Raw genomic sequence first — 576716 nt, 5'->3', positions numbered from 1 at the left:
AGCAGAGCTGAGTAGGTGGGAAGAGGAGATGTTTTGGCAAGCTAATCAGAGCTGACTTAATTCCCAGGAATCAAGGCACCAGTGGTGCATAGAAGGTTATGATGCTGGGCTAAGCCTGTAAACCAACTTAGGAATCAGCTTGTGATTACATTGAACCAGGCTATCACTAGCCCAGTTCTGAAGGGGATCACAGCTAGGAAGGGCTTGTAAGACCATGGTTACTGAGCTGTACAATATACAGTGCTGGGATGCAAGTGGGGGAGAGCAAAGCAGGGCAGTTCTTCCACCTAGCATACCATGGGGCTGGGTGCAGAAAGCAGTTTTCCAGGTGGTGTCCACAGGTGAGTTGTACTATGCAAGAGAGACTGTAATAGGAGAAACTGAAGTCAGTGAAGTTGAGGGAGCAGAGCATTTGGCATAGTGTTAATAATATCAACTCTGTGAAGAGGTTGTACGTAGTTTTAAAAGATCTGTGAAAACTCTTCAGCTTTCATACATGCCAGATAATAAAATGGATGTAAAAGCAAAATTTATGAAATTCTGGCTTTCATGTCCCACGAATGTCATACTCTGATCATGCCTGTCCTGTTTGAATCCTTTTCATCTGGCTACTTGAACATAAAGCAGGACAAAGAAAAACTTTGGTGCAATTCACAGCAGCCTTTTGAACAACAAAGAAATACACTAAGTTCTCATCCATTGTGTATTCTGGGCCTAATTAAGTTAGATCTATAAAGCGCATACTCCTGTATAGGATATATATACAGAGGAAATATCTTTGTTTCCTGTGGTGCAATAGCAGTAAGTTCAAGGTATATTTTACTTAAAAAGAGAGAGTATTTTGAGAAAGCAACATCTCTCAGTAGAATCTACCTTTCATGTACAGCTGTAAACTGTCCTGATGTGCTGACCCAAACACCCTCATAAATTTAGACTGTACGGAAGGTGCTGCACGTAATTATCTGAAGCAGCTAGAACATTTATTATGATAATTAAAGTCAATTACTTTTATGACAGGATCAAAAAATAAACACCACCTCTAACACTTTCTTTGTTTTCCTATCTCTTGCACAATATAATATTGCCATAGTAATTACTGTATCTCACCACCTTCCTAGCAAATTCCAGAGTCAGGGACATCTCAATTCACTTGGTTAGTTTCCTTCCAGAAGACTTCTTCACTCTGTGACAGTAAATGGATATGTTCTTTAAAATGTTGAAAGCACTCCTGCCTTGGTTTGCTTTAAAACCTGAGCAGTTTATTGTTGCCAGAACACCTCTGAATAATGAAGGACATGGTTTGAATTATTGCTAAGAAATTATTAGTTCATAAGCAATGCTAGACACATCCTAATGCACTCTGAAATGGGACGTTATTGTGACTATGGGAACAATACGAGACTGAGAATACCTTATGCCATTCATTTCTGTGTAAATCTGTTCTGTTTGGAGCTGGAGTAGAATAGCAGTCTATCAAAATAATCACAGACTAATTTTCCTCTTGGGATTATATTCAGGGCCCAATTAATAGATTAGCAAAGTTATTGACAGTACCTAGGAAGTCTGATTTTCAAACTGCTACTGAACTATGCTTCACTTGTAATGCAAAGGATGCTTCATTTAAGTCAGACAGGGTACCTCAGGGAAATAGAATGATGTAATTTGTTACTAGCGATCCTGATCAACATTAGCCGTCTCTTTCTCTGTTCTTTTCTTGACTTCTCTTTGTAGTAGGAACACTACAAAAACTCTTCCAGGCCTCATGTTTGCAGAGGAAACCAGGACACCAAGGTCACGGATCTTTTGTGCTCTGGGCTGAGCCTGCCCTGTCTGATACTGTTTCTGTGTTAAAAAAGACATATTAAAAAGAGAAACTCTCAGTACAGTGAAGCTTCGTTTTGATTCACTTTTCAAATAAGGGAAACTGAATAAAAAAAGAGCTTTTATGAAGAAATGTTTGTGGAAAAGTTCACCCATTTACAATAGGACAAAACAGAAGTAAACCTAATGGTTGTTTAGAATTGTCAATTGTTCCCAGGTTTTCAGGACTAAATATTTTAACTGTTCTTTGGCCTCCTACCACTAACACCGCATCTTACACTCCTCCTCTCCCACTGTTCATTGTAAGCAGGGCCTCTTCTCACTCTGATAGGGAGTCAGTGATGGCTAGTTGCTGTTTTACACAGGTGGTGTGGTCTTTTACTGTGATAGGCACCTCAGATCCTGGTAGGCTTCATGAAAAAGACTTGACAGTCTCAGAGGTGCAGCAGTACCTGAAGAAAAGGAGAGAGAATGACTAACTGTACTGATATCCAAGGGCTGTATTTTAAGAAAGAAATGGACACAAAAGGCTGTGTTGCCCAAGCCATGCTGATGTTTTCTGTAGCTCCCTCCTTGCTTTCATGGAGTCTAAATCACGTTGTGGCAATGATGGCATGAACAGGGTCTGATTAGGAGCTAGAGGTATCTCTGGGAAGCCAGATGATCTGCCATGTTCTTACAGGAGACTCACACTGGGGCAGTCAACAAGCCTGCCTGAGATATGAGTCTGGGGTCTATTGCAGCTCAGTGTGGGTAGCTCAGGTTTGGTTGCCAGCAATTTAATGCCATTCCTGGGAGCACTGGATTACTTGGGGACAGAAAAGTGTTCTTTTCCATAAACTCATAGGAAGCATAGGAGGGAAAAGATGCATACCTGCCTACCTTGCCATGGTTGCACTTTATTAAGGCACAGAAATGAGGACCTTGAATAAGGACTGTGTGATGTGGAGGCTGGAGCAGGAAGCCTCAGCTCTCTGCTCCAGCAATGCCGTTTGTCATGGACAAGAGCTTGAACTGAGATAAATGCATTGAGTGTGTGGAAAACATCGTCCAGAGGTTAGGCTGCATTTAAAAATATTCGTGTGTAAAAAATATTGACAAGGCCTTGGATCCTGGTGTGGACAACACCAGGAATATTTGTAATTGCTGTGAGGCCACATGATTTGCCTACATGTTAAGCAGCAAAAATTGGAGCAGTGTCTTCATGCTCTAGTGCTAATGTGCAAAGGTAATTAGTGGGTCCTCCTACAGGTTAGTCTATAAAATTAGGGGTGCCTAAATGTACTTCACCTTGGGGGCCATTTCAAAGACAGAAATGAACGTATTGTGATGGATAGTGACCCTTAAAATTTTCTCTGATCCAGGCCATGTGCCATTCCACAAGTGTCCATGCAAGCTAAACTGAAGATAAAAATAATTGGGTAAAAGTCAGTGTGAAGTGCAGTAATTGACATTAGATGATGTAATATGCTTTTCTTCCTTTGACCATGTTTTACTGTAGCTCATACCTTGTTAATCTTTTGGTCCCATTATATTCTATACTGCAGTGTCTTAATTTGAGTCTTTTTGTCTGAAACTCCCCAGCCTTTCCTAGGAAGAACTTCTTGGTGAATTAAACTGTTCTCTGCTTATAGATCAATCGTTTTAAAAAATAATAAGACATTAACTAAATATATCTATGTCTCTATTAGTAATGCAACTGTGTTGAAAAAAGTATTCAAACACTGATTAATGAATTTAATTTCCATAGAAAAATGACATAGAGAATGAAAATAGCTCATTAGAAAAAGAATCTGTGAAAGTAAATATTTAACCTAATCATTTTTCCTGGGGAAACTCAAGATCTTAAAGACCAAAAAAGTCAAAACATATACTTAACTCCAATTACAGTGCTTGGTTTTTACTATTACAAAGCTGTGTTATTCCAGTGAACAGATATGGGAAAAGCTACAAATATAAAGTGTTATTTATTTAATTATTGCAAACTTGTAAAGCACTAAGAACAAACCTCAAATATTTTCAGTCAGCCACAGCAAAATTGTGAAAACCACTCCTTTTTTATACTGACCTATCTCCTATATTTGTCATTGCTCGTGGGACCTCTACCTCAGGTTCAGTACTACCAGCAGGCAGCTACGACTACAAGGCAACCACTCTAATGCACATACAGATCTATCTGGGGAATTTTCCTTCATATTTGTATATTTTATTCCAAGGTAAGTGAAAAATAAAGTAGACTAATTAGAGTAAAAACCCCAAAACAAAGCAACTAAGATTTCTATATCAAGTTGTCTCTGAACTGCAACAAGATAACAAATTGTATGCCAAGGAGAAGAAAAACCTTTCATCCTCAGCCATATGGTGACCTGGACTTATTTACTGATTTCAATGAGCTGAGCCAAAGAGAATGTACTGAACAGGGAGTATTTGCATTTGCAAAACACTTTCCAGGTGACAACATGATGGAGAGATAAATAACAAAAGTTTGTTAGGCTACTACCATCCCTGTGCAGAGATATTTTGCCTACTGCCTAATTCCATAGGAATCTGGTGGTTTTTTGTTGCTTTTCAGGCATGTTCTTTATATTTCTATCTTTTCACATTCAGGTTTTACATTTCCATGGCTTTACAGGGCATTAGCAGATCTATCGTTAAGCAGAGTACCTTTCAGCAATGAATGGTACATTAATATCTGGTCAAAATGCAGTTATTAGAGAAATTAGAACCTTCCTGAAGAAGTTGCTAGAGCATAAGAAATTCACAATTTATAGTAGCAGCTTGAGGGAAAAGGTATCATGAATTCAGGCATTTAGCCAATAGCACTGCCAACACTGTCCAAAAACAGGGCATCTGACCCATTGCAGTTCTTACTGCTTTTGGACTCCCAGTTCCAAAGTACTTATAATCCATATCTGTGGTTTTAAAATGAAGCCTATCACTGATCTTATTTTGAACACAATTAGGTCATAAGACTATTGTAGAGTCCTAATGGATTTTTAAAGATACTTTAACCACTCTCCATTTACAGGGTCAATACTTGAACTGAGCTAGGATACCTTTGGAAAAAAGAATAAATAATAATTGTAGAGGACTGGCAACAAGAGGCTTTAGAATTACATGGAAGGTTTACCCACACCCATACAGAGCTGCATACTTGGACTTCTGAACTGTCTTGTCCTGCAAGACAGCAGCTGTTGTAATGGTTCATAAAAAAAAGTCACTAAAGGTTGATCACTCAGACATCAAAAATGGGAAGAAGAGATTGCACTTGGTAACTTGCTGGGGTTCCAGTGCTGTAAGAAAGGGTTGTAATAAGGAATCAGGAACTTACTTTCCTACTCAACTGGTCATTGTCTTCATAGGCATTTTCAGATAGAGTGGATCACTTTATCATTCAGTCCAAAGGCAGACATTCACTATGGGGTAATTTAACAGATAGTGGGGAAACAAAGGCATTTAGGAGACGTATAACTGGGGGATCTGACATGTTTTGAAGGCTTTTCCCCCTCTTCAGCACAGAGTGGGTTGAACATCCTCAGTGCAAAGTGAAACATTTCCCCTCAAACATTCATCTTGCCTGGGCTGAGGATCAAGGTACTCTTTGCAGAAGAACTCTCTTTGGGCTGCTGTCTTCTGCAGCAGCTCGAATCTTAATAGTGAATAATCTGTATGAATTGGGTAAAAGGCTTCTCTGAGAAGAAATTGAATGAATCAAAATCAGACTGACAAAAAGCCCCAGCTGAAAGAGGGGTAAAGCTCTCTATCCCACTACCCTTACTTGAGGGAAAAAAACCCCAAAACTGCAGGGAAGTCAGCAGGGAACATGCAATTAACTGGTTGGCATTTATGTAGGATCCTGGGATGAATGCTCTCTGCCAGTCCTATAGAGGCTATTTCTGTTAGAATGGCTTCATGTTCACAGGGGCTGAGAGTTCGTTTTCTTTTTCTTTCTTTTTTTTTCATTTTCATGCTGTCAAATAATGATGACAGAAATGCCAAGAAACAAGATCAAATGTATTGTGGGTCACTACTGCTTTTTTGCCAAAGTGCTTCTGGTATTTGGCACCTAGACCTGCTCATCAACATGTATCGGAGGTTAAAGAAAATAATAGCCTGGGCACTGTAGAAAATGATAAGAAACAAGTAGCAGGAAGGCAGATAGTACTGTCTGAACCCAATGTTATTTCCAAAGGTTAGGAGAAAATGAATATTTCTCCTTTTTTTAAATGTCAGTTTAATCTGAAAGACACCGAACCTCAAATAACATTTCAAACTAATGTGGAACTTCTGAAAACAAGGTAATTGCTGATCTAGCAGCCAGGGATTTCTTCTTAAACTGGCTGTTACTTTCAATACCCTTGTTGCATTACAATGTAAATACACATATCGGGAGGAGAAAAAGAAGCGTAGGAAAGGAAAGGGGAAAAAAGATTCAAGGACAGCTGCTGAGTCTTTTGGAAATAGCGAGCTACTGAAACCAATGTGCTGAGATTTAAAGAGGATGTACTACTATCTGTCTGGATATTTTGTGCTCTTTCCTCACAAAACAGAGGCAGCTACAATAAAGACTTTGTGATTTTTCGGTGGGAAATCAGTCACTTTCAAGGTGAAGGACCTTGCCCAAGGCTACACAGGAAATCCACCTGAGGAATATAATAATACTATATATATAATATTGTATATATATAATATTATATATAATATTATATATACTATAATAAATTTAATATTATATATAATATAATATAATGTAATGTTATATAATAGTAATATAATAGTATTATAATAATAAATACGCCTGAGTGATCCCAATTCAGAGTTTTAGTGTCGGAGGTTTATCCTAAATGCTTTTACACCATAATCAAGTATCATGTAACTTCTTAAATCTCTTTAAAAGTACTCTGCACCTGGCTTAAGACATGATAATACACTTGGACAGGGTATAGTAACGGACCAATTGATGCCTTTTTCAAGTAAGAGTAATAAAAACACTCTGAGAGCAGAGTTGAGAGTGTTCATGTGTCACTGCATGCTCTGGATACCTATTTAGAATTTAAAGACTAGTTTAAAAGCTTTCTTTACAGATTCACCATCTGATTAAGGCAAATTTGGGTGGTTTTTTTTTTAAGATCCAAATTAGCATTATAGCCAGGCTAATATTTAATAATTATGGCTGGCTGTAACATAATTGTTGGAAAGGCTTTGAGGTCTCAGCACAAATTTAATATCAAATCAGTAGTGTAAAAAAATGAATTGGGAGCTGGGAAAGGTGAATATCATGCCACTGATATTGCAGATTCATGCTGATTTTGAATATGATCTACAAATTAATGACTTGCAGTACAGAATCCAGGTTTCAGAGCTGTCTACTTGTGGTGACCTTTTCCTTTTCCATGAAGTAAAATGGCTTTTATACGTAAATTAACAGTTTCACCAAATTGGTCCTGCTGCTATTTATGTCAATAACATGATGAAAGGAGCTATTTCTGCTCAGGAGTATGGGGGAAGACATGGAAGGAAGATCCAAAAGAGAAAGGAGATGCATAATGCGTTGGTAGAACTTTGATGTATAAGTGTTGCAAACTCATGTGAATATTTTTTCTCTTTCTGTATTAATTTAAGTGTTCTGAAAGTGTTGATTGCCAGCTTTTATAGGTGGGGGGGAGGAGTGCTCCTGTCTTTATCATCAAATCAATGTTGTAAGAAGAGTAGCAGTGCAGAGTTCTGTGCAAACCATTATCATTCAACACGGTCCAAGTCCTGAACATCTCAGGAGGCAGGAATCATCTATTGTCATATTTCAAAAGAATGATTTGCATAATAAATGTGGCAAGTGATGATGCTATTTTGTGATATATGCAGTCCCTCAACTGAAATATGCTAGGACTCCAGATCCAAAACTTCGTATGAATTTTTAAATAGCCCTCACTTCTTCAGGTACCCTCTGCTGGATTTAGAATAAAAATTTAAAATGTAAATGTGCCTTCTCTAGCACCTTCTTTAGGGCTTTGAAGGTGAATATTCTTCTATGTTCACATGCTTATAAGTATTGTTTTAGAACTGCATATCCACTGAAAAGAAATCCTGATAATCCCTCTTGATCAAAGATGGAGGTGATACACTAAAACTCTTTGAGAAGTAGAATGAGTAGAAGATTATCTAAACACTCACTCTTCTCTCTGTTCACCCTCTTGTATGCTAAATACTATGAGAAAGTGAAATACTTGTCTTTCGGGTAGTGGGTAAAAATAAAATCACTGCTGTGTTATGTGAAAATGTTTTTTTTGCTGGCCAAAGACATCTGCTTCTAAAGACTACCTGTATCTTTTCAAAGTAACTGGTGGTCTTCCAAGATTTATCCTGAGGACTTTGCAAAAGCAAATTCATATTTGTCAGATCTGAAGACCAGGAGCCTGAGCAAAGTTCCATAGTATCGGTATGAATCTTCCTATTGCCTTCCACTGAAGTTTGAAAGTTGTCCTAAGCATATGTCTCCTACGCATTGCAGCCTACCTATAAAGTTTATGGGAGCTTGCCTAGATTCGTTCTGAGTTAACCTGGGCATTTCTTTGGATTAAATCAGGAGGCATCAATTCTTTTATACTTGGAACAATCTTTACTCCTAGTTCTGTGTTATGGAAATTTGATGCATTGGTTTTGGCCATGGGAATTCAATTGTGAAGAAGACAGGTCTTCAGTGAACCACAAAATATAGATTGTACAAACAAAATAGGAAAACTCTTTAAAGTGGAAAAAAAAAATATCAGATTTCTTATGTCTTCTAACTGTGACCTGAGTTTTCTGATCAAGAATTTACCATTATAAAATAAAGCTTGTGAGAAAAGTAAATTAAATCTATAAATAAGTCACAAATCATGTCTTCATACAAGCTATGCAGAAATATACACTTAGACAGAATCAACTCTCAGCAACTGGATGTCTTCATAGGAGTTTTAAAAAGAAGGTTTCTACACTGTAGGTGGATAGTATAACAAATTGTGTATGTGCTCACTATAGAAGCCAGGGAAACCTTCCTGAAGGGGTACATAACACTTACTCTGGACTGCGAAGACTGAGCTGATGTTTGATAGTATGCATCTAACATGACTAGCTTGTATTTTGATCAGATTTTTAACCATGTTTGTGTTTTATCTCTTATGAGAAGTATGCTTGCTAAGAAGTATTTACACTGTACAACAGGATACAATGCATAGTAAGAATTGGATATACTTGGCCTGCATTGATTTGTGAATGTGCTGTCTATGCAGAATATAGCTACAAAGTCTGCACCATTGTATTCATATCAAAAAAAAAAAAGCCATCTTCTATTTCTTACTTAGGCTGAACACTGAGAGCTTCCCAGGTTAGATCCACTCAGCTGTAAATTATGAAAGGTACAATGGGAATGAGTTAAAGTATTATGCCAGCGCTGCAAAAACTTTATTGGAAGTGAGTTATCAAGATGTCTTCCATACATAGTTTATTAGATATGTATCAATGACAAATGTGCACTGCTGATACTTACAAATGAATCCAGCCTGCAAATGCTTTCCTATCTCTATTGAGATTAGCATATCTCATCAATACTTTATCCATGTATATGTACGTGCTCATTTATAACTGCCAGAAAAAGAATTAGATTATGCTGTCTCCTTCTACAGAGAAAATATTTCTAGAATTAGTCAGGTTTGTATCAAGCATTGGTCAAGTGTTTCCTGCTCCTCTCCATGTACAGCAAACTCAGTGGCTGAAAAGACAATTAGAAATGCTGGCAATAGCTTTCTTCCTGTGTGAGAATGGTGAAAGAAGCAGCTGTTTGCCCCTCTTCTTGTTTTGAACACATCACCTTCATGTCACAAGTGCTATTTTAGAAGTCAAGCTTCCTCTCAAAATACCTGTTTTCTGGTTAAATAATCCATAGCTCTCTTCAAAGATCAGGCCAAGAAGCTGGGATTTCAAAGTGTTTATGTTTCAGATATTTTAGTGAACCAGGTTTTCAAGGACTACTTCAATCACAGTGGGGAAGTTCTGATAAGCCAAAAAAAAGCATTACCTACATATGTGTTTTATGAACATATATCCAGTAGAGGCTCAGAAGTTGCTCTTGTTCGTTGTCCTATTCAAAACCTGAACTGAGAGGTAGCAAAAGTGAGCAAGTTCTTATCTCCAAATCCTACAGGTAATAGACAAACAAACCTGAAATGAATGCTTAACCCAGAGGCAAAGGTGTAGTCCTCCAGGAAATTTAAGGAGAAAAATTTATAAAATCAGCAAATAACTATTTTTCCCCTTTGGAGATTTGCTTGCCAGTAAGAAGCCTTTGGAGTACTCTTCTGTTTTTCACTCATGCCCAGAAACTTAAACCTTCAGCTGAGATGACTGGATATAAAGCTTTGAAAATATTCCTTGTTTACAGGTGACTTATAATTCTTATCTTACTTTACCTTCAAGCCAGGGTTAAGTATGATTCCCCCTACTAGGACATTTATAACTACCTTATCACTTTGCCTGACATCTCAAATTTTATTATGTTTTCTAAAAATTGTTAATAAGTGCAGTAAAGTTACTTCAGATGGAAAATTGTTCCTGGAATGCTACATATTTCAGTGCAGCTCTTGGATGTGTTACTAGTTCCTTCTTCCGTTGTCTACCCAAAATATTCCAAATCCTCATCACATCTGAAGAAATAATGCCTTGCGTTCTGCAACTATTTTGAAGAATAGATGACAAAAAAAAAAAAAAAAAAAAAAAAAAAAAAGGGTATAAAGTTTGTAGGAATTGTTAGCTTTCAACTTCCAAATTATTTTACTCAGACCAGAAACAGGGCACTTTACAGCCATCCATGAGCAGGTTTCATTTCTGTTTAGACCTATGAAGAGGAAATGCTTAAGTAAGAAAACACCTGGAGGTGGCTAATGTTATTTTGACAAACTCCCAAAATGCATAAATAGCTCATATAAACCAGAGTTCTTGCAGCAGGTATCTCCCATAGACTGCTTTCACCTACACCTAAAGCCACAAATCTTGATTCTCATGACCTTTTTTCAGAAGGATGTGTAACCATGAAGTAGTGGCCAGTTTCAGTGGTGTCTCACAAAACTTCTACCAGCATTGCAAAAGTTCACCATCTGTCTTGTCATAGATTATAGAAACTTAGTCGAGCTGTTTGGGGAGAGAAAATAAGTGAAACATGAATGTAGGCAGTTTAGAGAAACATTTAGATCTATTGTAAATAATGGCATAAGAATAAGCATGTCTTATATGGCTATGTAGGAATAATATATAAAAAGAAATATAGTAAGAGACTCATTGACAAGTCCCTAGGTGGCAATGCCTTCCTACATATAGGAGGAAAGTTTGGTCAGAGGACTTCCTAAGGAACAGTACTGAGGTCATTAATAGAAGAAAATTGGTGTTTGGTTTTTTTTTTATTTAGTATTATTATTGTTGGGACAGCTTTATGGACATTCTAGACTAACATGCCTGATTTGTCTCCTAAACACAATATAGTCCCAGACCTCTGCAATATTTGGGTGATAGATTTTGTAGGTAGGTTTTCTTCCTGCACTCTGCATAAAACTGAAAAGTCATGGCTGAATGCAAGAAAATACTGCATCTGAATGTTAAATAAATGGGGAAAAAAAAACCCAACAAAAAACATAATCCAAATTTCAACCTACTGTCACATGCTGGGAAGGTAGGCACACTTTTTTGCTTATTCTACATGTTGTTTCATTCATGTTTCAAGAGAAACTGTACTTCAAGCAGCTTACAAAGGTCAGAGACTGACAGATGAAACAGTAGAACAGAGACAACAAATTCTTTAACTCTATGACAAAGAGGGCACTTGAAAAGACAAACTCATGTTTACATACCTAGGTGAAATGTAGACATTGATATTTGAAGCTCTAGAGACCAACTTCAGGAAATTAAATTCAACATGGTAGCACACTTTCTCTAGAAAACCCAAATATCAGTTCTCGCATCACAGCTAGAAACCCATATAGAAATCCTAGAAACCTGCCTATGTATGAAATAAGCTGTAACTTTGTATCTTAACACTTGCATGTCTTCATCTATTTATAACACCATCAGAAGTTTTTTCCTGATATCTCACTAGCATTCTTCATTATCACAGAAGCATACACTCTATGTTTAGATCAGAAGACGAAATAAACTACTTAGAACTATAAAAAGAAAAGTATTTCTAATAAAACTACTGCTTAAAGTTGCCCTCCACTACAATTTAAAGAGGAACACAATCATATTTTTGTTACTGTAGTAAACATTACGGTAGCAGCTAATTTAAGGTTAGTGATACCCCCTGCATCCAAGTAGCAAGAAGAATAAGATGTGAATAACAATATAAATAAATAAATCAAGGAGGCCATTGGACTCTGCCACTCTAAGAAATTATATGATTTCCAAAAGGAAATACCTGATTTCAGGATAAGAAAGTTATTATCATCAAGCTTAAGGATGCTCAAAGATATCCGCAGCTTTCCTGTCTCTTATGGAAAACCATAGCCAGCTCATAAGTTAGATCACACAATGCTAATTAGGAAAATGGAAAATTTCCAGGTCTGCCATAATTGTGTTAGTTATGACCATCAACCTACGTATTTCATAGAACTATGTAATACCCTGAGGACAATCCCTTTTGTCAAGTTGTATGGTGCTTTTTCATCATGGTAGCTAGCCACTACTCTTTCCCTTAAGAAAAGAAAGCTATATCATTTGATCCATTTGCAGCTGTAAGTCTGATTTCTTGAGAGGATTGTGATTTTATCCTGTTCATCAAACACTGTCAGCACCTTAATTTCCCTAGAGTTTGACACAAGTAGCAGCAGGCAGGCAATGAAAGTTTTGATTCATTAAACTCATTAGCATTTTTTGGATGTGCTGTTGAGCCTGAGCAATTACTAATAAAAGCAGAATAACTCTCCTTGACCAAAATTCTCTTGAAATACTGATGAAGCGAAAAAATGAATAGCATGGATTCTGTAATGGCATTACATACAAACCGTCTATTCTGCTCACTTATTAAAATACTTCCCATAGTTGTTGTTGTGGAAACAGTCTTGTGGAGATATTTTTGGAGATTGTTTTAAAACACATATACCTAGGTTAAAATATCTCTATATTTGAATTAAAAAAAAAAAAAAAAAAATCACAAGAGTACTAAATTCAAACAACCAGTAAGTAGATATTCCATTTGAATACAAATTCCAGAAAGTTTGACTTCTGTGAGGTTTAAACCAATTCATAAAATGAAAATGGAAGATACTTTATTGAAATAGCTATTTCATGAGCAAGAGACAAACGTTTCTGGAATTTGATAGGGAAAACCCCACAAGATCTACCATGTCTTGAAATTTGTGTAAATAACTACTACGTATGAATTTGCTTCTTTGGGAAGGGGATAGCATATCTCACAATCCTTTAAAGATCTATTAAAGTATATGGCATTGTATTGGCAGCTCCTAATCAAAGACTTCTATCTTTAGGAGGATTACTATCTTACACAAGGTGTGCAGGACCAAGGCTTTTTAGTTCTGGTAGACTTTGGGACACTATAAGGTATACTACATCAGACTGATGTCTAGGCTTACACTTGAACAAGTTCAGAGTTCAGTGATGGAAATCCTGCCCAACTCCCCTTGAGAGCACCATACATTGTCCTGATTATTCTTCTGCCCAAAGTATTTCCTAATGTTAAACTGACATTTTCCCTGCAACATCCTGAATCCATTAGTCTTGTTCTGCCCTTGATGACTTGAGAGAATAATTGGTCCCTGTTCTCTCTGCAATATCCCTTTATGTATGTGTAGACAGTTATGTCTCCTCTAAGTGCTAAATGGTCAATCTTCTTTATCACCATTGCAATTTCCATTTTCCAAGTATTTTATCATTTTTTCTGTCATTCCCCTCTGGACTGCCCTCCATTTGTCTGCAAGGTCCCTAGTAATCCAGCATGTAGAAAAGAGCAGCCCTGACACATGGTTCTTATATTAAGTGATGGCTACAGGAACATGCAGTCTTTCCGTTACAAGATGGATACCTCTCTCAGGTGGGTATATTATCCACATTCTTTTTACAAGCCATAAAGATAGTCCTGTGCAAAATAGAAGCAACAACTCTCCCCCAAACAAAAGAAACCTGTTGAGCAGGTTTACTGACTTTTTGTCTTGTCAAATGGAGATACTGTGACCAGTATCTCCATTGCGATACTGAAATGATACATGGTGAAATGGAGATGCTGTGAACAGGCTATGGCAAGCCAGCTCAGGTACACAAGCCCTCCTGTTGCAAACTGTCCAAGATAAAGCTTTACAGTAAGCAAGAAAAGAACAGGAGCAACTCTCTCCCATTGAAAACAGAAACACTGAAAACAAATATGCACTAAAAATGAAGTAGGAATTCTCTTCTGTTTGTGGGTGATTATCACTGAATTTTAGTGCCATTCTTTTCCAGATCTAAAGTTCAAAGTCTTTGGCTGAAATTGTCACAGGGGAGAAGGGCAAGTAAATGCGTTAACCCATATAAATGAGTTAAATTGTTCAAATCATATTTCATAATCATACCGTAATGCAAGGCAACAGGATTTTAATTTTAAAATATTACTATTCTAGCAGAATTTCCACAAGTTTCTCTAAAATAACTCTAATCCTAGGAAGACATTAACATCTAATTCCTCCCCAGTGTGAAATGCTAGTATTTATTTGCCATAAAATTAACAAAAATAAACCTTTTTATGAATTGACAGCGGTTTAACTACTGAACAAAATATGCAGAATGGTGCATATTTGCAAGGTATTCTTTAATTTCAGTGAACCATGCACTAACAGCAATTAGAAGGATTAGTAACAACCACCTATTTGTGGCAAAGTTATGTCAGCATGAAATATATTGGTTTATTCCTTGCATTCTTATACCAGATCTCGGAACACAGCCTCCATATTTTCCAAGCCATGTTTCAGTTCAAATGTCATGGGATCTAAACTACTCCAGTATTATCTTTGGTTATGTTAGAAAGACAACCATTTGGGGCAAATCTTTTTGAAGAATCACTGTATCAGTGAAAGCATCTGTAGCATCCAAAGCACTTAGTGAACAACCAGCTAAGACACAGAAATGTATTTAAAAACATTCTGCTATTTTCCTCTGTGCTGTGCTTCCCCCCAACTCCCCAACACCCTGATTTGCATTTTGATTTCTTTGTGCTTTCTGTTGTAAGCAGTGATTGCCCACCCCAAGGGTTGCTTTTAGCAGTTTTTCAGATGTAAAGTTGCAGCAAAAAGAATTTTTAGAGGTATAAATCAAGGTCTGTAGGGTCTTTCAGCATTCCCTGAATACGTCACCAAACTTCTCAAACCTTATTTCAGTGTGCATTCAAGGAGAACATCATTCCTTAAAATTCATGTATTTGTTCACTGATGACATATCTTTACATTTCCCTTTCTAATACCACCCCCAGAGGGGCCAACTGCTTCTTGGTATTTTCCAAGTGCAAAACGTGAAAGGCTAAGTAAGTGAAACTTACTATACTTCAAGCTGCTGAAAATAGCTCTGACAAGCCCTTTGAATGTCCACCACTGCTGCTGTCAGATTTTCTATCCCTAGCTTAGTCCAAAGAGACATGAACTGCTTGCAAGGAGGAAAAGCTGCTATCTGGTTATGGAATTCAGGGAAGATAAACTAAAAGTCCACCTCCATCCCCAAAGTCTTGTAGCAATGACATTATCTCATACCTCAGGCAGGAGGGCTGAGCATTTTGTTCATGGGGTTTACAGATTCCCAGAGGCTCTGAAAACCAGTGTTTTGCCATGTGTGAGGAAGGACTGCTAACCTCAGCCTCCTGTTCAGCTACAATGATCATTGCTACTGTGGTACATAGACAACAGAATAACATAATGGTGGGACTGAAGCAGAGAAGATGAATAGCACTTGCCAAAACACACAGCTTCTCTAGTCCCTGTTGGACAGTGAATTCAACAATCACACAAGGAATGATCTGCAAAGCTATAAATCAATGGAAGCTATATTTTGTTAAAAGAAAGAGATTTGCCTTCCAGCCACAAGGAAATAATGGAGGTTGTCTATACAATTTCCTTTATATTTTATAAAAGACATTTGACGATATAAATAATACATTTGCAGTATTCTGAAACTAGCCAGTATTCACAGTTATTGCAATAGGCTGTGGCAGGACGTCAAACATGGTTTAGCAAACTACAAGCTTGCAGTGGGATATAGTGTTAAGAAACTTGGTCCCTAGGTGGTTTTGCTCATTATATCTCTATTAAAAACAGTGGAACTGCTGCCATTTTTACCAGCTGAGATTCAGACCAATGCAAATATTTCCAATGTGTTTTTCAGAGTAAATGGTCAACGAAATTGACACTAATATTGAAGTATTGGGAAAAATGCCAGCTGTGATAACTGACATTTTTTCTCATAGCACTAGTAAAAAAAGAAATTCAGCCATTTAATGTTGTAAATTGGTGAGCTTCTCATTCTTGTTAGATGAGACTAACAAAGAAGATTCTCAGAAGAAGCTGTGGAGTAGCTACGCTTTACAATTGCCTTATCTTCAACTTTTTCTTCCTCATAAGCTCTACAGAGATTCCACACCTCTGTATCAACCTTGCACCTATATGGCAACCTGAGCTGTGAAAGTATTCAACCCGCATGCCGTAAATGAGGGTGATTGGAGTTTGAGTGTTACAAGTTCCCTTCCTTGTTAACACAATTATAACCCTCAATTATGCAGGATCTTTATTTTTTTTACTAAAGTCCCATAAAATAAATGCAGTATCCAATGATTTTTTTTTAGACAATTTCAGAGCCAAAATTTATTCCAAAGGGCTTAATGTAATATAATTAAAAAAAGCTAGGTTTTACACTCTGTACTTTACTTACCAACTTGATCTTTTCAGTTTTATGGGTCCCTGCTTTCAGAACTTTCCATATCTGTAAGCAAAAAGAAGTGGAAAATACAAAGTCTCTAAGTTATACATACGAGTAAAACCAATTTGGTTTTCTGAATAGATTTAGTAACTGATAAACACTTGTGCAAGGCCTTCTGAAGACTACATTTATGATGCATTTGCCATATGTTTCCAGAGATGGCAATGTGGCCTCTGAGGCTCAGGTTGTACATGCTTCTTTCCAGCTAAATGAGTTTTGTTCCAGATTTAAGTATACAAATTAAAAAAAAAAAAAAAAAGAAACAAAAAAACCCGAAGACCAAGATATCCTGTATTTTATATAGTCAACTCAGCACATCAGACTTTCAACATAAGTTCCTGTATGTTTGACCTTCATATTGGTGTTATTTGCATTAAACCAGCAGGACAATTGAAGTTATTTCTGTGTGTATTGACTGTTTGAGGTAAAAGGTAAAGTACTTCAAAAAAATACAGGCCATATTTTATTTTGACAAGTTGCTTTGACAGAAGGAAAAAAGAATTGTTAAAGTAATAGCAGAACTTATGAACCTTGCCAAAGATTGCTCCCTGAGTGAGAGTTTGTTTCTTTGGGAACATGTGCATATTTTCTTTGTTGCAAGCATGGCAATAAATCATTTTACACTGAATTCATTTTGACACTTGTGAAATAGCTCATTAACAAGACACTTTGTCAGAGGCAAAGAAATGAATACTTTTAGCACATTAGATTGGTAATAATGTGTCATATTTGTAATAACCCCTTTCCTGCCAGAATCTTCAACTGTGTTGCGAATATTTATTAAGCTTAACACCACATGTGGGAGGCAGGTACAGTATTTTGCATTCCTTCAGGATAATCCACTGTAGACTACAGAGAATTCCTGTCCCCAGTGAGTGCTTGCTGGGGATGCTTAGACTGTTATTGCTAAGCAAGATATAAGTGCGGTTTATCCTGCTGTCTATACAAAGTCACTTACCTCAGTTACATTAGGATACAGATTTGCATTTGTGAATCTTCCCTCCTATTCCTCCAAATAATTTGGTCATAAGCAATGCAGCACTGCCAAGTGGAATATGTGTGATAGAGATTGTAGTCACTTTCTCTTTATGTTTCCCTCCCATGTGAAATTTTAGCTGTGAAATACTAATGAAAATGGAGAAAATGATTACGTGGACATCTGCCAAACCTAAACACACAAGATAAACCCCAGAAACTCTTGAGTTTAAACACAGGAAATTAGTATGACTATATACTTACAAAATAGGTATTACCCAGTCTCTCTATTTCTGCATATCCTCTCAGTAATAAAGGAAATAGAATGAAGATTCCCAAGGTTCTGCCAGATACCGATACTAGCAAGAATAGAAGGGCTCTTCAAAGAATTTTGCCTCACATACCAGAAAGATACTTGCTAGGGCTTGAGAACCAGTCCTTAACCTCTTCTTAGAGAGCAATATTCCTGGCAAAGATCCCTGGTGGTCCTCTTGTGAAAAAGAGGCTGCAAGAAAAGAAAAAAATAAGTACCAGTAGAAAGAATCAATGATGAATATTTCAGCTCCCTAAACATAGAGATATTTTCCTAAGCCATAAACAATTAACATTCTTAAACAATCACAGCTGTAGCCTCACTACAAGTATCAACCATCTCTTTATAGGAAGTTGGGAGAAACCTGAATCATCACCTTTCCTGCAGTAGGCTACCTCTAAGGAGAATAGGCAGCACCAGTAGCCTCTGAAGATATGGTTATGGATTACCCTGCTGCTAAGTGAAACACTTTTCAAGTACTAACAATTATATAGGTAAACTCTAGTCTAAATCATAAAATTTTCAAAATAAGTTACCATTGATCAAAACACTTGATACCCTAAAAACAAAAAATTAAGCTTTTCTGAGTTCCTCATTTCTTAACATATTACAGCTGGACTAAATAGCTACTAGTTCTTTTTTTTTTCCACCATCCTTTAGCTTCTCCCTTCAGCATTTTTTGTAATGTCTCACTTGTCTGAAGTACTGAAAATTAGAGGATGCTACAAAACTTGCTGCAGGCTTAACGCCAAAACAGCACATACCCTTCATTTAAACATGTCTTTCTGAATAAAAAAAAAAAAAAAAAAAGAAGTGCTTCAGAAATGATGCTGATATAGGTTTCTTACCTTGTGTACCAGTGTATTCTGGGAGCTGGGAGGCTATAAGTTTCAGGTGTTGCTAGCTAAGGTCTTTTGTGTTTGACTACGGACAAAGGAGGAAAGGAAAGAGCAAGAAGGCAAGCATGGTAGGTACAAGATAGCTGTTCATAAATCTACCTTGAGAGAGAGATATATCCCTCTTAGAAAACTGAGGTTTTGAACTAAGTGATATGGGTAAGGAAGTACATTTGATAAATAACAACTATTCATGTAAAAGGACAACTGGGGTTTTGTGCAATGTCAGGGGACTATTTAATCAGCTATTTTTCTTTGCAAGCTCATGTTTCAATTTACTGCAGAGATTTAGGAACAGTCTTACCAATACTTTTCAGTACTGCTAATCTTTGAAAATAGATGGATTACCTTAAGTGTCAGAGCCATAAAAGAAATGTGTAGAGATGTCGCTTATACAACTTCAGTCGTAGCTCACTGAAGCTAGAATGCTTTCCTTCTCAAAAGAGGCTTTCTTATAATGAATGTTGAGGAAGCTGTCTTAAGGAGTATATTTCTATGTGTCTTGCTCTGAGTTCCAGCTAAAGGTGGAGCTTAGTTCTTCACTTTCTCAACTATGCACTTTTTACCTTAACTTTCCTGTTTATACAAGGTAGGGAAACAATATGTTTATCTCTGAGGACCAGCTCACAGGTACCTGATGACTGCTGCACCAAAATCATATGTTCTGTGCTACTGCATTTTAAGTAAGAAGAAAGCTCATTTACAGCAGTGTATTGACTGGGCTGTTTTCTTTCTTTAGAATAGCTAGTTGTGCGTAGACATTGTACATGCAGATAAACTTCATAAAATGTGCATATGCTTGCCACAACTCAGCTTGAACTGGGATCCTTTCTTTCCTGTGATTGCTTAATGTTGTTGTAATAAGAAACTGTTTGTCAGCTAAGATGTATGCTTTGAATGGTTGATCAGGCTCCTTGTAAATACACCTTTAATAACCTCTTCAGTAGGCAAACATGCAAAAATTTGTGAAGAATTGAAAGGAAAAAGGCAAATTCCTTAATTCAGGGCTCAGAGAAACAACATTCACTGTGTTCCTAGCATAGAAAGTAGTGCTGGAGAAGAGTGAAAAGGCTCCAAGAAAACAGTTTTAATACACAGTCCCCCATATTTTCTCCAGGGTAATTTCACTTGTTACACCCATTGCACTTGAAGCATGTTATCATGTTCCACGACCCATAATCAATGCCTTTTACAATGCAAGAATCAACAAACTGTAAATGCTCCTTTATTCTGTCATGCAAGCTACTATAACTTCTGCCTTTACTTAAGAAGCTACCCTGCATCACCCTTGCTAACTACCTGCTTAGCTTTGTGACAGAAAAGAGCATGAAGGAAGCAGTAGGATGATGGGGTGTGAGGTGAGAAGGGAAGTCTCCTGTGATGGCAAGAACCTGCCAATTTATAAGTGGTGGTGGTCATTTTTAGCCTTGAAGCAATATATTTCTGCAATGGTTTATTACTACCTGTATCTATATGTCCTGGGTTCAGCAGTAGCAGTCAGTTTTTCTCCTTCTTAGTAGCTGTTGCAGCGCTGTGTTTTTGACTTTTGGCCTGGAAACAAAGCTGATAACACCGATGTTTAGACTGACCAAGGACTTTGTGAGTCTCATGCTCTGCCAGGGAGGAGGAGGGGCTGGAAGGAAGCAGGGACAGGACACCTGACCCAAACTAGCCAAAGAGGTATTCCATACCACAGCACGTCATGCCTGGGGATGTAACTGGGAGCTACCCAGAAGGGCACGTCCTCTTTTTGGTCGGGCTCTTTTCCGGCGAGCGGTATCATATTTTCTTCCCTTGTTATTTCTCTTATCATTATTATTATTGGTGGCAGCAGTAGTGATTTGTGTTATACCTTAGTTACTGGACTGTTTTTATCTCAACCAGTGGGAGTTACATTCTTTTGATTCTCCTCCCCGTCCCTCCAGAAGCGGAGGGAAGAAAGGTGTGGGGGGTGGAAGTAGACTGCGTGCTGATTTACGGCCTGGGCTTAAACCAGGACACTATGCAACCTTTCTATTGTCACAGTTCTGGGTGGTTACCCTCTGTGTAGGTGAACAGTGGTCTTTTGCAGGAAAGAACCACCTGCTAGTGCCTTGGGAAGGAGCAATCTAATCTTGTTACCAGAAACTGCGTGCTGCTTAAGGAATGTGTATGCACACAGGTTTTCTATGGCTTAAGGAAGGTCTTTCTGTGGTGCTCATATATTTTCTGCTGTATTTCCTACCTGCTGTCTCTTTGACCTTTGGATTGTAAACCCTTGGGGTCAAGAATGTATGTTTGGTATGGTTTGTTGAGTTTGCACCAGTTAGTGCAAGGGAGTCTAGTCTTTCATTGAGAGTCAGATGTGCTGCAGAAACATAGGTATATAAATACCTGGCCTGTTTCCTTTTTAGTTACGTGACTGAATTCAGAGTTAGAACCTGATGACTTTGACAGAACAATAATTATGTGTGAATAGATTAATTTTCAGACAGGAGCAAAGGTGAATGAGCTTTAGTGTAAATGGAGGGGTTGTTACTCTTCCTGGAAGCACAATGAAAGGGAAAGACTGATGCGTTCCAAACTCCCTCTTTCAAAAAGCAACAAAGCAGGACCCCCAGCACTTTCTCAAATCAGCTTTTTCTTTGCTGTCTTTGTGAAGGATCTTGCTCCTCATTTCTCATCCACTTTCTTCTGCTAAAATAAGGACATACAATTTGAATGTTGTTTTCAATGTCTGTTTTTAGAATAAATCTATCATTATATAAGCTCTGAACTTAAGAGTTGTTTCTTTAACATGCTATATATTCCACTTTCTTTGAAAATCTATCTGCAGTTATTGAGATATGATGTGCAGTCTATTGTGGGTGGTAAATGAAAATTTAGTATTTCTACACTATAGAAAAGAATGAGTTCAACTTTGGAAGGTTTTTTTATGGTGTTGGGGGCAAAAACAAAACCCCACAATAATTTCTGACTTTATTCTGATAATAAAAAACAAGGTTATCAAAGAGACTGATTGAAGCAATGTGTTTTAGCACTCCATCTGCCCTAATCTGAAACAAAATTGTAATTTCCCTGAAAAGCTGTTGGATTTAAGCATATGTCCTCAAGATCCATTTTTCTGAACAGCAGTGCCAGAATGCAGAGATTGTTGGGGTCACTCAGTGGAAGAGCAAGGCTCTGGTATATGTTGTAGATCTCCATATCTACCAATAAACTGGATTTTTAACATTCTGGAATGTGAATCTTTACTGTCTAACTTGACAAAGTTAGAAGTTCTTTTCCAGAAACATAAGTGAAACATCAACAGAAATGTTAATGCAGGGGATCGGAATAGCAGGGCCATTGCTGGAGAGATGCACAGGAGGTACAGCTCTAAGACTAGCTGTCGGGAGCAATTTTTGAAGCATCAAATGATTGCTGTGAAATATTTTCCTGTAGGATCCCCAGGGCGTATCTGCAATAGCAAATGGTTTAACAGAACAAGAGGTGCTGTAGAGCAAAGCAGTAGAGTTCAAGGGCCTGTCATCTCTAGTGATCATTTGTGTCACCTAGGCCTAGGCTGGTAATCTTATTTCACTGTCTGATTTTTACAAGCTGTGGTTTGGAATATTGCATACACAATCTTTGCCTGACTGGCATGTTTGCTGGTGTGTAGCTTCCACATAGGATTCTCTGTGGCAGGTCCAGCTAGGGGAACTGCAAAGCATAATCTAAAGTACTTCAACAGTGGATACCAAGGAGCTTTGCATCAGAAAAGCACTGACACTACACAATAAATTGCTAAGGAAGATGTACCCTCATTCTGATGTATTGGTTATTTCATAGCATGCTGTAAGAAAATATTTTATTTCATGTGTTTTAGGGCCATGTGGGGGGCCATTCAGTTGATGTGGTAGCTGAAACTGCAGCAATTTTCTCAAAAGCCTTTTAAATGTTGCTTGCTGCATGCAGTATGCTTGCAGTATGCTTGCTGCTTTGACAGATCCTCTGGAGCTGTGTCAGCTTCTTTTATGCTACTGGTTCTCCCACTCAGGTATTTTCAGTCCCAGGAAAGCCTGTTCCTCCCTTCCATGAGTGTGAAATGGAAAAACCCTACCCAGTGGTGATGTGGTTGGCTATAGCACCTTGATGAACCTGGACCTTATTTAGCATTATTAGTGCCTACTTTAATTCACTTGTCATTGTTGCTTAGATTAGAAAAAGGTATAGACTAAACAGAAGACTGATTTTTTGTTTGTTTGTTTTTGTTTTGTTTCCAACCAATTATCTGTGCAGTGATGAGCTGTGTCTCTTTAGATATCTGGATGTTTTCTGGGTAACTGACATGTCAACCTCATGTTCTGCTTATGGGTGCAGATCTGTACTGCCACGTTGCACTCAGATCAGCAAATGCTACTATCATATCACAGGTTTAGTCAAAAGAAATATACACAACTGCTTATTTATTTGTAAATTTACAAGCTGCTGCTTATGCAGGGATGGGTTGCCTGTTACTGCCAGAGCAGGGACATGGCGATGTGGGATGTACAGAGCTGCATGTCAAAAAATGTTGGGCTGTGGTGATGTCTGGATGGTCACTGGGTGCCAGATGGCTGGTGCTGTGCTGATGAGCCCATGTATCATCCAGTTTGAGCTGCTGGATGAAACCCACATCTTTCTTTTAGCTGCCCTGACAAACTTTTCTTAATTGCATACTTGGTCTGATTCCTTCCTGAGTGGACTTCTTAACACACCCTCAAACAAGACATTAGGTGGTCTGTTATTTTTTCATGGCCTTTTTAAGATCTACAGCTCTGAACCTGTACGTTATTGTGCTGACTGCAGTACAAGGAGACTAAAGGAAATTATCCATACCTCAGATAATTTATGGATTGCACATAAAACAGGATGCTCCTTGAGTATGTATATAGCATGAAAATGCAATTGCAAGTTTAGAGTTTGGGGATTAAAAAGAATGGTTTGTCTTGTTACGCCTATTCCATGTAACTTGTCCTCCACAAAAAGAACTGATGTATCTTTAAAATGCAGTTTATTTTACCACTACAAGTTTTTGACTCTGTCTCTTTATAAGCGTCAATTGCTTTCATATCCTGTGCTTGGCATTTGAAAACATTAATCTATAAAGTTAATGAGAAGAGCCACTCCACAATGCTTACCTGAATTCTGGTTGTAGAAGCTGAAGGTAGCAGGAAGGATGGAAAAATCCAAATATAAATCATGTCATGAAGAATTATGTTCTGGCTTTAGCAACTTCTTCCCTTTCTGGTCCTTCCCTCCCTCCCTCTCCCTGGTATCTCCTATGCTTCATTGAGCCAACCTGGAAAACTGGGTCAGTTTTATGTGATCAAAAAGCAGATTTTGCTCAAGTAGGGGTAGATCAGAGGATTTCTTGTTTAATAGGCTTGACAACATGCACAAGTGCTGTGAAGCTTGGAGAGAAAATGCTTGGTTTGGTTTGCCTGTGCCCCACCCCTTATATGCATAATCCCCTGATGCGTCTGATGAGTGGTGGTGTAAAGCCAGACCTTGCTGCTCTGACTCGAAAGCCATAGCACAAATGAAGTCTGCAAGACTGTGATGGGTTATCCAGCCATTTCCTCATACCTGTAGTTAGGGAAAGATGCAGCAGTTCGGTTTTGCTATTGTTCAGGAAGAAGGGTCAATCTGTGTTTAATATTACCTGCTTGGTGCTGTTCATTTGAGTTACACAACTGGTTTGAAACTTGTTTAAATGAAGCTATCCCACAAAATTTTCCTTTCTTAGCTGTAAGCTCTGCTAGGAAACAATGCTTTTTTTTTTTTTATCTCTGGTGCTTGACAATGCTGGCTCTTGCTTTTCTGATTGTGGAGGAGGAGATTGCAGTCACTTTTTAAAATAAATATGGTTTGAAATTACAATGCAGGGTGGTTTTAATGACATTACTTGCCAGGACTAAGCAGACTCCCAGATCAAAGTTATCTAGCTAGCCATGTCTTTTTAATAGCTAACTATAACCACTTTAATTCTTCCCTGAGCATCGATTAGATGCAGTATAAACTGCTGTGACAGCCTCCTGCCTCGTAACCACTGGCAGAAAACACAGTTTTTAGGATTCACATAGGATTTGTCTCTAGGACTCTGCAAGATGAACTAAAAAGAGTAGTCTTTCACCCTTTCCATATTTGGAAATGTATTTGCATATACTCAATATGCAAATGCTGACTTTGCAGGCCAACATAGCTGTTTTCAAGCAGAAATATATATTATATCCAGACCTCAGTACCCCAAGTAACCCCCAATTAGGCCTGGAAATAGGTGACCAGATGCTGCATTTACAAATGCTGGGAGCTGGTGGCTGCTGGACATTTCAAGATCTGTTCTGATATAATTTGAGAACTGTTTCTTCACTTCTACCTCCCAAGGGCTGTGGGATTTCTTTTTTACTCTTCATGGTTTCTGTTTATTACTTACCTCAGTAATACTGAGGCTTAAACTAGTGCAGAAAACTCAGAAATAAAGTCATAGCATGAAAGTTGCTCTTTTAGTGTAACAAAAAAATTTCCTGAGCACCTTGTTTTGAAAGATGAAACGTTTTTAAATCCTCACATAAAAAGAAGGCTAAGCAGTACTGAGAAAATAATTGAAATCAGTTGCTTGCTGTATAATTCATCTCTGGGACTGGGATACAATTAAAAAAAAAATTATATTTTAGTATTTGAAATAGTTCAGACTAAATTTTTCAGCTTTTAAAATCTGTTTTGATTGTCAGTTCTTAAAATTCTGGGTTTCTGGATCTGAGATCTGGAAAACTGATTTTTGAAGTGAGGTGCAGAGATGTAACAGGAGTTAATATTCCCTCCCCAGCAATAATGAAATCCATGAGTGATGGGGATGCTTTAGTGAATGCTTTCAAGGAGTGAAGGAAGAAAGATGTTCTTTTCTGTCCTGTTAACAAGACTACTCCCTAGCTTGCATTTGCAGAGTACATGTAAGGTCAGGCAGATTGCTATTCACTAAGCAGAATAAAATGTGCAGTTAAATAAATAAAATATGTAAGTGAATTTTTATACTGACTGCATAAACAACATGAAGTTGATTTATGTAGTAAAGGATTCATTGTAGCCAAATCGGCATTTGTCATATGTGGTTTCCTTCTCAGTTGATTGCATCAGGAGAAAAGCCATCCATCCTGACTCCCCTTTTAACAAAGGTTCTGCAATGCACTTTGAAAGCTCTTACATTGAAGACCTAAGGAGAGAGAGGAGAGGTAATTGCGATACATTGCCAATAAAATAATCAGCTAAGCATTTCTGACATTTGAGTTCATGAGCTTTTCATTGCCTTTGAGACTGGGAGGGGTGGTAAAAAATAGAAGCAGAGTACTATTCCCACAGTGGCTATTCATAGTTATGGCAATCTTTGATTATGTGCTTGGTGTGCCTGTGCTACAGGGTTGGAAATGCTTTGCTGATCTTAGCTTAGTCTTTCAACCATGTTAAGCCTGGGGGCTGGAGGATCTGTGTTGTGCAATCAGAGTGCAGTGGCTGCACCGTGCGAAAGTATGGTGTCTTGTAAAACAGGCACAAGAAAGAGGACTTCAGAGCCGACTAAACTCTGGCCTCAGGTTTAATGCTTTTTCTTCAGATAAAAATTATAAAAATTCCTGTTGTGTTCAATAGTCAGCTTGTAATGTTTTAAATACTGTGCTCTAAATTAGTCAATTTTATTGAAGAGGAAAGAAATACAGACTTTTTAAAAGTATTCTGCTGTTGATCCCAAATCTTCTAGAGATCAATTTCTGAAAGCATAACTTTGCCTGCAATTATTGTGCTACATGGAAATTTCACATAATGGCATTTATATGGACTTTTCCTTCAAAGACAAAGAAATAAATTATGTAAATAAATTACTTGGATCACTAAAACCTGCCAGCTAGGATGATTTACAAAGATTAATCTATTGCTTTAAACCACCAAGAAGCCCATTAAAATTTTCATTCACTTATAAGCTGCTGCAAAATTAAAATTCAACAATCCTAATTCTGTGGATAGCTTGATCAGAAAATAATCAAAAAATTGAGAGTGCGTCATGACCAACATTGTGTTAAAACAAACAAAGAAGTTCCGTTTAGCTGCCTTTTTCTCCTGTATCCCTCACAAAGTAGAGGAAGAAAAAATTATGCAGGACTGTAAGCTTAAGCAGTAATTAGCTTAACAGATGCCTGAAGGAAATATACTAGGCCAATTATCAGAACCTTTCTTCCAGTGAAAAGAACATTCATTCCTTTTAATATTGAAGCAAAATGGACTGTGTCTATTTACTGGAAGCATAAATGTGCTCCATATTTTAGCTGTAGAGAAGTATGTTTTCTACTGATGTAGATAAGTTCCATTGCTCTGGTTAAGTAAGAGTAAAGAAAAGAAATCATTGTTATGTTGGAAGTGAATGGACATTGGGACTGGATTAGAAGTGGACTAAAAATGCTGACTGAACCTTATGGAAAATAAAGATCTTCCAGATATTCCTGTTAGATGCAGAATGAAAATTAATGACAGTGTCCTTAAAAATAAAGTAAAAAATAAGCTCTGACTCAATATGAAAGTTTGATGGCTCGGTTACTCTTCAGAGGTGACAGATTTTAGCCAAATCATAAATAAGTCTTTGAAAAGTGACCAAAGTTGCATTTACTTGAGGTAAAATTTTAGACTTGAAAGAATGACTCCTTCAGCCTGGTTTGGACGAGTTTGTATAGATGGACAACTTGCTACACTGTTAATTTCATACCGTTTATTAAGCATAAACTGCCACCAAATTCTGGGAACAAAAGCTCTGTCATGGGATCTGTGCTTTTTGCTTTGATTATAAAGGCTCCAGAACTTTAAGTAACAGCAGGAGCCCATGATTTTTCAGCAGCATTTTTATCCTACTGAAAAGTACATGTCTCTGATCATGCCTGAAATACCAGTTTAGCTGCCTTTGGTGTCTTCCTGTGCATGATATCTAGTGACATGATTGTGGCCACTTTTCAACTTCCCATGTCAGACAGCATGACAGGATGAGGCTGAGCACCAGACCTTTCATGAGTTTTGGTGACTGAGGATGTGCAGGAAAGAAAGCAAGTGCTCGTGTTAGCTGGTGGTAGAGCTGTCTGATACGGGCATGGGGCTGACCCAGAGAGGTCAACAGTTCCCAGGAGTTAGCCATGGCTTCGCCCTTCCTACTGTAGAAGTCTCTAAAAGAGTTTGCTGTATATAACAAGCTGCAACACTTAACCTGTCTTCTGGATAAACTATTTTTGCTAATGTTTTGAATTATTTAAATATTGAAGAGCAATTGTTCCTTCCTGCCCTTGTGCATTGGTCCTTAGCGGGGATTTCTCTGGTCACCTCAAACTCACAGGTGTGAACAGGTAGTAGTTTATGTCAAAAAGTGTAGGAATCTTAGTCTTTTGCAATGTAATGATGTGCTTTACAGTTTTGTTTTTTTGTGTTGTCATCCCCATTCCACTGCCATGTACAGCAACTAAATGTTCTCGTTTCATTAGGCTTGGCTTTATAATGAGTAGATTTCTTTTTTGTGCAATAACATTCTTTTAAATCTGTTGTGCTCCCTACTGCCCACAAACATGCAAAATTTTCTGTTTAAATCTTTAGCAGACAAAAAAAAGTAGGACTTGCCACTACGTGCAAGTTTATGCATCTGCAATGATACAACATCAGTTGCTACAGACAGATTGCATATTTTCTTCATGGTACAGAGAAGATATCTGAATCTATTCTAGTATTGTCTGCTTGAAATGTCTGGAACCTTGCAATGGATTTAATATATACATTTTTTTCTAACAACTAGTTGTGAAATTTATCTATTTTGGATTTTCCTATGGCAGTTATTTCCAGCCATATTTAACTGGTAAAATGACTTCTTGTTGGGTGATTGGCTCAGTTTGAGTTTTGTCCGTTACTTATGCTGGGAGCCTTTACCAAAGGTCATTTTTATGCTTATGAAAATCCACTGTGTATTTTTTCCACTGAGTTGTCAGTGACTTATCTCCTTCATTGCAAAAACATATTTAATTCTGACTTCAAAAGCTGACCGCAGAGATTAAAATCAATTTTGACATTTGTGGTAGTTGGCCTATGTAAGTATAAAATGGCATATTATGGTGGGAGAATATTGGATAGAGAAAATGACTGTAAAACACTCTGATGTGTTTTTCAGACTAAGGTGGGATAGGTTGGGGTGGAAATAATTTTTCAAAATGTTTCTAATTTTTCCCTTTGTCCCGCTTAAAAAGAAAAATTGTAAGGAAGCTAAAGAGAAAGGGAAGATTTTTCGAGGGAAACACTGCTTTTTTTATTTCAAAATAATATTTACTTTCCAAAGGCTGAGAATTAAACATGGTTTAGAAATGTTTCATACCTCGCAGAATGTTTGACCAACACTGAGAATGTTGTTTCTGGGTTGTTTTGGTTTTTTGTTTCTCACTGCATTGATTAGAAGAGCAAAGAAAAATGTTTTCCTTAAAATGCTCTGACACAGAGCAGTGTGGGGAACCACACCAGGACTTAGTTGCTTTGCTTTTCTAAAGAAAAGTCTTTCCTTTTTATTTATTTTTTCTGAATAGGGGGTTGATGCAAGCAAAGACCACTTCTGTTGGTGGGAAAGTTTTCTTGATTGTTTTATTGTTTTTCTGCCTTTTCGTCCTACAGAATGTGACCTTCCTGCTCTTACCATAGAACTAAAAGCCTGGACCCTCTCCTGTCACTGTTTCCCTTGCTTTTAAGATATTCACTAGAGATTGTAAAATTCAGTTTGTAGCTCCCAAAAATCTTTGTGGTGATCTCCATTTTGCCTTTGAGCCATCCTTCATGCCTTTGGCATATGTTATCTTTGCAGGCTTGCATATGTTATTTACCACTCTGGGAATACCTTTATGTATGACAGAGACAGACTCTAGGTGGACATAATTGTTTGACTTCCAGCTGCAGTAGAGCCATGCAGAGCTGCTGTCTTTAGGAAACAGCATCTTACTGTCTTTGGGTGGAGGGGGGATGCGTTCTGGGTTGTGGCTCCTTTGGTGCCCCTATCAGACAATGAACAAAATTTGCCATGGATTTGTGAAACCTGTTGCTCTTTTGTGTTGTTTTTTGCACACCAGGACTTTTTGCCTAAGGTCCAAGAATTAAATGTTTCTACTCAGTAGTTAATACCTGATAAGAGCTCTTTCAAATGATTGCTGGAAACCAGATAGGCCAAAGGCTGCAGTCTATCCAGAAATGACTCAGTATATTACTTAGAAATGACTTTGCAGGTGCAAAATCCTCACAGGATCAATGTTGTGTGGTGGCTGAGGAGAAAATAGAACTGAGTTACGAACACAAGGATTCAGCTATAAAATGAATTAGTCTAAACCACTGCATAGTATTCAATCTTGGTTATTGAAAAGTGCTGTATGAACAGGGCAAATCCATTTTTATTTTGGCAAAATATCATTTTTTCTCTTCTGTATGGAGGGCTTTGAAACACAGTACTTCTCCCCATGCAGATGCATTTTTAGCTGACAACTCCACTCTAATCTGTTCCTAGTAGACTTCACCGTCTGGTTCTTATTTGGGTTGTATGCATGGCATAGGCAATCTAAAGAAGATGGAGACATCATCATAACTGATGTAATGTTGAGTGGTGGAATAAAGGGGGTTTAGTCTTTCCACTTCAACTGTGATTTTGGGAATCAAGAAGGTAATTAACTTCTACTTGTTTCCCTCTTGAGACAAGGTGGAGAAAGAGCAAAATCTGTAACTCCTTCCTGCAGTCTTAGGAGCTGGTGAGGTGTGCAAGAGGTGGAAGGTCTGCTTCAGGACCTGGTAATAATGTCAATATTACAAGACTAGATGCATCTGCGGAATCAGTTTGACAATTCTTTCCTTGCTCTTTTTCTGGGGTAATGCAAAGACTTGCATTCTCCTTATTCATGGTAGCTTTCAGCTCAGTTCATCACCAAGTCAAATGATAAAAAGAGTGATGGTTTGCAGAACTCTTTAGCATCCAAATCACGTTTTTGAGAGTAAACACTGTTGATGTCTCCTCAAAGAAAAAAAGATATTTTGAGGCGAATAATGTGCCAGGAAATTTTTTCAGAATGCTGTTTGATCCTTCACTCAATTCTCCATAGACATTTATGAGTGTGCACTTGCAGGCCAGAAAGCCAACCATATACTGGGCTGCATCAAAAGAAGTGTGACCAGCAGGTCGAAGGAGGTGATCCTGACTCTCTGCTCTCGTGAGATCTCACTTACAGCACTGTGTGCAGTTCTAGTGTCTTCAGCAGAAGAAGGACATGGAGCTGTTGGAGCAAACCCAGAGAAGACCATGAGGACAATCAGGGGCTCGAGTATGATAACAAGCTGAGAAAGTTGAGGCTGTTGAGCCTGGAGAAGGGAAGGCCCAGTTAGAATTAAACTTGGCTAGGGATGTTAAGGATAGCAGGAAGGGATTCTATAGGTATGTAGCGAATAAGAGACAGACTCGGGACAACGTAGGCCCCCTCCAGAAGATATCGTGAGAACTGGCTACCCGGGATTTGGAGAAGGCTGAGGTTCTTAATGACTTCTTTGCCTCAGTCTTCACTGGCAAAGTCTCTGACCACATCACCCAAGTCTTGGAATGCGAACGCAGGGACTGTGAGAATGAAGACCCTAGGCCCACTGTAGGAGAGGATCTGGTTCAAGACCATCTTAAAAACCTAAACGTACACAAGTCCATGGGACCTGACGAAATCCATCCGCGGGTCCTGCAGGAGCTGGCGAATGAAGTTGCTGAGCCACTGGCCATTGTATTTGAAAAATCATGGCAGTCAGGTGAAGTTCCCGATGACTGGAAGAAGGGAAATATAACCCCCATTTTCAAGAAGGGGAAAATGGATGACCCGGGGAATTACAGACCAGTCAGTCTCAACTCTGTGCCTGGCAAACTCCTGGAGCAGATTCTCCTGGAAGGCATGCTAAGGCACATGAAAAACAAGAAGGTGCTTGGTGACAGCCAGCATGGCTTCACTAAGGGAAAATCCTGCCTGACCAATTTGGTGGCCTTCTATGATGGGGCTACGGAACTGATGGACAGGGGCAGAGCAGTTGATGTCATCTACCTGGACTTGTGCAAAGCGTTCGACACTGTCCCACACGACATCCTTGTCTCTAAATTGGAGAGACATCAATTTGATGGGTGGATCACTCAGTGCCTGGATAAAGAACTGGCTGGATGGCCGCATGCAAAGAGTTGCGGTCAATGGCTCCATGTCCGGCTGGAGACTGTTAATGAGTGGTGTCCCTCAGGGATCGGTGTTGGGTCCGGTCACGTTCAACATCTTTGTTGGTGACATGGACAGTGGGATTGAGTGCACCCTCAGCAAGTTTGCCGATGACACCAAGCTGTGTGGTTCGGTTGATACGCCGGAGGGAAGGGATGCCATCCAGAGGGACCTTGACACGCTTGTGAGGTGGGCTGATGCCAACCTGATGAAGTTTAACCATGCCAAGTGCAAGGTCCTACACCTGGGTCGGAGCAATCCCAGGCACAGCTACAGGTTGGGCAGAGAAGAGATTCAGAGCAGCCCTGCAGAGAAGGACTTGGGGGTGTTGGTCAATGAGAAAATGAACATGAGCCGGCTGCAGTGTGCGCTCGCAGCCCAGAAAGCCAACCGTATCCTGGGCTGCATCAAGAGGAGTGTGACCAGCAGGTCGAAGGAGGGGATCCTGCCCCTCTACTCTGCTCTCGTGAGACCTCACTTGGAGTATTGTGTGCAGTTCTGGTGTCCTCAACATAAAAAGGACATGGAACTGTTGGAACAAGTCCAGAGGAGGGCCACGAGGATGATCAGGGGACTGGAGCACCTCCCATATGAAGAGAGGCTGAGAAAGTTGAGGCTGTTCAGCCTGGAGAAGAGAAGGCTACTTGGAGACCTCATAGCAGCCTTCCAGTATCTGAAGGGGGCCTACAAGGATGCTGGGAAGGGACTCTTCATCAAGGACTGTAGTGACAGGACAAGGGGTAACGGGTTCAAACTTAAACAGGGGAAGTTTAGATTGGATATAAGGAAGAAATTCTTTACTGTGAAGGTGGTGAGGCACTGGAATGGGTTGCCCAGGGATGTTGTGAGTGCTCCATCCTTGGCAGTGTTTAAGGCCAGGTTGGATGAGGCCTTGGGTGGCATGGTTTAGTGTGACGTGTTCCTGCCCATGGCAGGAGTTTTGGAACTAGATGATCTTAAGGTCCTTTCCAACCCTAACTATTCTATGATTTTGAGTTGGATTGTGCATGCAAGAAATCTCTTGTGCTCTGGCAAGGACTGTTTTTCCTTCCTCAGAACTGTTGCGGTCATTTCACAGCAAATAGGAAACTTTTAAAAACTGTATGACTTTGATAAACTGATTGACAGGTGGAAGGATTCCATTTTGTCACTTTGGTGTTTCCTGGGTTTATGATGTTACAGAAGCCAGCATGTTCTTACCAACGCTACTGTAGTGAACAGGGCTCTGTTTTAACCATGAAATGTATTAGGAAAAAACAGCCCTTTACTGATATTCTAGATGGCAAACCAATTATTCTTTTAAAACTCAAGACTGCAATTTTAGTCAAGGAGAAAACAATAGGTGGCTTTTCTTGTCACACAGAAATAATTGCACAGTGTATATATATTTATATTATGGTATGTTCTGTAAAAAATACAATTAATTGGCAAAATGCTTATTGTTTATTTTCTTCCACTTTGTGTGTGCATAATTCCCATTATCCAGTAATTGATATATGCTTATATTTAATAGAGCTGATTCCCAATGAAAGAATATTATTTATTTTTTATTGGACTTTAAGGTGTTTTTTTTAATAAGATACGTTTATTTAGCATGTGTCACCAACAGGTCTGACTAATCAAGTCATTCCTCACCAATGAACTTCCAGATCTTTTTTAAAATTGCTGAAAACGGAACTTCTTATCTTGAATAACTGAGAAGGAAGAAGCTATAGGAGTACCAAAGTCATTATCAGCTCAGAGGATGTCCACAGCTCTGCTGAGTAAAAGGCAGCAGGTATTAATAACAGTCTTACTCACCAAATAGTTCCAGCTTTCTTTGAGCTTTATTAAGGGGAATTACTGTTTCTACTATGTCTTCTCACCACTCCTTGAGGTACCTGTAATGCCCTATAGTACTCACTACACCTATTCCACTTTTTTTCCGGAAGCATAGGTACAAAAGCAATTGTGGCAGCCATACTGGTTCTCTTCAACAGCCTTTTATTTTCCTTATTAACAGCAAAATTTTCCATGCTGGAATGAAGATTTGAATGCATTGACAGTTCATAAAGCAGTACTAATTCTGACTTTCCTGGCCAAATCCAAGATAGCATTTGAGAAACTGGATTAACCTTTCTGTATCACTCACAGATCCACAGTGTTTACAGCTGGGCACAATTAATAATCTGATATCAGTGAGCATGCTTAAATTAACAGATAGGATTTTGGCAAGGCTTTAGGTCTGAAATATCACTACCTGGTCTAAATTAGCCAGTAAGCTGTATCCCTTTTTTGGAAATGCTATTCATGGGAGACACAGACATGTGGTGATGACTTTAGTAACTATTCACATTTTCTGTACAGTACATACTTCGGGGCTAGAACTCATAAAATGAGAATATCTATGTTACACGTTTGATATGTCCTTGGGAATGTTGCAGTTGTTTTGGTCCTCTAGCACAGGAAAGATTCTTTCTTCCTATCCTGTTGGATAGGAATGTTGGCAATCTTTCTTTGTAGTGGAGGCAACAAGCATGATGTTACAAAGTGCTTCAGTACAGTTTGTAGGTTTGCCTGGAGTTATCTTTAAGTTGATCTGTAAAAGAGATGTTTCTACCCAGAAAAAGTAGGTAGAAAAAGACCCGGTATTTGAAAAATAAATGTATGTTGGTGAGTTGTCAGTGACAAGTGTGCTATGTACACATGTATAAGCTAGTGTTCCTGTTATAAATGCTGTTTCTTACCTTTAAGTCTTGCATTCATGTTAAACTTACTTTCTGCAGCTAAATAGGTTTGAGAGAACATTTTCCTGATGATTTAATGCTGACACAGGGGAGACTGCTCTGTGTAGCACTGCAAGCCTCTGCAGCCTTCAGGATCCTAGCTGCTGCCTTCTCCATTGGAAACTGGGGGGACAAATGGTCTTTCTAAGAGTTAAAACAGTTTCACTGTTAAAAATAGAAGTGAGGCGTTAATCTTATTCTGCATATGTTGTGGTTTAAATCCAGTCAGTAAATCAGAACCATGCAGTCTCTGTCTCCCTCCCTCCCTTCCCCCCACCCCCGGAGGGATGGGGAGGAGAATCGAAAGAATGCAACTCCCATGGGCTGAGATAAGAACAGTTCGGTAACTAAGGTATAATGCAAAACCACTGGTGCTACCACCAATAATAATAATGATAAGGGAAATAACAAGGGAAGAGAATACAACTGCTCACCACCTGCCAACCGATACCCAGCCTGACCGAGCAGTGATCTAGCCCTTCCGGGTAACTGCTCCCAGTTCTACATCCTGGGAATGATGTGCTGTGTTATGGAATACCTCTTTGGCTAGCTTGGGTCAGGTGTCCTGTCTCTGCTTCCTCCCAGCTTCCCCCCCCTGGCAGAGCATGAGACTCACAAAGTCCTTGGTCAGAATGTTTATTCTGACCAGAAACTAAAAACATCAGTGTTATCAGTGCTGTTCCCAGGCTGAAAGTCAAAACAACAGCACTGCACCAGCTGCCAAGAAGGAGAAAGAAGACTGCTACTGCTGAACCTAGGACAGCATAAAACAAAAATTCAACAGAGATTAGAATTAAAAAGTGAGTGTTTTTCCTAAACTTCGCTCATAGATTTATTTTTTTTTTGTCTCTTTGGATTTTTTTTTAACACTTAAAATGCTAGAAATTTATCATTTCCACATATAATGTTGTTTATGCAAGTGAATGAGATCAAAGCAATTGGAACATGTGTTTTCTGTTTTAAAATTTGATGTCCTCTTTTTTTGAGGTGTTTACCAAAAGCAGCCAGAAATATGAAAGCTAATGTGATTTGATCCTTTTTTTTTTTTTTTTTTTTTTTCCAAAAAATGAAGTGTCAAGGACATGCTGATTAAGCTGAATCTTAGAACCCTGTGGGTGTGGATTCACGACTGAGGTTTCTGTCAATGAGATTTAGGAGTCCAAGAGATTGGTGCTGACTTTTGTCTATCAAGAGATTTTTCCAATTGCAAAAGTCTTTTGTGCTTTTCAGCAAGAAAATGGGTGTTTGCTACATAATCAACTCTCATGGAAACATTTCAAAGAATTTGAAAGACGACTGTCCCAGCATGGGACAAGACCAAACTGATGTTTCTAAACTGTCATCATTTGGGCTACCCAGAGTTTTACATGAACTTCTCAACATTTTGGCCTTGCTGATGACCATTCTTTCAGAACACTTTTTGTACCATTTTGCTCAGACCTACTCTTGGTGAAGTGTCAGTGCAGCAAATGAAATATAAGACTGAGTGAAAAACAGGATGTATTAAATGCAGTAGATTTTGTTTATTAATTAATGAGCACCACGAAAAGAACTACAAAACAGCCTGTGAAAGGTAAATGTATTTATGTTCGAGTCAGAAATATTTGAAAGACAGTTTACCCCAGTAGAGAAAGTCTCTTTTTTAATATATAACTAATCTTTTGAAAAGTGCTGGAAGGACTTTTCGTAAGAAGAGAAGAATATTGCTGAGATTAGAATTGCAAATATTTGCTGCAGCCATTGTTTACCCTAAATATATGTTAAGGTGGTTTCAGATTTTGACTGCTATTTATTTCCAGGTATGACTTGTAAGCCTACTCTTTCCCTTACAAAGTCTAAACAATGCAAAACATGTTTGGTTTTTTTGTTGGGTTGATTTTTTGTTTATTTCCCCCCCCCACACAAAACTTTTATGCTCTGATGTCCTAAGCTATCGAGATCAGAAAACCCAAAGGGTGTGGTTGCAGAAACTCAGTTATAAATTAGCTCACAGTAGCCAGGAGAAGACAACTGTAAAACACTTTTTTTCAGAACTAATGATACTTTATTCTCACATATACATTTTTATCACAATTTACATTTCTTGCACTAGTTCCATGAATAAAACCTAAAGTTCTGCTGCTGGATTTTTGGTTTTGCCAGTGGACTAGATATGGTTGATATTTTTTTTCTATCCGAACCCAGCAATTTCAGTTATGTTATATCATCTTTATTTTTGTGATAAACAAGATTGCTGATTTAATCAAGGCAACCAGACTTTGTGATAGGGGAGCTGAAGTGAGCTTGCTACATCCAGTTTTATGTTGTCAATGGGCAATCATGAAACAAGTGGGAGATTAATTTAATTAATCCTTTACAGGTGATTAAGTTATTTTAGCTAGTACTATTCACAGCCCCGTTGTGTTCACTTAAATAACCAGTGATTGAGGCTTAATGGGCCGTTGCACTGGAGGACAAGGCTCACTGATGTAGGACCTGGCATTTCAGAGGAGGAACAGGAATGTGGGTATTCAGCTCAGAGTCTTCATTCTGTGTCTTCATGAGTATTTTAAGTTGGAGCAGGAAGGTGTTCTGGGGAAGCGGCTGCTCTACCTTGATGCGATATTGAACCATAGTGTTAGCAGGGACCAACAGCAAATTCTAGTCCACCTAGATGCTGGTAACCACCAAATTTTACCAGACTTGGATTACTAGGAGAGAGAAAGAGGAAGTACCCATAGTTTTGTGAAGAAAAAGGTATGAGCAGTGATCTGTGAACTGGAGAACAGGTGTGAGTTCATTGTACAAGCTGGATTTATGTGATGAGCCTGGTGCCAATGCTTTTCCATTACTTGGCTACTTACAGTTTAGTGACATGAAATCTTCATTTCCATACTAAAGATAAAGTCCACAAACCATTGAGAAAATGACCAAAGGAACAGTAAATATTTGTCAGCAATTTAAATGTTTGCTCAGTATTAATATTGGGAGCAGTAAAGGCTCTTTCATTTATGCGGCAATGTTAATCCAACTTCCCAGCCCATACAGTAATTATATGTTTCTTATAACTGAATCTATTATATAATTGCACTTAAATCATGAAGTTAAATACAAAACAGCTATTTAACCTATAACAAGATGCAACTTAAAATAAATATTCCTGCTATTAAACAAGCAACAGTTATTCTCTGTATGAACACTTTTATATGTGACTTTTTATGAAGTCTTTTATAAATTTCAGGGCTGGGTTGGACACAGCCTTGGGTGACATGGTCTAGTATGAGGAATCCTTGCCCATAGCAGGGGGTTGGAAGTAGATGATCTTAAGGTCTTTTCCAACCCTAACTATTCTATGATTCTATATACTGATAAAATGTAATTTTAATGCATGACTATTTCATTGTTATGCCCTTAATTTTTATGGACTTTGACAATGGATGTGAATGTTAAATAAAGTCCTATTTCCAGTGGCAGTACAGAAGCTTTTGGACTCCTGCTACAGATTGTCTCTGCTCCTTTCAGAATACCTGTGCTAAACTTGAAGAAACTGTGCCCTAATCCAGTAAAAACAGAATGTCCTCAGCTGCTTCATGGATCTTTCAGCCCATAGCTAATTTTTCATTAAAGGTAGCCATACAACTACCTTTCAGCATGCAGTGATTTTTCAGACCTATTTGATTTAAATTGGTATTTATTTAAGGGAGACGAAATCTACTGGTAATTCGTCTTTGAGTGTAATTGGTAATCTGCTGCTGTATACCAGCTATTGAGTTGGAATAGCTTTAGTTGCTATTTTTTATCTATTACCCTCAGTATCTCAATTAGATTGCTAATAGACTGGTGAAAATAACAGAAAAATTGTTCATAGTTGCTTAATCAGAGTAAAAATCAGCATATTTAAACACAAATAAAACAACTGGGGAATTATTAAATATTTTATTATCTAATTTTATCTAAAAGCATAATCTCATTTTCAGAGAGGAGGTATATAACAGATTCATTGTACCAGTATTACTTTATGAAACTGTCTGAATGCACAACTGTAATTTCTCAGATACAAGACCACTGATATTTAGAGACACAATCACTGTCATTAACAACATATTAGAAGAATTAAAACCCCTGAGCTTAGTCTCCTCTTTTACATAGTTACTTTGTAAGTGCCATCATGTTAATATCTGAAGTGGTGTGGACTTAATTCTGTTACACTTGTGTTCTTAAAAATTTTAGTTTCTTTACCTTAGTTTCAACTCAGTCTCTGATAGCCAGGGTTAATACTTTTCTTTGTTAAGTCAGCTATCAAGAATATTTTCTCTTAAGTTTTTTAAATCCTTTAGTACTTCAAATATATATGTGCAGTCACTGATAATAGAAAATGCAGATTTCCACCCTGCATAACAGCCAGATTAAAGCTTTTGCTTGGCAAAGGGACATTGAGTAAGGGAATTGTTGTTAACAGTCAAATATTAACAGTTAAGAGCATTCGCATTAGGATCTAAAAATGATTGACTGAGAGATGGAGCTATGAAGTGTTTACTAAAATGTGTGAAGGTTTATTAACATTGGCACAGGGATGGTCCTATTTGTCTAGACATTTACAAAATCTAGTGTGTCTGGACTGTGATTTGTGGAAACCTTTCCCCTTTGTAAACAGTATTTTGTTCTAAGTGACAGACATGGCCCTAAGTACAGGCGAAATTGGCCTGGAGCATCAATTGGTTTTGAAAGAAACCTGCTAATTGCTAACAACAGGGTAAAACTATTGCCTTTTTAATTCCCTTCGAGCTAGAGTTCTTGAATGAGGTTTTGGAAATCTGCTACCTCCTTTATTCCTTATAAAACATTGCTTTTCTAATACTACCATTTCAGAATTATTTTTTTTTTTTTTAGGACATCTGAAAGAAAAGGATGTGAATACACGAGTGAAGAGCATTTCCTAAATTATTGCACAGCACTTGTGTCCTGGGAACAGATGTTTCTAAATCTCTTTCACAAAGTCATAAAGTGATTAATAAATACAGAATGCAGAAAATGTCCAGAACCACTTATCTTTGCTGTTCATCTTCTTCCTTGCTTTAAGTTCTGTATGCATTCTCTCGCTAGTCTGTACCAGAAAATGACTGCTTTCAAAACTTCTGTAAACAAAAGACTACATATACTCTCACTTGCTATTAGGTATTTAATGCTGTTACTCTGTTCTAAGCCAGATAATAGGACAAGTGCTTTCCAGCTTAAATATAGTATCCATGATTGATGAATGCATTGCCAGTGCCTCTTAAAGTCATAATGTCATAGCAATTTTGACACAAACCAGTGTGGCTCATTTGAGGAAAACCTTTGACTGTGGAAAGCTGCCGTGTAGGTTTAAACCAGGCTTGCACACAACTTAAAGGGGATAGTCCAGTAATAAAGCAATGTGGACATCATTCTAGGAGATGTGTCCCAAAATAAGACAATATCTCAAATAATGGGCTATGCCTGTTGCTTGCTTGCATTCCACTTTGGAGTCAACATGTAGATCTGTAGCAATACTAGTTTAGCTGTATTTAAATATACATAGGGCAGAAAAACAAGAAGCAATTTTCCTGACATAAATGGAGTCCTTTCAGAGCTGTGGAATACCTATTACTCATCTTACATTTTGCTGCACTCAGGTGGAACAAAACAGGAGATTTTACTAGGTACCCTATTGCATTAATTTGATAAACAGACAAACCTGAACAACACAGAAAACACCAACCCTTAGATGATTTAACAGATAAATCTTATTAAATGATAAGAATAGGCTATCTTATTTTTTTTGTAAGCTCCCAGAAACAGAAGTGAAAGCTGCTGCTGATTTGTGTTGGTTCTGTTTTGTTTCTGAAAAGATATTTTTTTTTTTAATGCAAATAAATAGAATTTTCTCTGAAACAAAAACCAGGTTTCAGGGAATTGGGTATTTTTTGGCAGATTCTATCTCCCCATAGAACTGGCCCATTTGTTCATTAGAAGCATTTTCAGTTGTCGTATTTCAACCAGCCCTACTCACCATTTTTTCCATCATGCATAGGCAGGAGAGTGCTCCTGTTCCAGTGAGAGACTTCAGCAAGCTTTGGCTAGGCCTTATGTCATGATGAGTTTCTTTTGCTGTAACGAAAGCTGATAGTGTTAGGAAAGATCATCAGAGACATTTTTTTTTAAGTGGCTACTTCATTACAGCATCCATTCTTTGAATGACACCTGGTAACACAATGTGCTTTTGCAATTTTGCTGTCAAAATGGATGGAGGCTTATGGATAGTATATCTCATGGAAATAGATTGCATAGCTCTCTGTAAAAGCAGTTAGTCAACAAAATGCACTCTGGCACTTGGTGTAGAGGCTATAATTATTTGACTGGTGGCCAGCCTAGGTAGCACTTGGGAGTCATAAATAGTATTTAGAGGTTGCTGTAAAAGCTTTTTAATTTGTTACACTGGAGTTCATTTACATTGTACACCATATGTCATGGCAAAAGCATCCTCTCTTTGTAGAACATTATGCACAACACAATATGTTATAAACACTACTTTTTAATGGCCTCCAGAGTAGCTGTAGATAGCTCATCCAAAAGTCTGTTTAGAGATGAATCTTACATGGCTGGAAATCTGAGGTCACTTCATTTTGGTTAATGAAATGAGTCAAGATTTGCTCTGCATTTGAGATGAGAACGTGGCCCACCAGCAGTTTAATCTCAATAATGTGAAGTCATTCATTATAGATTAATGCAGGAGTTGTTACTTTAATCAGAGAACACATCCTCCGGAAGCAGAGGAGAAAGTCTAGATGAACCTGAAGCCGCTGCTGGGCAGATGACATGAAACAAGAGAAATGTAACTCCAGCAATGTACTGGGAAGAGGTTACCAGCACATATAAGGTAATCAGCTGTTGTCCAAGGCTACGTGAATGTACTCTATAATTCTGTCACTGAAGTTCAAGAAGCTGAAATGTGGAGAAGGGCAAAGAAAGACTATCAAAGAATGGAATGTGTGTTTTCAGAAGATGAAAAGAGCTTAGCTGGCTTAGCCTGCAAATTGAAGTCTAAGAGGAGATAGGATTATTCTAAATAAGTGCATAAGAGAGGATTAAGCATGAGGGAGGAAGAAGAACTATATAAATTGAAAGACAATGACGGTAGGGGAAAAAAAGTTAGACACTGTACATTAGCAAACCTAGTCTATCAATTGAATGACTCCTAAACTTTAGAGGAATAATTTTCACCCACCCATCTGCATCATCTCAAGCTAACTGAGGAAAGAAAGAGTTAGAGACTTCACTCTGGAAATTTAATTCTTTTTTTGTTTTTTAGGATCTTGTATTAGTTTTGTGACTTTTTTGTTTTCCCTTTCACTTTCTGCTCAGTGATTTCTAAGCTTCTATTGGAAAAAAAAAAACTTTTCGTTTTTTTTCTTTATATAGTGGTGCAGGACCCAGGCTTGGTTGGGGGTTACCCCAGTGCTAATAAAGCATCTTCCTTTGCTGTCAGTATATTTCTATGTACTTGTATTTGTCTTCATCTTTGTTAAATTATTCTTAAGTCAACTTGAATTTCAGAATATTGATAACTTTCTAAAGCACTGAGGGTAGAAAGAAACATTGGGGGTTTTTTTTTAAGTAAGTATTTCTTTATCAGCATAATTCTGCTGTGGCCTTTGTTACAGAGAGAATTATCCTGTTTGGCTCCATCAAATCAGACACCAGGGATCTAAAAAATAAAATTATGGCCAGTTTACATAGAATCTCATCCCTCCATGAGCTTTAGTGGTTTTGTGGTTCTTGCAAATTAATTGCAATTAGACTTATGCAGTTTGTAAACATGCTTTATAAAACATGCAAACCTAAAACCTCTTTCTGAAGTCAACCCACTTGGGTCTCAGTGCCTTTTACTTGGTGTTTAAGCCTTTCTGTCACTACTCAGCTTCAAATTTGAGTGTTTGCTGCATTCTTCTAAGAAATAGTGAGAATTGCCATTGGTGGCACTGGGTAGTATCTCCGTGTGAATGGAACTGGATAGCCACTGGAGAAGCTGTCTCCTTGCCGCCAGCCTTACATGGCTTCATGCATATATGTCTTGCTGCCAAAACTCTTGCTAGCTCCTGAGGTGAGGTGATACCCCAAGGACTTGTTCCTACCAGGGCAGCGAGAATCACAGAAGTGTGGTATCTACACCTGCAGAGCACTGCAGGCACAGGATGAGGCACTGCTCAATAAAAAAGAGGAGGAATGTGCAGATATGGGACAGTGACAGTAAACCCACGAAAGGACCCATGCTTGCTATTCTGCTGTCTCCTACATTCCATGAATCTTCCTCTTAGAGGCACTGTCTGCCTTTCCAGAGCTGAATAGAAGGCAATAAAACAAAGGTGGTTTCTGTCGGCCTTTGTGTATTCCCATGGCTAGAGGTGGCTTTGCATATGACCTATCTTCTATTGAAGAGTGTATGTTACAGCCATTATAGCTTTGAGTTTGGATATTTCTCAAAAAACATTTCCTAGGTGGAAGATTGAGGAGTTATACCATAATGCCTTGCAAAGACTGACGGTGCCTTCAGAGGTAGAAGTGGCTCTGATCATCCAGGTACATTAACCAACGTACGCTTGCAAAACTTCCCTCCCTGTAGAAAAGGCCTTTTTTTTTGAAATGTAAGGACTCCCTCCAGGGATGTGTGGTGCTTTTCTGCCAAGGCAGGGAAGTAATTAACTGCCATGATCTCTCACCCATGCTGTGCTTCTCACAACACTTTGAAGGAGCTTGTTAGATGCACATAACTTACCATGCTCATCCCATATTAAACCCATCAAGTGCTAAATCCACTTTTCCAAGCTTGGGCCAGAGCCAGAGAAGTGAGTCAGTGATGTGGAGCAGGTGTGGCTTCCTGATTTCATTAATTTAGATAATTGCAGGTCCTCTTCAACAGCATCAGTCTCTTCTGTGTCTTATGCGGTAAGTCCCTGGTTTATAAATCCAATTGCTGGGGCTTCTTGATGATCAGTTTCAAAAAATTCTTCGCTTTCCCTCATGTATGTTGACTCTGTCTGGCTGCCCACTCGACCAATCAAGTCCAATTTCTGTTTTAATGAGCTTTTGGAGATGTGATGAAGTTTGAATGCCAAGAGCTGGCAAGGAATTACAGTATTGCCCATCTTTACTCTCTGATTCTTTCCTTCCCTGAAGCCTTTGTTGCTGCAGCACTGCAAGTGGGGTCAACTCTGAAGAGATTTTGATTGTGTAAGGAGGGAACATGCAATTTGTAAAAGTAAATAAATAATTACATGGGGAATATGAATGTTAGGTTGAATAACAGTGGTAAAAAGAGAATGTTGTGGTTCTGATTTGGAAAAAGGAGACTGATGTATTCAGGGGCTTACTGCTTTTAGGCCAGGTTTACAGATTCTCAGACGGCTACCTCTGTTTTCGTACTGTTCCTTTGTACCTTGTTTTTTCTAACAACTTCAGCAGTCTTCAAAATGCAAAGACATGAAGACTTTTGATGGATTTTTTTTTTTCTTTTTCCCCAAATACTGATAAAGTACTGAGAGACTATGCTTACCCCAAGTTTTCACATCTGTAAATAAAAATTCTGAGCTGGAAATCCCATAAAGTCATGAGTTGAAATCTAGCTGTTGAAGTCAAAGGATTTGTGTATGCATAACCCAAATGTGTGTTTGCTTGTGGATGTAACATCAAACAGTGCAAAATGAAAATATTACTTTATGTGAAACTTTCTGAAGTGTTTTTTTTTTTGTTATTTTTTTCTTTTTCACCTTGGAACTCCAAATCAGCATACAAACACGTTCATTTTAACAAGTTTATCATTTTTCATTGCCAGTGTTTAATTTTGTACTTCTTTCTTAGTCTTCGTATGGCTTTCAAATATCCTTTGTGGCTTTTAGAGCATTTTCAGAAGTAAGCCTACATTATCTGTGTGTTTGGAATCAGGAAAATCTGTTACATAAATTTATTCCTAAGTTTGTTTGGACAAATTTAAGAATAATAATAAATCCAATAGATATATGGAACATTGTTTGTAGCTTATTGAATTATTTCTTTCAGTCACTTTATTATTTATCTCTTGTAAGAGTATTGTATCATGCTATAGCAATAACAGCCATTCTGGAATTCAGCCTTTATTCTGTTTAAAGATGAATCTTGCAACCTCTCTGAAACACACAGATATAATCAGAGGAACTTTAATCTGGTGAACCAAGTAGCAGACCTAGGGATATTTTAATCAATATGATTAGCTATTCCCAGAATAAATAAATGATAAGGAGTTAACTGTCAGCTGTCTTTGCTAAGTGTCTAATTTCTAAGCAGGTGATTTTAGAGGTAAGCACAGTACTCAAAAGTCTGCAGACTTGCTTTCTACAAGAAGCATTCCTTCTCCTTTTTTATGGATCAAATTCTATATGCACTGAAAGCGCCTGCAGTGGTCCCATTTTAGCAAAGTGGATTGTGCTTATGAGGCCATAGGAATACTTCAACCGGCTTTGTGGCATCTAATCCAGGCAATGGTGAGTAGTGTGGCTTGATGAACTGCACTGTTATTGTGAGAAATAAGAAATCTGCTCAGATGCTTGATCAGCCAGTGTTCAACTCAGGGGTGATTTCACAAATGGAGGCCAAGGCCTTTTGCAGGCTGTATGACAGGAAGCAAGATAATGTAATGTGGCAGATTCTGCATGGAGGAGAATTGAGGTCATTTGGTATGCCCATGTATAATGCAACCTTATGCCATAATTAAGGCACTGGATAGAAGCTGTTGAGAAGGATTAGCTACTGATCCATACATTTTATGTTTCTGTTTATTTAAGATAAAGCCTTATGCTAGAGAACTTTTTTTATATATATATTAAGCCCCTTTAAGGCTTTAAATTCCTTTATTTTCTTTGTAGATGTTTAGGTTTTGGGGTTTTTTTGTCTTTATCTCTTTTTAGGTTAAAAGAAGGATTTTTTAAAAGTTAGTCTGTCTTTAGAAGGTGACCTATAAAGCAGGAGATCTATAGAATTGAACCAAAACTCCCATGATTCATTACAGCACAATACCCGAGGGGAAGTATGTCACTTATTTTCAGGGAAAAGTGGAGAAATCTCATTTTTCAAGTATATAGAAGTGTTTGTGTGTGCTTTCTTTTTAAATAGTGAAATTTCTTATAAAAACTGGGCACTCCCACTGAAATATTCTTTTCTCAAAAACCATTATTTCTATCAGTACACAGCTGTGACTGAGAAATGCCACCTGATCAAATTCTGGAGACAGAGAGGTGTGAAATAATTATGTAGAAGGAAGTTGTGGACTGAAGGCCACAGCAGACATGAGCTTTAAGACCCCTGTTGGAAGTCAGCTTTGATAGAGAAGAGAGGGCATAGACAGAATCAAGTTGCCTTCAATTATTCAATTCACTTCTACTATTGGTTATTTCAAATCTTCATGCTGGTGCTTAGGAACAAAAGGCTGGGGCAGCCATCTGTTTTGAAAGTGTGCCAGTGAAAATAAAATGATCAATTAGTATCAAAGGTAGACTTTTCATCTTACATGCAAAGTGTGAGCAGATCCCTTAAAGTTTAAGTTGTATTTGAAACTGATCTTTGTTTTCCTACCTAAAGAAAAATCATCCTGCTTCTCTTTCTTTGCTTTTCCATTCTGTTTTCTTGCTCTCAGCAAATATCAGAGTTGATTTCCAAGTTAGATTGTTCAGCTCTATCAATTTTATACTTGTTTGGCCCTTTGCAATTCTCATGGCACTTCAGTGGAGCTGAAGGTTATTTCAGGACAGTTAGTCTGGAGATGATTTTCCTCCCATTTTAAAGAAATTGGGAGATGTAAAAAAAATCACAGAAAATGTGTGAATCAATTCCTGAGGGCTATATCAGATCACTGCCAAGTTCCCAGAAGATCAGACATTTTCTGCTTTCCTATGCTGGGTAGGACCAGAGACCCATCTGCACCATACAGGAAAACAAAACATAGTATCCCCTTGTTCATGGATGTTTTGCCTGTAAGGGAATTAAAGATTTCCCTGTATTATGGTATATTTCCATTCAGAGGTTGCATAGCTGTGGTTAGGTAAATTCACCATGTGGGGAAGAGTCCTCCTTGTCACTCAGCTGAAACAAGGCTTAGGAATAGCCTTTCTTCTGCAGCCCAGAAAGCCAACCGTATCCTGGGCTGCATCAAAAGGAGCGTGACCAGCAGGTCGAGGGAGGTGATCCTGCCCCTCTACTCTGCTCTTGGGAGACCTCACTTGCAGCACTGTGTGCAGTTCTGGTGTCCTCAACATAAAAAGGACATGGAACTGTTGGAACAAGTACAGAGGAGGGCCACAAGGATGATCAGGGGACTGGAGCACCTCCCCTATGGAGACAGGCTGAGAAAGTTGGGGCTGTTCAGCCTGGAGAAGAGAAGGCTGCGTGGAGACCTCATAGCAGCCTTCCAGTATCTGAAGGGGGCCTGCAAGGATGCTGGGGATGGACTCTTCATCAGGGACTGTAGTGACAGGACAAGGGGTAATGGGTTCAAACTTAAACAGGGGAAGTTTAGATTGGATCTAAGGAAGAAATTCTTTACTGTGAAGGTGGTGAGGCACTGGAATGGGTTGCCCAGGGAGGTTGTGAATGCTCCATCCTTGGTAATGTTCAAGGTCAGGCTGGACAGAGCCTTGGGTGACATGGTTTAGTGTGAGGTGTCCCTGCCCATGGCAGGGGTTTTGGAACTAGATGATCTTAAGGTCCTTTCCAACCCCAATTATTCTATGATTCTATGAATACAAATGTACAAGGTTCTTCCACTGGAAAAATCAGTCTCGGAAGCAAAGCTGTGACAAATAATCTCATGTACCACATAGATTTCACCAAGAACAAGCAATAGGCACAAAATGCAAGACTTTGGAATTAAAAAAATAATAATCTATTGAATACATTTGTATCTCTGAGTTCTCCTGTTCAGAAAATAGAACATAATTCATATTTATGAGGAGTAATTTGTATCAATTCATAATTATCTTGTGTAAAATTACTTCAGTGCATAAGTAAAATATTCAAAGGCAAATTGAATCGGCCATAATAAACCCATATGTAATAGTGACATGCATGCTGCACTCAGTAAACAAGTTTTGGGTCCTTTTGCAAGATGGTGGCACCCAAATGAAAGACCTGATGCTGTTCAGAGCAGGAAGCCTGGTCTTTTCTCTCATTTCCCCCTCATCCCACACTGCAGGAGCTCATTTAATCTGCAGTCTTGAACTATAAAATTAATAACTGATTTTCCTGTAGATAAAAGTTACGAGTTCAATCCTTTTCACATTCCTGGATCCTTCTTAAATTCATGTAGATTACAAATTTTCTGTGCACTCTTGAGTCTGCTTTTCTAGGATATACAGACTGAGAACTTCTTGGATCTCAGGAAAGGACAATTTTAAGAATACACCAGCAGGTACTCCTCAGCTTTTGCATCTATTCTTCCTCCTGCCTCTAGGGTAATACCTATGTTCTGCCATGATCACTGTTTCCGAGCACTACTACTATTAATAGAGTTTTCCAAAAGACTAACTCATTTGCCTACCCTGGTCATTGTGGTCAGTCAGTGACTTTTAACAGATGAAAGCCTGAGGAAGTGGTGAATGAGCTTTCTTCCTGCAATTAAAGCAAATTCAAAAGAATAATTGTTTCATTAGGCTTTAACTGAAGTTTTTTATGCCAAATTTACTCTTGTTGTTGTTATCACACCAAATGGCATCAATGAGAGAAATGCATCATTCTGAGCTACTAGTTTGGGGTTTTTTAACTCTTCACCTGAATCCCAAGGGACAAAGGGATGAAGGAGAAGTTCTATTAAATTTTAGGGGGGTTTAGAATTAGTTTTGCCTCACCTCTATCCATATCATGGAGTTGGCCATGAAGAGATAGGTAATTATATCAAGATCTGTATTAGTTTAGTAATCTGGGGATATACAGTGTGTGTTGTGCATGCTATAAAAATGGTTTCTCCAGGTGTGGGTTACTGTAGAATAAAATGTGAAAGGAGGTAAATTTATTAGCATGATCCACCTGGGATGAATGGCCATCGACAGGCAGAGTGCACCCCAGCCATCTTCCTCTGGAGATGTGGTTAATTCACAGCATTCTTTTGAGGTTGAAATACAATTCTGTAGTGCCACCATTTTTGGCAAAAGCAAAAATTGTGAGGGTGAGAGAAAGTGGAGAGAATACTTCAGCAATGGCTTTGGTTGCATGTCTAATTACCTCAATTTTTAGGTGATATTTTATGTAACATTAAAAAGTATGTATTTTGTAATTTTATATATTTTAATATATAATATTTTATAATAATTTTGTATATTATGTAACATTAAAAGTTCTCAGCATGTAAAAGCACACATTCAGGTAAATGAAGGCAGAGGCCCCAAAACAAAGGTTCTTAAAAATCAATATGGACCACTGGAAAACTCAGACCACTTGATTGCTTCTAGCAGAGTCAGTGGTTAATTAGGAACAGAAAAGGAGATTCCCAATTTTCAGTGACAGCAAAATGATATTAAGTGGAAATTTATCTGGCAAGGTGGTTTTGCAGTCAGAACAAAAGAAATGTCTGCAGAAAACACTGATTTTGAGAATCAGTGTGAAGCACTGAGGTGACCATAGTCTGACCCCTTCAAGATTTTTCCTAACACTACTACTTTGTTTTTGAATTGTTGCAATTATAAAGTTAAGCTTGTGTTTCAAGCACTCTCCTCCTAGCCTGCTTCTTGCCTAGGTAATCTGCTTAATCTTCTTCTGAAAGATGCCTTTCTTCTCAGGTGGGCAAACAAGATGTCTGTTCCCAGCCAGGACAGCGAGTGTCCTGAGAGTCAGACTGTCTACTGTTGGGTGTATTTGATCCTGGTTTATGGAGTTTCATGTTTCCTGATTCTTCCTTTGAGAGAAGTAAGCTGCATGCAATGTGTCATTGCCAAATTATTTTTAGCACCAGGCAATTTAAGGTAAAAATAGAGAAGGCATTCTTTTGATCTTAATGCAATAACTATTTAAACAGTTACTATATTTAGTAGAACAAAATAAGAGAGAACTGTTTTCAAAGTACCTTCACAGCAGTTTTGCTCCAAGAGGTTCACTGTCTGGTTCATTCATTTAAAAAAGTCAACAAGATATTTATATCGCTGTCTATTTTCCTCTACAAAGACTCTAAAGAACAGGCTTGATATGGAGACAAACATATTTTCTGTATGTATCTGTTTTTCTCTGAGATTCCATTCAAATAAAACTTCTCCTTCTCTGCTTAGGGATATGCATAATAGAGTTCATGAATTACTGGAATAAAAAAATCAGTTGTCACATTTCCCTAACATATTAACAGTTACCAGTTTGTAAATCCTGCTGTTGTTCCTTGTGTATTGACAGACTGTAAACAAAAACCTTTACTCAATGTACATGCGAAGCCCAAGGACTGTTTTTGTAGTTAAATAAACTATAAGTGGGTAACTGATCCACAGAAAACGCAGTGCTGCATGCTACTCTAGTGGGGCTCAGAGTTGGGTAAGAGATTTTCAGAAGAAAATATGGTAAGAAAATGTTGATTAATTAAAGCCATTAAGGAATCTAGATATGTTTTGAGAACTTTTATCTGGAAAAGTTTATCCCAACTCCAGGATGGGAAGAATATTTTGAAAAGGAATACAGCTCAGTAAAAACACTAGGGTTTTCCTCAGCTTTGTAGCAGCATCAGGTTTTATTTCCTACTAAGCCACTGTGCCACATATTTTACACTTTTGGTTATTCCAGGCCAATTCTACCATGAATGTTCTCACTCTCTGAAGAAACAGATACTCAATGGAGGAGAGAAAACTGAAGGACCCCTGCAACCTTATGGCAGTGACTGGACATGCCCTCCCTATCTTCATACGAAAGAAAACAACAGCAACAACAATGAAATCTCTTTAAAAGAGGAGGAAGGAATTCAGGCACTTTGGTCATCTGATGAAAATGCATTTTCCCTTTCAGATTGAGGCACCTCCAGAAGCATAGAGTGCAAGCTTGAGTTGTTTGTTGAACTCCCTGGCTGCTGGAGGTGTCTCTATCCCCAGGGACTAAAGGCAGCTTTGATTAACCAGCTCAGTTAAGTTCCTTCAATCTTCTTTTTACACAGCACCTACTGTGGGAGAACATGAGGCTCAGATCTACAGAGAGAATTCAACATCTAACTTTCTTGTTTAAAGAGACAAGCCCATTGATATCAGTAGGAGCGGAGCACATAGATATCTCTGGATCTTCAAATTTGCTGGGTAGTGCTAACATCAAAGGAAATGACAATCTTCTGCTTCCTTAGATTTTTTGTTAATCTATGAATTGTCTTTATGATGTGAATGTAAATTTATTATGAAGAGATGTGTTCCTCATTATTATTTTTTCTCACTGAAATGTTAAAATATTAGGCTATTTTATCTGACTTCCACAAATACCCTTTAGATGTTGATGTAGCTCGCTAACCCTCTTCCTTTTTAGCATTATATTTCCTCTAGATCTCCTCACAGCTTTCCTCTTTGGCTAATAACAGTTTTGGAATGCACAAGCCAGCAGGACTCTTCCTGCTTCGCAGAGTCTTGTGACTGGCTGTCTGCTGCCAATGCATCTGCAATTACCTATTCCTGTTGCACTAGCAGAGAAAAGCTGTCTGGGGTTATTAGCTCAGGTATTGCTTCTCCTCTTGTATTAATTTAAATGTAGGTGTTGCATTGAAGGCCCTGAAGCTGTGCTGTCAGTCCTTGTTTTGTGAAATAATTCATCAAAATGCTTGTTGTTGCTTTGGTTTTTAGGGATTGTGGTAATGTCAGTTATAAGGTTAAGTAAGTAAATTGCCGCTACCTCTCTAGAAATACTGGATTCTTAAGAAGTGAATTGGACTACTCTTATTATTTACAATAAGAAAGTGCAGAGACTGCGACTCAGTTGCTCTTGTCAGCAATGAGCACATCAATGAGGCAAGAGAAGTTCATGTTTCCAAGATAATGGGATTCCCTACCAAATATAGCTGCTGCTAGTGGAAAGTGAGGAATGGGTTTCCTAACACAAGGCAAGACATGAGCTTTTAAAATATTATTTTGATTTAGAGTGAATAGAGATTTTAAGAGAAAGTGTCCTTTAAATTCAAACTTTCACCCATGAAAACCTGAAGAGTTTTTATTTTGATAAAATGGGGATATTGGAATTTTGTGTCAACTTTAGGTGTATGGGCACAAAAATATAAATGTGTATAATCATCTAATCATTCTATACAGAGTGGTTGTTTTCTATAACATGAAAAAAACCTTTTGGAAATTGTAAAAATAAAGTGTTATTAAATTTTTTTAAATGCTGCTTTAAAAATAAGCAGAATTGTTTCTAAAACATTTTGTCAGGAGGAAAGCTGAATGTTTTTTTTTTTGTATAAGCAGTAATGGAAGTTTCTGTCTTATACTCTTAACTTATAGCAACTTACCTAAACAGGATGAATAATATGTCCAAGGGAAGAGTACAAACTTTTGGGTGATGCAGAAACTATGTTAAGATACTGTGAATTTCAGTCTGTAACCAATATAATCAGAAAACCTTTTCTTTCCTTTCAGCACCTGCTAAGTCATTTATCTGCCTGGCAGCTTTTCTAATACTTTCCTCTTCTGTTTTAGACTGGTCAAAACCAAAATTGTATAGATACACATGAAGGAGATGTGGGGCAGGCCAGATCGCAGGCTCACACTTTTCAGGTGGGTTTGCAGTACTGAGAAACCACCCAGAATGCTGAGAATATTGTGATTTCAATGAAAGCTCCTCTCTAGTTCTTCTTTGATGTCAGCTTCACTTGGAATTCTGTCTCTTCTCTTGATCCTTTCAGTGCTTGGAGTTGAGAAACTCAGTGCAGAATCGGCAATTTGATTGAACTTCCTGCTAAGGTGGTTGTTAATTTTAACTAGTAGATGCAACCATAAATCACCAGGAAAAACAATACTTTAAAAAATCAGTCTGCATCAGCATCTATCATTAATTCTACTACATCACTGAATTAGCAGCCATACCTAGCTCTCTGAGGCAGATCAATCATACTGTTAGCAGGTTCCCATGGTAGTGTCCCACAGCAACCAGTCTCTATCCATCTTATCCTGCACAAAACATCACCAACACCACCTTATCTTCATATCAATGCCTAAACGTTTATTACACCAAAATCTCTGAAACACTCTGCCCAGAACAAAAAAAGACACCACCAGGATCAGGGTTACTTTTCAATTGTCCAGACAATCAGCACTAGCATGTTTCACTGCATGCAAATTGACTTGGAAAAAGAGAGACAGTCTTTCCTCCTGGGCAATCAAAACTGCTAAAGCTATCATGGGCTGATTGGTAGTGGATCTGAGACTGTCCTATACATTCCCATTCTTAAAACATTTATATGGGATTGTGACCATATTACATCTGATCTCTTAGGGAATGTGCAATAAGTTAAGCCATTTCCCTTGCAGATGACAGATACGATGGCGGGAGATGGGCTGATGACTAACACAAAAATCTCTCCATCAGTATCCTTACATCTTATTGATACTAGAACTAAAGCTGTTACAGGTTGAAGCAGAGGGAAGGCTGTTTCTGAAAGCATTAGGGAAGGGAAGCAATATGGAGGGAGCAAGATATTTTCACGTTAAAAAAACCCCACAGTGTTGAACAGTCTCTTGAAAGAATTTCAGGGTGACAAAAAATGCTCAGATATCCTTGGGTTGTCATTGGGATAGATACAGAAGGGAGACATTAATGGGTGGCATATCCATTTTCTGGATCAGAAGGAAGAGAGGCTCTCCAGAGTCATGGATCCTAAGTCTGTATGAACTGATGCTGATGGTAAGCAAGTGAATATTTAAAAGCAGTTGCCCTGTGAAGCATCAAGGTATCAATGCATGTGTACATGGTATGAAATTATATTTAATATCAGCTCAGGCTTGGACTCTGTATGTGTTAGTGAAGAGCAGAGAATGTCACTCCAGTGCCCAGAAAGATTATGCCATGGACACAGTGGCTTAGGACTCTCTATTTGGCATGCAAATACTGTTTACTTTCTACACCGTTGAACTGATGCATTGTTAAGGTGTCAAAGCATTGTAGTTGTCCTTCTCCCTTGTTGATTTTTGCTCCTCTCAATCTCCTGTTTGGCCATCTGGCATGCAATCTCTTTCCTAGAACTGAGTCATGCTGGGGTGTAGCTGCCACCTTTTTAACCCCAAAGACCTCTGCAGCCTGCTTGAAGCCTTGTGGTTGAGTTGGCAAAGGATGCTGTCAAGTGGATTGCTTCTCTGTTCTCACTGAAAGCCAAAGCACAACACTTGGTCCCACTGGAAGGTGGTAAGTCAGCGTGGAGTCAATGAAATAAACATTCATGTCCATGAGCTGAATCTTGCCTGAATTTCCCAGGTCTTATGGTTTGTTTGGATTTTGCAAGGAAGGACAAAAAACATGAACTCTGCTCCTCCAGAGATAGAAAACAATGATTTTTTCATAGATCTGAGAGCAATTTTTGTTTTATTTTCACACTGAATTCAGCTGGGTTCTGCAAAACAATTCTTTCTTTCCTCTTACCCAAACGCTGGAGCTTGGAGCTGATGGCTTTTTTAGCTGTGGCTTGTAGCCTTGCCCTCAACAAATATAGTTCAATTTCAAAATGTGTTTGCTCCTCGGTAGTCTTCTGGAATGGCAAGACTCCAACTCAGAAAGCTGCCTACAGCTTTAGAGAAAGTTCAATGCTGAATGAAATGGTTCTTAAATGGGAGAAACGTGGTGCTGCTGGAATATCTTCTATGGTGCATCCACTATGGGGTTGGAATCTCTGTGAGCAGGTGATTAAGAGTGCCTGGACTTACTATACTGAAGTTATACGATACCAGATCTCAAATTGAAGAAATTCTGTTCACATGTATGTTTTCTCGTAGTAGAGGAATGTTGTCTCCAGGTCAAAAAAACATATAAAGTTTGGAGGAAAGGTTGACATGTAAGGAAGATGGTACATCTCCCGTTTGTATTCTGCAGATATCTGGTCAATTAATATTGCTTCAGTTAAATTCACAGCAAATGGACCTTGGGTCTCAGCTAATGCAACAGCTCTTGAACTTGTAGCAGCTCAGTTTTATCTGAGCAAATGTAGGCTCAAGCCATGTGAAGCATCTCAAAGATGTTGAAAAGCAGCTTTACATAAAAAAATGAAAGGTAAATGACTTCAGATGGCAAATTGCATCAGGAGAGTTAAATAAGGAAAAAATATTGTTTCAGTGACATTAATTTTAGCTGCCACAAACAAAATCAGTCAATGAAAGCACTTCGGAAAGTTGAAAAGCCAAATGAATGAATAAACCTCTCCCTAAATCCAATATTCTCTTGTATAAAATATTAGCACTTGGACTAAAATCACCTCCTGAGTATAGTATTTTTTTCCTGTTTTATCAGCAGTCTCTCTCTTCCACCTAGTAAATTCATTTATTTGTTCAAAACTGCAGTGTGTTGCCAGCACTTTCCAATACACATATATAAGATAATGCACCCTTCATCCACCTTAAGTCTCTTATTCCACAGGTTATTGATTTAGCCATACTGCTGTAAAGACAAACAGACAAATTCTCTGCCTTTCTCTGACTCAAGTGATCAAAGCTTCTCTTGCCTCACAAAATCTGCCTCTGATAATGAGGGCACTAGGGACTATGTTTGCACATGGCCAAGTGTGGAGAGTCTCTGTGCTCAGAGTCCCTTCCCCACCATCCTGGTGGCTCACAATTAAGGTTACGCTCTGATGCAGCTTAGTCCAAGCTGCAGTGGATTTTTGAAGAGGGAAAAGCTAATCTATGTAGACCCAAGAAGTTCATCACTAAGAACAATTAAAGGCAGGGAAGAGTTCTTCAAATCTATCCCTACTTGCGTTTTTCTAAGCAGCTAAGGTAATGAACAGTGTGTTGGCTAACAGTCAGCAGTATGGGTAATGAAAAACACGTCAGGGACTGGAATGGTTATATTCACTTTTGCATCCTGTGTTTCTGTTAGGAACGTAGATATCCCACCTAAACTATCAGTGCTGTACAGAGTTAATACTGTCTACACGAAGAGAAAGATTTTCTATCATAACAAAGTGGAGTGATGTGTGTGACCCCCTCATGTTTCCAGTGACTCCATCCAGGACTATGAGCCAGCCAGCTCATCTCCTTTCTTGAGTAAAGCTTCATAAGTTTCATTACCCTTAACTCCTGCTCTGCAAGAGATTGAGGTCTGTATTTTCATGCACTTTTGAATGCACTTAGATCAACAAGGCTTACCTTGCACTTTCTGTCTGCAAGATGCACTTGAATTTTGAGCTAAGTTTGACCTAATTGATTGGGAAATTTTGACTCTGCCTTCCAGATAAGAAGCCAGGTCAGTGATCAAGGCTTCCTCCACCTCCAGGAAGGGTTTTTGTGGCTCAGTATGTCAGAAAGTAAATTCAAAGAGGATGCCCAAATCCCAGTAACAGAGACTGTCGCTGCTTCTACAGGGTATCTTCCTTTTGTGAGCACACAAACGCTGCCTGTGTCATACAGCCAAACTCTGCTGCTACTTACAGACTTCTGTGCTAAGCCTTTGATTTGCAAGCTCTCTGATAGTCACCTAAAATTGTCAGGCAGATAAAATTGTCAGTCACCTCAAATGAGCAGGCAGAAGTAAAAGCAGAACAGTTCTTAGTTGGCAGCTGTGGCTGTAGTTTGAGTCTTCGTAGATTCATAGAATGGTTTGGGTTTGAAAGGACCTTGAGACCATCTTGTTCCAACTCCTCTGCCATGGACAGGGGCACCTCACACTAGATCATGTCACCCAAGGCTCTGTCTAGCCTGGCCTTGGACACTGCCAGGGGTGGAGCATTTACCACTTCTTTTGGCAACCTGTTCCAGTGCCTCACCACCCTCACAGTAAAGAATTTCTTCCTTACATCTAACCTTAACTTCCTCTGTTTAAGTTTTAACCCGTTACCCCTTGTCCTGTCACTACAGTCTCTAATGAATAGTCCCTCCCCAGCATCCTTGTAGGCCCCCTTCAGATACTGGAAGGCTGCTATGAGGTCTCCACGCAGCCTTCTCTTCTCCAGGCTGAACAGCCCCAACTTTCTCAGCCCATCTTCATATGGGAGGTGCTCCAGTCTCCTGATCGTCCTCGTGGCCCTCCTCCGGACTTGTTCCAACAGTTCCATGTCCTTTTTATGTTGAGGACACCAGAACTGCACACAATACTCCAAGTGAGGTCTCACAGGAGCAGAGTAGAGGGGCAGGATCACCTCCTTCAACCTGCTGGTCACGCTCCTCTTGATGCAGCCCAGGATACGGTTGGCTTTCTGGGCTGCGAGCGCACACTGAAGCCGGCTCATGTTCATTTTCTCATCGACCAACACCCCCAAGTCCTTCTCTGCAGGGCTGCTCTGAATCTCTTCTCTGCCCAACCTGTAGCTGTGCCTGGGATTGCTCCAACCCAGGTGCAGGACCTTGCACTTGGCCTTGTTGAACTTCATGTGATTGGCATTGGCCCACCTCTCCTGGAGGCAAACATATAACCTGAATATTTAAGAAATACCTGCAAAATGTTCTGGGGTCAGGAGGAAAAGCCAAGAAGATAAAAGACTCTGGCACTTTGCTTTTTCCTTCTCTGCATGACCTGTTTTGTACCTCTTACAAGACAAAATTCAAACAAAGCCACATAGGACAGGTTGACTTTCAACTGAGTAGAAGGAGAAGCTTCTGGTCCTCTGACACATCCCAAATGCCCTGATGTCTGGGTCCCTCACAGACAGGGAAATGTGTTACTTTCCCTTTATCAGTATCTGTCTGCTCCTGGATCCAGTGTTACTTCAGCCCATTGCTGCAGCAACCAAGCAAACAAAGAAGAACTGTTTGCAGTTCACTTCCAACTACCAGATAGTACCAAATTTGATGGAGTTTTGTTTGTTTATTTTCTCTAGCAAGGACATCTGTTAACTAGAATTCATCTGCAGCTTTAGTGAACATCAAAAGGGATGTCTGTGAGACTGCAGCTGGATTTAGATGGTATAAAGCCCTTCAAATGATGGTTTAAATCTCTTTTTCTCTTTTGCATCTCCAGTCCCCAAATAAAGATGTGCTAATTTTTAATGGATTTTCAGCTTTTCCAGATCACTTTAACATGACCCTCCTAACTTGTTCTTAGGATCACCTTAGGGGTTAAGTATGCCATTTATTTATTTTAAGAAAACAAGCAGAAAATACATCTTAAAATACATGCATGTATTTTTTCCTTTAGTAAAACCATGTATCTGGAGAGGTGGAGAGAAAGGGAGTAAATTGGAGAGCATTCTTCTTTGTAATTCCTCTCCTCCTCATACCAACCAGCATACCCTTAATCTCAGGAAGATCTGATTTAGGAGTACTGTGCTTTCATGTTGTATGCCTATATGAGTGTTTATTTAGTTGTGAGTTGATTGATTAGGAAATAAATGCTTTTCAAGTTGAAAGTATAAATAATGAAACTTTATTAGTGATATATGTGACATATTTAACAATGCTAATTTTCTGTACTGCTCTGTGTAATTCATTTGCCTTTTTCAGTAGGCTGTAAACAATAGAAGGTTTGAGGGAAATCGTTAATTTGTTGGCTTTTTAAAACGCAATGGAAAGGAATCCAGAATTTAGAAATATTTCCAGAGTGCCACCCAGTGGCAAAAGAGGTGAAATCACAAAAAAATTGAACTCGGATTCAGCTTCGGAGAGTATGTCACAATACAGAGAACTGTCTTTCCATTTTCTTCTACAGCTAAACACAGGCAGTTATTAATGGATTTTATGCAGTTTAATGGTACTTGCAACACTATTTATTTATTTACTTAATATTGAAAATACATGTATGGTAGAAATAATGAAAATTGATGCCCCCTCTGCTTTCAGCTTTTAGAAAAAATAACAACTGTCTGGCCTGAGCCCAGACTTAAGATTTGATTTAATCATCCGTTGTTTTCATACCTCAAAAGCTTTGTCATTAAATCTTGACTACATTTTCACTCTTTTAATTAAAATATAGACCTTTACATTTAAGATGGTGATATACATAAATTGAAGAACACTTATGAAAAAAGCTTTAAAACAGAAGATCTTCAAAAAATCAGGTTGATGCCTTGCTGCTTACAGATGTGATTTTATCACAGGTGGTACCTTGTGCTTCCCAGCAAAGACACAGCTCCCAGAGCCCTGTGGTTACAGTATCTATTTGTTATACAGTATATATATTGCTATCCTTGAAGCAGGTTTCTGCTACCACTCAACATCTCATTATGCGGGCAATATTGAAGGTGTTTAAAAAACCCAAATTCTGCAGTCTTTTTAGATGTTAATTTTGCAAGTGTGGCCCCAGATTTGATGTGGGAGATACCAGGAATTCAACAAATTATTCTGGCTTCAGGGAGGCTGGAAGGTGATCAGGGCTAAGCTGGGGCAGGCTGGCATAGCTAAAGGTCAGCGGAAACAGGCAGACCAGCCTGTGTATGCAAATAATTCTTGCATCTCTCTACCTGTCCACTGTGGGTAGATTTGGTATAGCATTTCATAACCCAGAGAGCTCCTTGATGTTGTTTCCATAGAATCAAAGAATAGTTAGGGTTTTTGAGATCCAAGGCTTTTTGTAGCTTGAATAAGCCTGGGGCTGCAACCTCTACTGCCTTTAGTTGAGGTATGGAGCAGGACCATCACTGTGCGATGCTGAAGGTGCTTTTCTGAGGATGGATTCTGAGAATCTGGACAGGTGTGTGCATCTCTTCTGTTCTTGCTGCCTCCTGGGAGGAGAGTTTGGGGATCTGAAAATAACAATTTTTGCTCCTGCAGTTTACTTTATGAGCAATTCCTGTTGGTGCTGTGTTTGGGGTCTCCCCCTAGCTTCATTAACTTGGTAAACATTTGCAGTAATATAAATTCTGAGCATTGCATTTTGCACCAGATATTTCTGTGTTAGACGCTTTTCCAGTCAAAAGCAGAAAAATCAAATCTGTTTCACTTTCATTTCTACCTGTTTCATAATTAGTGTTCCTCAAATTCCTCTTCTACCTGCGGCATGTTGCAAGGAATAATTTACATCAGAGAAGAGACATAGTTATGTTCACAATGACTGGCTTTGGGATTCTGAAATGTTTTCAGTAAGCATGTCATCTGGAAAGGGTTGTGCATCTTTGAGAGGGATACTTTATCTATGGTAAAAATAACATAAATTATGGAAGCTAAGTGTACTGTATTGTTATGTCCATTTGATATACAACTCTGGTAAATTTATTGATCTCAAGATGATATGACACAAGGGAATGACGAGAAAACTCTGAGAAAAGCAATGTGAAACTGAGACAGAAAGATCTTTTTCTCCTCTTGAATTTTGCATGAACTGTGAAGGAGAAGACTCTTAGTAACAGTGAGCAATTAGTAGGGACAATGTGGTTTGCAAAGTATTGCTTCCTGCCCATTTTAATCCAAGCTCTGCTTTGCCTTTTTTGGGTAAAAAAACCCAGCAAAATTATGTAGGGATCACACTTTCAGCCTTTGTGTTTTCAAAGCCAGGAGTAGAAAAATATGCCAAAGAAAATGTTTAATGGCAGCATGGAAAGTCCTCTTTCCAAATGTGTTTCTAGGCTCTTGTTGGCAATAGGGGGAGAGAAACGGGTGGAAAAGGAAGGAGCAGAGGGAACATACTTTGGTAGTAAGGGGAGGCTGTGGGTTTTTTAATGAGGTTAAAAAAATAAATTTAGTGTTGTCTGCACTACAATATATTATCAGCTTTACAGGTAGATATTTCCCACTAGCTAAAGGCTCTTAAATTCTTCTGAAATGAACATATTAATCATCTGCTTGGAGGTGTAGTGTAGGAAATATTTTCCTCTAGTTTTTACTCTAGGAAATATTTTCCTTTCTAGTTTTCTGAAAGAGAAGCTCTAGCCTAAATACTCAGTATTTTTATGGTTCTCAATACCGTGTATAGTAGGTTTCAGTTGTATATGTGACTGAAATCTGGAAAGAAAGGATCAGAATGGCAGCTGTAAAGGGTTCAGACCTGAGATACAACTTCAGGGGTTCAAATAAACAATAAGGATCACGATCTTCTGAGAGTAAGGGTTGCATCCTACTTCTATGACTAATGTGCCTGAAAGCAAATGACTGTAGGTGGGTGCCATAAATAACTTCCATGTCACAAGCACAGCTCTTGAAGGCAGTGATATCAGTAAAGTTGCGCTTTTCCTGCAACTTTTTTCTATTCCACTTCTGCTTTCCCCACTGAAGTTGATGCATTCTGCTGCAGTTTCAAACAGCTACATGAGATCCTTGTAGAATGAGTCTGGAAACAGCTTGTTACAGAAATGTTTTCAGTTTCCACTTTTATTGCCAATTCACTCCTACTTGGATCTTACTGTGCTCCTGAAGTAATTGTGGAGGCTGACAGTGGTCTTGCAGAAGCAGGAACTTAAACCTTATGCCCCTGGAAAAGAAAAAATATTACAGTTTTAGCTGAGTTACAAACAGTTCCTTAAACTCTGGGAGATCCTCTGATGGTTGACTCAAACTATTTGATTTTTTGTTTGTTTTTTATAGAAAGAAAACATCCTAAATCATGCCTAGAGATGTCTCCAGTTGATTAGTTGTGCGTATTTTTACTTCCTCTGAGCCTAGTTTTATTTCACTCACGGGAACCATTTATACAAGCAGAAGGACACGCATGCTTTTGAATTATTTTTGTTTAGCTAATATCTCTAAAGTATTTTTTTTAACTGGTTGAAATATGTGACCTCCACAAAATACAGGTGCTAATACAGTGTGATCAAAAGATCTGCATGCCATTTTGCATCTTAAGCTAATCCAGCAGGATAGAAAACACTTTCTGTTTCATCAGATATTCTTACCTTCCCCTTTCATTTTGTTGGTCACTGTCAGTGGGGATGAGTGCTACCATGCTAACTGTCAGGCCTGGAAGTTCACTAGAATGCCTTAACATATTGCTACTAGTCTGGTGTTTTCTAACATTCTATTTTCACCAGCCTTTACTATTTTTTTCTTCTTCATACTAAAATGGTCAACATTGATTTTCATACTTTCCAGTGTAGGTGCTATGTATTCATTTCAGTGGACATTGGATCAATCTCTTCAGAATCTTAAGATTAGCCAAAAGTGAAAAGAAGTTACCATGGAAAAAAAAAAAGGCTCGAATATAAGATGTGGATAAGAATCTTCTCATTGCGAATGAATTTATTTAGTTGACTTTCCTATAAACACAAATATAAGAAAAGGCACATTAACCTATGTGTTAATATAATGGTTGTATCTTTTTAATAATTCTAGAATGTGTAAAAATAAAAAAATTAGTCTGGTAAATATTTCAGTAGCAACTGTAATAAAATATTGATTCTGATTTCTCCATTAATCCATATTACTTTGATTCTGTACTTTTTCACTTTTAATTATTTAGCAAAATCTTTTAGTGGACACTTCCCCCTCTAACTACCCCAGGATGGTGGCAGGAGGGAAAAATCACTGTGGAAATTTCCTCTACACACACCCTTCCTATACCATCTCTTTTAACTCAGTTAATTGCATTTCATATCATAACCTTTGTATTTATTTTATTCTTTAAGTATCAATTTAAACTAAACTGTTAATCTTTTCTTGAAGAAAATCTTCCCCCACACTTTTGAGCCTCCAAAATGACTGTTCATAACATGAGCTAATTAGCACTTAGTAATATTACTGTATGGATAGTATCCAAATGAATCCCAATCCCTTTTCATGGAGAAGAGCTTCAGAAAGAGGCTGGCCGATTTTGTTTCACCTAGCAGCTTGAAAGAAAAGTGAAAGCAACAGCTAGATACAAAGGAGGATACAGAAGAAGATATCAAAAATCTTTGCCTGTTAGCTTGTAAATATGGTTATGCATCAGAAGTAAAAATCAGGACACCTAATTATCCTCATACAAATCTTTCCAATAATAGGTATTTTATCCTTTAAAGCAGCTGAAGTCAGAGCAGTGGTTTGGCTAAATATGCTGACCATTTACCACAATTTGTAATTGCAAGATATGTGTTTAATCTCATTTTATTTTCAGTAGTGCATTAGTACAGAATTTGCTCATGGCTTCCAATTTCTTCTAGAAAGTCAGAGCATGGGGTTGCTTTATCAGTTCCTCAGTGGCAACTGTGTAATTGCATGTTAATAAACATATGATGGTTAAATACAAGTTGAATACTGAGTAAATGCCTGAAAAATGCGTATACAGCTTGATATTCTAAAATCTGGTGTAAATGGCTAGTGGTAATTCCCTTATGTTTAATTTCCTTGGAAATATTAAGCCTGTTTTTTAATTCCTGTTGGTGATGAAGAAACCTGCTGGCATCTGAAGTATTTACAGTAGAAGCATCATAAATATGGAAACAAAGACCTTAACTATACAAGTGTCTCTGGCAGACTTTTTGCATAGTGTTTATGGCATGCTCCTGGTCATCAAACCGGTGAAAGTAGTAATTAATGCCCGATGTAGCAGCTAATTTCTGTCATATGGATATTTGTTTGAGAAATTAGCCTGGGACTGAGCCAGCAGTATGTACAGTTCCACTAACTTTGCAGCTTTATTAGTTTGAAGTCAAGAGTGCAGGCATGGCCTTGACAAGCATATGATTCTGTGCCACACTGCCTGTCCTGGGAAGCTTTTCTATATTTAACAGATGAAAACAGATGAAAATGTCTCCAGAGCTCATCAAACACATAGTCAAGATATCACAAGCTGCAGCTGGCAGCTGTGAGCTCCAAGGTTCAAGGTGAATAGGACCTTAATTAGTAAGCATAAAGGGATATCAGCGTGTGCAGCACCCACTTTTTGAGCAGCGAAGACAAATGAACTTATAGTCAAGAGAAAGAGAGACCTTTTCCAGCTGCCTCTGGCTTCCCTGTGGCTCTCCTCCATCAACTGGCTTCAAGGATGAATGCCAGAGAGATCTCTCACTGACACAGCTGGGAGCATCAGGGGAGCCTTTAATGGTTGACTGGCAAGGCAGAAAGTGGGGTTACCTGTGGAGAAGGTCAGAGGCAGACTCTGGATTGTCCCCTTCCAACCACATCACACTGTGAAAGCCCCTTAATGTGGCAGGTTTCAAAAATACTTGGCTGCCTCCAGTTATGGAAACTATCCTAATGCCAGAGGAAGCTAGCAGAGAGCAACACGCAGCAGACAAGCAACCTCTCTTCTGGTGTCAGCAGATATTGAGGGTAGAAGAGAAGATAGGATTGAAAATTGCTGGAACACTGACTTGAATAATAACCAGGGAATGATCCTTCTTAAAAGTGGGAAAGAGCAAGATTAATGTGCATTTACCAAGAGATAACTCTTTTGCACTTGCTATTAAGTATCTAGAAGTCCCTAATTCAAAATACAGATAAGTTACTGTAAATCTTTCCACTGACTGCCATATTTTCAGTAACTCTCGGCTGTAAATTTAATAGCTGCAGGAAAAATTCAGTTCAATGTATGTAAAATCACACCCTTCTCAAATCTTCTCTTCTTTCCAACAGCCATTCTTTCAGAACTCAGAAACACATTTCTTTGTGTAGGAATCCCTTCTGTATAATTCTGAATTATCCAAGCTAATCCTGGGGGATAATATTAAAAGCCAAGTTTGATGAGGTTGGTTCTTAACTTCCTTGTCATTTGGCTATCTGGGACATCGATTCTTGAGATGGCTTTACATCTGACAGCCCATATTCCTTGTAAATTCAGAATTAGTAACTCTCTGCTCACAGAGATCTCAAACTAATTTTTGTCAGAGGCTTCTGAAAACGTAGGTTACGCAAATGCATCTGTGGTTCAATAGCTTTACTGTCTCCTCTTATATCTGAGCTTTTCATTCTTGCCCATCTGATTCTTCATTGCATTCCTCCTATTACAATATATTCTCCCTAGTTTGTAGTCAGTATTAGCAATGAATGGGAGGGAAGGTGAAAGCTTCATGCATCACAGAAGTAGCATAAGAAGGAATAAGCTACTCAGATGTCAAAGCAATAGTAAGTCTAACCAAAAGGATGGTATGATTATCTGGGAATATTCAGGGAAATATGTAGATAATCCTAAACTGAGGTTCTGTGCATATGGAGAAAAGTGAAGCTGTCTTACATTTGGGGGAAAAAAAGACAGCAATGAGTAAAGAGTACAGCTATAATATTGCTTCAGGAATTATTTCATGTAGTACTGTTAATAAAAGAGATGGCTCTGCTCTCTTGGACTTCTTTCATAACCTAGGAGTGGAAGTTCTGCTTCTCATAGGATTATTCTCAGAGAAGAGACAAAAGTTTTAATGGTATCAGCTAAGACTCACACTTAAACTTGAATCTTTAGGCCTTGGAGGACTGCTCTGATGTGAATTACGGAGTCCTACTCATGTAAATTTTGACCTCTGGAAAGGACCACACTTAGTTCTTCTGGTGCTACAGTGTGTATACACACCTGAATCGTGGAGAGGCTGACACCAGGTGGTCTGTCATGAAGACACAAAAGGAAAAGAAAGGTCAAAAAGAGTTTCACATATCACAATAAGACCATATAAAGACATATAATTCTGGATCATGAGGGTCCTATTAAACTGTGTCCATGAGCAGTGCAAGGTAATGTGCAGACAGGAGGTACTAAGGCCTCCACCACTGTCTAAGATCTCAGAGTTTCCAAGTTTGCTGATGTAGGTAGGAATCTTGACAAACTGACCAACATGCCATAAAAGATTTACCCATGAATCTTTTATCTCACTTTTGGTCCCAGTCAAATGTACCAGAAGACCTGTCTGTTTTGTGGCTCAATTTTAGCCATTCTCACCTTTCCACACCATGGAAGATTTCCACTTTTGTTGACTGTCTGTCAAATCAATTTATACAGTCATGGGCAGGAGCAGAACTAAACACATCCAGGGGCTGTTATCATGCTGGAATCCCAGAAGTATGGGGGGGTTCCAAGCAGAGCCATGCCATTCTCTATGGGATGGGTGTGGCTTTGAGTTTGAGGTGACTTTTAGTCCAGTTGATGCAGTTCCAGATTTGTCCTACTGAGCTTTAATTAGCTTCACAGAAATGCAGGCAGTGAAACTGCAAGCCTGAGATGGTTCCTTGATAAACCTTTGGGATGCTGGGATTCGATAACTGGAATGACCCAGAGACATTACATCAATTTTCTTTGTCAGAAAAACACAGCAGTACTATTCTCAACTTATAACATTGAGTTGCTTTTTAGAATGTCTCTCTAGTTAATACCAAAGTGCAAAGTGATGTTAACCATGATAATAAGATAGCAAATACTGATGGAAATTTGATTGCAAATGAGTGATTTGTGTAGCAAATAAGAATTTGATACCCTAATGTATTAACCAAATAAGAATCAGGAAGCACTTGGGAAATTAATGTGTAAAGTAGACAAAATAAAGCATTCAAGGCATGCCGGCTCCTGGAAGTTTCTTTTTCTTTCCCAATTGTCAAGCCATAGCATGAAGGTTATAAGTAAGGGAAGGGAGAGCCCACTTTGTTCATATTAGTGTAGTTCACAGGTGTTCTGGTTTTGGCTGGGATAGGGTTAATTCTCTTGCTAGTAGCTGGTACAGTGTTGTGTTTTGGATTTAGTCTGAGAATGCTGATAACACACTGATAGTTTGAGTTGTTGCTAAGTAGCTCTTATCCTGATCAAGGACTTTTCAGTCTCTCGTGATCTGTCACTAAGGAAGCGCACAAGAAGCTGAGAACGAGCAGAGACAGCTCACCTGACCCAAAATAGCCAAAGGGGTATTCCATACCACAGCAATATACTGTATGGTCAATATATAAATGGGGGGGGAGTTGGCCAGAAACGGCTGATCCCTGCTCAGGGATAGGCTGGGTATGGTTGAGGTTGAGGTTTATTCCTTTCTCACTCTTTATTTCCTCTTATTACTATAGCTATTATATTTTATTATATTTACTTATATTTCAATTCTTAAATTGTTCTCTCAAGCTACAGGTATTTACCTTTTACCTGATTCTCCTCCCTATCCCAGAGAGAAGTGTGGTGGGGAGTGAGAGGGCAGCTGCATGGCATTTGGTTGCTGGCTGGGCTTAAAGCACAACAATGGGAAGGTCTTTTTAACTTTAGAAATAAACTGTGCCTGAATGTCCAGAATAAGCCTGTGGTTCACGTAACCACCTCAGGCAGATGTATTCATTCCAGTATTAGCAAACATCAACCCCACAGCTGTAGTTCCTCAGTGTTTCCAGCTATGTTACCCAATCTGGTTTAAACTAAGCTATCACATCTGAACACCTGAAAAACTCTTTGCAAACACATGCTGTTGGTTAGAGATTTCATTACCCAAATATTTTCTTTGATAACCATCTTTTTTACTCACATTGTCCTGTTTATACTGTGGCTGTTTTGAACCCTCTAAAGTACATTTTCTCATACTGTTGTGTCTCATACTTGTATCTTCAAATAGCAGAATCCTGACACCCTGATAGCTATGCAAAGCTTGCTGCTTGGAATGAGACCCTGATCTCCTCAAACAGGCTGCAATTTGAAGGGACCAGACAGAAAAAGATTCCTACCTTTGTCACGCTGAATACAGGATTAATTGCATGAATACATAGAAGCACTGCCTTTGCACCTAAGAAATCTCTGGCAAGATGGACACTGCATGTAAACCTCCTCAGTCCCTGTCCAACATTTTATCTATATTTCCATCATGTATCTCATATTGCCTTTTATCAGGGGTCTTTGCTCCTTAGTCAAAAGCTGGGAGGAGCTTACTCGACAAAGGCTGCAGGTCATAAGGTTTAATTTGCAGTTTCCTATTTTTTTCTTTTCCTTTTACTTAATAGTATATAAAAATTGGTTTAGAGCCTCTTAATGAATCCAACACTTTATATAGCGCTGTAATTACTTTGATGTAAGTGTCTAAAACTACAGCAAATCTGTCTTTTACATGGTTTAAATGCAAGGGAAGCACTTATTTCTCCTGTAAATCTTCAGCTCCTCTAACAGAAACTGATTTTAAAATAGGGAAGAGAGAGAGATAAAAAAAGAAAAGTCATTGATATTCTTACAAGCTGTCTGCAAAGTATTATTATAAAAATAATTGCATCTTCAGCTAATCAAAGATATGTTTAGGAGTACTTGGGTGCAGGGATTATATGTTCAGAACTTAGATGGAGCTTTCGACACTTGTGTGCCTGAATCTTTCAAATAAATCAGGATATGCTATTCAGTACCACAGATTCTTATTTTCTGAGCATGATTAGACTGAGAGTTGCTTTATGAGATAACCCAGTCCTTTCCCCTCCACACCTCCCTCTTTTCATTGTTAGTATTCAGGGTGCTGGGGGAAGTTTGCAGTGGATAAACAATAGAATTAACTTAATCCCATGTGATGTCTGGCAGATGTTGATCAGTGGGTACATAACTCAAATTTCATACTGTGTGGCTCTTATTGTTTTTGGGTTTTTTAATGTTCTAGATGGTAGAATTGTGTCCTCTCAAAGCCATCAAAAATGATCTAGAGACTCTTCACCCAGAATTGTTTCCTTTCTCTTTTCCTGGGACCAAAGAAATTATTTCAAAGCAAGAGCAACCAGTTGATTGACAAGCTCAGCAGAAGTGTGACAGGAAAGTACCATGGTGATGGGCAAGGGAAAATTATGAGGCCTGTCTACCTCATTGCATACCAATCCCAGGGCAGCCCAACAAAGAGGAACTCTCTGGTGTTTCCTGGGCCCATCAAGTCTTCAGGATCATGCTGCCATAGCATTTTGCACAACAGTAGCTCTGCAGTTACTTGTTCATTAATATTACTCAGAGATAAAAGTGTAATATATGCTGATCAGAAGTTCACTTCCCTGTTGTTCGTTCTCTGACAGTTTAATAGCAATGATAATCCAAGCTTAGGCAGGCATTACAATGGAAATCCTCCAAATGAAACAGAAAGATTAGTAACTCCTCAACAGACAACAATGTAGCTATTTCCTGTGATTGTTAAAGCTACACTTTTTATTTAAGAAGGAATATACATTGAAGTGCAGAGTTGCCACTTGCTTCCCTCAAGTCTTCGCTGAAAGTTCACTCAGTCTGAAACATAAATTGTAAGACTATTTGAACAATAACAGTTCTTTGTCATTATCATCGTCTTCACACTGGCTTCTTTAAGATGTCTTCAAGATTTTGTTTTGCATGGCTGAAGGGCTTTGGAGGTGGTGGTGTTCACCGTGTACTTGAGCCTTCTTGCTAAGCTGAGCAATACTCAGTGTTTCGAAGAGGCTGGAACATATAATAGTTGAATGGGAAAACACCCTTCACGTGCTGTTATTGTATGAAGCAAATTCTTCTTCAGAGACAATGTAATTTAGCAGAATTACTGCTTTCTGGGCTGTTACCGCCTTCTAGTACAAAAGGCTAAGTTTCATATTCTGTCCTCTCTTTCAGAAGAGGCAAAATATGAGAACAGTGAAAAACTGGGTGAGCATTGCCTAGTGCTTTGCTTGCAGTATTGTGAAAACTGTAGAAATGTTCCTCCTGGTATTGCATGAACTATTTAGTTGTTGGAGTAACTCCATTTGAGACTGGTGCCTTATGGAGCTCCACTTTTCCATGAGCTGCAAAGGAGTGATCAAACAAGCCTGAAAGGACTAGCCTTCTTTCTCCTCTTCACAGATAAAGCAAAAGTCACCTCTGGAACCAAAGAATTGAAGACTAAAGACATAAGGAAGTGTTGAGAGACTCCCTCTGCAGCCTTTCAAGTGTCTCCAGTGTGCTACCTTGGCATGCTGTATGTCGCTGGCACATCTGGAGGCATGTGAGCAGGAAGGGGGACACAGAGCTTTGCTCTGGTGAATGTGCAGCCGCATGAGCACATGCCCTGGGTGCACCGCTGCCCTGCCCTGCTCCAGTCCTCTATATGGCCATTCAGTGGATCTGTTGATTCACTGGAACATGAAGCTACAGAGCCTAGCAAAGGATGTAAACAAGCAAAAATTCAGGTGCTCCTGGAGGAAATCAGTTGTGAGCCTCTTGAACATAAAGGATCCTCCAGTTCTGGTTCTTGGGGATTTTATTTATTTTTTTGCTGGTGATTTTTTTTTTTTTTTAATTATGCAGTTCCTTCCATTGCAGAGGGACAACATCAGACCTTAAAGGCCTGCTTCATGCAGCTAAGCTTAAGAAGGTATTTGAATCGAGGTTGATACCTCCTTACTGGTTTTCAATACATATTTAATAAAAGTGGGTGGCACGAAATAAGAAGATTGTCCTGGCTTTAGTCTTCCAGCTCATCTCCCATAATATGATGGATTTTATAATGAACATTCATGAGTCACCTTATTGACATTTCCCTTGCACTTACTTACAAAAATACAGGGTACATCCATTTGTAATTAACTAACAATGACTTTATTATATAGAGCTGGCTGAAATTTACTAGCAGTGCAAAAATATATCTTATAGATAATTATGAAATAACTATTTTCTTTCCTGAAACTTATCTAGAAATTAATTTCAAGTGCCTTTACTTGGGGGGGCAGAAATGGAAAGACATGATGTTCTCGTTGAATGTTCTGCTCTCTAGATAGCTTTCTCAATAGTGGGGAATAGTAAAGAGTAAAAAAATTTAAAAGTATTAGAAAGCTATGTTCCTTTTTACTCTATGAACTGACTCACAGAGGCTTTATAAGGTTATAGCAGGAATGATGAATGATCTTGCTTTTTAGTTTTATAGAACCATATTTTTTAAAAAAAGAGATGGTTTCCTTTGTTATGAGTTGACCAATATTTAGGGCTTACAAGGTTATTTCTATTAAGTGGAAGCATTGATGGTAGATGCTTCTTTTTTTTTTTTTTTTTTTTTATTAACCTGAGTACATTGTGTGTGGAAAAAACATGGTAGGCAATTTATTTGTGCAGAAATCCCCACCTGTATGACTCCATTGAGCTCTGTGTAAGATGAAACATCCTCACTTCCTGTAGCATTCTTCCTAGCAGCTCTTTCCCTGTCATCCAATGTGTCGCTATCTTTGAGATGTTACCTGAATTATGTATTTCAGTGCATTCACATGACCGACCATTCAAACCTTAAGTCATGATCCCTTTTTTTTATCTGTAGGTTTTCCTACTGGATACAGGCTTTTTGAGTTTGAAAGCAAGATCTTACTCAAATCTTTGATGTATTAGTAGTTTCTTTGATTCTCCAGCTGCTATTTTCATAGAGGTATATGGTAGTTCTTTCAGTAACAGTTATCTAAATTTTGAACCTATTTGATCAAAGACTAATGTTAAACATGATGGGGGAATGACCATGTTGGATATAGACCATATGGCAAGAGAATGTGCTGGTTCCTCCTGAAAAGTCTTTTTGTTGGTGATGATGCTTTTTTTGGTACTTGTGTATTTCAATTACTGCATCTCTAAACTTGCTGATCTGATATATAGTTTTGGAGGGAAGATGGAATTTTACAGTTCTCATCACAGAAAGCAATGCTTTTGCTGGCAGGGAAAAAGAAAAAATGAAACAGCACAGCAGCTCTTATGACAAACAAAAATTTTGAATTCAAGTAGAGCTTGCTTTGAACTTCATGTTCTTAGTATAGTGTAAGGGCCTTGGAAGCAAAAGAAGAGGCCTTTTCTGAAAACTAAGCACCTGAGAGAACTGAAATGCCTTGGGTTTTGACGTTCTCAAGTAGAAGTTCAGTGCAATCCTTTTCTCAAGTCTCAGACAAAGGAACATCACAGCATACCACTTACTATTGTCTATTATCCAGTAAAAAAAAATCTGTATAATTTTATGAGTGGAAGAGATACTTTTAGATTTAAATTATCTGCCCCTTGTATCCCCTTCCTTGTATATGAATCAATAAATAATTTGAAAACTAAAACACTTGATCTGGTTAAATGGTTTGTATACAACAACTGTGACAAAAGGCAAAGAGCAAATGGTCTGGAAACAATCTGCTCGAAATCCTGAACAGCACTTCCACCTAATTCATTCGGTTGGGTCTGTACTTGATATAGGTTAGCACTAGAACTGATCCCAGGGAGTTTTTCACCTTTCATAGCATGTATTTAACCTTATACACACTATCAGGTTGCAAAAAGACAGGCTGACGTATAGAGGCTGAGCAGCAGGACAAAACAGGAATTGCCTTCCACAGGCAAAGTTTCATCCTTTACCTGCTCTCCAATGCATATTGCATTCATGGCTGGTAACCTTTAGGTCACAAGCCACCTAAAAGGTACAAGGATATGGATCAATTCTGGGGCCGCAGCTCTAACACTTTGGTATTGCAAATCACAAACCTTCCAGATGATGGAGCAGCTTCTATCATGCAGAGGCTTAAAGATCATGAGTTTTAAAATCTGAAAAATAGTTTCAAAGTCTCTTTTAATTTGTCTCTGCCTAGTATAAAGTGGATGAACCTTCTGCTCATATTGCTCCTTTTCAAGGATTTTTTTATTCTGCAGGTCAAGCAAGCTCAAAACACTTCAGTGGACTTTATTTGTTTTTAAAGAAGACAAAGTTAACTTATTTAATCACATAATTCTAGAAAACATTGCTTTGGAAAAAAAAAATATAACAGAAAACAAAAGACCTCTTTCTCAAAGGAAATAAAAGAGTTGACTAGATTGAGACAACTTTAGCACTGCCTATTTAGCTCAGTCATATAATTCAAATATTTATACAAAGAACACAGTAGGAAAGTACATTGCAAGATTTCAGTAACATAGAGAATATCAAGCAGAAGGGATTACAGTGATATTTCTGTGTTTAACCTGACAACTTTTCAGGATATAACTGAAGTCTACTGTACTAAAATTGATTTGAATTAACATAATCGCATTTTATCCATGAGCTTACTATTGTTATTGTTTGTCACTCTGTTATTCATTAGATCTGCTTAGGAAGACGTGATTTTGGGACACCTGACACCTTCTGGGTAGTGTTGGACTATGCTTTTTTTTCCTTATTTTTGTCTGTCTGGGCCTAATGAGCATTGGGATGTGTGATGACAGCAAGTACCTACTATCCCTGCATGGCCCCAAAGCTCTGCTGTTATGGGGTAGCGATTAGCCTTGCTGCAAAGAAAAGGCATGGATCTTCGTGTCTGTAGCAGTGTGCATCGCCTTGAGAGGTTTTAGGTAAAAAGCTGCATAGAGGAGACAACATGGCATTTTGTATTGGTCCTATAAAATCCTATAACTGGATTTTGCAATCTGTAGTGGAGCCTAATGGAAATTAATCTGTAAATGAAGTATTTACAGAGAGATACCTCACATGCATGGGAATTTTTACACAGCTTGTGCCCTGTGACAGCAGTGAATACATTCTTTTTCTAAGCTTCTGTAGAGTTCTCTTGGAGGCTTGTAGCTATTTTCTTTTTAATAAAAATACAGCCTAAGTTGTATTAAAATGTTGTTCAGAAGAGACCAGATGTATGTGTATGGTGGAGGGTGTAGGCTGCTTTCTAGTCTCTCTGTTGTTTGCTAGGAATCCATATGATAACATGCAGCATTTAATGCTGGATCTTTCTGTATGCCTTAACCAAGATGATGAAAGTACCCACGAGCATATGGCCAAAGAGCTGAGAAGTGAATGCACAGCCTTGATTTTTGTTGACCTTGAAAGAGGTTATAAACAATAAAGTTGTGATTCTTGTGTACAAGACCCAGACTGAATTATGCAATATGAAAGCACTATCAGAGTCTGGAGATGAACGTGTTGGTCTGCAAGAACACCTTTCTCAGTTTTTCTTCCTTCCTGCGAGTTTTCCTAGTCTCCTCCTTTCACACTGGAACATATTCAGCTCTGAGTTTGACAGATGGGAAAAAAAAGTAGAAGTTACAAAACTGCTGACATCACAGCAGCAGTAAGCACACATATAAATTTGATATGCCCATCCCAATTCAAATCCCATCTTTGGATTTGGATTCTGGCCACTGCATCAGAGAGAAGAACTATTTTTCCCTAGAATGAATGGAGTTGACAAATGGAAGAAATTTGTTCATAATATTTACCATTAGTGGCTTATAGAACTGTGTGTGGGACCACGGCATTGTTATATTCTCTGAAGAAAGCAGTAGATGCATCTTGTCAATGTGAAGGATTCAAGGGACAAGAGTAATTCAGAGGCACCTCGGTGTTTTTCTGCTGTAAGAGGTTTCAAGGAGCCTAGCTTAAATCTGGCATAAGTTTTCATCTGCATTATTCGGGGAAGGCAGTGAAAAGGGATGCTTGATCTGATATTCTTTATTGTGGGAAATATAGCGACTTTAACTTCTAAATAAGCAAATTGTGGATTTGGGGGTGGTAAAAATAAATAATGTGGCTAGGCTGTTGTTACTGCTTATGTCAGTTTCATTCCCATTTAATTTTCAAAAGACTTACATTCTCTTTCTGTTTTCTTTTCCTTCTTAAGTGTTAACACACCATTTCTCCTGGGGTCCAATCCTGTAAAGATCTGGGGAATGATCATGCATAGATTTTCCCTTCTCATGGTTCAAATATAGCAATTCAGAAGATCCATTCCCAAAAGAGAAACCCAGATGGGACATATCACGGTGCATTTAAAATAAATATGGGGCAAGACTCCTTTGCATTGAGAAGGAAAATAAATCATGTTATGACAGATTTCAGGTGTTACTAGAATTTCCACAGACTGCATATGGTTTTGTTTTGTTGTTTTTTTTTTCCCAATCAGTACTGTTCTGTGAATCCAGGAAGCACTTAGACAGACTTGCTGCAGCTAGAGATCACCTTCTGTTAAGTGTACAGGTGGCTACTCTTTGCTAACAGGAATGGTAATAAACAATTTTATCTTTCCCAAGGGAGTTTCATTTCTCTATTTATTTATTTTGCAAGGAATCTGTATTTTACTGATATCATTATAAATCTGTGCCTGTTTGAAGAATCCACGCTGATCAAATGAAACACTGGGAAACCTATTAGCATAACAGGCATATTAGTTGTGAGACTGCTGTGGGACTGGTTTTAGGAACCTGGATAAATCTTGGTTTAGGTGATCTGTTGTTCTAGTATGTGAAAGCTTTCCCTCTGTAAGGATGATTTCAGAACAGATTAAATCTGTGCACTGGCTAATGAGGTTGAAGAATTATGGCCAATCTTTAAACTACATCAGAAATGAATCTCTGCCTTCCTTTAAAAGCTCTGTTCATGATTACCTTAACACATTTATCCTTCATTAAGAAAAGTTTAGTGACTGGTATATATTCTTTAATCCATCACACTTTGCATGTCCACACGTAAGCGCCATTTTGTTGAACTCAGCACAACCATGCCTGGAAAACAGTTGTCTTAGGAAAAGAATACAAATGCTTCCCTCAACCTATTACTTGCATAGCTCTTCTTCACCCATGTCTTCAAAGCCACAGAAGTATGTCATTGTTAGGACTTCTAAAAGCCAAACTCTTCTCCTGAGTAGGCTCTTAGAGAATGACTTGGCTACCATGTTTCCAGAGAGAACTGAAACCAACATTTCAAGGGTTTCTGTGATTGCTCCTGGAGCTATAGAGCAAAGACTTGGTCTCTGCAGACTCTTGTTTGAAGATGCCAAGCTTGATGATGAATGTTAACATTTAGCTTGCTGATGTAAAGTCCCATTTTCCTTCAGCCTCTGAGACTTGTTTACAAGCTTAGAGCCTAACAAAAAAAAAATTGGCCTCTCCTTACTGTTCCTAAAACTTAGGGCATGTGGTCAGCTCATCTTTAGTTAGATCAAAAGCATTGTAACTGAGGCCATTTTTTCTTTTCCTTCTTTTCCTTTTTTCCTTCTTTGCCTTCTTTTTTCCCCTTTTTCCCTTCTTTTCCTTCTTCCCCCCCCTTCTTTTCCTTCTTTTCTCTTCTTTCCTTTTTTCCCTTTACTTTTTTCTTTTTCTTTTTTTTTCTTCTTCCTTCCTTCCCCAGAGTTACTAGTTGGCAGCCTGCCTCTGCTCCCTTGTACTCTGGGTTGAAGTTCAAGACTGCCCTAGAGCTACTTAGCTGAATTAATGATATCCAATATGACCTGTTAGTTTGAGGGTGAGAGAGGGAATTTTCCAATATGATGTATATCAAGCAAGCTCTGCTCTTTTGTGCCCCATTATTATCTTAATTAAATGGTTATATCCTCGTGGCTTAAAAAAAATAAAATACATATACCCCATTACTGTAAATTAAAGATTATTCCTTCTTTATACCTCTCTTACTGGGAAATGCTCAAGAACTTCCCTATTCTTGACCTTGTAGGCTCATAATGTGGAACTTTGCATGAATCAAGGGAAAATGTACAAGCAGCGAGCCAAGCAAGAAAATGGTCCTGTCCCATTTTTGCACATTCTCCTCTGTGTGAGGTGATGACATTGTACATTTTCAGTATGACACGTTATGCACTGGAGAGGGATGCCAGGTGCCAATCTTAATGACATTCAGAAGCAACCTTTCAAAATGCAGGGAAAAAAGTGGGTAGAGAGCGGTGGATAACAGACTTTTAAAATACATGACAGTAAATGCAGTGGCAGTGGATGATCAGGAAGGCAAGACTTGAATAGGAATTAAGGTCCCAGCTTTAAAGAAATATATACCTACCATGGGAATGCTGATCTGGTTTTGCATAGACTTTAGTGACAGTATGATGGTCTTGCTCAGGTAATATCAATGTCAAGCTTTTCCACCTCTACTGATAACAGAGAGCTGTATTGCCTACAACATCAGCCTCCTTTCTTAGACGAATTCATGTCGGAATCATTGTGCCAATATCAGAGGAAATGCTTGTAATGTTGCTGGTTTGGGGAGATTAGGGGCAGGGAGGTGTTTTTCTTCAGTCACTTTTCCTTCCTAAAAAGAAAAGTTTTAAGAGTTTCTAAAGCTTAGGACTCTATTTTCGCTATCTTGGTGTACAGGTCAGTGGACCACCTGGTCTAATAACTTACCTGTAGCAATGTATGATTTCACTGGCTTACACAGATATGCACTGAAAAAATATTAACCTAGCATGTGCACGGAAGACTTGGCCCTGAGATGCAGTTAGGATGTGAGAGGTCTTCAATTCCCGACACTGTGAAAGCACAAATCATCCTTTCCCACTGTCCTGGTTTAGCAGTAGCAGTCATTTTTTCTACTGGTGCAGTGCTGTGTTTTGACTTTTGGCCTGGGAACAGAGCTGATAACAGCGATGTTTAGACTGACCAAGGACTTTGAGAGTCTCATGCTCTGCCAGGGAGGAGGAGAAGCCGGGAGGAAGCAGAGACAAGACACCTGACCCAAACTAGCCAAAGAGGTATTCCATACCACAGCACGTCATGCCCAGGATGTAGAATTGAGAGTTCCCGGAAGGGCTGGATCATGGCAGGGTGGGGGTGAGGTACCGGTTGGTGAGCGGTTGTATTCTCTTCCTTGTTATTTCCTTTATCATTATTATTATTGGTGGTAGCAGTAGTGGTTTGTGTTATACCTTAGTTATTAAACTGTTCTTATCTCAACCCGTGGGAGTTGCATTCTTTTGATTCTCCTCCCCGTCCCTCCAGAAGCAGAGGGAAGAAAGGTGGGGGGGGAAGTGGACTTCGTGGTTCTGATTTACAGCCTGGGCTTAAACCACGACAGTTCTTTTGTTGCTCTTGATGTCACAGTTTCAGTATGCTGTAGCTTACTTAGAGCCGGTATTTGCTGTGTTGGTGTTTTTCAAGTGTGGAGGAGGGGCCGGGAGGGTAAAAGAATGTCTCCTTCATAGGTTGACCACCCAGGAAGGAGAAAAAAGATGTATAGTTGCTAAGCATTTGTATTATATACCTCCCAAAGTATAAAGGTGGTGACCACACTGGGAACACAAGCCAGATCAGTTTCATGATCAATCCTTCTATTGTATTACAAGTCATTGCCACAAAATACAACGAGACAACAACCTTAGCCCAAGCCCCACACTTGAAAAACACCAACACAGCAAATACCGGCTCTAAGTAACCTACGGCATATTGAGACTGTGAGATCAAAAACAACAACTTTGAGAGCCAATAAATCAGCATTGTGACGAGTGACTATTAATCTAAAACACTGAATGCTTATCACAAATACGATTAGACACACTCCGGTCAGATCTGTCGTTATCTCAACCCTTCGTGCCCCACGTTGGGCGCCAAAAAGAACTGTCGTGGTTTAAGCCCAGGCTGTAAATCAGAACCACGAAGTCCACTTCCCCCCCCACCTTTCTTCCCTCTGCTTCTGGAGGGACGGGGAGGAGAATCAAAAGAATGCAACTCCCACGGGTTGAGATAAGAACAGTTTAATAACTAAGGTATAACACAAACCACTACTGCTACCACCAATAATAATAATGATAAAGGAAATAACAAGGAAGAGAATACAACCGCTCACCAACCGGTACCTCACCCCCACCCTGCCATGATCCAGCCCTTCCGGGAACTCTCAATTCTACATCCTGGGCATGACGTGCTGTGGTATGGAATACCTCTTTGGCTAGTTTGGGTCAGGTGTCTTGTCTCTGCTTCCTCCCAGCTTCTCCTCCTCCCTGGCAGAGCATGAGACTCTCAAAGTCCTTGGTCAGTCTAAACATCGCTGTTATCAGCTCTGTTCCCAGGCCAAAAGTCAAAACACAGCACTGCACCAGTAGAAAAAATGACTGCTACTGCTAAACCAGGACACCCACCTTTCATGTCTTACTGTGCACTTTGTACTTGAAATAAGCTATACCTTAGCTACCAGTGCTGGAGTTATTTTTCTTCCTGGTGCAGTAGTTCTGCTGCATGACTGTTGCTAAAGAGTCCTGATCCCAGCTGTCTAGCACACCTATAGAAATACCTTCTATAGAAAGGCCTATTCAGTGTATGTATTCATTTGTATGAGAATTCGTAGAGCTAATAATGAGTCAGTTATTTCCATGGGAAAAATATTTCCTCATAAAAATTCCAGTCAAATCTAAGGTGGTGGTTTTTTTTTCTTTTTAGGACATAATTGTTCCTTGATTGAATCCTATTAATAATAACATCAGAAATGTATTGATCACAGGTAGTATAGAATTTCAAATAGAGAACTGAGACTACTCAACTTAAGCTGATAGAACCAAGTAGCTGTTAAATGGCCAGGTCATCTCAAGCTAGTCTGTAGGCTGTTCAAATGAGAAAAATCTAGGAGAAACTGCTGTCCAGCTTTGGATTTGTTTTTAAAACAGAGAATTAAGAAATGTGGGAAGCATGGATGCAAGACAGCCCAGGAAAAAAAACTATAAAAGGAAATTAGATAACAAAAAGTATCACAATGAAATAAAAAACATCTGATTAACCTATTAAATTAAGTAAGTCTAAATTAAGTAATTAAATTAATTAAGTAAGTTAACAGATGGACTGTTTCTCTAAAACTTTATAAGATGGTGGGGCAGGCATTAAGCCTCACACAGCAGGCTCCGTTTTCTCCTCCACCACTACATGTGAGAACCTTTTAGAAAGCCACATGCAACTCACTGGTGGTTTGGACCTAATTCTTTAGAAGTACAAAGATTGATAAGTTACATTTTTCTATTTGGGAGAATGTTAATCAACTCTGCTGTGTCTAAATCAAAAGAAAAATAAAAAACATACTGTGGGCTTAGACAGGCAGATGGCATTTTTACTCAGTTCAGCCGAGAAGGACTAGAATTTGCAATTGTGGAAGAGACCTTTTGTGAGTTGTCGACTTTTTCTACACAGTCAAGGGACACAAACTCCATTGATCAAAGGCAGTTTCCCTGTCTTCTGAAAGATGAGCTGATGGTCAAACACAGGAGTGGATGTGGTAGTACAGTGCTGCATAGTAGCATAAAACAAATCCAAAGTAATTCTGACTTTTGTTTCTTGCGTGTGTATGTGTGAGTTAATGCTAACGAATGATGGTAAAGTAAATTAATCATAGAATCATAGAATAGTTAGTGCTGGAAAGAACCCTAAGATCATCTAGTTCCAACCCCCCTGCCATGGGCAGGGACACCACACACTAAACCATGTCACCCAAGGCTCTGTCCAACCTGACCTTGAACACCATCAAGGATGGAGCATTCACAACTTTCCTGGGTAACCCATTCCAGTGACTCACCACCCTCTCAGTAAAAAACTTCCTCCTTATATCCAGTCTAAACTTCCCCTGTTTAAGTTTGAACCCATTGCCCCTTGTCCTGTCACTACAGTCCCTGATGAAGAGTCCCTCCCCAGCATCCTTGTAGGCCCCCTTCAGATACTGGAAGGCTGCTATGAGGTCTCCACGCAGCCTTCTCTTCTCCAGGCTGAACAGCCCCAACTTTCTCAGCCCGTCTTCATACGGGAGGTGCTCCAGTCCCCTGATCATCCTCGTGGCCCTCCTCTGGACTTGTTCCAACAATTCCATGTCCTTTTTATGCTGAGGACACCAGAACTGCACACAATACTCCAAGTGAGGTCTCACGAGAGCAGAGCAGAGGGGCAGGATCACCTCCTTCGACCTGCTGGTCACATTCCTTTTGATGTAGCCCAGGATACGGTTGGCTTTCTGGGCTGCGAGCGCACACTGCAGCCGGCTCATGTTCATTTTCTTGTCGACCAGCATCCCCATTAATGAGTTAATTAAATTAATGAGGGTTTAGTAGGTCACAGTTTTCCACCAGGCCTTGCAGATAATTAGTCTTCTACCCAGGCTGTTATATTAGCAAATCTTTGTTGTTTTAAGTGACAGAGCTTTGATTTAGTACACCAAGAGGTTTACATTATCTGCTCAATGTACATGTGGAAATAACATAGTTAAAAAGGAGGCACATGATTGAACGCAGGATCTCATATAAAAGATGCAAATTCAATTATTTCCTTTTGTAATATCTAAGTTTTCTGTATCCCTTTTTTTTAGTTATTTCAAGAAGGTATTGAAGTAGTTTTGATGATCTGTCTTTTCACTTGCATCTACATTTTCTCACTCTCATCATAACAATATTCGATTACAGGATCTGACTCAAAAGCTCCCTGATATTAAGAGATCTTTCCCTTGGTTCAGAGGCTTCCTGGTTGGCTCCTGCAGGCAGCTGCAATGACTGCAAAGTCCCAGTTCCTATAAACATATTAGAGCCAGGGAGCTAGTTTCACCCAGAATCACAGCAAATCTTAGCGTGTGTTAGGTTGTCATACTGAAACACCAGAAATGTTGGTAAAACCCACAAAGCTCTGCAGGTCTTGGGTGAACTCACTGTTTGTGTGATGGTGCTGAGGTTTCTATCTTTGCTATTTTTCTATCTTTAGTGGATAAAAAAGGAATTAAAAAAAAAAAAATTAGAAAAAACAACCATAAGAAACTCCACACTATATTCAAACAAGCTTCACGGACCTGCCTCTACCTTTCCTGCTCTTTTTTTAATCATATGAGGTAAAATTTAATGATGAAAATTGAATAATTTGATTTCTCTATCAAAAGAACATTTTGCTGAATTTAATGTCAAAACTACTGATGCAGGATGGATTGAGATTGTTAGATTTTCCTCCCCAACACACACACACACACCCCACAGACACACATCATGTACGCACATATTTATCCAAAACGCAGTTCTGAGAAAATCTAGCTGATTTTGCAAACTATTGTTTTGTTTTGCGAAAGGAGATGATTCCTTTAAAGAAAGTGATTTTGTTTGTTTATTTTTCTCTTCTTCTAACTAGCTCTACTCAGACTGTGCAGAAAAAAGTATGTCTTCACTTTCCCTTGAGTAATTGAGGTTGTCCATGACATCAAGCCCAATGTTTATGAAAAGCTAATATTTATCATCAGTTTTAGGTCTCAGCATGTATCTGTTCATCATTTCCTTAGAGAAGCAAAGCAAAGGAGATCTGAGGGAGCTCAGGAGAAGTATAGGCAAAAGGCGTTAACATTTCATTCATCAGCATGCCTGACCTTGGAGGTGCCTCTTCTTGCCCAGTGACCAAGAGACATTCATGCTTATTCTCTGGGGCATGAAGGCTCCAGAATGAGCAGTAACATGTGAATGCCTCCACCTTTTATCTACCAGTATAGCAAACGTTTACTCCCTACTAATTTTCCTTGGAAAGCCTTCAATGTCTATACTTTCTCAGCTCCAATGGGAGAGATTTATTCCTTCATGGCAGGGAGTAATGAGATGCATTTCTTGCCATCATACATCTATAGCTAGCTGTGGTTTGTAATATCTTTTGTGATGCATCCCAGAATGATTATGTGATGTGGCTTTCATGTTGGGAGTAACAACCATAAACTCATAACTAATAGGCATTTCATTTTACAGTTTTTAGTCTCAATTGCATAATTGGAATGACCTTCTTTACTTTCTTTTAAAAATAAATCTTTAACTTGTCCTGGATTTAAACAGTTTTATGTCTAAGACACTATGTATTTAATATACATAATGCTGTTAAGTGTTCAATGCAGGGGAGTGGTAGTGTGTGTCACTGGAAGGTTGCAGTGTCATCTGTGCGGCTGCTCCATTTGCTCTCTGAGACTTCTGATAATTTATAATGCATATGGAAAAGCTTGGGGAGCAATTAAGCTACTCCATTATAGTAAATAACATAGATTGTGTTTGTGTATCTTATTTAAATCCTTGAAACATCAGCTTGTCTCTAAAATAAAGAGACAGCTTAATTGTTACAGTATAGCTTAAACACAAAGCTCAACTAATAAGACACCCCTTAATCCCTGATCTTAAAGAGAACTGTGCCTGGCTATTAATAAAGTCAAACAGACTTTAATCTGGCTTGATGTGGTAGAAATCACATTTTGATGGTAACCCAAAACAACCAGGTAGTTTTTGCTGTTTTCTTTTTTGGATTTATGCTGAAGGCAGCTGAATGAATTTTCTTCTTCTGATCAGAATATTCATATCAAACAAAGCAACTTCCTGAACTCCAGAATTTTGAATCTGCTTCCAAAAGAATTGATTTTTTCTAAACCAATGCATTCAGTCTGACCGTGAAATCGAAGATCATTTTATTCCTGCAGATCTAATTTGGGCTGCTGGTTGTTATTACCAAGATATCACTAATCTTTCTAAACTGGGGCTGATATGTTTGGCAGCTGTTACAAATGTCAAGAGCCTCCATATGTACGTATAGAAAGAGGCGTTCTGAAAGAAGTCTCAGAAAGAAGCTCTGAGTTTGCCTCATTCACTTTCATTTCACCTTGGAAAAGTTTTTAAGTTGTATTTCCCTGAAAATCAAGGGAGTCATATGCAGTTTTTTGCTTAGGGGTGGGTTTATAAGCATACAGTTGCTTGGCATTCTGGGGGTTCAAAAAGTCCATTAGCATTTCTGTTCTTTCAGAGACATTTTCATCTACAGACAAGATTACATCCCTATCTCTTAGTGATGAAATAAATATGACTTAATTCACATATGCGTGAGCTTTGGAGCATGTTAAAACACAGTGTGAGCTGCCAAATATTACAGGTTAACAATTTCAAAACCTACAAAGCGTTAGAATAAAAAAATAATAAATCTACCAACTATACTAAATTCTTTGTCACCTTTGGTTTCTCCTACCTGCATCAGTTCATCCTGGGGACAAGCAGAGAGTTTGCCTTTTCAAAAGACCTGAAGTGGCTGGTCAAGGATAATAAAGGTTAGAAACGGAAAGATTAGCTAAACTCCATGACAGCTGAGGAGTCATGAAGATCTATTTTATTAACAACCAGAACCACTTTGCCATTCATGTGTAGCTGCTGGAAAAGATCCTTTCTTCCATAGTCAGCCTGATGTTACTGCTTTAAAGGAAATCTGTCTTAGAGACAGGCTGGGTAAATACTTTCTTTGCCTTCTGTGGATCTCAGTTTATGTCAGAGTGGAAGGAGACTAAGTTCAGCCATTTCTAATACATTACACTTTGCTTTCAAGTGCCCTCGTTATCACTCACATTGCAAATAAAATCTAAGCTTTATTCCAGGCTGTTATAAATCCTGAAGTGTCTCCTGTTCAGCTAAGGCCTCTGTCTCCTGATTCCCTCCCTCTCCCATGCCTTCAGAGGGAAAACTGATTGTCCAATAAGCCTTGTGGAGGTCTGGTGAGAGCAGGATAACATGTAGGGTTGGGGGAGGTCACTTCAGGGAAACAAGTCCTGCACCGCTATGGTGGCCACCAGTCTGAGTGTCCTTTCTGCAGAGAAGGAAGCAACATCTAATGAGAACACAAGGGAACTTTAACTTCTCATCTGAGATGTGCTGTATCACGAGATAGCTGGAGTCAGTAGTCCCTGAGAACTGAAAAGCAGCAATGGACAAAGTGTTTTCTGTGCCTTAGCCATGAAGGTTTCAACAGGCTGGTCCTGCTAAGGAGGGCAGGTGAAGCAGAAAGGGCATACAGAGAGACATAACTAATTCCACCATGCTTAAAACATACTATAAGAAGGGATTAGAAAAGTTTGAGGCTATGTTTTCCTCTTTCTCCTCATGTAAAACATCTCCACATTACTTCACAGAACATTTTCTCCATTTGACTGCATTACTTCTGTTCGGGTGTTGGTGTATTTGAAAGTTAATGGATGTGGGGTCTGAAAGAGAGGAAAGAGAGGAAAAAGAAAGGAAATAGGGCAAAAAAATCCAGGGACAGATTTTGAAATCCAAATCCTGTTCTCAGACTATTTTTCTCTTTGTTTGCTCAGCTGCTTTTCACAGCCGCCTTACTGGCACAGACAAATCTGAACAGCTTGCAGAACAAAATGACAGGAAGATGGAAGGATAATGTGTGTTTAAATATCAATGACCAGCCTCTTTCTTGGCACTCTCAGCATGGGGAAAGCTTGTTATATACTGCCTCCTTTAATCATTTTAGACAGGGCTTTTCCTCCTGCCTATCTATCAAGAGGAGAGACGATCTTTCTGCAATTGTGAGTTGGAGTGATGGACAGGTGAATTATTAATATTGTTTGCCACTGACTTTCCCTGTTATTCTTATTTGTTAAGTCCCCAACCGATGTGACCTCCATTCTTTTTAGTCTGCTGAAAGCCTCACCCACTCAATCACATGCAAACCGCACATGATCACTAAATGGTATTTGAATTTGAGAAATCTTGAGAAAGCACAGAAAAAATAAAAAGAATGATTTTGGTACCTGAATCCCAGTGAAGCAGAGTGGAGAGGAGTTGGAGGAAGGCTGACAATACACAGCCTCTGGTTAATGAACTCGCTGCCAAGAAATCCAGTGTCTACTGTCTCCAGGGGACCCTGATATGTGTCAAAATAAAAATCATACACCTTCGGTAAAACCAGACCTTTGTTACAGCAGAGATGATTAAAATTTAGGCACATCAAGGATTGACTTAAAGATAAAAATGGCTCTACCCTTAATTGGACATCGTGTTTGTCTCTTGCTTCCTGGTGAGGAAGATGGTCTACTTCCTTGGGCAAATTTTGCTCTGTGTGTGTGTATATACAAGCTTATTTGTGCAAACATATATAGACAAAAATCTTACAAGAAAAGTTGGAGTGCTTGACTGTGAATCAGTAACCACCGGCTGAAGGTTGCACAAACCAGTATAATTTTGCTCCTTTGATACAAAATGGAGGTAGGGTTTTTTCTTCATATTTAGCTTTGGAACAGGTTAAAATGATAAAGTGCTTATTTGTATGTTACCTTTCTGGAGTAAGAGAGACTGTAACCTCCAGTTTGCTGACAATAAATTGACACATGGGTAAATTGTTCATAATTTCTTTTTAAATAAATGAAAGTAGCAATTTTGAGTGCTCACACATTCAGAGCTGGATTCAACAATCCTACCTACAACTTGCATATGAGACCCTGGCTGAGTGCTGAGTCTCTCTATTCATTAGGAAAGCACTCCAAGAGGATGAGTGGTTTTGCCAGGAGTGATATCATCCTCCATCTATCCCAGGGGAATATCTGACTCCTCTAGGCAGGACTTAGGGTAATTGCAAAAATGCAAGTGTCTGTTCCAGAAGTTTAGGGACGTGTTTTGTTGTGTTTTGTTTTGTTTTGTTTTTAATAAAATTAATCTGTTTTCCAGACTCTTTCCCTAAAAAGATTAATTTGAAGTAGATGCTCAGCTTTAACTTTCAACCTAAAGCATTAAAGCAGCTGGAGAGAGAGGGTCTTACCTCTGTCTATACTAAAGCAAATATTCTAGGTAAAAATATTAGCCAGCTTTAACAGCTATTTCTATTTAGTAAAATCACTTAAGAAGCCTAACATTAAGCATATGCCTATGTAACTTGCTGAATGGGGGACCATACGCTGTAAAAAGCATGTGGAATAGGGATGCGAAGTGGGTAATAACAATAATGAACATTTACATAGCCTTCTGCAATTTCAAAGGGATGTAGGAGCTGTAAGTATACAACATCAGGCACAGGAGGAGATATGAAAATGTAACATATATTTAAGCTTCCCTTTTTGCCTGGCTAAATCCTACCTTCAGTTACAAAACCTCCAAGCTCAGTAAGTGCAATCAAGCTGGATTTACTAGCTAGGCAGGAAGACTAATTCAGATGAGAGTCTGTATGTAGGCAAAGAGCTGCTTCAGAAATGAAAACGTCCTCTCTCTTATTATTAGTTATTTCCACTTTCCTATTAACTTACTGCAGAAATTATTGCCTTACTATGATGGTGTTCTGAGCTTTAAAATAGATCGATCAAATCAAGTCAACCAAACATGGTATTCCTGGCCCTGGAGAGTAATTTACAAAAATCCACAGAGGAAAAATGTCTGGAAGCAGAGGAGGTGAAATAAAAAACAACAGAGATTTTTAAGGATATAGACACATAAATTATCTCTTTTCTGGACAAGTGACTGTATGCACCAAACCTTAGAATCAGTATCTAATTAACCTCTTTAAAACAGCCCAAACATTAAGCTCACGGGTGTGTGACGAACAGGGAAAGGAATGAATGAACAGGGAAAGAAATGAATGTTTGGCAGGATGCCAGGCAACATCAGAGAAGCTTTGGGAAGACAAAGCTGAAATTAAAGGGAGAAGTTTGCTTTAGGAAAGTATCTCATTTATAGATCCTATTTCACAAGCATCATAAACAGGAGAGGTTTCACTGGGCCAAGCCCTGGGCAGTTCATAAATGGCTTCTCAGTCTATCCGGACAATCCTCCTCATGGAAATTAAATGAGGTAGCTCACAATATTAGCTCCTTGCCATGGCTGGAGGTAGGTTACAGGGAGGACCTGTCAATTTTATGTGAAAGCAAGAGCAATGAGAGCTTGAAAGAGAGGGACCGGTTCACATGGCTCCTGCTAGAAGGAGAGGCAGAGCTCCTCTGAGCCACTATCACACTTGACACACTCTCTGACAGTTAAATTTCATCTGTAAAAATAAAAAGGATCTTTTAGTTTGAATCACAGTTTAAATTTCTTGTATGGCTTTCTGGAGCTGTTTCTGCTTCTCTCTACCTTTCTGCTTAAATCTGGTTTCCTAATCCACCTCCCCAAACTACATGCTCAGCAATATCAAAATGATGTAGTAATTGAATTTGAGGCGTTAAAGTCTCGGTTGTGCAGTGTAGCAAAAAAGACAGAGCCAAACCAATGCTGATGGCTCACTTGACAGCCCAGCATCCTTGAGAGCAGTGAGGCTTTCTGAAGTGTTCCTCCATTCTTGATTGAATGATGTTACAGAAGACAAAGGACTGCATAGGTTTGTGCTGTGCTGGGAAACTTAATGAAAAACAGATCTCCTGATCGTTATTAAATGCACAGAAGCTATGCCTGGCTCAAGTAGACTTCAGCACTCCAATGGTTGCAGACTGGAGATTATTTTGAGAAAGCACCTTGCTGTTCTCTATGTTTCTGGTTAGTGACAGAGACAGGAGAGCAGTCTTCCATGGACCCTTGCTGTGATTCACTAGAGCTGCTCTCTTGTTTTGTTTTGTAAAGAACGGGCTATGCCTGTTCTGAATATTAGTGAGAGATGTTACTTTGGAAAGTGACATCTTTTAGACTTTCAGTACAGACATCACATTCAGCAAAAGTGCAAGCTAAACTCTGCTAAAGTCACATCTCGGGAAATTCCCCTGTCTGGATATGTCCTGGGAGAGAAAGGGAGTGAACTATTGCACAGGAGAGGAGAAATACGCTGCTGCAGACCTGTAGCTCTCCAACACTGCTACGAGTGAAGCCATGTAATTCACAACTCAGCAGAATGGAAAGCAATGCCACAGACTGTCTGTCCCCGGAAAACAGCCACGGCTATGTTTTAGATGAAACCACCACCAACTGCATTTGACACATCAACAGTGTGCTTGTCCCTGTTGAGCAGAGACCCTTTCTGCTATGATTTGATCTTTTGTCAGCATGGAGAGAGAACTTTTCTAAAGGAGGTAAATTAATTAATCAAGTTAACCCTGAGACATCTAATGAGCATTACTGTATTTAACCACCAGTGAATCTGGCAAATATTAAATAGCACTTGAGTTTTGTTTCTCTAATGACTTTTTAAAAACAAATATATGGGGAGTTGATTATGTCAGGTTAACAACATTTAATTAAAATGGAGGGTAGGGGTAGCTGTAATTTGCAACCACCACAGAGAGGAACCAGATAATAGAATATTGTGCAAACCTGTGAAGTGCTCCAGTTTTTAATTAAAATTGCAGTTCTTTATGATAGCCTTGTGTCAGATGGATCCTGGTTAATTGCTGTCATTTCTGCAATATTGCCAGCAGGACTCTTCAGTGGCTTCATATCCTTAATAAAAATCTATGTGTCAAGGGACATCTTAATACCAGGTTCATGCTGGATCTGTCATGTGGGTTCCCCAATCCTCACTGAGGGTGATATTGCAGATGAGAATAACAATACTTTAGCTGTTTATTTCTCAGGAATGTACAATCTATAGATGTGATAAAAGCAATGCTGCTAGTTAAGCAAGTTCCTTGTCCCTTCATTTAAGGATGGATACTTCAGTTATGAAGGCAAAAGACAGTTTGCACTTTTTTGTAATCCTGATGCTCATAATGCTGTTGGAAAGCTTTTGGCAGTGATCTGGGAGTCAAGAAATCTCAGTTTTTTCATGTTTGATCTATTAGTTAGCTGTCAGCTCTTGGTCATCTCTATTTTCTTATCCACATCCTTGTACTATCTGCTTTGGAATAATGATCCATACAATCTTATAGTGGTGTTTGAGATCTACACACGAAACTATCCTTCTGGTAAAACTGGTATATCTGCAATGTCCTACTGACACATATATACACACTAAACGTGAGGGAACCAGGTAAACTAACTACAGAAACAAATAGTTCATGAACAACTTAGAGGGTCTAGAAAAGTCAGAGATGTCTAAGGTTTTAACTTTTCAGAAAGATATTCAGAAAGCAGTAACAAAGCACAACCAAGCAAGAAAGTGGTAAAATCTGCTTAGTGCCAAGAAACAGATAAATGACAGTTGCTAAATTCTCTGTCATGCACATATATATCCACCTACTTGTACTAATCCAGTTGGTTTTGTTTCCTAAACTGCAAACATACATAAACACATGCAAACATATTTAGAAAAAGTTAATTTTGGGTTCAGAATAAAAAAGAATTCAATTTCTTAATACGATTGTGATGATGCAAACCACATCAGGCAAAATCTGAATTGTGGCTCATGGTGTCTTCCTTTAGAGGTGACTACAGTTTCTCTTGAGTTTTCCTTACTAGTATGGTGGGGTTTTTTTGATATAAAATAGCCTAGAAGTATTAACCTTAGTTGCTCTAAAACCTATTTCTCTGTCTCTATGTTCGTACACTTTAACCTCCTTAGTGTCCAGTTATCCACAAAGAAAAGAAGCTGTATTATTAAAGAGTTTCGTACTCTTAAAAAAATGTTGTGCTTGAAACAAAGGAATTTTCTTACTGCTAAAGACAGAGGATATGTGAGAAGCATAATCAGTCATTGCACTACCAGACTGACTTAATTACTCTATTTATCCAGGAATCAGTTCACATCTGTGAAACTATGATGTTAGGGTTACCCCCGTATTTTTTTTTTTCTGTCATTCTAGGCAATAAACTCTTCTTAATTCCCCAACAGTGGACACTTTTAAGATTCAGATGGACTACATGCTGGGGTATCTACTCTAGATCATGTTTTGCTTAGAAAGGTTGGAGCAGATGATCCTTGAGTTTCCTTCCAACCTTTATTCTATGATTCCATGGTTCTAGGCTATTATGCAGATTAGATACTTAGCTATTATGGCCTTTATCTCAGTTCACTTCTGCAAAGAAAAGTAATATTTCCTACTGACTAACAAACACTTTTTGTTTTAATAAACAGCTAAACAAGAACAACAACAAATCTAATTAATGTCACCTGTCAATTGAATTATGAGAGCATAAACTGTAAAGAAGTCTTTCGCTACAGAAAATTCTCTTCAGGTATACTATTTCACATGTTTCAAAAGCTACTTTTTCTGGTTTTAGAGGAAATTTCTTTGAGGTAAACCTAGGCCTTTGATGTTTATCATGAAGAAGCCAAAAAGCAAAAATAGAGCTTCATCTATCTAAATTTAATTTTCCTGTTGCTTTCTAACCAAAGACTTCATATATATTTATTTAAATAACACATTTTCTAAGGAGTTAAAAATTCACATACTGCTCTGGGATAACTTCATTATACTTCACTTTGAAATCCCTTGGTCAGATTCTGGTCCCACAGACACGGCTGTAAATATGCTGTAAATCTACTGAAATGCCTCTTACTTTAACTCAATCTCAGTAAGCTGGAACTGGCCACCAAATGATTTATTTACGGATATCGCAACCCCATCGTCACTTAAAAGTAGATGTTTGTATTTCATGTTTTTGATTTTCTTGATTTTTAATTATTCATAGGACATCATCAAATATTGATGTTCCATCTATTAAAAATGCCATGAATAAATAAGCTACATACACAGGCCTGACCAGAGACAGCACCGTCCAAGATACTCCAGTCCCGTACACCAGAAACTGTCTTCTGTTTGATGAAGTATTCAGCTGAGCCTGGAAAGTTGTGGGCAGATAACACACGTCTAACTTCTTGACTGCTGTACCATAAACATAAGAAGATATTTTTCTTGCTTCCTGGTTAAAATAACCCAATAAATTTCTGAAAAGCAATACGAATAAATATAACTGGTTTTGATCTAAAAAGAAAAAGAAAAAGGAAAATTATAACAATGACATTTTCTTACTGCCTGCAGTCTAAATGCTGTGTCTTTAGTCACATTTTTGGGGAAAGAGAAATCTAAAAGCAATTGGATCATTGAGGCTACTTGAGTGCCCAATTCTGATCTGTTATTACTTTTTGAAATTTCAAACAGAAAGGAAAAGAAATCTTAGTTAAAACTCAACCTTTTTACATAGTCTTTTTACATTAATTGGTTCTCTTTTAAGAAAATAGGTTTACTCCTATTTCCAGTTCAGAAGTCATACTTAAAAAAAAAGACTAATTATACAACCAGCACAAACATTTAGGCTCATAAATGTTTTATTCCTTTAAGGTGTGTTAAGAAAATTAATCTATTCATAGCCCTGGTGTTTTATTGTCTGGCTGAATTTTTACTTCCTACAAGGTGCCATAAGCCAAAGGAACTGCCAGTCTCTACACCAGCTCATGATAATGTGTAGCAGAGTATGCTGACTCTTTTTCTTCTCCCTAAAATATGTTTTTAGGCAGAGTTGGCTTCCCCTGTCTTAAAAGAGATGTAGGAGAAAGGGGGGAAAAAACTGTCACATAACTGGCTGTGATATAGCTGTTCACTGTGCCTGCTTCCAAGAGGCAGTAAAAATTGAAGTGCAGAAAGTGCCATCATTAATTCAGACATGGAGTCAGTCACACCCCACCATTCATATGAGATCACCTGAAAGTCTGTGTTGTTGGCTCTTCTGCTATTTTATCTTTTAGGTAAAGCACAGGCTATTGGCAAAAACATTGCAGCTACTGGGTTTCAGCTGACCTAAAAAGAGTCTGTATCAAAGCAGTCTCTGCTACTGTAGTGATCCTCTTCACTTTTAGGATTTTGGCCATGAAGTAGAGGTTGTTTAACCTCAGTCATGTGCCCAGGACCATTCTGACAGTGCCTGTGGAAAGTGGGCATATGGGGACAGGAGATGGGCTCAGCTGAAGGGATTCACAAGAGAGCAGGCTCATAGCCCTGTTTCCTAAAGAAGGCAGATCATGCAGTCATTCAGTGCTTGTGGGTATGGTTGTTTTGATATCTCTCTTCACTCTTCTTCCCTCCTGTCCTTCATTTTTTATTAATGAAGCTGCTGGGCAGTTCCAACCATGCTTGACAAGTCTCAGAGAATCAACTTCTTATAAGCTTAATGCAGATAGGCAGCTGGGCAAAGAAGAAAGTCTACAATGTGTCCATCCCCTGCCTCCAAACTAATCACAAACTGGATCACCCCTGGAATGGCACATCTGCCGATACAAGGCTTCATGAAAGAGGAGTGCTGCAAGCTTTGATGTGCCCTCAATTTCCTTCTCCATGGGCTGCCTCAGCTCAGTGATGAGAAACTGTGGACACTGGGCTTCTCTTCAGCAGGTTCTTTGCCTTCATGAGAAAATAAATTAATAAATCCATGAAAATCTAGGCAGCTGGTTATGTGGACTCTCTTCATGCCCTTTGATCTATGCACCCATGGCTCTATGACGATGCTTACAGCTGATGACAGGCGATTTGCTGGAGTCTCTGTTCTTTGTTGTGCTTGGTCTTGGCATGAAAATTTCACAGTGGTTAATGAGATCCATTGGCCATGACAATCCATCCCCTGTGCATCAAGTGTTAATTAGTGTCGGCCTGTCACAATAGCAAGATGAGCTGCAAAACAAAACCATCAAGTGCACTCTGATTCTGATTTATTACTTATTTTCCTGTCACTGTGGCTGAACAATAATACCAGAAAAAAAAGTCAGTCTGGACTCTTATTTGGCTTCATGTGCTGTGGTGATGATTTCCTTGTAATTAATGAGGCACATTATCTAACTCCCTCACCTTGCGGCAGGAAGAAAAGTCCTTTTTTCATTCTTTCGTTGTTTCAAAGAGAAAGTCTCTGAAAACCTTGGGAAAACACAATCATGCAGAGTGAATGGCCTAAAAGACAGGCTTCATTCATGGTTCTGCACACTCCAGGGTCCTTTTGTTCATCAATTTAATTAGATTTAGTGTGGACTCCCTAGCCACACCAGTAAACACAGCATCAGCATTTAAAGTTGATGCAAAGGAGGTTGTAAGATAGGTGCTTGGGGCCTGATCCTTTTACGTTCATCCATCTCCAGCAGTAAATTTCTTAAAAAGCCTTGATTCATATATATTGTATTTTGTGGAATCTGTGTACAGAGTAGTGATTGTGATTAGAGTAAGCAGCCTACTATTAATAACGAAGCAGCAAAATGAGAGTTGGCGTAAAAATTATGTATGTCCATTCATCTGTGTGTGAATTGAATCATCCAGTAGTAGTGGTAGGAATACTTCCTTTAGAGCCATCTGAGGTTTTCTGGGGGATTCTGTGTTGGTTTTTCTTTTGTTTTGTTTTTCATTGTTGAGTTGGGTTTTTTTTGAGCAGTATTATGAGGTGATAAGGTCCTGGAGTGTTGTAAGAGGTAAAATAAGAACGATCTAGGCCAGGAGAAAATGGTGAATTATCTTTTAATACTGCTGTCTAGTCTCTCCCTCAGATTTCTTTCCAGTGGGATTATGCTTAGCATCACTGAATAATCAATGTTGCTGCTAATGATGCTTATAACTGAAGACTGTTTCTTATACTGATCAGTCCCTTTTATACTTTTATATACTTTTATATACTTTTATATACTTTTATATACTTTTATATACTTTTAGTCCCAGTTTTTGTACTCAACTTAGTAGGATTAGTCATCAAGGTACTTTCTCACACAGTAGCTTAAAGTGATCCTGCTATAGAGTTTCAGCTGTAGCATTCCTAAAAAAAGCAATAATAAATTAATGTATAGGATACCCTATTTTGGAGCAGAACTCTTAGCCTAGAAAGCTTTTGACTTCCTCATCACCTTCCAGAGTCAAAACTAATGATACTAATTTTTTTAATTCAAGTGTTTTAATTTGTTTTGCCTTTCTGTGTTGGGTAATTTGGTATGATTTAGATCAGTAGCAGAGAGACCAACTATTACTTGTTTGCAACTAGTACTTGGTCTGTTATTGCTTTGCAAATAGGTCACTTCTCAGTCATGCACCAGCAGGACGCCAGCAGTAGCAAAGGGCTGTGTTGAGCTTCTCACATGTGGAGACTATGGAGACTGTCGAGAAAATCATCTCTCTGAAATGAGGAAATTAAATGAGCACAGCATAGTGAAAGAATCCTCACACTCAGCACACTGTTTGCACCTTGATCCCACTCCCTTCGTTTGGTCACCTCCAGATTCTTTGTGGTTTGGGTTTTTTTTATGATTGTTATTGTTTTGTTTTGCTTTTTTGTCTCTTCAGTTCTGATCAAACAACACTGGATGCACTACTTTGGTTGTTAATGATCAGTTTGGGGGGTTTTGCTTGTTTGCTCATTGTTTGTTTTTTCCCCACAGAGAGCAGACTCTGTAACAACTGGTCATCTCATATAACAAGTCCATAACTGGAAGTGCTAGTGTGTCCATGAGCTTTTCTTTAATAACTTCCTTTTCTTTATGCTGCATACTGCTGCTACAGTAGCAACTAAAGCAGAGAATGGTTTGAAAATCTGGAAGCTCTGTTGCTCACTGCTGTCCATCTTTGCTTTGATACAGAGTTTTATTTCTATTTAAGGACCCAAATGCTTCATCAAGTTCCTTGAGTTTTTCTTAGTGGAGACAAAATTCCTCAGAAAAGTTTCCTGAAATTTCATGGCCCCTGCAGGAATTGGCTTATGATGTGCTGTGTTTTCTTTTATTAATAGTTTTATAAATAAATAAATGGGAGAAATAGCTAGAAAGTTGGAATATAAAATAATAGTTGAAGTAATAACTGTAGAAGAATAATCTTAGAAGTAGAATGTAACAGGGCTATAGTTTTAAAATATTTTTAGTCTATTACCTCTCAGCCTTAGATAAATTACATAACCAAAGTCACACAGGATCATGTAGCCTAGCAAGGTCACGAACTAGAACCTCTTGTGTCCCTCTCCAGTACTTAGTCTAGAATTCATCTACATTCAACTGTGTTATGCTATTATGCAGCTCCTTATGATCCTAATTTTTAAGATCCCACTGGATAGTTTTTAGTTTAGGATGCTTTTGTTTGTATCATCTTGAGTCTTAAAATGCTTCCTCAAGTGTCCATCTGAATTATGATGACCCATGTGCTGAAAAGCTTACAAAATAGGAAATGAATGACAAAAAGCCTTTATTTTTGTCTGAATTGGAATATATTTTAAGTGAATGTCTGGTCACCCTGCAGGCTGCATGTAGTAGTTATTTTATAAAACCTTTCATATTCAGAGCTTCAGGGTGTGTGACAGATAGGTAATTTTATAGAAGACATCTGTGCAAAAGCATGGCTTTGCTGAAATGATACTCATTTTTCCCGTAAGTAGGTCAGAGGAAAGAGCAATCCAATGTGACAGTCTTTGTTTAAATGTCTAAAAACAACATGTATGGTCTAGAGACCATATAACAAAAAAATTCCATATGATGAAACAAACAGCTTTAGAAAGAATGTAGTTTGTTTTCTAATGTGAGCTTTTGCTTTTATCAGTTACGGCCCCCAAAATTGTATCTCTTTGAGTTTATTTAGTTTTGAAAAAACATAGCTTGTTTTGTTAATTGAGCATGGAGTTAGCCAGTTTACATAAAATACTCTAGCAAAAGAGATTGGCAGAGTTTGTGTTGTAAATACAGGGATCTTTTCAGTTAATTATATGCAAATAAGCTTTGTTAACAAACACCTAAATAACTCTGCCTTGTCTTCATTAGCCTGGGAGATACAGTACATTTCTCTAGGAACGAGACAAGGAATATTAATCAAAGCAGCGTGTAAGTTTTAATGAGCTTACTAATTGTTGACCTCTGTATTTCGAAGAAATGGTATTGAAAGTGAAAGATTTTTGTCTGGAAATATTATGCAGACATACCATGAGAGAAAATGTCACAGTTAAATTTGGGTCATGTAAAAGAAATCCATATTCTGGCTGCTACCATATTGATAACTCACGTTTCTTTCTGAAAAACTGTATACTGGCTGATGAGAGTTTAATGGCATAAACTTGTTTTGTTGTGCTAAAGGAACACTCAATGTTGTAGAGGAAGACAAGAGAAAATGCAATAAAGTTCAGTTTTGCAGTTTTTTTAACTTTTTTTTTTTTGCCTTTAACTTTCTGAATTTGTTTTCTAAATGAACTTCCAGAATGTCAGGTCATTCTAGTTAGTAGTTCTGGGTCTGGGCAATCTCTTAAGGCAAAAATAATCTTGTAAAATGCAAACAGAAAATTAACATGGAAGCAAGGCTGGGAAAGATCTCTGTCCTCCATGGCCAACTGACGTTGTTACACTCTGCACAACAAACCTATTAATGACAAGTGGAAAGGTGACACTCACCCTGGGGAATCAGACGGTCAAGTCCATTGGTGACTTCCTTGAGGGCAATCTTCAAGTTTGACCTGCAGCAGTGATCAATCCCCACTATCATCCTTCCTAAACAAAGGAATATGCTGCTTCACATGGTTAGTCCTAATGTTGTGAGAAAAGATGAAACCCTCTTGAATTTCCTTCTGCTGTTTTTCTGACCTCAGCTGCGGCAACAGTCTTTAATGCTGTGTGCAGGAGCAGACTTTGGTATAATTAATCCTCTAACTCATTTCTAATAGCTGTCTAGCCATGTGTCAATAAACAAGGAGGGTACATGACAATAAAAGCATCTGTCAGAGTAAAATGTAGTGTTATTTCAGAAAGAGACAGACAAGAAGGTAGGGAAATGACTAAAACAAGAAAGAGAACAAGACAAAACACGGACCAAGATTAAATGGATTCTAAGCAGGAGAGACAAATTTTGTGTTGCCGCCATCTGATCTTCCCTAATTTGATTTGGTCATTTCCAATTCTCAAGGATAAATGAGTTTCCAGGGTGGGAGAATGGATAGCTGATGATTAGTTTCTGCTACCTGAGTTGCTCTGGTCTCCAGCTCTGACCCTTTTATAGCAGCAACAGATGATAGTGCCTGTTTACTTTCTACCAGTGCTGTCCACGTGAAGTCATCATAAATCCTTGTAGATTCACTTGTCCAAGAGACTGTACCTGTGTAGCAGTAAGTGACAAAGCTGGACAACACAAATACCTCATTTGGTCCTGCAGATACAAGGACGAAACTTAAGAAAATGTTCTGCTATCAGCCAGTAATTTGTGACAGAACTTTTCCATCTAAACTTTTATGAGGCAGAGAAGAAATTAAAATCAACCAGTTCTTACTACCACATTTTGGTTTTAATGAGAGATAACTGAGATGGAAATAATTTTACCCATTCTACTGGGCTCATCAAAGATGAAAAGGAAAAAAGAATTTAAGAGAATTGTTTGTGGATGATTTTCTGGCAAAGAACAGCCACATACCCAGATCAGCAAGTGCCTACATGGAGTTCGACATGAACCAAGGAACAACAAAAGGTGAAGGAGGATGGGAGCGAGGCACTGGGAGTGAGAATCCCAGCAAGATAAGAAGGAGCTGGAATTTACTGAGTTGATAAATTGAGGACTGTTGGAAAACTTTGAAGGTCAGGTTCTCACGCCTGTGCTTAACCAATTATATGTGAGTTGTTAAGGGCCTCACAGATATGTATCCAATCACAATGTGCCAAGTTAGTGAAAACAACTTTAAGAAATAGTATATAAAGAGTTAGTTTTCTAGAATAAATGGCTTTGTCTGATCACATTGATCTCCGACTGAGTCCTTTCTGTGACAATTGTTTACTGAGACATTTCTACATCCTGGAACTTTAGAGACCCAGGAAAGCTCAGATGACCATAGGCCCAGAGATAACACCACTCAGGAAGAACAAATCTGCAATGCAGCCCATCATAATCTTAGTTAGTCTTTGTAGTCTTTGCCTTCTGTATTCCAGTTCTCCCAGGTTTTAGGTATCTTCTTGAATTCTTGAGCCAGACAGTCATAACAGCTGCAAGTCTCAGTTTCATGTCTGCAAAGTGGCAATAACTCTGAGCAACATAAAAAAGAGCAGTTGCATGTGGTGGTGGTTGATTTTTTGTTTGGTTGGGTTTTGTTTGTTTTGTTTGGGTTTTTTGTTAGGTTGATTGGGTGGTTTGTTTTTCCCCTGTGAAAAACTATTCTGCTCTCTGCCAGTCATGGTTCTCTGGAATTTTTAAAGAGGTTATTCATTTTCCTCTTTCCCATTTTAAATCTCTTCAATCAGCTTTTTCTTCCTACAGTCCTGACTACCATTGATTTATTTCAATTAAAATTCTTCTGCTCAAGTACCATAATTAGCCTCTGTCACTACTAATTCTCATCCTCTTGGATTATATAGATAGAACTAAAATCCATGTGGACTAGTCCAGCAGCACTTGCTCTGAACTAGTCCACATTTGCTCTGAACCAGCAAACTGAAAGAGCCCAAAGTTGCCAAGTGAGGCACACTTGCTACCAGGAAAATGTTTCAATGCCTGTCACACCGAGTTGATGGGTCTGGGTGTTTTGATTGGGTTCAAGTACTTACTTTCTGATGTTATTCTATACAAATCTCCCTAGGGTAGAAATTAAGTAGAAAACAGCTCTTTCTGTGAGGTCCTAAAGGGGTCTAATATAGATCCGTTACTCAGAAGTGGCTGTAAGTTTCCAAAAATTTGGTTTTAAACAGTTGTTAAACATGTTTTTATTCCCAGAAGTAAAGAATATAAACAACACAAGTTACCTTGGATAGTTGTTTGTTATGCTAGATCAAATTGACCATACTTCACCACATGACAGTCCTTCAGTGACGCTATGAGATACCCATCACATGCCAGATTTCTCTTGGTGCCAGTTTCCCCGCTTTCACTCTCACTTTAGGGAATTGCAGCTTGATGTAAACATGCAGCTACCTTAAGTAACCTGAGAAAGGTGGCTCCTACTCATTCATGCAGTGTTGGTATGCAACCACATAAACCAAAGCAAAGCCAAATATAGAATGCATGCTATTATGATGTGCACAAGAAACAAAAAATTTGATAAAAAAAAGACAATGGGGACATGGCTGAGTTTTGGGTTTTGATTGGTTTTTTTTCCAAAGATATTATCAGACCTTGCTGTCTGTGGCCTGGTTCCTCTAGCTGGTTTTTATCTTTTATCTTCTATAATACAGAGTGCCAAATTCAAACAAAGAGGCAGGAGCTGGATGCCTTGCCTGGTGTGAAAGCCCACACTGTTTGAGATGAGACCTTTTCACAGTCAATATGAAACATTGCCTCTCCCGCCCTCTAAGAAAAAAGCCATTAGAAGGTAACATGGGAAAATATGTACCTTGAACTCACACACGCATAATGTTTATTGTAAAATCTGGATTAAATTGTTGTCAAGCTTTGTAAACATGGAATTCAGCACTGTTACCTCTGAGTCTTGCATAAAATGCTTGCAAAAGGCTCCAGTAGTCTTCAGGGAAAAGGCTGTATACATTATAATTGGTTAATGCTTCACAGGATAGAAAATCAGTGAAGCAGGAAAGTGCTTTTTTGATTACTTTTGGTAGGCTTTTTGGTTTTGGATTTCTTTTTTTTTGCTTTTTTTTCTGTGAGGCTCTGGAGGCTCACTCTTGCTGGGAACTAAGGAAACTGGAACTTGCTGAACCAGAACCTGTTTCAGACCTTGAGCGTTCAGATTCAGCACTGCCAGGGTTTGCGATGATTTTTGCTTTAGCTGAGCAAGTGGGATGAGTCTTGCACCTTAAGATACTTTTCCACACCAGGAGACATGTAATATTGATTGAATTAATAACGTGTTAGATAACCTTTCACCTCTATCTGATCAGCTTTCTGTATCAAAATGTGAACATGAAAATAAGAGTGTTTAAATCTGAGCCTTTCCATCCCATCCATACTTAGGAAAGCCTGAATGCACTAAAGAGGTATTCAATATCACAGAAAGCATCTGTACTTGAGGCCTGGGATCAGGCATCATTTGGGAATATTTGAATCCAGTACAGATTTTTGTGCTTCTCTTTGTGTACAGAGATCTGATTTTCTGTTTCACATGAAGAGAAAGACTTTATTTTTTTTTCTAAGCACAGCAATGTTTAAACCAAAATAATGGGAAAAACTGCTCTAGTTTACATGTTTCAGAGTAGTTTTTCAAGGTATGAAATAAGCTGAAATTTATTGGACAATTTAGTCAGGCAAGAGAGGTCTAAGTGCCTGGCACGTACTCCTTGTGTACCAATTTTATGCTGAAGCTACAGGTGAACACTCAAAAGATATGTATTATATACATACATAAAATAGTTCATATTTTAAACGGAGATGTTTTCTATTGCAGTGAGTCAACAGGCACAGTGTTGACTGGACTTTGATTCAAAGTCTCTTTGGTGTGAAAGCAGTTCAGTGATTAGCAGGGAAAAGTAAAGCGTGTCCTTAGCCACATGAACAAAGAAGTGACTGAGCTTTTTTTGGTGCCCAACTGGCAACTAAGTATGCTTACTTCCTCCTCCCCCCTCAGTGGAATGGGGAGGAGAATCAGAAAAAGGTAAAAAGCCATGAACTGCAGTAAGAAGAGTTTAATAATTAAAATCAAAGTAAAATATAATACATCATCAACAACACTACCACCACCACCACCGCCACCACAATAATCGTAATAATAATAATGAATAAAGAGAGAGAAAGGAAGGAATAAACCCCACCCCCAAGAATACTCAACAAGTAATGCACAGCATAATTGCTAGTCATCCGCTCAGGATGCCCAGCCAGTCCCTGAGCAATGATCATCCCTTCCCAGCTAACTCCCGCAGTTTATATACCGAGCATGGCATACTGTGATATGGAATACCCCTTTGGCTAGTTTGGGTCAGCTGTCCTGTCTTTGCGGCCTCCCAGCTTCTTGTGCCCCTCCTCACTGCTAGAGCGTGAGAGACGGAAGAGTCCTTGATCAGGAGAAACACTACTTAGCAACAACTAAAACATCAATGTGACTAAAGCCAAAATACAGCACTGTACCAGCTGCTAGGAAGAACAATAATTCTATCCAGCTAAAACTAGGACACCATGGTCAAGTGTACAAGGACATATGGGTTTAAGAGATATCAGAGTAGCTGCAGGTAAGAAACCAGGAAACCTTCTAATGGTAAAGATGGGTATCAGTTCCTTGGGAAGGCTGGAAATCTCCATCACTGTAAGTATTAAAGAACTGTTTGTACTGCTAATTATAAGAAACGTATTACATAGTGTTGATTCTTATTTTCTGAAGCTGGGTGTGTGAGGTAGTCATACTGAGGTCTCTTTTGACTCTATTTTCTGTACTTTTCATAATTATGTTACAGAAAATGGCTCATTTTCTGACAGTTAAATGTGGGTGCTTCTATGTGTGCTATACGCACAGGCAGACAAACATGGACAGTGCGAACATAATGCCTATAGAATTAATTGTTTGAAATTTAGTAAAGCATTCTTCAAGAGGATGATTAAATTAGTCTGTCTCATCAAAAAAACATCTTGGTGTCCTACATTGGCAAATTGCATGTAGGAGGAAGTATTAATAAAGGAAAAACAGGAATAACAGGGCTACTCAAAACAGCCTTGGAAAACTCCTGCTTTCACTCTGCATATCTTGAAAATGAATGCAGTGAGGAAAAGGCAGAAAAAACCCTGTATCTGCTGCAGCTGTGTTGCAGTTATTTCTGAGTGAATGCCAAGAGCTGCAGCTCTTGCTGGCCTCTGGGGGAAGAGGGTGTGTGTTTATGCCCTGGCTTTATCACCTGCCTGGGCTGGCTAAGGAAGCAATTTTCTGAGCAGCACAAACTGCTACTACGTAACTAGCCTCACCTGCAGGCAAGGTTTATAGCTTAGCTCTGTAAAACACCAGCACTGGGAATACGTGCTATGCATGAGATGATGCAGTGCATCTGTGTGTTTCTGGTTTCTTCCTTAGTATGCCTTCACCGAACCTGGTGTACCTGTGAAGCCACCCTTGCTGGGGGCTCACACAGCACAACACCTCACTGCGGTAGCCATGGCTCCAGAGACCCTTTGTAGATATGTCAGAAGGAACTGTGATTTTGATTATTTTCTTAATTTATTATATTTAGTACTATTAATTTCTCCATGATCTTAGTGAAATGGAAAAAGCCCTTTTCCTGCTTTTCTCCTCTTTCCAATTCTGCAATGTGATCCTGTGGGTGGGGGTTTGCTTTTTTTCTTTTTTTAGATTCATTATAAAAACCACACCTGCAGAAATGTGTTGTGAAGGGGATTTTATTTTTTTTTTTCTCTCTCTCTCCCAGACCTGGATGAGATCATCAGAATTCCTCTTGTTTTAGTTTCTATTGACAGTGAAATTTCAAAGGGAGCACCTCAAGGCAAGCGAGTTTGCATTTTATAATACAGGCAGAAATTCCAGCATTTCCCATCACTGCACCTGACTCAATATCATCTCTTTAATCCTGCCAGTTTGGAAGTAGGACACAAAGAGCAGAGTTTTCCAGTTCATGGGAGGTTTGATGCCTTCTTCAGTATTTTACCTGATTGGAAACAGAAGCAGCTGCAGAAAGCTCGACACTGGCTCCAGACGGTAATAAAGTATCTATACCAGGACTTTAGAATCGTTCTCCAGACTCTTGCTCAAAGTATCTGAAGCTCCCTGTCTTCTCCCTTAACCATAACCTTTCTTGTAGCATCACAGCATTGATTTCCAGGCTAAATTTTCTCTGCAGTGTAAGGTATGAACACATTTTGATCCTGGTTGCTTCTATTTAATCACTTAATCACTCTTGAAAAGAGTGTTTATCTGAGCCTAAGGCAGGCAAGGCTAACTGGTTTGATGAAAATTCATACCCTGTCTTTCCCACCTGAAATCTGTTTTTGTTTGAGCCTGATATAAAACTAAATGTTGTCAGCTCAGTGATGCCCTTTGTTCTACAGTGTTCTACATGTGCTTTTTCCTCACTATGTGTTATGTTCTATGCCCTCTCTGCATGGGCCCACAAACCCAAAACAAAACCCCAAACAAACAAACAAAAAAAGCCACCACCACCAAATCAGTTCAGTGTAGCAGTTCCAAGCCTCATGTATGTGCATGTCTCTGGCTAAGCTTCACATGTGAAAACACTGGAACACATCAGAACCCTAGATGCAGCCTTTGGTACAGCATCAGCTCCTTTCCACCTAAGGAAAGTAGACGCGTTAGCACAGCATGCATGTGTTTCTGCTTACCTTTGAACTCATGGGCCAGTTTTGATCAGATGATATACATGGTATATACATGGTATAAGAGGGCTATCTTAAATACATAATTTTTTTTTTTTACCTCATTAGTTAATACAAGCAACCACAATGAATACAAGGAATTCCTTTCAAGATGTGAATCCACAGGCAACCCAAATACAATAGTTCTGCCAAACCATAGGAACTCCTCTGTAAAACCTGTAGTGTTATATTTGCTTTATGTTCCTTTGCATGGGAAAAATATACTTTATCCTAACTACAGAGCTTTAGTGATAAAAGTCACAGTAAATTCTCATTGTAAACTCTGTAAATGTCGTGCTTTTAGCTCCCTTCTCTTTGGTCTTGAAATATAGGTATACAAAGTTTCCAGAGGTGCTTCCAGAGGAATTTTCCCAGTGCAGATGGACACCTGTGTAGATTTTCAGGTCTTATTGGAATATGAGTAACTGTCACCATCACACAATGCCATCATAAAATTTGTCAGACAGCGTTGTGAGAGGAAGAAATGTCCTGTCTGACTGCCATGCTGTTAAAGACAATGGCAGCTGTGAAAGGTGAACGTTTGAATTTCTGCCTTTGCGCTTAGAATCATAGAATAGTTAGGGTTGGAAAGGACCTTAAGATCACCTAGTTCCAACCCCCCTGCCATGAGCAGGGACACCTCACACTAAACCATGTCACCCAAGGCCTCACCCAACCTGGCCTTAAACACCGCCAAGGATGGAGCATTCACAACCTCCCTGGGCAACCCATTCCAGTGCCTCACCACCCTCTCAGTAAAGAATTTCTTCCTTAGATCCAATCTAAACTTCCTCTGTTTAAGTTTGAACCCATTACCCCTTGTCCTGTCACTACAGTCCTTGATGAATAGTCCCTCCCCAGCATCCTCGTAGGCCCCCTTCAGATACTGGAAGGCTGCTATGAGGTCTCCACGCAGCCTTCTCTTCTCCAGGCTGAACAGCCCCAACTTTCTCAGCCTGTCTTCATACGGGAGGTGCTCCAGTCCCCTGATCATCCTCGTGGCCCTCCTCTGGACTTGTTCCAACAGTTCCATGTCCTTTTTATGTTGAGGACACCAGAACTGCACACAATACTCCAAGTGAGGTCTCACGAGAGCACAGTAGAGGGGCAGGATCACCTCCTTCGACCTGCTGGTCACACTCCTCTTGATGCAGCCCAGGATACGGTTGGCTTTCTGGGCTGCGAGCGCACACTGCAGCCGGCTTATGTTCATTTTCTCATCAACCAACACCCCCAAGTCCTTCTCTGCAGGGCTGCTCTCAATCTCTTCTCTGCCCAACCTGTAGCCATGCCTGGGATTGCTCTGACCCAGGTGCAGGACCTTGCACTTGGCATGGTTAAACTTCATCAGGTTGGCATCAGCCCACCTCACAAGTGTGTCAAGGTCCCTCTGACAATCATAATAAAATAAAATATTAGTGTGACTATGACACCCGAAATTCCAGAACAGAAAGAGAAATGGCTCTTCTGAAAGACTGCTGGGTAGAAATTATTGCAAGATTCACACAGTGAGTCCCTAGTAAAAGTTAACATAAAAATCTGTACTTCTGCCTCTCATCCACAGTTCCAATAGTGGCACATTTTCATTTCCTTCTTTTCTTTCTTGGCTTAGCGCTCAATAACACAGTCCTGTCTGGGATTTACTGGCAATTGTAAGAGGTAAAAATGTTTTAATTAGCTATTAAAATGCATACTAATGTCAGGACTTTAGAGGATGTGCTCCTGTGATGTGTTAATTCATTTTTAATGTAGAAAATTAAGGTGCATTTTTTTTTAAAAGGGTCTGTGGAGCATTGCCTAAAGAGTTGTCTGGATGTGCCTGGTCATCACATAATTTCACTGTTCATGTTGCTGGACTCTTTTCACAAGGCTGAATCTGAATGACAGAAGTTAATATGCATTGTGATCATAATGCAAAGTTCCTGGGTTTCACTCCCTCACTCCAGCCCTGTATATTGCAGGCCAGGTTACATGAGTTTCTGACATAGTGTTTGTTCCCACCCAGGTGCCACTAGTTGTTTGTGATGAAGAAGAGTGAAAAAATCAATGCAGGCTTGCCAGAGGTGCCAGTAGCAGCCAGAGAAAGATGAAGATTGATTCAAACATTATCCCTTTCTTTAAGTGCTTTTTATAACTGCTCAGCCCACAGTGTGGATCTCTTCTCTCTTAGGTTTATCTCTGATCATGATAATAATTTAAGTAACAAGCTCAGGAGTGTTGCATCCCTATTAGAAGGAAGTGCAGCAGGAGGGCCAGGAGACCTCCATGGATGGATAAGGAGCTGCTCAGGAAAATTCAAAGGAAAAAAGAGGCTTATAGAAGGTGAAAGCAGGGACTGGCAGCCTGGGAAGAATACAGGGTACAGGGATGTTGTCCAGGAAGCTAGGGACCAGGTTAGGGAAGCTAGGGACCAGGTTAAGAAAGCTAAGGCCAAGTTTGAATTAAACTTGGCTAGGGATGTTAAGGATAACAGAAAGGGATTCTATAGGTACGTAGCAAATTAAAGACAGACTAGGGACAACGTAGGCCCCCTCCAGAAGCTATCGGGAGAACTGGGTACCCTGGATCTGGAGAAGGCTGAGGTTCTTAATGACTTGTTTGCCTCGGTCTTCACTGGCAAAGTCTATGACCACATCACCCAAGTCTTGGAATGCGAACGCAGGGACTGTGAGAATGAAGACCCTAGGCCCACTGTAGGAGACGACCTGGTGTGAGACCATCTTAAAAACCTAAACGTACACAAGTCCATGGGACCTGACAACATCCATCCGCAGGTCCTGAAGGAGCTGGCGAATGAAGTTGCTAAGCCACTGGCCATCATATTTGAAAAATCATGGCAGTCAGGTGAAGTTCCCAATGACTGGAAGAAGGGAAATATAACCCCCATTTTCAAGAAGGGGAAAATGGATGACCCGGGGAATTACAGACCAGTCAGTCTCACCTCTGTGCCTGGCAAACTCTTGGAGCAGATTCTCCTGGAAGACATGCTAAGGCACATGAAAAACAAGGAGGTGGTTGGTGACAGGGGCAGAGCAGTTGACGTCATCTACCTGGACTTGTGCAAAGTGTTCGACACTGTCCCACACAACATCCTTGTCTCTAAATTGGAGAGACATCAGTTTGATGGGTGGACCACTCGGTGGATAAAGAACTGGCTGGATGGCCGCACGCAAAGAGTTGTGGTCAATGGCTCGATGTCCGGCTGGAGACTGTTAATGAGTGGTGTCCCTCAGGGATCGGTGTTGGGACCGGTCTTATTCAACATCTTTGTCGGTGACATGAACAGTGGGATTGAGTGCGCCCTCAGCAAGTCTGCCGATGGCACCAAGCTGTGTGGTTTGGTTGATACGCCGGAGGGAAGGGATGCCATCCAGAGGGACCTCGACACACTTGTGAGGTGGGCTGATGCCAACCTTATGAAGTTTAACCATGCCAAGTGCAAGGTCCTGCACCTGGGTCGGAGCAATCCCAGGCACAGCTACAGGTTGGGCAGAGAAGAGATTCAGAGCAGCCCTGCAGAGAAGGACTTGGGGGTGTTGGTCGATGAGAAAATGAACATGAGCTGGCTGCAGTGTGTGCTCACAGCCCAGAAAGCCAACTGTATCCTGGGCTGCATCAAGAGGAGTGTGACCAGCAGGTCGAAGGAGGGGATCCTGCCCCTCTACTGTGCTCTCGTGAGACCTCACTTGGAGTATTGTGTGCAGTTCTGGTGTCCTCAACATAAAAAGGACATGGAACTGTTGGAACAAGTCCAGAGGAGGGCCACGAGGATGATCAGGGGACTGGAGCACCTCCCCTATGGAGACAGGCTGAGAAAGTTGGGGCTGTTCAGCCTGGAGAAGAGAAGGCTGCGTGGAGACCTCATAGCAGCCTTCCAGTATCTGAAGGGGGCCTACGAGGATGCTGGGGAGGGACTATTCATCAAGGACTGTAGTGACAGGACAAGGGGTAATGGGTTCAAACTTAAACAGAGGAAGTTTAGATTGGATCTAAGGAAGAAATTCTTTACTGAGAGGGTGGTGAGGCACTGGAATGGGTTGCCCAGGGAGGTTGTGAGTGCTCCATCCTTGGCGGTGTTTAAGGCCAGGTTGCATGAGGCCTTAGGTGACATGATTTAGTGTGAGGTGTTCTTGCCCATGGCAGAGGGGTTGGAAGATCTGAAGGTCTTTTGCAACCCTGAATATTCTATGATTCTGTGATTCTATGAACAGCAGAAGATACTTTGCACTTTCCCAGCATCATCTAGCTCTGTTATCAAGATGAACTGCTTCAGCTTGATTTTTTTCTTTTTCTTCTGTTATTAAGCTTTAGAAATGGTCCCTATAGAACAGCTAAGCAACTTTTGTTGTCTTCATACTCTAGAGATGTCAAAACTCCCATATAGACCACTGAGAGCCATAGGCAAAGTCTGTCCTTAGATGAACCTACCTTAGTTGATACTACAAGCAATTCTTTCCATATGAAAGTAGCTCTTTAGAACAGAGAAACAACATGCTTTCAAGAATTGGATATAGCAAGTCATAAACGAATAATATAAATTTAATTGTTGCTCAGTGTTACCCTAAGAGAATGACTGGGTGAATTTACAGCATAAACTATGATTGATTAGGTTTGTATCTTTTCATGCTATTTAAAATTTCTTTACACCTCAGTGTTGTAAGAAAAATGCTCTAAAATATTTCAGTAGCCTGAAAAACAAAATGTAATGTACAGAGTTTATACCAGAATGAAACCCAGTGCTACAGCATTATTGGTTTGATTATTAGATTTACTCCATTTTAACTCATGTCCTACCCCTCCTCCCAGTGATGCATCCATTGTCAAATGTCAATATTAATAATATTTCAGCTGAACCGATACAGTTATACAGGATTATAGCCTTGTCAGTAGTACTGGAATTTCCACTCTCATTCACACGCATGAAAACCTTAGAGAGTTAATTTTTGGATCACATATAATTCTCTTGATTGAAGTCTACAGGGGTCAAAGAGTAATCTACAATTTGTGTCTCTTGTGCCTGTGTTAAAGGCCTGTGCATTGCAGAGAAGATAGTGGGGGGTAAATAAATGCAGCAGCTGGCGGAAAATTCATGCAATTCTTCTTAGAGTTTTTTGTTTGATTGTTCGGGGGTTTTGTAGGGTTTTTTTCCCTTTAAGTTTTATCAGTTCCAACTCTGAAACTCAAGATATTGATCATTTCCAGGTAAGTAAGCTTTCTGATTCTTTCAGAGTCATAAATGGTATGGTAATAAAACTGTATATTTAGATTGGCCTTGTGTGAAGAATTATGTCAGGCAAGAAAATTATTTTCTTCCTCAACAAAAAGACTAAGTTACCCTCTGAGCCTTTAAATCTTATCTTTGCTATAGCAAAGATGCAGACCATAAAAGTTTAGGTCCTTTAATTGCTCATGCTGTGTTCTCACCCCATCTCACATGTTCAAGTTGAGTCAGAAAGAGTCTGTTCCTTGTAATGGAGGAACTGAAGGGAAAATCTAGGTGATTCAGAGGTCGTTTCTCTTCTCTCAAGCTGATTGCTGAACACGATATTAGCCTGCAGAACTGGAGGCCTCTGCAGGAAATGGTGTTCATCTGACAGATGGATGTAATACTGCATCCCTGCCTATCTCCAACTATGATAATCTGCCTCCACTATCTTCTTTCCAGACTAGACTTTTCCATTTAGGGTAATGGCAGAATGTAATTTTTCTTTCCCCTTCATTTTCAGTGATATGTCTTCATTCCTGCTACTCTTTATACATACTTTGCTGCTTAGTTCCACCCCAGCAATAACTGCATTTCTGTTTCTATTAGGGCTTTGTATATTTTTTCCAGTAATAGCTGTGTATCTATCGGTATCCCAGTGAGTAATGTGCCTCATTGGTTTTGTGTTGTTTTTTCAGACTTCTACTTGGCTTATGTCTTATTGTCTTATGCTGATATTAATTTGAAGGAAAAGGAAAACTTTGTTATTTTAGTTAAAAACATCCATGTAGCTCTCAGTTTGTGTTAGAGAATGACAATATGAGACAGAGAGTGTCAAATTAGAGAAGAGGGACTTGTTTCTGGCAGTTTCCAGTATAGCTCATTTTGCAGTCTTGGGACAGGACTTACAATAATTAAGTTCTGTGCAACAACAACCTTTGCCTTTTTGAAAGAGTCATTGCACTAGAGGAAATGCCACTGTAACTGTGTGTGACATCTATTAACTGCATCTCTCTCAGAGATACAGTGATGGACTGAATTGTGACTTCAAAAGATCAAAATATAGGAGCAACCACCTCATTTGCAAGGTGCCAAGAGAAAGTCAAGCTGGAGAGACATTTATTAGGAGTTGTAATTTGACTGTATCCCTACTAGAAATTAATCTTGGGGTATCAAAGAATAAACTAGAATGTGGAAGCAAAGCTCCAGTAACTTTAATAACACAGTATTGAGTGGGAAATCTGAAAAAGGGTTAGTCTTTGCAGATTTCTTCCTTGGAAACAGGAGGTCTTAATGATTAAGATATATTCCATTGATTTTGCTCTGGGAAATGAGGAGGAAGACAAACTGAAAGGTGATGGTGCTGTACCTGGGAAGGACATCTGAATTCGTGTCGTGGTTTAAGCCCAGGCCATAAATTAGAACCACGCAGTCTACTTCCCCCTACCCTTTCTTCCCCCTGTTCCTGGAGGGATGGGAAGGAGAATCGAAAGAATGCAATTCCCACAGGTTAACATAAGAACAGTTTAGTAATTAAGGTATAACACAAATCACTACTGCTACCACCAATAATAATGACAAAGGAAATAACAAGGGATTTATATCAAATACAACCACTCACCAACCGGTACCTCGCCCCCACCCCACCATGATCCAGCCCTTCCGGGAACTCTCAGTTCTACATCCTGGGCATGACGTGCTGTGGTATGGAATACCTCTTTGGCTAGTTTGGGTCAGGTGTCTTGTCTCTGCTTCATCCCGGCTTTCCCTCCTCTCTGGCAGAGCATGAGACTCACAAAGTCCTTCATCAGGCTAACCATTTGAGCAGTAACTAAAAACATCAGTGTTATCAGCTCTGTTCCCAGGCTGAAAGTCAAAAACACAGTGCTGCACCAGCTACTAAGAAGGAGAAAAATTGACTGCTGCTGCTAAACCAGGACAATTCGATATCGGCCTTTTATAGGCTGGTGAAGACTGGAGCTGGATGTCCCTGTTATACAACAGATAGAATATTCTGTGGCAGCTTCCTTTTTGCTAAAGCAGAGCCACAGCATCATTTCATCTTAGATAAAATGTGTCTTGTCCAGTTTCTAGGTTTTAAAGTTGTAGAGCTCTAGGAGTCAATGCACGCCTTGGCCCTTCTGTTCAACTTTGTTATTTCTTCAATGGAGTAAGGAAGAATAAAAAGGAAAAACAGGGACCTTTGTTCCTTGCTGATGCTGTTCTAGTCTTGGGACAGAGTGGATTGAAGTAGGATTCCTGAAGCATAGGACTACTAGTCTGTATTCTTATCTCCCCAGAATCAGAGCCTTGGGCTAAGAACATGTATGAGCTCTGCCACTTCTTTAGAAATAGATTCCCCTAGCTCAGTGAGGAGATGCAGTATGAATGAATGTATAGCCACTGATGAATATCTAACAAAATACATTCCAAGACTGGAAGACTAAAAAAAACCTTTCCATATCTTTCCCTCCATCCTTAGCCTTAACTCAGAAGTAAATAACTCCAGAATGTATTTTCAGAATGAGTTTTAATATGTGTTTTGCTTCTGTATATTGATTCACATCTTCACAAAAATCTACTGTCATGGCATTCTAGGAGACTCTAGTGGCTTATCTTAATGCTGCTATATCAAGCTTGCCACATGAACATAATCCTGAAAATAAAGGACCCAATACAAAGATGATCAGTTTCAGACTTTGACTTCCATTTATATGCTTTTCTGATCATCTTTACCCCATGGAAATCAAAGGCTGGAATATACTGCCAGATTAACAAAGACTATTAGCATTTTATTAATCTATTTATTTATTCACAGAGATCAGGGAAAACAGAAGTTTTCTAAAAAAGTTGCTATAAAAGTAATTTGAATATACTTTCTTGGTTGGTCTTTGGAGTTTGGGTACCCCAAAATGAAATGCTAAGGCAGGAATCCCAAGACATGGTAAACGTCCAACACAAAGATATTTTATCTTTCTGTTAAAACTTCCTTATGTATAAGAGAGTGCTGTAATGAGAAACTGCAAGAATCACACAACAGGATAAAATCTATAGTCCTCAACACTTCAGTATTTACTGTCTGAATTTTTTTTTTTTATGGAAAATGAGTGCTATTTTTGGAACATGTTGATCAGTCACATCTTATTCACTTCACACTGGGACTTGGATAATGTACTCTCATTTCATACTTCCGTGTGTGTTTGTAGTCCAGTTTGTTTCTCTGGGAAACACAACTGGTCAGTCTGTCCTGCTATCTGGTGACTAACTATGATGAGGGAAATCGTGGATAACAGTCATGGTGAGACCCCTTTGGGTTTCCGTCTGATCTAAAGTTCACCTGCAGAGGTCAGTCCAGCCATCATCCTGTAAATGGACATAACACTGGTAAATATAATCTATTTCTTGCAGTTACGTATGCAAGAAAACGGCTTATATAGCACCTGTAATGGCAAGAACTTTTACCAGTACAGCTCAGAGAGATTGTTAGCCATTTCTTTAACAGACTAGAACTACTGAGTTAGGTTGGCTTTGTCTTCTTATTTTCTTTCCTTGGTTAACTTTCATGCATGATAAGAGAGGTTTTTTTAGGATCATTTTCTTTGGAAACCTGTTAAATTTGATAAGGCCTTAGAGATGCATCAAAACTGAAAACTGTGAAAAGTACAGCTTGTCATGAAATCAGATAAATTCATAATTGCACAATTTATACAATGTCTGAGATAGTCAAAACTCTGTACAGATATTAACTCATTAAATGGGACAGTGGTTACAAGCTGCCACAGCTTTGATTTGTAGAACTCAAAGCCACACTCAGTTTAATTTTAAATAGACTAGAATTTCAACTTCCTTGCTTTGTGGAAAAGTTTTGTGTGTGTGTATGTGTGTGTGAAGGATACAAGCAACAGATGATTGTGTGTGAAAAATATGACCAAATGGTAGTAGATATGAAAGCAAAAACTTTAAAAATAAAATCCATAGCTGTTTATCTTCACATCCACATATAATTATTGGAGGGTTACAGCATAAAAAGGACAGATGTCTCTGTTCACTTTCTGTGAATAGACCAGAAGAAGAAGTCAAAATATCATGTTCCTGAACCATACAGAGATGGTTCTGGGGGGAGAAGTTGATTCTGTATTTTGCTTTTAAGTTCAAGTCATTGAGAATTCTAAAAATCAGAAGTCCAAAAGTTGATCCCAGCACATTTTTTAAACATAAAAAAGCATGAGTGGGAGGAAGTCTCAGACAAGTTATCTATCTCAGTTGTGTGTGTTCACAGTACAGATATCTCTATCTGACCTAGTTTCCCCAGACTCAGTGGTAGTCAATAAAATAAAATAATGGCTTCTCTGGACTCTTGCACAGTTTCATCTGGCCGTTTAGAAACATGCATGTTTTACAAAACAAATAAAAGCTTAGCAAAAGGCAGGTTATAAGTGTCTTTTGTGCTGTCCCGTGTCAAGTGTATGATATCTTTCACTCAGTGGCTGCTAATCTTGCTGAAATGCTTCTGCAGCTCAGATTCTGTTAACCAGTGATTCACAGGACTTGTGCACAGGCAGCCCAAAGAAGCGATAAATGCTCCATCCCTGGCAGTATTCAAGGCCAGGTTGGACAGAGGATGAGAGTGACATGGTTTAGGGTGAGGTGTCCCTGCCCATGGCATGGGGGGTTGGAACTAGGAGATCTTAAAGTCCTTTCCAACCCAAACCATTCTATGATTCTATGAAAAGAAGTCCCAGATACTGTGCACAGCAGCAGCACAGTGTAGAAAAGTGCATTCAGAAATCACGTAGATGAGGCTTTCAGTGACTTACTTCAGTGGTGGTCTTGGCAGTGCTGGAGTAATGGTTGGACTTGATGATCTTAAAGGTCTTTTCCAATCTAGTTGGTTCTATGGTTCTACGGTTCTATGTTTTGTCCTCTGGTGTTGGGTGTTGTTAATAACTCTTCTGCTTGCCAGAATTTTGAAGGTTATTCCCTACTTCCAGTGAGACCCTAACATGAGGTACACTGAAAAAGAAACAACCTATCTTTCACTGATTTTTTGTGACTGTTGTGTAGAAATCCCAATGTCTTCTTTTCCATATTGTTTATAAACCTGACTTGATTGCCAACACAGAACAGCAGCTTCTCCACTGCTGAAAAATAATCTGGGGTTTGAGAGGACTAAGAAAAGCATTACACAGTTCCTTCTAGTGCCGGTGCTACTGTTGAACTGAGTAAGTGGGATATTGCTGGATGGCCCCTATTAGCCACAGACTGCTTTTATCTACCCTGGCAGCTGTCATGTAGATATATGGAGTCCATTGCGAAGGACACTTCATGGTGCTGAGGTCTGTTGAGTGATCTGGGGCAAGTCATGTCCTCTTATTTTGTACAAGAGAGCAGAGAATATCCTGATGGTGACTGCTGCATTGCAGGTTATGGGGAAGATGGCCAAGAGGAAGTGAGAGACATAGCTGAAAAATGGGGTGCTTCTGTCAGGGGCTGAAAGGCATGGAAAAGGGAGCAAAACTTAGCATTAGTCAAGCTGAAAGGCTGATGTGATTCAGACAAGAAATTAACAGTGAATAAAAACAGGACTTGCTATCATAAATCTGCTGACTCTCTTCACAGCTACTGGCCTGTCTTTTACACTATAAAAAAATCAATGGAAAGATGTTTTCTTGAACCCCACTCTTTCTATTACTGTTATTATTTTTAACCTAGTGACCACCTAAAACTTTTCTTGAAATAGTAGTCCTCATGTATGGAATGTCTTGTGAAGCACAAAAAAAATTTCATTTAGAGTTAAATACATGTTAACTTAACTTTTCAACATTTGATTCTTCCTTCTGTTTCTTCTCTTTAAGTCTGTAGGCCCACTATGCGTGGACACATGGTTCCTGTGACAGCCTGATGTATTAATCATGCAATCATCTTGTGAATAATTTTTAATGTCTGACAGGCTGCCAGTTGTTCAAAAACTGATCTGAGAGAATTTCTCAATAAGCCTCTAATAAAATAAATGGCAAACATTGACCCTTAAGGACATAGACAACAAAATTTGACCTCTAAATGGCAGAAAGACATGGCAATCTGTCTTTGTCCTATCAGGATTTTTTTTTCTCTTGACCTTTAACTTTCCAGTCTTAAGATTAAAGAAATCTTGGGAATATTTGATTTTTAAATGAATGCTCATGTGGAGAGTAGCCTCTAACGGCACATTTCTTCAGCATGTTAGGCCACCTTAAAAGCATTAAAAAATTGAACAATCCTAAAACAACTATTAGCACACTGTCTCACTCTATTTTGTTTAAGAAGCAAAGCATCTATTGGCAAAGACAAGCACTGTTCCTCACTAGCATCACATGGTTTTGGAAGCAAAGCTTTCTTATCAAACTGCATATGATCATTTCACAACTGGAGAGCAGCTTCTTTTGTATGTCAGTTTTGGTTAGTGTGGATGCAGCTATAAAACATGGGAATTCTATTGTACATGATGAACAGCTGATGTGATGGCGTTGTTTGAAAGAGCCAGGAAAAAACAAAGCCTTTGAATCTGTTCAAGGTATACTGCTAAAAGGTTGTTTTTCTGTGGGCCTGCATCCTGAAAAACATTGTGATCCCTGGGGATTATGCCATGAGAAACAAGAAAATTACAAAAGCCAGTTACTGATATTGTTCCTATTGAAGAGAGCACATTCAAGAAAATAAATATGCCTGATACAAATGGAATAACTTTTTTTCTTCTCCTGCTCAGCTTTGTCAGGAAGGACAGGATCCATCTACATGCTGTCTTGTCTGAAAACCGCTTTCATTTGGTTTTGCCTGCTTGGAGGATAAATTCCTTTAACTGCCTTAGTTTCCTGATTTGCTTTCAGCAGCTGATAAGAAGTCCCCTAATCTCCTGTTTTAAAAGCACTCAACACTGCCCATAAGCAATCTGATTTCTCTGAAGTTCTGCCTTCTCATGTGCACCTCTTATCTCAGCATCAGTGAGGGGAAAAGAGTTATCTGCATTATTTTCACACAGATGACTTTAACTGAAACTTCTGGCTATAGAGCAAAACAGCTCAGATACTGCGAGATACATCCATTTAACTGGGCTTGTTTTGCTTTGAAGAAATAGCAGCTTTGTGATCATTTTAGTCCTCAGAATTATTTGTTCCTCCTATCTACAAGAGAATGTGACAGTGTGGAATGCAAAGGCAAGTTCCTCTTGCCATAATAAAATGTTCATGATCACTGCTATGGAGTGTTGTGGTTTAAACCCAGGCTGAAACCCAGAAGAGAGGAAGGATTGTTCCCTCATATTTACAGCAGACATGGGAAAGATGGTAGAGGAATGTCATTTATACTTTTTGATTGTCTTCCCACTCCTGATGATGATCCAGGGTGTTACTTTGGGCATATCTCATGCAGACTGTTTTGAAGCTCACTCCTGGCACCACAAAGCTGCTGCCTTCAGCTGCCTTCACCTTGCCTAGAAATGCCTCAAATGGTGTTGAAGGGAATGGGTGGTGTTACTTTTGGATTGTCATTGTTAGGGTGGTGAAAGTGAGAAAAAGAAGTCTCAGATATGGGATTAGGGTTTCCTTTTTTTACTCAACCCATAAACACTCCAGTTCAGTCAAGAGGAGTAAAACTAGTGTGTTTTGGTGCTTATCTAGTCCATGTTTTTCTTGCCCATAGGGTGAAATGCACAGTAAAGTGAATTTGCTGTTCTTTTATGTTCTTTTTGGGTGACAATCACACTTGAAAATTTGCCATGTAGATGGCTGTTTCAATAACATCATGTGTTTTGAGTATCTGGCCTCAACAGTGAGATTTCATAAACTGGAAAGCTGATACTCAAGTTTTCAGAGACAACCTTCTGTGCATATGTCCATTTTGAAGGAAGAGCACAAAAATAATGCAGTTAACTCTTTTCCCTTCTAACATATCCATTCCAACATGTTTATTTGTTTTCACTGTGTTCCTTCATTAGGTGATTAATTGCTGGCTATTTATCTGTGGTCCATTCACAGTTGAAATTTAAATAAAAAGTGAAAACATGAAGAAAAAGAAAAAAGAAAAAGAGAAAAGAGTGAATCGGGGAGAAGAAATGGTGTGCTTATATTGCTCTTACTTAACATACTGAAAGTTTGTGCTGCTACAGGTTTTCCACACCATTTGACCTAGCAGTGGGGAGCCGAGATGGCTCGATGGCCTAAAAATATTTACATGTCTGCCCTCACATTTCAGGCTTCCTTACAATATTATTAAATATTAAAACATCAAAGCTAGAATGCAGCAAAAAGAGACCTCTCCCTCTCCCCACTGTATGTCAGACCTTTCTGTAGTCTCTCCTAAACTACACTGACCTCTTCAGTTGGCTTTCTGTAGCCACTTTGAGTTTGCAGAATGAAACAAAACATATTCCTGCTTCGACAGAGGTTAGACTTTAAATATGTATATACGACTGTGTACGTGCCTTTCTGGGGTACAGCAGTAAAATACAACCTCAAGCTCTTGTTTGCCAGTGATGTCTGTGTGCTGAGAACTGAAAGTTCCCACCGCATTCATTAAAATACACGCTTTGGGCTGAGCGCATCATTAACAGCTTGGTATTGCTTGTGGCTTGGAGTGGAGCTGTTCACTGCCATACGGTGTGTCCGTGGGGATCACGCTAATGATCTGGAACAGCAGGGAGAGCTGGGCACCTGGAGGGTCCTCACAACTTTCAGGCAAGGCTTTGGGGAAGACTTGCTTAAAATGAAAACACTGCTGCAGCAAGACTTCTTGAATTTTGATAGGAACATCTATGTTTCATAAGTCTTACTGATATTTACTTTCTTTTCAGCACACAATGTTGTGATTTGTGTATGTAATGTGTACTTTTCTTGGTGTAACAATTACCAAAGAGGTCCTCACCTTAAGGTGATATGTTTCGTCAATACTTTAACTTTGATGGAAAATGTTTTATAGTCTTCATTTACATAAGTTTACACATATTTTTACATATATTAGAAATGGAGATGGGGAGATAGAAACAGTGACAGGGAAAAGTGTCAATTTTTTCTTTATTTTTTTTCCCCAGTAAAGACTGATACTTTCCAAACAGCAAATTAAAATCCATAAGGATTTCAACTTTTAACTTATGTCTTCTAACTTTTCATGGATTTGTCTTGTTTTATTTTCCCCTACATATGAACACGAACAAAACAGAATCAGAAAGAAACTTTCCCATTCATCATTTCATGTTTTATTTGTTTCTGAAAGAAAATTTCAAATGCATGCACACACTCAAACTAATGAGCACATGTGCACAAAAATAGGACATTTCTAGAGTTTATTTTTTTCTTTTTTATATATCAATCAGTTTTCTAAAAATACTCTTGATTCTCATCAGCAAATAGTTAGCAATATCTGACCAGTTCTTTGTAACTAAAAAATTCACAAACTTCATCCATTAGAAACTGGAGTGAATCATATGTGAGGCAAAGCTTTCCTACTCCAGCCTTTCAGTCAAGCCAGAAACAATCAACTCCAGATTTTTCTGTCCTGCTCTCTCCATAATATGAAAAAGTGAGTGGGGAAATAATGAAGCAAATGCCAATTTCCCCAAGCTGTGTCAGCCTGGTTTGAGTATGAAGCCAAAGTTTGTACCAGAACTAACTTCTGAGGTAATGCAAATCCAAATAGCTCAGTTTACAATCTGGCCTTCAGTTATTATTTAATCTAGAGAAGCCAGCTTGTCTTTACTAATTATACATTACAAATACCTTGCCATGCTTTGTTCATTAAAGTAAAATAAGAAGTTCAATACATATAGGTTAATGATGTTTAGATCTGCTCAAAAGCTTGTCCTGTAAATGCTTCATGGTTTCTCCATGCAATCATGTTTCTTGAGCTTGGTCTCTGTGAAGAGTAATTGACAGATTATCTAAGATAGCAAAACAGGGGCAGGTTCTGAATCTATCCTTCTCTATCATAGAATTATAGAATGGTTAGGGTTGGAAAGGACCTTAAGATCACTTGTCAGACCAGGAGTGACTTGACAGGGGCTGGAGGCATCAGAAAATGGTTTCCCTTTGTCATTCTCTGCTGATGCTTTGCCACATCAGACCTGCAGAGCAGCAGGCTTGTAGACAAACATGTTTACATTGCCACCTTGCAAAACAAAATGCTATTGGCTTCAAGTTAGATGCCATTAAATCTTCAGCTGGAGACTGCTGTGTGACATTTTTGATTTTGCATGCATAACATACTGTAACTCAATGGCAATGTCTGCTCTCCATATCATTCCTGAAAGAAATAGCTCTTTTAGCCATGCCGGTGTTGATGACAAATATTTCAGATCAATCACTGGAAAGAGATAACAGGAGTGTCTTGGATCATTACAGGACATGAATGCTTAAAAGTAATGATAGGTGGTTACAACCGGTATGACAACTGAGTCCCTCCAGCTTGTGTTTCGCTGTAGAAAACAACTGTGTTATATTTCCCTGTAGGAATATGCTGCTGACTGCCAGATCCTACTGCTTTTTGATGTGAAGTCACATTGTGCATGTTAAAGAGGAGAAATGTTCTTAGTACAAGTTTCTTATTAGCATAGCAGATCTAATTGGAATCTAACGAAGCTGGCAAAGAAATTCGATGTAATTTTCTCCTTTTTTGCGCAATTAAAAAAAGAAATATTATTCTTTTTGTGTGCTATGCTATTGAACTGTCATATTTAGCACATCAGACACCCGTAGTGTATTTCATATAATCTTTCTTAACAGGGGTATAATCTATACTTATTATTTGAAGAGCTAAATTCTTATTGGCTTCAGCTGGAGCTGAATATAAACAGATTAAACAATATGGAAAGACTTTACTATTTGGCCTTTTCATTGGAAAATATAGAAAGATAATACTGAACAAAATGGTTCATTAGATTTTAAACTCAGAAATTATTCTTTTTCAGTTTGATCACTCCAATTTGACTGAAATACTGTGGTGTCTACTTTGTTCACCCCACTAGAAACCATTTATAAATTTTGGTTTGAAAATGACATCCTGGTATGCCTCACTGTAGGTAAAGCTGTTGCTGGAGTTATCTGCTCTGCATCCTTCTTCTCTCATAAGCACCAATTTCAAGTAGAGCACTTCAGTGTAATGAGTTTGCTAGAAGAGGTCCATTGCTCCAGCATCTCTATAATGGTATTAAATTACAGTGAAGATGCTCAAATGTAGAAGTAAGAAACCAAGAACTGATGTTAATTTTCAAAATCACAGAGGCTAGCATGGGACAGGGAAGTTACAGAGATATGTAGGAAGTTTGGATACTAAAGAGAAACACGGTAGTGCAGTGGGAATATGTGTCAGCTGTGAAACATATCGTCAAGGGGTAGTGCCTACCACAGTCTTCAGTCAGAAGTTTTAGCAGAGTCCAGGATCAGGCTATTGAGTGTTAGGTTCACTTGAACTGTGGGTGCACACGTGTGCACACGACTTGGAACCAAAACTGCAGCAGCTGATATAACATCTAGTAGCTCAGATACCAACCCTTTTTTCAACAAGAAGGACTTTGCTACATTTCTTTATATAATTTCAGAAAATCTGTCATAATCACTTTCTGATAAGTGTTTTTTAACTCTTTGTGCCTCTACCGCTTTTTAATTTTAACCTAACTATTCTTCCTTAGGTCCCAGATGAGAATGTCACATGAGTCTGGGTAAAAGAAACTTCAGTAAGGTCTGTATGTATTAAACTGTCTGCTGCTTTTTTTCCCCTAACAAGAATATCCCGACAAATGAGGAAATTAGACTGCTTTGATATGGTCCTGTTTTGATAGAACCATTAAAGTAACTTGGTTTATCTTTCAGGTACTTACAAACTGGTTGTATAATGCTTCCAAAATCATTCCAGATTTTCTGGAGTCTATCAAAGATAACATGACCAGGTTTTAACTGTTACCCTTGACAAAGTTATTCATTTACCCTTAATCGATCTTGTGAGATCTCAAGAGAATTGCTGAAGATTCATTAAGTCCCCCAGATAGTTTAAGGTTATTTTTTTAAGACCTTGATGACATGCATACCTGCAAGTTAACTAAATGATCTTGATATTTTTGCTGTCTTCTGGAGTCTCTTTTTATCTGCTTCTTGTAAATATATCATGGGTAAACTACCTTCTAAGTTGGTCTCAGTCACTGTTAGTTAACTAATATCCTCCTTCTCTTTTCCTCTCACTGAAGAGTATTTTAGCTTAAGAATCACTTTCTGCCATTTCAAGCAGTCTGCACGTTATTGCAATCCTTTTCTCTTGTAGCATGTCCAGCATCTAGAGCAGCCTTGCTTCCATCTATGCTTCATCAACTCCTCTTTTCCTTTTTTCTTTATTTGTTTTTGTTTGTTTTTTCTTTTTTTTTTTTTCTTGGTTTGTTTTATTTTGTTTTTTCCCCTAGCTTCCCTGGAAAGCTGTTTATGGCTTCTCTCAGTACTTTTTGCTTTATTTCCCTCTTTCTTTTACTACAGTGCTTTTAAACAGTCTTATTTACCATTACAAAATGCAATGTTTTAGAGGTTTTTTTCACCATGGTGGATAACAGGATAAAGCTGTATTGCTTGCCTGCTGTACTTTCACTTCGGGTCTGGAGATGTCTCTCCCCTCTACTTGCATAAAGCTTAATGTTAAATATAGAATATACCAGACAGATTTCATTGAAGGAGCATCTTAGCTGAATCAGTAAAGCTACCAGTCTTCTCACATGAGACAACCAGAATGGGAGAGAGAGAACGATCTGGGAAGCCTTGATTCTGAGACATGCAGAGATGGGGCAAACTGTTGCTCTGCCTGAAGAAGAAACATTCCTGAGAGAAGAGACAGGCGAAATAAGCATACTGGAGTTGGAGGGAAAGGCATGCAGAGCATACTGTGAATCAGGCAAAATCATGTATAGTAATCAAGTATTCCAAGTCAGGAGCATGGCTGAGCTTGCATCTTAAAGAAAGCTAAGGTAATTTGAATTTCTGTCGAATGGGGGTAAGCTGCAACTAGTGATTTGTTTACAATGGAATATATGGTGGCACATGCTGCTTCAGGAAGGAAAATCCTGAACATAATAGAGAGGGAAGATGCTCACATGTTGCGAATTGGCCTTGCTAATAGAAAGAATGGGATCTATGAAGAGAGACAGCTTAGTCTTGAAATAAAATCACCCATTGCAACAGGTGCCAAAAGCACAATGCACACATTGCTTCTTATATTGTCCCGTTCTTATGTGCTTTATGAACACAGAAATCAGAGTGCTCTCTTAGCTTTGTCTAAATAAACATGGTTTATTTCTTACGTTTTAAGAGCCAGCTTAAAGCTAGTAAATAAACTAGACTAGTTTCCTGGAAATTTCCCACATGTACTTATACATGTATGTTTTTTCCATTTTCAGTGTTCCCTTACTTCCCTTCGGACTTGGATCCATGTCCCCTACAGTGAATCTAGTTTAAATCATCTATGTATTTTGCATTAATTACACTGCAGTTAGCAATGACAAGCTTTTAATTTAAATTAAAAAAAAAGAAAAATGAAGCATCTAGAGGAGTAACTCTGCAGCAGGCTGCGTCAGACAAAATTGCTAAAAGGCAGCTAGAAGGCTCTAGGAAATATTTCTGGGTCTAAGTTAATTCTGCTCATTCGCAGTGAATTCACACCATCAGAAGCCCAATAAGAGTCAGGTTTGCTTAAGCAACTTCTTAATGAAATTCTTAAGCAGGTGACTAATAGCGAAGTTGGAGCTTGCATGGGCTGACATTTGGTGACACAGTGTCTAGATTTACTCTTAAATTACCTTGTCACAGAGGACATTGTGTGTCAAGGTAACACTAAATGCTAGGCTACTACAGACAGGAATAAAAAACTTGTAATGAGCAATATGTAAAGCCCCTTTCTTTCTGGCTTACAAAATCTCACAGCATGACAAATGCCTCAAACAGATATTATCAGTTTAGTCATTCTATTCAGTCAATAACATTGTCCAACAACTTTGATTCTGAATCTAACACTAGCCCTGGTAAAATAATCCTATTTTTCTCCCTGAGTAGGCTAAGGGGATTTGCAGACAAAGTCCATATGAATGCTTGTGTTTGCCAAACCAATGTTTATTTTCAATGAGACCTTTCTGTAACTTTAGCTTAAATGCTGTAAGAGGGGCTTTGCTGTAAACCCTTTACCAAACAACAACAAATCCAGCCAGTCAGCTAACCAACAGAGAAAGCCCACAATATTTTAATAATAATAAACCATGGTTGAATAAAATTAATTTTAAATACGTAAATATAGACTGTAGAATACTGGATTCCCTCATTCATATACGTGCATATTTTAATGAAGTGTGAATCAAATACCTATTTAGCAAGTCAGGTTGCATATTCTACAAGAAGGATTGTCCGTATTTCTGCCTATTATAGAGATGGTAAAGCCTAAACTGAAATCATTCCATTTCATATCTCCTGTGGTGTTAAGAAGCTCTTTTGATGTGATTTTCCAGGTGCTATTTACAGCGCAGGTATCACTACGAGGGAGAGCAAAAGCAAGAACAACAATAGAAACAAAGACAGGAGGCAGAAGACAAAAAATGAGAGGAGAGAGAAAGAAAACACAGGGATGGAAAACACTATGTGCAAAACAAAGAACTAAATCAGGATTAATTTGCTTCTGAATACTGGAACCCAAGCAGAAGGTAAATCTCACTTTTGTTACTTTGTGTATTGAAATATTTGAAAATATTTCTTATATATATGGGAATGTCCACTCAGAGTACTCTGGAAGATTTTTGCCATGTCTCTACTTCAGGCTACCTTTGAAATTTAATGTCAGGCTTCTGCTTGGAAGTGGTGTGGGGTTGTTTGGTTGTTTGGTTGGTTTTTGTTTGTTTGTTTGTTTTTCAGGTGTCATTTGTTGATTTATTTGATTTTTTCCTAACTCTAGATTACATCTACATCTGTGATAGGTGTCTGGTGTACTCTGTGAGAACACCATTATGTGCGAGTTTTCTTACTGTGCTGTGGTTGCTAACACTGAGTGAGAAATAAGGTTTTTTTAGTTCCCAGCAGCCACAGTAGTTTAGCATTCTGTATTTGAGTTCAGTACATCCTTTATAAAAGGACACACTTCTGCATATCATGGAGACAGCTGATCGGAGCTAGCACAGCTAGAGCCGGAGCCGGCACGCTTCAGAGACCACGAGGGTCAGAAGAGATTAGGAAAAGCAGAGCGGACAGCGCAAAGACATCGCGATTCCCGACATCTCCCGATCCCCGAAGCCCCAGCAGCCCTTGCGAGAGAGCGGCTGACGTGGCAGGGGGCGTTCCCGCGGTAACGGCGACTGCACCCCTGCCCCTTGCCTTGAAAGAGCCTTTGGGAGGGTCGCTGCCCAGCAGGCGCAGGGAGGAACAAGCAGGTTGTGTTGTGGACTCTGTTGCTGGTGTCCCAGACTGCTGACCAATATGGTCGCCTCCAGAAGGAGAGCTTGCAGTAAGGAGACTGTAGCAACTCAGACAGAGACCCTGCCCCAAACCGTGGCTGTTCAGGTCTCTGGCTGCAGGGAGTGCCAGAGCCTGCTGCTGCCGAGGGAGGGAGGCCAGCATTCCACCTGTGTGAGGTGTGAGCAGGTAGAAGATCTGCTTAGATTGGTGGCAGAACTTAAGGAGGAGGTCGAGACGCTGAGGACCATCAGGGACTGTGAAAGGGAGATCGACTGGTGGAGTAACTCCCTAGCATGTCAGCAGGAATGGTTCCAGGGAGATACCCCCCACAAGGGGATGGACCCCCTGTCCTCTCAGACAGAGGGGGATGACCCAAGACAGCCCCTGCTCTGTAGCTGTCGCGCAGAGCTAAGGGACCAAAAAGACGATGAGGGCTGGAAGCGAGTTCCAGTTCGGAACCGTGGGCAACCTTCCTCCCTTCCTGCCCTGCTTCCCCAGGTGCCCCTCAGTAATAGGTTTGAGGCCCTGGATCTTGATGGAGAGGTAAGTGAGGATGTGGTGCAAGGCCAGACTACAAGGTCACATAGGAAAAGGCGGTCGACTTCGCGCCTCAAGACTGCCTCTGACAAGAAAGAAAGAAAAATCATTGTTGTAGGCGATTCCCTTCTGAGAGGAACAGAGGGCCCGATATGCAGAGTTGACCCTCATCATAGGGAAGTGTGTAGTCTGCCTGGAGCCCGGATCAGGGATATCACCAGGGCGCTCCCCAACCTGGTGCACCCGACAGACTACTACCCGCTGCTGGTCTTCCAGACAGGTGGGGGGGAAGCTGCTTCCCGCAGTCTGAGGGGGATGAAGAAAGACTACAGGGCCTTGGGGCGGATGGTGAAAGAGTCTGGGGCTCAAGTGATCTTCTCCTCACTTCTTCCATCTTCCGGTGATGATGTGGGATTGAATGGGAAAATTCAGTCCATAAAGAATTGGCTACGAGACTGGTGCTTTAAGCAGGGCTTTGGGTTCTTTGATAACAGCTGGTTTTATAAGGCTCCAGTCCGGATGATGGCACGTGGGAAAGGTTTAACTCACAGAGGCAAAAGGATGCTGGGGCATGAATTAGCAGGGCTCATTTGGAGAGCTTTAAACTAGATTCGAAGGGGGATGGGGTTGTAACTGGGCTTGCCCCAGTGGGGCAGCACTCTAGGATTGATGAAGACTGGGAGGCCTCCTATAATCCTAGGGTGAAATTGGTGAGCTCAGCTCCCTCCTTGAAATGCCTATACACCAATGCATGCAGCATGGGAAATAAGCAGGAGGAGTTGGAGACCTGTGTTAAGTCAGGAGATTATGATCTGGTGGCAATTACAGAGACGTGGTGGGACAGCTGACATGACTGGAATATAGTCATGGAGGGCTATGTCCTTTTCAGGAAAGACAGGCCAGCCGAGCGGGGTGGTGGGGTTGCTCTTTATGTGCGAGAGCAGCTGCAATGTACTGAGCTCTGTCCAGGAACAGGGGATGAGCGAGTTGAGAGTCTGTGGGTGAGAATTAAGGGGCAGGCTGGCAGGGGCGATACTGTTGTGGGTGTCTGTTACAGGCCACCAGATCAGGGTGAGGAAGTTGACGAGGCCTTCTACAAGCAGCTGAGAGCGGCCTCACAGTCACAGGACGTGGTCGTCGTGGGGGATTTTAACTTCCCTGATGTTTGCTGGAAGGACTACTCAGCAACCCAGCCACAGTCCAGGAGGTTCCTCCAGTGTATGGATGATAACTTCCTCATGCAAATGGTGGATCAGCCAACCAGGAGAGGAGCGCTGCTGGATCTCATCCTCACTAACAAGGAGGGTCTGGTCGAAGCAGTAAAGGTTGAGGGCTGCCTTGGTTGCAGCGACCACGAGATGGTGGAATTCAGGATTTTGTGTGGTAGGACCAGTGGAATAGCAAGTAGAATTGCAACCCTGGACTTTAGCAGGGCAAACTTTGGCCTTTTCAAGCAATTCCTAGGGAAATCCCATGGGCAAGGCTGCTTGAAGGTAAAGGGGCCCAAGATAGTTGATTGACATTCAAGAATTGCTTATTCCAAGCTCAAGAGCAGAGCATCCCGACACGTAGGAAGTCAAGGAAGAGGGCCAGGAGACCTGCGTGGCTAAATAAGGAACTGCTGGGTATGCTCAAGTGGAAGAGGAGAGTTTATAGGTCATGGAAGGAGGGGCTGGCCACTTGGGAGGAATATAAGGCTGCTGCTAGAGGATGTAGGAAGGCAGCTAGGCCTCCTTAGAATTAAATCTGGCCAGAGGGGTCAAGGACAACAGAAAGAGCTTTTTCAAATACATAGCTGATAAAACTAACACCAGAGGCAAGGTTGGCCCACTGGTGAATGGGATGGGTGCCCTGGTGACAGAAGATACTGAGATGGCAGAGTTATTGAATGCCTTCTTTGTCTCAGTCTACTCTGCCGGAGGCAGTCCTGAAGAGCCCTGTACTCCTGAGACCTCAGATGAAGTCAGGTCAACGGAGCAGTTTGCCTTAGTCGATGAGGAATGGGTTAGGGACCAGTTGAGCAATCTGGACATCCATAAATCCATGGGTCCAGATGGGATGCACCCGCGGGTGCTGAGGGAACTGGCGGAAGTCATTGCTAGACCACTCTCCGTCATCTTTACCAAGTCTTGGGAAACGGGAGAGGTGCCTGAGGACTGGAGGAAAGCAAATGTCACTCCAGTCTTCAAAAAGGGCAAGAAGGAGGACCGGGGTAACTATAGACCGGTCAGCCTCACCTCCATCCCTGGGAAAGTGATGGAACACCTTATCCTTGATGCCATCTTAAGGCATGTCAAGGATAAGAGGGTTATGAGGGGCAGTCAACATGGCTTTACCAAGGGGAAGTCATGCTTGACCAACCTCCTAGCCTTTTATGAGGAAATAACATTGTGGATGGATGATGGCAGAGCGGTGGATGTGGTCTACCTTGACTTCAGCAAAGCATTTGACACAGTCCCCCACAGCATCCTCATAGCTAAATTGAGGAAGTGTGGCCTGGATGATCAGGTAGTGAGATGGACTGCGAACTGGCTGAAGGACAGAAGCCAGAGAGTTGTAGTCTATGGGGCGGAGTCCAGTTGGAGGCCTGTATCTAGTGGAGTGCCTCAAGGGTCAGTACTGAGACCAGTATTATTTAATATATTCATCAATGATTTAGATGAGGGAATTGAGTGTACTGTCAGCAAGTTTGCTGATGACACTAAGCTGGGAGGAGTGGCTGACACGCCAGAAGGCTGTGCTGCCATCCAGCGAGACCTGGACAGGCTGGAGAGTTGGGCAGGGAGAAACTTGATGAAATATAACAAGGGAAAGTGTAGAGTCCTGCATCTGGGCAGGAACAACCCCAGGTTCCAATATAGGTTGGGGAACGACCTGTTAGAGAGTAGTGTAGGGGAGAGGGACCTGGGGGTCCTAGTGGACAGCAGGATGACCATGAGCCAACACTGTGCCCTTGTGGCCAAGAAGGCCAATGGCATCCTGGGGTGTATTAGAATGGGGGTGGTCAGTAGGTCGAGAGAGGTCCTCCTTCCCCTCTACTCTGCCCTGGTGAGACCACATCTGGAATATTGTGTCCAGTTCTGGGCCCCTCAGTTCAAGAAGGACAGGGACCTGCTGGAGAGAGTCCAGTGCAGGGCAACTAAGATGATTAAGGGAGTGGAGCATCTCCCTTATGAGGAAAGGCTGAGGGAGCTGGGTCTCTATAGTTTGGAGAAGAGGAGACTGTGGGGGGACCTTATTAGTGTATATAAATATATAAAGGGGGAGTGTCATGAGGATGGAGCCAGGCTCTTCTCAATGGCTAACAATGATAAGACAAGGGGTAATGGGTATAAACTGGAACACAAGAGGTTCCACTTAAACTTGAGAAGAAACTTCTTCTCAGTGAGGGTGACGGAACACTGGAACAGGCTGCCCAGGGAGGTTGTGGAGTCCCCTTCTCTGGAGACATTCAAAACCCGCCTGGACACATTCCTGTGTAACCTTATCTAGGTGTTCCTGCTCTGGCAGGGGGATTGGACTAGATGATCTTTTGAGGTCCCTTCCAATCTCTAACATACTGTGATACTGTGAAAACAACAAAAATTGGTTTGAGATCCCAGTCTCCAAAATGTCAAGGTGTTGGTATTCCTGTTCAAGTTCCTTTTCTTTTTACCATGTGGACTGTCCTTGGAAGATAAGGAAAGTTTAAGGTGTGTTGGTGGCTATTCAGTAGCCGAGTTCTAACAGCCAAATTGAAATAGATCCCTCAAAGCTGGCCATGATCCTCTGATCAAATAGGAGGAAGGATGGTTTAAAGTCAATCTGATTCTGCCCTTGAAATATGAGCAATTTATCCCAAAACTCAGAAAGATACTTTACCAAAACTCTGTACCAAACCTCACCAGTCACAATGCCCTTTCCTAGTTGCTCTCTCAGTAGATATGTGTCACCCCAGGGTAAATGGTAAAATAATGAGTTAGCTTGAAAGGAACAGTTTCTAAGAAAACAGAGCAAGCTGATGATGATGGACAGCAAATCAAGCACCTATCGGCAGCAGCCCCTGAGGTGCTCTGAGATCTAATTGTCTTTAGGGCTGAGCTCTAAAGAAAACTTTCTAATCTCTATGAGAAGTTTCCTCTCCTCAGATGACACCTTACGAAATACTTCTTTGGAGTGTTAGCCAAAGTTTGTAGGGCCACAATGGCCATAGGTCTGCAACCTCAAATCTGTTTATGGCTATCCTTGTGAGAAATGTTTCCTTAGCTTCACTAAGTTATGGTTTTCTGTTTCACTAAGTTAGGAATTTTCTTTCTTTCTTTGCTGGTTCCCCATGGAACATAAGGTGCAGTATCTGTTAAAATACTTGTTTCCAAGCATTTTGAACGTAATGCTCAGTGGATATTTTACTCTATCATTCAACAAACAACTGAGGATTGTTAATGACCTAATACAAAATGCAGGAAGCAGTAGGCAATGGAAGAGCAGTTCTCAGCCTCTGGCTCAGTCTCCAGTGCTTACCCTTTCATTTGCTTCCTTGCTATCAGAGTCAATGTTCTCATTGACATGTTCCTGAGTGAGCTATTGTAGAATCATACTTATCAAAAATATCCTCCTCAATCTCCTTTCCCCCTACCAAAAAAAAAAGCCCATATGAGCAAGGACAGCTGGTAGCATAGCTGACTGGATCAATGTCAGAGAAGAGCTCACTGTCCATTTCACTTTCCAAAAATTTGAAAACACTGTGACCGGGAACAGAAACACTAGAGAAAGGTTGCCTCTGGAGACAAAATGAGTCAGAAGCTCTGTAACAAGATGAAAAGAAAGTGTTATTCAAGGTTGAGAGCATGTTTCTCATTAGGTTGATGGGGGAACCTGAGTTATTGAGTAAGTTCCAAAGGCTCCTGTTATGATATCTTTGGGAGAGTGAGAAGGATACTGGCAAAAAATAGTGATTTTGGAAAAGTAAATTAATCCTAGTGCAATAACTTACAAACATCACTGACATATCAGTGTTGCTTCCCCACTGGACACCATGAGCTTGTCGGTCACTGAGGTCAGTGCTTGATATCTGTTATTTGTATTCTCACTTCCAACTTGTGTCTTGCAGAATGAAGTCTTGTTTGGCTAAAGATGCGACAAATGTACTGTAACATCTGTGCTCAAATTCAGAAGAAAAACATTCTCCTTTGACATCTGATTAGAAATAAGCAACAGAGACAGAGGCACAAAATATATTAATGATAAAATATAGGCTTTCTGCAGCCTAAGAACATCTTGTTTCACCCCCTCTGTGTGCAAGCCATATTCCAGGTCAGTGTGTGGTGCCCCTTCCAGAGCTGGGATTGAATTGGTCAGTCTAGGGTGTATTAATTTGGGTGGCTGAGTGTGCTATTTTGTAATTAGCATTGAGTAAAAGTAGCTTTGTACATTGGGGCTTGAAAAACAGGCAGTTCAAGCACAGGATTAGAAATAACTGGTCACTGTAAGAAGCGGGACCTCCACAGAACAATTTTAGGGATGAAATCAGTGTAGCCTTGAATTATTCTATAAAATAAATCTGAAAACACCAGGATTGGTAATGAAAGGAAGTCTCAGTTCAAGTTTTTGAACTATTTGAACATGTTTAGTTTCTTTGGTCATCTTTATCTGAATGTCTGTTTTCTGAGAATAGTTAGACACAAGAAGTCATTATGAGACAAAGAACGGTATAATCCCTTTTGTTCAGAATTTTTTCCTATATGAAATGTCAACTACATAGTCACATCTAAGGAAAATTCTGCTGTTGATGATCAGTTCTTTCCAACAAAACATGACTGAATTTAAATAAAAGCAATTTTGTCTACTTTAGAACTTCAGTTCCTGTTGTAAATGCTATGACCAGCACCCGTTTGGATGGAGTATGTGACAACATGCTGAACAGAAATGCAAGTGGCACTTGGAATTCATGTCTACTGGTGGGCTTAATTCCTTTTGGTTTTGCTGAGCAGTTGTAATTTCCTAATTCTTTTAAGATATAGCATACTCTTTAAGTGTGAAGATCCGTGCCAATAGGGATGGCATTTGGCTTCATTTTAAGAAATCTTATTGGATTTTAAAAAAATGCTATGAGTCTGTTTGGTATTTTTAATTAATTGTGCTTCTTTTCATGCACTACTTTATGGAATTGTTTTAGAATATCCTTGTGCTGTGTTTGGTTCTGGACAGAGCACTGTAGTTCATTGTGGCATCTCGTGTTTCTGACAGCTCCCTGAATATGCCCTGTTTTGTTATACTTAATTGAGAGGTTGGTAATTTACAGCCTCTGGGTCACCTGTGACTTGCAATTTTGTTTCACAGAGCCTGTGGCAGATGATAGTTTTATTCTCGATAGCACCAAGGTGCATGTTAATAGAAGGTCTACCAAAGGCATTTGAGAGGCCTGTCTGGATGAGCAAAAATGTCCTCTTTCTAATCCAGTGTAGCATCCAAAGGGGCAATAATCACAGGAAAATAAAAGTTTTGATTTGTGTATCCCTGTGTTTAGATGCGGACCAGGAATTTCCAAATATAATCTCCATGTCAATTTAGACCAGATTTCTTTCTGCTGTAGGACTAGAAATCTGCCATTAAAGGGACTTTTGAGATGGCCTTGAAGCTATTAGCTGATACGATAATAATAAATGATAATGGTTCTGGTGGCTGTCAGGTTGTGTTGCCATACCTGGGTCTCTGGGAATGTTCCTCCTGAGGACTAGATCTGCTGTCACTGCTACCTGGTAAGGGGGAAATATGTTTAGCATAAATCATAGAATTGTAGGATAATTAGGGCTGGAAAGGCCCTTAAGATCATCCAGTTCCAACCTCCCTGCCATGGGCAGGGACACCTCGTGCTAAACCATATCACCCAAGCCTCTGTCAAGCCTGGCCTTGAGCACCACCAGGGATGGAGCATTCACAGCTTCCCTGGGCAACCCATTCCAGTGCCTCAACACCCTCACAGTAAAGAACTTCTGCCTTATATCTAATCTAAACTTCCCCTGTTTAAGTCTCTCTTCAAATAGTCATGGCACAAGAACTGCCTGCAGATATAAAGATCTATGGTAAGATATGTCCCCAATGGGAGAAAAGGATAAAGAAATGCCCATTACTTTCTGAAGTACTAGGAAAGCAGAGCCACAAATGCTGGTGTTTGTCACCATGAAAAGCACATGTAGAAACAGTCAAATCCCAGTAGCACCACAAGGAACAGCCAAACATTGTGACACTTCATCTACATCATCTTCCTCTGACGCTACATCATCTTCCTCTGCAATGACCACATGAGAAGACATTTGCAGAGCGAGTATTGTGATAAGGACTGGAAGCTTTCCATTTAGTCCATGCTGCTCAGAGAAAGAATGCCTATTATTTTTTCCACAAAATTTCTAATTGTGGTAATAGTTACAACTTCAACAGATGGTTTAATTGATAGAAAACTCTCTGTAAAAAATTAAAACATCACAGGTCTTTGGAAGAGGTAGCTGTCACCAGCAGATGGGAATTAGGAGAAAACAAAGTTTATTTCCTCAGCAACCATCCAAACACTTCTTTTATCTATTGCAAGAGTTCTAGAAGTTTCTTAATTTCTTGACTTTATCCATTGTCCTGATCTGAAACCCTTGGAAAGACTGGCACCTCCCTTTCCCATATTGGTCTTGTTTTCTCCACAGTGGTGCTCTTTTCTCAATTTGTGGGTTTCAAAGCAGAGCACTGTAGCTATCTGTGCTCAGGGCTTGAAAACAGACAATTTGGTGCATTGCAAATCAGTTTCAAACTCCATTTTGTTAGAAGCACCCCTGGACTGCAAGTTATAAATAATTCCAACAATTCTAAACATCAAGAATGCTATGAATTATGAGCTTTTCATCAGAATAACATGCAGGATCAATAGAAACAGAAGGTGTCTAGATAAGCACATTTCATAATTACTGCTTAGATCTGAAAAAATCAATTTACTAGCACATTTCAGGAAAAAAAGAGGGTTTTTTTACGTGTATTAAAATAATGGTATCTTGATGGAAGGTTACATCCCATCTACCTTTTAATAATACCTCTTAAGAAAATTTAATTTCAACTTCAAAAGAAGCTACATTAAATATCAACCCTGTATAAATGGATCTGACATATTTATGTTTCATTATTTTATTTTATTCCATTCCCTCCCCCAAAGGAAATGAATCAATCATTTGGTACTCTTCATCTTGCTTTTTTTTATGCAAAGCTATCTACTTGAAATAATCAGGCCTCTCTGACAATCAGTTAATAAACAGACACTTATATACTTTTTTCTTGCAGCCTAATAGGCAGGCAATGAGGTTGAAAGATACTGCATAGTGCACATTGTACTTGTTCTTTTTCTCAGATTAATCTAATAAACTCTCAAGCTCTCCAGAGCTTTAAAGATTTATTTCAACAGTCTACTCCACCAGTTAAAAACAAGATATAAAAGTTCAGCAATTTAGATGAAAAGATTCTTATGTTGATAGGTTTGATCAGTCTTTCTTGGAATAAGTCCCATTTGCTTGGATTCAGGCAACAGGAAACATCACTGTATCATTCCACATAGAAGTGACTATGAATGAGACTATTTATAGGAAGTTATTTTCATTAGTGTGTTGTGTTAGGAGGTGGTTGTGTAAGACCGGAGAAGAATAAAGAGTAAATATTTCTTTAAGTGTAAAATTATGATGTAGACCCATTTGTCAGTTCTTTGTAACCTTCAAATGTTTAAAACACTTTGATAGAAAGAGTAGTCCAAGATGTCAAAGAAGCTGAAAAATGAGATCAAATAAAATAGGGGTTTCCCAAAGGTAGATCACATAAGATTAAATCAATAACTGTATTTGATAAGGGAATTTTCCTCCCAGAAAAGACGGGTGTCCTTGCATAAAAAAAAAAAAAAAAAAAGGGGGCATTTATTGCTTCCAAACAAGCAAAAATATAGACAAGGAAAAGAAAAGCAGAAGATTAAAAAAAAAAAAGAGGTATTATGATGTAGGAATAAGAAATTAGAAGACAACAAGCACTGTTGGAAGGAGGTATATGAAGCTTGAAAAAGGTAACTAATGCAGTTTGTAAAAGACACATTTTGTAATTGATTATACCTAATATTTTCAACTATAACCTTCTAACACACTCCCACTTACTTCTTAGGCTAATATGCTGATGAAATGAAGATGGAAAGTATTATTAATACAGATGTTCAGGTTATCCTACAGAAAGAATTCGGGAACTAGAGTCTTAATGTTGGGAGGGAATCAAGAATATGAAATGTATTATAAAAAAAACCCATATCAAATGTATGTGCTTAGAAACTAAGAATGGGAGAAAATCAAGTTTGTCTGCTGGAAACAGCACAAGGAGGATATGAATACTCTCAAGAGTCAAGTACATATCTCTCTTGACTATTAGCCAAAGTGATACTGCACACTAAAAAGTCAAACACAATCCTAGGTAGTATGGAGCTAGGTATCAATGATGTTATATAGAGATTTCTATCTAGTCCAGGATATGAGTAGTTCACAGAGTTTTCCTTTTATGCATGTGCAATATAAGAAAAATAAGGCTGTGTTATTTTCTTCTGTCTTTCATTCTGGACTCAAGCAGTGAAATAAGCTGTTTCACTGAGGCTCCCTTACAGCTGAATTCACAGCTGCTTACCCTGTGTGAGGTTTTTGGTGTTAAACTAAACTTTCCCTCCTCATACAATATACTTCACTACTACAAGTGAGAAATCCTCAGAAGAGGAGGAGAAAGAAGGTCTCAGGTGCTATATTTTGTCCTCTGGCTATAGGACTATAGTGCCCTATCAGTTTTAGGTTTTGGTTTGGCAGAGTTCATGTGGTGCTTTTAAGTGTGCCAAATATTTCTCAGGAACAAGAAAAAATCAAGACCATAAGATAAATGTCAGAAACCATAAGATAAATTCAGAAAATAAGAAAAGAGGTTGAAAAGACCCAAAACATTGAACAGCACTCTTTTTTTTTTATGATCTTTCTTTTTGTCTTTGCCTGCCTGCCTGCCTGTCTTTCTCCTACTTTTTGCATTAACTGCTAAAAGCAAGGAAATAAGAATCTTATAAAATCTCCCTGCATATATCTGGCTATGGTTTACAACTAATATTTCCAGGTACTAGGATTAAGAGTAATGGTTCGGACTATTCTTCTTCTACTCATGTCTCTTGGCAACATATTGTCCTGAGTCTCCCCGATGTTGCCTATGGCATTAAGAAATAATCAAGTTAAAATTGAGATTGGCAGGAAAAGCAATGTGTTACTGCCTTTGGGTTTATTCATTCATATTATTATTCCAGTGGAGGCTGGCACGCAATTAGATTAGACCTATTTCCAGTCAACCAAAGTTGTTTATGAGTTGCAAGGCCCCAGTTGAGCTATGAGCTGTATGTTTTTTTTCTAAAGGCTTCTTCAGGAAACTGCAAGATGGAGATAGGAATAATTGAAATTTGTAGTTAAGTCACTTAGAAAGGTGCATACTTAGGTTGCTCCAAATCTTAAAAAGATTATCTTTAAATTATCATTCAGAAACTTCTTTATTATGCAATAACAGCCTCTTCTCTCTTGCTACTTTGGAAAAGCTCTTGAAGAAATGCTCCTCTCAAGATTTACATGCTCCTTTCAAATAAGGAAACAACATGTGTATATATATATGTGTGTCCTCTATGAGTGGATCCTGACACCTTTAAAATGCCCGTATTTTCGTATGACCCCTTTGAGGCAGACAGAAGGAACATGTCCAGGACATTGCTTATGAGGTCTTGGTTGTGTGCTTGCAGTCATGGAGCTACCATATGGTACCGATAGGTAGCCTACCCCTACCTATCCCCTTTTATCAAGCTATGGCATCTTTCTGCCTTTCTTTGCCACTCTGCACAGCCATGCTGACATTTTGTGACACAAACTACCTCAGTGGAATGGAGACCACCATACCTTTCCTAAGGTCATTAGGAGCTGTTCCTTCCTTTATACCCTTGAAGCACTTAATTTTTCATGCGTGACTAAAACCACATCTGCTGCCTTTCGTTTTCCAGCCCACAGTGCCTATAAAATACTGCAGGATGGGTAACATGATCTTCCAAGATGTGGATTTCAAGCATGTTTGATAGGAATGTTTCCTTCACAAAGGTATAGGCTGTCTGCTAGTAGTGTCCCCTTGATGTATGTTCACCTTAAGCTTCACATTTGTACATGGGTGCTTTAGCAAGACAAATTCTTTTGAAGGCCCTCTTGCAGGATAGCTACTTGAAGGATGGCTCTGGTTGGGACAGAGCATATCAGCAAGCCTTTGGGAGGCTTCAATATGCATTTGCTGTAGGAGAGTCTTTCTGGTGTTATTGCCTCCCTGATGTAACTCTTCTGAGCAGGAAGGAGGCTGAAAACCACGTGGTGTTTTGGGTACTGTCTTTGAAAGAGAGGATCCAACCCCTGCGCTGTGCATAGTGAGCATTTGGGGGAAGAAGACTTGAGTCTAAATCAAAAGTACTCTAATTTGACAATGTAAAAGTACCTGAAGGATCATGTGCAGAGGTACCAGATTTTTCAGTGACCTTAAAACAGTGATATAAAGTATCTATATACATCTGACAGTCCTAGTCACCTAAGATCATAGGATCAGTTGGGGAGCTAGTGCTTGTCTCACAAACCCAGGCTACTTCTCAAACCACAGGACTGTTCTTCCTTTCCTGAGTCTCCTTTTCTACAGAAATAATGCTTTTTTTTCTGAATTGGGTTTCATTTTTTATGGGGCTTTTTTGCTTGCAGTGGGCAGAAATGGACCCCTGTTTTCTTCAGATTCAAGAGTATAGAAAGGCCATTAATTTCCCCATGGACTGGATGTAGCTCAGTGGTACAAGCATTGAACCTGATTTTCAAAGACTTCATCACTAGTATTGACTGCCTGTAAGCACTACTCAAAATCAGTGTTCTTTCTTGTCATCTATATCATAAAAAAGGCACTACAGAGAGAACTGTAACTGTGCTCTGCAGGTGTGGAAATAAAAAACCTGGGCAATACCCAGCCTAAAAGGGACATGTTCCCCACTGATTCAGCTCCCACCATGTTTGTCAACAGGCAGTGTGTGGTAATGACATGTCCTGTGGAAACTACAAAGTTAGAGCAATTACAGAACAAAGGGTTTAAGTTCACTTGATGTCAGGTTTTGCTTGTGTGTTTTTTTTAGGGGAGGAGGTTGTGCAGTTTTTTCATTTGAGCTCTGCAGAATACATGATGTTTTGCTTGACTGGCATTCAGAGCAAATCAAGAAACATCACAATGCCTTCATAATGGGAGGGAAATGGTGGAGATTCTGGTATGTATATTTGGGGTGGGTCATTTTTAGACAGTAGGGGAAGTCTGCATTCATGAAACATTACTTTACTTCTCTCCTATCGCCTAATATTTTCTTCATTCCATGTGGAAAATGACCTTCTCAAATAGCTTTTGCTGATGACTTTCATGAACACCACACAAAATAGGAGGATGGGGGATGTTCCTTGCAGCACAGCCAGGGAGGAATACATTAGGTTGAGATTTGCTGGCACCCATGTATTTTGAATATATTCTTGCTGAGCAGATCTCAGCCTCCTGAAAACTCGAGAGATGGAATTAAAAAAACCTGAATTTTGACTCTCAGACATTCTGATACCCAAAACTGGGGACAGAAAGGAAGAGGAAGGGGAAGGAGAGCTAGGGGAAAATGCATAAAGTTAAGTAAGAAAACTAGTGAGGTAATGACTCAAGCACTCAGCATTAATGCACTGAATCCCAGAAGCCTCAACCAGGAGAGAAATTTTGCAAGCCAGTCATAAGTTCCTTCTCCAAAACTCTGTTTATGTTAGGCAAGCCCATCCATTTTTCAACAGCTACTGCAGGCATCTGTTTGTCAGGAATGATTTAGTCTTGCTGAAAGACATGCTGATGCAGGGGTCTCAGGTTGTAGCTACTGGCACACCAGGGTGTGCCAGAATACAAAACTCTGCAACTGACACTGATTTCATCTAATACCTGCTGTGGTGGCAAGAAAAAGAAAATAAATGCCTCTATCTTTGTGATCCAGGGCACAGAACTTAGAGCCAGGAAAGGCTGTTCAGCTCCTGTGTGATGTGCCTAGCCCCAAAGCGGTAGGGAGGGGTAGGGAGGCAAGGTGGATATGTGTATGTCAAGGTCTTACTTGGGATTGCAACACATCTAGTATTGCTGTCCTAAAAGCGGGGTTCTTTTACCTGGTGTGCAAAAGCCAGTCGACACACTGAGTCAAGATATCTGTTTTCATTATGATTCTGCAGAAAAGGGTGCCAGGACACCCAACCAGCACACCTTCTAGGAAACAGGCAAAGCCTTGTGCACAAAATACTAGCCATGAGAGAATAAGTGATTCGTTACCTGCACTTTACATAACAGAATCTCAAACACACGTCTTGATTTTCATTCAGCTCATTTTATCAAGGTGGTCCTATATTTACACATAAAATCTCCTCCTAGAGGTGTGTTTGTTAGTATTATTATAATCTAAGGTAACTAGAGGTTATACCTTTATCCTATTAGCTACCTCTGAGTTACTTTTCAACCCTTTATCATGATGAACGTCCTGCTTAAATGCTAGAAATACTAGATGTATTTCTAAGGACTTTCCTCTCCTGTGCTCCTGTTGTTACGGACTCAGGACAGATCACCATGATTGCCCATTTTGTACACTTTTAACCTCTTCTGACATCAGTATCAGCTCCCTGCAGACAGCCTCTACCTGGAGAATGACCTCTCCTGTCACCTAACATACTCCGAATCATTTTATGGTTCATGAACTCAGGGTCCAGGAGAAAAACATGGTTCCTTAGCTGTTTCAGCTGATTTGGATTAGGTTAAACCTTGTGGTTCCTCAGCTCACTGGTTTCTCAAGTATCAAGCAGAAGTAATGTTTGTACACCTGTGCATTCACTTATGTATACATTTATGTGTAGGTATATCTCCATGAATATGTGTCTGTATATGCGTAGATGTGTATTCCCGTCCTTTTTAGAATTCTAGGATAGAGACTATTGCCTACTATGTATCTACCAACAATATTTTTAATACAGTGTTTTCTACAAGGACCTTTTTAAGTCTGTGTGGCTTTTAATGCTCTTCTGAAACACAAATGACTGCTTTCAGATGGTTTCAGAAAAATTGGTTCTTGAATATGCTGTGTCAAGTAGAGGCTGGTAGCAATGGTGTCTGCACATGGTATGCTCAATGGATAGAAGAGTACTTGAGTCTCCAACACTGTTCAACAGTAACATTGATTGCAATTGTGAAAGCACCTGAAGAATTTGTATCTCCTGATTATGTGAATATTAGCTGTGTCTGAGACTCTGTTCACCCACAGTTTAATGAGGATGAACCAGGCGGTCATTCAGACCTGGGATTGAGGCCGGAGGCTACCTGAATAGCTTTATGGAAAAAGTACATCTATCCTTCATGTCCAGCTCAGGTCTGGGCCAGAATTTGTGCTGACTGATCCTTCTTTTATATAGTTGCCCTTTCCTTTAGTAAGATCATGGCACTGTCATGATCTCTATAGTCAGAGAAGCACTAACCTACTGAGTTCAGTCACAGGTCTTCCTGCGCGTGAATAGGTCATGGAGACCAGAGCCCTGACGAAGCAAGTAAAATTCCTTTTAAGGTTAACATTGCTTTTAGCAGGTAATTCACTTCTTTGAGAGGAGACTTTAGACCTTGCCAATTACCAGAATAAAAGTGCATTCCTGTGTCCTTACTGGGTGGCACCATGCAGGTTTTCTGGCTCCTGAGGATCAAGGCTGGAGATTAGATGCTTGCCATAGCTGTGGAGTGCACATCGCCATGGCCCTTTCTGTTTGAACATCATTCACCAGCATACACAGGCATTTGCAAATAATTAGGCTTTCAGATAGTCATCAAGTCTGACAAGGGTAAATTTACCCTTTTAGGCTGACTTCTGAAGAAGAGAAATTATTCCTGGTGGAGGAATTCTTCCTGGTGTTGCAAAAAGCTGCTGTCTGCAGATGGCTAAATCACAGTCAGATCTTCGGGCTTGATTCTGACATGGAGGCTATTATTGCACAGATCGTACGAACTCCTTTTAGCTGTAAGAGCATCACTGTATCTGGTTCTGGGCAATATTTTACCGTGAGCATGAGGCCATAATCAGAACATATATGTAGTATTAGCTGTGGCAACGAGCCACTTTGAAATCACAGGAATGTTCCTGCAAATAAAGGCAAAAAGGCTTATATTTTTTGTGCAACCTGTTGAAATTCCAAAGGAACCTTGACACGCTTGTGAGGTGGGCTGATGCCAACCTGATGAAGTTTAACCATGCCAAGTGCAAGGTCCTACACCTGGGTCGGAGCAATCCCAGGCACAGCTACAGGTTGGGCAGAGAAGAGATTGAGAGCAGCCCTGCAGAGAAGGACTTGGGGGTGTTGGTTGATGAGAAAATGAACATGAGCCGGCTGCAGTGTGCGCTCGCAGCCCAGAAAGCCAACCATATCCTGGGCTGCATCAAAAGGAGTGTGACCAGCAAGTCGAAGGAGGTGATCCTGCCCCTCTACTGTGCTCTCGTGAGACCTCACTTGGAGTATTGTGTGCAGTTCTGGTGTTCTCAACATAAAAAGGCCATGGAACTGTTGGAACAAGTCCAGAGGAGGGCCACGAGGATGATCAGGGGACTGGAGCACCTCCCGTATGAAGACAGGCTGTGAAAGTTGAGGCTGTTCAGCCTGGAGAAGAGAAGGCTGCGTGGAGACCTCATAGCAGCCTTCCAGTATCTGAAGGGGGCCTACAAGGATGCTGGGGATGGACTCTTCATCAAGGACTGTAGTGGCAGGACAAGGGGTAACGGGTTCAAACTTAAACAGGGGAAGTTTAGATTGGATATAAGGAAGAAATTCTTTACTGTGAGGGTGGTGAGGCACTGGAATGGGTTGCCCAGGGAGGTTGTGAATGTTCCATCCTTGGCGGTGTTCAAGGCCAGTTTGGATGAGGCCTTGGGTGACATGGTTTAGTGTGAGGTGTCCCTGCCCATGGCAGGTGGGTTGGAACTGGATGATCTTAAGGTCCTTTCCAACCCTAACTATTCTATGATTCTATGAAATAGCAATGATTTTACATGACCAAACAAATTTAAATTTTTCCTAGCAATTCAGATAGATAACTTCTTGACTATTACAATTCTAGGGTTTTATCAAATAGACACTTTTATTTTACCAAAGCACATGTGCAAAATGCTAAAATTTAGAGTATATATCCAGTCTAATTTCACCTTAAAATTATAACCTGCTATCTTTACAATAAGACAGGACTGTCACTGAAGTACAAGTCTGTAAGGAAAATGTGCTTAAATGAAGCTCCAATCCTTCTCATCAGCAGTCGTCAATCCAGACATGAATTCTGCTTGTTTCTCAGTTTTTCTTTAATTTATTTATTTTGCCTTTCAGATGTTGAGGAAGGGTTGCCAGAAGCTTTGTTAATCAATGGAATGTGAGGAACTAACATTATTAATTTGTTTCCTGTGTTCAGAAGTGTTATTATGTTTCTGCAATAATGAAGTGTTATAAAATCTATTTCACTGGATTGAAATATGGTATTGTCCTGGGTTCAGCAATAGCATTCACTTTTTCTCCTTCTTAGTAGCTGGTGAAGCGCTGTGTTTTTGACTTTCAACCTGGGAATAGTACTGATAAAACCGATGTTTTCAGTTGCTGGTCAGAATGTGTAGTCTGACCAAGGACTTTGTGAGTCTCACGCTCTGCCAGGGAGGAGGGGAAGCCAGGAGGAAGCAGGGTCAGGACACCTGACCCAAACTATCCAAAGAGGTATTCCATACCACAGCACATCATGCCTGGGGATGTAACTGGGAGCTACCCGGAAAGGCACTCTGCTCAGTCGGTCTTGTTTTCGGTGGGTGATATTGTATTCTTTTCCCTTGTTATTTCTCTTATCATTACTATTATTGGTGGTAGCAGTAGTGATTTGTGTTATACCTTAGTTACTGGACTGTTTTTATCTTAAGCCGTGGCAGTTACATTCTTTCGATTCTCCTCCCCATCCCTCCGGGGGGGGGGGTGGGGCGGTGGGAGTAGAAACTGCGTGGCTGACTTGTCGACTGGCTTAAACCACGACAGGTATATAACCACTGAAACAGATCAATAAAAGCATAGTGATTTTGAAGAAAAATGTCTTTTTAACAAAACAGGTTATTGCTTTTCCAGTAAATCAATCTTTTACCTAAAAATCTTACAGTTTCAATCAAACCCTCACAACAATATCTCTTCTTCCTCTCATCCCAAAACCAATTTTTATGTGAAAGAAAATGTCTTAAGAAATTGTTAATAATGAAAACAATCTTTGGATATAATTTTAATGATGAAAAATCCCAACAACTGTTCAAGTAGTTCTAAGGAATTTCCTTTCTGCATCAATATTCATGCTAGTGATATAGCTAGTAAGGAGAAAGCAGTCAACAGAAAGTACAACCTTAATTTAAACAGTTATTGAGCTGAATTTGCAATCTAAGCACCATATTTTTCAACTACAAATTTATTATTTACACACAAATATAAGGCATTCTTTGGAATTTAAATACCAAAGTGAAAATTCTGTATCTAGAGGTTACAAGACAATACTCTAGTGTAAATTAGGGTAATTTTTTCCCATTTAAAAAGAATATGGAAAAAGAAGAGTGTTGATAAAGTCTAACCAAACTGTTTTATCTGAGTTTCAAGACCAGCCTAGGACATTACTTTTGAACTGCATGTCCAAAAGAGTTTGTAAATAAAGGTAAATGTGCAATGTCCCTGATAGGACATGTTGCACCTGAAATATATCCAGGTAGCCTTCTGAATTACTGCATCAGTTATTGCACCTTTTTAATATAGGCTAGTGCATTTCAGCTGTGTTACCCTGTGTCCTGTAGAGATTACAAAGACATAAATTGTCTATGTTATCTTTTGCAACAAACTGTGGCTCATCAAAATTCGGATTTTATATTATGATTACCAGAGGCAGAGGTGGGAGCTTGAAAGTCAGCTCTCCCTTGATGGTGAGCTATCAGTAGCAAGAATGAGCCAAAGGCCCCTTTTTATATCCTCTGTAGTCTAGCAGGAAACTCAGGGCCTGAGCTGTGGCAGCCTGGTCTTCTGTGAAGATGAGCACATTTCTATTTACTCTGTTTTCTGCTGTCCCTCACTATAATGGAAATAATCAGGTTTAAAACAATCAAACTAATATGGTTTTCATTTATTCTTGGACTTGGTGGAGAAGAGAATTGCACCCAGTAGTTTTTGCATATGCAAGGCTGAGATTCCTCAGAGGACTAACAGAGAAAAAAGTCTGCTATAGCTACTTTTTTTTCAATTGAGTTTATATACCAATTATAGAAGTTATCAGGTACCATAAGGCTGTATCTTACTTAACCTCAACTTTAATCAAGCAATACCTTGACCATCTCAAAATACTGTGTCAACACAATTTACTCGTGATGGTGGGAAATGTTCTTTTATTCAGATTTTTCTTATCTCTGACACCTATTAATAATACAGTATTCCCTCTGTTCTTAGACTGTGGAAAGCAGCAACTCATCATCTCTTTTCACTGTCATTACATAATATGCAATTTTTGATAACTGACTGTATACCCATGATTGCTGTCATCTGTCTATGAAGCTGAAAAAATCCAGGCTTTTTACTGTCTCCTTGCATGGTTGTAATTCTGACTTTCCTGATTAAGTTGTCATTCTGTTTTGTGCCCTTTTGAGTGTGCCTCTTTTTTGGCATAGAATGAGAAGTGCTCTTATCAGGAGTCAGAACAATGGTGCACCGTAGATGTATGCAGTGGCTTATATAAGATTTTCTGTTAATTCTCCACAACTTTCTTAATAATTACTCCATTGTTTTCATCAGTGATTGAATGATGAAATGACTCTTCCAACTTGAGATATTCTATAATTCTAGGTGTAACTATGTTAAAGGATTGATGTGCAATCTCGAATGTCTTTGAAATGAAGATTCTGTCACCTAAATAGGCATGCAAGGTAAAGGAAAGTAAAGAGACATCACCAGTTCTTTTCTGTAGAAAGGGAAGTAATGGAAGTGATTTAATTCAATTAAACTTATCTCCCTGTTTACACATCTGTCTCTTTACAGCATGTCCTAAAAGTACATCCTCAGCTAGCTCAGGTGTAGATGCATCCATTATCAATACATGGACGTAGTACATTTTCTAGTGTGTGGTAGGTATATCTGCTTTTGAGACTCATGCTTAGCAATAGTAAAAACCAAACGATTTCAGGGTGGTGTTTGTTTTGCTTGTTGGGGTTTTTTTTAAAGACTCTTCCTACAAATTTTCCAGGGGAGATTCAGAGGTAGATTTCTGGAGAAATGATAAGAACTTGTTTTTAATGTCATCTTTCATGAATTGCCTAGAAATAATAGATCACAGGCTGAAAGTTCTTATAGACAAGACTTATGGGAAATGTCATGGAGAAATCGAGTATTACTGCCTCTTGGGTGATGACATCTTGAGACATTACACTTTACTGTATTGCAGCACAGATCTTTATAATGTATGTGTAGAATCTGAATAAGGGTCAATGGCAAAATGCAAGAGGTTGAGAACAGAAAGGGGTGTTTAACTTCCATCAAAGTTCCGAGGCTTCAATACTGACAAATGTCAGCATTCCTAATTTTATTTAATTTTTATCTTTTAATAAAAATTAAGAAAACAGAAGGAAGTCTAGACTTTCTAGACTCTTTTCCCCCCAATATGATTTCAAAGAAACCACAGAAACATAACTTCCAAAGAGAAGAAAAATAATTAATGTATATGGATCTTCTAGGCCAAGTATGATTTCATTATGTCCTTCCAAATGCGAATTTAAAATACTTATATAAAGATGGATGGCCTGATTAGACATATGTGACAGACAGACAGAATTAGTGGTAATGACTACAGTGCAGCAATGAACAATTTAGCCAGCCACTGTGTGACAATTCTGCAAAGTCCTGGACTTGCTTTAGAAAAGTAGTTTTCTTGTTCCCACTCCCCTGTTTCCACCACTGCCCTCCAGCTCAGAACCAATGGGCATGAAATGATGTTTCTTGTCTGAAATGAAGCCAGAGCAGCTTCATCCTTAAAGCTACTCAGAAGTAAACATTTAAGATTTAAACTACATTTACCTTGAGAACTAGAAGTAGTTAACACAATTTAAAGACTTGAAATAGAAACCAAAATTAAATGTGCTGCTTAAAGGATTAGACAATCATCTTCCTGTATAAACAGCATAAACAAGGAAATCGTATTAGCTTTTAATGTAATTAGCTGAGCCCAACAGTCTATGGATAAGACCTTTCTATGCACTTCTCAAAAAAAAACCAAACAAGGCAATCTTGGGAGGACTTAGAACTTGACTATTTGCTTAAATTTCTAATGAGGCAAAATTCATTGAACTGGTTAAATGAAATTCTTCCTATTACCTAATCCACATAACTGCTAGCCCAGAAGCTCTACCTGCTTCTACACTTAGAAAAAGCAGTAAAAATAACAAAAAAATCATAACCACATCATGACCTCATTTTTTTTTCACCTTCTGCTAAGTTATGTAATATCTGGAATTGAATTACTTTACTTTTCATTCAGGGCAACACAACCTTGGGAACATTTTCAACAAACACAGCAGGGACCTGATCCAAAGGCCACTGAAGTCAAAGAGAATTTCCAAAGATTTCAATGCATTTGCATAAGAAACACATGTTGTGATATTTCCTCACTTGTAAGATGGCATCGTTCACTAGTTGCTATCAAGAGATTAATTTGAAGAGGATTAAGTGGGTTAGGAAATTATAAATAAGCACATACAAAGATGTGATTTTTAAGTAACTGTATTATTGCAGATAGACTAATTCAGAAATTGGATTTCTCCTCCCATATAAAATTCTTATATTTTTATTCCTGTTTTTATCCTAATTGGGAAAAAATTGCAAAGCATGGAATGGTTTTCCTGGAATAATTTTTTTTAAAACATAATTCCATTCAGAAGTGTTTAATTTTTTTTGGAGTAAGTCCAAAATTAAGTTGTCTTAGCTATGATAGTGCAATATGGGGGGAAATCTCAGCAGCAGTGACTGTTTATGAGGCAGGTAGCATGGCCATCAAATCAGTTCCACAGAGGAAAATGAAACACACTTGCTATTATCTAAGGCAAATTTGACCCAAATTAAAAAAATGTTTTGTTTCCATTTGGCTTTCCTGCCCAAGGGGAAAGCTGAAAATAGTTGTAACTAATAACATTGTCCAAAATGAAACAGCAATTTTGCAGAAGCCAGCATATCTGATGAACTAGTTGTTCCAATAAGCAATAGACCCAACAAAGTCTGGTTTTATGTGAGTTTTATATTTGGTTGTATTACATTGGATTTTCTACTGCATCTTCTACAACCCCGCATCTTTCCAAAGCCAGTAGCTTTATATCACATTAGACTACACAAATGTCCTTGGCTTTCCTACTTCATATGAATGAAACTTACCTAAAGATTTATATGACGTTCCGGGCCTGCATAATTGTCCCTTGAGAGTATTCTGGATGCACACACCATAGGAGTGCTGAGTGTAGGAGTCCTACATCTCATCAAATTAAGTTGTATTTGCCCAGCTGGTCAAAACTTAGGTGGGAACAACAGAAGCAGATGCTCTGTCATATAGGTTTTCTTATCCCATAATACTTACCAGGTTTAGGGAACTGAAGTAAAGAGATTTTGGTGAATAATTCCCAATCCTACAAGACAGGATTATCCACTATTATTCACTGGCTTGCAAAATGTACACATTACTCTTCAGGAAATACTGAAGTGAAAAGCAGCACTTTAACTCAAAATAATATTAAAACAAATAGCATTGTCTTAGATAGGATTCCTTCATCAGCAGAATGGGACGGAAACTTCATGAGCTCCACTTGCAGGGTGACTGTTGGTCGTTTTGTTTAACTAGATAGTTGTTGAACTACCATTGCTTAATGCAGTGCTTTGGTAAGGTGTTTGGAGTAGGAGTGAGACAAGGACCACTCTTACTTTATAGGGTTAGGGATGTTTATTATCCACCCCCACTTACAAACATTGTATTTCAGGGAGCCAACAAGTAACCCACTTTTGTGTGCACATTTATGAGAGAGAAGAAATAAAATCTAGTAAGCACATGTTGCCTTTACAGTCCAGTCTTGTATGTTTGACTGTGGACAGTCAATGTGACATGAACAAACTCGTCAAATTTACTCCCACTTCCAGCGTCTTTTTCCCCTTTATAAAATGGGGCTGGACTTAAATCAGCCCAAGGAGGTTACTTCTGCGTCTCTGCAGAGTCAGAAAAATAATAAAACCAGCAAATTCCTCTCACAGTAGTGAACTGGTGACAGAGGCTGTTGTTACTTCTTTGGGTGAGAGGGGACATGGCTGGGGGTGGCTTAATGAAAACAGTCTGCCTAAACCTCCTGGGCTGACACAGGTTGGGAAAATGCCCAAAGTAGAGTAGTGAAGGTGGGTTTGCCTCAGCAGAATGATCTGGGAGCAAGCGAACCAGGGAGCAGAAATGAAGCCTGGAACAAACAGCCAAACATGATGTCTGACACTAAACAGGGAGTCTGTGGACATTGGAATGTCTCTTGCAAGGTGAGAGAGAGGCTAGGCAGAGCTGTGACCAGAAGGGATTGTTTAGTATGGCAACTGCAACAGAGTGATCCCTTAAATCCAGAAACTGATGTAGTTGCCTTACTGCCATCACTCCCACTTGGGGTCTGTAAAGCTGATTGACATGAGCCCAAATACAATGTGAGCATGTACCATTCCCAGGTTTGCTGCCTGGCATGCAGTTGGTCTGAGACAGTCAAGTGACAACTAAGAACTTCCTCAATTGCTATACAGAGCTCAGATCCTCATTCAAGAGTGACGATGTGTTACACTTCATACCTTCATAACAATTCAATTCAGCCCATAAGATGAAGCTCTAAGTGGACTTGACACTATTATTACATGGAGGTGAATGTCTCGTTCTTATTTATGAATGCTGTTGAATTTCCTAAATTTGATCTTAAAACTATCATGATAAGGATCCTCTTGTTAGGACTCACTGCAGATTATTGGGTACTCTGTAAACATGTTACAGGGCAATCCATACAACACTGGCCACAACACTGAGCTGTTGTTAAGCAGAGTGAGCATACTGTACATCCTGGATACAACGGCATGGCTTGTCATCATCTCAAACTTAGCATAGCTGGGGAGACCTGCTTTTTTCTCCCAGTGAAAATCAGTTTCATCAAATAAAGGAACTATTTGAAAAGTTTCCATTCCAATGAGCAATGACTAATTAAAAGCACTGCACCAAGAGTGTAATTCCAATTGATAACATAGCATTGAAGTAATTTTATGCTCTGTGGCAACTATTGTGGGAGTACAGTTATTCTGCATCTAAAGGAAATAAAAGCATATATTTTAGAAGGGATGGAATATTCCCCATTTGAAATGGCACTGGCTTTTAAGTAGTATTGCAAATTGGATTCAATAGGAAGAACACAAAATAAAAATAAAATAATCAAATTGAGTCCTTTGGTATTGAAGTATGTAAAATCGAAAGATGCAGCAGCTGTCAGTTGTGATGGAAGCATCTCAGTCTTTGCCAAGGTTTAGCTCTGAGCAAAAGCAGAAAGAAGCATTCACAAGCACTCTTCTGTGTGTGGGTAGCAAAATGTTAACCTGAATGTTTATATCAGAATTTTATTTCTTTGGGATCATTTACTGCCTTTCTTCAGAAACACATAAAGGGTCAAAGTGGACTTTACCAACAGTGAAATCCTGTCACTAGCATACCAGTAAAGAAAGATGTTTGGTCCAACGTGATTTTCCTTGATGATACAAGTTTTCCTTCAAGTTTGATCAGGTAATTTCTCCCCTCTCCCAAACCACCGAAGCATGATGCTGCCAGCTTAGTAAATACATCTCATAAAAAACCCCAAAACACTCAGACTTGATTGAAAATTTTAAAGTGATGGAGTATCTTCTTTGTTCCATGGTAAATTGTGCAAATGACTACTTATCATGACTTGAAAAAAAAAAAAAATCAAGGCCTGTTGTGAGGCTAAATTTGACTGGCTTCCACTGCTAATCTACAGCTCTTGCTTTGTCTTTTCTAGGTACCTTCGAACTCTTTTAGGTATGAGAAATATCATCTCTGTTTGTGGCCAAAATTCTTGAGTACTTATTACGTGACCTAGAAATCCGATATACCAAAATCACACAAATTTTAAAGGGAGACTACCTTGCCTAGCATATCAGATTGGTCTAAAGAGTCAACCCCTTTGGGACTAAACTTGTGGTTTTATTTAATAAAAAAGGGCGGAAAAGTATATCAGGCTCATTTAACTATGTTTTGTTTTTCTCCTGTGAAATTATTATTGAACTAACAACTGCTTCTTTCCCAATTGAACTTGCTCGCATTTCTACTCGAGGGTTTCCCTACTGCTCCAGCTAAGAATATCAATTGTTCCAGCTAGAAATATCAATTCTTTTGTCAATTCTTTGACAAGTCTTGAAAGCAAATTTGCAAAGTGTGGAGAGTGAAGCAAGGATAAAACATTAGGGTTTGACTCTTCTGCTACTGGATCTCCCACAAATATCATCCATAACCTTGGATCGATCACATAATCCCTTTGTCTTCTCTGATATATGAAGACAATGATTTTTCACTACCTCCTAAAGTTGTTATGAAAACATTTCTATAATTAATACAAAGCTATATATTAATGAGGCTCATAAAAGAATCTAATCAGAGATGCATGAATATTTCAGATTCAAATAAACAAGCAGTTATTATTATATACACTGTATTATGTACAAACTCTAAACTGTTTTTTGTTCGTAGCCTAGATAATTCTGATGAAAATGGAACAACTATTAGCTATGCATTCACTGGCAAATCTTGGAGAGGATTTTTTTATCCTTGCCGTGCAAAGCAGCTGGAGAGCTACAAATAAATGTGACTCAGATGAATCAGAACAACATGTCTAAGGGAACCGTTAAGCCCAGTGTTTTATCTGAACTAGGCTGAACATGGCCATGAGTTTGGGTTTCCCTTACTCTGACCTAAAATTCTCTCAAAAATCCTAGAAACCTTACTGTCCAAACTGAAATTAATATACCTGCACAAAGTTTAAAGTTGAGTGTCAGCTGTACCCATAGACATTCAACTCAGAGGGAAGCTCTAACCAAAAAACTATCTAAAGAGACTTAAAAATTATGCAAAACCAAGTTTCTATGCCTTCAATAATAACTAACAGATAAAGGTGAAAATAGAGTTCTGAATGTTTTTTTAGCGATATTCACATTTTGTCAAGCTCATACTGTATTGTAAGAGGATTCTCATGTTATCAGAATCAAATAATTCACATCCTTGTTCAGCACAAGTAGTGAAGAGTACTGTCTATAAATCCCTTTGGATTACCACATGGCTTTGAGCATGCAATAAATCTTTTCCCTTATCCCATCACCTCCTAATCTGCTAAAAGTCTTCTAAAAGATCAGAACCATTAAGACGTCATTTTATAATGGAGGAATTATAGCCTAATTTAACAAACCTTGTCCTGAGGTCTATAAACTAGGACTTAAAAGTGAGAAAGAAATCCTGTGCTGAATTCAATCACTGCTTGGGATTTGTTGCTATGAGAGCCCATTCATTGGCTGACTAGGTGTCAGCCTTGCGAAGTGGCTGATTTTCCTGGCTGGGTTTAAGCTGTTCTATTCTAATAACTGTTGCTCCTTATCTGATTGCTTTGTGTTTGGGCTTTTTTTTTTTTTTTTTTTGGACCTCCTTGTAAATTCATTTCTATTAAAAATAATAATAATTCCCCATGTAGGCTAGATTTGTCCTTTCACTATGTGTTTCAATGTCTAAAATGCATACACAAAGGTATATATCCGTTTATGAAATGGCTGTTAAACAATCAGCAAGCAGCCTTTCAGCTTAGAAATTTATAATTCTGACCTTTCTTCTAATGCTCTGTCACTTGGGCAAAAAGAGGTACCTCATTTCTCATAAATGTTTGTACGGCATGCAGTGCTGGCTGAGCCCCAGATACATTTAATGTACCATAGCACTCCTTGCAAAGAACTAGCTGGGCTCATACAAACTTCTACACCCTATGATTTTTGTGCATTCTTCCCTCTGTCAATCTTTCATTTCCATTAAAGTTAGTTGATTTATGGGAGTGTAATTAGATGGAAGGCATTAGTTGCTAGCAAGGCAGCTGGCAAGAGAGAAACAGATTGCTCCAATATCCCTTTCCTACACACACCACACTCATGTACACTCCCAAGTACAGTCTGGCAATCGGTCAAGTTTCCATGGAAATTATGGAAATCGGACTAGCAATGGCAGCTTATCAAGTCTGATTTCTTGCCATTTACAGATGCCTTTGCCTAAGGTGGCAAAACAATAAAGATTGCCCTTTTTTTCTCTGTCTTCTTGTATGGCACCACCCTTACCCCTTCAACAACCTCAAAGAAATATGTATATGTTGAGAGGGCTTTCTGCTTGAGGAAAATCAAAAGAAAACTTCTGGTGGCTTCATGAAGGACTGGGTAACGGCTGTGATACTGCTCTCCAAATTGGAGGGTGACTTCATCCAGCCCTCAGCATCAGTAGGGTGGAGGAGGCAGTTTCAAATGCCTTCTCTTTACAATTGTAGCTTTTTTCTCCAAAGTACGAAAATTGCTCGTGTTTAAAGCCTGCATAACTGTAAGCTATGGTGAGGGCCATATATTAATAGTCCTTTCCCAGAGTTGAACTACTGTGTTTAACTAGCTGACCTCCTGTGAGACAACAGCAAATTATTACATGAACCAATGACACATGGCACAGCAAGTCTCCTGTTAATCTCTTCTAAATTTCCCAGCCATTAATTCCACTAAATAACCTCTTTATTACAGTATAATCTTTCCCTAAATTTATAATAAAATGTTCAAGGAGCAAAGGCAGAAAATGAAATCACAGCTTCAGCCTAAAAGTGGAAGTGCTTACATTACTGCAGTCTCATTTTGTTCAGGTTTCTCTGCCCTGTTCAGGTCCTGAATGAAGCTTTACATTAGTTTATATGAAGTTTAAGGATGGAAACTAATACTACTTAAAGCTATCGCTCAGGTGCTGCGGATCCTGGAATAACTCCTCTGTGTTGTAGTATTTTTCCCATGGTCTTGTGATGCACTAAAATCTTTCATAATACCAAGACTCATTCACTGAATGATGCCTTTATATCTTTTATTATTTTCTGACTGGGACTTTAACTGAAGTTTATAGATTCTAATTACCATATTCTCCTGCCATGTGGCTCCTGTTTCTCTGAGCTCATGCTTCTATTGTTGGTTTCTGGGCAATTAATAAGAAATATCATGTATATTATTTATTCAGTATTCAGTATTATCATTACAGCTGTCTAGCATTGTCTGACGAAGGACCAGTTACATGAGGCAACAGTACATTTTTTTATCCACTAAAAAGCTTATACCCAGATATATAATTGTAAAATAAACATCACCAACAACAGCTAGTTTCATGCAATTCAATTAAAGAAGTTCCAGTTAAAGAAGTTCCAGTACAGTGCAGGGTTGTCTTACCAGTGTCTTACCACATTCAAACGAAATCTCAAATGAGCTAAACCAAGTGAAATGAAAAATTAGCATTTACATTTAATTTCCGGATTTGGTAGCAAACACTGATCATGCCTCCTTTTCAGGAATGACATACTGCCTTTCAGTGGTGAACAGCCTACTTGGGTTCTTGAGTAGCCTGTGTCAATCTTCCTCAGCTTTTAGAAGGCAAGTGAAACAATTTAGATTAGACATGTCTGAAGCTTATTTATGCAATCCTGCATGACTTTAAACACCATAATATTAAAAGTGTTCATACAGTCAGTCCTTTTCAGGTTTTATAAACCGATTATCAGTAGAAGTTGATAAGAGCAAGCACCTCATGAAGGCAGAGTTAAAATTATCTGAATACACAGAGTAACCAGGTGAAATGTAGTATTTTTTACTATACAAAGGGCAAACCTAGAGCTGAATTTAGATATAATTTCTGAATCTGTCTTATAAACCATGAAATTTTTAGTACCTATGGAAAGATTCTACCAGAGTAGTGGAAAAGCAGGTTTATTGCTGTGTGTAACAGAAAGCCAAAAATAGTCCACCATTGCAGTATATCTTGATGGCTATCTGAATTTAAACTAGAGGGTTTGGGTTAGTTATTACTGAGAGTGGTTTGACATCCTGTGTGCAAACGATCTCCTCACTGCTTCACTAGAAAATCTTTAAATTGCTGTGGAAGCACTTTTGTTTTTCTTTTGCTCAACAAAAGACAGCATCAGTGCAGCATAAAATGTCAGATAAATTCCAGATTCCTGTAGTAAAAATAGCATCCTAAGAGATTATGATAGCACTGAACTCTCCTTTCAGATGTGTCAGAAAGGGATGGCAAAGACAATATTCCTCATGTTCCTCTCGTTACACCTCATCAGGGCACACAGTACTTAGCTTGCAGGCTCTTTCTGATAGCAGCAAACCAGCTCCATCTAAAGCCTGAATTTTGATGGTGAGAAAGTCTGACATATTGTGACAGAAATAGGTCATACAAGAGCACTGGAGTCTTCCAGATCAACTGCACTCCTGGGACATTTTCTCCATGATGCTCCCTGTTCTTTTTCTTACTTCAGTAGTTTAATGATTTGTGCTTTGCTTTTGGTGAATTTTTGGTTTGTTGTTTTCCTGCTTGTTCCCCCCCCCCCCCCCCCCCCCCGAGTCAAAGACATTTGAGATACATTTAAAAACAAAAAAACATTGTGACAGCATTTTCTTCTCCTTTTGGTGGCAAAAAAAAAGAAAAAATGAAAACAAAGTTATTCATCCTTGTGAAGACTTTTCAAATGAGATTATATCATGGCAGGAGTGCCAGCAAGCTGTGTACGAGATAACAACAACTGGATCTGGAACCAAACAGGCTTTCCAAGAGATGGAGTTCATCTTGTGATTTCTCACAAAACTGAGGGTGGGAGAATCTGAGTTTGCAGACAGTGGAGCTGAGATGTGGGTGTTCATGGCTCAGGAATTCTCCTAATCTTCAGCTCTTTATAGCATAACCCTTCCCTGGTCTGGACCACTGGAGCAGGATCCCTGGAAACTAAAGACCAAGTGCTTTTCCAGACCACAGAACCCACAGACTAAGCCCCCATGACCTGGCTGCCTGCTTTCCTCTGTCTCACTCAAGGTCAAAAGAAAGAAGAAATTCCAAAAGGAATTTTTGCCAGCAAAAAGAAAGGTGAGGGATTGGGTCACTCCTCAAACTATTACTTCTCCATCTGCAAAGTGATATTCTATCATTAGGACAGACACCATTTTTCTCAGTGAGTAGTGAAAATTCACAGGAGACAACATTCACATTACAGCTTACTAGCAAGATTCAAACATGTGCATCTGAAAAATAAAGAAAAGAGCTTGTAAAACTCTTCCTAGCAGTGTGAAGAGTAGAGTCTGACCCTGTTTTCACAGCAGGAATTTGTGTAGGGATTCGTTTAATTATTGTCAGGAGCTGCAGGGTTTTTATTCCAGAGAATTAGCAAAAGAAATGTCACAGCTGGGGAGTCGCACTGAGAATTGGACAAGGCTCCTTTCACCACTGTAGTCTTGAAAAAGTACATTTACCACAATGAACTTAGGATGGCTGAGAACAGATTAGATGGCAAGAGGAAATAATACCAGATTTACTTTTGCTATGGAGATACATGTAGATCTATAAGCTTACTTTTTAGTAGTATTTGAGCAGCTTCCTAAAATAAAGAGTATTAGCCCTTCCCTGCCTCTCTAGCTGTATTGAGGAATTAAGTGTTGTATTGGGTTTGTGTGGCAAGGTCTTTGTAACAGCTGGAGCTACAGGAGTTCTTTCTGTGAGAAGCTGCTGAAAGCTTCCCCTGTGTCCGGCAGAGTCAATGCCAGCCGGATTCAAGACAGGCCAAGCCAAGCCCACCAGTGACAGTGGTAGCACCTCCGGATATTTAAGTAAGGGAGAAAAAATATCCAAAACAACTGTGTAATGGCAGACAGAGAAAAGAATGAGAATATGCAAGAGAAATAGCTCTGCAGACACATAGGGCAGTGCAGATGGAGGCAGGAGGTGCTCCGGGTGCTGGAGCAGAGGTTCTCCTGCAGCCCGTGGTGCAGCCCATGGTGAGGCAGGCTGTGAACCTGCAGCCCATGGAGGTCCATCATCGAGAAGGTATCCACCTACAGCCCATGGAAGATCAGCGCCAGATTAGATGGAAGCCCAAAGGAGTCTGTGACCTTGTGGGAAGCCTGTGCTGGTGCAGGCTGCTGCAGGAGCTGTGGCCCCATGGAGAGAGGAGAATTACATTCATATATATATGTAACATGGAGAAGTTGCATTATATCATAGTAGATATAGTCTAGGTGGTGAAACTTCCCTTTTGGAAAGAATAAAATTTGAAACAGGTCTAGTATGACTCTCATGGGGCTTTGAGACATCCTAGACTGCTTTTCCCTGGAAAAACTACACTAAATGTGTTATTACATTTCAGCTAATCAAAATACTACTAAGAGAAATATGACTAAGAAGACTGAAAACATATTTTTTTTTTTTTTCAGTAGATTAAGTTTAAAGCAGAAGAATAAAAAAGTTTTCTGTAGGAAAATGCTGACTTAGAGAACTCTTTACATCAAAATTTAGTCTCAAATTTTCCAGCAAGTTTCGTTGCTTGGGCTCATGATTTAGGCTTTTACCTATACCTTGCTCAGCAGTTGTAAAGCTGTAAATTAACTGTGAGCTCCTCTTGGAGGACATCCCATTAGTAGTTTTACTCTGACACTACTTTGTTAGTAAGGCATTTTGAACCAGAATCCTAAGTGGCATAAATCAGTGTATCTCTAGTTGGGATCCTGCAAATGGATTCGGCTTAACCATGTGAACTTGTTCCACCTGTCATGAGCTATACTTTTTGCTTTAAATTCTTTGCAGAAAGCTTTTTCCTCTTGCTTCTCTTTTCCAGAAACAATAGCATCAAATAAGTACCTTGATCAGAACATTTTAGTGCATTTATCCTAAATTGTTAGTCTCCTGATAGTACTACAGATCAAAGAAGTGTGTCCACAGAGCATGAGGTCATGTGCTGGGATCCTCCTTCTTCTCCCTTTTTGCTTGTGTTTGAAATCTGGAGTACTCTTCTCCCAGAAGTAAAAGGAAAATATGTGGCAAGAATCTAAGCAGCTGGGTTAATAGCATTGCAGTGTTTGTACCCAGTCAAAGCAAACTCCTTGTTGCTATGTGGCTGCTTCTTGTTTATCAAGGCTTGATCATGACAATAGACTAAACGACCTCTTGAAGTCCCTTTAGTGGTCTTTTGTGATTCTAGACTACTTTCTGCTTCTTTTTGACTTTGCATTCCTCCTTTTCTACCCCTTGCTACCATATTTCTTTCATTTCTTGACATTATTCTATATAAATTGTATAGAGAAATTAAAGTATTTGTGTGCTTCCCCTGTGTGGTAAACATCCAGAAAGAAGTGTTATGAACCCTATCCTTAGTCTGCCTCAAGAGTTAACAGGTGAAAACAAGGACTTCCACAGGGTGCCACATTCCACCCTCAAGTCCTAGTTGAAGACAGAAGGAACAAATTACCCATGTATGGATTCCTATGACTCTCACTGACTATTTAGGTAATTAACTTCTAGACACCTATGGTTAGATGAAACAAATCCTCACATAAACTTATCCTCTGCACTTTCTCTGCAGTTAATAGAAGGGGAAAAGGAAGGGAATGTATGTCAAACAACTTAGTCTTAAGTTAATTCCGAGACCAGAATTACTTTCTGCATCTGCTTACCCATCCTCATTGACTGTAGAAGCCCACATCTCTAGTTCAGAGTAGATACTCCCTGCTTTGGTGACTAAGCTCAAATGAGGTGAATTGTGTCTGAATTGAAAAACAGAATCACACAACAAGCCAAATGCAGTGCTTGTAATTGAACCAGCAAATGTTACTCTTAAATGGTTTTAGGTACTGGACCAGAACTTTTATCACCTCATGCCTATTTTTTCTGCAATGCTGGCTCCAAGGACAAGAGAAACTTTGTGATTGAGAGGGAGGTTGAAAAGTACCTACTGAGGGCTGTGAGAGAAGAAATTCAGATAAATCCACTGGCTAAAATAAATGAAACTGGCTACTGCCTTTAAAGGCATCTCAGTTCTTCATGAAACTCAATGTTTGGCTCTCCAGCCAGGCAGCAAAGTAGAGTGAGAAGTGCTGATAATGTCACTCCTCAGTGATGGTAAAAGGGAACACATTGAGTGGCTTCTCCCTACAGCCTTGCAGATTTCACTGGTGTAAAGCTGAAAATACTTTATCTTGAGGGATTTATGGTCCCCTCACTTTTTAATGCTAGTGAACCCAGTTATTTCAGCTCTGTTCCTGCTACTTAACTTACTGTTCTCCAAAGTATTATTCATTCATGGCTTTCTATAGACCAATAATACAGTCTGAGAAAGCATTTCAGGAGGATAGCGATTTGATTAGGGTGATGCATTTGAAATGTCAGAGGTCTCTCCACCTCATCTAGAAGAAATGGATATAGTTGACAGATGTGCACTGTGATAATGGGAACAGCATTATTCTTACAACATTTTTATAAACTACCTCTGTTTATTCTTTCCTTCCTCTTTCCCTTTATTTTTCTCTCTCCTGGAATAAACAGTAGAACAATACAGGGAAATAAATAAGGAAATAGACATGACCTTAGTCACCTAACTTAGGGGTTTTTTTATTATAATTATTTGTTATTTACATAATCTTTTACCTAACCATTCCTCTGGCAAGACCACACAAACGTCCACATGTGTTTTCTGGAACATTTGTTGATCTGCATAGGTGAAATTCTAAACTCTTCATGAGGTAGTGTCCTGGGTTCAGCAGTAGCAGTCATTTTTCTCCTTCTTAGTAGCTGGTGCAGTGCTGTGGTTTTGACTTTCGGCCTGGGAACAGCACTGATAACACTGATGTTTGGTCTGACCAAGGACTTTGTGTCTCATGCTCTGCCAAGGAGGAGGGGAAGCCGGGAGGAAGCAGGGACAGGACACCTGACCCAAACTAGCCAAAGAGGTATTCCATACCATAGCACGTCATGCCCAGGATGTAACTGGGAGTAACTCGGAAGGGCTGGATCACTGTAGGGTGGAGGGAGGTATCGGTCGACGGGTGGTGAGCAGTTGTATTCTCCTCCCTTGTTATATCCTTTATCATTATTATTATTGGTGGTAGCAGTAGTGATTTTTGTTATACCTTAGTTACTAAACTGTTCTTATCTTAACCTGTGGGAGTTACATTCTTTTCGATTCTCCTTCCCATCCCTCTGGGAGTAGGGTGGGGGAAAGAAGGGGGGAGTGAGAGAGAGACTGTGTGGCCAACTTGATGACAGGGTTTAAACCATGACAGGTAGCAATATCTTTTCTTACTGTTTCTCTGTATAACCAAAATATGGCAATAAAGTAAAGTATCAGGTTGGGAAAACTGGCACAGTTTTTCAAGAGGTTGCAGTCTCAAATATCTGGGAACAGTATATGGGATGACTGGAATCTCAGAGAGGAAAGACAATTGTTGTAAAAGCTATATTGCCAAAGCAAAGGGAGGTTTCTGCAGCAAGAAAAGCTCTAAGGAGCTTCAATTTTATTTTCTTATTTGATTTTGCAAGGGGAATCCAGAGCCCATTGGATTGCTGTGAAACTTCCAGTACAATGATCTAATCTGTAGGACCAAAGCTGCACATATATTTAGATTCCTAATTCCCTCTGATTTTCAAACACCTACATACCACCAGGGACCTGGGCTTAATAGTCTAGCACTAATTCTCTTAGTAGTTCATTATGCTCATTTGTCTTTCATGCACCTGCCAGTGGATCTAGGCTTCCTGCAATTCCTTGTCAAGGTTACCTGTGGGCTTTGGCAGCATGTAGTTCTTTGCAGCCCTGCAGAAGGAGCAATCAGAGGATACCAGTGTTCCAGTGAGGGTTGCTACCCTTATCTTTTCTGTGTTGACCAATATCATAAAGTAACATCTCTAACTTCTTAAAAGAGCAAACGTGTAACCAGCTGGTTTGTCATTATACCCTTTCCTCTTCCAACCCTGAAAGCCTTGCCCAGTAAGAGAAGGCTCTTATGTCATCTTGGAGCCTTTAGATAGCTCAGAGGAGGCAGGCTTCACATAGGTTGAAATAACAGTGGAGGGAGTTGAGTAAATGTTGATTCGTTTCCAACTTTTTGTTGCTGATATAACTGCTAGCCAATAGCCCTTTTTAAATGCTCAGAATTCCCTGTAACCCTGTAGGCTGCTTTTCCAAGTCATTTCTCTGGTGCAATGAGAAATAAACCTTAATTTGATCTGTTTTAGCAAATTTTTCACATCTACTCCTCACAACAACATTGTAAGAGGTGGACTACAAACTGAGTCACAGACACTGTTTTACAGCTACATTAACTAGTTCCATAGGTGTGTGTTATATGAGAACAGAAAGTCTTAGGAAAAAACACCTTTTATTAAGGCAATGTATTTCATTCCAGACTGATATAAGAGACAGAGCCTCAGCCGCTAGCCAGGAGCTTAGCAAGGGTAGACACAGGTAAAGTAAAACATAGCAAAAATGTAGAAAAAGGACATTTTAGATCACTAGGTAAGCAATAAGCCATTGTATAGTACTCATTTCGGAAGGAGGTTTCTGATCTGCTGCTATGGACCAGACTGGCTAAAAATAACGTGCTGCAGCTGGAGGCTGTAATTTGTTTTATAATCAAACAGATACAGTCACCCTTTCGTCTTGCTCAGGAGGAATTCCTTATAAACATTTGCAAAACTATCTTGTTAACCTTCCTCAGGCTCTTCCCTAATCCTCTTGTCTTGCTGTTTAAATAACAAGAACATAAAAGATTTAGTTCCTACATTTTCATAAGCAGCCTGTTTTAGTGTATCACAATGAATCTTGATTTACAGCTAGCATTTATTGCCAGAGTTGTAATAAAACATTTGCACAATGATGGCAACATTTATCCCTCCCCACCTGCTCCTTCTGCCTGCCTCTCTCCTCTTCTTCTCTCTCCTTTTATTAGCTTGGCTACAAGCAGCTGTTGTGAAAGGGTTCTATAAAGCCTGGGAAAAGGAACATTTTCTTTCCTGACTTGCTTTGGTATGCTGTGACTGAATCTTTGTCATAACACCTGGTCCATTTGAGACTGAGTCTTTTCTCTCTATTTTATTCCGCTTTTGGCTATTCTGCTACGTTCTGGTAGTTGGGGAGTAGCATTTGCATTTTGTTTTGTCAGTGGTGGTTTTTGTTTTTTTCAGATGAGAACTTCAGTTCTTTCACCCAAACATGACATTTAGGTGTGACAAGAAAGGTATATTCTCATCTTCCTTTCCTTGTATCTCTTTAAGGTTGCCCTGTTGAACAGATGCCTCTTGCCTTGTGCAGTTGCTACAAATCTATAAACTGGATTCTTCTAAGGTTTAATGCTCAAAAAGCTGTACTTCTGTTAACCCAGTAGGCGATGTGATTTCAAAAGCAATACTTAAACAAAGCAAGCACGTTACCTCTCTGGGCAGCAGGGTGATGATAGTTGCATGGCATTGAACTACTAAAATATAAAGGCTCTGAAATACCTATGTAAATTTTCCATATTACTTTTTAAATTAATTTTGACCTGTTCTTTGTCCTTGTTTTTACCAGCTTTCCAAGCTAGTAAGAAAATTGTACTAACACCTGGCACAAAGACTATCTGTGTTGTGATGACAGTCTTCTCCCTCTCAAGATTTGTTTAACTTAACATAAAACTTAGGTAAATATAAATATTTGGGGAGCTTAAATAGTAGTGTTGCTGTAGCCAAGATCATGTGATGATACAGGCAAACAACGTCTGTCAGCAGAAGTGATTCTGTTAGACTAGCTGGTATATTTGAAAAAAAGACAAACATTTGAGTACATAAGCATTTCTTCCTGCCTTCTAGAAATTCAAGTATTGATTATGATAAAATGTGTCTTAATATTTGTTCTGTATTCCTTTCATTGTTTATTTATGTTGGTTTGGCTTTGAGGCAGCTGCTGTCTGTTGGCACTGCATCTTACAAACTGCTTAGCACAGTGGTGTCAGTAAGGAAATGAATATAATAAAAAAAGCTTGTACTTTATGTTCCACTATACTTTCAAAGCTTCTGTTTTTCCTGGACTTTCATCCACTTATCCACTTGTCTTGGTAATGGACATAATAACAAGAGCTTGTACATTATGTTTCATTATATTTTCAAAGCTTATACTTTTTCTGGATTTTCATCAACTTATATTGGTAGTTATGGAGGCTGCTTGAGTTTAGATTTCTTTGTTTGGGGGGGAGTGTGTGTGGTTACTTTAAATTTGGAGGAGATTTTTAAACCAGGGGTCAAACTACCAGAATGGTCCAGCAAAACTTGCAAGTCTGGACACAGAGAACTTTCGCATTTCTCCATTCCCCTAGAACATGCAACATTTGGTTAGACAACTGCAGCCCTGCCTGAGGCTTTCCTTCTGCCCCTTTGGACAATAGGGGCATCTCAAATCTGTACTTCCCCTCTACTGGAATGCACAAAATTGAGCTACAGTGTGGAACATGCAATAAATCTGTAGTAGCCACTTCTGAAGTAGATGCTAGCCAATTTAATACATAGATAATGGGCAGGGAACGGGAGAATAGTACTACTTCCATACTTTAAAAGCAAATTTGGCTTTTTTTTATTGGTCTCTCATGTGACAACATTGTAATTATTTTTGTATCATGTGATCCTTAGGGAGGTTTACCTACTCAGTGTTTGCTAATGGAAAACAAACAAAATGTAGTGAAGGGAGGTGACATGGTGACAAGTGAAGGATATTTCCCTGGGAAAGCTTCTACTCCCTCTTTTGTCAAGTGACTCCTTGATCAGCTTCCCTGTCTTGCCATCTGAAGCTGACTTTGGAAAAGTTGGCAGTATTCAGACATTCATCCAACAGGGCTTTGAAACAGATTCCCTCAGAGTTTAATGACCATATTTTTTAGTTAATTATCAATGGTGTTTAAATCTGGTTTTACCTGCACAGTGGAGGTAAAAGGACAGCTAAAACCTGGGCTTAATATTCAGTCTTAGACAATTTATGAAGAACTGTTGAGAGCAAAAGGAGACTTTAAACTGGGTATGTACTCCATTCTTGTGTTACCACTGGGATGATAAATTTCTCTGGTCACAGGGTTACTTCTGGAGGGTGTTAGAAGGTTATCATTCACTAACTGATAATGGTGCAATCTGTGTGGGGCTGATGAGTGGTGTTTTCAATCTCCGTTGACTGTAAGGAGCAAAATAAAGCTAAAAACTTCAACTGAATGAGTATTTTTGGATGTTAGCGGTTTGACAAAAATATTGGAGTAAGCCCTATAGAGTACAAAGATGGGTATGAAGTGGTTTAGGACACCAAAAACGTTTAGGACACCAAAAACCAGTTTAGATTAGAAAAGAGACAGCTAGTAGGCAGGAATTCTCAGCCTCTGAAACTCCAATTGTATATAGATCAACGCATTTGCAATTGGATTTTGGGGGGCGAAGGCTCCACTATTTATTAGACAGGCCCAAGTCTTCTCTGCTAAAGACAAGACAGAAAAATGAGCAAAACACCATTCTGTCTACAGATGGCATGTAATGTTCTTCCACCAATCCAGCCTCAAAAAAGTGGGAAAGATTTTTTTGTTTTCTCATCCCTAAGATACCCATCAGTTTAAAACTCTTGAGAAAATGGATTTAGGACTTTAAATGTGCCTGAAGGGTGCAGCATTTCTCAGAAAATGAAAGTGTAAATAGAGCAACAGGTCAGCCACTGACAAAAACAGGTGCTTTCAAAGAGAAGTCTTAAATCCTTTCCACCTTTCCAGGAGGTGTTAAGTAGATATTATCGTATAAGAACAAAATATGTTCTCCTTACCCTATATTGTTCTTCATGCATTGACAGCTTTAGAAACTAAGTACAGTAATACCCAGTTTAGTTTACAAATATTCCGGCAACCTGTTTGATAACCTTGTTTTGGCTGAAGCTCCTATCTGAGGGCACTTTAGGGTCAGAGCTCAGTCAAATGAGATCAGCAGCATGAGCTCCTGCTGAAGTCTAGGCTAATCTTCTTGCACTTGGACATTAAATGATGTAGAATCTTCGGCCATACTCCTGAGATCTCTGAGGGCTAGAGGTGTATGAGATGGAGGATGCTCAGTATCTTGTCTTCGTATCTGGAAAACTGATAACACCAAGCCTAGAGAGAACTGAGTGCACAGCAGCTTCACCTGCTCAGCAGTGGTCAGATCTTCCACTGCATGCACATGTCTTTTAAATACCTCCAAGGATGGTGATCCCATCACTTCCGTGGGCAGCCTGTTCCAATGCTTGTACCCTTGGTGGATCCCATCTGGCCTCATAGATTGTGTATGTGCTGTAACAGGTTGCTAACCGTTTCCTGTTGGTTTATGTGGGCTTGATTCTGTTGCCTGTCCCTGCCTTCCAGCACAGGAGGCTGGTAAGATCTAGGCAAAGAAGACATTAAGTATCTCAGCCTTTTCCTCATCTTTTGTCACTATGTTTCTCCCCATATTTTAACTAGATGGATAAAGACTAAGAAGGCATTTTTCACTTCCCATCAGTGAATGTCATCCTGACTATATGGAAAGCCAGAGATATGTAGCAGTGCACCTAAATCATCCTGCGAGTGATCTCTGCAAAGGCTTGTGTGGTCGGTCTTCCATGACTTTGTAAACTGCACAGTCCAGTTGTGCTTCATACCCTGGTTTGGGAATGCAGTGGTGTTTAGCAAAATGAAAACCATGTAGGAAGCTAATCATGACACCTAGCTTAGACTTAAGATGACTTTCTGAAAGAAGGATTCTGTGGTTTGGGTTCTGTCACAATGGTTTTCTCAGCCTACATTCATGCAAATCAGCAGACTCTAAATATAAGCATGAGAAAAAACTCAACAAATTCTAAACAAATCATAAAAAAAAGAAACTAATTAATGTTTCTGTTACTGATCCCCATAAAAACAGTGGTGTTTCATCCAAGTCCCACTGAGTCAGCTTATGTTTGTGCCTCCTTCCCCTCACTCACAAATACTAAAGCAGGCAACCCATAAAGTTCACTGACAGTGAAAAGTGGGTCATATATTTGGGGTTTTTGCTTAACTACAACAAACCGACTACAAAAAAGAAACAAAACTTACTCCTTTTGAAATCCCCCTTACCTCCTTCTCCCTTACACAGTGAGTCAGATGGCTTTGGAACATATATTATTCATGCAGCTACAGTAGGAACACAAATGAAACCAAGCAACTGTCAGTTTTCCAGAAGAGCAAAAAGAGAATGTCACAGAACCAGCATCAAAACTGATAAATGCATTAGTTTGATTGCATCCTTTCCACTGGGATAATAGAAAACGACACTAGCATAAGAGGAATGAAAATAATTTAGGTCTAATTCAAAGATAGATACAGCTGAAAAAAGATGGAAAGTAATTCCAATAGGTGTGTTTTAAGAAAAAAGAAAGGAATTTCAATGATGCATATTTTTATTAAAAGTGTCTGTTTTCTATGATTTTTCATTTAAAAATATAAGTTCCTAAAAGCTCCAGTATATTTCTTTTTATGTGCTTCCATGGATACCATCACCAGCTTCTTAATACTGAGCAGTTCCGTGGCTCAGATGGTGCTGCAGACTCAGAAGTAGCTGTGCTTTCACAGCTGGGGGACACTAAATGCTAGGAGTATCACCCTGGGGTCCAGGTGATGGGGGTCCAATTTCTCAAGCTGTGAGATCTTAGACCTGACTATAGCTGCTTGCAGTTTACAGCAAGCTCCAGTACTGCAGGAAACTGTGATTGAATAAGGGTCCAGAATAATACCAGGTTTCTGTGCCTTGAAAAGAACAACAATATGGATGTGAGGAAGCAATAGATTTGAGTTCACTATAAATTCAGCACTTGCATCTTTTGGTGTGCTTTGTAATAAATGTCTCCTTAAAGCTTGTAGACCTCTGTGCATGGTTGCTAACTGAGGATTTGTTGTTCAGAATGTCTGCCAATCAAAATCTGGAAGTTAGAAAATAAAATCTCCTGAACTTGAAGAATACCAGTGTTTGGATTTCTTTAGGCACTCTGGGACCAGCAAATTTAATGTACCATCTCTTACAGCTATAAAGCTGGATAGATTTATTCAGCTTCCTAAATGGTCCTATAGGTAGGAGGAAGACCCTAATGATGTATGACAAGGCTTTCATTACAAAATTTCATTTGCTTCATGTGTGTTAAAGCAACTTTTAACTGCTCTGGAAACTTGAAAAATGGGTTTTAAGCAGGATTTAAATTAACGAAGAAGTAGAGATGGGTTATGTCAAGAGCGGAGGTTCTTTATAGCCTAAATCCCAAATGCTTTGAATTTTTCTTTAATTGATGGAATCCTTTATGCCAAGAGAGAAGAAAACATTTGCATTTAACTATGAATTGTAATTGTATTTACATGTAGTATAGAGAAGGAAATTTTAAGCAAAGATAGTGTGGAAAAATGTCATACTTGTCTGTAGTACAGTTTTTTCATCATTTTTCAGAATAGTCTGTAAGGGAGGCAAGTTTTAGCTGCTACAACTGTTTAACTGAAGGGGGAGATGCAGGGATCTGCAAAGCTCAGTGGAGATTGTTTGAAACATCAGGAACGGTACTCAGCTTTTACTGTTGTGAAATGCCAGCCCCACTGCCTGTTGACTCTGCTTTGTGACATTATTACAAGCCAGGGATGTGGGGGGGGTGTCATCACACAGAAACTACAGTTAGGGTCCCATAGCTGGCCCAAGAAGCTAAAATAAAACAATGATGCAAGCAAAAAAGAACACTTTGATCCAGTTTTACAAAGAGACTGGATAAAAAACATTTTTTAATCAAAGAAAATTGCTACTTCAAGGGATGATGATGTCTTACACTAAGTAGGTTTTATAGGGAAGAGAAACATTTTGGAAACAGGATATTGGCCCAAGAACAAGCAAGTCTAAACTAACCATAATAATAGATTATTTTTTTTTTCCCCCAAACATTGGACCAGGGCTGTTCTGGAGTGCACCTCTGATAATGGAGAAAATACATCTTTTTAGTTTAAAGATGAAGTTGGTCAATAGATGTGTCTGTAGCTGTAGGAACTAGCTGAGGTGTTCCATAAGATGACCTCTTCTCTGAAGTTAATTGAAAAATTGCAGCCAACATATATATGGTACTGAAGAAGCCATGTCAAGACGATCCATGAAGGTGACATGCCTCACCTCTATCCCTGTGGCTGCCCAGCTGATATAGCCCCCCTGGATAGGGGTTGCTAAGATGTTAACTTACCTTGTGGGGTTTGAGTATGTGGAACCCAGCTGCTGCTCTTAAGTATGTGCTCTGGAGGCTGAGTTTTTAAGCTAGATAATGATTTCATATGAGGCTGATCCAAAGTGCATTTATGCAGCTGTCCTTGGGAGCAGTGTGGATAAACCTGAAATAAGTTGTCCGCATCCAGCAGTTTGAAACTGGCCTTTACCAGTCAAATGCTTCAGAGGCAGGGAAATGACTTGGCAATGGCATCTTGACTAAGGAATCTCATAGTCAAAAATCAGTTAGCTTTCTATGCCCAAGCTCTGTGTGTTGTACTAGATCAGCACAGCAAAAACAGGCAGGCCTTGATTAGTCACTTTGGGGAACTGTATTATGCCTTCTAAGGTGTCACAAAAGACCATGGTGCAAACCAGAAAACTTCAGAGTCCTGCCCATTTAGCAAATGGTCCTGACTCTGCTACAACTTCTTGCCTAAGAGCTTCTGTGGTTCCGAACAAAACTGAGTCTAAGATTCCTTGTAAATGTGATGGAACGATGCTGTTACACAGGTGCTTGAAGAGCAATCTAGGACAGACTTACGAATAGATTTTCAGTTATAATGAAGCTGGCAAGTTGCTGCATCATCAGTCCCATGATTGCTGGAGTGCTATCTTCGCTTAATTAAAAATAGCCCTCAACAAGCAGTACTTATCTTCCAGTTAGCTGACACCAAGCAACTTCAGCAATCCTAAATAGGTTTATTTAAAGGGCAGCTCTGATGGCATCGCTCCCTCTGGTGGCTTTCTTGCAGGAAGAGCCATCTCACAGGTCAAGGGAGGTGATTCTGCCCTTCTGCTCTGCTCTGCTCTGGTGAGCCCCCACCTGGAGTGCTGCATCCAGCCCCGGAGTCCTCACTACAGGAAAGACATGGACCTGTTGGGGAGGGTCCAGAGAGCCACAAAAATGATCAGAGGGCTGGAGGACCTCTCTTATGAGGAAAGATTGAGTGTTGGGGTTGTTCAGCCTGGAGAAGACTCCAGGAAGACTTTATTGGAGCCTTTCAGTACTTAAAATGGGTCCTATAAGAAAGAGGGGGAGATTCAGGCTGGATGTGAGGAAAAAATTCTTTACAATGAGGGTGGTAAAACATTGGCACAGGTTTCCCAGAGAGATGATGGATGCGCCATCCCTGAAGACATTCAAGACCAGGCTAGATGTGGTTCTGGGCAACCTGATCTAGTTGAAGATGTCCCTACTTATTGCAGGGGGGGTGTGGACTTAAACGACCTTTAAAGATCCCTTCCAAATCAAACTATTCTATGATCACATGGTGAAGGTCGATCCCATTTCCAGAAGCCTTTCTACAAACGTGGGGGAACAAATTGCTTTTGAGCCTGCAAGGTACCACTTTGAACCCCACCAGAGATGCATCAAAAGATGATTTAGCCATGAAGTATGGGGAAGGATTCTCTCATGGAATTTGGCTTTGGTGTGTTGTCCAGCTTTGGTCTTCATTATCATGAGAAGGAGCTGTTTAAAAGTATCAGCTTGGGATGATGTCCTGGTTTAGCAATAGCAGCCAGTTTTTCTCCTTCTTAGTAGCTGGTGCAGCGCTGTGGTTTTGACTTTCTGCCTGGGGATAATACTGATAAAACCGATGTTTTCAGTTGCTGGTCAGAATGTTTACTCTGACCAAGGACTTTGTGAGTCTCATGCTCTGCCAGGGAGGAGGAGAAGCCGGGAGGAAGCAGGGACAGGACACCTGATCCAAACTAGCCAAAGAGGTATTCCATACCATAGCACGTCATGCCCAGGATGTAGAACTGAGAGTTCCAGGAAGGGCTGGATCATGGGGGGTGGGGGTGAGGTACTGGTCGGTGAGCGGTTGTATTCTCTTCCCTTGTTATTTCCTTTATCATTATTATTGGTGGTAGCAGTAGTGATTTGTGTTATACCTTAGTTATTAAACTGTTCTTATCTCAACCCGTGGGAGTTGCATTCTTTCGATTCTCCTCCCCGTCCCTCCAGGACCAGGGGAAGAAAGGGTGTGGGGGGGAAGTAGACTGCGTGGTTCTAATTTATGGCCTGGGCTTAAACCACGACAGATGAGAAAAGGGAAAGAGAGGGATTTACAATGTGCTATGAACATGCAAGGAAAAGTGGGCTCACTACAGCCCTTTGTGTCTCTGAAATAGGCTCTTCTTTTTCTTCCCACAAACCCATGTTGCTTTTTCTGAAGAAGAATACTGCAAGGATTTGCATATAGTGTCCCAAAGGATGCTCTTTAAATACTCAATTGTATTCATCTACTTTTTGCATCAGTCTTAAACCTTTATTCTTATGTGCACTTCTGTAAATGACACTCCTTTTGATCTATTGTGTGTTCACTTTCCATTGTTTCAACAATCTTATCAAAATGCTCACTGTTAAGACAATCTGGGAATGAGTCTATTTACACAGCAGTCTAACATAAAATCACATCTTTATAATCCTATTCCCCAAATAGTGTCAGGATATGCTCTATTTCTTAATTAACAAAAAACTGCATTACACTGTATGTGTAAAACCAAACTGAAATCAACTTACCCATAATTCATCTATCTATGTCACAGGGCTCAATAGCAGGCCTAGTAAATGATGAGATTTACTGTTGCTCTTCTGTTTGCTTTACATTATTTGGTTTAATTTAAAGATCCTCAAATGCTGCCTTGATGGTGCATGTGCTTTCAAGATTTTTCCTGTGGGGCCTGCATATTCCAGGGCAAAAATGGCAACAACATTATGTAGGCTTTGTCAATAGACTCGAGTGTGCTCAAAATTCATTTAAAAGCTGTTCTGATTTTCTCTGTGACACACCAAAACATCTGGTCATCAGCAAAAACAGATGATTTAGAAAGTCAAAGTAGCATTCAGGATAACTCTGAAGACACTGTTTACAAATCACAGATAATTTCTGCTGAATTAAAAAAGAGACTAAGATTGGCACTGGTTTGCACCGGTAGTCTGTTTCAGAGCTGAGGCTTCAGTTCAGAGCTCTTGAGAGAAAAAGAATGAGATACTGATCTTACAGGAAAATTGCAAAATGGTACAGCTGGGTTTTGATTTGAAGCTAGGACAAACATTAAGATATGAACTGTTATTTTGCCTGAGACCATTTCTCTCTTGGGTAGTGTGACTGGCAGGATGGCCCTCTTCACTCAGTAGAAGAAAATAATATTTTTCTTGTCAAACAAAATGAGTACATTTTGAATCAAAAGATTTTCTTCTTTTCTGAGACATGTTCAATCCTAAAAAAAAAAAAAAAAAAAAAAAAAAACCCACAAAAAGAAAAACACCCCATATTTGAAAGCTCAAAACCAAAAGGAAATATTTCACTTGAGATAAAATAAAAAACCCTACTTTTTAATTTTCAGATTTTTAAAAATTATTAAATATTGTCCCAACATGAAAGCACCTCTCTCCCTCAACTGAGCCAGTGAACCAGTCACACCTGTTACTCAACCACTTATAAAGTTGGAACAATTTTATTTCCAAATTTTAAGTTATTTTTATTTTGGTTTTTATTTTTCAGTAGAGTGAATTTCCCAGTCATGACAGGAATTCATAGCATATTTTCATGAACATGAAACTAGTTTTCTTATTTAAAAAAAGAGAACGGTTTCAGGTATTTAAAAAAGAAAACAGAATTCAGCAAGAAGAACTTCAAAGTTTCATGCATCTGATTCACCTGTAGCTGAAAAGAGCAGAATTTCTGCCAGACCTCAGATGCAGAAGCTAAAGTCCCCCAATGTCATTGAAGTAAATCAAAGAAAGCCTTGAAAAGCTGGCAGGGAAAGTTGGGCATCTTTTCAGGCCAAATAAAAGCCTGGCTCAAAAGAGACTCATGGAAATGAATAGTTCATATTCTGAAGGCAACATATATTTACAGAACATGAAATCTTGGTTAAAACACTTTTTGAATCATGTTGAAGTGTTCATTGTAAACTAGAATGGTCTTTCTTGATTTACTTGGCTCTATTTCTGAACTCTTTTTCCCCTTCTGCTAATGGCAACTCATCGATCATTGGAGCTGTAATCAGATTTTGCAGAAGGCCATGGGCATCATTTTCAATCATTTAAACTTTGCCAGCCTGCATCTACTTCTTATGAATCATGGGGATTAATGCCAGAGGATTTTTCCCCTTTAAAAAAAATTAGCAAGTGTTGATTGCATTTTTCTTGTTACACCTGACCCACTTACCATCAATTAACTGTTTCACTGCTCAACAGACAAAACAGGCTGCCTGATAGTATGTGAGAAACAGTCACATCCAATCCAAGCCTCACCACCTACAAAACTGAGGCAAAACCTCAAAAATTAATTGGATTTTTAAATGCCTTTGAAATTAATGAGAGATATTTGCCTAAACTATGAATGTGGTGGCATACTTTGGTGTGATTCATAGCCAGAGGCATTATGTGCTGTGTAAAATCAGCTTTCAACAATATCGTTAACAGTAGTTGTAGCAGTGGTAATTTGCTATTAGGTAACTTAGATGTAATTTAAATGCTTTGCTTATGCTTTTTTATCAGTATAAACATATCCCTGAAAAATTACAATCAGAGTCTTTGTTCACAGGTCAGTATACCTTCATGCTACTACTCCTTCTATATTTGTTGCTAAACCACAGTTAGACCATCACTGGCTGTTTGCATGTAATGCTCATGGCAACGGTGTTGTCATCTGTCCCTACAAATCAGAAACAACACAGTTAAAATAACACTGTCAGATGAGACTAGGTTTATCTCACAATGACAGATACCAGAGTAGCCCCTACAACTGGTTATGAATCAGGAGAAGTAGCTTTTGAATGTGCTGGATATTTCATTCAGATAATAATGATGCAACAAACAGGGCCAAACCAGACGCACCAGGAAGCGCTTCTTGAGACAAAACGGAGGCTGACTTTGGCTGCTCTGTGAGCATGAGTATCTGAACCCAAAGTAGATCCAACATTGCTAAGATTTGATAACTGGTCTCTTCTGGCCAGGGTTAGTGGTTATATTTTTCCCAGTTTTATCTCTGATTTGGGTGAATGATATTCCTCAAAAAAACATGATAACATCTCTGTTTAATGTGCAGCAAATAGGAGGGAAAGATCTAATGCTGTATGCTCTATCCATTGCTATTTTAATCTGTTTAAAGATCTCTTTCCTCTTCCAGCTATGGTTCAGTCTCTGAGTTATCCAATGGTCCTTTCTCCCAGGTATATAAAAGCACAAGATATTTCCAGTGAGTTTTCCTCTATTCTGCAGAGGACGTACCGTTATGAAGTATCTTTGTCCCTTGCAGAATGGGAACTCACTTGCATACATCCTTTATGGGCCAGACCCATGAAAGGTAAAACTTTATCTGTGCCTTGAACCTTTCTTCTAGGTCTTGTCCCTGGCCACAGAAGCCACTGTACAAAATGGCTGTTTTGGTTATATATTAGTCATCTAGAGAAGCAAGCTAGCAGAGGTAGGAACAAGACAAGGTTTGTTTTCACTGTATCACGCCAAATAATTTGCTTCCAGATCCTTAGTTATAAGACTTTATTTAAGCACTCTGTGTAGAAATGGCTTCTTACACTAGGACTTAATCATGCAGTCCTACAGGGAGAGTAAGTTTCTGCCTTGAAATGTAAAAATTGATCTTGTTTTTTTAAACTTCATTGATTAACAAGAATAACCAAAAATCAATTATGTAATCCCAAATCTTTTTACCAAATGTTATTATTCAGTAAGTGCTGTCTCCTGACAAAATCCATGTTATTTTTTTAAACCACGCTGAAAATGCAATCTTAAAATGATTACCTAAAATGCTTCTTTTCAACAGATGTGTCTTTAAAGAATTTGAATCAGATGGCATTTGCACTAGTGAAATGAGAAGGTAAAGCAGTCAGTTAGGACATGACTTTTTTTTCTTTTGCTTTTCTTTTGTCAGTACTTGTAGAATTATGATTACACAGGTAGAATATCAACTGTATGCGTTAGGGTGATTGGTCACACAATCAAATGCAGGATCATTCTTTCCCATAAATACATTAAAAGAAAATCAGTCACATAGATTTGGCTTTCCACAGAGCAGCAGGCTGAGTTCTATTCATAACAAATCAGCTCACGCTTTGGGGAAAGCTACAAATCACTCCCACAGCATTATTCATTGGATTGTCCTCTGCATTCCTTCAAGGAAGATCCAGTTTGAATTCTTATGCATTCTTTTTGCTTTTAGGCTAACAGCAATGGGTGGGGGAGGTAGAAAGGAAGAATAATGTCCTTGGAAGGGCATCTTGGTTTCTCTTTTTGGGGGGTGGAGGGGGTGGTTTTAGTAAGCAGGTTTTTGTATTTGCTTTTCATGGCAGGGAAACATTGTAATTGAATGCACAGTAGATTATCCAGGTTTACACTTATTGAATTTATTATTATTTAGCTAGAAATCTGCACTTCCCATCACTGTAAATTAATCATTAGTATTGCTAAGGCATAGTTTGCATTAGTGGTGGTGGATAAAATTCCTCACTGAACTTGGCACCAGTTGTACCAAGAACTATACTATTACATAGAAAATAGTAATAAATATTCAGTAGGAAACTGAATTGGTCAGGTCTTAGTCTATGCCTTAGGAGAGAGAATCAAGAGTTTCAAAATTCCCCCTGAAGCCATGGTTGCCTAGGAACATATATGCCTCCACTTTGAACAAGCAAAAGGATTATATTGATTTACATCTTGTAACCAAAGTGGCTAAATTCCTTCTCTGCCTCCTCTGCAGACTCAGTAGGGGAGTGATTCTATAACCCAGGCCAGCTGCAGCCCCATGCAGCTTAAAGGAACTGAGAAGAAAGATGAAGATTTTGCTAGCTGGTCTCTGCTGTGCTCATGCTGCCTTAGTTATCACTGTTGTGGTATTTGTTAGCTACTTTAAAGGTAGGTCCCTTCTGACATGCCCTACAAACAGAGCATGAGGAACCAGGAGGCAGAAGCTCCTCAGACATCAGGATGGGCTGTTGAGTAGGCTGTGGCTCCGCTGCTGTGGCACAGGTCTAGAAACTTCTACTTGCCGCTGAGCAGGACTTGGGCGTGCAGACTCATGGCTGTGCTGAAAGTGGCTTTTCACAATCTCACTCATCCCACTCTCTGGAGAGATGCAAAAACAGGTAACACAGCTCTCCATGTCTCTAACTCCAGCAGTCCTCTTTCCTTTTCCTTCCTCTTTGCTTTCCAGGACAACAGGTTTTAGCCCAGAGGGGTACTATTTGATTTTGCTTCAACTGCTGAGAAAGCTTGAGTGGCTCTGCGAACCCTGCACTGTCCATTGCAGGGATGGATGTAACCACCACAGATTTAGGCATCTCTCCAGGCAGACTCTGCAGTGAACACATCAAGCTCTGAATTGGAGTTGCTCAGAAGTGGACACACCATTTGTTCTGCTGCCTCAGCTAAAAGAATGATGAAGTCTGGTAGAAAAGCAGAGTGGGCAGGAATCAGTGCTTCTCTTGTGCATTGTTTCAGTGCCAATCACTAGAAGTTGCAAGTCTAAATCCAACTGTGCATCATCTACTTTACAAAAGTCTTTGGGTGAAGTTATTGTATGGAAATTTCCTCACTGCTTTCTTAAACCATGCATCTCCAGATCCTGAAATCAGGTTTATGAAGTAGTCCTTAGGAGGCAGCCTGACCACTCTTTTCATCAAATCTGCTGGCTGAGAAGCCTCTTCTCAGTCTACAATTTACAACACAGCTCTCGGAGACACCCTCCAACAGAAGAGTTTTAATTCATTGCTTTTCCATCAAGAGTCTGTGAAATGAGAGATGGGAAATAAATATTTCCCTTGTTCAGTGCCTTTATCATGAGACCATCCTTTTCTAAGCAGTCTAAATAACTTCCAAAGTTAAGATCTTGCACTTTAGATTAATGACATGACTCAGACAGTAGATGAAATGAATAAAATAAGACGCACTTCATGCAAGAGGATCTGACCCACCAAGTATGTGCCATCTGCACAGAGGATGCAGCTTCACCTTTAATTTCTCATTAACTGTCTTTACAGCCACAATGAATATGAAGCTAAAGCAAAACCGTTGTTAACTGACACAAGGAGGCTACGGGTTCAATTATGCATCAATGCCCTTTATGAACTTCTGGAACCTGAACTTTATGAAAGTAACGGATGGATCTGGTAAGGTTAACATAAATGTGTGACATAAATCCATGCAGAAGAAATTATCTCATTGAGCATCAAGACATGGATTTCTTCCAGATGGTTCCTGACTCATCAGAAAAAATGGTAGCATCAGAAAATCAGGCTTCCACTCCAAGCTGATAGAGTTTTGCAAAAAAGACAGGCAGTTAAATACCAAACTGCCTCAAAGGTTAATTTACTGGAACAGCAAATCTAATTACATGTCTAGATTTGGGAATATCAGGTTGCATTTTTTTTGGCAAAATTGTTGTCATTTCCAGACGTATCATCTTTACATAAGCATTTATCAGCTTTGTACAGATACTTTTTATACCCACACACGTGTGCATATACACGAATAAGAAAAGAAAGAAAAGTTAATTTCTACTTGTTCTAGTTCTTAGAAGAAATAAAATAGTGATAATTCAGAATGTTTCAAGGAACAAAAATGTCACTTTCTGCTTTAAGACAACAACATTATATCAGGATCTGGCCCACATCTATGGAAGCAGCAGATAATTTCCAGCAGAAGACCTCATATGCCCTCCTGTCATTCACTGGCATAAAAAAGCAGGTGTTCAATTAATTTTTTGCTAAGGTCTTTCCCTCAGACAATTAGAACTAGAAGCCAAATGGAGTATCCCAGACATTAATTTGGTACAGCTCTGCCTTTAAAGATACAAACAGGTGAAACCTTGTCTGCTTATGTCTACCCACATTTCCTACTGAGCAAGCAGGAAATGCTTCAAGATACAAAAATTGCCCATATAGCAGTGTAATAGAAAATACTTGGGTAACTAATTTAGTTAGTGTCAGAATTGCTTCTCAATTGAATCCTTTTGGGTGATTTCCATGAAACATCTGGGAATCTTTAAATTTCTTTCCCCAGGCATTGAAAGGAAATTGATCGCCTACTGTTTTAAAAGAACTAATCTAATGCTGTGATTAGTTAAAAATCTTTTAGAGGAAAGAGATGAAACAGAAATAGATTGAAAGCATTCTGCATCTATAGGTTAATATAAACTTGATTCCCTTTTCTTTGATCCCTAATTGAATTATGTATGAAGCAGGTTGTAACCTTTCTTCCAGCGTCTGATGGAAATATATTGTAGCATTGTCCTGCTTTCAAGATCAAGACACCCACCTTCTGCTCTATGACTTAATAGCGAGTAACAAGAGGAATGAGTTATGAAGCCACAGTAGCTGGCTTGACTAATTAATTCTGTTGTTTTCAAAGTGCTTCGTCTGAAGTACAGTGAGGAGTGGGAGGGGGCCATTAGAAAAAGAGGGGGGTAAAGTAGTGAGGGCAAAATAATGTTTTGACTGATGAACAATAAATTGGTTTATTTTCCATATAATGGCACGTTTCAGCTAGGTTGCATAGAGTAATATGTTATTGCTTTAGAAATTATGTAAAAGAAACCTTAAGAAGTCCTGAACAGTTTAGTGGACAGAAAAGGTAAAGAGGTGATCATGTTAACTTCTGATATGAATGAAAGAATGAAATCTTCATAGGCAGTTCCAGTTTCTTAATCTATATAACCTTTTTAAGCCTGTGCATGGCTAATAATACTTGTCAATAGGATATCTTCTCTTCTTCAGTACATTAAGTGATTATGAGTAGTGAAGGGTAATCTTTGTCATAGTAAAAGTGAAGAGGACCACAGCCTGTTGAGTCCAGTGGACATTTATGCATTTAAATCCTGTTTCAATTGCATAAAATGAGCTCCTAGGGCACTGTCTCTAAAGGCTCAAATCCTTCTCAAAATAGTTTCAGCTGCTACAGGATAATGCTTTAGTAAGGCTACAGAAGTGGACTTGCCTGAAATACCTTTCTAGCCTTGCCCAGGTTATGAGTAACCCCACACACCCACATCAACAGACTTGCAGCTTCAGCTGCAGACAGAGTAGCCACTGCCAACCGCTAATTAGGAAGATGGTAGGCTCCCACAGCCTGTCACTGGGTTGTCCTGTCTGAGGGCCTAGGGATTCATACTGGACTCTTGTGAAGTCTGGCACAGCAGGAAGGCTGCCAAACCACGCACAGAGAAAACCTGGATGTCCTGCAAGACCCTATCTTTAGTGGTCATAACCGGTTTTGTTGGAGATTGACAGTGTTTGGGGGGCCGGGACCCACTGGTACTGATGTGAATTTAAATGCTATCCGTTTGTGGTAAAATAATATGAAAACTAATAGAGACAAAGAGGACTATAAATTTAATGCTCCTGGAAACACATGAGGTAGATAGGCTTCTTCGGCTTCCACGATAACATAAACTATCCCTGAAAGACTTTAATCAGTGCATACAAGTTCCAAAGTTGAATTGGATTTGCCTGTTCTTTTCTTCTTTTTGCCCAGTAACTGGGAGGACAGAGCAGTAGAGATAAATGGTGAGCTCTTTCCTGTTCTTGTCTCAGAACTTTAGGTGTAAGGCAGCTCAAACGCAGTACGTTTTATTGTTAGTGCACAACCTTCTAAGTTTTGCATGAGTGCAGCCGAAACAGTGTTGTTTTTTTTTTTGTTGTTATTTTTGGTTTTTTTTGAGGATAAGGGCCTAAACCAGAAACAGAACAATAGAAATCAAAGCAATTCAGAGGGGAGTTTTCCATCTGCTTCACAGAAACATGTCAGGAAGGTTTCTGATAGCAGTGTAGCACTAGGCTGAAATGCTCACATTTCTGCTAAGTCTCATATATCACACATGGTTTAAAAAAAACCATCCAAAAACCTAACCCCCAACCAAAAACACCCACAAAGATCTTGTTGATGAAGTTCGTATTCTTCTAAGTACATTAATTATCCTACAAAAAGTGCTAAGGACACTTATTTGTGTGCTGAAATGAATAATTGATTTTTTTGTCCAATACCCACACCAACAATCAAAGGAAAAATCAACTCTGATAAAATTTAATTGGGGAAGGTTATTACTGAAACAAAAGCATTTCTTCTGTATCATACAAAGTGTTTTGTTCAATCTGAAATATCTTTTTCTTATGATATGCTTGTAAGGAAAGCCAAGGAAATTATTTAGTATATTAATAAAGCATTGGAGTTCTGTGACCTGGTAGATAGTGCACATTGTAACCTCTATTCCTGTGTTTAATCCCTCCCCATCCCCATCTGGAATACTTTAGGCAGAAGGCTATCAAATCCTATAACTTCATATTTATGGTGGACAATCTGCTTCTGAGTCCTATTTGAAAACCCAGTGCCAGTCAAAGGCCTCTCAAAATAAAAAGGGAAGAACTTATCACTAAGAAGAAACTCATACAGGTGAGTTAAAAACTTGTAGTTGAATTGTTATGGTGATTGGGAGAAAACTCCAGGAACAAACTTGCCAACAAAGTTTTCAAGTTGACAAGCAGGTATTCCATATTGCGGCACAGGGAGACACAGGGGATAGCTCCTCCTAACGTGTGTCTCTGTACTGCTGCACAAGCCGCTCTTATATAGCCACTGGGCATACATACATATTCATGAGGTTACATATGGATTACGCAATTTTCCAGAAAGTTCCCTGCATGTGTACAAAATTGTGTCTCTGAGGGTCGTTTACTTCTTCCAACAATCTTCGTCACTTTTGGCAGCCTTTGACGCATGCGCAGTAGATGCTCATACCAGCTTAACTGGTTCGTTAGCACCAGAGATATAATAATCCTCCTATCCTCCTACTTATCAGCTTAACTGTAGCCCATCCTGGACACCTGCCATTCCCAGATACTCCTTATCTCTATGTCCTGTTATTCTAGCCTGTTTTTCTTAAAACTATGTCAACTATAACAATTTATCTTGTACAAGAATTCTCAGTATGATCTCTAGCTGTACCCTCTTTTTTTTTCTCTATGTATCATGCCCCTCAGTAATTTTCCACTGCTACTGTTACAAAGCCATCAAATTTAACATTACTTAAAACTAATTCTAAAGGTTTATATATGCCATCTTGTGATTTTGTGCCCCCCCTTGTCTCAATGGCAACTTAACATTTTAAATTCTTATCAATAATCATCTTAAGCAGCTATAGAGGGCTAGATCTATGGATCTATGCTGTGTAAGACCTTCTGTGGGACCAGATAAGGTCCCAGACATCCTTTTTTCCCAGATCGGCATTCTGCACATCTTTCTACACACTTTGTGGTCACATGCGATAAGTGCTAAGCAATCCTCCTTTTCTACTGAAAGCTTTTTGTTTTCAGATGTATTCCCACTTTAAAAACAGGGAGTTTTTCCAAGCTGAACCCCAGAGCCAGATATTCAGCATATTATAACTAAGTCAACATATTGTCTGTAATGTTTTTCAATTGACCAGAATTAATACTGTAACTGTGATTTGAAGCAGATTGAGAAAGATCATGTGCGCTGACTTTGTGAAAAGGAGTTTGGCCTTGATGTTTCATAACTTTATTTTTCTGCTGTTAAATCTTTTCTCAGTATCAGATTCTTCTCTCTTCTGTCCTGTTGAATACATTCAGGTTTTCAAATTACTGACACAAGTTCCTGTCTACAGAGCTATTCCCATTAAATCCCCACTAATCCTCAAAATCCCTTAAGAGGTTGTCTTTTTACCTGCTCTCTCAAAAAATGCTGCTAAAGCCAGTAGTTCTTCAAAAAAGAGTTTCATTTTTGCCATAACAACAAATGAACTTCTCTGATAAGTGCTGGAAGCAAACTTCAGACAGATACTGACCAAGAAGTTCATTCAGTTGTGCTCCACTGTAAGCTAGATCTTTGGTTAGTACAAATTGATGTGCTTCCTGCAAAGCTTTCAGAGCTGTAAGAGCTGCAAATCTGGAGCAGAGCTAGATCCCACCCTTAGTGAATGAAGAATTGTTCTTCACAGTGTGTTCTGCAATATTTTATCTACAGCTATTCTTCAATGTCTATTTTGTGCTAAGACAGGTTTGATTATTTTTTTCCTTAAACTCTCCCATTGATCAGACAAAGCATTGTTTTTAATTAAGTTGAGATACTTTGCAAGTAATGCATTATTTGTTATTTCTCCTGATGAAGTTCAAATATGGGATTTGGAGACAGTCATATGTAAAGGACAGTGCAGAGATATGCTGGAATGCTGACAGGGCAGAAAGAAAAAGGTCAAGAAAGAATTTCCTTTCCAGATTTCACTGGCAAAAACATTTTCTCTTTGCATTTGCCTTTTTCTGTAGCTGATGCTTATGTTGTTTCCATGTATTGGCATTTTCAGGTTTTTCTTAAGCCTCTAGGATTTTAGCAATAGCTTATTCCCCCTTGCTCTGTTTTTAAGATGCTCCGGGTTGATTTAGTTAGGGACTTATTTTTCTTCCTTTGAGATTTTGACAAAACACTCAATTCACTGTAATGTCTATTTGACTGTTTGAAGGGTATCTGCTTCATTGCTGGACATAACTGGAGTGTCTGGGTTTTGTAGGCTTATTTTAAAATGATGGTTTCCTCTGTGCGTATGTTCCCATATAATGTCTCACTATATACAGGAGTTGGCTATTATTGTTTCCCTTTGTATACTTTCTCCACAGAAGACAGGAGGTAAATTAAAGTTCCTCCCCAATGGAATTGCTCTTTCAATCATGTGTTGCTTGCCCACATTAAACCCAGGGGATTCAAATGAAGAGCAAAGGAATGATGACATTATCTCTCTTCTGCCTTGACCAAACTACAATCCTAACACAGACACACAGCATGCAAGTGGCTTTCGTTTTTTCCTAGCCACAGGCAAAGGATGATGATGACTTGCCTTCTCTAACATGTCATTACATAGAGATTTCTGCAGGGTAAGAGGGAAGATTTATTTTTTTTGCAACTCCTTAAGTCTTGGGGAGCTTTTAAGATTTTTCATTTCCGCTGAAAAACAGAAACTGTTCGCAACAGGAGGCTTTTCATATCATTAGCTCCGTTTGCAGTGAACATAATAAAGGTGCTCTGTTTTGTGTAACACCGCCAAAATTCCTTCGTTCCCTGGCTATATTTATCTAGCAGGGTGCATGTGTGACAGCCTCAGAAGTTTCTTATCTAAATTTTTATTTAGGGTCTTGAAATTCTTCTTCATTAAAAGCTGCATTGATCTTCTGGATGTAATTACATCTGTCTTCCTGTAATTATTAATTTCTTAATAGCTTTATGAAGGGCTCCTTATTCCATCTTAAGTGCCATTTGGGTGCTCTTTTTCCTTTTACGCAGATTAAATCAGTAATAATAAAGCTTACAGAAGTTCAGCAAGTGCTCTACAGATACTGCATGCAGTGATCGCTTCACTCACCTGTGAAATGCAGGCATCTCTGGAGTGGAAGGCACTGAATATTTTAACACAATCTATGAGTACAGCATGACTTTATGAAAGAACAGAATTAAGAAGTGTAAACAAACAACTCATATTTGTACCAAACCTCTGGGTCAAAGAGCTTTCCAGATTTTTCTATTCGTAAGTCTGAAAAGGTTAAGTTGGAGGCTTCTTTTAAGGAGAAGAATTTTCCTCATGATCTGATATCCTGGTGATCTGTCTCATCTGGGACATTCAAACCTTGAGACATTCAGTAGTGTTTGTGTCTTTGTAATTACGGTAGCCAGGTCAACCTGTTGATTTTAGCTAGCTGTTAAAAGACTGAGCCTTTCCTGGCAGAAAAGACCACAACATTGAAACTTGTGGCAAGTGAAAGGTGTTATTCTTTGAGTGAGGAAAGGGGAATTGTGTGTGACCCAGCCAGAGAGGAATGGCCCGTTAACTTTCCCTCTGTAATACATAGATGCTGTTTCTCTTACCAAATTGCCTTTGTCAACACCCTGATATAATTTATATTTGCTAACCCATAATTAATGGTTTATTGCCTTATCACATAAAAGTTCTTTAGGGTACCCAGAGGATTATCAGAAATGTTCAGCATCATTTGTTCAAAAAACACCTGTGTATTAATTGAGAGGGTCCCTCACTTTCTTTGCCTTTCTCAAATTCCTTTCTGGTTTATATCTTCTCATAATAATTCCTTCTGATTTCCACTTCTGCATGTTGCTGCCCAAGGGATGAAAGCTGTTACAGAATCTGTGAAATTTTCTTCCTCTATGTAGGCACAACACATCTGCAGTCACTGAGAAAGTGTGAAGCGTTCTCTTCCCAGGAGGTGACTTCCCCCTTGCCTTACTATCAGCAGAGGCATAATTCCTGTTGCTGGCAGGAATAGCCCAGCTGGCAAATACATTGTACTGTGCCCCCTCATATCCTTATATCAGGCAGCAATGAGGAGCCCAACAGTCCGAGATCTACAGTGTGGCAGACAGTTGCTGTGTTGCATGTGGAACTCACAGCCTCAGCATTTGGCTGGATAGCTTTCCACTGTAAAACCATCACTACTGCTCAAGCTAGGCATAGAAATAGAAAACAACTGTCTCTGCTGCTCAGCCCACTGAGCTTTGGGGAATGTAGCTAATGTGCATCTGTATAATAAATATCACCTTTAGTGCTTTGAACAATATAAAAAAAATGTTGCCTACACAGAATTCTTTGAACGTTTCTTTCTTCTACACACTGCAGTAATTACACAAAGTCATGCCAAACTCTATTCACAATGGATAAGTGCAAATATTCTTTGAAAGTTCTTGACCTGCCTTGGGACAAATGGATTTCCTTTTGCATCCCTACAGCCTTTAAACAAACAGAACCATGTCCTTGCCTTTGTTTAGCTTTCCTGCTGATATCAGTTAGGGTTTAGACTGATTCTGATTTAATTTCCAATGAGATTCTTTCTCTTTGTTCAAACTGCAGTGAATGCAAAACCCTGGTCACCTACTGATCCATGGAACAGCACAAGGACAGGTTTCTTTTGCCATTCCAGTGGCTCTCACTCCAGCAACTGAGGTTACAGTTGCTTCTTAGGATCAATTACCTGTTTGGTGTTTTGTTTTGTTTTGTTTTGTTTTTTTCAGAGAGATGCTAAGTTATTTTGTCTATGCTCAAAATACCTGAAAAAGCAGTACGGATCAGCTTTAGGGAAGTAGCAAATGTGGGCTTGAAGTAAGACAAATTGCCTTTTGGGAAGGCTTATTAGCTTGAACATACAGCAGCTATTCAGCATCCACGTTCAGAGTGCATGCAGGGAGAGCTTATGTCTGCCTGCAAAGAGCCTTTCACTGTATTACTTATTCCCAGCTGCATTCTGTCTTACTGAAACTGATGGTCTTCTTGGCATGGATTCAGATAAGAGCATAGTTCTACCAGTGTTTCTTGATGCTAAGGTGTCCAGGAGGACTGGCAGCAATTTTAATATGTTAAGAGACACATTAAGAGCTTGTCCTTGAAGTGATGTTTTATTCCACCCCACCAACCATCTCTTAGCTGGTAGGAAGTTACGTTTTTGAGCTATTCTAATGAATTCAAGGTGGGGTTTTTTGTTTGATGGGGGTTTGTTGTCGTTTGGTTGGATTTTTCTTTTTAGTGGAAGACCATTAAGCAACTGTAGTAAATAATGCGAGGCTGTTGTTGAATACTGAATTTTTAGATGCCCTAAATGGGTATTATTCCACTTTGTGTCATGTATATTAATATATTTCCATAAAAGATAGATGATTTCTTTTGTTTAGATGCAGTGTAAGGTATTGTTTTCACCATGTATTTAGATTAAGAGTGTATGCTAGTGTATTTGAAAACAAAATGAGTCTCAACTAAATACAACTGTCTTGTTTGGAAACATTTGATGGAGTTCAGCGTGAGAACTACTCCAAGAAAAAGTTTGAAAGAGAGCATCCCTTTTCCAAACAGGTTGCAGGTGATGCACAGGAGAAGCAGCAGAAAGATGTGGACCTTAGGCACCAAGTATCACAGTAGCACTGTTCCCAAATATGACAGGCATTTTAAGTCTTTCAGCTATGCCATGATGAGAGTAAGTTATTTCCCTGATCATGTCAACTCTGGTGCAGCATTGTAACACTGGACCTGCATTCAGGTCTTTGAATTCTGATCCTCTTTCTGTCGTTGACCACAGTGTGTACATGTATCCTGGCCTCACTCACATCTCTCCTCTGTCTAATCTTCTTAACCTTCCAAGGGAAAAGGCTGAGATATGTCAGGGGGAAAGGTTCTGAGGTAATGACATTTACTTTTCTTCTAATCAAGACTAAAAGCAGAAAACCGTGGGGGGAATAGAGGGAAACCTATGTTACATTTGAACAGATTTAAAAATGCTAATTAAAAAAAGCAACCTCTTTCAGCATTGAATGTTACATTTAAAATCTGCAGAATATATGCCTAAAATTCAGTATGAAATAAAAAAATCAAAGCTTTGTTACATATTTCCATTAAATATTACTAAACCTTCCCCAGACCCCCTTCCTCAGAGAAACCTCAGCTGAAGAGGAAATGGGGTATTTCTGTGCAGATAGAAATTCTATTCCCACAAAATCACATTTTGCAATTCCTACTTTATTTCATCTATGTTTTTCTTGCACAGAACTAATCTAATCACAGCAGTTAAATTGACAGGATCTATAAGTATTTTCATAATAATAATAGTAACCAGAGGGACTGCATCCAGCTTGTTTAGCCATACTGTTCTTGCAATGTGTTTTCATCCTTTTGTGGCTTTCTCAATTCTTAACAGTGCTAGAAGGCAGCATCTGCAACAAAAAGTTTCCCAGCCCAAAAATAAACATCATGGAATGAAGCAGTAACCCTGGAAATAGCCATTCGGGTAATTCCTTGGGGCTCTATAATTGGTGTTTCATCACAAAGCTTTTCATATTTACTCCCAATATTATTTTGCTTTATTGTGTTCTTGTCATCACAGTTCTCATTCCAGTATGCTTCACGTAGTTTCCTTGGAATATAATCCTCTTCTATGTGGATTAGTGCAAACAGGGTTTTGTAAATGCAATTTATTTTTCAATTGGTTTATCAAAGAGCAGAGTCATCTACCTTTATCAAATGAGCTCATTAGGAAATTAAAATTTTTAGGCTTTAGGACACAGATTTTTTTAAGTCAACTCTCTTCTTTTGCTTCCGTTCCAAACTCATTGGTCTGTAATACAATAAATTATGCACACAGACAAATGAACTGGAAGAAAATTACCTTTCTTTTGTGTAACAGATTAGTTTTACTTTATGCATACAGCGGTCTGTTTTTCTGTTGATGTATCCTGAGGATAGGGAAGAAATTTATGATAGTCCTACTGAAAAGGCTAATGGAAGTCAGATGTATTTTCCTGCCCTCTAGCAGGTTTGTTGGAACGAAGAACAAAATTGGAAAGTGCACCGTGTTGTGATGCTGCACATTTAAAGTGAATTCCTGAGAATTTTCAGCCAAAGGACTGCACTCTCATCACTGTGGTTTTGATTGATTTCAACTACTGTGGAAGAGTGGTTCATAGAAGGGGTTCTTACTAAGATTTAAGCAAGTGAAATCTTGGAATTAATTCATTAATGGAACTCATTTAATTTAGAAGTTTATCATATTAATCAACTGAACATTTTCCTTGCATTTTTTGTTCAATGTATCCACTGTGGTATCAAAGTACTTTTGAAACTCTCCCTGACTTATTTTCATCTGTTACATTTCTTCAGTGCTGGAGAAAAAATGTTGGATCATCAGTTGTAATGTTGCAATTTTAAACAAATGGTACACATTTTTCTCCCCTGTGCTTCTGGATATTTTTTTTTAAATCTCTCTTTCTTTTAATGAAACAAACAAATTGTATCCTATGATAACAGCTTAAGAAGAGCCTGAAATACTTTGTCAATGTGATAATTTAATGTGTTTAATTTTACATAATGTATTTTTCTAGACCGAGTTCAGGCTGACATCTAAGCACCCAAGATGTCTGTGAAGAACACCTTGGTTGTAGTCAATCAAGTATGTCTTGCTGTGCATGAGGAAATATGAATTTGCTTCATTTTAGATTTTTTTGAAAAGGAAAGCTGCTTTGCCATGCACCTACTATTGGGATCACTGGGCTTAAACCATGGCAATCACAAAGCAACTTTTAGGATTAGGACTTTAGGTCCATATTTGCTAAATTATGTCCAAGTACTTTGTTCCTAATGACACCCACAAAATTGTCCCAGCATACTAGGTACCTTCACATTATCAGCATCAGTTGGTTTCTGAAGAGTTAATAATTTAATGAGCATAGTCTTTTTTCTTCCTGTTCCTTGACTCCCAGTTTGGATTAAAAAAAATGAAGAACTAGATGATCTTAAGGTCCTTTCCAACACTAACTATTCTATGATTCTATGATTCTAAGATAATAACAAGTTTGTCTGTTACAGAAGGATTGTGAAGATAGATACATTAAAGTTTATGACATGGTCTCAGTGAGATTTGCCCTGAAAATTTCATATCTGAATGTAATTAACATATTCTGTGAGGTGAGTATGCATATCATAGAATCATAGAATAGTTAGGGTTGGAAAGGACCTTAAGATCATCTACTTCAAGCCCCCCTGCCATGGGCAGGGACACCCCACACTAAACCATGTCACCCAAGCCCTCATCCAACCTGGCCTTGAACACCGCCAAGGATGGAGCATTCACAACCTCCCTGGGCAACACATTCCAGCACCTCACCACCCTCTCAGTAAAGAATTTCTTCCTTATATCCAATCTAAACTTTCTCTAAGTTTGAACCCATTACCCCTTGTCCTGTCCCTACAGTCCCTGATGAATAGTCCATCCCCAGCATCCTTATAGGCGCCCTTCAGATACTGGAAGGCTGCTATGAGGTCTCCACGCAGCCTTCTCTTCTCCCGGCTGAACAGCCCCAACTTTCTCAGCCTATCTTCATACGGGAGGTGCTCCAGTCCCCTGATCATCCTCGTGGCCTCCTCTGGACTTGTTCCAACAGTTCCATGTCCTTTTTATGTTGAGGACACCAGAACTGCACACAATACTCCAAGTGAGGTCTCACGAGAGCAGAGTGTATGCTTACTTTAACATATTTTGCAGTAGAAAAAAGTAGAAGGAAGAATTAAATGTGTGCTTAATCTGAAGCTCATGCTCAAGTGCTTTGTTGAATCAGGCTCTGTAATAGCAATCCAGCCTCTCTATTCCTATGTTCCTGACTAGGTTGAGCAATGTACTGTTTAATTACATCAGAGCCACTGAATATTAACATTCAGCTCAACCACAGGTAATGCTTCAGATTTCATTGTCCCTTATCTAGCAGATGTGACATCTTTACATTAAAGTATCTTATTCTCTAAATGAAAAGCCTCCCTTATAATTAATTATATATTCAAAAGCAAGAAAACACAGGCCAATAAAGCTACAGAAAGAGCAGAGCATTTTTAAATCAGTTTGAAATGAGGTTCCGAATTACGCAACTTCTCACTTAAGGAGACGCTTCATGGAAAGTGGCACAGCTTTTATAAAATTTCATTAAAATCAGTAGAAAACACAGGTGCTGAAAACTAGGCTGACTTCGAGACCTATCTTAGAGTTTGCACATCTTGTTTTGCAGGGAAACAAGATGACTGATGACTTGTCTCTGTTCACTGAGTGCAAGCCAGATCAGAGAATAAGCCTCACAAGCTGCATGAGGCTTTTGTCTGAGACATGGCTATAGAAATATCACCCATATCTAATAGTCAGGGAGATGAGTAAGTCATTTTCCCTAGCAAGGATTTGGTTGTGGTTTAACCCCAGCAGGCAACTAAGTACCACACAGCCACTTGCTCACTTCCCCACCTCTGTGCTGTGGGATGGAGGGGAGAATCAGAAAAAAAAGGTAAAACTCGGAGACTGAGATAAGAGCAATTTAATAATAGAAATAGAATAAAATAAAAATAACAAAAATGGAGACAACAAAAGTAAGAGAGAAATAAATCCAAGTGATGCACAATACAACTTCTTGCAACTACACTGACCAATACTCAGCCCATCCCCAAGCAGTGATTGACCCTTTCCTGCTAGCTCTCCCCACTTTATATACTGGACATGATGTGCTGTGGTATGGAATACCCCTTTGGCTAGTTTGGGTCAGGTCTCTGCTCTCTCCCAGCTTCTTGTGCCCCTCCTCACTGACAGAGCATGAGAGACTGAAAAGTCCTTGATCAGGGTTAACATTACTTAACAACTAAAACATTGATGTGTTATTGGCATTGCTCTCAGACTAAAGACAAAACACAGCACTGCACCAGCTATTAAGAAAATTAACTCTATCCCAGCTGAAAGCAGGGCAGAGCTGACAGAAATTCAGACTAAATTCAGGCTAGTAGGGGCAAATTTTATGGCTGCCAGTGGAAAGAGCTACTACCTTAAGGACCAGACAGATTTGGAGGTAAAATAAAGGAGAGAAATATCAGCCAAAAGAGGGGACAGGAATAAAAATGACACAAACTTTTAAAGCTTACCATAGAGTTTAGATGCACAAACTCCCATTTGTGTTGTGGGAGTATATTTGCATATCTCAGGCTATATACACAACTGGGAGATATCAGAGGCATGAGATCTCACATCTGCTGCAGAAATCCTCAAATTCTGCTTTAATTCATCTTGCAGAAAGATTAGGTGGACTTCTCCAGGGCTGTGAGAAGATCACTACTATAGTAGCAAGGTCAAAAAATCATAGTATCGTAGAATAGTTAGGGTTGGAAAGGACCTTAAGATCATCTAGTTCCAACCTCCCTGCCATGGGCAAGAACACCTCACACTAAACCATGTCACCCAAGGCTCTGTCCAACCTGGCCTTGAACACCGCCAAGGACGGAGCATTCACAACCTCCCTGGGCAACCCATTCCAGTGCCTCACCACCCTCACAGTAAAGAATTTCTTCCTTGTATCCAATCTAAACTTCCCCTGTTTAAGTTTGAGCCCGTTACCCCTTGTCCTGTCCCTACAGTCCCTGATGAATAGTCCATCCCCAGCATCCTTGTAGGCCCCCTTCAGATACTGGAAGGCTGCTATGAGGTCTCCATGCAGCCTTCTCTTCTCCAGGCTGAACAGCCCCAACTTTCTCAGCCTATCTTCATACGGGAGGTGCTCCAGTCCCCTGATCATCCTCGTGGCCCTCCTCTGGACTTGTTCCAACAGTTCCATGTCCTTTTTATGTTGAGGACACCAGAACTGCACACAATACTCCAAGTGAGGTCTCACGAGAGCACAGTAGAGGGGCAGGATCCCCTCCTTCGACCTGCTAGTCATGCTCCTTTTGATGCAGCCCAGGATACAGTTGGCTTTCTGGGCTGCGAGCACACACTGCAGCCGGCTCATGTTCATTTTCTCATTGACCAACACCCCCAAGTCCTTCTCTGCAGGGCTGCTCTGAATCTCTTCTCTGCCCAACCTGTAGCTGTGCCTGGGATTGCTCTGACCCAGGTGTAGGACCTTGCGCTTGGCATGGTTAAACTTCATCAGGTTGGCATCAGCCCACCTCACAAGCGTGTCAAGGTCCCTCTGGATGGCATTCCTTCCCTCCAGCGTATCAACCGAACCACACAGCTTGGTGTCATCGGCAAACCAATTTAAAATAAAAAATTCACCAACCTGAAACTTTACCAATTGCGGAAGTCCTGCACAGTCACAGAGTAAGTGACATTACTGTCTTGTTCACCTAAACATTTCAGAAAACATTTAAAAAGGAGAGATTCATACTTGTGCCTTCAAAACTAACCTAACAAAGTAAGGAGTGCAATAAAGGCAATATGAAAACAGGGTTTGAACCAGCAGCTCAACTGTAACCTGACTTTATCTGTTGATAAATGCAAATTGGCATTCTCCCCTTGATAAATTAAATCAAGCTTCGATGAAATATATAAATCAATCAATTTGTGTATTTAAGGTTTCTTGTATAAGCAATGTCAAACAAGACAGTGTATACAGGCCTACTGTGCTTTTTATAAATCCTTTAGCATGTTCTTACTTGGAGGTATACATTTCATGGGAATTGATGATTTGGAATAGGTTCATCATTCATCTCACTGGAGGTAGATATAATAAATTGGTAACTACAGGCATCAACATATTTTTTAATCCTCTTGATCAATTGCATCCCTCAGACTTGTTCTGCAGTCTAGGGTGGTTATGGTAGTTCACAGGCTTTAGTAATACAAAAGTGTTTAAAGAGACAATTGCAGGTCTTTTCTTCTCCATTGTACTGGGTACATACAGTGCATTTTAAAATGCTGTGATATTCTTAAAAAATCCATGAAGATTGCATTGAAGATGAGACAACACTGCACTGTCAAACTTGCACAATAAGTGTATTTCGCGCTGTTCCATCTTGCTGTCCCAAATCTTGTAGTAGTAATATCTACTTTGAAAAATCTCTCCAGTAAGTTAAGTAAGTTGCTCTGTACTCAGCCTATGGCTGAGTGGCAAGAAGTTATAGATATGTCACCAGACTTGTTGTTGAACTATTCTCAGGTTTTTCATTATTTTCCCACGATGAAATCCCATCTAAAGAATTTCTTCCTCTGCCAATCTCCTGGAGATGTTTTCAGATATATTCTCCCTTCACATATATTTCACAAATTTTTCTCCTAAAGGCTTAGAGTAATATTCACATATATATTCCAAATGACTCTTATAAAATGGCATTCTTTTCTGTTTGAATCATTCCATCTCTTTTTCAGATCTCAGCTGGATTTCTGTTACTGTTATTAGGACACAGAGTTCATTGAAGTGAATAGACATTAAAAGGTTTCACATTAGCCCTTTTTCCCTTGAGACAACTTTATCTTACCTGAATTAGGCCATGCATGCTTCAGGCAATGAGAGATGATCTAGGAGTAAGAGTGGCACAGGAGATCATACAGTCAGGTTAAGAAAGTGGGACTAATTAGCCGTCTGCAGAAAGAAAGCGAAGTATTTCAGAGACAGCATCATGCAAGTGTCCCTGTACTACTTCGGGATAAAGTCTGTATCTCTGAGCAATATCAGGCAGTTGTATGCTGTGGGTTGCTTCTAGCTCTAGCACTTGCACATCGCATACCATTGTATATGTTCATGAGGTCTTCAGGGGCCCCTTGTGCCGTAATGATCCATTTAACCCTCTGGAGTAATCCCAACAAAGTAGAGAAAATATTGAGTGTGCCAGGTCCTGTTTCAGATGTGTGATTGTTTGAAAGACATTAGGAAATGACAAAAATTCTTTTGGGCAAATAGCCATAAATTTTGATTGTCTCAGTTAACATTATCATTTAAACAGAGAGGTAAGAAAGTGTAGTATGCCCACAGAGGAGAGTTAATTTTCCTGTGATCCCCAAAGCTAAAACCTCTTTTGGAGCAGCTACATCAGCCATGTTCTGTTATATTCCATTGCTAGAGATGCATCTTTTTTTTTTTTGAGGCATTCATTAGTGCGACAGAGAAATGTATGTTACTAAGAGATCTTGTAAAGGAGGAAGATACAGAGAAAAATATTAGCATCCTCTGTTGAGATACTCTCGTTGCATTGCTGTGAGGGTAGGCAAATGCTGCTCACATCAATGACTACTTAAAGATTGATCTGCAGTCTGTTCCTCATGGAAGAGTTGAATGCATGACTTAAAAATAAATGTTTTTTATAGCTCCTCTGTCATTTACCTGTTACAGAGCATTGTATCATGCATCTTGTGTCTGCCTAAATTACCCAAGTTTGAAAGGTCATCAGATATGCTTCCAGGAAATCAAGAATTAAGGACTCTTCTTTCCTTCCTCACAAGATCAGCCTTTAATTCATCTTATATCCTCTACTAATCAGGCACATACCAAAGCAAATTCCCACAAATACATCATATTTCATAAGTTCACATGGTTGGAAAGAATTTCAAGTGGATATTTAACTCATCAGTCTGTGCTAGCGTTAATCCTAATAACAAGTTGTCATCTGCCCTAAAAGACTTTCACCCTTGCTACCTTCCCAGGATGCCCACCTCAATCCTTTATCTTCCTTTCTCTCAGAAAGTTTCTGTCTAAAGGTAAGCTGAATCTCACTCCCCTGGTTCATACATGTTAGCTTTCAACAATTCACTTTCTTTTTCTCCTAACAGCCTTTCAGAGACTACTACTCTATTTCCTCCTCAAAATTCCCAAACCTGCTTTTTCTCTTTAAAGGCGTATTAAAGGGTTGCCTTGGTTTTTACATGTGTTCTTGTCAGATGATAAACGGTTTTTTTTAACTCATTGCTGTAAACTGCCCAAAGTATCCCTGCTGACCAGTGTTCCTGCTGCGTTGAATGAAGGAGAATGCCTTTATAAATGGTGGACTTTCATGGTTATATGTGCTGTGTTTGTGGAAAGGGCTGATCATAAATAGTCTTGGAAGTATATCTTCCCCTGAACTGTATCTTCTGTTCAGGGAGATTTTAAATACAATCTCATTTCACCTGTTTGGAAGATACTAATAATTTTCAGCTCTCTCCAAGGTGTCTTGTGTCTCTGCTCCATCTCTCTCCTTTTGGGACCTGTATTTGCTTAGAGCTTTTTTAATTGATTATGTTAGTGTCCTCTGGGATGGGACGCTCCAGCACTTGTGTGAGAATAATATCTCAGCGTGAAAAGCAAAGTTTTGATGGCTAAAATAGAACCAATCAACATGTATAGGAGATGTACCTATTTCTGCAAAAGTACTTTAAAACCATTATTGCTTAAGGGTTTGCTTTTCATTGTAGACTGCTTAGGTTTTACATAATCAGCTGAAGAAATATGTATTTCTGGTGGCTCTGGGATTCAGTGAGAATGGAAATAGTATTTGAAATTTTGAATGCAAACCCCAAATGAAATGAGATCCCAGTGTGAAGCAAACACATTTGTCATTAGTTACTGACTAGCTGGATATCTACTTCCTCACAGCTTTGACTATTAAAAGTGAGCTGCTCCTGCTCCACTGAAACACTGCATGCATGCAAGAGAATGTCAGTTTTCTTTTCCAGTCTGGAAATGCCAACATTTCCCTCAGCTAATTTCTCTGGTTGGCTGAGTTTACAGCTTTATTTAGTCTAGAGAACAGTCAAATTTAGATTCAAGGTGCTGTCTAACTTTTTTCTCCTGACATGCTCTGTAATTCTCCATCCTGACAAAGAAGGAGATACTACATGGAAGAAAAGAGTTGTCACTTCTGGCTTTCCAAGTGAAAGTGTTCTTCAGGTGCCTCACTTCTTCTCTGCTTTGTCCTTTTGGCTACATTAGCACCAAAATGGAGATATCAGAATTAGTTATTCAGCTGGAAGGTGTACTATGTCCAACGCTACTGACTTCACAGTCACTTAGAGTGGAGTGACTGGATGTCACCCAGTCACTGCAAGTCATTAGTCTGAGCATAGATCAGCCGTGATAAGTGCAGGCAGTTCAGTTTTGCTCCAGTTACCTCTTCCCAGCTGCATCTACCAATGTTCTCCACTCCTAAAAGTCTCCAACAGCAATTCCCTATGTGGGCAGGTGTGGGAAAAATAAGAGTGGCAAGCGTAGAATATGCCTGGGAAGGAGAAAAAAGGCAGAGGGAAGAAAATATTGGGTATTTCTTATCTTTGGGGAGCTTGTGTCATATACCACAGTCTGCAGGGGCATCTTGCTCATTTTCATGCTTTCATCTACATAAACTAATCCAGCACACATCTGGATCCCAGAATTTTTGGAACACATCTAGTCTGTGCCCATGTGGTGCTAAATCATTATTTTGTTTTGCTTTGCTTTGCAATTAAATTAAAACTCAGCAACGTGTAGAAGTAATTCCTTGCACTCTGCAGTTGTGACATTTGCCTTTTTGGCTGAGATGAGATTTAAATAGAGATGCTGAGGCTTGTGTTGAAGAGAGTGGCGTTCATAGCAAGGAACAGCTACAGTCCTCTGGGTTTCAGTGTTGAGGAGGCAAAAGTTCTAATGTCACTACTGGGTTTCATATTCATTAGTGTTTGTTTGCACTGACATTATAACTGCCCATTTTTTTAACCTTGTCAAGTGTTTCTCAAGTTTCAAGCAATTTTCTTTCATCAAAACACATTGAATTGTTCATTCTCCATAACTGTTACTAGCTCAGTACGTGATCTGTAGAAGCACAGATTTTAAGTCTGTTCTTTGTTGATTTCCTAAGTTACACAACCCAAAGAGTATCATATCACCTGATAATTCTTGCATCAAAACTTACACTTGGCATAGAACAATACATGTCAAGAATGTGTCATTGTGAAATAATGATCTCAATTGTTGAAGAAACATGTTTTTCCTCAATATTCAGGTTTTGATGAAAAATGGTAATACTGATGTATCTTATTAAGGCATCTTATTAAATGCCGTATTTCATGTTCAAAATGTTGATTCATGCAACCTACTTAAAAATACAACATGTACTGTTAAGCATCATGTATTATGACACATTTTATACACACTAGATTGAAACTAGATATTTGTGCACATCCAATAAGGTTTTACTGGGATACAGTAGATATTGGAATTGGTAGAGGAACAATTAGATTAATTTTTACTAAGGAAATTCTTTTTACTGTTATTTTTTCAAGAGATTTTTAGATGATACTTGTACTTAGGCTGAAAATACACGAACTTGGGAATGCTTCTTAATTTTGAGACCTTTTTTCTTCCAAAGATGACTTCAAAGTACAAAGGATCTGCATTATAGGAAGAATTATACTCAAGAATCTTGTTTCGTGGGCAAGGAGAAAGCACACCTCATATATATATATATATATATATATATATATATATATATAAAAAATGCAAAGAGTTTATTGTTAATATAGTAGAATCTTAATAGTTTTATCATTAGTAGTCCAGATCAAACTATTACCAAAAGAAGAAATAATAATGTAGTTAGAATTGTTATACACACACTTCCTGGTTTCTACTCTTTTTCTGGTGGTGTGTTTCCCCTTTACCTGCTCTTCAGGGTGCTGAGATCAGTGATTTCCTTCTGGCACTGGTGCTGGTGGGGTGTTGTGTAGACTCATCAGCATCTGGAGACCCTTGCAGGGTGGCATACATTGTTCTTGTTGACGGTTTCTCATTCTTCAGTCTAGGATCCACTTGGGGTCATTTATATGTTTTCTGTTACACATTTTATACTCCTTACACACTTTTACAGATAATACAGGACTGTGCACCTGCTCATACCAGAATGCTTGCTCAGTATTCCATTTCTGCATTGGCTGGACTGCCCTGTCTCAGAGATGAACGCAGGAGGAAAGATGTTCTCACAGCCTCTCATGGAAAGAAGTTTCTTCCTGGCCAGACTGATGTGACTTGCTTACAGTGGTGTGATGAAAACAAGCTCCAGAGCTAAAGTTAGGGAGAAATTAATTTCTTAGGCAGATTAGTAGTGGCCTTTGGAGGTCTTACTTACTGCATTTTGCATCAACATCTGGATATTTGCTCCCAACAAATGTGTTGATCCTGCAGGCCTAAAGCATTAGTTATGTCTTTGAGATCTGTGACGCACAGTAGTGGCAGAGCCTTTTTTTCTTCTTCTTTTTTTTTTTTAATATATTAGTAATCGCTAATTTTAGAACGTTTGAAAAAGGAGGAGTGAGGGGTTGCTCTAGGCTCCTGGGTTGAGAAATTGATGTGTTGTTGGCCCTCTGGGACTAGGTAGTAGATGACCAGAAGCAGTAAGTGGCTGATGTTTTTCTATCTGTGTCCTGGCTAGTAATTACAGTCATTCATTGGTCAAAGGAATGAAAATAACTCCAGTAAGAATGTGAATATACAACCCTGAGGCTCTATAATAGATGTTTTTTAAAAAAGGAAGAATAAGATTAGAATGTTTCTTTGGCAAATAACAGGCTATTTCCTTAATATGCAAAGCATTTATTTTTATGCAAGCTGTGCTTGTGTGGTTTCTCTGGACAGGAATCCAAAGCAGCTGTGCTTTTCTATTTGAATTCCTCTGCAGGTTATAATGAAGCATGCTCCCAAACTACTGAACAGCATTTAAGGCTCTATTTTTAATCTTGTCATCCTTATCTTGCTCCAAACTGCCCAAGTTCTGTACTTCATTGATTTTAAATTGCCAATGGAATTAATAAAAAGAAGGAAGTGACGAAGGACAGAATCCTGTTGTTCCATAGTACAGCCAAGCTCTCATTATTTTCATTTTTCTCTTGTTAATCACACAGTGGAAGCAACATCCCTCTCACTTTGCTCAAGTTTGAAGGATATAGAAATAGAAAAGTTCTCACTAGACCGAAGAAGCAATCAAAGAGATCGAAAAGGCCTAAAAACCGTATCTATGTGGGTAGAAAGAACATGTCCTAGATCCTATTCTGTGTGATTACAAAGTGTTTGCAAAAGGCTGGAGCTGGATGAATAATGAAAGGAGTTGGTTCATTGCCAGACTGAAAAAGTACTGCTATGAAGGAAAAGTCTCTTTTCTCAAAAGAGACATTTTCTGAAATTAAACATGCCACTTTGAAGGAAAGAGTGTGAATGCTTCATTTAGAAAGCACTGGTACGAGGTGGTCTAGCTTTACCAAACCTGAATGTTTGGGTGTGAAAACACACAAAGAATATGGGCTCCTCAGGACAAAATCACAGTGAAGGGCAGAGTGAATAAACAGTCTGCCCTTCACCCAAATCCAGAAAGATTGGATGCAACCACAGTGCTAATAAAGAAAAGAGCTGGAGGAAGGGACTCCGCAGTCCCCTTCACCTTGCAGGGAACTTACGTCTGTTCTGTACAGCTCGTCTGACTTGCCTCAGGGTGTCTTAGGACTTCTCAAAGCTCCATGTGTCCATTTCCCAACAGCTCCAAACTAGGAATTTTCTGCTCTTTGCTTTCCCACTTTTTCTATCTCACTGCTGGCCTGATCTTGCAGGGAACGAGGAAGAAATTTCACCTCTGTGGAAATTGTTGAACTGTGTCAAGGTAAGTCCTCTGGGAGAGACTTCCTGATGCAGAGGCACGAGGCTGATCAGGCCACTTCCAAAAGAGGTATATATTCATCACTGATGTGGTATCTGGTGTCTCTAACATTTGTTCTTCTGCACAGAGATTAGTTCCTGCTGTAGCAGTGAGGACTGTATTGTGAAAGATAAATTAACATCATCATGCTTACCTGCCATACCTTACCTCATAAAAGCATCATTTCTTTACAAAGTGTCCTTCTATTTTAGTGGCACTCTTCCCTTCAGCAGATACAGGTTTTACCATCACAATATTGCATCTTATTCTGTGAAGTGTTTATAGAATATATGTCACAAGTTTAATGGATTAAGAACATAACTATTCTTGTCATATTAAAATTTTGACTGATGGCATTTGGCCATTTTTATTTTTCATTTTAAAAGAAAGCAACCAAATAAACAAAAACCAATGTATTTCAGTACAGAAAATATTTTAAAACCCACCACACCCTGCTAGGGTAGAAATCTCCTGTCAGCTACATCTCAAAATATCAAACGTTACTGACATTTTGCTTGAATTTCTTGCTGGGTGAGAAATGCCTGGGAGCAAACCGGAATGATCTTCTAGCAGAAAGAGCTAGTTCCCTGTTGGGATTTGTACTTTTTTAGGGTGCTAATATAATATATTGTATAATCTAACAATTTGTTTCCATATGAATGCAGAATTTACTTGGACAGGGGGAGAGGAAGATTGCTAATATGTTTTGTACAAATATAGGATCAAACTAACTGACACTGTGTAATTTCTTTGACTGAGAGAGAATATGTTGCATTGAGGTGGAAATTTTAGTTAATTTTTTTTTCCAGATAATATTTCTTTTTAAAGTGCAGTTTTACTCTGGTTGAACTGGTGGCAATGAGTGATAATGACCAGAATCTTTCAGATAATAAAATAAAAAATAATAAAACCTGAAAATCAAAACAATTTAGTCAGATGTTTTCAAATAAATAAATACATTTTCAAAAATTTTTAGATTATAACCTCTGTTGAAAATTACCAGGAATATAATTCAAAGTAGGGACAAAAAATGAGTTAAAGATACACCCCTACAAAATAGAGGACAAACCCCTTTTTCTCTAGAGTTGATTACAGCTTTCATTTGACCGTCATTTCACATGTTCTTTCTCTCTCACTGCATAACATTAAAATAAGAATAATTGGGAATCAAATCCAAATATATAAGGTGTGGGTGCATTTTTTGGCATCTGATAGTTAAAATCAATTATTTGCTGAGTTTGTTTGAGAGATCAATGAGTACTGTAAGCCTACAGTGTGGCTGCGATCATGACATATTCCTTAACAAATGAAGTTAATAACTATGCACTGATATATTGAGAGTTTTCCTAAGGAGGCAGCCCCATGTTGTTTTCTGTATTCTGTATGTGTTGCCTGCATGATTGAGTATTGTATTAGTCCTGAGATTTGCAGGGATGAATTCAAGTATATGTGGTAAATACTGCAGATAATGTATAGCCATGGATATCACTTTACTACCTGGAGGGTGTCTACCGGGTAGTGAAGGGCCTAGTAAGTTGAAGTAGAAAGCCAAAACCAGAGGAAATTGTCAAAATAATTTAAGAGCATTATATGTATTCATCCATGTACTAAGAAGACCTTTATTTTTCCCCCATGCCTGCTGATATAGTTCAGGAACACGGTTCATTCTGAATAACTAGGTGAACCTGTCTTAAAGGAGGTGGATACTGTTTATGAATAGAATCCCTATAAACCAGCTTTCACCTCCGAAAAAGCCATTGGCCACCTCCAGAAGGAGGATATACCCTGAGATGTGGCAGTAGTAAGGAGGAATGTGAATAGTGAAAGATATGTATCTTCTGATAGCAGATACAGTGTGAAGTTGGAAGAGGAAGAACTGTTGGATCCAACCCATCACTGATATCAAATGCAAATGGAGCTTGTAGATTTCTCAGCTTTGACTTTTATGAGGTATACAGAAAACTCTGACTTTCCCAGTTTTCCTGGGGGCAGTGATTAGGGATGCAGTGGATCACAAAGTAAGCATATTTAATTATGGTGGGATGGCTCAATGCATCAAGGTATATCAATATTAATGATCTTGAAGGGAAAGTAGAAGAGAGAAAAAGAGGTCCCCTTGCCTTACCTCTTCCCATCTCAACATGATTTCCTTTCATGGCTTTTTCACCCCAGTGTCCTTATTTGTCTTCCTATAGATGAATCTGTGTCTCTAACAAAACATATTCCAGGAGGGAGCTAGTGGCTTAATATTTTTTGTATTCCTCATGGTACCGGTTGCCTAAACATCCCACAGCTAATAGACAGAAAAGACTATTTCAGCTTTCACATCTCAGAAACTCCTGAAATGTAAGCACCTGGGCATTTTCATTGTTGTGTTTTGGGAGTCTTTTAATAATCAAACAGAACAATCCTTTCTACTTTCCCTTTGATTTAGTTTAAAGTTTCAGACTGAGTTTAATTTATTCTCTTATCTGATTGAGAAACACGTATTCTAGTCCTCCTCTAAATTGTCTTCAGAGGGTGTATAAACTCAATATATAAAAGATGGTCAAAATGAAGCCAGGTATTCCACAGAAAATTACGAAAAAGGAATATCCTCACATAGAGTTAGGTACATGAAGTGTGGTCATTTACAATAGCTAGCAAAAGATTCTGGCTAACCTGTTTAACTAATATGTCTATCACCTACTGCATAAATTATGTGAAACTAATTTTTCCCTTTTATCTGAGAAGATGGTCAAAATGTTTTCATCACATCTATTACCTACGATTTCCCACTTTCAGATTTCTGAATTTCATGCCTAAATAACCTTTTTTCACTGCTGAACAGTTCTGCACTCAGGTGGCAGTAGCTAAAACAACAATATAACACATCTGATGAACTCATAATTTCTAGCAGGATTCAAAAGCCTCTCCTGCTCACCTAATACACTCATTGAAGAACCACTTATCTAATGAAAGCAAAAAATAAGTGTCTTAAAGTTTTCCTGGACCTTTTCCCAGAAAGTGGCCTCATCTTGAGAACACTTGAGCTCACTTCTAAGTGAGCTTTTTTCACTTTGAACAGGCCGTTGAGGGGAGGACTAGATTTCCCCTTCAGAAAAGAAGATGACACCATTGTGATGGTTCTGTTTTAGGTGGCAGGCTGTAGAGAGGTGTATCAGAGCTAAAAGCATAAACTACTGCTGTTTGTGTTCAAGAGAAACTTCTGCAACCAGCTTCAGACTTGAGAAACCTGTTGTTCTGCTCCTCTTCCTTTCCATGACTGTGGTACAATGGTGGCATAGTAGTCTTCCAGAATTTACTGTCCCCTTGTAAAACTGTCCAAACACCCAAAATTACCCACTCAATCTTTTTAAAGAAAGGTCCATCTTAATATAACTGCTGAAGATATCTAAAGAAACACAAGTGCTTAAATTATTGATAGTGGATTGCAGACCTTTATGTAAAATAGACACACATACGTTTCTAAATCTTATGCCAGCTGTTAAATATCCATTTCTTTTAATTAAAAAAGCTTTTTATCAATTTAGTTCTGGTTATAGAATCCTGAAAGCAGGAAAAAAAGAAAACCAAAACCAAAAACCAAAACTCTTAGGACTTTCTGTGTGATTAGTGGTGACAATAATCCTAGTCTTAAATCTCAATCCTCAGAATAAAGGAAGATCCCAAACTCCTACTTCCCAGCCATGGCACACTGCCAGAATACCAAATAAAAATGGCATGGAGTCCTTTACAGAGTATCTTCAGTGGCCTGCATACACAGATTAAAAATAGGGCCAGTTAAAACCAGCAGACATTTCCAGAGAGAATGGAGGGTTTATTTCTTGCTGTTTGCCCTAGTGCTGTGGCACTAAACTATAGATTTGGGCTGCCTCCATTCAGAGAAGGACTCATCAGGTTCTTCGCCAGTCTAGCAATTGCCAGGAACCTGTAGCTCCATATGACTTCAAGCTGATATTAATCTTTCTGAACGGTCTGCTAAAGTTTGCAGCAATGGTTCCAGAGTATTCTAGCCAAAAGTTTTTGTTTTGTTGGTTTTTCTCTAATGCCATTAACACCACTATCCATTTGTCCCTGGAATGTTTTCCTGCATTGTACTGTCTTGACATCCTGGTGTTTTTGATACAGTGTCTAGTTAATTAGCACTCGGTCTGTCTTCCTGACACTTTGATTCCAGTCTCATTACATTATGCAAATCTGCATCTTGCTGAATGTGCCTTGTTTTAGGCCACATGCTGAAATAATCAAAACCCCTCTGTATCCCATTGTTGTTGTCCTTTCTATTTCTGGGGTTTATTAATTTCTGTGCGTGTGCGCGTGGATGTGCATGTGAGCTTCCTAATTTAGAAGCAATTGAAAACTTAATTTCTGTTCTAATATAAACAGTAACATTGCCATTCTAAGTAGATGGCATGAAATGACCAGGTTTAATTTCCTAAGCATTTCTGCCTGAATGTGCTAGTTTGCAATATATATTTATCAGCCTAGTACTGTGTATCAGCTCCCCTCATTCACTGGTGCCGATTTTCTTCCCCCAGACAGAAATATCTGAAATGGACCATGGGCCTAATGTTGTGAACTGAAGTAAAAAGCCATTATTTCAACATCTAACAATTAAATATGAAAATGAATTATGAACCTGAAGCTTGGAGCTTGAAATTTATGCTTAACTCAGAGAAAGAAAGCATATGTTGTCACTCTGTCACCTGCACATAGTAAGAATAAGATCAAATAATAAAATTATTTACAGTATAATCTCTAGTGTGCTTGGCATGTTCAAAATACCTGAGAAAATTAATTATTCATTCAAGGACTTTTTCAGTCAGAATCACTTACAGGCAGGCTGTTGCGTACATACCTCCTTGAAAGACTGAAGCCCCTCAGAGGAGAACTTCATAACTGGATTTTTTTTTTCCATGCAAAAGTTTAAGCGAGGTTCTTGGAAGTAGAGTAAGCTGTAGGAAATCCAGTATTGACTTGATTTCTGATTGCCAATCAAATGCCATAACATGATTAGTGGGGTTAGGATCAGCAGGATAACTGTGATTGCAGGTAAACTTGCATTTTTATAGTGCCACATTATTTTCCCTTATTAGTAATGATGACTGCACCTATAAGCTTTGAATAATGAAAACAGCCAACTTTAAAATATGGCTAACACAGGGAATTGTCTGTCCATCAGAAATCCCTACTGTGAGTTATGCTTTTTTTCTTGGCCTCCAAAAACTGATTTCTTAACTAGCTGTTAACTTCTGTATTCTCTTCTTTTACCCTTCAACCCTTTGGCAGGCCCTTACAGAAGAGCAGATGCTGGGTGAGAAGGTCCTAACTCTTCGCCAGGCTAAAAAAAGGTGTTGGAAGATAGAAAAATAGGCAGCGCACTTGCATATATTCATGAAAGATGTTTGCCATTAGTGATGCCAGTTTGTTTTTTGTAGGTGAACAAGGACTACAGAGACTCTGTCTTCTTTACTATGCTTTCATCCAGCAAACACCAGCTATCATATATATTCTGGACATTGGCAATATGAAAGCAGTATTTATTTCCTTTTCCTTCTCTGTTTGAGCTGCTACAGGAGAAGCAGCATTTTGAAGGCAAAGATGAAACAAATTTCATTTTCTTATTTGTCCTACTAGAACCTCTCTGAACAGAATGGATCAAACTGCTAATTACAAGTCAGCTTACACTCAGAGATTAAAGAGAAATTGTTACTGTGAAAGAAGACTTTTCATGCATCTCCTCTTTCCAGGAAAGCTGGAGGGCACACCTAAATGAGTAAAATAGAGTGAAATGACAAAGAACATGCTACATGTTGGAGATTTGCAGTGATCTACAATGAAGAAAGCAACAAGATCAGTGGCAGCCAGACAAAAATTATGATTTGTGAATTACCTGAACTGATCTGACAGTATTTCCAACTCCACAGCAGACCGTTCAGACATTCGAATGCTAAATGTATCTCTGCTATCTCATTATTGGTGATCAGAAATTCAGCTCCAAACAAGGTCACTCTGAGTTGGTCATAAGTAAACTAGGATTAGATTAAATTTGATGGAAATCACCTGTAAGAATTTCTGTGAGAAACACAAGCTCAGCTTCTACCTCGTGTAGATGTCTAGGAAAGTATAAAGCTTTAAGAATAATTAAGGAAGATAAGAAAATTATTTGTTGTCTCCACTATAGCTCTACTACAGCTGGAGTATGATGGAAATTTCAGAAGATGAATAGTTTCCTAATAGGCTGTAAGCAGGTGCCTGGTTGAAAGTGTTGCTTTTCTTTTGTGTTCAGCCTTTCAAAGAGAGAAAAGCATTTGGAAAACTTGTATATCCTTCTGACTGATATAAGGAGGTCAGACATCTCAGCACCTAAGTCAGCAAGAGAGGAATGTATTACTCCTTACTGGTCAACCTTTAACCACTGCTTTTATGGGCATACTACAGACCTTTGCTAATTACCTGCAAAATCCCTTTTTTCTTTTCTTTTTTTTTTTTTTTTTTTGACTATCAGCTTTCTTATTTCAAAAAGAACTGAATTCCAGAACACACGGATTCTGTTCCTCATGCTTGGTTTTTTTTTTGTTGTGTAACTTTTCACACAGGATTTGATCTCTCCTCACTATAATCCCATAAAGCACTATTGGCTTTTCCAATATTCTTAGGAATATGAGTTAAAACTTGTAAGGCATTTGAGATCTCAGGTATCATTTGCAACTGTCCTGAAGAGTCAGTGAAAGTCATTAGGCTGAACTGAAAACCACAGAAGCATCTCTCAGGGATAAGAATCAGCACCTACTTTCAAGAATTGTCAACCTGTTGTTTTCAGTGATCTTCTGTGGTTAGGAACTTGAAAGAGATGTAATTACTGACAGTACAACTGGCAGTATGCATTTGCTGCCACAGTCTGGACAAGACTCCTGTTGAGATGAACAGTTTCACATTGTTGGAGATCATACAGCTGAGGGGTAAAGGGAAAAGATAAATGAACTCTTGGCCAGCTCGCTTGTTGAGTGAAACTGCGAGTTTGAGCCTCTGACAGAAGCAGTTAATTAGGAAATCATTTATGCACTGATTATCAGCACTGCTTGCCTAAAAACACAATGCAGCACTTGTATGGAAGCAAGCAGAGTGTAACTTCATAGTGTACTTGTGTTGTCAATTACCTGCCTAATAGGCTTATAATTGAAACTACTATTATCATGTAGTTTCCATAATAAGAAATAAACACTGTAAAATAATGTATGAAGCCCCTCCAAGTCTATAGAGAGCATATATAAATCATGTAATCAACATCAGCTTCATTGTGAATCCCAAAAATTGATTAAAAATAATGACACTTCCCCAAGGAACTCTTCACAGAAGCATCTCCAAAATTCAGGAACTTTTGGATGAGAGTTTGGATCTTGAAATAATGGCTTTAAGCCAGAAGTTTTAAAGACTAATTCCAAGTTTATGAACAAATTGACAGTTTGCCTCAACTTCATAGAAGTTTGGACTAGGCCTTTAAAAAAACAAAGCATGCACATGTCCTGTGCAGTACTTCACACAATGGACTTCATTGGCAAAAAAAAAAAAAGTCTGAAACCAGCTTCACTGGCTTTCTTACCAATGACAAAGCAATGTTGTTTGTGGTTTCATCTGTTCTATAACTTTTCCTTTCACACTGCTTGGAATAGGAAGGAAAGAGGGCTCAGGTGGCTGGTATTTCTCTCACTCCATCTATTTCTAGAAAAGCAATGGGGATCAGGATGAGCTGAGCAGTTCAAGGAATCACATTATTCTTGCATTCTTTCCACAGCATAACTGAGTTAAGAAAGCAATCACAGGCCATATAAAACAAAAAAGGGGTTAGGATGTATAGAGACTTAGGCATCTTACTGACCAAAAACTACAGTTTTAACATAATCTTCACAAATTTGGCCACTGATCATAATTAACACTTGAAATGAACTGCAGCTTTTCCTCCTACCAGACACTTTTTCTGCCTGTGAAGATAAGTATAATCTCCACTTGTGAAATAATTGGTGAATCAAGCACTTATTCAACTTATTGCTAATGTCACTGAGAGCTTATATAGATAATACATCCTAGGAATAGAGGAAAAAGAAACATACTTATCCCCCAGATAAAAACTTTGACAAAAAATCCTGACCTTTCTTGGTTTATATAAGTCATTTAACTAGACACTTCTCGCACCATGTAGCAGCTGAGTTAGCTATAGGAGAGATATTTTTCTCATGAAAAACCCAATGATTAACTACTTGAAAGTAATCTTGATGAAACAGAGTGACCTCTTTCACTTTCTTTCCTCTATTTTAATACCTTCATTTAAGTGAGGAAATTTGACTTTATGGAATATTCAGTCTTGCTCAAAAATACAAGACTTCCACCCCCCCAAATCCTCATGATTAAACAGAATGACTTATTCTGCTTGGGTCTAATTTGTATAATAAATTAGCCATTTCACTGTAGATTCTGAAATGATAGTTGAGCCAGTTAACAAGTTCTTCTTACTGCACAACTAATTCTTAGCTTCAAATAAATCCTGGGTGTATAAATTAGACTGATTTTTCCTGTTTCTTCTAATAAAATGTCCTACATATATCTCCTCCTTATAAAATGACAACAGTTCCATTTGCTTTCTATCGCACTTAAGTCAGCATCCCTTGCTGTCACCACACACCTCTTTTGGGGACATTGAGTTGAGTGTGAGCAATTTTCACGTCAGATAGGTCTGATTGGATCCTTGATGCCAGTTTCTTCTGTGGTCTTGCAGATCACAGGATCATGCTCAGACCTTTCAGATGCTCTCTCCCTGGAGATGTGGTGATAAGGTTGCAGCCTTAAGCCTCCAGAGCCTGCCAGCCACTGCACCACATCTCTCTAGCTTCACCAGGTGTCTACTGGCTTCTCAAGTATATGTCTTCAGAGACACAATGCACAACAAAATAAATTAAGAAAGGGAAAAGAACCTTAACAGGGAAAAAAAATCAATATTGAAAACACTGAAGAGCTGAATCATCCTTAAAGAAGCCAAGCGTCAATAAGCGGTTGTCATGTCCTTTTTCCAGTTGCTGTCTGCATGGCAGTTGTGCTCATACGAAGTGTGCTCCCCAAACCAGAAGCAGTCAGTTCTTAAAAACCAAGCTATTTCCATATCATAGTATGGTTTGGGTTGGAAAAGGACTTTAAGATCATCTTGTTCCAACCCCCCTTCCATGGGCAGGGATGCCTCACACTAGACTATGCTGACCAAGACTGTCCAACCTGGCCTTGAACACTGCCAGGGATGGGGCAGCTACAGCTTCTCTGGGCAATCTGTGCCAGTGCTTCACCACCTTCACAGTAAAGAACTTCTTCCTTATATCTAACCTGAATTTTGAAATTTGAGTTCCTATACTTACTCTCAACTCATGTCTTCTTACAACCACTTGCAAAAAAGTTGCTCTTCCTCAGATGTGACACAGAAACCAGGAGAAAAACTGTCTGGGGCTAGGGCAATAACCGGTTGTTTTTCTGGTGAAGTCTAATGTGTCTTTTCGGAGGACGGGTTGTTTGCAGAAATACAGTTTATAGCTTGGGCAGGAGAAGTGAAGATGTTCTCAAAGCATCATGAAAAGCAAATATTCTGCATAATCCGACACAAACATATCACATGCTGCCACAGGATGTTTGCTTAAATTCTTGATATTTCAAGGCTTTCCACAGTACATATTTGCACAGCCAAAGAGTATCAGGACCCTGATCTTGGCTGGGTCCTGCACAGCTGACTTAACTGATTATTAATCTTGTTTATTGTACCCCATTCTTTGAGTATGTGAAAGTGGGAGGTGAAAATAAGATAGCCCTTTTAGTCAACTGATTTGTGGCATTTGCCTCTCCCAGCTGTGATGGACAAAGGAGTGGACTGAACAGTCCCCAGATGTCCAGCCCATGCATCTGGGCAGAGATTACAAACCTCTGGCAGATGGTCTGGAGCATTCTTGTTCTGAGGATAAATATCCTGCCTGCAGACAAAGAAGGAATTTGCTTTTGCAGCTTAGCTGTCAGAAAATGCCATTTCAGAAGGGCATATCCTGAGGGAATAGGTGAAGAAAAACGTGGGATGTAGATGCAGATTGGCAGTGCTCTGACCTTCCTTAGAATATAGCTTCGCATCCATACCCCATAGCAGCACATGCTTTGTTCCCAGCTATGCTGCTCTCTGTCCTGTGCCACCCAGAGGAGCACAGCTGTCTTACTTAACTCATTTAAACTTTCTCCATTAAATCAGCTCTACAGCACTGCTTTCTGAATGCCCATTTGTCGATATGTCTCTGCTGCCCTGGACTGAATATAATATTCCAGGTACGGTTACAGCCAAGCTGTACAGAGGAAAATTATTGGCTTTATTTTCTTTCTCTATAATGTAGTGTCTCTGACCATGGGCTAAGATTGCACTGCCCTTCCTTTTGCTGCTGTATCACATTGCAAATTCATCTATGATTTCTCTATTGCTAGCCCTCAATCTCTTTCAACACTACTGCATCATTCCATTGAATATAGCATTAATATGTTAGTGTTTATAGACCAGTGAGTGCTATTGTGGGAGAGCTTGAACTAGACCATGTAGAGACAATGTAATATTGATGCTAGCCAGACAAAGAGAAAACTGATGATTCAAAAATAGAACAGAAATGAGGAACAGGATACAGGGTTTAGTGAATAATAGATCCTTAATTTCTGTGGTAGATCAAAAGAGATTTAAAAAATTTCTCACAACTTAAAGGTAACAAACTTTAAAAAAACAAAACAAAACACAAAAATCTAACATTAAAATAATGATTTTGAATTTCACGGAGGTATTCTATTTACCTGGAAATTAAAAGTCTTGACAATTTTCTATTTTGATTTGTGTTCCTTTACTGTCATGTAATGATTTAAAAATCTCTTTTCAAGGGAAAATATTTTTTAGCTTTAAATCTCTTTTGTTTTCTTCTTCAACAGAAATGTCAGCTAAAAGACAAAATTTTTAATAATTTTTATATAATTTTATATATTTATATAATTTTAATAATTTTTATATATTTTTTTTTTGTCTTCTTTCAAAGTTGATAGTATTGGCTAAATCAGTTGCCAGCTTCCAGTACAGGTTTTAGTTTCTTCAAGACCAGCTTTGAGAAAACTGACTGTTAAGTCTATGTTCACTTAAATACATAAAACACAATCAGAGACAGAAAGGAGGTGAACAACTGAGGGTGCAATGCGAAAGGGAGAATAAAAAGGAAGGAATACCATACACAGAGAAAATGGGGAATGGATAAAGGATCAACATAGAGGAAGAATTTAAAGGTTCACAGGGAGAGAAATAAGGATAATATGATGGAGAGTGGGAATAATTAAAAAAAACCCCACAGATTATCTGTTCCCACCTAGTTTTAGGAAATTATTGAGTTGTCTAAGTCAGGTGTCACGCACTTCCACTGCAAGTAAAGGGGAAAAAGAATCTTGACAGGAGGAGCTGCACCTGGGATCAAAATATGTATTCAGATTGATGCGTGTTTCTTCACTGAAGACATAAGGTGCCAAAGGTGACCAGATTCCTTAACCAGGCTTTCTGCTTAGGCGCTTAGAGTTAGGTGGCATTAAACTAGCCAAGGCCCTTTAAAAAGTACATTTATATTCTTTTGGTTCATGGTCTTCCTGACATGTATCTGGTATCTAATTGTGGGGAAAAGGCTGGTGAGCTGGGATGCTTTATTTACAGTGTTATACACATAGTTGTTTCATAGCTTATGGAATAAAAGGAAAATTACATGAAACCTTTGTCGTTCCTTGATGAATTACATGGCTTGCTAGCAATAGCAGTCAGGTTACTGGCATGGATATCTGGGCCTTCCACCAATGACACCAAAAGGTAGTGGCTTATATAACCATACAAAGAAAAACTACAAAATAGGTCTGAGTGCCCTAAAGAATCAATTGCCTTTAGTTCTGATGACTTCTTGATCCTGTCAAGAATAATATTATCCTTTCTTTAAGGTTTTGCAGTGGGACAGACAAGCCAGCATGTTGGCATCTGTATATTTTGGTTGTAGATCTTGGTGCCCAGATGAAGACAACAGACAAATATACCAGCTCTTTGTTGCAGTGTGGATCTGTTTTAGATTAACTGTCTAGGCAATCCTTACACTTGGCCTCCCTGACACAAAATGTTCTTGACTGAGCACTGGGTCAAAAACAAAGATGTTCCAAGGTGCAGGTTATTTTCCATATCCTCGCTTCATTAGCTTTATGCCCATGATATTGTAACTGCCATTTTCTAAGATCAATGCTTTCAAAATATTTATTCTGCTGTTTACATCTTCTGAAAAAGTCATGTGTCACCTACCACTGACCTCTCTGAAATGCATGTATGCAGTGCTTTATGCAGTGCTTTAACACCACTAAACTGGCAACAGGAGTAAATAAAAGCGCCTGTAAGACTTCTTTCTTTGATTCTTTTTCTGTTCATGTTAATACTCAATTGCAGTCATTGCCAGATGTTTTTTATTTCCAAAAGAAAGCTGACTTACAAAATAATCTATGTCTGCATTATTCCAAGTGAAATCAGAGACAGCAGGCTGCCATAAATGTTCAACATTCTCTGCTTTGAAATCGAACAAATGTTTGCATGATATGAGGCATTAAGCTCTTCTTTTTTACTACCAAAAGATTAAATTCTTGGGTGTCAATCAACATCAGTCCACCAGTTCTCTTATTAGGACCCACTATGCAAAAGCTGCAGACCAATGCTCATAATTCCAGCATGAGAAGCTGCAACTGCAGATTTCTGCAGGATCAGCCTGTACTCATCCCCAGGGAATGCTTGCCTGAACATGCTCTTATATGCAGGAATCTCTCATCTCTGCCACTGAATCTCACCATTCTCTGCAGTGACATAATGACAGTCCGTGAAGAATACTTTTCTTTAACTGATGTTGGAGCTGAAACAAGTCTCCCTTGTGTTTGTTGTGTGTATCCATTGGTCCATTGCCAACAAGAGTATTTTTGCCAACAGATATCAAACCAGCTGATAATGAAGCTTTTGATTAAAATTAATTTAGAATCATCTAACCATAATAACTAAATGGTTATTTTAGTGGTTATGATGTCTTTACTGTGAGACATCTCATCACAGAGGCAGATTGCATGAACCAAAGTAATTGTACGTTATGAGAACTGACAACGACAACTTGCTGTTTCCACTAGACAAACTTCTTCTGTTTGGAGCTGTTGTGCAAAATATGGACTGAGAAAACATCTCTGCTGTGGCTGAGGCATTCTGAGTGAAGATTTTCAGTCTAGCATCTTCACTTCTCCCTGCAGTTCTCCCCTCTTCAGTGACTATATCTACTGCTTCATTAAATCTAAAACCAAAAAGGGATACAGAACATCAAAGTATTTCTTTGTATGATGTTGAAAAATTAGAATAAGGACAAATCTAGGTCTCTAAGCCCTTAGATTCCAAAAAAGCAGTTAAACTTCTCCACTTATCATCATCTTTAAGCCCATTCTCAGTTGCAGTGGAGTTGAAACCTCCTTCTCAGATTGCATAGTACAGTCAGGACATGAACTTAGCCTTGGGCTGGGTTTTTCAGTTCATTCAGACTCTTCTCTGTGGTGCAGAGCCTGGAAGCCCAGCAGGGTTCATTTGCAAGGTGATCTGAGGTTTGGGAGCTTTACTGGAGCACAGGAAATAAGTGAGCATCCCCACATTTCAGAAGCAGTTTGGCAAGAAATAGGACAAGAGTCTACAGGAAATGTATAAAATTGATCCCATTAGGTAAATCATTTTGGTTTCGACAAATCATTTTTTTTTTCTAATAACAACGTGCCTACTTGGTCATCCTTACAATCCCTGGCCTACGATTTTCTGAAGCCTTTTTCGAAGTGGTGTACCTGCAGAACTGACATCCAGGATCAGATCCCCATCCAGTGGTGATAATCTATTAACCCATTACAAGCCTGATTGTCTTTCCCCTGTCCATATATTTTTCAGACTGTTTCATCAGTGTATAGATTATTAATAATATCTATCAGTGTCTATAACTTCTAGTTGGGGTTGCTAAAAAATTAAAGATATAAAGACATTCTTGTTGTGGGTTAGATATTTTGTGTCACAGAGAGTCTTAATACAATGGGAGGCTGCAGAATTCAGCCATGAATCTAGATTGCAGTCATCAAGTAAAATAAGACTAGAAAAAAGTAATAAAAGTCCTCCTGAGTGATTCTTTCCTTCAATATAAGCTAATATTTTTGGAAGATGTTAATGCTCTTGTTGAACTCTGGATCAAACATAATGTGAGTTGTACCTTTCTGAGCATTTCAGTTCCCTTTGTTAAATAATGGATCTGAGCATACCAAACGTATCTCATGTGAAATTAAATATGGTCCCTTATGGTTCATGTTCAGGCAAACTTTAAATGCAATGTAAAGATAATATTGCAATTAACTTAGATAAGAGTATTTTAATCTATATATTTATGATTAAGCTGATTTCCTTTGCAGCTAGAGGAAAGAAAATAAGTTTTCCAGTGATGCTTTTCTTTCATTCTGAGTCTTTATATTCGAATGTCAATATGCAATGTTGCAAGATGGATATTTATAATTATTCTGATTTCATTAGCTAAAAAGCCAGAATTAGATGGTAAAAATTAGATTTTAATGAACAATTTCAACATGAGGAATTTATGAATTGGTGTCTTGAGGATATCATCATGACTTAGAAATGAGGCAAATTAGACAAGTCCAATAGGAAAAAGAAAAATGCAAGGTTGAAAGGATATTAAAATAACTTCAAACAGAGCAGAGGGGTAGGAATAGAGAAGCACATGGAATTAGCTTTAATTCAGAGCAGAGGGGTAGGAATAGAGAAGCACATGGAATTAGCTTTAATTCGGAGCAGAGGGGTAAGAATAGAGAAGCACATGGAATCAGCTTTGATTCTTGTTTTAATATTGCAAAATAACTCTGAACAGTGCTGGTAGAACCTGGGGAACAGACTTCAAGAGAAGGCAAACACGAGGCTGGGGAGAATAAAAGTATCCAGCAGAGATACACTGCTACTGCACCTATCACTGTTTTGAAACCAGTGAGGCCACCTGAACTGAAACAAAACATCTGTGCAGACTGCATACATAATACCCGCTTGTTCTGCAAAATAAGCCCATAGTGGTTTTGCACTTTTGGCCTGTGAATGCGTTGACCCTCATGTATAAGTGAGTCTGGGCTTTGGACAGTGAGAAAAAATATATCTGAAATTAACCATGATTGGGATGACTAGGAATAAAAGGCAGCTGTTTGCACCATGCTAAATAAAACAATAAATATAGAAATCTCTTTACCATATACTCTGTAGGTGTAACATAGATTATAACTGTATACCTCCTACTTGAAGTGTTTATGAACTGAATGAATGAGGTTGAGAAAGAGAGCAAGGAATCAGTGGAATCAAGAAGAGATCTGACTCTTTAAAAGGTCAAACACTTGGAAACAAATCTGAGGTGTCCTGAATCCTAATGCAATATCATCCTCATTAAACTGTATCATGGCCTGAAGCAAATGCTCAGTATAACTGCATTTTTACTGCAGCAATTTTAAAATGATGGCTCTTATGGCATATGCATGTCTCATTTGTTATATACAGTCATGCAAGCCATGCAGATGACTGTTAATGTTACCCTCTCTCCCCCTCAACTATTAAATAAACTCAGAAATTACAATGACATTAAAAACACTTCGAGCAATTTTATGTGATCATTAAGTCAGAATATTCCACTCTGGAGGCTTCTGTTATTCAGCAGCCTTGAAATTACTTAGATCAATTAAGTGCATTATATTTTATATGGAATATAAGAATGTGTTTTTTTCTACAAAAGGGAAATATAAATAATGAAACAAGGAGAATCTCTGGCAACCTCTTTGTAGTCCTGTGCTGGTTTCCTTATATATGAAAGTTTTCACTTCATTGGGCTTGCTTTTTCCTTTCCTGGTGAAATAGAGTGGTATATCTCTATAATCTGAATATTTTAGCGTAAGAAAGCCTAAAAGTCTCTCTTACTATGCCATTCCTTTCTTCTTAGGTGATAAAGAAGAGAAATAATCATGCATAAGCCACCCAATCATCAAAACTAAGAACCTACTTACTGTGTATCCTGAAGAAGATCTTTTAAAGAATGCTTCATTCTTCTGTAGATCTGAGGTACCCCCTCAAAATACTCTCTGTATCCACTGACAGCACAGAGACAATCTGAGAATCACCTTCAGGGGCAGGTCTCTGCAGGGGGTGCTGGTGTCAGGATACTGAACAAACCTAAGGAAGAGCAGTAGGGGGATCAAGCAGAGCAAGTCAGTGATTCATTGAGGTAGGTCACAGCCAGATCAGGCAAAATTACTGAGATCTTCTAATGAACAACATTGAAAGGGTCATGTCCCTTTAGAGAGAATAACGTATGACAACATCAGGCTTCATCATCAAGTGAAGATATTTATTTATTTATCCATGCTATTCGTTAGTGTAATGTTTTTATTGTGATACACATTCATTTATATTTTATGCAGAAAGTGGGCTTTTTGTTGTTAATCATAATTTTTACTACCGGTCATTACTAATGTAGGAGAATGTTTATGGACTTTGGTGTCATCTTAGTACATGACGTTGCAGGAAAGGTCATTAGTCGTTAGCTACTGCTAATAATTAGTGTCTAGGTAGAACAATTAGCCAATCGAGTACAATGCAAAAGTAGCTTCAGAGAAAGCATTCCTTATTGTGAAGTGAAAGGCCTAGAAGGTAGTCTTCTGGCTTACAAGAAAGCTGATTGGAAGGCAGTGTAATTAAATCCTTCATGTGCTGTGCCCATCCTGCAGAGCATAAGGGGACTTACCCAGAAAATGGATCCGATAACCTGGCCCCAGTGCCATGCTAATTCTCGTGCTGTTTCGCAGCTCAGCCACAAAATTACAGTTATGCGGGATTAATTAGTACCATTCTCCATAAAGCTAATATTCAGTGTAAATGAAGGGGATTAGCAGGGAGTTATGCGGTGGCTTATGAGAAAAGAAACACATTTTTAAACAGGGATCTTAGGATGTATAAATTAGAAACTGAGGGATTTACTTTCAAATACCAATGGTCCACTGCATCAAATATGATTTTGCTTTGCTTTGGCACTGGAATATGTTTGCAGAAATAGCGTTGTGTTCCACTAGGTGCAGCTGAACATCCGTAAGTATTTCAGGTGTCATCAGCTTCTACATTATAAAATCCAGAAAGGACTGAAGAGAACTTCAAAGGAATTACTTGTATAAAGTGGATATTCCAATACGCTTGAACTACATTTTGTTTAAGCTTGTTTTAGAGAAAACATTTTTTGAAAGAAAACAAAATCAAGCAAAATCTATAAGCATTTGATGGCAATCTAAAATTGTCCAGTAATACTGTGAAAACTGTTCTTGTATTGTTCTAATGGTTAATATCTTCCCTATTAAATATGTATGTATAAATTACCACACAGATTGTTTGTTCAATTTTGGATTCTAATCCTTGAGTTTACTGTAGTTTATCAGTTTGATTTTCAATAGTAAACTCATCCTCCCCACTGAAATCTGTATGAAATGGGATGAAGCTACTCCATGCCTTTTCTAAATTAATAGATTGAATTCATTAAATATTTGTATTTTGGCATACTTTTCAATACTTCACTCATTCCCATTTTCAGAACAATTGGCAATATGCTTCTTGAATTGCAGACACCAGACCTGAACATAATATTCCTGCAGTGATTGCAGCATTATCAAATGCCGAGGAAATCTAGCATCTTGATCTCTACTCAGAATTGTCTTGTTTATGCTGTAACACATATTTTTCACTGGAGTCTTTTGTTAACAGCATCATGTTCACTTGATTCAAGAATATTTATCCTTGTATTGAATTCACTAAGCAGAATTCTATTCCTTCCCACTTATGTAGGCTGTAGCTGTGTCTAACACCCTTCATTCCTCTTCTATCTCTGCTGGTATACATTAGTTACATACAGACTGATTTAAGGTGCAAGAACCTTTACAGCAGGAACTAGACTATGTGGTACATACATCAGGCACATTGGGTGACTGCAACTTGGTGAACTCCAGATAGCCCAAGCAGTGAATCTAAATGCATTTATGTGAACAGAAAATGGGTATAATATTTGCTCCCCAGAAAGGTGGAGGAATGTGCCACAGATGGCTATTTCTACTGTTTCTTACATTCTTCACTAAGAACCTGTAAATGGATACCACGTGAGATGATAGGCTTAATCTGATGCAGTACAATAATTCTTATCTTCTTCAGGGAAGAGGAAAAGAAAGAAGAGGAAAGCTAATAGGGAGATACAGAAAATTACAATTCTTTCTGAGAAGAAACCAGAACAAAAAGAAATACAACTGAGTCACAGAAATACACAGAGATCTTCTCAAGTGACACTGCTCAAACTCCTGTATTTTACGTAATTCTGGGCTTTGATTTCAGCCCTGCTCTTTCCAGCTGGCCAAAGCCTGTCTGTGGATGCATATGTATCTATAAGTAACACTTACCACCCTGGATGCTGCACCAGGGCTTGAAACAAACACCTACGAGGCTGGAAACTTGAGTCAGCCCTAAGACTAAATGTGGCAGCTATCAGAGGCAGACACTTTCTGTGGCAGTGGCAGAGAGAAGAGCATGGCAACTTCTGCAAACCAAGGACAGCACAGTGCAGTCTTATTTATGATCCTTAGTCCCAGTAGGCTACACAGTTGGAAGACATAATTCTTCATTTTGTGAAGAAAGATGGTAGAGGCATCAGAAACAAGACAGAGCCAATAACTTAGTTGACACTGCAACCAGCTTACATTTATCTCCCTCTGTACCCTGCTCTAGCTTTTTCCTGAACTGGTTCAGAGCACTTGCAAACAGAATCTCCAAATATCTCTCTTTGTCCATGCCAAGGTGTATTTAGCAATTACGTTGCACAGGGTTAGTATATTTTTCTAATGAGAAGAGGTGTTATGAAAGCTTTTATGTTGTTTCTTTTTTATTTGGTTAATACACTTAGAGTAAGTGAATGTGGATCTGTGTAATGTTTTGTTAATGTGACATTTATTCTCCTTTCCTTACAGCCCCTCCTCAAGCATGTCTGCAAATCAATCTGGTTTTGTGTTTAATGCAAGTTATCAATCATCTTTTCATGAGAAAATGGTTTCATATTAAGGGGAAGGAAACATTCTAACATATTCTTTCTATTATTGTTCCTTGGAAAAGATCCAGATTTGCAATAAACCAGTGATTGGAAATGCACAAAGTATTTTAATATCCTAATTATTTTGATTTAACTTCCTCTAGTAATTTAAATTGATACTGAATTTATTTAGAAGCCATTACAAAGGGAATCCCCCCACCCCCCACCAAGTAGTTCAGAAACACATGCTGAACTTAAGCTGAAGACAAAATAGATTGTTCATATTCCAAGCTGTCACTGGTATGAGAAGGGGAAACTTTTGTATGAGAAAGCCAGGTGAAGGGAAATGGGGGGGAAAAAAAAAGGCAAACAAAATTGCTATATATATATGTATATGTCCAATTATTATTTAAAAATTCATTTGACTTAAGAAAAAAAATGTTACAATGGCAATTTTTCTGTCTTCAGGAGATGATAATCAGACACCCACTGTCTTCCTACGGTGCTGGCACTCTCATAGGTTTGACTATATGAAAAGACCTACTCAAAATTTGCATCTCCCTGCCTACTTTTTTTTCCCACGTTATCTGCATTTTTACCCTATTGTTACAATCATGCTTTGCACTTTCACATAAATTTAATCCAAGGTCTTCACAGGAAAGCTTTGCTCATGTCATAGAATCATAGAATAATTAGGGTTGGAAAGGACCTTAAGATCATCTAATTCCAACTCCCCTGCCACAGGTGGGGACACCTCACACTAAACCATGTCACCCAAGGCCTCATCCAACCTGGACTTGAACACCGCCAGGGATGGAACATTCACAACTTCCCTGGGCAACCCATCCCAGTGCCTCACCACCCTCACAGTAAAGAATTTCTTTCTGATATCTAACGTGAACTTCACCTAAGTTTTAACCTGTTAGCCCTTGTCCTATCACTACAGTCCCTACTGAATAGTCCATCCCCAGCATTCTTGTAGGCCCCCTTCAGATACTGGAAGGCTGCTATGAGGTCTCCATGCAGCCTTCTCTTCTCCAGGCTGAACAGCCCCAACTTTCTCAGCCTGTCTTCATACGGGAGGTGCTCCAGCCCCGTGATCATCCTCGTGGCCCTCCTCTGGACTTGTTCCAACAGTTCCATGTCCTTTTTAAGTTGAGGACACCAGAACTGTACACAATACTCCAAATGAGGTTCCCAGGATTTCTCAGCATCTTTGGCCTGAATGGACTGAGAAGACTTAAAGGTGATAATGCTCAGTTTTCCAACAGATATCTCAGAAACCTTAGAAGCCATCCTTAGAATGCTCATTGGTTCATGGAACACTTAGAATGCTCATAAAGGTTCATGGAACACTTCCTGTATATGCACTAAGAACTTCGTACAAGCACAAAAATGTTATTGCCAGGTTTTTCCTGAGATGAAGCCAGAAATGCAGGCAGAAGGTGTGTCAGCACTAGGTTCCTTAGCTTTTCCTAGATCTTTCATGGCTCTAGAGATATTGGTAAAAGCTACAGATAGGTTCAGTGCCCTGATGTGCTACTGACACAGTAAGAAACTATCCTTGGCTTGATAATCTAATGGCTCCAGGCCTGGATCCCCCCTACACTACTAAGCTGCAACTTCTACTTTTAGGAGTCTCATTCTAGTAGTAGACTGACCTGTTCAATCAAAATCTTTTCAATCTCCCTCCAATAAGAAGTTAGTACAGTTTAACACCATTTTGATCCTAACAGAATCAATGACATTACATTAGCATAAAATCAAAGCGGTAGAATACTGAAAAAAAAAAGAAGAATAGGATCTCTATAATAAGTTGAGATTTATGCCCCATGGTAATTTTGAAAATAACTGTAGCTTGACAATAGTTATTGCCTGTAAATGAGCATCCATGGATACCACATTACTTACTAAGCAAATTCATGATGACACAAAAGTTTCTCAAAAGCTTTGGCAGAGCCTTGCTTATTAAATTAATTCTGAAGTGCTAATTTGGCACCATTTTTTTAAATGCATACTAATTCTTTATATAAATGTTGACATGCTCAGATTTTTAAAAAAGTTTACCTGGAATTGGAGCTTGTTTGAGATATGTACTCCATGTAAATATATTATAATTAAAATCACCATGCTTTACTGCTTTCTTTAGTTGCGAGTGAAGGAATGAGTGTTATATCATTTTATAAGAACGTGTGAATGATGTCCTTAACCATTTAACTGCAGAAATCCATACTGTTTGCATTAGCTTGCCTTGATAGTGAATGGTGTGAATGGAAGAAAGTGATTTCTGAAAAATAGCCAGGAATGTTCTCTGTGCTGAAAGAGCAGCCACTTAGAGTTGGACAATAATAATCCTGAGGCACTACTCTCAAGACTTTTAGAAAGAAATATACTGTTGTTGTATCCTTTCTTTTGTATTACCTCTGATTTTAAGTGATTACCCTGAAGACGCAGAATTTGGGTTCTGGCTTAGTAAGATTCAAAATCTTTATCCTGAATTAACACCTGGACTACTTGGGAAATAGGGTATGCACTACCCTCTTCTTTTCAAAACAGGACCACTTTGTGCCTTGAAATGCAAAATTTATGGTGGGTGCAAGTGAGAGCTATGATCTAAGTTTTCTATTGCAATCCTTTTTTCTCAAGTCACCAAACATTTACTGAATCCCTCAAGATGCTTTAACTCAGTTTCTTAATGTATATTGTTCTTTCTCAAAATAATCAGGGCGTTGGAGTGTGTCTTTGTCCCTCTGTTCAGCTCTTTACGTGACTAACAATTGCAGTATTTTTTCCTCTGACTGTTGTAGCAATGTCTCATCCATTCCATGTTCACTTTGAAGTAATCCACCCTCACGAATGAGGTCGTTTCAGTGTTTCTTTTTTAATTCCATTGCCTATCAGAAAAATTTGCTGGATATAACAGGTGTCACATTTTCATCAATAATAATGATGGAAGCCATTGGAAAGTGTCTAACCCCTACAGAATGTGAAATAAGAGATGTTTTAGGTATGCATGATTGAGTAAAAGTAATTATTTAGTGTATAGCAGGGTTTCTTTTTAGATGCATATTTGTAACTAAACATGAGCCTTGTGGTTCTCTTTTCAGCACATCACTTTCTTGTACTTGAAGCAGTTTCCCTCCTCAGAGAAGTGAGGTTGAAGCTACTCAAGAGAGCACCACTTAGAGCACTCTACTACCTTCAAAGCAAATGTAAGGTTCTCCAGATGGCAACAGTTATCCTTTCCTGTGAAAATGAGATGTGGATTTATGGGTCTAGAACCATAGCAGATCGCAGGAAATGTGTTTCAGCAGTTAGCAGTGTAGCTGTGCAGTATGTACATCCATAAGAGACTTACAATTGGATTTGGGTTTTAGCTCTTTTATACAGAAAACATTTATAATTTATTTCCAAAAAGAGCCCTTAGATACATGCCTAAAACAAGTTTCCAAATCCCTTCAACAAACTACTCCTCCTTCTCTCCTTTCTCTGCCCCTCCTTTCCCTTTAATAATAGTGGAAACAATCTACATCAAAAGACAAACACAACCTAATTTTCTTGTACGTTATAAAAAGAAGATAATGTTGCAAACTAAATAAAGTAAATGAATAGTGCATGAACTGCTGCCATCTCTTGGTTACATTCATCACTCCAAGCACTCTGGGTGTATTAATCTATATCAAGAATATTAGGGCATTTCATGGTGTTTTTTTTCCTTTCACCTCACAACCTTGCAAACACAAAGCAAGACACCATTTAATTTCTTTTATTTTTCCGATGTTGCTGCTGAAATTGTCAGTTGCAACTATTAAGGCAATGTTTAAAAGTTTTCTGTCTAAATTTTTGTGTACTTAAGCTAAGTCTTTTGTCTTATTTTTCTGGATTTTATTTTTTGTTTTATTTTAATCTCTACTTTTGTTAAACTTCCAAGCATTCAGTTGTAATTTTTGTACTACATTTGAATTCTGGTAATGAAAGGCATGAGGACAAATGAAGGGCAGGTCAGTGGTAGTAAGGAATCACAACTGCCTAAGTAAGTGAAACAAAATGAATTTTCAATATCATTATTTCCATGTTCAAAGAATAACACACTAATGTTGTGCCTTATCCAGACATGTGCTCTAATTAGAAGCTCCTTGAAATTAGTGGAATAACTTCAGTGCACTTCAAGAGCATTTGGATGAGTTCTGATGAAAAACATCAGACTTCTATTGAAGCTGTCAGTGGAATGACATTGGTTTCTCCACCCAATACTGTCCACCACAATTGCTGCATGTTTAATCAGTTTATGCTGATTTCAGTAGGACATCAATTGACCTTTTATAGGTCAATTGCAGTGTGCGGATAGCTAAAATACCATGTCTAAGCAGTCATTAGATGTCCTCTAAATGCTCATATGGATGATGAATGGGAACAAAATCCTGGCAATCTCCCAGTGATGGCCACAGAGAAAGGATTTTTGCCTATTCCTCCCTTTTCCCATTCTTATCGGTGTCACACTTGCTTATTAACACATTTTCTTGTAGCCATACCTCATCAGGCCCTATGGCTGCACCACAGCCTATCACACCAGGCAGCAACAGAGAAGAATCAACAATTTGTACCGAAAACACAACCACAGAAGGTCTGAGAGCAACCTAATTAAAGCACCCCTAAGGTAGGCCAAAGGTAACGTTAACATCCAGGCTATAATGAGCAGATCCTCTCACTCTGCTAAGAGGCTTCTCCACTGTCTGTCTGTTGGAGTAGAAGTGATCAGGAACCATTATCTATGTGACAAGCAGTTGCTTGTCATGTCCTACTGAAAAGACCTTGTTGAACCGAGGTCTTACAAAAATCTTTCTTTATCTGGAAGACCAGAAATAGCTTTGTCTTCCCCCAGCTGGCAAGATATATCCAGTTATGGCTGAAGATCTCTCCCATATGGGATGTCCGTGACTTTGCAGTTCTGGGCCCAATGACTCTTTCTTCTTTCTTTCTGTTGTCATGACTAAATAGTATAATTACATACAAACTCAACTAAAACCTCAGCATTAAGTTTTAAAGGACTTCTGGAAAATAACAGCATCTCCTCATGTAGTGGGTTTTGCTTCAGTGGTTTTTATTCATGAGCTCATTACATGACAACTCACCAAAGCCTGATTCTCTTACTCACTGAAGTGATTAAAGCAGTATCACCCCAGAGACTTGTTTGCTCTCTTAAGCTTCCTCCAAAACAAGGGCAGAGGCCTGGTAAGCTGGAAATTTGGCAGGATGAGGTCTGTTCTCATTTCATAATGGAGCCATTCTGGTTTTGCTCTCTTCAGCTTGCTGAAATGTCTTCCTGATGACTTGATTAAAGGATTAAGAAAAGAAATAAGCAGCATTGTAATTCTGAGCTAAAGCAGCTCAATATATCCCATGAAAAGAGCTATAAGGCAGTGCTTTGCCCTCAGAGTGCTTCAGACATAGGTAAATAAAGTGGTTTGGGCTGGGAGATAAACTACACTATTCTGATGAGTGGATACTTGCTAGAGTATGATGTGTAGGCATGAAAATGAGTTGAAAAGCCACTGTAGTAGCACAAGTAGAACCCTCAGTGTTCAGATCCTGTTGCTTAAGCAGTGCTTTTCTCATACTGCTTAGTGCACTGTTACCTCCCAGAAGGAAGGATTTCTATGGCTAATTTGTGGAATGACTTATCAGTAGGCAGTCTGCCTGAGGATGCAGAATTTACAGTGATTATTGTAGCCTTTTCCTTCCCAATGCCCTGCTCACAAGAGATTACATGGCACTGCTCAAAAAGCAGACAAATGGCCTTCATAAGCAATAAAAAACCATTTTTTCCAGCCTATATCTTAATTTTTTATTTTTATTTTTTACAAATCCAGGACATTTAAATAAAGCCCAGCCACAGAAGTGGGTGAATTCACAGTGATGGTTTCCGTCTTGATGTGAATACCTCAAGTTTAGATTCCAAATTGCACTTCCACAGATTAGTTTTTCTTTCTGTCATTAGACTAAATGGAAAAAAATGTTATGTCATTACCATTTGTGTTCAAACTCAGACAAGTCTGGTGGCTTCCAGACCTCCAGGGACTCATCTTTCCTGCATAGCTGTAGGGGTAGAGAAAAGGGGAGCGCTCTGCTCTTGCTCATTATTAGGTTTCTGTCATGAGGAAGCTCTGCAGAACCCTGTAGAATACTTTGGATTTTCTCACATAATTTATTTTCTTCTTAAAATGGATCTTTACACCAGAAAGACACAAGTGATTTAATTAAGAATAGATGGCTTTCTAAAGGAAATTTCCCAGCTCAATTAGACATCACTAAGCTCAAAGCAGGAACTGGACTGGAATTTTCTAGTTTATGGTTTTTTTTAGTGCTCAAGACAGTTACTCTGTCTTCACTGTCTCTCTGCTGGTTGGAATCAGGAGCAGGCTGAGAAGGGGGATACCTTCAAGAGTTTCTACCTCATGCTTTGACTGCCCTGCTGGATAAGTCTGAATCAGGATGAGCCTGGGTTAACTACAAAGTCCTCTTGTGATTCGGAGAAAACTCCAGGAACTCGCCAACAAAGTTTTAAGTTGACAAGCAGGTATTCTTTATTGTGGCGCCGGGAGACACGGGGGATAGCTCCTCCAAGCGTGTCTCACCCAGGCATCAACCAGGCTGTGCTTATATTGTCCTTGAACGTACATATTCTTTAGATTACATACATTAAATCATACTTTTTAGGGAATGCCTCCTGTATGCATACAAAAATGTGGTAGTGGGCTTTCGGACCCCCGGTGGTTATTTCTTCATCACTTTGGTTTAGGATCGTTGTCATATCAGTAACCATCAGGTGGTTCTGGCAAAGCTTATCTTAGTAATTTTCTTTTCTCTATAGTGGCTAACAAAGCCTAACGTTCTTGAGGTTACTTATTTACAACCCCATTCTTCAATCAACCCCATTCTTCACTTGCCATAAAAGCATCTTTACAAAAGGGCCGCTCTTGAAACAACCCTGGACAATCTTTTCTGGATGATATCTTGTGGAACTGCAACAGGAAATGGAAGAGTTATGGAAAACAGCATCCATACAAGACAAAAACAAACCTGCGTTTCCCTTTTGCTCATTGCCCTGCCTGTGTCATCACATTGACGCAAACCTAACCCAGTGCATCCCACAGAAGCGTACTGCATCTGCAGGGCTGCACAGGCTCACCTGGAGGGGCTTCCCAGCCCTAGCACCTGCAGCACTGAGTTCCAGAAAATTCCTCCTATGGTTCATTATTTTGGAAAAGATCTCAGACTGAGAGCTAAACTGTCTTTGCTGCACTTCAAAATGGCACGGAACAGTACAGACAGACTCACATGAGCTCTCCTGAGCTCTTTTTAGCAAACACTGCTGGCTGCTATGAACACCTCAGCAGCAGAGACAGACAGATTTGTCACTGCTCTGGTGAATAAAAAAGGTGAGGATAAACAGAGCTGTCCCATTCCAGTAAAACCAACATATTAAAAGTAGAATTGACAAGAAAAGAAAAAACAAGAAGCAAAGAAGAAAACACACAGCAGAACTTCCCTCAGATGAGTGTGCAGTTTGGTTTCTCCTCTCCCCAAACCCTAATTCATTGAAAAATTTACCATTCATTGAAGGAGATAGCAGCAATTTGGACTTCCAGCAATGATGGAGCATTTCTGAAAAGCAAAGATACAGATGTTGCTAATTATGACCTAGGTACATTGATGAAGTCTGTAAACAGGGTTTAGCGCTTGCAGTCTGAGGGTAAATGAAGGATGTTGGTTTCCAAGGTGGCCAAGTGCTGAATTCACTTTTAGAAAAATAAATAAAAATCCCATTGAAAAGAATGTTTTATTTACTTTTTTTCTTTTCATAGCTGAGAAAAAAACATTTCTCTAGATAATATTATAATAATATCCAAATGCAATTCCTTGAGAAATATCCTAAGATATTTAATTTGAAATTAGTTAAGTGGTTATTTATTTGGCTGAAAGGGATTTTAAAAAACAAGAGTCTTCAGGCTAAGGAAATATTCTGGTGAATTTAATTAAGAATGGGATTCTTTACTAACTTCAATCCAGTAGTAACCTGCAGGTTTGTTTTTTGGTAATTACTGTGTCTGCTCATTAATATGATAATCATGACCACGTTTGCAACAACTGAGAACCCTAATCAAACAAACAAAAATATTTCTAGTAATCATCCTCAGTGTTCACAGAGTTTTTTTCTTGGAAGAACCTTCTGGCTGCATTTATACATATTTATAATGCTGGCATTACTTATCTCAGAATCTACAAACTGTTAATATGCTGGTGTTTTAGGATTGAACATGTTTCAGAAGGGGAGGGAGTCTGGCAATCTTTAATAGGAAATATTCTGATAAAGGGAACTGGGCTTCTATTTTTCCTCTTTATTGTGTGTTCTAAAAGGCTTTAAGATGCTGTTTTAGAAAAAAAAAAAAGAAGAAAATGGGAGCTATTTGACTAAAAATACACAGCTTCTGTTTTTTTATAATGTGACAAATTGTTTAACTTTCTCCAATGTCACTTCATTTTTGGAAAAATAAGATATCTGGTGTTAGAATGGTGTTATTTGCAATGTATGCTGAGAGGGTTTTGCACAACACTTCCTCATTGCTGTCTTAGCAATTAATCAGCAAAGGTGTCAGCTTGGAAAGACAGGGGTGGAGTTTTCTGGGCAGGAGCACCCGGAAACAGCTTTGTGGAGGAGACTTTGCAGCAGTGTGAGAAATCAGTGACACCATTTATTAGCTGATAGGATTTCTGGTAGGTGAACATGGGGTGCTGAACTCCAGGCAGCACTTCTACCAGGGAGCACATCTCAGTCTTCCTGGCTAAAGAAGATTTCCTGATAACCACTTCAAGCCAAACTTGCTCAGCTGGACCTGGTGATGCTCTCTGTATGATTCACTGCCTTCAACACCTTACCTTTAGCTGAAGATTTGCTTCACTGCAATGGTAACTTAAATGGCATCAGTCCTTCTCAAAGCTACTGATTGATGCAGCTGCTGATGCTGAGGAAAAGGCAAAAAGCTTCACACAGATATGTAACTCTTCAACAAAACTCTCTACCCTCACCATGTGTCTCCATTCCCCCTCCCTTTTGTCCTCCCAGCTAATTGTTCAGCTACAATGCCTGTGACAAAGGAGGCTGGAGAAGATAGCATAGGTATATAGGATGGGAAGGGACCACATGAACCATCACATCAGGTTCCTTGCCGCCTCAAGCCATTGCATCAGAGCAACACCTGGCAAGAGGATGAGGAAGGGAGTTCCTGTGTATTACAGGAGAGAAAGATAGCTCACAGGACAGTCTCTTTCCCTGGAGGCCCCTTCCTTTCTGCAGATGCCTTTTGCCAGTATCATGCAGTACCTCAGTAGTGGTGTTTATTCCTACAGGTTTTCCATCATGGGTTATGCACACAGGATAAGGGTGTGAAGAAGGTCCAAGCAAGTGGAAATGCTCACAGGATAAATACTTCAATCTTTCAGATCTGCTGCCAAATTCTATATGCCAATGGGGCATGGTAACTCTGATGGTCTCTCAAAGTTGGGTTTATAACAAATTCATCTGTTCTTCAAGAAAAAGAAAGCCTTTTTAATTCTTTGAAATATATGACTAGAACTCACACAGGGGGTCCTGAGTATGCTTCTAAAAGTCTCTTTTTAACTGTACACTTAACTGTCCATTGGAAAAGCACTGAAATGTTCAAAGATGCCAAAATCAAAGGCTAGCTAGTGGCCGGTTAGTCCAACCAGCAGGTGTCTGTCTGTAGATAGCTGGTGGAGATTCTCTATAGTCATGATGTTAATGACATGTCTTTCAGACATCATCTAATAAAAAAGGAAAAAGGAGAAAAAAGAGCTTTTTTTTTTTAATTATGGTGATCATTATTTCCCCAGGTGCTCAAGTCCTAGCTTCTCTATCATTTAATTTGTGCATGATCGCTCATGAAAACTAGGAAAAAAATAGTAGGATCTGAAAATGGGAACCAACTCCAGAGCTAGAAATACTCATCACTTCTTGTGATCTATTTGTTTCTCAAGAGTTGAAGCTTTCTTCCTCTGCAAGTTTAAGAAAAATGCATGTTAGTATCTTGCCATGCACAGTGTGGATATCTAAAATTCAAAAGGGAGCCAATACAATGATATATTTTTAGAATCTCGTTCAAAGAAGTTGACAAAATAACGTTAGCTGCTTTCTGCATTAGTATCTCAATTGAAAAGGATAATTATGGGAAGTATTATATGGCTGAAGGAAAAGTTCAAGAAAAACTAAAGATGAAAGGTGAATTTCCTCTCCCTGAAACCAGAACATTCTGTGATATTAGAAAAAAAAAAAGGTGCAATAATTATAGGGAAAAGAAGCACTGCTTTTAATTAATAAAAATGTTTCTATTCAGAGGAAAGCAAAATAGATAGCTACGGATGGATCATAATTTCATTTTTGTTAAGAGCTGCTAAATAATCTTCCTATATTATAATATACACAGAGTGCTTTGAGGAGTTTCAGCAACAAAGTGTTGCTGAAAATAAACTAGTGTTTATTTTCCCCTGAAGTTAACTCCAATAACCCTGATTGTGCCTTAGAAGAAATGAGCTGTTCTTATAACTGTATCAAAGGGATGAGGAACCTTTAAACCCACTGTAAAATAAATGATTCTGGTTTACAGATAAAAGACGAGATCAGCTGAAGGCTGTGGGCTTTTTGGGTACCCTCATGGAATGAGAGGAAGGCCCACAGCAGGAGACAATGCAGTAAGTTTTCAGATCAATGTGACATGAAGACAGGGAGCGAGGAAAAATCCAGTAATGAACAATGAGCCAGTGTGGATGGGCAGGTCAGCCTTTCTGATGGGGTACTGTCAGCAGCCTAACTACAAAGCTTTCCTCTGCAGCTACATCTGAGCTTAGATGGGCATGCTGGCTCTAATTCTGGTTCAGGCAATGCAATGGCAAGTGAGACTCATAACCCAACTGCTGTGTTTTAGTACTTCAAGTGAGAAAGAAAAGCCTCCGGACTCAGGAAGGGCCTCTCTCTAATCCATTAAGGAAATGTTTTTCAAAGTGTAAACATCAGCTGGGAAACTAACTGCTTTCTGTGGCTTTGAAAATCTCCTCCCTGAGCTCCAAATTATTTTGGGCACAAGCTGTTTTTCATCCTGTGACAGTTAGTAGTGCCAGGGCCTCTAGTCACTAATGGAACATAAATAATTAATCAAGTGATACTCCTGCAAGTTTATCTGTACTGAAAAACACTTTTATCTACACAAGCAAATGCGGCAGCAGGGGAAAACCAGCTCCATAAACAGCCCACTCCAAGATTTTGCCCAAGAAATCAGTGTCTCAGAGGTCAGTTTCTCCAGTCCTGTGGCTCTGCAGCAGGGTCTGAAGAAGGATTTTGGTGGTACATTTATTAGTGTTTCTTCTGGATCTCTTGAGGAGGTACTTCTCAGAGAAACACATAAGTTAGTTAGGGGATTGCAGTGCAGACCAAACAGCTTCACCTCATGAATAAGGCCACGGAAGAAATGGAAGAAACCTCATGGCTCTGCCACAGGCATGTTGTAGCTTCAAGGGAGCATGAAGGCAGATTAATGTGGCTTGGATATCACACTCCCTGGGTGGGACTAGACAGGTGTGGGGAGTGGGAGAAAAATAAAGAGTTTTTGTTGTGAAACATCTGGTGTAAATATTGCACATGAGGGTACAGCATCCACTTTTCTACAGTGCTCAGTCTCATTCACTCACCTGAGGTGACACCAGGCAGGAATCACTTAAAATGGGCAATCATATGTGCTATAGAAGCTTACAGGTTTCCAGTTTCAGCCCAAATGCCAAGAGCAGGACTCTGCACTGATTGTGTCTCAGCCCCAGGAGGGTTTCTCAGTCCGGAGTGCACAGTACCTGCAGCAAAGGTGGAGACATGCTGCATCCCAGACCATTCTGGTGTGGGGGTAAGGGTTCAGCCTCTCAGTTCAGGCTTTCTTTGCAGCAACAGAATGAGGTTCTTTCTCCGATACAGACAGGGTTAACAGTCAGAGGGTTTCTCTGTGAAACCACATTGTAGCACTACAGTCTACATTTAAATATGTTGCATGCATTATTCATCTACTTGCAGCAAGCAGCAAGAGTGGAGACAGCTGTCAGTCCAATTAGCATGTCAGAGCTCTACCCTCCAGCTGCCTCTGAGGGGCACGATAAGGAACGATGTGGTCCATGGTACCAGTGGCCCATGCTTTCGTGCTGGGGAGCAATAGTTTGTGAGGGTAGCTGCAGTCTCAGAAACACCACCAGTGTCTAGAAACACATTTAGTTCTGCCTAGGGAAGGCCAGAGGAGGAATTTGTGACAGAAAGGGAGGGGGGTTTCTTGCATCTCTTTGTACTGAAAACAGGCAGTCATGAGTCTTAACAGTTTTTCTGCACTCTTTCTCCTGTACCTTTGTCTCCCAGGGCTTTTCCATAAAAGATTATAAAAACTACAAACCTTTGGGATTGTAGCTTTTTTTCCCTGCAGTTTACTGGATACAGCGCCTTGCATGTCACATTAATGGTTCTAGTTGGGATCCTTTTAATACAACTAATTTGAATATTAAGCAAAACATAAGCCATATTCTGCCAACTCACAGTATCACAGTATCACAGTATGTTAGAGATTGGAAGGGACCTCAAAAGATCATCTAGTCCAATCCCCCTGCCGGAGCAGGAACACCTAGATAAGGTTACATAGGAATGTGTCCAGGCGGGTTTTGAATGTCTCCAGAGAAGGAGACTCCACAACCCCCCGGGAAGCCTGTTCCAGTGTTCCGTCACCCTCACTGAGAAGAAGTTTCTTCTCAAGTTTAAGTGGAACCTCTTGTGTTCCAGTTTGAGCCCATTACCCCTTGTCCTATCATTGTTTGCCATTGAGAAGAGCCTGGCTCCATCCTCATGACACTCCCCCTTTATATATTTATATACACTAATAAGGTCCCCCCGCAGTCTCCTCTTTTCCAAACTATAGAGACCCAGCTCCCTCAGCCTTTCCTCATAAGGGAGATGCTCCACTCCCTTAATCATCTTAGTTGCCCTGCAATCACTCTTAGTGATAATTGTGTCCACAATGGCTGGATGTGATACAGCAGCAGCAAAATTGAGGAAATCCACAGTTGTCTGGCTCCCCTTCTGCTTACACATGGCTGCGTTATTATAGCTTGGTGGGAAATCATTATATAAACCCAAGCATGGTCCTACTCTCTAAGCCCTCAGGGTCGAGGTTTGATATTTGACTAGATGTATTTCAGTTATGGTACTCTCTCTGCTAACAAAAGCTTATAAAATTCCTAGAGAAAACCACATAAATTAGCACAAACTTCAAACCTCTAATGTATCCCAGCAGAAAACAAGCCTTTGCATAGACAAAACAGCATGGAGCTACTGCCCTGGAAAGCTGGCTGATCTCCCATGCATGTCTGTACATTTAAGAACCCAAGTCATTAATCCTATACTGAGTCGGTCTGTTTAGATGTTGGGCTGTCCATCCCACTCAGAGCTCTCATACAGAGTGCTGAGGTTTTTTTTCTTCATGTAGAAAAGGTCTGGTTAAGGTCCGCTTGTTAAAATGGCCCAAGATTACAATGCAAGACTCAATATGCAATACAGAGATGGTGAGAAAATTTGTTCCCTTATATTGATCACTTTATCAAGTTACAATGTCACCTATACTGCATAGAGCACCTAGCACTCGGGTGGCTGTATAACAATGCAAACATCTTGAAATTCTCACACTGAGAAATACATAACACGGGTTTCCTCTATGTCCTGCTTTCAGTACAGAGAACAATAATAGACAGCTATATTCCCCCAGTAAGGGAAAGGAAGAAGCTAAAGGTAAAACTGCAGATGAAACATATCTCTTAGGCTAATGAGTTGGTACATAATAGCACTTTGATCTTATCAATTAGAAAATGATTTGACTTCCATCTTTTCTTCCGGATATTCTGACCATATGATCATACCAACATTCTAAACTAAAGGATTTGTTCTAGCTCAAGCATTGTTTATACACATGCTTTGTTATTCTGCTTCATGGAGAAATGCAAGGGCAGCATCTCCAAAGGAAAAATAAATTTTCTTTTTTAATGTCATGAACATGGTAGCTCTGCAATCAGGGGTAATGTTTAAAACATTGAATGTATCTAGAGACACAATGGGCAAGGAATCTTTCTATGCATTCAATGAGAGGTAACAGCACACAGAAAAAATACTAATCCCTTGTTATCAGCTCTAGGTACTGGACTAAATGCAATTGCCAGAAATTTTCAGCAGAAGTTGACAGGACAAAGAAAGGGTTCATTTGGGGTCACTGGAAATTCCTGGTTCATTTGCATAACCATTTCAGCAAGTGCTCTGAGAGTCTTGCTTTCCAGCAAAAGTTTAAGCAATTAAACATAGCCACATCTTAACAATATCTGAGGCTCAGATCCCCAAAAGTATTTAAACACTAACTCCTACTGATTTCAGGAACGGCAATCCAGCATCTTAGCACAAATGTCCTGCTAGGTGAAGAAGCAGAAATCTCTCTGAAGCCAACACATCTGTCCCATCCATATGTCTGTTTTATGACAGTTCAGATGATGGTAGAGAATCACAACAAATTAGAAAAATACTTTGAGTTATTAACCATATTTTAACTCCCCATTCCTTCTGATGAAGGATATGAAGGTTCTGTGGTTTGGTTTTTTTTTTATTCTCTTAAGGTATGATAAAATTGTCAAAGAAAATTTATACTGGATTTTGTAAGTATTTGGTATATTCTTTGCTTATTGTCTCAGTGATCAGCCATTAGCAGTGAATCGCTGTGTTGTTATACAAACCAGAAAACAACAACTACAAATAACAATCAGTCTCAGCCTCAGGACACACAAGCTGAAGAGAATGATCCGAAAATGCTTTAGAGATGCTTGCCAAATCCAGACTTACTCTTTACGGCCATAACAGATGCTTGTTAATTCAGGTGGGCACTTAAACTATAAAAACAGATTATGTCTATGCACACATCTCCGAGTCACCTGCGCTATAGCCATGGCTGTGCCAGCAGCACATCCAGCCTGAAAGGTGGAGAAAGGCTGCAGTGTCTCCCTTTGGCTGATAATTGTGATTATGCTGGGATTTGCCCAGGATGTGAAAACTATGTACTCCTCCAATAAGCAAACTCATCGTTCCTGGACTTGATATGCAATACCATGGCCTTGGTTGCTGATGACGCCTGAATCCCAGATCTTTGACTGTCTATGTGGACATATAAATTCTTAAGCCAAGGGTACAAAAAAAGCTAGAGAACTGAACCAGGAGCCAGTTATAAGAGGTAGAATGATCTGATGGTTGCATCCTGAATTGTAAAGCAGAGAAGCTATGTTCTTTTCCTTTTCCTCAGCAATATGCATCCACTGTCAGCTGGCAAGCTGACAGAAACTTCCATGCTTCATTTTTTTTTACATGTAAACCTGATTAATCAGTAATATGAATAATTTAAACTTTCCTCTGTCAGTGTTGGCAAATGGTAGTCAAAAAAGGAATTTTAAAGGAACCTTTAAAAGACAGCGTGTATGGGGAAGGATAACCACGGGCAGAAAACAGAGCTGGAGTTCCAAGGAGCTGCTTAGAGCTCTACCATTGCTTCTTCGGAAACCACTATTGCACCTCTGCATCCCTTAGCTTCCTTATACATAAAATGGAGATAACAGCACCAAGCTTCATGTTATAAAGCACTTTGAATGAGGAGAAATTTACTTTCATATTGGCATCTTGCTTCTAGGAACTGTTTCCAGAACACTATCACCACCCCCTCCCGCTTCTACTGAAAACTGCTTTTGCATTCATCAACTTAGAATCACAGAATCATAGAATAGTTAGGGTTGGAAAGGACCTTAAGATCATCTAGTTCCAACCCCCCTGCCATGGGCAGGGACACCTCACACTAAACCATGTCACCCAAGGCCTCATCCAACCTGGCCTTGAACATCACCAGGGATGGAGCATTTAGAACTTCCCTGGGCAACCCATTCCAGTGCCTCACCACCCTCACAGTAAAGAATTTCTTCCTTAGATCCAATCTAAACTTCACCTGGTTAAGTTTGAACCCGTTACCCCTTGTCCTGTCACTACAGTCCCTAATGCAGAGTCCCTCCCCATCATCCTTGTAGGCCCCCTTCAGATACTGGAAGGCTGCTATGAGGTCTCCACGCAGCCTTCTCTTCTCCAGGCTGAACAGCCCCAACTTTCTCAGCCTGTCTTCACACGGGAGGTGCTCCAGTCCCCTGATCATCCTCGTGGCCTCCTCTGGACTTGCTCCAACAGTTCCATGTCCTTTTGATGTTGAGGACACCAGAACTGCACACAGTACTCCAAGTGAGGTCTTCTAACTTCCTAGTGTTTTAATGTTAGTGACCCAAGACAAGGACAGAGAGCTAAAATGAGCAACAAAACCATGGACCTTCATTTACAGACATTATCTGTTTAATAAATATGACTGTAAAAGCAATAAACAATAGCAATTGTACATTACGCTACATTGTATTTAACGAAAGGGGGAAAGAAGATGAAAAAGTACATCAAAAAAAGTAATTTTAAAATTAGAAATCGTTCCAACACTATAAGAAAACTTTTTGATTGGCTTACTATAAAAATAAGTTGGCTAATGTTGGACTTCAGTGGGGACTATTGTACAGTTGCTGCCAATACTTGCCCATCTTTCGTAAAGCTGTAGTTGCAAAGACAATAGCAAACCCAAACTGCTGTGTTTCTGTACCTGTCTTCAGAGAAACATCAGAAAGAGGCAGAGGACTCTTTTCCATGACTATCCTTTAACTACAATGTGTCTAATGTTCACTTGGTGTCCCTTTTTTTCTTTGCCAGCGGGTAAGTTGATTTGAACTTATACCCAATTTGTGAAATTCAAACCCACCACCACTATGAACCCCCTGCCCAGGGATTCCAGGCAACACCAGCAACACTGCTTTCTCCTGGTTTTGACTCACTTTGATGTGCACAATGCCTATTGACCAAAATCCACTCCTGTCAGGAATCAGTGTGCCTCTTACATGTGCAACACTGATTAGGAACTAGCCTGTATTTGCCATCACCTAACACAGTTAAGTGTACACTGGTTACTGTCTTTTTCTCTTTGCACTTCAAACCAAAGTCCTGGTGCTAGGTTTACCTGAGTTGGGTTGGAAATCAACAGCTGTAATGATCACGGATTAGTCTGTGGACACCCAGTGTCTTGGGAGGACTTGTTCAAGGTATTTTAAACTTGTTTACCTGCTGTTCCCTTTCATATTCTACATTAACATATCCTGCAACTTCATTTCTGGTTTTAGTGTAAGACACAAGCTTATTGGTAGGAAAACAGACCTTGTACAAGAGTAGTCCTGTGTTGCTGGGGCTCAATGTGCATGGCAACAATCTCAGGCCAAATTCTCCCTCCTGTGCCCAGAGTGGAAGGAGTTTGTCCAGATCTCCAACCAAGGTGGGCTGCTGAGAAGGCCACAGGAAACTGTGCACAGACCTTTTGCTGCTCCTTGTTCTATAGGCAAGGTGTCTTTCAAAAACTGCCAAGCCTTGGGGTGACTCCCAAAGGCAAGATCTCCTGGGGCTTCCCCAGACAAATCCAAACATCAGCACTAAATGCAGTTGAGGGTGTTACTAGGGCTTTCTCTTAGACAAAATTGAAGGCGTAAGGCTGGTACAAAGTACAGTGTAAGTCCATGCTGGCAATAACCTTCTGCAACAGTAGTATGAACAGACCTCCCTCCTTGTAAAGCATGCTAGTTCTGTCCCATTCAAGGTTAGGAAGCAAAAAGTTATCTTTCAACAGTGATATCAGTGGGATTCCTTGGTGTGAGTAGGCTAAAAAAGCTGTTTAATAAAGAGCCTGGCCTTGTGGTTGGGATCACCCAAAACTGCACCCAGCCTCCTTGCAGCCGTGGGGCACAGGCAGCAGCTGCAGCTAGAGGAATGAAGGGCAGAGTCCAAACAAAGACAAACCAGATTGACCAAGAATACTTTCAGTGCCTTGAAACTCCAGTGTGATTTTTTGTGTGTGTTCTATGAAAGTCTGCTGAGGCGGCTAGCCCTCCTGCAGCCCAAAGTGCTAAAAGAGCAGTTAAATCTAAAGCCAAGAACCCTAAACATCCCCTCCCACCTCCCCCAGCACTTCTCCCCCCACATCCCAGCCCACCCCTCTCCCTAAAGAAGAGACCCCCATGCATATTCTTGGCTATACCATTATGAATTTTCTACAAATTAGAGACAGATCCGAAAAAAGAGAGTGGAGGGGTGAAGGGAAGGGCAGCAGGAGTGAATAGTGGTACCAGATCCTCTCCCCCCACCCACCCCACTAAAATTGAACACCTGTACAATGCAGTTCCACTATGGTCTCAGTATAATGTCCACATGCACAGGCTTAAAGCTAAAAACCCTTTGTCATCCGAAGAATTAAAAAGTCCAAATGCAGTGAGCTCTCCCTATTTTTTTCAGATATAGATATGCATTGGTGTCCACAATTCAACCGTTTACATAGGTAGGGATTTCTTTTGTGCTCTGGGGCTCAGCAGCTGTGGAAATACTTCCTGTGGCAAAAAAAAAAAAAAAAAAAGAGAACAAAATAAAAGAGTCAGTAAATAACAAGTGTGATTAGCCAAGGAAGATGTTAGAAGGTATCACCTTGCTTGCCTTTGGGATTCAACTGTTCCAGACTGACAAGTTCTTCCCAGAAATGTTTTCTTGTCATTTAAAACACTGAAGGTGATGTCCTGTTCTTTTTCTAATGAAGATGATTCACCCATTTTGAATAGAAGAGGGAGACGCCAGAGCAGAGGGGTGGAGGGAAGGAGGGGTTGTGGTCCTTAGAGGAAACTCATTTGCAATGATAAGATGTTGGAGATTTCACAAATAACCTTAAGCTTTTCATTTGCAAAAGAAGAGCCTAAATCCCTCACATCAAGAAAATAGGAACCACGGGTTTTTGCTGCCAGAGTGTGGAGATAAAATTAAATGATCCAGCGACATTCATTCAGATTCCTCCAAGGAAGGATCCCTGAATGTTAGTCAAAGGAATTCAAAAAACCTGGCTTCTGAACAAGCATACAAAAGAGAAACACCCAATTACAGTCTTGTTTTGTTTTCCCAAAAGAAAGAAAACTCATTTTAAAAGAAATTGCTGTTTTCCAGAAACAGATGAGGTGGTTGTATAGGAGAGTGAAGAGCCTTTGCACTTCCTATTCTGTTCATACCTACGTCCAGACCTTTTCATTTTCTCAACGATCTTTGATTGTTGGACTGATTCCTTTTGATAGAGAATTGACTCCATTTATCCCACACATTTACCTTTTGCAGTTACAGGTACAAACCAAGGAGTTATAAAAGGCTAATTTCTGATTCAATAGTGTTGAATCACGGCTGAGAAACACACAAATTGCTGGCGACTAGAAAGCCAGAAATGCTACAGTTACACCAAATGAAAACCTACCCCCAAAAGGCTTCAAGGATTTAGTTTCCAACATCAGCAAGAGCAGTTTTGAAGGTACCTTGAGTAGAGCTAGCAGGTGACTGACTCCTGCCACTTCTGTCTCAGTGACCTGGGAAAACATGTTTCCCTACCCCTGAACAACATGAGCCATGGTCATTGCATTCTTTTAGGAAGTGGAAGCTCAAAGCCCACCTTAATTCTAGAAAGAGGGTTCCTGACCTGAAATTGGGTGTTTCTCCCTTAGCACCAATTTTGCTTTGGAGGCTTCTGGGGGAAAAAAAGAAAAAAATCCAAACAAACAAACAAAAAAGAATTGTTAAAGTTTAGGACCCACCGCTCCGGGTCTTGGCATGAAACCTCTTGGTGATCCACAAGCCTTTTGGAAGTCCTCTGTCCAGACTACCTTGGTTGCATTTCCTTTCCTTGGGTTCTGGACTGTGGCCTGAGGTTGCTCTGTATGGGGAACACCACATGGGAAGGTTGGTTCCCTCACTCCATCCTGTATTGTGCTAAGCAGGGATGTCCAGGTCTGCTGATAAATAGCTGCTTAAAAGCTTTTAATAGCTATCAGATCTCTCCTTAGTGAACAGGTGAGATCAGTATTGACTGCAGTGGGGCTTTCAACTTAGACATTAGTTTCATCAAGAGACTTCTCTTTCCTCCCAGGTTATTTCACAGGCCACAATCTTAGCACATCACATTCCCTCCTTTAATTGCCCTTCCCCTTGCTCACTCTTAGCAGTAGCTATGACTCCAAGGCTGCTTTAGTGAATACTTCCATATATTTTAGGGACATCTTCACATGGAATCTAAGGTTTGGTTAAGCTGATGAAATTGTGCAAATAAGGGATCTCAGTTACACCTATGCCTCACTCCTGTGTAAGTCAAAACAGCTGTAAACTTTAATGCCTCTAAAGTGGGTCCATGTCCTTATTTGCAGGGGTCCTGTACTATACCTCTGGTCTGGTCCTGCAGAATTGTCACCCCACAGGTGAAACTGAGCCATGTCCGAGCAATGCCTAACCAATGCCAGCTTTACCTGAACACGTACCCAGGCTGAAACACCGCTGCTCCATCCCAACACTTTTACTGTAGCCAGGGTAACAGAAAACGTATAAGCATGAGCGAATGTGTTACTGATCTCAGTATGCCCCTTTGAAGTCTATTCACTTTAGGTCCTGTGAAAGCCCGCTTTGCAAATTTTCAACCACAGAGGCCTGTAGAAGATATCAGCCTGAGGGCAAACCCAGCTGTCCATTGCTGAGATCCCAGGTTTTGCTCAGTTTCCCTGGGAATCAGCCAGGCTAGCATTGCTGGCAACAAGGTCTGGCACAGCATAAAGGCCAGAGCAGTGAAAACATCAATGAATGCTTAGCTTTTAGATATGACTTACCAAATCACCTGCTCACCCCCATGTTCCAGGTGAGGGTGGCTGAAGTCCTCCTGGATGTGGGGTTTAGACTCACAACTACACCAGCCCCAGCAAAATAAATTAAATTGCCTTATAGCGCAAGTTAAGTGCTGGCAGGATTTTTAAGAAGGGGAAGGGATCTACACAGAGCAACTAGGAGAGAGAAAAAGCCTAAAATTGTTCCCCTCCTTTTCATCACATGGCAGTGAGGGAAAGGGAAGAGTTAGCAAAGTTTCCTGTAGCAAAACTAATGTTGCAGCAGAAGAGGACAGGGGAAGGAGTGTGCAGGAATATGGGAAGGGGTGAGGCTGAGAAAAGGGTTAGCCAATTGTAAGTCACAGTCTGACCAGCTGTGGGATGCTGCAAGTTATTTACCTATGGGCTGGACTTCCAACTTCTCATCTACTAGTTGCTCAGGGCTCATCAGCTCACTTTGAGGGATATTAGGTATGCTTTCCCTCTGACTGACTGGACTGACCATCTCTTGATCTTTTTCATTCTGCATCTGGGCATATATATTAAGGCCAGGAATCTTCCTAAAACATTAACAGAAACCATCATTGTGGGGTACTCTGGCATATGATGTAGTATCAGCTTTTACAAACCAAGAAACAAATCACTGAAAAAAAGAAAACCCAACAAACCCCAAATACCTCAGTGAAAGGCAGCAATGGGGAGAAGAAAATGGCTGAGGGAGGATCATACCTTTTGAACTTGTAGATTACAAAGACAGCTAGTCCCACAAAAACGACGGAGAGGAGCATCAGCATAGCTGAACCACTGTGACTGGGAGTGAGGTCCACAAGGGGAGCTGCAAGAGAGGGAGAAAAGGTTACAGCCACCCCCAGACTGGAGCAAAAGTTTCTCCCTTCAGAAACATAGTTCATCCTCCCCTTATTGCACTTGTAGCATCTGCGCAGATGTCTCCAGGGCTTCTCTCCCTTTCTAATCCACCTGGGAAGAAACTTGGGTTCAGACCATTTGCAGTGCTTAATCTATCCTTTCACGTGAAGTCTAAGCTTTCTCCTTAGAGGCCTCTCTCCTCTGGCCTGAAAGGACTGACTGAAACATACTCTCCCATATTGCAGACAGTCCCCCAAGGTAGTTGCAAATAAGGTCATTTGGGTACCAAAACCAGCATTTTCTGGACAATCCTGGAGCTACCTGTGGGCTAACGTCATGTTGACTTTCTGTTTTGCTTACAGCTAGTTTGGGTAGCTCCCAACGGATAGTGAATAATGGGCAACTGGTACCTCAGTTGTACTGAAGCAACAATGCTCACCAAATGTATTGTTCTATGCTCAGTCCTGCTCCTTCCCAAGCAGAAGTGCAGCGCCCTTCACAGACACTGCCTCAGCATCCATGCGTTACCATGGGAAACTCTTCTCACATCTCTGACATTTTAAGTTTCTTCCTTTATCTCTTTCCTATTCTTCTGAACGTGTTCTACTCTTTCCCTCCGTGCCCTGCTCTCTCTTCCAGAAGTCTTCCATGCAAGAGAGTGCAGAGTTTCAAGTTAAAAAACCACCACCAAACCCAACCCTAATCAAACAAAAGTGTCTCTGTGCTTCTACTCAGTTTTGCTCACCACCTTTTCACATCTGCTTGCAAAATAAGGCCACACAAGACAGCCAGGAGCATGGCTTTCCCAGAAATACAAAGTAAATCATATTAAAAGAGAGATTCCATCATTCATACACACACACACAAACTGAAAGGCATCTAGTATCCAAAAAAGGACACATATAGGTCCAGCGGTCTCAGTTGTTCATGCAGACAGTAATAACACATACTGCAGTCAGACATGCAGCTGTAGCTGTGCCATTATACAGGGCTAATGTTCACAGTAGATACAGCCTCACCGACTGTCTCTATCTGGCATCACACACACAGAACAAAGTGTAGGTAGTGCCTTCCTCTGCAAGGCACTGAAAGTTAACTTGAACCATACCCATCATACACATCCTCTTCCTCTCTCCCCCTTCACATACACTGAACAGACTCATCCTAAAACAGAGCCAGAAGACACAAAAAAACGCACACACAAGCAATACTCAGCCACACACACCACATGCACATTTTCAGCTGTCACACTCAGCCTGATAAAGCCGAAAGAGAAGTAAAAAGATTCCTCCTTCCCACATCAAACAGGTTATCCTCAGGAAGGTGAGGAACTGGGATTAAATGATCTATTAATAGGAATTCCTCACAAACCTCTACTCTATCCTCCTTTGCGTCTGTATTTTGTGGGTCTCTGCAGTTCCATGGGATGACAAATTGGCTATCTGACCGACTCAGACTCAGCATCAATGTTCTTGTTATGATGCTGTACTGACAGCCTGGTAATAAACACCTATCTAACTGCTTTGTGAGGCATATTAGCATATTTTACTCTGCCTTAGAATTGAGGTTGTTGTCTGTTGGGTTGGGAACATTGTTGTTGCTTAGGTGTTTTTCATGAGAAGGAATAAACATGATGAGTGGATTGCAATCTGTTGCCCACAATTGCTGTAAATAATCCACCCTTCAGTGTGGCCTGAACAAAGTAGAAGGAGGTGTGAAATGTGCTGAGGCCAATGCCTGTCATTCTTTTGCGCTCTAGGGAAGGCACATGCTCACATACAACTCACATCACACAGACTTTCATTTCTACAGGTCCTGCTTGAATATCCACACCAAGCTAGTTTAGATAACTGCACTTTTGTGCAGAGAGGCATGGGAACATAAATGTAGGCATATGTATACATACACGTGCGCTTACAAAAACAAATGCTGAGCTTTGTGGTTTCGTCAACATCAGCCCATAGCTGCCCAGAGTTCAACACAGAGTCATAGTGAAAAGGCTAAGAAAGAAGGGATACCATGGACCAGAGCAGAACTTCTGCATCATGTGTTTCCCCTTGGATCACATTTTCTAGAGATTGATTCTAGTGTTGGCTTGTGTTCCAGGTTTCCTTGCTTTATTTTATTTATTTATAGAATCGGATTTCAAAACGACAATTCTTCCTTGTCAACCAAAACAATACTTTTCAGTAGTGATGTAAATCTCTCTTTTGGTGTTTTGTCAAATTCTAAACTATTCCCAAGTTTTGATGTTGTGAAATCGGGCCTTTTATTTAGACGGGGAACTAAGTCATGACCTCTGAAGCTTGATAAGGACCCATATTTCCTCAAAGACATTACAGTTGCGGCTCTCTGGGCTTTTTAATATCTAGTTTGGCAGTTCAGACTCATTTTGAATTCTTACTGAATCATAATTCTGCAAGAGACAAAATCCTGTAGTGTTCCTAGAAGACATTGTGAAGCCTGTTACTGCAATCACTCATATCTCACCAGTGGCTTCGAAGAGATATATCACAAAGCCCACCTACACAAATGTGTGTTTGCATCTATTATGGTCAAAAAGTACTCATTCCTGGGATGTGTGTAAATACAAACAAAAATGTGCATTTCTGGTTAGCACAAAGAGCATGTCTGAGCCAAGCACCCTCTGCAGGTAACGCTGTATTTGAAGCTCACATTAAGATGCTTTTAGATATGTTTCCTTTATGAGATGGGCACTGAGCATTTTCTAAAAGTACAGATAGAATCATTGGTTATTGTTGAAAATTCACGTGGACTGACACCAGCTTGGGCAGACCTGTTCACACCATAAAAAGCCATTTTGCCAGTACAAGCAAACTGAGGCTTTTAATTTGCATGTTAAGGAAAGAAGATGATACCAACTGATCAGAATTATCAGCAGCTCCTGGAGAAAAGGAACTCCTGGGGATAGATTTGTTAGAATCACAGACTGGTTTGGCTTGGAAAGGACCTTAAGGATCATCTAGTTCCAACCCCACTGCCCCATCCAACCTGGCTTTGAATACTGCCAGGGATGGACATCCACACCTTCTCTGGGCAACCTGTTCCAGTGCCTCACCACCCTCCTATCTCTTGTAATAAATCCTATCTCCTGTTAAACAGGGCTTGTGCTGTTAAATGAGGGTTTAGCATACAGAATAGACAGAGACTCGTGTAATTAAATATCAGGACTGTGGAGATGGTTCATTTTGATATAGGATTAGTTGAAGTCCAAAATGCCTAATTTTATGTTTGTGCAATATGTAAATTGATTCTAGTCTTTCAGATTGCTGAACAACTCCTGAAATGTGCTTAGTGGCTTAGAATGTTTGTTGACTCTAAAATAAATCCAGGGATAGCTGGTGACCTTTGCACTGTGTGATCCAGGCTGAATATGCCATGGTACTACTCAGCTGTTGAATATTTCAGAGGCAGCCCAGAAGTATGCATTTCTACTCATACTGCATTTCCATCAACAGCAGCAAATTCTTGCACATCAGTAAACAAAAGGATTAGTTGCAAAGGCAAAGCCACTATATCTTTTTGGCATGATAAAGAAAGGGGAGGTGGAGCAGGCATTTTAATGTCTGCCCATACACTGAGCTGTTATTGCAACATAAAAGTAAAAAATGTTTAAAATACAGGTGGTAGCACACTGCTGCCATCAAGGAATATATTGCTGGCTGTGCTAGATGCAACAGAGGGTGTACACAGAAGAGGATACTGACCTGTTGTTAAATGGGCAGCATGGACAAGGATTCGAACTCCTGGCTTCAACTCAAAATGGACCAGGTTTTGGTTCAGTTTCTGGATCAGTCTTTCTGAAATCTGGAAAAAAGGAGAAAATAAGAAATGCATTTGTTTCTTGATCATTGGTTTAAATTGCCAGTAGGTGGTAAGGAATGAAGCTGAAAGCAAAGCAAAGACTTTGCAGGGGCACCAGACTTTGCGAGCACAATCTCCTATCACTTTACAGAGAGGGAGTTTGTGAAAGCTGAACATCTGCTAGCACTATGTCTCGAGCAGTTTGCATACAGTTAGCAATAACTGATAGCAACAAGCTGCCCTGTCACGCCTCTGGAAGAGCAACCCATCAGCAAAAGGGAATTGAGTCCCAAAGGAACATTATGCGCCCAAGTACAAGTATCTGCAGGACCAGCCAGCAACAGCACATAGGCGAATTACGTTTACTATTCAAGCAAAGAAAAGCATTTCAATTGGTAACACTCATTCACTCATTACAAATAACATTTTGATTGTTGAATGGCCAGCTCCATGATCTTACAGCATGTTCATAACACGTGATACACCTGAATCAAAAAGTCTTTACCCCAGCTTGCACTTTAATTTCAAGTCCTAAAACCAAATTTAATTTCATGAAGCTGTGAGTTCAAGCCAGCTGATCCCTAATCTGTAAGTATGTACCAAACCCAGCTCAAATCTGAAAGCATTTACTGACTACATAGCGTGGCTTGAACAAAACCCATGTTCCATCTATTCCTATGCGTCACACACAGAGAGAACATACTCTTATATTCTCTCTTTCATAGGAGAGACATTCCACAGAGCTTTTAGATCACAAGATTATTTTACCATAACTCTGATGACAAGAGCTTTAGCAGAAATGAATCAGGCTACTCCTCCTTAAAGAACACAAAAGAAAAGATGAGCATTTGCTGAGGCAAGATCCTATGAAATCTGTATTTGCAGAGTGAGGAAGCCAACTTTGGTCCAATCTGTTGGTAAACATTCATTTTTTTAAGTCAGTTTGCCACAATATTCACAGAGCCACTATCTCCATATCACTTTTAATTACATCCAAGAAGTTCTAGGCATGTTGCCATTAAAAGCAAAAAGTCCAGACAGATGAATCAAGGAATGGAAGCCTATAGACATGGTGTCAGTAGTTTGTTGTGTTTCTTTAGTTTCATTTGTTAGATGTTTCATGTATTTCATATTTTCTTTCAGCAGTGACCAATTTTCCAGTTGAACATAGCCACCGTTCTGCATGTTGCTTTATTAGGGAAAAGTGGTGGGAAAACTGCAAAGAGAAACCACTGGCACCCCATAACGCTTATGATGCAGTTGCTGACAATATGCTCTTATATCCATACCAAGATCAAGAGGAACTGTATTCTAGTGCTCGCCGCTTAATTTAATTTGTTTTAAATAAATTCTTACTCCATCTTGAAGATTAATGAAAAATTGTCAGAGAAAAAGAACATTCCAATAATTTTTAACACCATCTTTTTCATGTTCTTCATTTTTGTCTGGTTGAGTTATTTCAGTAAACTCTACCCAGATATGATTAGATGTTCTCTGGCTATCATTCATCAGAGTATGAGATTTATCTGTCCTTTTTATTTTTTTTTCTAACATTCTTAATGGCTCTTTCAATACTCTTGGCTTATACACTTCATTTCTGGCTGCTGATCACTTGAATAGGTGCCTTTGGTACAATATCAATTTGGCAATAACTCTTACAGGCATTTTATTTATATTTTTTAATATATCTCTTTAAAGTTTACGATTTTTTATGGGTGCCAGAATAAGCAGTAAATATATTTCTTCCAATAGCAAGAAAAAAATACCACCTGCTTACAAAGAGCCATCTGCTGAGCTCAGAGCAGCAGGGACGGTGACACAAAGATGAGCAGTACATGAAGAAAGCCTGAGAAGCAAATTATATCCCTCTTTAAGAATTTTAGCATATTAATAACCAAGATTGACGAATATAATGAGTGCTTCATCTCTAAAACTGGAGCAACAGATGCAGATCGACATGCCATAACCCAGGTACATTAATGGCTTGTGGAAATGGAAAAATATTCTGGCCATTTCCAGTCCTAAATACGACCTCCATACCCCTGCAAGAATTATGTTCCTTTCTGCTCTGAGGTCCTGAGGCTGCTGGGGGAACTGAGCCTCAAAAAAAAGCCACCACAGGACAGTAAACTGAAGAAAAAAGCCAACCACATTGTGCCATACCCTCTTCAAAACCTTGTGATAGCTACACAAAATGGTCAAGGAAATAGTAATGGTAATAACCATACATGATACCTTCTAGACAGAAAGAGTCTTAACGTGATGTATAACTGAGAATGCAGCTAGCAAATATTGCTATCTAGTATTGGAGAATGGTTTCATCAAAGATTTGGACAAGAAATGGAAGCATAGCAGAAGCTTGAGAAAGTCAGCATGAGAAGGGACCAGAGACTTTGTTGGGCACCAGTGACATGAAGGAACACTGAGATCTCACCTTGCCTGCTAGAGGACTCCCGCAGTGCCGAGTGAAAAGGGCAAAATGCTAGCACTGTTTACAGTAATGCTTTACAGTCATGTAATTGCTAAGCTGCAATGTTTACATTACAGCTGAGAGGTGCTGTGGAAACCTCCCAGCAGGTGAACTGAGTATGTGAGAGAAAGCTCAACCAATGTTCTTGTCTCAAGAGCTGATGAAAAAGAATAGGAAAGGGAGAGGCAATAGGAGTGGTAGCAAGAAAAAGGAAGAAAGGGAGAGAGAAACAATCACAACTGAAGTTTATTATTATGGTATTGCACTGTTACCTCATCATGAATGAGGACTTCATTGTATTATACCCTATATAAATGCAACTCAGAATAAAATTATTTCTGCCTGAAACCATCATTATCTCATCAGAAGCCTGAAATAGCCGTCACTGTTCCAGGACTATCTGCAATGTGTCAAAACAGGAAGCAATTGCTCATGCTTCTGAGAGTATACAGCAGATTTCCTTGGCTCAATTAATTATACACTCTCCCAGTGGCTTTTCTGGGTGCAAGCTTTTTTGCCTGAGTCTTTATGGAATCTGAACAAGTCAAAAAATGAGTAACAGACTGAGACTTTCAAAAGCACCAGAAGTTCTTGTGAGATTCAGACATCTGTCTTCCTCAGGCAGCTCTGGAGATTCCTGACACACACTTCTGAGGGAGGAACAGATGCATTCAGACATGTTTTTAAAATGTTTACTTGCTTGGTACAATATTTTCATTTTCCTTTATGTGGAAAGTCTGATTCTCTTCGAAATAGACATATAGACAGTATAGAGAGAGGGAGAAAAATTCATTTCTGTACTTCTAAAACTAAAAGTATCTGAAATAGAAACCATACACAAAGGTTTATAAACATCATTATTTGAAGTCAACAAGCAGGTTACACACAGCCAAAGGGGCCACAGCAATCGTATACTGCTCTCCAAAGCTGACCCTGACAATGTTTCCGGTCCTCACATGGTCCTGAGGGGATCTATGAACTGCAGATCACTCATGACACTCACTTTGAGATTGGAGAAGTGCCTCTCTTTGGCTTTTCTTGTTGTATCAAGTCTATTTCTAACTTAGTTATCAGACTTTAACCAGGAGTGGTTCTGACTCGTTTAATTTGTTTATAACATAAAGCATCTCTGAAGTAAATCTCCACACAAAGCCTGATCTTAGTCACCAAGGTAATGAAAAGGTTTCAATGGGAAATGTTTTGGGTCTTGTGTCTCCCTTTATTTCTGCATTCAAAGCAGTACCATGGATGCATTTTTGTTTAAAAAGCAAGTAAGGAAATATCAAAATACTTCGGCCTGTTTAAAAAAATAGCTATGCACCAATCGAACAGCTAGACCTTCAATTAGGAAGCAGGTTGGCCTCAGGCTATCCCTGTTCCTCTCTCACTCCTGGAGATGCAACTAAGCTGAAGACTAAACTTCTTAGAATAGCAACCTCCTAATTTATAGTCTTCAAGAGTCTCCCTTGTGAAAATAATTAGCTTTCAGAATTAGTTTTGGTCCTTAACTGAGCCTCATTGACTTTATCTGCTTCATTTGCAGAATTAAGCATGATGTGCAAAAATAATTCAGTAACAGAAACCATTCTTCATGTACCATTTTTCATCAAAGGACACATAATGAATAATAATAACAGACAATTTGTGAAGGGAAAAAAAAAAGAGATTCCAATTTAAAAATGAACAAAACAAAAATTAATTTGGCTTCTCTTAGCATTTTGTCAGAATCAGGACTGTGAAAGAACCATGTGCATCAAGAAGCAGAATTATCACTCAGAAGGTCATTTCCCATACCCTTATTGAATTTTGAAACCTCTGGTGTAAATTGGTTTAGACTAATTGAATGTGATTCAACTGTGCCAGTACGTACCAGCTAGGAATCTAGATAATTTTACACATACTGTGCAAGGATCTCAACTAATGACTGTTACACTTCAATTCATTGAGTAAATCAATAAACAACTAAGGAAAGAATTATGCACATTGATTGGTAGGAAACAACTTGAACTGGCATTAAAAAAGTGAATCAGGAGTCAGGGCAAATGTGAATTATTTTAAATTGTGCCACTCACCCTGCATAATCTTGTTTACTTTACATGAGACCTCCAAAGTTTGCTTGCTTAGCACTGAAAAGAGTATAATCACTGACTTAGAGGGTCCAGCAGGAATTTCTTGAGATCTTTTAAGACAGATACTAAATTCAAGTTGCCATTAATATCTAGAGATACCGCGAGAGAGCAAAGCAAAGGATGTCCCTATGTTACTTTGGGACAAGACCTGACCAGCAGATATGAACCTGGACATAAAAGCCAGGATCCATTTTAAATGAACAAAGGTGATCAGAAGGAGACTTGAGAATCAAGGGCTGCTCCATACACTGAGCAAAAGATGAGAAGGCAAGAGGGCTGATAGCCATATGGCAGGAGTCAACTCAAAGATATTAAGACAAGCTATATAGACAGCCTCTTCTACAGCACATAAGCAGCTGATCAAGAACAGCTGGCTAAGGAAAAGATCCCTTGGTACAAGGTCTTCTGGTTCATATTATTTCATTCTTTCCACACCTGCCTTTAGTTCTTAAAGACTGTCCCAACCTTCCCTAAGCACCCAGTGGAAGATGGTCTGCATACAAAGGTACAGATGTTAAAAAAATCTCTCACTAGTAAACACTAGATGATTTACCCCTTTGCCTGGAATTTAATTTCCATGACCAATTGGCACCATTTTCCGTTAAGATTTGAAGGTGTTTACTGTCATGATCTTGTTGCTAAAATATTTAGATAGCAGGCATATCTGAAATACATCAGAGGAAAGAAAAGTAGTGAAAGTAAATATGCTAAAATACTCAAGCTTAGGAGAGTGAGTGAAAGAAATACATACCAAAAAAAAAAAAAAAAAAAAAAAGGTAGAAGCTCCATCAGCTACAAAGAAGCAGAAGTAAAACTAAATCTGCTTTAAGGGAAGAATCCTAAGATGCATACACATACAGGCTTCCTGAATGCCACTCTCCACAGTGTTAAATTCACCAGAGGTATCACATTGCAGTTCATCACTGCCCATTTGATATTCAGTTATCCATGTCATGCTCCATCTCTTTGGTTGGATACAGATACTTGCCACAGCTGCAACATGTTGAGCACAGTTGGCTACCAATCAGCTGGTGTTGCTGTTTGCTAAAGACTCCATCATGCTTGCCACTTTGCCGGTAGCTCTTCCCGGAGAAAAAATTAAGGGCCTCAAACGCCATTAACAGGTTGCTCCTACTTCTATTTTGCATTCTGCTTTTACAGTTATTTTGAAAAGTAAAAGCGTGCAAATGGAGAATTAAAGGGAAACACAAGAAAACACGGAAACCTTGATTTGGTGCGAAAACATCACTTTAGAATTCTCACGTATCTTCTGCTTACATCTCATTTGACTAACAGCAGATATGTTCGCTATGTTTGACAAAAAGTCTCCACTAAAAAACAAGAAGAATATAACTTGTGAAAAGTATAAGACAGGCCTTCAGAATCTTCCTATTGAGTAAAACTGTACACTGAAATAAACTGAGTATGAATCTGTGCATTTGTATCACTGCCCTCTACTGAATTTTAAGTAGAATATATTCTTACACATTAATTTTGAATTGGAATAGTACTATAAACTACTCAAAAATTACTTGAAATGCAACTAATTAGAGGCTTGTCCTTCACTGAAGAGAAAGAATTCAGTGCTTCTGAAGCAGTGGATCTGAGTTCTGTAATCATCACATTCAACAAGCCTGTCCATAAAGATGGTGTAATAACTGCATGCCAGCCTAGGTGGCCAATGGCAATCTGGGTAGCTGTTTCTCTAAAATTTGGGATATTTTAGTGGTGTTGTAGTGACAACATGAAAATCGAAGAGCAGCTTCGATTTGCAACTGCCAATTATTTCTACATTTTTAAGCACGTAGGTACTGTGTCTTCAGTTACTGTGAAATGAAGCAGGGGAACCAAGTGTACACCACAGTGTCCCTTGCCTCTGTTCTGGTACCTAGCATGTGAATATGGTGGATTCAAGGCTGTATCCTGTATCCCTGTACCCATATCATACGATGACAAGTATATGTGCTGAGTTTAGGAGGCTCTAGTAAGAGGGGAAAAGGAGGTGTCTATAGCATAATCCGTTCTCCTGGTAAATCTGTGCCTACAGTGCGCATGGCAGGTTTTCTGTCCTTCTGTGGTATTTCATTCAGTTTAACTAACTTTTGATTTTGACAATGAGTTAGGTTTTCCCTTCCTTGGATACTGATACAAGGGATTTTGCAGAATAGAAACACTGATTTCTGCAACTCCTTTCCAACTGATTTATTCTGACAGCACATTTTCCAGGGACAGAAACTATTTGTCACTTTGTCTCTGGATAGGCTCACCAGGTTTGTGTCAGGTTTGGAGAGTAACTTCTACATGTGATACACCACCATGAAAAAAAAGACCTATATAATTAAGTGCTTCCTTAAGAAACCTTATTCTATTGCAGTGTTTGTGCAAACTAGTTCCATTTTGTTCCCGTATAAAGTTTCTCTTCCAAATTAGAAAAAATCATACAGAAATATAACCCCTTTGGGTGTGCACCTGCAAATCCACAAACTCATATATGCGCTTTTGAATAGCTTGTTGCTTGCTTATGAACACAAAACAGATTTCTGTTCCTACCGGAAGAGAACACTACACATTATAAAGTACCTAAGAAGCAAAATAAATTGCCATCAGCAAAAGCATCTGCTCTCAGTACTCATCCCAGTGACTTCAGGCACAGGGAGAAGTTTCTCTGAAACACTTTGGGAAAGGGATAGTGAAGGATCACAGGCCAAATGGATGACAAAACAGTGACAGTAACAGAATATGCTTCAGAGCTGAGGCCAAAGACACCTTTTGAGGCCCTCCTTAAGTCCTTCCCACTGAAAATAATGCCATTTTCTATTGAAGTAATTAGGAAGGGGAAGGCAGGAGCTGCAGACTAGTAAGAAAAACATTCTGATCATCCTGATGGGAGCAGGGAGGATACTTCTCCATAAGAAACAGCGAGCTGCAAAACAGAAATAGTTTCTCTTCAAAGGTTACCATTTGGACCCTGCAGGATGCCAGAGAAGTTGCTGGAGTCCCACTGAAAATTACATTTTTTTCTTGTCCATAAAAAGGGTCATGAGGCCACTGTCAGGGCTTCCTTTCTCCACAGCCACAGAGACTCCATTTGTACAGGTGGAAGAAAGAAAGGGGCAAAGAGAGGGAGTAACTGGCAAAATACAATAAGCTGCTGAGTGCCAGAGGGGCCAAGGTCAGCTGTAAATTTGAAAGTTTATGGACTGGCTTCCTTGCCAGTTTGTGATGGAGGAAAGGAGAAGGAGGATGAAGAAGAAAAGGGAGGAAAGATTTTGCAGAGCAGTAAATCTCCATTTTTTTGTTTAGTACATGGGTGGTGAAAATCACAGAGGGAAGTCATTTGTCAATAAAAGACGATGGCTAAGGATGCTGAGCAGGGGAAAGCTTAAGGATATGGGTTACCTAAAGGTTTGAGGCCCACAACTAAGTTAACAGGGCTTTAGACCACACAAGAGGCAGCAGCAACAGGCAGTAACAGGTCAGGCATATGAAAAGGCTATGAGAAGACAAGAATACAAAAAGAAGAAAATACTGTTGATACGTGCACTGATGGGAAGACTTCATTGATTCACAAATTGAGGGACAAATCCAAAGAGAAATGCTACAACCCTTGCGCCATCCAGTGGAGCAGCTGGCATCCAGTAATGCTAAGGATTTCACTGTAGCACTGAAGCTGTTATTTGTGAGCTGCTGACACCCTCTATACCCCAATACTTATATAGTCCACACCAACATGGATATTCAGGCATAGTTATCTTTGCACTTGGAATATGAGGTAATAGACTGAGATATTCCAGGATTTTTGCCCAGCACAGTGTTTTATCTTTAAGCCCTGCTTGGCCCACCTGGTGGGCACGATCTTTTGTGTCTGCAGGTGATATGCTCCTCCAGTTGACACAAGCCACTTCAGCCTTGCACAGAGAAAACAATCTATAGTGGCTGAACCCCACTACCAGTATTCATTAAGAGGGGAGGCAGATAATCCACCCCCATCTCTGTGCGTTAAAGTAACAATTCAATCTGCCCAGGTCTACCACCCAGCTTTGTCCTTAGTGCTTTCTAGACTCTTAACAGCCTCATAAACTTTGCCTTAGGAGGCTACTTCAGTTCATGTTGGCAGAAGTCATGCCTTATATCCTTCCTGCCTTCTTCCTACTTCCATGAAGTAGAATGAAACTTCTAAGGACACGACATCATACAAATGTATGCCAATTTATTTATTACTAAGGGAATGCAAATAGGAATCTCACCTCCTAAATACAGCTCCCAAACCTTTTCCAGTGTTTTGAAGAAAAAAAAAAAAGACAACATTGAAATAATACAAAACAAAACCCTAACAAAAAATCCCAAAGAGGATGGAGTATGTATCACAGTCATTCTTTAGACCCCAGTCAATCAGATGCATTTGTACCACAATTATTTTTTCTCACTTCTCTTGGAAATTCAAAAAAGGCTATTTCACAGATGCATAAACACACAATTCCCCATGTAATAGACACAATACCTGCTGTAGGTCTGCTGATGTTCTTTTATTTTCTCCTGCGCCATCTCGATATGGTAAAATGAAGAGTTCAGCAGATGTGGGTAGACCAGGGAGCACTGCGACCAGAATATGCTTGCTTGAAATACCTGTTGCCTGATACATAGACAAATAATGGTCGGATAAACATTGGGGATGGCACTGAATGCTGAGAGCTTCTTTGCTAAGGCATCACAGTACTCATACAGATGATGTAGGGTATATCTGGTACAACAGGGAAAATCTTGTTAAAATCTACTGCAGGTAAAATGTCAGGGATTCATGATTTCCTGATCTAAGCTATTTTGCCATTCTCCAGTAAAATATGCAGGGTCCTAAGGCAACAGTGATAATTAGGCATGCTATAAGGAGCTCGTAATTAACAGTTGAATACGGTATGATTTGCTTTGTCTAAATTTAGCTATTTTAAAGTTACCTGAGTATACCAAGTTAGTCCCCAAGGTTGTTCATTTAGTCAGCTGTAAGAAGCCATATATTATTGGGCAAGAATATGTGGGCAGAGCTGCATTTTAGAGGTATGATTAGCCAAAACATCTTAAAAGCTTTGCGGAGACTCAGGGAGAGAGAAGATGATGAATCAAGTTTGAATCTCACAAGCCAAATGCATTCTTAATAGTTCACATCCTGGGTCAATTCTACAAGTTAATGAGGACCTTTTTGTATTTTTTAAGTGTTAAAGATTGTATTAATCTGCAAATTTTTATTTTTTTCTCTTGTTGGCTGAAAATCTCATGTAAGCAGTTAAAACTCAAAGGTCTCTTCAACACAAATTAGCCAAAATTCAGAAAAAAGTACCCCACAGGCATCACAACCAGGGTCATGTCTGGTTGTGCGTTTAGGCTGCTGGTAACATGACATTACACAACCAGGTTGCAGAGTTATTCTACAGAAAGGAGCTAGTTTGGCCTTCAGGAAGTTTTGTGAGTTGAAAGGAGGAGAAACAGTTTGCCATATCTTCCTCCATTGACTCTTTGTATTGTGGATCATCTGGCAAATGCATTTAAATCTTGAGATCTTGATTTAAATCTTGATTCCAAGTGCTGAACTTAGTAGATCACTTTTAAAACAAAAGTGCTCTCAGATATAAGACAGACCACAGCAGCTGGATGCAACACAGACATTTCCCTGCAGTTAGGATTTGCAACTCTCTCAGACATTAATTAGACCTAAACCTCATGAATTCTTCTCCTTAGTGGTTCAAAAGCAAAGTCTTGGAACAGCTGCTCATTGAAGGAAACGATGGATGGAGGACAAGGAGGCAGCAAACCTGATTATAAATCACCATTGCCTGAGCTGAGTCTGTGGCCATCCCATGTGTGACTGCTGACAGTTCAGGGAATACCCTGTGGAGCTATGAAAAGGGAACCCTTCCCCTCCACAGCACACCAAGGAAAAGCATGTAGTGTTGCTGTTGTTGATTTGGGTTTTTTTTAATGTGGATGCAGAAGAACTATAACAACATGAAGGTCTCATACATTCTTTCCAAGTATTCTGTGAAACCAGGGCTTGCATTATTTGTGCTTGCCTAACAGGTTGTTCTAAGATGTCAACAAATAGACACAGTATTACCAGTTAAAAAAGTCTTCCTTTTCAGAGGCTGGGAATGATTTTTACTTTTTTTTGGTCTGGAAGATTTTTTGGCTTATCTACTCAGTTCATTTGTGCATTCATCAAAAGTGGGAGACAAGACTCAGAAAGTCAATGATGTGAGCAAATAATAATGATCATAATACAAAATAGGATATTTTGCGATCATCCCTACACTCAGAGATTTTAGTAGAGAACTGTAATTTCTTATGCAGAATTTTTATCCAAGTCTATGGTACTTTGTAATAAGAATATAATACTTTAATAAAAGTTCATAAAAATTCTATAACACAGCTATAATTTCCTATTGAATTATTTAGTTATTCAACTCATTTTTATACAGTTTACTTAATTGCTGTAGAAATCTATTGGTTTTATCTTTAATTTTTACAGGAACTTTTCACAAAGGCTTATTTAAGCTGAATCATTTAGCTATATAGAGAGGGATAATTAGCTATCAATTTTATTATTTCTTTTTTACTCCAACAACAAAAAGGCTGTGTTTTCACTGCTCTGCTTTTCAAATGTAGCCTTGGTACTGTAGTTTTATAATATCTTTTTTTTACGGCTTGATTTTGTTTTATTGAGTTATGTTCTGGAAATTCATCCTGAAGATAAATAGATCCTTGAATACTTGATACAGACATAAATAAGTCAGAAGAAGAAGCAGCTCCAAACTTTTCTTCTCCTTTCCTCCTCACCTTCTGTCTTTTGGGTAAAATGAAGAAAAAATCTCAGAAACTATCCAGATGGGTTTGTATGCACCTGACTAGTGCACAGCGTCTTTCCAGTCTCTTTGCATAGATGATGCCATGAATGACCATATAAGTTTACTAATAATACCTGTAAGTCTTGTATCCCTTCCAATCTGAGTATCTTTATTTTTACAAAGCACAAACCCTGTTTCAAAGAGTTCCTTTCACCGTCTTTTTTCCACTGAGCTGAGAAACCCCAGCTGTCTCTTCTGACTTTTTTACCCTCTCAGTTTGAAATCCAAATCTTCAGCCACATAATCTGCTGTCATTAAAAAGAATATTGAAGGCTGATTGTGAGCAGCAGATTGTCATAGGATGGGATAATTTAACCTGTCTAAAATTTAGCATTCTGTCCTCAAACGCTAGCTGAGTCTCCTTTTATAGTTGGTAGAAACAGAGACGCCTTGAGAGAACAGCTGATCTAGCCGTAACGTAGGCAAAAAGCAGAAATTAGAATGATTGTAACACAGGTTATGCATATTACTTACCTCCACCAGAGCTCTCTTGACTACTCTACTGATGTCTCTTCTCCACTCTGGGATATCTGGGTTGTAGTCATCCAGGTTCGGAGAGAATGATAACCGCAGGGACTGAAATTGCTCTGCAGATACAATGACATGGTGATGAGTAAAGACTGTAAAATGCCTTAGTGCCAAATGAATGGGCAAAACCTAGTGAAACCTGCTGTAGCTCATGTTTTACTTAAATAGTCTGCAGTGATGCACAGACTGTCAGAGAATCCAGCAGTGTGTCCCAGAGGTTCATTGAGAGATCTGGAGAATCTGAGAGATTCACTGCTTGAGTGCCATGAAACCGAAAAAGGTGATCACTCCTTACTTCAATAGATGAACAGCAATGGAAAGGGAACTGTGTTGGGAACATAAAGTAAATGCTACACTCTCTCCGACTTCTGAAGCAGGCAAGCCCTGTGAAAGTAAGCTGCGATTGTACTCTCACAGACATGCCCCAAATACTTGAAATCTTAACTGGAAGGGGATAGGGATAATGGTGGGAGAGGACTAGCCTTTAAAAACACACTTCTTAATCTCTGTTGCTGCTAAGAGAGATTCTGCATTGATCATTATGACCATGTGCTTAGTATAAAAAGCTAAAACTGAGATTCCCTGTGGTTCTTAAGCTGCATCTGCACTACATATTTGTGTGCCCTGACTGCTTCTGAGGCCTGAGTAGAGTATCAAATCAGTACAGATTTCTGTACAGAACTACAGCACACAGCACTGAATTATCTTTCAAGCTAAGCAGCTTTTGCATGAGTTAAGAGGCCTCTGCTGGCCAAGAAGGGGGAAAACCAGCTTGCAGAACAACCTAACATTTTGACAATTATGTAAAGATGACCAAATAGTGATAGAGCAGATGCAAGGGCTCTGGGAAGGAGATCAGTGTTCTGCAGTCAACCCAGTCTAGACTAATGCCAGCCAGTGGCCTTCAGAGATGTTATGCTGAACTGATAACACTGGAACTGAGCTTATCATCTCATTCAAAGCATACTGGAATAAAGACCTCATGTTGCTGCCAGATAATCTGGCTCTCCAGCTCTTGACTATGGAGAATCCTATGTGAAATGAAGGGGGAAGAACTCACCATACACAGCAATAGTCTTTGTGTCCTGAAGAATTGTGTTCCCTGCTGAGACCTGAACAGTGATGGTATTCATCCCTTCCACAGAAAATGTGAATGTGATGCTCCCTTCCAAAGTGATCAGTGGCTGCAAACATATCAGAAAAAGACAAATTAAGTTAATTTGACTGGAAATGAAAAGCAAAAATGAGTTTGGCTCTCTATCCTATTGGGATGGGTTAGGGAGTTAATTCCAGCTTGGAAACTTAAGACATAGAAAGGGTCCTGAGACTTGGAAGCCAATTTTCTGGGGAGGACCCAGGAATCCAGATGAGGATGTCCTCCCGAAATTTAAACTGAGGTACTTGTAATTTCCAAAGGAGATAAGTTTTAAGATCAGGTGCTCAGGTGTCACACTCCTTTCCCAGAACTAGCTCTAAGTCACTTGTTTGTTCTGCCACAGCTCAAGGAGGTTGTGACAGAACCACAAGGCAAATTAAGATTTGTTATCCTTAGACATGGAGATGTCATTTTTGGAAAGCAATGGTGTTTAGTGAGGACACAGATCCCCTCACTTTGCTTTGGTATGCAACCAATTTATCAATGAGTTGTGACCTCTTGCAGCGGTCTAACATGTTTTTGCTTATTAATGAACTGGGTGAGAACTTCAAAGCACCCAGTATGAAGTTGAACTCTGTTGCCATTGTAGTAAAACTCTCACTTCAACAAGAACAGAGTTAGATCAACTCTGATCACTTATGAGCTTACTAGATCAGAGGGAAGGTTAAAAGGTGACAATCACAGCCTGTAAGTACCTCTAGGGGAAGACAATTTCTGATAGTACTGAGAGTTCTTTAATCTACAAACAAAGACATAACAAGATCCAACAGCTTGAAACCGAAGCTAGATACATTCTGACTACAAACACAGTGCATGTGTTCAATGCTCAGGATAATTAGCTGTGGGGAAACAGTTGGGGAGCAGGTAAGAAAAAGAAGCAATGAATTCTACATCATCCGAGGGGAATTATTAACCCAAAAAAAAGAAGTCAGTTTCTGCCTTAATCACAAAGAGTTAAATCGAGCAGAAGGTACTGATGAAACCCTTGGACCTGCATTATACAGAAGATAACCATGTGTGGTCGAAAGTCCCTACTGGCTCTACAAAATCCATGTGAATTTCTCCCCTCAGAAACTAGTCAGGGTCTCCAGGTACTTCAGCCACAAAGACATGCAAATAACAGTCATACTGCCTATGCAGATTTTCCTGCACTGCAAGCATAGAGGCAGTGGAATGTGTTGCATACTGTTCTCATATCCGAGTGGAGCCCAGAGGCAGGGAGGTGTGTTTGGAACCATTTTATCCACCAGTAGCACATGATAATTAGGTCTTCTTGCACTTGTGGTTTAGCATACATTGTGGGGGCTCAGGATTAGACTCAGTATATTTAAGAGGAGGCATAGAGCTGATGGCAGTCTCTTCGCTTGTTAGTCACCAGAGAAATGAGGTTTAAACTCTAGGGCTACATAAAGTCACTTCCAGATATAAAACCAGTGTCCGTTTGAAAGGTTGGATTCCTAAAAAAAAAAACCAAACCAAACAAAACAAAACAAAACAAAACAAAAAAATCACCAAAATCCCTGAGATTTGTTGTTTTTGAAGAAGTGATGGTGGAGAAAAACATACTTAGAAACTCTTCTGGATTTTGGTTCACTACCTCCACTTTGATGAAAATGCGGGAAGAAAGATATTGGCAATTTGCATGAAATGGCAATAAATCCTACAGCTAAGTCACAGCTACGAACTCAAAGCAATTCTTGCATTCCAGCATTGATATATGAAAGAATCATTAGTTTCTTGGTCTCCAGATTATAATTTTCTTGCATGACTATTTAGAAGCATTCCCACATCCCTCTCTCCCTCCCTCCACAGTCAGAGAGCTCCTCCACAATTATTCTGACCTCAGTCCACAGGGAATACAAACCTCCGTGTTGTTCCCAAACCACCAGACATAAGTAAGTGTTCCCACTTGGCTTGGCCACAGCATTGCTGTGGCGTTGACCTCCTTGTTCTTTGTGGTGACAAATGGTAGAGATAAGTGAACATGTTCCAAGGGGCCTGCAGAGACAGAAGAGGTAGGTGAGTCCCTCCTCCATCTGAAATAACCTGGGGCAGAATGGAACTGGGGGAAATCCACTGGTTTAGAGGAAAGACATCCTCCTGATCACACTGTGTGGCATGAGAGTTAATGTTTCAGCTTGGTGCTGTTTCTAGAGAGGAAAGCTTAAATCTGTTCCTCATAAAACAGAGCTACCCATGTATTTGGACCTGAAAAAACTGGATGAATATCATATGCTAAGGGATTTTATATATGACTTAAACAATAGCGGCAGAGCCCTGTTATGTGAATATGGCCTTCACCAGCAAGACATAAGGATGTTCAAGACAAATCACTTCAGTGGTCATGAGGCATCTCTGCTGATGCAAACTGCCATGATTTGGTGAACTTCAGCAGTGGTGTTATCTGCTTATATCAGCTGAACTCTATCTGAAGGCAGCTATTCACTGAGTGCCTTAATTTTAATGTTACCTTATACTCCCTTTTTTTCCTCAATGAACTCTTTTATTTCTTTAGTATAAACAGAACATAATTCATTCGACAAGTGACATTATGCCCAGGGTTACACATTTCCCATCTTCTGGAGACAGATGGGCCTTTGTTGTTGCATCTTGTTCTATAGATTATTTTTTAAAATGTGTTCTGACTGTTTACTTAGAGAACAAAGCAATTGTCCTCAATGACAGAGAAAGAAAAAGAAACAAACCCCAGGGGATATGGATTTCTTAAACAAATTAAGGCCACACCTACATGTCCTACATCTGCAAGCTCCCTTGTGATGATAAGCAAAAAATACCTGGGAGGATTAACTGTCCATATGGAGTTGAGATGCACTACTAAAGGATTTTATATATTTCAGGAGAGGATTTTTCAGGACATATCCCATGCACATATCACCACTTAGACCTTGCTTTTCAACCTAAAGGAACACTACCTATTTTGGAGAAAACACCCTATACCTCTATACAGCACACACAGGCACAGAGAGATATGAAAATATTTTTCAAAATCAGACTGCATAAACAATGCCAGAATAAACAAGGACCAGTGTTTCTGACTTACTACTGAAATGCAGTTTATTCTGAGCTGTAGACACAGCCACTGCTTAACCTGAAGCAACCCAATTAGGAGTTATCCACTATCAGACTAACTAAAGCCTGCTATAGACCAGCCCATGGCTCATTTTCTCTTTTATAATCAGCAGTCAACAGTCTCTTGAAAATTCATGAGGAGCCAGAATTTCACCCTTATGATTTTAACGGCATTCCCCTGCTCAGATACCTTTCCATGATAAGGCTGTACCTGCTTTCAGCAAGACTGAGACCCGAAAAACAGCAATTTGCCAGGATAGATATTTTGCAGCTCAGGTATCCTTTGGGATGTTTGTCAAATGCCCAATGTCAGCACAGTCCTCTAAAGGAATACATTTCCTAACACCTGATTCAGCGACAGCAGTGACAATGGAGCCCGTGTAAAGTCTGATACACTTGAACATAACTTCTCTGAACATGTCTCAAATGATCCTGCACTGCAGAGTGCCCAGCATCTCCTTGGACCTTCATCATATGTCAGCTAGGACAGAACATGAAAGAATAGCTAAAGGAAGCCAAATCTGCCAGAGTATTTCTGTGCACATAGCTGATGGGTCAAAGTGGCTGAAATGCTGAACTATTATCTGGCCAGCAGATGGGGATAGCTCACTCTGGATAGGCCCTTAGCTTGTTAGAAGGCTGCTTTCTCCCACATCAGTTTGAAGAGAATGAATTTCTGACCTTCATGCAGGGCTACGGAGATTACAAACCTTCTCCTGCCCCAGGAAAAAACTGGGTACAAGTCCCGGACAACAGAAAGAGAAAAGCTTCTCAAGATGCTCACTTGGACAGGTGACATTATTCTGAAGCATTCAGGCAAATGCGTTAACTAACTTTCCAGGGGAAAATTCTGGCCTGTCAGGACAGTTCAAAACCCGATGATTGGCTGGAGAAGCAGTTTATATAGAATTTACTTTCCGTCCACCCCAAAATGCTCCTGCCTTCCAATAACCTGCATTTCTGTATCCCTGGACCAAGTGCAGCAAAGGCACTGCTGATGTGCACTGGCCCTGCAGCTGCAGCAGGAGGAGAAGGGCATGGGATGGAGGCTTTACTCTTATGTTTGAGATCACAAGCACTGTGGTTCAGTGACTGCAGCTCTCCTCTCAGCAAGGCTGCTGGCTACAGAGAGAGAAGGGTGTCGCAAGGACCAGATCTCACTCCACATACTCATGTATTAATCCTGAAACAAGGCGTCACCCAGTTAGTAGCCATTCCCCTGTTCAGGCTGCACACTTCTGTGGATCTTAGCAATACAGTGCCTCTATTGTAAGGACAGACATTTTTACAAAACTCTCCAAAGGCTAAGCTTTTACACCCCAAGCAAAGAGCTGACTGGCAATGGAAGCATTTAAACAGGATTTAGAAACTTTGTGAATTTAGGTGTTAGGCTTTGGAGGGGTCTGGATTTACTGTACATCTCTGCCTTCAGCCAATCTTGCTAGTCTGAGTGACAATATGCTTGGTCTGCAACCTGTTTTGAAGTCCCTAATTCTTGTCATGTAGAAAAAGGTGAGACAAAGCCCTTGGAGCTGTTACTTCTGCAGAGGCTCAGGCACATGTAATCTGGGCCTGCCTGCAATGATCATGCAGTATTTTAAGTCTTATGCTGGCATTACCTATTCAAAACACAGAAACATATACTATCAGCTGCTAAATCACACAAATGTGTCAGAATATTGTTTATTTCATCTACTGCTTAAACAATCAAAATGGTTCTTAAGCTTTCAATGTCTCAAAAGAAACAGATTAAACCAGCTATAAAACAGAAAGCCACTACGAGTGAGAATGAAGGCTGGACACCTGCCAGCCGAAGGTCTTTCTGAAGGGAGGCATTCAGGGAGATTCTTGCTCCTGCTTCTCAAGTGCTCCCTCATAAACCTCCTATCTCCCACAGTTATACCTCCCACTGCTCCCATCTGTTGATATGACAGTGCACCGTTAAAGAGATGCCCTCTTCCACTGAAGAGGCAGCTGCTTTCATCCTGTATCAATTAACTCCAAAACTAGAGTTAAAAGATATGGAATGTGCTAAATTATCTAGACAGTGCATGGAGTTAATTTGGTAGAGGGTAAGTGGCATTCCTGTTATAATAACTCCAAGTTTTGGAATTTCCCTTTTAATTTTTTTCAGCAAATCTGGCACAGAAGCACACAGTTGAAACATAAATCACTGACAACCCCCCACACACACACTGTGTAAAGAAAATGATGCTCCAAACAAAATCCATTAGAGATGTTACAAAATTTCAGTAATAGGTTGACCCTTTTGCATTCATAACCATGTGCTGGAATAAATATGAAAATACACATTGCTGTTTTTATGCAAGGACTTGAGATACATTTCAGTTGTAAATCAGAGCTGAAGTATAAAAAGGTTAAAAAGAACAGCAGAAGAGCAATGTGAAGATAATATTTTTTCTTGTAATACTCTGTAACACCATGGTTTTGGTTCCTATGACAACAGAAAAACTGAAATGTACTGTTTTCTATCCCAGAGGTGGTTGTATTTCATTAACGGGCAAAATACGTGTAGAAACTAAAAGCAATTCAAGATCCTCAATGTCTTTGTTTTTCTAGAAGTGTAAACGTGCTAATGAAGGTGTGTCTCAGAAAGGGCTGGACACTCCTTTGAGGTGTCCTAAATTAGAATACCCAAAATTAGAGGTGGAATATAGTTTAAAAAGCAAATGTCACTTTTGCTTGTGAGTCCTCTCAGTCTGGAGTCCTCTGCTGGAGGACAAACACTCATCAGACCCCACCACTCTGCTCCCAGCTGCAAACCCCAAATGTCATTATTGACAGCAGCTAACAGTGAGTATGAACATACATACATGTTACATGCAGGTAGAGGACAGCATTGTCAGAACCCAGGCTGTTTTCCACCATCACGGTCACTCGGAATATGCCCACGTTCTGGTAGATGTGTTTGATCCCATCTTCTGTCGAGCTGAGATTGGCATATGACACAGCGATGCCATCTCCAAAATCCACCTGAATGAGGGATCTCTGGAGGTCTCCCTGTGGCGATAGAGAAAGGGTCAGAATCAACTCTGCTCTTTTGAGAGACTGGATCAGTGGGGTGACCTAGACCAACCAGTGGATAGTCACAAGGTCTGCTGTTATCAGAAGAAAGGTGGTCATTCCATCAACTTGCTCAGTATTCAGTGAGGAGAAAGTGACCCCTTCTTGAGACTGACTCAGTTACATTGTGAAGGTGTCCTCCAAGGTGTAGCCCTGGCTTTCCCAATCATCAGGGGTACTAGGGGATCTTCTGGAAAGTATGCTGCCTCCTTCCCCTGAGTTTCCTTTCAGTGAGGTGCAGAGTTGTAGAGAGGAATGATGTTCATGTCAGTAAGCACTCAGGACATGGGCAGCTATTGAGATTGCTTTGGGAGCCTTTTGAACAACCTACAATGTGAGCTTTTGTATGTAAAACCATAAAAAGCAGAAAGATAAAACTGAGAAGTCTTCAGGGAAAGGTCAACTATATCAAAGGCATGGGGTGTCAAAAGAACTGCTTCAGCCTCACATGATAATGACAGCTTACAGCAGCTTATGACTTGCTCAGTGGCCTGATTTAAAATGAGCTGGATTTGTATTTATTTCAGAACAGCTACCAACACTACTGACACTAAGTGGGACCCTTTGTGCCTGCCTCAGAAGGGAAAGGCTAATGAACTGACAGATCTGATTAAACTTTTCTCCTCCTGCCTAGAGATAATCCCAGCAGAGTAGGTTTGTGGTGTAACTCAGAATGCCATTTTGTGACATTATTCTCCTGGGCTGCTAATCTAGCATGTTTCAGAATTGTTGCCATAAATTACAATAAATACAGAAAAATCACAGCTGGGAAACAAACAGAACAATCCTGAAACAGGCTTCTATCTTCCACTCCTGAAACTGAATTCCAGCCTGGTACATGCAGCTTCATCAAAGTCTATGTCAGCCACCCACCCCAAAAGGCTTTTAAAACCCCAAAGAGGGAAGCAATGCCATTTCTTTATTCTGCTTCACAAAGTAATTTGTTAATATTTTTTTTGGTTTTAAGCCTGTTTAAAAGACTGAAAAGTGAGTCATGCTTGCATACAAAAGTCCATATAACCTATGTCACACACACATGAAACACTTGTAACATTTTCTCGTATCATAAGGCAGTGATATGCCTATGATAAGGGCAGTTTCTGACTGCTGAATAGTTAACACAGCCTACACTGGCCTGTATAACAAATGTGGCTGCTATAGATCCTCTCACTTTTAGGTAAGATGTCGTACCTTGTGCTAACTTTAAGCATTTTTACTCCTTGTGAATGTTGCCCTCAGTGGCTCTGCATGATGCTATGTTCACACTTGCTGGCTGTTGCTATGGAGCAGTTCATTCCACAACCTGGCACGCTGAAGCAACTGCCACTGTCTGGAAGAATGCTGGTAAATTAATAGCTGAGGGCAGTTCATAAAACTGGCTGAAAGGATATTGAATTGATTTGATTGGCTTGATTTCTTTTTTTTTTATTATTTTGTTTGGTTTTTGGCTTTGTTTTGTTTTTCCCTTGAGAGGGAAGCAGTCCTCTGCATGCCAAATTGCAATGAAAACTACCGAAGTAAAAGGTTGGCATTAGGCAGGTTTCCACATCAGAAAGGGAAATTTTGTGTATGTGTGTGACTATGGGAGGGAATTGTAACATAAGCTTTATATTCCTCATGTTCTCTTGGTCTTTTATAACTTGGTGTGAAGGCAGAAATAGTCCTTGCCTGAATGGAAAGCAGGAAGACCAGAGCTATACCCAGGGATGGCAAGAGAGAGAATTTTTCCCAGATCCTCTCTTTTTATAGGCTGAAGCTGTAGTGGTTAGACTGCATGCTAACTCAGCTCCAGACTGCCCTTGGGTAGTTCTCAACTAAGTTTTTCTTAGTAATTAACAGGGTAATATCTGGAGTTCTCAATGACATATTGTCAAACCTAAGAAAGGTGCTTGAGCAATGCAAAATACTAAGGCCTCCATTCAGCAAGGCTCTCTGCAAGTTGTTCATTGCATGCTTTACTAGAAGTTTAACCACCTGCTTACGTTCTTTGTGACACAAATCGCTGAGCCAAGGGCTCCTACCTGTGTTACACAGAGGATCAAATAAGAGGACCAGGCAAGTCCTCATGAAGAGCCATGGGGAACAGAGGAGATGGTCTTAAGTACAGTTATGCCCTTCACTGAACTGAGTTATTTGAAAGAAAATGTGCAGTTTCAAACATGATGCAGTGGTTTGGGCACTCCTGTCTGTTTGACCAAGACAAGAGAAAGCATCAAATGGGATATGCCTCCACAGAAGGAAGTGAATATACATGAGCTCCTCAGCTCTAAACCTCTTTCAAAGGGGGAATATATTCTTTCAAGCACGGTGCTGGACTCAGACCAAAGACAGATCTCTGAGGTACTCTTAGATGCTCTCCTAATTCTTCTAGGTGCATCACCACTAGGGTTTTAGACATCTTTTCCTACTGAAAAAGAGATGATATCTTCAAAGAGTAAAACCATACTGTTGTTAACATGGTTAAAACTGCACCACCACAGAAACCCTCCTGGTTTTGTCCTTTCAGAGTATATTTAAGGTCATACAGTTGAAGTCTGTTTCAGGTCAAAGTATATTTCTCTGCATATTTGAGGTAGCAGAGGAAGATGAAAGGGCTGACAACATTTTAGAACACCCCTGAATCTGCAAGTGTCAAAATCTGTGCTCTAATGAATGTTTTTTTGCTTGTCTTCATTTTGTCCATAGCCATGAAACCCCCAGTGCCCACAGGTACCACCAGGGAAGGGAGCCACTTCTAAGGCACACAAGATTTAGATTTCAAATTTTCTTTCAAATTCCCTAGGGAGAAAAGATACTGACAGAGACATCTGAAAATCTAATTAGATAAGAGCTTCAGCTGCTGTTCCCCCTGTCTTTTTCATTTGTCTTGGCCTTTCCTGGTTTGTGTTAAAACCCTGTGAACTGGAAATACATTTTCCATTCAGAAAGATCCAGGCTGTAACACTAAACTGAAAATACCGTATTTTGAAAAGTTGACATTTTAAATTCTAGCTCAGGAAGTGGGAGAAAAAAAAATGCCAGGAAAACAGAGACTGTGTTTTGATGTGTTTTAATGTTTCATTTGCGCCAGCTAAGAGCACAGGCAGAGTAAGAAAGGAAGGCAAAGCAGGTGAGCCAAAATAAAAACCTGTCCCATACATCCCCCACCTGATCAACATCAACTTCAGTGCCTCTGTCTCAGGCAACTCTCCAGAGCCACTTGCAAGGGGCTGTTTTACCAAGTGAGGTGATCAGGTACTGGAACAGGCTGCTGTTCCAATGTGGAAAAAGTAGTAGAAAGGAAAAGTGGTAGAATCACTGTTCCTGGAAGTGATCAAAACCTGTATAGAAGAGGCCTCCAGTGACATAGTTTAGTGGTGGTCTTGGCAGTCCTGGGGTAATGGTTAGACTTGATGATCTTAAAGGTCTTTTCTAACCTATTCTGTGAATCTGATTCTGTGATTCTACGAGTGATTCTATGAAGAGAAGTTTTATTTTGCAACAGTTTGATGCATATACATACATCTTGCAAAAACCTCTCCTGCTGCTTTTTCCAGCTTCTCATCATCATTTTGACAAGCCTGATATTACATGATAAAGTTTTTCTGAAGCTCTTAGCTCCGTTAGGGCAGACACAAAGTTCCCTGCATTACTTCTGCAGCCACAATGAAACACATGGGTGCAATCAGCATGGCGCTATGTTTGGGCAGCCTCTGTGGCCTTCATTGTAAGAAGTCTTTAATGCCAGTGCTCTTAGGCATCAAGGGAGAAATATGCCAAGCTGGCTGCTTCTGGTGATATCTCTGCATTCAGCTCCTGTATCTTAATCACACTAAGCTAGTCAACAACCAATTACAACTGCTGAAAAATTGAAAGAACTTCTGATTAACATTTTATACCTTGTACTAGACATATGCAATATTCACAAGCTTGGATATAACCTGAAATACACTGCCATCTTTATAAAAGCTTTAGTCCATCCAAAGACTTAAGTGTATGCTGAACTTCAAGCATGAGTACTCTTTTTACCCTGAAAAGAAATCCTGAGAATCAGAAACAAGTTTCCTAAACTCCCATATTATGTCCTTTACCTATAAATTTGTTACTAAAATGTAAATCAGGAATTTACTGTTTTCTAAGGGATTTTCTCACTAAATATCCAGGGTTTTCCAAGCATATGCAAAAGATTCCTCCCCTCTTTTCCTACCCCAATGCACATTTTTCCTGTATCTTGCCAAAATAAGTCTGGAGTGTACACAGGACCTGGATGCTCAAAAAAACTCTGTGAAGCTTCCTGCCTCAGGGTATATCAAGAAGTAGCCTGAACAGTTTGTAACAATACTTTTACATTTTGATTACTTTTATGCAACTCTCAGTATTTTGGTGTATGTGAGAACCACCTAAATGGATTTTCTCTCATTCTCTCTGAATCTTGCCCAAAGGGCAGTAATAATTAATTTTCCTTATTGACTTCCAATACTTGTACTTATTTAAACAGTGAAACACAGTTCAAGGTTTTAAATTCTGGTTCCTGTGTTTCAGATTTCATTTTTAAGTCTTCAATTATGCACTGACTTGTGCGTCTTCCTTACACATATTGATAATAGATTTAATTATCCTTTGCAAGAGATAGACACTGCTGTTCTTGGATTGTCTTAACGGATTAATGTTTTGTACTGTCTTTCTATTAACCCTTTTTGGCATGTTCTTGTCGCCACCAGGAAACATCCATCAAAGATATTTGTGTTGCAATTGAACATCTACACATGGAATAACTTTAGCCTATGTCTGTTTAAAGCATATGGTTAATTTTAAACAGATATACAAGTCCAACTTGATCAAGTACTGAAGAACATGCCTTCCTGTGTAAATTCCTGCTTTCAGAGAGATGTTTTTAACATTTTCAAATCAGAAACAGAAATGTGCCTTTTATCAGAGCAAATAGCTTGATGCTTTTCATATGTGCTTCTTTTTCTACACCAAACCAGTTAATTTTGCTAATCAAAGCATTCATTCTGACTGCCAATTATGCTAGCTAAACTCAGCTATGAGCTTTTTCTACAGGACTAAATCTTGTGCTCCACAGGAATCAATAAGTACAGCCTCTCAAGATTATGCAGAATAATTCAACTTGTGTGACTGGAAGTACATTGGTAGACTGTGTGTCATCATGAAGGTAAGGTCAATGTTCATACATTTTCATGGAACTTCAGCAGTGAATTTAAAAATGCATGAAAGTATCTGATTTCTCTCAACTAGCTTGTCATCATCAGTAACACAGCAAATATGATTGTAATTGAGAAATCAGGGGTAGGGGAGAGGGGATGTGCTCGTCTCTGGTGTTATTAACAGCAATGTGATGATATTAGTAAGATAAACAGCCATGATTCAGAATGGGCACTGAAAGTTAGAATCATAGAATCATAGAATAGTTAGGATTGGAAAGGACCTTAAGATCCTCTAGTTCCAACCCTCCTGCCATGGCCAGGGACACCCCACACTAAACCATGTCACCCAAGCCCTCATCCAACCTGGCCTTGAACATCACCAGGGATGGAGCATTCACAACTTCCCTGGGCAACCCATTCCAGCACCTCACCACCCTCTCAGTAAAGAATTTCTTCCTTATATCCAATCTAAACTTCCCCTGTTTAAGTTTGAACCCGTTACCCCTTGTCCTGTCACTGCAGTCCCTGATGAAGAGTCCCTCCCCAGCATCCTTACAGGTCCCCTTCAGATACTGGAAGGCTGCTATGAGGTCTCCACGCAGCCTTCTCTTCTCCAGGCTGAACAGCCCCAACTTTCTCAGCGTGTCTCCATACGGAAGGTGCTCCAGTCCCCTGATCATCCTCATGGCCCTCCTCTGGACTTGTTCCAACAGTTCCATGTCCTTTTTATGTTGAGGACACCAGAACTGCACACAATACTCCATGATGATGAAGGTTTCCTATTTCTGTAATCATTACAAACTAACTTGTGATATCAAGAGAGGAAACATAGTAGGATGCCATGAAAAAGTACAGATTACACTTTTAAGTACTACTAGGTTTGCATCTTTAATTTGAGTACATCAACAGTCAAAACAATCCTAATGCTAAGCTCATCTCCAGAGACTTCAGCTGAGTTGAATTCTGAATTGCACCAAATGACAGTGCTGAGGTGGGAAATGCTAATGGTATTGTCCCCCTGGCAAGATACCAGGGCTCATTAAATGCACCTGAGACACATCGTACCTTAGTAGTTTTAAGTGAGAGAGCTCTCTGGCCTTACATGCATTCAACGCGTAAATGAAAGGCATGGAGGGCATGAGGGAGAAAAGAAAGCTCTATTTTGAAATGAGGGAATATCAAATGGGGGAATGAAAAAGCAAAAAGTTTAGGTTTCTTACTCAAGGTAGTGCAGAAGGAGCTCAGAGTGTGGCTCAGGAATGAGTTTAGATTGCCTGAATTCTAGACCATAGCTTGAACTGTATGAACAAGTGAGCTTTCCTCACACATTAGTCTAATCCAAACATCATATACCAGCAGCAAGTAGTCAAAAGCAAGCCAAAAAGCATACTCTCAGTCGAGTGACTTTGTCAAGTGAGAACTGAGGCAGACCTGGAATGTCAAAGAATCTTGGTTGTCATTTTATCAAGATAAAAAATAAATTTGAGGAGGCAGTTTCTCTGTGACTTATCTGTAATGAAAGAGCCAAATCCCTGAACCTTTCTACTCCGAATATCTTTGCTGTCCATCTTCTCAGCAAAGATCTATGAGCAATCAGATGAAATAAGTTTGAAAGCCATTGTGCTGAATAGTGTTGTTCTGGAGGCTGCAGCTTTCAGTGTCTCTGCTGAAAGCACAAGCATCTGATGTTCTAACAAATAACTCAAACACACAAACAACAATTGGGTTTGTGACAGGCAAGAGACCTACGTGACCATGTAATGAGGAAAACACGCAGAAACAATACACTTAATAAAATTCCTCTATTTCATACAACAGAGCAACAAAATATGTCAAGGACATCGGGTTAAAGAACTTCAGTAGGAAAAATGGCTTTGTAATTTTTGGTTTGAGAGATCTTTTGTTGCTGTGCAAAAATAAAGTAAGGATTCATGCTGCTTAGGCTGAGAAAAACTCTGTTGTTGAACGCTGCAGTGTCAGAAGTACTAGCCTTGAGTCTGGGCACACAGCCCACACCAGGGCAAAAGATTAACATTTAAACTGGCAGGATTTTGAGGCGACAGGAAAATTTGTTTTTAAGCATAACTAGTTTTCTCCTGCACTGCCATTTAGTGATAAAGACGCTGTTGCTATTCTGCTTAGCTCAATAGAAATTTAAGAACAAAATTACCAGTTTAAGTATGGTGCTCTCCTTATTAAACACTTTTGTAATGCTTTGTAAAATGGGACATATGCTAATTGTAAAAGGAAGCATTGATGCTTCCTGGCTGTTGTCACACAATAAAAATATCATGATGATTATACCCAGATTAATAGGAGAACTAACCTGGAGAAACCTTTCCAGTAATGAAACCAAAGATATTAAGTGTGAGGTGACATTGCAAACAGTTTTAGAAATCCTAAAAGGTGACAAAATAGTTAGACTACTTTGGAAAGCATACTTACACTCAGGTCATTTAAATATGAGCTGTTGGTTGGTTTTTCTTTTAATGATATTTATGTGCTAACAAATATAAATGCTTTACAGGAAAATTTTATGTGAGTCAGGGTTAGAGAAACTGGGCCAGAATCGTGGCTCTTAGGAATCAGCAATGCTCTATGCACTGATGGTTTCAGTGCTTTCACTTGCACAGACTCAGTAATTATTTTCCTTTTCTGCCTTCCTCAATAGCAGAACATTTCTGAATGTCTTGTCTTTGTTTCTCTTTAGACTTTTATTGATATTGTGTTATTGTCAGAATGACACAGTCCCAGCCTTCAGCATCACTGCAGGCACAAGCAAGATCTACAACAAAACCCTGCAACATGGTTCCTGCCCTGGATTCCCACACCAGAGTGAACACATCAGGTCTTTACTGCTGCCATTTGCCTCCCCCTACTCTCTTAGTAATCCACTCCACTACAGAGATGCAGTGACTTTTCAGGACCTCCAGTGAGCCTGCCTCTGCAGTTCACTCTTCTTTTCAGACCCAGGTGGGTCCTTAGATGGATCAGAAAGCCATAGAAAGATAACAGGAGTACAAATATAAAATGAACTCTTGTACCTTGGCTCAGAAGGGAGATGGGAGGCTGCAGCTCTGCAGATCTGAAGGCTTCAAACAAACTGTCTCAGAGGGATACAAGAGATGTTAAGATATAAAGGAATTATGAGACAAGCAAAGGCCACTGTTTTTTTACATCCTAAAAGATATTAACTATGACACAAGCTAAAGGAAGAGTCCTCATCAGGTGTAGCACTTAAAATATTGACCTCCACTCCAGAGGAAAATAATTGAATAGAATCATAGAATCATAGAATAGTTAGGATTGGAAAGGACCTTAAGATCATCCAGTTCCAACCCTCCTGCCATGGTCAGGGACACCTCACACTAAACCATGTCACCCAAGGCCTCATCTAACCTGGCCTTGAACACCACCAGGGATGGAGCATTTAGAACTTCCCTGGGCAACCCATTCCAGTGCCTCACCACCCTCTCAGTAAAGAATTTCTTCCTTAGATCCAATCTAAACTTCCCCTGTTTAAGTTTGAACCCGTTACCCCTTGTCCTATCACTACAGTCCCTAATGAAGAGTCCATCCCCAGCATCCCTATAGCCCCCTTCAGATACTGGAAGGCTGCTATGAGGTCTCCACGCAGCCTTCTCTTCTCCAGGCTGAACAGCCCCAACTTTCTCAGCCTGTCTCCATACGGGAGGTGCTCCAGTCCCCTGATCATCCTCGTGGCCCTCCTCTGGACTTGTTCCAACAGTTCCATGTCCTTTTTATGCTGAGGACACCAGAACTGCACACAATACTCCAAGTGAGGTCTCACAAGAGCAGAGTAGAGGGGCAGGATCACCTCCTTTGACCTGCTGGTCACACTCCTCTTGATGCAGCCCAGGATACAGTTGGCTTTCTGGGCTGTGAGCACACACTGCAGCCGGCTCATGTTCATTTTCTCATCGACCAACACCCCCAAGTCCTTCTCTGCAGGGCTGCTCTGAATCTCTTCTCTGCCCAACCTGTAGCTGTGCCTGGGATTGCTCCAACCCAGGTGTAGGACCTTGCAACTTGGCATGGTTAAACTTCATCAGGTTGGCATCAGCCCACCTCACAAGCGTGTCGAGGTCCCTCTGGATGGCATCCCTTCCTTCCAGTGTATCATCCAAACCACACAGCTTGGTGTTATCGGCAAACTTGCTGAGGGCGCACTCAATCCCACTGTCCATGTCACTGACAAAGATGTTGAACAAGAACGGTCTCAACACCGATCCCTGAGGGACACCTCTCATTACTCGTCTCCAGCCATGGCTAAATTGAGCCATTGACCACAACTCTTTGCATGAGGCCATCCAGCCAGTTCTTTATCCACCGAGTGGTCCACCCATCAATTTGATGTCTCTGCAATTTAGAGACAAGGATGTCCTGTGGGATGGTGTCGAACGCTTTGCACAAGTCCAGGTAGATGATGTCAACTGCTCTGCCCCTGTCCATCAGTTCCGTAGCCCCATCATAGAAGGCCACCAAATTGGTCAGGCAGGATTTCCCCTTAGTGAAGCCATGCTGGCTGTCACCAAGCACCTTGCTGTTTTTCATGTGCCTTAGCATGCCTTCCAGGAGAATCTGCTCCAAGATTTTGCCAGGCACAGAGTTGAGACTGACTGGTCTGTAATTCCCCGGGTCATCCATTTTCCCCTTCTTGAAAATGGGGGTTATATTTCCCTTTTTCCAGCATCGGGAACTTCACCTGACTGCCATGATTTTTCAAATATGATGGCCAGTGGCTCAGCAACTTCATTCGCCAGCTCCTGCAGGACCCGCGGATGGATTTCATCAGGTCCCAGGGACTTGTGCATGTTCAGGCTCTTAAGATGGTCACGAACCAGATCCTCTCCTACAGTGGGCCCAAGGTCTTCATCCTTACAGTCCCTGCATACTTTGAATAGCACATACTTTCTTCACATGCCATTGGGAAAAAACCATGCATGCATACACAGACATCTCCAGCCTTTTTTAACTTTGCCTGATGCCTTCTTTTCAGCTAAAATGGAGTGTCAGAGATTTTGTGGATGCTGAACATCCTGGATTGTACTATGCTGTATACCCACGCAGGGCAGAACTAAACAGAAAATGGCAAGTTGTTTTGTGATACCACTGCCATGTTTGCAAGGGGAAAAAAAATTCCCTTGGAGAAGTGGGGTTGGGCTAAATCTCCACAGATTCCTCCTAACCTCAATTATTCTGTGATTCTGTGAAATCAATATCTATTATATAAAAGGGTGGTTGTTCTTTTGCTGGGTTGTTTAATATTTCTAGTGAGTAGTGTGATTTTTGCTACTCAAACAGTTAATTCAATAAAAACATGTATGTACAATTATACTGCTATAAACACAGTTTATTCTCCTATAGCTTGCAAATAGCCAGGCAAATTTTTGTCTTTGTTGAATGTTTCTTTTGCTGCAACATCAGCCCAAAATCCACACAAAATGCTCCGACCCAGACACAGGACCTTGTACTTGTCATGGTTAAACTTCATAATGTTGGCATCAGCCAACCTCACAAGTGTGTCAAGGTCCCTCTGGATGGCATTCCTTCCCTCCAGCGTATCAAACGAACCGAATCATTGCAAGATTAGGTTGAATTCACCTAAAAGCTGTGTTGGTTGCTCTTTATATTGACAAATCTAGGAGCAGATCAAGCTTCATCTAGCAGGAAGAATAATCAGAAAGGATGGAGGTTGATCAATACTCTTTCAGCCCTCACAACAATTCCTAACCTCTTCCTTATCAGATATAGTAAAAGAAAGCTCCCCTTTAGATCTCTTCAGAAGCTCACTCACTCATCAAAACATACTTTACATTCTTGATACACAGCATGAGAAAGACATCATCTCCTAATGGAGAAGGCGTTGCTTCCAGACTCTGGTGACTACTGAAGCAGGGCATCAAAAAAGACTGGAATCAACAGATAAGACAGAACAACTCACAGCAGATCCCTGTATGACAGAGTGGTCAGGGTATACTTACAGGACGTGGGAGCTGAAATACAGAAGGAAGAGCAAAACATTTGTCCTGAGCTTCTCACACTGTGAATGATGGTCTCTCTCTCTGACTACTGGCATTATTCTTTGATAGCTTTGGGTATTACTTCTTGTATTACCTATCTCTTTCTCTCAATCTGTTTTAAAACTTTGCTGAGACTAGAAAGGCAATACAATGAAAACTTAATTGATATTTTAATTATTTTTTTTTTAAAGCCTAAAGACTTTGAATCTTGATTTGGACTTTTTATTCTTCATCTTCAAAAACACAGAAATCAATAATTTATCCAGATGAAATTATATGTTTATACTGTTATGACTGCATCTACAGCAGTAATGTTGTATGATTGTCAACACTGAAATAAAGCGATCACATTTTGGAGAAAATGAACATTCAGGTCAAAAAAATGCTTCAGGTTAGATATGATTTATTATACGCTATTGCCTTTACAAATAAGGACACCTGTTTGCTGGAGAAAGTGTCAATAATAGAGATGTAAAAACCCCAACACACCCCTACAAAAGTCAGCTCCAGAGGTCATCCTCATTTCTCTTTCCTCACTGTAGATGACATTTACTATGGAGAGGGTCAGAAGTAATTTCCATGAATGCTCTAAGCTGCAAAGGGATGTAGTGTAAAAGCATAGTTGTTTTAGAATTTATTAACCAGCTACAAAGGAAAAAGGGTATAAGCTTAAAGAGGTTAAATTGCATAAGGAAAAAAGAGAAAACAGTTTGTGAATGTTATTTGGGCACCTGCAATTGAACACGGATGAAGAAGTGCTGAGAATAAAAAACACCCAAAAGGTTTTAAACATCTTCTAAGGATTCAAAAATGGAACAGAGGAGAACAATGACACACCAAGTTACAGATGTAACAAAAACACAGGCTCTGATCAATCTGAGTCAGCTTCACATTTGCAATCGGTCTCAGACTTCATGCTGCTGCTGACATCTTGAGATTTCATTCGCAAACATCTAAAGAATATGTACCAACTTGCATGATGAGAACAGATCTGCACATTTGATTACAACATTAGCCATGTTTGGTTGAAAGTCAGTGTCAAATAAAAATGGATATTCAATTTCAAACACAGCAAGAAGTCAAAAGCACAGTTAAAGGATTCAAACCCCTGCTCTCCAGTTTTATTGTAAAATTCCCAAACCAAACCAGTTCCTAGTTTTTATCAAGGTCTCCCTGGATATCACCCTATGCACTCCAATACTGTTACAGTCATTTCCATACATCACCTGTCACATTTTAGGGCAAACCCTACCCAGCTACACCGTGGAGCTGACTACCTTTATCTCACACTTTCTTGGTTCACCTCTTCACCACTTTGCAAACATTGTCTAGCATGAATCAGACTCAAATACACCCACGGGGCCTGGGTTGCAACATAAAAATAAAGCCTACCTCCTCCAGTTGTACCAGGAAAGTGACGTTGTGCCCTTGCTCGGCTGTCAGTTTGCCATCAGATGTAATTATGCGAAGGCCCTGTGGGGCTTTGCCAGGGCATTGCTGTGGTTTTGCTGTGTACCTCTCTCTTACACCATCCGTGCAGTTATTAGAAACAACTTTCCGGTACCTGAAAAGGAAGAGAGAAATCTATGGAAGATGCTAACAGGGTTAACTGGGAATGGGAAGGAAGTTTTGAGGACTAAAAGGATTGGAAGAAAACAGATTCCCAAATATATTTTAGTATTTGTCTCAGCCAAGCACGCTTCATGTGCCTAACATACAAGTAGTTAATACTGTTCTTAATGGCATGTAATATTTTCCTGCATAAAACACCTATATACCACATATTAATAAACTGTCTAAAACATAAAATTATATTCTTCTTTATATTATGTGTTAAATAACTATAAAGTTATAAATATATGATATACACATAGAGCACAGAACTGTATTCAGTTATTATACTGTTAGGCATAGTTTAACAGCTCTTCTCACATACTTTCTAGTTCAATCAGCTGTGAGGCCACTCTCTGTGGCCTCAACTTTCAAGAGCTACAAAAATAAGAGTTGAAGAAAAAAGCAAATCCTGACTATCTTTGAGTGTAGAAAAAGCCAAAACAGCTTGGATTACTTTGGTTGGTTCAATCATTTGCATCAGAAATGATGCCTGAGGTCAGCATCTTAACTTAAACTACATCCTCCACTGACTTCCAAGAAGGCCAAAGAATAATCAGCATTCAGGCTAGCTGCCCATCTATTACTTCAGTTCACACATTTATCAGTTAATCTCTTTCTTCTAATTGGTTTTCCACCATTTCTGCCTCACCTGATCCCACATGATTTTAAAAGGAGTCTTTTCAGAGACTTTAATGATTTGGCCTTGGCCTTACAATTTTCCCCCCAGGTTTATTTAAGCCATTTTTCAGAGAAAGCTCTGGACCGTACATGACGGAGATCTGGAGTTCTGACTACACCTCAACAAAATCAGTGAAGAAGAGGTCCCAAGGGCTTCAGCCAGCTTTGAGACGCCTATAGTAAGTGCAATCTGTAGTTGTCATAGGGTTAAAGTCCATATAGGTGCTCTAGCTAAATAAAGTCTGGTGTGTCACTTACCCAGTGCTGTTGAGATAACTCTGTCCAAGGCTACAGTCTTTCGACAAGGAAGATGGGTTATACCAAAATGCTGGCAAACACTGCCCATTGCTGTGACGTTCATATCCATAATCACTGTTTGAGCATTAAAAGAAATGGTCACATTAAAAACGAAAAATACAGGTGTTAGTTCATGCTCTCTATTATTGATACAAGTTTTGGGTTTACTCAACCTATTTACTAAGATTTCTTATTTTTTCATTCCAAGAACAAATTCTTCATCCTGCTTTAGCTTTTCTTGGGGGTGGTACAGTTACCTTGCACATGTCCCACTATAAACAAGCAGAACCAGACTAGTTAGCTTACGAGCTATTGCATGAAGTGTTCTCCATCCCCAGTCTAACAGTGCTTCTTCGGTTCAACTCTAGACTAAAATATAATAAAAGCTAGGATCTACGCTAAGTTCAATCACTGCTGTCTCAGTCATATCTTAGAAAATTGAAGTGCTAAAAAGTTAATTGTATATGGAAACTATATCACATGAGCTGTAGAGGAAAATTTACAGCCCTGAGAGAGCTCTGAGCTGAAGGCATTAACCGTGTATTTGGTAATGGAAAAGAAGGCTGCAATCCTCAATTCTATTTTTGTTTGGAAGAGGAAATGCTACCAAAAATTGTGTTAAAAACAATTCGTCAACTGTAATCTTTTGTCCCAGTTTGGGTTTAGCTATGACTAAATCAGCTTTTGTTCCACTAAAGAACAGTTCAAATTAGTTTTGATCCCAGGTAAACAAAGACCCTATGAAAATTGTTATTGTGGATCAAATTAACAAACCCCTTCTTTAATCAGTATTCCATTCACATGTGGGTTTACTCTACAGCAGTTAAGTAACAAGAGCTGTTTTGTTGAAAATCACTTTTACTCCTGTTACCAAACTTTCTTCATATCTCACAATGGAGAAGCTAAGGGAATATGGGGCCTATAATGATGCTGGAGAGGAACTCTTCATTAGGGACAGAAGTGATAGGAAAAGGGGTAATGGGTTAAAACTTAAACAGGGGAAGTTTAGATTGGATATAAGGAAGAAATTCTTTACTGTAAGGGTGGTGAGGCACTGGAATGGGTTGCCAAAGGGTGCTGTGAATGCTCCACCCCTGGCGGTGTTCAAGGCCAGGTTGGACAGAGCCTTGAGTGAGATGGTTTAGTGTGAGGTGTCCCTGCCCATGGCAGGGGGGTTGGAACTAGATGATCTTAAGGTCCTTTCTAACCCTAACTATTCTATGATTCTATGTCATTTCTGAGAACTGCTATACAGAGTCCACCAAGTCCATTCCAATATTCCAGCTGCAACATGACCCTTGGTCTTAAAATTGTACTTCTTTGTAAAGCTCTTTTTCTGCTTATTATCTTCAATGTTTTGGCATGAAGTACCCTGATGCTTTAGGAAATGAGGATTAGGGCAGCGTTAGATTATGTAATTAAAGGCTCATCTCTGTATATGCAAAGAAGCAGAGAGAAAAACTGGAGGCGGAGGAAGCACAATAACTTGATCAGAGCCAGTGAAGCCCCTACCCCAACTCCTCCCAAGCCTGTCATAGGACAGCCATCAGCCCATGGCCAGGGTGAGACCTACCAGATCATCAGTGGGAGATGCCAGTGAGTAGGATAAAAGACTTGGGAGCTAGCTGCTGTTGGGGTCATAAGAAAGGGCTGGATATTGAACTAGTAATTGAATAGACCAAGAAGTCTGAGGGAATGGCTACTGGTGTAAAGCCATATACATCTGGACCTGCTTGTGAGACCTGTTACACGTGTGAATGTCATGATTTGCCATGAGACAACTGGAGATACCCAGTTGTCAGCAAATGGGGAGACAAAGCATCCAGGGGCTAGATACTGGACAGACCTGGGTGTCTAAGACCAGGTAACGGTGGGATCAATATTGCATATATTGTGCACCTATTTTCCACAAATGGGATTTCATCCTGATGAACCTGAGAGAGGATCAGGATGATGCAACTAGTGTTTGTGTGAGTGCTGTGTTTTCTGTTTGTGCTAGTCTGTGTCACCAAATGTGTATATTTGCATATATGTACTGTAAATGCGTGCACGTCTGCCTATCAAGAACACTCAGCCTTAGTACTGCTTGAATCAGGGGACATGAAGCTGCAGCAGCCTTGCCTCTATCAGGCTACTAGATTCAGCATCTCCTAATAAGCAGCAATGTGATCAATTATATTTGTAGAATAATATTAACAACAGTGAGAATGTTTAACATAACGAAGACTTTCTTCAAATGTCTTTCTGGACTAAAGCATAATGGTCTAAGACAAAAATCTAATGAATCATTATTAAATAACTTTAGGAAGTCTGGTAGTGACCTAAGGTATGAGACCAGGAAGAAAACTGAGCAAATATTTTGCAATTTATTTTTTGTTCAATTTCATACATTTGCTATCAGAAGCAGGACACTGAGAAGAATTTTGTCATCTTTTTTTACTCCTGCCTGTAACTTTTCCTTCTGAACTACAGAAAAAAATGTTTTGAGGCAATCTAGAAAAAGGGGAAATTAAAAATATGACATTAAGCAAAATAAAATTAAAGCCGCATGTCATTTGGGAAAACTCCTAAACATCTATTAGACTGCACGATGTTCCAAAGGAACATTTTGGCAGCTGTGGTTCTTGGGATATCTACAATCAGTAATTGAGAACATAGTATAGGAAACAGCAATGAAGTAGCTGACCTAAATGGTCTTTTCCTCATTTTTTTGACTGAATTTTCGTCAATCTATTTACTCATATGCTAGTGACTGAATGTTGCTTAATTGCTTTGCAAGCATCAGCCAACGTATTCTCCCACTGCCATGTGCTTCTCCAATCATCTTTGTTGGAGTAAGAACACTATAGCTTCAGAATACACTTTATAATGAAGAATAATACCATTCTGATTTGCATAGAGAAAACAAATATTTACATACAAGTGGGACTCCTGTATTTTTGTAATTCATCAACACTCTGCAGCACTATATTCCGAAGTCATCATTTGTCACTGATTAAAAAGCTGTAACACTGCTAGAACTGTGTTAGAACACTAACACAGTGTTCTGTGATCAGTCAGGTGGCAACAAAACAAAGTAATACAGTGAAATCTGCCTCAGAGGGGATCAATGCCTACAGTCCAATTTGATTCAGCAGTGTTGTTCTGGGATTTTTTACTATACAGGCGTCTAGACTTGTGCCATAATTTTGTTTCCTATTAGCACCTGCACATCTGGACAAGCCAAGTTTGACTTAGCTATGCTTGACTATACTTGGACCATAATTCTCAAAGTCAAGAGAATGAAATAATAGGAATTTCACAGCAGACATAGTTCTAAGCACAAGTTTCACAGTGTTGTTTTCAGGCTTACAAATCGTCTGGCTCATTAAGGCCCTACAGAAATATCATCCCAGTAAACGACATCAATTGCTGTTCTGTATCTCTTTGCAGATGCACCAGCCGCCCTTCATCTCCACAGTCTCAGAATCTAATGAATTCCTTGGCTACAGGCTGGTGCACGCAGAACATTGATGCTGACAACAAATTGCTGCTTACAATTTGGCACAACAGGCTTTGTAGCAATCAACAAGCATTAGCATCAGTTGGATTGCCATAGTATAGCAAAATCTGGAGACAGAGAAGGCATCCGCTTTAGATGGCAATCAGCTAGCGAAGTCATTGCCTGGTGACTGGGAATTGGAATTTGCATATAGTGATGATATTTTGTGCCTGCCTGAAAAGAAGTCAGGTGAAATAGATAATGTGCTTATAAAAAAAGAGTGGAACATTTACCAGCAGGGATTGTTTTGTCAGTATGAAGCAGACTATCTTGTGGCCCTCACTGATGATGGTTTTACCCTGGCCACTTTTACTGGTTTAAACTGAAATCCTACTTGTTTGTTTTAGTCAAGTAGGATTGTAAGTCCTTCTCTGTAATTAGAGACAGATTTAAATTCATTCCAGAAGTTCTGTATCCTTGCTCAAAGTTCACAGTAAATTCCCTTATCTAAGATTATGGAGACCTCATAGCAGCCTTCCAGTATCTGAAGGAGGCTTATAAGGATGCTGGAGAGCGACTCTTCATTAAGGACTATAGTGATAGGAAAAGGGGTAATGGGTTAAAACTTAAACAGGGGAAGTTTAGACTGGATACAAGGAGGAAGTTCTTGACTGTGAGGGTGGAGAGGCACTGGAATGGGTTGTCCACAGAAGCTGTGAATGCTCCATCCCTGGCGGTGTTCAAGGCCAGGTTGGACAGAGCGTTGGATGGCATGGTTTAGTGTGAGGTGTCCCTGCCCATGGCAGGAGGGTTGGAACTAGATGATCTTAAGGTCTTTTCCAACCCTAACAAGTCTATGATTCTATGATTTGCAGCACAGGTAATAATCAAAGGAAAAGAAATTCCTTAAGGAAATCTGCACTTTGAATACAGACCTGACAGACATAATGTCATGGAAGAACTGTAAATCCATGTGAAATTATTAAAATACCACTATTTTAAGATGCTGAAATAACAAATCAAGTCAGATGAGTGACTGCCATGCTCATACCTTCTAAAAATCAAGACGTGACTTAACATGCAACCACAGGACTTCCTCGACACTAACAGCTTCACCTTAATATCAGCTAACGCCAGAAGCTGAAAATGCTGCTTGCTATTTTGTATGCTCTGCTTTCTGAACTTTTCAGACATTGAATGGGGTGAATTGAGGTATTTGTGATTACGGTCACCTTTGTTCTGCAGTTTCCAAAAGCACTTGTGGAAAAAAATAACTCTGGCCACAGCTATGGAAAAGTCTGACCACCTTCTTATTCTTTTAATACCATTTCCTAATACTGAATTATGATGCGAGTGTATATTTGGGGAGCTGTGCTTGCTTTCCAGTTCTACAGGATCCGACTCAGGATTTATCACAGAGAAGAATGGAGTCAGCTGAAGTTTGAATTATGGATTGATGAAGACATATGATTATAATCACATCAAAGTATTTGGAGTCAACCTGTACCATCTCATGTTAACAGGGAACCTTAAATCCCCAGAAACTTTCCAGTAAGTCCATGCCTGGTAGAAAACTAGGACCCTAAAGGTGCAGACATACGCCGTAGACTTTGCATGGTGAATCTGCATTCCACAAGCATTCAAAATGAACTAAAAATTCATTCCAAATTGCTATTCATTAGCTAACCAAGCCTACCTCAGTGATAAAACAAAGTTAGTTAACCTGAGGGTGCAAACGTATGTGTGTTTCAGAACCAGTGCCTACCTCACCTGATGAGTGGCAACACATGAAGCCAAGAGAACCTGATCCCATTCTGCCTTCTGCATCCCCACAGTTTGTCAGGACAGTTTCTCATGGTGCAGGACTCCGGTGTTTTAGCATGAAAACTAAATCTACTAGGCAGGCCTCATTTAAATGTCTCATTTATTTAATACAATAGAAAAAGAACTAGCCAGATCCTTACTGATATCATCAGTGAACTAAATAGGCCTGATTTTCAGTTGCACTAAGGCTCCTTTGTGCCTCTGTGGCTATACAAAGTCACTAGAACCAGTATCAAAAGGCTTATACTTCCCACAAAGGTGAGATATGGGAATACTGATAGAAGAAGCCCTCAGTATTAATGACAGTGGGTTCAGAGGGAAGACTGGTAGTGAGACTACCACTACTGAAAGTTTCTATTGAAGGACCTGGGAGACAGGTAGCTGAAGGTTGAACACCACAAAACACTTCCATCTGTGGCTAGGAAGCGTTTCTATTGAAGAGATATTGCCGTAATAATGCTCAAATGGTGGGAAGGAACACAATGTAAGGAAACCTGGTAAATTAATGCTTTAATAACACACAAGTAATGGTGTCATCCATTTACCCAGATCAATTAAATGAAGAAGGACATTCCCGTTTCTAGGCCGTTGCTAGGGCAGATTTGCCGAGGGCTTCTGCACAGTTCCACTTCACCCTATTCCTGAAGCACTACTGCCCTCTGGCTGCCAGCCTCAGCCCTGCATGGAGAATAAATAACTCAGGTTCAGCCCTGTCCCCCCCGTCGTTTTGGTTCTAGCCCATGATAAGAGATGTCTACTGTCAGAAGAGTTCAGGTTCCCAAGGCTAGAGGAAGTACTTTCTAATGTAACTCAGTTTTGTTTCTATGCCCTTTTATCTGAGATAGAACTACCATGGAATACAGATTAGAAATGAACCCTGGAGTTTTATGGCATCGCAAGGAGAAAAAACATTATAAAATCTTTATGTCTTTCATAACCAGCAATTTTCCCCCCTGAACTGATAAAAAAGCACTTGCAGGATTAACAGGAATAACACTGTTGGTTTTGGGTTTTTTTTTTCCACTTTACCTGACCACACAGATATCTTTTTTTCTCCAAGCTCTGACAAGCTTAGATAATTTCCTCCATACAAATTTAGTGCTTAGAAAGCAAAGAAAGTCCTGCTCTGATAGAGGCAGGGATTATTGTCATCTTTGATTCTTTATACAATGCCAGGTCCTGTAACCACTGATGTTAATATAAAAAGCTGCCCAGTTTATTTCAAGATTGCAAAATCAAGTGCAGTCATCTAAGGGGTTTCTCCCTGCCTGGCAGATACATGTCCCCTTCAATCTCCTTCAGTTAAAAGCCCTGCCCAGCAAAAAAAAAAGAAAGAGAACTAGAGAATTCAAAAGCAGCGCTGAAATGTCATGAGTGAGGATGAGAAAGTGTTTCTTCCTTTTGCAGGAAGGACCCCACAGAGGACATCCTTCCACAGTAAGGATTCTTTCACTGATTTTTGTCCAAATGCCTCTTTGGACCATATTCTGCGGGGTGCATTGGCAGTGAAGCCTAGTGCAGAGTTCAACAAGGCAGGCACTGAGCGCTACAGTACAGCAGCAGCTTGGCATTTCTTAGCACAATAAAACTGGGCTGATAAGCAGAATTGCTTTTTTCTTCCCATTCCTTTTCTCCTTTCTTGGTAAAATTCTGTGTTCTGTTCCTTGAGGCTTTTCTGTCCTTCTCAGGCAAATCTATGTCAAGGTAGCTCCTGACTTTTTTAAGTAGATAAAAAAGTGATGAATATTGCTGGTAAATATTTCTGAACTGGATGCTTAAAGCAAGGTTTCAGTCTTTTTTTCCCTCAGAGGTGGTGGGGAAGGAAGTTGAAATGGATAAAGGAAAAATCCAGATCCGAGGACTGCAGGAATAACAGAGCTCAGAGAGAATTGGAGAGGATCACTACAGTCCACTCTAAACCAAACCTGGTTCCATCAGAAGGAGGAAAGCCCTCCTAGGTCAGTAAGGTTTTCTGTCGGTCAGGACAGGACAGCACAGAAACCTGCAGGATTTTTGCAGATATTTTTCTCAGGCAAATCTTTAACAAGATTACTTTCATCACAAACTCCTAATTCTGCTTCTTACAACAGATTTGAGGAGTCTTGGTGCATGTAAACTGTGGGAATCTGCCATACAGCCACAACTACCCAAGCTTTCTGTTAGAGATTCTCCCACAGCTGAGCAGACCTTTCGGAGAAAGTTTCCTTAAAGCGAATGTAAAAGGCAGAAAAGCACGTTTCCCCCCGTAAATGTCACCATGGTACTTCTGCTCTGTACCTAGCAACAAAAGTTTGTAGTAACAAAGCACACATTCAATCTTAATTAAATAAAAACATATATTCTGAGAGAAAGAGGAGTTCTGGAAGGAACTTCTTTTTATCAGAAGTGTTTCATGAGTGTGTCCCCCTTACAAGTGTAATGGGTTTAACCATCATGAGTCAATTCCATCAGTTATTTTAGTGAGCCTGGGCATGAACTTGGCACACCTTTGTACTGTATTCCCTACAGGAGGGTCGAAATCTTTAAGGAATGTTACTCCTGTTCATGTGGGTTATTTTCTGGTTGGCTGCTATCTTTTTTTACATTGCTAGAGGAATGTTATACGGTCGAAATCCAGGACCTTTGGGCACCTAAATGATGAACAACAGTCAACTGAAGTATCTTCTCCCTAACAAAGAATACAGTGGAAGATAGGGAAATCATCAGGAAACCATATTCAGAGAATCAGTGCCCAATTATGCTCATTTTTTATTCTTTGGTGCAAGATTTACTCTTTTTGTCACATTGAAAAGCCTCTTGTGATTCTGTGATTTTATACAGAAAATTTGATATAATTACAGTTATGGGAGGGTAAAAAGGGAAACACTGTAGATTTCCATGGTCCTGAAGTGGACTCATATAGCAAGAAACAACATATTTATGAGATGAATCTCTTCAGGGTGCATGCTACAGATTCTGGGTTTAATTAATAACATGGCATAGATCTAGCTGGGTGAGGCACAAGGGGGTTACCAGCACTGCCAAAGAGCCACCATTTCTCTCTTCTGAGATACTCAGGACTGTCTCAGCCTTGGAGAAAACAGGTGGTAGAAAGATTTCAGTAATGTGGTTCCCTGCCTTTTTTGTGCAAATTGCTGTGAGTCGGCAGGAATCTTAAAATGAAACCTGAAGCTGAATATTTCATCACGCCATTCATAGCTCACCAATGGACTTCATTTCCCACAGCATACAGCACAGAAGAAAATGCTTCAGGAGGAGATTAACCCAAATCATACTATCAAACACGATGGACCAAGTATAACAAATTACCCTGGAATTACCTAAGACTTGATTTCCAGAAGCTGAAGGCCTATTTTGCATATGCACGTATTTACTTTTACACATATATACATATATATGTGTGCATGCATGAAGAATTACTTTCATTTTTTACACACGCTATATATATCACATCTTGCACACTGCTTTCACAGCCACCCCTGGTGGTCACTGCTGAGGTTAGATGTGCTAAATGGACCTTTTACCTTAATGCTGCACATTGCTCAGACGCGACCTGGAAAATGGTGTGCTCAGAATCAATTTTGTGGGAGTCTTCGCAGATTACAAATATCTATTCCACCTTTCCTTCTTTTGACCTACCTGCACCAACAGGGAGCAACCTATTTGGCCAGTTATACATTTACTATTTTCTACTCTCTGAAAGCCTATAGCCTCTCTAGGGAGCTCTGCATCAGTGTGGTATAAAGCAAGTTCTTGTGCCCATTGCTCACCAGTCAAAATCTGCCTCTGTGCACACACATGGCTCCGAGGTCATAGCCCCAGCATATTTTCCTTGCATGCATTTCTTCTCTGACTTGCGCTTCCTGTAGATCCTTTTTGCTCCCATGATGCAAGCTTCTCCCTGGAAACAAAACCAAAAATATCTGACACCTACCAGGCTATTTGTATCACCCCATTTTGCCAAGCCTGTGCAATGGGAGCTGTGACTCAAGGGAAGAGGATGGGAAGTCAAATGCCATGTCAGTACATGGCACCTAATTAAAGCTACTGAAGCTTTAACTGAAATTAAACCAGCTTTCCCAATACACACTAAGAAATGATCTGAGGTTACTTACGTATCTGATTCAGTTCTGAATTTGCTCCAAAGCCAATGAGCAATTGATCCAGGCCCATTTCTCATTTATAGATTAGGTTTCACAGCAACTGAAAACACGGTATGATCCCTCTGCAATCTGAGACACAGAGCAGGTCTATTTCCTTGGCCTGATCTCTGGCAATAATTCTGTTCAGCAGAAACTAGTTATGTGTAAATACTTTCCATGGAGTATGAGTTCAGTTGATCAGGGTATGATTTGCTATGTGGATGGAGTGATGACTTTTCACTCTTATCCTCAGTTCTCTGCTAAATATTTTCATCTAGGGAACAATGCTCAGCCTTGCAATCTCAATGGAAAGGAAAGGAAAAGTCCAGAGTCCACAGCAGCCTTCCTAAAAATAGTTCTGTAAGCTGAAAAGCCAACATCCTCAAAGACACAGCAAAATCCTTAGCATTTTTACTTACACAAGCACAATAAAGTAAAGAACAAAATACAGTGGAGTCTCACTTGTTACCTTTCATGCTGTTAAAATCGCTGTAGGAAAGAGAAACTTTTCATGGTTTTGATTTGCCCATGAAACAGAAGGGCCCAAATGGCAACTGGTGTAAAAAGCTGTGCCTCCTTGAATTTCAAGGAAGCTGTACTGATTTTTAAAACTTAAAGATCTAAGTCATAACTGGTATTTTAAGTGTGGAGTTGTGCCTTGTGTGAGCAGCTAGTCTGAGTCAAGCTGCTTGCATTTCATATTCATTATTAAGTTCTTGCCCAGCAAGATATATACACAAAGACAACCTTTGATGATATAAATGGATGTTTTGCTTTAGACTTCAGTGGAGCCTTTGGTGTTTATATAACCACAAAATTTGGGCTATATTTTATTTTAACCTGATATAACACAGGCCGTTGTGCCAAACTTGGTGGAGCTGAGAAGGTGCCCCAAGGCAGGTACAGTCTGTGCAGACCAAATTACCTTGCTGGGCACTAAAGAAATGGTTCTGGGAGTGATGCTGCAGCTGCATCCAGGATGCAAAGGACAGAGCAACAGAAGGATGGAGGGAAGAGCAAGGAGGTAAGGATGGGGAAACTGGATGAGAGATGTAGGAGTGAGGAAGTTCAGGACTCTTTCAGTGGTAGTGTTTCTGCTGTTGTTGTATTCTTCAACTCCGGATAAGTCTGAGCTAATTGACTGCATTGAGAACAAAACCCAGAGGCCAGCTGTTCATCCTTCAGGGCTCAGAGAGTGCAATCTGAGGCCAACACACATATGAAACAAAAGAGCCCCATCCAGTAAGGGACAATCTGATACACGAAACAGGAAAAGACATTGGATCTTTAACTGTAGGATCATTAGCTACTTCATGTCAGATCCCACCCTCCTCACTTCTTACCTGGCTATGGAGTTGCCAAGGCCTGTAGTCCTCTTCTTCACATCTCCGATCAAAAATGGACTTGTAGTCTACTTTCACCAGCTGCCACTCTGAGCGGTGGCTGAAATGTCCAAACACTCTACAGAACACAGCAGAAACACCATACAGTAAAAGGTAGCACCATATGGAGTCTGATACTGACAGAGATACAGTCACCCACAAATTTCTAACTGAGACTAATTGCTTTAGGAGTGCCACTGATTTTCCTTGACTAGTAGAGTGAAACTTAGGCTGCTAAATATCTACAAGCCTCTTAAAAACTGCATGTAGCTTTTACTCTATGGATCAAGATCCTCCCACTTATGTCAAGACCCAGAATGATCATACAGAGAAGACTTGGTGTGGGGCTGGACACAGTTATACCTATAGGAGTCTGATATCTCAATTATAAGCATTGGGAATCCCTTCCACACAAATTAAATTCAGAACCTGAAGGGAAAATTCTTCATACATTTCTATGAAGTCAGGTCAGTTTCCGAGCCACATATTCTGTTTATTTCAGCTTGGTCCATTTTTTACAGACAGAAACTGAATTTTCCTCCTGTTTTTGCAAACCTGATCTCAGGTAAAATGTCACAGTTTCTGGCAGAGTGAATTCCGCTTTATTCAGCATGCAGAACTCAGCATACCACACTGAAACTAAACATAATTTTTCATGAGTTGCTCCAGGCAACATTTTGTCATTCACTTTTACAAAAGAATGTCTTCATTTTTCTGTGTCTCAGGTTTTGGTTTTTTTTTTTTTTTTTAAAGAAAGTAGCAGCAAAAACACAGTTATAAAAATATCCCAGTTTCTCTTTCAAATATTCATCCGTCAAGAGTAACTCTGCTTTAAATCACATTCAATATGAGGAGTCAGGTTTCATGCTGATAAGCTAAATGATAATGTTTTGCAGCTTGCAAGGAACCATGTTGTCATTCCTTCAATCACATCACAGATAAACATTGATGATTTAGCAACAGAAGACTGCATGCTCCTGGCTTCAGACTGTATTTGGTTTGGTCCCTAACCAAAAATTCTATTATGTTACAAGAAACCCTCATAAGATATTTATGATGCATTTCCAATCAACAGCAGCACAATGGCATGCTCACTTACGTCATGATGAGAGTTTCCTCTCCAGGTTCCCCTAAAACTCCATCTACAAACAGTGGGAGGGATGTGAAACTGTACTTGCTCCAAGATCTCCCTTCATCAAAACTTAACCTAGTGGAGAAAGCAGAATTAATGTCGTCTTTTCTTATTCTCCTTCTACTTTACTTGAGGAGACTCTCTAGTCTACTACAGCTGCTATGGAGAAGTGGAAAGCAGCTTCTATTCTTGGATACTGCATTTTCAGTCCTTTAAAAAGCTATGGTTTTGGGAAGCATCATAAATCAAAGCATTGATGCTTTTAGGGCAAAATGAAGCCTAGGGATAGTTTTGTGTTTGTTTGTTTATTTGTTTGTTTTTTTAATAAACTAAGTGATTTTGAGCATCTTATTTTTGGGTCCCCAACATAAGACATTTTAAGGAGGTTAGATTACTGGAGCACAAGATCTTTGCCTCTTTTGACCAGCAGTCTTCCTGGTGGTAGGTCTAAGTGAAAGCCTACAAGTACTCATCACTACTTAAGATTTGAGTCTGTGTATTTCAGATATTGATATGACACCAACTGTAGCAGAAGCAATTAATGCCTGAAGGCACAAAACTATATTTACTTACCACAGGAACTCGAGAGTGCTAACTAGTGGGGACACTTTAGTGGTTTTGGCTATATAGCCCTGAATCTATTCAACACAATTCTGGCTCTTAAGTGCTGCCTATGTAGAAGACAACTTTATCAATAATTTTGAAAATAATGAGTTCTTTGATAACTTAAAAAGAGACAAAGATGTAATCCAGATACATATAACCAAACTCAAGAAGCCAAGTTCTGGTAAACCAGGGAAGTTGTAGAATTACATTGATAATATCTCAGATCTGGCTGAGCTGAAATTTGAATTGCTGGGATTTCTTAGCTTTGTCTGTGTTTGCTAGTATCTTAACTGATATCTTCTAGATTGTAGCTACAGAAAACTCTGAATACAGTGAAACTGCCTACTTCCTGGCACCTGAAAAGAGGGACAGCACGCATTCAGCACACATGGAGTCATTACCAGAGATGTCTGATAGGCAAAGATGTGTGTTTCATGGCAACCAGCACTCCACCTTGATCCAGGTACAGAACACTGTGCTCTTCCTCAAAGATCTGGGGAAAAAAAACATATATTTGAACCTATTTTCCTTAGTGTCAAGAAAATGTCATGGTTCTTTGCGTACAATCATGATGGAGGACAGGTAAGTGATAAGAAAATTACAAAGCAGAAGAAGACATTCCGTACAGAGACAGTGCCCGGGTTTTGGTTTTTATTCTTTGTTTTCTTTTTTTTCCATCTCTGCTTCACAGAAAGTTAGAAAAATGAATTTTTGAAACGATCAACCATTCTCGTTCTTTCAGTGACAGATTTTTGTTTGAAGAACCTCAAGTGTTTATACATATCTGGCCCTATCTCACATAAACGATGTAGATGGAAAAAGGAGGGCTGGACAAACACTAAAATAATGAGATTTTTGGCATATCAAACATTTAAAACGATCTGGTTCTCCTGTGTCTTTTCTGAATTGACTTTCTGCAAACATCTGCTCTAGTTTATATAGCAGCATTTGTCTGAGAAAGTCACTCTTTCTTTCCATGACTTGATATCCCATCCAGAAAATATGAATCATAGAACTTCCTGTTCTACGGATAAACACATTAAAGGGTAGCAATGCTTTGTTAACAGGTGTAATTCCACTAAATATTAGGAATTTGATTTAACTTCATCATCCAGTCTTTTTCCACAATTCATGGAGAGAGATGTAGGTTCAGAACAACAGGAACTGAATTCTGTCTTTTCCTCCATTAGCCTAAAAGTAAGGCAACATAATCAGTTTATACGGACACTGAACTTTGGACAACTCAATTTAGGTGGCCCACCTAAAGTGAGCTGTCCAAAGAAACACAGACTGAGGGAAGGTAGACCAGGACAACTGCTGATCTTAGGAAAGTATAATAATGGACGAAGAGAAAAATGGTTTGATAGGTACAAGGGATGTACAATTGTAAAAGGAAACACATTCTCTCCCCTTAGTATTCATATTTCAACCAGTTCTTTTAGCTAGAGGGTTAAACTGAAGTCAAATTCTGAGAAAAATTATAAAAATAATTTTCAGTTATATGCAGTCTAACAACATATCCAGTCTTTTTGTTTGAGCACCTCTCTACCTCTCAGAAGGGAAGTTTACCCTTTTGCAAAGATGTGCAAAAAACTATTCTGAAACAAAAGAAACAAAAATTAGGGAAAAAAAAAAAAGAAAAATTAGTTTGAACCTACTTTGACGACAATTTCCTATGATTATGATTTAAATCTGTGATTCTGTGTCATTTACCTGTCTCCAAGTGTTCCCAGCATCAGAAGAAACAAACATGCTGATGTCCTTGTCTGATAGCTCGGTGCCTATATTACCTGTAAGATGCACATTGATTAGTAATGCTACACTCTAAGAAGCACTAAAATTAGCAGTTCAGGGGAGTAAATGTATTTATTTACCTTTTGCAGTTACAGCACTTCTACTTCGGGGAAGTGGGGCGGGGGGGGAGTGAAAAGAAGGAAAGGGAAAGACTTTCATGTTGAATAAAAAATATATATGTAAAAGATCCATTTGGTAGCCTGCCTTCCTTCCCAGTACCTATGGTGTGACACCCCAAGAGCCACTCAAAACCCTCCACACCCATCACAAACACAAGATTTTGTCAGTGTTTGCACATTATACCAGGCAATCTTTAAACATTTCATACCTGATGCTACAATAATACTGGGGGCAGTATCTCGGCTGGCAATGTTTCCTGAGGTATAGGGATTTTCTGAGACCTTCAGGTGAAGATGAAGGGAGCAATAGGGCTATGGAGAAAGGGGAAACAAAAGTAAAAAGCAGACACAACATGAAATGCATGCCCATATCTCTACAGGCTTAGAAATATAATGTCTTTCTGTATTACTTCCTAATTACTGCATTCACCTTTAGAAAGATAAAACCACTGTCCTGGTTCTGCTGCAAGAGCTTTGCTATCGTTTTCTGATGCACCCCATTCCCACTAGGAAACCGATTCACCAGGCTGAACCTCTACCACAAGGACAAGATCTTGGAGGCCAAACCAACAAGGGAGGCAACCTGGCTTGTGAGGGCAGGTAATGGTTAAGACTACCTAGCTCTCCAGGTCCCTAGCTCTCTTGAGAAGCAAGCAAGGCTGCAGATACAATCAAGTGACTCTCAGAGCAGCAGTGCTCAAGCTCTCTATGCAACAAAAAGCAATATAACCCTATCGGTGTGGTGTTGTGTGACCATTAATTGGCCATAAGAAACATCTTAATGTAGACAGTGTCATATCATTTCCTGACTCTGAGTATTTTTGACACGACTTCTGCACTGCACTAAGGATAAATACCAAGACTAGAAAGTGTTAGTTTAAAAAAGACTAGAAAGTGTTAGTTTAAAAGTTGTTTGAAACAATGCTTCATCACCCCATTGGGATGTGACCTTTGAGATTTCAAAACAAATACATCCATGGAAACCTCACCCATCTGTTATTGATTTTGTATGTCAGATACTAGATAACAAGAATGGTATAGAATAAATGAGATGAGCAAGAAGGTAAAACAGACAGGCAGATTTCCAAAATTTCCATTACAATTCCCTCCAGATTTGTAATGTGATGATTTCTGAAAATTTCTGATAATTTTTCCCTTCTCTCAGGTTTTACTTTCAGCATCTTTTTTCTTATAAACCTCATGAAAAGCTTTTAATGAAATACGCTAAGGGAAAGGAAGTGGAAAAGCACTGACAAAAAACCTGAAACAAACTGATCCAGATGAGGGGGACATCAGACAGGAACACAAACACAGCAAAGCCCATGCTTCACCCTGCACATCTCTCCCAGATGACCAGAGGAGGCTATGCAGAATGATCCACAGGCTCTATGGGGGCAGGTCTTTTTAATAACAGCTGCCTAAAGGCTAGGTCTGCAGCCCCTGAAGTTTTGTAGGTTTCCTCTGTAGGAGACCAAGCCCCACAGATCACTGGAGGAAGACCCCTCATCCATCCCATGTCAAAGTAGGTGTCTATGAATCTGAAATGAAAATCCCTCAGTGGAGAATGGCAAGACTTTTTTTTTTTGGCAAAGGCAAATGAGGGTGGTGAGGAGAGATGGAAGTTCTCACTTATGTGAGACAGGAAAAGGGGACACGGTTTGTGCAGAAGGGAATACAACCTGCCAAGTGGAATGTACTGAGCAGCCTAACTCTAACTGACAGCCTTGAGAGGGCAGCCGCTAGAGCCGCCCAGGGGCTCAGGGAGGGAGTGGGATCAAAATCGAGCTGACATGCATGCAAAAAGTGGAAAAGCATTGCAAGAGCATGAATTCTTCCCTTTTACATTTTAATACATTGTGAAAAGACTAAATACAGAACACATTTTTAAAGCTAACATATTCCAAGTCCAGTTCAGCATTTTGAAGAGAGTAGCTAATGGCAGCAACTCAGCCAATTCCCCACTCTGACAGAGATTAGACCTTGCTCGACCCAAATCTTTGTGCTACCATAAGTTTTCTTTCAAATTTGTCTCATTTTGCAGACATAGTACACAGAAATGGAATACATATCTCAAGCATTAAGAGCCAGGTCACCTGTCTAAACAGAGATTGTATTTTTAGTGGTGTGACTTCTTATTGGTTGGAATGCAGTTTACAGTCTCTAGCGACAAGTGGGTATGGTGTAAAAATAAACCACTCTAGCCAAACACTTAAAGTTACTGCCCATGACCATCTTGGATCATTACTGTGGAAGTATTCTTATCTCCATCCCTGATGTACACCTTCTTCATCTGTATCCTTAAATGGTTCATCAACAAACAGTTTTCCAGACTGGTTTGTGTTCCTCCTTTAGCTCCCACAGCTTAACCAATATACAGATATCTCAGCTTTGTTTTTTAGTATTTCCATGAATTGTCTCTATCCCCTTTGTTGTTACCAACAGGCTATGAAATCATTATCATCAGAATCACCAATTTTGGGTTTCCCTGCCATTGTTCAGCACCCAGCTGTGCTAGTTGATGCACAGACACCAAGGGAAAGACAACCACTGCCATGGAGCATTTAAAACCTAGGTAGAAGGTAAAGCACGAACAACATAGCTCTGCTCACTGGCATAGTTCTTACAATCATGCTGGCTTCATTACTTGCTTTCTAGTATTTTCAGACCAGCACTTTTATGCTCCCCTCTCTGGAGGCTCATCAGTCCTCAGTAAAATTTCTCATAATCACCCACTTCTTTGCTGCTCTGCAAAGCGCACCTGACCTGTCTCCAGTGGTGAGACACATACTAAAAGGCTATTAGTGACTATACTTGATCAGGAGTGGGGCAAAGCATTAGAACACAAGAATGATACTAGATATCGTTCCCAAACCTAAGGGTAGTCACAGTATTTTCTCACCTGCAATAGCAGGGAGTAGCAATGAGAGATAAACACTTCTAGGAGAGATATTCAAAACACTTAGATGCTTAAATTATTATACAGCAGATGGCATGAATGCCCCCCTCCTTACGAGAAATGGGTCTTTGTCCTGAAATCCTTGTAATCCAAATAGACAAGAATAACAAAATGTGGGAAGGAATAAACAGATGCCTGGAGAAGGGAAGCACACAGAAAATAAGTGACTTGCCCAAGGTTCGCATAGGAGATTTGAGACAGGCCTAAAAACTGAATCAAGATTCTCCTGAGGTTCAGCCCTGTGTTTTAATCACAAGATCACCCCTGAAAGCTAATTGATTCCATCTCCTAGAGAGAAGCCCATAACTTTTAAGATAGAGCTATTCCTCAGATAACCACATCACAATATAAGTATCAAACAAAACCAGCATCTTTGGGGTATAACAGCTTGGCAGCTATTTTATGATGACTAAGTGTATTCAGCTTAGAAAATAAGTGGTATAAACAAGAAAAATAGAACCTTGGGATTATATAGAATTTCATTTTTTTCCTCCAACCCCATTATTCACAGCCATCTCACAAAAAATGCAGAGAAATTCTTTGAGTTGCTTTGACAAGAGCACCTTGAGCGTACTGTCAGTAGAGGGACAGCTCCATCTGGCTTGCCTTGTGTTTCAACCAGATTCTCTCTTAACCTCTTTAGCTGCCAACTTAGCTGCTATGTACTTATTTCTGCATTAACTCTCCCTTACTTTAGGTTTAAAGACCAGATGCACAGAGGACACAGCATTACACTAGCAGGCTGGGACCATCCTGTCACTTTGGCAGATCCCATTCTGCCAACAAGCTGGAACATATGTCATTGCTGGGTCCCAAGCTATTGCTAGAGACAATTATGCTGAAAGCCAGCAGTGTATGAGAGCATTAGTTTGTGTCATGGAGTAAGGTTGGGAGCTAAGCTAGATGTACAATGGATTATTAAGAGCTCACTTAGCTATGCCATAAGGAACAGCAATAAGTAGTAGATAAAGGAGCTGATGTAAAGAGGTAAAACTTCTGGTGATGCAGGGGTAGACAGAGTGTGACTAAAGAGGTGAGCGAACTTTGTGAACTGGTTAAATACTACATCTGTGTCACACTGACAAGGAACAGAACTGCTCCAGAGCAGGTGACAGTTCCTCAGCAGAACACTCTTACGGATCCCTGACTTATTTCCAGGACTTATTTCCTGACATACATTTCCAGTGCTTTTGTTTAAAAAATTGCCCTACCACTCCCAACTTCCATGTTCTCTATAATTTCTTGAATTCTCACATTCCATATTCTGCCTTCGTATTCTCCCACTATTGGGTGTGAAACCCAAATCAGATTTTTAGTTAGCTTGGCTCTCTTTTGCAGGGCTGTTATTTTACTTTGTGGTTTTGATGTATTTTCTGTAGCAGTATCCTCCCTTTCTCTTGCCAGCAGACTGCCTGTTCCTGTAAAAGACCTAGCAAGTCAGTTTAGTTCAGATTTATCTATTTGCTTTCTCACAAAGCTGCAAGGTGATCACTGGAGACCCTGTATGCTCAGCTGATGATCCCCGCTCTGTTAACATTCCACTAGTTTGTGACAACCTAAGCAGCAAGGAGTGCTCAGACAGGCTCAGACCATGAAAGAGGCCTCTTGCCTGTTTTACCTGATGTTAAGGGAACAGGAAAAATAAACAGGGCTATACATTCCTCTGGCCTTATCACAGGGAAGGGCTAAGTTCCTTTACACTCTCCTTCTGGAAGGGCAAAAGCTGAGCTACACGTTTTAAGTCCACTAATGATTTTTGCCTTACCACCTTGAAATCATGGATCCATTTCTACAGATCCCCACGGATCTGTGATGCCCACCCCAGCCCAGGTCACTGAACATTTAAGAAGCGGTCACTTTCCAGTGCAAACAGGATGGCAAGTCTACATTGGGCTTACACAAGTGGAAGCAATTCTCAGAGCTGAGTGCAACATAAAAACAAACCAGTGTTTAAATAGTGGTTTGAGCACAGTGGAACTACAAGGATGTAAAAACAATACACAGAGAACCAAGAGCTTCTCTGGGTCAGTTCTCACTGTGTCCCCACTTTGCCACTGGTCATGACTCCTTGCCTGGGTTGTTCAAGTTTACCATCCTTAAGGGAGTGCCAGCTCATCCAGGCATATGTAATTTGAAATGAAATGAATTGTGTTCTCAGATGCCGAAGAGTATAGTAGCAGATACAGTATGGATAGGAAGGCTAAAGAGAGCTGTAATCCCCTCTCTTCATAAGAGCCATCCAGTCCTGGTTTATAGGCAGTCATACAACCACCATGGATAACTACAGTGGGAACATACCTTGTTCATAAAATATGCAGTACCTGCAAATGGCTGGTCCATAAGGACCCCACAGAACAGTACCTTTGGCTCATTTCTAACTACAATGGCAAGTCATAGCTCTCTTGAACAGTGCACAACAATACAAAGAAAGACCATTTCTCAGAACTCAAACTTCAAATATATGGAAAAAAAATAAAGTTTACTTTATTTCACCTGCTTGCACGGTTTTTATTTCTTCTGCCCTGCCAGCTCCCTAAAATATTACACTATCATAATATATAATAAAAATCTTGGGTTTCTGACAAAATTGGTCATGATTTGATAAAGTCAAGGTGTGGGGTTTAAATATGTTCACTTGAGCCAAACTAGATCACAGTCTATTTGAAACACAACAGCTTCTACACATAAGCCCTTCCAAAACATTTCAATTGTTTTATGTGTGCAAAGTTTTCTGAATGTCATCTTTTTGGTTTTCAACTCTCAGATTTAATTTTAAAAAGTTCTTACTCACAATTTTTAAAGACTTGGCAGAAGAAAAGAAACCGAGACAAATTTAGTCATGTTCTGAAATAACTCTTCTGTTTGACCTGCAGTCCTCCCTATTTATTTTTTCATACTGGACAGAAAATGAAAGGCTTGCATCTTGGGTCAATCAAAAATCAATGATTTGAACAGCTTCAAATATCAAGTTATTTATTCATTGCTCTTACGACAATGCACAGGGTTCAGTTAAGAGATTAATGTCGCATTCAGCTACTCGCCACAATGCACAAAACATAATGGTGATTCAGATTCTAACAAGCTTACAGCCTCAACATGAGAAACAGCTTTTTTGGGTTTGTTTTTGGTGTTTTGTTTGTTTTTTTTTTTTTTTTTTTTTGGTTGGTTTTTTTTTTTCTGATGGAGAACAACATGCAGGTGCATGACTGCAGGAGGAAGAGCATCTCAATAGTGCCCCTGATTTTGCCTGGAATCATGTTAGAATTTGTGTAACATAAAAGCTATCGAAAATCCCAAAGTCTTGGGTTCTGACTATTATCCCACTAATGCATACAGATTATATAGGCTGAAAAACATGTCGAGATCAATCTAAGCTTTCTAATTTGACAGACATCTCCAATTCTATTCACACTGCTTGTATTTCATTTTCACTCTTGCAAACTGTTTGCATATAATGATGATTAAAGACTCTTCTATATGTGGATCTATATTAATAAGTATAGAGACAGATACAATATACACCCAATGCTCACTTCTGAGCTCAGAGAAAATGATAAATATTAATATTGCCAACAGAGTGGCCTTAAAGAAATCAGAGCTCTTCTTTCATTTGAGCCTGCCTCAAGTTATTAGGTCCCTGAAAGTTCCTGAGCTACAATAGCTCACTCCTCCCATCTAGTGTCCAGAGAACCAACTGCGCAGAAACAGCATCCAGCTTCACCTGCTGTTTAAGGGGAGACCATCGCTTATGCAGAAGGAAGCTGATCTACGATGCTTCCAGAAATTTAATTAAATTCAGCTAAATTACAATGCCAGCTCTTGCAATACCACCTGGCAGCCCAAACCTGATGTACTCCACTTTTAATATGCAGTATTCGCTCCATGAGATACACTGCTGCCCTCTCCTTGGGTTACTTTGTTGAAAAGGATCCTTCTGGGATGTTGCCACCACCCAAGCTCCCCCCTCTATACTTACCAGGAGACAGTGAACAGGGTTTCCTCTCAGATCAGTGTTTGGAGCCTGCAACAAACTCCAGTCTCTCCCTTTATTGTAGGTGATGAAAGTTTTCACTTGGTTGTCAATCTTCTTGTTAGCCAAGAACATTCCCTTTATCCCTGCTACCTAGGAAAAATTGACATGGCTGAAAAATACATCAAGCCTTTGCAGGTTCTGTGCACGTCTCTTTTGCCCTGTCAAACCCAACAGGGACCTGATGGCTGTGTCAGTGTGGTGGATATCAGGGCAAGAATTGCCAAGGAACATCAAAGGAAGGCAAACTGAGGTGCTAGGAACAAGATAAGACTATCACGGGTGGAAAGTTGACAAATGGAAAAGAAAGCTTGTATTTCAGAATCAGCATGGGAACATGGTAAGGTGTCGATAGTATTATCTGTAAAGTGACAATCTGTCAACTGTGTAGGCATCCTTTCCCCTTTCCACTGCCACAGGAGGACACAGCGGCAATTTTGGCCTTGCGAAAAAATGCGACACACAAACTTGCAGTCCAGTGCTTCTATTCTCATACAGCCTGCCTAAGACATTTCATCTAAGGATCCCAATGTATTTCTTAATTATCAGTGTTTCAACGAGATAACTAGGGGCACAGAGGTATTTTTATTACTGCTTCATATTTTGAGGAAACCGAAGCACTGGTGACTCAAGCAAGGCCACCCAGAACGATAGTGACAGAGCTAGCAATGAGATTTATTTTTCCTGTTGTTTTACCCAACAGCTTTAATCCACAGACCTGCAGGAGGATTTTGTAAAGATGTGATGCTAACAGACTAACATTGGAACCAAGCCCAGAAGTGTCTTAGTGGGGAGAAAAAAAAAAGTCAACCTCCTATCACAACTCACACTGAAGAATGTTCCCATCTTCTCAGCACACTGAAAATCAATAGCCCAATAGCTACCGCAGCTTGTGAATGAATTTGTTGGGCTGTCAGTCTGCAATCTGAGTGCTGCAACAAGAAGGGAAGCAAAATTGGGAGAAGGAGGGGGGAAGAGAGAATTTGTTTTGTTTCCAGCAAGTCTGTTCAGTCATCCACCTAGAACTAGTGTACTGAATTATTCACCAAGACTTTTTATCTATACACATTCTTACTTAAATGGCATTACATGGCAAATGGTTACACAGCAACTTTGGAGCTTGTTCCAGCTCAGCTAATATAATTATGTGTCTGGATTTGGATGCTACAGCTCCCGGTGAATAGGACATTATTGCACTTCAAGTCACAAGCTGTGGGACTACCAGTGTACAGTGCATTGGTACAGTACACTGGTGTACTAAGTCATTCTGAATAGCACTTTCCTGCTTGAGCAATGGCACTGAATTTCTTTTGAAGTTATTTAAAGTCTTAGACATGACTTGTTATAATGGGCAGTAGTCTTTAAATTAAGCATTTAACTGATTTATTGTCATTATTAGCATAAAAATATTTTCAATTTCTTAGCTGGATTTGTCCCACCCAACCGAGTATTCAGGATTTGCTGTAGTCGAAAGGCACCCTAAAATGATACGGACACTTTGTCTTCAAGTGATACTGCATGATAAGACAGGGCTGGAAAAATAACATAGTTCTGCCTTTACTACCAGAGGCCAGAGCCTATAGCTCCATTTTTACTTTGTTTTGCTGTTGTCCTGAAATAGTTGTATTATATAGTCCCTGTGAAATGCTGGCCATAAATGATTAAAAAGCATTTTATATATCAGGTGATAAAATTGTTGTGTTAAAAGTGTTGTGAAATCCTGTGAATCTTTCTTTTTATGATTCTAGTCTTGGGCTGGGACCCAGATTCCTTTCTCAAGAAAGCAAAGTGTAAGTTACACTGTCAGTCTTGGACAGCTTTATCTTAAAAAAGAGACCGCACACACATGTGTTTGTGTGCCCTCAGGTGGCGGAGATATTCCTATTGTATATACACACACAATGATCTGTTTATCCTTGCTGTTTGTACAATCACAAGAAAGGAAGACTCATGCAAGTAAGTATCTGACCACCAGTGGTCAGAAAGAAAAATATTCCATCAGCTCCAACAGAGGCATTGTAGACAGTCCTCACTGCCCCAAATCCATTGTGTGTGGATACAAATGCTGTTGACAGTTTTAGAAAGATTCATACAAGACACTCGAGGACACAACTCAAAACACATTCTTCACTCTCCATCATCAACTTCGTACGTCAAACATATAATTCTTATCCAAGAGGTAAACTGCTAAAAAAATAAGTACTAGAGTGATAGGCTTATATATCATAGCTATAGACACATCTTCCCACAGTCTGTTATCACTTCAGGCATGGATTCCCATAGGCAGGATTGTCTTGCTGCAGACCAGTCCAAATACAGAGCCAAGAAGAGCCATAGCACATCATTGGAGAGGTGCAGGAACTAGAAAGGGCACTCAGACTCAATGGCCAGTGATTCTTGCTCTTCCCTTTCTCTAGGAGGTCATTTTTAGGACAGCCCTTTTGTGACTACAGACCCACTTAATGCTGAGTCTAGTGTGCTACTCATGAAATATTACTCAAGGTAGTGGAGAGAAGAGCTATTCTCATATCCTGCTCTGTCCAACATGCAGAGGGAGAATAGTGTCCCTCTAGGAGTGGTCTCCTCATCCTCTACAAGGTCCAGCAGCAGAAGAGCTCACACACTGACATAGCAACTTCTGAGTGAAAGGCTCCTGAAAACTTACAAAAGAAGGGAGAAAATCATGAAGCACCATGAAAAAATCTCTATTTTCTTTCATGCCCAGTGCAATTCCCTGAGCAGCATAGATCAGATTTTTTTCACAGGATCACAGAATGGTTGAGGTTGGAAGGGACCACCAGAGGTCATCTAGTTCAACCTCCCTGCTCAAGCAGGGTCACCTAGAGCACATTGTTCAGAATTGTGTTCAGATGGCTCTTAACTATCTCCACAATCTCTCTGGGCAACCTATTCCAGTGCTCAGCCACCCTCACAGTAAAGAAGTCTTTCCTCATGTTCAGGTAGAACTTCCTGTGTTTTTAGCTTCTGCCCATTGCCTCTCATCCTGTTGCCTGGTACCACCAAGAAGAATCTGGCCCCATCTTCTTGTACCATATTTATGCATACTCTGACAACATCCCTATATTCATCCCAACTAGTTTGTCTGTGCTTCCACCTCCCGTATATCTTCTGCTTGTGCTTGAGTTTTGACAGGAGTTCCTAGTTTATTCATGCAGGTCTCCTGGTCCCTTTGCTCGATTTCTTGCCCATGGAGATGCACCATTCTTGAGCCTGGACAAGTGAGCCTTGAATATTAACCAGCTCTCTTGGACCCCTCTTCCCTCTACAGCTTGTTCCCATAAGATTCTTCCAAGAAATTCCCTAAAGAGGCTAAAGTTAGCTCTCCTGAAGTCCAGGGTTGTGATCGATCTTATAGCCCTGCTTCTTCCTAACATGATACTGAGCTCCATGATCTCATGGTCATGGTAGCCCAGGCTGTCCTCAACTTTCACATCACCAACCAGTCTTTCCTTGTTTGTTAGTACATGTTCCAGCAGCACACCTCTCCTTGTTGGGTTCTCCATCACCTGTCTTAGAAAGTAATCATCAGTGTCTTCCAGGAACCTTCTGGACTGTTTGTTCGTCCAGCAGATGTCAGGGTGGTTAAAGTCCCCCATGTGAACCAGGGCCTGTAATTGTGGGGCTACTTCCAGCTGTCTGTAAAAGGCTCTCTTCTCCAGGCTGAACAGCCGCAATTTTATCAGCCTGTTTTTCTCTGGCGGCTCCTCAATCTTCCTGTTCTAAATATACCCCTGTCACCATAGAAGGAGTATTTCTGCAATCTCTCAATTTTGTTTTATCTATTTTTTTTTCTTTCATCTTCATCTCCATTTAGTCCTAGAGCATTCATCATTTGCAGCAACACTACTTGGAGAATCACGCTGGCTGGCTTTTTGTTCCCTTTCAGCTTGAACATCAAATTTAAAGGAAGGTTTGTGCCAGGTTCAGTGTCAGCCAATATCTTTCTACCTATATAATCAGCAGATATGATGCTACAAGTCCGATTCCATCAATTTCAATCCAGGTTACTGTGTGGTGTCACCTTAATAAAACAAAACAAAGGGGTAATTCTTCCCCCCCCCGCCCCAGGATGCAGGACACCTTTACATAATAGAATCATAGAATAGTTAGGGTTGGAAAGGAGCTTAAGATCATCTAGTTCCAACCCCCTTGCCATGGGCAGGGACACCTCACACTAAACCATGCCACCCAAGGCCTCATCCAACCTGGCCTTGAACACCACCAAGGATGGAGCATTCACAACCTCCCTGGGCAACCCATAATGCAGTAAAACTGTTTCTCAAGCTGACAGTAATAAGAGGCACCAGTTTTTCCATGGGCTGCCAGTGCTTCAGAGAGACTAATAGTAAAAATCTCCTGAAAATGCCAGTGCCCATCCTCCGACAGTTCATCTGCATTTATGTGTGACACTTGGGCTCTCTGAACAATTCAAGGTGTTTCCAAGTAAAGGGCATCTGAAGGCAAAACTATACAGCAGAGCTAATATTCAGACGGTGATGGGAAAATGTTTTATTTTCAAAGGAACTCAGATCTGGTTCATGGCCCTTTTCATGGTCAGAAAAGTCTGTGGAGGAGACCTGAGAAGCTGACCCTCAAAACAGCAGCTGAGGATTGAGTTTCTACTTAGCTGAGTGCCATCTCCAGAAATAAAACAGACAGCAGAGCAAGAGAAGTACAAGGACACATTAAAAATCTTAGGATCAGCTGTCATAAAAACAATGTATATTGTCCTTGAGCTCAGGAAATATGTACTTGCTCAGCAAAAGGCTCAGGGTAAAATGGACATCAAAATGCAGTAGGAGAGATTCCATGCTCATGGGATAGCCCAAGAGGGTGAATCTAAAAACCACTTCAGTTCCCAGAATAGTCCAAGCTGAGAAAGGTGATAGAGTCAACTGAAAACTGCTGTCTCTCCTTACTTCTAAACCAAGAGATTAGGCTGTCAGAAGTGCCACAAAAATTGGAGAATGATGCTATTCAGAGTGTTGGGAGCTTTCAGAGCCATAGGCTGGACCAATGTGGGTCAGCAGGATTTTGGCTAAGAAAATTAAAGAACTCCTCTTAGGCACTGAACGAACTATTCCACTACATCTTCTGATACAATACATATTCCATTGCATGACAGAGCCATGAGCTCTTCCTCACCTGAGAATCTACAGGACAGTGCAGCAGTTAATCTGTTCGTAATATTAAGCTGGGCCTAAATTGAACATCTGTGTAAAATCTGGCCTTGAAACTCAGCTGACAGCACTGTGGCCCTAAAGCAAAAGGAGGGTAAAAATATGTATTTAGTCGCTTTTCGGCTCTGCTGTTCACATGCATGTTACAAGAGTGATGTGCATGAAGGAAATGCTACTGGCATAACATGAGCTCCTGAAATAGGAATGAGACGTTTGGAGTCATGACATACCTCATAGAGGTCAATCATCACATTCCCCTCCAGCCCTTGACTACTCTTGACATTTTCCAAGGCCAGGGTGAAGTACACCCCTCGGGTGTCTGAGATATACAGATTGTATGTGTCGTTCTGGTTCCACTCTTGTACAGCTGCAAACACCTGATTCTCATCTGTGCTGATAACATGCATGTCCTGGGGAAACAAAAAGAGAGGAAGGTTACTAGAAGGAGCTCTGTCCTGTCATTTCCAAGGGCACCAAAATAATTGTGAAGGAGCAAGGGATATATATTTAGGCTAGTTTAATCAGAAACTGTAGACAAAACTCCTGTAAGCAAATAATTCCATCCAGGAATATTTTACACCAACTCTCTTCTGCCAGTTTTCAAAGCGGTAATTAATGATGAGGTCTTAACTGAACATTTACATTGGCAATACAAGTGTTACAAAGCAGCACTCCCCCCACCAACACTTGAATTTTAATGAATGCTTTGTTGGGGGCGGTGATGATGTCTATTTGTTGGTCATTTTGGTGGGTTTTTTGGCACCTGAGAGATTCCACTTGTGGCTGTGGAATCACAGATGTTAAAATATATTTTGTTTTGTTTGGGATTTTGTTTGGTTTGGTTTTGTTGGGTTTTTTTAATTAGAAAAAACAGCATCTGAAACATTTGCTTTGCGTCTAGCATTCAGAAACCAAGTATGCTTGGGAACTGATACAAGGAAGATCTAATGGGTCAATGTCTGCAGCCAGTGCTGCTGTTATTTCTTATTTCTAATGATGGCATTGACTAGAAGGCACTGCGCTAAATACACCACACACCACAAACACCCCGAACCCCCAAGAAATGTAACAGAAAGACAATCCGAATCCTTGCTAGATGTAGATAGCAGATTTTTAGTTAGATCACTAGCGTGAGTAAGGTTTTGTTTTACTCTGCTTGATCTGTGTGTTCCAGCAGGCAGGAAGCAATGAAGAGATTGTATAGTTAAGGAAAAACCAGAAACTATTAAACCCAATTTGCTCTTTCAATGTCTGGAGAAATCACTATCCAGTGGAAAAAGCCATTAAGAGAGAGATTTTTATAACGAAATTCCTAGCTTCTATCTGCCTAGCATAAGCCTTCTGAGTTCTTTGGTACCGCAAAAATAAATGTTTGTGGTAGGAAAATAAATGTTTTTTGCACTAGGTGATTCCCAGAAGATTCAGCTATTCTGTCTGGTTTGGGCAGATATCCCAGGGTTATTCTGCTTCCATGAATCTCAGCCAGAGCTTTCTATATGCAAAACTGGGAACTTTATATCAGAAAATATTCTCTTTGGAATCTGATGCTACTTCTTCCTTCTGTTAATAACAGCCTTGGCAATTGACTTTCTGGTGGCTTTGTAGGAGAAATTAACACCTTCAGATGGACCCTTGCAACAAAAAGATGAAAAATAATATAATGAAGAAATCTGATCCATAAATTTGAAAGTGAAGTTAAGATTCAGAACAGTTGTTTGCTCATCCAGATCCACATATGAGTATGCAGTGGATGAGTATCACTTGATTTACTCGTTTCTTTGCGCTGAAGAAAAATACATCCCAGAAGATGGTCTGGTTTTATGGAGGAACAGATTGGCTTAAATCCTGAGGCATCATGAAAGGCAATACAAGTACCACTGCCTTCTACTAATTGTGATTCTAAATAGATATCCTGTCTTAGTTCCAGCTGTGCTAGTAGAAGTTGGTGCCGCAGCTGTTTGTCAGAAGCTCCTTATTTCAGACTGTCACCCTGTATCATGTAGATCTACCCTGATGGTAGATCTACATGAGTAGGTGTTCCCAGTGTGCTTCAGGCAATATTGGATAGCGCAGCTCTAATCTCAAGTTTAAACTTCTGAATATGTTGATAAACACATGGATAGCCCTCTCTATTTAAACATAGAGATTATATGTAAAATCTATTTTGTCTGGTGAACGTACAGTTTCATTAACTTACCATTTTTATAAATAGTTTTGTAATAACTAGAGGAGAGAGGTAAAAGATATTTTGATCAACACCAGGGAAAACTAAAAGCAATTACATGAATACTTAAGAAGCAAATAAGTTAATTTATTCACTAGATGCTTCCTGAGTTTGATCGTATTATGCTGTAAGATTCAAGTCTAAAGAAGATCTCAGTAAGGCTGACGGAATTTAAGCCTGGAGAAGCAGAGATTGAGACAGAATTAGCATATATTTTTGTTATATATTATATAGCATATATATTATTAGTGCAGAAAACAAAACAAGGACAGCATTCCAACTGCTTGCGTTTGGGGATCAATTAACTTTCCTTTTTAATATGGCCTTGTTCAATAGATGCAGTAAACATGCAAAGCTTTGACAGGAAGGGATCAACATATGGGCATCAAAGAGGTCTTTGACCAACATCAGGAATTTTCTGCTTTCACATTGGGAAAATGAAAATTAATCTGCAAATCACATTCACTACTATTTATTTTTTTTCAGGGTGAGGGTTGTTTTTTTAGGGGGGAGGAATAATAATTAAAAAAATCCCTTGATATGGAGCAAGAGCTTCACTGCACCTTCCACTACTACAAGAAATGTACATTTCACCTCCCTGCAGAAAGAGAAGAGGACAGGAATGTGAAGCAAGCCACCTTTCCCAGTCATCGACTTCAGGGGCTCCCCTTGCATCTGCCTTGTGAGAGGCCGAGTTTTTCTATCTCTGTTCCAACACATAGTGGAAATACATTAGTATGCATTTCTACTACCTGTCCCTCTTGCGTTTCCAAAGACAAAAGTAAGAGCCCAAATCTATGCATGTGTTTGATCAGGTGCCTACTCAAATGACCAAAGGCTTTCTGAATTAATAAACATGCTTCAATTGCTCTTTTTGAAATTGGTCAAGACTTTCCTTCCTGGCAAGTTAAATAAAAGGAATGTGTAATGCCTGTATTATCCTGTCAATTACTGGGACTGTCAGCTCTTTTTAAGGTCTATATTTAAGGATTTTTTTGTGGTTATTGCTTCTTCCATCAGGATGTGCATCCTGAGATTGAAAGAAGGTGATAAATTTAAAACAGAGGTGCCACATGCACCCGTTCCATCAGTATTCAGCCCAGTGCCAGTTAAGGACAGGTCTTTCTAAAAGAGAAATTGGTTGGCTTGCTTCAGTATTTACAGATGTCTGCAGAGTACATTGGTCTAAAATGGAATGAATATATCCTGTGTGTACATTTAAGGGGATTATCATGAGTGACACAACAAGGTCTGTGACAGAGCCCACACTGTGCTGCTGTGGTACAGAATAGGTAGTACCAACCCACAGATCAGTATCACTGCAGAAATTAACAGGCCTCAAGAATGACCATTTACACAGTAAACGTACATATGTAGGGAACTTTTGTAGGACAGAGCTTCAAGTTCATTTAGGCTTTTAATCAAACTGGCTACCAGGCTATCAATGCCAACAAGAATATTTTAGTTTTGATTTGTTGTAGGCTATTCCTGCCTGAGCAGCAGTATCACCTGCCAAAGGTGCCTGCCTTCACACCCTTTCAGCTTAGGAAGAGTAACATGGAAAGACAAAAAGCTTGACATTCCATCTTCAATTCCAGAAGTCGCGTAGTCCTGTTTACCATATTTGGCCCCTCTTTCTTAGCTGAAGGAGATAAAAGAGAATTTAAGCATAAGAGAATCTCTATGTTTCAATTCCTCAAATAGTATAATGCTTTGTGCATTTTTAATAAAAGCAGCTATCTTGCTTTGATAGCAGCCTTCTAGACAGCCACAGCTCCACCGTAGCTTCTTCCAAGCCAAATGTAGCTCTTCAGTCTTTGAAGATATCCTGAGGTTGTGATAAAGCGTCTTATATCCTTATATATCTGCCTTTTTCTTTAGGTAAAAAAACATCATTGTACAGCTCCAGTTTCTATTCTCTGAGAACACACTGCAATTGAATTGTAGTGCATTTTCCCTGGCTCTCCAGAGATCTTTTTGGAAAGGTGAACATGTGGAAAAGTGTGGGCTAAAGCAGAAAACCGGTTCAAAGCAAGCAGCCTCTCTACAGGTGATCTGAATCAGCTGTAAATGACAATTTTGATGTTGTAAATGACAATTTGGATGCTAAAAATGCAACTCCTTTGCTAAGGGCTACTTCAAATAACAATTGTTTAAATTTGATCTGAGTAATTCCTTCCTGCTTGGGCAGGAAGTTTCAAACCAACCTATCTTTAAATGTGAATGAAGATTTTGGGGCAGACCACAGATCTCCTGTGTCAGAGCCAAGAAGACCCTCTCTTCTAGTAGTGTCCTCAATGTCCTGTAAGCTAGGTTTTCAGGTGATACAAACAGAAGCAAAAGATGCCACAGCAAAATAAGTAAGGCAGAGCATTGAAGGTCAGGGTTTCAGTTGCAGTGTGGTTATATGAAGGTCACCCAGTCAATCTACTATAAACAGATCAGTTGGTTTGAGGAATCAAAGACAGCCTGCTATGATGTTAGCCGAATTATCCCTTTGAATATTTCCACCTACAAAATCTGATACACTTTCAACTACTAGGAACAGGCTGACCTTGCACTTTCTCCTTTTCCTTTTGACATTCTTTGCTTACCTTCTGGGAATGCATTTGTCTCCAGATAGATGTCAGATCTCAAACAGAATCCAAAAGATCTTTTGCTACCTTTGAGCTTAAATTTCATTGAAGCCAGACTATACCAAGAATGAGAAGGCCTAAAAAAAAAGCCCACCCCTGTCTTTGTTAGCAGTTAGGAGCTTTAGAAGCCCAGCTGCAAAATGGTGATTTCTTCAAAATGGAGCTAACATTTCAGATAGGTCTTTAAAAAAAATCAGCTCTAAAAGGCAGCAATAGCCTTTCAAGCTCCAATGCTAATTCACCATTGTTCTTAATGAGGGAAGGTATGGAGCAGACACACAAAGATGTCTTTCTGCTTGGTTCCCATTAAAATCTGCTAATGAGGCAGAGCACAAAAAGCAACCCACAGGCTAGGGACAGGAGAAGGGAACTTTAAGACCAAAAAAAGGGGAAAAAAAAAGCGCGTCCCCTCTAAAACTTAATTAACTAACCATAAAGAAATGGTAATTAACATGGGCTGTGGTATCGATCTATATTTCATGCTCATGTCCTTGACTAACCATAGAGCTGACTTTGTTTCCAGTCCTTTCTTGCTTGCAAATGTTCTGTTAAAGAAGAATGTTTTCACTCATTACATGTCATCTTGTAGTTACTGGTGTTGGATTAAAGAATTTCTGTACAATCAAAGGTTCATATGGGCATTTCAGCAACAGCAACTTACCTTGGGCAAGGAGTACTTTGGCAGCTTCATCTGTGTAAATGCATTCCTCCTATAAGAAACGTAATAATGCGGTCTCCCTCCTGATGTCAGCTATGAGAGAAGCAGGCGAGTTATCATCAGGATTTTATAAAATATTTTTTTATTATCAGGGAAAATATCAAGCTAAAGCTGTCAAGGGAAATACCACTGTGTTGGTGGCAATGGCTTAAAATTGCAGCGCTATTACAGCTGATGAATAAACATTGATCCGACCGACAGTGGCTGAAAAAGAAAATAAGAGAAAACCTATTATCTGCAAAGGGAGACAAAGGCCAGAATTTCAGGTACAAGACTGGAGAAAGTGAAGTCCTGGCTTCACTTGGACCATTATGTCACCTGCTGATACCATAGCTCTCTTCTGCTTTACCACAATACAGTCTCTTTGCTATCTGCAGAGCTGCTGTACAGGCTACTGGTTAGATTAGCAGATTTGCAGACATGAAGATTGATTTCTATTTCTGCCTCCAGCTTTGGTTCCTGTGTGGCCCCCCACAAGCCATCAGATGCATCTGTTACAAGATCAGCTAAGCATTCACAGCTCAGTTGATGCAGTATTTCTGTGAATCTGGCCATTTATTTAAGTCTTTAAATACTGATGACAAGACCTTGAAAATGCTGGGTTGGAACAATATGAGGTTTCATTTCCTATCACATATTAAAGGGGTGTGAAATTGAAAGAAAAAAAGCCATCAATGTTATCTGGCTTCAAGGGCTGCTGAGGTATAATCAATGTTTGTAAAGTACTTTGAAATCTTTGGATGAAAGATACCGAAGTACAAATATTCCAATATCTCTATGTAGATATTTGCTTTAATTGCCTGATATCTGGGCTTATCAAGAATTTTCTTTAGTAGTAAGTGTTTTAAAATGCACTGCAGTAGTTTAAAATGCAAGACAGAGGCTGGGTTCATACCATATGAAGTAAAATAAGAACTATTTCTTATTTTATAATAAGAGTTATTAAGAACTATTTCTTATTTTAAACCTCTTCAACTTTTTTTTTTTTTTTTTTTTAAGGGAATTGGGCAAAAGTTAGGGGGAGGAAGTCCAGAAGCGTTGTCTACGAGAGTGTGAGTTTATAAATAAAATACAGTGTAGTGGGAGAAATAAACTCACGTTCCCCTATTCTCATGCTTTTCAGCCTACTAATTCTCATTCCAAATAAGAACGCAGCCTTACTGCAGAAAAGCTAGATAGAGATCAAGGAAGGTAGAGAAGGCTTGGGGAGGATGCTCAGGGTGTTCATCTATTTTTCCAAGCTTTTACAGTCTGGTAGGTTTAGGACTATTCATCCTCTGCAGAACAGTGCCTGGGATAAGGCAGAGTCCAACATCAGCCACAGCATGTTATTTAGCCGTTCCTTGCCAGTCGGATACATCCCGAAAAATATGTAACCACCTGAAGAATCCCATTTTAAATTACCAGCCAACAGTGAATTCACTGTCTACTTTGAACAAAGCATAAGGTTTTGTTTCCAGGGATTACAGTATTCTTATTTCATACCTGTAAGTATCAATTATTAATGATTGGCAAGCACTATCTCTTTGACCTGTTATATTTAAGAATCTTAAGATGTCTAAGGATTAAAATGGGAGCTTTCAAAATCCAGATATTACATGATACCCTCTCAAACTGCATTATGAACATGAATATATAAAGTTGTGCAGAGTCCCACTGGGTATTAAGGGGAACATCATAAAAGGCTGCCTCTCCTCATATGCTCCTTCATCCTTGCACCATGCAGCTAGCACAAAGGTGGAAGAAAGCTGAAAACTGACAGCACTGGGAACACTATAGAGCAGTTTATATAGACAGAAAGAAAAATGCATCAACATACAAGGGCTATACAGAAAGGCAGACAATCTCCCCAGTATTAACTTCAGATGAGGCAAAGGGGTTGATTCTTTACATGTGTAACATCAGGTCAGAACAGAGAACACTAACAATCTTGAAGAGCACAAAATCAAGTGATGAAATAATGAATCAATTCACATACGAAGAGAAATTACCCAGCTCAAGACACAAACACACAGTGATTCTGAAATGAGGGAGCGTGGGTGAAGAGTGATACGTGCCCCTGTTTTTCTTACTGCAGAAACATTTCTTTTATGCTTCAGACACACTAGGCACAAAAGTTATTCTGAAATGTATGTCCCCCAGATTTATTAGTGAATGATTTAGACTAGAGTTTATGACTGAGTTCATTAACTGAAAGTAATTAGCAATCAACTCACCCAATTTAAAATATCAGTCCTCTCTCTTCCCTCCACTCCCAAGCATAGCAGAATATAAACTGTCTGGAAAACCTGTTTAGTCCTGATGATTTCCAGTTCACCTCTATGTTCCCTGCAATTCTGTTGTTATTTTTGTCCTCTTCAGCTGCTATTAAATGGACACTGGTGGCAGCCTAATGAAACCCATAGTAGTTATGTATTCACCAGGTCCCACCTGGAACACAGCTTGGCTGAGTACATCTCATCTTCAGCCTTTTCACTGTAATCACAAGTGAGGCATAACAATAAAGCCTGATTACTCCTTTGGTTCCTCCTCTGACTCCCTCCCTCCTTTTCTACTTCTCTCTCATGCTTAAAAATGTTCTGGTCTATTCCCTTTAACAACAGATGACCGACACATCACTTCAAGCTGGGAGGTTAGAGCAGTAACCCTAGAGTGCTGACAGCATTGTAGGGAGTAGCACAGAGCACTCCAGCATGTACGATGGATGCTCCAGGCAGCAACACTGTGACCCTAGAGTGACAAGTTACTGGAGGTAAAAGGAAGACTATTAGCATTATAATGAACTTCTACAATTCACTCAGTGCCTTTATTATTTGGATCCAGTGTTGTCTGATTAGTTGGGAGCTAACACACATGCACATGTACGCACAGGAATGGAAGAGAAAATAATATAATATAGAATAATATAATATAAAATGAAATGAATAAGAGGGTGTTCTGCACCTGAACAAAGACATAATCATCCTGGACAATCAGGGAGTTATGGTCAATATAGCCTGGAAATGGTTTGCCGTGAGTGGCTTCACTGCAGTTCTGCATCTTGCAGGTGATGTACTGGGCATCTGAAAGAATAAGAACAAAACCAAGACACATGAGATTCTGAGCACAGATTCTTCCTACTGTCACAAACCTATTAGCCGAGGCAACTCAAGTCCTTTGACTCGCAAAGGTACTGTGGATCTAAAGATTTGAGTCTATTCTGCAGGACAGATGCTCTCTGTACTGAGCTTCTACAGTTTCCCTGTCATCCCCACGGTGTACGATTTTCTGTAGAGCATGATGGCTTCTCCGTGGTCACATCCTGAGTTTATACAGAACATGGCCAAGGTCCAGAGCATACACAGGTATGCGGAAAACTGTCCCATAGTGTCACCACTGAGAACCCCTTCCATGGCACACTTCTGTATTCCCTACAGCACTTACAGTCTGCAGAGATCACCTTGGAAAGTAATTCAGACCACCCCAGTTCAGAGGTTTTACCTAGCTCCCCGTTGACAGTGTCGGTAGGTGCACTCTGACAACCCGGGCAATCATTCTACACTCTCTTGAAACTAGAAGCCTTAGCAGTTTCAATCAATCACACGTTTCAAAGTAAACGGCCTAAATGTATGAGATGCCCTCATCTCCTATTCTGAAGCCCCGCAGGGTGTTCATGTCATAATCCATCACCTGAAGAAAAAACAGTTCTAATTTCTTCATGGTGTTAGTTTATCCTAGAATACTGAACCAGATTCTCAGTATTAAATCTGGGCTCTTTCAGATCAATTAAGAAGTTGCATTTTGCTTAATAACAAAGCCGATTTACAGGAAGAAGGATTCTGGCATTTAGCATTAGCATGTATATGACAGAAACACTATATGGTATTTAATGTTAGAACTACTTCTGATTTTTTTTCTTGGAGAAGCACAGCCCCTTTTTTATATAATTACCACCTTCTGATCAGAGAAGCAGCATTTTACAGTGAAATAGAAATGGCTGGATTTTTACCATCTCATATTTAATCTTGGTTTTAATTAAAATCTATCATTTGACATTTCTTTCGTTCCTTCTAAGGGCTGTTGACTTCTGCTTGAAACAGGCCTGCAGGGTAATGAACCTTCAGGAAAGTTTGGTGAAGGATGATTTTCCCCCAGCATTTGCAGAGTTCTTGGAATATATAACATGCTAAATATTACTAGTCACTGTAGTTTATAACATTTTATGCTTTTGCAGCTCACTGCAAAACATTAATTAATACACCCTGGACAGAATGATCAAAATGCATTTTCCTTCAGAGGGACATGATTTTTTCCACATTAGCCACAAGAGGGCAGGGAACGACATAACTCCCAGCCTGCTCATTCCAGTGAGCTCAGAAAAGTTCTTTCTAAGCTGTTCAGCCCTCTGTCCCTCTTCTCCCAAGAAGGAGGGTGACAAGGAGGCCAGAGACTCTTCCACCACTCAGTAGTACAGTGTGGTGCAGCATGTCCCCTCTTTGTCATAAGATGGAGAATAGGCATGCATCTCTTCACCTGCAACACAAACAATTCCCGCTCCTGTTTATTTCAGTCCACTGTATCATGAAGGACAGCTCCTCACACCTACCCCTACATTCACAGAATTGAAGAATGGTGTGGATTGGAAGGGGTATATTCAAAGGCCATCTAGTTCCAACACCCCTGCAATGAGCAGGGACATCTTCAACTACACCAGGTTTGTCAAAGCCCCATCCAGCCTGACCCTAAACACTTCCAGAGATGGGAGCATCTACCACCACTCTGGGCAATCTGTTCCAGTGTTTACACCACCCTCACTGGGGTTCTAGATCTGAACACAGTACTGCAGATAGGGTCTCTCATTCTCTCTCAAGAAGGTTCCTGAGTGAAACTCCTACCAATCCTGAGCTTAAACAAAGCAGCATCACAGTTGAAATATGTGACTTCACTATCCCCTGAGTTTTTGGCAAAACTGGGTGGCTTTTCACACATGGGATCAAATCAGCCCAGCACAGAGCTATATAGCATCAGATCTCCATTTCCCACCCTGTTTCCTTTTTTGCCCTCAACACCGTTCTCTCCTTCTACTTCCACAAGGCACATCAGCTGTCTGGGAAACACAGACTGCAGTGCCGTTGGGTTATCTATCCTGAGAGCACAGGGAGGTAGCACGATGGGTGCTGCTGGGACCAGCCAGCAAAGAAGATCAGAGGATCTCCTCCACAAGAGATTTTAAAGAGCAAGCCAAGTTGACATCCATCAGAGATGACTTAAGTTTTTTTGATCCTCTTTTAACAGAGGAATAGGGACTATGTCTATTTCTGCCGTGATCGCAGGAGTCTGTGCAGCAGTGATTGCACCACTGATGAAGATTTACTAAGGCAATTCTTGTGAATTTTTACAGTACAATTCTCCACAGCTTCAATTCTAAAATGCCAGTAATAACTACTAAAGGGCAGAGCACTGGAATTGCTTAAGCTAACCTCCCAAACAGCCAAACCCTGAGATGGGCACACCAAGAAAAGCTCCCTCTGCTGTGGGAGACAGAAAGAAGGAAAAACAAGCTTCTTGTAGTACCTGGATCCCTCCTTTTTCCTAAGGGAAGTTTTGCTGTGTTCAAATTAACACAAGGATTTTTTTGGGAGCAAGGCATTTGATTCTTGTGGACATTTTATGTGATTCCATTGGCAGAGCTTTGTAATTTAGCATTAATTAATGTCAATTAATGTATTCAGTTGCTAGGCTCTAGAATTAATTTCATTAGTTTTCCCGCACAGATGTTTTCCCTGCAATAGGTAATTAGTACATTATGCTTTTCATTTCCAGAACCCTCACCTCCAATAACAGCTGCTGTTTTTAATATACAACAAAAAAGTCACGCTGTGCCTGGAGAGAAGAACATAGCAACTCCCAGCTCTTACACCCCCAGACACTTTGACTTTGACAGGTTTAGACACCTAGGGTAGGATTCTTCTCGGGGAACGACAGCTATTTCTGAAGCGGAAGCAAGAAGTCACAAGAGCGCAAGAATGAAGGAGACATCTTGTAAGGGAAACCTCTGACAAAATTAATCTTTCAGCGGTGAAAGAGAATTGCAAATGCTAACACACAGCAAAAGCTGAGACCCAGAGGGACACTGTGCCATGAAATATTTTAGTCTTTTCTGTTTAGCTCAAGCTTAATGTTAATATGTTCCCAAGCGAAATGCATCCCCTCTATCCCTGAGACATTTCTTGGCTCAGATGGTGGAGATGGATGGTTGTAGGTTGTTACTGGAGGTTGGTGAGCCTCTGCAAATGTACACAGTAGAGTTTCAAACCCCTTCCTAAAGCAAAGTAGGACTATCTTCAGGATACTTGCTGCTGAGTGCTATTTTGGACAGTATATCAAACCTAATACTCACTGCTTTCTAGTCTATGCTTGCATGTAGATCTTTTGAAAACCTGATTTGATCACAAGAAGAATTAGAGAAAACATTTACTGTACTCACTGAAAATGTATAAATTTTATTTTTCTTGTCTTTAATGTATTGAGGAAGTATTATCTTTACAAATAAATCCACTAAAAAAAATCAGGAGTTTATGCAAAAAACATCTATATAATCTATGACTTGTTTGTCTTCCAGATTTTCTATGGAGTATCCCAGTTCATAATTGAGTAGCTTAGACATTAGGGGTAGTTGCAGCTTTTGAAGGATGACTGGCATCCTGAACCACAAGAACACAGTAGCAACAAATGTCACTGAAAGACCCAGGCCTGTACCCCCTCTCCAACAGTGACTAATAACAGAAGCCTAGAAAAGGTCATAAGAATTTGTCCAGTTGTCTTGGTAGTCCAAGTACACCTTCAGCATTCGCAACCTCCTCAGGAAATGAGTTCCACAATTTAATTAAATGCTCTTCCATAATTTAATCTTTCTACTCCTTTTTTGAGAAGCACACAAAATAACTGTTCTTTATCCATTTCCATCTGATCTGAATGTCGATTTGTGAAATGTTTGTAATATGGAAATATATTCAGGACTCTTCAGGACTGAGCAACTGCAAAGCAATTAACCACTAATGAAGATCAGTGAAATAAAGCCATCCCATTTACTAACTACTCACAAATCTGTTTTTGTCCTGCTGCTACTCTTTCTTCCTTGCATGTCATAGTCAGGAATTTTTTCTTTATATGGGGAAGTATATCCTCTGCCATTTATGGCATAAGCCTATAATTAGAGAAACTAACAGATGTTATTCTGCAGGACAAATACTAATCATGATCAAGAAAAAATACTAATCAGAACCAGGAAAAAAAGAAAATAAATAAAAAATCACTGCACAGGTTTAGGGCACTATGGGAATTAATTCATCTCTAGCTATGTTAGAAAAAGATTGCCGGGCCAGGCTGCCTGCTTGGTTTTTTCCAAAGTAGTGATTATTCTTCTTAGCAACCTTCTATGAAAACAGAAATTAAAGTCTTTGCACAACTTTGTGATTCAGACACTATTGGCCAGATGTTCAGTCCCTGTTGATCAGCAAGCAGAGTATGCCTGCTGACCCCAGGTGAGGCTTTGGTCTTACTTGCAGTCACAGCAGCACCTAAATTACCTTTCCATATGAAAAGTTGCTGTGTAAATCAGAGCAACAGAAGAAAAGCAAACGAATCAAAAGTACTTTTCAAATATCAGGAGTTCTTTACATTTTTGCCAGCATATTAGAAAACCCTCTAGCTTCTTTCACCTATATTTAAGAAGAAAAAATAATTTATAAATTAAAAACTCAAAATCAGTCAGCACCTATCTACATACATTGGCTTTCTTGACATGCACCTATAGAAACTGTTACTCAGACATCCTCTGAGTCAGCTTTGCCATTCTCTGGAGGGCCAGTGGGTTCCCAGTTAGTCTCCAAATGCCTTGTAGGAATCCATCTTTCTAATTCTCACCAACAGCCTGGATTATTCTTGACGCATCACCTGATTAAAAATTACCTCCCTTTTCAATTAGCTTGAATACTGGGATAAACTTCTCTAGCTCAAATGAGATAAGCCCATAACTAAGGATCTTTCAGGACTTGTGTATTCTTTACAAACCTAAACTCCACATGTCATTAACTAATGGGCAGTGAAGAAAGCACTTCAAGCTGCATTTTAGCAAACCTAGATTTAACTTCCACCAGTCACTCTGCTTGCTGTCTACAGCGGTGAACGTAACAAAGAGAAGCTTATTGTGTGGTTAAGAACGGTAGGGGATTAATGTCTTACTAGGATGTTGACCTGAAAACAGGCAAAAATTATCCACTATTCCTGCTGACTTTGCTGGCTTGCCTTTGATCCTGTTCCAAAATCAAAGTGGAATACAAGGGACACCCAAGTGTACAAATGGAAATGTAAGATAAGGTTCGTATGAACTTCTTCCAACGAGAAAAATCAGTTTTACCACTTTGTTCTCAGCCCCAGCTTGACACAGATTGGGCCTGAAGCCTTTAAAAAATAAAAAAAAAAAAAAATCACATTTGAGAAGATAAAATTTGCCCAGTACTCTCCAAAATTACACAGCAGGATAAAAACATAAATGGCAATGTTTAGCCCTGCAAATCTATCTCAATCAATACAAACAAATTGCAGAGCCCGTACTCATTTTGTTCATTACTATTTGCACCCTAGTTTGATCAGACACACTATGTGTAGGAGTCCAAAGGTTTTCTGATGCTGAGGAAAAAAAAAATAGTAGTGAGAACGTGTGCTGAGGTACAGTATTGTTAGCCAGATCCTGAGCAGGTGTAAATCATGCCACTGAAGTTATACTGATTTATGCCTGCTAAGACACTCCTATTTTGGGCCTGGTAAACCTTTTACATTATGTATATAAACACAATAAATAAAATGCACAGACAGATCATAATCATGGAGCAGAGACAGAGAGTTATCGGTTTTCTAGCAGGGAAAGCCCAATACTAAGGTTGCTGCTGATAGATGTTCTCAAAGAACCCTGCCGGGGAGATGGGCTAACATCATATTCTGCTGACATTTCTACTTCTCACTCGAAACTGAAGTTGTACTCCTCAGCTTCTGCTGGAAAAGATACCAGCACAAGAATGAGGCGTTTTTTCTTATTTGTATTGAGTTCAGCAGGTTTTTGCTTAGCCCTTATTTTTCCACTTCAGGATCTTTTATTTTATTGTACAGATTGTGTGGTTGTTTCCACACCACTCCCTTTTTTCGCCTTCTTTCTCCCTGCCTTGTTTTGGCAAGTCTACCTGCTCAAATTTAATCCCTTTACTGGATTTTTACACTTGGTTAACCCTCAAAAAAGATATTCCAAACAAAGTATAAATAAGTAGATGCAAGAAGAGAAAAAACCCCACAACAAACCCTAAACCAAAAGCCAACACAAAAAAACCCACAAAAAATTACTTGCCAATTACCCTCAGCTTGATAAAAATGTATCTTTCTCACTTCAGCACACTTCTGCCCATCACCCCAGTGGCAGTCACAGACCTTCATTTCAGAGGAGAAACATTTGTTCATCCATTGGAGGGTCATAGTTATTTCATCCAGGAAGAGGAAACTGATTTAGTTCTTAGAAGGCTTTAGTAGCTACCAGACCTATATACATGAAGTTGGTTATGATAACTACAGTAATGGGCCACTGTCCCACATGACATCCTTGTCTCTAAATTGGAGAGACATCAATTTGATGGGTGGACCACTCGGTGGATAAAGAACACGCAAAGAGTTGTGGTCAATGGCTCAATTTAGCCATGGCTGGAGACGAGTAATGAGTGGTGTCCCTCACGGATCAACGTTGAGACCGTTCTTGTTCAACATCTTTGTCGGTGACATGGACAGTGGGATTGAGTGCGCCCTCAGCAAGTCTGCTGATGACACCAAGCTGTGTGGTTTGGATGATACACTGGAAGGAAGGGATGCCATCCAGAGGGACCTCGACACGCTTGTGAGGTGGGCTGATGCCAACCTTATGAAGTTTAACCATGCCAAGTGCAAGGTCCTACGTCTGGGTCAGAGCAATCTCAGGCTCAGCTACAGGTTGGGCAGAGAAGAGATTCAGAGCAGCCCTGCAGAGAAGGACTTTGGGGTGTTGGTCGATGAGAAAATGAACATGAGCCAGCTTCAGTGTGCGCTCGCAGCCCAGAAAGCCAACTGTATCCTGGGCTGCATCAAGAGGAATGTGACCAGCAGGTCGAAGGAGGTGATCCTGCCCCTCTACTCTGCTCTTGTGAGACCTCACTTGGAGTATTGTGTGCAGTTCTGGTGTCCTCAACATCAAAAGGACATGGAACTGTTGGAACAAGTCCAGAGGAGGGCCACAAGGATGATCAGGGGACTGGAGCACCTCCCGTATGGAGACAGGCTGAGAAAGTTGGGGCTGTTCAGCCTGGATAAGAGAAGGCTGCGTGGAGACCCCATAGCAGCCTTCCAGTATCTGACGGGGGCCTACAAGGATGCTGGGGAGGGACTCTGCATTAGGGACTGTAGTGACAGGACAAGGGGTAACGGGTTCAAACTTAAACAGGGGAAGTTTAGATTGGATATAAGGAAGAAATTCCTTACTGTGAGGGTGGTGAGGCACTGGAATGGATTGCCCAGGGAAGTTGTGAATGCTCCATCCTTGGCGGTGTTCAAGGCCAGGTTGGATGAGGCCTTGGGTGGCATGGTTTAGTGTGAGGTGCCCCTGCTCATGGCAGGTGGGTTGGAACTAAATGATCTTAAGGTCCTTTCCAACCCTAATTATTCTATGATTCTATGTGCACACTTAGCCTGTCTCAGTCTCAAAATACTGCGACCTGCAATGCTACCAAATATCTTCTGGCAAAAAATCCTGTGCTATGTTCCAAGGTTACTGCTTCCAGCTACCCACCACAGTCCTCTGCCAGAGACCAATGCTTCCTGGAACTACGGGCAAAACAGAGTATGCACTTACTGAAAATCCAACACACTTTCTTATATTGGCAATGTGCTGAACTGGGAAACTTTCTAACTCATGAGTAGAAGTATCAGCTGAATGAGTGGTTTGCAGGAGGGGTCACACTGGCTGAAAGTTTGGCACCATCGCTGTATTTACATCAGTAGATTTGTTACAGCTTCACTAACAGAAAAACTTCAGCTATGCTGCCTCACAACTAAGCCAATATAAGTGCACAGAATCAGTTACTAGAGCTCAGTTGATAAGCAATAATTTTTTATTCCATAATTCTTTACTAACATGCCTGAGTCTTCAGTGAGGCTAGTTTCATCTACCTGTTTTTTGGTTTCCACATTAAAAGTTGTCATAAAGCTTGCTAATTTGTTAAGCAGTCAAGAAGTCTTTTGCAGAAATATGCAACAGTTGTGCAAAATATTCATATTACAGCCTAAGAACTCAAACAAGACCATTCAAGACATTTGGAGCATGCCACTTTCTGTGCTCACTACGAGCTGAATATCCCTTGAAAGCAGCACAAGAATACAGATCCTTAATCATCAGCCGTAGTGCCTCATCTGAATGACCTCAAATTCTTAATGCCTTAAACCAGTAATATTTTATGCTGAAACAGACAGCCCTGTTGGAATATTTCATTCTCATTTAGCATGTTCAGAGAAAGCCTCACGTTCTCAGTCTTGTTTCCATGTCCAGGTAAGTGAATTTGACAGGAGAAATAATAATAATCAGAGATCATAAAGGATAAGAAATAGATAATACATTCTTTCACTTTTACTAATCTTGAATATCTTGAAATGGAAAGACTTTTTAAACTTTATGGTTTATACTGCAACTATTTCTTGTCAAAATTCATCTTCATGCTAAATTTCAATGAGCTAAACCCCAGGTTAGCTTACAGTTACCTTTTCAGTCAGTTTCCAGTGACAAAATGCACATTTTAAGTAATACCACTGCATTTGGGGGTACAACTTAGGGGAGAATTTTATCAGTTTTAAAGGCATTAATTGACTGCATCATTAATACCTATATATTGCAAATGGCAAATATTTGCTTGCTCTGTTGCAGCAAAGCTGCTATATACAGAGGAAACAATATGGAATTACAATGACAAGCTCTACAGCAGTCAGGCTTTTGGTCTGATGCCTTCCTGAGGCAATCCAGTGTTGTGGAAAATAAATCCATAGAGGAAGATCTGTAAAAGCAGTGGAGCTCAAAGATAAACCTTGAAGAAGCATGGGTGGGAGGAGAAAAGGCCAGCGGGTGGCTTAAGGTGCCTGAGAGAATTTACAGCCAATTAGGAGAATATTTTGGAGTTGCAGGTAAAGAAGGTTTCTGGAATGGAGAAAAGCACCTCAAGAGGCTAAGCAAGGAGGGAGAGGAGCTGATGAAAGTGAAGGACAACAACAGGACAAGCAACAACAGTAAAGAATACACTTAAGCTGATCATTAAAAGGTTTCTAAGTTAGATAAATTACATATTTTCAAAGGTAGTACCTAAGGCACAGTATCCCTGGTCTGTTAAAACTCTAAAGCTATGATCAAGGTGATATCATGCACTGTGTGAAACAACAACAGCTAGACTTTGTGATCCAGGAACTTCTCTCCAATGCCATGTTCCCAGGAACAAAACCACATAGGAAGAAAGAAAAGTGCTGTATACACTAATGCTAATTACTGCTTATCATCTGTTCTTCCTTACTGTGTTCTCAGCTCCTTTCACAGCCTGTCCCAACTTTCTGCCTTGCTGGAAAAACTTCTCTTCTGGCAAACTTGCCCTGAATCAGTCAAACCCCTCATATTAAATGAGTGAATCTATAAATATAAGCCAGATTTCCATCATGATACTGCCCGGTTACAAGCATATAAGGGGAGTCCAGAATCACAGAATCATAGAATCAGCCTGGTTGGAAAAGACCTTTGAGATCATCAAGTCCAACCCTTACCTCAGCACTGCCAAGGCCACCACTAACCCATGTCACTGAGGGCCTTGTCTACATGGTGTGTGAACACTTCAGGGACGGTGACTCCAGCACTGCCTTGGGCAGCCTGTTCCAGTGCCTCAGCACTCTTTGGGGAAGGAATTGTTCCTCATCTCCATCTAAACCTCCCCTGGTGCAGATTGAGGTCATTTCCTCTTGTCCCATCCCTTTTTCCTTGGGAGCAGAGAGCAGACCCCTCCTGGCTCCATCCTCCTGTCAGGCAGTTGTAGAGAGCAATAAGGTCCCCCCTGAGCCTTCTCTTCCCCAGATAAACAACCCTAGGTCCCTCACCTGTTCCCCATCACACTGTGCTCCAGGCCCTGCACCAGCTCCGTTGCCTTTCTCTGGTCCCGCTCCAGCATCTCAATGTCTCTCATGCAGTGAGGGGCCCAGAGCTGAACATAGGATTTGAGGTGCAGCCTCACCAGTGCCCCGGGCAGGGGCACAATCACTGCCCTGGCCTTACTGCCACACTGCTGCTGAGACAGGCCATACTGCAATATTTGACAGCTGATGTACTTACGACCATCCACTGTCTTTGCCTCCAGGTGCACGAGATCAGGCTCTCTACCAGACCCCACCATAGACCTGTAAAAGACAAATTGATACAAAGGCATTAAAAACAACAGATACGATGAATGTCTGACATATTAATTCCACAGGAGGTCCTATTTAACTGGACCTAAACTCATACTCACAAGTAAGAGCTGATCATGTTGAAAGTACTTTGGAGTTTTCCCTAAAATAAACCTGAAAATTTGAAAAAAAAATCTACCATTTTATCGAGTCAATGCCATTGTACTCATGAATTCTTTATTTCTGATCCCTGTACTTCACTTATTTCCACCTGGAAATTTGTTTCTGTTCTTGTTGGTGCCTGACACTCTTATGTGTCTCCTGGTTTGGTCAGAACGATGCATTTCAGTTCTGGGTGGGATAAAGAAGACTTTAATTGATGGGATAATAATGTTTGCCAGCATACTAATTATAGCTGTTCCTTTATATTGGACATTTTATGCACATTTGCTTAATTGACACTCTTAATGATCAATGTTCTCTCATTAATTAAGATATTTTAAAACCCCACTTCATCTCAGGACATTTTATTACTTCTGATCTAATAAAAACAATGTTCCATTAATAAAAGAGATTTCAGATTGACTCCAAAAATGACTGTTCATTCACTCTGAATTAACAACCAACAACATAAAGTCAATGAGCACTGCAAATAAGGGGTTCTTGGACTCAAGCTTTGCTTTCATTTTTGAGGTTCCCCTGCACTGCCACTGCTGGCCTTGACAACTCCCTGGGACAGTCCAAATAGCCTGTGGTTTGGTAGACAGTCTGAATTATGGCAGTACAGGCTGCAAGTGTGTGCTAATCTCATTAAAAAAGGCAGCCTCAGCAGTGTTCCTGACAATCAGTCTTGTTTCTGGTCTTGGTCCTATCATCCAGATCATAATCCTAGATTACAGCTAAAGGTTAAACAACCAGCTTCTTGTTAGCTGCCTGATCTCCAAGTTACTAGCTGCATGAGGGAAGAGAAACATTCATTTCTAGTGATAGATAAATTAGATGTTGTTCTGTTCAAAACCTCATTATTTTTCAGGAAATAAAAAATGAAGTTCAAACAGCAATTTAGACCTTCATTCTGTTCCCACTGACTGCAATCATAGGCAGCTCCAGCCCTTAATCATCATGCACATTACCTAATAACCATTATAAAAATGTTAACAAGACTATTTGTGTCCTGATTAATCCTTAGCTATGCTTGACAAGATCTGTAGCAATTCTCTAGCTCAAAAAGGTTTGAATATATTTGTTCTCCTTTGCTGGGGAATGGAAGTTTCAAAAAAGACTGAGCCAGCATTGCTTTCACGTCTTCTTCATTTTTAATAACATTTATGGCAAGGTCTTTTTCTCCTTTCTCTTGACAACTTATATTTAAAATATCTGCTTCCTGATAATTGATACCACATGGGTGGGAAGTGAGTAGCTTCCTAAAGCATTCTTCCTTCACTTGCCAACTTCAACACATTTAGGGCCAAAATGCTGGACCTGCTAGTTACAACTCAGTTCAAGGTAGACAGATGCCAGCGACAAGCACCTCTTAAAAACTGCAGAAGGCCTAAGCTTGTAATTTAGCATATCTCCTTTTTATTCTTGTTTATTCAAGCTGGCTTTAAGCACACCTGGAACTGGGCAATTACAGAAGACACAGAACAGCTTTGCAGCACATTCCTCTTCCTGACCTCACACAGCCCCAGGGGGATGTGAATTCTCCAAAGAAACACGGATTATATTCCACAGGCTGCACACTGTCTCCTCAGAAAGATGCAACAATGGTATTCATCCAGCAAAGAACCTGCTGTCCTAATAAAAGCCTGTGAGTTTGCAGTCAGGTTCTTTGTGAGTTTCCTCCTCACAGTGCTATTCTGATGTTCCTCTATTGCATCTTCTTGGGGAAAGCCTGATAATTCAGAATGAGATGCCTCACTGATGGATGAGACGTGATTGCTGTTTTCACTTGTGATATGAGCTATAATTTACATCAAACTTTTAAATGTCTTAAAAGCAGCATATAAATATCTGGACCCACTAAGCCCTGAAAGCTAGGAGGCTACAGCTGTAGTGACCTGCATATTGCTTACTTTCACACTGTGACAGTCAGTTACTGGGACTGCAGAAGCTTCAACTCAAGGAAGAATTAAGCCATAATGTCTCAAGGATGTACAAAACAAGGATGGCTGAAACATAACTGGTGATAAACATTATTCATCTATTCAAGGGCTTGCTTTCTTTTGAGATCTCCTAACCTCTGTAAATAGGAAAAGTGATGACAAACGATGAAAAGTAAGGTGCAGAGAATCTAAGAGAGTTCCTAAAGTCAAACAGGACATTCGAGGTAGAGGAAAGAACCATATCTAGGTCTTCCTATCTGCTAGATCTTTCTTTCTCCCACAGAAAATATACATTTCATTGGTTTGATATATAATAGGCTTAATTTACTTGTGACAACACAAGGTCACGCTCAGACCCATAATAAAAATAACACAAACAACCAGTTGCAAAGGACAGGCAAAATACAAATACATATCTGCTCAACTCAGTATTAGCTGTACACAGCTGACATCCAGAAGCATATCACTTCCATTCGGGTTCTGCTGAGAATTTTCTGACCAAAACTTTTTAATGTCTTATTTTCTTGTATCATGCTGTCTTGTTCCATGGTAGCCCTGTGATATTTCTATATGCATCCCTCCATAACACTTGAAAAGCCATAAAAGTAACGTTCATCTTACCCAGTTATATACTAGAGATATTTAACTCTGAGATAATCACACACAACTCTTTCTGCAGGCAGTGAGGAGAAACAGACAGTTTTGCACTGTGGTTCATCTGAATGGTGTTAATCTGACTTCATGAGAACACAAGCTTTATCCTAGAAAGGGCTGTTTATCTCCATTGAATATAAGGTGCTATGCTACGGTCAATCACATGTGATCACATAAAGGTCCTGAAGCAAGTAACACAACAGACCTGAAATATGCTTACCTACATTTCAAAACATGAATTACAGATAGATTATGGATTGTAAGTAAAGGAGAAACAGAATGTCCTGGGCTGCCTTCTCTGAGAGTTTTATGTTTTATATAGCTTACCTCAGCTTTATTATTTACTATATGAATGTAAAAGCCTACGAGACATTCAGAATGCAATACTGACCACAGTGAGCATGTACAGGAGATAAATATAATCCTCTTGGTTACACTGTACCTGAGAACATGCACCCTATAGGACAGGAACACCCTTTACATGCATAGGTAAATCAGTTCTTAAAGCACCTACTGGAAACAAGGTGTTAGGAACTGTGGAATATATATCACAAATCTTCAACTTTTAGTATCTCAACCAGATCTATCACACCACCACTGAGCATGCAGCTACACTATTAGTGAATTTTCTTGGCTTTTTCATTTGGTTGGGGGGAAAAAAACACAATCATCCCTAGAAGCTTAGGAAGACACAGTACATCTACAAGCCTAATATTATTAAATAACAGTGTTAAGCCCATAACATTAGTATAAAACAAAATGAATAAACCTAACTGATTACAAAGAAATTCCAGTCCTGACTGATGACGGGGTTCAAAGGTTCTTATACCAAAACTAGAGTGATCAATAAATATATAAGTTTCACATACGGAAGAGGAAACTACATGCTGGATTTGCCCTAGGCAACACCAAAGCCTCAAACTCAGTGAATCTAACATGATACAACTGCCTGCTCTACTTCACCATCTTTTGTGCACATAGACAAAGCAACCTGGTCAAGCTACACTTCACAAGCTAAGAAAGGAAAAGCACTGTGCTTTTGATAGCTTGGAAACCAAATATCCTACAAAGACCAAGGGTACGGATGAACAACACTCTGGGACTCATGGAGTTTCTGATTTCTCTCAGAAATTCCTCTAAAAATAAACAGCAGTCCAAAACTTGGCCATGTCCTATTCTGAGCAATTTTTGTTAACTAAGCTGGCAGCACTTTCTTCTCATATTTCTCAATTCTATTCTTTCCTTTCAGCATTCATTCCCAAAGACCAATCACTTATATATCCACAAACTTTTCTTCTTGCTGTGGTCTGTGTTTTCATTTTATGGTAAAATGCCAGCATGCCCTTTGTCCGTTCCTTTAATCTCAGGCTTTCTGTAATACTCCCTGAAACTTCAGTACACCAGGGATATGCTTGCAACAGGTTTTGCTGAATGCTGTCTATTGTATTTTTGAGATTAGCTTTTTGAGTTTTGCTGGTATAATTGTCTGGGTGTTTTGAAAAAATAAAAAGAGAAAGAAAAAAGACATTAAAAAATATCTTTGAGGAAAATGAGGATTTAAAAAAAAAAAAAAAAGAGGATTTATAAAGACAAGAGGAGAGCAAGGCAGTGACCCCGCTGCCTTTATGCAGAAGATGCTCACATTATGAAAAATGTAGGACCCCCACAGTCCGATTACAAAGCTGCTTTCTAAAATTTTAATCATGATCAAATAGTCATCTGCACTTGAGAGCTCCACAAATCGATATCACTGGCTGCAGTGCAGTAATTGCTCAATGCAGATTCTACATCCACCGTGAGAAGCAGCACAGCGAAAAGACCCCGAATCATCCTCTGGTTTAGAACTAGCCTGAACTAAACAAAAGCAGCTTGGCACTTCCCATCGCACGGCAAATGCTAGTTGGCGTATTTCTGTAGTGACCAACCCCTTGCCATCTCTCTGTTTGAAACATTTCTAAAACCTTGGCTTCCTCGGCCTGTTAGCTCCTGTGAGCCAAGGAAATTCAATAGAAACCCTGTTATGCTGGGTTTCCAGCTCTTCTATCTTTTTTCACTTCTAGGGACAAAAGCAATTGTTTATGGATGCTGGGAACTGATGAGGCTTGCAAGGCAGTCAGACCACTCTGAACTGCAAAAAGGCATCATTGTGAAGACAGCAAAACCTTCCACTTGGTGTACTTAACTTCAAAGCACCATTTTTAATAAACAAAGAACTTGAAGCACCAGACAATCAGGGCTCCATCTCAAGGGCTTGTGCATTCTGGCTGGGTGCCCTTGGTTTTGGATACTTGACTTCAGACACAGTCTGGGACTCCATGCACAAGAAAACTGACGGCAAACATTTCATATGTATTCCTTGTACCATATATGATCACAGCAGCCAAGATCAAAGGTCTTTTAAGCTAGGCAATAAATGACAATGTTATTTTACAGACTCTCTAATGCAAATGGACCAGAATGAAAGCTGGAAGAATAGAAATGCTATGCCCTTTTCACAGACAGAACCAGTGTGAATGTCATTTGTTCTTTATATGAGAAGAGAGCTCTTATGCCGCTTTCCCACATCTCAGAGGAAATGAACAAATGCAGAATTAGGACTCCTACAACCATCCCTCACCTTCTTTTGAAGAGAATAACGTCTGATTTGTTCATGCAGCAAAGGATGGCAGATAAATAACAGAAAACAGCATGACTCTAGTAAGGTGGGTGCAACGAGATCCACATAGTTCTGGGCATTTTGAGCTGATTGACACTGACTCAGAGTAGGTCAGAAGTGGCTGCAATGCAACACCAAACAGAAAAGCGGCACATCACTTCAAAAATCCTGACTGACCCCTCATCATTTGCTTTTGTGCCCTCTTTTTCACTTCCTGAAACCTGTCCTGATTCTCCTTCTGGACTTTAGACTATAGCTGCATTCTGCAGATGACTTTGTGCTTATTGTGTTATTTCTTTTGAGATGTCTCCTGACCTTCAGCATTCCTTCTTCCCAACCCAATTTGAGCACACCTCCATCTCTACATATACTGCATTACACAGAAAGGCTAATTAGCTGCAACAGACAGGTGGAAGAGAGAACATACCCTCAAAGATCCTTATGCCAAAGTTGTCCTATGAACATAAATATTCTAACAAGCTTTATCCTGTCACAATAGAGCCATAAAGTTGCTCTGTTCAGCACACGATAATGGCTTTGTAATTCAATTATTGGTATAATTTGCCTTTGGGGATTTATCTTCCTTTAGCCTCAGCACTCATGAGAATCCCTTACCGTAAATCTTGCCAAGGCAAAATCAGCTCCCCCATTGCCTCTGGGACACAGCATGCTACTTCATGTTAAAAAACTGACAGGTTATTCCAACTTATTGAACAGCAGGTTTTTGTTTCAAAGGACAGTGTGAAAACAACAACAGTGGATGACGTCCACAGAGTCCTCAGTAGCATCATTTTTTTGGTTCCACTGATGCTTCTGTAACACTTTAAATCCTAATTGCCATTCATAAAAATAGTAACACATGGCACTGAACAAGGAGCTTTTTGTCCAAAGATACAAAAGTACTTGACAATCAACCTTTAAGTAACCTTCCCTGCATGCTACTGATTTGTTCAAGACCTATGGAAAAGTACAAGACCAGCAGACCAAGTTAGAAAGCAGGGCTGAGGAAAATTTTTGTTCTCAGCTATATAAATAAACTCCACTGATTAGTCAAGAGCACAGGTACCTAACTGATTTGACCAAGATCACACAGTTTTTATGTGGCAGAGACAAAAATAGAGCATGCGAGTCCTCCAGGCTCCTTTTTCTTTTACTACTATTGACTCCATGATGACATTGCAGATACTCTGTTCCTTTCTCTTCACTTGCAGAGGTCTGTGAATCTGCCCCCAGGGAGCTTAGTGTGAGAGGGAATTCTTGTGGTTTGTTTAGTCCCTATTATGTGAAATTTAACACATTTCACTATTCCTGGAACACACTGTAAAGATTGCTATCTAGCTTTAACATCTCGTAACAATATTATCTAGACATGTTTTAGAAACAAAGGACCAGATTCCAGACAGGAATAAATCAGCATTTCATTTCTTTATATCTGGCCAATAAATCTCCCCTGGCAATAATCTAATTAGATTTTCCCTGCTACATCTCTGCACTATTCTTTCCCACATTGTCCAATTAGATGAAAGGATACAATTTTGTGCAATTCAACTGGCAGCCATTGGGCCAAATCCATCCTGTGGTATGCTTTATGCAGTTTGTCACCTTTTCTTTAGAATTGATGAAAAAATAGCAGTTCAGTGAGTAAAGCCCAACTTCTAGTTGTGCCACCTCACAACACTGGCCCAGAAAAACTGATGGCTGTTGCTATTAACACTAAAATAGATAAGTAGGTAAACAGGTGATGTGATTTCCAGGCCATGGGTAGTCACGTCTACTCTCACCATAACTTTTTAACCCTATAGTGGGATCATCCACTGCGCTCCACCCCATGATGTCCATATACCCTACAGCTTTGAGGCCAGTAGCAAACCAAGCCTTCTCCCCCACTGCAGTAACACCACAGCCCTTTGTGGGATGCTCCAGAGAGGAAACTTCCTAAAACTCTGAAATAGATTGATGCAAATTCTCAGGGAGATAGGTATCTATTGCTGGTAATGCTGGGTGGGAGGAATTTCTTAAAATGAGGATCTAAGCTAAGTGGATAGAATTCAGTTACCATGATTAGACCCTGATTTTAAGATAGTCCTCATGTCCTATATCTCTTTGATATATTGCACGAAACTTAAGACATCCTACTGGGTTGAAAGGAGAGAAGGAGGAAGGCACCCTCTAATTATAGCTCCTGAACACAGCTACCTGATATAGTGGACCCAACCTACCCTATTTACTGCTTCTCTGCTGTTACAATCTAATAGGATCATGGTTTCCCACTGTGTTAAGATGCATGTTTCTGGCCTTTTGTAGTGCTGTGGCCCAGTCAGTATGCTCTGGAGGAGGCCAGGAAGTCAATTACAGAAAGAATGACAAGTCAACTCTGGTGACACAGTATGCTGCTCATTAAACATACAACAAAAACCAGCAGTGAAACCTTCCTGACATAGATATAGACAAATCCAGAGGTAACTATACCATGCAACTGCCTCAAGGGCTGCCCTTTATAGGTGCAAATGGAGAAATCAGCTGCTTAGTCCAATGCCTTCTGAAGACTGACATGTTCCATGTTCCAGACATACTGCATAGCACTGCAGCTTCTGCTTTGGACTAGCCCTCAAATCAAGATTTTGAGCCTGGTATCCAGATGCTTGCCTACTTCTGCAGATCTTAAATGGGGGGAAGTGGATGAGACTGACGTTGAAGCTCACGGGAGTCTGTACTTATTTATGAAGTATCTCTGAATACTTTTTTGTTAAGATAAACCTACTGAATAGTGAAAACCAAAACACACCAACTTATGCATCCACCAGATTGGGGCCTCTTAGCCCAGAAAGGCTTACTCAGGTGAATCATAGACTGTTTTGGGTTGTAAGGGACCTTAAAGATCACCTAGTTCAAATTCCCCTTCCGTGAGTAGGGACACAATTTAGTCAATATAAACAGGAGTGAAGCATTTGACAAATTCTATACACATGCAATGTACAAACAAAAAAAAACATTGTCACGCCTTTACTTTTATTTCAATGCCAGCATTATCTCTGCAATTACCTCAAGAATTTAATGCTTTTGTTATGAAAATTTGTTTTGCACTGCAAAGCTCATTTTGGTCAATCTTGTTTTTCCTGTCTATCTAAACCTTTCAGAAAAAGCTAAGAGCAAAATCTGTGGATACGCAAAACTAGAGCATCCACTGCATTAAGGCTTGAGGATACAGGGAGGTAAGAGGCATTTTTGTCCCATTCAGAGTAATACAGTGCAAAGAGTCCCAAGCCAGCACAGACTCCAGCCAGTCATTCCATGCAGCACAGGATACTGGCATTGCATTTATAAACAACACAGATCTAAATAGCCTAAAGTCAGCTCTATTGTTTGCAAGCAGCAAGCTTGGGTAACACTGTACTGGAATCATCACCAGTTTCCAAGTGTAAGGGAAAGACAGGTTTTATCAGATCTTTGCAGTGTTTCTATAACATGTTACTGGAGGATAAGACTCTAAAGGGAGAAGGTGGGAGAGCCATGTCAAGATTCTATTCAGTTATGACCTCCAGGAGAACATTCAAGTTACTATTCTATCCCCATCTTTAGTCCCCATGATAACCTAACAAGGTTGAGGAGGCTTATTCTCATGCTTGATGGAACCCTGCCAAGCTAAGGATTTGGGTCTGAGGAGTTATATTTTGCTGCTCCAAACCTTGATTTGATTATGAGTAACATGTTCTCTCAAGAGACTACCGGGACCAGAAGATCTGGTTATTACAGACTCAGAGGACCAGAGCGCTATCAACTTCTGTTGTGTGACTTTGGGCAATTTTCTCAGCCTTGCCCAGGGAACAAAGATGTGTATTTCGGATCTCAGTTTCTTAAGAACTAAAACATATCACAAATCCAAAGATTCTAAATGAGTTTTTAACAGCAACGGAAAGAGGGTGCTGAAAATCCTCTTTCTGTTCTTGCTGACCCATATGGGGCTGGCAAATTTGTATCTCTGGAAGCCAGACAGGCATAAAATCTTAATTCCTAAGATAAATCTGAGAGATTTCAGCCTTTCTTTGTGCCAAAGAGGTAGAGCTACATCAGGGTCCAGCTGAGAACTGTAAGCAGAGGTTTTCACTAAATCCATTGAAAAGCCAGTGGGATATTTAGTGAACACTGGCAACTGAGAGTATGCTTCCTTGCACCCTGGCTGGGCAGGATGTAACACTGACCTTTCTGGTAGGAAAACAGTAAATGTCAGAGGCACTGACTAGCGTCAAAGTGCTCTAATATGTGTTACTCACCATCAGAAATGTTAGCAGTAGCAGCATGGTAAGGGCCAAGGAAAGGCACAGTTGTAGATTTGCTGTTCACTCTGGTCCCTGGCAGCGTTGCTTGCTGCAGTTCATTTGTATCTTTAAGCTGGCAGCCATGAAGCTGCCTAAATATATTAGCAAGATAATAGCAGCCTGTGTTATAGAGGCTCAGACTTTCAGTCTGACTTTCTCCCAGAGCCAAACTGGAAGCAAATGTGGTGTTCAATTCAGAAAAATATTAATATGGAAAACAAGCAAAATTCACTACTTTTGCTCTTCCCTATCAGTCAGCTGCTTAATTCAGATCTCCTGAATATTGTCCTGGGTCCCTCTGTGATGAGCCCATCTTCACCCTACTTAAGCTATGTAATACATATATTTTAATTAAATTTCTAGTACACTTCAAAGCATTGGGTATGCCTTGTGTATTAGATCAAGTGGATGATTTTCTGGACAGGCTGTCACAATGCTCTTTGATTGGCATCTTCCCCGTCAGCATCCAGCAGTTGCCCTACAGTGATTAATAAAAGGTCTTCAGCAACACGCAGCATTATTTGTAAACAACCCAGATACAATGTCAAATAAATTGCCTCAGCCCACCTGGGTGGGCATGCAAATCTCACCAAGCCAAGATCTGACAAGAACATTGAGACAGTTCGCCCAGATCGCTCCAACTGCTTGAATATAATGAAGATTTTAACAGGGCTTTGACACTTTTTTCCCTTGATTTTCATCTCTTTCACTTGCTCCAATGAACACAGTTGGGGTTTTAAAATATGGTCTCTAGTATTCCCTGGAAAAGAAAAGCTATATGCTCTATAATTCTACTCTGAAGATTAACTTTCTTTGCCATTGCCCATAAAAGTAACACAAATATCTATTCATCTGTCCTTCCAGCTGCTTACCAGTTTATGTTTTTCTCCATTTCAGTGTGTTTGTATATTTGTATTGTTTGAGGGGAAAAGTTGGTCGTCCGCTTTTTTAAAATGCACTCATTTTCTTCTGCTTGTACTCAGCAAAAAAGAAAACAAAAGTAAGAGTGGATACTTAGCAACATGTCTTACCAAACTGCCATATCTCCTGTAATTCCTTCACGAAATCATTAACATCATGGACACATGACCCTATCGGAAACGAGATACACTATGATATGTTTTTACTTCTAATCAGCCTATTACACTATGTTGCACATGAACGCCCTGAACTGTACGTTTTGTCTAATCAAGACAGTCATCTTAAAATCATAAAATGGTTTTGGTTGGAATGGACCTCTAAAGATAATCTAGCCCAACCCCCTGTCAGAGGCTGGGACATCTTTCACTACATCTGGTTGTTCAAAGCCTTATCCATCTTAACTTTGAAAACTTTCAGGCATGGGGTACTTCTCTGGGCAAGTATCTCACCAACCCTTCACAGTAAGAATTTCTTCCTTATATCTAACATAAACCTACCAGCTTTAAGTTTAAAAATATTACCCTTGTCGTATGACTACAGCCTTCGCACCAGTGAATTCTCTCTGTTTCTCTTGGAGGTCCCCGTAGGTAGTGGAAGATGCTCTAAGGTCTCCCTGGAGCCTTCTCTCCTCCAGGCTGAACAACCCCAACTCTTTCAGGTTGCCTTCATTGGAGAGGTGCTCCAGCCCTCTGATAATTACAGCTCTGATCTTCTCAAAGTATGGAGTGGTATTTCTTTTGTACTTCTGCTACTTACTTGTCTGGGTGCAACACCCAAATAAGTAACAACAACAAGAAAATAAATAGCACTGATACAGTTAATGATTATAACTTGGTGATAATATTTACTGACTGGGATTTTTTTAAAGCTATGCTAGTTTTTAAGACATTTTTATCATTTGGCTTTATTCTCCCCCCAAGCTTTTCAAGGCTAGGTTATGATTAGAATTAGCTGAGAACCTTTTCAGAAAACTTCTCATTTTCACTAACACCCTCCCTCCCCCATAATGTTTTGTAGACATTTTAATAAGCTTTTTAACCTTTTATTTTTATTTTCTTTAGGCCTGCTTTAATTGTGACACCTTGACTTACTGACTGCCAGAATATAATTTGTGTCTCAAGGCATGACTTAATCTGAGGACCAGAATAAAAATCTACATTTCAATGAGTATTTTCTGCATACGTACTTTGACAGCATTGAACTATATGCACTTTGAATAGTACTAATGACTCCTCTTCATGAAACGGAGATACAAGAGTATGAAATACATATGAACTGTAAGGAGCTGTGTTACCTCTACACACAATGTTTTCTCAGAGTTATGCAGTAAGCATCAGCAGATTGCTTTAACGTTGTTCTTTAGGGGTTTAGACCTCCCTGGGGTGGTAGCAGGAAAGAGTGTTTCACAAAGCAGCCAAAAACAAATGAATAAAGAAAATTATCTTGGAAACAGATGCAAGAAATGCAGCTGTAAAAGACACTGCAGTTTCTCAGACAGCATTTCCAGGCAGAGCCTTCGCAAGACTAAAACTGGCAAGTTCAGTGGTATTTATTTGCAAACTGAAGAGTGACCCACAAACCATTTACAAGACCACATGACAGAGTAAAAATGCCAATTAAAATACCAGTGAGCAACTGGGAAAATGCATCTTTGCTTTCATCAGTCATTCAAATCCATTTAAAAGTCTTTAAAGTCTTCCAGATGTTCCTTCCCTGTCAAAAGAAGCAGCATTAAGTAAATGCATCCTCCAGGAGTACAGATGCCAAAAGTTTTGCTTTGTGTCTTCCCGATTTTAGAAAAGTCCTGGTTTAGATAGTCCTGGAAGCAGTCTGTATTAAAGCAACTCTTTAGCCTTTCTTAGATATCAGCATATAGGCCTCATTCTCCAGAAAATAACAGCTTTGTCCTGGTTTATCCCTTCAAACCAATTTGATTTAAAGAAAGCACCAGGAACAGGAAGAGAGTATGCCCACAGTCTGCCTTCTTTGGAAAGCTGTGACTTCAGGACATTTTCCTTCTCTATTCATTTCTGATCTTTAGAAGTAAAGTCAGTCTTCTCACTTTTCAGGTTGATTAGACTCTTCATATTTCCAAGCCAATTAAAAACCAAACAAACAAAAGCAACAACAAACCAACCACAGGACACTGAGCAAGTCTCTACCTAACTTTACATCAGCACTGACTAGACAGATGTTGCTGTAGAAGTTCAGATTTCAACTACACATCTGCACCCTCTTATGTTCCAGTCTTAATTGCTTTTCTTGCATGGGGAGTCAGCAGTGGCCAGGCTCTGAGCGCAAAGTGCTGCCCTTCTGATTCAACACTTCAGTGCTTGTTTTGTCCTCAGGTACTTACTTGGCTGCACAGAAATGGAAATGCATAGAAAAGCCCAGTGTTGCTATCTGTGGTATACATATTCTCAATTACACATGCACAGCTCTGTTTTCTACTATGGATGGCTTTGAGGACAATGTCCATATCATTGCAGCTAGCAGTGTTTATTTTCCAAGGTGATGATGATCATAATAAGCCAGAATGAGGTGCAACTGTCTCCACAAGTTGTAGGATTTTTACTTTTGACAGCAGAAGTACAGTCTAGCTTATACTGAGGTGTCTTATTCAAGGGACACTTTGTTCAAGGTGAAAATACAGACTTGCAGTTTCATGTTTTGTTTATGGCTGTAGGGAATTAGATGGGTGGTTGGAACATCGTTTCATCTTACCCTTTGCCTCTGAAGCTCCAAGCCCTAGTTCTCTTATTTTTTAGGTTCTAAGAGGCCTTCAAAGTTTGAACTCCATGGAAAGGGAAAATGATCATTTTCAGCATTATTCTTATTGCAGGCATCTATCAGCTCAATTCACAACTGTAAGTAATGATGGGAAACTTTCAAAGGCTTGAAGTGCCGTGCATGAGATAGCAAACCAGGAATAAAGGCATTTTTCCAGCTCTCTGACCCTCTTCCGTGAGTACAATTTAGTTGGATGGCTCAAAGATTTCTAGGACTTTCCATTCTTATTAGCCCAGAAAAAAAACCAAACAACAAGTGTTGTGTGGGGCTGTGTGTTCACATCTGACGTTTTGAAATCCTGATAGGAGTCCTTCAGGAAAGAATAGGGAGTAATAGAAAGATATACGTGCCTGTCTATGCAGACACATAAAAAAAGCTTAAGTTAAAAATGGAATTTAGTTTGCAAAAGCTTCAGCTAACACAGGTTCTGAGAAAAGGATTTAAAAGCAGAAGCAGCAAACAAAATCTCTGGTATATCCTTTGCAGACCAAATACAAATTCAACTTCAGAAGTATTTTATCTAGACCTCTTATTTCTTTCATAAATTAAAAGAAAATATTTGACTGAACCACTCCTGAATATTTATATATTCAAAACCTGTGGGTTTGGCACAAACTTATAGTTTAGAAGGTACCATGAGGGTCTCTTTTAAAGGACAGATTCATAGGACAAGTACTAACATCTGCTCACAGGTGGACTACTGCCTCAATAAAGAGCTGATGAGAAGTGTCACAGATTTACACCAGTGTAAGCTAAAAAAGGAGTAAACTAAATATAAAAAAATAAAGTTATTGTTTATTTATAATATGATAACCACATTTGCAGTCCAATGTTTCTTTCCTTCCTCAGCTTTCTTTTCCACATTAGTCAAAGTTACACTAATTGCTATTGAGTGACAGCATGGAGGGGTTTCAGATATGTATTTTACTGCAAGCGTGGTTACAGAGCTTTACACTGGGTATGCAAATCACTGCTATGGAAAGCAAATGCAAAGAGATCTGCCTGCAATCAGAATCATGAGAAGAGGCTCAGTACACCTGAATCACTGGGTCTGTGATGATTGAAACTGAAGGAGGCAAGACTCAAAATACAAAGAAACTTGCTAGTAGTAAAGAACTGCAGAATAAAGTTTGTACCTACATTCAGAGTTATCGTACAGTGGTTGTGACCTTTACAAGTGTTTGAATGTATAGTCAAATCATCCATTACAGATGTCCCCTATATTAAAAATTATGAGAAGCTCAGATTCTGTCATATTCATGTAGAATATGTCCCTAAGTGAATTTAGATATAAACTGTATAGCAGAAGTTACTGCAGAAAGACTTAAGCTTGCATCAGTGACAAAAAGCTATGATATTTCTTTAAGGTAACTTTGGCATCAAATTTGCAAACATTTTGCCGTTGCTGTAAATGACTGACATTCAAAGATTCAGCAAGAACTTACACATGGCTGATTCATACAGCTTGAAATCTGACTGGAAAATCTTGCATTGCTGCTTAGAAGCAATACTGCAGAGTGATTTAAGCTCATAATGAAGAACTGTAGTGCCTAGTTCAATGGTCATTAACTTGCTCACTTTCAAGGACTGAAGTAGGTCTAACAGCAGTTAAAAGCATAACACCAGCCCCTGGAAGATGCCCCACTCTTACACATGGCAAGACTATTATTCAGTATTTTCCAGTTGCGCATCATCCTTAGATCAAAGACTCATTTTCAAGTGCTGTACATTACAGGAGGAATAATTCCACTTTCATACCAGTTCTAAATTAACCTCAAAAAATCAGCAGTGCAGACTGCACTCAGCCACACTGCCTTCAAGCCCCCCATTTCAACATCTCTGTATGTATAAGGAAGCTGTGTCTAGGAAATGAGGAAGACATTTTTGCTCTTACCAGTAGAATCTGTTTGGTGCAACTTGCTCATGAAGAAGCAGCCATCTTCTGCCAAACTCCACTGAACTGAATAACTGGAGACAAAAACAAAGAGACATGAATCACAGTAAACCCAAAAGATAATAGAGAAATTAATCCAAAGAAGCCTGTATCATTCCTGAGATAGTGACTTGGACTTTTATGTCCTCCAGTCTCAAAAGGACATACCTGGGGCAGCTGAAAAGTGTCTATGTTGCTTTTTATTGACAGAGGCAACACTGAGCTGTGTGACATGGGACATGACTGGTATTACTTGAGGGATCACTGTACACCCAACAACCTGCCATGACAGAAAACTCATCATCTAGATATTCACAGTACTCCCATGTAACAACATCATGGGGTATGGGAAGGCTGCTTTTACTTTTTTAAACTTGTGTTGGACACCAAATGTAAAGCATAACATGGCATTTTGATATACTAGCATAGCTCTGACAACAGATAGACACAGTTGCCTTCCTTGATACTATGCTAGAAGGTTGTTCTCTTTCTAGTTACCAGAAGCTATCCCTAGAGAGCTGATTTGATCTGGCACAAAAAAGATGCTCTAACATGTCCAAACTTCTCTTGCAGGTCTGAATAAGTTTAAATAGCACTAGTTACTTGTACCATGGAAGCCAGCTATTCTCCCTTTGCTCCTGTCCTTCTGCAAACAACATGACACCTTCTCCTAGTCTGGTTACACAAACAATATCCAAATACATCAATCATTTCAGAAAATCTTTCCACGATAAATACCAAACCAGGCTGAGAAAGGTCAGCAAAAAGGCATGTTACAGGTATTATAAACACTTCGACATGTCTTTGTGGAATGATATACAAATGTTACCATTATAGAGCACTTACAAACAGCTGCTCTCCATAAATGCTGCCATCAGGTAATTCTCAGAAGGATAGTAGAGGGAAGGATCACTTGGGTTCTTTCTTTTGCTTCATTTAACTTCAAATTTCTCATATGGAAGCACTTTGAGGCAGTCAGCCCTAAATTCTTTTCGCAGATTCATCTGATTTTCTCTCCCTCCCTTGCTTGATAGATTTGGTCAGTCCCCTTTTCTGGCAAGGAAAACGTTGAACCCCTTTTTTGAAGCAGAATCTGCATTTTCATGACACCATTTCAGGGTACTTGCATAAAATGCAAACAATCTGAATCTTTATGTGCCAACCTTGACAAATATTTTTGGAACCAGTAGTGGCAGTGGATTGGCAGGGAAGAGAATGCCTGTGAGAATGACTGAGAAGGAAAGAAGGTGATTTAAAAGCTTTGTGTTGATCAGAAAGATGACTTGAATGTTTTCTAAGAATTATGAGACCAGGATGTAAGAAACCTTGAGATTTACTTCTTATTCTGCATTACACTCCCAACACAAACCCCTATATGCCTCAGCTTCCCTGCTGTAAGATCTTGGAAGGACATGGAGAAACCAATTACAACAGCTTTTGGGTAAACAGCAGACTGACATATGTTAAAATCTACTTTAAAATTTAAAAATTCACCTCTCTTTTTCATCTCCCTTTCTCTTGAACACCATCGGAGAAGAGAGACGGAAGAAGACAGAGGGAATAGAAGATAATGAGGGTAAGAAAAGGAAAAACTGTTTAGCTATGCAGATAGAAATGCATCCAATTTTAAAACTACAGTGATGAGTCTATTATCGTACCTTAAGTAGAAGATTCTAAACATATTTTCATTTGGAACTTTAGGAGACACTAACTATAACTAAGGAAAAACTTTCCTTTTTGAAAATCAAAGAAAATCTTTTGGACCATTTAACAATGACTTTTGTAAAGTGCTTTTAGGTGACCTAATTGAGAACTTTACCATTACAGGAGGTATTTTTTCCCCTTTCATAATAACAATAAGCTACTGTGAATCTCTCTCTCCAATGGCAATGTTTTCCTTTTCATGTGAAAGTAGTTTCTTCCATGCTAAGTAATATGTTTTTGACATACAGTAATTTAAGCTTTAATAAGATTCAGATCATCCTTTAATTAAGAATAGGGAGCAATCCAAGCAACTCAGCAAAAGCTTCTGTGTTTCCAGGCCAGGGATGTGTAGGATGTAAGCTTTCCAGGGATACTGACGTTCAGATAGCTGAAGTCACCACAACAAATCTTGGTTTTCCTGTTTTGTATCCCTCACTCTATTCCATTTCTAGTTTCCCTGAGCACAACTTTCAACAGGTTATCCCCTCTCTGAGTTTGCTACAGACAGTACCAGTATCCAGGATGAATTAATTACAGCCTGCAAAAACTTTCCCTGTGCTTGTGTAGCGTCCTTCTCCGTGCCTGCAGTGCCAGATGGCTGAAGGACCCCCGTGCCACAGCTTCCTTTGCCCCATTCTTTCTGTACAGCTTTTCAGAGGAGCTGTTCACCTGATGCATCCAACAACTCCTCCAGCAGAACAGAAGCTGTGATGCTGCACAGAACCCAGACAGCCCTGATTTCTCTTAGTGTGTGCCCTGAATGAGACGTAATTCAGGCAGAAAGTGGAGAAATGCAAGAGTTTTTGTTTCAAAGGCAGGAAACAGATAGGAGCAATTCTCCTGTCAGGATTGGCCTCAAATTAGAAGCCAGTGCCCAGTGAGCTGGAGACAGCACATGAGAAAAGGTAACAGCTCTCAAAGTGAAATATCAGCTCCCTGGGAACCTATGCCCAAAGCTTTCATTGTCTTTGATGAGACAGTTTAAAAACCAGGCTTTAGAAGGGTTTTCCTCCTTTGCCATTATCTCAGCACCAATCTCAGCCTTTAATGACTCAGCAGTACAAGAAGTATAAATGTACCTTTAGCAAAGAGGAAATTCCTTACCTTGTGTGTCAACCCTGACAAAAAAGGAAAAAAAAAAAATCCTTTGCAGGATTTTTTTCAGATATTTTATTCCAAGTATTATTCAATTTAGACTGAGTTTATTTAGTAGGACCAGATATAAAGCAATATTTGGAGGCTTTTCTCAAATATCAGTTATGATACAGCTGGGATTATTTTTCCCCATTTAGCAATTACGTGCTTGTATGGATATTTTTAAAACCTAGCATCATATTTTGTTGTCATTATAAAAGCCCCCTTCCCTCCTGGGACATCTTGTGACAGACTCATGCATGCAGTCTCTTCAGGGGTGACATTTTATTTTCTTTGGCAAGCACTGCCATCTGATGACAATTTTCATTGTTAGACTTAAGTTAGATAATGTTCTTTGCTACACTTCTTTTTCAACCACAGATAGAAAAGGAACCTATTACAATTTCAATGTATGTTTTCATCTGAGGGCCAAGTAGTGATCTGGCATTTGTTTACAGTGAGACAAAACTGCAGTGAAGTACAAATCTTGTACTGATCTCTCAGATTTGACCCTTGTTCATCAGGAAATTATCCCCTTCTTGCTTCCTCTTCTCTTGTATATTTATTTTCCTATGCAACACCCAAGTACTTAAAAATCATTAACAGTCTGGTTTTGCTTGGTTTTGCTTTTAAAAATTCTAATACTCTGTGAACTAGAAACATACCACCTACCTCTTTCATGTGGGAACACAGAAATGCAAGGGAAAAGGAAAGGCTGTCCCAGATATCTTCTGAATTGTTACAAATAGCTTCTGAGGCTAAGCAGAGAGTCAAGTGAATCCTCAGAACTCCGAGACAATCCTCCAGCTATAGAAAGAGCTTTCTCACAACATGACACTATTACCTTCTGGAGTAGGGAAAACTGACATCTGAAAACTTTCCTTACCTACCCCACACCATATGCATATACTACTCACCATCTCTGTTATTTGTTTTCCAAGCTGTGTGAGAAGTGTAAAAGCTGCTCTTGTATTTATTTCACAGTGATAGCATAAGCTTCATCTTAAAATACTTTGGGATATCTGAGAAACAGCAGGATGCAGTTCTCTTTCCCTTCTAATTTCCTGATCTTTCCAGCATGAATTTTAGATTTAATTTTTTTTTTTTCTTTTTCGCATTTTGGGCTATATTCATTAATAACATTTTCAATTTGAGATAGTCAAAACATTCTTTAATAAAGAGACATTTTTTAAAACAAAATCCTTTGGTTTTAATTTAAGGATAGCTTTCCTATAATCCAGTCAAAATACAGATGCAAAATAAAATATTTTAGGAATGTCTGTAGTTAAAAAACAAAATATTTGATGAAGAGGAAGAAGATGTAAATATAAATTCTGAGTGAAAGTAAATATTTAATAGAAATTAGTCAAATTTGATGGGCTCTTTCAGTTTTTGTTTCACAGCTCCCCTATTAAAAAAAAAACAAACCTAAATTCCAGAAAATGTAGGGAGAAAGAATTATGTTTTTCCAAAATGTTCCATTAAGAATAACTGTAATTTTATTTTACTATAACTGATCGAGACTGAAACACCACTTCTAAAAGGGAAAGTGTGTACTAGGAAAAAAGGAAAAAGAACTCTTTTTTTCTTCACTTCAGCTCTGGAAAATCTCTCAAAGCAGAAAGCTCTAAAGATCTTAGTTTCACAAACCCCTCTATTTTCCAAATTGGTCTAAATACATAGAATCATAGAATAGTTAGGGTTGCCATATATCTTTCTTTGCCCTTCTGGCTTGTATTGCATAGAATGAACACTTATCATAATGTACAGTGTGCTAGTTTACAACTGTAAAAGATCTCTGTCCCCTTCCATCATTTGTTCCATCATCTGTTTTATTCTTTCCTAGTTTACCCATGCATTGTACCTCTTACACATATTCCCTTCACTCAGATTTTTAAGCTCTTTAGAGTAGAAATCATTTATTGTAGCATATGTTTATTCAACATAAAGATTGCTGGGGCTCTCAAGAGCTATTACAAATACAGGGAGGTAGGAGTACAAATGTAAGTGCAGATAAGTGTAGAGGCCAAATTTTCCCTACAACAGATACTTCAGTTAAAGGTTCCAGTATTCAAAATGGTGGAAGATGATTTTCCCATATTATTTCTAACAGTTTTGTGTTTCATTCACAAAGCAGCATAGCAATCTAGGACTTTTACACTTTCCTCTGGAACGAGGTGGCTACTGTTGGAAGTGTTTAATAAGACAAAACAATGGTTTTGCCATAAGATTCCCACATTACACTGGCTTCAAACCCAGCTTTCAATAATTCACAGGACTCAGAGAATATTTAGATACCATTGATTACATTCTTTTTGGTGTTCATTAATGTCTTCTTTTATAAGTCTCTGAAGTACTATCACATTTGAACACCAGCATTAATATCAGTGAAGTTTGTGTTAACTTGTATTTTATATATATATAAAACATATATATGTCTAACATATCTTATAGTACTGGGCTATCAAAAAAAGGATACAGAACATAATCAACGCCTTCAGTAGTTTTTCCAATGGACACACATTAGTGAGCAATATTTCTAATAAATAAAAAATGTAAAAAGCACAATCTTCTCACCATTTTACAGGGAAACATTGCATATTTCCACTGAAAAACTAGAGAAACATTAATGTATAATATACAGACTCATCCCTAAAACACCTCTCCTAGAGGGATTGCATAGGAGTCACAATTGCTATAAACCATCACTTCACTCACTTTTATGGAGCTAAACCAAATTACACTAAGTGAGGACTCATCTCTTTTTAATTTACTGGCAGTCTTATTTTGCTTTGTATTTTAATATTAGTCTATATGCATTTTAAAAGCTCCAAAGTAAGTAGCTAAAATATGATCTTTGAGGGCCTAATGTTCCCTAGGCATCACATAAATTTGATTCATTCTCATGTAATAACCAAAGGTATGAGATTATGACCTACAGACCCCTGCTTGTCCATCCAGGTTTGACTGAATTATGAAGTTGAGATCTCCTGACATAAACCCATATCTTTAGGACAAACAAAATGAGCTGTAACAGTTTCATAAAGTATTTCACCTGGACAAGGACTTTAACAAAATTGTACTGTGCACCGCTTGTTTCCCTTACAAACACTGGATTTTCCCTGAGATTTTTCCCAGTCAAAAATCTGGTTCTCATGAGGCAGTTGAATTGTTTATTTGGCCGTTGAACATAATGGGTAAGAAAGCATGGCAGAAATCAGATGTTGCTAGCAAATGCATACTTGTCTTAAAGAGAGCAATCCCCATTACAGGCTTCCAGTATTTGAAGGGGGCCTGTAAGGATGCTGAGGAGGGACTATTCATTAGCGACTGCAGTGATAAGACAAGGGGTAATGGGTTCAAACTTAAACAGGGGAAGTTTAGATTGGATATAAGGAAGAAATTCTTTACTGTGAGGGTGGTGAGGCACTGGAATGGGTTGCTCACGGAAGTTGTGAATGCTCCATCCCTGGCTGTGTTCAAGGCCAGGTTGGACAGAGCCTTGGGTGACATGGTTTAGTGTGAGGTGTTCCTGCCCATGGCAGGGGGGTTGGAACTAGATGATCTTAAGGTCCTTTCCAACCCTAACTATTCTATGATTACTCCCCAGTTCCGACGAGCTCAGTACTCCCCAGAGCCAGTGGGTAACTCTGCTACCTGCATACTCAGGAAACTCACCATACCAAAAACTTACACATAAAGTAATCTATGTATCATTTACATCTATGAAACATTTCCTCATTTAAAATCTGACTTTGAAAGCAAGGTTACTAAGGTTGGCTGATCCTGACTGGATGCCAGTTGCCTACCCAATCTGCTTTATCTTTCTCCTCCTCAAATAGACAGAGATGAGAAAATACAACAAAAGGCTTGTGGGTTGATATAGGACTGGGAGATCATTCATCAATTACCATCACGGGAAAAACAGACTCAACTTGGGGAAATTAGCTTAATTTATTACCAATCAAATCAGAGTAGGGTAATGAGAAATAAACCCAAATCTCGAATCACCTTCCTTCCACTCCTCCCTTCTTCCCAGACTTAACTTGACTCCCAATTTCTCTACCTCCTTCCCCCTTGCAGCTCAGGGGGACAGCGAATGGGTTATATTTGGTTCTGATGCTTCTTCACATCGTGATCTTCAACCACATGGTAGCTCCATGTGCTTCCTATGCTGACGAGGATCTTCAGTTTTATACACTGATTTCATCTTATGCAAAAAACATTATGCTCATGGAAATTCAGAATCTGGTTAAAGAAAAGGTGATTTAAATAGCATGCTGGAAGCAACACGAAGGAGATAATTTGAGCAAGCAAGTAGTTCCCATTATTTTTCTTTTACTTATTTGCCCTAAACAAGTTATGATGGAATACGGCATTGAATCTAAGTTTATATGTTAATTGCATTTACCAACTCTGGTATTCTTATAGTCACAAAAGTTTTCTTCCTCTCTCCTCTAGTTTCCATGAAAGCTCCACTCATCCTTCTTGGACACAGACCTGACCAAAGCAATTCAAACCTACACTACAGTATTGACCTAAAATACCCCACATGCTATAGGAAAAATAGCTCAGAGCATCTTCAAATCCATAGGGTTTGATTCAAGCTCACCACTGATTCCCTGAGAAGGTTCTTACTGGCCTATCCTCCTGATAGTTTATTCACATATGCTGACTTCTTGCCTCTTACACTTCCTGGTGTTTCTATGAGATGACTAACGTTCATCAGGTTTCACTCTCATGCCTTCAAATAGAATTTAAAGGGACAAAAATCCCCAAAACCTGTGCACCTAAGACACAGATTATATGTTTTTACTGATGAACCACGTATAGATTTTGAGAGATCACTTTTTCTTCATCTTGAGTATCTTTTTTTTTTTTTTTAATCTCAACTTCACCAAAGAACACAACACTCCCAAAGCACAGTTTAGCTTTAACTAAAACATAACAGAGTCAAACTGGGTAAAGACGACTCTTTCTGAAGAGGCCAAATTTGAAATGAAGTTGTTCTTCTTATCCCTATTCATTTATACTGAATAAAAATTACTGCGCAGGGCACTTCTTATTTTGAGCAGTCAAAGGCTGGGAGGTATGCTGCTATTCCCTGAATCACACTATTCTTCATCTAGAAGAGACATCTACCAGGCTATTCTCTTCCAATAGTGATTTTAATAGAACAGAATGTTTTGTATAAACAAAGACTTTGAAACTGTGCATGATAATTTCTTCACAGAACAAAGCATAAGACTCATGATCGAAGATACAAAAATGGGCTACAAGGCTGGTAGTCATTTACTTCCCCGATCTATGATGTAATTACAAGTTCCAGTGTTTACATGCTTAAATATCCTTGAAGCACTGAAGTTCACAGGACACTGCATAGACTTTGAACATTTTAATTTGCAGCAATGCATTAATTAAGCCAAGCAGAAGCCGTCAATCAGGCTACCCAATAATCAGTGTTTATTGAATGCTGTTGGAAACACATCAGAGTGATAAAGCTTTCAGATACCTGCTGCTCTCAACAGTGAGAGCTCAAACACTCAAACACCAGTGAGGTCTGCAGCTCTGTGTCTGCTTTTGCTGATCAACTACACACTACTGTCACATAGGCTTGCTCAGAATAGTTGTAACACAGCATTTTCTTTTGTGCATGTTCATCAGATCAAAGCATCCTGGAGACGACCTTCAGCTTCCTACCTATCCCTCAATAACTCCTCACACATTCTCAGATAGGAGTCACATCAGCTGATGTTCTGGTTTTGTGGCATCTTGCAAGTAACTGTATTAGCATGACGTCTCCAGTGCATTAAACTCATATTAAAAAAGTGACTGGAAACACATTTTTACCAGCAGATATTCAAAGGAATCTGCCTGGCATATATAAAGCCAGAAGGAACCACTAGTATCAGCTGTCTGTTCTCCTAGTAACAGATGCTGCAGAATCTTTACTAGTAACTCAAGCAGTAAAGAGAATTATTCAGGCCAACAACTGATGGCTTAATGAGATTTTATCATTTGGAAAGACATCCAATCACAAGTCCAAAGGCTGATGAATTTACCACTCCACTTAGTATGCTGTCCTCAAGGCTAATTCTATTCTCTCTGTAACGGCTAACAGAGTATCCTGCACTTGTTTTCTGTTGAGTTCTAACTTCATGAGGTAGGTTAATAACTGCTTAGATAATTGCACTAAATAGATGAAAACTGGATCATAGAACTACAAAAAGGACTGGAACATTTCTCTTATGAGGAAAAGCTGAGAGAGCTAGGCCTGTTTAGTCTGGAAAAGACTGAGAGGGAATCTCATTAATGCATACAAATGCCTTAGGGGCTGGTGTCAAGAGGATGGGGCCAGACTCTTCAGTGATGCCCAGCAACAGGATAAGGGACAATGGGCACAAACTGAAACACAGGAAGTTCAAACTGATTATGAGGAAAACTTCTTTATTTTGAGAGTGACTGAGAATTGGAATAGGTTGCCCAGAGACGAGGTGCCTGGCTGTGATTCTATGCAACCTGCTCTAGATCAATCTGCTTTAGCGGGAGGCTTGGACTAGATGATCTACAGAGGTTCCTTCCGACTCCAACCATTCTGTCATTCTGTATTAGAATGAGACAGAACAGACAAGACTTATTACAGCAGAATTTAGGGCAAAGTGTCAGAAATTTCACACAAGCATAGCTTTAAATTTAAAAATAAATTATTATTATCTTTTGCATTATACTAAAACCTATATCTCCAAGTGAATTTAGTGCTGACAGCACTTTGTATAATGAGACACTTTGGAGAGTACAGCCAAAACAAATGACAGACAGAGAAAGGCAAGGTGAATCATCCACAGAAAAGTGAATTGAGTTGCGTAACACCACAGAGATCAGTGATACACACCCAGCGATATGGAGTACGTTTCTTTTCTCTGAATCCAATGAAATCTCCAACTCTGACGGAAAGGAAAAAAGTAATTTTTTCCCATGGAAGTGGAAAAAACAGAGTTATGTAGAGCACAGTAAAATCTTGCAGAGAAACAACAGATCTATTGTAGCTGTAAGAATTCATCCAAGGATTCCAAAGCAGCAAAAGAACAAGTTCTTTAGGGGTACAGAGGGCTGATATTTATACAGATGGATAAGCAAGAACATATTGATTTGCCTAAAGATGAGTGAGTCAGTGGTAAAGAGCACAGTGATTACTGCTCGAGAGTCTTTCCTTCTGTTCACTGATCACACTCCTTGCCCAGAAATATATCTTCTTCTTTAGACTGCCAGGCTGCTACTGGGCTCTGCTAGATGATTTTTTTCTTTTCACTTTTTATTACTTATTAAAGGAGGGAAGAATGTTAGAGATTATTCCCACTTTTAATTCCATTCTGTATGTTAAATTGTCACCCTAGCATATTATGCTTAGTGAGGTCTGTAGAAGACTGATGGGTAGCCTAGGAAAGCATATTTCATTATACAGTTTGTACACAGGTTTATGGCCCATTAAAAAAAAAACCAAACAAACAACAGCCATCTGACAGCATTATTCTTACTGAGACAATGTTGGTGAACTGATGGTCTGAGAAAAAAGAAGGAAAACTAATAAAATAACAGCCAGATGAATAGTTCTGGTGTCCTTTCCTTGTTCATTTTCAGAATGCTGGTTGCCACCAAATGCTTATCAGTATGCCTAGAGATAACAAGGCATATTCATGAAGAGTTGTGTGCAAGATGTGTTATCAGGATGCCCATCAAGTGTCTGTGCTTAAGGTCTTCACACAAATGGCATGCACGGCCTTACCTACAAACATGGATATTTCTGTGCATGACTTTGCTTGTTAGAAACGTGTCACATGGAAAGTCTTCAGAAAAGGGACAAGAGCTCACAAGGCCTTTGTGTGGAAGGCCCTTTCCATCCTTGACACAAGTGCTGGTAACCCAGACAGGCTATCTAAGTTCATGAAGAAAGTGCAATATTGCAAAGGCTGGGACAAACAACTTTTAACATGCAAATTCTTTATTATTTTTCAACTTCAACCATATGCGTCGAAGAGAATTTCTGCTGGAAAACTGGCTTGGTTGATTAGTGGTGCCACAAATATTAACATAAATAGTGCAGACTGTTGCAGAAATAATGCCGTAGGGAAAGGGGGAGTTATTCACATAGGCTAATCTTAGCTTCATGCAAACTAGCTCCCTGGTTGTGTCTGTAGTCTGTCAAAAGAGATCATCTTTTCTAGAGGATGATTCAAAGTGGCTAATGCTTACCACTAGAGAAGCTTTTTCCCTCTCCATTAATTTTAGATGGGATTAGTCTCCCTCAGCTAACAGTAGCCCACGTGAATAGTCCTTTAAATGTTGTCGTGTGGGAAAAAAAACCCAACACCCTAAAATTATGTCACCTTGTGCTAACAGCAATTTTTTTAAAAAAGCTATGACGCAATTTCTGATAAAATAAACCTGGATTTTATTTCCCCTTCTCTGGTCTCTGTACTCAGTGACTGTTACCACTGAAACTGAGAGGGTGTCAACAGAAACAGAATAATTTAAGTTGAAAGGAACTTCAGGAGGTCTTTGTCTGACCCTTTTCCAAAGAGGGTGACCCTCAAAGTTAGATCCTAATGCAGTGAAATGAGAGGTTTTAGGATTATGAAGTGCATCAAGAATAGTCCATCACATCTTGAAGAGTAAATACGGGCTATCTCTATGGCAGACACTTTCTTGTCAAACACACCATTAGGCCAAACACATGGACAGATGGGGCTGAAGGTACTTTGGGGAGTTGACCTGTTCTCTCACACAGACATTCTATCACAGTATCACACAGTATGTTAGAGATTGGAAGGGACCTCAAAAGATCATCTAGTCCAATCCCCCTGCCAGAGCAGGAACACCTAGATAAGGTTACACAGGGATGTGTTCAGGCGGGTTTTGAATGTCTCCAGAGAAGGAGACTCCACAACCTCCCTGGGCAGCCTGTTCCAGTGTTCTGTCACCCTCACTGAGAAGAAGTTTCTTCTCAAGTTTAAGTGGAACCTCTTGTGTTCCAGTTTGTACCCATTACCCCTTGTCCTATCATTGTTTGCCGTTGAGAAGAGCCTGGCTCCATCCTCATGACATTCCCCCTTTATATATTTATATACACTAATAAGGTCCCCCCGCAGTCTCCTCTTCTCCAAACTATAGAGACCCAGCTGCCCCCATTGCCCACATTTCTGTGGCAATATGCATTATTATCTCTATTCTAAGTGGTTCCTCTATCAACCCTTATGTGAGAACACTTTTATTTTCCACTTGAATGCATGAGGAGTGGACCTCCTTTACTGTAAGAAACTGAACATGACATGGCCTGATGACAGAAGATATGCTGTCCCACAAGCAACAAAATCCTGATTTGCTAAACTTCAGCTATACAGCCAAGTATCAGTCCCTAACTCACTCATCTCCACCATAACACTCACAGTAAATAAAGGTAGAGAGGTGGAATCAGATATCTGGGAAAGGCCAAAATGAAGGAAAAAAAAAAAAAAAAAAGGAAGTAAAAAAAAAAGGAAATGTAAACCTCTTCATTTATTACTGCTGCATTGACAGAGCTCCTTTAGTCTAGGGTAGCTTACTTTTCAAGAGTTCATTTAAAATAAGAGAGGAGAAGCAACAACAACAACTCCATTTGGAACCTGTTTTTTCAGCCTCTGTTTCTGCACTTGAGTGCCTTTGCACATTTATTCCTGAGCTGGGCAATTACAACCCTGCATTTTGCCCATCTGACTAGTATTTCCCAATTTCACCTGTATTTCATCTCTCCAAGTAGCTCTGTTATTCATGGCTGATTGCCACCCATTCCTCTGTGTGTCTGACCCATCTGAATGCAGAAGATACATCCACATCAAGCAGGGGCTCTTACATCCCACTCTCTGATTACACAGCAAACCACTTTTGAAGATTAGATGGTAATGCATAAGCAATAATCCCATAAACTACAGCCCCTCATCCTACAAGCATGCTGATTAAATCCACGAGAGCTCACATGTACAAGACCTCCAACAAGCTCTTGCTTCACAAGCAATGCCATACTGTGTCTGAAGTTTCCTCCTGATTTGTAACTCCTCTTACACAGAAAATGGAGGAGCATGAAGCAGTTCTGCAATTATGTGGTAAGAATCAGCCATGTAACAACTGTACTTTAAACCAGAACAGTGAGTGCAATCATGAAGCAATTAGTAGAGGCGGCAGATGGTTTGCTGCTCTTTTTTCCTCGACACTGGCTGGCAGGAAAAAGTCATTACTGAATAAGGGACTGGTCTGTCAGTAGTGGTAATTCAAGTCTGCTGCCCAAGGCAGAGACATGGGGAAGAGACATGTGAACAAAGGAACGGATTTGCTGAAGCTTAATGAGTTGTTGCTCATCAGCTGAACCCCAGTCATTACAACAATCCCACATACCCAACACCAAGAAACTGGGACGTAAAATTACTTCAGTTAACACAGATTTCCCTACCATTGAGTAAATCCGTATTCAACTACACAAAAGATGATCTGTAGTACTTATACTGACAGACTCAGCGGGCTGTGATGAGATTAAGGGATGATGCTTTATGACCCATTTCCTGCTCGTGACAAATAAGGAATGAAGGGCATACACTGACTTATCGGGTTTGCCCTCATCAGTCCTGAATTGGATGAACAACTTCTGAGAACCAAACAATCCAAACCCAGTGTGATCCCTTTCTCTCCAGCTCTTGCTCTATTCACCACCTGATTTTCCTGGTCCCACCTGCTGCATTGACAAGATGCAATTGGATGACAGCAATGACGTGACTTGCTAGAAGCATGTGAATGTATTTTCTGTTTGATTCTCACCTCCCTCCTGGCTGTCAACAGCAAAATTAAATTACTGCAACAATGCTAACTGGTCAAAATCCAACTTACTCCTTATGGCCCCCACTAAAAAAACTTCACAACCTCTTCAATCGGTGGCATTAAAGTTAGTGATATAAAAATGTAAAGTCCTTGCCATGGAGATACATTACCCTTGCTTCCTTGTGTGACTCTTAGCATGCACACAGTGCCTGGAATCCAAGAAGTAAATTCCCTAAGTACGGCCTTAGTATGAGGCCACGAAATAGCAAACGGTAGTGTCATTTTTTCCAAACTACCCAACAGGTTCCATTGCAATTATCTAAATACCTGCAGGACCTCTTAATTACTCTGAGAAAATTCTGCCTTTGGATATACAAGCATGAAACCAATGGGAGTCATTTACACTTAGCCACAGGCTGAACTTGACCCTTAGTTCAAGTTACATTTAATTTAGCTCAAGCTGATTAATACTCTTTGCCTGCTAGTTACCCTCTACGGTTCTTGGCCAAAGCTTTCAAGTCAGAAAATGTACCCATTAGGCTTTAAAGTAGAAACCAGGCCTGAGACTCATACCCATAGAGAGTACTTTTTAAATTCTATTTTAGAGCTAATTGCTACATATCTACAGACCTTGTGCTACACGATTTTTCTCTTGCAACTACAGTAATGAACTGGTTTTTAGGATTGTACAGAAGAGTGGGAGTTTCCTATGGAATAGTGACAATATATGTGCTGGTAGCCATCTACCATAAATTAGATGAGCATTAACTGTATGGACTCTAATTCAAAATTATTTCCTGAGCGCTGAATACCACAACAGCTGAAATTTATTTTCTACTATATCCTACTTTTGAAAAATTTGCCACTGAAAGTTTAATTGATCTTCATGTAATAAACTTCTTAATATACAACAACTTTTATTCCAATGGGTCCTAAAAGACAGCAGTGACCAGATTCTGTTCAGCTTCATATAAGCCCAGAGAATTCAACAGCCACAAGGGAAATGAAACATTTTGACCTCTTCTAATTACATACTAAACATCCAGAAATTTAATCTGCACCTTTCTCTGAACAGGTTACAATGCATATTATAAAGCACAAAATGCTCTGAGAGGAGTGAATGAAAAACATTACATGCTATTGACTCTACAAGAAGAATTAGGCAGGCATTTCTCATAGTTGGGAAAGCTATTAAGCCAGAGTCCTGGAAGGATACTGTTTTTGAGTTTAAAGCACAGGCTTAACTTCCATTCCAAAAAATCTTGTAAGATCATTTTGTAACCTTACCTACTTATTTAGCTTCCTTTTGCCTTTATTTTCACAGGCTTACAGTAATAGTGAAAACAAGCCTAATGTAGGCTAGAGGAAAATTAGTTGTTTAATGTTTGTAAAATGAATTCATATACACAGACAGAAAACATCATGGAATACGAACATTAATGTTGATAATTACATTAATGTATAACCTGAGCAATTCAGCCGTTACTTTTATTATTGATTCAGATTCTCATAGATTCATCATATGTAAAACAAAAAGAGACCACTAAACGCCTTTGTATAAAGGGTTTTATACTAGATGGCAAGATATTTCACTCTTTTACCCCTGTTGGGAACTCAAGAAATTGTTTTGGTCTTTTTCCAGTTTTCAAAATATCAAAATGCCAGTAAATCTGCCATTTCTCAAAACAGTTTGCTCCAATGGCTAGTTACTTCACAGTTGAGTTTATCTACCATTGACTTCTAGCCATCAGTTCTTGTTAGAAGAGGTTTTTTTTAACTAGATCAAAATGGTTACTCCTATGTTTTGTCTTCCCCTATGGAGATATTTATGCACAACAACATACTTTCCCTTCCATCTGCTTTTTTTGTGAAATAAACAGACAGCTCTATAAAGTCCTTCACTGGAAAATGACTGATTTGTGAGTATTGATGTTTCTGATTTTCAAAAAGTTCTAACAATGTGGTCTCTTACAATGGAGTCCTGCTTTATTGTCTCAAGTTGGGCAGCAAAAAATCAAGGCAAATCTCACAGCGTATTCATTTGGCTGATGGATTACCCATACTGAAGGAACTGGACTTCAAAGAAAATTGACTCACTGCTACTTTTCTCTTAGAAATCAAAAGCTACTTGAAATTATGCCAACTAGATAGGAACAAGAAGTGTCTCAGACTGTTCTTGGAGCTGGTGCTAGGCTAAAGAAAGAGAATTGTTACTTAAGAGGACAAAAAGCCTCATCAGAGGTTGTTATTCCTATCATGAAGGATCCTAGCTGTCTTCTCTGCCCACTACCTGTCACACAGTATTGCCAAAAGGACTGATGAATAAACGCAGACTGCCAGGCCCACATAGAGGGCTAGGCCCCAAGAACACAGTAGCTGCCCATGTCCTTTACTCTGCCCTTTACACTGAGGCTTAACTCCATGTTTCCTGCTTGGAAATACCAGTTCAGTATTTCCAAGGACTGTCCTGGTATCACCCCAAAGACTTTCCTGAATGTTGTGCAGATGTTATATATAGAGATGGGAAAACCCTATGTTTTTACTAAGCAAAATGCTGCCAAAGATTCTTACCTTCTGATCTTGGCTGTATGCTAAGATCCAATCTTCCTTCTTGGGGTGGAAGAGCAGACTGTTGATGTAGAAGTTCAGACGGTATTTTTGATAGGTAGCCCCTTCATCAGAACTGATTAATAAGCTGCTCTCAACTTCTGGATCGGTCAGCAGCATAATCTATATGGTAGGGAAAGATGAAAATACAGTGGTGAAGAGACATCAGATGGAAAAATAAGCAGCTAGGAACTGCAGGTAAGCTTATTAAATACATCTATGTCAAAGTGTTTGAATGTAATGTCAAAACTAAGCATAGCCAATCTTTCAGTAAGGAAAACAAGTACATTTCAGCTACGTATATAAGCACTTAACATATGATCAAATAGGCAAAATGACATTACCAGTAGTTAAACAGACTTAATGAAGCTATGCTTAGGTTATACAAAAATCAAACCTGAAATTCACCACAGTGCAAACTTACTGAATTACCAGACAGCCACAGTGGGCTGCTAGTGTCTTCATGAATAATCTATTAGAGGGGCAGACAAAAAGTTAGGTGTTAAGGAAAAAAGAAGCACAGGAAGAGGGCAGAGATCCATGCACAGAATGATCACTAATGGTAAGGTTTGTTAGACTCTGGCAGAATTTTAAGGAATATGACAGTTTCATTGCCTGGAATGTTATAGCCTGGCTGTCTGCAAAAAGCCATCTTGCTTTGGCAGGAGAACACATTTGATAACACGCTGGGTTCTTTCCATCTTCAGTTGCTGTGGTGCTGTGAATTATAGATTTGGTAGTGTATCAAAAATAATCTCCACATAGTAAAGTTGCTTTCTAGCTTTGTCCAAGAGTGTTAGTTTAGGAGTGGCAGAAGATATACAGCTTGCAGTTGTCGTAGCTAGTTCTCCTCATTAACTATGGTATTAATTGGTCTGTATTGCTGATGAATCAGAGAGAATAATGAGATAATCCTCTCATGTGTCTCTGCATGAGAAAATATATAGGTTTGAGCAGTAAAAAGAGATCATTTCAGTATTTCAGCAAGCAACAGACTAATACCCTTAAGGAATGGGAATGAGGCACTATGAATGACAAACATGAAGAGCTCTGAAAAATATTTGCCTGAGAAGGTATTAAAGCCTTGAATCATTAGCTTTGGGGTTTTTTTCTTTAGTTTGTTTGTTTGCTTCAAGTATTGGTGCTGCTGTTGCTTTGCAAATGGCAAACACCAATACGTTCTTAGGCAAGCCTGAAATGAAAGGATCCCACTTGGCATTTCTCAGAGCAAATTCCTATCTGGGTTTGGGCCCTGCAAAAATCAGGCACTCCATTTTCTTCTCTTTCATTCAGGCAGGCAGAGTTAGACACAACTTAACTCATTGCCTAGGAAGTACAGGGAGCCGTAAGTCTTGATAGACACCAGATACTAAAGAACTATTTGTATGCGAAGGTGTAAATACACATACAATCTACACAGGAAATGTCCTTCATTATTCGGTAACTGCCAGAGGTTTTATCTATCTCTAGAAAAACCCTTGGCAGCATATGAAAATCCTTGGTAACAATTTGGCCTGTGATTTGGAAATTTGGGGTTCCTCATAAACCTGTTACATCATCACACTGTATCTTGAATGTAAAATAGGGCAATGTTTCGATTGTAGGATAAAGGTACAGTCTCCTTTTGCATCTCTGATTTACTTTTGAAATCTTGTGAAGAAAACATGAATTATTAAACATTCTTATTTCCATTTAACACTTCCAAATACATCAAGCATATCACTGATGTGGCTTCTAAACTGAAGATTGCATGACAGAAACTACACAGAAAGCATCAATAATCAAAACATCAATATATAGATCATCTACTGTCACTAAGTAGCCTATCTGGCTTCTGAAGGCAAAAATTTACTGTGATGTTTATCAGTTGGTTCTTGTTTCTTACCAGACTGACACAGGACAATGTTCCTATGGTTAACAGTTATTGATTCAGGACAATGATTCAAGCATTATGATTTTCTTATTTTTATGACTTCCTTCTTGAGTGGATTTTGTTTATGTTGGTATTTGAAAATATCACAGCACAGCATTAATTTGGACTACAGCAACTGGAGCAGAAATAAGCACAAATCAATGAGCTTGATCCAAGCTCCCTGAAGTTAATAAGAGTCTTGTCATTGACTTTGTATTGTGCCTCTAAGGCAAGTTGTTAATCAAGATCCACTCTAGTCTCATGTATTTCCTTCTACCTGCATATGGAACTCATTTGACCTCATCACTGTCGCATCCAAGCACATCACCGCCTTAACACATTTTCTGTCAGGCCACTCCTCTGAAGTCTGCGAGTGCTCTTATCTCCATTTCTTAGAAAGGGAATTGAGGGACAAGCTGTTGAGGCACTGAAGCACCTAATTCCTCATTCAATCAATAAAATTTAAGTGCCTGAACAGACTTGCCAGCACTGCTGATTTTAGCTTTAATCTGCTAACTACTGCCCTAGGCTATTCCTACTGTTTTTTTCAGGTATCTAGCCGATAGATACCTGACCTTTTCAGGTCTCCAGAAGCCTTAGCTGTTGCATTGTAATAGCCAGCTATTTTGTACATATGAAGCATTCCACGACACATGAGTTTTGCTATATATGACAATAGCAACAGTGGTTTAGATGTCACGAAACTGTGCAGAACTGCCACAGATTTATGCAAGGGCATACAGACAGCTGGAGACAGGGGAGGGAGTTGACAGATGAATCTAGCCACTAGTCAAATTGTTAACTGTAAGACCAACTTTCAGTGCTTAGGACATCATTATCTGCTTCATTGTTGTCCCCTGTATTGCCAATTACTTTGCACAGATGCCATAAAAGAAAACAAGCTACAGCTGACTAAACAGTCACTACTCACATCATAGTCAAAGCACCATGCTTCTTACAAGATAAGAAAACTAAATTTCATTACAACATTTCTTCTTGTAAACAATCAGAGTTACAAACCCAAAAGATAGCATTCCAACCAGTACTGGACAGTTAGCTCAGAATATCAGGTTAGTGCTACTGTAAAGTCAAACCCTCTGCCTCCAAAATGCCTGTACTGCAGCTAAGGTGTGGGGTGTCAGTTCAACACCAACCATTTCTTTCTACAAACCCACTTCCACTGAACTGCACTATGCAGTAACGCAGTTGCAGCCACATCAGCTTAGTTTTATTGCCTAAGTTGCCTGAAGCATCAATGAGTAAGGAAGGAAAGTACAATGGCATTAATCTTTGTTGTTGTTGCAGCATATGAAATACAGAATAAATAAATTTTAGAATATTCTTTGCAATAAAAGAAGCCAATTCCTGCTTTGAAGTAGTCTATTACCCACTGACTTGATACAGTTGCCTATACAGAAAAAGAAAGTGGACACACACACACACATTGAACAAGAAAAGCATAGGAAATAAAACCAGCAACAATAACAAAGTTAATCTAAATCTAGAAGTCACAAACATTAATATTTGAGAATATCTAAGATAAGAGATTAGAAAGACATTATTTGCATATTTCTGACTTCACTGGAGGAAGCATGCTGGATTCCCTTAAGTGTGAACTCATCAAAAGAGCTATCTTCTTGCTTTATTTCTACAATGCCTAGTACAACATATTACTGCTTTCCCAGCTAACACTGGTTTCCGGACAAGTATTTTCTGGACATCACTGTGGAATCAACATGACTCTTGCACAGGAAAATCACACCACATATCTATCCAGGTTCTTAGAGATTGTAGTGAAAGATATCTAGTAGGATTTTTGAGAGGTTCCCTTGCCAAAGGATCTGAAATTGTCTAAGGAAAAAGGCCTTTCCATAGATTAATTTATGGTTAGAAGATCAGAATCAAACTTCAGGGAAAAATCTTTCTATTTCCACAATGGAAGGATGTGTTCATTTGGAATTTTCACAATGATTTATGAAGTTCAATTTATTCATTAATGATCTGGAAAGAAAAATGAACGATAAGTCACAAAGTTTGCTGATGACAGTAATGCATTCAGAATGATGAAGACAAAAGTCAGTTATGAAGATCTGTAAAAGGATTGCACAATACTGAGTACCTGAGTACTAAAATGACAGGTGAGATTCAGTGATACTGTATGAAAAAAAGAGAAAAAAAGAAAAAAACAAAAACCAAAAAAACAATACAGATAGAGAAAAGCAATTTCAGCATAACAAACAGAACAATAGGCTCTGAGAAGATAATTCCTTTCAGGAAAGGAGTTTGCAGGTTGCAGTGAAGGGGTCTTTCTGAAAACAGAAACTCAGTCCTCACATCAAAAACCCTTCAATTACACCAGTAGGAATTATTAGGAGAGAATTAAACAGCATAATAAATAATGCTATTAGGCCACTGCAGTGTTCCCACAAGTTTACGCTGGGTGTTATCCTCCACCTTAACAACAACAACAACAAAAAGGCTATAGTAGAAAACACAGAACAGATATAAGGGTGATTGAAGAAAACTAGGAAACATTTTTTCATATAATCAGCAAATAAATGAACTACTCAACTTCCAAAAGAGATAAATGACAGACAGTTTGACTAAAGTCTACAAAACTATGAATGGCCTGGAAATGCTTCGAAAATAATTATTCGCTGTCTCATAATTTGAAACTCATGAGCATCAAATGAAATCAAGAGTGAGATACAGAACACAGATGTCATGACAAGGGAAGAACTAATGATGTCATCTATCTGGAATTCTATAAGGCCTTTGACACGGTCCCCTACGCCATCCTTCTCTCTAAATCGGATAGATGGATTTGATGGGTGGACTGCTCTGTGGACAAGCAACTGGTTTTATGGAGGAGTGGGACTGGTTAAGATTCAGTCTGATTTAGCATGGCTGTTCTTATATATGTCACTAGAGAGTGAATGAAAATTATAAACAATAACAATCTTATCAGCTCAGGTGGCTGATGCTGCAATTTCTTTTGTAAAGAATTGGGCCTATCATTTTTATCTTGACAGTTTTTAAACTACCTCTGATTCCAGCATCACACAGTAAAGCTATTAATGCAGGAGTAAAGAGAGGCATACATATCTGCTTCTCAAAGGCAGCAAAGTCACTTAGTAAAGGGAGACCAACCTTAGAGTGCCTCTGGTCTTGTTTATTGTTGTCTTACGACAACATTAATATAAAAATACCCAAAAAAGAGAAGAGTGAGGGTAAGCCAAGACTCTACTTCTCCCCAGCAAAAGTAATTGTTCTCTGTTCAGATCAGTGTTCATCAGTGATCAAAATCTGCTTACTCACACCAGGCACTGCACTTTCTAATGCTGTGGAATCATTTTTTTCCTCTATGAAAAAAGAACCAAGAAAGTTGACACAGTCTTTCTCAACCAAATGCAAGACATACATTAATCATCCATCCCCTGAAAAGGGAGAAACTTGATTTGTTTTTCCTAGAAGTGATAAATGAACACAAACCAAAATTTATAGATCTTAAACAATCCACACTATTTTCACCCCTCTTTGGTGCTAACTCTGCTGATGGCAGATTGCCTTGACAGTTATGTGGATATTTGCTGTCCTCACAAAAAAAAGCCCAGGAACACTTCACAAGAGAATTCTGATTTTGCTTCCACAGAAAGATTGTGATCCTTAACAAGTGCCCTGAACACTACATCCAGTGGCTTAGTTAAAACAAGCCCAGAACTGCCCCCAGTCTTTATTTTAGCTCCTCATATCTCCACTTGGACCAACTTTTCTCTAATATCTTGTAGGAAAGAACCTAGTAGCAGCGAAATAGGATAGTATGACAATATTACAAATGTATTTCACAGATTCATCCAGGTCTAGTGGAAGATGTCCCTGCCCACAGCAATGGGGTTGGAAACGAATGATCTTTAACATCCCTTCCAACCCAAACCATTCTATGGGTCTGTGATTGACACATGCTTTAATTTAATTCTGATGTATCAACAGATCTGAGTTATATCACCTGACCAGAAATAGGGATGAAATGCAAATAGGTGCAAATCTCCTGAAAGAACCTTCATCTTCCTCACCTATTACCTGCTTCTTGCAGAGACCAAACACTGGTGACCCACATGAAACAACATTTCTCACAAGAAAACATAAGTGAAGTGCAGAAAAAGAGGAAATCAGCAAGGAAGAACAGAAATGTCCCACTCTTTACAAAAGCAGTGCATTCCCTACTTAAATACTCTAAATAGTTGCATTTTTTCCAGCTTCTCTGGAGTTTGGTACTTTTTTATATCATAACTGATTGCAAAAGCACCAGTGCTATGGAGTCCCAGCATAATGAAATGTAATTTCTGCCACTTTGCATATTACTTCTGAATTTAGATTGCCATTTACAAGGCATAAAGATTGCATAAAGAGAGAACCTGATTCTCCAGACTGAGGAATTCACACACTCATTAAATAATCAACCTAGTTCATTGCTTAAGCTTTTTAAGATCTAGAATAAGAAATAAAATGAAACAAGCCAAATAAAGGAACTGTTTTGTCCATGGCATTCTGAAATGAATGCAATACTACTTTACAGAAAATTAGAGGAACAAAATTACCATAAAGAAATAACTCAAGCATTTATTCGGATAATTAACAGAGAAAGAGGACACCAAAGCCTTTACAAAGTTTAATAAGCTTTACTCATGGGCTAGCATCAGCTGCTGTAGAACTGCATCCATGAGTAATGCCACTACATTCTGGCTCAGGTCTTTGCTTTAAATAAATTGGCTAACAGTATTAGCAAAGAGATGAAAACATTAAATGAACTAGAGCTGACCATTTTTAAGCTGTTTCTATTGCAAACTAAAGACAAGGTTAGTTGCCGAGCAATTTCATTAAGATCCCATTAATATAATACACTAATACTTCAATCAAGGCACTGTAAAGTGTTTTATTGCCAGAAGTTCTTGTTAACTTAGCACAGTAATTTTTGTAGGGAAAGAAAAGACTTCAGTAACAATTACACTTTCAACACTGAAGGAAAAAAAAGATGTTGCCTGTGAATGATTGCCTGGTTTAGAATGGTCTCAGAATGACCACTTCAATACAAGGAAAAGGTCTGTGGACAAGTGATTTTGCAGCTATAACCCAGTGACTTCAGAGTAAAAAGGTTCTTACTCATACAAACACACATAACCCAAACTCATTAAATCAGTCTGCACTTTGCTGACATGGAAGGTAACATATTCCAAGTCTCACCCAAATAAAACTATACTCATGATTACTAGACAGTGCAATTCAGATTCAGATTCAGTCAGATCTGGACAGTGGAAACTCTAGCATCATATCCCAAAGGAACCCACAGGAGGGTCCATATAGGATATCACTGTCTTCCTTAAATCTTGTCTGTTTAAAGGTTAAGAGCACTCGTGGTGAAAGGTTCAGCTGGTGAATTAATCTTGTTTGCACACATGAAAGATTTAGTGCTCACTGAGTGATAAAACAATCTCTTGTCAGCAGAATGCTAGATGGCAAAGGACTATCTTTTGAGAAAGATTTATCTTTAAGGAGAGAAAAATTATCAGCTGCCAATATTTTTGAAAGCTGGGATTGTACAGTGTTCCTAATGGAAGAATTGTTGAAAATTGCATCTGGCATCTTGATGAATGTGGTCTGAAACAAAAAGCTGGCTAATGACTTGAAAAAAGAATCCATTTACCTGTTCTGCATTAGGAAAGAAGTTAATTAGAGGCCAAACATGACCACAAAAGAAAACAGCCAATGAATGTTCTAATTTTTATTATCTGTGGGAATCATATGGGATGAGACAATGTATGCATCAGCAACAACTTACAAAAATAAAAGAAACACTATGTAACTCCCTCTTATCCAAGCTTCAGACAGAGACATAAACAGGCACTTCCAAAAATCTGCTGATTGCCTCTTCAGTTATACAGAATAAAACCATTATTTAATGAAAGTCCAAAACAATCTCAAAAGGAAAAGAAGAAATTTTGGAAGAAGCTTTTACCTTAAGAATATGTCTGCCACCCTGAAACCAAGATACCATAGGCAGAAAATAGCTTGCATTTACATATGGAAGTTCTCACAGAATACGTGAGATGCCATAGAGTCAGAGAATGGTTTGGGTTGGAAGGGACCTTTAAGCTCTTCCAGTTCCAACCCCCTGCCACAGTCAGTGGACACCTTCCACTAGGTTGCTCAAAGCCCTGTTCAACCTGGCCTTGAACATTTCAAGGAATGGGACAGCCACAACTTCTTGGAACAACCTGTGCCAGCGCCTCACCTCCCTCACAGCATTTTTTTTCCTAATATCTGATCTAAATCTACCTTCTTTCAGTTTAAAGCCATTCCACCTTGCCCAATCACTACGTGACCTTGAAAAAAGTCTCCCTGTAGCTTTCTTATAGCCTCTGTTAAGGTACTGGAAGGCTGCTATAAGGTCTCCTCAGAGGCTTTTTCAGGTCACCTTGCTTCTCCACACCAGTAGCTCTCCTGCACAGTGTCCTGTTTAAACTACTATTAGTATGAGTGATTTTACAAATTTTTACAGCATATGCTTAAGTGTCTAAGCAAAAAGCATTGAAAAGCCACTGAACCCCACCACATACACATGCTAACCAGAAAAAAAACCCAACAAACCAACAAGACATTTCACCTGTTTTTAAAGACTATTCCTCATCAAATGGAAAACCCCACCAGCTGTCTTAGCAAACACACCTATTAAAATTACATACTTCGAAGCTAGAGTAGTGCTGTTACCCTATTCACTGAATAAGACCATCAATTGGCTGCCTTGGCTAAACATGATGCATTCCTTCTGTTACAAGATTTAAAAAACACTGACTCAAACATTTATATTATAAACTATCCAATTCTCTGTTTTTTGTCTCTAGCCCATTTATGGTTGAGCACAATATTTGGAGTCCTTTCCAGATTTCTTTTTTTAATGGACTTGTTTTAAAAATTGGTAAAAAGTTACTGATTAATAAGTGTGAACTATAAAAACTTACATCTGGTTGTTACAGGTGAACAAGGTTGTTACAGGTCATTGCAGCTCACTGCTCCTTCTTCTCATATTGACTGAAATAATTAATATTTTTTATTTTTATTAATTTTGTTTATTATTATTTTCTAATAACAGAAAATGCTTTAATTCTCTCAATATCTAAACATTCAAGTTGAACAAAAAACTTTTTGTGTGTGTGTGTTTAGCACAATTCCAGGATTACAACTATTGTTATGATTTTTAGTGATAATTATACCCTTACTAGTCAGCTGACATTTCAGTGTTTCTTTTTCAAGCATGGTACACAACAATAGATATTCATTAATACATGACTTTTGTCTGAATGCCAGTGAAATGACTTTATCTTGAACATAACAAATCAACATGTTGTATTAACTATATTAACAACTGCCACTATTGTTGATCAGCTTTCTCTACTTAGACTAATCCCAGTTTAATGTGGTTTCTTCACATTATCTGAATTTTAATATTGCCAAAGTGAATATGAATAATAATATGAATACAGGTATAAAGAAACCAGAGGTGTTGGGGGAGCAGATTTCTCCTAAGAGAAAACACTATACAATAACAACCAGTCCTTATTCTAAACTTCAGTTCTGAAAACATCCAAGTACCAGATGGAATGGGTCTGATCCTGTTTCTATCAAAATCCAAAAGAGGGCAGTGCACCCACACACAGCCTGGTTCATTACTCGCAGCTCATCAGTGTGGGGATGTTCATCAAGTGGACAGGTTGCTACTGACAGCTTTTTCTCCCTGTGGCTGAGCTTTGACAGAAGCCCCATTATCAAGTGCCTGACCCTGGACTAGACCTGAAAAGATCCAACTACTTCTTTTTCTATTAAAAGTGAAGAAGCTCCCACATCTTCAGTTTTTTTGTGTGGTGCTGAGTCACTGCTTGTGGGCTGGACTGAATAGAGAGAAACATCAACCTTCACCTTCCCAAGAGTATTTGCAATCCCAACAGCTAGGGTGAATTCTTAAAATACACAACTTTGCTTTGAGGTAATAACTTGAATAGAGGAGAAAAAAAAGATGAGATGGGGGAGAAAGGAATCCCTGAAGATTAGCATCATTTTTTAAATCTTAGCTTTTTTAAGTACAGCTTCTATTTCCATTACTCAAGAATTAAATGAAAATAGACTCTATGCTTTGTCCTTACTTGAGTTAATGTACCTAGTGTCTTAATGAGTACTGTAAAAAAGGACTCTCATTTGCGTCACCCTCATGCAAAAATAAAAATCTAATACTAAAAACAATAAAGAAAACCTTTTATTAATGTAACTTAGTAGATTAATGCAGGATGTTTCAGAGACACTTTTGCTTTACCGTAAATTACAAAGTGATTTTAAATTATTTAATATAGGAAGGTGACAACCTCCGGAGGTCTTTTACTCGAACCTCTGGCTTCATACTGAGCCAGTTTTAAAGGTACGGATTGATTCTCAGGACCTTGCCCTGTCAATATTTAAGTACTCTTATTCATGAAGATTCATGGAGATTCTTTGGGCTTGTCCAATCTGAAACTGTTCAGTTTCCATTCAGTGTTAATCTTAATTTTAAATGTTGGGGGTTATAACGTCAGGTTTAGAACAAAGAACACCCTCAATTTTACATTATTTTTAAGATACAAGTCTATCTTAATAAGAGCTTTGAAAGCTAGAAGTGCTGTATGAACCCAAAGCACCAAGGTTAGTTTCACCTGCCATGAACCTGTAGTAGTGCTGAAAATAGCATTTGTCAGGCTTAGCTCCTAATCACATGCATAAACATTAGCTCTGGAGTAATCAGTTCTGGGGGAAGGAACATGAAAAGATTAAGCTTCTCTGTTTTTCAAGTCTCCCTCAAAATCTAGATTTTCATCTCTTCATTTCACAGCCTGTTTGTGTCTAATTTAGTAGCCTGACATGAAATAAAATTCTCCTATTCTTATTTCATTATTATTACACACTGCCTTTCTTTGTTTACATATATTTGATATAAAAGGTTTCAACACCCAAACCAGCTTGAAAATCTATTCCTTAAAATTTAAGCAAAACACTGTAGAAGCTTCCATTCTGGTATAAAATCTATTTGATAACAATGATGGTATTTTATTACTATATTTTAAGAAGAAATGAAACAAAGACAAAAAACTCAGGAAAGCTACAGTACTACAGGCACTTTGTTTTGGACAGTGCAATCTAGTTTCAATTATTAATCATCTGTTCTTTTGCAACAGATGTTCTGCATTGTACTGAACAAGGGAAAAAAATCATCTGAGGCATTCTTACAGTTTTACTTGCTCAGAGGAGAAAAGAAACCTCAGCTTTGTAGAGGTCTGGAATGAGCTGCATTCATGCATATTGACTGTACTTTGTTCTTTTGCTCAGTAAGGCATTCCTTTCATTAAAGAATCTCATGAGATTAATTAGTTAATCTTCACAACTTCGTGGTAGAGAAGGAAAGTGCACATATCAAGAGGGAAAATTATTTGGACAACCTCCACTAATCTATCAATGGCAGAAAAAGAAAGAAGCCACTTGCACTGTAAGCATATTACAAACAATAGCATCTTCCAGCCCCAAATGCTGGGCCCTAAGTGTTGTCAATCCTAATCAAAACAAAGGAAGACTCTTGGCCTGAAAGTATTGTAACCCAATCAGAGCTATGAAGGAGACAGGGAGAAGAGGGACACTAAGGAAGCATTTTTTTCCCTGAAGGGTGAGCTAGTGATAAACTCACAATCCACACGATCTTCTTTTCCATTTTTTGTCATATCCTCTAAAATGTACTTGGACTTCAAGTGCTTTGAACTTAATCCTGAAAGACACCAAAAACAACCTAAGAGCAACAATGACTAACACATCCTGAGCTGTAAGGTTTATAGACACATATCCACTGGATACAGACATTGGAGTGTACCCCATTATTGGGGTATAAACAGGGATAGCCTGGGGCAAGAAAAATATCTTAATACATTGTGAAAATGGATGAGTTGATAGGCAGACAAACTGTAAAAGTTTCAAGTCCCATCTATAAGAGGGTTATCAGGAACTTATCTGGCCTGAGAGACCAGTAATTTCAGGAGTTTCTGGTCTGTTTATTTTTATTAGGCCTCACAAACACTCAAATCCTTGCATGAATTTTTTATCAAGCTTACAAGGGAGACTACTCCAAAGTAAATTAACCTCATTATAAAGGAAGCTTCTCATTATATTAATCTTTTAGATCGCTGTTTTCCATGTGATGCCTATTTTTCCATTTCCCCTAGTTATGGCTCTTTTATACACCCCTACAGCACATTTCTCTTCTAGGAAGAGACATTCTCAGGTGGTTCCCTGTTAGCCTCTCTCCCAAGTTATACACACATTCTATATAAAAATGCTGTATTAAGGGTGATTATGCCACTACAAGAAAGACTCAGACTCACCTAGACAACTATTATGGTAGGAAGGAAGATGAATAGAAAAGGAGGTGCAATCAGAGATACAGTAATATATTGGCTACTGGAATAAGGATATCTCTAACATACTGTGATACTGTGATACTGTGATATGGACTGATCAGTAAAGCAACTGTACACTTTTCAGCCTAGAATAAATTAATTCCTACTCTCTACCAGTTTTCCACAAATGAGAAGAAGTGGGAGGAACATTGCACTTTAATGCTGCCACAAAAGGCAACAAGACAAGTCTCACTTCAAGCATTTTGGTACAAAGATATCTCTTGCACTCCCACTGTACGCCAGTGCATGCAATGATAACTACAGATCATAGAATCATAGTATGGTGTGAATTAGAAGGGACCTTTGAAGATCATCTACTCCAATCCCCCTACCATGGGTAGTGACATCTTTCACGAGATCAAGTTGCTCAAAGATCTGTTTCAGATCTACCTGACCTTCACCACACCTGTACCACATGCGACTCCATTACACTGTGAAATACATTTCTTGGTCAGGGGTATTTCAAAAAAGTGAGAGAAGAGATGGGAATGATGACAAGTCTGTGGCCATGAATGCTAGAAAGTGTTAACATAGTAAACAATTTTAAGTAGCCGTGTTCATGGTTTGCTGATGATCTGCAGTATCACAGTTATGCCAAGCTTGGACAGATGGTCAGTTCACTAAACACTTTGTTCATAGTCAACTGTTTCAACCCATGCCACTTGCTTCTGGCCAGCCCTCGCACCCATGTGGCACTGTACGGTTTAGTATTTCAGAGGTTCTTACCCTTGCCTGTGTTTCACAGCGTACTCAAAGTGAAGAAACAAAGGCAAAGAACATCACAAAGCTACATGCACCTCAGACTGTGGGCAGAGGTGCCCTGATAGTCCCAAGGATATTATTATCTGTACCTGCTTACCTCTCATTTCTCTGCACAAGTTCTTATCCCTCCAGTCCTTACAAAAACTCTCATCTTATTTCACCTAAAATCCACCAGCTGAAACTGTTCAATAAACATGGCTGATTTTATCCAAAGCACCTAAACCAGTTCATCACTTCTCAGGTGGGGGTTTGGTGCCTCCAGCAAGAAGAGTGTTTACAAATTGCTGTAACCTAGTAATAACTTCGAACAGTAGTTGTTTGAACCAGGTAGAGCTGGTAAGAAACTCCTATTTTTACTTCATCTGTGTGGACCTAACTAGCAAAATTCTTGGGACGAACTTCATTGCAATTACTGATAATAGACTTCTCTGAGGCAAGTACCAGATCCTTTAGTGTGTGCTAATCTCATGTTTTGAAAGTAAAAAAGTACAACCTTAATAGAAAGCGTAACAAGATAGAACTTGGATTATGACATTTTTTCCAAAGATATATGGGGTGGGGGAAGAGGAGGGAGCAAGTAAAAGTACAGTTTTTCCCAATAGTTATCAATATTTCTGAAAAAAGTAATTTCCATTTGAGACTTTTTTTCTTATTCCCCTGAAATTGTAGGGTACCTATGAGAAAGAAAACAAAAACCCATATACAGTAAAAAAGCAGTAAACAAACTTACTGCCTAAAAAATAAATGCTACTCTTCAGCTTGTGCAATTATTTTTTTAAATTATTTTGTTGATATATTTTATAAAGATTTCTACAGTTTCTTCAAACTTAACTACCTGAAAAACAAGAATCCAGCTCCGAAGAATCGTTAACAAAAATCTCATTTCATTCAGGATTTTGCTTACCTTTTGTTTGTTCTTGGGGTGAGAAAAGAAGGTTTCATCAGGTAGAGTTTACATTCATTCTTAAAGCTTTTCTGTAGAACTCTGAGGTCTACAAACTTAATTTTAACAAAAATTTAAATTCTTTCCAATTTAAAATTGATTCTACCAGCTGCCAAGGTTACAGAAGATACATATCATAAGACTCCTGACAAAATCATATGAGAACTGGCACCACAGTTCTTCACTAAGGGTTACACCTCTTTTCTTTTGGGACATGGCTATACAATTTAATGGTTTTTAGTGATATTTTATGACTAGATTTAAATGAAATCCCTTTCAAGCAACTATCTATCTTTCAACACACATCCATGCAACGGATGATGATAGCTGAGCATACATTTGCTGGATCACTATAAACTTTGGCATGGTACACCTGGTTCTGCTACTTCTATATTTTTAGGTATGGACATGGAAGAAAAATGACTGCAGGGAACGAGTTCAGCATGAATGAAGTCTCCTGCTTGACGGTGTGTATCAGGGTAACTTTCCTATCCCAAGCTGGTCATCAAAACAAGGTGGGAAGGAAAACCAGAAAGAAGCTACTTTGTGGTGAATTCTCTGGCAGTGGTGAAAGTAAGCAATGAAATCCCCTGCAAGTTTAACAAACAGGTTCACTAAATCAGACCAAACACTTCAAGCCACATGATGAGGCTCTCCTGGGCCATTGAAGATAATTTCAAAACACTGTTACAGAAATATCAAAGATGATACAATAAAGTTGGTGCAATGTGGGAAAGGTACTCTTAGAATCTAGGTTGTGAATGAGAACAGTGGAGGGTAGGTTCTTTCTCTGCTAGCTACAGTAAGGAAATCATGCACTTAGAGGAGAAAACACCAAAGACAGAGTCCCTCAACCTTGTCTATTAATTTTCCAATTCGCACCATTCAATATAAATTCTCTTCAGATTCAAGGCACAGCTCTTTTCCACCATCTACTTCCAGCTTCCAGGCTGGAATCTTTATCCAGGATACGCATTCATACAGTTGGAAGTTCTTCCTTAATCACTTGAGTAAGTATTCGTTTCCCAAATATATGACATGATGCTTTCTGTATGTTTTAATTCTAAAGCAGTCTTTACACATTGGTTTTGCTGAAGCTCCAAGCTTTGTTTCATTTTGGTTTCTTACATGGTAATTCTGAGATGTTCTTTAAAATTTCTCTTTAGTGTAATTTTTTCCCCTCTGACTGAGAATAAAGCACAGTTTCACAAATTATGTCTACAGCTAGTTCCTTTTATGCACATTTATCTGATTTGCTTCTCTTCAAAGCATTTTTGTATTAATGCATTAATTTCATAATCACTTCAAATTATGCTCCATGTTGCATGAACAATTGGGGAATTAGCATCTGCTTGCAAGTTGTTAGTTTGGCTTTTTATTTTTGTTGCTGCAGTTAATAAAGTCAAATTATCCACACCGAATGTGCCTGAGAAGAATTCCAACTCCAACAACAAATAATTCTCTTTACTTTCTGCATTGTTTTTTGCTGAGGAAATTCAAGGCAGTTTCCTAAGCAATAGCACAAACCACTTTTTTTAGATTTCCAGTTTTGGTGTAATGGTTGAACTGTTATGTAGAGTCACTGTGTAACACTTTTACACAGTCCTTCACATATGCACCTAGGTAGCTACTGTATTAAATCTTACAATTCTGCTATTACCCTCTGGTTACCATAATACTGGGTTTCAAATGGAACTACAGTGTCACAGACCACCTGCGATATTTCAGCAACTGTAATATGAGCATTAAGCTCACATTAAGCAAGGGCATAGTTGTTCAGCTGTATAGCTGGTTTTCACAGAGATGACTTCCTAAGCTTATTCAGACACATGTATCTGAAAGCTGTTCTGGGTCACATCCAGATGTTGAAGGAGCATGAGGGATAAAATATTCACGAGGAAATGATGCCCCATGCCTCATTTGCCTTCTTGCACATACTATATGACATCTAAGACAGATGACAATGTAAAAAGGTGCTCTTATGCTACAACTACTCCATTCAGAGTTGCTGATGCTTCTCCTCCTTGACCCTCTTGTCTTTCTCTTTTCCTTCCATGCAATTTGCCCTCTTCTAAAAAAAGTAATTTCCTCAAAGCTTTCAAATAAAAGTGACAAAATGAATATGATGCATCAGTGTGCTGGGATTTTGTTAATATCCCACCTTCAATTCATGATCTAACCTACATTTATAATGTCTAAAGCAAAGGAGGAGCATTCTTGGTTTGTCTTCATATACCACCATGACAGGCATGATCAATTGGTTCAATATAGACAGAAACCAACTTTTTCAGAGAAATTCAGTTGGTGCAAAAGCTTACTGCAGCTAATAAAGCATGATCAGAAGTTAATGGCATTATGAATGGTTGAACCAACTGAGCCTATACATTCCCATCTTCATCATCCAGTACAAAGTTCATCAATGAGAACAAAAGCAGGCTCCATGTTCTTTTAAGAGCACTTATCTTGCTGAAGTAGTCCACCTAATGTTATCATCTCTAAATAAAGCCTTCTTTAAGACTGAATGTCGCCTGTCTCTACCTCCAGAGACATCCTGAGAAACCTGATGGAAAGTTTAATCTATATCCCTCTCCTTGGCTTTTTAAATAGTGTGACTAAAGCTTTTAGCAGTCACAGAGATGCGAAGCTTGAAAGAAGGCTTTCTTGCACAACAGACATTAGGGTTAATTACCCTTTTATAACAGTTATTAAAACCAAACCAGGGTAAAGCATTGCTGGATTTTTGTCTGAATATTGCTACAACAGAACGTATCTTTCTACTTAAAATACAGCATAATGAGGAAGGGCATAAAAACCTAGTCTCATTTTAGCCTTTTTTTAAAGGAATAAAAGATGGAGAGTACTTTAAAGTGGCCCTCCTAGCTGTGCAGATGATCTTGATAAATCAAAATCCTACCCATTATCAGACTGATTGCCAAAGCTGTAGAGAAGTAATTCTGCAATAGTGAAGAGAGGAATCATACATAAAAACAATTTTAAAGCTGACTGTTTGAAGAGAACACTAGAATTTCTGATATTTTTTAGTGACTTGATGTCATTCTAGAGTCAAACTCAAAAATCATCTTATGCTTTTACTCTCTGAAAAGTTCTTTGAGAGCACAAATTGTCCTGTATCATACTTCATGTCAGGTATTTGGGTGTCTGCTAACCAAACTTCAATTAACGTTTGAAAGGTTGAACCACTAATGACTTCAAGCAGTGCTATTACTCATGAGATGACAAAGGGCTATTAGACTCAGCCTATAATGCTTTAATGGCTTCAAACAGCTGGGGAAGTTAAACCATGTGATAGCTCAGGCTAACTTTGGAGAGTATAGACAAATTTAACTGAATGAGCTAGCTAGCTTCAAAGATGGAGATGCATTTTTGTTATCAGAAGCCAATGATCAGTATCAGTTTCGGCAGCACAGATAACTCATGCAATAATGGCTGTTGAGTGCCAATGACTGCTAATGTGAACTTGATCAATAGTATTTCTAATGACACAATTCAGATTGTAATGGGGCTGCTTCTGGTGATAGGGAAAATAAGTTAGGAATGATTGTATCATCAGCCGCAACAAATTCCAGTGTTGCCCATTTTTTCTAAGTCCACCTGCTGCATATTATCCAATATGTATTTCTTCAGTTGTCTCTGCCCTGCCCAACCCCTACATTAAAAACTGATGATCCCAATGCTTAGATGCTTACAGTTAATATGCTTTAGAACTCTTGAGCTGCCTACTAATAATTTGTTATTTCTATAATGCATAATGGATACTAGGTGAGAGCAGAGCTACTATTTCTTACTGTTCAAGAAGCCTCAAACAAGATCGTACAATACCAGCATTTTACTGCATTACTTCCTGGAGGATATACTCCAGATATAGATATGTATTCATGTCCAGGTCTGTCAGTTGCTCAGTGATGCAGAATAAGTTAGTTGATTAGATGTTCCTAGCAATAGTTCTACTGTTTGCACTCAACATGTAAAGTAGCCACTTCTTAAGCTTCCTGTAGCCATGATAAATGCACAAGCAAAATGCAAATGCTAGACCATTCTGACCACTAGGAACACTACCTCCACTGCCATAGTGGGCAATAGCATAAGACAGCACAACTGACTTCTCTGTAAGATTTTTAGTGTGTAGGTTTAAAAAGTACCTGAAACATATAATTTCAGATGGCAGCAGATGCCACAAGTAAAGGAAATAAGATGTGATATGCCAGTGATGGAAAGAATGTGTTCCAGACACATTGCAGAGATCACACTAGCACAGGGAAAAGTAGAAAGCTGAGGGAACAGGATCAAATAACTTTACTACGGAAAGGGTTCAGGTAAATCAGAGGCCAAGGAGGAGGACTGCATTTTATAGAATCATAGAACATTTAGGGTTGGAAAGGGCCTTAAGATCATCTAGTTCCAAATCCCCTGCCATGGGGGTCACACTAGACCATGTTACCCAAGGCTCTGTCCAACCTGCCAGGGATGGAGCATTTACCACTATGAAATTTCAGAACAGACTTTAGAATCAGTTAAGACAAAAGTACCAGAACTACATACAAAGCCTTTCACAACAAATATGGCTGGTGCGGTGTCCTGGTTTAGCAGTAGCAGTCATTTTTTCTACTGGTGCAGTGCTGTGTTTTGACTTTCGACCTGGGAATAATATTGATAAAGCCGATGTTTTCAGTTGTGGGTCAGAATGTTTACCCTGACCAAGGACTTTGTGAGTCTCATGCTCTGCCAGGGAGGAGGAGAAGCCAGGAGGAAGCAGGGACAGGACACCTGACCCAAACTAGCCAAAGAGGTATTCCATACCACAGCACGTCATGCCCAGGATGTAGAACTGAGAGTCCCCGGAAGGGCTGGATCATGGCAGGGTGGGGGTGAGGTACCGGTTGGTGAGCGGTTGTATTCTCTTCCTTGTTATTTCCTTTATCATTATTATTATTGGTGGCAGCAGTAGTGATTTGTGTTATACCTTAGTTATTAAACTGTTCTTATCTCAACCCGTGGGAGCTGCATTCTTTTGATTCTCCTCCCCGTCCCTCCAGGAGCGGAGGGAGGAAAGGTGGGGGGGGAAGTGGACTGCGTGGTTCTGATTTACGGCCTGGGCTTAAACCTCGACATGCGGAAAAAAGGGAGAACAGAGGGGAAGCCAAACAACATTGTGAAGTCCCAGCTATGCTCGATCATTTGCTGTCCTAGTCAGCTCGAGCCATAAAAGTGTCAATTCTAATTTGTTCATGCACTGCACGTTCTAAGATCCTGAAAACAGGGATCACACCAACAAAACACACCAGTTTCACTCCACATGCTTGGGTGAATGAAAAAATTGTACATAAAAATTGTAAAAAGGCTAGAAAAAAAGTAAAAAAACTATAGCTCTATAAGTCAATTCCCACAAGGCAAGATAACTGTCCTTTATTTCTTGCACATTAGTTGCCTGTGTGTACATAGTTTTCCTCATTTTCACTAAGTAGTAAGCACCATGAAATTTATCACACACTAAGAGTGAGTGTACACTAGTTAACATGACAGAAATTGACAGCCCAAGGTGCTTGACAGTAGTATGTTATAGAGACATAACAAGAAATAAAAAAACAATTGAGGACTGGCAGTCAGAAAGAAACAGAGGCAAAAAAGTTAACAGTGTTAGTGGCCTTGGCAACCAGCTCTAACCACAGCCCCTGTTCATAAATACCTTATCAAACCCAGTTTTTAAAGATAAATGGATCATTCAAAAAAGGTATTTGTCTCCAGATGATGCATTAGCCCTGCTAAAGGAATACTTTGGCTGTGAATTAAACCAAAGAACACAGAGAGACAAGAGTTCATGCTGAATTTTCTGCTTCCCTTAGTCTACCAGCAGGAGAAGCCTTCTCTTGAGGCTACATTATGTTCAAGGAGAATAAAAGAACTGCCTAAAAGAGCTCCTAGCATACGCTGAATATCCAGGTCCCTGAAAATGAAGATATGAGAGATTTACATTGTCACCTCGATAAACTAAAAGATGTTCCTCCTGACTATAGTGGGTCATCAAAAAGTGCTCAGGATTACAAGTGGTGTGATTTTGTAATAATTACTGAATGCGGCGGACACATTCTTTTTCACATAATTGTTTAATCTTCTTGAGTCTCCAACAAGGTATGTGCTGCCTTCATCAGTTGAACTGTCACTATAAAAAAAGCAGAATTAGAGCTAGGAACATGACAAATAGCAGATTTTGCTGAAGCTTTTTATTGAATAAATTATTTGAAAAGTATTTTCCTAATCAGTTCTCATAATATTATTCTATCGTATCTAATCCATCCCATTTCCCCAAATTCTAATAGATAATGGTGTGCTCAATTGTTAACATTCAAAATCAGAGAAATTATTAATATTTTTAGAACTGATTTGTGAAGTTTAAATTATTTTTACTTTAGAAATAATTGGCATCAAATTTACATCAATCTCATAACTACATCTATCTACCATTGATTTCTATGGGGCAAATGATCTCCAGAAAATTTGATTACCTCACATGCATTCAGTCAGTTATCCTTTGAATGGCATAAGTAGAACAAAAGTTCTCACCTTCAGTTTTAATCATGGAAAGATAAGGCACAAAGCAATTAAACAGCACATTCATTAAAAGACTTAAGAAAGCATGTGCCAAACCTCAAATACTTGAGTACAATATTTTCAACAGAATATTATCCTTCTTGCTATCTCATAGTTCTGGGTCAAGTGTCTTCTTTGTGGAACAATCAGTTTATAGACATACTGTCAAGAAAAGAGCTGTTAATAAACATGAACTTTGTGACATTTAGGTTCCAGTCTCTGAATAGTTTTGGGTACAGTAATTGTCTCCTTTTAAAAAGTTAAAATTCATCCAGCTGAGCATCCCGGTCTGAGAAAAGTCTGAGTCAGAGATTACACTTTACTAGAAGTTGGAGGTGGAATGGTTCCTTCAGGTCACCAGGTCCATAGCTATGTTTTTAAGGATATTTAATTTATTTGATATACTTTTTGTCTTTTTGTTAAGTTCCAAAGTTTCTGAGCCTCATGCAATGCTACGGGCTTGGGGCAGAGTGGCTGGAAAGCTGCTCAGTGGAAAAGAACCTGGGGGTGCTGGCGGACAGACAGCTGAACACGCATCAGCTTGTGCCCAGGCAGCCAAGAAGGCCAACAGCATCCTGTCCTGTATCAGAAATAGTGTGGCCAGCAGAGCCAGGACAGTGATTGTCCCTCTGTACAGGGCACTGGCGAGGCTGCACCTCAAATCCTGTGCTCAGTTCTAGGCCCCTCATTACAAAAGAGATATTGAGTTGCTGGAGCATGTCCACAGAAGAGCAACAAAGCTGGTGAAGGGTCTAGAGCACAGGTATTACAAGGAGTGGCTGAGGGAACTGAGATTGTTTAGCCTGGAGAAAAGAAGGCTCAGGGGAGCACTTACTGCTCTCTACAACTACCTGAAAGGAGGTTGTAGCAAGGTGAGCGTCCATCTCTTCCCCCAGGTAACAAGCGAAAGGACAAGAGGAAATTGCTTCAAGTTACACCAGGGAAGGTTTAGATTGGATAGAAAAAATATTAGGAAAAAATTCTTCACCGAAAGGCTTGTCAAGCATTGGAACAGGCTGCTCAGGGAAGCGGCTGAGTAACCATCCCTGGAGGTATTTAAAGTAAATGGTTTGGTGGTGGACTTGGCAGTGCTGGGTTAATGATAGGACTCAATGACTTTAAAGATCTTTTCCAACCTCAATTATTCTATTATTCTACCATTCTAAGCTTTTTAAGACTGCTGACCAGATTCATCTAAAATTTTATCAATAATCACATTTGTTACTGTAGAGCTTCCTGGCTTACTCTGCATAGCTGAGATGTAGTGGATAGTATGTTCTAGTCACGGTCCTCTGGACAGCTGCCTTCTTTAGAGGGATTCTGAAAACTACTCTATCTACAGCCTAGACCAACTGTCATGGAAGCCAATAAAGCCTCATTACTATATGACAATTAACTGCTTTTCTTAATAAGCCAATGTTTACTCCTCCACATGTCCTGATTAAGCTTGAATAGAAGTTGCATCCAGAAAACTTCATCAATGACTCAGATTTAGACAAAAAGTCACTAAAGAGAGCAATATTGCCCAGAGCATCCTTTCAGCTTTAGTTTCTTCTTAGGTTTATGGGTCATTTGCAAATCTGTTCTGACAGAAATATTAGGCTGCTATATAGCTATAGCAGAAAATTCTCCAGAGATTTAAACTCCAGTGAATGCTCAACATTTGCAAGTGCTGTGGATGAGATAGCTTTTGTATCAGCACTTGGTTAATTCTAAAACGTCAGCCAGCTTTTCTCACCCATTAAAACAAAATTTAAAAGCCTTTGAAAAGAAAGCCTGCTTTGTATGCTAACCAAACCTCTAGGAAGTTTGTTATCTGATTCTGTACATCCTCTCAAACAATTATTTAAGTTATAAGCATCCGGTCAGCAATTGTGTGTGGCTTTTTCCCCTAGTTCCAGAGCACCTGCTCAGAAAAGTAATCCTTACAGCTTTCCAGCTTTGTAGTCCTACTGACACATTTGTAGATTTTTGTAGGCAAGTATTTGAGCTAATTACATATTTTTTTTTTAGCTGATAAGTGGAACAGATGTCAGATGACTAAATTCTTCTTTGATTCAGGAGCCGATTTGGCACAGCTTTCCCCCTTTTATTATACTCAGATCTGCCTTGTCCATGTTCTCCAGTGTAATAAAGTCACTTGGACAATTTAAATAGTGACGAACATGGCAGAACTCCAGAAAATTCAGTGATTTCAACCTTCTTGTACTAAGGCTCTGAGAAGAGCCAGAGCAAAATCCAAGTAGGAGAACAGTGCCAGCTTCCACGTTTAGATGTGGGTTGCCTAAGAGGCACAGGAAAAAACTACACTGATGTCTGCGAATGTAGTCGCTAGGCACGCTCTTCTCACTGGAGTCTTTCAGAAAGCTGGCAGAAGGCTAATTAAGGAGACCAGCTCAGTGTGTCCTGTCCATATTGACATTTTTCTTCTCAAGCTCCTTCACAACAGTGACAACAACTAACAAGACAAAACAAGTATGGAAGAAGAATAAAGAAACTTGAATTCTGAGTTTATTTTGGCTTCATCATCTGTTTCTCTAATGGGAAATGATGGGAAGAAGAGTAGTCACATTGCTTCATGTCAGACACCTCATATATGCAGCTCTGGACCCTCTGGACCAGCAGAGAGAAACTTTTTTTTAGAAACTGCCTTAGAAAAATCAAATAGCGCATCAATATAATCTGGCACAAGTCACAGATATTGGGATCTTCCTGACTCCTCTGCCTCTAGCTGCAGATTTTCTTGCCCCTCCTCTTGTGTTATCATTGACACTCATTTGACTCAACCTCCCTGCTTGTTTATCAACCTGAACCAGCCCACTGTAGGGATACATAACCCTAAAGCTAGAACAAATGGGAAACACAACTACTGAGTAGGGTGTGAAGGAGGACAGTAACCTGACGTAAGCTGGCTTAGGCTGCAGTGGAGCTTCACCTTTCATTTGACAGCTGAACTCTTCTCCGGATAACTCTGTGGTCTTCATTAGACAGAGTCAAGAATGATAATCTCATAGCTTTGCAACCTTAACAGGCCTACACAAGGCAAGGTGAACATGCTTTATAAGACTGTTTTGTCCCTTTACTTGAAAGGTGAATGGTTAGCTCAATTCATATCAAAATAAGGTTTTATTTGGAAGCAAATCATCATGTCAGGTTGCATCAATACTACTTAATCTCCCCAAGTTCTTTTTCAGACCCAGAAGAATTAGCTCTTTTTCAGACCCAGAAGAATTAGCTCTTTTTCAGATGAGAATTAGGGTCTTTCCAATCTAATCTCGTTTTCTTTCCACTCTAACTCATACTCTATACACCAAAGAGAGCCTTCAATATCATAAGATCCCAGACATTAAGCTCTAGAATAGTGCCAAAAAAGCAGAGCTAATCAAAGGGATGGTGACAGATATAGGATTCAATACCTCAAAGGGCATACAGCCTCAAGTTTTGTAGCTTTGGAAACATGGAATTCTCTGCTTTCCAGTCAGAGCACTATTTATATAGCCTCAAAGGCACCGCAGTTACAAATGTGAGGACCTTGTCCCAAAGAGTTTAAATTATTACTACAATGAGAGATGACAACAGAGACCAACAGTGTTATGCAAGAGCCAGGACTACAGAAGTGAGAACTTGTTAGATATTCTGTTAGATAGTCTTCACATTATATTCACGGTTTCTGACTGCTATTTCTCATCCAGCTTCAGTTCTCACGCCATCCTCTACAAATTGTGAGATATAAGAGCCTAAAATTCTGCTACCCTGAAAGAAAATTTTACACTTGGCCTCATTTTAAGGGTCCCTTCTCACAGATAACTAAAAATCAATATTTCATAAAACCAGTCTCATTTTTCATGTTTCTTTTTTAAAGAATCATCACCTTATTTTAATCTTGCTTATACTGAGACAAGTCAGGAGTAACTCTTCAGACTTGCAGTCATTTCATCTCAACCTCATTTACTGTGTGTTACCTGAAGCATTTACCTCTTCATGCACCTACTTTTATCCCCAGTACACACAGGATAATTAGACTTAGTTTAAGCATTTTTTGCTTTGACCTAAACTAAGTTCTGTCACTTTGTATTGCCAAGTTAAGAGAACATGCATGGATGGTGATGCTAATCAATTCATTAGCTGTTCACCTATCAGCCTGGTAAATTAGCTCTATAAAATTGTATGCCTGTGACTATAACTCCATATTGCCACTCAAGTATAAAATTAGTGCAAATCAGTTTAAGGTCAGCATGCAAGAGAGAGGCTTATGTTACAGAATTGTGAAAGCCAATTTGATAGTATCTGTGCTCATGTACTAGAAGTCATGTAGCTGATGGCCTGGCCCCCATCTTTAGAATATGCTTCATAAGTTTCTGTTACTGAAAACATTGTTGGGAAGAAGCTCCACTGACCTAATTTTTTAATGATGCTGTTTTGTAAAAAGCAAAAATCTAATAGAACAAGAAGTAGTTAAAACATTTTAACCTATTTCATATAACAGATATTCCCATATTTGGGAGAATGTATGTGTGCAAATAAACACATAAAAAATGTGCAAATAAAAACATCAATATTTCTGTGAAAATATAGCATTTTTAGAAGAAAATGTTTGCTTTACAAATTGGTCAGCATTTTAACATGTAAGATGTTCTAACTTGCTAGGCCTTAAATACATTTCCAAGTCAGTATAAATAGTTTCAGGGTATGTACTACCCTGAAGCACATTTTCTCCTTTCTCTTTCTTTTCTCTGTTTTTTAAGGCGGAAAAATACATGATCTTTCAATGTTAATGTAAAAAACCTGCCAAAAGCAGGGAATATTTGCAGCATGAAGACATTTCCCATGAGCATTCAGCTACTGAAGAAAAAATTCAGAGTTATAAGCAACATTGAAGACGTTAAATTGAATTCCTCTGAGAAATTCCTCCAAAACTACCTAAAAATAAGCAAGACCAGCAATACACAGATCTTAGATTAACCAAGCTGCATTTCAGAAGTTGATTTTAATTTTTTCCCCTCCATTACAATTTCATCAGATTTCATTTGTCCTCAGACAGGTTTGGTAGCCCATGTCTAGACATATTAACAAACCAGTAAATAGAATGTATTGCCTATACCTCTAAATAGGGTGAAATTAGGAGGAGCAGGTGTAGGATTAGCAGAGAATCTGGAGTAGAGCAAGCATTACACAAAAAGGATTTGAAAGACCCTGTAATAATCATCTCTGACAGAATACAGAATCATAGAATGGTTGGAAGGGATCATCTGGTTCCAGCCCCCCAGCCACAGGCAGAGGCACTTTCCACTAGATCAGGTTGCCCAAAGCTGCATCCAACCTGGCCTTGAACACTGCCAGGGATGGGGCAGCCACAGCCATTCCGAGCAACCTGCTCGAGTGTCTCACCACCTTCACAGCAAAGAACTTCCTCCCAATCCAAACAGAGCTGGTTTGACTTAGCAAATAATGTCTCAAAGGGTTTTCATTGAAGTTGGTTTTAAGACCATCTGAGGGAGTTGCAAGTTTGTGTTTGCTTTTCTTACTTTTAACTTCTAAAAATAGTTGGATGTGGATGAAGCCAATATGGATACATCAGAGATAAGCTGAGAGTGCATAATCCTCCTGAGACAATAAGAATCCTGTGTCATACAACACAATGAATCACAGATGGTCCTCCCTTCAGAGCAGAACCATGTCTGCTCCTAAAGATAAACATTTATGCATGCAAAGACAATTACAGCAGCTAGTGAAAAAAGAAAGAAATAAAAAAAAATCATCAAATACTATGGTAACAAAACTGATATTATTCAGATTGCCCCTCTGACTTACCAATCATTTAGTTAATTCCCTATAAAAATTACTCACAATACAGCGATAAGGCCACAAATCTAAACCAAAACCAGGAAGAAAGCAGATGAAACAAAAGACTCTCAAAAAGCCACATGCAGGACACAATTTGTTTAAGACATCCAAGGAAAAGACTGCATCTCACAACTATACTGACTAATATGTGGCTCTGCTTTTTAAAAAGCACAAACGGACATTTTTTGTGCACATATTTTGTGTGTTTCAAAGTTCAGTAGAGCCACTGTAAAGTCAGATATATTGGCAGTCTCAGAAACCAGTCTCATCTGAAACATTTTCAGGGAAAAAAATAAACATCAGGAAAGCCTAAATATTTTATTTTAATGACTTTACAATTAAATGTTTAAATATGTCCCAAAACATTACTTTGTTTTGCAAATTTCAGCAGTTTAATAAAAATTAATCATAACATGTTTAATTCTACCCAGAACCGATGCCCAGGAGGAAATCTAACAAGTTTTTTGACCCAAAATTATGCTTCCTCCATCTCTCACTTCAGATAAATGAAATATCAATCTTACATAAAAACCATAAAAAAGAATGAAATCTTAACTCCACAAAAGGCTAATTATTTAAGGCCTAACTATGTGTGTAACTCCCACCACAGTCAAAAGAAAAAATGAGTTGGTGCTAAGCCTTCTTGTAGACCTGGCCCTAAATGCTTTAGAGAATTTAATCCCCCTAAAACAAAGAATCTTTCAGAACTGTAAGGATTAAACTGGAGGTCCTGGGAATGTTATGCAAATAATTTAATGCATTGTGCACCCATCAAACAAAAAAATAACAGCTTGATTTTGCAAGAACCCCCTACCTGTGATTCTGCAAATCCCTCTTGTTAATCCTCTAGATCCCACCCCCACCTCAACTCCATCCTTTCTCTACTTCCTTTCTCTGGTTCCTTCACTTTTGCCATCTTTTTTTCCCCTCTCGTTTCTGCTCCAGCAGACAGATAACTGCCTGTTCCCTGTCTGGATCATCAATTCATATAGCTCTTTCCAACTACTTCATTAATTATTACTTGTGTTAACTCGGAATTTCAGCAGCCCAACCACAGTTCAGGAGTCTATTGCTCTAATTAACATGCAAATATCAACAAAATAAAGTACAGTACCTGCAAAGGTACAAACTAAAGGCCCAAACTCAACTATGGTCAAAGTTTTGTATGAATGACAGAAGAAAGAAAAAAAAATAAAGAAAGGAAACCCTTGTTTTGTTTAAGGACAGTATTGGCACAAGGTAGTGGATGTCCCCTAGAAAGTATCTCCCATGCATGAGGGGCACACCGAGAAACCATATAAAGGCACATAATTGAAAAGGTGTAGGCAGAAGTGGAAACTAGCGTTACAGGTTAATGGAGGCAGCAGCTGACCTCCTAATACACAATGAGGTATGGCAAAGGTAGTTAGATCTGGAAAGCAAAGGCTGGCAGCCCTATTTTTAGAGTAACAAGCTGGAGAGCACTTTGAAAAAGATGTGTCATATGGCTAAAGTAGAAAGCTAGGAGTCTGATTTCTGCAGCTGCATTTTAAATGAATCAGAGATGGCCATGCCACATTTGTCAGGGCCAGGGGAAAGGACATTGCAATAATTGAGACATGAGATGCTGAAAGCCTGAATGAGAACATTAGCTCTGCAGGTAGCTAGGATATGCAGCGTGTTACGAATGCAAAAAGAATTGGCCAGGTTTTGACACAACCTGCATAGAAAACCCTGGCCTGACACAAAATAGCTTTATGTCTCCTTATGACTTAGACAGAGTCATAGGATGGATGGAGCTGTTTCTCCTTTCTAATGTCCACTACCTACAGAGCCACTCATCTGGATCAAAGAGGAGGTTACCATTTTGCCCTTCAGCAGTCCTCTTAATCCACAGCAATATATTAAAATAGTAAATGACCTAAGGCAGCTGAGGAAGTCATCTCCTCCTCCTCCTCTTTAGTATTAATACTTCAAAAGCAAATAAACCCTGATTCACAGGAAAGGACTCAGTGTCCCCACGGACCTGTGCTTGCAGTGACTTACTTAGAAATCAGCAAGGCACACACTGAGTTTTGCTGGTTTAAAACATCATGCATGTGGCTCGCTCCACAGCAACAAAGAGGAAGCCAGAGGGAAGCAGAGTTCAGTGCATACCTAAGTGTGGGTGAATACAGGCAAAACACTACTAAATTAACAGTAAAGAACACAGCTATGTATATCTATGAATCGATCTATCCATTACTGCAGTATCTGAGTAACTACTATAGCTGTTAATATTTAGCTATACAACTTTCTGATCAGAAAAGCTACAGTTCTGAAACCTTGACAAGACAAGACATAAGAAGTGAGGAGACCTCCAGAGCACTTTCCACCTGTGTCTCACCTTATCAGATATTTAGGCCAGCAGCAGACTTTGGCACGGACTAAAGGAAAGAAGGAATCCAGCTCCTATTTAACTCCTGCGAAACCAGGGGAGCTAGGCATCTATAGACTCTCATTGATCCCAATTTCAGTGACTTCACATAAGACACAAATGAAGTCCATGATGAAGTAAAACAATAGCAAGCAGGATAAATACATTTCCATCTCTTCTTCTACAGGTTAGAATATCACCCGGGAGATCAGTGATACCCGAACAGTGACAAGCAATTCAACTGCAAGAAATTCAGTGGCATGCAGTCAGAAATGGTGTTATGCTGCTTCACGGTCCAGTGGGTAGTCTAAACCCTGACTGGGAGGAAATGAGCAAGAAGAGACTTCTCTGAAAACCAGATCAGTGCTGTTATAGAGCCTGTCAACTCTATCTTGCAATGACTGGGAGCCATTACCAAACACAAAACTGCAAAACCATCCCAGAGCTTCCCTCTCCTCTAGTCTATAATGTCTGTGGGATGAAAAATTGATATACCACTCTGAGGGCTGGGTTAGCTGGTCATTAGGACCCAGAAGTCCATCCTTTCTCCTTTGGTACATACATATTTGTACCTCTATGACTATATGTATATGTATTCCATCGGTATGACTGTATCTATGCATGTGTGTGTTTTCTATCAGTGTCACACTTTACCTACAACTGTCTCTGGAATGTATTGGGTAAATTATTTACATAAGGAACTCAGTGTTACCATTGTTGCAAGTCATGTCATTAACTATTAATGTATATCATCCACAAATGCTCCCTTCAGCTAAGTTTGGTAAAAATAATTTATTATTTTTAATTAATGAAAAATTAAAGACAAGGAACTGCAGTCACGTGATTCAATTTAATCACAAGTGTGGTACTCTCCATTGCTTGGCTTCTATCAGCTTCCTGATATCAGCTGCTGACCTTCCACTGATTTAGCACGTCTCTACAGCATTTTAACCGAATCTGAAACCTTCTGAGGAAAAAAAGCATTGTCAAATTCATAGGACAAAAGGCTAGGATTTACATTTCACCCGTAGCATTACAGATGTAGACAAATTATTTAATGTTCTTAGACCATTAACCATCAGTTATCTGGTCCTGACTATTCATATATGGATGTTAAGGGCAGAAGAGACCACAGTAGTTGTTTTATCTCATACATAAAATTGGATGCAGGAGACAACAGCAACTTTGAACTTAATGCAAACAGAATAATTACTACAGATTTCTTTCAGATGTAAAAGAAACTCTACATACACATAGAAAAATTAGATACCACAATACATGTGCACACACCAGTAAACGTGTGAATGAGCATGAGTAAACAGGTTAACCTATTGAATACCTGGGTCCGATTGCGTGGCTAGCCAACATTTTTAAAGCTTTCATTTCAAATGATGTTATTGGTATTTTCTTTTGACATCAGCAGAGATTATTCTGTGAGACATCATGAATCTTTTTGCAAATGGTTACACTCTACTAAGTTTTATGGTGGATGTCAAGTGTACAAGAAGAACCTAGGACTGATATACAGGATATTAGCTGTTGTTGACTGCAGTACTGGTTTCCTGGTAATGTGTTCATTGTTGACTACAAAACTACAATGAGTATTTTATATATATTTCATTTATTTATCTTTTCAATACAGTAGATCTTGCACCAGTCTCCGGTTGGGAAACCACAGCAGTATATGAGCATGTGAAACTAACACATGAATATGTGGGCTTATGTATAGGGCTTCAGTACAAATTGGAGTGAAATATAAAAGATTATTCATATAGAGGTAACCCCTGAAACACTTCAAAAGCTTTTGGGTTCTAACACCTACTGAAATGAAGACCAGTATGTTACCTGTGAGCCCAGATCATCTGCAAGCTTAAAAAGAAAATCTCACTTTCTTGCCAAATATTTTGCTGTAATCTGGTTTTCCATGCGGCAGTGGTGGGAATACTGCAAGAGGAAGCTCTTCTGACATGCTAATAAGAATAATTTAATCTTGCATTCAAAGTGAGTCTTTTTATTGACTTCAGTAGATTTTGGATCAAGATCTGAGACTCGTAAAATGAATGTTAACCAAGTGAGAGCCTATGTGGATGATTTTCAAACAGTGGAATAGTGATTAAAAATGAGATCCATGGCTTACAACAAGCTTTGATATATGTGCTTTTAAAAGCTTGTAAACCATTCCCAGGATATGCTCTGATTCTCCTTTTCCAAGTTTTTATTCCAATTCACATAGTACTCTTCTCTGTACATCCTTATTTTTGATTTATAATGAACCTTGTTCTTATTTTCACCAAAGACCTTTATATTGTACTAAATTAATAATGGTAATTTAAGAAGGGTAAAAGGATCTTGTTTAACATGACAATTAAACCTGTATTTTTCAAATTACCCCAGCTATAATCACAATTAAAATCAGAGCAAAACACATTAATTATTCTGGTAATTACTTAGCTTAACAAGGCTATAGTCTAATAATCAAATATTATTGCATAAAGAACTTTTGGGTTTCTTATTTCTTTTTGCTTTTCCTCCTTTCCTATCCTACCTTTTATTGTAGCTACTTTAACACATATTACGTGACATAGTTATATAGTATAGGGACATTTTATGGCCATGGAACAAATGGTTTTTAAATGGGCATACTCTTAATACTGCAACAAGCAAGGTTATGTCAAGGTGGTGGTGTAGCAGAGATGAAGCCTCCCTTTCCTTCTTTATGTTCCTGAATCTGGAACTAAATGGTGAACATATTAAAGTAATTTCTCTCACATATGCAAAATCCCATCTATATTCAGCTTTTAAGACTTAATAAATGCTTTTACTAAGTGAACACTGAAGTATCAGCAAATTTCCCATTGTATAACCGGTAAATATACTTACCCTCCCCAGATATCTTAACTGTGGATTATGTATTTATGAGAAATATTTAATAGAGTAAAGCTCCCTCCCCCCAGAATGCTTGCAATTTTGTTGTAGTTATCAGGCTTGGCTGGTTGCTTGGTCCGGGTTTTTTTACTGCAAGCCTCCATACTACACTTAAAACTATTGTGAGAACCACTTGCATTCATTAAAGTTCTCGAAACACTGTATGGAACAATGCCGGCAATTTTTGTTCTCTCAGGCATTTTTTGACCTTGGCTAATTACATTCTCTGCCTAAATTTCCCCTGAAGCTTCAGAAAGAGATTATTTCCTCCTTCATTTTCTCACAAACATTTTTGTAGTTTCACCACATCCTGTTAAATAGGCTCAAATACATTTTGACCTAGAAAATTATACATTCCAGGTACAATGGAGAAAGGAAACAGAGAATTTTGTTTATTTTTATATCACTGCTTCGTAAAGATGTTCATGATTTTCCTTCATCAGAAGGAAATATCTGAAAACCTTCACTTTTTTTTTTAGCTTTAGAGAAGTCACACAGTCTGCTTCTCACTGAACACATCTACACAGTATAAAATTCATAATGCATGGACTCTAGAGACCAGGATTTGACATTCTCTCTTCCTTTAGGATTATCTTTACTACCAGATCCTTCAGATTCCTTCTTTTTCTCTACTTTTAATTATTATTTCTATTCTGCACTGAAGTTGTCTTTCACAAAGACTCTGTCACCCTTGGAAAAGCAGTATTTTTCATATTCCATGACTGCCCTGCACTGGAAGGGGGGGAAGTCCTCTGAAAGTACTAACCAAAATTAATTTCAGGAGTAGATGAAGTAATGCTTTAGCATACAGATTTAGATAGTCTATAAAATACTCTGCAAAAAGGCAAAAGACAAAACTGAGACTGGCTTTTTCAGATGCGTTTGCATGCATTTGTGTGTGTATGCTTGGTGGGGGGACATCACTGATCAAAAAAGAATTGACAGTGAAAAGTCCTTCTGAAAAATCCAAGCTAAAGACACTTTGAACAACTCTTCTCAATATAAAACCTCCTTGCCACTAGGTTTAAATTTTTCTTCTCAGTCCATATGTTAACAAATATGGAAACACATCCACAACGCAGCCCATCAAAGACATCTACCCTCAAAAATGCATGTTCTCACCCCACGGAGAGCTCTCTCACCCCAGCTTGCCTGCTTAAACAGCAGCACAATTTGCTGTGTGCCAGGAGTGCAGGCTGCTCAGTGCCAAGCCCCTCTTAAATGCTTCTGCTACTTGGGGAAAATTTCAAAAAAGACAGTCAAATGATGTAGCAGTGATGAGATATTGCTCAGTTCTTTACTTTTTTTTTTTCTTGGCAAGTCTTTGAAGAGAGGAGCAATTAGCCACTAAGAGCAAAAGAAGTCAGATGCATAAAAATCCCTGAGCTTTCCCTCCTTCCCCCCCTTCTCTCTGTTCCCTGAACGATGCCAAGATTCCTCCCTTGCTTTCAACGGAAAATACCCAAGGCCACTGAGAAGGTAAAGAGAAAAGACACACAACTGGGCAAGCAAAGTCTGGAAGACAGTAAAGATGAGGTTTGAAGCTATATTCGCTCTAACATTAAAGCGATGCAGGGGTTACAGAAAAGTGGGTAATCAGGAAGAAAAAGTATCTTATACAGGTTATTACCCAATGATATATTTTCAACACTTCAGTTGGTCAATTTAAACTAAGCTCATCATCATCTGTGACGCATTCATAGAGCTCTGGCACTGAAAATGAGTTTTGGGATCAAGGTGGTGGGATAGGCACTTCCCAAGAAACAGCTGAAAGACAGGCTGGAAAGAGAAGAACGTCTTGAAGAACATAAATAAAAGGCCTTTGGAACTAATAACAGTCGGCAATACTTAACATCTCTAACACCCAGAGTGATGAGAATAGTCGTTCTCCACTCACTGTTTGATGTTTCACATGAAGTAATTTGCGAAGGTGTCTGAATCCGTATTGTGCATGTGCCCATCACAGCACAGGCTGCGCTTGGTAATCAATAAACCTCTTGTAACCGACTTAAAGCAAAGAGCTAAATGGACAATGAAGATTGTAGCACCTTTTCCTGCCAAACTATTCATAGGTGGCTATCGTCAAGGCAAAAAAGAAGTTGGAAATGGAGGCTGAGCTTGTTCTGTGATTACTGTACTGTTAAATTGTCAAGCACTATCTACCTGCGTTCTCTCAGAGGGCTGAGAGGAGCAGATCTGGATATCCTGTCTCTGTGTTGGGTCCTCCAGTGGTCTGAGAGGAATAGAAGCAGCTTCAGCCAGGGTGAACTTAACCTACAACCCCTGTACCCACTGTATTCTCACTTACTGGGTGACTACTTGAAGCCTCTCACCTTTTCATTCCCCTGCAACGTCACGATGACCTGTTAAAACATCAGGTCCACTGAAACCCAGACACTGCCAATAACCTGACTGATGTACAAGCAGCACAGTCCAGAGAAGGAAGCAAGACATGCGCTTGTGCAGTCATGAAAAGAATGCAAATCTAGTTCAGAGGGATTCAGTGCTCTTTTGGGTTGCCAAAGCAGCAAAGATAGCCAAAAAACACATTTCCACCTGCTGATGACTAAGATAATTACAAATATTTGCAGACTGAAGGCAGAAAAGGGCTCTTCCACACATTCAAACAGGGGGAAACACTTATCTTTGATGCTGCTCTCTATAAATCAGCAAATTGGAGCATTTTATCTGGATTGAAACACATTAAAAAGGAGACTTGCATATAAAGAGTATTCACTGAAGGCACTTGCTGAGAGCTGGGTGCTTGCCCTCTCTTCCTCTGAAAATCACTGCTGCCATTACACATTCATCATCATTAATGCCACATCTGATCATGAAACACCCTGTCCCGGGAGAACGCCTAGGAAACAACCTGCATGGGATGAAGGTCTGACCCAGAAGGAAGAAACATGGGAGCTAATTTCACTTTAAACTCAAGCTGGACCACAGGAGACTTCAGTGGGAATGATTTGACAGATTACAGAGTAATATTTTATGACATTTAGGGATGGATTTTTCAAAAGGATGAGACATTTATTTTTTTTCCCCAGGTTTTGCATTTTAAGGACAGAATAGCCCTTTCACTGCTTAGAAATTGAAAACGGATGACCTAGAGAGATGTTGTTCAGGGGAGTGACTTTTATTTTAAAACTGTCCTCCACTCCAGCAAAAATAATGTTTTCTCATCCTGTCGATGAATCTGCTTCACTTATTCATGTTTTCATAAAAGATTAGTGCATCCTGCCTAGGAAATGTCTTTTTAGTGAAAGACATGTTTTTCCATCTTGAGTGTACAGACAGTATATCTCTCACAAAGCCATAACGTACAAGAGCATATAGTATAATGTAGCACCTATTCATATAATTCCAAACAGAACCTACACTCGCAGTTTTACTGTGGCTGTAATTTAGATATATTGAATAATATAACCTTCTTTATAGTGGAAACCTATTTTTTTTATTATGCACATGAACTGACTATTAATAAAAATTGTTTGCACTTATGCAGCACCTCACCCAAAGAATCTCAGCATTTCTCAGTTAAACACATTTCTGCTTTGCAGAGGTCAAGAGCTAGCATTTCCAAGTGCAAAACATCAATACAGTTTTTCAAAGTTATGTGGCAAATTGGGAAGCAGATGAAGAAATAAACCCAGATTACTTAAATTTTAGATTATTAAAAAATCTTACATTTCTTAAAATCACCTTCCCACTTCTCTGGGAGTCAAGACTCCTACAGATATGAATATAATTCAGCTAACTTGAATACTGACAGCAGTTGAGATGCATTGACACAGGCTTTAGCCACATAAGAAAAGCACTCCAAGTTTCTGACAGGCTACAGTGAAGTCCATGCCCCTTTTCTGGTGGTAGGTGAATTAGCTGAATGCTACCTTGGGCTGTGTCAGCCCATCATTTGTAGAAGTCAGCTGCAAAAAAGACATACTCTTATTCCTCTTGGGATTCCCCTTATCAACCCATGAGTGGTTTTATGATTGAGGTGCCCTATCAAGTTATAACTATATATAAATTTGGCTATATCTACAGTGTCTTTGGGGAGCTAGATAAAGAATCTAAACCTTGAGTCCTCCTGACTTAGCTCTGTGAGGCTACACTGCTGAATACGCAAACTTGTCACACTGCATCTGTTATCCCAAATGGTGAAAAAACAGCCAAACTCATGCTGCCTGAAGATCCTGCCTGCATCACCATGCAAACACCATCAACATCCTCAAAGAGCCACTTTGTTGTTGACTTTTCTAATCAACATCAACCATCCAGAGATGATCAATTGCATGCTATTATTTTAGAATATCCTTGCCAAAAGCAAGCAAATCCTGAAGCCCAGAAAAAAAAATGGTTTGTTTTCTCTCTGAGTTTCCTTTTAGCACACACTCAGCATGTTTGCAAATCTCACCCTTAGAGAGGACTTAGGCTCATTCTTGAAAGATCCTGAGTGAGGAGGCAGCCATACCTAAGAACAGCGGTATGTAGCATGATTTTAGGGGCTCTAATATCACAGAAACAGATTGAGCAGTGGAAAAGCCTTGGAATTCGGAACACTCCCAAAAGTGGCCTACTGCTTTGCAGCATTTTATTTTCTTTTATTCCTACCCCTTGTCTACTACATCTGTAACCACAGCCTTGATCTGAACAGCTAATGACATGATCCTAATTACAGGGTCAAGTAAACAGGCAGGTTGACACAGCTAAAAAATAATACACCCACCTTTATTTTGCTGCCTTTGGGTTTGTGGTCTCTGCTGTGACAAGCATAGTACCTGCTGCTATCCAGTTAGCAGACTCTGCTTGACCATTATCAACCACTAGAAAGAAAGGCTTTTATAAACTTTCTTTGGCTGTTTATTTAGAGGGCGTGAGGTACAGAGTTACTGTGGGAAGTGAAGTATGCCTATCCACTGTAAACAGTGATCATAGCTATGGGCTTCACCTGTATGCCAAATTCATATCAGATGATTTTAATTTCCTATCCAATTTTTGCCTGTAAAGATGACCTTTCCAACTTCATTTTGTTGTAAAGGGAAAAATGTTTATTGCAATACATGACCTGCATAAGAGCAATAGGATCAAGATTAACCATCAGCTTAGGTATGTGATGTCAGTGAGTTAACTGCATATACCTGCACTCATGGTAAGGTTAAAACTGAAGAGGGATTTTCTGACTCCCTAGAACTGGAATTATTAGCTCATTTGGATGTGCAAGATGATTCACATATTTCAGAGTTATTTTCAAGCTGACTGCAAAGTCAGGAAAACAGTACATGCACTCCTAAGGCACTTAAAAATGCTTTAATTGAAATACCTGTCTTAGTATGGCACTAACCCAGGTGCCAAGTCCTAACCTCTAGTATCTGCTACCTCTCTTCTAACACAGTCAATGACACCTGTCAGATTTTGCGATGTGAAGACAGGGTGGGATTTCTCAGAGTAAGGCAGCTGTTTCTAGAGAACTGCTATACGCTGGCTTTTCCTAGCTGTTAGAGCAATAGCTTGGTATCAAAGAAAATGATATGCAAGTTAAGCAAAAACCCAAACTCAGACTAACCCAGACAGAAAAGCTTACAGAAGGTGAAGACATAAATCATAAATGCAATAAAAATGTGATTACAAGCTTCAGGCCAAAGTCAAACATTTTTTTTAGATACCAATAATCTCAGGCTAGGCACTATTTAACCCCATAAAGCCTATGACATATTTTTTTTTCTATTATTGTTCATTAGAAAGAGGTTCATGGACCTTTTTTTTTTTCCCCCTCCATGATCATCTTCAATGGTTCTTTTCAGCTATGAAGGAAACTTTTAGTGAAAGTGAAAAAGCTGAGGTGAATTCTACTTCCTAGCCTTCTTAGGAAAGCCTGAATACAGGAAAGCCTTAATATTTCCATTTCTCTTGATGTGGGCTATAATTAACCAACGTTGGGTTTATCCCCCATATAAAAAAAGACTTAATAATTAAATGGTGCTGCTTTGGATTTGTAATGTTAAAGCACATAATGGCACAGATGATAAAACTGCCTCTTGATCATGCAAACCTAGTTGCCTCCTGCTGGCTTTAAATGATAGAAAATTTGCATTTACCCCTGAGGGCTTGCCTCCTAAATCATAATCTTACCTCTTCTGATAGCCAGGAGAGAGAAAAAAAGAAAGGGGAGGGAGTTTAGTTTATCCCAGGGAAATCTCAAACCCTTCTATAAAATACTTTTTATTTTTACTTTTTGATATTTTTTATTTCCCCATAATATATGAAATAGTATCTAGCGGGGCTTGACAAACCTGTTCCTTCAGATAATAAAGCTCTCAGTCCAGAAAGTTTTATTTTTCCAGGTTTATTAGACATAAAAATCAATCTTGAGCCTGATTCACATTTAAAATAACTTTCTAGAACTGGCAGAAGCAAACAAGCAAGCAGAAAGACCATTAAAAGTCCAGAATGTAATAAAAGACTGTCAATGTTTTCAATTATTGTTAGCCTTGTTCTAGAGAAGATGGTGGAAATGTGGTTGTCCAAATCTGCAGAGAGATAGAAACCTTAAGATTAAAGGTACATGTGAAACTAAATGCACAAGCAACTCTTTTCTAGGACTTGGGCTCTCTCTTGGCCCAGAAAAGAAATGTTTCACTCTTGTTCCTTCTCAACAGTGAACTTACCCAGTGGCTGTTCACAGGTTTGGTTCCTTTAAATCCCATCTAGTGGGCAAAAAAACGACACTTTCAAGTTACAGTGAGGAAGAAAATTTAACGTTTCATCAAATTCCCCTAAAGGTAGAATATGAGCTGTGGAAAACCACTGTTGATAATTCTAGTTGCTCAAGATACCAAACAGAGTTTTGTAGGTGAAGCAAAAATTAATTCTTGTGTTACTCACATACAGTTCTAGAACTACCTGTGACTTATGCGACAAGTGTAAAGTTATTTGGTGCCAGCCGGTAAATTTAGGTGTTGGTGACTATTTGACGTGGTCATGAAGGCACATAAATCACTCTGCACAAAAACGTGAACGTATGATCCACTAGCTTACTAGAATATTAAAAGAAAACAAATGAATAAGCAACCAAATCAAGCTGGCTTACTCCAAAAGCAGAAAGCAAAAGGAACCAGAAGTAGCTCTGTTATTACCAGATAGCAAGATACTGGCAGATATTATACTGGCTTATACACAAGATGGCATTTTCTGTGCAAATCAAATTGTCTTGTAATTAGGTTTGTTCAAACTGACAGACACTAGATTTTTCAGAACTCTCCATCGTTACAATGATTCAACTTCCTAATATCTGGTTTATACCCATCCATCTATACCATAAGCCTCTATATTATGTTGGTCTTAAAACTGGATTTCCTTCTGTCATGAATATCAAGATAACTTTCTTCATTAAGTAGCACTGAGGATTTCACAACAGGCTGAGCATACAAAATTTTCATGTAGCTTCAAAGATCTCAAACAAGAAGAGACGACAAAAATCAGACACCTGAACACATTTTTCAAAATCCTGATTTTTCACAAAAACAGTATTCTGGCAGATGTCTGAATAGATCTCCAGGCACGTTCAATTGAGAAAAAACCTTCCGTACTCAAACAGCAATCACTTCTACCCTCACAAATCTCAGCCGAAAGAGGAAACAAATTGGCGGAAAGAATTAATACGCATGAATTTTAAACTAACAAAGCAGTATTTACAGTCTCTGTTTCTAGTGGTTTGTAATACAAGAAAGGATATGTCTTGAGTCTCAAGACACTTGACAGGTACACAGCTCTCCACTTTTCTCCCCTCAACTTTCACAGCACAGTAGTTAAGTACTAGCAAGGACCCAGCACATTTGTCTTTCTGTTGCTGGTAAATCTTTTCTGTAGAGTAATTAGAGCACATTAGCTGAACCAAAAAACCAAAAAGCAAGCCATGCCATCATGTAACATACCTGTTTTCAGGTATGTTATGGATTTTTCTTATACTCCTAATGACAATTAAAAGAGAGATTAGTTTAAAAGCCCCATTAAAACTATGTTGTTTTCCTCAAAGTATATACATATGTTTCGGAATTTTCACTCTTGCTATCATTAGTGAAGTTTCAGAAATAAAGACAAAACCCCAACAAGTTCTACCTGGCAAAAAGTCAAAGCTCCAATTACAGCAAGCACTATGGGAATAGAATTGATAGATTTTAATTGGTGCTCCAGGGGGAAGGTCAGTCTCCTTGGAACAATGGGAGTCTTTGGTGGGAATTGACTGAATGCTCCTGTGAGAGCTTGTAAATGTCAGTAACACACTTGAAACAGTAGTGAAAGGTACGGTTTGGCATCCTGAAACATATGGAAGAGTTTTGCTCGTAGAGGTATTATAAAAAGAGAATGGTGAAACACTTTAACAAGGGAAGCGACTTCCAAGATAGCTCTCAGCTCCAAGGTTCAAAATGACAGACATTTTCTAAAGGTGTGGGAGAAATGTATTTTCAAGATGCAAAAAGGAATGTTGCAGTGCACAGTGCTGTTAGAAAAGCAGGGATCTGAGGCAGCAGATGATGCGTGAACTCTGCCCACTGCTGCATTAGATGACTGACTTAAGCTTCCTCTATCCTTCTTGCACGGCCTAGGGCTACTCTTCTCCCAGGCAGGCTTGGAATGAGGTTTCTTTCTTTCATTTCTGCTCTTTTTTGTGGTGAAAAGATTGCAAACTTTTTTTTTTTCTTTTTTTTTTTAAGCAATATAAATGAAGGGTACAAACCTGCACAAACAGGATGCAGTGTAGGATTCCCTGCTGGGAAGGAATGGTATAAAAGGAGAACAGGTCTTCCAGAATTACATGAATCAGGAGGAAACATGATTTTGTGGCTAGGATTTCAATCAAATTCCTGTGTTCAGCTCCTGTCTTCGCAGCTGATTATTTTCTGACTTTAGCAAAACATATACATGAACATATTCATAAACTAGGACTGACAATATCTCTTCTCAAGTACCCATTCGCACAAAATCCGTAAATGACCAAGGGTCTCAAGATGTAGGCAGAGAGGCAGCTACATTTTCTTCCCCAGTTGATACTATTTGGCTGCCTTCAGTTCATTTGCAATTGTTCTTTACTTTCTGGGAGCCGAACAAGATTACATTAGGGAGGGCATATGGATGTGTTTGCATTTCTTCCCTAAATGCCAAAAACTATGCACAGATTGCTGTCTTTCAATTTGATACGCTATCACATTCATTATTTAACATTAGAAATAAATGGGACATAAATTGTGCACCAGAAACTAAAGGAACAGATGCTATTCGAACACAGATAAAAAAACATCTCTACCTCTCTACTAATAAATTCTTAATTTATAAATAGAACAAAAGAAACTTGACCTTGATGCAGGATATGTTAATATGTTAAGTTCTCAGTACTGCATAATGTCCTAAGACAGCTGTAAACCCATTGCCATACCTACTATTAAGAAACAACTTCTAGTGGATTGTCTTCACCAGAAAGCTGCATCCAGAGCAGATAACATGCTCAAGAGCAGACTTCACAGAAAGTGTTGAGCCTATGAGCAAACAGAGAACTCAGCATTCACACTATATGCTCAAGGCTAAATCCTCTAAAACATATTATGGCTGAAGAAGACAAACACACCAAAATAATGTTCAAAATTTGCATAATTTGCTGCACAAAGGAGCCCTAAAGCAGGGAAAGGTGAATTTTATTTTTTTTTTAAATGGTGTCTGCTGAAGATTCACCTAATTTTGGAGCAAAATTAGTCATCGAATGTGGGGAGTGAAGGTGATAAGATTTGCATGAAAAACAGTTTGGGAATAAGCTCTGAGGCCTTGGTGCTTTAACAAGCCCTGCAGTGATGAGTTTGGGCATTGAAGGCCAGGAAAGGTAAACAAGCAAGCCTTGGGGGGATGGGCCAGGATGTAGTTGTGTCGAGAATCTCAGTTGGAGGCCAGAAGACGTGGGGGTTGTGAGAGGGTCTGCAACATTGTGATTGGACTATTTACCTGGAGAGTTTTACAGGGGCCAAAGAGATTGAACATGGCATGCTTGTGTAGGTTGGGAAAGTACTGAACAGGGGGATAGAAAGGGCTTGGTTGTAATAAAGTTGGATTTGAGTCTTGATAGGATTTGAGTCTCCCCATCAATTTGAGTGAAACGTCACAATCAAAACCTGAGGCAGGTTCTCTTGCTGAATGTGCAGTTTCATTGGAAATACTTCCCATTGCTTTCTACCTGTACCCTTTACCTGTCTGTGTGGAAAAAAAACCAACCAAACAAACATTGATACAAGCACGTAAGCATCTCATCCTTCAACAGGAGAGACAAAACCCTGAGAAATGACTTCACACAGGGAATTTACGATGCAAGGACCAGGCCACAGTTTATTCTCACATTTTTTTTGTGCATATTCCTGAAGACTGTCTAGGACTAATGTCTGAAAATTTTTGCTACATCTAAATTGCTCAGCTATTATAAATTACTTAAACTTCGAGTAACATTCTCCCCTCTTCTATTGCCATTTGTTGTACACTGAATCCACTTCTAATTCTCCTTATTTCCTCTGATGAAGGAATCAGATCTATGGGACTGGAGACTGTGAAGACATTTGATGTGTACACAGGGGCATACAGAGATCTAAATACATATGTGCAGAGGTGCCATCAGTTAAGCCTAGGCAGCAACTAAGTACCATGCAGCTGCTGGCTGCTGAGAATTCAGTATTTTACTCTATTGAAACAATTAAGGGCAGACTTTTAACAACAAAGGAATCAGAAAAGTGATTAAAAATGTAAGTATCATTAAGTTCCATTGTTTTCAGTAGGTTTTATCTTAGTAAACTTCTTAAGAATTTAAAAGTGGAAATGTTTCAAAACAAAATTATTTTAGCTTTTCACCCTCAAAGCATTGTCAATTTAACATTAATCTCTTCAAGACAGAAAAGCCTTAGATGACATCCACTGAAAAAAAAAATAATGGTTTGAATAGGAATAAGTATTTTCAATCAATATAAATTTTTTTCTTCCTCTAAATAGCAAAACCCATTATTCATAATGTTCTATAGGCAATAGAACACAAGTGTGATTCATTCCTGTCAAATAATGTGTTAATTTAAACGTTTCTTAGCTTTTGAAAATTCCACCAACTCCAGTTTCTTAACTGCACTGACAGTTTAAGAAAAAGCAGCAAAACAATGTTTTCGCTCCCAAATTTATGGGAACAGTTGGTCATACTCAAAATTTACTATCAAGTATTTATCTCAAATCTTCATAGCAAACATACACAACCCCCCTATGACAGTACAAACATGCCCTGAACATTCACTGTGGTCAGATAAGCATCTCCTGATAATAAAGAAACGTCTGGTAAACACTGGCCTAAGGCTTGATCCATGTATCAGGATACATAGCAACAAGTCCTGTGATAGCTCATTATGAACATATTTCAGTCTACTCAGTTGATGTCAGTCTCTCTACACCGCCCCCAGCACTGTCTCCTAATATCACCATTATCACCGTCCTACTTCCTCAACAGCTTTCTCTCCTTTACTGTCACTTATCCCTAAAAAAACTCTATAGAACCATTGACCACTATTCAGTGTTTCCGAACATGGTAGAAGAGACTCTTCCACAGGAAAACTGGGTTTGTGCAAATCTGTGGGTGACCTGTACCCATCTGAAAGCCAAGGCCTGGCAAGGGAGGGTTGAGTTCAGAGTTGTGGTCAATATGTATTCATTTTGTATTTTTTACGTTATCAGTTCCAATCTCCAATAAAACAGCCACCACACAGTTATACCACAATACCATGCTATTTTTCCCTTTAAGATCAACTTCTGAAGTCATATAGTAACAAGACAATTTCAACATTTCATGACCAAAGAAGTATGCTCCTACAACAACAGAACAGTGAAAAGATATAAAAGTGAGATTTAGGTATGTATCTTTAATGGCTCAAAATCCAGAAGGTAAATGAAAACGACTCTGCTGTACATATTTTCAGTCCAACTTTATGGGACACTGAACAAATGGATTTTCAACTGCTTGGGGCTAGTTTTTTATAGGGAAAAAAAAAAAAGGAAGAAAATCAATATTATGGCAACTGTTTTCTTCCTGGTTTAAACACTCTGTCTTATTTAAGGAAATGGATGGAGCTACAAGTTTGACAATCAGACAGGTCTGCTCTGTAGTTAGACACATTCCTGCACTACCATCAATCCCAGCTGCCTGTATTTGGGCTGCAACTAACAACATATCACTACTCTACTCTCTAAACTGATAGCATATATCCTCCATTGCCCAAAGGGATATCATCTGATCCAGAATATTTGATAAATTGATGAGGAATGAAAAAGGGATAAAAGAGTTGATGGATATTCAACAAGAGATTATCTTGCATAAATTTTTATTGTCCAGTTTACAGAAAACAAGGGTCAGAGTCAGAATGGAAAGAACACTTTTGAAATCCCCTCAGCCTGGGTGAATCTTAGCTTTAAGGCTGAATTCCATGACTCATACTTCCCTATCATTAGTTTCAACATTCAGCACGTCCTTGGAGACTTCTGTGAGATACAACAGCATACTGTAGTACTACTTTGAGTGGGAAAATGTCAAAACTGACACTCTTTTTGATATACTTAGAAGAGCAGCAGTGCAATAAATGGGCTTTGATTTCAATTCATATCCAAGAAGAGATATGGATGCAGAATAATGGCAAGGGCTTTCTGTTTAATGGCTACTGTGAGAGCTGTCATATACTACAGCCATAAATCAGAAAGTTTGGTAGCGAATGCTGCCAGACACTTCGAAAGTCAAAATGCTCAATTTGAAAGATGACACTCTGCCTTCACTTTGTTAACAGGGACCAAATGCTTGTTAATTATTGGTTTCCTATGAACTTAGTGTTAAAGACTAACAATTCAAGACCAGCTCTTCAGTCACTGCCACTTTACAGGTCTTCATTGACTCCAGTGAAACTCTACTGAACTGCAGATACGTTGCATCCTATCCAAAAGATTAGAGGAACAATCTACCTTTCTAAACTAATGAAAAAAGTTGGCTTTATTCTATCTGGTGTACAGGTAAAAACATTAGTCTTGAATCTAAAGATATTACATGCAGAAATGAAAATTGTAATATATGAACCATCATAAAGATATAAAACTTTCCAGTTACCACTGACAGTAGCTTTTAATAGCAGTAGACTTACTTTGTCATTATTGCTGAACTGCAGATATGAAAAATTGCTTAATTCATGAGGCAAGACATTCCTCTTCCTGTGGGTAGTGAACTGTTTACATGTGAATAGTGTTATCAGAAGTCCACTGAACCACTCCTGTCATCCAGGATAATAATTCTGACCCTTCCATATTCATGATTCCAACTCATTTCTGATCAGGAGGAGAAATTCAAGTCAAATCTGCTGAAACAGATTTAGACCACTGTGTTTAAATAAAAAAAAAACAAGTGATGAAGAATCCCTATATTCTCCAACTGGAAAACCATTGGGGAAAGGGTTGTGTACTCCAAACTGCCTATCAGGTCAGCAAAAACAGCAGATGAATTCCACCCCTATTCCTGACTCCCTCCCTCTAAAACATTCTCTTTGAAAAGCAACACTGTGAAGAAGCATTACTTGTGGTCACTGCATAGAAGATATTTAAAACAAATCTGGTGTCTTCTTCATATACCTTCCTATGCAATATGGGGCTTAACCCAAACAGAAGTTTTCACTTGATGAAACTTGTATTTCACTCTGCTAAACACTTGAGTACAAGGTAGATCTTCCCTCTCAAAATGTAAGCAAAGACTTTCCTTAAACATCTCCTTGAAATCTCTTGGCACTACCTCATTAAAAACAAAACAAAACAAACCAACAACAAAAAACCCCACCCAAACAAAACATCATGCACATCTGTGAGACAATGCCTTTTTGGTCTCATGACTCTCTCTTTGAAGGCTGCACTCACAGCCTGCAGCTAACGAGGACCTTTCTTTCCAAATGAAAAGAGGAGAGCAACAGAATAATTGATTCTTTCTCTGCAGGAGTGGACTTCAGTAGCACTTTAGGTTACTGGCATGACTGATTGACCGTAGACCTCGGGTCTCCCACTGTGCCTAATTTCCTAAGGATGCCATCCTTTGATAGCGACAGGATCCGGCTCAGTGGCAAAAGTGAGGTGTGTTTAGAGCTCTGCTGAGCTCTAACCTCTCCGATATAAACTGATAAATCTTCACACCAAGATTTACAGAGGCCTACAAGGAGGACACCACTGGAAATAACTGTTTTTCATTGAGTAAAAAATCTAGACTTGCTATCACATCACAATTCTGAAAGCTGCCATGGTGAGATGGGTCAGTGAAAGAGCATTTCTGGATGTGTTCCCAATCTGATTTTAGCAACTGAGGGTAGCAGCTTCTATGAAACAGCAAGGTCAGGTGGAAACACTCATCTCCACAGACATTCTCCCCAACTCTCAGAAGAGCAGATGCACAGGCCAGTATAAAGCACACATTTTGTATAAAGGGCTATCCTTTATACAAACGGGCAACCTACATTCCAAAACCAGAACCTCCCTGAAGCAAGTGAACATCTCTAATACCACAGGATACAAAGTAGCACTCAATAACTCCCATTTCAGTTGATAAGGGTAGATCTCCCACCTTGACTGACAGAAACATTTGTCAATTATTCTGTCCACCACCCAATGCTAGAAAGAACAGAAGGCTAGGCCACAATTTCTTTCATTTAAAACTCATTTATAGAAATGAATTTGAAGTAGACAGAAATCTACCAGCACTGAAACCCATGCAATTATATTTACAATAAATATCCATTATCTTAGAGCTACACGCACAACCGGACAGTGCTTAAAACCCTGTGATAAAGGTGCTAATCATGACCACTAAATATAAAAGAAGACGGAGGCATCAGTAATACATTCATCTTTAGAGAGAAAGAAAAGAGGACACTGTACCACACATCAATTAAAATCTGAACAGCTGGAGGAATAAAGGAAAAATTTAAGCCAGGCCTGCAGAAAGCAAGGAGAGAAAACAACAGCAACAGCAAAACTAACACAAAAATTCAAGCCCACAAGAAGTATCTGATTCACTAGTCCCACTAATAGCATAAAAGTTGCTGGCAAATACTATCACCCAGCATTTTATTAATTAGCAGAAGATGGGTACAGGGGATTTGAAAGTACAAAAAAAAAGAATGCGCTGCACAAACTGGCTCTTTGCAAAGAACACAGTGTGCTTCGTACAAGGATACAGCGTCTAAATCAGCCATCAGCACTTTCTAAGTCAAAGGAAACCTCTAGTTAAACCAATTGCAGAGTCCCCACCACCACTCATTCACTTTTCATTTGCATAGGTCTATGATTTTTCTATGCAATGCTTAAAAGCAACCTGTCAGAAAGGCTTAAAGACAGACCATGAAACTTAGCGCATGTGATTGTCTAAGAAAGTGAATGACAAACATTTGCGAAAATGGATTTTCAAGGCACCTACTTGCATTTCAATTTTAGTTTAATTTTTCACCCACCAGTGCATTATTCCCAAATGCTATTTCTTCATGTAAAAGTATTTAAATAATTTTATTCCCGCTTCACAAAAGGCTCTATGAATCAAACAGATCAGCCAATGTTGACATACCTAAGCCTAGGGATTTATTGCACATTGAGGATTCTTTCTTCTGGAGACTTGTTGACAAATACTCAAACTGGCTCTGTGTCTTTGGCAAGATCCATGACTTACAATTTCTTCTCCCCCTGATCTGTGTCATCAGTCACACAGCCATGTAGTACAGTAATTCAGAGAAAGAAGGAATATTGAGAAACAGGGTTTCCACCTCTCTTATTGCCAGGGCGTATACATCACTATGTTACTCACTGTTTCCTGCAATTTCCATATGAAAATGCTGTAATTCAGAAAATACCAGCAACAGCAATATGTCATCAGTTTAAACTGTAAATAACAGTTAATTTTGTTCTCATGTTTATTTTCAAAGCACCCTTTTGTAATCTGACATTGCCTGCAATGTCTCTTTAAATGATTTAATTCTGTTCAATAAAGAGACAAGAAGTGGAAGTCAGAAGCTTTCAGAAAGAAATTGGCATTCATAGACGGTGAGAACCTCTGCAAAATCTGTGCATTTATAGATTTTTTTTTTCTAGATGGAGAAGAGCAAATAAATTACAACAAAATTTATTCAATGCACATTGCTATGCTCTTTTTCAGAATGTGAAAATAATCAGAAATTCATGAACAAATCTATTAATTAATTGAATAAATCCCATTACATGCACTCTACAGCTCCTTGTTCCAACTGCTCTGCTTTGCAAGGAACAGACAAGACTATGTACAAGATACGCTTGTTTTTTAGGTTAGAAGCAATCAGCCTTGAGTCAGCAAAGTTCAACATTTACCTTCTGTTTCAATGGGACTATTCCTAAAAGTTAAGTATGTGCTAAAAGCATATTTATTCCCCCTCTCCTTGAATCACTTGTAGCAAGGTCTCTTGTCCAATAGCTGCAGGATAAAAAAATGCACCATTTAGTTTCCTCAAGTGAAAAGGCCTTTTCTCTCTGCTAAGGAATGCCTTATGGAACAAAGAACATTGAAGGCTGCAGGTGCAGTCAGAAAAATCACTTACCACATGTAACAAATATTTAGGGAATACACACTGGCAGCATTGGCCTGGTATTAACTGCAGAAACGTATAAACCTCTCAGACAGTATGCAGGTTATAAAATTCATGAATTTTAGAGTAGTTGAGAAATAGATTTAAAAGAATGGCTGCAGCTACCCACCCAGCCAGTGGCCAGTTTTAGTTTATGGTCATTGCTCCTCAGCCTGTTGCTGGGCACCAATGTAAAGAGTCTGGCACCATGTTCCTGGCACCTGCCTTTGAGATATTTATATGCATTAATGAGATCCCCTCTCAGTCTCCTCTTCTCTACGCTAAGCAGGCCAGCTCTCGCAATCTCTCCTCATAAGAGAGATGCTTCATACCCTTGATCATCCTTGTGGCCCATCACTGGACCGTCTCCAGTAGCTTCTTGTCTGTCTTGCACTGAAGAGCCCAGAACTGAACACAGTTCTCCAGATGTACCTTCCCCAGGGTCAAGTAAAGTGGGAGGATCACCTCTCTCGACCTGCTGGTCACACTCCTCCCAATGCACCCCAGGATACTACTGGCCCTAGTGGCCGCAAGGGCACAGTGCTGGCTCATAGTCAACTTAGCATCTACCAATGCTTCTGGGTAAAGACCCTGAGTTCTAGTATTTTTGCTTTCACTGTGAAAGTATTTTAATGTGAAAATACAATACAGCTATACACGCTCTCCCCCATGCCCTCTTAAACATGGGGGGCTAGCTAGATGACTAAAGCTAAATGTTTATTCAAGGAATAGCCTGATGTTCTACAGAGGTAGACAGCATAAGCAGGGCCTCCAAAAGTTCTTCCTGAAAGCTTAACACTGCTTCCACTGAAATAAACTTTGGAAAATTGCATCTTAGACAATTACATAGGTCCTTTCATCCCAGGTGTTGCAGCTTTCCTTTGGCACTGTCCCACACTGATTATAGGCCAACTTTAGTGCAGTCTACTGCCAAAACAGGCAGTTCCATCCTTCCACTTGAAAGTTTTTTCTTTTCATCTGTTTTTTGAGCTGGAAGGGGATTAGTTGTCAGCTATGTTAGTCCTCAATCCAGTTTACCAGATGGCTACACAAACAAGGCTGGCAGTGCAGGGAAGTAAGAAGGTGCAGCCAGAGATGGTGAGGGATTTTCAAGCCAGCCTGCATTTATGATGGCTTAACATGCTTGCAAGTCCCTTAGTTTCTTCTTAGGTTTCTCTGCACCACAATAGATAAGTGATCATGTAGATTTTCCTAACTAAAACCATTCTTACTTCTAAACAGTATTATTACTCTCCAACAAAAAACAGGCACAATTACATATATACCCTCCACACCACAGTTTCTGTGCCAAGAGATTGACATTTCAAACCTCAAACCTGAAGAACATTTGAGTGATCTGATAATTTCATTCTTCAGCTTCTAGTGAAAAGCTTCATAACTTAACAGGGGTCAGCTGCAATGAGATGACATCTCTCCATTAATTTAGGACCATTCAATCCTAATTTAATCTGACTCAACAGGAGACTTGAACCCATGCTGTTTCTTGTTTGTTTTGATTACAATCATTTATCTCTCCACGTCTTTGCCTAGCAATGTAGGCAGGTATGATGAATCAATCAAGTGGCATTACAAAGGCAAGTGGTAGCCAATTTCTTTTTTAATAAGGGTCTTTCAGCAAAACCTGAATTCATCATAACAGGTAAGGACTGAAATTCCACAGCTACAATCCATTAAGAGAGCACTTGATAGCTGTCTTGTTAGGACCACATGAGGCACCTGCCTGTAGCAAAGTGGAATGCATGATCCCAAGTCCACTCTAGTTTTACATTCCACTGTTTACAAACGTTCACTTAACAAAGGAAGGAAGAAAGTCCTGGAACATCCTTGGTAAATGCTCCATCCCTGGCAGTGTTTAGGGCCAGGCTGGACAGAGCCTTGGGTGACATGGTTTAGTATAAGGCATCCCTGCCCATGGCAGGGGGTTGGAACTAGACGATCTTAAGGTCCTTTTCAACCCAAACCATTCTGTGATTCTATGATCAGTCAAAGCTTCTTTGGTTATGACAAAACATTATTCAAAGGCTCAAGTGGGGAAATCGATAGTAGAATCAAGAATATCCTGACATGTGACTACCTCTCAGCTGGTGGTATGGACTTCCACTTACAGTCAACTGGAGAAAAGCAGGTGACATCAGGTAACAATTTCTTAACAGGTCAAATGACTAATGTCTAGAAGTGCCTGTTTCTTTTGAACAAAGGCTTAAATATGACCTACAACAGAACAAAGCTAAGCATTCTCCTTTCTCCAGTTAGGACAGCTCCCTCTTTCTTTCACAGTCTATCTTGAAGAATACACAAATGTTTCAGTACCATGAGAACAGCATCATAGTGACCTCAGCTGTCCAGCTTCTTTCAGAAATGAGTATTCACTAGCATTTTCTGCTGATGGAATTTTGTTTTGCCTGTAGTAACTTGAACTATCCACTCAGACAGAAAGCAAGGAGAGAAAACTACCCTAGTCAGGTTGATACTCCCTCTGGTAAAGAACTGGAGTTGGGCCTTCCACCAACTGTGGGTGCATTGTAGCCTCACAGCTAAACAATCAAGAGGACAATGGTGTCACCACTACCATTTATTTAATCATGCTTTGGTTTTATTTTCGTTCATTTTTTTCTGGACCAACATATGAGGAAATCTGAAACAAAATTGCTAGTAATTTCAGATTACTTAAATTACTTCTCAGTTTTCACACCAAAACACCAATAGTAATGACTACCTATTAACAAATACGAGGAGTTAGCTCCTTTTTTTAAACAGCATGTGAAGGAGAGCCTTTAAGCACAATATTGTTTACTAGCATATGTGAAAATACAGGTCTTCACCATCATTATGAACTGTGCTTCAGCACTTCCTACTGTATACCTCAAAATAAGAAAAATTTTGTCAAAACCATATTTCAAAGGCGGCATCAAATTCCTTTTATGACTATGTCAGCATTATAAATTCTTAGAAAATTGTTAGTCTGTAGGGTGCTTGCATGATTAAAACCTTCTGGGCTTCTGAAGGCATTTTCTCTGCAGGAATTTGTCAAATCCTGTTCAGTTCTCTATTGGGAGCACTTAAATGACAAATAATGTTACATACAATCTGGCCACTGTAGATGCATTTCTGCCATTTTAACGAGTCTTTCTCAGTTTCAGACAACAAAATCATCACCATCCAGAAGGTAAGCAAAAAATTAAACATGATACCTATCCATTTAATGACTATCTTTTGCTAACATATATTCCCTAAAGTACACTGTAGGTAGTACAGGTGCTACAAGCTGGCTTGTGTTTTGATAAAGCTACATATTTTTTCAACAAGAGGGAGACAGAAAGAGAGACTTTTGAGCTATTTAGACAGTAACAGATATTGAGGGAAATGTGAGAGATCACCAGGACTTAAATTGCATCATAAAGTCAAAATGAGCCAATCACATTATCACCTACCTTACGTTTGTTTGTTGGGCAAACATACAAGTAGCTCAAAATAGTCTTCAGACCAACTTTATCATTCAGTTTCTCATACGTTGTCCCATAATCTGTTGACCTGCAATTCAAATAGAGATTTCGTAAGTACAAACACTTAATCACAAAACCACAAGTCATTTGGCAGCTTTTCAACATAAGTCATGCTTTACATAGCAGAATGGCTCTCTAGAGCTTTTTGAATGATTCATGTAGTATATAATGATACTTAATTATATACACATAGAATCATGTGAGTGCTTATAATTTGCATTTAAATTAGATTAGGAAAAATTAAACCAGCATCTTCCCAAAGCATTTTAAAATAAACATGTACAATAAGAAATGCTAAATTTTGTGTATAGAAAATTATGATGATTGTCAGAAATGCCAAATAGCAGACAGCAAGAGACTAAAGTTATCAATTCATTGTACACTCCAAGATTAGGCTAATTTTGTTAAGAGCCTTTTCTCAGCATATTCTATAGTAGTTGCTCCAGCTGATTGTTCAGTGAAATTCGAGTTCAGTTTCTGCGGAAAACACTGACATCCATTTGAAAACCTAACTACATGCGCATTACACCTACAATTTATAAGGCTTTTTCACATGGAGTAGCAGACAGTATGGACATTTCTGCTTTACTCTTGCTTCAAGAGCCAATCTTCAGTAGAGAAAATTATATATTTCTGATACAAGGTTGTCCATAGAGACACTGGATACATGCCTTGGGGAAGAACAAAACAAGCGAGGCTGTGCAGAGTTCCTGTAACATCTACTCTTAGCATGTGACTGGAACCAAGATCAATTACTAGCAGAGGTTTTGTTCATTATGAAACTTGTGCTTGCCTAAATTATGTCCTAATAACCAGGGGATTTAGATAATCAGCCCAAACCAGTACACTTGGTATCCACAAATTGCAGAAAAATTATATGAGTCTAGGTAACAGATACATTTAAAAGTATAAGACACTCTCGCCAATAATAAACCTGCATCTTGTCTTTTAAATGTACAAATGGGTCCATATAGAACTTCATTTGCAAGCAGTAACATGAATTTTCCCTTTTCCTAACGACTCCAAAACCAGTCATTCTGAAGCAAACCTTGGAACCCATCATTTCCAGGTTCTCTCCTATCTGGGAAGCAATGGCTAAATTCACAAAAGTATTTAAGATGGTTAATGTCTATATCTATTTATTTTCTTTAATCCGGAGTGTGGACGTTGTTAGATTTCTGGATCGGGTTCCACACCTACATTTATACCACAGCTTCTGGGATTTCAGATTTTACAATCAGTGTATAAAACAAGACGACAGCAGCTTGGGGGTTTACCCATTAAGACGAATAGCACTAAAACGTGGATTCGTATTAAAGTTGAATTTTTCTATTCAGGAACTTCACAGAAGCATTTGTATGTATCTGACTAGGTCATATAAGACTGACCTGCAGAAACTGCTGTTTTTCTTCTCCTCCCACTAAACATATGCACACCTGGTTAGAACATTAACGCTGAATTCGGATTGAGGAAGAGGAAGATACAGTTACAGTTATTTCAGTTACTGAATATTTCAGAGATGTTCCAGCATTCAGGTAAAGGGAGCCACAGCAGGATGCTGAACACAGCCCTGCCAAGGACTGCTGGTTCACTTTGGTTAACTCTCCACCTCACAACCCAGCCTTCTCAGAAATTAGTATTTCCACTGTGGCCTGCCTAAAACCCAGAATTTATCCTTTGGGCTGACAAAGACATGTAAGGATTTTAAGGACTAAGTCTGAGCTGCCAAGCTAGAAAAAAATAATTAATGAAGTGATGCAGCTCTTCTTTACACCAGTGACAGTGACTTCAAAATGGGACCCTTCAAACGGAGGCAGGAGTTAAGAAAATCTGACACAAAAAAAAAACTTCATTTGAAATTGCTAGAGAAAAGCAGCCAGTATCCCTGCCACAGCACAGGCAAACAGATGTCGAAGGACTATTGCAAATGCTAATCTTAGTCAGAATTGCCATCCATTTCTTTCTTCAAATCTCCAGGCAATTATTTTGCATTCATAGGTTTATTTACAGGTAATGTTACATACAGATGGAAATGTGTGCTTCTGTCAACATCCATAAAAGCAACTAAAAGATTGGAAAGCTTAGAAAAGCATCTTTTTTTGCAGATGAACAAATACGCAAGCAATCAAAGGAGCTACTATTAGATCTTACTTTCAATATCATCTTCTAAACTAGCAATAGCCAGTCCTTCTACCTGCCTAGTTAGAGCAGACAGGCATCTAGAGGTGTTTTAAAAAAAAAATAATAATAATAAATAATAAATAATAATAAAATACACACAGAGCACTGAAATGAAAGAATTGTACTGAATGAAACACTGTGTACATGAAGCCCCTGTTGGTATCTAATCCAAGGAGTACCACCAACCTGCATTCATCTTAGTCCTGTTATATATATATATATGTGTGTGTGTGTGTATATGTATACAAGCATTGATTAGCAGCCCTTAGATAATGAGCTCTCAATTAGTCTTATTAAATGTGTGTATAAAACAGCATGAGGCTCCTAACCCAGGAAAATGCCATAGCCATTTGGTGATCCAGGAAGCCAGCCTAACCTGGAAGCATTGCAAAAGACAGATGCACCTCACCAGGGTGTAGGCAGTAACAACATCAGCAAATTCAATGCCATTTATCTGAGGGTGAGTGGATATGTATTAACCAACATCACCCACACCTTGTGTGACAGGCTACTTCTCTGAAGCTCTACAGAGAGAGCTCAGTTTCAGTGCATCTGCGTAACACGAGCAGAGCAAGCAAGTACCTGGATAAATCATACATAAGGACTAAACCTAAGACCTGTAGAGCTGAAAATATAAAAATAAAACTCTAAACCTTCTGAATCATCCGCCAAAAAGCCACAGCTACTGAAATAACTATGTGTAATGACTGAAGAGTACGCCCTATCCTATTAGCTCTTGTGTAGACATGCATGTTGCAACGGTTTCTAAAACTGTTTAGGGGAAGTGGGTGTTTATACGTGTTTCTTCAAATTAGTTTAAATCCCTGTGTAAATTGTTTCATTTTGGTTTGGTACACTTACAGGCTAAGCCAAAATAAGCCCAGAGGGGTTTGAAATAGGAAGGTCTGCAGAGAGATTTATATATGTGCAAGTCTAAACATGGAAGAAGATGTATTAGCACATTGTGGATGTTGCTGAAACACAGACAATACTTTGTAAAAGAATAATATTCAGAAACAGAGTATTTAGTCTCAATTTTGAACTTCAGACCTGCCCCACCATTTTAGTGGTAATTGGTTCTATTAAAGCCCAAATTTTACCAGTAGCTGTTTAGAATCAGACTCCTTGTCTTTTTCAGTAAAGCAGATTGATTTCTGCAAACACCCAACATTTTAATTATGACTAGCTCATTTCACAGTAGAAAAAAATTACAGAAACTGTGGGACTGAAGCTCTGACTTCCCTGAGTAATAAATTAAAACAAAACTAGAAACATGTAGAATATATTTTACAAACTATTTGAAAGAAAGTTGACATTTAAATAACTTCATTATTATTCATTGACAGGGCTTTTCCCTCTCTTCCCATCAGGGCAAATGACATTTCTATTACAATATCATAATAAACTCCCGCACATTTTAAATAAAGTCACTGAATTCCATTAGTCCACCTACTGTCCCGAATATATCTCAATCCCTTTCTAGCAATATTTCACAATCATAATAGGCATTCTGAATCAACCAGTAACATGTACCCTATGGAAATTTTCATCTTTCTCAAGAAGTGCAGACTGAAATTCAGACGACTGTCAGTTGGAATATATTGATTAAATTAATTCCCTAGCAAGTTGCAGTTTACTCTCCTTTGTTACAAATTTAAGGCTGTCTGTACTTATTTTACGTAAGCAGCTGAAGATCTGAAGAATCAACCAGTTGATTGTTTGGTCAAGGTTTCTTTTGTAACAAGATCTTTCTGGAACAGTCAACGGACAAGAAAAAAGAAAAACACACGCAGACTTTAAGCTGTGCAACATCGTGTCTCCTGCCTATTAGAGTGCAGCTTTCTTCCCATGAAAGATATGTTAACAGATGAAGCTCCTTGTTATGATACACATCATTAAGAAGCAATCATTTTAATTAGCACCATTTATTATGGTTTTCCTTTTTCCACCCATTACCTCTGGTTTTCACATATTAGTGTGACTGCTCCCCCCACCTCCACCATGAGAGGACTGTCAATGTATCAGCCCTCTTTCTCCTCCACAGTTTAATTTGCTGCTTTAACTGTTGTCCAAGTGGCAGCCAGCCCTGGGAGGCAGGATCAGAAGCATCTGGGATGTGGTTATGGAGCAGCAGAGCAGGGCAGCCTGTCGTGAGCAGGAGCAGTGTGAAGAGATGGGCTCTAGCCGGTTTCTCTTTCTGCGCATTAATTCATCCCTGGCACCAGGTATTTTAAGAGACTGCAATGATTATTAGATCATCTGTTCCAACCTCCCACATAACTAAGTTTGCCACCTGGTTTGCCTCCAAGGGACTGGCCAGCTGAGCACAAGGTTTGCCAGTTACTATTGTATTAATCTCTACATGAGCAGATTTTTAGATGTAAGGCTTTCAGATCACAGAAGGCAGAACTGTGGAGTCACAGGCTGCATTTACTCTCCTCTTTTTGACTTCTGAATTCTTTGTTTCTGGGAATCCTTCTAGGCTGAGTTGCTATTCCCCCACCACTTAAATCGAAACTCTTTCCTTTATGGTTTAATAGCCAACTACTGAAGTTTCCCATTGATTTTTGCCATGCCACCATGTTTCACAAAAGCCAGTAATGTCAAAATCTTCTTCAACACCTAACCATTTAACTTTATATGGTCTTCCTATTAAGCCTTTCACAAGCCATTGATAGGTAACACTTTTTGTTCTGATGCCTGTTTTGATTTAACTCCTTCATGTATAACCCTGGTATTTTTTTCCAGAAGGTAATAAAGTCTGATCTCAGCTTTTCTCTCAGGGAGAGCTTTTTATCCTATTCTTTATTTTCAGAGAAAGTTACTCTTGCTTTACAAATTACCTTGCTTCACCTGGATGATTCTCCCCAGTGACTGTCTAACTCATTGTATAAATAATTCCCTAAGGTCTGTCCCATTTCTAATGGAAACTGTTTACTTAGCTCATAGAGGCTGCCACATTTTGAAGGGAGTTTTACATCTCCATGTTGAAGAGCAATTGCAAGATGTACACACAGTAAATCCTGAGTCCTTAGACACAGGTTTCATGCAGCAAGGAGGCAGACCTTGTCCTCATTTGTACACATTTCTGTCCTAAGGTCACACTTGGAATAAACTTTTTAAGGCAGGAAAGAGGATTTTTATTTAAACCTTCTGCATCCCACTGAGCAGCCCAGGCCTCTGCTAAAGGCCTTTCTGCAGCTTGGGACCAGCCACACTGCGTCTTTATGCCTTCCTTGGCCTCTTCTTACTTTATTAATGAGTCTTGACTGATTTTTAGCTATAGCTCATTTGCTTTAAGCATGGATTAAGCTAAAGCAGAGCTAATTTAGAGAGGCTTTTTTTTTTTGCCTTCCTGATTTTGGTTCGAGGGGGCAGTGCTAAGCAGTTTGACAGCAGTGACAAGCCCAAGAGTCAGTTAGCATTTCTTTAAATGTCTGTAATGGCACTGCACATGTCACAGCACTAAAACACTTCTAATTTAGCCTGGGAGGTTGAAATTAACTTTTAAAGACCTCTCCAGGGTAAAGAAAAAGGAGAGACTTCAAAACTCAAGGGATCCACATGTCTTGCTCCCTAAGTGAATGTATTTCTGACGATTTCTTTTCTCATGAGGCCCTCAGCAGATTGGCAAGTATTAGTGTTCCCACTTTCTAGAAGGGGGAAACAGAGGAAAAGACTAGATAATTAATCTTACGTTTGAAGGAAGTATCTGACAAAGCCAAATGCAAGTCCCCTCAGGCTTCACTAACTTCCCACTCCATCCTGACAGCATAAGTTTTCTGAGGGTTTGTGTGTGTAAATAAGGCTTGGAAAGAGCCTTAATATCAATGTCACAAGGAAGAAATACAAAACTAAATATAGGTACATTTTGAAACAGATTTGAGCCTCCATTTTGAAAATGTTTTGCTTCCAGTTTGCAACTGTAGATTTTGCTAGAAATGAAGTTATGAAGTTTTAGATGAGTTTTCTGAAGTGTGTATTTTTTTTCTCTTATGGAAAGAATTTTCTCATCAGATAATACAGTTTCCCGCCTACAGAAGCCATCAAAATTACTTTGAGGACAAGAAGGGGTAAAAAAATTGCAAAGAAACAATAGGAAACTATGGAATTGACATTTCTTTGCATAATCAGTTAAATTAATTCATTTTTTTTTCTTCTCCTTTTTAATCAACTTTTAGTTAGAGTAATCTAAATGAACAGAAATATACACACTCAAAATTCTTTCAATTTTGGCTTAATGTAGTTCTGCTGATTATTGCTATAAATAATTTAAAAGATGTGACATGCAGGAGAAGCAGTTCGTATTTTATCATTCAATTCAGAGTTTACATATTGCGTTGGATATTTATTCAAAATCTGACTCAAAGCAGAAAGAAAGGAAACAGAGGGGTGGGAGGGCCAGGAGAGGTTATCTGTAGATGACCCAGATAAATTATTTCTCTTTAAAGTAATGATTGAAGAAACCCAAATTTGGGTAACTTGCCTTCACTGCTATTTCAGTTGACAGCAACTCAAGTTAGCATCCTAAGCACAGAATACCTGTTCTTCTGTCTCTATCATATCCAAAGTAACAACCACCCATCCCTTTGCATATATTTAGCAAAAGGCCTGCCAGAAATTGTAGCCACATGGAAAACTTCCGTCTGTTGATGCAAGCTGTAGGTATATGTCACCATTTCATAGCCATCCACACTCCTATGAACATCTCTATCGTCTGTGCTATGATACAAACCTTCTCCCTCTGTGAACTGCTAAATACTTGCTCACATCTATCCTGCTAAAGTATAGTATTCTTGGCAGATTAGTCACACCTGTCATGTCTACGGTGAACAACCCTTAGAACAAACTAGCCTCTGTTGCTTACCAAGATTGTTCTTGGAAACATCTAGTAAATTCACTGGAAATGAAAACCTAAGGAAGAGATAGTTTGTGGCATAGATCATCAAAAGTAAAGAATCAAAATAAAATAAAGCCAAAACACCTGTGTGGACATATCTAAATGCTTCAGCTCTGATGACAAGCATATCCCATTGCATAATATCCCTTCAGAGCTTTCCATTTTACCAAACTAACCATGGACCAACATAACTCAGATCAAACATTCAGTTTTAAGAATCCAGAGGCATCTTGTGCTTGCAAGCTGACATTAAAGAGCTTTTTCTACATCAGTTTCTGATGCTACTGTCTTTTTCAGCAGAAGTTGTATTCTACTGTATTGTGCAGATGGGTTTTTTTACCTTCAGGCTTCAGAGAAATTGCTGAGTAAAGGTTGGATACCCAAAGAAAAGGGCAAGATTGAATACTTTAGCAGAATAAAAGATCAAATTTGGATTAGATGGGAATAATGCACTTGACGTTCTTGACACACACACCCCCCTTAACTGATTCCCTAATTTTAGATGTCTGTCCCATCTTGTTTGACCAATAATACCTTTTTTACTGCACAGTACACTGGTTTCTCCTGCCATCAGGCTGAGAACAGAAGATTCTGGCAGTTGATAAAACCCATATTCAGATTCCCCACTCCTGTGCCTGCTGATCAGAGGTCAGATCATGATCACACTTTCAGTTAATCCGAAGTATTTACTATGGAGATGTAGCACTGTAAACACGGAACTGGACAGCAACAACAATCAATTCATGCTGGCTTGGAAGCAGCTGCTTCCAGGAACTCAAGGATCTTCGCTGTTAGAATACAAGACTTGAAGATTTTTATTTCAAATGTACAATTCCCAACTCTTTGTGTGTAAATTGACACACTGAGATTGGACTGGACTCTGCCCTGAAAGTGTTTTCTAGGCACTGTTTTGTAGGAATGGACTGTAAATCCAGGGTTTTGCTATGGATGATCCCATTCTAGGGACCACAGCTACATTCTGGAACTCTTCTCAAATACTGCTGTGCTAAACGACCACTTGCAGGATTAGCTCCGTGAAAGGAGATGAGACATCTAGGGCAGAGGTCTGCATTTGTGGCAAAATAACTGTGGACTTAATACCACGTATTTTGCCTGGCTAACAGACCCTCAGCAAGACTGGCTGTTGCCAATGAGGGCAAGATAAAGTGTCAGTTGAAGGAACTGAGGCTTTCACATCCACTGCTTGAGCAGCAGAGAGGATGACTCTCCAGGGCTCTCCCTCTCAAATCTCCTTTCCAGCTTCCTATCTTATTGTAACTTGAAAGACTCATCTCCAGCTCTTCAGTGACAGAAGAAGTCAAGAAGAGTGTAGGAATGCCTAGCACTCATAACCACTCTAACTATTCTAATCCAATGCTAGGTGAAAGTCTGCAGCAAAGACAAAAGAAGAGCCATTAAAGCAAGACTTCCACATGAACCTTTCAGTTAAAGACTCAAGAGGCAATAGTGGTGTTCTGGCTGAAACTCTAGTGCAATCTGTCCTGTTTTTTCAAAGAGACATTTTGTGCCACAATGCCAAGTGCGTATAGGAAGGATCAGTAACTCCAGTAGGACCACTAATTTTTCAGAGCTAATATACAGCAAAAGCTGATAGGTTATTTAAGCTTGTGCATCTGACTGTACATACACTTCAAGCTTTTTTTCCTTCCCTAAGTCCACAGTACTGTTTTTCAGGGTTTTTTTTCCATTTGCCATCACAGCATTATTTGCAATGAAGGAGCAGACCATGAAGAACGGAATGAAAATTTACTGGCAACAAACTTGTTCCTTGGTACCATAGGGAAATTTCTGGGGATCAGTGAACTACAAGTGGAAGATCACCTGTCTGGAAGATCTCCTCATCTCCTGACTTGTATGTCAAAACAAGCAAGCTGGCTAGTATGCAAATTTCCACCCTTCCTTCATCTGAGTATTTGACATCAGGCAACACTGCAACTCAGAATGAAGCCATTCCCATAAGTCCACTTATTCAAGGCTTATAGCCATCAACAAAAAAATATCTCAGCTTAGTTATGATGGATATTAAAGTTGTTTTTCCCTACATTTAAATTAAAAGCTGCCTTTAAAATCAGACAAATTGACAATGCCTAATTATTCTTCTTGCAGTATGTTTACATGGAGTGTACTGATGTCATCGCACCCTTAATACCAAATTCTAGCTTATAAAGTGGTCGAATGTTGCATTTTCCCATTTCCACCCCAGTGTGATGTAAATCACACAAATAGCTAGGACTGTAGCCCAGTAATCATCACGCTATTAACTTTCTAATTGATGGTAATGGCCAGAATAAATTTCAGGCACCCCAAAGGGTGGTTAATGGATTTTGTAGCTTGAGGGCAGAGCAACAGGAAACTTTTCCATTAATCAGGGAGATGAGACAACCATGCACGTCCTACACTCCCCAACCCATCATAACACTGAGGTCATTGCAGCTTTGTTGAAAAGGTGGGTGTTGCCAGGCAAAAAAACCCACCGTCACAGCAGGCTGAGCACAGTTACAAAGCTTGATATACTAGCTCAGCAGAGCTAGGTTAGCATCCCTAGTCATGTTATACATCCAGAAAACTGCTTTAGCCAATCTCCAATTAACAGTAAGAAAGAGTTTTATTGTGTCATAAAAATGTTTCAGGTTTTCTATGGCTTTCAGTACATACTCTGCAGAAGAGGTTTTCTAGCTTACACCATCCAAGCATTTGCAATACATTATGTAATCTTCATTCTGGCCTGCCAGTGCAAATCAACAGCTAGAAAGCTTAAAAGATCCGGACAGCCCAAGACATTATTTTCAAGATCATTGTCCAAGCCCCTTAGTTGTTACAATGGAGTAATTCCCAAGGACCAGTAGCATTTTGAAACCAGATAAAAATGTGCCTCGTGTATTAATTTATATTAAAGTTAGTTGGAAGATGGAATTCCCATCCCTTAGGCAACATTAACAATTTTTTTCCCCTGTTTTAAACTAGCATGATTCCCAAAATCTGAATAGAATAAGAATATAGAGCAAAAGAGATTAAGTGAAAAGACAAAAAAATCATAGAGCTTCATCCCACTACCACCAGTGTTATTCATTCAACTGAATACTTTGTAATAGAGTCTGGCTGTCACCACACAGGAAAAAGCTCAAATAAAACAAGGAGAAATATCAAATTAAATACACTTTCAATTTCAAGTCATTCTGACATTTTCTGTCACGATTTCATTTTTAAAATATTGCAAAAGATTTATCTGACTAATGCTGCATTTCCCAGCAGAAAATTGTTCCACTGAAAAAGTTTCAATTAGTTCTTCGCATCCTAGTAGTGCATAGGCTAAGCTGTTAGCTAGACTGTTACTGTACCACATCACTTAAGAATTTGTTGTTGCTGGATTTAAAAGCTTTGCTAGTGGATTATATGGATTACCGTACCCAAGAATCACTAATTAATGCTTTGAAGCAGGCAAATACGAGTGTTACTTTCTTCCTTTTGAGACCGTAAGAATGATGCAGCTGTACTGTTTGTGTCAGTTTCAAATAATATACATCAGCCAGAGCCACACAGCTTTAGTTTTTCCTCTTGGTTGGTAGAAGCATGTTTATTATTTTATATCTTAAGGATTAGTGGGGTTATAAAGCTTGCTATTTATAGCTACTCTTGGGGTATCAAGCAAGTGACAGTAATTTGTTCCTTTGACATCTAACCTTAGGTCAACTCCAGCAGCAGAAGATGGATTTTTACAAGAAATGAAATGAAAGTACACAGCAGAAGATTAATACCATTTCCTACGCCTGAGGAGAATGCATGCTCCCAATCACTCTGCAGAAAAAATGGTTAGGAACATGTGCTGTGCACTAAGAACAGAGCAAGATGTGGTCAAGGTGAGGCGTTCAAACACTCTATTAGCAAACTGATACACTGACATTTGTGCATAGAAGAATTGCAGGCTGATAGTCCAGAAAAGAGCTCAGCTCTTCTGGTTCTTTGATTCTGAAAATCATCTTTAAGTCAGTGTCAGCTACAGATAAAGTGGGATCTTGCTTTTATGTTACTGGTAAATGATAAAAGAAAGTTAAAGCTAAGCTGTAAATTCCATATCAGAAGCATCTTGCACAAGATCAAGCTATCATTTTGCCCTGCACAGCAAAAACATCTTGTATTAATTATATTTTCTGCTTGTGAGAAAATAAAGACTGCATATTGAAACACCTTGAAAAGATTCCTTGATACTAAAATTCTTACTAATGGGCCATATTCGTCCATTACTCACAACTTATATTCAACTGAGTAATAAAAAAATAAACACGGAAATCGACCAGAAGATTCCCGCTCCCCCTGCCAAGGATCTGGTTTTAATTTATTTGGAATTAAAATTAGAAAATAAATGTCTTTCCAAAGCTGTGGGTGCATGAAGACATTAATTATATAATCCAGTCATTAAAATAATGCTACAACAGGAATTCAGCCAAGTAGCTGTTAAGTCCTTCTACCTTCTTATAATAGACCTATCATCCTCAGCCACCACTAATTCCCTTAAAAAAAGGGTATCCAGCATGCTCAGAAAATCAGCAAATTTCAGCTACGCTGACCCCCAAATCTCACACATGACCACAAAAGCCACATAAACCCCCTAATTTATGTGTAATGCCACAATCTACATCCAACAGAATCCATCATTTCCAGGTATACTACTGCTTTGTGCTAAGACAATCATGCAACTGCTAGTGCATCGGACTCAAACAGGCTTCAGTACATGTTCTATACTGGACAGCAGGCAGGCGGTGGTATATATTACACGTGCCCACCCATATTATTATCATAGCAAGTGAAGGTAGCATTAATGGAGAAGAAAATTATCCATCATACGCTGAACAGACATAGATCTTAGTGTTCACTTACAAGCTGTGGGCAGTGTAGCCTACTTAGCTTCTAGCCCTCAGCTTACCTGGCTATATTTATGGAGCATTATTTAGCACCACATGGAAGTAGTCTATATCCTGAAACAGCTGGAAAAAGCCATGCTAATTCACCTGTGTGGAAGCCAGGTCTGGTAGAACAAGAGTTATTAATTACAAAAGGATCAATTTTGCATTTTGAATGACAAAGTTCACACAGCTACATAAAGACAACACCCTCAAAAAGAACCTTCATATGTCCCTGGACATTTGTCTGGAAGATACCTGCCAAGTCCTGTCCTTCTGCTTGATGGAAAGTCACTGATAGATGCCCCTAAGTGGCAGGTCTTCAATTTAGTTTTGATTTATTAGGGCCCAATTAAAACAGACACTGTTTTTAAAAACAGCCAGACACAATAGCCAGTCACTGGAACTGTCATGCTGGACGATGGAGAAGGGAAATGAGGCAAGAACAGGCACAAGATTTCAAATGTGCCGATCAACTGGGGAGCAGACATTCCTGTATCACAGGTATGCCCAAAATCCCACTTTCAGCACTATCTACACAGACATTCGTCCACCATCTATCAAACAGACTGCCAGAAATCTGATGATTTGTTGCTTAAAGGTCCAGTAGCAGGTGAAATAAGACCAGAAACTGTGACCAGTTCATTTAAGTCTTCACAGATCAAACCCCTGCCAAAAAGGCACTGAATCCCCCTTCTTTGGTGGATTAGAATTGGAGCTCTGTAAATACACAAAAAAGATGACAGTGATTTTTTCACTGCTTCAAAATAAAGTTCCTTGTTCAGCCCATCTAATCTTTGGGTGAATAAGGCACCTTAACCTTCACATCATTTGTGGGTTTTTTTCTATCTCCATCCTCTTCCCCCTGTTTTAAAATTTATGGTTACCATTTAGGCTTATTTCAATTTCCATTAATAATATGTGCAACTGATGTACATTTAAGTGAATTTAATCATGTTGTAGTGACAGCTCTAGCTTAAAGCAGGGCTTCACTTAGAATTATCAAGTAAATTTCTCTTGAAAAGGTCAGTTTAACATTTAACAGGAGGGCCCATTCCAGACAAATTAGAATTTGCTCCACTTATTTTGAAGGCAAACACTTTTCAAGCCAGCTTCAGCAGGAGCAAGTCAATCAAAAGAGAAAATTATCAGGTGCCCAAGGGAGAAAGTTCACCGATGCCTCCCTACACAGCCAGCCCAAAGGCTGCTCAGTCACATTGTCAAAACTGACATATTCCTGCCCTACTGTTGAAGGACTGGAACCAGACCACACCACAGAAAGTAGCGAAGGCAGAGCTGGAGTGTTTAGGCAAACTGCTGACAAGTCAGACTTCCCATTTCTAATTGCTGCAGCAGAGGAACGAAATGTGAACAACCTTGTGTGCTACAGGAATGGGTTATCATGCATGTGTCCCATGAGGATTTATTATTGCTCCTGTGCCTGTTAGAGGCAGTTCAGCTTTCCAGGACAGCAGCATGTTAAGCAGAGAGGTGATGATACCTGTAATGCTGTCTCGGTGGCACTCTCAGTAATAGCCCAATTCCCCTATAGCTGGAGTTGGTCCTGACTCCAGCCTAGGAAGACAAATGCCCTGTAGCATTCACCCAGACAGCTCTTCTACAAAATATTTTCTTTATTAAAAGGCTTCACTGTAGCACTACTACAAGTCCTGAATGTGGCAGGTACTGCCTTCCCTGTTACCAAGATTAAGACCTCCTGTTACTGTCTCACCCATAACAGGAATATGATGCATCCTAGTACATTTTTTCATTGAAAATAAAATTTTCCCTAAGGATATTTTATATCAGATGACAGTTTCTGGACAGAATCTAAACATCTTCTGAGGACATGTCCAACCTTCACAACCAACTGGCTGGCTGAATGACATCATCCATTTAGTGACAACTTTCATAGCTGCTATCATGTTTTACACTACAGTTTCAGAAATACCAAATTCCTAATAAAACAGAAATTTCACTTTTACAGCCAGTTAAGTACGTTCATGGTGTAAATTTCACCTGTCAACTCCTAAGCTCTCCAGGAGTCCTGGAGAGGCCTCGAAGAGTATCTTTGACGTATGTACAGTCAATGCCTGAACAATCCTCATTATTTCAGACACTTGTGCTTCTGCCTAGAATGAGTGGTTGCAAAAAACAAGCAAGCAAACAAACAAAAAAACCCAAAACACCAAAAAAACAAGCCCCACACACATTGAAAGCTCATGGATAAAACTAAAACTCAATTTGGTCAACTTGGAAATGTTTCAGACACATATTTTCGCTTTAGAAAATGCCAAACTGCCAAAGCAAAACTTTTCAGAAAGGCTTCTGGATGGAATTTCCTGGCAGAACATCAGAAGGATCAGATTAGTTCTGGGAAGATAGCCACCTGAGATGTGAAAGGTCCATGCTTTGGTGAAAGGAGAAGACAGTGTACAGCAAAATAATCAGGTAAAGTACTGATGCACTGGTAGCTCTCTGAGCATGAAAACAACAGCTGAGGGTGTTATTGCAGCAACCACCAATACACTGAAATTAGTTTCAATCAAATCTTCTTTTATGGCAAGGCAGACACTGAGATAGTCATTCTTGAATGATGCAGAATTTCAATTTAGGAGCCTCTTCCATCTGAAGAGAGCTCTCTGAACTACTATACTACTAATCATTGTGGGTGATGCTCTCCTTCAGCTTTCGAACTCTGCTTGCATGTAGGGCAAAGAGATGTTTAATAATTCAACTACACTCATGATTATGGAGGAAAGAAATATTTCACCAGCAATTTGACTAATCAAGCTGACAAAGTGATTGGGTTCAAAAAGGGAAGGACTCTCCCAGCAGCAGTTCATTAAAATAAAAATGAAACTCTGCACAATTCCAGTGTAACAAAAAGGATTTACTGGTCCATAAAATGGAAGGAAAAGGAATAGCCTCGATAATCTCAACTATCAGCAGGATAGAGATAATAAAAATCAAGTGCAGGGTGCAGCTAAAACTGGACTGGCTCTTCCAGCTTTATTGCAGAGGATCAACAAACAAAATCTACAAAGAAATTCTGCAAAGAAAGCCCTTATATCTACAGAATCATTTAGGTCAGGTGATTGGAAACAGTACTTGAAGATGATAGGTCTTTTTGCATCAGAGTTGTGTCAGAGCCAGCTATGGCTCTGAGGTAGGGCCATGACAAACCTCAGGAAGTAAGGCAGGTTTTATATGAGAAATGTGTGGTTGCAGGAAATTAGCAAAGCTACTTTGAAAATGGAAAACTGACTCATTCAGGCACAGCACAGCAGTGGTCCCATGAAGTTATCAACACTGTGTGAGGCTGCTGAGAGTCATGAAACTCAGCCTGGGTGGCAGTGTGAGAATATACTAAAAAAAGTATATTTTTGTAGGAATGTTTTATTTATGAAAGTAAAACAGAACTGTTGGAGAATGAAATAAAGCTCCTGTGATTCTTTTTTTTATTTTATTTCATGTAAAGACTTAATGGGAATATCCTAAAGTTATTAATGGTTTAAAAAAACTACACATTTAAGTGGATTCCTGAGCTGCTAATAATTTTAAATTGGAGTATAGAAGATGGACTAGATGTGGGGCTGTTCTGGCTTGGTTTGTGGAGTGTTTGCTGTAAGAACAGACTAGTGGTATTTAAGAGGGAAGCTGCTCCTGAAGAGGCAAGATGGCTCAGGAAAAGCTACTTCTTTAATTGCACTTAAGGATCATTGACAAAATCAGTGCTTTGACCTTGCTCCTGATGAAGCAGCAACTGTGTCTGCAAGAGACCCTGAAAATGCCTCAAGAAGGCATGTAAGTAGGACAAATACTTCCAAACCCTGTGAAGGACAGCCACCAAAGGCACTAGTGTCCCAAGACTGGCTTTATGGTTTTGTCAGTGATGAAGGAAAGCAGAGGGTGAGAGCAATTGCATGCCCCAAAATATTTTTCATCAAATTAAGATTTACAGTATACTTTATAAAGGTTTCCTCTTACTGTTTAAATGAAAAAACTTAAATTTAGAATTACAGAATCATGGAACAGTTAGGGCTGGAAAGGATCTTAAGATCATAATTTTAAGGAAGCTTACCTTTGTGTTCACCAGTGGTTTACAGACACCAAAAGAAAAATACCCACATGTTACCAAATTTCTTCAGCCACATTGATAAGCATGGAAGAACACAATCTGTATTTTGGCCAAGACTCAGGAAGATAATTGAATCCTGCAGGACAGATGCAGCCATCAGTGCTGGGAGCTCTTACTGGCCAGTATTGGAAATACAGCTAATCTTGGGACCATGAAACTCTTACATTCCTGCTTCTATATTCCAGACATTTACAGTCCTTTGGGAATTCATGTGCATTAGGTCCCAGTTCTGCTTTACTGAGTGTCTCTTCAGAGGGAAGGAGATACTTAACTCATGTCAACATTCCTATATGTGATGTTGCTCAACTAGCCAAACAAAATTTACAACCAGGGCAAAATGCCTGCTGTTACATCTCTGCATTTGAGCCTGAAAGACCACAAATGTATCTTCTGAGGACTGTGTTAAAGTAAGCAGGAAAAGGAATCTTATTCTGTACGGAAAAAGAGAGAGACAAATGGAAAACTCACACTGTCACCCTGAAACACAAAGCCTCTTCTGCCTCCAGGAATCAAAGCTATTGAGCTAGAGCAGAGGCTGAACTGTCCTCAGCCACTGGACTTCTGCATAATGATTAACTCCTAGCTCATCTAAATAAAACGTTCAAATAAAACATCTCCTTTGGGTATTCAGGACAGAGGATACCAGCTTAGCTAATTAGACATAGTTGTCATACCAGCTAATCAGCACACCAGTGATTGGTGCCAGCTGGGGAATTATTTCAAAATGAACCTGGGAATTAAGAATCCACACCTTTGGGACCTGCCGGAATAAAAGTCTTTGGTTGAGGGGGGTAAAAAGGTTCAGGAAGTGAAGCAGCAGCTAAGAGTAAAGTTTGCTTTAGGAAATTAGGGGTGAAGATAGAAGCAATTCTTGCTGCAATTGATTAAGACCATCCGGCCTGCAGCACTGGTGGGCAACTCAGTAGCAAAGAGTCTGCTGTAGGGGAAGCACTAGTAACTAAGCATAATAAATTATTAATCCCAGAATGTCAGCCTGAATACAGCAAATGACAGTGCTGAAACTCAAACACTAAGTAAATCATATACACTCCTGCCCAGAGACTGTCTCTCTGTTCTTTATCTCCAGACAAACCCACTCCTAGTCTATTATTTCAACTAATGGAACAGTCTTTTTATGCTGAATGTAGACGTTATTACTTGTCTACTCTGTGACTCTGGCAGAAAGGCAACACTAACTACAACACTCTTTACTGTATCACTGAGCACTAGCTCTGACAGTCTTTACAAGTCCTGTCCAATTCAGAGGCCAGCAAATTCAGTTCCTTGAGTGTAACTACCCCATTTTTGCAGGATTCTGTCAGTAGAAAACTTATGCTGCCAGCCTTGTTCCTACACAGAATCTTGGTGTCTTGGCAGTTTATCCTATCTTTCCTTTTTTTTTTTTCATTTAGACATTACAGAGCAATATTTAAGAAATAGCTGAGTTTCCAAACACTGCTCTGTGAGCTCCGAGAATTAGCAGCAGCAAGCTTCCGCCTGTTAGCAGGACTACTGCCGCCTCATGATCTGAGCAGATGGGATTCATCTCCCACCCACAGGTCTCTGCCACAGCAGTACAGCAATGTTACAGCCACACACCAGGCACAGCTGGTGACTTAAAAATCAGGGCAACCACCTGCACCCACTACACAAAACCACAGAGCAAGAGAGAGGCCATGGCCCCTTCCTGCTGAAGACCAGGAGCTAGGCTTGGTCAGGAAAGTCTAACAGTTACTGTGGGGTGCCTGGTGAATTTTTTCTCCCTTTTGTCTCCCAGAAAGGGCATGGCGATTCCACATCAGCAAGGACAACAGCCTTAGCTGGCCATTGATCAAGTGTAGCCACCTGCACCCATTTGATCTGACACAACACAGCAGCTGCCAATCAGATATTTTTAAAAAAGAAAAAGAAAAGAAAGTGCTTTAGCCTTTGATAAATTCTTCCTTAGAATTTACCTCTGCCTTAGCATCTCCAATCCCTTGGACAACAATCTATTCATGCTATTGAGGCAGCTGAGTTTGATTATCCACTCTGAGGCCACTAATCTCTGTTATTAACTGTAGCACCTCTTCATATACCTTAAATCTTTCCTGGGAATCATATGCCAACAGTAGATGATGGTAACTCCTCCAAAAAATAGGGCTGCAAGTTGTGAGTCATTGCCTCATGTGCCAGCAACCTTTACTTCCCCACTGCATTGGGCTCACCTGCAGTATCTACCTGACTTGTGTGATACTCTGCTGCAAGAGTCCTAGTGAAAGGGCTGCTTTCATGGGAGCTACAAACAGAAAGGAGCATACCATTTTACAAATACTTATTCAATTTATAACAGCTTTGTGTACTTACTATAGTATAGAAAGGACAAAAGAGAGCAGAAAAGAACATTCTGTCTCTTTGGATAGGAAAACCTGGTAATGAAGGCTTACTGAAATCTGTACAAGCCTTTCAACAGACTTAATGACAGCTTACAGGAGAGTCTGTATAATTATCATATATAATTACATAAAAGCCTGTTAGAGGTTTAGTGATTGAGAAGACAAATGTTTATGACACCCGCATTCAGAAAAGTTCTGAGCTCTTATGTGATATTCCATAAGAAAATATAAATGTATTATGTAGCTTTCAGAACAAGACTTAAAACTTCTTGAAACTAACAAAAGAAGTGACGGAAACAGGGAGTCCAGAGAAGCAGCACTTTAGAAAGGAAAGGAAGGGACAAACCTATGTGGGAGGACAGGATGACAATGCCCAGGGGGGTATTGTTAAGGCAGGTACATGATGACTGTCAAGTGTAGGCCAAATACACGTGAAAATTAAGGCTCTAAGGCATCTGAGATGTTGCTGATTCACTCGGCATCCTTTCCCCCTTCTGGATGGATTTGAGCTCATTAAATGCAGCTGGAAGACATCAGTTTCTATGCAAAATAAAACAGGTGCCAAAATGAATGGAATTACGCAGCTAGATCTACCCCACACATCTCATGTAGTTTCCCTATGTGCCAGACTGAACTATAACTTTTCTGGGTTTTCCAAAGTAAAAGAAATCCCTCCATCAAAGGTAGATACTTAAAGTTACTAGCATAGGTGTCAATGCTCAATCTGTAAGACGGGAGGGGGGTTGCTGCACAAGGGCAGGTAGACAGAATAAGAATTGGCATCATCCCATGCATGACATTACCTGGAGCCACTGAAAGTAGGACTGTCAATAACTACATGATTCCCCTTTTCTCCAACTTTTCCCTCCATCACTGAAAAGATAACTTGCTGTCAGCAGAGACTGACTCATCCTATCAGGTGGTGAATGCCTAGGACACAGAGAAGCTGCCTTTCAGATTTCTTTCCAACAACAGAAAAGACACAGCTTGCTAGAATCTACATTCTCTCTGCTTTTTCCTTTCTGAACAAGATTTCTGCAGATGCTTTTGGAGGGGTTCTCTCTCATGGGTAATCAGATCTTTCAAACAGGGAAGGAGGAAGTAGATTCAATTCTCTATAGCAACATTCATGCAGAAGAAGGCAGGGCAGTCACCACTAAGTTAATTCAGAAAATTAAATTAAGTAACAAGCAAATAACATCCCCATTGTAGGTTCAAGCACACCAATTAAATAGGAACCACTGATGTATCATGTATTCCAAGCAGCTGGGTCTTCAAAGTCAAGGTCACTGCCATCTCTCTGTAGATAAAAATATTTCTGAGACAGTAGGAACAATATGGCCAGCCTGGAAGCAATACACAGCTAAAGATCACCAGTGCTTTATTCTTCCATACCTCCTTTTTCTAATAGGCACCATGGTACAAATCAGTACAGCACAAGCTTACTAAAGAACCAGATTTTTTTTCTTACTACTTAATGGAGTTTTCCCAAGTTATCTCGTTTACCTTCTCCATTCATTAAGAGGATAAGGCAATGCCTAAACAGCAATCAATAAAACTCAAAGACATTCTGTTCCCCGTCTGCCATATGGAGTTCTGTGCCCTAAAGGCTACACACAAGTGCAATTTTGTGTCATTTACTTCTTTTTCACTTCCATAGGGTACTCTCTCCAACACAGTGAGTGGCCAGTTCATTTTATAAGATAAAATACAGCTGGGTGACTTTGCTTTCATCACACAGCAGGACTCAGATATATAAAGAGGTGTGAGGAAAAGAAACAGGACTGCTAAAGGCAGAGAAGACTTCTCACTTCTCAAGCATTAATTCAGCTGTCACTACAGCTAACACATGCCAACCACCACCTGGTGCTTTTCAGCAGTCCACCATTCTGAATGCTGAAAGTCTGTATTGCTTCCAATGATGGATACATTCTCGAGAAGGAGAAATAATCCCCCATAAACACACCCACCAAGGGCTAGTAAATACCCCTATTAAGCACTTCTGCTGTTTTATAAAGTCCTGGAGCCAGAAGTCAGTATTAGCTGGAAGGCTGTATCAGGAAAGTAACACATGCTTGGCCTTGTTCTTACACACTTATCTGCTACAGGTTCACATTGAAGACAAGGTACTGGGTCAAACCAATCTCTGATTTGGTCCAAAATAGCCCTTCATACAACTGAAATTACCTGCCTCCCTTTTCAAATGTTCAATTCTTACTGACCTGATGGGATTACTTATAATAAAAAAACAGTAGAGTGCTAGCTGTTGCAACAGGAGTACAATAGCCTCAGATCTTACCTCAGTTAAATGACACACACTTGGATTTTTGGATTTGGTTTTGAAGAAAGTTGCAACATGCAGCTCCTCTGTCACCAGAATCCATTTAATGAACAATTCTAGATCTTTTGCTTTTTCCCATATCAAAACACCCCACATTACCGCCTGATAAGAGGAATCTGTGGCTGAAGCAATCTACAGACAGATAGGAAAAGCCTCACACTCACAGACCCTTGTTCTCATGGGGGACTTCAACCACCCTGACATCTGTTGGAGGGACAGGACGACCCGGCACAAGCAATCCAGGAGGTTCCTCGATTACGTGGAAGACAACTTCCTTCTGCAAGTAATAGAGGAGCTGACAAGGAGAGGTGCCATGCTTGACCTCGTGCTCACCAAGAGGGAAGGGCTGGTTGGAAACGTGACGCTCCAGGGCAGCCTTGGTTGCAGTGACCACGAGATGGTTGAATTTGAGATCCTCAGGACAGTGAGAAGAACATGCAGCAAGCTCACTGCCCTGGACTTCGAGAGCATACTTTGGCCTCTTGAGGAACCTGCTTAGTAAGGTTCCATGGGATATAGCCCTAGAGGGCAGGGGGGCCCAAGACTGTTGGTTGTTATTCAAGGATCACCTGTTACAAGCTCAGGAGTGTTGCATCCCAACTAGAAGGAAGTGCAGCAGGAGGACCAGGAGACCTCCATGGATGGATAAGGAGCTGCTCAGGAAAATCCAAAGGAAAAAAGAGGCTTATAAAAGGTGGAAGCAAGGACAAGGCGGCTTGGGAAGAATACAGGGATGTTCTCCAGGAAGCTAGGGACCAGGTGAGGAAAGCTAAGGCCCAGTTAGAATTAAACTTGGCTAGGGATGTTAAGGGTAACAGGAAGGGATTCTATAGGTACGTAGAGAATAAAAGACAGACTAGGGACAACGTAGGTCCCCTCCGGAAGCTATCGGGAGAACTGGCTACCCAGGATCTGGAGAAGGCTGAGGTTCTTAATGACTTCTTTGCCTCGGTCTTCACGGGCAAAGGCTCTGACCACATCACCCAAGTCTTGGAAGGCAGACGCAGGGACTGTGAGAATGAAGACCCTAGGCCCACTGCAGGAGAGGATCTGGTTCGAGACCATCGTAAAAACCTAAACGTACACAAGTCCATGGGACCTGACGAAATCCATCCGCGGGTCCTGAAGAAGCTGGCGAATGAAGTTGCTAAGCCACTGGCCATCATATTTGAAAGATCATGGCAGTCAGGTGAAGTTCCCGACGACTGGAAGAAGGGAAATATAACCCCCATTTTCAAGAAGGGGAAAATGGATGACCCGGGGAATTACAGACCAGCCTGTTAGGGTGGTGAGGCACTGGAATGTGTTGCCCAGGGAAGCTGTGAATGCTCCATCCCTGGCGGTGTTCAAGGCTAGGTTGGATGAAGTCTTGGGTGTCATGGTTGAGTGTGAGGTGTCCCTGCCCATGGCAGGGGGGTTGGAACTAGATGATCTTAAGGTCCTTTCCAACCCTAACTATTCTATGATTCTACCTCCCTTTTTTTCAGGGCACTAACCAGCATTCTAGGAGTTAATCGACATGCATAAAGCTAGGCTATTATATTTCAACACTAGTTCTTTTCAAGCAATTTCAACCGAAATTCTGCAAATTAGCAAGCCTTGTTAGTTTGAAAGGTTTATTCAATCTTCTTTCTAAACCAATTGACTCAGCATGTTTCTTCTGATGAAGCAATAACGAGCAACTGAATGCAAGAGAAGTCAACTGCCAAACAATGCCTTTTTAATTATGTTAATAGAAGGGCTGGACAATGTATTTGTACTTATTACAATAGTGACCATTATTTTCTAATTGGACATAGACAGAGTAGACTTTATAGCTACACTTAACCGTATTTTCAGCCATCTTTTCTCTTTACTTAGCTTTATAGCATTATCAAAACACAAAGCAGTAATAGCAGATACCAAAATAATAAGAAGAAAAGCCTAACAAGAGGGGTGATGTTGTTTTTGTAACAGTGTCTAGAATTCATTTCTGGAGCAGATCAACAGCTAGTGGAAAGTGGTACAGTTTGATTCAGAGAGTGAATGCATAAGCAGAAGAGCTGACTCCCCATGTATCCGCTCTAATCCTAATCATATGTAATCTTTGCTTCAGAAACTAGATTGCCTCCCCCATCTCATGTCAGTACTTGTCATCTTTTATCTGGTCTGAGCAATCTTTTGCCCACCTTATTCCACCCGTTCATGATACATTTTTTTTCCTTTTTTTTCACCTCCCAAGTCTATTTACTGTTAGACATCAAGCTTGGTTCACTTGCAGTTTTAAGTATCTGTGATGTGCATGACCTTAAAAGGATGTTTCAGGTATGTTTAATTTTATGTCTATTCTTTTATTCAAATCAACACTTCACCAAGTTAGCTTTGTGCTGAATTGAATAATTTGGAATGAATTTATGCAAAATTAATTGCAATACGGAAGTGAGCAAGTTTAGCTATGAGGTGTAACTATACCACAACAGCAATGCTTCCAATGTGTACGTTTACCTATACAGAGTTCTGTTCTATCACATCATCAGGGTGGGCATCTTGTGTCAGAGCATAAGTTCGTTTAGCTTAACACCTGTCTCTGAAGATGGTTAACAACAGATACCTGTGTGAAAACTAGGGAAGCATGAATTAGTATTTCCTCCAAACGCTCTCCCAGCATCCAACAGTAGGGATTCTGTAACCTTGTGGTCCACAGATAGCATCCTTCATAGGCATATTTAGATTATTTCTGGAGCACAGAAGCATCCTAAGCAGTGCAATGCACTGTTGCACTTTTCATTTCTCTTTCAATTCTGCCCAGAAACCTCATAGTGGGTGTAGAGTTTTGCTAAAAATTTTATGTTATCACAGAAAGCTCTTCATGCCCAATCAGTATCTTAAAATAAATATTTCATAGTTTTAATTAAAAAAACCAAAAACTAAGTAACTCCTGGCTCCTCAGCTTACATAGCAATTGATCAAATCAGTGCATTTTGGCCTCTTCATAACAGGACGTAAAGCCCAGTTCTTCGCCTGTTCCAGCTCCTACACACTGTCCAATCACAGCACTTCTCCACATTGTAACTAGACAGTATATAGTCCCATAAGTATAACAGGACTAAAATACATTTCTCCAAATGAACCTAGCTTACCACATAATCCATTTGCTCACTGTGACTACCCTCAGGTCTCTTTTTGATTCACTACCCTACCTGTCTTAAAACCTGGAAATTATACCAGATTTATCACTAGACTAATGGCAAAAATGCCCTGTATCACTGCACCTAGAACTAACCTTGTAGAATGTCATTAGAAATATCTTGCTATGAAAGGAATCCTTGCAGCTGACTTTTGATACACATGAATTTGCTGATTTTTCATTATGCCTAACCAAATATTTCAGCATCTACGAGCCACAAACCCATACAAGTGACAGAACACAAATCTCCCAACCCCAGTCAGTATCCTGCTTTCTGAACCATGCAGCCCTCATATCACAGTAAGTTCATTCATATCCCTACTCACTCAGATCACAAACTGGGCTGATTAACTTACAAAGAAACACTAAACAAGAAGTACAATCCTTTTCTGGATCCAGGGCCCTTCTGTCCCAGCCAAACAAATTACTGAGTTGAGGAAGAAAAGTCAGGAGATCGAAAATAACTCCTCCAAGACTCTACTAAGACTGCATTTGGCTTCCAAATGCTGTTGTGCATCATCTTAATAAAGCACTTAGGGAAATAAATCAAAAGCTATTAAAACACTTCTCACATCACACTTGCTTCTTTGAGTAGCATCCACATCTTGAATTTACAGTTCACGTGTGCTCAGTAGCTGGTGGAGTTTAAAAATAAAAAAATATATTGGCTTCTTCCTCCTTTGGCTCCTTTACCAGAGATAAAGCAGTCTGGGATTGCAATGTGCTTTTCTTACAAAAGAGTTAGCATTGCGAAAGCTGTTAACATATAAAGAGAGATTACAGAGAATAAGACCATTTACCTTTGAAAACGGAACACTTAGAAAGGAAATTTACTGAGGTCTGACTTTCTTTCTTACTACCTTCATCGTGACTAGCCTCTAAATTTTATGCTGCCTCGTAACAAGAGAGCACATCATCACTAGAGCATTGGCACGGAAGTGAAGAGAAATTATATTTCCACAATGCCAGTAGTCAGTGTACACTGCTCCTAGAAAAAGGAGGTCAGGCTCTTGCAAGCCACAGATGCGCTTACTGGAAAGGGACAATAATTTAACAGTCTATGATATATTTACAAAACTTACATTTTTAACTAGGTATTAATGTTAATACAGCAACTCACCATCAGAACTCATGTTTCAGGGCATAAACTGTTTTCTTTAGTGGGGCAAGAAAGAAAAATTATACCAAAGGTAGTAGGTTTTGTACTGAGAGTTTAATACCAGTAATAGCTGTCTAGCTGTCATTTACGGGGCACTGTGTTGCTTCCATTTAGGCTGAGGCGCCATGGATTAAGGAGGAAAAAACATTGTAGTTCTACCTTTCTCACATTCCAGAAAACACAAGAACAGAGGAGCTGAGAAGTTACAAACAAAATTAGGAAAACATGTTGTTTCATATCTTCATAAAGAAACGTTTATTAAAAGAGAAATTCATAAAAATGTAATCTGATTGCTTCTCCCATCTAGTAGTTCTTCCCAGCAATGCCACACAGTCTATGGTCCTAAAACACCTCTGTTGACTTTCCTTCCTTGGAAAGAGGACCGGCTATTTAAAAAGAATAGTTCTGAATCTCATTTCTTACCTTTATGCACAGATTTAACTTGTTCAGGCAAAATCCAAAATAAATACCATACAATGACCCAAAGATGACAAACCACCCTGTCTGCAAAGATATCCAAGAGTTTCTGTAGGTCCTGTTCAGTACTGAATGAGAATATACCAGACACCTGGCAAAGCATAGGCCAAACACCTGTTAGGTTTCAGCCATGAATAGAGACTGTAGGCTTATACAGTTGTGTTTCCACTCTTAACACTTTCACAACTGGTTCTGTTAGCCAGTTTCACCATTTACTACAGATGGACAGGTAGCATAACCCCATTACACACACATGCAATGGTGAAGAAGCGTGCCTAAAGCTGTATGTAGGAAGGCTAGAGCTCACAGCTGCGGTTTTCATTCCACAGCACTAAACAGAAGATATGCTGCTTCCTACAAGCAATCAAAGGAATAGAAGAGACCAAAAATGTGTGGTTTTCAGCCTCCCAGACTGATCCTTTGGAGCTGAGACACCCTGGGACAATGTAAACATACCATAGAATCATAGAATAGTTAGGGTTGGAAAGGACATTGAGATCACCTGGTTCCAACCCCCCTGCCATGGGCAGGGACACTCCACACTAAACCATGTCACCCAAGGCTCTGTCCAACCTGGCCTTGAACACCACCAAGGATGGAGCATTCACAACTTCCCTGGGCAACCCATTCCAGTGCCTCACCACCCTCACAGTAAAGAATTTCTTCCTTAGATCCAATCTAAACTTCCCCTGGTTAAGTTTGAACCCGTTACCCCTTGTCCTGTCACTACAGTCCCTGATGAAGAGTCACTCCCCATCATCCTTGTAGGCCCCCTTCAGATACTGAAAGGCTGCTATGAGGTCTCCACACAGCCTTCTCTTCTCCAGGCTGAACAGCCCCAACTTTCACAGCCTGTCTTCATGTGGGAGGTGCTCCAGTTCCCTGATCATCCTCGTCGCCCTCCTCTGGACTTGTTCCAACAGCTCCATGTCCTTTTTATGTTAAGGACACCAGAACTGCACACAATACTCCAAGTGAGGTCTCCCGAGAGCAGAGTAGAGGGGCAGGATCACCTCCTTTGACCTGCTGGTCACATTCCTCTTGATGCAGCCCAGGATACAGTTGGCTTTGTGGGCTGCGAGCACACACTGCAGCCGGCTCATGTTCATTTTTTCATCGACCAACACCCCCAAGTCCTTCTCTGCAGGGCTGCTCTGAATCTCTTCTCTGCCCAACCTGTAGCTGTGCCTGGGATTGCTCCGACCCAGGTGTAGGACCTTGCACTTGGCATGGTTAAGCTTCATAAGGCTGGCATCAGCCCACCTCACAAGTCTGTCGAGGTCCCTCTGGATGGCATCCCTTCCCTCCAGCGTATCAACCGAACCACACAGCTTGGTGCCATCGGCAAACTTGCTGAGGGCGCACTCAATCCCCCTGTCCATGTCACTGACAAAGATGTTGAACAAGACCGGTCCCAACACCGATCCCTGAGGGACACCACTCGTTACCGGTCTCCAGCCGGACATCGAGCCATTGACCACAACTCTTTGCGTGCGGCCATCCAGCCAGTTCTTTATCCACCGAGTGGTCCACCCATCAAATTGATGTCTCTCCAATTTAGAGACAAGGATGTCCTGTGGGACAGTGTCCCAGGCTTTCCACAAGTCCAGGTAGATAATTTCAACTGCTCTGCCCCTGTCCATGAGTTCCACAGCCCCATGGTCAGGCAGGATTTCCCCTTAGTGAAGCCATGCTGGCTGTCACCAAGCACCTTGTTGCTTTTCATGTGCCTTAGCATGCCTTCCAGGAGAATCTGCTCCAAGATTTTGCCAGGCACAGAGGTGAGACTGACTGGTCTGTAATTCCCCGGGTCATCCATTTTCCCCTTCTTGAAAATGGGGGTTATATTTCCCTTCTTCCAGTCGTCGGGAACTTCACCTGACTGCCATGATCTTTCAAATATGATGGCCAGTGGCTTAGCAACTTCATTCGCCAGCTTCTTCAGGACCCGCGGATGGATTTCGTCAGGTCCCATGGACTTGTGTACGTTTAGGTTTTTAAGATGGTCTCGAAGCAGATCCTCTCCTGCAGTGGGCCTAGGGTCTTCATTCTCACAGTCCCTGCGTCTGCCTTCCAAGACTTGGGTGATGTGGTCAGAGCCTTTGCCCGTGAAGACCGAGGCAAAGAAGTCATTAAGAACCTCAGCCTTCTCCAGATCCTGGGTAGCCAGTTCTCCCGATAGCTTCCGGAGGGGACCTACGTTGTCCCTAGTCTGTCTTTTATTCTCTACGTACCTATAGAATCCCTTCCTGTTACCCTTAACATCCCTAGCCAAGTTTAATTCTAACTGGGCCTTAGCTTTCCTCACCTGGTCCCTAGCTTCCTGGAGAACATCCCTGTATTCTTCCCAAGCCGCCTTGTCCTTGCTTCCACCTTTTATAAGCCTCTTTTTTCCTTTGGATTTTCCTGAGCAGCTCCTTATCCATCCATGGAGGTCTCCTGGTCCTCCTGCTGCACTTCCTTCTAGTTGGGATGCAACACTCCTGAGCTTGTAACAGGTGATCCTTGAATAACAACCAACAGTCTTGGGCCCCCCTGCCCTCTAGGGCTATATCCCATGGAACCTTACTAAGCAGGTTCCTCAAGAGGCCAAAGTATGCTCTCGAAGTCCAGGGCAGTGAGCTTGCTGCATGTTCTTCTCACTGTCCTGAGGATCTCAAATTCAACCATCTCGTGGTCACTGCAACCAAGGCTGCCCTGGAGCGTCACGTTTCCAACCAGCCCTTCCCTCTTGGTGAGCACGAGGTCAAGCATGGCACCTCTCCTTGTCAGCTCCTCTATTACTTGCAGAAGGAAATTGTCTTCCACGTAATCGAGGAACCTCCTGGATTGCTTGTGCCGGGTCGTCCTGTCCCTCCAACAGATGTCAGGGTGGTTGAAGTCCCCCATGAGAACAAGGGTCTGTGAGTGTGAGGCTTTTCCTATCTGTCTGTAGAGCACTTCATCCACAGATTCCTCTTGATCAGGCGGTCTGTAAGAGATCCCCACGGTAATGTCCCCCATAGCTGTTCTTCCTATCTATACCGAACTATCAGTAAGAACACAGTGACTTGGTAAAGCACAGTGAGAGCTTAGACCTGTCTACGGCTCCTTTTCATCCTCCTGTCTTACAGAAAGGTTATTTAGCACACATTTCTTCTGGCTTCTTGTTTCCCTTTTAGCTTATTTAAAATGGATTTTGTATTCAAATGTAAAAGGACAATGCCACACTGATTTTGATTGCAGTCCCTTTCTCCCCAGAGGTTACGAGGCCAACAGATTGGCAGCTGAGTGCTTGCAGATTTTAAAGCCTGCAGCTCAGCAAAAAAGTCTCATGGGGACTCAAGATCAGCAGCAGCTTTTAATCCATGACAAGGAACCTGCCATCTCCTCAGACTGCCTTTTAGTGTCTGTGTCCTTTCCATCCAGCTGCATTTCTTCCTATATATGGAGCATACCTGGTTCCCAGTTAACCCTGAGGGGGTTTCTCATCTCATCCTGTTCCACCTTAGGAGAGAGCACAACTTTGTACCATCACCACCACCACCAAAGAGCAAAACCTTTAAGTTTTATCAGAAGTTAAAGAAAAAAAACAAAAGCTTTTGTTCACCAGCAGAAGAGGAAAAAGTTTGTTTTTTCTTGGTTGTTTTGGTTTTAGAAATTATAAACACATAAGCCAACAATCAACATTCAGCTGGCTTGCAGGAAAGCCAGGCTCAAGGCTCTGCTTGGCTCTCAAGAACCAAATGTGAAGATTCTCTGTTTTGGCTTTCCCATCTGTACAACAGTTGAAGCCATTCATTTCTCTCTTCACTATGTGAGAAATAGAAAGTGGGGCTTTCTTCCACCACAGAAAAGCTAAGACTGAGCAGTCACCTGACTCTGGGAGCTCAGGCTTGAAGGAAATGGATGGGAACTCATACACACACATGTGTATAAATACAGCAGTAAAAGCACATTAGTAGAATGTACACTGTCTTTCTGCAAGAATTTTGCCTTGAGAGAAGATCAGATATCAGTCTCTCTCTCCTTATGAAGTAGTATGATACACAATACATGTGTCATCTCTAAATCTCTATTAATTTTCAACTCAGCATCTCTCATAGATACACTATCAGGATTGCAAGATCATTGAAAAGAGGTTTTATGTTCACACTCAACTACACAGCACGCATTAAAATTCATGCTAGGGAAATTCATGCAACTTCCTTACAGAAGAAACTCACTAGGGGTTAAGGGAAAATAATGGGTGAAAGAAAGAAGAAAGGCTTTTTACCTCCCATTGGCAAAGCACTGTATCGGTTTCGAGTGCATTACAATTGATGTTCATAATCGACAGGACATCTTCACTCACCACTTCACGTATCTCAGCAGTGAAATGACTCAATGCAATAGCAGCGGGAGGTTGCTAGCCAGGATAGAAAAGTTCCTGAACTCCCACACGCCTTCTCCAAACCTTCATAAAGGGAAATCAAGCTGCAAACTGATTTCTTGCTCACCAGGAATTGAATCTCACTCAAGTTGTCCCTGCCATACAAGCACAAACCTTTTCAGTGATCAGTACACAGGTCTTCAGCAGCACATCCCAATGACAACAGGCAAAATGAACCTTTTTTGTCCTAATTGTTCCAGCTCCCTGCAAAGTATAGCTCTCACTAATAATACTGGTGCACACACACACACAGATCTGGAGTCACACCCAGTAGCCCTGGGGTCTTCCTAAGGGACTCTGTGCCCTCCTAACGAACAACTCATGCATTGATGTCCTACTTTCTTCCTCCCCTCACTAAGCTTTGACATGAGAAAGAAAAACCTTCTGCTGCTGAGAACGTTGTACTCCAAGGCACAGGAGCTGTCAGCAGGATCACACTCAAAAACTGTCTTTCCTGTCACTATTGAAGACGCTAGCTGATTAATTGTGGGCTTTATTTCTCCTTTTCTGTTTTGTCCAATTATTATTTGGTAGGTTAGAGAAAAAAGGACATGTCCAAACAAGCCACTATGTTTTAGAGTGAACAGCAGTAAGTTTATGCTACACAACAAACATACCATTGCATATATTTAAATATGCATTTTTACAACACATAGTTTCTAGGTGTTTCACTAAGTCCTTGAAAAAGAGACCTACTGACACATCTGGCTCTTTCCGTGGCAACAATAAACTTTGAATGCTTACCTGGATAATTCCCATGCAGAAATATTTACAACCTGACTCTACAGACCTTAGAGTTCAGATCCCAAGCTAGTACAACTCACTCAACTGGAGCTGTTTTTCCCTTACCTAGGCTTAGCCCAAATACATTCTTTCCTTTCTGAGATTAGTGAAGGATATATTCCTCTGAAAAAATAAGTACAATTTTACCCAGCTTTGCAAAAGGAAGGGTGACTGCATAGATACAAAAGGGATGGAAATATCAGAAGATAAAGGATGTTTTACCTCCTATTTATGAACTGCTAACTGCTGTGTTGTTTATCTTTCCTGTTATATATCAGCTCCAGTCTAGCTTGTCTGCAGTTCTCACATAGCCACAGCAGACAGACGAACTCAATGGACCATAAACAGAGAAAGTTCTGCTATGTTTTACCAATATCATCTGTGCAAGCAGGTACAGTCTAGGAAGCAGATGTGCAAGTTCATCTTCTAATTTGCAGAACAAGCATGACAAACTGCATTTAAATACTGTATGCCCATAAAGTGGCATGAACATTGTGCATCTGTTATTTACAGTATATTGATAATATATGTCAGCATTAATATTCATTATCTTGATTTACATGGTTTTTCATGCAGAAAATGGATTGGGGTTCTATTTTATTTACTTGATAACACTCCTACATTTCGTGACTGCAACAGAGAACTCATTTTTAATATGCTTAATAAATTTGCATTGTCATTAGTGCTGTTTATCCACACAGACCAGAAAATGTGGAGCACATTACTAAATCCTCAACCAAATCTAATACCATCAAATATCAGGGTATGATTCTTAAGCCACATCAAGTCAGAACTTATTTGAGATTTAACAACAACACATTATGCCACAAAATGCAAGGGTTATACTGACCCTCATTCTTCAAGGAAGGTAAGAATGCAGTAAAATTCAATGACATTTAAGTTTCCTGCTAAACTTGGACTTCTTTAAGCATCTGCTGTGGGTTGTTTCCTAGGTAGGTCTTTTTTGGTTTATTTTCTTCTTCAGGTGTTTCTTTCTTTTAACTTGGTTGGTTGTTTCAGCCTCCCCAGTTTTACAGGAGCTGTTTCTGATAGCAAGCCAAACATCCCAGGAAAATTTGGCAACCAACTGAAAAAGTTGACTGTGCAAGAAGTTTTTATTACTGTTAGTCACATGAGTAAAATAAGCCCTCTCATGTAAAAAACTTACAGCTATAGAAACTGTGAGGTCCCAGTGGGTCCTGATGGCTGAATAGAATGTCCCATCACAAAATAAAAAGGCTGCACTCAGCTCCACACTCCATCAGTGCATGAAATCCATGTTCTAAACCTGCTTCCAGTGCAAGCAGATCTCCTGCTGTGATCAAACCGTAAAAAGATACTGCTTCCTACGTGAACAGCTGAGTGTGCAAACTCATTCTTTCCCTCCCCCCCAGCTACCCTCCAGCATTTATACACACAGCAGCCAGTAGTTCATATGTTCACAGGATCGAAAATAAAAAGAAATTAAAATAAAAGACAAAAGGAAATGTCACTGTTACGATTTCACTAAATGCCCATAGGAGATAATGTAGCAGCATTTATCAAGCTCTGATACTTAGTTAAGAAAAGCGACTTACGCTGAGCAACTGAAACACCATATTTATAGATAAAAACATTTCAAACAGTCCTTTTCAAGTTCCAATTCCCCACAAAACTGCTGGTTAAAATGTGCTTAATGAGGGTTTCCTTCCCCTCAGTTTGTCAGTTCCTCTCATATGGATTTGCTTCTCCTACCTACTTCAGCTGAAAGACCTTAATCTGCTGTTGCAGAGCACACTGTGTCACTAAGCCACACATTATGACCTTATTAATGTAGCTCAGCAGGTAGAAAATAAATGTGAATAGACAACAGCCCATCTGCCAAACAGAAGTAAGAAGCCAGGATAAAACTTGCAGAAGAATAATGAATACAATAACAGACATACCCTGGAAATTTCCCTCAAAGGAAGTAAGCAAATACTGACAGTATTCAAGTCTCCTGTTGCATTATCTCTTTAGTCTAGAGAAGAAAATCTCCACCAACACAACAATACTGAAGATGACATGAGTGCCTATAGCTCTGATCTGTAGAGAGGGCATTCATTCATAGAAGGATCCAGAAAAAAATGCATGCAGAAACCTAAATATGTGAGGCTTCAAAACATCTGTAGTATTTATAACCATATACTCACAGCAAAGGCTTTTCAAACAATAGGATTCAAAGGAGAGAAAGATGTCAAATTGATCATATGGCTAATACTGCAAGGTTGTATTCAGATATGGTCCTCAATCTACACTTACCTCTCTCCCTGAGGCTTCTATCCCTAGAGCAGCTACAAGAGAAAAGAACATATGCCTGTGGTTCATTGCTGCTTTTCATTATCTAACATACTACTGCAAACCCATCAATGGTGATTATGGGACTACCCAACACACAGACTTAGACCTTAGTATCAACTACTGTGGTCTGACTTAGCCCAGTATCTCATCTTCAGCAGTGGCTGAAAGTGAAAGAGGATAAGAACGCAGAAAGCACAGCAAATTCTGTATTTCATCAAACTGTCCCTTGTAATAAACGAATGTTATACCTACATCAAGAGGCAGAGACACTCTGAAGGTGCTGATTCTTCTCTGGCACACGTACTCAACTGCCCTTCTTGAAGGGACAGAGTTGCAAGATGATGTGAAGTGGTGGTGTTGGAAGGTGGGAATGAATAAAAGTGATGGAGGGGTTAAAGTACTAGTTGAAGGTTAAACAAAAAAACCATGAAAAAGCTAGAAACAGAGCCTTGGAGTTCTGAGAATTTTTATCTTGATGTGACATCTGTAATATTTATCACCAGCCAATCTTCAAAATACTGTAGATGCTAGTTAGCTAAATCCATTCTAAGCTCTCTGGGGGAGGTGGGGGGAAGGAGGAAGGCAACTATTATCATCCTCTGCTTCCTTGCTTTACATATGTTAAGTTAAAGCTAGATCTATATAAGGCACAGGTAATTTTTGGAGTCCTTGAGACTTCTTTATGGCATATGTGCTAAAGTTTCTTTATTGTAGAAACCAGGAGCAGTGAAGGACCAGCTGGAACTGTTAAGCACTCCTGAGCCAGGGAGTTCAGAGTTCAGACACACTGCTGGAGAGTTGGAGTATCACCAACAACTTCCAGAACTAGCAGACCAACAGATCATGATTTAAAACATAAATGCTCTCAAATCAAACAAACTCTACATCTTCCTACTTTCTGGCTGAAGAGCAAAATTTAATTATTGATATTTTTACAGCAAGTTCCATGAAATTACTCATTCCTGACCAAATAGAGTGTTGTAAGAAAGCAGAGGTGAATGGCAGCACTTATTATTTGTCAGCCTCTCAAGGTCCTAAGGGAAAGTGGTCTGTGGTCTGCATACACATCTTTCCAGAGCATCATATTTACACAAACAGAAAGAAAGATTAGTCCTCCCCCACAGCTGTCTGCAGTTCCTGGATACCATAGTCACTATTCTGACATTTGTATTTATCAGGAAAGTAAGTTTATCTTACTCTAGTGGTGAAAATCATCTAACTCTTACAGCTTAATCCTCTTTGTGATCTGAGAGATACCTAGCAGAGGAAGAGAAATAAATCCAGTACACTCAGTTAATTGCTCAGTGACTGATAATCTTTTCTCCTCCATTTTCTTTCTCTTCTATAAAAAGAATAACAAAAATTTAATAAAAAGCCCTCAACTAAAACTGTGAAAATAGTCTGCTGAGAGGATAACAGCGTAATTAAAGTCAGGCCCACCCCAATGCAAAACCTCATTTGCCTTGCACAGAAGCAGCAGCTCACTTGCCCTCCAAAGCTTGGTGAGCACAGAGCCTTAGCACTGTAGAAGGTTGTATAGATTCTCCCTGTCTCTTTTCTCTTTACTGTAGTTCATCCCTTCATGTCTGTTGCCAATGGTCTCTTAATTCATTGGTAGTTCTAGAAGGGAGATCTCCATTCATTAGTGCTGCAGCCAGTTGTAGTTAAACTGGCTGAAAAATTACAAAGAAATGCCATCTAAGCAGGTAGTAGTGTGTTTATAAAGAAGACAGACTCATATCTTGTAGATGATGGCATAGCTGTGATATAGATGGTTACAGTCCCAGCAGCCACAAGACTGCTTAAATCACCCAACTACACCTTCAAATGACAGATGTACTTAGAACCAGCTATAGCATAAATGACTCAAGTCTGTGACATGCTTCTAAAGAACCCCTCATAATTCATCAACCTTTTGAATATGTACTCGGCACAGGAGGCAGAAGTGGTATTTCTTTTTCATATATTCAAGACAGGTATTTCAGTTGTGGGTATGTGCATAACAACCTGTCTTTCTCCTCTATCCTTCAGAAACAAGCCTCTTGTCATAAGAAATAGAGTTCAGAGCATGAGATCATGCTTTCTTCCATTCCCCAGAATCAAACCTAGAGGCATGAAATAAATTAAAGTGCAAGATATGTTTCTCCCCTTCTCTCAATTCTATTTTTTTCTATCCTTTTCAAACTAGCAGGGAGATTTAAATTAACATGTCACTTAAGCAGCCAGGAGGAGCAACAGCTAATAACCTCTCTGTCAGGTGCATTGAATGACAAGATACAGCTGTCTTCTCATTTCTTTCCATCACACTAAGAACAGAGAAGCTGTCCTGGGATCTTCATAGGGATATTTATTAGTGAACTGAAGGCATGCCTGCATGGTGAGTGGGGATCTTACAGCAGAGCCAGACTTAGGACAGAGCACAGTTACCTAAGGCTTAAGTAAGGCAACAGGATCAAGGAATGACAATGAAGTGCACTAGCAGCTTTCAGACCAGTCATGAGCACTGAAGAGCCCATCAAGAATAATGGAGCATAGCAAAGACAAACGGTTGCTTTTAGCTATCCTGGTCCTCCTTCAACATTTCCCAGTCCCATTTGCCCAGGGATTCTGGATGGTTGGCCATGCAACCATAATCAAGTCCTGATGTGACGTGTGCCAAGTGAGTAAAGCTGATGGGGTCAAAGTATGACAAGTGGTTTCTCAAATAATTTACAGAACTCCTTGCTCTAAGATGTCACAGGTACTAAAGATTTTGACACACTCCAAGAGATATTGGCTCATGGGGTATAAAACCCCTGCTGTGTACTAAAACTAAAAGATTATTCAGACCCTGAGAGACCTTAAACTGAAAGTTTGAGGAAGGACCCTCAACTTTGACCATGAGAATGAATGCTAGGAGAATATTAGGAGGAAGTGTCAGGTATAATTGTGTTCACGTATTCTTTCTTGGAGTGCTTTTTGGTAATAGGATACTGGGCTAGACAAAACAATCAGGCTATTCCTATGTTATTAATCACATTCTGACATTAGGACTGTATGAAGTCCAGAACAGTGCATTACACCCACTAGCTCTAGGACTGCTATGTTGCCAAGGCCCTAGCTTCTGGTACATCCTCCAGTGACATCCCTAGTCCCTTCTCTTTTAATTTGGGTAAAATTTATGGCATTGTGGAATGCCTTACAAAAACTAGCTCTGAAACAACACAACAGCATCATTATCAGCACAATTTTGTGCCCATATTCATATACCTCACAAGAAGCGTGTTTTCCACTCTGACCTGTTCTGTTTTCAGTCCTAAACAAATATCTCAACACATCCCATGAGTAAAATAGTACTTCAGCACTGTCAGCAATGGGTAAGGAGATGTCTCCACATGCTGAAATGCCATTTCTTCCTCAGTGACTGATGAAGCAGACATAAGTATTTCACAGGGTGAAACAACTGAGGGCAATAAGAGTAAGAAAAAAAAACAAAACAAAAAAACTCAAAACCCCGAACAAAACCCAAGTGTGTTTCATATTTATGAACCCCCTTCAGAAGAACATTGCCAAAGCCACAGTCCTGAAAAACCCTTTATTATGGTGTATACACCATAGTAAAGGCAAAGGTAGTAGAAAAAACCATCATTTTTGATGGCAGGACCATCAATTTTTTTTTATATTTTTAGGACCATTTTTGATATCTAGCCATACCAGCGATGTATATGAAATGGAAAGATCTGATTTTCCCCCTATAGCAGGATACGAAACCATTTATCCAACCACACAAAATAGTAATACTTCTGAGTTTTCTGGCTGCTGTTCGGGGTGAGGAAACCACATTTATTTTTCTTTTTTTGGTTTGGTCTTTTTTGTTTGTTTGGGGTTTTATATTTCTTCAGGCCAGTGGGTACAACACTAGCTCAAGTTTAGAATATACTTCATGTCAAATCCCTCCTCTGTCATTCTCTTAAACCCGAGACCAGTTCCATGAACAGAAAGATTATTTGTTTTACTTCTGACCCAAAATTCTGCCTTAGAAACAAAAAAAAAACTTTCCTAAACAAATTTACCAAAGCAAGTTCATCCTAACAAGAAGTCTGCTAACTAACAAGAAGTTTTAGTTTCAAACACCCGAAGTTTTCTTATATCAAGACTGCAGCTTGTCAACCTTCACACAAAACTCCTTTTTCCCTCCAAAGTTTCACAGATGGAACCACTAGTAAACCTTTTTCATCCCTTACAGTTCATGAAAGTACCACTAGGGACATGTGAAGTAAACACCCATTAGATCCATTTATCAGAAAGATGAAAACAGGCCCCATCTATTCTCACTGAATCCAAATAAAAGACTGAAGGAATTGACCGTAGCCCAGCTCTTTCCTTTGGTTCACAGAGTGAATGATATGTTTTGAAATCATGAAAGTATCATGGCATTCTCTATAAATCAGTCTAGTAGTCAACATCACACAAATGGAAATCAATTATCTCTTACTAGTACTACCAATTCTGAATAAACAGACATTGAATACTCACAAGTATTCCCCTAGTCTTAGTAGCCCTGAGTTTCTATAAGGATCATCTGGACAATAGACAGCCATAAGACTCATTATAAAAAAGGACTTAAGGCCATTGAGTTCTCCTAAAGATAAATCAATTGGTTGATTTGATTTTGAATAAGATGGAAAAGGGGAAATCATATGATAGCCCATTCATGAAATACATAATCTTGCTGAAATAAGACAAACTTCAGTCTCTTTGTCCTTGAGTATGAAAGAAGTAAGAGAGAGCAGATTTAGCTACAAACCTTCCAGCACATTATTAAAAATCCAATTAAATTCAATAAAAGAATGGTATCAGGCTCTTCCTATTTAAGTAAGGTGGTAATTATTAACTCAATTTATCTTCATACCTCCAAAGAGAGCTCTCTGTGATGCTTCCCAGGTTGTAGTCATACAGCTTTGTCAGAATTAGAATCACCTGAAGGCAAAAGAAGAAATTATGGTTAGTCTCAAACAATTACAATCTCATAGAACTGAAATGACCCCAGGGAGAGTTTATGATTCCTTTAATGGGTGCTTAACATAACTGAATGAATTGTTAAAAGCATTTGCCTAAACTGACATGGGAATTATTTGCAAAGATATAGTTGCGCCAATCAGACCTTTTCTTCCTTGGCTCCTCTGCATGGTACCACCAACAGGTTCTTCCCTTAACCCCAGGAGGCAGAGCACAGTGGAAAGGAGTTGACATGCTAGACAATGTTTCAGGATACAAGATGAGACCTGCTGTATACAGTAGGAATAGTGATTACTTTCTGCTCTGTTTCACAAGTACTGAAACTGCTGATCTTTTTCACAGCTCTGGTGTGCAGATAACCCACATATCATGTCTTCAGTCAAGCTCTTTTTGGTTGCAGCAGATGATATAACACAAGCAAAAAATCACCAGTTTTTGCTTAGAAGACTCAGACTGGACATCAGGAAAAAAAAAATCTCTGTAAGGAAAACAGTTCAACACTGGGATAAGGCTACCCAGAACATCTGTAAAGCCTCCATCCTTGAAAGTAAACCTAATATATATTTTATATATATATGTATAAAAAAATATATTAATATAGTATATATTATATATAGATCTACTTATTATAATATATATTATATAATACATATATATATATATATAAAATTACATATAATCCATATAGACCTAATCTATAGTTGATGATAACCCTGCTTTCAGTAAGGGGTTGAACTGGGGACCTCCAAATGTCTCCAACCACCAATGTTTCTACAGCTTCAGTGAAAAGTTTTACATTTAGTCAGCAGGAAAAGTGTCTCCACGTTTAGGAGTTTTATTAGCTCTTTTGATAAACAGCTTTTCCCTCCTGCCTAAACAGACACTTCTAGAATAAAAATATCTTACCAGAGGGAGGAAAGCAATTTTAGCAGAAAGAATTTCCAGCAAAACATTTCAGCCTGCTCTTTTGTTAATGTCTTAGAAAAATAATTCCTGATGTTCAAGATGATGGGCTTCCGACATTTGGGAAAAACTACTAGACCATTACTATTGCTACTAATTTACTTTGCATTTCTCCCTGCCTGATCACTGTATATCTTATCCTCCTCTCTATCCCATTAAAACCACAGTAAATTTAAAGTGCAACACTTCTTACCTGACAAACCCCATGATCTATACATCTCTTATTATTTTCAGCCTGGGTTCCTAAGAAATAAGGCTCACAGATACACAGCCCCCTGCTCCCTTGACAACATTGCCAACTACAACCGATTTGGCAGAGAAGCAAAGGACTGGAGAAAATTCAGTCCCTGTGCAAGCTGGCACCAGCATGGCAGAGGAATAGCCACGCAGCTGCTTGCACTGGGGTATAGGAAGAGAACTCACAACTGCCATTTCCAAAGCCAAAAGCTATCCTACCTTTTACACACCAATAGCCCTGAACCAGCCACACCAGGAACTGTGTCTTTCAAATTATGCTCAGCATGTGAGACAGAGCAGAAAAAGCTTGGCAATGTGGGAGCTGAGCACATAAGCAAGCATGTAGTTACTGCATTAGAGGAAGGTACAGGGGACAGAGCACACACATCTGGCAGACATCTGTTTCAGCAGCACAACTATGTTAAATCACTCACAGCATGGGGAAAGGCTGCCCAAAGCATTTCCTATCTGCATGAACACAAGTTACATGCAGCTGATAGGGGAGACGGGAAAGGCATCACAAAAAAACGTGCTTTGCCAGGCCCAACCACCACCAGAAGAAAAGCAGCCTCTCTTATTATCTGTTCCCATTTTAATCTTTATGTCTAAAATAAGAGACTCATCCTGCTACCCACAAATAACTGGCTGCAAACTCAGGATATTAAACTGCAAACCCCATCAGGCAGAAGACAAGGGAAGGAGCAGACACCCTGACTTTGCTTCTCAGTGACACTGCACAAATGACCCCACAAAGAAATTAAGACTGTGGAAGAGCATCCGCAGGGACGTGCCCAAAGCCCACAGTTGTCTGCAGCCTGCCCTGCTCCCTGGCTGGGCAAGGGACGAGCCCTGGCTGAAAGGCTTAACCCTGCTGCCCCTCACCCTGAGATGCATGGGGGGGCTGGCCATGGCGGTGCAGGGGGTAGCCCTGAGGCTCCCTGAGCAGTGATCAGAAGCCTGCCTCACAGCTCTCCCACCAGCTCTCAACTCCTCCATGATGCCCCAGTGTGCTCCCAGCTCCTGATTTCCTCAGTGGCCCACTTACTCTGTGGCAACTAGGGCAAAGCAGTGACCCCAATCCTCCAAGTGTTATGTCCCCCTGAAATAGCCCCTGCTTTGGCCAGACCCAGAGGACAACATGCATCCCTTGCTACAATGAGGGTGGGCTCAGACACCAGCCATGACCCCTCCTCTGCTGCTTCCCAGGGCATCCTGACATAGAATCATAGAATAGTTTGGGTTGGAAGGGACCTTCAAAGGTCATCTAGTCCAAACGCCTGCAATGAGCAAGGACATCTTCATCTAGATCAGGTTGCCCAGGACCACATCCAAACTATTCTAGTATTTTACCACCTTCATTGTAAAGAATTTTTTCCTCACATCCAGCCTGAATCTTCCCTCTTTTAGTTTAAGACCATTACCCCATAACCTACCGCAACAGGCCCTACTAAAAAGTCTTTCCCCATCTTTCTTATAGGTCCCTTTTAAGAATTAAAGGTCTCCCTGGAGTCTTCTCCTCTCCAAGTCAAACAACCCCAACTCTCTCAGCGGTTCCTCATAGGAGAGGTGTTCCATCCCTCTGACATAGATATCCCCCCTGCGCTCCCCAAAACGCACAACCCCACGGCTGTCCCGGAGGTGCTTCTTTCTAGCCTGGAGGGTCCCTCTTTGAAGAGGCGGACAACATGCAAAGCGCCAGCCACCTGCTGAGACATCAGATGGCAGAGCTGCAGCGGGCACATATGCTTTGCAAAGGCTTGTGCCAATTAGGGCTTTAGAAGTGCTAAATTTCAATCTCCACCCTCCCAGGAATGCTTATCAGTGACAGCAGGGCAGCTGCCTGCTCCAGATACAGAACTGTGTCACTGACATCCCTCACAGCACCCCGGAATGGGTCTGTAAATCCCCTACTTAAATAAATAAAGATTACATGGGGAGAAAAAGGAAGAGGAAAGAGTGTGCACATAAAACCTTTCAGAATAACAACTCCCCCAATCAAAGGCAGCAGTGGTTCAGTGCCAGCCTGCATGGAGACCTGCTTGGAGACGTCACATGGAAGTTGCACATACCCTTGGCTTTGAGCCTCCTTTAGATCTACAAAGCAACTGGGCAGTTATTTACATTTTTCTCCAAGTCTTGTCTTCTCTTGGCCCTCTTCTCAGCTTACCAGAGGAACCAGAGGTGTCAATAACTAATGAATATTTCCCCTAATGAATATTTTGACATCTGGTAGGTTTAGAAGCAGACCTGAAGATAGCAGGCGTAGAAACTGGGAAGAGTAAATAGGAAAAACAGTGGTGGGTTCTTTTTTCCCCTTTCTTTGCCACTGGCTGATGTAATCTCACGGAATATCACACAAAAATCAAGAAACATTTTCCCCATCTGTAAAACCCCAAAATTAGAATCAGGCTAATTTTATGGACTACTACGATTCACGGTGTGTAATTACTGATGCCAAACAGACTGAGACTAATTTTTCACAAATTACTCAGATTTTTTCTTTTTTTTCCAACGGAAGAAAATAACAAATCTCAAAACTTCCATGAAAGAGAACTCCATTGAGGATTTTTAACATCCTTACTTGAGGGGAAAAAAAGAAAATGTAATTGATATCCCCAAAAGAACACGAAAAGACAAAAAAATTGAAAGTGCCAATAAGGGAAATCAAAATATTTCACTTCCAGAGAGCTGAGATGTCTTTCTTGTTCCTTTTAATTCCCTCAGAAATTTCATTAAAACCCACACAATCTTAAAGTGCTGTAGCCGTCTTGGAATTTATGGGGGGAAAGAACCCAGCTGCATTCCATCACACTTTTTGATGCAGCTCTAACAATCCTTCTGCAGAGGCATCCCTGGACCAATCCAAATATATATGTTAGTTGCAGACTAGCTACATCTAGAGCCATAAATAAAATCACTATACCTTCTCTACTTGGTGAATTTCGGATAAAATCTTAGCATTCAACACTTCCATGCTAATATTTGACACCGTGCTGCAGCATACTTGTGCACAAGTTTGTTGGGTAATAGCTCAGATATCTCCACTTGGTGCAGATATCCTATTTCCAAAACACAAAAGGGCTTTTCTATAGGAAGCTCTCCCATTTTTGTGGACCTATATCAGCTCACAAACATCTTCAAGCCTGTCTAGTTTCAGCAGTCTCCTTGTGTCTTTTACTGTGTTTCAAATACTAGCAACAGATCTCTTCAAACATATATGTGCAAAACAAACAAGTCACTGGGCAGAAAATTAGTTATTTCTGCCCCAGAGTTCAGTATTCTCTTTTCCCCTTTGTAATGATATTTGAATAACCTATGCAAGTCAATGATTTTGGTTATATTTACTTTTTCAGAAAACACATTTCGTCTTTGCTGTTCTCATTTCTTTGTTATTTAGCCTGAAAAGGTTAGTTCATGTTTAAGATTGTTTCTTTTTCTTTATTTTTTCCCTCTCTGTGGCTGTCACTGCATAGTATGAAGGAACTTAATGAACAGAGATGCATATTATGTTGTTCTAAATGTCAGAATAAGGGCTGTGAAGAAGCACAGTAATGAAATGAAAAACAGTGTCTGGCCTTTTCTTTATTTCTCAAACAGAAGAACACAAATGTTTAAAGGTGTTGCCTACAAGTTCTAGGGCTCTGATTTTTACAATGTTAGCTCTACACTGACCTAAAACTCTGCCAGGAAGATTGGTCCTACAGGATTCCTTTAGTGGCTTGCACAAAATCTGCTCACATTACTTGTGTACAGACTGCTCTTTGCTCAACATTTTGTTGAAACCGCTTGAAATAATAAACAGATAAAATATTTCTAATACCTGACTGCAAACCACTTAGAGCAGCTTTGTGAATCAGTCTGAGAATCAGTTTCTTCTGTTGACTGTTAGTGCTGCGATCAGACATCTCTCTGACCACCAAAATCCCAGGGAAAGAAAGAAAAGGTATGATTTACGTGCTGTTCCCCCCGCCCTACCACCCTGCAGCCCAGTGAAAGCTTTCAGGACGCCATTCTGTCCTGACTTCTCACACAGCACCGTGGATTATTATGTCTCAAGCCTTAAGAGCATATCAATTTCCAGCATAGGATAACTTAGGGTCTTCATGAACTCCAACGTTAGTGCTGAACTGATAGAAAGCTTCTCATTTCATTCATGTGCCAGCTACACACTCAACACTATAACCTGATCTTCAGGATGTGCCACAATTTGAGAAAGAGGTGTCACAACAGTCTTCCCTCTCTGGTGGGAGACAACAATCTTCACTCTCCACCCATGCAAGGAGCATGCAACACAAACACTCAACCCACTGCATGTGCAGTTTGCTTGCTCCATTGTTATGATCTGCAAATGTTTAGGCATAGGGACTGTCTCACAGAGGCACAGAATACAAGCAGTCTTCGATATAACAATATTTTGTTAATAAGTTATTGTAATAAATATAGCCTTGTAAAAAATGCTAATGCTGTAGCTATCCTTTACAAGACTCTCCTGATAAAACTGTCACATTGCCTTCTAATTGGGAAAAGAGAAACAAATATCCAGACACAATCAAGACAGTTTAAGTACACCTCAATGTGCAGTGATCCATGAATCCCTTATTAAACTCTAGAGATCCTTTCCATTTCCTACTTAGCAGGAGCATAAGTCAATAACAAAGAAGCACTAAATTAAGTTTTCACAAGCCTGTTGGTCTCCTATAATTGAGCAGGAAGCCAAAGGACTTTCTTATGCATTGTGTTAATAAACCATGTTTCTCGGGCTAGACTGCAGTGTTTGAGAGTAAGCACCATTCAATCAACCACTACAAACAACTGGGCAAGACCTATCTGTTCCCTTCTTCATCTATACCTTCCCAATACAGCACAAAACTTTAGAACTGGGGAAAAAAAAGGGGGAAACACAACCAGAACTCAGGAGTATTCTCCGTGCGCTGTTTGGTGAGGCACCTCTGTCAGGAAATGTTTTCAAATAAATGCAAAAATAAGTCTGAATAATTCATGACAGAGTTTTACAGGCTGCTCATGAATAGAAAAAGACAAACTTGAGAGAACTCATTTTTTGGGGCAAATTACTTGTACAAACCTTGTTCTTTGTATTATTATTATTATTTAGCAATTTTATACCAGTCAGCATGTATCAGGGTCTGTAACAACTATGCAAGTACCAAGAACTATGGATGCATGAAGACTGTGATTTGCTTTCTGGCTGGACTGCAGATCAACTGCTTCCTTATATAAACACATCAGCAAGCAAAGGAAGAGGGGAAAAGTGTGATGACAGAGAAGGACAGCCACATGGTGACACAGCTAGATTACCGACATCCCGTCTCCCTACAGCCTCTTATGAAGAATTCGTAAACTAAAAATCCTTTCATTTTTCTACATCCTTCAGTGGACAGAAAAGAGGTCTGATATTGCCCAGTATCCCATCTGTGACAGGAGGCAATAGCAGATGTTTAAGGAGAAAGCATTAAAAATTGTCTATGTAGAGGGTAATTATTTCCCTTATTGATTTTCAGCAATAAGCAGATTATATTCTTCCTAATTCAGAAACTATTGCTACTATCGTGCCTATTAATAAAAAGATCAGAGAAAGCAAGCAAGAATGATCAAAGATGTGGAATGCCTTTTTTTTTTAAGTGAGAAATTACTTCAACTTTCAATCCAAAAAAGAACAACAAATGAGATACAAAATAAATCTGTAAAGTCACAAGGGTCTCAAATTGATTATTTATTAACTTTGAATACACAAGACCCAGCACAGCAAGTGAAAGTGGTAGCTTCAAAATACCACATCTACATGAGTAAGAAAATTACTTTCCACTGCATTTTCTGGATACTGAAAACAACATCAGTTCAAGGGGAGATAGGAGCTCAGGGAAGAGATGTGCACTAAGGTCAACTAAATAAAAATATATCTAGCACAATGTTTGTGCAAGCGTTCCCAGGCACGTAATTTTAGCCTCTGTTAGAGAGAGAATATAGCCAGGTATGACAAATCTTTTGTTCTTATAGCAACTACAGGTAGCTTCAGCCCTCATGAATTTGTCTCTGTTTATAGTTATTCATATTTTTGGTATCTATAAAAACCACTGGTAGGCAATTCATTGTTCACCAAACATGGATACTAGTATTTCCTTTCTTACTCTTGTATAATTCAATCAGTAGAGGAATATATATGGCAGTTTCTTTTATACTCAGCTTACAGGGGTCCCTGGCATGGTGACAACTTTTAGAGGAGGCAACAGTATGAATTACAATGAAGAGAGCCAAAATGAGGCATCCCTCTCCCTCAAATCTTTTAAAGATAGCCCCAACCTTCATGCTTGTCACAGAATGAAACAAATTTACTCAGTCTAAGAAGAATTTAAAATACTACCACCACCAATGCACAGAGAAGGAAATTGTGTTTCTGTAATAGCTAAAACCCAAAGGTCAAGACACTGAGTGACAGCTTTTCCTGGCTCAGAAAAGGACCAATTCCCTGCTTTCAAGCCCTTTTTCCAACATTGAAACCCATATTCACAAATTCTCCTTTCACGGAAATATTTGTGAGCAGCTCTACATGTGATTAATGAATTAAAAACAGAAAGCAGAGATAGTCAGATTGCAAATTAAATGTAACGACAGTTTTTCTTCCAGTGGCAGAAATAGGCAGGAAAGAGGTAAAGGAAGAGAAAAACAAGGGGGAAAAAAAATCCTGTCATCTTTAAATGTTTTAATACAAAGGCAAACAGTTAAGAGAGAGACAAGGTTTCTTTTCAGAAGACAAAAGTTAGTATAGAGGGAATCGACTACACACTGTAATTGCATTGATGCTTAAAAGCCATTAGCACGAGAGCTCTGTGCACGTTTCAACAGGGAAATGCAGTCTTCTGTTTATTCATTTCACTGAATACCCACATAGGCCTTTGGGGGATTATTTCAGAATTAAGACCAGAGAAGAGTGAAGCTCTAAACTACTTGGAAGGAAATTTCTTCTCTTACACTCTATTATATTCCCTGTCAATCAGTAGTTCTTGCTCAAACATGCAGTTACTGCCAGTGATTTAGAGTGGACACTCAAGAAAGGGTGAAAGGGTCAACCGCAGAAAAGCACTAAGCTATTATGTGCCTGGCCAGCTCTTGGGCTTGTTATTGAAACACTTAGAGATATTCTGGAGGCTCTGGGCTTTGCCAAGGGACAAAGATTTTAAGTGCTGAGAAGCCATTTCTGAAGCATATCTGCAAGTAAAAACCAGCTGCTGCTGAGTCTCAGACACCTGATCTTACATGCACTGGCAGCTAAAAGAGAAGAGCATACAACACTTGCAGAAAAACAGGGAGCATGCAAGAAGAGACTTCATGGAAACATGCCTCTCAGCCATTAGGATTCTGCTTTGCAAGCTATATTTATGGTAGTGCCTCCTTGGTTAAGATACAGAAGTTTCTGAAGGATTTAGAAATACCCATAAACTCCAAACACACACAGTATTTCCCAAATCAGCAATCCAAGCCTCTACTTGAACATAATTCACATAGCTCTGTGAGAAGAAAGAATGAAGAGGAAAAATATCATAAAGGGCAACAAAGTTGAAAGGCTGAAACTAGGTCTTTCCTTAGGAAAGGAATCATGTGCTAGGGGAGGCCTGGGCATGCAGGGATACACACAACAAGAAAACTGGGTTTCATGTGGCATATACAATACCCAGATTGCTTATTCTGGAGCTCACTACAGAATATAAAAGTGAAAAATTAGCATGCAATGAATAATTTATTTAGCACTTTACTATTTAAACAAATTACTTTCATGAATGCAATGTGTATTCAAGCAATAAATCACTGTTCAGCACTCTGTCACAAGCAAAAGATACTACTCGACAGAATTACTGAGGGATGCTGCATGGTCACAAGGAAACTACACAAGAGTTAAGGATGACGTCCTTGAATAATAGACTGCCTTCCTCTCACCCTAGAGAAGAAACTTTCTTTTTTTAAAGAAGAATCTTTAAAACTTTCATCGGGGGGCAGTAGGGATAGTGAAACTTATGACCATAAGTGCCTTTCATCTTTAGGTCCCCGAAGTGCCTGAAAACATTAACTGATCACTCCTAATAACAGCTCTGCGCTGTAGGTTGGTTTTATTACACATGTCAAGCATGCAAAGTTTAAAAGAGTTTTTTACAGAAGGCAGGGAGGGAATACTTACTCTGATGAAACTCTTGAAATCATTCTTCCCTGTCCTTGAGTGCATGGATAGATAGACTTCATAAGATTCTAACCTGCTCTAACTTTAAATCACAACTTCCACCTCGTCTATCTCTAACAAGGTATGAGTCAAATTCAAGCTTTCTATTCTGCTTTCTCTAATCCTTTTGTCTTTTTGCATCACCACAGATGGGAACGCACTTTTTTGACTGATTTTCAGTCAGTGATGAACAACACTATACTAACAGACATAAGGTATGTTTCCCAGAAACTGAGAAAAAAAACCCCAAACTTGGTGCGAAAAGTCATTTGTATTCAGGAGTCTTCTGTTACATGTGTTCAGAACATCTAGTTTTCCCCCTGAAAACACTCTTCTAGCACTCCCTATGCATCTTACACTAGTAAATGACAATAAAATGCATCACTCCATAAACAAACATGGTAGGTCTCATCCTACAGTGACTCTTTGTTAATGGAGTTAAATTGGAAATTAATTTGGCTCAGGCCTATGATTCAGAAAGTGCTTTATGAGCTTTCTGGCTGCCAACACTAATTTGGTGACTTGTTACTCCTCAACAGCGCTAAGAGGAAAAGATGCAAAATCAAGTCCTTGTGTTCGCGGCTTCTCCCATATCAGCAGAAATATCACGGCCAAACTCAGCACAACACTTACTTTAGTTTGTGTGTTAATCACATGAACAACAAAACAAAGTAAGAATTTAATGTACTTGCTTTGCCATGAACAACTGAGACAAACCATCCATTCAGCTTGCACTCACTGGTCACCACAGTCAAGGAAGTGGGAGGAATTAAGAGTAACATAGCACTTTCTAGAATCTACAAACAATCATCACTTGATCTAGAAAGAGGCAGGGCAGAACATAAGGACAACTAACCTTAATTAATTAGATGTCTTTATCACTGAAAATTAGATGACCCCAAGACTCTAGAGGAGTGAGCCCAGTCTCAAACAAGAGACATTTCAGCCATCACCCAGAGATTTGTCTCATTACACAAGGAAAGTTCTTTAGTTCCTTGCATTCCTTCACCCACTCCTGCTGCAACAAAATATGCCAGGAGCATCTGTTTGTAATAAACTGGAAGGCATATTGAGACCAATTGTAATGCAAAGGTCATATTTTCTGAGCTATTTATTGACAGTAATTTGTAAGGTTGTAATGGCACATGTTGTCAATAATTCAAGATGGGAAATTGAAACAGTTAATAGGCCATCAATTCTTCACTTTCCCACCTTATCTCTTTCTCCCCAAAGAGCTGTTAAACCACATTTCATCTGTGCATATTCCTTGAACCTCAGATTCAAAGGTTTCATTTGTTTATGGAAAGAAACTTAGGATGTTAAGATATAAGTAATCCCTTCACAGGCACCCAGGGATCATAACAGACAAAGTGCACATTTCAGACCTGGGATATAAATTCCTGTTAAAGGTCTATTCTCACTGGGGCTCTATATTCTGTAGAACAGGTTGATACTGTCAGAATAAAAACTGTTGTATTTTAGCAAAGCAGGCAGGACTTAGTCAAAAACGACTTGTTAAAGGAAGTAAGATATATTCAAAGTAAGATCCATCCCAGTTATTTTGGGGGTGGAGAAAGAATAAAAAATAAGAATTCATTATAAATAAATAAATAAAAACACACACACAAAAAAAGCCCTGGCATTAAAACATGAAGTACAGGTTGGCTCTTTTCCTCCCTACCTCCCCATCCAATTTACAGCCACCAGCTAAAGATGAACCAGATCCCACTGGCGTCATCAACTTCAACAGCCAGCCAGGACAACATTAGTAACAAGCACAAGCACTACTATAATAACAACATATAAAGTTTGCACCTTGGAGAGCTACAACCACCTACTGGGGCCTCTTGCTGCATTTCCACCCAGGATCCCCATGAAACGAGCACTGTTAAAACAATACTTTTAGAACCTGAGAACATCTGCTGCAGCACTGATGCAAACTTCCTCAAGAAGCAGATCTCACCAGCCTTAAAATGGAGCTGCATGGTCATATTCCCATAGAAAGATTTAAATTGTCTCTATTATGTCAAAATAAAGCAACTGCCTGTGGTCAAAAGATGGTCCATCACCTGAGAAGTCTGAAACTAGCATTGTGATGGGGTTATATATACCTACCTGATGAGGGCAAACCTCCTCCAGAACAAATGGTGGAATGGGTTGCCCAGGGAGGTTGTTAATGCTCCATCCTTGGCGGTGTTCAAGGCCAGGTTGGATGAGGCCTTGGGTGACACAGTTTAGTGTGGGGTGCCCCTGCCCATGGCAGGGGGGTTGGAACTGGATGATCTTAAGGTCCTTTCCAACCCTAACTATTCTATGATTCTATGATTATTCTCATTTTCCTGATCTTATTTAAAGCACAGACACACACACATAGAAAAAGCTGAAGAGTGACAGGACTGTCAGAAAGACAGAGTCATGCAGGACAGAAAACCTGCTACTGCGTCTCCAGTCAAAAGATCAAATCAGCTGCACATGAGCAGTTATCTGCACTAAGGCAGACTAACCACTGACTGAAGTGCAAAGGCAGCTTGTATTAAGCTACAACCTCCATATACAAAGAGTGTATCTGATATTTACCTCCAAAGGGTTCAAAGCACATTCAGCTCACAGCCTTTGGGAAGGAGTCCAACAGGAATGAATGATTCCATCTTTTAATGGGCTGTACTATTTATAACTACTATATAAGTCAAGACACATTAATGGTACTAAATACCTTTAGGGAATATATTAGGCCTGAGAAACTTTCAAGCAGCACTGTGGCCAAAATGACAGTCCCCTCAAGTTAATAAAAAAATAAGATAAACCCCAAGATCTTTATTTTTTAAACAGGCCCTCATTACCCTCTACACCTTTCCCACACTGCAAATTCCAGTCCCTTATTTCTCCTGCTATATATTTTAACCATGCTGGAGGGAAAAGGGGGGAGAGAGTAGAACTAATGGAACAGATGAAGGTTTTCCACCAAACAGTGAGGGATGGGAACTGTACCCCTTGAGCAGAACAAGGAAGGATGAGGGTATTAAAAGAAGATAAGACAATCGCAAGACATTCTGACCTGGGGTTCTTCCCATCTGTCAGGAAGAGAACTCACTAGATTTTAACTGCCTCCTAGCTATAAAATAAAAAGAAAGGCACGTGCCTGTCTCCTTTAGACCATTCATCTCTTAAAACTAAAGGGCAGGATGGTAAATTGCACCTCACATCTCCCCCTCGGCATGCATTTTATCAGGAAGCTAACTCAAAAGGAGGGGAAGTCAAAGCATATTACAAACCAATGCTCAAAACTCTTATTAATCCACTAAGATGTGTGACTAATATCCTATTAGCTGAAGGATAACAAACCTAAGCTGCCTCCTGCCTATATCCTCAAGGCTTTAGCAGAAAGCATAGGAGAGCCACAGTAGTGCCAAGTGACTGGTGACCATTATACTCCTTTCTCCTCCTCCTCATCTTCATTCACTGTCATGTAGAATGTAGAGGGAGGTAGCCTCATTTTACTATATATAAACTATTTAAATTTGGGGATTTCATACAGTCTTTTTGTAATGAAAAAGCCAAGTAAATTCCTGATTTCTTCTCTCGGCAGAGGGCAAAACCAACAATGAAAGACTACTGGGTGAAAGCCCATTACCAGAACTGTAGCACCCAAATCACTGACCTTTTTTAATGACATCTGACTAGTGCTATATTCCAGGTGGAACAATGATGACTAAAATCATCCTGTGGAATTAGATGTCCTTTTGGACTTCCAGACATGATGTTAAGAAACAACAATAGTCATTCCACTAATGAGAGTACCTTTGATCTCTAAAACATCATAAGGCCCTTTGTCTCTTCATCACTTCCTTCAATTCCTTTAGCTATGTTTTGGGGCAAACTTACATTAAACAAAAACAGACCAACACACAGGTGCAAGGAGTATTTCCTTATGGGATATCACCTTGACCCTGGAACTAGCCCACACATCCTGGTCCCTCTGTTGGTTTTGCCATATCCCTTATTGAGGTTGTTAAAAATGGAAAGAAGTGTATCAAATGTAATTTTCAAAATTCCTAAAAGTTAAACAAAATGCTATTAATGCTTGTCAACAAAATCAACCAGCCTGCCTGGAAGGTGTAACATCAAAAAATGGCCCATTCCTCTCAACACACTGCAGAGAACTGTATTGTTTCATCAGCTGTATAAATGCAACAGTGAAAGCTGGAAGAAACCTATTTTGAGCTCTTCTGAAAAGTTCAGTCTGTGTAGTACAAATGTTTTAGACTGAAAACTCTGGGGTTTCAGGACTTCTGTGTGTCCTTCCACAGCAGATTAACATCATACGAGTTCCTTACTACAAATATAGAAGTACTGATTCCCAAGCTCAGTGGGCAAGATTCAAGGTCTGACAAGGGATCCAGACACTTGAAGCTCTGGTAAGTGACAGATACTCTGGGAGCACTAAAGCATTGATTTAGATATTTCATTTCAGAAGCACTTAACAGCTCAAAAATTATTTCTCCATCCTCTCATACTCCTTTCCTTACACAAGAAACTTTATTTCTGAATGCAAATAACAGCCAAATAAGCATCTTCCTCCCACTTGCATTTCTGATTTTCCAGCACTGCATTCCCGAATTCCACTGATCTTTCCACTCAGCCTTATTAAACTTCATCCTGTAACAAACCAACCTGCCTTTGGCCTCAACTAAGAAGGGGCTTTAGAATCTGACTTTAGCCCCAAAGCTGGATATTGCTTCCATAGCTCTCTCATCTGCAAGCCATTATCCCCAAAAACACTAGAGAAATAGCATAGATTCATTCATTATGGAAATAATTCAGGAGGTTTCTCTGCTAACAGAAGCTTTTAGCCCTGTCACCAGTTCAGTGACCCATCTACTGAACTAATTCGTCTTACAATTGTAGTCAGCCATTTGTCAAGACACAGGTATGGAATGAAGCTTTATATTCCATTCCCTTTGACTCATGTTTTACATTTGACACGTGTGCCTCCAGGGAAGCACATACGATTTCTTCTTTCCATCTCTTCTGCTTGCTCAACACCTGTTCTCAGGGAGAATGGTATTTCTGTATTTCTGCCTTTGAGCTACCCAAGCAACTGAATAAATAAGCCTTATGGAAGAAAAATATTCTCATCATGTCACCTACCACCTTTATCCTCAGCAGCGTGATCCATAAAGCTCAGTAGGGAAAGTGGATTATTAGTCTTTACCCTTGGCTTGCTGTTAATCAAGTAGTTCAGTATTGTACTATAAGCACTACTAACAGCGTGTATTTCCTAAAGAGATTAAAGAAGTAACAGACAAACTGGTGCCACTCTATAGGTTTCCAGTGGAGCACAAATAATTTCCACCAGTTGGGAATATCATTCAGGGAAGGCAAGACATTCTGAGAATTTCCTACAAGTGGGGTAATGCACTCTGAGGAACAGATCTTTAGCCAGTGGAAAGCAGCAAAACATCATGAATTATTACCTCAAATTTCCTTCACTGAAAGATTTGCCTCACTACAACTAGAAAAGCCCAAATCAAAGAGATAACATACCCAATGGCTGCAACTCTTCCACTGCACAAACTGCACTAAGTCTAGGAGATCCAAAAAAGATTTATAAGCTACAGGAAGCTCAGCTCTCACCAAGGGATTTCCCTTATTCTTTTTCCACTGCAGAGAAAGTTCAATGCACACATTTGAAGGCTCCCCCCACTCCAAACGAAACAAAAAAAGAAACTCCATTAGTACCAAATTTATTAAAATTAAGTTTGTCAGAAAGACGAATGAAAGCCACTTCCTAAGGGTGTTATTTGCGCCATGCTCACATGAAATACATGCCTGATAGTGGAGGGTGACTGGGGAAGCAACGCTGTATGTTACCTTCACCGTTGAATAAGCTCCCTCAGTTTTATCATGGGTCTTGCACTCTCTGGTACTAAAGAGCTGCCTGATACTACAGCAGGGGCTTATAAGCAATTTTATGAAATAAAAAGGCTTGCTTTCCCATTTGTGTTAGAAAGACAGAAACTACGACTTAAAAAAATCTCATGAAGCAGATGTAAACACATGTATCTTTCATCTGGGAAAAGTCTCATGAACCTGATAGCTGTCATGATTTTTTTGAATGGTGAAGATGTAATACCAAGACCAAGCATTACCAGCCTCTAGCCTTCCCTTTTTCTGGGGTAAGTCACAGCCAGTGTGAAAAGGTATCAGCTCCATAGATTTACTTGTGACAACCCAAAATAAAATTCAGCTCTAAGTAATGAGCTTCCTAGCATTTTACAAGGGATTATCACTGCACAAACACATCTAAAGATTAAAGACTACTCAGCTGTATCTGACTGACATGTCCTTAAAGCAGTAAAATCTTGCCACAAAAACTGTTTTACTCTTCCTCTTTCTAAATCAGTTTCTTCGTCAATAGAAAAAAGAATGTTAACCATTTTAGAAGATTATTAAAGCAAAACTAGGCTGAAAAAGAAAAATGTCACATTATTCCAAAAATAAAATAAAAAAAATTTAAAAAATTAAGTCCTTTGGCTTTATTTTCCTTCACAGAGAAAACATGTTATTTACTGTTAGCTCCATGTTAAATTTCTAGCACAGTTTGAAAACGTGCAGAAAATATCAGCACAAAATGAACCAGAACATTTTGCTTGTGAAGAAACAGATCTTCAGGCAATAACTCTGGTTCATCAATATCAATTTCACCAGGAAAAAGCAGACACCCTGGAGTCAGGCAGAGCCAACGAGTTTTTTGTTGTTTCCTTCTAGTTTTCCTTATTCCTTCCTCCCTCTACATGCAGAAAGCAAAGTAACTGCTCACGTCAAACCAGCACAGTGACAAAGAATTCTACTCCTAGCATAAAGAAAGGCACAAATTGAATGAAACCCTTGCCATTAGCTGCACACAGCTCAGACCATTCCATCCGGCCACAACAGCAGCACTGGAAACACAGAATGGCACAAAAAGCAGCCTGATGCTGCTGGATCCAAGAAACCCCCAGTAATTCCCCCCTCCCAGTGCCTCTGCAACCAGTGCCTCTGCAAACCTCTGCCAACCTCCTTCTCAGAGGGGCAGCTCCTGTAAGTACTGCCAGGTAAGAGAGCTGCCCCCAAATGATGTTTGTCTTCATTCTTGCTCAATAGGAATCATTAAAATGCCAACATCGGTGGTCACAGGGGAACAGTCACACAAGTTCAAGATACTCAAAAAATGCCTTCATCTCCTAATTGGGAGAATGTGTGGAAAAAAATCAAGAAAGAACAGAGCAGCTTCTGGTTGAACAACACGTATGTTTTAGGAGAAAACCTCTCCAATACTCAGTTGTCTTTTCCAGATCAACTGTAATCACTACCCTTGGACTTCTGAAACCACATGCTGCCACAGCAAAGACTGACTGATCCCACTGAGTTCATCTACACCAAAGAGTAAGCTATTGTGGAAAAGGCCACTATGTAAATAAAGCATGACTGATTTTCATTTCAGCTGGTGCAGATGAGGAAATGATGGTCATAACTTCCACACTCAATTACCCAACTTGTGCTGGCAATTACACTGATTCCATGCACAAATTAGACACAGCATGGCATGAGCACATTGTTTATGCAGTGATCTGCATATCCAATTATCATTATTTTTTTAATCTGGCCTTAAAACTTTTAGTGGCTGATACTGAAAGACTGGTAAGCAGGAAGGGCAATAGACCATGTTTTTTCTGGAGATGCATGTTCATTTCAGAGATACCGCTGTTTTGCTGAATAACAAATTCACTTTCGACTTTTTCATTCCTGAGGACAAAAGTTCTGATTTCTGCCTGCGCGTACTTTGAAAAACGCAGAGTATAGATAGCAAGGGGATGTAGCCTTACGGTGACAAGCAGTTTGCATTTGCACAGGAGCAAATTACTGTTTCAGTTCTAGATGACTTGTAAAGCTGATTAATATAGTTTCTCCTTCCATATATATAACCAACAATTCACAGTAAAGATTCAGAAGATTTTTGGGTTGTTTGGGTTTAGGATTTTTTTGGAAGTGAGGGGCAGAAGATCAAGATGGCATGAAACAAGTCTGTCTCTCACATTAAATAAGTCTCACCACTTGCAGAAAATAGAAAAGTGTTACTCACTGTTCTTTGCCCTTCTAAAACACTTTTTTATATTACTTGGTAGAAAAGAAGATAGATACAGAAAAATGGAATAGGAAGAGGAAGGAAGGCCTCATAGGAAAATAAAAATAGAACAAAACCAAAGCACATGCAATAGGCAGGAGAAAAGCTTTCAGAAAGATCAAGTCTTACCATTCAAAACAAACAGTTTGTCTGTTTTTTTACAGGTGTAAATCAAGACATATCTTCTGAATTTTGATGGAAAAAAATAGGAGTGAAAAATACTGATTTTCTCAGCTTAGCTTCAGATCCAATTCAGAATGTCAGATATGTTTATCTTTCTGCTTGCCTATCTGCGCTGACCAGCCACATGACCCTGCATGGGCAGAGGTCACCAAGAAAGCACTTAACAGCTATATTGATTGTGCGGGTCAAACTTGGTCAAGGGGCAGCAACGACAGCAATGCTACTTCAATCACAGCAGTGCACATCCCCATGTTGTCAACACAGCCATTTATGTTTAGAAAGTATTTGACCAGTACAATATATAAACAAATCTACATATGCAAAGGACTTTTAGCACAGACTTCCATCCTCAGTTACATGAATACTGTTATCAGCAGTCTCTAGACTGAGAGCAATTGCTCTGCAATTAAACAAAATACATTCTACTTACTAAACAAAATGCCATATTTAATTTATCTTTTTTTTTTTTAAGTAAATAGATTATTATGACTGCAGGTTCTTAATTGCCTTTGAATGCAGATGATTTGGTTAGAATAAAAACGTTCAATCTAAACTCCCTTTAAGTGCACCGTTTAATCTCAACTGAACTTGTCTATTTTTACATTAAAAAGGCATGGTCTCATTCACTATTTCTGAAGAAAATATACAAAAGCTTTAATATATATATATATATATATACATATACATATATATCTCTCTCTCCAAACAGCTGTTTTCTCCACTTACCCATTTTCTTCAGAACTGCTCCATCCTTCCCTCCTCCCCCCCTCCAGATAAAACCCCAAGCCAACAAAACACAAAAACTTACAGCAAAATCCCTTCCAGCACAGGGTTCACAACCAGTTCTACCTTGAGCTGTCTAATACTTAACATTTCAGTCATCTATTCCAAGATATCATCTGTTATTCCAGCCACCACAGAGACCCAGTTCCTCAGCAGGCTTTCTGTCCCTCATTCTCAATAGTGAATTAGGCAACTAAAAGCATCTGTGGCTGGTTTTTTTCCACCTCACCCTAATGTGTTAAATCAGAAATGTTATTCTCCTTTGCTTTCCACTTACAGGACAAATCATCTCATTTTATGCATGGTACTAAAGAAATAAAGCAAGCTATAGGAAAAAACAAAAACAGAAACCCCAACAAAGCCAGGTTCAACTTTCATTCTGAGTGTAAAATTATGTCTGTCTTTTTTTCTACCCAAATCTAGCTTCTCCAAGCCTGTCATTTGCAGGCTTATGAGTCACCTATTGACAGCTGTTGTCTGTCTTTTCTTTCTAAGGGAATGATGGAATGAGGTCCCAGAAATTTGTTTCTGAAAGAGAAAAAAACAAAACTACACAAATTGGTCAAACAGTGTTTCCTCTCTCTCTTCTTTGAAGGGATATAGCTTTAGATATCTGGAAACAAAAGGATGCAGATGTACATGTGAAAATACAAAGCAAATAAGAACTCGGCATATCGCATCTCCTAGGTGACTTTGAACTCTTCAGACATCATGCAAAAGATGAGGTGAGATGATGAATGTCTAAGTGCTGGTGATCAAGGAAAACAGGGGGCAGCAACATCAAACAAAAAATTAAACTGTATTTGGGGACTGTTTCTTTCCCTGATATTTTCACTGGCTATAACACTGGCATTTATTAGCTCTTCTCCTGTAAAGTGGACAGAAGACTTATCACAGTCCTAAAATCAGATATCAAAAGTAATTTTTCTCCCTACTTTAAACTGAAATCACCTCAGAATCTGTATAGCAATACCAGAGCCCACTCTTCTTCCAAAAGTAAGCTTTGAGAATGCAACTGTCCGTAGGAAGCAAACTATCTTCAGACCTGCAGCATCATTCACAGGGCCACTGGAGTAACACAACACAAGAATGGCATTTTAGTCAGCCCTGTAGTTTAAAATCTAAATAATGGAAATAAAAATCAGCTGTACAAAATCAATGATCAGCACCATAAGCTTACACTTCAAATCCCCAGTTTCTGTAGTGCTATCCAAATAGGATACCTGAGTCTCACTGTCTGCACATTAAGAAGGACAGATTAATTATTTCCATTATCCAGCAGAGCATTGTGAGTCTCATGTGAGAGATTCTGCTGAATCCTTAGTTTGAAATGCAGTAGTGGTTTAAACGCAAGCCTACAGGTCTCAGAGAAGGCTTATATTCCATAGTTTCAGAGAAAGATAGACATGTCTGATCCATCTTCATGGCCAAATATATTATCATGCGCACATTAGCAGTGCTTAGCTTGGGTTCTATTTGTGAGTTGTAGTTTTACATGCACTGAGCAGTAAAAACTTCCCTATAGACTTTGGTCATTTCATGTGAAAGGAGTGTGGAAGTGGTGCTGATTGGGATGCTGCTGGGCATGAAAAGACACAGGAGGGGATATCATAGAGCTGCCTACAAACCTACTGCTTGCAAGACACACATCTGCCATCTGCTCCCAGTTTTCTTTTAGACACCATACTGCAAGGTAGCACATTATCTAACTGCCCTTAGTTACTGGGCATAATTGACTTGCCCATGATAAGCAGCTTAGAAGCTTCACTGTGAACTAGAAATCTCAGGCCAGATGTTCCAATCCCCTGCCTTACACAGCCAAATAACCCCCAGGTCTTGCACCAGAAAACTACATTTCTGTAGTTACATAGCTCTGTGGAACAGGTGTCACTTAGTAACCAGCTTTTTCTTCTCTGCACTTCTGTTTCTTTGCAATCTCACACCTTACCTACTAATGCTATTACCATCACCCTTGCCAAAAGGGAAGCACCACAGTTTGCACTATATGAGAAAAGTCCTGAAGTTTTTCGTGAGAATTGAAATAAACTATTTCTAGAAATTTGAATAAGGTGCTGTGCAAATAAGTTAGTTTAAAATCTCAGGAAATTTCAGAAATATGTCCTCTGGAGTGAGTCTTTGCAACCGCTATAGAGAAACTAACTGCACAGACAAAATCTGATACTAATTTCTCAGTATCAGTTAAAATACAAGTCAGCTTCTATGATTTTTCTTTCAGTTCTCAATACTTTGGCTTCATGTTTATCATAAGATTGATGTCTTTAATAATTCATTAAATTGCATTCCAGTGTGCAAGTTTTGTAAATGCTGGAAAAAACAGTAATTGAAGTAAACTGTTTACAGTCTAGACACGAATCTCTCCAAATTGTTTGTTTTGATTTGGAACAAGAATAAAATACCAGGCACCATCTTATTTAAAAGCAAACAGCCAAGACTCAGTGTGATGCTGTGAACAAGGAGTAGTCATATAACCAAACCCTGCTATGCTTTCAGGAAACAAGAAAGTATTTCATTGCAGTCAGAAAAAGAAGACACGTCCATAAAACCATGAGAGTCTAAAGCAAGCATACCACACAGGAAAAAAAGCTAAAGAGGTTGTGGACATAGAAAAAAATTTGGTCAAGCTGTTATAAATGTGTTGGTTTTTTTTTTCTCCAATACAGCATCAAGCTGGGCCCCAAATCACAACCAGTATTTACTTCAACACATTTCATTAAGCTGTAAATAAGAACAGACCACTCATCTCCGGACCTTGTCGACTTCTGGGAGATTTTTACATGCCACATCTCATCACGTATGCTTCAGCCTCCTATTCTGGCAACTTTCTTCATCTGCACACACAAGTACTTAGAGAAATCTTTCACACAAGCTCACAGAAAGGGCTTTTATCTGCAGGCAAAAAATATGTTACTCAAAATGGCAGTGTTTCTCAGTAGCAGTGTAATTGCTCTACCAACAGAGACGGGAATTAACATCTCAAGAAGGAAAAGTGACGACCATGGTAAGGGGACAAGTGCATCCACAAAGCTTATTGCTCAATACCATACAGCTACACTTGCTCATACCTCTGGTATTTCTAAGCTAGCACTTCCTGAGAGATGTATTCAAAGGACCCTGAACTGGGCTGTCAGTAAAAGCTGGCTAATTTTTCCCTGACAGTGTGTTTTGAACCAAACATACAGCGACAAGAAGTTATTCCATTGATCCGTTTTCAGCTGAAATGTTTGCTCTTCTTTTATTCAAACAATATCAAATATCTCTATTCAAAAGATATATTAAAGGTATTCCATGTAAATGGCATATGTGGAATGTTGGGGTTTTTGTAATAAAAATTCAGCTTGAAAGCTCCTTCAGTTTTGCCAATTAACACAGTGATGTTGAATACATTAGGCTGAGTCTGGTGATCCACCTTAGACAAAATAACTTAATCAGATATCAGGTTTTTTAAGTGAAGGACATTGCAACCTTTTAATGTTCCCAATTGTTTTTCTCAGGCAATCCATACAAGGCCTTCTCCAGTTGCTGGCCTTTAAGACAACTAAAACTGGGCACATGTAACACACCAATTAATATCCCTGCGTTCTGTACAACTTTATGACAAACAATGGAGGAGAAACTGGGGGTGGTGAGAAGGGAATAACAAATATTACAAGATGTAGTACAAAGGTTCAAAACCTCTAAGGTCACATCATCAAGGAGAGAAAGTGGGGAAAAGCAGCTACTGGTACATGCAATCATTAGATCACTGCAGGATTACAATAAAGTTATCTCTGTGATGTAGCACAGCACTGCCAGAAGTAATTAGTCCTCTATCTGGAAGATGTATATTATCAGCAAGAGATCTGTGATTACTTTTAGTTGGGCTAATGAAAGACCTGTGCTTATCCTTATTCCAATTCATTTCTAGACTCTCCTATCCAGCTTTATCAGCACTGGGATTAACATCAGTAATAGGGCTGTGTGCATATTTACACAGTGTAATTAACTGCTGGGGGAAGACAGAAGGGAGCTCTTTAAGATCATTTATTAAAATGCAGGCACGCTGCTATTCAGAGTCAAAATTCAGGGAGAAGTTATTAGAAAATAAAAACCCACTCCAGGATGAGAAAACAGGAGGTCTCTGAAGCCCTCCTTGGATAGATGAATTAAGTAGGATTCACTGACAGCATCAAAGGGACTCCATAGAAAATGCTGGAGTACCTATCTGAAAAATCTGCATTACGGTTAAGGCTGGCTCAAAAGTTCAGTGTTTCAAGCAGACGAAAAGTAATTCACCTGGTAGAGGCTACCTATCATTACAATGAAAGGTGAAGATCTTGGCCATTATGGCCTGGATTCAGCAAAGCACTTAAAAACATTCTTCACATTGAACATCTCGTTGATATCATCCCAATCTGACAAAATGAATAAAACCATGTTTAATTCTGAGGACAATTTTCCTGACAAGATTTAAGCCTCTGCTTAACTCAACCTGCTACTAAAACTGAGTGTTGCTGGTTGCAATGCACAACTGCATATGCAGGTTTGTCATCAGTGAGCCCCTTGTACCGAGAAGTTTTGTTTGACATCGTAAGGCAACTCATTCACCACACTGTTTTTTACCAAGATCTTGCTCTTGAACACATTTACCTGAATTTGCTTTCCAGCAAATGTTCTGAAAAGTGAAGCATTTTATTAGGTTTCACTGGATTTATGTAACTGATATAAAATAGTTTGGTGGAAATTACAGCTGGCACAGAAATCCAGCTAAAAACAAATCCTCTGGCTATTACACCAAGATATGTGTTACGTACTTGGTACATATCTACTGATATGATCTTTAACATGCTTGTCGATATGATTTATAACATCTTCTACTTACTACCAAATTGTAAATTAAGCATTTAGGGCTTAACTGGCATTTCAGTTTTCTTCCAACTATTCAGCACTGAAGTCAATAACGTGACCAGATTTTTCAGTCATCTTTATCTGCAAGGTTTCAGGTGAACTATGTTCAATGTCCTAAAGTCATCTTTTCTCCAAGGGCTGTCCCTGAGGGACAGTATTTTTACCCCTTCCATTAGAAAACACCATAAGCCTTCTTCCTTGCTATTTACTTCCTTGCTTTCCACAGAGTGATTACATTGCAGTAACAAAGCCAGTATCAGCTGCTTTAAAATCTTCAGCAATTAATTGAATTTATACAAGTGCCAAGGAATGTTATTCTTAAGACTGCACCTTACTACTTTTTGCCTGGAGCCACCATTTGTACACTGTATGCAACACACACAAACCAAAACCCAGAAATAACTGTCTGTAGCAACGGAGGTACAAACCTCATCAGGGAAACCCAAATACATTATAAATATTAATTAATTTCAGCCACATGCCCTCCTCTGTGAAGTGGGTCATTACTATCCCCATTCAGCACAAGTGGAAAAACTAAAGGAGAATTATTTGCCCAGGTCAAACAAGGTGTACAGAACAGAGCACTCATAACTCCAACACAGCACTCTAGCAAGAGAACAATCCTTTTTTTCATAACCCATGTAATTAAATCATTGCAGTCCACTATGCAATTGCTATAACTCAATATGATGGAAGCAAGCCTTCGGTTTCTTCCTCAAATAGAACTATCTTCTCACTTTTTAGTATTTTCATGAATATGCACATCAGAGCTTCTCCCTCAAAATGCTCTGGAGTAACAACCTACTAAAAAAGTAAATAATTTTACAACCTACAGCAACTTGGAGTCATTTATTTGCTGTAATGTGATTAACTGCTTACATGTAACCTGAAAGGCAAAAAGGAAAATCTGTGGACTGAGTCCAAAGTGAGCAACCAGGTTCTGATGATAAAGAGAGATGTGCCCACAGTAAGTAGGTTTGAACTGGCAACTTGACAGAGGCTTAAGTGATTCACTTAATTTACATACATATTTGGATTTTTTTTGGGGGGGTAGAAGATAAGTTATAAACAAGCCTAACTGCCTTACTACAGGAAGAGAAGCAATTTGTTAGTGATATCCTCAGTAATATAAACCTGCAGCTAATTGTCTCTCTTTGTATACCAGGCTTACAGGAAATAGAAATAATTTTACTGATGGATTCACTCAGTAGGGAGAATTAACCCCCATAAACAAATCTGAGCACATCACACTCACACTTGGGTTCTGCCTTCATAACCTATGGACAACCCCAATTACAAACAAGAGTGCTTTGACAGAACAGATCAGTGTTTAACCACCTGTTTGCTTCAGGGTGGTGCTTCCCTTCACCCTGTCTCAGCTCACTCATCAATCAAAGCAGAAGGCACTAAACTTTCTTGCATAAGACTGGGTGGTATCAGGAGCCCTGAGCTTCCCTTGAAATCACTGGAGAAAGGCAAGCCTGCAATACTGACACTGACTCTGGTACAAAGTTTTTTCCGTCAGTGTCAGGAACCTCACTTCATACTCCTGTATCGCTGCTTCTCCTCTTCATTTTGGCCCCTTCTATTTTTGTTTGATTGGTTTGGTTTTGGTTTACATGGACACTTCTAGAGATAATCTCCTTCTGCTCAGGTCTTCTCAAGAGCTTACAGCACTATTTCACAGCTGAGATGCAGATCACTCATTACCTCAGCAGTGCTGCCAGACATGACTAAGAAAAGTGGTGGTCATGCCATTTTGGCTGATCAGTCCCCCACTAATATTTTTACATGCAAAGCCGTTTCTTATTCACAATATATGCTTGACACCACTTTTATTTACACTGAATTAAAATTAAGCAGTCAGGCATTTGCCACAGCAATAGCTATAACTCAGCCTGGCAGCATGACATTATCACTAGCTAAGCAATATTAGCTTTGTATGATTAGGACCTCCTGGGAATTTATTCCATGAGAGGACTTCAGGTGCTGTTGTCATAAGCCATTATGCTCCCTCCTAAGCAACTGTACAACAGACTTTTCCAAGGACAGCATCAAAAAACAGAACAAGGACAGCATCAAAAAACAGAACAGTGGCTCAAACCCAATTTATTAGTGCAAACAGCAAGGGTATGCAAGTTCTTAAATTATCATCTCATCCTCCATCAGGAAATCCTACACTACATTAACCCTTTCAGTAGGTCATCGAGCTGGTAACCTACTGTCACAAATCAGACAGTCTGTGGACCATCATCAAGGAGGTTCTCATTAGTATAGCTTTTTCCATACTTATTCCAGCCCAACAAGTTCACTTCTTCAAACCTTTGATACAAATCATCCCCATGTATTTTCTAATATTTCAGTTCCTTCTATTCTTGGGGCAACCCTGCTTTGCTGTTGTCAGGATAGTTGCCCACGCTGGGCTGCTGGGTATTACTTTGCTAGGGCTGGCTGTAACATCAAATGACCTGTTTGTTTACTAGAAGTAAACATCAATTTATTCTGAAAACACATGCCAGAGACTTCATATAAGGCACATATTGCAGAACTTCACCTCTGCTAGAATCTTCCAGGAGTGTGAGATAGAGACCTGTTCTCCTTGTCATGTCTTCCAAGGGCTGGCAGAAAACCCCACACTCCTTCAAAACTGTTTGCTTACAGAGCCCAGCAAAGAGATACAACAGTCACAAGTCTCTGGGTTGTTTTTCCTTTGTCCTCATGGCTGGTGATCAAACTCTACTCTTGACACACTAACCTTGGCTTCAGGAAAGAGGTCGTCAAAATCTCCCAAAACAGCTAAAATATTCTTTCAAGGAAGCCTTCAATAAATCCCGAATAGAACTGTCTTCCTGACTATAAGAACCCATCAACAAAGAACTGCCCTGAGCATCCAGTCACTAACAGATGGTGGCCTTCAACAGAAGTAGCTTATGTGAATCATGAAGATTAATTCTCTCAAATTTTAAATGCATCATTGACATGGACAACCAAGTTGGGAAGGATTTATGTCTCTCACGTTGGCCAAGTCACTGGGCCCAAAAGCCATTTCCTACATAATGAATTTGAGCACTACTTTTACATCTATTAGAGGCTACTCTTTATACAATGCACTGCTTGGCAACTTGTCATGGGGTATAACCACAAAGATAATACATGTCATAATATTAATAGCAAGAAAGATGTGCTAAGCAACAGGAAAACAGATACTCAAACAACCCTAGTGATTGTCAAAAAACTGGCACAAAACTAAGCAAAAGACACCAATACATAAAATAAATGCTTTTGAAATCAAGTCTTCTGCTTCCACTGCAGTCTTAAGTATTGGGATGGGAATTTCAGACCCTGTTTAAGATGGCATCAGAATGGTCAGGACAAACAATGACAATTTTTGCACTGTGGACCCAGAGAAGCAGATTGTCCCAGCTACAGGAAAGGTTGCCTTTACTTTCTGTAAGCCAAAGAACATTTTTGCACTTAGGTTTCATCGCAGCTATGGGCAGGCTATTAACCAAGATGACTTCCCAGGAAAAGGGCAAAACACACACACACAAAATGCTAATTTCAATGTCATCTGAAAAATAAACAAAAAACCAACCTAGCCTTTGCATGAATCCTTTCCTTAAAACCAAATACGCCTGACTCTCAACCTGCAAATTTACATTTTCTAGACAGTTACACATGTATGGGAACATGTATGTAAAAACCTCTTTATAAATTTGTATTTGTGTGTGTGAAAACCAACCGCATTAATCAGTGCAAAACCCAGTGACATCCCTCCTCATTTTTTTTCATGTATTTTAGTGGCAGAAAATTTGTGTTAAGAAAAAAATAATAATTACTATTACGCACAAAACAATTTTTTCACCTAATTCAAATACTTTTGTTTGCTGTTGTTTATAAAGATAGAGCATTCTGATTTGCTACTGTGGAGTTATTTATAAGAATTTGGTGAAACTTAATGAGCTTGAGAAACCGTGGGAGTTGCCAGATCAACACCATTCTTGGTGGAAAAAAAGAAACGATGAATATTTTCTTCCAGCTTTACTTGGAAGTCTGCTACTTCATTTTTTTTTAATTAGCCATACTGCAGAAGGTTGGATTAGTCATGGAATCTCTTAAAAGCTGCCAGAAAAAGCCTTGCAAATTTACTACTGATATTACACATAGGCTCTATGACAGTTTGAAGAATTTGACATTCATAGTCCATATATTATGACAAGGAGTAAAACTCAAGACATTACTGGTGATCTTTAAGATGCTCCTATTTGGAACAGAACCTATATGAGAAAGCATTTGCTAATTTCGGTTAAATTTAGCAAGCGAAGAAGGATGTCAGAAGTGAATTTTCAATAGGATCTGAAGAAGAGAGAGAAGAGCCAAATTCTGTGCTTATGAAAAACAAGTGACTGAGTCATTAATAGGCACCAAAAAATCTGAATTATGACTTCATTGCTTTTCACAAAGATCTGATTCAACCACATTCAGTGGAAGTGCAGAGGTTTTTTTTCTGCTCCTTATGCCACTGTGAAGGCTCAGGTGGCTGCAGGGGAACACGCTGAGGCTGCGCTATGACCTGAAAGGGATATGTTTAAAACCTCCCACATTTTTGCTGTTGACACAGTAATATCAGGGACTGAGCCAGTGTGCTGCAGGCATCTTAAAATAAGAATCTGCAGAAACAAAAGCAAATTAGCACAGGACACAAACCACTCTGCACAAAACCAAATACTTTTATTCTCACTGCTAGAGTCCTTAGCAGCTTGATCAACTCAGCACATCTTTCAGACCACCAGCAGGAATGGTCACAGCCACTTTTATTGTGGTTTAATTAACACACACACAGGATTTCAATAAATCATCTATAAGCCTGAGCTGCTATGAAAGAACAAAGCGCATCAAGGCACAGTGCAATGACCAGGAAAGGTTAATACAAGGAACAGGAGTTTAACATGGATCACCTATCATGAACCACGCTGAGATCTCTTTATTGCTTCCAGATTACCTGCAGCATAGCGGTCATAGCCATATTAAGAAGAGATCAGAGGGATGACAAACATTAAGGTATCCTCTTCATTCTACAGCTCCAGTATTCTCTCAAATATTTTCCTACAGCAATTATCAAGACAGCATTCTCTCCTGTCATGACACTTTGGTATATTACACCTCTAAATAATTACTCCAAGAATAAACCTGCTAGTACCAACAAGATCACTTATGTAAGTAGCTGTGGGGGTGTGAGTTAAGAAATGGCAACACTACCACAAGCAAATAAAAGGCTTCCTTCTGGAGTCTCAACCTATCCATCACTGAGTGTACCTTGTGAAAGTGATATAGTCAAATAAACTCAGTACCAGCAAGGCACATTCCTTTAAAACATTAAAATAGCAATGCTGCAAGAACTGCAGGCTAGAAGAGGATATGAAACGACCAGCAGACTGCATTTAAACTGGAAAAGGGAAGTGACTTGTGTTTGTCCCTATTACTAGGGGGAAAAAGAAATCATATAATCAGTGTAGCACATCCAAAGCCACTACATTTTATTGTATCAGGCTTCATTTCTGCAGCCAAAGAAGGATTTATGCTGATTGATTGAAAGCATTACCTAGAGTTTGTGCTATGATTTATTTATTTATTTGCCAAGGAAGAGGCTCAGTGCTCATTAGGTATTTATTGCATTGACCAGTTTTATCAAGGCTTTTGAAGTGCTATAAAACAGGCAATCAGGTGAGTAACATTTTTTATTCATGCTTAGAGAGATTACAAATGAATTGATCAGGTCCATTGAAGCTTTCAATAGGGGAGATTTTGCAGTTCAATGGTTAGAAAAGCTGAGGTTCTTCTACACATTACCATCTTTGGGATACTAAATGGAAACTTCCCTGTGTAAAAATAAGCTGCTTAAGCAAGTTTAGTTTTCCCCCCACAGAGGGCTGGAAACTTGCTATATAAATTAGGTTTTACACTGATGATACCTTGATAAAAGTCATCCCTACAGCCACTGAGCACAGGTAGATCAAGGCTAATGAACTGCACACCTGCAAGCATGACCAGGTTCGAACATGCCATAGTACATAGAAACAGGCACACATTGCCATAAGAACACAGGGCAACTGTGAGCCCAGAACAGAGCAAAGGAATCATATATGTCCTTCTCCTAACTGGGACTAGAATATGTCAAAGAAGGTATGGCAGTACTTCTCTTTGTGCACCCTTCCAGTTGTGTAACCACAGATAGAAGAATTTTTTATTTACAAAATAACCAGGCAGCATCTTTTCATTGAACACTGAACCAAACCATCTTGTGTTGTGCTTCAGGACTTACTGTATTTCAGATCAGATGTAAGGCCAAGGTCCTAACCCCAAGAATCAATAAAGATCCGTCATATTGCATTTTTTCACTAATGTTAATCCTGATGCCCTGGCCGTATTCCCATTGAGGTAATTGCTATCTGCCCCTGCAAATTCCTCTCTTTGCTTTGAAAGGGCCTAAGCAGACACAATTCATCCCTATATAACACCACCAGCATATTTATCCCATTTTTCCCCAAGGTTCTCTGCTTGCTCTAATGAGAATTCAGTGTACTCGTGCCTTTTTTTAGCAGCAGCATTGCACTGTCATTTCAGCAGTGGATGCTGCAATGACATGCAGAGTCATTGCATGCTGAATTAGGAAAGAGGGGGTTTGTGAGCACCTAGACCACCTATCATCTTAGTGCTAAGAATTTTCTAAGCCAAAACACATTATACAATGTTAAGCCAGAATCTCCCCAAGCACAAGAAGAAAAACAAGAAAACTGAGACCAATAAGACTTTTAGCAAACAGACCACAGAAGCAACCTCCTTGATGTGGAGCGACTGGCAATTGAGGGTGCAGACATCAGAATCCGCATTGAGCAAGACTCTGGCAACAAACCGCAGCTTCAAGACAGGGGGATGGTGTACTTACCATCACCTTACACCTGCAGCCTAGTTTTTAACTGAAATTATATGTTCAGAAGTGTGTTATTCACTAAATGTAGGCTCCATGTCTCAGAAATTCAGGAATTTAAGTTGGTCACCCCAACACTTTCTCTGAACAATGGTAAGAGAGGCAGTCCTAGAGGGAAAAAATAATCCGTTCTTACAAAATCCATTTAATAGGTTTTCTGGCTTATCCTTTGGAAGTTGTACCATCTCCTGTCTGCCCAGCAGGAGCTCAGGCACTAGTTTTTACAGCAGGGCAGATTTTTCTTGCCTAACTTGAAACACAGAAGAGGTATTTTCATTTAAAACGGTATTTGTTCAGAGCAAGTGTAGCAGAGACCGATCTCTCCATTCTCCAAAGCAGACTGCATAGTCCCTCCAACATGCTCGGGAGATGTGGTAAGTATTTAAAGAAACCTTTAGCCAGCTGCATACAGCACATTGCATGAAACAATATTCATGAGGCTTGCAAAAAGTACTTCGCTCACAGAGCAAGCAATCAATTGTACATGCTTTCAGATTATTTAATCACCCACTTCTGTGCCCTGAGCTGTCCAAGTTCTCCCTAGACACTGGTGCTTGCCAGCTATAATGATATCTTTAAACATATATCATTAAATACACAGGGTGGAACTGCCTTTCCTTGACATTATTGTTTAATGGCACAAAATAACCACCATTGCTACTATATGAAATCACAAAATATTCAAAGAAGAGAGGAAAGGCAAGGTAAGGGAAGCCTACAAACCGTGACCTGTTAAAAGGTGTTGGCTCCTGTTCAGGTTTCAATGATCAATAGGCATAGGGGTTTCACTTTCTACTACTTTGAGCTGACACAGGTCAGAGAACCCATGTCCTTGCCCTTGGGTCACCAGGCTGCAGATGTCAAATACTTTTCAGTTTCTGGGCAAGCAGCAAGTCCCTAATCAGCATGCAGCATACTTGGATTGCTCCATGCATAATGAAGTACCTTCTTTTTGCAACCTCATCTCTCAGTTAGGTAAAGCATGGACAATTTTAAGGAGTAATCGTAAGATTTTTGCCTGTCACTGCTGAGCTAGCACAATTAATGTATCATCACTTACATTTTCTTCCCTCCTGTCATTGCTTGTCAGTCACAGTTAGAATTGCTGTTTAGTTCCTGGGTTATAGCTTATGAACAAAGGCAACTTTGAAAAACCAAAAAAAGTTAACTTCAAACCATTTGATCTCTCCTTTCATCCCCAGCCAACAGCAAACACCACTAAACCACAACAAAAACCAGATGTTCACGCATTCAACAGAAATGATCAGAGCATGTCACTGTCTTAATCCAAGTATTAAAAATGCAACAATCAAAATGAGGTATTAACAAGGGACAAAAGTACTGACAGAGTACCCAGGAGTGTTCCCATCATTACGCAGAAATTACTTCTAAGGTTATTGAGCTTTCAAAAAGCTTAGTAACATATTTGACATAGTAGAGACTTTCTATACCACACATAGTCTTGCGTTTTGTATGGTACTAATCAAGCCATAAAATTTGTCCAAATTTTGTCAAAATTTATCAAAACAAAGTCTTCACTACATTCTAGAAAATGAAAAACACTCTGCAGATTGAACGTTGGTTGTAATTCAGTAAGTAGAGATATTCATGTTCATCAGAAATCAAAGGTAATAAATAAGGTTCAGCTTTGCACAGGACAGCTATGAAAACATCACTTGTCTAACAGGAACTGTGTAGCTATCACTCCACCTTGAACCTTTTAAAAGTTGAACACAATACGACATCTTGCTTTTTATCACTTCCCATGAGATTTCCCACTGATGGGACTACAGGATTTACAGCAGTGGCTCAGCATAAAACATGGCCACAGATTAAGTTTGACATTGGAGACATGGATACTACTTTAACTTCTGCCTTAGGAAGAAGGTTCAGAGAGGGACCAAAGATGCTACAGACAAACATCTGAAATGGAAGCAAGACAAACCTTTGCTACTGATGGTGGTCACACTTGCCTCTGTACTTCCATAGCAGTGGCATTGACTTCAATAATTGTTTCTGGTTGGTGCTGGTTATAAGGTCACAATCCAAGTTTCAGTGGGTACCTCGTACTACTTCTCTTTCCCCTCCACCTCACCAGACATCAGCCCATTCAGGTCCCTGACAACATCTCCCAGTTCAAATAAAAAGTTAAGAAACTAATTGTCAAGAAAAAGATTTTCCTCCTATGCTAACAAACTGGCAGTAATACATCGAGGATAAAACCCAGGGCTACACACTAGTGGTTACCATTACACCTATAACTTTAAAATGTGAACATTTAAAACCTTAACTCAAAAAGGGGTAAACCCAAACAATGCTGAAAGGAAAATGAAAGAAAACCTACCCACAAGTTCCTTGAGAGCAAAGTGGTCTGAACACTACTGCAGTGGCTAAGATTTTGGGATGACTATTGTGTGACGGGCAAGCAACATCAGAGGTCGGAGATGCTCTGTATGCATGTCATTACCTGCAACACCATTTCATTGCAGCTGACATGACTGCAGTGAGGACCTCCAGCTGCCAATGTTTACTGAGCTGAAAAAGGTCAAAGAAATAAAACTGACCTTTTCATGTGGGCCTGCTGGGTAAACATGAGGCATTGCTAGGCTTGAAAATGGATTAAAGGGGGCAGGGAGGGAGGAAAGCTCTTACAAGAACCTCTCAGGGTAAAATCCAGCAGCGCCTCCACTCCATCTAGTGAGATCAAGCGGTCATTTGGGCTTCACTTTGTTGGCTTTCAGAGCAGAGGCTTTTGGCCGAGTGTCACATCTAACAGCAGGAGTGGACCAATGCAAAGACTGGAAAGCTCTCCTGCTCAGTCACCTAGGAAGGCAAACCCAAATCAAGCGTGCAGATGCATCCTGTACCTTGGTGCTGCTACCACTCATGAGGCATACTAGCAGTGACATTAATTTTGCACTGGGTATTGATTTCCCCACAGTCCTTCCTTTAGGGACAAGGAAGCACTTAGTCTCTAGAGTTTAGGTACAGGAGCTGCCTCAGGTCTGCATAGCCAGGATTTTTTTAGCTAGCTCTTCCCACACCCCAACTCCTCATCAATTGGAATTACTCAAGCACTAAGTCTCACTTCCACACTCAGCATCATGTTACCTCTTATATCCTTATCACTACTAGCCCTTCTTTTTAAAGTGCCAATACAACAGGATTGCAGTCATATTTACAGGACACACAGAACATGCCTGATCCAACATCAACATGCTGCTTTTCTGGCTTTCTACAGAAAACATTGAGCAACTCCAGAAAGCTCAAATGATGTAAAGACAAGCTTAGGCTAACCCTGAACATTCCTTTAAAAATCTCAGTCCATGAGTTAACAGCCAGATCTTCCAGAACTGAGCACCTACAACTTTAAAGCCTGCATGCCTTATGATAGCAACTAATGGGTGATGTCCTCTTCTGAAAATGCTGACCACAGTTAGATATTGAGAAAAAAATCGCAACACCAGGAAAGCCTGGCCTTTGGGTACAAAGCATTTTTGCTCTGTGTTTTCAGAAATAGTGTCTCATTGCTTCCAGATTGTAGGGGAGTTATGCACAGCATAGAATTAAGGTCCCTATACAACGCTGGGACTGACAATAGCTGCTGAAGCGGCAGGTTCAATGCTGAGCAAACACAAACCTTGCACTTTTGAAAGCATAGTAGAACTTTTCAGATGACAAGTACCCATCTTCTTGTGGTTGTATAAGCATGAAACAGGAATTGTGAGGCCACAAGTATGGACAGCAGCCATCAATGTACAAGTTTCATAATTCCTTTGGTTTAATATAGCAAAACACTGACTTAAAATGTATATCCATCATAACTGTACCATTCTTTAATTTTATTGTGTAAAGTTCATATTTTTTTGTGCATGCTGGTGCAAGTGACTGTCCCCAAGTCAAATGCACAAAAACCAAACAAACAGGAAGAGAAATAGGCTGACCGGTAACACATTTACCTTTAAAACTGTTTTGCCATTTGAAGAGCACATCTTTCACAAGCCAGAGCAGTATTTCCTTTTGTGTGGAGGGGGTGGGGGGGATGTATTTTACTTCTTTCCTAGAACATTCAAGTGCATCTTTAATGTATTATTCAAAATAAGCAATGATTAATTAATCAAAACTCCGTTGTATAGGGAAAAGAAAACTGTGTTCTTGTGCAACACCCGGCCAGATGCTCTAACTTAAAGGGAATCATAAGGGAGGATGTGTCAGCAATAGTGCTTAATTATGCAATAAAAAATGATGGAATTTCAGAGATAGCTTTTAGGTTTTTAGCAGCATCTCTTTTCAGTGTCTCTCTTCACCATGTATAGGCTATATGTCTCCTTCCATTCCCAGTCTTTCAGAGCTACTGCAGTAAACAGTGCTGGCTCAAATCTCATGCAATCTGGCTTGGACAGAACCACCAGCACCTGAATTCAAAATTGACTAAATGGCCATCCCTAAAACAGGCTGCTTTAATGACAAATGTCACTCATGCGTGCCTCAGTACTTTTTAGGTAAGGAAGACAGACTTGCATAACAGGCAAGGAATCAGATCTGGAGTCAGGAAGGGTGGTCTCTACTTTTGGATTTGTTGAGCTATACAAACTGGATCATATTTTGATGTGTTTCTTTCCTCTCCCATACTACATCTTTTTAAGGTTGTGAATTTTAGAACTATAAAATATTTTAAACCATCTTCATGCATTATCTTAATCCTGTCTAGGACAGATTTGAGCAGGGCTATTTTAAAGGGGAGAAAAAAGTCTTCTCCAGGTTTGTGGTCAACACAACAGGAATCATGAAAATGTAACCTAGATACTAAGAGAAACTTTTGCTATAGCAATAAAGCATGAGAATAAGTTACTGAGACTTTCTGTGGAGCATCTATCATCAGTAGCCTGAGCATCTTGAAGAATAGACTGGATGCACTTCTGTCAGAAACAGTTCAGGCTGAGTTGCTCTTGCCACAGGGCAGAGATGAGCTACATGATCGCTCATGATCTCTTCCAGCTCTACTTTTCTACAACTCCATATTTGTCTAAGATTAGAAATTTAAAAGCTTTAAATTGTCATGTCTTTCCTAAAGAACTGAGCTCTTCACTGTTTCCATACATGAAAATATCTATACTTGTCTTAAACTATACATAAGAAACAGAGTTTTCAGATTCTTTTAATGTTTTGTGCAACATAACATTTTAACCTTGCGGTTAATACATCCAGTCAGAAGTTACAAGAAAAAAAAAATCAGCGCAAAGAACTGATTACTTTTGTGTGTGCACGTGTAATTTAAAACACGAAGTAAGGTTTTAAGGGATTAAAAATAAGGTAACAAAAGTAGGGAACGAAGCAACTGTTCATTGCTCATCAGCTCCAGAGATCAAAGGCCATCAACTCAGAACCAACCAGTTTCTTTATTCCTCTCTAGAATCACTATCTGAAGCCCATAAGTCAGCAAAATCACTAAACATCTTGTTCAAGTACATACAAAGTCTGAAGGTAGAAAACATAACTATGACGCTTCATATTTTATTACACTTATTTTTCTAACCTACTGCATCCTTCCCAAGGTTGCACCTTTCTGCCTCCACAATCACACGTGTTGCCAAGCTGCAACATCGTGATATGATAATGATGTAGACAGCAAGGGAAGTAGATTCAGGGAAGAGTGATCCAGGAGGAACAGATCACCATTGCAAAACTGGAAAAGGAAAAACAAAGCTTACATTTGAGAGGCACAAGAGGAAAAAAAACCTGGGGGATGGGGGGAGGAAGCAGAGGGAAATTAAACTTTTAGCTCTTGTCTAACATATTTTTCTTTATATAAGAATTGGCTGTTCCAGAAACTTCCATAGTCTCTTAGGCAAACTCTCAGTTGTACCAGCACTGGACATAGAAAAGACTACAGAGATTCTTACTGTCTACTGAACCATTGCAATTTAATCAGACCCATGGCCTTTAAGGTTATTATAATGGTGGTATCTGCCTTTTTCTGTAATGCAGATCAAAGAACACCCTTGGCAGTCTCACATTAAGACCAACAGCTCCTTTGGGCTGGAAAATCTCTTGTAGAGAAGTATCAATCTTGATGAAGGCTTTGTGAGACAGTGAATCTACTACAGCCCTTAGATCACTTGTTCCAATGCTTACTTAGCCATACCATTTAAATTTGTTTCTAATTTAACTACCTAAATGGGTAATATGATTTTTGCTTTTCCCAGGAAACCGTAACACTTCTCTATGAAGAAACAGCCCATTACCACAAAAAAAAAAAAAAAAAAGAAAAAAAATTAAAGTAGCCAGTAATACATAATATGAGCAAAAGTAACAGCTTGTTGGATACTCTTTCCAGCTGGGAAGTAATTGGCAGAGACAAAACATCTCCCACTAAAGATACCGCTCGCTCTCTGTCCTGAGTTTAAAGAGGCAAGAGCTTAGAGATTTCTCTGTTTAGTTCCCTTATAATAACAGCTAGTGAAATCAGAGCCTGTGAAAACAAACAAAAAAACCACACAGAAACAAACAAAAAGACAAAAAGAAAAAGCTAATTACACATTGTTTGTTCTTTTCCTGAAAGTTGGTAATAGCTAAGGGGAAAGCGTGAAGATACAGAGGTATCTGAACACACTCTGCTTGAATTAGCCAATATGTCCAAATGGCCTCAGGTGAAAAGAAAACAACTGAGACCCTGCAAGGTAGGTAGCCCTTCTGCATGACCCTACTCTTGAGCAAATTGCCCCTTTCAGGAAGCACGAATAATTAGTGTAATTTCAGTATCATGCTAGGAAGGGAACGCTACCTCCAAGTACCTCTCTGCCTGGCACTGCAGTAGGCATACCTTGAGAGCTGGACAGCCGTGCTCCCTCCTACCAGAGTTCTATCTGTAATATACTGATGCCAGCAAATTGCTAGATTCTTTTCAGAAATTTTAGTTTCCCTCCTTATTTCTAGTCATGTATTTGCTCTTTGTTGTTATAGATTAAATATTTTAAGACCTATGCCCATAAGGGCTTTGGCTAGTTTCATTTTTAACACTCGTGCTGACAACATATGATGATACAATTTGAATTGTGACATCATCTTTCTTTGCAGCAAGTGAGATTAATTTTACCTAATTCTAGTCATGACAAAAAGCTGCGTTACAATTTACCTATGATTTTTTTCATGCCTATGATTTTTACCTGTGATTTTTTTTCACTGACAATCAGAAATGAGTGGTTAGCAAGTGCTAGCTAGAATGATCCTTTGGTTGGTTGTGAACTCTAGCATGTCTTAATTTAGCTGGTCTAAACCTTTGAAGTCTTCCAGCAGCTGTGGGTGCTCCTTAAACCTCTCCTCTTTATTTCCCTAGGAAGAGAGATAAGGAGACAAACATAATCAAGTAGGTATATGATTCTGTCCTGTTTTCTAGGCATCCCCCCCTGCTTCCCAAAGACATGGTGAGTTCACATCAGAGTCCAAATAACTCTCAAACCAATACTGACATATCCCAGAAGTTGCTTAAACTGTTTTTCTTTCCCCTAATTGGTAAGTACAGCTCCTTTTATGTTTGTCTAAGCACCTCTGTGAGGTGTATGACCAGGACGTATCTGACTTACACTACTTTGTGGGGCAGCTCTGTAAAGTAAATAGTGAAGCCATGCACACACACAAACACCCAAAACAAACTAAACCCATGCACAACCAAAACCCACCAACATGTTTTCTCCCCCCAGCAGAGCAAGGAAGAGGGAAAAAAAAAGCCAAACAGACATTACAAACCCACGCCCTGCTTTCCACATTTGCAAATCCGCAGTCAGTGATGAAGATTGGATATAAGGAAGAAATTCTTTACTGTGAGGGTGGTGAGGCACTGGAATGGGTTGCCCAGGGAGGTTGTGAATGCTCCATCCCTGGTGGTGTTCAAGGCCAGGTTGGACAAAGCCTTGGGTGGCATGGTTTAGTGTGAGGTGTCCCTGCCCATGGCAGGGGAGTTGGAACTGAATGATCTTAAGGTCCTTTCTTTAAATCTCTTCTATGATTCTAAGATGGGGAGGGTAGCAAGAGAGAGTGGCGATGCTGCAGATTCTCGTAAGAAATTCAGTTTGTGTTTGGCACCCTTTAAGGGAGATGAAAAAAGAAACTCTTCTATTCTTTGCTCTCAGTGGAACAAAACCATTTTAGAACAAAAATCACCTCATATCTTTCTTCTAAGGGTGGGCAGGGGAAGGCTGGATTATAACAATCTGAAATCTCATATCCAGAACCACAGGCAAAACCTCGGCTGTGTCAGTGCTCATCAACAAAGAGTGGGGACAGGCGATAGATTTGTAGTTAAACCCACCTCCATCAAGCCACATACATTCCAGCCTCACCACATTCTCAGACTGGCTTAGTTAGCGTGTATGGTCCCGAAACTGACAGAACAGAAAAGGTGCAATGCTACAATAGAAAGTGGCTTTAACTGTCAGAAGCTTCTCCTAGAGAGGTTTGTCAAAATTGCCTTCACTTTGTTCATTATCCTTTTGCCCTCATTTCCAGCGCAACACCTTTTCATCATTTATACTATACTTTTATGCTCATCTACATTGAAATGCTTAAGTGGGAACAGCAATAGCATTCTGCTAGTCAGCAGCATTTCATGAGCTTCCTAACAGAGTTAAAAGAAATAAATAAATCACAGAAGGTAGCAGCATTTGTTAGATGCCCTTACAAAAATGCCTGAGCTTTTCTTCATTTCCCATCTATTTATTCTGAAAACAGCAACAGGAAGGACTCTGATAGCTTTGAAAGGACCAGTGCTGAGCTTTCTCAACAAATAGTTGTCTGTTACAGTGAAACCAACTTCCTGAGCATAAATTCCTCATGTGCAAGGATAAAAGTATCAGAGTGATTAGGACATTTCTTGCATGGCACTTTCCTCCTTCTGTAGAGCTGGCTGTTCCTGTTATTTGTAGCTAAGATTTGCCAAGAAAGTTAAATTTGGCCAAGACCATCTAAAGGTCTTTTCAGGTAACTATTTTTCTTCTCTATTACTGCCCATCATACAAAAACCTGCTTCAACACTTCCACATCACTCATTCAGACCAGGGACAGAAATACAAAATTCAAGTGTTTCAGATAATCAGACACCAGCAGACTGCAGCTAGCAGATGGAAATTTGAACTCACTTAGGACCTTTCTAAATGCCAGTCATAAGAGGCATGATGGAACCACCTTTGGTTTGTTTTTAGGGAACAGGAGAGAGTGCTTTTTTTCATCATGTACGACCTCTGAGTAGCTTGAGAAGTTTTCAGTGCTCTGTAATTGATGCTATTACCCAGTGATGAAAAGTCTATTTGCACAGGGTTATACATATGGGGGGAAAGCAAAATCAAAATAAAACCAACCAGAAACTGAGACAATTTTGTCCTAAATCAAAAGACGCATTTGGGGGAAGAATAAGTTACAGCCTCCATTTATGTGAATTAGATCATAAAATTTAAGGTAAAATGGTGAATTCCGCTTTTGTTTGTACGCTCCTATTTAAGATGCAATCCACTAAAGTAGCTGTGGAGGTGAATCAGTTTCCACTTTGAATTAGGAGCCAAATTCACTCATTTCTGCATTTTCTATAAATCTAGAAATGGTCCATAAATCCAGTCTTAACTCCTGGCCAAGACAGACACCCAGCTGTCTGCAGCTAGCCTCAGGGCTGCTTTTTCAAACCATGTATTTTGACGCATGATTCATACAAGATACGATCTAGCCTTTCATTAGCTTGCCTCAAGTAGACAGTTGGATGCTATTAGGTCAAAAGCATTTGAAAAAATTTCCTTGTTTTCAGTTGATCTACTCAGTGAATCAATATTCTTCCTACTCAACCAGCTCGCTCTCAAAGGAAGTCAGATGTTCATGGCCCTGACCTTAAATATTGGCCCTTAGCCCATCACTTAAAATGATAGACAGTAATTACAGAAATGGTGGACAGAACTGTCAGTTCAGAAAGAAACCAGCAAAACAGGGAAAGTCAAAGATGATTGGAAAGAAAACACAGATACACTGCAATCTGGCTAACCAGATCTCACTAAGAGGGTGATATACTGTAGCTTGACCCTGATAACAAATACATTGGATCTGATATTTTTATGGAAACCTATGCATGTTTCAGGCTGGAAATTCTCAACATATATAGACCTTTGATTCAATTCCTTGTATGTCATATATATCCCTTCCCCCACAGCTCTGATGGTCAAACCCTTGGAATCTCAAGAGCTCTAGTGATACTACTTTATTTATCTTAGTGTGACCAAAAACATACTGCTACTAGCTGGTATGAATTCAGGCTTTATATCCCAAGAACAGAACACCTTGCAAACTATGGCCTCATTTGAGATGAACAAGGCTGTCTGTTTTCTCCTTGTTTTTTTTCCTTGGGTAGGGGGAGAAAACAAGTACTAGAGTTATCATCTGAACTCTTCAGTATCACAGAAGCCATACTCACATAGCTCAAGATTCAGAAGTCTTCAGTGATCCTGGCTACTCACCTCATTAAGACTGGAAAAAGTCTACGCTTACATTGGGCAGGTACTCTTTATCTCCTGAAAAATCACACAGCTCTGAAGCTCTATTTCCTTCTGTGCTTCCAGACTTTGCTTTAATTATGAGTTCTTAAACCAGACTGGAAAAGCATTCGCCCCACCTGGTAAACATTTTGTTGGCATAATGCAGTTCGCAAAAGAAACACCCGAATCCAGCCTAGAAAGCAAAAGCTGTGCCTCAGCACTGCCAGAAAGTGCAATAGTGCTTCGGGCATTTTAATATAAAGCAATCATTTTACATTGCTACCTGCCTCTGAGACCAACAAATCTAATCAATGAAAATATGAAGCATGTTCAGGATGTATTTTTTCCTCCTCGGCCACAACAATGCATGCATGAAATGACCCTCACATAATCCATGCTAGATAAACCCTTTGTTTTCTATTGGCCTGTCAGCTTACCGTCACACCAGCAAACAAGGCTTTGGAGCAGTATTTAAGTCAGAAGCAGAGGCTTTAAAGAAATCTGTTAAAACATATTTGAAAACAAATCCCATTAGTAACTTAAAAAGAGTTCTTTTTTCAATGAGAAATGGTAAATGTAGACTTTCTTTTGATGATTCCTTGAAAGACGACAGCTACAATTTCCCAAAACAATGCCTCCTTTTCCAAGACATTTTCTGCACACTCAAGAGAATTTCTTAACAAGAGCAATTACTCTGAGCATAACATAAGTGGCCTAGTAGTGCTATTCCTGGTCAGAGCATTGAAAACTGACAGCTTTCAGTACTCACGTGAAAATACATAAGGGTTGTGATCATAATGTAGAAACATCTGGTATTGCTATAATCATGTTTTACTAGGAGATAGGAAAAGGAGCTACGCATCTTGCATATCGGAAAAAAAATCTGGAGGTTCAGAAAATTCTGAGTCTAGATTGCACATTGGTTCTGATGGCTTTTTCCACTATATTTTTGGTTGTGACAAAGCAAGTACAACATTGTGGACCTTGACCCATGAGGACATCACCTCACTTTCTCCTTACCTCCCACAACCATATTTGTACAGTTTGGCATTAACTCAAACATGAATTCCCCAAACCCTGCCTGACCCTTGCTACAGGAGGTGAATTTAGCAACGGTGAATTTAATTTGCTCTTCCAAGTACTCAAGCTGAATTGAGGTTAACACACTGGGGAAAAAAGACCCAGCTTTGCTTAAAATGGTTTCCCAACCACTGCTGAAAGCTCTTCCATCGTACTTATCTCTGTGCTTTGGAGCTAAGGAGACAGAGCAAGACTGAAGCACTCCCTTGACACATCAAGTATTTCTAGGCAAAACACTTGTCATTGTGCCTTCCCCAAAGTGATCTCCACCCACTTAATCCACAATTTGAGCAGAGCAGCTTTTATCAGATAGCTTACAATGTATCAGATAGCGCCCATGTGTCCTTCACCTGCAAACCGTTACAATGTGGTTTATATAAAATTATCAGTATGACCCATTTTCATTGTACTGGTGTCCTCAACATAAAAAGGACATGGAACTGTTGGAACAAGTCCAGAGGAGGGCCACGAGGATGATCAGGGGACTGGAGCACGTCCCGTATGAAGAGAGGCTGAGAAAGTTGGGGCTGTTCAGCCTGGAGAAGAGAAGGCTGCGTGGAGACCTCATAGCAGCCTTCCAGTATCTGAAGGGGGCCTACAGGGATGCCAGAGAGGGACTTCTCATTAGGGACTGTAGCGATAGGACAAGGTGTAATGGGTTTAAACTTCAACAGGGGAAGTTCAGGTTAAATAAAAGGAAGAAATTCTTTACTGAGAGGGTGGTGAGGCACTGGAATGGGTTGCCCAAGGAAACTGTGAATGCTCCACCCCTGGCGGTGTTCAAGGCCAGGTTGGACAGAGCCTTGGGTGACACAGTTTAGTGTGAGGTGTCCCTGCCCATGGCAGGGGGGTTGGAACTAGATGATCTTAAGGTGCTGTCGTGGTTTAAGCCCCGGCTGTAAATTAGAACCACGCAGTCTACTTCCCCCCCAGAGGGATGGGGAGGAGAATCGAAAGAATGTAACTCCCACGGGTTGAGATAAAAACAGTCCAGTAACTAAGGTATAACACAAATCACTACTGCTACCACCAATAATAATAATGATAAGAGAAATAACAAGGGAAGAGAATACGATACTGCCCGCCGGAAAAGAGCCCGACCGAAAAGAGGACCTGCCCTTCCGGGTAGTCCCCAGTTACATCCCCAGGCATGACGTGTTGTGGTATGGAACACCTCTTTGGCTAGCCTGGGTCAGATGTCCTGTCCCTGCTTCCTCCCGACCCCCCCTCCTCCCTGGCAGAGCATCAGACTCACAAAGTCCTTGGTCAGTCTAAACATCGGTGTTATCAGCTCTGTTCCCAGGTCGAAAGTCAAAAACACAGTGCTGCAACAGCTACTAAGAAGGAGAAAAACTGACTGCTACTGCTGAACTCAGGACAGGTGCTTTCCAGCCCGAACTATTCTATGATTCTATGGACTGGTGTGTTATATGTTATGTCTTCATATCCTTGGCTACATAAACACAACTCCAAGGTCTCCTCTATACATGGTCTCATTATAATTTTTTTATAAATTAATATAGCTAAAAGAAACAACCTGAAGATGTCATTACAACTCATCATATGGATATATTTTACTTGCATATCTCATTTCAGTACCTCTATGAAACTACGATATACAAGTAACAAAAACCTTCCAATTGCTTACTCTAGAAACAAAACAATATAAATTCAAAATATTTACCAGTCCAGGGTGATGTTTTTAACCTAAAGCCAGGTTTAATTTGTGATCTAAGTCCTGACTATCAAATACCCTAACCATGTGCTGACCTTGCACTTGGCCTTGTTGAACTTCATGACATTCATACAGGCCCACCTCTCAAGTGTGTCAAGATCTCTCTGGAGGGCATCCCTTCCTTCCAGCATGTCAAATGCACCACACAGTTCAGCGCCATCAGCAGACTTGCTGAGGGTGCTCTCAATCCCACTGTCCGTGTCACTAACACGGATGTTAAACAGCACCAGTCCCCCAGAGGAATGCCGCTCATCACTGGTCTCCACAGCTTCCACTGGTGTCTCCAAGTCCGTGATTAGCACGCATTAAAAAAAAAAATCACCTTACCTGGGGCGCATTTTTCCTAGGTAACCATGTACTAACAGAGTGAACAGCAGGGTTAGCCAAGTAAGTTTGTGCTTTATGTCTTTGATGCTTTTGACAAGGTATATGACAGCTCCAGTTTTTCAGTGAAAAGGATTTTTGATGCAATATCAAGGAAGTCCATCACAGGTCAGCTCAAGCATGCATTTGCTTTTTGAAAAAAAAATGAGCAGGACTGCTTGTTCGTAACAAGTGCCAACTACTTCAGATATCTTTAATATCTACTTCTACATGACAGTGTGATGGGATGCTGGAAAAGTACAGTCCTTAGCCTGAAGATGTAAGCCTGCTTCTGGACCACTGTCAACCTCAATAATGAGAGTAGGAACAGAAAACCTCACTAAGGTGGTATATCTTTAATATCTTCCTACTCTTCATTTTAGTGGGTGATTTAAGTGGGACTCTGTTCCAGAAGGATCTCCAAGGATCTGGATATGATTGTGACTGAATGGCCCTTTCTCTTCCTGATCAAAGAGCAAAGTCAAACTCTGTCTTTCAAGCAGTTGATTTTCCTCAGTTATCCACTACATGAATAAAACCCTTTGAAACAGGTGGTCTGCAAAGTACATCTCACCTGTCAGGAGAGATGTGGCAAGAATAGGTCTGCAGACTGCACAGGCTTTTAAGTGTTCATAAGCTTTCCGTGCAAGTATGAAAACATTACCATCAGTTTCCAGATTAAACTGTCACACGAAATAATACTATCTACACAAGGGAAATCATACCTGCAGATTTTAAGGAAGAAGTCTCTCCTACTCTTTTAATTTGGGAAAAAAAACAAAATATAGGGCATGTAACAATTTGGGTTTAACAGAATTGCTGGTAACTGTATCTAAAGACTGCATTGGCAGTTCAGGGAAGATTTGTGTGTACACAATCTCTAAGATACCTTAGGTCATTTGGAGCAAAGAAGTTATTTTTCCACAGTAGATGTCACTTGTTTCTTAAGACAGAATTAAGCCAAAATCATTTTAGTTCTCTAAATGTTTGTTGCCCATTCATAATGCTCTGTAATCGCGCAGACTTCCATATTACAGTCGAAGTATAAAGACAAGCAGCTCCAAGGAGGGCTCTTGCATGTTGCTGGCATGGTATCTGTAACAGACTCCACATCCAATCTGCAGCTAGCTAAATCTTATGTGTCCCAGTTGAATACAGGCTAAAACTAAATACTAAATGAAATGCTTCTAAACAAAACATACTCACACTTTTGCATTGCCTTTGTATTGCTGGATATTTATACCTAATAGCTACACTTGACAGGTTTCTCTGTTGTAGGATTATTACTTCAGCCAGCATTCCACACACTATGCGAAACTTGAAGCCAGTCAGCAGAAAACAGCAGCTTAAATATACAGTTTTCGGTCTATCAACAACAGTACTTGAAGATCAATAAATTTTTTTTGATGCCAAGAAAGAGCAAGACCGCAGCACAGGACAAGAAAACACTCTTCTGCATCTGATCTCCACTTTACCTTTCTTACAGCCTGAACATTTGAGCAATATCAACGTTGCAGCACGAGTAGAGTCAATGAAATGTCAACATACAGAAGTCTGAGAATAATTCCCAATTCCCACTGATGTTAGCAAGAAACTTCCCTTACAAGGTTAACTCTTACTTCAGCACCTAGCCACACAGACTGATATTAAGGCCTCATTACCTTAACTAGAAAGTTTTTATATCACTTTAGTTTTGTAATCAACATAATGAGGACAATTACATTTACTTCATGCTTTTTAGGGAACAGTGTGGAGTCATTAATTGCTCATTACTGTGAAGATGAATGCTGTTCAGTGCCAAGTCAGAATACAATTATAAGGCAAAGCAGAAGCAGCCTCATTTAACACAGCTGTAACTGATCACAGTAGACTTAAAAACAGGAAAAAAACAACCTTCTGTTGGATTACTAAAAGAGGTGCAACAGAAAAAGCTGCAGAGGAAAAAAGAATGGAAGACACTCTGAGAAACAACAGAAAGAGAAGCCAGCTCTGCTTTAAGTCATAAACTACATACTCTGGAAAGCTTATCTCAATTCTCTTTTGGCTACAAGCTTTCCTTAAAAAGCTTAGTCCATCTGGTTTCTCTCTACTTTCATTTGAACCTTCCACTCCAGGAGAGATGACAGTACTGCCTTTGAGTTATTCACACTACAGGGGAGGATAAAGCTGCTTAGCCTGATTTTACATGAACTTAGATACTCATTGCAATGCAGCTATGACTACCCAGGACTGAAGTGTTGAAGGCCAGGTTAGACAGAGCCTCGGGCAACATGGTCTAGGGTGAGGTGTCCCTGCCCATGGCAGGGCGGTTGGAACTGGATGATCTTAAGGTCCTTTCCAATCCAAACCATTCTGTGAGTCTATGATTTTCTTGACAAAAAAAAAAAAAAAAATCTCAACAGCTCATCTTTGCTGAGCACTGAACACTCCTGGATGAAGGAGGCTTACTCTGGTATCTGCAGAGCCCAGGACACAAAGCCTGGACTGCAGCCACAGCACAAAGAACAAATCCAAAAAGCATTTTGCACCAGAACTTAGGCAGAAGCTCCTTGAAACCCAAGTGCTTTGTGTGAATATTTCATTCAACAACTCTTAATTCAGCAGCAGCTAAGAACACAGTAAGTTTAACTCTAAAAATTAGACAAAACTTTATTATCAAGTGATAAAATTACTTTCTGTCCCATTTTGCTCCCATCACTCCTGTCGCTGCCAAGACTGAATCCCTGAGAAACACTTCTTATAAAATGTACCCACTCTAAAATAATTATCCCAAGGAATAATTACTAAGGAAGAACTTCTATCTATATTTAATTAAAGCTGAAAAAAATCTTACCATAATCAAAGGTAATTCAGACCTTCCACCAAGAACTTCATACATATTGCCAATGACAAATTTAAGCAAGTAGCTTCAGCTAAGTCCATCTTCTTAAACAGAATTATGGGGAACTTTCTATTCTACTTCAAGAAAGAGTTTCTAATGAGAAGCACGCTCAGCAATGTTTCATTCAGCCTGTTAACCTAATGAAAGCCTGATCTACAGCTCATTAGGAGAGAAGAATCATTCCAATAATGTTTGTGAGCTTTGTATCAGGCTTTTTGAGAAAGCAATTGTTTTGGTTTTGTGCCATACTTTCAGACTAACAAGGGGAAAACCATCTTGCCATCAACAGTAAAGTTTATACTCATTTGTAAGGACTGAATTTCAAAGGATGTTTGCTCCTCACTTGAACTTCAGATATCTTTCCGGAAAAAAAACAGCTGTTGGCATTGTGGCAAAAGAGGTAACTGACTTTAAAAATGCTGGTCTCTTCATAAGGTGTAATAGCTATGTGCCATACCGAGGTTAGCCCCATGTAATGTTGGTGGAAAGTGTGATAATGGGTGGAAGGAGATGAAATCATCTAAGTACAGTGTGGGCACAGTCCATCTGAAAAGTCCATCCTGAGGTGAGCACTGCAGACCCCGAGAGAAAGGGACATTAAGTCACACAAACTACAAAGTCAAGAAGCATTCTGACATCCTTTCAAATTGAATAATTTTTAGCAAAAATGTGACTTTTGAGGGTATTTGTTTCTAGTTATGTTTGGGGGCTTCCCCTCCCTTTTATTTTTTGTGAAGCACTAAATTCTTCTTTGGAAAGCTAGCACTTTCACACACACTAAAAGATCAAAACACAGTTAAAACGGCCTTGTCAAACATACAGTAAGAGTCCCTCCATCACTGTGCTGAGTTCCCTACAGCTCCACTACTGATGCAGACTTAGTTCAAAACCATGTAACAAGCACCACTCCTGAAATATGCACTAGTGCCATTCTGCACATTTCCCCACATAATAAATCCTTGTCCAGTAAGACAGAGTGCAACATGTGATGCATTCTCTGGGCTTACTGTTGTCAGCTCACTTATTTACTTTTTTAGTGTTATTCAACACCTTACCCCGAGCTGCCCTTTCTCACCGTGAAGCACTGCTGGGTTTGTACTGCAGTGTTATTTGGCTTCCACTCAAAAAAAAAAAGAAGGAATTGGGGGGTTCATTCCATTTTCAAACAGACAGGCTGCTTGTATCTTCAGAAAGTGAATGCTTGAACACCCTCAGAAGCAAGGCTGTTATTTCTTTAAAATAAATCAATAAACTGGTTTTTTTCTGTTGAGTTTTTAAGGGGTTTTGGGGTTGGTTTTTGTTTGGTTGTTGGTGGTTGCGGGGGTTTCTGGGGTTTTGGCTGTTTGTTCCCCCCAAAGAGTTCAGAAAGAACACTGGTACAGTGATGAATTTGAACAATTGCCTTGAAAGCAGGGTGGACTGAGCGCAGAATGGGAGAGCCAGGGAGTAAGGGACTGCTCACAACTCTGCTGGTAACCAGGGTACATCACTTACCCTGCACTGCTTTACTTGATCTCTTCTCAATGCAAGCCCTCTGGGACAGGTTGCTCGGTTTGTGGATTTTCATCGCCTAAAGGAATTGTTCTAGTTGTCTAATCTAACTTCCCCCCAAGGAGTTTAAAGCCATCCCTTGAGGTACAGTGCAAACAATTCTCATTAATCTGTGGAAATCTCAGGGTCTGGATTCTTCATTTTCTTAGAAATTTCACCCACTGCTCATTCTAGACTTTTTTTGCTCCCTCTTTCAAACCTTCCCTTCCTTCATCCTTCTGAGCACTGTCCCCCTGCACACATCTCCTTAACAAACCCTTCTCCTTCTGCAAACACTTGGGCCACGTATCCCTTCAGTTCCAAAACTTATTTTGGTAGTCCTGTGTGGGCAGAAGTAGTGATATTTACAACCCAAAGCAATGCACAGCCATGCTGTGATTCTCTGGAGATTCCACTCCCGCTGCTCAGGCTGCTCCTGATTTATTGCCAGCCATGGTTTCCTTTTAAATGACTACAGCAGCTCACCTGCAGCAAGCTGAAGTCCCATCCTGGACAGGAAAATTGCACATATCACAAACAGCATCTGCAGATCCCTTGTCACATTCAGTAGGTGATATTTATAAGCCAATTTTCTGAGCAGCTGTTATGTTGGTAACATTTTGTTAAGTAGGTTGTACTTTCCAGTTAAAAAAAACAACAAACAAGCACAAATGCTGCTGTAGCACCACGTTACATGCTTTGAATATGGGATCTGCAAGACAGCTGAAATTATAACCTCTGCTCCTCAGCTATCCATCAATTCAAAGCTGTTAATGCTGCACATGCACGAACAGAATTGAAAACTAAGGCCAAATCTGCCAAAGCCAAGCCAGCTCCCCATCGAAAGGTGGTATTCATAGCAGTTTAGTATCAACAACTTGAAAGCTTAGTTTGAACGAACAAGGTTTTAATTTGGAAGCACTGAAACTCATGGGGACATGGCAGATTTTCAAACCAAAACCCCAAATCCTAGTTTTTTAGGCTAGGGATGGTCAGCATGTGTATTAAATTTGCTTGGCTACCCAAACAGAGGCACAGAGGATGCACTGCTGCCACTGACCCATGTGGTTATGTCTTTGACAGCCGTGTAAGACAAGAGCTTTCTTCGGCATGACATCTCAAGCCAAGTAACCTGGCTTCTGTCCCGATGATGCAATATAAAGCTGAGTAGGCTGCTTTACTTTAACCCCCTCGAAGGGACCATCTTTATGGGTACACATCTGATGGGCCACTGAATGCTCAAACCAGCTTACCTTCTGCCCTCAGACAAGCAGAGCTGGAACCCAGGTCCTCTGAGCACTACTATAAAGCTTCATCCAGTTCAAGCCACTGAGAAGTATATTCTTCAGGGGAATAAAAGAAGTGGTCTTGAGGGAAGGAGCATTTCTTCTACCAGAGTGCAACAGAAGCTTACTGTAAATGATCTTGACTTCTCTCACAACTGACCTTGATTTCTTATTAGAACATTGGTGAATAATTAATGCTTTGGCTGAGGTTTCCATTATTTTGCATACTTTGTCCGGAAGTGCCACCTTTAGAAAATGGTGCATCACTTCAATTTTTCAGGAGGACTTACTTTAATAACAGAACACTTCATTTCCACCATCTTGGGCAAGGCAAGCCATATTGGTGTGTGTCTCAAGCTGGCACAAGAAAGAAAATGAAAGCCTGGAAAAAAGAAGGCTCCAGAAAGACCTTCAAGCAGCTTCTAGTACCTAAAGGAGACCTACAAGAAACCTGGAGAGCGACTTTTTACAAGGACATGTAGTGACAGGAAAAGGGGGAATGGCTTTAAACTGACAGAAAGGAGACTGAGACATTGAGATTAGACGTTAGGAATAAATTCTTTACATGTGAGGGTGTTGAGACACTGGCACAGGTTGCCCAGAGAAGCTCTTCCTGCCCCATCCGTGACAGTGTCCAAGGCCAGGTTGGACAGGGCTTGGAGCAACCTGGTCTAGTGGAAGGTGTCACTACCCATGGCAGGGGGTTGGAACTGGATGAGCCTTAAGGTCCCTCCTAACCCAAACTATTCTACAATTCAATGCTCTTTCCAAACTTGGACAATCTGGCACTCTCCAACCCAGCCTGCAGACCAAGAGCTTCAAGACAGCAAAGGGATTTAATTACCAATTACAAAAATGCTTCTACCAAATAAAAGCCTACCCCTTAAATGGCTTAAAACATTTTTCATGTGCAGCTTCAATCCAGGAAATTAATCAAAACAACACAAACAAAAGGAAAGTCAGCTCTTGAGCAGTAATATAAATGCAGACAATCCAAATAATTTTTGCTGCTTTAATTCCCTGGAGACACAACTGTATATATTAAACAAAGCTAAGATATTAAAATTCCATGTTTCCAAGCAATGAAATTGCTGCCATAAACATCCCTGGATCCACTTCTAAAACTACTGTTAATAGCTCATCTCTGACGCATTTTTCTGTCAGGCTTACAGCATTTTTGTGATCATTCTGACACTGTTTCACCTCTCCCCTTCCCTGGGGCACCACTTGGGAATTCCTTGGGCTCAATAGCCAGGGCTGTGTTCCCAGCACACCTTGGTCACCTGCCCATCATTTCTGCCAGCACACTTCCGTTTCCATCCTTCCTGGCTTTACTTGTAACCATAAGTACCTTCCAAGTATAAACCATTCCTTGTCAAGCATCTACAACACTGGGTCCTTCTTTTATGTCCTGGATACTTCTTCAATGTAAATACTAATGCAAGTCTATTCTGGGCTTCTGGCATTTCTGAAGTGTTCATTAGCATGGCGCCCAGATATTAAGCAGTTAAAGAGCTGTTCTAACCATCCTTACTGTATACTTTGAGCCTCATTAAAGCAAAATCCTTTCCTAAGACACTTCTTGTGATTGACTGCTCTTCAAATATTTGAAGAATATTACTCACTGGTTGGGAATTTTGTATCAGAGTAATTTGCAGTTGGGAACATTCTTAAAATGAATTTTTGATAGATCATTTTCAGATCCTCTTCCTTCTCCATCTAAAACTGATTTTCTACCAGGGGAAAAATAATATCTATTTAAATAAAACCAATACCTGCCTAGTAAAGCTGATTAGTGGTATCCAAGATTGCTGATGGAAGTAGAGCACCCCCATTTCTTCCTCTCAGCTATACAAGCTCTTTTAAGTGTACTCATGGATTTCACTGAAGGTGGCCTGCCTGCCTCCATCTCTGGCAGCTCAATTGGAAAGCTCTTCTTGGCCTCGCTATCTATAGACAGATTAGGAATGGTGCATGAAGCTTCTATGTAAGTACCAAGATACCTATATTTCACTTCAGTTTTCCCCCAGGTTTTTTGATATTTTGGAGAACAAAAAAAACCACAAAAACAAAAACTTTCACATACTGCTAATAAAAGGACATGGAACTGTTGGAACAAGTGCAGAGGAGGGCTACGAGGATGATCAGGGGACTGGAGCACCTCCCATATGATGATAGGCTGAGAAAGTTGGGGCTGTTCAGCCTGGAGAAGAGAAGGCTGCGTGGAGACCTCATAGCAGCCTTCCAGTATCTGAAGGGGGCCTACAAGGATGCTAGGGAGGGACTATTCATCAAGGACTGTAGTGACAGGACAAGGGGTAACGGGTTCAAACTTAACCAGGGGAAGTTTAGATTGGATATAAGGAAGAAATTCTTTACTGAGAGGGTGGTGAGGCACTGGAATGGGTTGCCCAGGGAGGTTTGTGAATGCTCCATCCTTGGCGGTGTTCAAGGCCAGGTTGGATGAGGCCTTAGGTGACATGGTTTAGTGTGGGGTGTCCCTGCCCATGGCAGGGGGGTTGGAACTGGATGATCTTAAGTCTTTTCCAATCCTAACTATTCTATGATTTTTAATACTAATGAAAGAAATGCCAGCCAGCTCTACTGGCAACTGATCCCGAGCAGTTCCTATATTGGGTGTGTTTAGGATGCTGTCAATACTGTAACCACACACACACTGTCAGGGCTTCTGCTCGGTAATCACATTTTGCATTAGCTTATGAGGAGCTTTTAAAGTCAGAGGCCTTGAGCAGCTACATCATCAGAATACTAAAGTGTTATTGTGCTGTTTTCTATAATCTCCCACATGAGAAAACTTCATCTGCTCAGTAAAATACTTTCCTGTTCTACACTTGCAACCAATGTGATTTTCTAAATGAAAGCATTGACACTACATATTCATAAGACAGCGTATTTAAATATGAAAAAGCTAAGCAGGTACAAACTATCAGTCAGCAACTCAGCCAGTAGCAGCATTATTAACTGCATTATTCTTTCAAGGAATGAACCCCTCAGCCCTGAAAAGAATTCAAACAGACTTAAGTAGCCTCATTCAATGAGATCCCACAAATATTTACCTCTTTTCCCGGACTCAATCATTACTCTAGGTATCCCAAAAGAATTTTAAAACTCCTTTTGCCCAGACCTGTAAACTTCTTTATCCAAGCAGTCCTTTTTGCATCCCTGTTCTCTAAAATTGCAATTACTTGAGTGGAGATTAGCAGAATTTAACTGGCTCAGTGAAAGAACCAATTTTCCATCACTGATGCAGTTTGACAGTGAAGATCAACAACACAAGAATCTGGCATCAAAAAAAGAAAAAGAATGAAAAGCATGACAAAAAATCAGCTGGAAAAGGGAAAACAAACAAATATTGGAAACAAGTTGGGTCAAAGAGGCTTACTTTGAGTGACCTCACACAGATTACACATAAGAGAAAAGGCAAGACTATACTGTCAGTAAATAGCTACTTTAGCTTTCAATTAACTGTCTATTCAGTACTCATTCTCTCTGCAGCTGCAAGCCCGAAAGCCAGACTCTGCATCTGCAGTGTAATTCCTGCACCCATGGATTCCTCCACCAGTAAATGATGTTACTTTGCATTTACACCCTACAGTCACTTTATTCCCAGCTTCAGCTGAGCAGCACCCAAGGAAACAGAAACGTAGCTCAGAGGAGCTCATTTCTCACTGTGCTTCACTAAGACTGTAACAGGAAGAAAGTAGGAACTCCTGAGCTGACTTGATAACAAGCTTAACCACAACAGGAGTACTGCCTAAAGGGTGCAGATGCAGTGATTCTCACATTCAAATAGAGCCCACCAGATATGTTCCCCCCATTCCCTGATCCCCATCTCAAGCCCCTTCAGACTCCCTTTTCAGTGAGCGAGTCCCCAGATACTCTCCTAGATTTGCAATGCATCCCCCAGCCTAATTTAAAGCGGGGTGCCAAGGTACATTATCCCCAGCCTGTGGAAGTCCCAGAAGGCAGTGTGCACAAAAGCTGGAGCAGCTGAAGAAAATCCTACAGAACTCCCCATCAGGCAGACTGTCAGCAGGAAGGAGTTACAGGAAGTGGAGCTGCAGCAGGGCTACCAACACAAGAGACCTGGGATCAGGTAACTGCTTTTGACAGGCTCTCCTGAGCCTTAACAGCTGAGGAAAATCCATAAACCACATTTTCCTCACTGGAATGGGTCCAGATGCAAAGGGAACAATTAAAAAGGAGAAGGGGATGTAGGCATCCCTGCAATAGCACTGGAGCACATAAACAGTGTCCAAATGATTTAGAAGCCATGGTCACAACTCTTTCTAATAGTTCCCAGGTTGGACACCTGAACCCCACTGCCTGTCTCATCATTTCACTGCTCCTCCATTATTTGTAAGCAATAGGTCTGCGCTGTCATGCTCAGGTTTCCACATGCTTTCCAAAGCAAGCAAGGGGTTTGCAAGCATCTCTGTGAATTTTCCCCTCCTGCTGCACCGCTCAGACCTACGGACTCGAACCAACTTTTACAGCTGCAGTAGCACAGAGAAATCTCTAAAAAAAGCACCAAGCAGCTGGGCAGAAAAGAGACATCCAAGAAACATCCCCTGGGAGTGCCCTTTCCAAAGAAAAGGCCAAGCTTACCTTTTATCGAACACCTGTGAATCCTGGAGAGAGAATTAGAAAGAAAACTCTCATGAAGTCCTGGCCCAGGGGGAAAGTTTCAATCAGAGCTGGTAATGAACCACAAGACAAAGCCACTGGAAACCAAGCTCCATTACTTCTACTGCGCACAGAACTACTTGTTTAAAATACCTCTTACCTGAGGATCGCAGCAATTTAATTAAGTAAATGGCCCTCAGAAGCAGGTAAGTATCATGATGCTTATGTTACAGATGGCTTGCACTGAAGCACTGAGCAGTTAATTGAGTTACCCATGGCCACACAGGAGGTGCAGCACAGGAACCCATGAGTCTCACCTTTCTGATCTTTTTCTCTAATAAAGGGACTCAATTTGAGTCACATTTGCCAGACTTTACAGCACAGGAGGCCAGTCAGTACACTGTGATGAAACTGGCAAGATCTGATTTGTCCTGAACATCTTCCCACTTTGGCTCAATCTGAAGACTGACATATTTCACAAGCAAGTCTGCTCAGTTGCACCTCTGCTTGGGTTTTGCATGGACCATGGCTATGTCTAGGCTAGGCTTTATAGCTGGATGCAAGAGCAGTTGTAAACACTGGACACACAGCAGCTCACTAACCTCTGACTGCAAAGCCTGCATCTCACAAACCAGCTTTAGCCACCCCAGCACAGGCTCTGGAAAAAGCATCCTTCAGGGCCAGCCTTGCTGACTGCATATGGGTAATGATTCTGGCCTTGGATGCACACCTGAAACTCCAAGCAGATGGAGCTCCTCCTGCAGATGTCCAGGAAAGTGGTAAAAAAAGCTTGTCCATCTTTCAGTCTGCTGTCCCCGATAATTAGGACTTCACATTAAATAATCCCTTCATGTAGGGTTTATTTTTATTGCCAAATTGTGGTTTTCTTTTCAGTTTCCAGCCATGATTTCTCTTGAGCTTTAAAGCACCTGAAGTCAGAGCACTGCTTTCCACCTGGCTAGAGGTAGGTTGATAGCACCTTTGAGACCAAACATGAAAACATAAGAGAATTAAAAAATAAAACAGATCCTCCCATCTCTAACTTTACATCTCCTAATGCTATAAAAGATGTTAAACGTAAGTCACAACCTGCCTCTCCAGCAGCTGGAAAGCTAGATTGTGCATAACTAAAACAAGAGATCAGATATGCTTTGCATGGAATAATTTCAGTGCCCATGAGAAATCAGAACTATAGGAGGACACACCTCGAGCTATGAAATCTATTGCTCATTAAAATAGTACTGCTGGTAAATCATTATGTTTAAATAATAATTTCAGCAAAGCAAGCAGCACGGCATACAAATAAGGGATAGAATCAAAGAAAAGGTCTCTGTTTGAGTAGATATGGGAGTGTGACAAAGATGAAACAGATCAGAAAACATAAGTGGAGAAATACATTTTAATTCTGTTAGACTGCATAAATTTGTCACTAAAAATGGAGTCATCTGTAGCTGGACTAGGCAAACTATGGGATGACTGACAGTGTAGAACAGGCTTTTGTTGAGCTATTTTGTTGAGGCTGGGAAAATCTTGGAGCAGATTCTCCTGGAAGACATGCTAAGGCACATGAAAAACAAGGAGGTGCTTGGTGACAGCCAGCATGGCTTCACTAAGGAGAAATCCTGCCTGACCAGTTTGGTGGCCTTCTATGATGGGGCTACAGAACTGATGGACAGGGGCAGAGCAGTTGACGTCATCTACCTGGACTTATGCAAAGCGTTCAACACTGTCCCACACGACATCCTTGTCTCTAAATTGGAGAGACATCAATTTGATGGGTGGACCACTCGGTGGATAAAGAACTGGCTGGATGGCCGCACGCAAAGAGTTGTGGTCAATGGCTCGATGTCCGGCTGGAGACCGGTAACGAGTGGTGTCCCTCAGGGATCGGTGTTGGGACCGGTCTTGTTCAACATCTGTGTCGGTGACATGGACAGTGGGATTGAGTGCGCCCTCAGCAAGTTTGCCAATGACACCAAGCTGTGTGGTTCAGTTGATATGCCGGAGGGAAGGGATGCCATCCAGAGGGACCTCGACAGACTTGTGAGGTGGGCTGATGCCAACCTTATGAAGTTAAACCATGCCAAGTGCAAGGTCCTACACCTGGGTCGGAGCAACCCCAGGCACAGCTACAGGTTGGGCAGAGAAGAGATTCAGAGCAGCCCTGCAGAGAAGGACTTGGGGGTGTTGGTCGATGAGAAAATGAACATGAGCCAGCTGCAGTGTGCGCTCGCAGCCCAGAAAGGCAAAGGCAAAGCACAGCACATCAGCTTCATTATCTGGTCCCACAATAGTATGTGGGGCTCTTATGATGAGAACAGCCCACCGCTAAATGCTGTTAGCGGGGCACCTGCAGCATGCCAGTGTTTAAAAAGGCCACAATACATTGAGCCCACTTTCAGCCTTGTATGGTTACTTTAATTAAAAAGCATTAATAAAAGTTAATTACAAAGGAATAAAACCCTTGATGGATAAACCCTAGTGTCCTGGGTTCAGCTGTAACAGTTGTTTTTTTACTTCCTAGTAGCTGGTGCAGTCCTCTATTTTGGTTTTAGTCTAGGAACGATGCTGATAGCAACAACTAAAACACTGATGTGTTAAGTAATGCTTACCCTGGTCAAGGACTTCTCAGTCTCTCATGCTCTGCAGTGAGGAGGGGCACAGGAAGCCGAGAGGAAGCAGAGACAGGACACCTGACCCAAACTAGCCAAAGGGGTATTCCATTCCACAGCACATCATGCCCAGTATATAAACTGGGGGGAGTCACCTACAAGGGACCCATTACTGCTCAGTTGGAACTGGGTATCGGTCAGCAGGGGGTGAGCAATTGCATTGTGCATCACTTGTGTTTATTGGTTTTTTTTTTTTTTTCTTTCCTTTCCCCTTTTAGTTTTATATTCTCTCCTTCTGTTATTTGGCTTATTATTGGTGGTACTAGTAGTAGTTTTGTATTATACCTTAGTTATTGGACTGTTCTTATCTCAGCCCATGGGTTTTACATTCACTTGATTCTCCTCCCCATCCCACCTCAAGGCAGGACAAAAAGGGGAGGTGAAGAAACAGCTGCGTTGTTCTTAGTTACCAGTCAGGCTCAAACTTGGTGTCATGGTTAACACACCCAAGAGCTTTAACACTACTGAAATGAAATTTGTTCAGCCTAACACACTGGTTCAATTCAGTGCAAGGAACAGTGGTTTCCCTGCAGATAATCCTCACCCAGCTGAGTCATTTGGAAGTTAAGGCAACAACTGGTTTTTAGCTTATCAAAGATTGAATTTTACAGCATCTTAGAGAAATAGAAGTACATGCAGTGCCGCTTCCAAGCAACATCAGTAACAAGTGGATGCAAAGAAGAATTTCTTACTGTGGTGAAGCAAATACACAGTTAAATTGAGTATCTGCTGTTTAAAAGTCAAAGACATCTTCTGCATCAGGCTGCCTGAAGGCAACCTCATCTTCTGGACACATGTAACATGGGCTAGTCCAGGAACTATGCAGGGCTTATGATCTGCTTCTTGTAACAGGATCCCAAGTTCTCAATAGAGGCAAGGGTCTGCTTGGCTGGGGAGCAGCTCACTGAAGAGGCCTGGGGGCCCTGGCAGACAGCAACAGAGCACAAACCAGCCCTGCACCCTTGCAGCAGAGGTGGCTGGCAGCCTCTAAAAGTCTAGGAACAGGAGTCCAGCCAGTGATCCAGTGAAGTGATTATTCCTACTGCTCAGCACTTGTAGATGGTATCATAAATCAAATTTTCTCATTGTTCAACTGCTTATAGGTTACTTTAGTTCTTTGGCTGAGTTTTTTTCCCTGTCACAATCCCTACTTGCCCATTCAAGCATCACCAGAGCAGCCTACTGCTAGTCCAACTGCCATAGCCCCATTGATGGCTTAACACTGGAGGCGGAAAACACATAAAGCACATCTTACTCCTTGTCTTTTACTCCTCCTCTACTGCAAGTCTCTGCTTTCTTGATTTCTGCCTCTCAGTCCTTCACTGATTGTAGGGGAGTTGGGGGGGGGAATAAAGCCACCAGGAGCTTCATGCTCCTGTGATCATGAAAGAACTGACCTCCCACAAAGAGCTCATCTGCTCCATAGCTGGGAGGCCCATGCTACTTTCTGCCGATTTCATTTCGATAGACCAAGACTCCCCAGAGTTTTATGAACATATTTATGCACCGGGTGGGTTGTGCCAACAGCCACCAATAAATCTTATTATCTTTCCTCCACAACTCTTGATAGCACTGAGTGATGGATGCACTAAAAGTTGGTATAAACATGGAGATAAACATCTGCCATTCTTTTCCTTTCTTTTCTTTCAGCACCAGCATTTTGGAAGTGACAACCCATGGTTTCACTTTTAGCACAGCTGTTCTAAAGCTGCCTGAATAACAACAGAGGCTAAGCAGAAGCATTAATCTTTACTTCTTGGGGGAAATAATGGCTTTACAGAGCTTTTCACCCACCACAGCTTCCCTTCTTTTTAAAGGAAAGTACATGTCAAATAAGTCTTAAAATTGGGGATAATAAATGCTTAACAGCAGCACCTAAAGCAGTGGTACCTAACTTCTGGTTTCTAGAAACCGGTATACCAGACTGAGGCCACATAAAGCTAGGAAGGAAGGACTGACTGAAGGATGAAAAGGACAGAAGAGATTCAGCCAGTCCAGGGTGTTAGGTGCTCTGTGCTTTTACCTGCTTATCAGCAAGGCACGCAGACTATTGACCCAGAGACTCCAAAACAAACGTAACAGTCCTATGCAAAGATGCTGCCTCAGAGAACTGGCACACCAGTCTAGCAACATGCTAGAAGTTGCCCAGCAGGGTCAACAAGCTACAAACTGAACCAATGGAATTAGGTGCCCTAATTCCATTCTTGCTTTCTGGTCAAGAAAGAGCAGAGACTGGTTCCCCCAGAATATAGGCATCTGAAATACATGACCACTTGGTCTGCTTGAACAGAAATTGCCTAGAAGAGAAAAAAAAATTAAGGATGTAACGAGAACTCTTGCTTCAAATCTGAACATTTGTGTAGATTTCCCCCTTCTACTGAGCTTCTCTTCAATAATTTCCAATCAACTGTCCAATCTTTGCCATGGGCAGGACTGAACATCCCTCCCCACCCCTCCAACATTGGAAACCATAGCTCATGCTTAGGAAAACCTGCAAGTGTACACATACACAGTCCTTCAATGTCCTTTCTCAGTTTACTTTCCTTGGTCCACAGCACATGACAAAAGACTCCCATATATTGAAGTGAACTCAAAGCATAAGAAAACTCACAGCAAGCAGTAAAAACTAGTTTATGAGAAAGGACCAAAACCAATAAATATATTCTGTCAGAGCCAGGTGCTGCACTGCTCTCCATAGGATTCAAAAACCCAAGCACAGTAAGGAACTCCAGTGTGTTGGCTGCAGGATAAGCCTGGATTAAAAATCCCAGCTTGAGAAATCAATTCATTTGATCCCAAATAGGAACACCAGGAAGGAACAGGAAACTGAACCAAAGAACCCCAAGTTCCAACCCTGAGAGGCATCAATCATCTGATTCAAAAGACAAATAAAACGTGGAAATTAAGTGAAGCATCAATATAATTTTTCCTTCTGAAAGTCCCCTTTGTTATTAGTAATAAGAGTTGGTCAGAAAACCAACTTTTTTTCCAACCAAGCTTTCTTTTCCAGGAAAATACAGAGAAAAATACCCTCTGAAAGTGTTAATTCAAATGTCTTCATTGAATTTTGATTTATTTGATTTCTAGACTGACTTTTACTTTGATCTTGTTTGGGGAAAAAAAAAAGTTTCTTCACATCTCATTTCAAACCATCATTTAGAATATAGGAGAGAATGTAGAGACAAAAGGAGAATAGAGACTATTTCTGCATTTTCTATTTCTGAAATATTTACAGTAGGAAAAACTGAAAACTGGTAGGAGCAAAAATTCAGAAAGAGTAACAGGGTTAGGATGATACTGTTCTTTAACTGAAAACAGAAACAGGGGGTTTAGCCAAAATAAAGAGAAGGAAATTAAGTGTTCAACTTACTTCATTTCTCATGACCGAAATATACAATGCTGTCAAAACAAACATGATTTTGCAGTACCTTCCTTTCCTAAAAAGTGATAGTATTTGAAATATTTAATACTGGAAGAAAAAAAATTACTTCATTTTTTTCCTAGAAATAATTAAACTAGCAATTCATCAGTTCTGCAAGTTGTAAAGGAAAGCAGATGTCCAGTATGCCACATTAGTTTATCACTCTGGAGAATGAAACACGAAGCCAACAGGAATTTATTGGCTAAATAACACCACCACGAATTTGCCTCCCCTTTTATCTTAGGGCTAAGTTAAATATACTAAGTTGAGGAAATTAAGATATGCCTGAAGTACACAGAAGGGCTAAACTTCAAAGCAGATTCACTCTACCTGCCTGGCAGCATGGCCAAAGTCAGTGCATCAAGGCAGCAGGGAATGGTATTGCATCATGGTGAAACTCATCTCTGCTTTTCCTCTACCATTTTAGAGCCCCAAACCAGTAGGTATTTGCTGTAAACTAGAGCAATCACCAGAAAAATGACCCAGGATCAGGAGGGATCCTCTCCCACCATAGCAGAGACAGATGACTGTTGGTAAGGCAGCACAAGGCAGCACCACCCAGCCTATCACTCAGCATCATCTGCAATAAAATAAAACCAGTCACTACAGAAACCCCAAAGAAACTTATTTTTAAAACTCCACATAAAAGATTCTCATCGTGGAGTGTTTATTTCTATTTAGTTGGTTTTCAGTTTTGCACAGTTCCTGCCACAGACTCTAGAGCAGCAGGGAGAAAGCACTTAAGCTGTCAACTCTGATGTGCCGCACCACACTTACACCTACAAGAGCCACGGGGGTGCATGGCTTGCTGACAACCTCAACAGAAACAAACAGGGCACCTGAGCTGCTGGGTTTAAGGCACTGACTGGTGGCTATGGGGTCATTTCAGCAAAACCCAATGGGTTTGCTTTGGCATCTGAATAAGAATTTGCCAGGTGCATCCTCTCCCAGAGTAATCATCTACAGCATTACCAGGCAGTTAAACACTTCACTGTTCCAGCCCATCACAGGATTTTAATCTATTAGTATTAGAGATGCCTCAATATTATAAGAGCACACATACTCCCCTACTTGTATATAAAGCCCTTTCATTTTATGATCCATACAACAGTTCTATGATAGAACAGGCTATAGTATTTTATTAATGTTAAACTTGCCCACCTGGGAATCTATACAAATCACTGTAATTTTGTCCCACTAACATTTGTTATCAATCTTCTCTTCTCAATAAAATGGGAGAAAAATATTGAAAGTCCCTCTCCCTGTTATTATTTTTTTGTCACCCTTCTCTCCCCCCATCCTTGTCTGGGCTTCTCTCCAAAGATACAAGGAGTTGAGAATAGGATGTATAATTCTTTAATCACCACACTTTGACTCACTTTAGTCATTTGGGCTGGAGCATTTTGATATAAGCAGATCCCATGTAAAGACAGAATCAGGTCAGCAAGGCTGCATTTACACTCTCAGCAAAACAATACAAAAACAAAAGAATGGATAGAGAAGAAGGGAGGAGGAACATCGTAACCTCACTCTGATGGGTAAATAATTGGCTTGGCTTTGCTTCTGCAGTCACAGCGGAAAGGTGCACGGCTCACATTTATTAATATACTCACACAGCCAGCCTCTGGGAACACACAGCAGCATGTGGGTGGCTCACGGTCCACCGACATTTCAGCAGCAGACTGCTGCAATTTTTATATGCTTAGCTCATCTCCTTGCATTGAGAGGGCCGCTGTATCCTAAAACAGGGAGTTTTGTACCTCAGCTTTTAAATACTGTGTAGTGCCTAAGGCTTGAGAACTACATTTTTTTGCTGGCGCTTCAACAAACTCCATGGGGAAAGTAACAGTACAGATGAGTACATACTGTTTTTCCACAGAATGGTTGTATATTACCAGCGTATATTACCCCATACATGCTCCCCTGGTTTCACCTACACAGTAAACAATTTGATCAGTGGGTTTAGTTTAACAACTCTTGCTAATATTGTCCCTCTAACTATCTCGTTGTTCTGTTTTCCAAGGAGCTCAGAGAAGTACCTAAGCAGCCTCCACAATAGCATGAGCAGGCTGCCCAAAATGTCTTGCAAATGGCCTTCAAATTAAATCTCACCAAAAGAAATACTATTCTCTCCCTTTCCACTACAGTACCTCTGGGAAAGAGATCTTGTTGCATCCAGGAGTAAATGAGGCACAGGAAGTGTATGTGCATGGAACTTGGCAAACTAGCAGCATCATCGATCCTTTTTCTTCTCAACCACTCAGACGAGTGGCACCCCCAGAAACAGAATAAATTCACCAGCACAAAGCTTATGGTGAGAGGGAAATCTATCCCGTACAAAGTACATCTAAATAAGGTGTGAGCAAGTCCAGGGGTGATTATCTCCCCCCAGTTCACAAGGACTGGGATCATAGGGTATGAAGTTTGCTGGTCAGTTCTCCTGATACCTTTCTTCCACACAGCAACAGGTTTTCTCAGCCAAACACTTGCAGAAAAGCACTTTCCCCAGACATTATCCTTCTCCTGTCCCCACAAAACACATCCATGTGCTGACTTACACGAATACAAGAACTACTCTCCAGAAATCTTACAGAGGCCAAATACTTATGAGGCAGCTTCTGATTTCAGGACACCTGCTCCAACATCCATTGGCCTGGATATTTGCACACAACATCATCCTCCCCCCTCCGAGCTCTGCAAATTCAAATACCTGAAGACTTGGGGGAAACTCTGAAATCACTTCATTGGCCGTTCAGGAACTTTACTGAACAATATCAAAGCCTTTCACTTCATTCCTCTCTTCCAGCCCCATGGAAGAAAAAGCCAAGATACAAGTGCTATCACTGCCCTAGTACTGCCAATAGTAAGCTGAGTCAGTTAAGAATTACTTGCACAGAGCCAAGATCAATAAAGCTATAGTGTGGCAGAGGTAGCTCAGGCAGGCTCACAGGGGGCATAACTAGGAGTGATGGGCTGAAATTAAGCAGAAGGAAAATTTTGGCTGAATAGCAAGAGAAATTTGCTTTGCTAATGGGTCAATCAATTAGACCAAGCACACAGCTCTCAAGGGAAGCATGCAAGAAAACCTGCCACTAGGATCATTGAAAACTGGAGTGAAGGAGCTGGAAGTTGTCACTGCATAAGCAATTCTGCAGTTTGCATTTCAGGAGTGCTGCAGTTCCCTTTAGCCCATGGGATCAAGGTCAAAGCCATCCAGCTTACACTATCCACAAATGTCTTAACAACCCTTTTGTGTCTATAACAAGTCCACACTCCAAAATACATTACAGTTCTATGCTCCCTTCTCTTCTATTTAATCCTCCCACACACTCAGAACAGCATTCATCTAGCTAACAGTCATTGAATATTAGGGTGTTAGTTATCTGAAATTTAGCTATCTTATCACTGATACAGCAAGCTACTGAAATAGGAATTTGTGATAGGAAATGCCTGGGTCTCTCCAATAGCCACGCAGAAAGTCTGGAATATTTGTCCAGTGTTTAAAAAGCTAAACTTTTACTGAGTTACCTGTGAGACCTTAGCTTTTCAAAGTGCTAATTCAGTTAGCTGCAATCATGTGGCCATGCCACAAAGGACCTTTGCTTGTTTACCAACCAAAACAGAGACTACCAAAGGATACAACTTTTATTTCTAAATAGAATAAGGCAGTGCAAATACTACAGAGTGAAATTTAACAGATTGCGTTGGCAGAATTGCAAGTGGATAAACTAAATCTAAATATAATTATGCTGGACATTTAGGAAAGATTTTTCAATGGACAGAAAGATTTAAGTGTTCTTAAACAAATACTGCAGGGCAAACCATTTAAAACCAGAAGCAAAATAGACCTGGGTCCACCAGTTCAGGGGCTACATATTTCTTACAGCAGCAGAGATCAGACTTTGTTGACAGAAGAGACTGCTACCTGCTGTGTTCTTGCAGTATCATTGCTTATCAATAGTGGGATTCAAGCTTTCGCCTGCCAGCATGGTGCTTCCAGCAAGTAATTACCTGTTATTCAAGGAGGAACATAGGGAAAAGTCAAAAGCACCTCTGATGTACAGCTACAGGAACAGCACAAAAATGCCATGAGTAGAAATACTGGCAAAACAGCAAGAAACCCACATTGCGGTAGAATAAGTGTGTTCAGAGAGAACTTCACAGTAGAAGTTCTCAATAGGCTCTACACACGCAAACATGCTAGGGAGGCCACTAATCTGATCAGGAGTCACTACACCAGTCAAACCATGTTTGTCCTAAAATTACTTCAGATCATGACTCTCCAACCCCAAGACATGCCTTGAGGTTAGTCTGCTAACAATAATAATTCCTATGCTTTTTCTTAACACTATAGAGTTTTCCTTGTTCTAAAAGGACCAAGAAGGTTAAATATCCCATTCTTCACCCAAATGTCTCAGACACACTAGTTTATATTGACTCAAGGCATTAGACATGCCTATCTTCTCAGCTGCAAATTGTTTCTCAGATGTTGCCCCTGTCCTATTGATGTGACAGAACCTGCCATGGCTAAGGTACCATTCTGACATTTGAATCTTTGTCTGCTTGCCCCCTTTTAAATGGTTCACTGCATTTCTTGAAGGTACCTTTTAAAATAAGGCACAATCTCCCAAGCACAGACTCCAGGCTGCTATAAGTTAAAAACCAAGCAGGTCATCTAGGCACATTTTCACTTTAAACTATAGCTAAAACTAAAAAGCAAGCAAAAAACTCATACGACTTCGCATATTCGAATCAGTGAAGAAACCAATACCTCTATTTCTCCAATAGATGGTGCTGATAATTCCTTTCTCAGATATTCATAAATTAAAAGGTGGGTTTCTTTTGTGGCAATGCTGCAGTAACAGAGCTGTGAAATGGGGCAGAGAAAGCAAAGAGCAGAGACCCAGCAGGAACCCTGGGGAGTCCCATAATAAAGATGTAAAATGAGAATTCTGGCTCACCCAACTGTGCTGCTGGTGCTTCCTAATTTCTTTTCATTAAGTGCTAACTTCCTGAAACCTTTCCCAAGTCTTTCCAGAACCCTTTTCCTAATGTAAATAAGGATGAAAAGTATTAAACTGGTAATGGTTTTTCAAGGAAACCATAATGGCTTATCAACGGAAAACAGCAGAAATAACTGCTTCCATCTTCTGTCACTCCTCTGGAATAAATACAACACCCAAGCTGTAGAAACAACAGTTGCTTGGCATTACTGGTTATCAATCAGTAGAACAGTATGCTTTCACTAATGACCTGTTGGAGGTAAATATATTTTCCACATTTCCCTGTTTTCTACCCTCTCAACTTCATAAACAAGAACCTAGTTAAATATACCTCAAAGTGTTAGAAATCTACACCAGGGCTGAGAACTGGATAATTAAGAAAGAAATTCATTTCCCTAATTCGGGGGGGGGGGGGGGGGGGGCGAAGGCAAGACAGCAGGATGTGTAAGTAGAAGAAAATTACTTTATTGAGTATAATTGCAATGTTAACAAATTCAGTTGTTTCAAGAGCTCTTAGGAAAACTATTATCTTGGCTGTGCCCAATTATTTTTATTAGCACACCAGAGCTGTTGCATTTGTCCTATAACTTCTCATCCTAGACTCAGGCCATTATCCTACATTCACAGCATAATTTGTCTCAACTTACATTCCCAAGTGGCTGTCTTAAAACTTTAATATTCCTGCTGTATTTTCTCAACTACAGCTTTGCCAGCCACAAGGGCTATTCAGTTGTTCCAGACCCCAAGCAGTACCAAAGCAGATGCTAAGAACAAATATTATGGTCAAGTCATTTTTAAGCACTATATAGTTTACTTGGCTAAACTGGTTTAAGCATTAGGACTAGAAAATAATGGGAAACCCAGGCAGTCAGACACAGATGGGGCTTTAACAGCAGAGGTGCCATGGTCTTAAATGCCATTTTATTCCAGGAAAGTGAGAGCAGGAATCAGGAAAAAAACAGCCCTTTAGAGTACATCACAAATGGAAACTGCATTCAGTCATTCATGTTCTCTCCAAATGAAGCTGCACTCATGGACAATACAAGTGGGATCTGGCCAAAGACCCTCTTTGCAGAAAATGGCCAGCACAGGAGGAAAACATGAGACAAAAGCCATCCTTTGCCTGGCATTTCAGGAAGCTGTTCTGTCTTGAGATTCACATGGGGTTGGGAAGACACACTGTCTATGCACATGTTGAGCCCTTTGTAGCTGGTCCCAGTGTTACATGTACTGTGCATGTACATGTACAGAATAGATGCAGCAGTGGGGGAAACCCTAGGAAGATGACTAGTAGACCCAGGCAGTCAGGGCACACATCTTGGTATACTCAGTACTCCTGAGACCACAGGAATTTGCATTTGCACAATTCAACCAGCCGTCCTTCAGCAAGTAAGACTAATTCTTCATTAAATAATCTATAGAATCCAAGTCTGAAGAGAAATACACTAGTGAAGTGCTGTGCACAATAACCTCCTCTCACTAGCCTCTTCTCATTCACTTCTACAGCAAACATTCAGGCTGAGAAACTTGATTAGCCACATCACACCATGATCATGGTTCCATAGCTGCCTCAGCCACCCTATCCCCTGCTGGGGTCCAACTTGCCATATTGCTCCCCAAACAGAACTTTTATCCCTTTCTTGCACCAGGAAGGGACAGGACAAAGTCAGAACAGTAGGAGCAATTAGTTACAGGAGCTTCATAGAACTAACTGCTGCAGAAATGGTCCTTATCTAATTCAGTAGGCACACCCAGAAATTATATGAATGCTTCTTGCTGACCTATGTTCAAGTTAACTGCCATGCTCAGAGAACAAAAATCAGGAGAGTAGAAGCAACATCCAAAGTGAGCCTTTGGAAAGAATTACGTATGACTAGAATAGATGCTTTGCCAACGAACCCTAGGATATCTTCTCCCTTTACCTTAATACACCACAGCCTCTTAAGAGATTTTGGGCTAATGGGAAGTAAAGTAAGGATTTTAATATGCATGCTGCAATTCAGGAAACTGAGTCACCACAAGGCACAGGGATTCTCTGGAAAACACATAGGAACTCTGCAGCGGAGCAGATAACTGAACTGAGATCTCAGAAGCCTCAGCCTAGACCTACAAGCACACAAGCTTCTGCCTGCAAGACAACTCTCCCACAGTAAATACACATATACCTGGGTATGAAATCAGACACAAATCCCTTGCTCTGGAGGAACTTTGATATTCCAAAATTAGCATGGGGGAAGGGAAGAATTCTCTTGAGCTGCAAATGAATAGAAATCAAGCTAATGTACAGCATAGATTGCCAATTCTCACACACCCGAGTCTAAGCTCTGATCCACAGAGAAAATGGCTCTAAAATATTAACCACAGTCATTATGGAAAGCTCACTTCTGACAATGTGTCTTATGGTTCATTTACCAAGAGAAAATGGATGCAGTTTTAGCCAGCATTAAAATTAATCTGCTTTTATCAGAGAAAGGAAACTAATCCCACCTGCCCAGCTCTTCTGTTCTCTGTTTTCAGAGGAGACTAACACAGAGACAGTAAGTTTTAAACACCAAGGCTTTTCATAGAACTTAGATTGTTGGGGTTTTTTTTTCTCATCTAGGCTGAAAAGACCAATCTTCCTCAGAGTGAGGAGAATCCGTGTAGCCTGAGGAACTATCACTCCTACAAGGCCAAGTTCATCACCAATGCTGATCCTGATCCAACTCAAACTGGATGCCAACAAGAAGCTTTAATTTCTTCTCTGGGAAAGGTCGGTTCTCAGAAGCCAGTCAAATGTGTGATATCTGAAGGAATAAAGGCAGCAGTAACATCCCACTGTACACTCGGCATCATCTACAGAGTCCTCAGAGTCACAACCAACCTCCAGCAGTTTTATAACCATTTCACACACGCCAAGTTCACTCAAATATGTCTCTAAGCTCTTGAGCTCCTGCTCCAGCCCTGCTCAAGAGAGAGATAAAACTTCAGTTGTTGCACGGCCCAAGTCAGAAAATGCTTCCTAGGGAAAGCAGAGAAAGACAGGAGGGCCATGAGGAGGCAGAGTTCCCACATAAGTTACCACCTCTTTATAACAACACTCAAAGCCACACATCATTGAACAGCTGGCATATCTCCACTGAAAGGGTCCAGTCTACAGCTGAATGACCCCATTCACAACACACAAGCAGCCAGCTTCAGAGACAGAGCAGATCCCTCTAGCTCCTATCTTCTCCTGTCTCTGCTTGCATCCAGAAAGCATTAAAGTTTAGCAGCAGAACTGAAATATCATCACTCGCTTTCTAGGCTTGAGTTCTCTTTGGATTGTTGCTATTGACAGCAAGCCCTGGGAGAATTATTATTTTTCATTAGTATTATTATTTTCCAGTACCGCATGCGTAACAATAGCTCTCTAGATACAGCAAATAGATACAAGCAAATGAATGGAACCATAACTGCCTCATGTCTTTCATTTAAGAGACTCCGATTTTAGTCCTTTTGTTCAGAAACAAATTTAAAAAGAATTTAGGAGCTACGTGTTAGAGCTGAAATAAATCAGGCGAATAGCAGGAGAGGGAAGCTTGCTATGACTTCAAAGTACAATGAACACAATGATAGGACTTGGTGGAATAAGAAAACTAAGGCTGAATTTAATACAAATGACTCCATTGTTATCAAAGGTTCGGTACAAGCTCTAATGATAATTCAATTGCATTGTTCATTGGGGAAAAGGTAGATGGAGATCATTTAACGTTTTTTAATTAGGAAAATATTTCATCCTGGATAGAATTTACTGTCTGAGGGAACAGAAGCGGTGCCAATGGCAGGTTGCAGCTAACTGTGGCTATGTGGACAGACCTCCGTTCTGCTTCTGCATGCACTAGGGGAAACAATGTTCAGTGGCAAAGGAGACCAACTGGAAGAGTCTTTTCAAGGTTTCTGCACGGTTTTCATGATATTCTCACTTTGCATAATGCATGGGATTACTGAAGCATTTCTGATAATAGGACTAAGCTGAAAACAAGCATTTCTCCTACACACCCTTAAAATACCATTTTTTCTATTTCCAAAGCAAACACTTTTAATTTATTTAGAAAGTTAGGGGTATGTTGAAACAGATTAAAAGGCAAGACAAGTACAAAGAACTGTCTTGAACAAGTCAGTTCCTAACCCAAAGAGGCTGACAAGGAAAGCCTGCCACCTCAATATACTGGGCTGCATCAAAAGAATCATGACCAGCAGGTCGAAGGAGGGGATCCTGCCCCTCTACTCTGCTCTCGTGAGACCTCACTTGCAGCACTGTGTGCAGTTCTGGTGTCCTCAACATAAAAAGGACATGGAACTGTTGGAACAAGTCCAGAGGAGGGCCACGAGGATGATCAGGGGACTGGAGCACCTCCCATACAAAGACAGGTGACAAAGCTGGAGCTGTTCAGCCTGGAGAAGAGAAGGCTGCATGGAGACCTCATAGCAGCCTTCCAGTATCTGAAGGGGGCTGCAAGGATGCTGAGGAGGGACTCTTCATTAGGGATTGTAGTGATAGGACAAGGGGTGATGGGTTCAAACTTAAACAGGGAAAGTTTATGTTAGATACAAGGAAGTTCTTTACCGTGAGGGCAGTGAAGCACTGGAACAGGTTGCCCAAAGAAGTGGCAAATGCTCCATGCCTAGCAGTGTTCAAGGCCAGGTCAGACAGACCATTGTGTGATATGGTCTAGTGTGAGGCATCCCTGCCCATGGCAGGAGGTTAGAACTAGATGATCTTGAGGTACTTTTCAACCCTAACTATTCTATGATTCAATGGCAATACAGCATAAGATAACATCCCAGACCTCCATTGAGATGGTCCCTTTATGCCAACATGATCAGAGCCAACCAAAAAAAAATATTAGACCTCCTCATTCTCATCTTTTTAATGCCAGAAAGTAATGGAAAATCTCAAACCTCAACCTTCAGAAAAAAAATGGCAAGACCTAAATCAATTGATTTCTGAAAATTTCTTCCAGGTTAGTCCAAGAGCTTATGCACCCTATTACAGCTGCAGAACACAGCTTTATATGATCAGCTCTACCAGCAAATAAGCAATAAGCAGACAGATGATTATTGTTACTGAGGTATGCGAAGTAGCTGCACAATGCTTTGGCCCATGCAACTGCAACACCTTAATGTGACAGCTACATCATCTTCACCTTTTGGGAAGACACTATTTGCTACTTTCTCAGTGACAGTATTCATCTCGTGACATCAACAAAAGTGATGCTGGTATAGCACATGGAGGAAAGGACATTGGAATGCTATTATCTGTCTGTTATCATTCACCAAAGGAAGTGACCAACCTCACTGACTTTCACTGCACACAAATTTGCCAGGGACCAGACAATACTAATTGCCAGAGCAAGCCAAATGCATCCTTAAGGATCACCAATTTGGTTTTGCATCTCATACAACAGTATCTGAAGGGGGGCTATAAGGATGCTGGGGAGGGACTCTTCATTAGAGACTGTAGTGATAGGACAAGGGGTAACGGGTTCAAACTTAAACAGGGGAAGTTCAGATTGGATATAAGGAAGAAATTCTTTACTGAGAGAGTGGTGAGGCACTGGAATGGGTTGCCCACGGAAGTTGTGAATGCTCCATCCCTGTGTGAGGTGTCCCTGCCAATGGCAGGGGGGTTGGAACTAAATGATCTTAAGGTCCTTTCCAACCCAAACTATTCTATGATTCTATAGAAAACATGCAGAAAGTTCAGAAATTTGTGCAGATAAACCTTTTGAACCTCAAGGCACAAATCTGAGAATGTTCTAAGTGGAACTGTGAACAGCAGTGCAAAATCTGTCCCTTCTGCTCTCCAGAAGGAACTATGCAGTGTGAAGATAGGTCTCTTGCCAAAATACTGGCTAGAAAGAAGACACTTGTGGGTTAATGTGGGTGTTGGCAGATCTTCAGGAGAAGTAAGCCAAGCCATGCTTCCTTTTCACAAGTTAAAGAAATTGGAATGGGGGTGGGGGGTGCATAATATATATACACACACATATATATATATCAATGGGAATGGGAGAAATCACCTTTGACAGAAGCTGAAAAGACCCACAGCAGCTGGGAAAGGGGGTTGTGATTCTTGTTCAGACCAGACTCCCAGCACCCTCGAGATGACATACTGCAGGATATCAGATGCTAGAAGCTGCCTCTGTGCCTTTTATAACATACCAACTTATTTCAGATCAACCCCTTGCCACAGGCTGCCAACACCAGTTTAAAAAACCCACAACCAACAAACCACTGAGCAGGAATGCTGCAGTGCAAACTTCTGCGGGCAGACACGCAAAAGCTTCAGCTGGAAAAAACTGAGGATTCAAAAGTAGCTCACACTAGTACAACTCAAGGAGCTGCCACACATTAAACTGTCCACATGAGGGTTTTTCATCTTGACACAAAATTAAGTTCAAATGCCACTCAACATAAGCTAAGGCAAATATAGGTACTTTGGGTAACTTGCTGCATGCCAAGGGTATGTATGGCATTGCCCCTTCCCAGCTGAACAGGGCCTTCCTGGGGTCTAAGCCTTCAATCTAAGCAAGGCTGCAAACATTCTGCTGCAATTGCATCATCAGCCACAGGACAGCTTGTTTCTAAGGCTGCATGCTCAAAAGGCAAGAATGCACTATCAGAATTCCCCACTGAGACCAGGACAATCCTTTGTCCACATTAGCTTTTGTCGCAAACATACAGGAGGGTCTGAAGGCCTCTGGTTTTGCTTACATCATCCTTCTGAAAACATAGGCTGCTAGGCTACAGACATTGGTGGTGGCCAATTATTTCATTCCTTTCTGAGCCCAAACAGCAACTCTTCAGCTATAAGAACTTGTACCTCTGCAAGTAGCAAGGCCATTCCCTGCCAAATTCAAGAAGGTAAACAAAATACATCTCTTCTGACAAAATGTCTCCACACCAATTTGTGTAATTGCCTATATCCCTGAAGAGGGTCTTGTTTACATATTATGCTCTGACTCTAAGCACTGAAATACAGTTAAACCAGATGCATCCAATATGACTTGCTGGCTGGCTCATGTCAAATCTCCACAGGTGGTGGCTAAGAGATGCCTTTCAGTGAGAGATGCTGGGAACAAATAGCACAGCACATGCAGGGAAAGTCACAGCATAGGAAACTACTTTTGGGTAAACTCTTCCATCTATGTCCCACCCTCCAGCAACTTTCTGCTCACTGAATATTAGGTTTTGGCTAGCAATTTTAATATCTGCCAATTTATTTCATTATCTTCTCCTCCGAGCTGTTTCACTCACCAGTGAATAATCAGGCTTCTTCACTTTTATCCTGACTCTTATCCTTTTTCTGCCTCTTTGTTACCAGCCAGTACTTCTACACCATTTAAGTCCAAAATCCCCAACAGAAAATCCACACTCCTTCTCAAAAAGCTCATGCTCCTGTTTTAATTAAATCAATCCATCTGTCTGCATCTTGACTAGTGAAACGTTCTTTCACCTCTAGCATATCTTTCTTAGCCGATTCCAGAACTAAAACCCTTAAAACCAATTGCTTTGATTTACATTATTCCAGTCCACAAACCTTGTTTCGTCTCCACTTTTTCCATTGCCTACTCTTTCACTTCTCAAGCCCATGTCCCCCACAAAGCTTGCTTTCTGACACCATCACATTATTCTACTCTATCAGCAACTCCAAGCTGCTGCTCTATTCCCTGCACTTTTAGGCACATTGCTTCCCAGCCTTACCCTTCCCTATTTTGCCAAGTCTTCCCTCTTTCTTCACTTACCACCACCCCCCAGCAGAGAGACTTCCTACTTACTTGGGACACATTTCTTCCTTGAGGCCTCTGATAGGAAACACTTCAGACAACAGTGCTGTTCTTCAGTTGTTGAGATCACTCAGTGTCTGCTTTTTCCAAAGCTTACAAACAACTACAGGACAGCTTCTCTACTAGGGAAAAAAAAAAAACCTATTCTTCCACAAACCACCAACAACTTCATGCAGCCCTACAAGAAACCCTTGCTCCTCTACTCTTACCCCTTGTATCTCATCCTCCTCCTCTTTAATCACTTATTTCTTCCACCTGGGAAGACAGGAAATCACAGTCACCTGAGTCCCCTGCCTGCCTTTCTTTCAAGGGCAAATTTACACTCTGAGGGCTTCCTTCTAATTGCCTTCAACTGCCTCACCATACCCTAGAATCAATGCTCATCTGTTGTGGTTGTGCCCATCTGTACCACCTTTATTATTATTATTTTCCTTTTAAAAGTTAATTATATAAATCACAAAAAAACTTTATGAGGCTGAACTGAGCAATCACATAACCGATGCTTTAGTAAACTTCATGTTTCTGCTGCTACTTGTTGCCTGTTCACACATTTAAGGAAGAACCAACTACCTGGTCTACCTCCTGCCTAAAAAGACCACTGCAACCAAGTTACCTGACTCCTACGTAAAGCAATCCAGAACATTCCTTGTAAGTGTTTTTGCAGTGGTGACTGCATGTGCCTCCCAGATCATGCCTGAGACTGTCAGTATTTAGAGCCAGGAATCAAGTATTTGTTTCTAAAGCATTTCAGTGCTCCAAAAGGAACACTGCACAGGAGTTGCAATTAACAAAGAGAAAACATTGTTGTGCTGTTAAACACTAAAACAATGCAAGCAATTAACACCTTTTGGAGGCTCCTGCTTGGGTGGAAATCGCATACCTTAGAATCTCAGCTGTCAACCTGCTCATCAGTGAAGGGGTCTGAACAATGAAAAAGAGCTATTTGGGTGTCCAAATGTTTCTCTTGGCATCTATTCTCTCCTTTTGTTTCTGGCCAGTTAAGAAATGGCTGAACTGCTACACTTCTTACTTTCCATACAACTATCCTTAGTAAAGCTGAGACTGTTTCAGGAACAAAAAAGAATATTTGATATATAAGTTACCTTCACTGTAACTTTGTAGCAGCCAATGAGAATCATTTTATAAAATGCAAAAATTGCCAAGATTCATTTAAAAGCTGCCTTCCGAGCTACATTCTCTTATCTAAATGTGTGAGGAGCCAGCATTTTTATCTTATGTGAGGGATTCAAACAGGCTAATGCTTGGTTTCTGTTCCAAGAGGGAAAGGTAATACCATTGAATTTCCTATGAAAATTAGTATCAGTAAACATTTTTCAGCTGATAATCAACAGCAACAAAGCATTTCCTTTTGATATAATGTCAGAACATTGAACATTAATTTAAAACATAGAGAGAGATGTTGGGTACACTGCAGGGGTTATCAGTGATAAAATCCCCACAAGTACTGGTTCAGAAAGGAAAGCACTGTATTGCCTTTGAGACTACCCACCAGTTTGCCTCCCTGAGTACCCTCACGGCCGAAGAACTTGCTACCTTCAGCAAAACACCTTCGGTGATACCCACCATGCAAATAAAGAGACATAGCAGAGAGAAGATAAAAATATCTTGAGGAGGGAGAAAGAATACAGCTTGTTCATAGGGCCCTTTTACAGAAGAGAAGGTGAAAGAGGATAGAAGAGCAATGAACTTTACACCTCCAGGGAATGAGATAATGTATCATGTAGTGTCCCATATACGCCATATATTCATATATATTCAGTATAAAAGATGCATCCATGATACAGCATTAATATCTTGTCATAATCTTGGTGCCAAAGCAGAAGTCAACTGGGAATGCTTCTCACTACTGTTTTTGACACTATCAGAATGCAGACAATTTTGGTTGATATTTTAATGTAGCAAATGTCACTGAAAATGACATACCCCCCAGAAATTCTCTGATTTTGACTAAACTATATTTTTTAATGGCAAATTCTGTTGACAACTTTCTTTCCTCAAGTGGCTTTAATAGTTATGTTTAATGATTTATGTGTCTCAGTGGCGTTTTCAATTTACTGACGTCATCCGTCCTTCGTAAATTCAACACAGAAGGTGAATATTTAAAACTGTGTGTCATCTATCTTCTTTTGCCCTTCCTGAGATACTGCTTTCATTTCCCATGCTTCATTATACCATGTATTTCTACAATGACATATTTTCATCTTCTAGCAGCTGCTACCGTAGAACATATTTCTGGTTCATTTGAGCAGCTTCTTAGAAGGACAAATTTACTAATAGGTTAAAATTTAATTGATATCGTAACATCCCAGTTCAACTGTCAACCACAAAATTCCATGTATTTAAGCAGAGACACCAAATTACAGGCATCTTTCCTTTACTCTGAACTCCCTCAAGTAAAGATCTCCATGTATGTCCTTATTTAAACAAAATGCTCTCTATATAAAGGATTAAGTGCAGGTTTCCTGAGTAACATTCTATAATGAGATGCTGATTCCTTTGTACTATATTCTCTGCTGCTCATAAAATTTCTCAAAGTATCTCTTTCCCCTACTTGCTCATAAAGGTTTGTTTCTCATCAAAACCCACCTTGTCAAACACAGGATTTCTCAGAAATTACTCTTTCTGCCTGGTCTTTCAATAACTCAGCATTAGAAGGGAATAGATGGATTCTCTTTCTGCTTGCCACAAAGCAGTTCTTGGTTTCCTTTAAGTGAATCCTGATTTACATGAATGGAAAGGCCGGAAGACACAGACTCAACATTCCTCCTCAACCATTTCATTCTGAGATGGTGTCAGACACAATGGACATATGGAAAGGATAGAGCAAGGCAGGCAACGAAATTTTCTTCTGTTTATGTGTGTATGCTTCTCTTTAGTCTGACAGGAGCACTCTTCTTGGAAGGATCTTTGTAAAGTACTTTGGAGTTTGTTTTCTTATTTCACTTTAAAGCCATCACTCAGATGCCTCGCTGAAATGTGTGCCTTAAAAACTTGAACAGCACCGAAGAAAATCAGTGCTGCTGTACTAAGCACAGACATTGACAGCAATTTTTAAAGGACATGAGCTGCCATCAAAGCATATACAGATCATTCAGAGCACAAACATTTCCTGGAAATACTTACTACACTTAACATCACTTTAAATTTGGAAGAAACAGCAGCATATCTTTGGTTAACTTTAAGAGAAAGGTGATGTTTACCTGTACTGAAGTTGTGCTTTACCCCCACTGTTCTTTCTACATCTGCGAAAATACAGATGTAATGAACCTGCCAAGACAGGGCTATTTCTCTGACGGTGGCTGAAAGGGACCTGAACCAAAACACGACAGAACAGCAGAAATCAATTCTAACGGGATAAAACTGAATGGAAATATTGAGAAGAAAGTGGGAAGCACTAGCAACTTTTTTTTTCTCCCTCCAAATCCACTGGCTCATTCCAAATCCATGCACAAATCAGAAAAAACATCAGTATATGTTACTTGCTGCACTGGATTTTGGGTGGATCCACATCCTATGTGCATGGGGAAATCATAAAGACAAGCTTTAACATTGTAATGAGTCCTGAACAGTGACAGCACTTAAATTCTCTACAGTCTGTTACACCTGAAAACAACAACAAAATAATAAATGGAGGGGATGCAAATCCAGTATTTCTGGGCTTCAGAGCAAAGGTGGCAAAACTGGCCCACATCTCTGTAATTTGGAGATGCTGAGGTTTGTCAGACCTCAGCTGTATCATGGCCAGCAGCTCCTCAGCTGCCTCAGCCAAAGTAGCCTATTGCAATCACAGCTCCTGGCCTGATTCTAAGCTGTGTTACAAGGAATGAAGTCAAAGGAAGCTGAAGAAAAAAGGAAACACTATGTTTTCTACAGAAGTTTTTTAAGGAAGGTTTTGATTGTGTAATAAGGAAGAGATTATAGGAACCTGTACCTTACTGAAACTTTAATAACTAAAGCCACAGAGTGCCAGTCCAGTTGTTGCAGAACTGGCCCATTCCAAACACACACACACCGCCCCAAAAAACCAAAACTAACCAACCAAAAAACCCCTAAAAACCAAACCAAACAAAAACCTCAAAGCAAAACAAACAAAAACCCAACCACAAACCCAAAGAAAACCCAGATAGCTTTTTATCCTCCAACCTAATGAGTGCGGCTTTCTTCAGATTTCTCAACTAGAAGGGATCCATTTCTTCAGTATCCTGGCTTAACCAATCTTTAAGGTGGATGTGTTCTTGTTTTCGAATTTGTTCTGCAAGAGCAACACTTGGTGTCACCTGGATTTGGAAGAAAGGCTAACAGGACAGGAGTCTCCGAGTTGATGCTGGAAGATGTGATGCGCAGTTCCCTAAACCAGGCACTGTTGTCATACAGCCACATGTATTTCCTGCCAGCACTGAGTCCACCCTGCATCCTTGTGCTTGTACTTGCCTCATACATCTGGAAACCAGGAGGAAAAAAAGCAGGTGGACCTAGCAGGACCACCACAGAAGCTTCAGCATGTTCCTCTTTGCATAGAGGATATTCCTGCTGGCTGTACAGCTCCCTGTCGCTAACACCTGCAGCATCCCATTTAATTGCTGCCTTGGCCTGCCAGAGTAGCTGAGATGTTTGACAGCTACTCTGTCAATGCAAGCTGCACTGGCTCGTGGGCAGGCCTGTTCATCGTAACAATTATTAGGGTTATGTTTGCCTTTCATTAGTAGAGAAACACTTCCCTTCCCCAGCCCTTCTGCATCAAGGGAAAGCATCAGCACTCACACACCTACACACACAGGTGAGTGTGGCTCTTTCCTCATGTGTTTACTGTTTTATGGGCTTTTAGGAATCACACTCCAAATGTGCTGCTGTCTCAGCTGTCACTGCTTATCACATTACAATAACGATCCCTGCTTTCAGAAGCCAGTTCAGGTTTAATCATCGCTTCCCTCCAAGCTGTCCATCACAGGGTGGTTGCCAGGCAACAGCATCAACATACAAGGCTGTGGGTGGCTGGTAAGAAGGAGGATGGAGCACACCAGTGCTTTCAGGAAGGAAGAACTCACGTTCCTATGGGAGAGGGAGGCATAGGGGCTGTTGAGGTTATCTGATGGGGTCCCAGCTTGCAGCATGATGAAAATAACAGGGATTTCAGTGATTGCAGAATCCAGTGTTTTTGTGGAGGAATAAAAGAGGCAGGAACCTGGCTGATGGCACAGTAATGCAGAGCTGGGTTCCTTGCTCCAGCTCTCGTAAGTGTCCATGGTCCAGTTCCCTCCATCACAGGTGGGCTGGCAGGATCGTGCCATCCTGCTTGGCTTGCAGCTACAGGCACAGCCTGTAGTTAGAGGCAGCTGGAATCAGCCACATTTATTCCTTTAAAATGAGAGTTGTTTGGGAGTGGATGAGGAATTCTGAAGAAAAAAGAAAGGCCACATTTTAACTTATAAAAATTGAAAATGAAATAGAAGACAAGACTGATCTTGGAGCTTTTCATCCAAAAGATGAGCCACAGAATGTTTTGCTTTGTTTTGTTTCATTTTGTTTTTCAGGAGATACACAATTAAACAGACATTTGTCATTTCAACAAACAGATGCAGATCTTCATCAAAGCATCTTTGGGTTACAACAGCCTAAACTGTTATTGCTAAACTTCAGCAGCTCTTCTGTACAGACACTAGGTCACTGGATCCAGGCTAAGTCCAGATCTATCTTATTGTCTCTAATCCAGGTATTAAGTTTAATGCATCTGCAGTTTTGCTCATGTGTCTTTTATTTACCTGTTTATCCTTTCCTATGAAAAAATCTATTACGCTTCATGCAAACAATGTACAATCTGAAATTTAGTTGCAGGTAGCCATTTCCAAAATCTAATTGTTTCCAATAATGATTACTTTAAAGCTTTTATCTTTCATCTATAGAAACGTAGTTTTCTTCTTGGAAATCGGAACCTAAACTCAAGAGAAAACAAATTAATTTTCCATATCATGTTCTTTGGCATATACAGCTGGATTTTCACTACAAGCATGTTTTTTACACATAAAAATATATTTACATTTACACATAGGTAAATTCTCCACAAAACCAAGGACCTTTAATATTCCATTTGAATATCCAGTGGAATTTGTTTCTCCTTGGTCTGTTTCAGACAATATTCAGTGAAAGGTACTGGCAACACTCTTAGCCAAGGCAGGGAACATTAAGCTATTTCTAAAGGTTTATACCAACCCAGGCACACACAGAGAAAGCAGATGACCTTTTTCATCTATTGACAATATACCTTGGATTTAAAATAAATTTTTCCATGCAAATCTATTCCAAATGGGGGCCCATTCACCCATTACTGAAGAATTTCCCACAGATTTCTGAATCAGGAATTTTATGATTCCTTTATCCCCCCTCTGATTAAAAAAAGTGCACCTGAGAAAATCATATATTGAGCAGGGACAATTTATGAAAAGAAAAACAACCCTATGTTTGTTATATAAATCAACCTTAAATGTAGTGGGAGAGGTGAGAATGAGGGAGGAAAAGACATTTGGGGAAAGACATGGGATGTCTCTGTTGGGTTATCTAAATAGTCTGAGATTTTCTAAAGGGCCTTTCACTTCCTCCTGAAGACCTGCATGAAAATGATATGCAAGAGCTGTTGGCACTGCTGCCCTTCAATAATCACCAGCAAAGGTGATATAAAATCTAACACAAATAGCACGTGAGCACCAGTGATGAGTTGGGAGCAGTGTTTAAGGAATCAAGAGCTTCCTATGTGTAGCTGAACACTCTCCAACCAAAAAAAACAACCCCAAACCAGCCCTCCCATGCCTTGGGAACACGTCTGCCTTGAAATGCCAACTGCAAATCATCCCTTTCCATGTATTCTCTTTCATCTCTTGATTTACCATATTTGTGCAAAGCATAAAAGACTCGGCAAATGGGCTCTTAGGTTCCAAGGGGCAGCAAGAAGTGATAAACAGGCCAGGGGGGATGTATTCCTGAGGGCAGTCTGAAAGCTGTCTTGACGAATTTCAGACACCCTCTCTCAACACCAGCCATATCTTTATGTACTAGATGTACTTCAGTATTTTTACCAGCCCAGACAGTCCAAGAGTCTCTCCCCTGCCTTGCTGCTTCTGCATCAGGAAATGCAATACTAGGGGGAAACTTGGCTATTTTTCTTTACGTGGACAACCTCTCTGGGAATGAAAGTGGGTGACGTTTGCTGGTATCATATAATTTACTGCCTTACTCACCTCTGTGGTCTCTTTATCCTGCCTTGAGGGTCCTCAGTCACGCTTATCAGCACCACAGCATGGCTCAACCCCTTTATCCCACCCTGCCACTCACTTGGGCTGGGCTTTGTCTCATCTGGGCTATTTCTGAGCTTTCCTTCCAGGAAAAGAAAAAACACAAGACCTGTAACTCCCTTCACTTTCTTACCGCTGCAGAAGCAGTTCTGCCCCTAACCACAGCACTAGATGCCCTGCCCCAGCATGGGCTGCTCATGGTGGGGATACTTAGCACTGACATCCCTCCATAGCAGAAGAAATAGGTCTGACTTCCCACCTTTTTCCCCCACACTGCCTAAATCTCTACCTCTTTCCCTCTAGTCCCATGTCAGAGGCATCTCAGCACAGCCTGCCCTGAGCACATCCCTGGCAAGGCAGCACACGGGGGAGAAGTTCAGAGGTAGCTCTCAGTTCCAGTGTGCTATCACACAAGAACATCACTCCCCTAATTAGGGACAGAATGTGAGGTTAAATTAAGTTCTTGGAGACCTGAAAGAAAGGAATTACATTTTAGGACATATCCTTAAATATCCACTTCCATCTTAAAGCACTTTCCTTTTATGTTCCCCAAGGAGACAGAGTGTGGTACCAAGTAAAAGTGTTATTGTGTTATCAGCACAGAGAATTAGGGATTAAGTGCTCTCATGTTAACTGTTGTTTGATTTAAGAGACAGCCAAAAAAATTGCAAGTGGCTGAAAATCATTTTACTGCATCAACCTTTATATGCATTTAAAATTCCAAAATAATTAGTCTATCACCCAATGCTGCCATCTGAATTGGAATCAAGGCCCATTTTCATTTCACATAGAAATGTCAATTAGAGCTCTGGGAGCCATTGATTTCTTGGTTTGCTGGCCAGATATATAAAAAAAAAGAGAGAAGTGCCTTCTATCAGTCTGATACTTTTTCTCCTCATATGAAATGAAAACCTGAGCATAGCTTTGGCTTTGGATGAACAGGAACCAGTAAACACAGCTTTTATAATAACATCAGTTTCCCAAATATAGGCAAATATAGTTTTAGATGCTCTATTATTCCCAGACCTGCACACCACATTAGGATACAGGACTCACAGGATGCTCTTGCCTTGTGAAGCAGCAGCTAGAGGCAATGCCATCTTAAATGTCACTAGATGCCTCTGTGTGGGACACTGAATCAAGTTTTTTGTATCACTGGATCATTTTTAAATATAGAATGAAAGAATTGGAAATCCATTCAAAAAAATGCTGCCTTGAAACAGAACAATGAAAAAGGCATTACATGTAAGCTTTCATGACTTTAGCTTGTCTGCAGCTGTTTCTCAGGAGCCTTGGAACCAAAAGGAAATTAGTGTGAACCTATGAAATGCTCTGGCCAAGCTACAACAGCATTTTCCAGAGGAAGAAGTCTTTGATGAGGCAGTTTCACTCGCCTCACTGGAGCTCTGCACAATGTGGGGGTTGTATTCAATCTGGCATAGCAAGAAAGGCCCAGAGGACACAAAATTGTCCAAGACTGTCCGATGCTAAACTTACAGTCATTCACATGTAAAGCTGAACCACAACTGAATGGGTCAGAATGGTCTCTAACCTCTCCAGAATGAATTAAGGACTTCTGACCTTGTTGCTTCCCCCTCTGGACAGACCCCATCATGACTGCCAGGTCAGGGAAATACAAAAGTCTTCTTTGAAGTCAGGAGGAAAGGGAAATAAAACTTTTTTGTTATAAAGTACAGTATTAAAAAGATTGAAAACTATAACCCTATTGCTTTATACAGTTTATAGCCTCTCGATATTGCAGGAATGTCAGTTTCAACTGTCAGTGCTCTTCCATTATTCTCCTTAATCTCCTCTTGTGATAGGACTTGCATATCTCACCTGTCAGTTTGGGTGGATGCTTCTCACCATCTCCCAAACTCCTTCACAGAGACCAGATTCATAGAGACAAGACTTTCTTCTTGTCCTCATGGATTCTCTTTCACCCACTGCTTTCTCTCAGTGCACAGCTATTCTTATTAGTGATTTCCCAAATATCCGATTTCATATTCTGTATATGAAAAGCTTACGTTTTGTCCAGTCAAGAAATATATCTAGAGATGGATGGCAACACAGAAGAAAGAAATACTATGGCTATTGACTCATTTTTGCCAAATCAAACGCGCACACCCCCAAAAAACCCCCACACCTCAAACCATTCTGGTTAAATAAAGTCCTACTCACACTCACAGGAAATTGTCCAGTGCCTTCTCTCACTGAAGGCTTGTTTTAAAGGATGCTTCATATCTACAATGGATGTAAAGTATTTTTGATCTACATAGCAGTAAATCTAGTTCAGAAGACCAAAATTTGAAATGGGACTTTTAGCAATACTATATTTTTACTTGACTTTTTCTGGTCTAAATCCTCATTTTTGTTTTCTCACTTTTTATTCAGCCCTTACTAAATATATTCTCATTAGCTCTAGCAAGAGATTAGCCCAAAACAGCCTCTGCATCTGGTGCATATTACTATTAATACTATTATATATTGTTGTAATATGTAATAAGTACATACTACATCTCACTGAAGTATTTTAATGCAGGCATGCTCCTTAGATGAATCCTTTTGGGGACCTGCTTCCTGCACCTTAGGAACCAATCTAAATGCAAAGTGACTGACAGTGGGATCATTCCTCACTGTGTCTCACTGCATATCTGGCTCTGGGCTCCACATCTATGTTCATGTCCTCAAAACTCCTCCTTTATAATAATGCAATTGCCATGGGAGGAAGGGAACAGTGCGCTATCACAGCGTCATACAACATAATGTCGGTCACTCACAGGATGATGTTTGCAGATTCTTCATCCATCCCTAGCAGGTCTATATTGGAGCCACAGCTCTACCAGCAAGGGAAGGACAGAGGCTACGAACTACAGCCTGCTGCATGAACACAGCATCTGAGCAAAGAAGTCTCAGAGTGAGATGATACGAAAAGTGACATTTTGATTGTGATCCCCCTTTCTGGTGTGAACAGAAGAACACTGTTGATTTAACACACTTTTGCCATGCCTTTACTGTCTCACTTGTAAAAGTGAATACTTTTCTTATCATCTGCATGGAACTGTGTTCATAAAAAGCAAAAATCTGATTCAAATTCGAGCTCTCAGATACCTGACTCCTAGAAATTCACAGTTCACTTTCCACAACGGGTCTTACAAGCAGATACAGAAAGAACAGTGCTTGCTTGATTTATCAAACCAGAGGCTAAAAGGGAATGTGAACACTGCCTGTAAAATAATTCCAGGGGGCGTAAGTGCCAGGAAGGAAAGATAACTTTAAATAAAAGGCACATGCACAAATGGGGAAAAAAAAGTATCTAAATTGCCCAACTGCAATGTTAGAACAGAAATCTGATAGAAGTTTCCAGCAGCCAGGAAAATAAGCTTATAAAGCTATTCGAAAAGGAAGAAGGCAATAGGAGGGTGGTTTGAAAGAAACCTAACTGTTTTTAAGATGCAGTTTGATCAGTTTATGGCTGTAGGATGCAATACCTGCTGCAGCCCTGTGCCATTCTTGAAGTTCCTAATTTATAAAGTAGGTTTGAACACTTCAACTCAAAATCCAGCAACAGGTGGTTCATAATTACTTTGTCCAGCAGGAAATACAACACACTGGAAATATACAGGTATGTTGTTATTCTGCCTTACCTGTGCCCACTTCGTCCTGTCAAGTAAAAGCTTGCAACACAGTCTCATCTTGCCTTCAAGCTCTCTCATAAGAGACCTAATTCTTCCCCTGTTGTCTAGTGTAATCACCTGACAACAGCAGTGATGACCTTGTAGGTTTCATCCTGCACTGGACCCATCAGTTGTGTTGATTTCCTGCTGTGGATGGAATATAAAACCTGTCTGGCCGTGATTGTTTTGCATCTGGTCCAGACTCCATCTCCATCAGTCTTTTGAGGATCTTCTGTTGTGGACGACCTTTGAGAAGCCCTGCTTTGTCTTTTCAGGCATGTAAATCACTGAAGCTTGAACCACTGTTTAAAGGTATCATGACTGTGTAAAAGCCAATCCCCAGAGATCTGCCGATGACACCAAGCTGTGTGGTTCGGTTGATACGCTGCAGGGAAGGGATGCCATCCAGAGGGACCCTGACACACTTGTGAGGTGGGCTGATGCCAACCTTATGAAGCTTAACCATGACAAGTGCAAGGTCCTACACCTGGGTCGGAGCAATCCCAGGCACAGCTACAGGTTGGGCAGAGAAGAGATTCAGAGCAGCCCTGCGGAGAAGGACTTGGGGGTGTTGGTTGATGAGAAAATGAACATGAGCCAGCAGTGTGTGCTTACAGCCCAGAAAGCCAACCGTATCCTGGGCTGCATCAAGAGGAGTGTGACCAGCAGGTCGAAGGAGGTGATCCTGCCCCTCTACTCTGCTCTCGTGAGACCTCACTTGCAGCACTGTGTGCAGTTCTGGTGTCCTCAACATGAAAAGGACACGGAACTGTTGGAACAAGTCCAGAGGAGAGCCATGAGGATGATAAGGGGAATGGAGCACCTCCTGTATGAAGAGAGGCTGAGAAAGTTGGGGCTGTTCAGCCTGGAGAAGTGACTGAAGGAGACATGGAAACCCCATAGCAGCCTTCCAGTATCTGAAGGGGGTCTACAAGGATGCTGGGGATGGACTGTTCATCAGGGACTGTAGTGATAGGACAAGCGGTAATGGGTTCAAACTTAAACAGAGGAAGTTTAGATTAGATATAAGGAGGTTCTTTACTGTGAGGGTGGTGAGGCACTGGAATCGGTTGCCCAAGGAAGTTGTGAATGCTCCATCCCTGACGGTATTCAAGGCCAGGTTGGACAGAGCCTTGGGTGACACGGTTTAGTGTGAGGTGTCCCTGCCCATGATGATCTTAAGGTCCTTTCCAACCCTAAGTATTCTATGATTCTATCTGCAGTAATGTCCAGCCCAGGAGAGCACTCAGTTCAGTGCAAGGCAACAGTAAGCTGCCTTATTAAGTAAATGTGAAACCCATGCCGCTTTCCCTCACAGCACACTTTATAGAACAAGCTATAGCATCAAAGCTCTTGTTCAGACTCCCTTCTGACCTCCTCCAATTTTTTTTTTTTGCTTTTTTTCCAGGATACTTTCAAATGAACAAGTAAGGCACTAATCTCACTCCAAGCCAGCCTAGGACATAAGCAGTCTTGGTTTCTTGTGGGCTCTGAGCCATCCATTTCCCAAAAGTTCGTAATGGACATCTCCTAGAGATTTGCTTCTCTCCATTTAAACCAAGCCTCTCTTTTAACTCCTCACACAAATCTCTGCTAGCTGTTTTCTCCTACTGTATAGCATAGCATTAAGGGAGTTATGGGGACTCCAAATCTAGAGTGTTTGTATACATCACGTCAGAAAGCACTTTTGCTATCTCCGTGAGCTAGAAAACATGCCAGCTTCCACACCAATGATGAAATTGCAAAAAGTGATACAAAAAGGCAGATCTCACTTGTGTGTCATTTGAGAAAGATTTTACCTTACAGGATCTTTTACTCCAGTTACTGAGGCCAGTGGAAAATCTCTCCGGATGTATCAATGCACGTAAATTAAGCAGTTCCAGGAGCCATTCACAGACTCAATAGTCTATACCCTTATTGCATTGACAAAATGGTTCCAGGCAGGCTACTGGCATGGGCCAGTTAACACCTTCCTGGATGATTCCCAGACAGTCTGGGGCTCAGAACAAGCCAAAAACTATTTCCAGCACCCAATTTAGCTGCAGCCACTCTTCTCTGTTTTGCGGTCTGAGAGCTCAGGAATTGTGGAAATCTGCCAGCTTTGTGTGCCCTTGCCCATTTCCACAGAGAAAGCATGAGGCCAACCTGTGTTTTAATACAACACTGGATACACTCCTGGCTTCTTCCTCATCAGCCATCTGATATCCAATGTCCCTACACCTATGCTCTCCTCTGGGAAACTCCTGCTGGCTCCACCAGTGAAAAAGCCAGGAGGGATGAATGCACATGTGAAGCATATGCCTATGGTGTGAGATGAGCACACTCCGAATGTCTGGATATGGCTACTGTGCTGGAGGGCAGGCTGTCCAGGGAGTACCCAAACTCGTTGATGGGCCAAAATAATCCCTGATATAAGACAATTTATGTTTGTGGATTTATACCTGGACGACCTGGGCTATTACTTGTTCTTCTTATTGTAGCTGTGGCCAAGCAAACAGCAAGTTTATTCACAGAGCACAGCGCTGTCAGTGAGATGGTGCACACACTCACCATGAAATCACAGTTAAGGCTGAAAGTACCTGCAAATACCAAGAACAATCCCTTACAGAAATCAGGAGTCCTTTAAGAGGTCCCTTCTCCATTATATGCACTGTAATTATAACCAAACCACTATCGAAATAAAGATACAAGGCTGAGGCTGGCAGAATCAGGCACACTGCAACAGAAAAACTTGGCACTGACAGTGCTTTAATTTTCCAGCTTTTCAAACTAAAGAGATTCCAAATATTTTAAGATTTTTTTTTCCTGTACTCACAAAGATGCCACAAACTATGATCATCTTCATAGTGCCCCTGTGCCTGGGTGAAGGGCAAAAGCTGTTTGACAGCAGCATTCAGAGAGCACATTGAATGAAAACATGAAGAGGTGTGCTGCATTCCCCTGCCACGGCAGGGAAACACAGGCAGGAAGCCAGCAGCTACCGCTGCTGGAGTGTGGCCGGGACATCGGGGTTACACAGCATCCCTCGCAAGCAGCATCATGGGATCTCCTGGGACCCCTGTGCAGGCAAAAAGACGTGTTGTACCCTAAAGAAAGCATTTCACCCCAACCCACTCCCAGATCTTCCACAGACAAGTCCTCAAAACCTCCATGCAGAGAGAGTTGGTCAGTGCCACTTTGGGCTACCTACTGGAACACATGCTATTGCTTCAGCTGAGCCCAGACAAGCTTGTTGAGCATCCAAGTCCTGCTGAGGCCCAGCTTCATTCCATGTTGTAAGGCTGATGCAGTCACAGCAGAAGATAGCACAGCACTGCCAGAGCCTCCAGTAATCTCCCTGTGTGCAATGCAACCTGCAGCCCTTCGGGAAAAACAGTAGCAAAATATTTCCTCACAGCTCCCTGAAAACATTTGTACACCAAGACACTAATAAACATAACATAATAAATATAATAGGGAAGCAAATCAGTCCCTGGCATTAGAAGTCCATACTACCACAGTGGGCAGAACCATAGATACATGGATGCGTATACCTAAGCACATGTATAATTAAACACATATATAACAATATATGTGTCTTGATAAATGTACAGATGAAACAATTGCAGTGATTGACCTAATAAATATACAGATGAAACGTAACTGCAGTGATAGACCAGGAAATCTGATGCCTGCTGGATGACTTTTTATATCAAAAGCTTTTTCTTAGCAAATGGGTCACTTTAAGCCAGCATCAGCCTCAATTCAATTTGTCTGAACAGAGCTGAGTTCCTACAGAGCAGCTTCTTTTTGCACAACTATGTGAGAGATAGGCTAGCTGAGTTGTGAAGAAAGGGGAAAGTCCTTCAAAATAGAGATGACAAGTATTCCTCTGTCATTTAATTGATTGAAATGCTCCTGATGAGACCATAAACCATGTCCCAATTAAGTAGGGCTGAACCCCACAGTGAGGTGCTTACGACATCCGCTGTAATTCTAAATTGGGTGGCTGTGATATACCTCACTACAATCTATACCACGAGGAATTCATAATGATTAGACCATTATTTCAGAATGTTGCTAGGCTCCTAGGACTAAAAGCTGAAAAGGAGGTGAAGGATTTCTGCCAAGCAGCCAGACACATGGCATTACAGCTGCAGACACCTTAAAGGAGAAAAGCCCAAGTCCCCCTTTCTCCTGTGAAGTTCTATGGGCAATGAGCATGTGGTGCTAGCATCCCTTTCTCTTACTAGCGTTCTGCTTGCTGTCTCTACGAGGCAAAGTGACAGAAGTTGTAGTATTCAGGCAAACAGTTTCCCCCACTTCTGCTAGTCCACAAGCAGAGTTAAAGCAAGCAGAAAGCCCACCAGGCAACTCACTCTGCCTTCTCCAGGCCTTAGCCCTTGGCGCCAGGTTGCCTCTGCAATAGAGGAGGGATACAGCACTCAAGTTAACTTGGTAACTTTTATGCCGTGAGTATTGGTCCAGCTTGGAGACCAGTCACCTATTGCTGTAGCTGGTTTTGTTTTGCTTGGCTCATCTTGGAGGTGTTCTGCTATTATTATGGGAAAGTGGCAAGAACTGTCTCATTTTAACACCCTGGGGTCAAGAGAGTAAAAGCAGCTTTATCCTTTACAGAGAGGCACCTCAGATATGAAGTCCTGAAACCAATCCAGCATCTCCCTATCAGAAGGCCCTGGGGATGAGCCCTTGCGCTGACGTGGGCCACCAGGGCTAAGCGGAGGAGGAGCAGCACCAGAGGGGCTTTCCCAGGCCTTGATTGCAGCTGAGCCTCCTAGGCTCCAGGCGGGGGTTACCCTGGGGAGAAGACACGGTGCACGGACGGCTCCCCCCGCGGAGATCGCCACAGGCGGTGGCGGTGGTTTATTCCTCTCTGCTCCCAGGGGGAGGGAAAAGTGGGCTGGAGGGGGCCGTGCTCTGGTTTATCTTTCTCTGCCTCCGGGTTGAAGGAGAAAGGGGTTGGTTGGAGGGGGCTGTGCTCAGCGGGAGGGCGGCGGAAAGTTTTTTTGCTCCAGAAGAATGGCCCTTTTGAAGCACTTCTGCCCCACTGCACACTGCTAAGCGAAGCCAATCCCCGGCGCCCAGAGGCGCAAAATTCCCTCTCGAAGAAGAATTAAAACCCAGCACCCCCACCCTACCCCACAAAACAAGGGAAAAAGGAAAAAAAGAAGAATAAAAAAAAGGAAAAAGCGGACCAAAGCACCCCTTTCCCTCCCGCAGCCCGCCGCGGCGGTACTCACGCTGCTGTTGTGCCCGGACCAGTGCACCATGGCTTGGTTGTGCGCCGAGTCGCCGGCGAGGGCGAACGTGGTGCTGCTCAGCCGCAGCTCCTCCAGCCCGAAGCGGGCGGCGCCGCTCTCTCCCGGCTCCCGCCCCGCCGCGCCCCGCGGGCTGCGGCCCCGCCGCCGCCGCACCGACCCCGGCCGACCGCCCGCCGCGGGGGACCCCCGGCCGCGGAGAGGTTGGTCCTCGGCAAGAGCCGCTGCCGCCGCCGGTCGGGGCCGGCTCTCTCCGGTCACTTTCTCGGTGCCCCTGGTCATTCGCCGGGTATCCCAGCCGCCGAATTTCGTCCCCGGAGGAGCAGGAGAGAGGGTCGCTTGCAGCCCGGCATCCTCCTCCTCCGTCCCGGCCCCTTGCCCTCTCTCACCTCCCTTCTTTCCGGGGAATCTCCTCTGCTCCTTTTCTCCTCTGTCGGTCCTCAAATGCATTAGTAATCCCTGCTGCGGATGTTGCTGCTGCGGCTTCAACTGGGAATGGCAGGATCTGCAAGTTATTTCTGCACCGGTAAAGCCAAAAGTGAAGAGGAAAAGCCATGTCCAGTATAGCAGAGCAACGTGCCAGGCTGGGTACCAGCCAGCAACTTTTTCCATCGCTGCTGACTGCTGATGAGTGCGAGGGAGAAAGAGCAAGAAGGAGAGAGCCGGAGCGAGAGAGCGGGGTGCTGCCGATTTACCCGCGGCGGGGTAAACACAGCGAGAACTCCACAAAGTTTCAGACTCGGCTGTGTTAGATGCAGGCGGGAGCAGAGGAGATTGTTCTCTTCCCCCTCTTTTTTACCCCTTGTTTTCTTTTGCTTCTTTTGCACTTTTCCCCTTTTCTTTTTTCCCCTCTTTTTTTCCTTTTTTTTTTTTTTTCCCTTTCCCCCCCCAAGGCTGGCGTCGCTGATCAGGCGTTTGATGGAAGGCAAAGCCACAACCACACGGGGGAGGAGCTGAATTGAAATCAGAGAGAGAGGGAGAGAGAGAGGAGCAAATCCTGGCTGGTGATTCCTCCCGCCTGCCTCGGTGGAAGTCTCTGCTCGCTCCTCTCCCGCTCGCTCTCTCTCTGCTCGCTCCCACTTCGCGGCTTCTGCATCGCACTCCTCCCGCAGCCGCCCCGCCAGGACGCCCCGCGTGTGTCGTGAGCGATTGGTTATTCACACCCACCCCCCCCGCGCACACACACATTACACACACACAGCACTCCATGAAAGACTTACCCAACTTTTAAACTCAAATCACCCTATCCCTTCCATCAGCTCAAACCCCTAAAACCCACTCCACAACCTCCTAAACCGATCTCACATGGACTGGGAAGCAGATGCGCAAAGTGAAGGAGCAATACATACATATTAACGTACATACAGGCGTGTATAGTGTTTCCAGAGGAGATATTTTAATTCGATTAAGTGGGCTTAAACGACTGATCAGACTCTGAAATGTCCCTATGAAACTCGCCAATTACAGTTGCTGGGAATAGGCAGCTGTGCTTGGTTTGACAGAGGGAAAGTCACATTTCTACCACTCCGTTCCCTCCTCTGCCTTTGCTTTGCTGTACTGTCATTTACAGTAGCTGTCGATGTTTCAATAAATCACTCAGGCATGGCAGAGATGTACTCACATAAATGCTGATGGAGAAAGGGACAAGATTCTGGAAATGCAATGACAGCAGTTGGTGGTGGGAGATGGGGAGAGAGATTCCCCACCACTGGTTTATCAGCAGAAAAAACACTTTCTGCTCTAGCTGTCTCACATTTTCAGGACCAGCAATTTCTCCCCCAGAAGCTGTGCTCCTCTCTTACTAGATCTCTTTCGCAAGGAACAGTCACTAGCAGTGGCCAGAGGAGATCACCAGTCTCTGCAGAGGTTGATGCCTGCTGGTCATGGGAGCCACTGGTAACTTACCAGAGGCAGCACCACTGTCTGACTCAGGACAGTGGCCCTAGGTTTAGCAGACATTTGCAAATGCCTACACACTTATGGGAATTAAGACTATTCCATTGAATTTTATTCCATCACATCTCCCTGCTTTCATTCCTTCCCATTTGATTTCCAGGAGAGTTTGGTTTTTAATTAATGTTTTTAACATTTCCTTCCTGACATGGAAGACTTCATTGTATTTTTTGGCAGTGCATTACAGAAAGAGATTTACCGATTTGTTCCACATTCTTCTAGAGATTTCACTCAAATGCTTACTGGTGGCATGTCTTGGGATATTAGCACAAGACCGCAGGTGAAGGGAGACTTACAGTAATTGAAGCTGGGCACAACTTCATGCTGCATACAACAATGATGGATTGTCTGCAGTGTAACCACCAGACCTCAACTAAATCTACCAATTAACTGCATACCTGTTCCCAGATCTCCAAGCTAAATGGTTACTCTTAGTTACAGCCTGCTGGTATAATAATTAACACTTTGCATTTAAACAGATCCTTTCTTTTACCAAGCCCAAAGCTCTTCACAAAGGCCACTGTTGCTGTATAAATGGGGAAACTGAGTCACAGTATGATCAGCCAAGCAATAAGGATTGGAGATGGAACTACCTTATTATCAACCCACTTCTTTATTTTCTATACAATAGATTGACCAGATGGATCTATCCCAAATGATGCACTAAAGGACAAGTCTCTTAAAAAGCCTTTAATCTAAAGGGATGAAATTCAAAGAGATGAGTGGGCAATGCAGAAAAAGAACTTGGAAAAGGGAAATTAATAAGAGATCAGAGGAAATTTCTTCTGGGATTGTCATAGAGATTTGCATGCCAATGGTGGCTAAGGCTATTGAGGGAAACAATGCCTCATTCAGGCAGATTATTATCTCTGGATTGTGATGAGTGACCACTAAGAAATGTAGATGTGCCTGTGATAGTGCACACCTTATACACTGTGGGTATACCGTACCTGCAGAGCTCTTTAACAAATGCACACAATTCAGTCATGGAGAGAAAATACCAGATCTGATCTGAGGGCCACAGCCACTTTTTTTTCAGCATAACATTTGCTGTCGCTGGCTATAGGACAGAGATGTACAATACAAGCATTTCTCTGATGGCTGTTTCTAGCAATCACTAGCTTAGGAGCTTCCAACAGCAGAAATTGCACCTGATTATTTCTGTTTAATAGCTACGAATGGACCCATCTTCTTTAAATTTGTGTAATCCTTATTTACACTCTTGTTGTCTGAGGCATGCTGTAGTACTCAATTTTACAGTCTGATTATGTGTGCTTTTGAATACTCATGGTCTGCACTTAATCTGAGCAAGACATTTTAAATTGCCGTAATCTAATCTTGTTGCCAGCCATCTTTCTGCCATAAATGATGTGATGATTGAGCCGTCAGAGATATGAAGCTAGAGTCTTTGGCAGAAAAGAATAATCCCCTGTCTTTTGATGTAAGGGGTAGCTTTCCGAGTTGGGAGCTGTAGCTTAGCTGCCATGAGGGAGGACTGGAATTCATATACTCAGCCAAAAAGAAATACTGGTATATAGTGACTGAAGTCTGTGGCCATGCTTACGAGAAAGCAAAGGCTGCACTTGTGATTATTCTGAGCTGAGGTTACACCTGATCTGATGTTTCAATAGCACAGACTACACCATATGCCTAGCTCCATCCTCTGATGGGAATGTGTTTTCCCAGAACTGCTATGCTGCCTGATCAGAAGACTGCTCTTATGTTGCCTTGAGGGAGGGGAGAGGAGCAAGCCCTGGCAGCCATGGAACAGGAGACAGTTGTTGGCACTATAAAACAAGAAGCTTCAAGAGCAAATGAAATCTGCAGGTCTCAGCTGGCCTCTTCAGCCCCTGCCTTTACAGGGGTAAGCAGTGGCAGGGGGTGTTCCTCTTTGCCAGGGAGGAATTACTGCAGAGGCAGAGGTCTGCAAAAGGGGTTCTCACTTTCAGAGTCAGGAAGCACAAGGAGGAATCTAGTGATGAGAGTAGATGGCAGTTCTGGGTAGCTGTTGCAGTGGAGCAAGAATCTTCCTAAGGATTTGTATAGCCTTGAGGAGAGAAACAGGAACAGAATGAAAGGTGCGTGAGTACACAAATCTTCATTTGGGACTGGGCAGATTCAGGGATGGGTGGAAATATGGGCTTGGTCAAAGACGTAAATCCTTATGACAGTGATTGCAATAATCTGCCATCTCAGGAATCCTTTCCTCCAGTGTGTTTCACAGTTGCAGTCAGAAACTACTTGTGAAAATGTGGTCCTGAGATATTCCCTGGCTTCTCAGGATCCCTGTCTTCTGAAACATGCTAGAATATGTAACTTGTATGATGGAAGCAACTCAGGGAGTATGCCAACATTGCCTGCATTTTGATGGAGTAGAAAGGGGGGAAGAGGAATGAAAAGGATGGAGAGAAAAAGTAGAATTAGATGGGGTTAAGCAGCTGAGTTTTCAATATAGAGCAAGGACATAATGCAGCCTGGTCTATTTTGTACTCAAATGTCTTCTATGATAAGAAGTGTGATCTTTCCCTGGTAAATATTTGTATAATCAGGATTTCATGAATCTACACTCATTTTAAGTCATTAGTTTTCTCTTTTAAGACTGTGTAATGAAGGGAGCCCAAGAAGAACACTACTCCATTGATTCCTATCTAACCACGGTGAGTGATGAATAATGTGGTTTGACATTACACATAATTCCTTCAAAAGGAATCTCTGTTTGAAAGAAAAAAAAGAAATTACAAATCAGGATACAACAGCGCTTGTTACAGTTTCCCTTAGGAAAATGAAGTGGGTTTGAACTGCAAATACAGTTTTACAGTTTTTTACAACTCTCTTTTGAGAGGTTTTTTTACTTTTTTTTTTTTTTTTTTTTTTTTTTAGGGTTCTGGATGCTTCCGTCTTCAAATAAAATAGAGATTAATTATATGCATCAAAACAACTATTTCCAACTGACTCTTATTGCACTAAGCAAATGGACGTTATTTACCTATGTGGCTTGTTTTGTAGCAATATTTAGATAACTGTTATATAGGTATTGCCGAAAATAAATCCTAGGACCTCACTTAGGGGCAATGCATTTGGCAGACAAAAATTACTTGAAAAAAGTCTAGAACTGAAATAAAATCTCGATCTTCTTTCCACTGAATTTCATTTCCATCACTCAGATTATTTTTGGAACGGTGATTGAACTATTTATTTTTAACACTAATAATTCCTCTAAATTAATTAACATGAAAGCTCTTCTTTGTTATTCCAGACAATCAAGCCCCAAACCCGTGCCATCCCCAAATTAAGCTGCTGCAGCTTTTAACAGGGGCTCCCATTCATCTGCAAATGTGATGCCAGTTGCTTTAGTTGCCATAAATATTAACAGCAAGGGCTTTTTGTTCTTTTACTCCCTCTTGCTGCAGCCTGTTGCAAAGACTGAGGTTTAAAGTGATCTCAGAAAAAATAGAAGTGCAAGATTTTTCCACTTTATAATTTAAAGAGCCATTTTGCTTTGCTAAATCCTCAGATGGAGATTTCAGATAGCAATTTACCTGGCAAGAAGACCTGGGTGGCAAGCAGACTCCATCAGTGTGATTGCCCCTAAGTACAGGAAAGTACTCAGCACCTGGTTCCAGTTTTTCTGAAAGCAGTGTTTATACTGAAATACCTAATGATGCTTATCAGCCAACAGCACTCGATGGGCACAATAGGAGCTGTCTGGACCTTCCTCCTCTGGAAAATCTCTCATGTAGGTTCTTGTTTCACTTCCACTTCTGGATCCCAAGGGTTCTCACACCATCCCACCACAGATGACAAACCTCATACCCATGGCACAGACTCTGCATTTTACTCTTTGGGTCTAGACCTCCTTCCTGCTCTTACAGCTGCAGAAACTTCCTGGGCCAGCTTTGCACAATGATTTCAGTGATAAGCCAAGGATGAATTTGCCATGAGAGGAAGGCAGCATATGACACACGCACCCCACCACTGCCTCCCACTCCCCCAAATGAGCTTGTACTCCCTATCACATGCTGAAGCAATACTCACGTGGCTGCACAGCTATCACATCCACACTGATGTTGAATCTAGCCCTCTTTGTCACTACGCCTATAGATCCTGTTATTTAATCCCCTTCTTTCTCTAGCGTCATCTGCTCCTCTGTGCTCTGCTTGCATTTGACTGGTCCAGTGATCCCCTCCCCTTGTGATCTGGAGGCATCAATCCACTGTCACCCTGCACTCCAGAGTGCTGCTCCCATGTCAGGGATTACCATGAGCTTTGGAAGACAAAAACACCCCAGGCCATAGAAGACTGTCGATGAGAAAAACTTCTGCTTGGAATTCCAAGCTGGCATTCTCTCTTGATCACCTTTTGCAGCCCAAGAAACCTGGAAAGCTGCCCTGAAAAGCTGGTCTTAGATTCTGCTAGGTTTTGTAGTTTACTTGAGTGTAAAGTAGAATTGCAAGGACTGCACTTATATCAGGACTGCACGGACTGAGCTAGTGCTCTGAGCTTAGCTAAGGAAAAATCTGAGCTGGAGCTCAAAGCTAGAATGAGTTTTATTATAACAACCTTTAAACTAGTAAACATTAGCAGAAGGAGGAAGCCTGAGGTGTATCTTGTAGTTAAGTCCTTCACTACCACCAATATGAATGATAACCACAGGGATGACCCAGCAATTGTCACATTTCATCCTGACTGTTTTAAAGCAACCCCGTAATACCCAGAAGGTTTTTGCCATCAATAACTGAAATGTACACTGTGGACATTTCCAACCACATGAAAGGAAAAATGAAAATTGCTTTAGCAAAAGCAAATAATGCTTGACCAATCTGATTGTCTTCTGTTACTAAATAGCTGACTATTGTAACACTGGCTCCTGCAGCAGTCTCATGGTAAACTGAGGAAGTATGGCTGATCAAAGCAATTGCCAGAGATTTGAAAGTTGGCTGGATCGCCAGTCTGGACTGGAAGAGGACTGAAGATTGCACTGGGGTCTCTTTTTGTTAATAAGGCAAGCTGCATATTCATCTGACTTTGGCAAAGCATCACCAGGAGATCAGAACAAATTATGATCTCCTTCTTAGCACTGAGGAGGCTGAACATGGAGTACTGTTTCTGATTTGGGCCCTCCGTTCAAAAGGGACATGGAGAAAACTGAGGAAGATTACTTCTTTTCCTTGGTTGGAGATGAAAACCTTCCTTCCCATGACCAACAGAGGGTCTCTGCAGCTGTTGAAAACCAGTTGCAAGTTGCTTAGCTGTGTTCATTGAGTCATTTTAATTCCCTTATCTCCTAGGCCTTTCCTGTTCCTCAAGAGAATCATGGCTGTGGGATTTCTCTGGTTGTCTTGCAACCTTGAAATTCTGCGATATTAAGCAGACTGATCAAGTGCAGATAATAGTTTCCTGTGAACAATAAATACCACTCAACACTTCTTCCATAAAGTCAGGATACTTCAGTGACATAAATCTTCTTAAAAGCCTAACAAGCATAAAAATCATTTGTATTTTCTCCCTTTTCCAGACATTACTGAACTTTAGTCGTCACTGAGGAAGTTCACCTGACATTCTATCAGCTCTAGGTTTATCTGTATCGACAGGACAATAAAAATTCTTGTCTATCACTCTACCGCTGTCACCTTTGGCTTCTCCACTTGGTTGTGGAAGAATTTAATGGAGGTAAGAGAATAATGATGAAGAGAAAAAGATTACAAACTTAATGGCCTGTGAATGGTGTTTATAGTTTGTCATCATTACAGATGGTGTTTTCTTGCTGCTGCACCTTGCTTTATTTCTCTTAGCCAGAAGTGTTGACAACATAGAAGTTCCAGGTGCAACTAAAGATAAAATTCCTAGTAGAAGAAAGAAAAGACAGAGAAAAAAAATTGTTCTTCTACCCTACCTTTTTACTGCAAAAAAAAACATATAAAAAGCACCCCAGAACCTTTGAGGCTGATTGAAGATGTGAGCTTGCTCAGTGACAGGATTTTATTTCAGAACTGAAAACACAACCAGGCAAAAAATTTCTGTGAGGCAACTCTGTCCTGCTTCACTGATGCGTCGTTTCCTAAGTAATGGTCTGAAGTCCTTTTCTGGAGACAACTGCATCACTCACAGATCAAACAACAGAGCTTTTCACACACTCCCAGGGTACAAAGCCAGGAGAGAGAGATCTGGCTATCAATTAAAGCTGTTTTTACTAACAGACACTGACATCTGAACATCACAATGCATAGTCAGATTCCCCTGTTTGGAACGTTATTGATTTCAGAGGATCTACCTGGCCAGAAACACAGATGAAGAGAGGAAAACTTCCTCTGACCTTTTCTCTCTCCAGACTGGTAGCTTCTTCAACAGCTTCTCAGATCCGTAGCATCCATCTACCATTCTGTGGCTTGGTAGGACAGAGGAAGTTATACCCTCTAATGAGAGCAGAAGAAGTAGTTATGAGAGATAGTGTGTCAGTCTGTATTTAGTGAGAAGCCCCAGTCTTCTGAAAAGTATCAAGTTTTGGAATTGGCGGTGGAAAATCAGGAGAAAATGCAAAGAAAATACATATTTCTGTGTTTTCAATCTTTTAGCCGTGAATCATGTAGTGAATTTTGAGCTCTTGATATCATGGTTTTATGAGAGATTATCAGCTCTCTTCCTTTGTTTTCTTTTCTTTCTTTAAAAAACCTCACAAGAAAAAGAAACCCAACCAAAACCAAAGAGCTACTAGTCCTCCTAACTGTGGAGAACAGAATGAAGACAAGGCTCATACTGGCTCAAAATCTACTCTGAAGTGTTTCAACACAAAATACAAAGCCAAAGCAGTCAACTTTAAATATTCCATTTGAGCACTTTGAAAATCATGGGTTTCATTTCTTTTTTTTAACTCCTTAAAAAATGATCCTGGAGATAATTTGCCCTACCTGAAAGATTTTTCAACATATGTACATTTTAAATATATATGTAAATGTATATACATAAAAGGAAAACGAAATACTGCTCTGCAAGCTGAACAAACTGTTGCATTCAGCTTGAAATGAATCTTGAATTTCTGAATCTCTTTTGTCCCTTTTATAAAATCAGTTTGGATAGGGAATTTAAAAAATCAGTTATTCATATGGCTTTATTTACTTAAGATGCTTGCCAGAACACTTTGAGATATAAAAGGGTTTTATTTCCATGAGTTTGGTACTGGGTTCAGAGTTCTTAGCAATTTATCTGGGACATCTGTTGGTGTAGCACGTGGAAGGTTAAACTATATAAAGCTCATATACAGATACTTGTTTCTGGTAAACAGGACCCTGGTAAAGCTAATTTATGTTAAGGTTAAATTTGATACTATGTATAAGGTGGTGGATTCTATAAGGCAGTGGATCCTATAATTTCAAAATTAACTGAAGTTATGTCAGTTTTCAATTAATGTCTTAAAACATAAAAAAAAAAAAAGATATCCCTTCATCTTCAGTCAACATATTTTCTTTTTCAATTATCCGATTTATGAAATGAGTGATGAAAAAACAATAAGTCTGTCTAATACATGTATATACACACAAAGGTCAATAAATAGCCCGAGCAGTGGAAGAAACTCATAAGTGATTCTGATGATTTCATTGCAAGCATTCTCTGAGATTCCATTTATTTTCAGGAGTGTTTACTCTCTGTGTTTAATATCTATTCTCACATCAAGGAAGCATAGGGGAAAATCTCCATTTGAATGTATTTTCATGCAATTAATAATAATTCAGGGTTTATGCTTTTCTTATGCCAAAATTGCACTTGCCAATATTTGGAGCCCTCCAAACATATGTATGAGTCCAAGTCTGATTCGCTCTGATTTTCTCCTCCATTTGAAACAATGTTTTTTCAAAAGATATCAAGTGCGCTTCGCTTTTGTATTTGTTCAATCCAAAGTCATTTTTAACATTTTGATAAAGACTCTTTGATATCCTGTTTGAAAATTGTTTCAATTTTCCAGTCTGGCCAAGTCTCCGTGTACATTTCAGTTCATTTATGCCTGATTGCAATCAGTGGGAGTCTTTTCATTGATTTCAATAAAGTTTGGATCAGATTCATTTGCAGCATAACTTACATATGTTTGCTGTCATGGAAAAAAGCCAGCTCTCGCAGCAGCAGCATCCAGGGGACTTGAGAGAGCAAGGAATCAGTCAAGGATCACAGATCTTGCTTGGGAAGAACTTAAGCAAGTCCTGGTTTATTAGTGATGACTGCTCTAAATAACACATTTTGAGTGTCTGCTCTTTCACTGCAGTAAGAGCTTCTTTTCTGATTCAGTCTCTCCCAGCAGTCAGCTCATTTTAATATTTAACATCGTGCCTCGGTCTCCTGCAAGATTCCCTTATTGTGATTTCAAATCCTCATTGACACACTCTGGGCATTTTACTGCCTTCAACATCTGTTGAAGGACTCTTTGAGGTGGTGCAAACTCAACGTCTCTTACACAGTTCAGTTCTTTTTGCAGTTTCCAAAACAGGCAGAAATAAATAAACAAGGCATGGGGCCTGGATTGTTTTCCAGGTTTGGCTTGTTTTGTTTTGCCACATAGGTGCATCTCTCTGCACAATCTTATTTTGTCTTTCTTGCTGTTGTTTTTGCCAGACAATGTAATTATCTTGATTGGTGGGTGGCCAACAAAGTTTTAATTAGATCCAGGGGGATTTAAGTAGGACTATGCATTAAAAAAAATAAGGGAAAACAATGTTGCTAAAATTGCTGTTTATCTTGTGAGGCATCGTCTATGAAATATGACCTCACCTCTTTGCATTTCCAGTTCTGCCCTCTCTTCTTCTGCCTTGCTCTTTCACTTGGTCAACAGGGAATGGTGAACTGGAGTTAACGGCCGTGTACTGAGGCAACATTGCCAAGCTGTTGCTGCTGCAAAATGTCCAGCAGCTGGTCCCCTGCCAAACAGAGCCATTGATCCTCCAGCTTGTGCCAGTTCAAAGGAACATTAGATGCATATCCAGCTTTGTGGAAAGGGCAACAAGTGATTTGGGGCAGGCAGCTGGCATGGAGAACAGTGAACAACACTGAAGGCAGGGAAAGAACGGCGCTGAGGAGGTCGTTCTGGCTGGGTATAGTTATTAATTTTTGACTGGAAAAGGGTTGTTTTTATTTATTCACTTGTCTAAAAATATCCCAGTAATGAATTAACCTGAATGGGGGAGGGGGACAGAAAAATGCATATTGATTTTCTAAAAGCAGGCAGGAATGCTGTTATTTTCCAATTAACATTCAGCATTAGAGAACAATCCAACTGGAAAGAAACAACTAAGCAATACCAAGCTTTTTGCTTTCTGCACTTTTGCTAGTGATATTTTTTCTCATTTAACTTCTTAAAAGATACACTACTAACAACTTGTGCATTTCTTTGGCTAATGGAGATTAACTTGGGCACTGCACTGGGCTGACTATGAAATAAATGTGTACGGGGGATCCAGCAGTTCATGCTGAAGCAAAAGGCATGTTCATCTAATAAAAGCTGCCCCTGTTGCAGTGCCAGAGAAAAGTGTTAGAGGAAAACCATCTGAATGTAGTATTGGTGATAAGGATTCTTCTCCATAAATCCCAGAGCAGGCCTAGGATTCTGGAGGGACTGGTGACAAACCAGTAGTATGATTTTGGCTGAATGACCCTTTTCTTTCCACTTCTCACTTTTATTGCCTGTCATAATGTCCATGCCTTTTCCTTCTTACATCTTAGCATACTTGAGGTTCACTAGTTTCAACAGTAAACAGTGAGTGAAAATGGTATCATCACATGCAGCCACCTTCAAGTCTTAGTGACATCAACTGAATGGCTACAGCTGAATCATAGAATCATAGAATAGTTAGGGTTGGAAAGGACCTTAAGATCATCATGGGCAAGGACACGTCACACTAAACCGTGTCACCCAAGGCTCTGTCCAACCTGGCCTTGAATACCGTCAGGGATGGAGCATTCACAACTCATGGGCAACCCATTCTAGTGCCTCACCACCCTTACAGTAAAGAACTTCTTCCTTATATCCAATCTAAACTTCCCCTGTTTAAGTTTGAACCCATTACCCCTTGTCCTGTCACTACAGTCCCTGATGAAGAGTCCCTCCCCATCATCCTTGTAGGCCCCCTTCAGATACTGGAAGGCTGCTATGAGGTCTCCACGCAGCCTTCTCTTCTCCAGGCTGAACAGCCCCAACTTTCTCAGCCTGTCTCCATACAGGAGGTGCTCCAGTCCCCTGATCATCCTCGTGGCCCTCCTCTGCACTTGTTCCAACAGTTCCATGTCCTTTTTATGTTGAGGACACCAGAACTGCACACAATACTCCAAGTGAGGTCTCACGAGAGCAGAGTAGAGGGGCAGGATCACCTCCTTCGACCTGCTGGTCATGCTCCTTTTGATGCAGCCCAGGATACGGTTGGCTTTGTGGGCTGTGAGCACACACTGCAGCCGGCTCATGTTCATTTTCTCATTGACCAACACCCCCAAGTCCTTCTCTGCAGGGCTGCTCTGAATCTCTTCTCTGCCCAACCTGTAGCTGCGCCTGGGATTGCTCCGACCCAGGTGTAGGACCTTGCACTTGGCATGGGTAAACTTCATAAGCTTGGCATCAACCCACCTCACAAGCGTGTCATGGTCCCTCTGGATGGCATCCCTTCCCTCCATGAATGATGTGACTGGGAGCAACCTTAAGCACAAATCAGGGTCAGGGCTGCGCCACTGGCTCTCCACTGAGACACAAGAAACACTAGATCCTGCAGTTCATGTTACGTACCCAGATTGATGAGCACTGACATAATAATAATAAACTGTAAACTGGAAAGCTGATATAAAGCCAAGGAATTTCTGACTAAAAATGTTCATGCACAGGTAAACATACGTTCACATAAATTGAGTTCCTTATTTTTTTAACAGGTTTTTGAGGTTTTGTCTGAGTTTTCAAGTCTCCTGAGCTTTCTGAAATTTTATTTTTCTCTCTTGCAAGTTGCCTTTTTCAAATTAATAACTTACGCTGGGGTGAACTCTGATAAGTTCAAGCAACAGCAAAGCTTGTCTGGCCAACAGCTTTCACTGTATTTCCATATAATTTGTCTCTGTTTTCCCAAATGCTCAGGGGAATCTGGTTGTAGAAAGTCCAGATTGGAACTTTCGCCTGTACACAGGTTATGGAAACAAGTGTCAAAAATGAAGCCTGCTTTTGTCCATCCTGAACTTAGCAAAGCTTATGGAAAGCTACATGCACCCTTTAGTACTGTACAGAGATGGAAATTTTGCCAGATATTTCTCAACAGTTATGTATAAGTTTCAATATATATGTTCTTATTTAGCAAATATTTACTTAGCCATCACTGCAGTTTCCCTTTAAGGGCCCAGGGAGAGTGACAAACCCACCAGCTTTTGCTGAGAAATTATATGCCCTGCAGTCATACTGAGTTTTTAGAGTCTGGAGACAAATTTTAGGGGCTGGATTTATTTATAGTGTTTAATATGCTTTGATAATTATGTGCATGGGAATGGAAAACAAATTCTCCAGATTAAAAAGCATAAAGAAAGCTTGTTTGGATTAGCATGATCAACTGAAAACATCTATTTGATTCTTGGTATATATATAATTTACTGAGCTGCAAAATAAACATACTCTACTGTTCCTCTGCTGAAGGCTCCAGCTGTAAATATTTCATTACTTTAAAAGTGTATTGCTATTACATAGGTCTTTTAGTATTCAGCAGAATCAAGTATTAAGTAATAAGATAAAATAAAATTGTTTCTATTTCCTGAAGGACCTTTTTTAAAAATACAAATTCAGCTGAGTGAAAATTGCTCTGCCACCTGTTGGGTGCTGGTAGAATCATGCCACAAATAAGAAGTTTTTATTAGCTTTGAAGGCATAAATCAATTCCTGCTCTCAGGAGAGTGGGTATAACTACATCATGACCTGATCTGTCTCTCCCTGTCCTGCTGCTAGCTTACAGGTCATCGTTGCCTCTAAGGAAAATGAATATGCTCCCTGTCTTATTTAAGAGAATGAAAACTTGATGAGGACAGGAAGAAATTCATCAAGCAAACAGAAATGTTATCCTCTGAAAGAGAGAGGGGCAGAGCACAAACTACCTCTGCTCATAAAATATCTGAAAATATTCACAAGCAGATGGGGAAAAAGCTTGTGACAAAAGCTGGGGGTTGTTATGGCATGAAAGTCCCGTGCAACCATTATAGAAAGACAAACATCTTTATTGACACCATCATTATAGCTTTTCTTTGCACAACCTGGACACCTCTGGTGATCTTCCTGCCTTTACTTAAAATGTTCAAACCTCATGCCATTTCAGGATGGTTTCTTTCTGAATTTGATTTAAATAAAGTAATGAAATTCTTTGTTGTCTTTCCACTATTGAAATGCTTTTCAAGGAAAACAAACAAAAAAATAAAATATATGGGGGTTTTGTGAAATGATTTGATAGTGTTGGGGTGGAACTTTTTATTTGTAATTGATGGGGTTTATTCCTCAAAAATGTGACATCCTAAACACGGGGTTAAGTGTGAGTGCACAGATTTATCTAGAGAAGATTTTTCTACTGTATGTGATGTACCAAAGCCACAAATAATCACACATCTGACTATTCCACTTCTCAAGAACAGCTCCCAACAAAATTGTGCCTAAAGATCATGAAGTACCTTTTTCTTCCAATTAATTCCAAATTACTGAAAAGCTTAGGAATCCCAAACTATCCACTGAACAAAGACCACAGTCCCTTCGCATAGAAAGTTATCCAAGTCTTAAGAGATGTTAGCCTATGAACAGACGAGTTGAAAGCTGTCCACCATTAAGTCCGTGTTAAATACATGGCTGGGGCAAAACTTCACCACAAAAACATTCCAGGATTAAGCCTTCAGATTACATTGTTAATATTGGTTGTTTTCAAAACATGGCAACAGATATCCCCTCTTCCTTCACTGGGCATTCAGTCAGGAAAAAAATGAGAAAGACATTGCTTTGCAGAATTCCAATATCTCCTGAAACTTGTTTTCTCTTTCTAACAGTCCTCTTTTAGTCCTCAACTAGGAATGATCTTTGCAAAGGAAATTCCTTAGGTAGGAACAGCTGCATATATTTGAGTTTCTAAGGTTGACATGAGAGTACTTTGTGTCACTTGAAGAGCTATTGAAAATGCTAGTGAAATACTGACATTTCAAGATGATCTTCTTTAGCAGAAATTAGAAATAACTTCAGCCAATTTTACATCTCATCAAAACTCAAAACATACATACTCTCACTACTGCAATTTTTACCACTATTTTCTCATATCTAAATAGTATTATAGCTGTTTTGACAAATGTTGAGTTGTAATAGCTTTTTTCTTATAAAAATGTATATTGAGTTATATAAAAAATTTTGTGCCTGTGGAAAATTACATACAATCTTCATGAGCAGATTCTGAATTCTCATTTGGAATAATAATCTGTAAATGAGATAATTTTCCTCATGTGCTTATACACGCAAATTTGGCACCAGGTACCTGAGATTACGTTATAGACTGAGAACTGATAATACATACGGCACAATTCATTCAAGAAAATGAATATATTTATGGAGCATTTACAGAGTCTGGAAGGGTTAGCAAGAAGACATCTGCAGTATTGTTTCCTATGGCAATATCAGGCAATTTATCACCATACCAGCCACATAGTGTTCACAGCAAAACCTCTTGAAGGTGCTAACATAGATTTCTCAGAAGACTGTTGAACTGGCTCTCATATTCCTTAACTACTCTCTGAAGAGCTGATGGTACATCCTATTGGAAAATTGGGATGAACAGAAAGACATTATTGCTCTGACTGCATTCAAGTCCATGTCCAAGTTGCACTCCATTACTTCTTCTCCAGATTCAGTTCAGAATTGGTATTTGTTACTTGCTCTTGGTCTCCACAATCCTGTAAACTTCCCCACAGCAATTAAGCCTGAGAATGTAGCTTGGGGAAAGGAGTGAATTCATGAGCTAGCTAAATGCTCACTTTGTTACCCTGCGGCACGGCAGCTGGATCATGTAACCCAAGCAATCACTGCAGCAGTCTGGAGAGCCCATCTGTGTCAACAGCACTGTAGGTCTGATCTTCAGCTGAGATAGGTCAAGATTTTCTCCCCAGACATAGCCTCGTGAATGTCATCTAAGAGCCTAGGTCTGTTACTGCAAAAATCACACTTGACTACAGCTCAGCCTAGCACTGAACAATGCCTTGCTGTAAATACCTGCTGCAATGAAAGAATGGTGTAAAGAAAGACCACAATGTTGGTGAGACCTGCTCTCCTATCCCATCTTCTGCTCATGGGGCTGTCTCCTGTGGGCCAAGGAGGAAGGTGGGCTGTTTCCAAGCAGCACGCAAAAATGCCCTTGGGGTGTGGCATAATAGAATCCCTCACACTCCCAAGAATAATCTCTAATCATGCCTAAAATCATAATGGTTCCTGTCTTAAGGCTGGTAATCTTCACAATGAATGTAGGCATTTTCACCTGGGATCGCATTCCTGAGAGCAACAAAAAGCAGATGGCAGGGAAGGAATATAAGCCTTGGACAGTCAGGAAGCAATACTTCTTCAGAATACTCTCCAATCTCCAGCAGTTTACAGCTCAAGGACTTCCCAAACCAATCATGGTTTATATATATGCAGTATATAAATATGTAGTGGATTTCCCTTCGTGAACTTGTGTCTATGAAAACTCTACATATTCCCAATTTTCTACAGCAAGGAATTTCGTACATACACCCTGCATGAAGAATTACCTCTTTTGGTTTCTTCTGAATGTGCCAATTATTGGCTATTCATGTATCAGAGAAGAAACAAAACAAGTAATTCAACCTTTTCTCTCAGGAGCAAGAACTTAGTTATGCACGTCTACTAGTACTTAGTCAGGGGCTGGATAAACTTGGCATAAAACTAATCAGCATTTCATACCCTTCAAGGTGAAACTTCAGAAAATCCAAAGCTTTTTTTTTTTCATTCCAAATCATCCCAATTTCAAGGGCATTTATATCCTGACTTTCCATACACCACTCAGCAAAAGCATGCCTCATTAGCTCACATGCAAGCCTTCATGCCTCCATAACCCAAATTTCTTTTCTCACCTTCCTCAGATCGTATTTTTTCCCCTCACTGCTGAAGCTTAAATTGATTTACTGCCCCCAAACACAATTCAGATGCTCTGCAGCTTCATAGGCCTTTTAAACTCTCCTCAATGGCAATGGATATGGGAGTGCTGTTCAGGTCCTCGCATTTAACATCATTTGATTTTCCTCTCCCTGTCCTCCATCTCCCTCACTTCCCCTTATTTGTATTCTCATGAGTGTCACATTAAATGCCGTGGAACACGCTTTTAGGGTAATAACAGGCCTGAAGTTTATGAAAAAAAGAAAGATTGATATCAGCTTCATAAAACTCAGGGGAAGCAATATCTTTCCTGCCTCTTGCCATCCCTTTAACTGCAGCTACCTTTATACATTTTGGTGGGAGAGAGAGTCTAGAAAAAAAAAGAGAAAAAGGGAGATATCTCCAAACAGCAGAGGTGTTTTGGAACCTGGTGTGCTGTTAATTTCTTTATCACTTTAACAGCAAGGAAGTTGTGCTTGCTGCTTTGTTTATTTCAGTGATGTGTTTCTTTCAAGGGCTTGGGAATCTTTTCCTTTAAATGTCACTAGATTCTGAAATGTTCAGGATTTATAACCAGCAGTTTATACCTGTCACACACTGAGAAGGCAAGTGATGAAGAAACTGTCTATTATTGTAGATAAACAGAGCATATGCCAGTTATCAGAATTGAATGAGAAACAAGGCAGCGAAATCAAGCTGGAATTTTACATTGATGCCCAAGCTGGTGGCCTCTGGGTACCACCTGTAAAACCTGTGCCATCAGGCTGAACGATCTCCCTTACCTGTTTTATCAGCAAGTTGGTTCTTTTGAGTATGGACCTGAAGCCACATCTGGGTTAGGGTCATACTCACAGTATGCGTTAGAGGCTTTGAATACAGGACATGATTTGGGATCCATCACTTGCTTCAGCTTCCACTCCATCAGATCTAACATCTCTCAAACACAGCCTGCTGCAGCTGCAGGGGTTGAGGATGGTCTGCAGATCTGATAAAGCTCAGGAACTCTGGCATGGCAATCCTTTTCAGGGCTGTACACCAATTCAACAGCATGAAGCTTTTGAGCAAAACCTGCCTGCATTTATTCCAGGAGACACTAGAGAGGCAAACAGAGGTAGCAGACAGCCAAATCACTGAGCCTTACAGTGCCTAGAGACAGTCTTTCACCAGGAAATTGCCCATATGTCCTCAAGTAGTGTCTCCTGTATCCCTGTATCTCTCCAAATCAGTGCCATGTTGACCTTAGCAAAGTTTTTGCCAAAGTTTTTCTCTTTCACCGGCCTGTTTTGCTATTCCCGATTCACAGCTTAACCTTTAGTTTTGCAAGTATGTTTAAGACGAGGAAAGCTTTTTCCCTTTTATTTTTCTTTCTCTTTTTTGAGCAGTTATTTTTGTGAGTTTTACACTTGGTAATAGATCTTCGATTCAACAAAAAAGGTAAAAGCCTTTTGCAAGCTTTATTTCAGCTTTATGTTTTGCTGGATTTTCCTCCACTTTTTAATTATTTTTTAAATGCCATCAATTTAGCAAAACTTGCTAAAATGGGCAAAGGAGGGGTGGGAGAATCTGAAAAAGCAAGCTACCTTGCCAAAACCATCCTACTAATCCCACCAACTTGTCAGTGTTTGCCAGAAGCAATTGCAAAGCAACAAACAGGCTTTTTATGAAGGACAGCAATGTCACTTTTAAAATGGGCCAAATTATACTGGCTCTACCTTCCCCAGGTGTCAATAGGCAAATTGCTGTAACACAGCTATCCTAGCTTAATAAACTCAGTGAGAATTTCTGCACAGGCTTTTCTCTGAGCTCTGGAACAGGCCATACAGACATTTAACCCACAGTCCTCCACAGTAGCTTTTGTTATTAAAGTGGTGCACAACAGTCCAAGATGGAAAATAAGGAGATGATTCTGAAATCATCTTGGGTTCAAACAATGTATTCAGATTTTCTCCATTTGAGGGAAGGGTTTTCCAGGTCTTAGCCCACTTCAGCTCAGTGTCTGATGATTGACCATACAAAAAGGGAAGGCAGCCAGCAGGGTTGCAGTGTCAAAGAAATGGGAAAAATTAATAGGGATCAAAGAGCTGTGTTGTCATATAATCACTGAATGTGGTCACTGAGTATAGGCCTTTCCTCACTAATTCCAACATCAAACCCGTCAAGGTGTGTTCTTAGCCACACCGATGTAAAACCAAAGTAATTATCAGAAAAGTTAACCAAAAGCTACCAAGTGTTACCTGACCCAAGGAACTTTGGAGCATGATTGAAAAACTGTCACAAATACCATAGCTTGCTTTGAAAGGGTGATACAGCCACAGCTCTTAAACTACGCACGCTTTAGGTTGCAGAGTGAAAGAACATTGCAGACCTGAGTTAACCATTGAAAGAAACTGAGTAAAAAAGCCCAAACAGACTGATTGACCGTTAGGTTCAGAGCAAATCCTTAATTTCTGAAAAATGTTCAAGAATGAAGCATTTTTTTCTGCCCAGCTGAGAGGACCTCTCTGGGCTTGGCACAGATTGACCCAACTGAAAGAAAATAGTTCTGTAAATACCATGGTTTTGTTATAGGGAGTTAGTAATGCCCCAAACCCAAATCAGATGCAAGCTTTGGAGAAATACATAATTCATAGGTTGAATGAACCTTTTTGGTTGATGAAACATTTACAAACTGGAGAATTAATATTGCAGACCAGAGGATTATTCTCTGAAAAGCTAAGGGGATTTTGCATTGGTATATAACTTCTGGATTTAATCTCTAGCCTGTATGGTCTTTACTCTTCCAGCCCACCTCCTGCTGCAGCTGGGATTCGGCTCTTTCTCTGCTTTACAGTCTAATGGAGTTAGAAACATACCCAATGGCACTTCAGGAGCCACTTCTGGCACTTGATAAACAGCTCTGGATGCAGCATTGCTAATGTGTCTGGAGACATTCACTCTGAGAGGGTTGCTTCAGGAGCATCTTCTGTTCCTGAGTGTGCTTTGCTCTGCCTGGATATCTGGGCTGCATTCATCTGGTGTCAGAGGCAGTGGCTGTTTAATAACAAGACGTATCAGGTGGGAGAAAATGAGGGGAAGATACACGATTTACTGAATAATAATGCCAAAATTCAATGCACCAGAGCATTTTGATTTAGCCATTTCAGGGACTGGCAGCCCACAAAGCAGCATTTCACCTGCTACAAGAACACTGCAAATCTGAGTAAGGACAGGGAAAAAGTACACAGATAATATCCTGGGACATGGAGCAGACAAATATTTAAACCCCTAACCAAGTACTTCTCAAAACTGTCCTTCTCCTGCCACCACATACCCTTCCTTCACTGCTATTTATCTGAAAAAAAGGAGACAGTAAAAATAATCATGAAGAAGAAAGAAGTTCTCTAGGTTTTGGTTCAACGATGCTGACCAGAACTGGCAGAAGCAATCTCATGTTGCTCCTAGCTTGATGGGACGAAGATGTGGAGACCAGGATCTTCAGAAATTCCAAGTGAAAGTATGAACAAGGAAATAGTGTTCTCAAGGAAAATATCGAAAGTCACTGTAACAGAAATTCTTTCTATCTAAATGTCATGGGTTCAGCAGTAGCAGTCATTTTTTCTCCTTCTTAGTAGCTGGTGCAGTGCTGTATTTTTGACTTTCAGCCTGGGAACAATGCTGACAACACCGATGTTTTTAGTTGTTGCTCAGTAATATTTACTCTGACCAAAGACTTTCTGAGTCTCATGCTCTGCCAGGGAGGAGGGGAAGCAGAGACAGGACACCTGACCCAAACTGACCAAAAAGTTATTCCATACTACAGCACGTCATGCCCACTATATAAACTGGGGGCAGTTACCCGGAAGGGCTAGATCACTGCTTGGGTCGGGCTGGGTATCGGTCAGTGGGTGGTGAGTGGTTGTATTCTCTTCCCTTGTTATTTTCCTTATCATTATCATTATTGGTGGCAGCAGCAGTGATTTGTGTTATGCCTTAGTTACTGGGCTGTTCGTATCTCAACCTATGGGAGTCACATTCTTTCGATTTTCTTCCCCATCCCTCCGGGAGTGGGAGGAGGAAGGCGGGGGGAGTGAGCGGCTGTCTGCGTGGTTCTGGGTTGCCAGCTGGGCTTAAACCACAACACTAAAGGATGAGTTTGGTCACCCTGAAGCACGGTGGCTGGATCTAATCCCATGTTGCTACCAAAGCAACTTGAACCCAGTACAGCCATGTAGGCACTTAGCTCCAAAAATAGTCGAAAGTGTCTGGGAAGGCAGCACAAATGAATACTTAAGACCTGACTGTTCCTGAGAAAGCCTTTGCAATTACTGCAGTTCAACATCAAACTATACTTACTGCAAGTGATTCTTACTTTACGACATTTCTACTCTTTTGCTTCCTGAGGACAGAAACAGTCACCTTTTTTACAGCTTTACAAGGACATTTGAGCAATTAACTGTTCAGTTTACCGCTCAGTTCAGAGTGGGTGAAGATTTCATATATAAACTGAAGGACCATCCATGGATGCAAAGAAAAGTCACAAAGATCATTTCACAACTCACTTTGGTAACCCTGTTTCCTTTTCCCATTCCAATCCATCTTGCCTTTTAAAGATCCCCTCTGCCTAGATTTTATCTCCACACATCATATGTGTACTATTAGCATTTCCACAGATGTCACAATTTTTCACCAGCTCATAAAGACACATGCTTTAATTCAATCCAGTAGGAGCCCAGCTCTATAGACGTACAGAGGTCAAACTGAACTGAAAAATCTCTTTGGTCCATCTGAAGATGAGACATACCCAGAGTCCTATGGTTCCATAGCAGAACATCTATCATTTTGAGCATTTTGTGTGCATATATATATACACACATATAAAGCCCTCACATATATGATATGTATGGAAGCAAATACACACACACCATGCGTGTTGATATAAAAAGTGCGTGCATGTTAATGACTTCCCTCTTCCTCTGATTTGTCAATGTTATCTATCTTCTCTTTATTTTGACAGCAGTTAGGAGCTGTGAAAATGGGTATTTTTGAATAAAAGGCATTTCACCTTCCCAGATGTTAGTGTATATAAGACAAACGTGTGAGTTTACAGCTATTTGCACCTTAATAATTATACCTCTAATTCTGCACTGAAGATTTTGAATTCAATTTTTGTTATGATCCAATAAGGACTCATTACGAAAGAAAAAGATAAGAGTTTCTCCTTCCTCCTTTGCAACAGGAGTCCCAGTGGACACATCATAATTTCTATCAAGAGCCCTACAGGCATGGGTTTGACTTGTCTGTTTCCTTACAAAATTATGGTGGAGACAGCTTGATTATAGATAAATTTACATATAGAAGGGAAGAGACATGGAAGAAAATGCTGGGACCTGACTGCCCTCCACAAATGTCCATTGATTAACTCAGGTCTCGTCATAACCCTGGAATGTTCTGATTTCAGTGTACCACTGCAATGTAATAAAAAGTTAGGTTACTGGCATTTATTTATTTATTGCTGGCGACAGAAAGACACCAACACAGTGCAAGGAGAGGAAATTGTCTCCTGGTGAAGATTAAAACTGTGATTTGGGATATTGTTCGAAGACAAGGTCTAATTAAAAAAAAAAAAAAATTCAATTAAAGAGCTACAAAAAGATCTATGTCTACTCATCAGTCATACATTATTAAAATAGTTCAAGATAATGTTTGCTATGTTTTCATCCCTAGGAATTTTAAAGAGAACAATACCCAAGAAACAGTCCTAAAACAAAGAAGTGCTCAAAAGTTTTGAAATGTAGTGGCAGCAGAATCTTTTCCTAACCTTGCTTTTTCATGACAGAACATTTTGAAATACTGTTGAAAAACCTAGAGAAGAAAAAGAAATATATAAACAAACCTTGAGCATCCAGTTTCACAGAATTGCTAAATAAAACATCTCAAAGGTCCTGTGCTGCAGCAGAAATGTTGTTTTTGTTGGTTCTGATTCTGCAAAACCTTATCTCAACACTAGATTTTAGGAGATTTCAGCTTAGTGCATCAGAAAGCTCATGAGGAATTCCTGAGAGAGATGCCACTTCTTCAGTACTCCAGGCAAACATTCGACTGTTTGTTTTGATATGGGGGAAGAAAATCTCAGGCAGATACATTCTAGCATAAAGTCTTATTTTATCTGTGAACAGTTTCATGCAGTACTGGTCTCAGTCTGTCTCTGCTTAAGTATTCTGTACCTAACCCAGTAAATAGTGTACATGAAAATCCTTTTCTCTCAATCCATAAAGAACATGAAAGGTTATAGCCTCAATATACGAATGCTCTGCTTCTCAGATCAATCTGAAGATCTGTAGCTCTCCAATCCAATTCCCAGCATGTAAGTCAAGTACCCACACACAAAGAGCTATGAAAGTGTTGCAGGAAAGATGATCCTGCAAACTCTGTGGCTGAAGCCAAAGGAGAGAACTTCTTTATTCCATCTCTTCTGCACTTTGTGACCAATTTGCAACCTCCATACTTCTGCATTTACATTGACAGGGAATGCACAAATTCATCAACATTTGTTGCATTTTATATACAGTGATACTGAGGTTTTCTGTCCTGTGATCAAACCTTTAGGCAGCCAAGCCTTTTCTTCTCCCTTCTGTCTAAGGACTGTTGTGACTTTGTTTTCAGATGCTACATCCATCTGAAGAATTATACACACGCACCATGGGCTGTCTCAGACGCTGCTCTTCCCACCTTCAGTTCTCCATCAAACAAGAGTAAAAACACTATACAAATGAGCCTGATAAAAAGGCCTATAAATAATACATTGATCAGGAAAGAACAAGCCTATTTCATAATATTACAATCATTTTCCCACACGCTAATGGAAAACCTTAAAACCCCCAAACTTCAAATGTTGAATGAATTTATGTTCACGGCTTTTTTTTCTCCCATGGAAAAAAAATTTCCTTTAAGTTCCATTTTTCGTTTTTTCTTTAAAAACAGAATAAATACATATTGTACCAGAGCCCAAAAGCAGAGTTAATTAAAAAGACTGAAATAATTGACAATTCAACAGTAAACCACTAGCGCAAGCACTGAAGTTTAAATTGGAGTTTAAAATTCCTCCAGCTTTTTCTAATCTTTAATGCTCAAGGGAACAAAAGAAGTTTTTGTTTCAGAAAAAATTATTATTTTTACATGATAGTGTCCCCCCCCCTCCCTTTTTTTAGCCTGACTTCCTAAGGAAATAAGGTACCTTGTCAAACTGTCCGTCATTGCTCCCTTAATTACTTTTGAACACGCCAGTTTCAACCACATTTGAAAGATGGAGATAAGTCTCAGGAACAGTGATGTTTTACAAATTTCACTGAACTGCCTGAGTAGAGAAGTGAGATGTGACGGACTGGCTCAATTCAAAGAGAGGCAGGGAGCCTTCAGCTTCCCTGTCTGGGAAGGAGGCCTGGCAAGTCAGTGCGGGCAGGGATCCAAGCACGCCACAGGCACACAGAGGACCAGGATGTGCAAAAAACCCTGCTCCTGTTCTGGTGGGAGAGGTGACAACTGCAGATGCACCCATAACCTGACTGCTCTGGCTCTGTTGCTTATGAAATTCCCAGTTAATTTGTCTGTACCGAGATTTCATGGGGTTTTTTTGCCTTTCAGCTCTTTATTTGTCACAGATTCAAGATATTAAAAGTTTTTACTGAGTCAACGAAGAAAACAGCAATTTATGAGGTGCCATGCCATATGAGGGATTATTTCTGGCATATTATAATTGATATTATTATTATTATATTATTTTATTTAAAAGCAATATGTTTGTATTCAACTAAGACATGATTATTTAAAACAAAAAATGTTTTGAGCAAACCTTTTCATGTCTTTACTTTTGGTGTTGGCCAAACCCACTTCTGCCTCATCCTGAGGTAGACTAGACTGACAAATTGGTAAAATCCATGGGGAGCAGAGGCTAGAGGCAGACAGAGATAGTGAAAGAAAATAGCCATGCTATAGATTGTAAAAAACATACTTTCTCATATATAAGATGACAAGTAAGTTAGGGGAAAAAAGAATTAATTTCTTTAGCTGTAAAGGTCCTCACAGTCTATTACCATCAGCCTGTGGAAGCCAGCAGCCATCATGGCAAATGTCTTTTCTTTTCCAGTACTTCAAGAAATTAAACTGTCAGTCTTCATTTCAGCTGGTGGTTTCACCATGATATGATGCTGTGCTTAAGAGGGTTTGAATTCAAAACAATTCCCTTGGCTTCACTGTCTCCCATATTGGATAGGAATCTCCTGATGAAATCCAGGATATCGCATTCAAGACATCAAGGCAAATGAGGGTTGGCAAGCATGAGGTCGTATTGTATTTCTGGCAATGAACTACTACTGGAAAACCTGGAGGACATCCAGAGCCTAAAGCTCTATTTTATCATTTGGGCTGGGGAACAAGTAGTTCAAGCAATTCGAAGATAAGACCCCCTCAGTTAAGTAAAGACAACATCACAAGAGACAAACTACAGCACTATGTAGTTTGGCAGAGTTACACCCAAGATAGATAAATCCCTCTTCTCTGCCTTCTGAGAAAGGCAACAGAAAATGACTATTTAGAGCATCATTACAGTATAAACTTGCTTCTCTTAATCTTTCCATAAATTTTGCTGTACTGATTTAACACCACAGTTGTGCAAACTGGTAGTGACCCTTTGTTTCCTCAGGGAGTGTAACCTTTCAGTGGGAAGAGGAGCATATAAGGAGCCAGTATCTGGAGGTGGAGCTTATAATTCAGGTGATGATGTGTACAGCTGGAGAAAAGGAGAACTTTCCTCCCAATGCTTCATGATTTAGCGATGACTCTGTAAAATGTTCACCAGGCCAAAGGTTGGAAATGAAAAGGTTTCTCATATTTAATTCTAAGGGAAACTTGGCAGAGACCCCCACTACGCTGAAAAAAGAGTTATTGCCCTCCAGTTGGCAACAGCAATTCACATTTCAGTGTTTCCAAGAAAAACAGCCAAACTGTTAAGTCCCTGCTTCAGAACTAGTAGAGATCAGTGGGAATTGCCAGCCCATCTGCCTTTCTAACCTTCTAAAGATACACATCCCACCTAACCCTGAGTTTTGTTGTGCCTTTTGTTCCAAGTCACTCAGAGGTGCTTTAAAGGCGGGTGTCATACACTGAGATCTCTGAGGATTAAGGGCTATATAGGTAGGAAAATATTTCTTCCTAGAAATGGCCCTATGCTCTGAAGCATAAGGATTGATAACCCCTGTAAATTTTCTCTTTGCTAGTGCAATTGCTGATGTTATTCATATTCATGTAAGAGCCTAATCCTTTCCTGAATTATTTGCCTTATAGCAACTTGAGTTCCCAAAATAACTTAATAGGTATCTGCCATTTTCACCTCTAAACTTTCCAGAATCCTCTTGCTAATGGACTTTTAGCAAAGTTCTGATTTAAGGCTCATGGTTTGCACAGGCTTACCTTTTATGAAGAAAAGAGTAGATAGGTTTGATGGCTTGCATTCCAGTAACAACAAAACTCATCGAACAGAGACAAAAATGGCCTGACTTCAGACAAAAAAAAATCCCCAAACAACTAAAAAATTGTTTTCTAAGAAGATTTTTAAAATGCACTGGACAAAGTAGTTGGACTTTGAATTTCTTCTGGACATATCCCTCCCTGTTCTTCAGACTCCTCATCCACTGCTTGAAATAAATAGGAATATTTAAGGGCTGCAATATTTTTGCACTTCCAGAGCAAGGAAAGAAGACATTATAACTCTCTGAACTCATATTTAGTTCTTTTGACCCTAAAAGGGGAAGGAGTATATCCCACATCATGCCATGTCTCATTGTCTCGTTGCCTGTTCCATTGAGCAGCACTCACAGGCTCAACAATTCACTCTTTGCTTCAATACCCAATAACCTTAAGTCTGCCCTTACAACTGTTTATACAACTACTGCAGAGCACTGTATAATTAGCAAAGCCCTTCATGTGCTTAGACACAACAGACATCTGCATTTTGCCATTTTGTCTGTTATGGCAATACTTACCAGCACTAAATTTATTTCAGGGAAAAAGGAAACAAATGGAAAGAGTTAACAGAAAGCAGATTACCACCAAATCAGGAAATCTGCTAATTTAGCACTTCAGGTATGTTTAGTGGCTGCTAGCACAAGGGCTCTCAGAGTGCAGGCAATAATTAGAAGTGTCTCCATTGCAGGACTCTCCAAATCTGGTCAAGCGCTATTGTCAGACACGTTTTGGTGCTTTTTGAAAATCAGATAGCTAAAATACATTTTTTCTTTTAAAAAAGAGTTTAAAAAATGGGATTTAGGAACTCTCGTGTTTGATCAGCACAGATATGAATCCTGGCCTCAAGTACTTCAAGAAGATCAGGGGATTAAGCACATTTGGCATCTTGAAAAAAATAGCCTAACTGTAAATGTGTCTGCTCAACCCAGAAGATCTATTTTACTTTTGTTTTGGACTGTGATCCATTACCTGGTATGCTGGAGGTTCTTTTACTCTGAGACAAGTACAAAATCACCAATGATATCGGAGCAATCCTAGGCACAGCTACAGGTTGGGCAGAGAAGAGATTCAGAGCAGCCCTGCAGAGAAGGACTTGGGGGTGTTGGTCGATGAGAAAATGAACATGAGCCAGCTTCAGTGTGCACTCGCAGCCCAGAAAGCCAACTGTATCCCGGGCTGCATCAAAAGGATTGTGACCAGCAGGTCGAAGGAGGTGATCCTGCCCCTCTACTCTGCTCTTGTGAGACCTCACTTAGAGTATTGTGTGCAGTTCTGGTGTCCTCAACATAAAAAGGACATGGAACTGTTGGAACAAGTGCAGAGGAGGGCCACGAGGATAATCAGGGGACTGGAGCACCTCCCGTATGAAGACAGGCTGAGAAAGTTGGGGCTGTTCAGCCTGGAGAAGAGAAGGCTGCGTGGAGACCTCATAGCAGCCTTCCAGTATCTGAAGGGGGCCTACAAGGATGCTGCGGAGGGACTCTTCATCAGGGACTGTAGTGACAGGACAAGCGGTAATTGGTTCAAACTTAACCAGGTGAAGTTTAGATTGGATCTAAGGAAGAAATTCTTTACTGAGAGGGTGGTGAGGCGCTGGAATGGGTTGCCCAGGGAAGCTGTGAATGCTCCATCCCTGGCGGTGTTCAAGGCCAGGTTGGATGAGGCCTTGGGTGACATGGTTTAGTGTGAGGTGTCCCTGCCCATAGCAGGGGGGTTGGAACTGGATGATCATAAGGTCCTTTCCAACCCTAACTATTCTATGAGTTTATGATTCTATGATATGAGACTGGTACTCCCTTCAGTAGAAGGATATATTCTTCTACTTTGGAAAACATGCACTCAGGCTCTATTTTTCTTTAGCAGCGTAGTAGGAAACCAAAGTAGTGTCTTTGGTCAAAAATCACTGCCAGAAATCAGAAAGCGTGTCAGTTTATGGTTTTTATTCTCCCTCTCCTCCCTCAATTTCCTCTTAGTATGCTATCTCCTTGCTTGTCCTCTTCTTAGCTTTCCTGTTTTCCCGAGCCCTACAGCCTGTAGACCTGAAATATCTTCTCCACTTTCTGCAGAAAGTACACCTCACTCCAAGTAATTTATTCTGACTTCCCTACAGCTCAGTGCTATGGACAGTGGTTTCAGGATCTGGAGCTCCTTCATTACTTCAAGAAGTTTAACTGGCTTTTCCACTGAACTCCACTCCCCATAGCATCGAGGAGCCTGTGACTGACCAGCTCAAACACCACTGGTGTCCTTCATCATTACGACGTCTACCAAAATGCAATTTTGAAACTCAGGAGAGAAGAGTGAAACTGTTTCCCTGCTCAGCTAGAAAAAGCCTAGAAAGGACTTTCCCTTGCTGTCAATTTTTCATCCTTTATGAAAGTCCATGAGAGTATTTGCCAGCACTGATTGATTGATCAGCTTCTAGGACTGACATTCTTCTTGTATCCAATTAAATTTGCACATGTACTGACTTCTTACACCCACCCTCTTTCTCAGGCTACCTTCCCTTCTTTATGGGTAGGTCAGAGAGAGTGACATTAAGATTATACAGAAGAATGAAATTAATCCAGAGAGAGAACTGAAGTTGAGGCAGTGGGGAAAAAAATCTGGTTTTGGGAGTATGACTTTTTTTTTCTGCAGATATTTACAGAATTCTAGAAAGTGATAAGCTGGCAATGAAAAACAACTATCTGAACTACTCACCACACATAGAAAGAGCAAACATCTACAGAATTTACACTAACACAATCACTAACCCAATCAGTGCTTTTACACAGCTCCCTATGCTTGTTCTTGAAACCAGAGCCCCCAGAAATACTTCTATGCTCCAATTAAACATGTGAATTCATTTGTATTTTTCCTCACTAAGTGCCATAATGAAAGATGGGAAATGAAATATAACTTTACTGTTTAATCAGGCAAAACTGACAAGCAACAATAAAAACCATTTATCTAAATTAGCAGCATAGGCAAAAATGACACAACACTGTCTCCAGGATTGAATGGGATTGGTACCTATCACTGAAGGCCACCTGATGAATTCTGGTACCTATCACTGAAGGCCACCTGATGTATTCTGAGTCACTGTTAATTTGCAGGGATCATGATTGCAATTTACTGTTGCACATGATACTTCCTGCTTTTCAGAGCAAATTGTCCAAATACATGTCACCAATCAGATGTTTTTAGAAGATGAGGATGTCATCGGAAAGCATCAAATCTTTTCATGGGGCAAGTAGCCAGCTCTTTAAAAGAAATCAGTTATTTTTCTATTCGCCTTCCAGCTCCCTCAGTGCTTTTTAATGCACTGCCTATGTCCCCGGTGTCCTGTTGGACAGCTTTCCAAACCAGTCTTGCTCCCTTCCCAGAGCTCCTAGATGGCAGACAGTGACCAGACATCTCCTGTTCCTCTGTGACCATACACCTGGGCTGGCTTAGATGTTTATTTCCCATAGGCAAAAGCAGTGGGGGGACAGATCACTTCTTTCTAAACTCTCTGACTTCAAAGGATTCTTCAAGAGCTCCTGCAGCTGAAAGCACTTTAGGGCAGCTTCTGCAGGTAGGAGGTATCCTATGTTGCTTCTCATTGAAGCTTTCAGTGTTTTGGTAAACCCAGTCAGGTGTGGGCTGCCTGATAAGATGGAAAACCCTACAAGCAACCCAAAAGCTACAGGGGAAATCCAGCAACATCTTCTTGTCTAATCCTTTCCTTCTTCTTCACTGGTGGCACAGGTAGCCCTCTCTCTTCAACCTATGCTCCTGTATGAGTTGCTTGTAATAACCCACTCAGACACGCGTTGCTCTTTGATATGCAAATGTAATCATTTAACGTGGTCAGCCCTGATGAACCACAACAAATGTTTCAACAAATGTCTGTGTGTTTGTTTCTCTACAAGAAAACATACAGTGGAATTCTCTTGCTAAGTGCTCTGACTAGAATGTTGAAGAACGGTTGTTTTTCAGTTTGATGTCTGCCTGAAGCCTCTGATTTCAAAGAGTATTTGGATCCTAAAAAAACCCAATGTATCTCCCCACTCCCACCAAACAAAAAAAAATAAAAAGGAAAAAAAGAAAACCATACATATTTTACTGGATAGGCAGAAACCTGAAGGTTTTATTCATTCTGGTTGTAATCTCCAAGTCATTACAATTTGGTGATAAATGGCAGCAACTTGAGAGGCAACCTTCAACTCTTTGCAGTACAGAATATTTAGGCTCCTGACACCTGCTTAAGGGCTAACGGCATTAAAATTTATGGTGAAATAAGTGGAAATAAGTTGCTCAAGAAGATGCTGTATAACGAAATTTATAAGACTCAGTACAGCTTGTACAATGTGAGAGACCTTCTCTTTATAACCAGTGAAACAACCTCAGTATCACCCTCGAGTTTGGGGAATGATTTGCTGCATCCTTAGTGGATACCTCTCTTAATTTGTGGATGAAGTGATGGATCACACCCAACTGACTGCGCTTAGAAGAGTGACACTGATTTAATGGGCACCTAGGCACAGGGTGCAGTTATAAATGCTTCACTAAGCTGGTACAATGAAAATCATCTTGGGTTTCAAACTGAATCTGTTTATAAACCCTGGAGAGAAACAGATACTTCCAGATTATGATTTATTTAATTTTAAAATATTCCTTCAGAGTAGGATGTATAAAACATATTCTCAAAGTACCCCTTCTCTCTCTGGACAACAGAGGGAGCAGGTTTTGTCCAGTTTGAAAGGCAGACGTCTGCAGTGCAGATATTTAGGTGAATACCTAAATTTTGAGCCAAGGACCATCACAAAGGCCATGATGGTAAAACCCTAGATGAGGTATTCAGTTCCAGATTAGAGGGGGAATTTGGTACTAGGTGGAGTCATTTCAGCTGCACTGTGCTATCTTTCCTGGACTCCTGAGCTGCTCCAGGATGGTGCAGGTCTGGATTTGTACCAGCTGCATGCAGATACCTTGAATACCATAACATGCCAAATGCCACTTCTTCCAAAAGAACTTCTTTGATGCATGAGCCAGGAGCTTATATTTCCATTAGAATTGATGGGGATCTAGTCAATAACATCTGTTGAGCATGGAAACATGGTCAACTCTCTCTAAAGCTTACACCTATATTCAGCTATATTCAACTGAACAGCTCTCTTGACTCCACTCCCTGTAGTGACTACACCTCCATTGACTGCAGAGGCAGCCAGTGAACATCTAGATATTCAGACACCTAAATTAATGTGTCTTAATGTGGAACCAAATCTTACTGCAGGAGCATAACACTTTCAAAGACCTTACAATGGGCATTATGCCTGGGAAATCCAACTGTTCTACCAGATGCTGTAAAAAATAAGGGCAAAACCTCTGCAGACTTCCAGGGAGAAATTCTCCTGGTGAGGACTGTTTAGAACATCTGTGATTTCTGTAATTATTGACTGTTTTTCCTGCTTGGATGTGCCCGTGCCTAGACGAACCAGTTGTTTCCAAAATGATAAACAGATGAATAAAAGGCTGAAAAGATACTTGCTGTTAATTATTTACATTTAGGGAGGGTTATAATTAGTTTCATGATTGCTAAGGCATTGACAGTAAGCAATTGCTGTCTCTAGTCCCTCCATAAACAAGCTTGTATGTTAATAATTAGAAGAGACCACACATGCCACAGATTACTGTAGCTGGGCTTTTCCTTTGCTTTTTGCTTTTGGTGTTTGGGTCTTGGTTTTGTTTATTCAGTGCTTTGTGATTTCTTGCCCATACATTGCATTCAGATTCCTGCATTCACAACTACCTTTATTGGAAATAGGAGGTTTGCATTATTTATAGCTTCTGAAAGGGACCTTTTGGCATATGCCATGGTGTAACCCCAGCCAGCAACTAAATACCATACAGTCACTTGTTCACCCCCTATCCTGATGAGATGGGGAGAAGAATTGGAATCAGTTTAATAATTTAAATGTTAAACAAAGTAAAATATAACAACAACAACAACAGCAATAATAATAGGAAAAAGAGAGAGAGGAATAAACCTCAAGAAATACAGGAGACACAGTACAATTGCTTACCACCTTCTGATCGATGCCCAGCCCATCCTGAGCAGCAGTGTCTCCTAGACAACTTCCCCAGTTTATATATGACGTGCTGTGTTATGGAATACCCCTATGGCTAGTTTGGGTCAGGTGTCCTGTCTCTGCTCCCTCCTGGCTTCTTGTGCTCCTCCTCACTGGCAGGTCATGGGAAACTGAAAAGTCCTTGATTTGGGTAAATGCTACTTAGAAACAACTAAAACGTCAGTGTTTTAGTTGTTCGGTGTCATCAACATTATTCTCATATACTCATATTCAAACTACAGAGGATGATGTTGTATTGTCAAAATGCAAAGCAAATCAAAATACAAAGCAAGTTACCTCGATGAAAGGGAAATGGTCCTCACTTTTAACTCTGAAGAGCTCAGCAAAACTGCCTTTCTATCCTCAGTTAATGGCATAGGGTTGCCACCCTCAAGAAATGTACTATTACACTTAACACACACGGTCACATACACAGATGCTTCCACCACTATATACAAACATTCTATTGTGTCATCTTTATAGTACCTACATAATAAAGGAGCAAATGCCCTAGAAATAGTCGATTATAAATATGCCATTTTTATAGATCTGAAAGGATTTAAAAGTTCCACTTCTGCACATACAGATACCTTTTTTGTTAATATGTTTGGGAAAACTAATCAGAAAACCATGAGAAATATATCTATTTGCTAATGCTCCATAGCCTGCTGTTAAAAGACTGGTCTAGGAACAAGTTAATAGCCTATATATTCTGTTATGGGAGATTACTGGTTTTTCTTACAAGAGGATTAACACAAAGGCATGATTATCCTTTCAATTGCATTATGATGTTTATCATAGCATAAGATAGAGTTCATCAATGGAATTGCGTATTTTTTGTGTTGTGTTTGGTGAACCTTGAGATTACAAATGAACTTGCTGAGATAGAGGGACACAGGTTGAAAGAAAGGAAGCAAATTTTCCAAAGCCATACAAATTGGAAGAGTTAGGAATGGATCACATTTTTCACAGTTGTTAATTTACTATATTACCAAATGCAACATGCTGTTTCCCCTCTGTAAGCATCTTTATGACCACTACTATTGACAGTTCACTAATAAATCAGTCTATTTTATACACGTACTGGTGCTCCCACCTTTTGCCTTGCACTTGTGGGCCAGCCAACCAATTACATGAGAGACACTAGCTTTTTTCTTCTCCCTAGTATGAGATGAAAGCTAGTTCTTTGGAGCTTGTATTTTTTCTTCTTTTTTTTTTCAATTTGCCAGAACATGCTCTTGCATTCTGCATTCAGAACCCCAAGTTCACAGAACAATGAAAGAACATTTTTGTATTGTGTAGGAAAATTATCCTTTTTACACCCTGCTGGCATATTTCCGCAAAGAGAAAAGTATGCCCAGCTTCGGGGAAATGAGGATATTAACTCCCTGCCTTATGAGCCAGTCCTGCACTGAGGTGGCAAAGCATGCCCATGCTTCATAAAACATCAGCATGGGGAAGAATAAACTCTGCCCTATAATAATAATCAGCATACAACTGAAACCAATACGAACTAGGAGATAACAGGCTTAGGAAAGAAAACTAGTGGCAGTATACTAGTTCTATGATAGATGACAGGTGTATCAACAGTGCTGAGTTGGTGAGAGTCCAAATATGCTGTTTCCCTCAGCTTCCTGAGTAGAAGTGCTCTGGGTTGCAAATGCAAGATCTCTCTTATTTCCCAGAGCCTCTCTGGGGATGATGCTACCCACTAATGACGGATACACAGTTCCCAGTGGCATGGTGGTTGTCCAGTAGATTCATATAGGGAAGAGGACAGTTGCAGCCACCCTGCCCTCTGGATGAATCTCCGTGTTTAAAGATGCACTACTAGAGACCAAGAATATGTGACACAGCCTCCAGGCTGGATTTCACAGGTGAAAGATTTTGCACAAGGGATGTCTTTTTTCTCTATGATGGAAAGGTTTTTTTTCCCCTCATTTTTTTTGTCCTCATTATTCTGAAAGTGAAGAGGGCGAAAAGTAATAACACGAAAAAATATCTCCATCTACTTAAGCAAATCCACTACACTCAACAGTCTGTCACAGTTGCTCTTGTGTTGGTTGGCATACCACTCAAAGGACTTTTCATGCCTTTTACCACCCTCCAGCTTCATTCTTAGCACTTCTAACATCTTCAGTATTTTATCTGATATTGAGTTTGTCATTTGCACCTACAATTTCCTTCATTTCCTCCTTGTCTTCACTCATTGCTCACTCTCTGCCAAGGTGAAAATGACACAAAATCGTCTTCTTTTCATTATTTTCTCTACTGTTCTTGTTCCTTATGGTTCCTGTCTTTTATGTGAATAAGTTAAAACCTCCTTTGGATGGTTTTCTTGTGTTTTGCCTTGGTGCATCAAATCTCGTCACACTTTTGTTTTCATTGCTAGAGTCTCATGCTGGGAGTCTTTGAAATATGTCCTTAGCCCTACTGTAAAACAATCTTCCCAAAGATATTTCAATACAATCAAGTTCCAGTTTCACTAGGAGAAATGATATTTTCTTTGAGGACCCTAGCATAGGAAATGACCACAAGTAATCCATAGCTTTTTCATGGAGCTGGTTATCTGGAAACACTTTACAAAGCAGGAATTATAATTCCATTTAACCAAGAAAGAGAACGAGACACAAAATGTAAAGGTAACTGCTGGAGTAAATCAGATCATCACAGGATGAAGGTTCCCTGTTATCTCAATGCTCAAATGACCAAAATATCTACATTGTCAAATAATGCAGAACTTGGTGCTTATCACACCCCATCTACATCATAAGGCTAAGAGAAAATTCCTCACTGACTTTTAATCCTTTTGCAAGTGACTAGAAATGCTTGTGGCAGATGGAAGTCCAGTGCTTAATGGGAGGTGTATTATGGTCCAGAGGCCATATCTGTGGAATTACTGGGACACAAAGCATCTGAAACCAGGAACCAGTGAGGCCCCAATCCGAATGGATAAGAAGCAAATCCTGCCGTATTCAGTTATCTAAATTAAATACGTGCAATCACAAACACTGAAAAGTGTTATGTTATTCAAACTAGCCCAAACACAGGATGTCACTGCAGCCAAGTAAGGATCTTCAGATAGATCCCTAGAGATCCTAGAGAGGATTGTGGCCTCTGTTGTGGAGACCACAAGGAAGAAGGTCCAGCCCAGAGTCTCAAAGGTTAATTCACTCTTTTTTTTTGTTTTTATTTTATTTAAAAATCTCTATGAAATCTCCTTTGAGGGCAGAAGAAGGAAAAAACTTCCTTATTTAAAAAGACTATTTTCAACTTTGGACTTCCCTCTGTTAAAAGCAAGGCTCAAATATTGCACGAAAAAGCAAAAAACCTAGGTCAACAGTTCTCTCTGATCTTGTTTATGCTGCAGTCTATAGCCAAATTCTGCTACTCACATTCAGATCTGCCTTTGTGAGCACAGATTAATCTTATAAATTAAAGGCAGCTCACAGCACATACTGCCCACAAGACAGAAGCCCACCATATACCACTTATTGGAAGAAGGAAAGAATTATTTTTAATTTATAGAACTCAGCTAGGGAAAAGCAGATATATCTCAGTTAGCACAGACCGGTGCCTGCATATTAAAAATACATTAAGATCAATAAATGGATAACTGAAACATCTATTAAAACATTTCCACCTAATATAAAAGACATGTATAGCTGTATAATTGAAATATATTTTCTGTCCGTAGTACTATGAGATAAAGAATTTCACTGAAAATATAAATCACAGAATGATATTGCTTACTGTTAATTATCCAACAAATAGGATTATTATTTTCTTTCTAAATGATTTTTGTGCAAGCGTGCACTGGTAAATGACTTCAGATTTACACCTGGAGGATGAAAATCTCTATCAATCTGCCACCTGGAAAATAGATGGAAAAAGGGAGGGCAGATTCCTTTAACTGCAAGTATTCTTCACTCTTGTTTGGAAGGGACCTGCTTTTTAGGACTACCAGCAAAAATTTAGATCCATGATTCTTTCCATCCTTACCTCCATGATCTTTCCCATGCTCTAGTCTCTGAGGCATTAATGTTATGGGCATTTTCTTACTGTCCAGAAACTGGAACACAGTATCATTTTAAGCATATCACGAAGCGGATTTGTAGTCAGTGCTGGCATAATCAAGAAAATAGAAACATAAGGTTTCCTGAGCTAAAAATAGAATTGTACAAGCTGTCTTTTGTACTATACATAGTACATAGAAACTAAGTATAAAGGAAAATATTTAATAAGCTAAAAATTTGGGGCAATTTAGATATAAATCTAAATGCAGTATATGCTTTGAAAACATCTCACATTCTTGGAACTTGGCTTATACAGAGACATATTTCCTCTGTATAAGCTTTAGACTCCAGCTCCAGTTCTGTGGTAGGAACTTGCCTCTAAGCATAGAATCATAGAATGGTTTGGGTTGGAAAGGACCTTAAGATCACCTAGTTTCAACCCCCATGCTGTGGGCAGGGATGCCTCACACTAAACCATGTTGCCTAAGGCTCTGTCCAACCTAGCCTGAACACTGCCAGGGATGGAGCATTTACCACCATGCTCAAGGCCCAGACTAAACCACACCAGAGAATAACTTCCAAGAAGTCAAGATTAATACCAAAAAGACAGTTTTCTATATTTTCACAAGCACCACTTATCTTCAGAGATTGATCTCTATTTCCGAGAAGACTGATGGAATACCCTGTTAAAAAGGACAAAGAGAAGAGTGCACAGCTTTGGAGAACTCCGATATGATCAATGCCTTAATTTCCTTTTCTTTGCAGTCAAGAGGGTTGTTAAAATACAGAAGAGCTTACAGAAGTTGTCAGCTTTTCACTGTATCACTCCAGAAAATATGAGGATTAAGGCTAACATTTAGATCTATCCCAAAACATCACCAGAGGTGCCAGGACACGAGGGGCAGGACTCAGGATGGACGTGTGTTACACAAAATGCTTAACAAGAGACCTGGGGTGTGATCAAAGGGAATCCTTCCTGGCTCTGCTCTAATTGTCCTGGGTGCCCTGGGGAAGTTCTACGAAGCTGGTCCCTGGTGTTATGGAGTAAAGACACCTTAAAGGAAAGTCACCTTCCAAACCCTGGTAATGACACACTACCATCATAAGCTGCCCGCTGGGAGGGGAAATCATGTTTGTTTGTTTGACTTCAGTGGCCAAAGTGAAAGGAGGAAAAAAAAAGCAAGAAAAAAGAAATCAATTTGGCTTTGGGAAGGTATTGATGAGTCAGAGATGTGCTTGCTGCACAGATAGTGGGAACGAGTCGAGAGTACCCTGTCCTTGAAAAGTAATTGGCTACAGCTCAGACTTTAAAAATATTTTGGCATTGCTGCATTCCACATTGCAACATCCTACTCCCTGAGGAGCTTCACCCTCACTAAGATGATGTAAATCACATACATTTAAACTGCACAGGGCAGGAGCTCCTGAGTTATCACTTACAAGCAAAACCAATATGCCCCCACAAAACAGAGCTCCCGGGCAGGGAGGCTGAAGCCAGCCATGCTCCTAAACTGACAGTTGCAGGCTTGTTGGTATCTAAACACTCACTTTTCTCCAGAAAGGGGATGGAAAAAATATTCAAGACCACAGTTAAGTGTCACCACTGTCTGATGGTTATTGAGTTACACTGATTTTCAGCTAGAGCCAAATCCAATCCTAATGCTGGGGTCTAGTGAACAAGGTGACCTACCAACCTACCACACTGAAGTGACTCTGAAATGTGTTCTGAAAGGGAGAATGAAAACATTCACACACACAAAGATTCCCTCCTTCCCCCCCCTCTTAAATATTACTCAGTGTTGAGTTTTCTTGTTCATAATGACTGCATTTTTTTAGCTTGGGATAGAAGAAGAACTGGCATTAGCCCATGACGCAGTTGGCTGTGATGAGCACTCTGCTTATGCTCAGAACATGGTGTTAATGCAGCAAGCCCTGTACTTTCAATTAAACCTCATCAACATCAAGTTAATACTGTAGCCTCAGTCAATTAGCTGCAGAACTAAAAATGCTGTAACTTCACCTGGAGCTTAAGCCAGAAGAGCTCAGCAAGCTCAAGAGACCAGGGTTAAAGAATACTGGTAGTTGTGACTTAGAGCAAATATTGCTCAGCACTTCCTTAATAACTTTCATTCAGGAAATCTCAGTCCTGAGTAAAATCCGAAGTCTCTGCTGCAGATGTTTTTTGAAGGGAGCCACCAACACTCAGAATCCCTAAAATTCAGACAACTGTCACAGCCTGAACATGTATTATAACAACACTGATTTTTTTTCTTTTTTCAGAGAAAAATCGCCTTTCAGGCCAACACATAATTTTTGGTCTTTTCTCTTTTCCAACAGAAAAACAAGCAGACAGAATCCTAAAGGTTTGGCAATTTATAAGTTGGGGATCATAAAAACTTAAGATGTTTTCAGGCTTTGTGGTCATAAGCTGGGTTTGGGAACAGAGATATGCTTGTTTCTCCTTCATCTTTTTCTAAGGGAAATTAATTTTCCCCTCACTGTAAAAGAATGTCTTTAGCATGCAGGTTTGGGGGAGTTCTTATCAATTTTGGAATTTCAGCTTTCTGGTATACACCAGAATTTTATCACTTTATAAGCTGCAGCTGCATTATTGCTGCCATTTACTTCTGTGTCCAGAGTCACCATTACGCTCCTTGATAAATAGGAACATGCAGGAGCCCTATTAGTGAGTTTGGATTTATGAGTGGGCTTGAGTGAAAGATGCTTGCATGCCATGAATATGAGAGCAGTGAGTTCCTAAATACGACAAACCACATTAGACTTACGGGTTTATGCTGTATAAGAAATACACAGCCACTAGAGAGCTCCTGAAGTAGAGGAATATGTCATGTACAGGTAAAAATGGAAGTATGTTTCACAGAAACATACAACCTGAGAAAAATCTCAGCCACACCAGTTCTTTGATACTGCAGATAATCACTTGATAAAAATATTAGGATCTATCTTAAAGCTGGTTAGGATTTTCCTTCTTCTAGATTCTGCAAGAACACTGCAGAAAGTTGGCTTTAGAAAATTTATATCCATTTCTTTCTGTGGGAATATTTACTTTTAATGAAATAGCCTGTCTTCCTCCACAATGTTTGCATATTGAGGTATAAACTGATAGCAATGAACTTCAGACATTGTTCTACCAGGCTACAGCAGACATGTTGCTTTTATGTCCCAGTAAAAAACAAGCTGTCCTTAGAAAGGAAGACAGGCAGCATATGGAAAAAGATGCTAAAAGAAATAGACTGAGACAGGGTGGGAGGTGAAGAATTACCATGAGGGTAATGTTTCAAACAGAACCATATTCAACACAGGGTGAAGAAACTCTCTCAGTGTACCTTTTCAGTCTTCCATATTTCTGCTGGGGAGCTATTCGACCAGCTCCGCCTTTTTGTACTCAGTTTAAACTATAAAGTAGTGATGAGAATAGCGATCATCACTAGAGCCCGGAAAGGGCGGCTTCTTTTCTCCTATCAGGACAGACAAACATCTGGGATTGACAGCTTTGCAGAGTAAAGGAGATTTTCAAGACACTGTTTCATTTCCACCGGTAGCTGTTAAATGCTCAACAGCATAAAAACCAGGGTATGAAAATATGCCTGAGCTTATTACCCCGCTTTCTGTCTCAATGCTGAGATATTTCTTCCTTTATATTTACCACCTTCCTTTTAAATAAGCTAGTAAGTGCCCCCTCCCCACATTCTGCTCTTGGGAGACCATTCCAGAAAGTAATGTAAGTCGCTGCTAGAGGGTTTTACTTTATATTCTGGCTCTACTTCTCTTGGCTCAGTTTCATCCCCTGAAGTCAGTACAGAGAAGAAGATTCATAGATTTTTTTTTTAAGGGCAGAAAGGACCCCGGTGATTGTCTATCGTGACGTGTAACACAAAGCATAGGTCTTTACACGACCCATTTTGATTGCAAATCAATGAACCAGAGTGCTTTTCTCTTGTCTTGTTTTTGGTTTAGTTTGTTTTGTTGTTTTTTTTTTTTAATTTTTTAGGAAAGGAAAGATAAATCCAATATTGAATTTAAAACTTCCAATGATAGGAAATCTATTGCGGTCCTTAGCAAGTTGTTGCAGTGGTTAGTTTGCTCACTGTTCAAATTCACACGTAATTTTTAGTCAGAATTTGACTTTTTTTAACTACCAGCCATTGTTTCACCTTTATTTGTTATATTGCAGAGCCTTATCAAATTTATTCCTTCTGCTGTTTCCCTTCCTACTGCAGATATATTTAGACTGCAATAAGGTCATCCCCTAAGCCTTCTTTGATAACTAAATAGAGTTGCTTCAGTATTTCACAACAAAGCACATTTCCCAAGCTCGTAACCATTCATGTGGCTCTTCTCTGAATCCCTTCCAATTCATCAATATCCATCTGAAGTGTAGACACCAGAATCAAATAGTATTCCAGCAGCAATCTCACCAGTGCCAAATGCAAAGTTAATTTAACCTTACTACTCCTACTGAATTTTCTCACATTTAAACATTCCAAGATTACACTAGCTTTTTCAACCCTGCTTTTCAGGGAGCAGAAAGGTTATGACCCCATGACTTCTTCTCTGCAGCTGCCTTAAGAGCTCTTTCATGCTATGTGCATATTCTATATTTTTATTTTTCAGACATATAAACTTAGATCTGGCTCAGCCGAAACACATGCTATTTGCTTGGTATCTTCAGATGCCAGCAATCTGTTCCCTTCCGCTCTCCCCCAAGCCTGTGTTATTTATAGACATAAACCATAATTACATTCTATTTCTTATTTCCAAGTTGTTGATATGTCTGTTGAATAGTGCAGGTTTCTTGTGAGAAACACGGACATTTGACAAAAAATCTCTTTTTGTAATTAGTTTGAGATCCATTTTTTAACAAGGTTCCAATACATTCGATGTGTGCCCCATTGATTTTGTATCACTCTAGCTTACAAATCAATACATCATGTGAGTACAATTCCAAATGTCTGAGAAGTCTATTATATCAACAATATTACATTGATAAAAAGTAATGAAATTTAATTTTGAAAAATAGTATAAATTCAGTTAAAAAGACCCTTTTTCATAAAAATATGTTGATTGTCATGTGTTATTCCCCCCTTCCTTAATTCTTATTACTGGAGTCACGTCTCAGACATGCCTTTCTTTTGCCCAGAACTGATGGTGGGCTGACAAAATTGTAATTACCTAAATAATCCTGTTTTCTTCTTTCAAATATTGGTATTGTGATTTTATTCAAGTTCTCTGGGACACGCTTTGCCTTCCTAGAACTAATCAATATTAATGGTCGTTGAAAACTGTTTTTCTTAGCTGCAAGCTCTCTGTATCTGCTGATTTTGAAAGTTCTGTTTGACATTATTCTAGATTTTTTTCAAGTTGAAATTATTTCTTCATTGTGATCATCATCTGATGTTCATATTCATTGACTCTGAGACCTGGAGCAGAAAACCTTACTAAGCTCTATTCCAGTGTTATTTAGAAGTCCCAGTAATGCAACAATGCTATTGTTATGTTTCTTATGCTTTTGACATGCTTAAATATAATATAAAAAGGTTTGTATTATCTTTATATTTTCTGTACAAATTTCTACATGTGTCTTTTTGCTTCCACCTGTTACTTGTATATACATATATCACACAAACAGACATTCAGATTTGGTTACTTTCTTTTTCATTCTAAACAGAGTTGCAGGGTTTTTTGAACAACATTAACTTTTCCTCAAATCATGTGACTGTGACTTTTTAGCATTTAGTAAAATGTTCATAAATAAGTCCCAATTATTTTTTACATTTTTTTTCATTTAAATGCTTTCTCTCCACAAATTTACCTCATAAGTGTTTCTGGCTCTGTGAATCTGACCTTTTTAAAGCACAAGGTATAAACATAAATGATTCTGAATTTATTCGGTTTGCATTGAAGACATGATCATGCACACCTCACTCACAGTTCCCAGATCAATTTGTCTTTGCCTGTGGATGTAAAGCATAATACAGAATTCACTGGTGTTGAGTGCAATATAATTGTTGTGAAATATAAAGGATACATTAGTACTATCAGTGTGAATATACCAGTCTCCCCATAAAAATTTACACCCCATATGCCTTACAGAGGGATTTTTAAGGAAATGTTTATATTATTCTCTTGTGCTTTGGTGATTGGTAGTTGATAGCAACAACAAATATCATCTTATTCTTTGAATATTTTAGTATGATCTGTAAATGTAGATCATTCTCAAAGCAGTCAATGGCAGAGCTGATGATACTCTTGAGAAAGTAAACTTTGACAGTTTAAGCCTTCCTAAACTGGTTATAAATATTGACTTTCATAATTTCAGCAAGTAAACATTCTTACTAGACTTCAGTAATACACATCAAAACAAATTTGGGTTTATAAATGAAAAATTAGATTTGTTCGTTACCAAAGTTCCCAGTACTGGAGAATAGGTAACACACTCCAGTGGTTTCAATTCTCTTTGTTCTTATACTTCTTATCCTTTTTTCTTAATATCTTAATTTTGTTCCAAAACAATGCATCTTTGATCTTTTCTCTCCTTCTACATTGTTTTTCAGTCTGTTCCTGATCAGCCTGGCCAGCATGATGATCTTTAGAGAATTATTTCTCCATTTACCACGACAGATAGAAATGATGAAAAATTGATGTCTGTTACCAAAAAAGCACACAGCAAGTTTTACAGAACTTCCTATCCAGACAGTAACCCCTCTCCAAAAATCTTCTCCTTTCTGTTTTCTGTGTTTTGGAACCTAGGAAGAAGACTCATCACTCTTTCTTCTCTGGTGCCACTACTGCAAGATCTATCAGCCACCTAAAACACAGCAGATGAACCTCCCGAAAGGCTAATGCCCGATGCTTGTCCATTGACTTTGAAGCCTAATCAGCTACTTCACTCATCAACTCTGAGAACTTCATACTCCAGCATATGGAAGTATTTCATATTTCATCTAGGATAAATTCCAAAAAAACATTGATTTGGATTATGGGTTTTTTTGCAATTGAGCTTGCTGGTTGGGCTGATCAGGATTTCTCTGGAGAGTTCCCAGCAGTTCTCCACTTTATTCTACCCACTGGAAAATAGCAACATTTTTTATACAGAAGTAGGAAGGAGCAATAAGTGGACAGTAAAGATACAACACATGAGGAAAACAGTGTGAGGAAAATCTCAAGCTACTCAGACTAGAGCAGTAATGGGACTGCCACAGAAGGCAGCCCACAATCAATACCAAATTCCCTTTTTAATTCTTAGCACTATCTGTCCTGAAATGTGTCTTTTGATGTTTGTTTCAGTAATCTCTGTGGATTTGGCTGATTCCTAAGCTGTTAACTTCAAATTGATATTTAATCCATTTTAAAATCCATTCCTACCCATGTTAACTTACCCATCAATGGTTCAGTTTTGAATGAGTTTTGCAAAGAAAATGAGAAAGAAAGAAATAAGAAATACTCACGCTACCTTTTCAAGGTAGCTTTTTATTATTACCTTTAAAGAAAAACCTCCATCTCTACTCTTTTTTGCCTGAGATTTTTTGCTTTTGAGGATCTGAGATTTTACAAAAGATTAAGAAATATCAAGAGGTACCGAGTAGTAGTGAATGGCACAAAGACTTTTCCTCTTGAACACATTAGCAATAGGAGAGTATACATGTGGAGGGCTGTGTGCATCTATTTACCTACGTAAAACGAGGGCATATGCCTTAATATAGTATATTCTTTATTCTCTAATATATGCCTGGGGGAAAAAGTTATTTACATGTACACAAAAAAAAAGTGTGTACAAATCTGTGATGCCTCATCTTATACAGCATGAAAAGAAAATCTGAACTAACAACCTCAAGAGCTAGAAGCACAACACTCAATAGCAAAAGCCAGACATTGAACCTGATATTATAAGAACTGGTAAAATACCAGAGTCGGTCTTACACACAGTCAGTGGGTTACATAAATATGTGAAAGAGAATGTATTTCTGTGTGAGTTCAGATTTTCTCATATGAAGGCTTGGTGATTATTTGGGAAATGATAAAATTATATCCTAGATATTGGCAAGAAAAAGATTGATTTTCTAAATATCAGTAGACAAAGAGGCTGATGTCCTAATAAGGCTGGGATAACTACAGTGAAAGAATACCTTTTTTTGCTGCATAAAGCATGAGGAGAAGTGGATAGATAAAAAGTAATACCCTCACTAAAAACTGGGAATTACAAAATGATTTTTTATTCCCTGAAGCTGTAGAAGATGGATACAGAATTTTTTGCTGAAGGCTTGGTTGAAACAAACCCCACTTTATCTCTCTTCTGCACTTTGTTGAATGAAAGGCAGCCATGATTCTAGAGAAGAAGCTAGGTCATATGAAGTGAAACGTGAAAGAGGACCAGACTGCCTACATTGTCCAAGCCAATCAGTTTTCCTAGGCAGTGCCTGCATTTGTGCTTCATGCTTTTGAAGACTTGTCCTTACTGTTGTGGCAACCAGACAGCCAGGCACATTTTTGCAAACATGAATCTCCTGACATTAGAAATTCTTCTGAGACTCCCAAATCTGTTCATAGCAGAGATATGGCGACTCCTCCTAATTCATATCTGATCTTTCCGCAAGTTGTATAACCTCTGGGCTGATGAATTTTAACATGTTCTCTGCAATGTGCAATGATCTCTCAGTTTTAGTTTCCTTATTGCTTCTGGGCTGAAGGTCCTTTTTATTAATGCATCAGCAGAGTCTCTCCTTAGGATGGTAAGCAGAGATATAGAGGTACATGTG

General features: G+C 39.8%; 1 protein-coding gene across 1 annotated transcript; it reads right to left on the bottom strand.

Moving 5' to 3' along the window:
• Positions 1 to 233513: 233513 nt before the first annotated feature.
• Positions 233514 to 531865, bottom strand: SORCS1 (sortilin related VPS10 domain containing receptor 1; the record flags this gene model as incomplete). Its single annotated transcript, XM_080620246.1, has 28 exons — positions 233514 to 233886; positions 235120 to 235238; positions 236572 to 236732; positions 236902 to 237007; positions 240768 to 240867; positions 249965 to 250096; positions 252831 to 252943; positions 253945 to 254068; positions 255905 to 256038; positions 259965 to 260151; positions 272798 to 272969; positions 273956 to 274069; positions 283070 to 283200; positions 284785 to 284902; positions 285923 to 286030; positions 286963 to 287054; positions 288275 to 288351; positions 288684 to 288786; positions 295407 to 295553; positions 300892 to 301071; positions 306183 to 306272; positions 309183 to 309301; positions 319645 to 319709; positions 335034 to 335107; positions 351324 to 351482; positions 403386 to 403485; positions 441521 to 441588; positions 531236 to 531865. 28 exons carry the CDS (start codon positions 531863 to 531865, stop codon positions 233830 to 233832), a joined length of 3780 nt encoding a protein of 1259 aa, XP_080476372.1. The 3' UTR covers positions 233514 to 233829.
• Between the last annotated feature and the right edge of the window lie 44851 nt (positions 531866 to 576716).

The sequence above is a fragment of the Psittacula echo genome (assembly GCF_963264785.1).
Source record: "Psittacula echo genome assembly, chromosome: 6".
NCBI lineage: Eukaryota > Metazoa > Chordata > Aves > Psittaciformes > Psittacidae > Psittacula > Psittacula echo.
This window is presented reverse-complemented; position numbering and strand designations above follow the sequence as displayed.